General features: G+C 39.1%; 25 protein-coding genes, 12 long non-coding RNA genes, 1 other non-coding gene, 3 pseudogenes and 1 gene segment (V, D, J or C); 6 read left to right on the forward strand and 36 right to left on the reverse strand.

The window, feature by feature from the left end:
- Window positions 1-48748: 48748 nt before the first annotated feature.
- On the reverse strand, window positions 48749-85504 carry LOC137174103 (RAS guanyl-releasing protein 2-like). Of its 2 annotated transcripts, none has more exons than XM_067579155.1 (17): window positions 84846-85504; window positions 72098-72234; window positions 71773-71875; window positions 71486-71542; window positions 71054-71185; window positions 70335-70485; window positions 68778-68951; window positions 65377-65493; window positions 64647-64928; window positions 60610-60684; window positions 60010-60129; window positions 58477-58592; window positions 58215-58356; window positions 54074-54110; window positions 51293-51451; window positions 50194-50256; window positions 48749-48992 (listed from the first exon to the last, which is right to left on the reverse strand). In XM_067579155.1, exons 2-16 carry the CDS (start codon window positions 72165-72167, stop codon window positions 50198-50200), a joined length of 1794 nt encoding a protein of 597 aa, XP_067435256.1. In that variant the 5' UTR covers window positions 72168-72234; window positions 84846-85504; the 3' UTR covers window positions 48749-48992; window positions 50194-50197. The 2 variants fall into 2 exon arrangements, with proteins under 2 accessions (XP_067435256.1, XP_067435255.1); XM_067579154.1 differs by having other exon boundaries at window positions 60010-60132; window positions 84846-85503.
- Window positions 85505-86462: 958 nt separating this feature from the next.
- On the forward strand, window positions 86463-97878 carry alpk1 (alpha-kinase 1). Of its 2 annotated transcripts, none has more exons than XM_067579050.1 (15): window positions 86463-86509; window positions 87162-87351; window positions 87871-88025; window positions 88152-88350; window positions 88671-88730; window positions 88808-88894; window positions 88994-89070; window positions 89187-89282; window positions 89368-89472; window positions 91473-93270; window positions 93782-93929; window positions 94014-94176; window positions 94887-95073; window positions 95222-97451; window positions 97738-97878. In XM_067579050.1, exons 2-14 carry the CDS (start codon window positions 87237-87239, stop codon window positions 95401-95403), a joined length of 3372 nt encoding a protein of 1123 aa, XP_067435151.1. In that variant the 5' UTR covers window positions 86463-86509; window positions 87162-87236; the 3' UTR covers window positions 95404-97451; window positions 97738-97878. The 2 variants fall into 2 exon arrangements, with proteins under 2 accessions (XP_067435151.1, XP_067435150.1); XM_067579049.1 differs by having other exon boundaries at window positions 86478-86509; window positions 87118-87351.
- Window positions 97879-101488: 3610 nt separating this feature from the next.
- On the forward strand, window positions 101489-105493 carry epdl1 (ependymin-like 1). 2 transcript variants are annotated; one of them, XM_067579054.1, is made up of 6 exons: window positions 101489-101648; window positions 101850-101884; window positions 102080-102214; window positions 102305-102497; window positions 102682-102769; window positions 105098-105493. In XM_067579054.1, the coding sequence occupies exons 1-6, from the start codon at window positions 101582-101584 to the stop codon at window positions 105219-105221; spliced, it is 642 nt and encodes a 213-aa protein (XP_067435155.1). In that variant the 5' UTR covers window positions 101489-101581; the 3' UTR covers window positions 105222-105493. The 2 variants fall into 2 exon arrangements, with proteins under 2 accessions (XP_067435155.1, XP_067435153.1); XM_067579052.1 differs by having other exon boundaries at window positions 101490-101648; window positions 102679-102769.
- A 614-nt stretch (window positions 105494-106107) lies between these two features.
- cskmt (citrate synthase lysine methyltransferase) lies at window positions 106108-108560 on the reverse strand. Its single transcript, XM_067579051.1, has 2 exons — window positions 108400-108560; window positions 106108-107125 (listed from the first exon to the last, which is right to left on the reverse strand). The coding sequence occupies exons 1-2, from the start codon at window positions 108479-108481 to the stop codon at window positions 106443-106445; spliced, it is 765 nt and encodes a 254-aa protein (XP_067435152.1). The 5' UTR covers window positions 108482-108560; the 3' UTR covers window positions 106108-106442.
- Window positions 108561-109191: 631 nt separating this feature from the next.
- otub1b (OTU deubiquitinase, ubiquitin aldehyde binding 1b) lies at window positions 109192-116215 on the reverse strand. Its single transcript, XM_067579635.1, has 7 exons — window positions 116112-116215; window positions 112371-112432; window positions 111758-111856; window positions 111469-111587; window positions 111057-111141; window positions 110492-110686; window positions 109192-109776 (listed from the first exon to the last, which is right to left on the reverse strand). The coding sequence occupies exons 1-7, from the start codon at window positions 116194-116196 to the stop codon at window positions 109579-109581; spliced, it is 843 nt and encodes a 280-aa protein (XP_067435736.1). The 5' UTR covers window positions 116197-116215; the 3' UTR covers window positions 109192-109578.
- A 1086-nt stretch (window positions 116216-117301) lies between these two features.
- nectin4a (nectin cell adhesion molecule 4a) lies at window positions 117302-133877 on the reverse strand. Its single transcript, XM_067580448.1, has 11 exons — window positions 133513-133877; window positions 128490-128687; window positions 127679-127846; window positions 126148-126426; window positions 125425-125542; window positions 122332-122486; window positions 122043-122202; window positions 121629-121704; window positions 121108-121170; window positions 119963-120154; window positions 117302-119824 (listed from the first exon to the last, which is right to left on the reverse strand). Exons 1-11 carry the CDS (start codon window positions 133565-133567, stop codon window positions 119432-119434), a joined length of 1857 nt encoding a protein of 618 aa, XP_067436549.1. The 5' UTR covers window positions 133568-133877; the 3' UTR covers window positions 117302-119431.
- Window positions 133878-136106: 2229 nt separating this feature from the next.
- On the reverse strand, window positions 136107-144189 carry fcer1g (Fc epsilon receptor IgFc epsilon receptor Ig). The gene is made up of 5 exons (XM_067580018.1): window positions 143964-144189; window positions 138408-138502; window positions 137794-137835; window positions 136655-136678; window positions 136107-136515 (listed from the first exon to the last, which is right to left on the reverse strand). The coding sequence occupies exons 1-5, from the start codon at window positions 144028-144030 to the stop codon at window positions 136462-136464; spliced, it is 282 nt and encodes a 93-aa protein (XP_067436119.1). The 5' UTR covers window positions 144031-144189; the 3' UTR covers window positions 136107-136461.
- Window positions 144190-144415: 226 nt separating this feature from the next.
- Window positions 144416-152404, reverse strand: ndufs2 (NADH:ubiquinone oxidoreductase core subunit S2). Its single transcript, XM_067579695.1, has 14 exons — window positions 152248-152404; window positions 151024-151127; window positions 150232-150422; window positions 149407-149527; window positions 148811-148923; window positions 148083-148157; window positions 147664-147741; window positions 147462-147547; window positions 147127-147246; window positions 146153-146282; window positions 145659-145754; window positions 145231-145314; window positions 144752-144809; window positions 144416-144638 (listed from the first exon to the last, which is right to left on the reverse strand). The coding sequence occupies exons 1-14, from the start codon at window positions 152352-152354 to the stop codon at window positions 144601-144603; spliced, it is 1401 nt and encodes a 466-aa protein (XP_067435796.1). The 5' UTR covers window positions 152355-152404; the 3' UTR covers window positions 144416-144600.
- A 1002-nt stretch (window positions 152405-153406) lies between these two features.
- On the reverse strand, window positions 153407-186077 carry kirrel1a (kirre like nephrin family adhesion molecule 1a). Its single transcript, XM_067579327.1, has 15 exons — window positions 185787-186077; window positions 171499-171648; window positions 167190-167339; window positions 166944-167101; window positions 166667-166817; window positions 166167-166272; window positions 165396-165544; window positions 165067-165194; window positions 163629-163755; window positions 163275-163375; window positions 161057-161273; window positions 160497-160604; window positions 160043-160170; window positions 159649-159726; window positions 153407-156017 (listed from the first exon to the last, which is right to left on the reverse strand). Exons 1-15 carry the CDS (start codon window positions 185830-185832, stop codon window positions 155331-155333), a joined length of 2484 nt encoding a protein of 827 aa, XP_067435428.1. The 5' UTR covers window positions 185833-186077; the 3' UTR covers window positions 153407-155330.
- Window positions 186078-189150: 3073 nt separating this feature from the next.
- On the reverse strand, window positions 189151-189224 carry trnar-ucu (transfer RNA arginine (anticodon UCU)). The gene has a single exon. It is a non-coding gene; the product is annotated as a tRNA-Arg (tRNA).
- Window positions 189225-194980: 5756 nt separating this feature from the next.
- On the reverse strand, window positions 194981-206845 carry LOC137175234 (uncharacterized). 2 transcript variants are annotated; one of them, XM_067580974.1, is made up of 10 exons: window positions 206525-206845; window positions 205617-205774; window positions 204302-204425; window positions 203966-204065; window positions 202045-202232; window positions 201516-201649; window positions 196718-196841; window positions 196399-196492; window positions 196240-196315; window positions 194981-195218 (listed from the first exon to the last, which is right to left on the reverse strand). In XM_067580974.1, the coding sequence occupies exons 1-10, from the start codon at window positions 206586-206588 to the stop codon at window positions 195123-195125; spliced, it is 1158 nt and encodes a 385-aa protein (XP_067437075.1). In that variant the 5' UTR covers window positions 206589-206845; the 3' UTR covers window positions 194981-195122. The 2 variants fall into 2 exon arrangements, with proteins under 2 accessions (XP_067437075.1, XP_067437076.1); XM_067580975.1 differs by having other exon boundaries at window positions 204302-204359; window positions 206525-206843.
- A 2288-nt stretch (window positions 206846-209133) lies between these two features.
- Window positions 209134-214088, reverse strand: LOC137175235 (uncharacterized). 2 transcript variants are annotated; one of them, XR_010925588.1, is made up of 6 exons: window positions 213815-214088; window positions 212910-213064; window positions 212326-212449; window positions 212027-212126; window positions 211385-211496; window positions 209134-209698 (listed from the first exon to the last, which is right to left on the reverse strand). XR_010925588.1 is itself a non-coding variant. In XM_067580976.1 (5 exons), the coding sequence occupies exons 1-5, from the start codon at window positions 213876-213878 to the stop codon at window positions 209506-209508; spliced, it is 636 nt and encodes a 211-aa protein (XP_067437077.1). In that variant the 5' UTR covers window positions 213879-214086; the 3' UTR covers window positions 209134-209505. The 2 variants fall into 2 exon arrangements, 1 of the variants encoding a protein (XP_067437077.1); XM_067580976.1 differs by lacking the exon at window positions 211385-211496 and having other exon boundaries at window positions 213815-214086.
- Window positions 214089-216037: 1949 nt separating this feature from the next.
- Window positions 216038-227900, reverse strand: LOC137174225 (interleukin-13 receptor subunit alpha-1-like). Its single transcript, XM_067579398.1, has 10 exons — window positions 227412-227900; window positions 224846-224982; window positions 223860-224019; window positions 223672-223771; window positions 222670-222833; window positions 222350-222480; window positions 221982-222123; window positions 220985-221084; window positions 220084-220168; window positions 216038-219992 (listed from the first exon to the last, which is right to left on the reverse strand). Exons 1-10 carry the CDS (start codon window positions 227482-227484, stop codon window positions 219894-219896), a joined length of 1191 nt encoding a protein of 396 aa, XP_067435499.1. The 5' UTR covers window positions 227485-227900; the 3' UTR covers window positions 216038-219893.
- A 1144-nt stretch (window positions 227901-229044) lies between these two features.
- dock11 (dedicator of cytokinesis 11) lies at window positions 229045-296476 on the reverse strand. Of its 4 annotated transcripts, XM_067580560.1 has the most exons (55): window positions 296135-296476; window positions 290394-290510; window positions 288517-288606; window positions 286851-286933; window positions 286184-286250; window positions 284344-284439; window positions 283807-283941; window positions 282805-282988; window positions 281776-281855; window positions 280668-280751; window positions 280248-280388; window positions 278436-278705; window positions 275019-275141; window positions 274820-274902; window positions 274266-274388; window positions 274004-274080; window positions 273029-273213; window positions 272798-272863; window positions 270097-270189; window positions 268778-268901; window positions 268486-268598; window positions 268089-268172; window positions 267882-267971; window positions 267212-267333; window positions 267040-267109; window positions 266765-266890; window positions 266398-266469; window positions 265810-265956; window positions 265134-265217; window positions 264567-264678; window positions 264118-264156; window positions 262577-262758; window positions 261499-261612; window positions 260853-260928; window positions 259845-259933; window positions 258339-258459; window positions 256227-256293; window positions 255686-255733; window positions 255121-255266; window positions 253399-253514; window positions 253038-253175; window positions 250566-250748; window positions 250029-250142; window positions 249234-249449; window positions 247198-247255; window positions 245882-245988; window positions 245378-245500; window positions 244318-244431; window positions 238769-238915; window positions 238069-238279; window positions 237073-237263; window positions 236680-236780; window positions 236350-236488; window positions 234471-234487; window positions 229045-230648 (listed from the first exon to the last, which is right to left on the reverse strand). In XM_067580560.1, exons 1-54 carry the CDS (start codon window positions 296237-296239, stop codon window positions 234482-234484), a joined length of 6192 nt encoding a protein of 2063 aa, XP_067436661.1. In that variant the 5' UTR covers window positions 296240-296476; the 3' UTR covers window positions 229045-230648; window positions 234471-234481. The 4 variants fall into 4 exon arrangements, with proteins under 4 accessions (XP_067436661.1, XP_067436663.1, XP_067436662.1 ...); XM_067580562.1 differs by lacking the exon at window positions 234471-234487 and having other exon boundaries at window positions 296135-296462; XM_067580561.1 differs by lacking the exons at window positions 234471-234487; window positions 296135-296476 and adding an exon at window positions 293590-293730.
- Window positions 296477-297708: 1232 nt separating this feature from the next.
- Window positions 297709-304478, reverse strand: haus4 (HAUS augmin-like complex, subunit 4). Its single transcript, XM_067580103.1, has 9 exons — window positions 304276-304478; window positions 303848-303987; window positions 300364-300495; window positions 299879-300019; window positions 299586-299682; window positions 299320-299465; window positions 299010-299140; window positions 298663-298731; window positions 297709-298501 (listed from the first exon to the last, which is right to left on the reverse strand). The coding sequence occupies exons 1-9, from the start codon at window positions 304340-304342 to the stop codon at window positions 298315-298317; spliced, it is 1110 nt and encodes a 369-aa protein (XP_067436204.1). The 5' UTR covers window positions 304343-304478; the 3' UTR covers window positions 297709-298314.
- A 2561-nt stretch (window positions 304479-307039) lies between these two features.
- Window positions 307040-326475, forward strand: fxr2 (FMR1 autosomal homolog 2). Of its 3 annotated transcripts, none has more exons than XM_067580725.1 (17): window positions 307041-307780; window positions 310630-310682; window positions 311721-311814; window positions 313061-313132; window positions 314375-314523; window positions 314787-314880; window positions 315208-315324; window positions 315468-315638; window positions 315749-315827; window positions 315993-316150; window positions 316642-316728; window positions 319112-319331; window positions 320224-320403; window positions 321651-321845; window positions 322003-322110; window positions 323593-323681; window positions 323790-326475. In XM_067580725.1, the coding sequence occupies exons 1-17, from the start codon at window positions 307730-307732 to the stop codon at window positions 323898-323900; spliced, it is 2028 nt and encodes a 675-aa protein (XP_067436826.1). In that variant the 5' UTR covers window positions 307041-307729; the 3' UTR covers window positions 323901-326475. The 3 variants fall into 3 exon arrangements, with proteins under 3 accessions (XP_067436828.1, XP_067436826.1, XP_067436827.1); XM_067580726.1 differs by having other exon boundaries at window positions 315993-316102; XM_067580727.1 differs by lacking the exons at window positions 322003-322110; window positions 323593-323681; window positions 323790-326475 and having other exon boundaries at window positions 307040-307780; window positions 315993-316102; window positions 321651-321850.
- A 3600-nt stretch (window positions 326476-330075) lies between these two features.
- LOC137174981 (RNA-binding protein 4.1-like) lies at window positions 330076-335099 on the forward strand. 4 transcript variants are annotated; one of them, XR_010925522.1, is made up of 6 exons: window positions 330076-330158; window positions 330594-331022; window positions 331138-331779; window positions 333667-333743; window positions 333934-334072; window positions 334156-335099. XR_010925522.1 is itself a non-coding variant. In XM_067580557.1 (4 exons), exons 2-3 carry the CDS (start codon window positions 330614-330616, stop codon window positions 331755-331757), a joined length of 1029 nt encoding a protein of 342 aa, XP_067436658.1. In that variant the 5' UTR covers window positions 330076-330158; window positions 330594-330613; the 3' UTR covers window positions 331758-331779; window positions 332079-332817. The 4 variants fall into 4 exon arrangements, 1 of the variants encoding a protein (XP_067436658.1); XR_010925521.1 differs by having other exon boundaries at window positions 333978-334072; XR_010925520.1 differs by having other exon boundaries at window positions 333667-334072.
- Window positions 335100-336617: 1518 nt separating this feature from the next.
- tifa (TRAF interacting protein with forkhead associated domain) lies at window positions 336618-337878 on the reverse strand. Its single transcript, XM_067580558.1, has 2 exons — window positions 337665-337878; window positions 336618-337540 (listed from the first exon to the last, which is right to left on the reverse strand). The coding sequence occupies exon 2, from the start codon at window positions 337480-337482 to the stop codon at window positions 336895-336897; it is 588 nt and encodes a 195-aa protein (XP_067436659.1). The 5' UTR covers window positions 337483-337540; window positions 337665-337878; the 3' UTR covers window positions 336618-336894.
- Window positions 337879-339141: 1263 nt separating this feature from the next.
- On the forward strand, window positions 339142-342072 carry rbm4.3 (RNA binding motif protein 4.3). The gene is made up of 4 exons (XM_067580555.1): window positions 339142-339275; window positions 339967-340385; window positions 340490-341147; window positions 341464-342072. The coding sequence occupies exons 2-3, from the start codon at window positions 339977-339979 to the stop codon at window positions 341119-341121; spliced, it is 1041 nt and encodes a 346-aa protein (XP_067436656.1). The 5' UTR covers window positions 339142-339275; window positions 339967-339976; the 3' UTR covers window positions 341122-341147; window positions 341464-342072.
- Window positions 342073-344844: 2772 nt separating this feature from the next.
- LOC137174468 (uncharacterized) lies at window positions 344845-346658 on the reverse strand. The gene is made up of 5 exons (XM_067579765.1): window positions 346541-346658; window positions 346088-346429; window positions 345649-345939; window positions 345475-345509; window positions 344845-345329 (listed from the first exon to the last, which is right to left on the reverse strand). The coding sequence occupies exons 1-5, from the start codon at window positions 346584-346586 to the stop codon at window positions 345207-345209; spliced, it is 837 nt and encodes a 278-aa protein (XP_067435866.1). The 5' UTR covers window positions 346587-346658; the 3' UTR covers window positions 344845-345206.
- Window positions 346659-352789: 6131 nt separating this feature from the next.
- Window positions 352790-354406, reverse strand: LOC137175147 (uncharacterized; the record flags this gene model as incomplete). The annotated part of the gene is made up of 3 exons (XM_067580861.1): window positions 352790-353298; window positions 353577-353867; window positions 354016-354406. Coding segments are annotated over 3 exons (846 nt in total), but the record flags the coding sequence as incomplete, so codon positions are not given.
- Window positions 354407-356663: 2257 nt separating this feature from the next.
- Window positions 356664-358329, reverse strand: LOC137174627 (uncharacterized). The gene is made up of 4 exons (XM_067580035.1): window positions 358284-358329; window positions 357867-358172; window positions 357377-357523; window positions 356664-357040 (listed from the first exon to the last, which is right to left on the reverse strand). Exons 1-4 carry the CDS (start codon window positions 358327-358329, stop codon window positions 356895-356897), a joined length of 645 nt encoding a protein of 214 aa, XP_067436136.1. The 3' UTR covers window positions 356664-356894.
- An 8660-nt stretch (window positions 358330-366989) lies between these two features.
- Window positions 366990-369484, reverse strand: LOC137175148 (uncharacterized; annotated as a pseudogene).
- A 6105-nt stretch (window positions 369485-375589) lies between these two features.
- On the reverse strand, window positions 375590-377078 carry LOC137174918 (uncharacterized; annotated as a pseudogene).
- A 3102-nt stretch (window positions 377079-380180) lies between these two features.
- Window positions 380181-381571, reverse strand: LOC137174919 (uncharacterized). Its single transcript, XR_010925501.1, has 3 exons — window positions 381393-381571; window positions 381177-381208; window positions 380181-380743 (listed from the first exon to the last, which is right to left on the reverse strand). It is a non-coding gene; the product is annotated as an uncharacterized lncRNA (long non-coding RNA).
- A 6503-nt stretch (window positions 381572-388074) lies between these two features.
- On the reverse strand, window positions 388075-390295 carry LOC137174814 (uncharacterized). Its single transcript, XR_010925474.1, has 4 exons — window positions 389786-390295; window positions 389216-389557; window positions 388558-389033; window positions 388075-388439 (listed from the first exon to the last, which is right to left on the reverse strand). It is a non-coding gene; the product is annotated as an uncharacterized lncRNA (long non-coding RNA).
- Window positions 390296-403476: 13181 nt separating this feature from the next.
- Window positions 403477-404521, reverse strand: LOC137174949 (uncharacterized). The gene is made up of 3 exons (XR_010925512.1): window positions 404427-404521; window positions 404211-404242; window positions 403477-403776 (listed from the first exon to the last, which is right to left on the reverse strand). It is a non-coding gene; the product is annotated as an uncharacterized lncRNA (long non-coding RNA).
- A 20016-nt stretch (window positions 404522-424537) lies between these two features.
- On the reverse strand, window positions 424538-425302 carry LOC137174520 (uncharacterized). Its single transcript, XR_010925382.1, has 3 exons — window positions 425222-425302; window positions 425043-425077; window positions 424538-424924 (listed from the first exon to the last, which is right to left on the reverse strand). It is a non-coding gene; the product is annotated as an uncharacterized lncRNA (long non-coding RNA).
- Window positions 425303-428184: 2882 nt separating this feature from the next.
- On the reverse strand, window positions 428185-432930 carry LOC137175149 (uncharacterized). Its single transcript, XM_067580862.1, has 6 exons — window positions 432873-432930; window positions 429550-429885; window positions 429322-429366; window positions 429074-429193; window positions 428858-428889; window positions 428185-428420 (listed from the first exon to the last, which is right to left on the reverse strand). The coding sequence occupies exons 1-6, from the start codon at window positions 432928-432930 to the stop codon at window positions 428319-428321; spliced, it is 693 nt and encodes a 230-aa protein (XP_067436963.1). The 3' UTR covers window positions 428185-428318.
- An 11588-nt stretch (window positions 432931-444518) lies between these two features.
- Window positions 444519-445200, reverse strand: LOC137174521 (uncharacterized). The gene is made up of 3 exons (XR_010925383.1): window positions 444952-445200; window positions 444744-444775; window positions 444519-444592 (listed from the first exon to the last, which is right to left on the reverse strand). It is a non-coding gene; the product is annotated as an uncharacterized lncRNA (long non-coding RNA).
- Window positions 445201-460432: 15232 nt separating this feature from the next.
- On the reverse strand, window positions 460433-461225 carry LOC137174519 (uncharacterized). Its single transcript, XR_010925381.1, has 3 exons — window positions 461150-461225; window positions 460967-461001; window positions 460433-460848 (listed from the first exon to the last, which is right to left on the reverse strand). It is a non-coding gene; the product is annotated as an uncharacterized lncRNA (long non-coding RNA).
- A 24597-nt stretch (window positions 461226-485822) lies between these two features.
- LOC137174643 (uncharacterized) lies at window positions 485823-488024 on the reverse strand. Its single transcript, XR_010925427.1, has 3 exons — window positions 487284-488024; window positions 487075-487106; window positions 485823-486923 (listed from the first exon to the last, which is right to left on the reverse strand). It is a non-coding gene; the product is annotated as an uncharacterized lncRNA (long non-coding RNA).
- A 14306-nt stretch (window positions 488025-502330) lies between these two features.
- On the reverse strand, window positions 502331-503595 carry LOC137174645 (uncharacterized). The gene is made up of 3 exons (XR_010925429.1): window positions 503203-503595; window positions 502997-503028; window positions 502331-502845 (listed from the first exon to the last, which is right to left on the reverse strand). It is a non-coding gene; the product is annotated as an uncharacterized lncRNA (long non-coding RNA).
- Window positions 503596-506412: 2817 nt separating this feature from the next.
- Window positions 506413-507404, reverse strand: LOC137174644 (uncharacterized). The gene is made up of 3 exons (XR_010925428.1): window positions 507356-507404; window positions 506925-507227; window positions 506413-506806 (listed from the first exon to the last, which is right to left on the reverse strand). It is a non-coding gene; the product is annotated as an uncharacterized lncRNA (long non-coding RNA).
- A 6659-nt stretch (window positions 507405-514063) lies between these two features.
- Window positions 514064-515563, reverse strand: LOC137174642 (uncharacterized). The gene is made up of 3 exons (XR_010925426.1): window positions 515420-515563; window positions 515211-515242; window positions 514064-515059 (listed from the first exon to the last, which is right to left on the reverse strand). It is a non-coding gene; the product is annotated as an uncharacterized lncRNA (long non-coding RNA).
- An 11382-nt stretch (window positions 515564-526945) lies between these two features.
- LOC137175151 (vascular endothelial growth factor receptor 3-like) lies at window positions 526946-549944 on the reverse strand. The gene is made up of 6 exons (XM_067580863.1): window positions 548946-549944; window positions 531788-532123; window positions 527896-528234; window positions 527492-527608; window positions 527284-527315; window positions 526946-527132 (listed from the first exon to the last, which is right to left on the reverse strand). Exons 1-6 carry the CDS (start codon window positions 548977-548979, stop codon window positions 527031-527033), a joined length of 960 nt encoding a protein of 319 aa, XP_067436964.1. The 5' UTR covers window positions 548980-549944; the 3' UTR covers window positions 526946-527030.
- Window positions 547284-548175, reverse strand: LOC137174634 (uncharacterized). The gene is made up of 3 exons (XR_010925419.1): window positions 548056-548175; window positions 547873-547907; window positions 547284-547754 (listed from the first exon to the last, which is right to left on the reverse strand). It is a non-coding gene; the product is annotated as an uncharacterized lncRNA (long non-coding RNA).
- A 198-nt stretch (window positions 549945-550142) lies between the features above and the next one.
- On the reverse strand, window positions 550143-552919 carry LOC137174633 (uncharacterized). Of its 3 annotated transcripts, XM_067580049.1 has the most exons (6): window positions 552128-552919; window positions 551606-551950; window positions 551410-551466; window positions 551209-551319; window positions 551057-551091; window positions 550143-550572 (listed from the first exon to the last, which is right to left on the reverse strand). In XM_067580049.1, the coding sequence occupies exons 1-6, from the start codon at window positions 552171-552173 to the stop codon at window positions 550453-550455; spliced, it is 714 nt and encodes a 237-aa protein (XP_067436150.1). In that variant the 5' UTR covers window positions 552174-552919; the 3' UTR covers window positions 550143-550452. The 3 variants fall into 3 exon arrangements, with proteins under 3 accessions (XP_067436150.1, XP_067436148.1, XP_067436149.1); XM_067580047.1 differs by having other exon boundaries at window positions 550152-550572; window positions 551057-551319; XM_067580048.1 differs by lacking the exon at window positions 550143-550572 and having other exon boundaries at window positions 550598-551319.
- A 937-nt stretch (window positions 552920-553856) lies between these two features.
- Window positions 553857-555480, reverse strand: LOC137174636 (uncharacterized). The gene is made up of 4 exons (XR_010925420.1): window positions 554946-555480; window positions 554706-554816; window positions 554572-554606; window positions 553857-553986 (listed from the first exon to the last, which is right to left on the reverse strand). It is a non-coding gene; the product is annotated as an uncharacterized lncRNA (long non-coding RNA).
- Window positions 555481-557339: 1859 nt separating this feature from the next.
- LOC137174491 (uncharacterized) lies at window positions 557340-559026 on the reverse strand. Of its 2 annotated transcripts, XM_067579818.1 has the most exons (5): window positions 558627-559016; window positions 558431-558487; window positions 558185-558295; window positions 558033-558067; window positions 557340-557548 (listed from the first exon to the last, which is right to left on the reverse strand). In XM_067579818.1, the coding sequence occupies exons 1-5, from the start codon at window positions 558817-558819 to the stop codon at window positions 557429-557431; spliced, it is 516 nt and encodes a 171-aa protein (XP_067435919.1). In that variant the 5' UTR covers window positions 558820-559016; the 3' UTR covers window positions 557340-557428. The 2 variants fall into 2 exon arrangements, with proteins under 2 accessions (XP_067435919.1, XP_067435918.1); XM_067579817.1 differs by having other exon boundaries at window positions 558033-558295; window positions 558627-559026.
- Window positions 559027-571206: 12180 nt separating this feature from the next.
- LOC137175152 (immunoglobulin lambda variable 6-57-like) lies at window positions 571207-573064 on the reverse strand. The segment is given in 4 exon segments: window positions 571207-571510; window positions 571992-572026; window positions 572580-572924; window positions 573019-573064. Coding segments are annotated over 4 exon segments (546 nt in total).
- Window positions 573065-575267: 2203 nt separating this feature from the next.
- LOC137174811 (immunoglobulin kappa light chain-like) lies at window positions 575268-576555 on the forward strand (annotated as a pseudogene).
- The last annotated feature ends 161 nt before the right edge of the window (window positions 576556-576716 follow it).

Consider the following 576716-nt stretch of genomic DNA (forward strand, 5'->3'; position numbering starts at 1 on the left):
CACAGTTTAACATCTCTGAATTAATTACCTGCACACTGAAGACCATATTTCAAATATTTGTATTAATTCACAGTGGAGACATTAGAGGACACACTTGGGGGTTTGACTGAACAAATAAGTAAATAAATGAACAAAGGATGGTTCTCTAGGGAATAAAAGAGATTTGCTTACTGTCACTGTATGGGGATCCTTTACATTTGTGCTATGAGTCCAGGAACACTATTTTACAGTACAAGTGCTCTTCAAAGGGTTTCCCTGACTTTGTCTTATGAAAATGATAATATGTCAATTAAAATTCTTGCGAAACAAACAAGCAAAACGATAACTTCTTTTATTCACAACACTGTCTGTTAAGGTTAAGTGGATGAGTCTGAACAACCCTTAGTGGAGCTTTGAGACATTTCATACAGTACAAATCAATTTCACAAAGTGGTAATATTTTTCTTATTTGCTTTTATTTTGTATTGTGTGAAGGAGATTTCCCTGTGTAAGTTTAAGTGGTTCTATTGTTCAGCTACAGCAAGCTGTTTTGAAAAGCAGATACTTCTTCACTGTATAGTTACAGAGGTTATTTTGGCATAGAAGGGTTGAAATTCTAATAAAAAGAAAGATTTCACTCTGTAAATTTTTTAATTCTTCTGACCCGCAAAGTGAATGCAAATGGAAACATATTTCAAACTTAGAAAAAACCTCTCAAACATCGTCCTTCCAAGTGACTCAGGGCTATTTTCACAGTCTATGCAGTACTTTACATAAGGTGACTGAATGCCCTTGCAGTTATTACCCACATTTAAAAGAAAAAAATCATGTGGTAATGACAATTTCATAATATGCCTGTATGTTTTATGTTATGTAAGATTTACCAGACAGAAATATTGCCATATGGGATGTCAGTTGCTTTTCCCTCAGTCAGTGTTCAGACGGGGAGTCATCAGTATGAATAATGACACCTTGGGCTGAATGTTTGTTCACAGTTCCCCAAAAGAACGCCAATTTAATGAAGGCAAAGTGAAGGACTGCCTGCTTCTCGCCTCGAGTGTTTGAAGGGTGGCAGTCGGCGACAATTCACACATGCTGAGAGTGGAGGACTGATCAGGAAAGTAATATGTGCTGTGGGTGGAAAATATACTTGGAGGGTGCCTGTGTGCTCAACTGGATTAGAAAGTTAAGAGAGAGAAAACACAAGCAAACAGGAATATATATCAGTCTAAAGCTGTGAACTGGAATGCACAACGTTGCTCCCTGCAGAGACTTACTATTTTAACCAGGAAAGCAGATTTACACATTTATCTCACTATTTTTGACTGTCTGTTTCTACTGTATGTGTCTGTGCTGCCGTGCACTGATTCATAAGCATGTTTCAGCGTGTGTGTGTGAGTATGTTTATGTTCATTTCAGCACCACCTGCATCCCAGTCACCTCTCTGCAGCAGATTTTCCACTTAACATGATAGAAATGCCTTTGGCCATGAATAACACATTTACTCTCAACTGTACCTCAGGCAAAGTATTACATGATCGGTTTCCTCTGCTAGAATATGTTAAAAATGGAAAAATCCAGAGTCCCTTCAGGAAGGAGAAACTAGGGAAGCAGCACGATTTTAAGGATTGAGAAAAAACGCTGGGAGAGACAGAAAAACAGGGAAGTAAAAAAAAAGAAAAAAAGAGAAAAAGCTGCATCAGTCAGTAATGATTTGCGTCCCCTCCAGAATCACAGTTGCTGGGAGGGGAGAGAAGGGAGTGTGCATTTGTGTGTACATGTGTCTGCCTGCCCATGTGTGTGTGTGTCTGTGGGTGTCAGCGCATATGTGTGTCTGAGGGCTGAGTGTGGAGGGGCTAATGGAGTGTTGATTGCCTGGCGGTAAGCAGGCATCAGTGGGTAATTGCAGCTCTACGGTGTAACAGCTCTAAAATGAAGACGCATTTCACATTCGATCACTGAGCCTCCAGTACGGATGCACATGCATGCAGCGGTGGGTGATGGAGGGTTAGAGTTTGCATGTAGTCCTATAATTTGCCTATGGAGCCAGCTTTGACGATTGGCAGAGGGATATTGAACAGCAGGCCAAAAACAAAATGACACTGACACCTTACTTGCCTGGCTTGGTGTTCATATGTGTTTCAGAATATAATTGCAAGCTGTTTTCAGTGTGCTGCCAAAATGTAGTTTTAGAAAGGAGTTGCCAGATTTTAAGAGAGTTGTGTAACACTGTACGAACGGATGAAAACCAAAAGGTGGAAAGCTAGAGGTGGGGCTAGTGTGTCCTGCCCTTTCTCTTTCCTTCTGTTTTCTTTCCCTTTGCGCCTGGTTGAAGTCCCTCCTTGGTGAACCTCACTCGTGTTGCCAGGCGACAAGGTTGCCTGGGAGCAGGGTTTTGATGAACAGTCACAGTGTAATGGAGGTAGCCCTGCCAACACACTGAACACAGGGACAGACAGGCGGACAAACACATGCATGTGTGCAAACACATGCCAGAGTGTGACAAGTGTGCAGACAGGACACAAATGCACCCAGTGGACCCATGTCTGGGATTCTCTTATAACTGCAGATTTGGCTCAAGCTAATGCTCAGACATGTACAGTATAATTTGTGCTAATTATTGCTCAGGAAATCTTAACCAATTTTCTATTTCACAGTTTCCTTAATTAATACCTGCGATGAATAGAAGCCTGTGTATTTGTCACAGTCAGAAGCTACAGCACTGTTGTTGATTCTATTGCTGTTTTCCATGAACTCCTAAAATCATCTGTTCACAGTGTTCTCAAAAATCTATTAAACACATTTCACAGCAAATGTAATCCATCATTTTAAATGTGAGGATGGATAATTTTCCTAACATTACTCATTATAACTTTACAACTCTCATAGGCATAAGGTTAAAGAAAAAATAAAACTGTACTTGCAATATCCCCTAAAAGTCAAAGAATGTGCACTTAGGGCTCAACTAAACCTCATGTAAAATTCACAGAGAACAGATAAAATGTCACTGCACGCAATCAGACAGTAAGATGAATGCAGAATAAAACAAGTACAGTGGTCAACACCATCAAAGCTAACAGTCAGCAGTACCAGCATGGCTGTGTCTGAAGTTCCCCAGCATACCCATGGATGTGGTAATTAAAGAGACATTTGATCAGTCTATGTAATTAAGTGGTCAACCCACACACTCTACAGCCTGAAGCTCAGCAGAAAACATGTACTTTTCATATCTCTTTGCATTCTTAAAGTAATAGCCTAATCTACAACTTTTTAAAATAATTGGCCATTTTCTTACTCTCTCTCTCTCTCTGTTCAACATGATAGTGTTTCAAATTCTGACTCTGGTTCATAACAGCTCTTACAGTTCCTCTAGGAAAAGTTCCTCTGGCACACATAAAATATATGTTTTACATTTCCAATGGCTGCAACAGCATTTCAATTATGGCTGCAGGCTCACAGCCGCAACTCTCAGCCTTTCCAGTTGGCTGCATACACAGATGCACACACCACTGTCTGTTATGTTTGGGGTTATGATAAGAGGCTGTGAGATTGCTGCCTGCAAAAATGCAGCTGGTGGTGAACCAAGTACTCATCTTGACTAGTAAAAGTATTAGTAACACCATTGGATAAAACTTCATTCAATGGTAAAGTCTTACAGACACAATTTTACTAGCTATAATCAATATTTTTATATGGATCACATGACTACTTGTATATGAAATGGGTTGCTTGTCATGATGAACCTACAGAGAATTATCACCTGTCTCAGCAATCCCCTCAGCCCTATGTAGCATTTTAACGTCTTTTAGCCCTCTTTCTTTAGCTACTTTAGCTAAATTGTGCTAACAGGGCAGGTATCATTATCAAATAACATTAAACTTACCGAAATATTGTGACAATAGTCCAACTCAATGTGAGTCCCGGAGCAAGGGAGAGCAGCAGGTGAGCCAACGGTCAATCACAGCTGTCAATCTTATTAATGGAGTTTTCAAATCTTATTAATGGAGCAATAATTTCCAGAATGACCACCAGCATACTTATTGAGACAATAATGACCTGTTGAAAAAAAATATTGCCTTAGTATTTCTAGAGAGAAGTTGATGCTTTTTAAATGGGAGTCTACTGGAGCCAAGGACTTTTTGGAGCCAGCATTTAGTGGCTGTCATTGGCACTGCACTTTCAGGGACTTCCGCGTTGGCTTCAGCTTCAAGTCACTGTAGTTGCCATTTGATGTCAACAAATTGCAAGGAGCCAAACAAACAAAAAAAAATTCAATTTCTATATATATGTATATATATATGCAGCATACATTTGAAGAACAAGAGAAAACTACTGTATGTAACCACAAATTTGCATTTAAAAAGGAAACCCAAATGAAACCAAAAATAGCTGTATGGCTACTGAAGTGCAAGGCACATACGGTCCTCACGCTTGAGCTGTGAATATATTTAGCTGCTGAACACCTCTGCCTACAGCTACACCCTACTGGTTTGATTAGAATAAATAGAATAACTTGGGATTCAGCAGTGTTTTCCTTGATGATGCATTTCATCAAAGAAAAAACCTTACAAGAAAAATTATGTTACAGTTGGCCACATTGCCTTTTTGACGATCATCACTTCTCTGACATCAAAGGATAGGTTCCAGTTTTTCAAGTCTACAATTTTGTTCATACTTGCTGTTAAAACATCCCCTTCCAACATGCTTCTAATGGTGGTTATGGGAGACAATATCTGCAGCCTTCATTTTGTGTAAAAATACATTTCAAAGTTTATCTGAGGTTTCATTTCCCACAGTGTTTCTATGCTGAGCTGTGGTGGATGGATTGTTGGTACTAGAAAGGCTAACTTTGGAAGACATCCACTTGATTTTTCCAACTCATAATGTTGAATCTCAGTTTAAGCTCAGATAAACTTTGGAATGTATTTTTACACAGAAGGAGGACTTTGGCACTCTTACATTCAAAGTATTTGGGAAGGGATCTCTTAAAAGCCAGTATGGACAGGCAGGATTACATCAAGCAAAACCTATTTCATTGTATAAATGGGCATATTAAGACAGACTTCAAAAAATGTGAAACTATCCTTTAATAAGCACTTAACAGTTTAAGAAAAAGTTATTGCAAGACAAGAACTTGATGATTATCTCTTTACATTCTACACACCAATCTGCAAAATATGACTGTACGATCAGGTTACACCAATATTTTAATGCCTATATTACTGAATAAATTGTCAGTCAGTTACATGCAGATGGATGGGGTAAAACAGTATGTGTACTGTATGTAGTGTGTGTGTATTCATGTAGTTGTGTCTGTGCACATCCGTGTACAGGAGTGTGAAGGGATGTCTGCAACTGTCAGTCTAATTGTGATAATGGCATTTAATTAACCCAGATGATTTCCACTCCTTGGTAATCATTAATTATGTGTGTGTGTCTGTGTGTGCATCTGTGGACATGTGTTAGATGTTTGGACCGTGCCATTCCTCTAAGACCAAGGATAAAACTCTCTCACAGTCTATCTGTCTTGCTCTCACTGCAGGATTAGCTCCATGTCATTTTCCCAGGAAAAATAAAAACTCTGTTGACGCTGAAATCCTCATCAAATCATCAAATGTCCTCTTGCTAAAAATAGTCACCTAATGTCAAGCCATGGAAACATTCACATTTACAGCAGCTGCAACTCAAACAGAAGACAAGATGTTAAAATGTCATTGTCATGACAAGGGACAGCTGCATGAGCCACCTTTATAACCACATAACCTCTATCAAGGGAGCAACAATAATACAACAACAATAGCGTTGTTTGTGGGGTCTGAGTCACTTCTGGCAGACTAAATGACCTGTGAAAGCTGGTATGAGGAACATGAAGCTGTGATACATAAACAGATGGAACTTTTTTACAGGCATCCACAGCTAACTAGCCAAGTGTGAACACAGCTAATTGGAATAACAGCGATGTAAACTTCCCCACCACATATGTGTGGGTGGACTTGTGCATTTGTAGGTTTGATATGCATGACTGGAGAATTTAATAGGGGATTTTTTGTTGTGTTTTCACATGTGTAAGAGCTTTTTAGGCAGAGCCACGCAAGTCTCATGCAATTTTCTGACAAGATCAAACCCTCCTCACTCATTTAATTGGCTGGGATTTTGCAAAGTCACAGTATGACATACGTTTGCTTTAAAAAGTTTAAAAGGTGAAATTGGTGTTTCATTCTTAAAAATATACTTATTGTAGTGAACTGTAATTATACTTTTTAATGTATAATTTTTAAACAACATTCTAGAAAAAAGTCTACTGCAGTTTTACATACTGTAATACAGTATTTTGGTGTACTTAGAGAGGGCAATGTACAGTATATGCAAAGTGTGAAAACATTGACTTCTGCACCCCTTGTTATTTTATTTTAATAGCAATACAAGAAAAATATCAGACATCATGATATCATGTTTAAATACGTTTCAAGAACCTGGAAATTATTTTATTTCTAACTTGTGATGAATAATAGAGTTAAAAATGATCAAAGACAGTTAACAGAACTGTCAGGATCCATACAGATTTCTCTACTCTTGTTTGTACTATCCCCAGCTGTAAAGTCTTTCCAAGGGGTTTCACACTCTCTTTCTGACAACACATTTACATCAATTCCTCTGTCTCTTAAACTCACATCCTTGGATGTTTGTTTTTAGCTGTTATCCCTACCACTTTCCAAATCAAACATGTTGCCCTTAAGTGTGTGAAACCCAACTCCAAATGAACAAGAAACATGTAAGATAAACCAACGGCAGTGGAAGAAGACTTAAACTGACATTTGGCTTCCTTAGCTAGAGGCAGAGACAGGAAGTCCAGCCTGAGAATTACAGAGCACAGCAGCGAGGGGCGAGGGAGGACACCCAGTTCCTCCCATTGAGCAGTTAGCCTGACAGTACAGTATACTCCAAGCTAAATCCAATTTAGCATGTTTACAAAGGCTGGAAACTTCTGTTAAACATTGCACTGTGAGCTGATGCCAGTATACTGGAGGACTGTTTGTTTAACACCCAGGAATTAAATGTCTCCCTCTTGAGAAAACTGTGAAAACCTCTAAGCCAAAATGTAATACTCTTATTTTCTCTTACTTATAGACAGTGATCTAGTCAACCCTGCAGTGGAAAAAATATTTTCATACAGTAAGTTGTGGAGGAATATATTAAAACTCCAAAGTTCTCTGTTCAAGCAAAAGTACTGTAAAAAGCATTTCATCATTAAAAAGAAAATAACATACATTTTCAACATTACATGGCTATTTACTAATGTTTCACTGAGATGACCTTCAGCAGTTATTCATTGTGATCCTAGAGGATATTTCAGGATTTAGGGGAACTTTGGGGTGCTATAACGAATTCAAAGAGTATATCTGTAAACATTTTCCCCTACCAATTTATTTTTAAATTTAGAAAAAACTTATGCAAAGTGACAGCATTTCTACTTGAATAAACTATTTTAGTAGTCTTTCCAATCTGTAGCACTGTCCTCCCTAACCCGACCCTCCCTTGTTTTTCTCTGTTTTTCTCCATCCTGTCGTCATTTGACAGCAACAACAACAGAAGCAGCAGTAGCGACGGTGGTGACAGTGCCAGAGGCCATGCTGCTCTGCCACAGAGCGATCTGGCAGTCTGTTGCCTCCTCCCCCTCCTCCTCCCTCTCCTCCTCCTCTTCCTCCTCTTCCCCAATCCTTCCCCTCACTGCCTCCCCTGACTCCCGATCTGTCTCAGCTGACAGTCACCTGAACAAGACAAGGGGTCGACCTGGCCACCGTGCACATTGGCCCGCCTCCAACATTTGATGGAGCATGTGTATCTGTGCATGTGGTTGTTGCAATGGATGGGTGTTTACATTTTGTCACTCTGTCCTCCCTTTTTCTCTTTTAGTTTTGGCCCTTCTTTTATCTCATGTCCCATGCTTCCACATTAGGTACATTGCAGACACAAAAAAGAAAAAAAATGCCAGCGATTACTGCAGCCATGCTAGCAGGCTGTACGAGAGACAGCAGTGCTTTGAGGTAATAATACTAACATCAACACGCTAAAATGTTCACAATGACAGTGCAAACAGACTGAAAGTTGAGCATGTATAATGTTTACCATTATCACCACAGTAAACATGGACATCAGCATATGCTAATTAGCACAAGTACAGGTGAGTCTGATGGGAATGCCATTAGTCTTGCAGGTAATTATTGGATAAATCAAAATTTTGACCTGATGGGATGAAAAGTCAAAAACACCCTGCAGACATGTTTTAAGATATATAAAAATATTATGCTTTGACTACTAATTTTTCTTCTGATATGGTTTTTCCACAAAAAAGTGCAAGTATCTCATTAAGAGTCTTTTTGCATTTCAAAGTTTAACTTCTGGGCACAAGATGTCTTGTAAGTTGCATACTGGACCACGGTTGGCTTCAAACTAGTTGTGATGTCACAAATTATGCTTGTAGATACATGACTTGAACTCACATCTAAAGTGAACACGGAGAAAATTTCCTCCTTCAGCAGATGAATGTGGAAACGAACTGTACATACTGTATATCATTCTGCACAGTGAAGTCCAAACATCCAACTGAAAGAACAAGAAGAAAAACATATTTTTGACAAGATGGGACTTTAAAAGATCACCAATAATACAATTCATCCGAGGAGGAGGGGGACATGAATACGTGTGCCAAATTTCATGGTAATCCATCCATCCAACCGTAGTTTAGAGACATTTCACTCAATAGCCACAAAAATATCAACCTCATAGTGGTGCTAGATTAAAACTTAGGGGATCACCAAAGTCAGCAGGATTCATCCTCTGAATACCATGAATGTCTGTAGAAAAATTTGTGGCAGTCCATACAACAGTTGTCAAGATATTTCAGTCTGGACCCAAGTGGTAGACTGACGGATCAACTGACAGACCATTGCCACCACTAGAGCCACGGCACTAGCAGGGCTAAAAAAAAAGCTGTTGCAGAAAACTTTTAAAAACTTGGCTCAGGTGGAAAAGTTTACATATTGAAGAAGAGGAGATTCATTCAGATTCATGTCTTTCTGCCACTGTTACAGACCTCCGCTCTACTGAGGGTGTCAGGGGTGTACGCAACCGTACCGTCCTTGTCCAGACGTGAGCATGTTGCGTGTCAGAAAACTGGAATTGATGCTGTTCAATATTGTTATCAGTCATCTTGTCACCTCCTCTTGAATACATTTGCATAAATGTAGTGAATGGGAATGTATTGATGTATTGATTCATATTTCATTTTGAAATAATTTAAGTGAAATAGCTTAAACCCTGCATACCTATTTATTAATTCAAGAACAGTTATTGGAGTTTGTTAAAAAATTCCATCATACTACACAGTCATATACATAAATTTACATATGGGATCTGCAGAGAACAACTACAATCATCTATTTCTGACTAGCAGCTCCACTGGAGCATATGGGGGAGGAAGTGCTTTGCTCATGGGCACACTGATGATAGTTGAAGGTGCAGAGCGGGTGTTACTTACTCACTTTCCTATACCAGACCTTCTGAGGTGAGCTCAAACCACCGTGCCTCTAGTCACAAGCCTGCCTTTCTAATCTGCTGTAGGCCCTGCTGGATGATCCCTCTCCCTCTCCCTCTCCCTCTCCCTCTCCCTCTCCCTCTCCCTCTTCCTCTTCCACTCCACCAGTATTTATTTTCCCTCCCTGGGCCAGACAGATAGGAGTGTTCAGGAATAAAAGCTTCAGTATTTACCATATTATTTACTAGCATCAGCGCCAGCCCCTTTGGCCATGCCAGGCTAAGAAAAAACACCTCCTCCTCCGCCTTCTCCTCCTCCTCAGCTTACCTGGGCCATTTAGGATTTATGTGGGACAACTATCCTGTTGGAGCCATTTAGTAGCTTGATCAAAGATGTGTCAGCGCTGGGATTCACTGCACTGACCCATAGGTTAAGAGTGTGTTTCGCACACTGTGTAGCATATATATCATACTGTGACAGACGAATGGGTTTGTATCTCTGTGGACAACCTGAAACCAAATACGGACACTAATGGATTTCTCAACAAGTGAGTGACTGGAATGATACTATAAAGAATGGCTGAAGATATTTTTGTGGAGGTTTTATTGTATGTACTGAACATCTGGTACACACAGTGTCATCTTCATCCTCAAACTTCATACTTACACATACAGGTTTACCAACACAGGAGATGATCTGATAAGATTTTGGAGTGCCTTGATGCATATATTTGCATATTAATGAGGTAAAACTGCTTTCCTCTAATCCACTGTAACATATTAAAGCTTTAAAAGCCAGACATCATATCTGTAACACCAGGTTTGTTAAATGTTATATAGACAAGTGCTAATTAGTGCATCTATTAGCTTTATGAATGAGCTATGTGCAAAATAAGCTATATTAAATATATTAGGGTGGAGCACTAGTGTTGTTCAAGTCTGAACATGTCCACAAATATTCAGTAACCATGGAAACAAAACACCATCAATAACCTTTGTATGAACTGTTTTTAAGGCTGAACAAGGCTGTGTGTATATGTGTACAAGCTCAACTTTGTATGTGTCTGTGTGTGCCTGATGTTGGGAGTGTGTAATTATGGGCAGATTATGGGAGAAGCGGACGGCATGAAGCAGTCTTTGATGGGATTAAGCACTCAATTACCCAGCTAAATCTGCCCCCCCCCCACTCCCCAGCCCTCCAACTCTCAGGTTCAGATATTTCAGGCACATTCATACAAGCTTGCACAAACACCTTTGTATGTGCACATATACACACTTTTTCCTGCTACTAAAAAATATGACACATACACATTGAACACATCTTTACCTTTTTACTTATCCAAACCACCTGTCCATCATCGTCTCATTTTATCTCTTCTTGGGAATATCAAACAACTTGCTGTCACAGATGAACATTTGTCCGTCTATGAAGAATTGCAGATTTAAATTCTAAATCTGTCTAAAAAACGAGGCAATGCACTATGAAAATAGACATTAGACCTCCTATCTGAAGACTTTTCTCTTGTGAAAGTGAAACACTTGCAACAAAGCATTACTGTCACCTTTGTGTGGCTTAACCAAGTATGTAGTAGCTGCTATCAGAGTGTTCTCACCATCTCCAATCACTTGATCCTCAGCTGCGCACCTGCCCCTTGCTCCCTCATTAGCCTCTCAGTATATGTACCAGCTGCTCATTCACCGGACAACAGTACATTACAACAGTCATTTTTGCATCTGTAAAATGCAGTGCATTGCATTGTGGGATTATTAGCATAAAGCAGTGTACATGTCATTGCCCTTTGCTGTTTGACCACATGTTACTGGCCTCTGCCTTGACACTGACCAAATAAACCCATGTTTTTACTTCACATAATCTGCATCTAGCTTTTGAGTCCACACATCAGAATCATGTTCAGAACCATAACATGAGCATGTCATTCACATAAAAGGTTTGACAAACAATCATTTAGCTTCATAAAATATCATTTAGAGTGAAAATTTAGCTGAAACTTAAAACCGCATCCATGATGTCCACTGGACATCAGTACATTCCATAAAGCCTGAGAGTTGTAAAGTTATTATGAAGCCACTGTTTTTAAATTTACACCTGAATGAATTACACAAATAAACCACAGCTTTTGTCACAACTCCACTGTCCCCTTATTCCTGATTTAGTTAATTGTCGACAGACTATTTTATGTATAGCGTATGTCTCCTCCATACAATCCTTTATTAGCAGAGAAAATATTTCTGTCATCAAGACATGCCATCTAATTTCCAATACTCTGTCCTTTACATCTTCACTTTTAGCAGTTCTTCCACAACCCAGGCAGATACTCTGTCTATACCCTTTTAGGTACAAATATGCCTGACATTTGAATGCACAGCTACAGTACTTCATGTGTGTCCATGTCTGTGTGCATGCTTGACTATATGGACACATAGTGTAGATGTAATAGTGACTCCTGGGGATGCCTATTATCTGCCTGTGTGGGCTGTGGGCTGGCAAATTGAGGGGCAGCTACTCTGGAAAGGTCAGGTCCCCAGTCATGAGGAAGCTGTGGTCTCTGTTTATTGCACTCTTTGGAGTTGCTAAAGTACAGTAGTAGATCGGCAAATTACTGTCTTTCATACTGTCATATAACCCTCTGATGGTTGTAGGAGCCTTTTTCTGTAATGTATAGATTGAAAAGATACATGAACAATGAGTTGATTTCAGTATATGCAGTATACATTTTGTATGTGAATTTTTATCATTCAGTGTGATGTTAATACTATTGTATTGCAGTACATCTAATGTGCCAATGTGGGCTGACCCAACTCATCACCTGCCTATGGAACTACAACCTATCAAAAGTTTGATAAATGTGTTCAGGTATGGTACAGGTGGCCCAGTTTCCCCACAGAGATCCATCAAAATATTGATTGTTAAAGAATGAATATATGTGTCTGTTTGCCCCAGTTTAGCTTTGATGAGTCATTTAAAGATTTTAATTTGCTGTTTTGTAGGTCCCTAAGGTGTTATCGTCCCCAAATAATGTTTTTTTTAATTATCAGAATTTTCCATTAATGCCCAAAGTGGACAGCTCTGGTTTCTGCATGTTTCCCACCAAAGTTCAATAGGACATGTCCCAGCCAGGCTCGTTTATGAACTTCATCGGATGAGAAGTGATATTCAGCAGCTTACAGCAGGCGTCATGAAACCAAAAAAATATTAATTATAAATGACTATCTTTTGATTTCTGATTTTTCTCAAAGGAGAACACAGGGCAGGTGCTGTACATAGCAGATATGCATGCTGTTGTAGAAAAAACAAAAACCAAACACAAGCAATTAATTCAAGTTGAACTTTGTTATTTTGGTAGTAAGAAGCTACTTTGGCCAAATTGTATTTAAATCATTTCCACCATTAGTGAACATTGCTTACTTTGCAAAGGTTACGGCTTAAGATGAATAAACCTGAAAAGTATAAAGACAAGCTGTCTAGAAGTTATACTGACAACAGTAATATGTTTTAAGAGGTGTCTATGTGAATTTTTTTTATTTTTTACATCAGGCAAACTGGGATATTTCTGAAATGCAGCTCAATTCATCTACGTTTTCAACAGCCATCACTGAGTAGAAAGACCAAAACACAAAAATTAAATCTCTGGAAATTATCCCTGAAGTTATAAGGCTAGCATCATTCAGTATTGTTCTTACTGTCGACAAATACCATGAAAAGATCAACACCATCAATGCATTAGTTTGTTCTGAATACTTTCTGACTTTCCTACCCCTGTCTGTGGCACTCAAACCCATATGTCACTACTGAAGACTAGAATCTTTCAAAACAGGCCCCAATGTATAGTTTAATTTTTTTTTTAAATGCCTCAGTAATTTCCTGAAACAGATGGGCACTGTAGTTTTTAGCAAACGTTACTCAAACAGTAAAGAGAGAATTTGTTGGGGACTATTTTCAGCAGCAAATTAGCACACATATGGTGCTCTGCTGAGTATTTACAGCAGCAGGACAGTGTATGTGAGACTGACTTAAAATAAACTACAGAGCCCGTTTTTATGGTACTGAAGGAACATGTCACCTAGTGCAATGTTGTTGTGCAGTGATGTGGTTTTAATATTGCTTGGAAAACAATGCGGCTCTAAGGAACAGAGCAATAAGATATATCAGGCTTTGGCTACACAGACAGTAACTGTCAGTAGGATTAGTTCATTGCTGTTTTTTGTCTTTTGGGATTTGTTGACCATAAGAAAAATGTAGAATAACACAAAACTTATGCTTTAATACCAGTGAGTAAGTAAAGATAACAAATTAACATTGTATCAGAAAACTCAATTAATACTGTTAAATGCTTACGCACAATGCATTTTACAGTTATTTATGATACAGGTGTATCTTATACATCATATGTCAGTCATTAAAACTCTTGCATTTGAGGGAAATGTTATGAACACAGGTTCTCAGCTCCCTTGTTACAATGATATTGGTCTATTTGCTTCTAAAAAGCAATGTTGGCTTAATTCATGCCCTTTAGGCAGAGCATCAGACAGCTATATCTGCTGTATGTAAGACAGAGGTGTGAAATGATGAAATGATCAAGTTCATCTTAGACTGTGGTGTTCGACAGTGGTTATTTTGTTAGTCGTCAGTGAGCTGTGATGTTTCTAAATGTGGTCTAATTGAGACCAAGTATGGTGCCATTATGAAATGAAGTACATAGGTAGCTACAACAGTATATACACTGGTATATCACAATCATTGCAACCACAGACTCATTTCTGCACATAGAAAAAGAATATTTTTTCTGCTGTCTGCTTTAAGTTTTCTCATTATCTATTGAGTCTTTCCAATAACAATATGCTGTCTACATGGATTGGTCTTGGTTATTCTTGGGAGTAGTATGATGTGCAGAAAGAAAAAGAGAGAAAGAAGGAAAGAAAGATTGCTTGCCACACTGGGGTCGTTTAAGGGTGGCCAATCATCCAATTATCTGGATAAAACAGGTGGCACCTCATTGGGAAAGCTCATTAAAATGGCGTTCAATCTTGGCTCTTGGCTGCCTCTGGAAATGAAAGCACATTTCCTGTTTGGCTTGTTCAAATTTTTCAAATAAAGTCAGGCTGGGAAAAGGAGAGGCATTCCCTGACGATGAATAATTGAATGTTTGGATCTCAGCCAGTCAAGATTTACTTGCTATTTCTCTTGTGGAATCCACGGTGGACTGGTCATCATGATGGAGTCTGGTCTTAGACTTTGGGCTTTGTCAGCAGAGCAAAGCATCCCATCTGTTCTGGGGTTGTCTTTTTTAATGCAAGAGCTGTCTTTTCCTCAATCTCACAAGTTTAAAATGTCCGCTTGATGGCTATTTATGGTGCATGAAAGTTCAAATTGAACTTGTGGGTAAAGGTACTGATATCAAATACACTTTTAAGTCTACACACCTATGTACACACAAGCACTACAAAGGCCTTTTTCCGGCCAGTGCTTCTGAGGGCTATTTGGTTTTTCATACTATGACATTTTTTCATACTGCAAATGGTCTATAAAACCAAAGGTCAGGATTTTTTTTTTCATAGAGATTGCTCACCAATCTAGAAAAGAGAGGTCGATTGTAGAAAAAGTGGGAATTGGTTTGTAAGCGTTTGCTTTACAGTTACCATGTCAGGGACAATAAGTCTTGATGGCTGTGAGGGGAAAACAGGGAAAAAAAAAATATAATGCTCAGTCTTTCCACTTCAAAACCAGCTGTGCCATTTTTTTGGTAGATTAAAATGAACATTTTGAAATACTCTTCCATAAAATGTTTTGAGAATTGAAGATGAACTGGTAAGTTAACAAACCAACACTCCACTCCTTTACACTGTTACACTACTATGATAATGCCTTAGTGTTGCCTCAAAAGGCCAATTTCAACCATCATCACATGCAGCTCTGAGCCGACACTAGAACCTGATGGTGCTGCATATAGCAGCTGAACTTAGGTATGTTTACACGCTTCATTAGCATCACAACAAATATTACTTTGTTACCTTCACAGGTGTAAACTTTTAAATGCCTGAACCAATGGCACCTTAAATGTGAGAATGATGATTTAATTTCATTATTTTCCTCAAATGTGACTAAAATTACCACTGAGGAATTGTTTATCATGCACTGCAATGCAATATTTAGAAGTATATATCCATGAATGATTTTTTTTTTTTTTTTTTAAGTAGGAAATATTTTCAAATTAAATTTGAGCCCCTAAAAGTTGCTTATTATACTTGGGATCTGAACAGTAGTCAGCATATAAATAGTAATAGTACAATAAGATTCAGCACTGAACAGTCAAGAATACATCAACCTCACTAGTGTCTAAAGCACAATAGTCAAGCTGTACCATCACTACAATCTGTCTACTTTAACAAGTAAATCAAACAATCAAATATGTAGTTTCACTCTCCAGTATGACACATTGGAGCGTTTTCTAATCTGGTACCCCTATTGATAGTAATTAGCAGAATATCATTTGTCTATGCTTTCCAAAACCGTTACACATCACTGTTTGTGGTGACAAATAATTATGTTTTATGATGAGTCAAAGCTGTGGTTACATTTAGGCACAAAAACCACTTGGTTAAGAAACATCATGGTTTGGGTTAAAATGATCATTTTGCTAAGGTTAGAGAAACGTGGTGTGGCTTAAAGTTACTACTTCCTTAAAGACTCCTTAAAAACAACCTTTGTCATCATTACTACAATAATAAGCATGAAGTTAAGGTTAGGGGACAATTGTAGTTGGATTGTAGTTGGATTGTAGTTGGATGAATGGAAGTCTCCTGTAGCAAAGTTCACTGCTCCGGGTCATAATTATTATGGCTGCTTGATGGCATCTGTCCCTAAAATGTAACTATATGATGCTTTTGGGAAACTGACATTACAACCAATTGTGTCATTTTTCTCTATAGGATACTAACAACAATATTGTGACATCCAGTGTAAATATCTTGCCACCAAGAACAAAATTCAAATCTGGTCATTTATTACCTTAAGTATGAGATCTCAAAAAGAAATAACTTTTTCAACATTTGAAAACTTTCACAGATTGAGCTGGAGGTGCCTTCTTTTGCCTATTTTGCACTTGCTGAGCTATTGCTGTTACAATTTATTTCAACAACAAATAACAGCCAATGCCAATTATGCCTATCTGGAAAGGAAATGTAATTATTTTAATTATTTCCTGTGTCTTGTGTTGCTGTTGTTTTTGTCCATACTGTAAACATATAATGATCCACAAAGATTTGAGTGGGTTTGTGTGGCAACAGGACACACAAACTTCCTTTGTCATTTCTCCCACATAAACTGTGGATAAATCTGCTGAGTTATTAAAGTAAAAAACAAAGACAGTCATAATTCAGAGCATACAGTAAATAAAAATACCCATGACACTGTAGCTGTTGTTTCTCAAAATTAATCCTACATGCTACATAACCACTGCTGCTTCCTATCAGGATAGAAGATAAAACACATACATGCATATCATCTGGTGGAGGTGGAGAAGACACCTTAGACGCATACTGTATTGTCCAAAATAACCATACTACCATAGCATGCCTGTTGTTCCATTATAAATACTGTGTTGTTTTGACTAAATAAAATAAGCCTCTTACAGAAAAAGAGACAATTATTAAGTCCCTGTCAGATCTGTTCAATACAACTTATATTTATATAGCGCCTTTCAAGAGACCCAAGGATGCTTTACACTTAGACAACATCTACATGCACAAAATATTCCAGTTTTTGCTGGAATTATTCCATATTAGTAAAAATACAATATTCTTATTAAGCTGTTTACGCGGCTAATGAAAATGAATATTCCACTAATATTCCTGTTTATATGCAGCCATACATACTCTGATTAACCAGTGGGAGACTTGTTCGACCGTGTGAGCACAGCCTCCCTCTGTCATTTGTTCACCTTCTTGAAAAAGTCGGCGTTGCGATATTTGCGCATATCCAAACATCTGTTGATATCAAAGTCTTTCAAAATGTTTAAAAGTATGTGTGTTTCTCCTTCTGACCACAAATATGGGCTTTTCCTTTGGGCATGCATCCCTACCCCAGCCTTGCAAACTGTTGGCTAGTTGGTTTGTTTACAACGCACAGAGCTGACCATAAACAGGCAAGAGGCTGTATGCTGCTAACTGCGATAAAAACCCCAAATGAGATGCATATTCCAAATGTGTTGTATACATGTCCAAAGAATGCTCCTAAAACCTGAATAATATCGATATATATCCTATATGTCTTAATCTGAAAATGCTACATTCGTAATAAGGCCTAATTCAGAGTATTCAAATGGAGTATGCTGTTAACATGACCAATATCAAATTCTGAATATTGTCATATTCTGAATAATAGTGGAATATTAGTGTGCATGTAAACGTAGTCATAGTGAGGCAGACAAAACAAATAATACAAGAGCAGAAAATAATAATTGCAATGATTGCCGGGGATGACAGAATTAACTAGAGGCCATAGGCCTTGGTGAACAGGTAAATTTTAATAAAGGTGTACTCATGCTCTGTTTGCTGTGTTGTGCCATTAAACAGTCTGCAAAGTACAGTATGTTATAATGCATTATGGAGACTGGTGGACGCTGATAGTCTTCCTCGCAATAGTCTTGTTTCTGTACAGTAATTACACTAATGTCTCACATTAGTGTGGTAGTTTAGTTCAGTTAAAACTAACAGGCGTAGCACCTCCAGGTACATTTTGGTGGTGTATACATACCATTCTCACAGGACTGGCAAAGTAACATAAATGCATGCTGTTCATTTTTAATTGCAATAAAGCACATACACATTTAAGATAAACAAAAACAAATAGTCATCATCATTGGTGCATCATTTCCATTGCTCATCACCTTGTACAAAGTCCACAGTGGCCCAATCAGCCTTGTTATGTGGAGACCCTATAGAAGCCAGGTATGGGGGCCAGGAGGCATCCCCAGTCATCCTGAAGAAGGAGAGCTAATCCTCCCGGACAGCGGGGAACGGCTGCTATCCCGGCCTGTCACAACTAGTCTGGGCCCTCACAGCTGAGGCCGTCACACTGAAAGCCACTGCTCCGCAGAGAAGAACAGGACACAGGGGAAAGGAGGGACAAGGGGCATAAAGGGAAGGATTTACATGCGTGGCTGTTCTTTTTATGCCACCCAGAGGACTCAGGTGGAGTAGGAGGACTTATGATATCACCTGAGTGGGTGGAAGACTACATTATACTTCTTGTTTTATCATTTAGTCTTTTATATGTGATACACCTTATGGTCGTGTGGTCATTTTATGTCCTTCTCTGTGTACTTTCAGAAATAGTCAATAGCAGTGGCATGGTGTCAATATAGGCTATGCAACTGCTCTCAGTGATTCAAATGACACACTGTACACAGCACTATCTAACCAGTAGTCCCCTTTGTCACACTTGTTCCACGCCATTTAAACAAATCCCTTTATTCACAGCACAGTCAGGCCCCCGTTGGACCCACAGCAGGAATTTTGGCTCCCACTGAGAGATTAACAAGCTGAAGCTGTATTACCTGTTACATGATTGAACAGACCATAACATTTTTCCTCATAATTAGCAGGATTTGGGAATTAGGAATTTGACAGTCAGTTGGGCTTTCAACTGGAGTTCTCACATAAGCAAAGCAAAGGTTTTCCCCATAGAACTTTCTATCATTGCCAGTCTCAGTTTCATATTTCAGGACGCAGTACAGGAGGACTTCTCACAATTTATCCAAATGAAAGTCAAAATAGCGACATAATGATTGATGGCCGTCATAAAAATAAGGATATTCAAGTTGCTAAACCGAAGGAATAAGCATATACTCTCAAAATAAATCTCTTGAAGTGCTTTAGGGATCCACAGAGTTCAGTGAAATATCAGTGAAAATGGATCTGTGTACTTAATGTACTGAATACATTAGCCATTATTGGACAAATAAACGCCCCACTTTGTGTGCACAAGTATACTGTGTGCACAAGTATACTGTACATTTGAGGATGCAACAGAACTGCAAGTAATATACCTTAATTTGGTTTATGATAAACTAATTTACAACCTTGTCTTTGTAAAGTAATTAAGTAAACTTCAATTTAGTCTCCTGGATCCCTCCTTTCTAGACATACAAAGAGAATGTGACCATGCTGTTGCAAGCATTCAAGACGCAGCTTTGACTGCACTGAACAGAGGGCAATAAAAAGCTGGCATTGCATTGCACAAACCACTGGATGAATGAACTTAACGGCACTGGGGGGGAGTTTTTGTTGTATGTGAAAGCTCCCTAACGCAGTTTACCCCTGGCCAGTCACATTTGAAATTCCATCAGCAGTGGTCTTTTCTATATAAAAAAGAAGCAGAGTAAAAAAGAGGATGGGAGTTAGGACGAAGAGAGAAAAATAGATCAATATTTAATTTTCTCCCCAGGAGATATGTTCAAGCGCTAATCAGCAGCAACTGGAAAAGATGACACCTGGAATAGCAAGCAGCAGAGCTGAGCTGTCCTCTTCTTGCCTTCCACTACATCTTTTGCCTCCCAGGGCAGTCTCTCACTTGCTGTCTCTGTCAGCCCTCCATTTCTCGTTTATTTAAGTCAAATCCATCTCTCCATCTGTCTCTGTGTTTCCTATTAGCTCCACAGCTTCTTGCTCTCACTCGTCTGCCTTCTCTGTCATCCTCTCATTCTCCCCTCATTCATCCTCTGCCCTCATTGTCTCACTTTTCCTTCAGCCATGTTTCTCGCCCTCACTCCCGTCCCTCTCTTTTGCCAGCAATCTCTTCTTTCTCACATTCAATCTTTTGCTCAATAACTACTTGTCCAGCATGGCAGACGATCAGAGATTAGTCCTGCAGGAGAAATCAGAGATTCACTTACCAAAACCACTGTATGTGCAGCAGGTATCATTCACAACAGGCATTCCAGCTGTGTGTGGAATTGGTAATCCTGCATTACATGCTCTTTCTTCATTACAAAGCTCACCGATTGAGCTCACTGCACATGAATCTTGTGTACACAAAATGTACAATACCCTTGTTGGAGATATATGGCACTTTAACTGTCACCCTCTACAGCGATATTTCCTGGAGAGAAGAATTATAATGCAGCACTTTTAGTGATTTCACCAGACTGGTTGTGATTTGATTTGCAAGGCTTTCACATTTTCATTTAGCAAAATGGAGCAACCCATTTGTATTTCAAAAGCATTTCAAATTCATGTTCCTTCTCTCACTCAGGGTTTAACAAGACCTCAAGCGTAATGAGCTTCATTTCCAACTTGAACAAATTCATACAAATTGGGTCTTATCGCTTAAAATTACTGCTCTGATTTCTGTGCCAGAGATGCCTGCCTGATAGCAATAGTAGCATTGTTTTTAATATACCATATCACTTGTGGAAGATTTACTCAGATCTTTTATGATAGTAAAGTAATGCCACAATGTAAAAAAATACTGTAAAACATGAAAGTACTAAACAGAGTGACCCCTGTCTGAGTGTTATATTATCATGTATATTGTGTTTTTGGATTATTATGAAAAAAATGTTTTTTGTGGCTGTTCACACATTCATACTGTAGGCGTTGAACAATATAAGGACAATTCTATCAATAGTATAAATGAAAATTTCAAAATACTAAATGTCTAAATGTCTGTGGAAATGCAACTGTTGCTGCAATGCTTACTCCCAGCCATTTGATGATGTCTTATTGATGATTTTGAGGTAGTCTGACCCGAAAGTAGACACTCATTGACGCAGCGAGGCCACCAGAAAATGCCCACACTCACCACCTGTGAACAGATCAGTCGCACTGGCAAATGTAGTTTCCTACTTGTTTCCACTGTGTTATAGGCTCATGATACAGATAATACAAAATTATTATTATTATTTCACCTTTGTCTTCCTCACTACCTGCCCATCTCTCGCCGCCGGCTATCACACTGAGCTCACCACTTCTCATAGAAGATGAATGGGAGCCAGCGGCTGAACCCAGCTCATAACATTTGTGTCTTTCTACCCTAAAGCGGGGTTTATACTTGATGTAAAGGTTAATGGCTGTCCTGCCATAGATGCCTAGGGGGAAGGTTTTGATTTATAGTTCAGCATAGGATTCACCCGCTGATATCACCAAAACAATGCTGGAAGGACGTATTGGGTCCTATCATGTCTTGACTATATTCACCATAGTAATTGTATTTACATTTTTTCATTTGCTTGGCTCAACTTACAGTGCTTATATAATTTATTATTTATTCATTATATTATATAATTGAAGTGAACTCCAGGTAATTTAGGAGATTACTGTGCAATCCATGTGTTTATTTTCTTTAACTCACTGTGATCAAGAGCTGTGATCACATGAGTAGACGTTTACTTCCTCACTATCAACAGTCTCCACCGGCATCTGAAACTTGTAGGAGAAAAACAAAAGCAGCCCATGCTGACTGATCACAGTTCTTGCAGTCTTCATGTAGACTTATGAAATAAAATGTAGTAAAATGAAACGTACAATAATATTTCCCTCAAACTGTGCATAAATCCAGCAAAGACTGCCCTCCCAAGAAAAACCACAGCATCAGTTGTTTCAGCAGATGCCCCAAATATATGTTTATCTTACATCTCTAGTGGGCAAAGAAATTATGTCAAGATATGTCAGTTGGAAACAAAGGAAGAAGTAGTGTGATGTATTATAGAGCCAGAAAGTCCACCATCCAAAATGTTGGCCTTTATCATAGGAGACAGCTTTTTGTTTCCTGTTCTCTAATCTAAATCAAGTATATGTTAGTGTAACTATGACACTGGAAGTCCCCTAACCCTAATCCAGCCAAACCTTGACAATAGTGGTGTCAGATCAGAAAGTTATTTTATTTTGTAATGATTTCAGAAATAATAATAATAATAAACAACTATATTTATATAGCACCTTTCATACAAGAAATGCAGCTCACAGGAATTTCTGAAGAAATTGCAGTATGGCTGTTGACAGGCTGATGCTAAACTGGATTGCTGGCTTTAATATGGATGAAGAAGCAAGAGTATGAGTATGAATGAGTTGGAAAAGTGGGAAAAAGGTGGGTCAAATTAAGAAATCTCAATCAGCTGTGTTGAATATTTTCAAAAAGTATGAATGGAAAACTCCTTATGTATGAAAGATGTGGAACATTTTAAGGTTTGAATGGAGTATGAATCAGTAGATAAGAGTTGAAAATGCATGAAAAAGCAGCTGAAGCAGTATGAATAGATGAAAAAAAGTGGGAAAGGGATGAAGGATGCAATATATAGAGTAAACAGTGAAAGAAGTTCAAATGGGAGTTTTAGAGTGATGACTTAAATGAGCTTAAGTGTACTGAGTAGTTGAGGTTTCCTTTAATTGTCTTTGTTGGAATAAGGATGAAACATCAGCTTAGGTCTAAGCCCTGATAAGAGTTGAGCCATAAGCACTTTTATTTTGAAAACTAGGTCCATCCCTAGTCTCCTGTTAACATACAGTGACTGTTGGGGGCTTTTATTTTGAAAAGCCTGACTCATCCTGGCTTTCCTGTTATGAAAAAGTTACTACCTTGGGCTTTTATTTTGAAAACCGGAAATGACACTCTGATGTGTGTGTGTGTGTGTGTGTGTGTGTGTGTGTGTGTGTACAGTGAGTAGATTGATAATTTCACCGTCAGATTAGCCAATCACATGTGTGTCGGTTTCTGCCCAGAGACTGAGTAACAGGTTGCTATGGTGACAGTGCCCCTCTATGGCTGGGGTGAGACAAGCACTGACGTTCATATCCATTGAAATATTTCAGCCCTTAAGCCAAAATTAGTCACCCAACAGCTTCTTGTAACTCAAAAACTAAAAGTCACAAAAAAAAAAAAATCAGTTTGGGCAACCCGAGACTTCACTGGCAAGACTGATGTATGATATGTGTCAGTATGACTTAAAATAAAGGAGCTCTGATAAATTATATATCACCATCATCTCTGTTTTTGACAGGGAGCTTCAGAGCTCAGATAACATGTCTGTCTAAAAGTCAATGAGACTTTTAGACAGCACTCTCTTTGCTTTCAGGCAATTTATTCAAAAACTGTGAGTCCCATTACAATGGAAGTAAAATTGGATGAGAGAGGACAAATTTGTCTACATTTTGATGTATAAATTGTGCTTGTAGAGTGGAAGCTGTGGGAGTAAGATGATAATGTGATGAAGATTTTTGATAAAATTTGAAGGCCTGGACATACAGTGTGTGATGTCACTTTGTGACATCACTCACTCTGGGTCTGAACATTCCATGCAATACACACCCATTATTAAGTCTGAGAAGGGCTGAAATTGCACGAAACTTGAACTGCAATTGTGTAAAAAGTGTGAATGATATCAAAATGTTGAATTAATGGGAGAAAGTCCCAAGTCTTGTGACCCGTTCAAAGCTTGAATGAAGTTTCTACGTGACTGCATGAATGAATTGTAAGAGGTTGAAGATGAGTGGATTTGAATGTTTTTCTAATTGACTTCCATTATAAATAAGGTTCGAACAAAGTTGAATATTTTGAAAAGTTTTAATGGGGTTTGAAAGTTGAATAATACCTTGAATGTATGAAGGATGTGGAACATTTCAAAATTTGAATAAAGTTTGTAGCTGAAAGTATGAATGAGTAGATAAGAGTTGAAAATGCATGAAAAAGTGTGACAATGTGTCAATTTTGAACATTCTGTCCATTCATTTGAATGGAGCAAAACTGCTGGAAAATGTTGAATATTTTGGAAAGCATTAAGGGTATGAATGAGAAAAGTACTAGCGCACATGTCCTGATTGAGCTGAATATTTTGATGTTTGAATAAAGTTTTTACATTGAATAACGTGGAAGTAGTTTAGTGCCAAGAAAGTGGGTGGAGGAATAATAGTAAAGAATGTAGAATAACATATGTTGAGAATGCTTTCCAGCATTACATGCATAAAAATAGACATAAAATTAACACAAAAACAGGGATAGAATGCCACAATTTAAGTGGAAATAGACAACTTTTTTGCTTTAACTTCTAATTATGAAATAAATGTTGATTGCACAGTGTAATGGCTATAGAATAATGACACCATCCGCATTTAGATTGGTTCTCTATAAACCTCGCTTTCACTCTGCAATTCTCTCTGCCACCAGTTACGATCTCCAGCAAATGAAGGCTTGATTTACGGCACAAAGGAAGTGTGTCAACCATTGCACAACCAAAAGAGAAAGAGCATAGAGCTTTTGTTTTCCCCAGTAGCTGCCTGTATCTCATAATCATGTGTTAGGTGGTCAACCTCTCTCTATTGTCTTATTGCTATATGATAAATGTGGAATGTTCCACAGGTAAATGTGATGACATATGTATTGAGTATGCTACCTGAATAAGCTTGTCTTTTGATTTCTAGAGGGCTTTCTTCCATTGAAAATCATATGAAAACAGTCAGAAAATATGTTATTACCATATCTGTTGTGCAGTTTCTTTCATTTTGTAAAAACATAAACATGCTTCCAACCCAGTTTGCTTTTCTCAACACATATTAAAGAATTTTTATCTGCTTTCATGTCTTCATTATAAACTAAATGAATGAACAAACACACCTTTTCTCCTAATGTTTTCTTCAAACGTTACACCCCCCCTCCACCCCAAAGCCAACCCTTGCTGTAGTTACTTGTTTGTGCCAAGCAATAACGTTACTCAAACTATGTTATTACTATGCAATACACATCATTACAATAGCTATTGCCTGTTTCCAAATTCAATGTAAAATTGTGACAATTTCAATTTACCTCTTCAGTGAATGTTCTTCTTTCTTCTCTCTAAGTTCCAAAGTAGTGTTGATCATTTCTTCACGGAGCTGTGCTCTGAGGAAACGGAAAGTGATCCGGTCGTCTTTGCGATAGCAGTGCAAACAATAAAAACACTTGGAAACGCAGGTTGAAAAGTTGTCTGTTTCCACTTTGATGTGACATAAGATGGAAAATAAAAAACACTTGATAATAATAAAAAAAGGCACAAAGGAGGACTTGTCGATCCAGCACTCCAGAACTACTTGTTTCCACCATATATTGTACTATACTGTTTTTAATACGCTAAATTTTCAAACCCGCTCAGTTTCTTCACAGCAGTGAATGAGTGAGTGAGATAAGAGCTTTTGGAGGTAAGTGGACCTTATCAAGTGGATGGAAAGGTTGCTTAAGGTTGATCTGTTGTTGGCAGTTCTGACATCAGACAGCTAGCTAATCAAGTCGTCCTACAGATACTCAAAAAGCATGCACACATACGCATAACAGACACTCAAGAGACAAAATTACCATACTAGACTTCCCTTTCAATATTTCACTTTACAGTATATTCCTTTTGACACTCAGACAACCATCTGTGGCCTGATGGTAGGCGGAATATTGGTCTCCGATGGACGAAGAGTATCTGTATGTGTGAGTGTGTGGATCTCTTCTGTCTACACAAAGCTTCTGGGGGGAATAGAGAGAGAGGCAAAGGAACAGAGAGAAAGGCAGGAAACCTTTGGCCTCAATGGGAAGTCCCTATACAGATGCTGCCTGCCTGACTCTCTGCATGCACTATCAACCTGTCTGCCCACACACATATACACACACGAAAACATTGCAATGAAAACAGACTACCGCCTGCGCACTGGGGTGAGTGCATATGTGTTTGATAGCAGGAAGTGCAGTCACAACTCAGAAATAGTCGATTTCATATGAAAACCTGCTGCTCGGCCCATGAGACAGAAGGTGACTGATCACACACTCACACACACACACACACACACACACACACACACACACACACACACACACACATACAGCCTCTCCCCTAGTGGGAGACAACGTGTTTAATTAATACTGACACCATACTCATAGCAGGAAACCGTGTGTGTGTCGGCATGTGTGTGATTTTATATCTGCATGTGTGTGTGTGTGTGTGTGTGTGTATGTGTGTGTGTGTGTGTGTGTGTGTGTATGTGTGTGAGAAAGTATGAGCCCAGAAGTCACTACAGCTACACTATGTGGAGCATGAGTGGCCATTAAATATTATGCAAAGCTCATTCTCACACATAGTGAAGCCAATCTCCCTCTCAATGTCACCTACAAAGTCTTAAGAAGCCCTCAATTAACTTATTAGCAATTCTGCCGAGCTTAACATGGGAGCTAATGAAGGAAGTGTGGAAAGGAAATGAACTTAATGGTAGGAAATAGGAATCTGGGGCACTGAATTTTGTAGTACTCTCCATTATTTCTGATGAGGTCAAAAGTAATAAGATGTTGATATAAGTGGCGACTGGTGACTCAAAAAATTGGGGAGGACAGGAGGAAAACCAACCCACGGCCTCATGTTATTTTACATGAGTTGGCTACTTAATTCTACTTCTTATGTTCTTATGAACTTTGCGTCACTGGTTAACTAGTCTGATATATTGTTTCATTTAAATTATGTTGTTAACTTTCTATTGTTAAGAGGAGTTCACTTCAGAGCAGCAGCATGCGGGGCCGCAACATGTGGGGCTGCTACACCAAGCTAACTGTTGCGTTGGCTAAGTAGCTATCTACTGCTCAATAAAAAAGGGGAACATAACTCTGAAAAAAGGAATAAATAATAATTAAAATTAATTATTCATTAATAATTAAATAATTACTCTTTTTTATATTTTGGTTTCCCTCTTGCCTCTAAAAAATAGAGGAGGAGCAATCTCCTCTGCCTCTATGGACGAGCCTCCTCTGGTTGATATCTTTTAAAATGTTTGCTGGCATATTTCAGGCTAAACCAATAAGACTTGTGCTTTATTGGACGTCAGGGTGAATTCACTTGTAGAAGTGTAATGTCATGCCATCATCAGCATCTTGTGGAAAGTGGAAAAACAACTTTTGTCTTCCATGTGTGGTTTTCTGATACCCCTGCTCATCGCATTACCCTCCTCTCTCACTCACAAGCTCTTTCCCAGCTCATGTGCTCCGCTCTACCCCTGGTTTATTACAACTTTGGATATATTTTGGCATTTTTGGCTATAACTTCTATCCTCTATGATAAGAATGAACACAGCAAGTACTGTAAAAATGCTGAGATTCATGTGATAAACTGGCAGTAACTGTGCGGCAGTGTGTTTTCCTGTTTGTGCTGGTTCTCACTGCCAATCCTGATGTGGGTTTGTTATGAATATTATGTCTACTCTCCCCATTATTTGGAGATGTTCTGGATAGCAAGTACTGTACATACCCACAGACCCTATAATATTATGCTGATACTCAGCAGAATGTATTTTAATGTATGATAAAACTAAGAAAAATTAGATGAAATCACAAAATATACAACAAATACAACACTGATGACGGAGAAATATTGTAGAATAGTAAAAAATATTATAGTATTAAGCTCACTGTAAAGTATTAAATCTTATGAGGTATGTTCTGTCTATAAAGGGATATTATGAGGATATTATGAAAGGCTTGAAATGTTAAAATGAGTGAATTTATGCTCCAGGATTTCCTCTTCACCAGCACATACCATTGTGCAACAAACGCATAAAGTTTTCCTGTTCAACAAGACATTATTTAATCTCTTAGAAAATCGGCATGGATAATCTGCCTAAACTGTTAATTTCTGCCCAACCTGTCCAGCCTTTCTTGGTCTGTCAGACTTTGTTTTAGCCATATCACTGTATCTGTTTCAACACAATCCCAGTATGTGTGGAAGGTGACTGTTAAACCCCTCTAAATCAAAAATCATGAACAGGAAACTCTCCAGTTAAATGGTTAATTCATGCACACACATTCTAGGCAACATGCTTTGTCGCTAGTTTGCACGCTGAGAAAGTGCGTCTGCCAGAAACATCCGTACATGAATAAACAAGGGCTTTCCTGTTTGTGATTTTTAATTACAACATTATCATAAAATGATGAAAAAATACTTGTACACTGGCATCATGTTCCCAATCCTTCCTTTATTCTACATGCACATGACAATATTTCAAGCATCAACAGTCCTCTTCAGGTAATGGCCTACCTGAGGAATCATGTGGGAGTAGTTTTTGTCTTTTTCTACAGTTTAATGTCACCCAGCACCTGCAAAGGTTGTATTAATTTGCATGTGCCTTCTGATAATTACATTATCAAAACCAATACAAGTAATTACTAAAACTACAAAAATAAGATCCAAGTTGTAAAAAAAAGGAATTATCCTTTACATAGTCACACTATCACATTTCTCTCCCTCCCTCATTCCTGCTTTCTCTCCTTCACTCTTTATCATCTCCTCCTGCACCTTTTTCCTTCCTTCTCTAAACTCTTTGTTGGCTCATCCCTCTCCTCTCTCTCTTTCTGCCTCTTCACTTTCTCTATCCATTCCTCCTCTCCTTCCTTGCAATTTGTTTCCCCTTGTTCCCTCTTCTTCCCTCGTCCCCTCCCTCTCTCCTCCTGCAGGCAGTAGCCGTCGTGCACAAAGTGACGCAATGGTTGTAATTGGCTGCCCGCCACAAATCAGATCACAGCTGGCGCTGGGAGTGCTCTGGCGATTACCCATAACCCCCCACCCCACAGATCAGGGGCTAACTCCAGAGAGAGTGGAAGACAGGCAAGACGGAAAGGGTTAGAGACTTATTTTGTTCATCTACTGGGGTTTTTCCTCTCCTCTGCCCCCCTGCCATTTCACCACAGTGATAGTGGTCATTAATCGATCGAAGGTATTACAAACAATGGGTCATTCTTAAATGGCCCCTTTTCAGATTAGCACTGAGCTGATGAGATGGAGCATTGAGAGGGCCAGTGATGATAAAGACCTATTCAGTTTTTAAAACATCAGCTGTCTGTTACCTTTCTCCTCCCTGCTTCGCCTCTTTTTTCCTCATTCCCACTCCACTCGCTTTCTTTCTGGAAAGAGAAAAGAAGCTGATGAGATCTTTGAGCCTGTGAGCAATTGACTTGAGATTGCATGGGCTTCTCAGACACTCCATCGACCCCCCATCCTCAGCGAGGGGTCACGCTTGATGTGGTCCTTTATTAGCTCAAATTAGGCCTCTGTGTCTCCAAGAAGGGAACATCCATCTCCTTATTCATTTGTTCTTCTTGTCCCATTTATTTACTTAGTTGGCTTGGCAGTAGGCTGTTTGGACAGAGCATTGGTTGCCCCAGGCAGGAACACAAATAACATCTTATGCACATTAGTTACAAATTACCAATGCGGGTTGAAGGTCAGAAAACGGGAAATAGGTGAGGCTAAAAGTAGAATGGGAGGATGTGAAAGGCAGTCAGCATGGGCTCAGAAAACACAGCACAATCCTACCAGATGAAGTGCTTTATTTAACCCAATACAATAACTATCTGTACTTGCATATACAGCTACCATTTCATACCTCTATAGACTGTTTTACCATATGTTTCCATTTATTTCACTCTGCTATGCTTCAAAAAAACCTCAAAAATGATACAACCATTGTGTGATAATACAGTTGTGAGCAGCAGCTATTGTGAAATCTCTCCGTAGTGGTGTGTTCAAGAATGATTGGTCATTCATTATTGGAGAGTCAGTTGCAGAAAAGCGCTGAATTCATGAACAGAAGATAACCCAGACTGAAAAACAATAAGTGAAAACAGACAGTGTGAAGAAAGTAATATTTTTCTGTTATTTTCTTTTGCATTACAAATGGTTGCTTTGTGGCAGCAGTCTCTAAATCTCATATGTCAGACTGTCCTTGAGGAAAGGATTTCTTGTCTGTTGTTGTTTTTTAATGCCAAACACTAAAACAGTGCAAAACCATAAAACATACACAAGACATACTATATTACACAACAAGGTGTAAACCTCACAAAACAACGACATTAACATTGAAACAAGAATAATATGTCTCCAAAGAGAAGCCAAAACAAGATCATTAACATGAGCTAAGTAGGCAGATAATAGGATATAATGTGAGAACTGTGTGCTTTTGTTCTTTTCTCCTTTTTCTTTCATTTCTTTTTCCTTCTCCTTATTTCTTATCCTTCTTCCTTCTTTGAAGGTAGTCTTTAGGTCAATTTGTGTGTATGTGGAATGTACACAGGGCACATTGATTAATGAAATCACTCCCAATAGTTGTACAGTTTGTGTATACATGTCCAAAGGTGTCCTGTTCCCCTCAGGATGAGTAATCACAATTTAGCGCCTCAGTTCTCTAGTGATCTCCTGACTGGAGGTAGCCATTTCTGTAGTGAGCAAAGCGTGTATAGTCGATCTATGCACTTTGATGTCAAACAGTCCGCAGGCGAAAGGTTGACCTCATGATACACTTTGAATGACAGCCCCCTCATTTGCATAACGAAGCAGAAATGCATAAAGAAATGTAAAATGAAAATACAGAAATAAATAACTTTATAAAGAGAAAATAAATAAATAAATAAATTCAAAAACGATTAAATTAATTTAAAAAAATTGAATATTGATTGGGAAAGTAAATAAATAGGGGAATTAATACAGAGGTAAATAAATACAGAAGCAAGTTAAATCAGAAATACAAATTTATGTTTTGGTGCATTTAATGGCATATTAATTTATTTATTGAGTCATTTTTTTCCTTTTTGATTTATTTTTGATTTTAGCAGTTTTGGTCCTCCAGTTTGTCCAATACTTTGGTTTATGACCAAAAACACCCAGCTGTACTTTGTGTTTAATGCTTATTAGCACGCTAACACATTGAATTAAGATGGTTAACATGGTAAACACTACAGAGTGCGTGTTAGCATTTAGCTCTAAGCCCCACTGTGCTTCACAGAACTGCTTGTGTGGCTGAAGACTTGTCTTGTAAGACCTAACTTGGCCAAATTTGTTCTTATGCAAGTCCTACATATAGTGTTTATTGTTTCCTTTGTTTTTGGCCAAGGGGTCTAAAGCATGGATTTTTCATCAATGACTTGCCATTACCCATTGCCACAGCTGATTCACGACCTAATTATTACCTCATTAACACACCATATCAATTTATAGATTGATGGCCACGAAAAGCAGTGGATCCAGATGCAGCAAGGGTTCAGCCTAAAAAACCCTGTTAAACATGAGCAGTTTGGTAGATAGAGAAAAAACATTGTAAATAGAGGTTTAAGGTGCCTTGTGGCTCATCTGTATCTATGTAGTGAAACAGATGGTAGTTATGAAGGGGACATTTCCACTACAAAGATGGATGCTTACTGTGTGGTTATGTGTGGAGTCACAGAGTGCAGATTTTTTTTTTTCAAACTGAAGCAATACATCAAATAGGCTATCATTACAGTCAATACACACACACACACACACACACACACACACACACACACACACACACACACACACAAAACACACTACCAAGACTCCCAGCAATTATTCATGCTTCTCCAACAATGACACATTTAACCCCCACCCCTTTGATCATTATTATACAATAGATCATTGTACAATAACACCGCTCCAACATACATCTCACTGTTTCCCTCCCATAGGCTCCTGTCTCCACCAGCAGGATGCAAAATGTCACCTGGCTGATTTCACTATGGGCTTATGTCTCTTTCAACACAGCAGGAGGGATTGGGCTAAGTGATGGAAAGTGAAGAGGAAGTGAACAAGTGTTTTTCTACAAGCAATGATTTCACTTGTGGTCAGAGTACGGTCATCTCCGGAGGCCAGGTCTGTGTTTTCTTCCCCAGCTTTGGTTCTTTTAACAGTCTGTATTTGAATTTGGAAGGAGTGAAAGAGAGGTGGAGGGAGCGCCTGCAAGGGGCTGATGGGAGCAGACAGAGCATAGGGGTTAGTGTCAGACAGAGCGCTTCTCTCTTCTGCTTATCTCAATCTCTCTCTCTGTCTGATCTCAAATCATAGTCCTGACTCACCTCGAGAAATGAGGAGAAAAGATGGATCCCTTCAGCCATCTTCATTGCTTATACCCCCCTCTTCTCTCTTCTTTCCTCCTCTTCTCTGTCTCCATCCCTCTTTTTTCCAGCCATCCGACTCGAGGCGGCGTGCTGGCCTTTAAAAAGGCAAACTTGTAATCTGATAATTAACAATCTGCTAAATTTCTCAAAAGGAAAACAGTCATGAGAAATGTCTGCCTCATGCCTGTGAGTAGGATGACCTTTTGCTGAGGCTGGAATGGCAGGCGAGGCGAGGCGAGGCGACTCACTTAGAAGCATTTAATTAGCTCTGCTCACGGCTGTGTGCGCTGCCAATGGACAGAGGAGGGAGAACGAGATGGAGAAGAAGGGAGGAGGAGGAGGAGGAGGAAGAGAGAGATAGTTGGGGAGGGATAGAAACACGAAGAAGGAAAAATTCTCTAATTCCAGATGTCTCTAATTTAATACTTGTTTTCCATCTTCATGCAACAGTATGTAACTTACTGATCGTGGAGCATAGGTGGAAGAGGAGTAGAGAGGAGCAGGATAGAAATAGAAAGCAGTAATAACTAGAGGGGCTGGGTTCTGCTAGAATTTGTTTTTCTTGTTGTTGTTATAGTTGACTCCATGGGAAATTGTCTGTCGTAGCCTCGAGGTGACCTCTAAGGTCATGACACGTGCCTTCAAAGGGTGACTCAAAAGGAAAAAGAAATGGATCACGACTCTCACTACCGAATACAATTGTTCTGTCCTCTTCTTCTGTGTTTGTTCTTCCTCTCTGCCTCTCTTTGCTATCTACAAACTAACCTCAGCAGCAGTATAGGAACATATCAGCCCTTTGGCATATTCAGTGGCTTTCCCTTGTATGTCACTGTTCATCTGCTGTAAATAGAACAAAGCTTACAAAGCAATAACAACTGCTTTGGATACACACTCTCTCTTTATTTGAAGGAAGCTATTCTGCCTTTTTTTCATTCTCCATACAATCAATCCCGTTGGAGTATAGCTTGATGAACAGTGCCTCTATTCTGTTCTTCATCTATACTTAAAATGTGTATCCTATTACTGTTTGCACAATAATGACGCATTTTTCTCCCTGGGATCATTTAACTTTCTTTTTTGCCTCACTGCTTTATATCTTTATGGGATGCAATATGTAAATGTGTTCCTTAAATCAAACAGAGCACACTGCCATAATGTCAAATGCAAACTGAAGCTTCACTATGATTTATTGGTGCAGAAAAGGAATAATGTCTCTCAGAAATCCATAAACAAAACAGCCAGAGGAAACCACTGGAAGTCAATTCAACAAAGTCAATAAAGGATCATTATTCCACCTCATTTCAAGTACAGATAGACAAACGGTGAGTGAAATATTAGTACTGAGGCTCTGAGAAGCAGCCAGAGCTAATGCACTTAGAGGGTTAATCACTGCATTTGTATGCAAATATGTATTTAAGTGTGTCTGCCCTTATGGGAGGGTTTAATGAAGGAATTGGGCCCAGGCAGTAGGTGACATTCAGCGCCTGTGTAACCTCAGTGGATAGCTTCCCTGACGCTATTTGTGAATGTTAATTGCTTTTCGGCTGCCGCTGCCTCCCCAGTCTCCACCTGTCCCTCAGTCCCGAGCAACATGGGACTCTCCCTGTCCTTTAAGCCGAATCTGTTGTTTACAAGAGAGAAAATCCTCCTAGGAATAATGTCTGTTGTGTTGGAGCATCACGCCAAAACTGACGCCGGTACGATAAAAGTGTCCCAATGCAGAAGAATAAAAAAAATAACACAGAAACTTCAATTATCGGAGGTCTGACCTCTTTGCTGTCTGGCGCTGTACCTATTGGAAAGGATGGAGTGAAATCCTACTAGTCTGCTCTCTTTCTCCTTTCCTTTTTCTACTGGCGTGTGAAGAAAATGCAGTGTAAGATTTGCATATCCAATTGAACAGAAAGCTAATCCGTCCAAATATAATTTAGTGTGAGAGGACCATGCGTAAGACAAAGCAGACCAGCCTCTTTATATTAATTTTCCCCAGTTCTTCTAGTCCACAAGCACAAACAACAACAAGAGAGAGGAGAGGAGGTGAGATGAGGAGAGACGAGAAAGGGAGTGAAGATAAAGATCTTTCCATTTCTGACAGGGAGCTTTGAATTGAGGTAATCCACAGAACTGTGAAAATTAAAACCTCATCTGTTAAAAAAAATGCAAATAGACCTTTTGATTGAGCTGCTGAAGGAAATTTGCCCAAATCAAAAGATTAGCACCAATAGTTATGGATTATGTTTCACTTTTATGCTCAGTCTCCTCACTCCCCCCTCACCCCTCTGCTCTCTCTCTCTCTCTCTCTTTTTCTTTCTCATTCTCGCTTCATCCAGATTTCCGTCAGGGTATTAAGATCTCACTGTTTCTCAGGGAGGTGGAGAAGAAAGGGAAATGGATACAGACAGAGAGAGAGAACAAGAATTTGATACACACACTGAAATCTACTTGTGATCTAAATTTGGCCTACAATCCAGTACGTTTCTCAGCCTATTAGCAGGATTCAAATCTGCAATTTAAATATTTAAGATGATAAATCAGGACTCAACATCATGTCTTATTCCTATAAATTAAGACCCCAAAAGAAGCACAAGATTTGCATCTATATTTGTGACAGAAAATATTTGCTCATAAATAAACAAAGCATGAATCCTTGTGATCGGTTGGAAGTGACACTAAACATTTATGAAGGCCATGAATCTGTGTTAAAACGCTAACCATTTAGTATGAAGTGGTGTTTAATGGGCTTCGTTAAGTGGACAACATTGCTAAGTCTGTTTCATCACTGTTTATCACCTGCTACAGCTAACAACCTCTGTTTTTTTACTTTGTTTCTACTGCTTGCAGGCTTCCTCTTAGCCAGCGATATTCAAGAAAAAGCCATATAAATGCTAACAACAGACCATTGATTTTCCTCTGTGAGTGTATGTGTGTGTGTGTGTGTGTGTGGTCGTATCTGATACATCAATCTCATTAACACGGGGAGCTCAGGGTGGAGGCCTCAGAGCCCGGAACAATGAAATAGGTAAATTCAAACTGTCAGCTGTACAAAATAACGCAGTGTAGTGAACCATAGTGTCGACAATCTGCAATTACTTGACTCTGTTAAAGAAGTAAACCTAAAAACTAGTAAACATAGAGGCAGAGGGACAGGAAGATGGAAGTTGTTTCATCTCCACAAACACATCACACTTAACAACGTGGAGAGCTGAGAGCAGAATGCTGCAAGTTGTCATAGAGAGAAAGGGCACAGGGATCACAGGGCTCAGTGTGTGTGTGTGTGTGTGTATATGTGAAAACAGTGTCCTGACAACGACCCTTTCACACATTACCGAGCCCAGAGAAGTGTGTGGTTCTGGTGGGTTGTCAGGCAAGATACATTTCAAAACAATAACTTTGAAGCAGGACATGATCATGTTTTTTGTGGAAAAGAGTTCCATTAACCTTTGTGAATGCTGCACCACAAAGCCAAACAATGGTTGAGCAAATCCATTGATTCAATTCCATTGAAATCAACTGATTTCGCTTATGTCTTATGTTTTGAAAATGTAACAAAACAATCAACAAGCTTTGGCGGTAGTGCTGGTACATCTATGTGTTGAGAAAAAACCTCAAAAGATGAAAAGAAGAAAATTGAAATCCAGCTTCCAGGAAAAGGAGGGCAGCATGAAATGCGAGTTTGAGGTAAACATGTTTTAAAGCAGTAGCTTTATGCTGCCTTGCCAGTGTATTCTGCAGTGTTGTCATGTCATGTTGTTGGTTTGTCAACATAAGTAACAGTCAAATTGTGGAATTTCTGAACTGTCTTAATTTTTGCACAGCCCGTGGACTGTTAGGGGACAGTCCTAGAGTACCATCTGAAATCACCGTTTTTGATTAACAACCCAAGATTTCACCATTTTGTCAACTTTGGTCTTGGCCAATGAAAATGGGCCTGAAGGCTTGCAGCTCTAATATGAGATTATGAGGTCAACTTGCATAAGATTTTCTTTGTCAAAGACGAACCATAGTAAACAATTTTGCTTAGCTTATCTACATTCGTAACTTTTCTGCTTTTTGCATTTGTATGGGAAAATGGACTGCCTCAGGGATTCTGCATTGTCTGCATTCCCAGCCCAGAAATCATTACTTATTTCCATTACAACTAAAGCAGGTAGCTAATATGCTTTTTCACATCAGCCATGGTATCAAATCAGAGAGCTGACTGCTGGCTTCATCACTGTCCTCTTCATTCTTCCCTCCCCTCTTGCTCCTGCTGAATGTGGAGGACAAACGCGTCAGTGCCCTCATAAGCCTTTTTAATCAGCGTGAGAGATTGCCCACATATCTGTTAATTCTGTCACTAATGGCTATTCTTCCTCATTAGGGAACGCTATCGCTTTTCTCCCTCCTCCACATACAGGCATGATCAATTCCTCTATCATTTAGGACCAGATCAATCTCACAGCCCCTCTTCCTTTTTAAACTTCAATATCTCCTCCTTCCATCATGATGCATTACAGCATCTAATTAGTCACATAGCCGGGGGAGTGGAACTGGAGCAGGGGAACAGGTCTGTACATTCAAGGTGGGCTCCTGTAGTATAGATAAGTCTTCATTAAAGAAGCAAATTCCATATACCCATACAAGGTATAAATGGCAGATAGTTAATCAAAGTCTCTTGCTGAATGCTTTTTTAATCCTCAAATCCCTCTCATACTTTTAGATATTGTGAGTTTGTGATATTGTTGTATATCACCAGTCATGTTGAAGAAATGTGTTAATTGGATGCAAGTGGATGCATTGACCCTTGCTACCCTTGTTCTCACTGTCAGTACACGTACACATATCTGTTTCCCCTGCACTCACATATCAATAACTTTCAGTTATTAAGTTCTTCATTAGTTATGTTTATTAGTTTTGTTAGTCACATTTTGTCTGTTAGTGTGTGTGTGTGTGTGTGTGTTGAGGGGGGTTCATGCATGCTGTCTGTCTTTATTTATGCTTTAAAGGTGCAGTGTGTAGAACTGAATTGAATATAATATTCATAAGTATGTTTAAATTAGTGTAGAATCCCATGAAAATAGGAATCACTGTGTTTTTGTTACCTTAGAATGAGCCCTTTATATCTACATAGGAAGTGTGTCCTCTTCCACGGAGCCTGCCATGTTTCTACAGTAGCCCAGAACAGACAAATCAAACATTGACTCTAGAGAGGGCCTTTCGCGTTTTTTTGTGAGTTTCATGGCCAACGTAGGTTTTCCTACATGCTTGGAAGGGGAGGGCAAGGGGACGGGTATTCAGTTGGTTGCAATCTGCAATCTCACCGCCAGATGCCATTAAATCCTACACACTGGTCCTTTATCTTATTTTCCACTGTTCTTTGGATTTGCTTTGAATTGCTGTTGTTGATATTGTGCTATAAAAATAAACTTATCAAATTGTATTTACAGTTTTTTCAAAAATCTGCAAATACATTGAGATTACTTTGATATATTTCAAATACAAATCCACTTGCTTCAAATGTTTTCTAAATTGAAATGACATTTTCTGGAGCAAACATTTGTCTTTCTTTAAGGTACTGACATACATTTGTGCTGGGAACAAATTGAATCACCAAACAGTTACAGTTTTAGGGTGGATTTTTCCTTTAAGGGTTAGATAAAGTCTTATCCTTTGGGTAGAACTGAATGAAAGTATAGATGGGCAGACTTTTTGTGAGGGCTTTTGGGAACCATTGTTTCCTCAGCTTTTAGTACGGTTATAAGGTCAATACAGCCATGAAAGCTTTAGAGACACATAACACACTTATAAACCTGAGTGTAAAGTCCTGCCCTGCAGCTCAACAACAAAACAAAAAGTCACAGCTCTGTATAGTAAGAAAGCCACTGTTAGCAAGAAAAGACTGGACAAAGGATAAAAATATCTATGCAAGGGTTTTTTTTTCCAAGAGGTGATGCCAATTTCCTTTGGAATGATAATTAGACATAGTGTTTTGATAATGGTTTAATCAAGCTGACATGATTATAACTTTCTCCCTTACAGTGCAGAATCTATTAACTGGCGGTGCAAGGTTAAAAAACAATACTCAACTTTTTGATATGCAATACGCAGGGCACAGTCCTTTGTAATATTATACCTGATGAGGGTGGATTTAATCACTATGTGTGTGTACAAAGGTGGCAGCAGGTAATAATACCACATGAACTAGAGCTCACCTACACTATAAAAAGTACAAATTTGATATGTCAGTCAAATCACAAATGATCAGTAAAAATAAAATGCTTTCATTCATTTCACTTTTTTAAATTATTTTTTTGAACAATTAAATGGTTGCATTTTATTTTTTAAAATTACAGGAGAGTATTGTAGGTTACCAAAAGCTGTTGTTACCTCTCTGCTATCCCACTGTAGTGTAGAGAGGGAGGTGAAGAAAGAGGACAGGGGAGGTATTATTTATTAATAGTCAGTCTCCCCAAAGCTCTGTAAAACATCCTGTTGAGCTCCCTGAGGTGAGCGCACAGCTTCAAAGCAATTAAAACCAAGGCTGTGAGAGTAGGAAGAGCAAAAGGAAAATGGATAGAGAGGCAGGAGGAGAGAGAGAAATGCCAGCCACAAGGCCACTGGGCTCGGCTGGCTGCACAGTCACATACAGTACTGTACATTCAGCTTTCATGCCTGGGAGGACAGGGTCCCTGAGAGGAATCACCACCCCAGGTCAGGGATCCCTTGTCTGGGTTTAAAGCCCCAGTGAGCCTGGGGACGGGCTAATACCTCTCTGGAGAATTATATAACCATAATAAATGAAATGTATATCCCTTCGCTTTGTGTCCCTCATAGTGATGTTCAGAAGTTGCAGAGGAGGATAGGCCTTTGAGGTGGATGGAGAAAGGAAGGTGAAGTCTTCTGAATGTCTGGTCTGACCCTTCATACTTTGAAGAGATGTTTAAATCAGGTTGTTTGGAGATGATAAGTTGCCCTGAGGTGTGAATGTGAGGTTAAAGGATTATCTACTGTATGTTTGCCATGTTAAAGATTGGCAACCCCTGCAAGGTGTTTACTTGTCCACTGCTGTATGCTGGGATACGCTTCAGCCCCCAACAGACTCTAAATAAGAATGCTTCCTGTAAGAAAAACAGATGAGTATCCAACATATTGGATAGATTGGCCCCAAGGCAGCTGATAGCCATGAACTTTCCAATAAATCTATCTAACTTCTAAAGCATCATTCTTACATGCAGGAACAGTCATATGTTTCCTTGCACTGTTTCCAAACCCATTCTATTCATAACCATAAACCTCATAAACCAGCATGAGGGAAGGTTATGCTTATCCATCAGCAAGTGCTGTTAGGCATTATAAAGGCAGCTTAAGTGGTCTTTAATAAAGGTAGGTTTTACATGCCTCCCAGGCATTTTCTCATAAAAACCTGAAAGGTTTTGGTGAGTAATCCTGTCTTATGGGCTTGTAAAACCTTAGCATCCTCCTCTGACCACAGTGACAATATGAACGTCTTTAGCAGAGGTTTTGTGTGCCTCCAAGTGCCTCATAACCCTTGCATAATTGGCCTCGAGTGATGTTCTGTCCTAATATCCCCAGTTGCCCCTCCATCTCTTTTTACTTCTCTCTCCATTCCTGTCTTGTCACTCATCATCTTTGATTATATTTGTTGTGAGCTTGATTTGATCAGAGGGGAAAAACTGGAGAAAGAGAGGAGATCTGTGAATAACTTATGAGTGCTCCCTACTCAAAATTGAGGCATTATGATACGTTTATTAGTTCCACTGCTTTGCCATTCTGTGCCCACCGTCAAGGTGAGTTATGCAACTGAGCAGGCTGAGACAAAGCAACTATTTTGGGCAAAAAAGCTGTGTTTTCCTTGGAGGCATGAAGGAGGAAATGCCTTGCCTCCAGGACAAAAAAGACAATAAAAAGAGAAAAAAAAGACTTCAAGTAGCAGAAAAATTGGCCAACACCTTTGCACAGGAGGTATTGAAGAGGACAATTATTTTCTAGTACTTATAGTGGGGATGGGTGACTGCGTACACATCTATCCATCCATTTTCTTCTGCTTATTCAGGAGCAGGTCATGGTGGCAGCAGGTGAAGTAAAGTAGCCCAAAATACCAGTTCTTCCTTAGGGATCATAATGGGTTCCCAAGCCTGATGTATGTAATCCCTCCATTGTGCTGCAGGTCTGCCGCAGGGTCTCCTCCCAATTGGACATGCCTGACCATATTTCCACAAGAATTTTCTTGAACCCCCTCAACTGGCAGCAGCTCTATTCAAACATCCCTGTGATCCCAGACACCCTGCATAGGAAGCTCATTTTCACTCACTATAGGAATTGTCCATGACCATGCAAAATGGAAAGGCATGTTAACCAAGAAAGCCCAACAATGTCCAGATCTCATCCACTGCTGTCCAGTTGCCACTGCCAATATTTTAACTACTTAAATGACCTCTACCAGAGAGATGGGCAAAGTTTCCACCAAGGCCTCCTGTTCTGTCTGAGTGTGTGTGAGTCTTCAAAGTGTTCCCTCCACCACCTGACTATATACCCAGTCAAGGTCAGCAGTTGCCTTTACTTTCTCAGCTGTCTGATGGTTTGCCAGAACATCTCTGAAGCTAAGAAAATGTCTGTCTCTGTGGCACCCCAAACTTTTCTCCAACCAAGTTTTCGCCTCCACAACCACAGCAGCTGCAGTCTTTTTGGCCTAATTGTACCTAGGGAGCTCCTTGGGTTATCCAAGCCCAAAAGGCCACCTGCTTCATCATAGCCACTGTATACTATGCTGTATCTGGCTGCTATAAGGATTTAATTTCCCTCCAGGGATTAATAAAGTCAACTATGTATGTATGTATGTATGTATGTATGTATCTATCTATCTATCTATCTATCTATCTATCTATCTATCTATCTATCTACCTATCTATCTATCTATCTACCTGACTATAGCTTGACAGCTTCCTCCACCACTGCTGGGCTACACTACAGCAGGGTAGCTGTAGGCAGGAGTTTTCATAATATTGAGTGATAACGTGTGTGTGGATAAAAAATATTTACAGTGCTGTTTTGCTGTTTACTTGAAAATCAGAATGAGGTGGGATGTTCGTATATTTGAATTTCACACCATATGTTTGGGGTCCACCGCAAAATATTCACCATGCATCATTTAACAACTAATTCTTGCATCTTATAATCCAGGATACAATTTAGTTTCCACTGGGATTCATTGAATTAAATCATTGGAGTTGGCCACAGGAGTAGTTAGGGTAGTAGCAGCTGATCTGAGATGGTTACATATTTGGATTGGATTTCATATGTTGGAGCTTGACCAATAGAGGCCCACCATGAATCATTTAAATCTGGAATTGAACAATCTACACCACATTTTTGCCTAATGAATACCAAAGGGATGGTCAGCGGATGGTCAGAACTGCTCCAGAATTACTAATTTGCCATTCATGTTTTAGCCAAGACCAAGATTTTACATATTGCGTTCTTCTTGGGCAGCACAGCTCTCCAGTGTCTCTTTATATATACTGCATGTGTGGATCCTTTTATTAGTGAAAAAGCAACAATCTTGCAACAAAACTGCAGGTCTGCTGCAACTCGTACTTCTTTTAAATTAAGACTGAAGACCTTTCTGTTTGCTGCTGCCTTTGATTAAATTTATACCTGTCTTATTCTATTTTAGCTTGCTTTTTGTTTTGTACTCTCAGCATTTTAATGACTGTTTTTAATTGTATTTAAATGTTCTTTTATAGTGTTTCTTTTGCACTTTGTCTCAGTGCTTCTAATGTTTTATGTAAAGCATCTACAATTACCTTGTTGCTGAAATTTGCTATATAAATAAAGTTGCCTTGCCTTGCCTTGAAAGCAGGCTCTTTGATGCATTCACTGATGAAATCAGTCAATCAATCAATCAATCAATCAATCAATCAATCAATCAATCAATCAATCACTCAATCACTCAATCAATCAATCAATCAATCAATCAATCAAGTTTATTTATCATATGTATATAAGGTACAATCACAGTGAAATGTAATCCCACCAGTTCTTTTAATTTATGCCTTAAAAAGGGAGGGGGTGGGTTGGTTGCAGTCTTAGGCAGTGACCTCATTTAGGAACCTAGGAACCTAGTGGCCTGAGGGTTGAAGCGCTTCCTGAGCCTCTCAGTGCTCTCAGTGTATCTGCTACCTTCTTCCCAACTGCAGCAGGGAGAAAAGGCCCTTATCCAGGTGGTTTTGATCCTTAATGATTCTCCTAGCCTTATTGTTGCAGTGCCTGCTGTAAATATCCTTTAGGCAGGGTAGAGGACCACCTGTTGTATGTTCAGCCAAATGAACCAGTCTTTGCAGGGCATTGCGGTCCTGTTCGGTGCTGTTTCCATACCATGCAGTGATGATCCCTGTCAGGACACTCTCGATGGTGCAGGAGTAGAAATTCCTCAGTACTGGAGGAGATACCCAGAATTTCCTCAAGTGTCTGAGGTGAAAAAGTCTCTGCCTTGCCTTTCTCACCACTGACTCAGTATGCAGCGCCCAGGTCAGGCCTTCGGTGATGTGAGCACCCAGGTACTTGACGCTGTTCACCCTCTCCACCAACAACGTGTTGATTTTAAGGGGGGTGTAGTTCCTTCCCTGCTTCTTCCCACAAGTCCACTATTAGCACCTTAGTCTTGCTGATGTTCAGGAGTAGGTTGTTGTCCTGACACCGGCAGGTCGGGTCCTCTACTTCCTTAAGGTAAGCCTTTTTATTGTTATCTGTGATTGGGCCCACCACAGGTATGTCATCAGCAAACTTGGTGATGGTGTTGGACTTGAAAGTAGCTACACAGTCATGTGTGTACAGAGAGTACAGCAGGGGGCTCAGAACACAGCCCTGGGGTGCTCCGGTGTTAAGGATGAGTAGAAGAGGTGTGTCTGCCTACCCGCACCGCCTGGGGTCTGCTGTTCAGGAAGTCAAGGATCCACATGCACAGTGAGGTGTTTAATCCCAGGTCCTTGAGCTTATAACTCACCTTTCAGAGAGATGATAGACTGCATTTAGAGAAAGCTCTGTATTGCAGTCATTTATGCATGCACACTTTTATAGCCTATCATGTCTGTGCTTTCATGAATACCTCAAAGCTGGAATGTAATATGCAGCAAAAGCTGGTTTTAATCTTTAAAAAAATAGGGGAATGAAAGTCACTATAAAAAAAACCACAGGGACAAGCTTGTTGTCTTTCTTTTTTCCAGGGAGGGAACTCCTGACAACAGCGGCGACCTGGCTGTGAAGGTTGTACTGTAGATAAGTCTGAAGTGCACAGCTATCGTTGATGTCCGGGTCACAAGATACAATCTATGGGTCCATCAGTCAAAACACACATTTGCCTGCTGCTGAGGTTTACTTCCCTTCCTCTCCTTAGATTCCACCCCTCCCTCCCTGTCCTACAGCTTCAGGAATATTAAATATGCGAACTGTCCCTGTTGCAGATGTGATGCCATTGATTTTGTGTCAATCCCCCAGGCTGCAGTAACTTGATTTGGTATCAGTGATGGCTAAATGAGACTCCTCCAGGCAGGAGCAGAGAGTTTGAGGATGCAGACTGAAAGAACAGGTGAATGGGTTGGCAGGTATCTCATTCTGAACAACTTTATATTCATAGGTAGGGTCATATTTATTAGTAACATTGAGGCTGAAGAACCCCAGCATGCTATCTGTCTGCGCCCAAACTTCACAAAGTGCCTCTGCTTGTGTTGTCTCCTTCTTCTTCAGACTTCAGAGACTGATTTTACAAGGCATTTAGAAGTATAATACATAACCTTGGTTATTGTCTCTTGTTCTCTTTAATTCAAGAGGTCATTGAAAAGCCTCAGAGAGTTGGAACTGCAGTATTCAACCTGACAGCAAGTGCTTCTTTAATTTTTTTAATGTTACACAAGAAAGGTAACAAGTCTAGGTCACATCCCACTGGGTTTCTTTAGCACAAGTTAAATTTTCTTAAAGTAATATTCATCATAACTGATTCTACTCTAATGAGGATTCCAGTCCCCTACAGTGCTGAGAGCTTCACCAGAGTCAGCAATGAGCTTAATGCAATTAAGGCTGCAGCCGTCTCATGGAGCTCCTTCGACTTTGTGAAAGACTGTTTGCCCAGCTGCTTCTTAAATGTAGACAAAGCCAGATAAGCAGAGCCTGAGTGCTAAAGGCACTTTCACAAGAGCCTATTTGACTTGTTTTACTTGCCATCAATTTCATTTATTTATTATTATTATGATTACTTTGACTCATAGGTGTCTGTGGATGTTGATTCAGTACAATTATCTTTTTTGTTTTTGGTATAAATGTTTTTTCCTTTTCTCAAGACAAACAAACACAGATGAAACCAAAACCTAAATGAACTGAGAATCTGCATGCACAGTGTTGTAGCTGCAATGATTTTAGATGGTCGTTTCCTCAGCTTCTCTGTGTATGTTTGTGTGAATGTGTGGGCGAAAGAGAGCTTGTAAGAGAACTGTCAGTTTATGAAAAATACGCATAGAGCAACGTTTCATTTGATTTATATTGTGCATCCGGTCCTGCATATGCATAGGTTTGATTTTTATGGGAAATAACATATAAATGACAGAGAAATCTAGTGCAGTTATCTGCATTGTGATGCTGCATTGTGATTCACCATAAACCCTGACAGGGGCTCTGTTTTTTGCCACATCACTGGCAGTGTTCCCACCTTCCTGGTAGGAGACCTTCCTCGTTGAACACGGTCCATTTAACAGCTCAACATTGCCACCAAGTGGAAAATAACAGCCATGACCCCACTTTGGCATGAGGTTAAGATCTCCAGATGCTTGCAGTCAGTGCACCACAAGGGGACAGCATTGCAGATGAAAGTGTCATGGTGGGTTCAAAAAGATGAGCAGATGTCATATCATAGCAGAACTTGGCTCTGGTCCCAGTTTTTGATGAGCGGACATCAAATCAATAATCTGTTCATTAGTCTTACAAGAGGAAATCTAAGAGTGATCTGCTACTCAAACAAATCAATACTGCATGTAGTTACTCTTTGAGCAAAATCCTTTTCTCCATCCATGATAACCATTAATGTATATATATAGCTGCTAAAATGCCTTACTGCCAATATCTTTGGCACAAATAGCTTTCTCTATAGCCTATCAGAGAGGTATGCATAGCATTTTCTTTCTAATTGCACAGGACTATAGACCTGTACCATCTGCTGAAGGGGAAATGCTCAGCTATCAGGCCCAAAATCTTCCCTTTCCTTGCAATCAAGGTTGCAGTGTGAGAGTGCTAACAATGTGTGAGGTTATTTCCCTCCTGCCTTCATTACTATGTAATTAGCTGCCATGCTATTCAATTTCCCTCATTTCAGACTTTTCAGATCAATATCACTCAGGCTGCTGGCTAAATGACTGTGCTGCTAGGAGGGCTTTTCTATAGCTGAATGGGAGGTATCAATCACCGGGCTAAAGGAGACGTTCAATGCTCTAGTAGGCAATGACCACACACACTTTAAGGCGCAATCGTGTATAGGCTTTGGAGGAAAAGTGGTGGTGGAGAGATATAGGGAGAGTAATATTTCAAAGTGGATATTACGTTAGTGTGTCAGGTTTACGACATGGCTCCAGCTTTTCTTTTTGTCTATCCTGTATCGACCACCATCAAGGTAAAGACACAAAGCTGGACATTTCAAAATTGATTTTATTGCATGCAGGAACATTGCCTTGTGTGTCACCTAATAGCAAGAATGTTCTTTGTTTGCTTCCAGTCCCTGATCCTTTCTGTGTGGTGTCTGTATACTCTGCTTGTTTGTCTTTTGGTTGCTCCAGCATGCAAGTCAGTTTGATTAAAGACACAAAAATGGCCATTAAGGTGAATTGTCTATTTATCTATGATGGTCCTGGTATTTCCTTGCTGGGAGAATAGACAGCTACAGGAAATGGATGAATCACAGTTGCATAATCATGTGGTCAAAGCTGTACACCGCTATGTGTGTGACTGAGGTCGATAGGCCAAGTCATGAACACATCACCTCTGCAGTTCATCAGCTCATTGTTGGTTTCCACATGAGAGCATTTAGCAGTATCATAGCACTGGATAAGATATGAGCCAACTCAAAGGCTGGATATAGCCGGATCAATGTCCTCCCATTGAACAGGACATACAGACTGGGAGCCGGGCAATCAGAGGCCCAGACTGACTTCATCTCTGAGAGTAATTAGATGTGGCATTGACTGCAAGGCTCATTCGAGACTGGTTATTAATGTCTATAATAGATGGCCAGTGGACACTGGATCACAGTCACGAGGGATGGCAGGAGTGTGTGGTGGCAGTTGTAGAATCGATTCCAATGTCTGGATGAGTCTGTTTTAGGAGTGGATGTGGTTAGAGATATTTTTTGTTTCCAATGTTGCTGTGCTGTAATTACTGTGAAACTGTTTTCTGTTGGAAAGGGTGGAGTTGGGAAATGATGAAAAAGTAGTTGCATCAAGCAGTTCCAATGTGCTTTGGGGTATTCTCGTGGTATTCAAATGGGCTATTCTTCTTTAGATGTGAAAAAGATTTCAGCTCTACAAGTTCAGCTGTAAAGCAATATTGCCTAAGTGTTGGATGGGCGTTACCTCCAAAATGTCAAAAATGCTCATGAACAGAAAAAACTGCTTTGAGTATTTCTGAGAAACTAATTGGTTTGGAAAACTTTTAAATAACCAAAGATTTGCAGAATTGTCCCAACCCAGAGAATATTTCTTCAATGAATTTTTCAAGTTAAAACATGAAAATCACCTAAAACATCGTCTTTCCCCTGGGATTACCAGCATTAGTGGTAACGGATTTAAAATTTGAAGTAAAACAGACTGTGTTCAGATCAAAAAGGCTGCTGAAAGCTGAAAATATCTCCTGCTCAAGTTTAAATGAAACTAAAGAAACATCAAGGACGAGTGTGACTGAATTCCAGCAGCAGAAAGACAAGACAAAACTTTGTTTTTTTTCTGTATCATTCTTATTAGTCACAGAAATTCTTACCCAGAACATATATTAGAGTGATACCTGCTGCATTTAATACTGGAGAATTATCAGGGGACCACAAGGACTAGCATGACATCAGTCTGAAAGATTCATTCACAGAATAACAACAAACATCCTTCGTCAAGCAGGGAGTCACAGAGAAGGATCGGCAGCTATTTAGCAATTTATACAGAAAAATAAATACCAGCAATGTCAGGAGTCTCATTCAATGACAAACCAGCAGTTAATAATATGGCACTCGAAGTCTGAATTCATCTCTCCACAGGCACAAAGCAACAGAAATATTTACTGATGTCCTCAATCTGGAATTTCAAAACTTCATGTTTCCTACATAAATGATAACTTGGCGTGCTACATTAAAAAAGGAAAGAAGCCTCAGCAACAAAGACGTCTGGCCAGAGCATAGAGCCACGAAGGGAGAAGCATGCAGGATAAAAACAGCAAAATACAACTTGCGGGAAAACAGATTCTCAAGGAAATGTTTTTCATATGCTGCTGTCAAATGAAAAGCCTCATTACTTCTGTTTTGGTATTATTCTTTTGATTATTTTGTCTTTACTGACAGTCTCAGAACTGTAGCTCATTCAAAAACTAATAAATATAGTTAAAACTAGCAGAGGAATCAGTGGGATGTTAGCCAGTTTCTTGCTCTCTCCTGTCAACATATTTATTCGGGAAGATGAGTTCTTCATCTGGCAGCGGCATTTCACTGTTTCTGCTACATTCACAGTACTGCAAGAGGACAGATCATCTATCAGTGCACTGGCACAAGACAGTACTGTATACTGAAAACTACACCACAGCAATAACTAGCTATAGGACAGTCACTGATATTCAGGTAAACATGAAAAAAATATAACATTGTTCAAAGTTCATCTTAATTATAACTGTGCACACAGTCATTTCAGCTGTTTCCTTAGCTGGCAATATAGTTGCTTTTGTCATCATGCTTCAGTCGGCCACCACAAAATCAACAGTATTTTATCTGACATCAAAATTTGTCCTATTACCGGACCGTTGAAATGTATTTCAAAGAAAGATGAACAACAAAAAGCAGAGCTTCTCAGATTAAGAAGACGGTAGCTTAGTCTGGGAGAAAGGTTTACATTCTTGGCAATAACAGCACCTCTTATGTTTTATGTTTTAAAGAAAAGGTAGACAGTCATTCCAATCTGCAGCAAAATGCACTCAAATTATTGACTCTACTGACTTTAACATTCCACCAAGAATATACAATTATTTGGACTTTTGTACATATAGTAAGATTTTACAGTAACACTCTTGGCCAACATGTAGTCAAAATGCAGAAATTGTACATAAAATGATACAAAGACATTCCATTCACATTGGTCGTCACATTCATGTGAGTTAAGTGGAGTGGAGTTGTTGTTGCAGTAGCAGTATGTGTCCACTGTGTGGCAGCATGTAGGTATCCTGGCTTGTGTTCAGTGCAATTTCTCTGACATTTCTTCTGACATACTGTAGCACATTCTGTGTCTGGCTCCCAACAGTCGCTGATTTGGCTTCTTGCACACCAACTGTAGGAGGGATTCTAAAATAGAGAACTGGCCTCATAAAAATCACACTTCAGTTCAAGCTCCTGCATGGATTGTGATACAGTGACTGATACAGCCAGTGGCACATGTTTAGATGTTCAAGGAAAAATCTACATAAAAACACATAAGCACTGTGAAAAAAGTGTACATACAATGGCAGAGTTTCTGTACATTCCTAGTTTTGTTGTTAGGTGGAGGATATTAGTACCTGCTAAGTGGTCAAGATAAATTTGAGGAGACACAATATGATTATATGGTCTTCTTTCTCAAAGCTTTTTTCTTGTAAAAATACTGATTATCTCTGCCTATATGAGAAAGAAAACTGCTATTTGATTGAACTGCTCACAGCTCATACGTTTACACAGCCTGTGAAGAGAGGTTGTAAGTAGACACTGCTTTGTTTTAAAGGTCACAAGCCAAAAAGGTTGATGCATGATATCACATCAAGATATTTCCTGTGCAGATACACTTTATTTGGATAGTCAAATTTAAAGGAATAGTTTGACATTTTGGGGAAAGCACTTATTCACCTTCCTGTCAAGAGTTAGATGAGATGATTGATGACACTCTTACTTTATGTCTTCATGGTAAATATGAAGCTACAGCCAGCAGCTGGTTAGCTTAGCTTAGCACAAAGACTGAAAACAGGAGGTAACAACTAGCATGGCTCTGTTCAAAAGTTAAAAATCATCAGCCTACTAGCACCTCTTATTATATCTTGTTTATACAAATCTCAAATTTCTCAAAATGCATTTATGTTCATCAAAAAGCAGATGTTCAGCAAATGTGACTTATCTATTTGCTGCTGTACAAGCTATATGCTAATGTAATGCTAGATGATGAATATTAAAGGGGAACTGCCCTGATTTTACACATACAACTCAGATGTTTTCGGGAATTCTACTGTATATGTGAAAAAACAATATAAAGCTATGCAAAGAGGGAGCTGCACAAAGTCTGATAAAGTGACTCAAATGACGTTACTTCAGTACACAATGAACTTTTTAGGACACCAGGAGTTGCTTTGGGGTAAAATAACAAATATTATTAACTCAAGTAAAAATCTCTAAGGAACACTGAAGATGCATAGGCACATCAAAAATGTAAATAACAATCATAGTTGGAATGCAATGAATAGTGTGAGAATAAGTGACAGGAGGACTTTTCTTTAGCAGCCAAAGTAAACATCTCTCTCACCTGGTTATAGGTGGACATCAAACACTCCTTCCTCCACTGACTCTAAATCCTCTTCAGCAATTACTGATAGAAACAGAGTAGGTGATGATAAAAAAAAAACATAAGGCATAGATTGGTCAATCAAATGGAAATGCAAACTACTACCTAAAGTTAATGAAATATGTGGCTGTTGTCTGTTTGCCATGACAATTTATTTGCCCGGCAGCATTGTCATTCCACTGATCAAGCAGGGTCACACTGATATAAAACAGAGCCAGACAGGGCACCACTTTTGCTAATGTCTGATGAAAACACTGCATCCATGAGTCACTGGCCTCGCTGTGGTGGGTCAATCACATTTCCATTGCAAATTAATCTCTATTGTTTGAGAATATCTTCCAAATGTCAGTGCTCCATATGCTTGGAGGAAGACAAAAGCACCCTTCAGAAAGTGGAGGTGTTGCAGCAGTGACATGAAGTGTTGAAAATGTGTTATAAAAATTCCTCTTAGTATGTGTCTGCGTTATTGTGTTTCGAAAGAGAAAGAGAGAAATTCTGCCAGTGTTTTTGCCGGTGTTTGCACATTTTGTGACTCTATTGTGCCTTGCCTAAAATCAAGAAAGCTAATGAAATTATTTCATACTACATGTATGTCATATGAAAAAAACAGAACTCTACACCTTAAAAGACTGTTTATTAGTCTTAAGTTTCATGTGTGAAATGTTAAATTCTAATTCTAACTTCACCATCAAGCAAATACTTGTGTGTATATATATATATATATAACATATATGATGTTCCACTGAGTGTTTATATGTTAAATGTGAAAAGCTGAGAATAATTACCAAAAAGAGCAACAAAAGTGTGTTGAAGTCTGTAGTCGCAACAATTTCAAAGGTTTCAAAGGCATCGACACTTAGAAATTGGTGTTTGTAACTGCAATGTCACAAATATTCTTTTATGACATGAATGCAGCAGAAATATCTGCCAAACCAATGAAGTTTTTTTTAATATAGTTTTTGTTTAGTTTTCTTGCTCCTGTGCAATAGAAAGACATGAAATAAAACTAATTATGCATTTGGTCACATGACCCATCTGACTGCCTCAAGACACCACTCACCTGAGCTTTGCAGGCTAGGTGGGGTGTTGGCAGGTGGAGGGAAGCTGTAGGATCTGGCCTGGAGAGCTGGCGGCGCCTCGTGGCTGATGCTCTTGGTCCTCTTCCGGCACTCGACGGCCAGGCGGCTTCGGCAGGCCTTGTGGCAGTTCACCCCGCAGGCTGCCACCGTGGTGTTCATGTGGAGGGAGAAGGACGGCGGCAGGGAGAGGTGCCAAGGAGATGACGGGAGGGTCGGAGGAGAGGGAGGGAGAGTCACCAAGAGAGAAGGTGAGATGGGAGGAAGGGAGGGGAAGGCCAGGAGCAAATGGAAGATGAGGAATGGGGTGGAGAGATAGGGACAGGGTCAGATAGAGGGACGGGTGCAAACAGAAACATCGGGGCAAATGGGAGAGCCAGTAGTGACAGGAAAGTGCTCCTACACGCCATGCAAATGCATGAACACTGGCAAACACACACATTGAGGACGACTGTGCCTGACAATAACTCTGTCAACCAGTGGGAGTCTAAGAGGAGAGGGCCGATGGATCATCGAGCAAGGCAGCAAGAAAACACGTGTCAAAGAACCTGAATACACACACACCTTAGTAGTGCCGTCACAGTAGCCAAAATTTAAATTCTCCTTGACACCATTGGTAAATATTTTTCATTGATGTTTGACACTTTCAACAAAGTGTTTAGCAAATTAGAATTCCATGTCATTACCACCTCTTGACAGTATAATAGGCTAATTAAAAAGACAAAATTCTACTTGTTCTCCTCAGTGGGAAATGTATTATTAGTTCAAGCCTCATCCCAGTCAGTGGTCAAGTGCCTGGTCACTCATGATGAACCATAAAACGCTGAGGTACAGGCAATTAAAAAACCTTTATTGTATCAGATATCTGATATTGCATCAGTAACAGAATCTATGTATGAATCTTAGTGTTGATATGTAAGTTAGAAGACTGTAACTGTGACACTGAGATGCCTCTTCTATCTTAGTCTAAATTTCTAAAGTCTACTTCCCCAAAACACACATACAGCTACACGCACACAGATTCTGAGTTTTCAGCACACTCCACTCCTGGACTGCGTTGGGTGATTCATTTCAATTATGTCCCTGCCGATCGCTCTACCTCCCTGAGTACAGGCTCACAATGGTAATGGGGATGAATAGCTGTGGGGCTCTCTCATTGACTTCCTCTGGTCTCATTAATGCACTGGAACAAGCCAGAACACTCACACACTCCCAGTCTGACTTGGCGACATATACTCCTTTAGAGTACAGAGTTCAGGGGGTACGAATGGGTTGTGTGTATGTGTGTGTAGAACGTACAAAGTAATGCATGAATCTGTTTGTGTGTGTTAGCTCTCTTTTTACCTCTGTGCCATTTTTCCTCCTTCTGTCTCATAAGGAGCAATCATGTTGCTGTGTTTCTGTTTTAATAAAAGAGTTACCATCTAAGCATTATGTAGAAAAGCTGTAATATTTTTTTACTCTTCCTTTAAGTAGAATATGTCTTTGTAATTAAGAAATTAGTCTTTTTTCCCCTAAACAAAAGATGCACAGTGCTATGAACACTGCTAGTAACAGACCGCACAACCTCAAAGGCCCCAAGGAGCATTAATTACTCTAGTTGCTATGCAACTCAAATGTTTGATGATAACTTGCAAGCTATTTAATAAGCGTTAGTTAGCCCACCTGAAATGAACCTGAATGAATGATGAAGCTGATAATGCTGAGAATGAAAATGGACAAGAGAAAGTTAGTGATTGAACTGCTTGTTGTTGAAGAGAATGAGGAACATATCGCTACATAACATCCTCTGACACATGAGACCTCTGCATACAAACATGTAGATCCAGTTTCTCAGACTATTTTCACATTGATATAAGGCTTAACTGGGGAAATGATGCCACTTCCAGAACACAAAACACACAAAGCCATTAAAGGTAACAAAAGGTGCAGTGACACACATAGCTTTGTGCTGTACACACAAATAAGTTTCCTATGGAAACCTATTAATCAAATTAGTTTTCTATGGAAACTAATTTGTTGACATTGAAAGCAGTGGAATCAGTACTGTTAACCCACATAAACTTCTCCCATTCATAAAACTGAGATATAATCAATCACTTCTTAAAAAGACTCCAGCAGATGGAAACTCTCATGATTTGCATTTTAGATTTGACATCATTTCCAAAGTTTTTGCTTGATATGTGGAAGGAAACATATGTAGTCTAACTTATTTACAGTGCTGAACGTCTGCAGATTATCACAACTTAATTTTAGCATCAGCACAGACCACTAGCAGTACACCCACAGCGGGGGAAAGAGGAAGCTGAGTGCGTGTGAAGCTAATGACCATGAGGATGAGAGGGGGACAGGAGGGGTTGAAGGTTGCTTGCCTGTGTGTATGTCCATTTGTGAAATTAACCAGCTTCTCCAAACACTGGTCTACTGGGAGAAATAATAAGTAATTGTGCATTGTGTTTAGTGTGGTCTCAGCTGACGGAGCTTATCCAGCTGTTGGTGAGCAAGGCTGTGTTTGTGGACATACAGCAAAAGACTGTGATATATTTGCCATGGATTCTGTGTTGATGACATTTACTCAGCACTCCAACTCTGTGGATCTCTATCTACAGAGGGTGTGTGTGTGTGTGTGTGTGTGTGTGTGTGATGGCTGTGAATCGATGGTGTTAAAAAGAATCGCTATTTCTTTGAAGCTTTACCCTTCGGAGTGGAACACACATGTCTGTGCAGCACACGCGGAACAACATCAAAATGATTTGTACTCTTACCTTTACACTTGTAGCCTTGCTTGTAGAAACCCCATATCTAAAAAAGAAGTTGGGTGTTAATAGGATATGTTTTCATTTCCATGAAGGCAAGAGGGATGTTAAAAGGTAGGTTGAATGAGAGGTCTATTATTGTAGGAACTGAGATGCTCATCCATACGATATGCTTTAATATGTTTAATGAACAAATGTAAAGTAATTAGTGCCAAATATAAATAGAATAATGAAGCCTCCTTCACCGCTTTCACTAACTTACCTTCATCTTGCTTTACATATCATTTCAGTATCTACTGCAACCGTATCACAACCTTCATATCTGATCAAATCTGAATACACTTAAGCTTCAAATCTGGTGGTTTTGAATATTTCAATCTGTTAACTAAATATATGTATACTATAAGAATACAGAGGTCAAGTGCCCAGTCAAGTTCACATGTAGTAACTCCAAGGAACCTTAAAGTGCTCTTGAATATGAATAAACTGATCACAAACATCTGGAACATTATTCCCTCACTATTTCTAGTGTGTTGTCTCCGTAGAGTATCAGATGTAATGTGTGATGTGGTGAGAACCGCTGGTATATTTGGGGACATCTGAACCTTTACATAACCAAATTTCACATTTTTCCTCCTCATAATGTACACGTTTGTTGATTGTTTGTCATCTGGGGTAGCTTTCATTGACCAATTTTGTGTGCCAGCTGTACCTGAATACATCATCAAGGAGAAGCTTCAAAATGTCCTTTTTGCACAACTACATTAACAAAAACACTAGACAATATAATGTATTAACTATCACTAACAAGGCTCTTCAGGCTGTGGTGAACTGTGTACTGAAACCACCTAAAAGGAAGGAAATTAATCTAAAAACTTATGCTTTGGAAAATGGTTGGCAGTAAAGATAAAGTATACACAATTAGCAGGTAATGGGCTAAAACATGTTAAAACACCCATATAGTCTACGTCTTGACATCCCCCATTGATGCTGAGGTACCTACTGATGGCTGAAAAAAGTAAACGAAGAAAGAGGCACAATGGAACAGAAAGAGATGTGAAGTAAGAGAGAGAGACAGAGGGAAAGAGAGAGGGAGAGAGATGAGGTTGGCGGGACAGAGGGGGTGGAGGGGGGACCAAGATCAAGCGGGACGCGGGGCGCGCACAGACAGTGGGGGAACAATGACATGAAAGAGCCGAGCTGGAGATCACACACTGCACTGGCACATCTGAGGAGGCACAAAATATCCTGACCTCTTCACACACACACACACACACACACACACACACACACACACACACACACACACACACACACACACACACACACACACACACACACACACACACACACACACCTCGACACCACAGATGCACACACAAACCTACATGTGTGAATGCAAACACACATACACCCACATATACACACACACACAAACAAAGACACACACAAACACAGTGGGAAATCGTGAGCACAGCCAGAGGCTCTACAACAAAGAGAAGTCGGTTACGAGCAGAACATCTAAACACAACTATCATCACAGCTCTGCCTACACTGACTGACCTTTACTGCCTCTGTAGACTGTAAAACACAATGCACCACAAGCAAGAGCTGGAAATAAAACACTAACTTGCTTTGTTTCTTTGATGCTTTAAGCTTTTAGAAAACTTCTATTAATCTAAAAATGATTTGGCACTTGTAATATTGGATGTTTCATTACTATTACAGAACATTTTGAATGGAGGATAATACTTTTTCAAGTGTGCCAATTCTTAAGGGCATTTATTCTCGAGGAAAGAACTTGAACTACATACAGTGTTGTCAAACCAAATGTCTTCTATCTTTCTCTACCAGACTTGTATGAGTGACAACAATCACATGTCATTTGGTTCCTGCTTTCCTGAACTGTTTGATATTACACCAAGTACAGACAGATAAAGTTACTTGAAAGTGACTGAGGAAAGTTTCCACTTGCCATCTGCTCAATTCAAATTCACATTCTTGGGTTGGTATCTTTCACAGGACACTTTGACTTGTCTGGTGATAGAACCTGTGAACTTTAGTTTTCATTTTTTATGTTTTAAGTTCATTGTACTTTAAAACCTACTAACTATTGTTATGCTGTACTCTTAGAAAATACCTTATTTCAGGGACATTGCTGTAATGAATTTAAAAGTCAAGGCTGTGGTTTATTTAAAGGAATAATTTGGGAATAATTTGGGGGAAGATACTTATTTGTTTTTTTGACAAGAGTTAGATGAGAAGATCGAAACCACTGTCATATCTGTACAGTACATAGAGTATGAAGCGTCTGTCATGTACCAACACAGAGAAAAAAAATTGTCCTGTGACTTGACTAAAAGGGAGTGTGCCATCATCTATAGTAAATGATCAACCTGATGAGCTGTGTAGGCTTTACACATGATTGTACAGCTGTTGATTAAGTCTTGTACAGTATGTGTTCTCAACTAGCTGGAGCAAAATCATTGCAAACAAGACAAATCCATTGTGCTTAGATGAAGTTACAGGGACTGGGAACAGATTTGTTTTGTTTTGGCACACCTCTCTGCTGCCCAAATCTGCTACCTGGAAAAATGTGGTCACCCAAACATGTCCATTTTGGACCTTGGAAATCAATCGCTGGGTGTCATCAGTCCCAAGAACAATAAATGTGGCTGATTGTGTTGCTTTATTGTAGAATAGACTGCACAGACAGACTGCTTTGGGCAAAAGGAGACATTTTTCCCAGTGAGAAAAAATTAAAATACTCTAACACACTGAGTCTTTGTCACACGGTATGAACAACTCCAGCAATAATAGACGAAACAAGAGATTTGTGTGTCATTTTATTTCTATAAAGCTAGACTGTCAAAAGCGTTAAGAGCCTTGTGCATCACACTGCAATATCTCAATTAAAAGTGCTCTCAGCCTCAAGCTACAAACCTGCCGTGTCCTCCTGAGATGCAAAAAACTAACGTTCTGTACTTTGTCTCCTCGCTTTGTGCATTTAAAAAACTCATCTGTGTGCCATTAAATAGGATGTAAGGCCAAATGTGGCTGCAGGCAAAACAGCAGAAGATTATGAAGATCCATGTGAGACACTGGAGGTGAGTGAACTCTGCAGTGTTTACAGGAGGCCTGCTTCAGCTTGTGTTAGAGATACATGCTGAAAAATGGACTGCGGGAAAATATTGTTTTTGCACAGCAGCCAAGAGGAAAGGACAAAGCAGGCAGATGAGGAAGTGGCTGGTGTATCTACTGCTGTCACACACAGACATATTCAAAGGAAGAAGCATGCTGCCAAAGTCCTTATCTTTCCCTGCTCTCTATTCTGAGTTTCCCCTCATGATGGTTTGAAAACGCCAGAGCCTTCCCTGGAGAATATGCATTTCTGTGCATGAGTGTGTGTCTAAATAAGTGTTAATGAAAGCCTATACACTAAAATCTATGAGTCTTTTGAGGCTTACAATCCGTTTCTAGCTTATATGCAGTACATATAAACGAATGGGTTCAATATGAGTGCTCCACTCCTGTTCTCATTACAGCTGAGTGCTGACTCACTGTCTGTGTCTAAATAACAGAGGGCTCCTTAGGGGACTTTCGGGAATGTTAAGGGCCAGAGGACACACACATAAACACACACAGCCACACAGATGTAACATTGCCAAAGAGGAGGGTTATCATCTCGCCCAATTACCTTCCTCCCATATTTCCCAGAATGCAACTTCAGCAGCATGTGGCTGTAGCTCATAGTAATTGGCATTACCCTGACCTGACAGGAAGAACCTCTGAGAGATGAGGCGATCATGCGCTGTAGTGACTGCCGAGACGTTTAATGAAGTGCAGTCAGTCTATGCGGCTACATAACCTGGGAATAGCTGGGTGAGCACAACTGACCTTTAACCTTTTTTAACAAACTATGACACGTGCCATTGATTGGGTCAGTGAAGAAATCAATGCACAAAAGCAAGCACAGCAAAGATCAATATTTGTTTAAGACCTTCATGGGGGCCTGAAAGGTTTATGATTTGTATTTCAAACCATCTATTAAGTATTACACATACAGTAGTTTTATAGTTAAGTGTGGTTATAAGCTAGGTACAAACACAAGCTCAAAAATGTGATTAATGTGAAGATGGTCTTTACTCACAAAGCCGGCACAGTGCTCGCAGAATGTGGGCTTGACATAGGTGGCCTCAGTGAAAGTGTGGATGAAACCCATCTTGCAGTTCAGCAGAGAGCTGGCTTTCATAAAGTAGTCTATCATCTCTTCTCTGCTGATTTTCCCGTCTCTGTGAAAGAAAGCAAAGAGAGGTGAGTTTGACACGGGAAAGACTGGATCGGTCTGTAAATTGGCTAAGTCTGTAAACCGCATGGATTCTACATCATTGAATAAATCTGCAAAGGCTTACTGGTTCTTGTCCAGTTCTCCAAACTTGCTGAGGTAAGGGAAGTTGTTCCTAATTGCTTCAAATTCATCCCTGGAGATGTTGCCATCGCCGTCTGTGTCGAAGTTCTTGAAGACAGACTGTGAGGATTGTAAAGATTAGTTTCAGCATGTATTCTACTATAGAGTATTAATGAGTAGCAATGTCAGTCCCGACTGTAACGTAATCCACTGGAATAAATAAGTAAGTAAAATAAGTTGATTCCTTAAATCATCTTACACAAAGCATGTACATGTTTTGGATCAGGTTTAAAAAATATGTGAATAAAATCATTTCACTGTCATCTACATTGTCATCTACAAACACATCATTTGCATCCACAATTTGAAAATTATACGTATCATAATTATGGAATAGCAGTCTTGATAATTTAAACATGCTTTTGAGCTATCAATCAAGTAATTTCCAAACATGACTATGTAACTATGACTATGTAAGTTGAAATGAATTAACCCCAACCCTTGCTCAATTCATTACACTAGTACCTAATGTTAACTAATGTCAGAAAACTTAGGATACATACTGTATATATCTCGTGACATCACTAAGACAGCTTGCTGACTTCATGACCACTCTCTACTTGTGCTACTAGTTTTTATCATTTACCATTATTCTTTAACTGTGGATGTTGCTCATGCTACAAGGTTTCACTTTAAAGCCAAACTATTAAACATTTGCTTAACATTTGGTTATTACAGGATAATGGCATTGAATGGAATTTCCTTCATATAACAATATTTTTTTAAGTTGCTTTAAAGGCTTCATTAGTCATTGCCTGCCTGAGAGCCGGTGGAATTGAACCAAATTCAGGAAACAATGAACATGTCGCCTGCTGTGTTATAAAACCACTGAAATATGTATCTGTGACAGGCTAAAACATAGTGCAACAGTAGCACAACTAGAGATAAGTCAGATAAAGTCAGCTAACTAACTCAGTAATGTCAGTTACAGCAATATCTATCTAAAGTGTGTTAACATTGGCTAACATTAGCCATCATAAGCTAATGGTTAGACCAAGACGACCAGACCAAGTAACGCCATTGTGGCAAATTCCCTGAATGTATTGAATTGAGTTCAGGTGTGTTCTTTTGCTTATGGTTTTTAAGTGCCATATGTAGCTAGAACAAAGATTGTGTAATTCTTCTTTCAAGTTATGAAGTCCCCCTTTCAGGATATTTAACTAGTATAACAATTTAATGGTCCTGCTTCTATCATACATAAAATACAAAATTGAAAGGTATTATTGTAAAAAATGAAATATCACTAGTTACAAGATTTCAAGTGATCTTCCCAGCTCTTGTAATTGTGGTGTAAGATTACTACATGTCTTAGCAATTTGGCCAGAGAGCCCAGAGTGCTTTGCAGTTATCATGTCAAGATGGTGGTGGAGAGGATAACAACAGATAATTCACCCTTTGCCTTCCAGTGCCATTACATTGGACCCCACAGGTTACAATTATCACTGAGAGAGGGGAGTGTAGGGGCTGAGAAACTCACCTCCACCATCTTCTCTATGTGGCTCTTGATGATGGTCGGGTCAGCGTTGGGCTTAACCGACACAGCCCACTCGTCGATCATAGTGGGCTTGGGGTCAGGAGCAGGGACGGGGCTGGAGTTCTGCTACAGCCAATGAAAAACCAAACACCATGATGAGATCAATATCAAGCCAGGGAGGCAGAGGCTGTCGTCTCACAAACAAAAGAAAGAAAAGAAAAGAGAGCTGCTGTGCAGAGAAGCAGCGAAGGGTTACTAAAGTGGATTTAAATGTCATGAGAGAATGAAAACAAAGATTTCCAATATGCATTTCTACATGGCACTCAAGATAGAGTTGTAATAGCATCTGTTTCTAGGATATAGCAAATATGGGATTTGGAAGGTTTATCTGATATGTAAATAAATTAAAAATCTTGAGGATTCATTGTTTCACACAGAATGCACACAGTTTAGGGCTAGCAGTATCTTAAGCAGGATGACACTGACCAAAAGGTACAGCGAATATCAGGACCTTCCTTCATATCAAGCGTGGAGTGCATCACTAAACTAAACATGGGAAAAAGTTAGTACAAGACCCATAGTGTAGATCTGTGTGCTGCTCACCGCTGGCTTGCGAGGTTCCCGCTGTAGAGAAATCTGGTAGATCTCCTCCTCTGTGTGGTACTGATCCAGAGATACCTGCACAGAACAGGACACATGGAGTCAGTGTGAGTGAGGACTGCGGATTTGTCCACAACCAAATTTTTGTGCATATACCCTGCACTCAGTCCAGGATGGATCACCATTGTCCAACCAGAAGATTTATAATTGTCATGATATAAACTATATATCAGTGACAATAGAAGCATAAGATGATTGTACAGTGGAAACACTGATTGCACAAACCAATTAGTGACTTTTAATAATTGTCTAGGTTTAACTAGCAGATAAAGAATTCCAAAGTAGGATTATTTAGAGCAGGGATAGATCATTTTTAAAAACAGTAATTGTGATAAAGAATAAAGATTTGTCCCCAAATAAGGCTGGTATAGTTTTAACATTTTACCTGTTGTAATCAATGGTTTCACTATAATAAACATTTATGACTCATGGTTAAGAGACAGTGTTAGCTGGCAATTATATGAGATTTATGGTAGAAACTAACGACATCAACCACAAAAACATTATGTGAAAGTGCATGTACCAACTTCTTCCTGTGTGAAGTAAAAACTTTTTTGTGGTATGTTTCTAAAAATGATTTCACGCGGTAAGTGATACATACTGCCTGTCCTTGATACTATCTACAGTGTCTAAGTGACTTTCTAAAAGTATGTTTAACTCCAAATTCACATGAAGAGAAGTTCCCTGTACTTTGTATGGTACTGTGTATAGTATACTATCTTAAAACAAAATAGCCGTTAAAATCTTCCCCCAACATTTGACTACCTGTTGTAAGTATACAATGATATATAAATAATTGGACCTTTGAACTTAGATGGAGGGTCAGTGTTTAACTGTTGTGTTTAGAAAGATATCCTGTTTAGACAGGATTTAGACAGTCTCTCTTAATTCCCAACATCCATCTTCACCACAGCGTAAATACATTCCTGTGCAGCTTTCAGCCAATAGCAGCATTTATGAGGCACATTCCAACTGCAAATACTACTGATACAGATGCAAAGGTGGATACCATGTGTGGATACCTTTATCACCATTTATTCGTCTTTCCACTGTTTGCTCATTCACAATAATGTATAAAGGGAGTTTGTTTGGTTTTTTTAATGTAACTTTTCGATGCTTTGAGTACCACAAATTAAATTCCATTCCTCTGATTGTATCGTATTGGGGTGGTGGCAGAAATCTGAGACAGATATTGCATAACCTGGACAAACGCCCATCCTCTTCCAACTATCTGCATGACCAGATACAGGAAGAGGTAAGTGAGAAAACCTTCACTATCTGATATATTTAGCCCTGAAGCCTGCTTGTCAACAACTTGTGTGACACCACACATACAAAGTGAATTTACAAGAGGATGTGAGTCTTTGACATTCTACGCCTCTACATTTCACACAAAGGCCTTCTCACGCTGTTTATTGCATGAATTGCTAAGTAGAGGTATCTTCTATATTAACACAGCCACTATGGCAACAGGTGAGAGAGCAGCATCTATTTTTGCTCCACTTAACACATTGCAGCCACATGTAATTATCCCCTGCATCCATTGTTGGCCTCAAATTATTTTCCTCAGAGCTATTCTCTTGCCGTAATTGTGTTTCCTGGATTTTATTGAGTTCAAGTGGTAAGTGCGGAAGGAAAAAGGTTTTTCTTCTTGTTTGGTCCAATGATTTAGTGGAGCTTACAGTATTTCGGGCAAAGGTTAACTGTAAATTGTTCACCACATTTAGGCCAATATAAAATCCCCTTTGTTTGAAAAGCTGATGAATGTGACTAAGATAGGAGGAAGACTGTATTTTACACTTGTGTGGTTTGCTTTTTTTTTTAGCTCTCTACACAGGCATGCCTTTTTTATTTTTGCAGGATTTATTGACTTTCTTTCCTTCTCCAGGGCTCAAGCTAGATCAACTCCAATAAGCACTGGTATAAGATAATTGGGTATTGAGTCTGTCCAGCAAACTTTCCTGGTGCCCCTCAGCTCCAAAACCTGTCAAGCTGTTTTCTTTCATTTTCACAGAAAAAAGAGGGAGGCAGCTGCAATCTGACATGAACACCTGCACACGGATTGAGTAATTGATCTCTTGGGATTGTTTTAACTCAGAAAGCTCTCCTTCTCAAATTCAGGAAACTCTTATCTGCATCTGCCAAAACATACCGACACACACACACACACACACACACACACACACACACAAACACACACACACACACACACACACACATACACACAGACACAGGAGTTTAGCATGAAGTGCTAAAGCACCACCTCAGCTTTCATGCTGAAGTGCACACAGCAACAACGCTAAAATCAGTCTCGCTCAGTATTCCCAGTTTGAGGCAAACCTCCCACTATATATAAGATGAAGAATCATCCTGTGATTCTGCTGCACAATATCCTAAATTATTTGAGTTGAAGCTGTATTAAACTATCTTCTCAAAAATGTAGAATTCTCACTGAAAATATGAAGTGTCATTTCTTTAATACCAATGATTTACCAAATTATGCCTTTACCTACATTTGAGTTTAAGTCAAAATACTGTTTTCTGCATCTAGTTTAAATTTCATACCATCATTTTAAAATGCAAGGTGAATGTATTTCAGAAAGTAATTACATGTTTTGGGACTGATTATTTCCTGCTGGAGACTTCCATTTCTTCCTGTTGGTGATTGGCAGGAGTGTAATTGAAGCAGAGAGTAATTTTGTTAGCCAAGAAAGACAATTTTTTTCACATTTAATAGTAATGATAGCATAACCTTTATCTAAGAGAGATTAAAAAACATAAATCAGTAAAAAGATAAGTAGATAGTAAAGTGATCTCTTTAAGACTTTACAATAAAAGTGTTTCCTGAGAATAGATTTAAAAGAAGATACTGATTCTGCCAGACTGAGATCTTTAGTCAGGTCATAGTAAAGCCAAGGCGTCCTGACAGTAAAAGCCCTTTAGTCTTTAATCAGGATATAGGAACAGACAGGAGGTTGCACTGCAGGTTAACAATTTAAAGATCAGTGAAGTTCAATGAAGAGATGGTTAAATAGGGGTTATATGGTCTTGACTCCTATTCCCAGTCCCAGAAAAGCATCATTCTAAAACGTCTAGTTTCTAACACAGTATTATAGTAGTCATCCAAAGATAAAGTAAACAGGCACATTTTTTATTCCTCTCTGTATTTTGTAATGTTAGTGTTTATTCTAGTTGATGACATTCTACTGTCTGTTGTTAAAATAGGTTGCAATAAGCCAGTAAAGAGTGTCTCTTGTTTCTACTATAACTCATCATTTTCAACATAATTGGCATAATTCACACACTTAAACTGGATTTACATGAAGGGGTTAACAGGAGTTTCATCGTAGATGTCTACAGCAAATGTTTCAATTTACAGCTTAGTGTCTGATTTCACATTTTGATAGCAGCATGGCAACACTAGATAGATGTATCATATGTGATTAATCAGACCACATTGCACTTCAATTATATTCCTCACAGTAACTGTGTTTACATTCTTTAATTCAATTCATAATATCAACTGATGGCGGGTTAAGCATGTACTAATATAATTGGAGTTACTTATATTTCATCCTTCCTCATTCCTGAACAGGAATTTTTCACTTTTGTAAGACACATGAATGTTATGTACAATCTCTGGCCTATGTCTGCACATAGATTTTGTTCCAGCTGGCCACTGTACAGTTTGTCAGACCACTAGCCAATCAAATCACAGCAGAACAAAGTCTGTTTATCAAACAGGCTGCCTGTTACACTCACTGAACACAAAGTGTTCATCCTTCTGAAAGTTTTTCCGCCTACTTCAGTGCTGTCTGGGTGGTTAATGAATGTTTTCAAATTCTGTGGCAACAAACTCACAGCACCTGTACCGTGACCTGATTTTGCCCAGTACAAGCTGTTCTTTGTAGGGGCATTTTAAATTCAAGTCATCATCTTGGACACTACACATAAACATTCTGTCCAGTCTTTGCACTCACTGTAAGTAGGTTGAGGAGGTCTGTGTTGGAATCGACACTGGGGGGTGTGGTCTGGATCAACGCCAGCTCTTGAAGGATGGCATACAGCTGCTGGGTCTTAGCCAGGTTGACCCGTGTCTTCTCTTTGTCAGCCCAGTCTGGCAGTGCAACATGCACAGCTATCAGGTCTTTCAGGTGCACACCGAGGATGGGGAATCGAAAGCCAGAACACTCCGAGAAGCGCTTGCGGTATTGACTGTAATTGCCGCATGATGTCACCAGTTCAATGAGGCTGTTAAAAACCTGCAGATCAAGTGGATGAAATTAATGGAGATGAAATTAATTTAAGAGAGAAGAGACAATGGAGGGGGATGGGATGAGAGTTGGCAGGAAACAGAAAGCCTGTCTCAAGAGAGATTTGTGTAGAAAAATCAAAAACATTCTGTAAAACTTTGCTCCAGATGGACTTACATAACTGACGAGACACTGTAACTCCCCCGACTGTTGCATTCAACTTTCTAATATGGCTCAAATTCATAGTTTTGAAAAGCTACTGTGTAGGAGTAATTGGCACAGATAATGAGCTTTGCAGTTTACACAGTTGAGATGCGGATTACTGAATCAAAATTCAATATCACTTGTTAGCTAAGTGCATCGACATGACATGATGTTGAATTTGTCTGGTTGTGTTTGACTGCGGATGCCAGAAATAGATCAGTGATGGATGAGAGGATGGTAGCAGCTACTGCACCTTGTTGGTCTCTGCGCTGATGTGGCTCTGTGTGTCTTTGAGACGAGAGATGGAGCTGTTGCTGAGGCCACCCACCACCGCCATCAGTGTGTTGAAGTTCTGCAACTGCAGCAGCTTCTGTGGACAGAAAAGGAGGACATATTAGGAGTGAGGGTGAAAGAGGAGGCAGCTTGTGAATGTGTCGCTGCCAGAAAGGATTTTAAGCAGAGAGCGAGAGTGAGAGGGTGTTGTAGGTTAAAAAAGATTTATAAGGAGTCAGAAAGATGCAGGAAACAAAAATAAAAGCTTTAGCTAGCAAAGCCAGAGATTTTTTGAGTAGGTAGAGAAAGTCTGCAAAGTGTTCAGCATCCCACCATCTAATCAGTTTACCTGAGCAAGATATTACTGAATGTTCTAACCTGTCTGTGTCAAAGTTAACACTTTGTGAATGGCACTCTGCAGGGCTCCACGCTGCCCTTCTGCCTGCGTGGCATCTCTCTGAAAATCAATGGGTTCACAGCTGCGTGGGAGAGCTGCCAGAGGGGATCATTTGATTCAGCTCAAACACCCTTTGGAATCAATTGGCAAAGCAGTGTGGAAGGCAGCCCAGCATTTGCAGAGTAGGTTCATCTAAACTGCACGTGCATGTGGCCAGCAGCGTGGCCTGGGAAAGGTTTCATTGTCAACATGCCAGGTCTTTCCACTGGGTGTAGAATAAATACTGTGTGTATGATAGGGGCAGGAGATCGAGTTCATTCTCTTGTCAACCAACTGTTATTACACAGCCGACTGGCGATGTGTAGGCTATTTATGGCCACAGACACAAACACAAAAAACATACTGTGAAATGGATTGGAATTGAGCTTTTCAGTGTGGAACAAAGGGACAATTTTACATTTTAAATTATAGCACAAGTCCTTGCAGTCAAGAAAAAAAAATAATGACCATGAGTCAGTTCTGTTGTAATGCACTCCCAATAGGAAGCTGAAATGGGACACAACCAGTGTACCCTGAGGGAATCTCTGGGAAATGTCAAGTATGTCAAGGCTACCTTCTGTGCTGCCTCTGAATACATTTGAAATCAGCTTAAACAAATTTTTGTCCCTGCATGTGCTTGCACTGGGCTACATACCTGAATGCCAAAATATGAGGCATTTCAAATTGGGAAGAAATTAACAAAGGAATTTCCAGCAGGGATGGTCTGTTAGAGTGGGAAATATTGATTATCATTATGTGGACACAACTGTCTTTCAAACAAGTGGAATCGATTCTATAACAAGGTGAAGGTAGTAGACAGAGATGGAAGAAGCTATTAAGTACAATAGACATACAGTAATGTTCATGATGCTTATTGTGTCATGCTAACAAAACAGATAAAGTATTTAACCATTTACAACCCACTGATCTAAACACTTGTCAAACTGCCAGTACAGGAGATGCTGTCAATAGACCGTTGTTGGCTCTCTTGTTTTGTTTAGAAATTGTGTTACAACTCTATACGTGCGGTATCTATAAAAAATAAACTGAAAGATGCAAGAAGACTTTGGGCTGCTGCTGATGGAGATATTTGCAGAGGAGAATAAAGAAAGGTGAGGAGGTCATTCTCAGGCCATCTGCAGTTGAACTCTCAAAGTTGTTTGTTCCACACAACAATGCTGGTCAGAATCAGCATTGGTCTTCACCTCTACACTGTCATAGCTTCAGAGAACAGTGGAAAAAGTCAAGTGTTCAATATCAAGGAGGGTGAAGCGCTTAGGAGATTTCTGCTGATCTCTCCTGACAAGAACCCTGCTGAGGTGTTGGAGTGCTGGTGTATTCTGACAGTGTGAGGTGAAGAAACCTGCTGAGACCCTGCTAAATAAATTATGATGAACTGAAGTTTGTCTTGCAGATGAAGAGAAGGATAAATGAAACAAAAATTGGAGTAGACTGAGGCATTGCAACATTGTAACGAGGATGCATTCACAGAGCACTGCAGGCTATTAGGATGAAAATTCTTCATCTGCACTTTCTATGGTCGACTGAGCTTCCCTCGCACAGTGGAGAGGAGTGAATTGTCACATTGAGGGAGAACTCAGCCCTTCTGGCGGACCACAGCAAATGATAACATCAAGCTGAAATGGTATCAATTACAGTGAAGCCCAGGATGCAATTTAAAGGGATGTTTCTGTAATGAAAGGACGACAGTCTCCAGACATGTGGTCAGAGAACCGTACAAGGCAGTGAGCTGGCAGCTTTGTTTGGGAACTGGCAGGGAGAGACCAGATTAAGTTAAGATTAAGATTAGAGCCCTCTAGACCTGTAGATGACTAGAGATGATTTCAGTTGATGTATGTACAAATGAAGGGATGAAGGGATACATGGATAGATAACGAATATCGTTCTTTACTTGTTCACAATATACTTTGTGCTGCATTAGACAAGATGTTTGTTTAAATACACCGGTGGGAAATTTGTTTAAAAAATAACTGTCTCCTGAAGAGGAATGAGTGAGCACTCCATAAAGAGAAAGCTGGACTCCCCAGTGATGGCGAATCCTGCAGGGAGATTTTTTTCACTGTCTGCACCATCTGACACAACTTCTGGATAATGACTCAGAGTTCCCTAGAATAACTTTTAATGGTCCACATTGCCCAAAATGCACCATAGTTTGTTTGTTTCCCTGCCAAGTTTTGTTCTTCTCTGTACCTGATATATAATACGCAGCTGTGACTCATGCCACCTGCAGAAGATCCCTAGTGACTCCTCTATTGTGGGATGCATCATTGAAGTCTTTAAAGTCAACAGGAAGTGTATATATGTATAATGAATAAACCCTGTATCTCAATTTGCAACAAAGAGATCATTATCTTTTGGGAATTATTACATTTAATTGTCTAATTATGAAGACTTTGCTTAGCAAATTTAGATTTTCATTCTGTCAAATAGTTTTCCATGCTCCTCCATTGGTTGAGACCATTTCATAACCCCATAGGGCCATAAAAAACACTGGATAATGCCAAAAATGGATCATCATCCAGCTGAGGCAAGATAGATTTTTGTTCATTCCTGGGAGATGCAAGGTTCCCCTAACAGCAGCATTATCTTAAAGAGCTCTTAGTAGGCATCTTAACATGCTAATACTGCCAAAGCCTTTTTAAATTAAATTCACTTCTTCTTACTTTTTGTGCCACTTAATGGGAAATGATCGCTGCGTGTGTGCAAGTCATCAACACTCCACAGTGACTTTTCCCCTTTTCTCCACATTTAATCTATAATTCACTTTTTTATGACTTTCTCTGCTGTTTCTCTCTGCCCCCAGGCGATCATCTCCTATCAGTCTGCTTCTTCATGCACCCTAAACCCCACAACTACCCCCAACAACATTGCTCTGTCTTAGAAATCTTTGCAGTAAACAGCCTTAATGGGCTCAGCATACAGACCTGTGCCACTCTGATGAAGTGGGAGATGACGGTGGCTCTCTGCGGGGCAGTGGGCTTACTGAGCACCATAAGCTGGATCCACTGGGAGACGCTGTTGAAGAGCGTGATGAAACGCTCCAGAATGGGGTTATCCACTGTGCAGCCGTGCATCACAAAGCTGTGGTAGTCCTGAAACTAAAGGAAGGAAGGGGCGTGGACACATTTTATTTAATTTGTTACAAATGAAATTTCAACATACTTGCATAACTGTATTTTTATCAATCCAAAAAAATGGCAGTTTACTTTCAACACGACAGTTATATCACCAGAAAAGATATAAAGTTATGTATAATGTTTTAAATAAATCAATATAGCTAGACAAGCACTCATAGCAAACCATCATTTTATCATTAAAGGGGCACCAATTTTACACATCACGTTCAGTGTAATCATCATGAGTAGCATATGAAGCTGTATAATTTTTTCTGTGGCCTGTGTCACAAATTGGGGGTGTGGAGTTTGAAAAACATGGGCATATACCAGGTGTAAAGAAAGATGTTATTGAGTTGCTTTATGGGAAACGTAGGACCCAGTGTTGTGAAGGGCGGGACTTATATGCCTGACTAAAAGCTAGGATATCTCAGGCTCCGCATCTCCATTTTCTACCATCTTTTTTTAAACTTGTCTATTGTATGTCCCCCAGCTGGAGTGCCCATTTAAAGGTGCAGTGTGTAGAAGTTAGTGGCATCTAGCAGAACCGACTTGGCAGAAATGAAATATAATATTCATGAGTATGTTTTAATTAGTGTATAACCACCTGAAAATTAGAATCATTGTGTTTTTGTTACCTTAGAATGAGTCCTTTATATCTACATTTATAGCTATATAGGAAGCGAATCCTCTTCCACAGAGGCCGCAATGTTGTACTGCCATGTTTCTACAGTAGCCCAGAACGGACAAACCAAACACTGGATCTAGAGAGGGTCTTTCATAACCTCACCACTCGATGCCACTAAATCTTAAACACTGGTCCTATAAGGCAGAATGTTGTTTAAAAAAAGCAGCCAATAGACTGATTCACTGACTGATTAAACCTATCTTCAATCAGAAAAAAAAAACAGATTTGTTTTCACCTAGTCTCAATTCAGAATTCTATCATTATCGCACCAGGACCAGTCGGCTAGATGCTCTATATTTCTATTAAAGATGCTTCTTTTGTTTTATATTGAGCCAGATTCTGTTGAGATAAAGATATACTAAGACAACGCCAAGACAAATCACTACCATTGTCCCCATCTTTCCACAAACATATCACACTTGAATAAATTATCTATAAAAAATCGACCATTTAAATCACAAACCCAGTCATTGCCTTTGCTTCCCAAAATAACGTTCAAAGACCAAATGTTTCCAGACAACAAATATAATTACTGCCAGTAAAAGTCCATTTTAACCACTATTGCTTAGCAACAACAATGTGCCTCCAGCATGTAAACACTGAATTACTTAAGAATTCAAAGAATTGAGGAGCCATAAACATCACACAAGAGCTTCAACACCAGCTGCAGTCACACTGACCAGGATCTTGCAGAAGGATTTGTACTCCAGGTAGGTCAGGTGTTCTGCCAGCTCACAGGAGTCGAGGTGGTCAAATAGCAGAGACATCTTCCTCTTTTTGGACACGGATGGGACACGCTGAGTCACCTGCCGCTTCCATTTATATGACGGCCTGACAGGGATGATAAAGCAGAGAAAAGACTGAATATTTCATGAACAATTATCTCTCTCTTCTTGGGCCTTTTGGAACACCATCATAATACATTATGAGTATCAGCTTTATAGGCTCTCCTCAAGTTAGAGCTGCACTGACAGTGGTGCTGGATATCAAAGCAACATTATGCTGAAATATAGCATTACAGAACTTCCACGATAAAAGTCCTGTAAAACATTAAATATTAGAGGCAAACCACAACTATCCTACTAATATTCTGTTAATGTAACTTCCGCAGAAGAGACTTAATTTCTAGAAGGGCATTCCTGCATTTGCAAACGTTCAGCTACAGCAAATCACAAATCTGCTCCACAATGGTGTCTCCTTATGGACCACTAAAGGGAAGTTGAAGTCACACAGAAATGGCTTTTATGGGAAAAGGAGAAGTCACTGACCCTGCATAGCACAGCTCAGCAATGTCTGAGAACTGGCAATAAAAGGGCACGCTGACAAAAACACCCACAGACAAAGGCATTCATTCACACTGTAAACAACAAACACAGCGTTCAGCAGCCAATTCACTTACACACTCTCAATGTCAATGAGCTGACTCTGCCTCTCGTTGCCCTCGGTGGTCAAGAGGTCTTTAAAGTCTTTGATTTGATCCGCTAGCTCAGGGCTCAGATTGAACTCTGCTGGAAACTCTGAGATCCAGTACCTGGAAAGTAGAACAAAGGGATGAAAAGAGAGAAAGACGATGAACAGTGCAAGAATGCAAGGCAAGAATAGAGGAAAAATAGACTTATTTACATCTACACAGTAATGTGACTGTTGCCAACACTTAAGGTGATTCATTGATTTAGTTGTTAACATGATGTTATAAAGTCACATTTTGCCATATAACTGTTTCTGTATGACATGTAGTTACTGTCAATATTCAACTGGAAACCCCAAAACCCACAAATCAAGTAAATCAAATGAAATTATAGGGGTAGAAGTATGAATGACAGTTTATTACTTGACAAGATGGCAGATTCTTGTTCGGTGCTCAGCAGTGCAGCTCTCCTCTTGAGATCTTATCCAAAAGTCAAGGTGCAACCTTGCTGGAACTGTTTTCTCCCCTTGAATCTAAGTAAGATTTGACAATTTTAAGAGAACCATTTAAAATGACTGTTGATAGTCAAGGTCCTTTCTCACCAGAAAGCCCTAAAATCTGACCTGATCTGACTCTGATAACATGACTCTGTCAATAGCATGAAAAGAAATCTTTAAGACAGACACAGAAAAACCAAAGGTGAAGGATACTTGAGCACAAGCTTCTTTGCCATGTCAATTGAAGGGATGTACCAAGGGTGCATCATGAGAAACATGCGGACCAAGGGAATATCCTTCAAAGTGCCTTTCTCATCTGAAACGGGGAGACAGGATGACAATCATCATTAGGAAACATGACCTTGCAATGTTCACCTGCTACCTGCTGTGTGTATCTATTCTGGTAGTCTGTGTGTGAGTCATTGCCTGATCTCCAACACTATACACTTCAACAGAAGACATTTTTTTAAATTTCACTTAATTTCCCCAAAACATATAAATGAATAAAGTTAAACATGAAATGGCTAAAATGACAAACCAAAGGCTTGGATGCATGCTTCCACCAGCTCGTCCACTGTGGCCGACTGCTCCGATAATACAGACTCCATCGTTTCCTCCTTCCTCTCTGTTGCTGTCCTCGTTTCCCTCTCTCTGGTTTGTGTCTCGTGCCTCTCACTAAGCACAAAAGAAGAAAAGAGGAAAGCAAAAGAGAGTGATTATGAGGCAGAGAGAGAGAGAGAAAATGAAATCTGCAGCCACTGTTGCTGCATGTTTGAAATAGTTGTGTGGTCAGTTATTTTGCATCCTCAGTGCGAGCGAGAGATAATAAGCGACTGATTACACAAGATTCAGGATTGGCATGATGACATGTTGATACTGTCTGTTGAATTTAATTAGTATATCTGTCTGCCAATATCATCCCTTGGCTGATATGCTGGTTTGACTTGACCCAAAAATTCAAGGTGTCAGTGTGCAAAACCTGCACTGAAACTTGTTCTACTTGAATTTAATTGGCGTGACTTTCATTGGAGAGTTTAAATGTCTTTTTGATGTGTAAAATGCTAAGACAGTTTTAAACCCTGCATTTTTTTTTATATTTGGTGAAATGTAGAGCTGAGGATTGTTTTGACTCCCTTACTTTGACACAGTAGTGTAAAAAGTTACACCCAAGTTATAACTTATAGGAAAAGAAGTTGACTTACTGGGAAATATCTGATGGAGTTATGCAATCAAGGAATATATAAACAGAAACTGAACTGACCAATGCTAACTTTCTGTGCAGTTTTTGGTCAGCACAGAAAAAACCCCTAAAATGTGATGTAAAAATCAGAGGTAGAATGTAACTGAGTACATTTAGTACTGCAATTGTACAATTATCAGGTATGTCTAACTTTCTTGAGTATTTCCATTTTATGCCTCTTCTTCATAGTTCTGTTTTATTACATTTCAGAGAGAAATGTTGTACTATTTACTCAACAACACTAGTTTGACAGTTACAGTTACTATTTACTTTGCTGATTAAGATTTTACAAACAAAACAAACGATGATGCTTTTCCATGAGTTTAACTACCCAACAACATATAAAAATAGTTAAATTAGCTCAAGGTGTATTTTTTACACATTATTGCTAATTTTACAGAAGTAACATCTGAATGCCTCTTACTGCACTTATGGAAATATTCAAATTTTAAAAATAAATACTGGCAGCAAGTTCAATTAAAACAATAGCATTGTCTGCATTGATTTTAAATTCTGTAACGACTGAACTCTAATTTACATTTGCACATCCATACTTGCTTGTGAACTTTCCAGCCCTTCTACAGGAATAGTTATATGTTGCACAGATGCAAATTTAGCATACCATTAAGGTCAGAATTCAATAGTGACAATAAAGCCTGCTTTGACCTCAATGTGGCTTGTTAAAAAACACTGATAGAAAGCCACAGGCCACAAGGACAGGAAACCACAACGTATTATCCACAACACAGACAGCACAATGAAAGCACATTAAACATTAAAATCATATCCGCATATCCTGGACATGTATGATGACATTTGGTTCAGTCTATCAGACTATTTTGTTTTTGAAAAAAAAAAGGGAACTGGGTCTTGGTGATTGAGGAGGTCCTTATAACAGGAAACCATGGCAACCACAGCTTAATGTCCAGTCACACTTTCACAACATATACACACACACAGTGTGCATGCGCAAAATACATGTTTTTACCTAAGTATGCTTTAAAAGTAAGAATAGCCTGAGGGAAACTATTTTTTGCTCTAATCATAGATAGTTTTTTTATGTCTGAAGAGGTCAAATACACTAATTATATCTTCTAAATAGGTTTGTGCTCAATCTGGTGGCAAAATAAGAGATGAAAGAAGCCACTGAACATTTCTGTCTTGCTGATAAGCGTGAAGGTAACTCTAAGGTTATGCTTGAGTGACAAAGTTAGGGCACACAATCCACAACAACACACCCTGCTACTGCATCTACTAATGGCTCTTCAATGGTGTGGTTCTGTTGAAAAAGAGTGTGATGAGTATGTGTATGTATCTATTGTGCCTGACACAATAAAGCCTTCCACTGCGCTGTCTCTGCTGCAGTGCGGTGGGCGGACACACTCAATTACAGGCTTCACGAACTGTCTCTGCCACACACACACACACACACACACACACACACACACACACACACACATACACATACATACACATACACATTTCTGCAGGGATGGAGGGAAAAGAAAGCATAGAAAAGGAGAAGGAAGTATAACCGTAAAGCATCAATCATCAGTCTTAACAGTCAGAATGAGTGAGTCACTATAATGATGAGTGAGAAAGCGTCAAAGTATGGAATAGTGACCTACAAATCTGTGCTGTTATGATGGATGTGGTCAGATCATGGAGAGATTAAGTGTAAAGAAAGGACAAACTGCTTGACCAGTCAGACCGATGTACTGTTGCTATCGATAGACATAAAAGTTCCTGAGACGGTTGTATAAGTTACCATAGGAAATAAGTCTGAGCTATAGGGCAGTGTTGCAAGAACAGTATGAAACCTCTTAGGAAAAAAAAACAAAAACAGAGACCCGTAGCATCTGACTCACAAAGAGCATTAAATTCTTAGTATAAAATTTCCCAGAACAGATACTATTGCTCACATCTCATGAATATAATAGGAAGGAATGTGGCCATGAAGAACATTACGGCCTCACAACAAGACTCATTATTAATGTTGAGCTGAAAATGAGCTGAGACGGTTTTCACTGTGACTAAATGAGGCATCTGTTTCATTTCTGCATTTTTACCTTTCAGTTCAGAACAGTCTGTCCTCAAGACGCGAATGAGCACATTAAACATTACTGCTTTCCTCATAGATGCAGTCACCTACTGTATCAATCCCTCAGAGGCCGTAAAGGCAGGGGTGTTTTTCAGTGCCACATGTGCAAGGGCTGAGCCTGCTTTTAACTGTGTAGTCTGGCACTGCAGCACAGGCTGTGCCCATCTTGATGATGATACTATCATGCCATTCAGTCGAATACACCATTCATCATCCCGCTGACAGGAGCTCTTTGTTGCGACCCAGAGAACAATTCTCTCTCTGCATCCAGGAGCATTCAGAACTGATTTATCCTTAACAAGCTCTCCCCCTTTGTCTTTCTTGCAACTCCTTATTTTCCCTGCAGTCTGATTTCTGACACTGTTTCTTTAGCCGTGAACCGGTAGATTGATTGTTAGGTAGGACAAACTATGAGAGCTTTGGTGTCATCCTTGGTTGCCAGGTGACAGCGATCCAGGGCCATCGATCAGGCAGATTAGGGGGCGGGATGGGGGAGCGCAGCGGGGATAAAGGGAAATTGACGGGTGCCTGGTCAGTCCTGGCCATGCACAATCTGCAGTGGTCTGCTGCTGGTTTAGTGGGCAGTGAAAATGTCACATCCTCTGGCTAGACACAGACAGACACCTTCCCACTGCTGTCCATCTCATTCTTACTATTACAGCCACAAAAACAACCTAAAAACAGTTCACCATTCTGCCTGTAACACATTCACACATTGCTCATTTGTTAAGAGTCACAAGCCAAAGAATTTCAGAACCACTGTATACTGCGTCTTTTACTTATGTACTTCGAACGTTATATATGCACGTATATATGCAAGAAACTGCATTAGATTAACCAGAGCTTGTCTGTGTTGTGAAAAGGCCTCAAATAATGATTACTTTCATATTCATTAGTCTGTTGATTTTTATGGTTAATCGATATAGTGTTGCAACTAATTAACATTTTCAATATTGATTCATGTGCCAAGTGATATCTTGATTAATCATTTGCTCTTTAAAATATCAGAAAATAGGGAAAGAAAATGGCAGTCACAGTTTCCTGGAGATGTTTGATATGCAATCACACATGACAAAGAAAATTAGCAAATCATCACATTTGAGAAGCTGAAACTTTAGAATGTTTGGGATTTTTGCTCTAAAAAATGACTTAAACAACTAATCGATCCTCAAAATAGCTGCTACTTAATTTTCTGTGGATCAATTAACCAAGTAATTGCTTCAGGCCTAAATCAATGAACCATTTAGTTGATGAAATGTTGAAAAACACTGAAAAATGCACATAACAGTTTCCTGTTAAGGTGCCAAGATCAAATTCTTTGTTATGTCTGACACAATGCTAAAAAATGATAACATACAAATAACATACAAATGTTCACATTGAGAAGCTGTAACCAGTAATAGTTTGGGATATAATTGTTATCAATTAATTTTCTGCTGATCAACAGTTTTTTTCAGCAAATCAATGCTGTTGATTGCTTGTTGTTTGCTTAGTTGTCCAAAACTGGCTGAGCAAGAGTGCACTTTTTCAGTTTTATGAGTAGTGGGAAAACATGACAGCACGCACATTCAGCACATTTACTGACATTTACTGGCATAAGCACAGAGCATCACATTCAAATGCACTTTGAATTTAATACTTACCTATAAGAGTTCTTAAATACCTGTCTAAAGTGGATATATGGCTTCTCTCCTGTGAGGTAAATTATTTGGTGGATACATGCCTTTTTCCTGTTTAAATCAAATCAGACCATGCTAAGTACTCCAGACCCCCTGGCCTGTTCGATGGTCACATCTGGCCCATGTATTTGAAACACAAGCTCTCACATTAGGGAGAAACAGACTAGCTCTATGAATCTCCAAAGCCTTTTCATGTCTTAAAATCGACACTAGCACTGAGCGATGATAAGTCACTGACAAATACACAGATAATGATATCCATCCTGCTATTGATATTCCAATAAGGGCTCATTTCCATGCTAGTAAATACACCGAGCTAATGCACAGTCCCCATACAGCCATTGATCTAGTTTTATACTTCCCCCCATTGGTATTTGGGTAAAACGAGTTTGATTGATGTTTTAATGGATAATGGCTGTGAACCAAAAGATGTGAATGCATTTATCCATTCTAATTAGCTGTTAGAAAGGCATTGAAAACACACACAAAGCACCTTCAGTCTGCCTTACACAAACATGTGAAGAGGTTCTATCTGCAGCGTTTTGATCCATGGTAGCATTGAAGCTCCAGTGATAGTATGACAGTCAGTGAGTCCATCCCATGGTCTACACTAACATTAATAATTAATTTCAACAGATATTCAATGGAATGCCATAAAATTCATGTTCCCCGAAGAATCTTTTCTAATGATTCCCTGACTTTTTACCCACCATGATGACATCTTTGGTTTGTTTTACACAATTCTGCTGTCCAAATTATTGCTTAATTTTTTATTGTTTACATGTGATATTGCACACATCTGTCCATGTCAATATTTGTATCAATATCTTAATATGTTTTGATTTAGTTAGTGGCCAATTTCTCACAGCACTGGTGTATTTGGAGCTTGTGTTTCTAAAATTGAGACCATGTTTATCTAAAGATAATATGAGGTTTCAACGGTCTGAGTCTTATCAAGTGGAGATCTTCCACAGTTGCAGTCTTCTTAAAAAAAAAAACTGTCTTTGTGTCTCAACGGACAGTGATTTCCTGTTCAGCTGCAGTGGAAGGATCAGACGTGGCCCGTGGCATAGGCGGTATAGGCGAATGCTAGGGACGCTGTCCATCCATGGCGCCTCGAATTAGGGAAGAAAAGAAAATTCAAACTTTTAAACTTTTACTATTTCTTACTAACACGATTTTAATACTATTATTTTGAAATATTACAAAAAAAGCCCAAAACAACATAACTACATAGCATAGCCTATTAAGTAGACTCTACTTCCTTTTTCCATCCCCTTTTGTAATTAAAAGTTGTAAGCCTTTACATTTTCATTATTGATTAGTCTTATATGTATAGCAAACAGCCTGCATCATGTGGGAGAAGTCCTCACTGAATACATGTTTTGTGCTTGAATGCTAGGTGTAGGGGAGACCGGGGACAATTGTAATAATTTTGGTTGTGATGTTATTACTCAAAAACCTCTTCAACTATTTGGAAACAATTTTTATGTAGGCAACTTGTATTTGTGTTCTACTTTTTTAACAATCATCAAATGTTTTTACAAGCAATGTTAGAGTCACAATATTGACTGAAACACCAGAAGTCAAACGTTACATCTGCCCCCATGTGCAGGGGCGATTGTAACAGCACACATAATACCTTCATATAAATATCACAACCACCACAATAAACCATAAACTCCAAAGAATATAGATAAAAAAATAAAGTTAAAACAATTTAATATCTATTGAACAATTTAATATCCATTAATTCCAGTTGAACTAAAACAGCATAATTAATCAGAATTATACAAATATAAAAACAATTTCTAATGAATAAGTAACAGAAACAGCATCATGCAAAAAACAGGGTTTCCCTTCATCAACATTTAGATATAGTTAGAGACATTGGTTTGTACTTTGGCAGGCAGAGAGGGATCATCACAGACCATGTGCATAATGAGTTTCATGGTTCTGACTCATTCTGATTGCTATTTGAAACGTTACGATTGCCCCCGGTCTACTCTTGCTGTTTGTGTTTAGAATATTATAGACTATAATGGAGCTTAGGTGCTATTATTGGCTGGGTTTCACCATCAGCAGATTTTTTATTCATGAATGTAACACCCAATGGTCACATATATTCCTCTTCTCTCTTCAGATTTTTGCATTTTTGCACCCCTGCAAATCCTGGCCCACCTTCTCCACCTCAGACAAGCCCAGCATCAAGTTCTTTAATACTGTTTTTATTTTATGGGTGTTTTTTTGTTTCTAAAATAAAAAGCTCAAAGACATGAAGCTATGCAGTTTTGGTGTGAGTGTATGAACACTGGTGGTGGAACTGGCTGTGATAAAAGGGGAGCCAGCTAAAATCCTGCCTAGGGCACCAAATCAGTCAAGACTGGCTCTGAGGAGAATAGTAACAAAAACAGTGAATTTCGCACTATGAATAGTAACTTTGAAAGATATCTACTTGATGGATGGCTGAAGTCTCATATTAGCTTCAGACAAACTTTTAAATACATTTTTGTAGGAAAGGAGGGCTGTGGATTTTGTCCCCCATTACGTACATTGAAAGTGCATTATGAGGGGATCTCTATATGGACAGTATGAACAGGAGGAATGATTACAGCAAGAAAAATATGTCAATGTTAATTTGGGCACCTGACTATTGTTTAGGACAGTCTTGAAAAATTGTGAACTTATCGTTTATAGTAATTCCATCTTTTTATCATCTGCTACAGCTAAAAGAAAAGAAAACCAAAACACTTTATTCAACAAATTCAACCCGGTGGCACACAGTGTTAAATGTAGTTTAAAGTCTGGTAGAAGCCAAAAAGCTATGAAAACAATTTTTAAATATTTTAAAAATATATTTCATAAAAGTAACATCTAAAATTATTATGGTATTAATTTTCATCTAGCAGATGGCAAATGAAGGGCCAGTAATCTTCATTTTGGTGCTTTGTCTTATCTTTCGGTTCTTGTGAGTACAAGAATGCACTACATACAAACACCACTTCTTCATGATATACACACACCACCCTAATCTATTTCCCAACACCCCCTAGTTTTTTTCAGGAAGTTGTAGCAAGGGTGTTGCATGATGGGTCAGATATAGTTCTCCAGAGGGGCCTACAGAGTGGCTGGTGGCAGGCTCTATTTACAGACTGCAGGGTACTGAGAGCAGGAAGGGAAACATTTCCTTTTCCCTGGACACGCAGAATGCCACATCGGTGGGGGGGCACCGGCTGCAAACTGAGATTAGCAGCTACAGTTGCTCCTTAGGGAGGGATGGAGGGGGTTGAGGCACAGGGAGGAGAGGAGCGAAGGGAGAGAAGGAGATAAAGAGAGAGACTGGGAGGCAGGAAGAGAGCATACTCTACCTCACTTCGGACCAGTCAAACATGAAAAGAGGTTGTTGGCTGAGGAGTGAGGGAGATCAAATAGGGAGGGATAGTAATGATGAAAAACACAATAAGAAGAAAAAACTGCAACTGGGATCTATCTCTGCTAATATGTATGTAAGAGAGGCATTCAGCCCTTTTTCAAAATCTTGAAATAACAAAAGGAACCGAGGGAGAAAAATATGTAGATTTCACAATGTCTTGGTGGGACATAGCAGCTGCCAGAGTGTAATGTTTTATTACGTCCTCCAAAACGAAAAAAAGTCATGCATCCTGTTCCACATCTGGCACAATCTCATATCTCATATCTCAATTTCTGTCTTCAAATGAAAAGTATAATGTGTGAGACAAAAAGGGCATTGCTACGGACCCAATGTGCCGTTAAAACATACAAGATACATTAACACATGTTAACACATGATCACAAAACACAACAATGTATCATTGTGTCAAACTGTTTTTACTGCTTTGTTTTGAGGCTTCCTGCTCGTACTTTTGTCCTTTACCAGATGTGAAAGTTTGCTTCATAACAAATACCGGAAGGGTGTATTTTTTTTTTTGTGTGTGTGTGTGTGAGTGTGTGACATGTGATGATTGCTTGAGTGTGTCCACACAATTTTAAAAATCTTGTTACAATCTAAAATGCAGTGGGTTTAAAGTGTAATGAGTACTCATAAGGCGTGTTTTTCTCACATTTCTTTAATCTCCTCCCCATTCGAGGTTTTTTCCTCTCTGTCGGTTAACTCCCTGACACACACATTACTTCCTTCTCAAACCTTGCAGTGTGATGAGTGAAAGATGAGGCCACATGGTGTATTGTGTAAAAGAGCAAACATGATACATCATCTTTTGCAATGGCACATTAGGATTCGCCCCTCACAGTGAACACCCGGACAATTCCTGCCAACTTTCTATTCATTTCAGGGCTTGCCTCGGTCAGAGTTCATTTTCTGCTTTTTCTGCAATGCTGAAGTCAGGAATCTCACTTCCTGTTGTTACTGAATGTTTCATCTCAGGTTAAGAAATTCCATCTACTGACATTATCTGAAATATTAGTCTTTGCCAGAATAACGCATTAACCAGATAGCAAATTTATGGAAAACATTATGATTTATGGAAAAAGTGGTTAATTGCTGGATGATTTCTACTTCCAAAAACTAAAGGTTTTAGGAGATAAGTTTATTCTCTTTCTTGCCTAGAGTTAGTTGAAAAGATCAATACCACTCTCACATTAGGATGGTTAGATTAGCTTAGTTTATTTTAGCAGATTTGTTACCTTTGAACCCTTGTTTCCACCCTTTATGCTTAAAGGTGCAGTGTGTAGAATTTTGGCAGCGGAACAGACTTGGCAGAAATGGAATATAATATTCATGAGTATGTTTTAATTAGTGTATAATCACCTGAAAATAAGAATCGCAATGATATGAATATTCTCATCTAACTCAACAAGAAAGTGATTAAGCGTATATCCAAAAGTTTTTCTTAAATATTTCATCTTGTGCTTCAGAATTGCAGCTAGTTAAAAATAATCATGAAAAGAAAGTCAATGAAAGATAACATAATCCACATTGAAAATCCATGCATTACATTTTCCAGAGCAGTTTCCGCTAGCAATTCCCAATGCAAATGTATGCCATTTTCATTGCCTGGAAGCACCAAAGGCCCACTGTCCATGCAGATAGAAGAGGGTAAGGCTGTGTAGCTGCAGGAAAACATGCACCCAAAAACAGCCTCTGGTTTGGCTTAGACAGCATGTGATGCTGAGTCCGTAAATTCAGGTTTTCTAAGAAATATCTGTGGTTTGCAGAAACTACAAAAACAGGACATCTAGAGACTGTGTTCCTTGCAGTGTTCAGCTGCTTTGTTTCCTCCTGCCTGTCAGAGTTGAGAGCTCAGAGCCATATGGTGGTTTGAAACAGCCTTTATTCTGAAACTAGTTTCATGTTATGTGTGAGTTTCACATTCGTCGCCTAGCAAACCAGGTTCATTACCTCAACAGTCTTTTCAACAGTGGTAGCTCTGGCTAGTTCCTGTTTATGTATTCCTCCCTAAAACAGCTAGCATCCCTGCGCAGACCACAAAACCCAGAATTTCCTGAAGTCATAATAAACCATTCATCATACACATTCAGATCAAGAGTATGAGAGATTATGGGTTGCAAGTATAAAAACAAGGTGGAGAAATGAATGCACTTTTTTGATTGCAGGTGCAGGATACCACAAGCGTTAAACTCAGTCATTTTTGGATCATAGATCCCTTTCTGAAAGTGAGGCACGCCTAACACCTGTAGCACAGAGTTACACCAGTCAACTGGAGCTTTAACTAATCACGATCATGCAATCACTACCGCCGCTAATTCACTGCCTCAAGTAACCACTAGCCAAGATACAACCACCAAGTCTGCACAGTGTGTTTTCGATCTATTCTCCCACCAGGCTCATCTACTACTGTGTTTCGCCTTGATTTAATTCCAGCCAAAGCTTGATTTATAGCTCTTCAGGTCCGACACTTTCCCTTTCCAGCTACCTTCCCCTCCCGTGTCTTCCTCTCTGCTGCGGCTGCCTTTCTCTTTTGCGTTCTAGCCATGCCTTTAAAGGTGAGGAGAGGAGAGTGCATTGACAATCTGAGATTTTACAGGGTCTGTGCCCTTTCATGGTGGGAGTTGAGGAGGTGACAGTGGAACAGAAACATCCCAGGAGGGACACAAAAGGAGATGGGATGACTGATTTTTCTGTACTAAACCATTTGGAAAAGCTGACTTTTGACAATTTTGAAATTTGTGAAAGTGTTTACTGCAGAATTAGACGTGACCCTTGCGCATACAGCAATGTCACATCTACTCACAATTAGATCCTTTATTTTTGGTGTTTTAGGATTTCTGTTGTCCTGCCAAGTTAGTGGGAGTCAAACAAAATCTAATTCCAGTTCTGCCTACGCTGCTTGCCTTTAAATTCCCCTCGCCTGTGTTTAAATTAGTTTAAAAAACACTCCTAACAAACTGTTCAGAAGAAGGCTTACAAATTCATATGGCCTAGGTGCTGTTATTTGAATGCCAATGTTGCCAGAGTTGAGATCAATCACTCCAATATACTTGGTGTGAATGCAACCTAGTGGGGAAAGTGAGAAAGGTTGATAAGGTAATTAGGTGAGTGTAGAACAGAGACTACAGAGGGATCACTTGTTTGCTACGTTATATCACATGGGCCATGGGTTACTTTGAGGCAAATGGAGATCAAAAAAAAAAAGCCAGCATCTGATACAATGGACTTTGGACTAATAGTTTTATTGATCTGTGCTTTGGTGACAGATCTGTCAGATTTGTCTGCAGATATGATTGCTGATGTTGATGGCTTGGATCATTTGCATTCTCTGAATCAGATGCTGATCTGGATGAATAAGTGCACACAAAGCAAGCTTGTGCAATATTCAAAATAGGAGCAGTTAATCAGCAACATGCTGCTCCAGCAAGTTCAGCCACACTGAAAAACACTGAAGTGACTTTTCTGCCTGACATGATGAGCTGTTGAACTACAGCTGCTAAGACTTTCAAATGTCCAGACAGGCAGCCAGCTGCAGCTTACAAGTCAAATCCCACTGCTCTGACAACAAAACATGTGTGGATAAGGCAGGGGTGAAGTCAGCAAAGATGCCGCAGAGCAAGTAATCAGCGGCCTCGACACTCAAAGATGCCTCCTAATCCCTGCTGCTCTGAGGGCGGCAGAGGAAAATCACCTTGAATCACTGCAGTCAGACAGCTGCAGCCTGTGTAAGAGAACAGGTAATGAGGGGCTGATTGAACGAAAATAAAGTGAGCGAGGTAAGTCTGACCTCTCACTTGTTTAATCCTGCAGGCAAGGCTGAATCACAATAAGCTGGGATGTGTTACCCACCAGTCACGGCAAATTCTCATTACCACACAGGTGTTCATCGGTTACTAGCAGGGCTGCTGGGTGGCTATGCAAGCTAAAAAGTCAAAAGTTAAAATTTAACTTGATTGTCAGCATCTCTCTATATCCTCCTCTACCCAGATGTGTTAAGCCATAACTTTGCGTGTCAACAGACTTTTGTTTACCATCATTCTCATGCCAGTCAAAGCAGGATGAACACTCTGCCGCTCCCTCAATCTATTTTAGGAATCTCCCATCATCCTCTGATGCTCCTCCCTGCTGAAGATGCACAGACCCCTTCATTCCATTTGTGATGGATTCAAATTATCATGAGGCAGGAATTCATTTACCATCAGTGCTGCTGCAGCTCTAAGGACCTGAGGATCATTTTATAGCTATTATGGTTTATTGTTGTCCATTAACTGCCATATAGAAAATGTATTCCTGCATTCATTGCCCTACAAAGCCACCAAGTCATATGGTAGTTTATGAGCTAAGCGCCATGAACCAGCCAAACCAACAATGAACTGTTGATGCCATCCTGATGTCTCAGCTCTGTAAATGGCACCAACATTGACACTGTTCAACAAGTACATTTGTTTTGACAGGTGTTTAAATGCAACTCAGGTCTTCTCCAAGCCAGAGTACAACAGCTGTGAGCACTTATTCCAACACAAAGTGCACACAGAACATTCTTGATTGATAAGTCAAATGAGTCAACATGGAAAATACTGTGACAGGCATTGCTATGGTTGATGGTGCAAGCAGACAAGTCCACGCGTGTGAGACCTTATACTATCCCCTTTTACAAGACATTGCGAACAACTTACTCATATACACGCATCATTATCTAAAATATGGAACTTGAACAGGCACGTAACATTTCGCCGCGGAAGATTTCCTCGAAAAAGTTAAGCGCCATCTGAAACCTGGCATGCGTAAAAATGTCCAAATGAGCTCAAGTGGCTTCAGTTTTAACACATTTCTTACCTTGTAGAGTTTGAAGGGTCCCATGCTCTGCGTGGAGAGGCTGCAGTGACAACAGTTGTGGAGTGAGCTCTAAGATGAAAAGCGTTACATCACCAGCTCCACCAAAGTGCCAACGCCAGGTCCTGCGGTGAGAAGCGCTAACGATCGAAACCCTCAAGAACTCATCAGAGGAGATACAGTTGGCTCCTTTGGAGTAAGAGCTGACGGGCCTCCGAATGGGCTATGCGGGTATTTTTACGGCTCATTAACCCTAAAAACGTCCTCCCTCTGGCGCACTCGGAAGCAAGTTATGGATGTGATGTGTTTGAGTGTAGCAAAAGCAGCGGAGCTCAGTCATCTGGTCGCAGCTGGAGCGCGTGCCAGCTCTCTGCTCACGTTCCAGCTGTTGAGCTTACAATCATACACTGCAGAGCCACAGTCCCGCCTATTGGTAGTATCACAGCAACACTAGTCTGTCCACATGCTTGTTGTGTACAAGCAGCGACGCACCATCACACACCATGACAATTCATCACACCGTTGGCTGCGAAGAGATATCAATGCGTCTCGTCAATTAAGATCAATTTCCGACAGTGAACTACACAGACGCATCCACGCGGGGCTTTAGTTCTGTGTTGCGTTCAAACCCCCCTCATAAACTTAAACAATTATAACGTTCTCTCGAGTGTACGTGTTGCTTTTGACCGGGTGACGCAGACGCTCTGTGCATTTCCAGAAAACAAGAGACAGACTACTGCAGAGGTATAATGAGGGATTTATTTATTAATAGACCTACGTTTAATAATAAATGTACACTACGCTACATGGTATGACGAGAAGGGGGAAAAGGTATTTCTAATTATGTAGGCTATATCATCAAAATTGTTAACACTAAATACGTATTTTTGTAAAAGACAGTGTGGCTTGCATACATTTCACCTGTTGCTATAAGCTTCAGTTCTGCCCCCTTCATTACGTCACCTGTTGCATTTAGGTCATGCAGGAATGAGTGAGTAAGAAAGTTTCAGTGTGTGTTATTGCAGAACATTTTGAGATTGGCGACCATAAAACAACTTTGGCTATATGATGAAATGTCATCTTATCAAGCTTGTCTGTATTTGTTTTCTAATATTTGACAACAGATTATTCTTCTCTGATATTAGGAAAGCACGGGCAGTTTGAGAAACAAAATCATGGATTACTAAATGTTCCTATGTAGTGGGTTGAAGTAAACAACACTTGGATCTGTACTGTTTTGCTCTATCATGAGAATACATGAAAGTGAAAATCCGTCAAATTACAGTTTTTCTTGTTGCTTGTCTTTCTTTTTTGCCTTAGGTATTTAGTATGTTTGATTGTGAGTGTCTCTGTCTGTGAAACTTTTTTGTCTCTTGGTTTGCATGAAGAATAGCATGAAACCTAAATGACAATATTCAATAAATAAGACCTGTATCTGCCCTTTGTATCACCTTATATAATGTAAAAGTGGTTGCTATAAAACCCCCTTTCCCTTCCTTAGTAAGAGATTCAGTACAGACCGGTGGTTCAATCTGACCTGCCTTGTTGTCTGTGGGTAGGCGTGCCAAAATGCTTTGAAATTGGAATCGCGATATTTCCGACTGCTTATGAAAGCAACATCTCACAGTCCTGCCCTACCAGGAAGACGCAGAGAACCTGGGGTTACGGTTAGTACTGTTGAATTAGTGTAGGCTATCTGTATTATAAAAACTGTGTTTCATATGTCGGACTTTCTAACAAAAGTGTTTATCTTGTAAGGTATTATTTAACTCAATTCATTATTCTAAAAGTGTCCTCAAATACAACAGTAACTTCCATAATGACTCTTGTTGATATCTATTCGATGACTGATTTTGCATTGTTATATTAATTACAGCACATTATGTGTTTGGTATATTTATAGATCTGTTATTTAAATAGCGTCCTATACAACGTCATCAATCACAACCACAATATTGTGCGTTTTTATGGTCAAGACTGACTTACGTACAGTAGGTCACTAATCTCAAATGTTAACAGACACATTATAAACCTCTTTTAAGACTATAAACCGAGTCTTCATTGCCTAACACATTGTTTCATGAGTAGGCCTATATTGGCATCAACAAAGTTGTACTGTCCATAAAATTATAGGAAATCACGTAGATTTTAATTGAAAAAATGAATTATTTGTTAATTTACTTGAGATTTGGGTGTGATTCATTTAATTGTTGAATTTTTCAGATGTTGAAATTTACAAACAGACCCTGATTGTGCAATCCTTTCTCAACATCAGTATGATCAGCCTTTGGGATTCCCCTTCTTGAATCACTATTGTAGGAAGAGGGGTGAAGAGGCCAAGAAAGGAGGAAATCCTTTCATCCCAGGCAACTACATCGGCATCTGTTTACCAGAATGGACAGTCAGGAGGTGGGGGATTTACTGGAGGACTGCCTCAGAGCAGCAAAAGCAGCTGAACACTCAACACAGTCCAATGAGGCAGAGAGGCTGAACTACTGCAGCTGCAGAGGTCAGACACAAGATGGTGCTATTGAGTCAATTTACATGTAGGCCTTGGCGAAACCATTCTATGGGAGAAACCTAGATTTGGATTTGGGTGAGGATCAGAGATTTGGTGGTGGAATTACTGTACGCTCACATAAGCTTCACACACATGCTTTGTGTTGAGAATGAGGGACAAAGCCATGCTTAACAAATGGTCAGTGAATCCATTTTCAGAGCGGAGTTGGCATGCATTTGAGGTGATTTGCTTTTATTGAGCAAGTGCTTTTCAGTGGGGCAAGCTGAAACAGTGTTCATCATAAATCTCCCCCCTAAACTCAGTATAACCCAGTAAATTTGCCTTCCCAATGTAGAAAGTTTTTCTGGTGTAGTTTAATCCAAATTATTCCCTCCTACAAAAAAGTTTAAAGTTAAGTTTTAAGTATTGTCCAGTTTATTCAGACTTGGGCCTTTGAGGTCCATTAATCTTTGTACACAGTTTTGCTAAATTTTAGAAATCCCACTTACTTACTCTTATTTCCTGTAGACCTGCTGTGTGCAGAGCTGGCGTCTCTCCTGCAGGAGGCCATGGAGATGAAGTGGCCTTTCGTGCCTGAGAAGTGGCAGTACAAGCAGTCAGTCAGTGCCAATGACAAGACCAACCTTAGTGACCTCATCAGCAAGCACCTACCTCAGCTACTGGTAATAATTACACAGCAAGTTTGTAGTTATAATTTCCTATGTGAGCATATTTTAGTGTCACTGAATTTAAAAATAATTTACAGGCACTTTCCCAGTACAAAATAAACATGTTTGTTGTGTTGCCAGGCTGTTCTGAAGGCATCCATCATGGCTCAGGATGCACACATGGCACTGGCGGTGGTCTTCTTAGTGGACCGATTCCTCTACTGGACAGACGAGTCCAGTCGGCTGCTGAAGATCACCAAGCTGCTCCACAGACGCCATCCTGACACCCCTGTGGCCCCTCAGCTGGTTATACGACAGGCCAGGGTCTACCTTAACTCTGGTACAGTGTGGTGGAGGGATGGGGTTGAGCATATGGGACTGCTTCTAAAAGGAAATGATAGTACTTTATTTTATTCTTAGTCTTATGGGAAGCCACTGGCACTGAACAAAAGTAAAAGGATGAGTAATACTTCATATATCATCCGAATCACTGTTTTGGGAAATCATAATGATCGATGCAAATTCATAACATGGAAATTACATGTGAAAAGCCTTTCATTACTTTTTCATTATAACACATTTACATTGCAGAGGTATTGATGATTGATTAGCTTATACAGAGTTGGATAAATGTGAACATAATCATCATCTTCCACACAGGCAAACTGCAGAAGGCAGAATACATACTGAGCAGTCTGATTAACAATAGTGGGGCAACAGGTAAGATCATTGCTATCTCAGTTGTCTTTAATGATCATTGTACTGTATAAACAGCAAAACCTTCTTTTAATTTACAGGTTGTTGGGTGTACCACTCTGAGAGTGACAGGGCTCTTGTGCAGGCTGTTAGTGTTCAAGTGCGTGGAATGATTTTGCAAAAGCTAGGTAAGATATTTTTTTCCTAAATGAAAAAATAGTTAATTCTACTGATGCCATCATACACTGATATTATGACTAATCTACTATCTTTGTGGGCTCTTTCAGGCTTGTGGCTGGAGGCTGCAGAGCTAATCTGGGCTTCTTTGGTTGGTTACTATGCACTACCTCAACCTGATAAAAAGGTAGCGCAGACACAACCACAATATTTTCCTCAGTGGCATCATGAGCTTGTAAACATGCATGGCCTAGTTTACATGCTGTTATAAATTTTTGCTCTACATATTTGTATATTTTATAGGGCATTGGAACTTCCCTTGGTATACTGGCCAACATATTGGTGTCTATGAATGATAAAGACTTCCATGCTTTCAAGTCTAATGCAGACAAAGATTGGGTAAGTCTAACTAATATAATGTTGCTTTGTATATTATTGGCTTTGTATAATTTCTTGTCCATTTGTATCTGATTGTTTGGAGCAGTCTTTACTTGGGGACAGGAGTCATCGTCTTCTTTCAGCGGCCGAGGCAGCTAAAATGGCAGTGGTGTACAGCCAGTACACTTCCCTCTATGTGTTGACCCATGTGGTAAGTTGTTCTATTTACCGGTCTCTGGCACCACTCACAGTGACCTGCAATAGACATGAATCAATAAAGTCACAGTTTCACAACAGAGACAAGTTTAGTTTATTTTTAATCCTTTATTTAATCAGGACAGACCTGTGTACAAAAATAAACGTACAGTTTAAACATAGACAGACGCACATGTAATTCACAGACGCACATTATACATTTTTCAAAATTAAGAAAAGCAATTACAAGTGTGACTACAAGTACATAAGTACAACCTTTTAAAATGTTCAAGTAAAATAAGAGAATGTGCCTTCATATTTTTGGGATTTCATTCCATTTGTACACAGCATAGTATTTGAAACCACTTTTTCCAAGTTCAGTGTGAACAAGACACACAGCTAATGTTAAAATGTCCTGAGATCTGATATTGAAGGGAATGTATTTCAATGTAACCAGAGAGCAGAGATAATTGGGCATTTTTGGAGTAAAGCCTTACGAATAAACAACATACAATGCTGCTCCCCTCTGTTTGTTAAGGAGGACCATCCCACCTTTTTATATAAGATGCAATGGTGAGTGAGAAATGTATCTCCTGTGATGAAGCACAGTACACTGTGATACATTGAGTCAAGAGGCTTTAAGGTGGAGGGAGAAGCGTGCTTATATACTATAATCTATTGCAGTTTTGTAGATTGTAGTTGCACAGTGGTCTTTCAACTAGCAGAACAGAAACATGATTTGTTTCTATACAAAAATCCAATTTTGACCCTCAGTTTGCTTGATAGGTGTTCCACATGAGTCTTAAAAGTAAGTCTGGTATCACTCTTAGATTTGTTAGGGTTTAAAGTGACCAGTTTACTGTACACCTCACCTTGGCTTACTGATATAAAAGAAAATTTATTGCCAGAGTGGAGTGAGAGTTTGGTGAAGAACCTGCAGATGGAGGGCCAGCACTAAAGGTAGTAGTAGTGAACTGTTTGTTAAACATATTGCCAGATGAAATGAAATCATGAATCACACATATTTAATTTGTTTGTTATGATTTGATTTTCAAAGCAGATTTAAGGGGGCAGTGAGGCAGGGGAATTATTTTCAAGGAAGTGATCATTTTCCAAAATTCACTTGCGTTACCAGAGGTATTTGCAAGCAAGGACAAGTAGAAGTCAGATTAGGCTTTTCTAAGTCTGAGAAAGTTATGTCATTGGTGCCTGAAATTCTGCCCGTCAGTTGGATGATTGGTAGTTTTGGCTGTCTTCCAAGCAGCGTCTCTGAAAATAAGAGCTTTGGAAATGTTTGGGGAGAACCAAGGATTAGAATGGTGTGAATGTTTTAAATTTTTATAAGTTACATGTTTATTAAGTATGTTGTTAAAAATTGTGTTAAAATTATTAAAAGCTAGGTCAGAGTCAGAAATGTTTTCAGTTTTTTCAAGATCAGAGTGACACAAATCATTAAAAAAAAAAATTGTTTGCTTGCTTTGCCTTTTCTTTACTATGGTGTTAGACCGGAGGTTTCGAGTATTTGACTAATTGGGCAATGGTCACTGATGTCTTGAGCAAAAACTGCGCTAGTGAGGAACTTAAGTGGATTGTTTGTTAATATAAGACATATCAGGGTTGATTTAAAATTATTTGATTTGTTTGGTTGTGTAGGACTAGAAATTAACTGTAGATTAAGCTCTAAGCAAAGTTCTTGTAGTCTGGCGGAGTCTTTTGAAAGCCAATCTAAATTCAAATCACCCAAAATACCTCAGAATTAACATGGGATGATATTAATTTGGCCATTTCTTTGAGGGCCTCACAATTTGTGAATTGGGGATGATAGATTCAAATAACTGTAAAAAAGTCACTACCTCCAGGGCAGATGTCCAACAATACATTCAAAACTCTTTGATAGTGTGACAGTAGCAACAGTTAGGTAGCTAATGAGAGAACAGATCCAACTGAAATATCTTGTGAAGGTACAGCTTTCATTCTTTGTCAGCCTCTCTCTGATAGACTCCTCTTTCTCTCCAGGCAACTCAAGGAACCTGCTTTTTATCATACAGTTTCTCCTTGGAGTGTCCTTCCACTGAAAGGCAGTCATTCCTCCTGCAGGCCAGAGAGGCATTTGCAATCGGTCTACTCACCAAAGCAGAGGGCGAGCTTGTCACCAGCAGGCAGGAGCTTCACACCTTCCTCAAGGCTGCATATTCTCTCGCTGTCACTCACAAATGGCTTGGCACTCCTTCAGAGGTTGTGGTGCAGGCAACACAAGCTTGCCAAAAAGCTTTATCGCACTTTTATGATTACTGCCATGCAGATACCCAAGACAAAGATAGCCTTTGTGCTGAAATCCTGCGTCTGATTGCCCATGTCAAGCTTCTGTTGCGAGTGGAGCCATTCCTTAATTCAGACAAGGGATCTTATATCCCTGACAGCTACAGAAACATCAGAGACAGATCGGCTAATTTCACTTTAGAAGGTTTCTCAAAGGTGATGCAGAGATTTCAGAAGTATCATGCATCACTGTGTGAGACCACCAACACACACTGTAAGGGGGCTAAAGAGGAAATAGATGGACCAAGGCTATGTATAACTGCACTGGGGACGACCATTGGTACACTCAACACTGACTGCAGCACTGAAGCCTGCAAAGTGTCAAAGGATGCACCCAAAGGAAAGGAGCCACAACAGAGAGTTTCAAATTCAACTGCTTTGAATCCACCTCAAAAGTCTGATCTGTGCAGCACTCTTGGAAGCACAGATAACCTTGGCTCTTCATGGCAGAACTTCTCCTTGAATAGTTCAGGGTCTCCTCGGCCCAGCAGCAGCGGCTACACAGGGAGCATCGCCATTGTAGCGTATGGGAGCAATCTGAGCTGTCCGACCACTGAGGTTGATGATGACAAGTCAGACAGCATGCTAGAATTTACTGATAAAAACCAGAAGCGAGATTTACAAGGTTGTACCTCTAGTGTCACTTCCTGTACAGTCCTGAGACCTGCAGTACTTGCCACTTCCTCCTCTAATGCAAGCAGTGATTTAGACAAGTTTGAAGTGCTAGAAGCTGCAATAGAGACACTGGGTAGTGAGGATGATTGGATGACTGATAGTGTTGGTGTGTCACTGAAACCTTCAGTAGCTGAAGGAGCAGCACAATCCTTATCCAAACTTACTCTCAGAACATCCTCCAGCTCTCTCAGTGACAGTTTCAGTTCTGAGTCATCGTGGGAGAAAATCTCAGTTGACCTTAACTCTCCCACAAACAGAAAACCTCAGGCAACTGGCTTCGCAAAAGCAGGAACTGGCCAAAGGAGCAAGTCAACAGAGTCAGATGGGAGCTTCTTTCTCATGGAAACACTTGATTCTGAAACCAGTGATACAGGTCCCACGCACACAAACCACTCATCCAAGCCTCAACCTCTGGAGAGCCTTAATGTGAACACTCAGAATGACTCTGTTACTGAAAAACCACCTACCAACAACTCTTTAACAACCCCACACTCAAACATTGCTCAATTCCCAGAACAGTGTGCCTCCACTGAAACCTCCACAGAGAGCTCAATCGAGATGCTGGAGATGAATCCAAGTGGACACCCGTGCAATGAGGTCACTTGTACAGAAGAAGTGAATGTCCTTCAGAGGAAGAACCCTTTGTGCTACAGCTGCTGTAAGCACAGCACTGTCGGTGATGTTGCTCCTGAGAGAGAGTATTTCTTGTCACAGCAGGATTACCACAGCTTCCTGGCAGGAGTTTGCCATGAATGTCTGCTGAAGAGATTGCACAGTGAGAAGACACAGTTCAAACTCAAGAAACACAGAATGGCCTATAGTAAGTTTGAATTCCCATGGTTGTTGAAATTTGTCTTCAAAGTCAATACATGTTTTTAGCCACACTAGCAATGTAGCTCTAGGGATGGTAATGTTGGTCGGTTGGTCCATCACTGGTCCAGACTGAAATATTTCAACAACTACTGGATGGATTGCTATTATATATTGTAAACACATTCATGGATGGATGAGGATGAAGCCTACTGACTATGTTGATCCCCTGATTTTTCCTCTAGCACCAAATCAGGTCAAAATTTTAAGTTTCCCAATAATTTAATTTATGACCAAATACCTACAAAACTATTGGCATTGCTGTTTAGTGCTAGTTAGCAAATGTTAACACTCTATGTTCAACATGCTAGATGGTGACAATGGTAAACATTATACCCACCTCATAGAGCCAGTAGTGTAGCTGTACACCCTGAGTCTTGCTGTTCCTCTGGCTCAATTTTTTCTGGACAGAGCAGATTCATTGTACCTGTCTGCTAATTTCTGACCGTCATCTCTGCTAGGTGCCCTTCATTTAAAGTTCTCCAAAGCCACAGGCCTGTGGACAGCCAGGGAGACCTGTGTTTACATCGGAGAGCCAATGGGGCTGCAGGGCAAGCAGAGGGCTGCCATATGGGTGCAGTTTTTACACCAGGAGGAGAGGTTAAGCAGGTACACAGCTACACATACAAGGCACACTCTAACCTGAACATGATAACTTTATGTCTGACTTTGTGTGTATATCTATATCCCTAGTTATGTGGGAAAAGATTACTTGAAGCCAAAGCAGATCCAATTTCACCTGAAAGACGTGGAAAGACAGATGACAGCCCAGTACTATGTGACTGAATTCAATAAGAGCCTCTACGACAAGGAAGTCATGGCTCAGATCTTCTTCATCCCCTCTGAAGCATTATTGGTGAATCACATGCCAAACATAAAAACATAAAAGTTTCCTTCATTTGGAGAGAGCAGAAATGGGAGATGTTAAAATTAAAATTACTTAACTCATAAAGACTACTTTAATAGGACCCCTTCAGAGACTTCAGAGACAGCAGAGTGCAGGATTGCCTGCAGCGGCCTTGGAGCAGCTTTAGTTCAGATTCAAATTTAATACCACAGTACACCCTCCAGCTGTCAGTTCACAGCTGAAAACTGTCTACTGTCTTGTGACAGTACTAGAGCCAACATCCTGTTGGTTATTAGCCTAGATTGTACTAGGAGCTGTTAAAAAGGGAACATGTGAAATTACAATACAAATAATAGCTTAGCGGTATATATTCTCCTAATCATCTCTGCTCTCCCCTTAATGAATTAGACAAAAAAGAACTTGCTATGCAAGCTATGAATTTAATTAAATTTACCATTCAGCCTAGATAACACACCTGAAGATAAACACCATATAGTTTAACTGCATGTACTATAGTTTATTTTAAGCACTGACAGATTACTTGCTACCACCACATTTAATCATCTGTAGAGACATAATAAAGTCAGTGGATTACAGAAGAAAATTAGACTACACAAATACACATAACTCTAGTGTTGCAGCAATATTAATGAGTTATGTATGAGTACAGGATTTAAATATTTCCTAATTCCCATCTTGTTTTCTGTACCTGTGAATAGATTATGAATGGGAATGAGATAGTGGGATGTGTAACTGTTGAGCCCTTCATGCTTGGAGACTTTGTCAAACTGACCAACAACACTGGAAAGAAGGACAAGAGTTTCCAGGCCACAGAATATGGTCTTGCCTTTGGACACTTCACCTACTTGTTCTCTGACTGCCAGGAAGTTGTTGTAGACCTGCAAGGTGCGTGTGTATAACTGATCACTATAACCACCACAGACCTATGGTGCATTCTTGTCATTTAGGGAAGGTGGCACTCCTTTCTACCTGAAAGTATATATCTATATGAGTTTGTTCATAGGTGTGAGCATCATTTTCCTTTTCTCCACAGGGTGGGTGACAGCCAATGGCAAAGGGCTGACCTACCTCACTGACCCCCAGATCCACTCCACCAAGATCCCCAAAGGCCCCTCCAACTTTGCTGACAGGGGCATCAGGTACTTCCTGGAAGAGCAACATGGACCGGAGTGCAATGGCATTTGCCAGCTGCTTAAACTATGTCCAGTGGTCTGACAGCCACATGTTCTTCCTCAGAAAAAGTTGCTGTGTTGAGTGTCTTGATATGTGTGTGTTTGTGTTCCCAAATCTTAGAGCCTTTGATACAAGGGTTTACATATTTAGGCTTAAATGTACTTTTGTTTTGTTAGAATCAATGTACTGTATTTCATAATAATATTAACTCACTGATTTAAATTGGAAATATTTATTGTATCATATTATTATTATTGTTGTTGATTTTTTTCAGATACCTAATCTTAGAAGACTTAGAAACAAAACATAGCAGTATAATTTTGTTCTTTGGTTTAATAGTCATAGGGGTCGTTTTGTGTGGTTTTACATTTTGAAGCTGTAAAATGTGAAAGTTTTCTCAACTGGATTATCTTTTCTGCTCAATACTGGTGTTTACAAATCGGTGTGCGATTTATGCAGACAGTTGAATTTCATTTAAGAGAATTATGAATGTAGATTAACTAAATTCTATCTGTGGTGCTAAATATTTAAACTTATGTGCTATTTAAATTATCATATCCGATGGTTGTGGGTAGAGAGGTTATAGACAGGTGATTTGTAACACAAGCTAAATTGTATTTCTGTTTGAGTAGTTACTCTCCACTGCATTGTATAATGTAAAATACTTGTGTTATTTTGTTACTGACATGTTTGACATTTGTTCTCAGTGTCTCCACATGGCTGGATTGTTGTCTAACTGGATCGTCAGTGTAGGAATCACCTGACAGATTGACAAATGATGTGTTTCCATCAGCAGCATTGTTTAGATTAGTCTTTTCATTGCTGCTGTTAACACCCACATATTCAACTTATACAAATAAATGTTTCCACTAATTATTACTTCAATAACTAACAGAGAAGTAACCTTGTACACATGCCAACATTGGTAATATAAAAAAGTGTATAAAATGTAAACAGGTTGCAAATGAATAAGATAAAGCCTTTTTTATTCAAGAAATTGTATTTTTGGATTAATTTGGTGCATCACACAATAGCAAAGACACTGTAAGACACTGTTGTGTCACTCTCTTTCTGTGTGCATGTGTAGTCTGTCCTCTTTCCAGGTCTCCATGGTGATGGAGGTCACATGGCTCAGGTCCTGCTCCGTTTGGTGGCACCTGGAAACTGCTCAGCGTCCTCTTGATCACATTCTTCATAAATCCATTATAGTTTTGTCATCTTGTTTGTCCATGCTGCATTTGTGTAATTTGTGTTCTATTCTGTACACCCAACATCTATTGACTGTCTGTCCTGGGAGAGGGATCCCTCCTCTGTTGCTCTTCCTGAGGTGTCTTCCATTTTTTCCCCATTAAAGGGTTAAGGTAAAACTCCCTAAAAAAGGATTTTTTAGGGAGTTTTACCTCACTTGAATGGAAGGTCTAAGGACAGAGGATGTTGTATTGCTGTACAGATTGTAGGCAAATTTGTGATTTGTGATATTGGGCTATACAAATAAAATTGACTTCACTTGACAATTGATTTTGAAAACATTCCTAGATTAATGTAATCTGTGTTTTACTTAATTACTGATGATAAAGGACAGTAATCATACAGTAGACTTATTGAAAAATGATTATGTCCTTGTTATTTACAAAACTGGCTGGGGTGTGTTACCTCAAAATTTACTGTACAAGTCAATTGCAATATTTGAAGCTTAGCTTAGTTTTGCACAGTGTTGAAATATAAAATATTGAATCACAGGAATTAAGAAACCCTGTTATTGTGAATGTATAGCATAATACTGTTATTAAATAAACCATGCTGAACATATCAAAACCAGCAAGGCAAGAAGATTTGCATGACGTTCTGGTATTCCAGTCAGGTGTCAGCAGTGTCACACCTTGAAATCATATGACAGTGATGTCACTAAAAGCACCCATGAGCCTCCACTTCATTCTACCAAAATCCAGTCCTGGCTTTACTAGCCACCTCCTTTTGTGAACACAAACAACATTCTTTACCCCTGACCCACTGTGCACGGGTCTTACAGCCACTCATCTATATGCACTTCATTAAAAATGTGAAAAACTGAACTTTCCTGAGCATGGGAGGTAATGTATTCTTTTGTGTATTCATTTCTAGCACAGTTAAATATACTGCATCATGTATTTTAGGTTAATATGTTTTAGGGTTGGTTGTAAAACTTGTATGGATACAATATTTCTTTACATATACACACAATCTGCTGTACAATTAGCTCCTCCATTAAATATTAACCAGTTATACAGTGCACACAAAGTGGAGCAGGTGTAATTTGTAGGAAGATATATTGACTTTTATGCCCTTTCAGCTTGATGTGAGCCTGATAACACGTATGACGTCATTGTTTTTCATAAGGCTGATGGGGTTTAACATAACCTGGCAGCAGGACTTTCTCCTGGAGCCTAGTAACAGTGTTTATAAAGAAGTGACTTCCCTCTCACACACCAGACTGTTTGGAGCTCCCAGAGAACTGCAACGTGGGATCCTTAAATATGAGACTCTTAGTGGTTTTAATGTGCTTACTGGCAGGCTGCCTGGCCCAGAAGCCTCATCCATGCAGTAAGTAAAATAACAGCTATATGAGGAAAATCATTTGAAGTTTAATTGTTATTGTCCTAATTTCATGCTTTCTCAATTCTCAAGGATAATTATATTAACAATGTTTTCCATTTGCTGCCTTGCACAGTGATCAGGTTTGCTATTTAAAGCTAATTTACTCTGCCAAATGTGTACTTTTGTGAAATAATACAGTGTAATCATTTTACATATCTTCTTCCATATCACAGGAAGTCCTCCTCTTCTGAGTGGAGCCCTCACTGTGGTGAGTGTGAGCATGAAAGCAGGAACAGAGCATAATGACTAAGCACAATTACAATATGTGTAAAGGGAAGATATAAGCTAACTCACATCATCTTTGTCCAGTCCACACAGAATGAAAAGCTGTGGGCTTATGCGCAGTACCTGTATGATGCACTGGGACAACGAGTACGACTCAGGGAACTGGGGACTTACCAGAATAAGTCATTTACTCAAGACGTTCTTCTGCTCTTTAGAGAGGTGACCAAAGCAATGACATGGGCATACCTAATATTGATTTTAGTGTGCAGTCCCTCCTAACCAATGCTGGAAAGTACAAGCAAATTATAGATGCACAGATATCTGCTTCAGATTAATTATTCCTACAGAAGTTTATACTCAATTTATATAGAATTTCTAATATTTTAATGAAAAGACGAGTATAAATATGAACTCTGATTCAGATTTTTTGTCTTTGATTTCAAGGGTTGTTTCCAGCATAGGCTTCTCACTCCTCACAATGAGACAACATTTAAGATGTACACCAGGAGTAACAGATATAATGGAGCAATAGTTACAGTTGCCTTTGCTGACTTAGCTGAGGGGATGAGAATTTTCTTTTCTTTGACTCCAAATCTGCCTGCTCAAAAATGATAGGATTACATATTTTATGTGGACCTAGCAAACAATGTGTATGAGGTGTGGTCCTTTTGTTATCACATCAACAAAACCATACTTTTTGTGGGGGATGAAATTCCCAATAACTGCATTTATCTGACTGTGTTGGACAAAATATATAATGTATATTCAGGTGCAAGTAGTTAGATGAATGCACAGATATAAATGCTTAGATAGGCATGTAACATGACAACAGATGTTGAAGTAATTTTAATATTTAATTTCCACTTTTTTCTACAGTTATTGTACAGTGTTTTTAAAAAAGCATTTAAAAAGCACTTTTTCTGCAAGTTATGTTGTCTTGCATATGTTTACATGCTGAAAGACACCCTGAATATATAAAATTTGGATTTGGCCTATACACAGTGCGAATTGTGAATTGTTATTATCATATTTAAGTGTAAAAGTTCGATGCAAAAATTAATCAATCTATTAACACTAGTTATCTTCATCCCATGACTTTCTGTCCATCAGGGTACCATGTATGACATTTTCGAGAATAACCACACATGCAGCAAAAGGCCTCTGAAGGGAGTCTTCCATCCTATGGCCATCCCAAAAGATGCATCTCTATTGGGCCAGGCTATTCTGGGCAGCTCGTCTGGACCCGGACAAGGACTCCTGGTCAACACGTGGACAGGAGATCTGCACGGCGAAACAGGTGAGAGACCATGTAATGGTAGAGTAGATAAAGAGTATCTTATCTGTCTCCACCCCACTTTATGAACATGTTCACTTTCACCTTTGACCCTCCAGGAAAGTACATGAGCACAGTCACTGAATTTGGATGCATTCCTGTCAGCACTATGTACCACACCGTCCAGTTTGGATGGATGATGACAAGGTAAGCTCTCATTAAGACAGAACAGTACAGTATATATTTCATAATTTAGCTTTACAAACCATTCAACCATCAAATTTGTGCACATGTTGTTGCGCTACAAAAAAGTTCCAAGAAACCAGAAAATCTAAAATAATTGCATGTGGCCAAGTCATTGTTATATCACTGTCTTTCTGCTCAATAGCTTCTTCAACAACGTCATTGGGATTTCGGACCCCGGTCAGCTCAACCCTCCAGACTTCTGCCTGGACACAGAGATGAAGGCTGATGAGGAGCCAGTAGACTTCTTCCACTTGTTCCGTAACAAGCATTGAGGACTTTCTTTAACTGTCTCTAATTTGAGATTTTTGAGTGGTGCTACTAAATCACAGCTTTGGTATTTAGCATACATCTCACTTGCTCCTGCTACAAACATGTAACTTAAAGCATCTTGGGTTGAAATTCAGCAGAATTTTACATAGACACATACTGTAATATGTCTTACTTAAACCTATAGCAGCACTGATGAATATTTTTATATTGGCAATGGTTTAAATGACTATGTGTAATGTGGAAGAGATCGCTCAGAATGATGAACTCAAGGATTATCACTCGATTCTGCAGTTCTCTGCAGTTTCCTTCAGCTCTACAGAGCGTCTTTTAGCATCTTAAAGTGCATTGGTTCATTTTTGTGGCCTCCAGTTGTTACTCGCTCTCTGCTACATGTGTTGATAGATAATTCTTTGCTTTCACCTTTATAAAGTGATAATATGTCAAGGTTGTTTTTTCAGGTTGCTCTACTGAAAATAAAGTCAATGCAGTTTTAAATAAATGAATGTTGGGTGACTTTTTTTCAGGTTATATTAGCTCAAATGCAAAATAATAATGAAACTACAAAACCCCTTTATTTCATTTCATAGAAGAGGAGCTCAAATTATCATTGTGCTGCTGTGCACACAAGCACCCCCAAGGAATTTGAGAGTTCACAGATATTAAACCTTTCATAATATTGATTGCGAACTGTCTATCAACAAAAGACACATTAGTTAATATGGCATTATCATTTAATGATTTTTCGAACAAACAAAAGTCGATTTTTAATCATACAAAACCTGGTTAAAAAATAATCTTTTCGATGAATAATGATTTTCTTATGTGATACTGTACAAAGATTTTGGTGCAGCAAACCTTTAAACAAAAGGACAGACACAGCAAGAGGAGTCCTGAGCAACAAGTCATATTTTATGGATATGGGGTTGATCTCTGGTCACGAGACTAAGTGAAAGAAGTGAAGAAGGGCAGCTTCTGCACTATATCCCCACAATCATCATCACAAAAATCTTCATTTTATTTCCTCATCCTTTATGTCCAACAACACGATTGCACAACATATAAATCTGTTCTTTTTTCTTTCCTTTTGGTGCTGTTCACTTCATATTCTCCTCCCTCCATATGTAATTAAGTAAATCACCTATTGTTATTTAGATTCAAACAATGGTAGCATAACAAATGACCAGTCTATCATGCTGGCTTTGATCAGCAAACAATTTAATGATGTTTTTTCATTGTGTAGGTTTTTGGACACCAATTTTCTATTACTGTAGTGTACCTTTGAAAGAATGAAGTAATGTAAAAAGCATTAAAGCCTCACAAGGTAGCTAGGGTAACTTGTACATGACAATTACATTATTAAACATTATTTGAACTGAACGGGAAGAAAATGAGAGGAAACTACTGACCTGTGTAAAAAAAAATCTGGTAGAGATAAAAGGACGAATCAAAGAAAACCTGGCAGCGGATGCAGACTGGGAGCCTCACCAGCTTATTTTTAAGGAAGTGAGCACTCATAAGCAGAAGAATGTTTGTTTCTCTGTGCAGAAGAAAGTGTATCCGCCATCAGAAAGCATGAAAGTCCTTGTTCTGTTTGTGTGCCTGTCAGTGGGCTGCCTCGCTCAGAGACCACAACCATGCAGTAAGTACAACACAGATGTTCAAGTTTTTTCAGCAGGATGCCTCCAATCCCAGCAGTTCACTTGCTACAGTATGAATACTGATGGTGCTGATCTGTTTTTGTTTCAGCAGTATGAGGAGTATATAGTGACTAATTTACCAGTTTAGCACAGATGTGATATAACTTTATTTAGATTAATCCCACTTTTTAACATTTTGACAGGATCCCCACCACTGCTGACTGGTAGCCTTTCTGTGGTATGTCTTAAACGTTTTAAATAAGTAATTATGCTACTGTGTAAACTGAATTCTCTGACTGATTACATTTGAAAGGTTTCATTCACCATTGATAATTTACTCAATTATTGTTGTTCAAAATAGTCTAATTTGGACTAATATGGTCACAAAACTCAAAAAATGATTGTCAGTAAAAAAATGTTGTCCCTCTTAAAGTCTACTCAAAGTGAGAAGCTGACAGCCTACGCCAAGTACAGCTATGATGCACTGGGAAAGCGCTTCCGCATCAGAGAGTTTGGATCTTATAAAAATCAGACCTTCCGTTTTGATGCACTGCTACTCTTCAATCTGGTAATGAAAACAAAGCAATGATATCTGCATTAAGAAATGTCATATACAACATAAATTAATTGAATTGTATAATGCCATTGTGTCCTGCAGGGTGTTATGTATAAGATCAACTACAGGAGACACACGTGTCACAAGAAGCCACTGAGTGTAGACTTCCACCCACTGGCGATACCACAGGATGCTTCCCTGCTTGGCCAGGTTGTATTGGGCAGCTCCTCTGGCCCAGGGCAGGGTATCCTGGTCAACACCTGGGCGGGGGATCTCCAGATGAAGAATGGAACAGGTAAGAGGAAACTAGACTAGGAGATATTAAGACAGAAAAACTGCACAAAGTCATGTGGTGTATGGTAGCACATGACTTTCCCTGATTCATCAATCTAATCGCTGCCCTTGTTTTTATGCTCATGAACCTGCTTGTCTGGTTGTGCTGCTTCAACTTCCTCGTGATCCACTTCTGTTTTCAGCAGCCAAGTACATGAGCACTGTCACTGAGTTTGGATGTATTCCTGTCAGCACTCTGTTTCATACCAACAAAAGTGGATGGGTGGTGACCAGGTTAGTGCATACACAACAAAAAATCTATCTAATCCATCTAGTGTTCACAGAGTACTCAAATATATTCAGGACCAGTATCTAAATCCGTAGGAGTTGAAAGACAGAATGACAGACACAGTAAGCAACTGGAGCCAGAGGGTACCTTCAACTTCAAATATATTAAAGACTTCTGTAGAAAACAAAAAAAATAAGTTTCCTCTCTAAACCGACATTCTAGTGTTAATTAACCAATGGATACCATAATTAAAGCATTGAGTGTAACAATGAACTGTGAACAGTGCTTCACAGTTTGAACACATAACCTAAATCCCATGAAACTGTTTACTTAACACATTTCACTTGCAATGGAAGAAAATATCTCTGAAGTGTAACAGAGTTCAGGATTCCTTTAGTCCATTCATTTAAGTTCAACTTTGTTCATTTGTTGTGCTCGGTGGTCTCCTCCTTGGGGCAAAAAGTGATCTTGGTCCAACCAGGGAATCTCAAAACCTAGCCTGTGTAAAAACAAGGCTTTTACTATATTGAGTCATGAAATTCCAATCCTCTATGGCCATAATGAATATCACATCAAAATTCTCAAAATGCTACTGGAACACAGTAGTGATTAAACCCATGAATTATTTTTAACTGTACAGCATTTCCTTGTATGGAATATTTAATCCCTTTTAACACCAGTCATGAATTATTTTTAGCTTTTTAACTATGAATTATGATTATTAAACCTTCTAACCATGAAATTGTGTGTTTCTCTTTGACATTAAATTGTGAACTGAATAACAGCACAACACCATATATCTTGTTTACCTAAGTGCATATTCAGTAGTCCTCTTAAACATACTACATACTACTCATATTTTCTATTTTCTATAATGTTATCAATGCAGAAATATGCTGCTTCAACTGGAGCTTTAACACTCTTGATATCACAGCAGTAAATATAAAGTCAGGTTCACATACCAGCATGGAAAATACAAGCTTTGACAGACAACACTAGTGTCCTGCAGGTACTTAGCATCTGACAGGTGTGCCCCTGACCGCGAGAGCGCGCATGCATTCAGCCAAGGTGGCTCATTACTACATTTCGATTTCACTTAAGTAAATGAAAAATAGCAACATGTGGATTGTTCAATTCATCGTTTTAGTATTGTAGTTTATTCTTCTGTATGTGTTATTGAACTTCGTATCATTCATTGCACTGGATTGAGAATGTCTACTAAAAAACAAGGCAATCACATCTTTATCCTCCTATAATTGGACAATGTTATAATGTACCACGTAGTACGTTACTTCCTGTATAACTGTTTGAAAGCTAGATCCAAACATGCTTTATTTCAATGTTTTGTAATTAAAATGTAAGTATATTCATATACATGTGACAGTAGATACTATAATCAATCAAGATCACTGTAATCATTTTAACACATTGCTCACCTCAGTTAAATCTACTTGACTTGAAGTGTACATTAAACTAAATGCAGCATTGTAAACAATATTTTGTTCCTGTAATCCACTTTTCCATTGCAAATGATTGAATTTGCTGTAAATATTCTGAATCCCCCCTCTTTAAAGGGTAAGTAATAATAATCATCATGATAACAATGTATTGCATTTATATAATGCTTGTCATAACACAGAGCCATTAAAGTACTTGTTCTACCAGGCTGAATGTGCAGTCTACCAAAATATGTAACTCCCTCTACAATGCACAGTCTCTGCCCTACCATCAACTGTTTCATACCTAATAACATGGCGAATGTGGAGAAGTTTCCATCCTCTTACAGTGATTTAGTTAATAGTCAAATCAAATTAGCCAGCTGAAATGCTGACAATACATTTATTGACTTACAGCCTTACTTATTATTATTGCCCCATTATCAATGACAAAGGAATCACGTGTCCTGGACGTGGACACCTGGACAAAATGTGTGGATTGTTGGAAAGGGATACATATACTGGCAGACAATGATTTGGCCCTCAAGAATGTGTGTCCCCCTATAACTTTTGCTAGGAATGAGGAAACTTCTCCATATTCAACAAGGTTATTAGGTATGATCTGAAGTATATACACATAAAACACTCAATGGTAGGACATACTTATACCAAACAGGAAAAAATGCTTTTTTCAAGACTTAGACTTGGTTAGAATACACTAATCATATCAGACTCTCTCAACCTCTCATACTGACAGTATTTTAGAAAACACTGGAAATTCAGCATTAGTAGAGCCTCTGTGTTCCTGGTCGCAGTAAAGGGGATAAGCCTCGACAAGTGTTTTTGTCCAAATGGTTTCATCATTTGTGTTTGTTTTGTTTTTTTTTTCACCTTCAGCTTCTTCAACAATGTCATTGGACTAGTGGACCCTCAACAGCTCATCCCTCCACCTTTCTGTAAGGGCTCCCAGCTGGAGGAAGAGGATGGAGAGGAGCCTGTGACCTTCTTCAGCTTGTTTTAGAATAAGCTGTTTTGTAGTGCACGATGACGGTGAATCCTGTATGATTCTTTGCACTGTATTATACTGTATTACTCAGTCAGCTTCACTTGGTACGCTGCTTCAGGCTTGATATTCTTTCATTCGTGTGTGCATGTGTGATATTAAATAGATCGAGTGTCACTTTGTCAGGAGAAATAATATAAGGAAACACACACACTCAAATGGTGTATGTTAAATCAGACCTTTTCTTGTTCCCTTTTCATAATACCATTAAAAGCATTGTAAAAGCATGATGTGATCTGTACGTAGTGAATTATTCTGACAAAATGCTGAAGGCTACTGAGCTTGCAAACATTCTGAAAGCAGGCGAAAGTCGAGCCTACAAAGAATTTACACTCAAACTCACATTAAATGATTTCTATGTATAAACTGTGAATATGTGTTTAAGAGCTCATTCATACGATGTGCAGCTTAAGACAGATGGAGATTTAAAATATTAATGAATTTACTGCAGCTATACCACACAACACCCCCCACCATTTGGAGACTAAGGTATCATTCTTTCTGCTGTGTGAGGGTTTCTGGTATTTAATCAACTGAAAGGAGAGGAGACTTGAGGGTAACCAATTGATCAAAGAAAAAAATCAGTCTTGACATAGCAGCAAAATCCCTGATTACATCCACTGAAATAAAAATTCAAATTAAAAAAATTAAATGTTGTATCTTGATGGGCATGTCAATATCTAGCAGAAACGTTAAAGCGACATACATTACTTGCCTTTAATTATTCAGCTATGTGTTTGTGTTCTACCAACGCTTGCTAGCTAATTCATTATTTTGGTTCAAGACATGGTCAAATGAATTGATTTAATAAGATTTAAATAAATAAAATTACAAATAAGGCAAATAAGTATGACAGTTTATTATTGACAAGTATGGCTTTAGAAAATCACATGTTGAAACATGTACATCTGTTTTTAGTGCCTCCTGATCCCCTATTGTTGTGTACAACTCGTGATGTTCCTGTATTGGCTTGTCGAGTCTGTATTTGCAGCATTTTGAAGTGTTCAAAAAATACCACCTGCTGGCCACTAGATGGCAGTGGTTAACAAGTAATGTGCTCCAAGTTCAGCTCAAAGAATAAAATGGCAATGCTGTTTGATTGAGAAGAAAACAAAACATCCATTTTTACAATCATGATTTACTTCACACTTAACATTGTGATGGTCCAGAGGCAGAGAGTTACTGCTGTACAACAGGGTGAGGAGTCACTTGGTAGCAGTAGTAACACACTCCTCTTAATTCCCCAACTTCCTGCACCCCTACGTCTGCTGCCATCACGCCCCGCTCCTGTGCCTCAGTCTCCAGCCACAGCAGCCTGGAGTCAGGGTCCTCATCAGAGAACTGGAGCAGGGACCCTGAGCTCCGCAACACCTTTAAACACTGCTTCAGCACCAGGCCGGCCTTCCCTTTCCCTTCCTTAGACCTCAACAAGGCATCTGTGGTGCCCTTGTCAACTATAAGGTCCAAGCTGCTAGAACCATAGTGCTTGTGCAGCTGTGTGCAGTCCAGCTCTACAAACTCCAGCTGTGAAGAACAATTGTGAGGGTGGATGGCTTTGGCTCGGACGTGTTCCTGCATGAGTCGCACAGCTATGGGGGAAATGTCAGCACATGTGACCCGGACAGGGAGAGAAGAGTGTCTGTAAATACAGGGCCCCATAGCAGAAGTGCCACAGCCCATGTCCAGGACTTGGAGTAGAGCATCTGGATGGGACTTGGCCTGTAAAAGGGGCATAATAAAGTCTCGGACAGAATCAAAGCCAAAGAACCACTCAAAGTTCTTGAAGGTGCTTGTCTTGCTGCTGCTCTCAGTGTAGAAGCGGTCCCAGGTTGCTTTCTTATCCATGTTTTCAATAAGTTCAGCTAGACAGAAACGCAGATGGACAGGATTATCAAATAATATAAAAATAACAATTTTATTTATAGAGGACTTGTCAAGCAATAAGCGCAAAGTGCTTTCCAAGGTGAGGATGATAAAACATAGGCAACATTACCAGTGAAACATAACAATTAACCTTGAGGCCTGCAAGGTTCTGTTGTATATGACTTAATGCCAAACTGCATTAAAAAAAATCTGGCAATTCAATGTGTTCTCGTTTATAAGTAAACTGACTTTCCTTTATATCCTTTAACAGCTACAATACTGAATTCAGCTTTAAGAAAATCTACCTGCCTGCACCTATTTAAATGCAATTTCAAGTTTGTCAGATGATTATGAAAGCTCTTAGAACTTTAGCTTTTAAGCAAAATACATTTGTAGAAATAAAAGTGCTGCTTGGTGGTGACACGTATCCAAAAGAGTTAAGGGTGCAGAAAAGTTCTTGAATCTTGAATACCTGCACACAGACTTGCAGTTAACATTGCTTGGACAACATCTGTTTAAGCTCCTACTATCAAGCAGCCGCTACAGATCAATCTGCACACACACAAATAAAGTGAAAAACAGCTTCTTTCCATAAGCTGTAGCACTATTGAACTCAGACACCTCCTCAGTCTAATAAGACTGATATGCTGCCATCATTGGGGCACGTGCAATATTTACTTACTGTGCAGTATTTCTATACCAACCACACAAGTCATTCAACACCCCAATACACCATCACTCCACCGCACCTTTACTGCACTTTTGCTGCTGATGCTTTACACCCTCGTTAGTTGTATTTTGTTGTATTTATCGTAAACTGTATTTATACTTTATATTGCTTATATTTTATTATATATTGCTTAGATTCTGTACTTTCTTTCATTGATATTTTATATTTCTTATCTCATTCTTGTCTTATTCTTTGTAAAACTGTGAAGTCTTAAATACAAATACACCATTGACGCAATTGCAGTTTCGTTATGCTTTCACAATGACATGAAGTTCTTGAATCTTGAATTAAGTGCTACTTCTAATAGTCACATTCAGACTCAGATCAACTTAATTAGAATCTGAATTAGTACTAGAAGTACTGAAGTCTATTCAACCATACCTGACCTACAGCATCCTGGTTCGGGACGAGGCTAACATATGGCAGCTAGCTACTGTGAGTAGATAGTTAGCTTGTAGGCTACATTAGCACCAAGTGTGTTGCAGTTACAGCACCGATACAAAAACATTTCAGTCAAAACAATATTTCCAGCTCTACACGTACTTGTCAGAGAAGAGTGATGCCGTACACATGCTGCAAATATTCTCCTGCTTGTCATCGTCAACGACTTTGAAAACGGAGACATTTCCACTCAATGACTTTGCTTGTCCTCACGCTTGTCTGAGTAGAGAGCTCTCACTCTGCCCATATTTCCTTATACCAATCGGCCTATTATCGTCAATGAAAACGTTACCGAGATATGGTCTGCTTTTCTAGATGATCTTTGGTTAGACTATGCAGCAGCTCGACTGCACGTGAGGTACAAGGTCCAAATGGTGCCAAATGATCAGTTTGATAATAATTAAGTGGATTTACATGGTAGTGTAACTCATACATCTATTAAATATAACTCTATAACAATATTTTCATGGTGTGCAGTGTTCATTTCAAGCCTTGCGTTCATTGTCTTTACATTAGTTTGCATATTAAAAGGCTGCTACACAAGCAGATACAATATAAAGGACCTGCATGATTTGGGATTACGATCGTTGTGTATCACAGATCTGTGTCTCAGAACAATTAATCCATTACTCAATTGACAGAAAAATAATTACCAATTGAATAAAAGGTCATTTTAGCTCATTGCTTCTCAAATGTGAGGATGTGTTGCTTTTGTTTTATATCACTGTAAGTGCAATCATCATTTCTTTCTCTCTAGATTTTTGGACCATTTCAGGATGTCAACTTGCACTCAGGGAAATTGTGATTTAACAATTAATCAAAAAGAGATTGTTCAATAATGAAAATAATCAGTTGCAGCCCTTAATGCAACCTGACTAAAAACATGACAAGAAATAAGATGTAAATCCCTTTAATAAAACTCAATGAAACGCAGTGTAACAAAGGAAAAGAATCCAACATAAAGCAAGTAGATAACATTTACAACCACAAAAGAAAAAAAAAACCTGTACAACTCTAAATGCCTGGAGTCACTTCTATTTTTTCCAAAGATTTTTTAATTAACCATTTTGTGATGACAGGGAAAATTTGGGAGTTTAGGGGCAAGAGGGGTAGGGGAGGCATGTACTGTGATTTTATCTTTTATTTTCATTTTTTCAAATACATGAGTGTAATTTCATACACAGATGTATGCTTCATCAACGTGGCTGCTGAAGATATTTTTTAAACCTGCTGCTGTAGCGTACAGCAGGAGGAGGATGAGGTGGGCTGTGGCCAGGAGTGTTATTTGTACAAGATGTCGTAATGGCCAGGTCTATACAGGAGGAAGATGCGTGGGTCGCCGCCTTCGGGGAAGACGTGGTGATTGACTGTTCCTCCTTCTCCTCTATCCATGTACTCCACAAGGATGGATACGTTCAGGGCCTGGGCTAAGGCGATGATGTGAATGTGGTCACTTTCTTTAGACATTGGCTCTACCTCCTTTGGAAAAAAAGAACAAAAAGAGCATTAAGTGTGAGTCTGTTTTCACTGTTAAACATTAATGGTTAGACACTGTGATCATGTACTTTTCTACCTTTGTCTAGTTGACTGTGCACTCTTTTTTTTTAAACAATGTTCTACATATGCATTAGAAAACAAGCATGTTCTGTGTTTTTATAGTAGAACCTGTGCAACTCCTCTTAAACCACTTAACATCTATCAGCTTAAGTGGAGCAGCTGCTTAAAGGCATACTGGATGAAGCTGGTGAGATTTAAACTCATTCTTATAACACATGTTCCCAACCAGTCAAATGACTGGCCAGGTATGGAATGAGTACTAGAATATCGTACTCTAGCACAAGTATTAGTATTTGACATAAATAGAAAAAAAAAAACTAATTAAAACTACTTGATGACTACAATAAGAGGAATTAGAAAGGCAGACTATTTTAGAGTATTCATTAAGTAAATAATAGTAATGGACAGTTACTGTAAAAGGGGCTGTTTGACATACTGACCTAATATGTATGTATATGCCCTTAAAAGCCACCCCTCTATAATTCAGTGACACTTTCCAAGATGATGACCTCCTTTTCTATTAAAAAAGCTTTTCCACAGACTGTGTCAAGAGGGAAATGGTTGAGACCCAGATATTTTTTTCCTCAGGAACTTAAAGTTCATTTTAAGTTCATCAGTGCGAAAATAAAAAACCTACTTGCTGACAGAACTCCTTGACAGAGCGTCCTCCCTCTATGAAGTGCTGAAAGAAGCCATACTCTCGCTGCAGATAGCCTGAGGTGAGCAGCCGCAAGTAGACGACCACGTAGTCTGACACATTCTGGTCATTGAAGGAGCTCAGCAGCTCCTGCAGGCTCGGCTGTTTCTCACACAGTTCGATCAGGTCCATGAACTAGGAGGAAAGACATTATTTTCATCGTTAGATTGATATGTACAAGTCCAGCAGGCCAGGTTATGGTCCGTCTGGGCAAAACCTGTGTGTGTCTGCTCCAGCTGACCAAATACACTGCACACTTTGACAGATGACCATTTAAGCTGGCAGAGCAACAAACAAATTACAATAAACTCTAATCAAAACAGCACATACTACCAACAGCATTTTTGAAAGCTACTTCACACTAAAAAAAGTCATAAATTCTGTTCACTTCAATGAACAAAATAATCATCTCATACCATTTGCTACTTCAACTATGAAAAATGTCTGTATTTAGGTTTGTCAGTTAGCAATAAATAATGTATTTTTTCTTGTGCAGGAAACTCACAGTATTGTGGAAGTCTTCAATGGTAAACTCAGTGAATCCTTCGTTAACCAGGTCCAGTTTGCTTTTAGCTGCAACTGCTTTGAACCTGAAGAGACAGAAAAACATGTATGTAGTAACTCTGAATATTACATCCACAACAACACAATTTAAAGAGTAGATCTGGAGCATAGTGCACACTATTTCTTTTTATTATAACGAACATACACAATTGTATAGCAAGGTACTATTTACACATGTGTCAGATTTGTGTAAAACTATTCAAATAAATGTATGAAATCAGCACCCAGTGCAGCCATGACAAGACAACACTGAGCTAAAACAGACTTTAATAGTCCAAGATGACACGAGTGTGAACCTGAATCTAAGGACAGATAGCTACCACAACCCAAACAGCAACCACTATGGCACTCACTTCTGTAGTTCTTTGCTGTCATCTAGCAGGGACTCAAGATGTGCGAAGCCAAAGGCTCTGTAGAAACAGTTCCCATCTGGTCGCGTCTTACGAATGTACGAGTATTTTTTGTGTAGGTCCTGCAACAAAAAAAAAAACAAAAAAAGAATGATACCATACTGTAAAATCAGAAGTTAAAACTGTGTTTGAGTATGTAAACGTTTTTGTTTTGTGACGCCCTGGACTGCGGAGGAAATGCTCCCTGATGTGGGTGCAGTAACCTGAGAGCAGGTGGTGTGGTTTGACTGACCTTGATCTTGAGCTGATAAACTGTGTCTTCCTCTGCGTACTCCCTCTGCAGCACAGACAGGTCCTGTCTGTCCGACACTAAAGGGTTACTGTTGGCTATCTAGAAACCCACACACAGAAAATCAAAGTAAGAACATGCATAGTAAGATATTTAACTCATGTGGACTGTGCTTGTGGTCTTGACAAGAGTTCGAATTTTGACCAACAAAAAGGACCAATGTATTTATACATGTCATTATACAGAACATCTACTGCACTCTTGGATATTATGTTGGTTATAAAACAGCTAAATCTACTATTATATATTATATTATAGCTGTGCAAACACATTTCATAGTTACTTTAACAAGTCAAGGTGTAATGTTGTGATGGGAAGCTTAAAAAGGTTGCTGCATTTTCATAAAACAAAGATCAGCAGGTCATGAAAAAACAGTTAAATAAGGGCAAATCATTTAGGCATCAATGTCCACACATCAGCTGGGCTCTCAGGATGTTTAACTGTGATAAAAGTGACTGGATCTTGTTACTCAGAGGCAGAATTATGGCAAGTCATCTTTGGTTATGTTGCCTGTCAAAATGAAAGTAACTCTAGCCAATAAAAAAGGACTTCTCACCTCCTGCTGAATTCTGTCCTGTTGAGCAATTATGGCCTCGTCATATGCGAGGCAGTTCACTCCTGTAAGACAAGGGGGACAAATTCATTTGGCTTCAAGAGTAGGTATTTAAAGTGGAGACCACCCACCATGATGGTTGAGCTTGTACAAGGCCAATAATGGATGACCCCATATTAGAACTGGATTGATTAGTTGATGAAGTGATTTGTCCAAGTTAATATGCAATTATTCTGATAATTGATCATTTTTCAAGCAAAAATGCAAAAATTTCTATGGTATCAGGTTCTCAAATGTGAGTTTTTTGCTGCTTCTTCTTGACTTTACATGACAGTAAATTGAATATCTTTGGGCTTTGGACTGTTGCTCTAACAAGACATGTGAAGACATCACTTTGAAGTCTGGGGAACTGGGATTAACATTTTTCTGTAGACCAACTGATGAAACGAGAAAATAATCAGCAGATTAATAAATAATGGAGGAAAAAAAACATTAGTTGCAGCCCTACACCATATGAATTGTTTAATGAAATATGTGGCAAATGAATTCCAAAATCTCTAACAGATCAGGGTCAGTGTTTATGAAGCCTATTAGAATATAAAATTGGTAAGTAAGACAGAGCAAATCTGATGAAACAACATACAAAATGCATAGTTTGCTCCTTTTGTTTTTTAATGTAACCCATTAATAAAATGGTGTCAATCCTAATAATCCTGGTGTGCGCTGGAATACTTTTTTGATTTATTGTACCTGCCCTGCATCAGCTGGCACCCAGGAGAGAGGCCCTGCTGTGCACGAGGTATCTTAAGTTTTTTATAAAATTGGTAAGGTTAAAATTATGAAAGTGGAACAGCACATTGCTGTCACATTTTAATATAGCAGATGAGTAGAGACACTGCAGTGGAAGGTCAGTGCTGCAGTTCCAATAATGCAAATGTGGTAGCAAACAGCAGAAAAGGACACTATTAAATAAGGACACCATTAAAGCTGAGAAATGATTTCAGCTGAATAGAGTTAGCAGTGTAACTGTACACAAAAATAACCTGCGTTGCTACTGGGGAAACAGTTGTTGCAGGAGCTTCTTGTTGTCTATACACTATATGTATGCAGGTGTTACAGGCATCTGGCTTGTACAACCTAAACAATACATATGTATTAAATTATGACTATCTATGCACCTTTAGCACAAATTGGAGATATTTTGACTCATGTTACATATTACATTTCTCTTTAATTATTCTGGGTCATCTTTTTGTGAATGAAGCAGCATTTCTTCACAGAGCTGGCACTGCCACTGTGACATTGGCGTAAAAAAAAAAAAACTGCTCAGACTGCCACTGCATTAACTTATGACTGATGGGAACACCTGGTGGGTTTGTTGTGTGGCCAACCCAGATGTTTTGTAGTTTTGCAACAGATTTTCACCTAAAGTTCAGACATTTGCACCTCATCTTAGATTACATCCAAAACAGTGTTTTAAAATGAAAATGATCTCCGTCCACAAGAGCATTTTAGCACCGTTCCAGAAATAATCTCCGTCCATACAAACACGCCTGAAAACGCATATCACATGACCATTCACATGGGCATGCACATGCCGGTGTAAACAGGAAGCAGATTGTCTACTCTGCGGTTGGTTGCTAAGTTGTCAAGACAACAAGGTCAGCAATGCCTGTAATTAGTTATCCATGTTGAATTAACAACTGGTAGTCACGGCTGGTGTCCCAATCAGGAAGTGAACACAGGTGCCTGCTACATCGTTTTCAAAGGTCTCAGTTTCCGCCCGTCCAGGCTAAAAACACGATCCTGGAGTTTTCAAACTAAAACGTGGTCAGCAGCATTTTTAAAAAAGTCTCAGTTTTAGGGGTTCGAAAATGCCAGAGCAGTGTGGACGCTAGATGTTAACGTAGCCAAAGTTATGCGTTTTAAAATGAAAACGTATTAGTGTGGATGTAACCTTAATGACGACACTGTTTATACATTCAAGATAATGTGGTTTAGGCAGGCTTATTTTTTAGTTTCAAGAGGGTAGGGACCTGCTTATTCAAAAAAGCACCATTTTTAAAGTTGAAATTTTATTTTTGCATTTTGCACTGGAATTTACAGAATAAGGAAAAAACTGTAAAGGCCTTTACACACCGGGGGCTTTTTTTGTGCAATAAATTTGCATGTCAATGTTTTTTTGAAATGTTGTTTTATCATGAGTACTTTCACACAGAGCGCAAATATTACGCTGTAAAAGAGTGACGGAATTTTTTTTTCAGAACAATTTTTTTCAAGATTTTTCTGAGTTTTCACACAGCGAATAAAGGCATCAACAAATCATGAAGCGTAATCTGCACAAACATCCACACACATTTCCCGCTGTATATGTGTTTTGAACTTATTTACTGTATCTACATTGATCGATCAGGCTCACAGTTTGTCTGTTTCACTACAGGCAGGTTTACTCGCTACAGTGGGCAGGGAAATATAATCAATTTATCAATTAATACAAACGATTCAACATGTCAATTTCTTCTCATGGAGCCAACATGAAAACTATTTTTAGCTGCTTCTGTGGTCAGAGATGCTGAACGATGTCAAGAGATCTTCATCATTGGATGATGTTGCGTCCATCATTTTTTTAGAATAACGGGCTGTTGCAAAGTCTTTAGCAAATTAATGTCTCTGTCACAAATATGTATGTCTGTGAAAAGGAAAAGATTTGATTCAAAATATTTGCAGTCAAGTATTTTGCATTTTCATGTTGTTTATTCGTCATGTTCCCAGTGTGTAAAGGCCTTAAGAAAAAAAAATGTTTTTTGTGAACTGACATGCCTAAGGAGAAATAAATAAGAACTCTAAGATCTTAGTTTTTTTTTCAATCTGTCTTCATTAAATATATTGTGAGTGTATTGAACCGTGATCCGTCTATAATCTATCGCACCGGATCATGAGATGACTGTATCCTTACACCCCTACCAGGTGGCCAAACAATCTGTACAGAAATGATGCAGCTTCCCCAGAGGAAGAGCAGGTTAGTGCTCCTAACAGTTTATTAAAGTAATTATATCAAATTGCATAAATCAGTCTGTTTTGTCTATTTGTTTGTCTTCTTCACATTAAAAAAAATTGAGGTGTTCAGGTTGGTGAAACCATGACACTTAGGTATGAGAATTAGGGGTAACGTTATTACAATTTTAATCAAATGAAGACAACAATAAAGCATTCACGGAGACAGGTACATTCTCTCGTTGTTTTCAACATCACCCACAAGTCACTACAATCAACCGCAGACGCATTGAGCCCACAGTCATCAGCTAACACGAAAACAGGTTTGCCCGTAACACCGGCTAACGTATGTCAGCTAAACCGTGCTAGCTCGACCTGTGCGAAAACAAAACAATTTCTCGTCACGACGAATAACGTCGTTACAGCAACCAAAAAGAGGCTGTCCTGTCTTTAATATTAAGCATATACTTTCAACATTTCCTTAAGTGAAAAACTCTGGGACTGTCACTCGCGGTTGCCTTGTCAGTAACTAAACAAGCGTTTTTTTTTCTTTGTGTAGCGACGGTAGCTTGCTAACGTTAGCCAACAAGCTGTGGCCTCTGTCTCGTCGCTGCATGTCGGCCACCTCTATCACGGAGAGGGCAGCGGCTGACACGCCGAGAGTACACTCGTGTGGATAAAGGCTTCCTTTGCAAGAGACAAGACCGCGCTGTTTGTCGGATATTTTTGTGTTGTAACGGTTTCTCTCACCCTCCACCTCTGCCTGTGATGATTCCTGCTGCTCCTCCGCCATCTTAGCTGTCGAGATCTGTTTCCTCCTTCTGCATGACCTCATTCATTACACACTTCCGGGCGGAGTCAAATGTATCTGATTATTATTATTATTATTATTATTATTATTATTATTTTGTTTATTTACTTTTTATTTATTTTTTCACTTTTATATTTGAATGATCCATCCAGAGCTGTTTAAGATGTATATAAAACACTCTACTTTGAATGAGAATTTGTGTCTGATGATTTTTCCACAAAAAAGGTTAAATGTTTCCAGAATCTATGAATATGCAAATATATTTCATTTCAGAAGTTGCTGGACACAAGATGTCTCCTATATCACTGTAAAGTCCATTCTCAGTGTTCGTGCACTGGAGGCTTCAAGTCCCCCCATCACACTTGTGTAAGTTGAATACTGGACCGGGATTTGCTCCAAACTAGTTGTGATGTCACAAATCATGCTCTTAGGCCCGCCCCTTAAAATTAGATTTTCAGTGAGCACAGAGAAACTTTCCACTTTCAGCAGATGAATGTGAAAACAGACTTCTAGTGTCAAACTCTGCACAAACATCATTCTGCATGGTGAAGCTCAAACATTCAACTGAAGGAACAAGAAGAAAAATGTGTTTTTGAGTGGAGGGAGACTTTAAGTAACGTGACCACCTTTGGTCCACAGTAATCCCCAGACCTTTTCCTGTCAAGGATCCTTAAATGATGGGGTGTTCAGCATGCTATCTAAACACCCTACTATATCTTATAGTACATTTCCCCATTGTGATAAATTCTGGTGAATGAAATAGCTAATTAAACTGTCTTTGTACCTAAGACTGGATAACCAACCAGACCCAAAGCTGTTCACTGTGTGTCAACTAGTTTGTGATAATTTGATTAACAACAATTTTGTCTGATAATTGTTTATTGGGTATACTAAAGCACAATATAAACTGAAATCATAAGGGCCTTAACATGTCTCCTGCATTACCACCCATTATGTCCTGTCTTGTATGGTTTTGTGTTAAAATCTTTTTTGTTGTTGTTTTTTTGTTGTTGTTTTGTTTTTGTTTCCAGTTGATGTTGAGCAGCAAGATATATACATGTGTATATATATATATATATATATATATATATATATATATATATATATATATATATATATATATATATATATATATATATATTTACTGATCTTTAAAAATCCCTGCAAAAATTACACCAGGAATCTTAACAGACCCCCAAATCTTAGGTGACCCAGAAAGTATGAGTATACTTGTTGTATGTCCCCCCCCTCTCTCTCACACTCTCCCCATGTTTTACTGTCTCTTTCTGCTCTGTCCACTGTCGAACTGAAGTCAAAATGCCAAAACATTATCTTTAAAAACACAAACATGGAAATTTATTTCAACCCAGCAGATTATACCCAAACACAGCCCTGAGTGAAAATCCAGGCACCTGACCAGGAAGATAATTTTTCCAGAATTAATGTGGAATGCAGAGTCTTTTATAGCTCAGTAGTTGTGCAGTTTGCAGGCCCATTCCAGTCCCTGCACTTCCCAGCAGTACACATCAGAGGGCACTGTCTGCAACAAATACAACCTACATTCAACTACCAGTCATCTGGTGCTTTTACCTGTTGGGTGATACCACACGATACATGGCACATTGCCTCTGCCACAAAGTATTCCAGCAATTTTTCATCCCAACATCTCTAACTCTAAAGGGCATTTGACTTTGTGTCTTGGAGAAAAAAAAGTTTTAAAAAAAAAAAGTTTACGGAAGGTTACAGACACCAAAACAACACAAAAAGCTGTGTCTAGAACAAAATAATACTTCATATTTGCCAAAAAAGCAAAATATAGTTTTTAGTGTTTTCTCTTTGGCAAATTGCTTCCCATATCAGGGCTGTTAAAGAACCCCACAGTACTCAAAATACACATAAACAAAAAATAAAACCAGTAGTCCACAGATAAATGAGGACAAACAATGTTAAAAATCTGTAACAGTTCATAACAAATTCCTCTTGGAGAGGAAACTCCAGCAAGCAGGGAAAACTTAAAATACAGACAGATGTTAGTCTATGGTGTTCAGTTTTTTTTAAAGTATTCATATAGCCAAGTCAGCAGTAAAAAGTATGTACTGTAATGAATATGTATTTTACAAACATTTTTCAGTGTGTCCAGCTTTCATCCACTCTGTATGTGTGTACATTCATGGTTGTAAACGACATTACGGTATACAATTCTGTTATTATTAGTGTGTCTGTGTGTTTAATATGTGAAACAGTGTTTCAAGTCTCATCCTAGCATCACAGGAGCAGGTTGCATTGATTATGTATCTGGTATTAGTGTATGTGTGTTAACGGGTGTGTTCATATGTGATGTTGTATGTGATGTAGATGTGTTGAATTTGTTTATATGATATAAAAAATATTTAAAGTATTTTTTAAAAAAGGAAGTCATTTGCATATTTGTACAAATTTACAGATCGCCAAATCATTATGTGTGTAGGTCACATTAGTCATGCTTTGGCTATATGTAGTCTTTAACAAATCAACACTATTGAGGCAAAGACATAAGGACAGTAAGACAATATGGAGGTATGCATGTTGCCGGTGTGGCAAGAGAGGAACAGCCCCATGGTTTGGATTTGCTCCCAAACCGTGTTGTGTAAGGAACTTAACACTGGCACAGTTACTGACACACTGAACACCACTAAAGCAAAAATCCACCCTCAGTACTGAGGTGTTGCAATATGCTTTTCTGGCGTTCTCACAGCCTTGTCTATTTGTCCTGCATTTGCTGATTTCTCACTGTACATGTCCTTGAGTGCTTTCAACATCCCCCACAAAAGGTATGTGAGTTGCATTCACCTGTTAGTTACAGCCAGTTAGAGCAACAGATCCTGTATTGAGAAAGCTGAGGAAGAAATATTGCCTGCAACTAAATGCCATAGTAGGAGCGCTTGAAATATTGCGAAATTGTCTGTGTTTGTGCCAGTAATCTGTGGAAATACAAAACACCCTGTTGATGACCAAACATCAGGCAGAAATCAGAAATCCACAAATGTCCAGTAGATGCTTTAGGGTAGATTTTTCCTTTACAGGCTTTGTTCCATTGCACAATGTTCCCACTCATTAAAGAAGATGCAGAATTGTAGTCAATATGCAGATTTTCCATAATTGACCACAAACTATTTTTCTGAGCTATAACCGAACTTTGCCTGTGTATCCACATTTGAAGTACCTCCAAAACCAGAGCTAGTCAGTTCTGTAGTTTCACATGTTATTTTCCAGCTGCCTGCTAAACTATCTGGGCCTTGTGAATCAGGGAGGCATGAGCGCTGAGCTCAGAGGGGCTTGGCCGGGGTTTGGGTCTCAGAGTGCCATTAGTCTGCTGATAGCGTGTACTGTGCGCCTCAGACACGTGGGAGCTGTTGGTCTCGCTGTCTTGATCATCAGGATGCTCCTGACTGGCAGGACCACCCAGACCTTCATCCACTTCATCCTCATCATCTGTTACCGGTGGGTAGGAGCAGCTCACAGGAGAATGCTGATGATTCTTTGCCACACTTCCCGGCCGTGAACCCCCGTCTGTTGGGATAATGGCGTTGCCGTTTATCTGCCTAACAATCTCAGTGGACTGTACCATCGGGAAGGGTGATGGCATGAGAGGAGGGTGGAGACGACTTTCCTGCTGCAAAGGTACAGAGTAGACACACTTCTTAATTGTATCATCATCAGGTAGGTATGCAGAGTTTAATAAGCATTCCGCAATTTGGTGAAATCAGGCTTTGACTTGCCCAGAAATACACACGCACAAAGATACACTCACCAGAGACATGGCGCTGTTCCTCACATATGTCTCCACTCTGAGCCGGTTCTCCTCATCTCTATCCAGAGGCCTGTCTCTTCCCCTCCGTGAGTTGTTGTACAGAACTGGTCTGCCCAGATAGTCTAATGCTCCCCCTCCTCCTCCCCTCCCACCTGAGATAGTAGACCGGCTGTCACGGCACCGAGCCTGTTCCTGTCAATGCAGGAAAAGACACTGATTAGTATTCACAGATACACGGATTAGGTGCACAAATTGTGATGTGTCCTTTTTTTGCACCCTTAACTTAAACTGAGCTGAATGAAAAATATTTATTTAAAGCAGGCCAAATCAGACTGAGATAACTGGAAATGACTATGTAATTTGATACTATTTGATTGATTCGCTTCCAATAAATTAATTCTATGTAATTGCTAGAGTATCCAAAGGAGTCTTTTAGTGCAAAGCAGGTCCACTAACTTGCAAAAATGTGATATTTGTCCACAAACAAGCATACAATTTAACAAATATGAAAAATAAAGTTTCCAATAATTAACAAATAATGAATCAATATTTACTTGGGTTTAAATTGAACTTAATTTCCCCATCACTAAAAACAAATTACATAGTTCTTTCCTATTTCATAGGAAATTATGTTTTCATAAAATAATCATTTTAAAAATAATAATAAAAAGTGTTACCCAAGAGTCTTGTCTGGTCCCCAAATTCTTAGCTACATTCATGGTAGTATAATGCTAAGATAAGAGCCACTGCAATTCATAATGTCGGAGCAGTACAGCTAAATGTCTAAAATATGAGTGTAAAAGTCTAATAATTGTTGACTATATAAGACTAAAACAGTGAATTAGAATAACCTTATGCAGGACACTACGGTTCAGGTCAGCATTAAAACATAACACCATAGAAGAAACATCATTATTGACTATAGAGACCAGTTATGTCCCTGAAACAAAAGATTCCAAGAAAGAGGAGAACACAAACAGCCTAAAGGTCTTCAACAATATAATGTTATTATCAATATCTGAGATGCACTACATTCAGATTTGAAATGTTGAATCTCAGAACTTAGCCGTCTGGCATCTGGACAGTAAAGCCTCAGTCCCCAGGCCTGGCCCTGCATGCAGAGTTAGATAGATATGTAGACTGACCCCGAGGGATGACAGGCTGGTCCTCAGGGTTCCCTCCACCCGCAGAGGGATGTATTCCTCTGTCTGCAATGACAAAAAAACCAGAGGGCTGGATTAGCTCAAGATAATACCCTGTCAAACTTTGCCAAAATCCTAAACCCTAAAAGAAAAGTCTGTCCCATCAAAACTGTAAAATCCAAATCTACTCGTTTCCTTAGAAAGACAAGCAAAGATATTATCATTTAGCCGCCACAACTATACAACTATAACGCAAACCTGTGGTTATAGAACACAGTATTAGGTATTCATCATAGAAAGACCTCTAAATAAGGATCTGTAAATCCCCGTCACTAGTATAACCCTATCAGTTTGAAAGGAAATGCTGATCTTAGATCTGCTCTCTCAGCATCCTACTGATTTTGATCAATGGTGCCAAAGTCTTGCAGCCTGAATCAGGTTGTGCAGACTTAGTGAGAAAAGACAAGATTATGCTGCAATAGGGCAATGTGTTCAGTGTGAAAGCAATAATTCAGTCATAGTACCGCTCCTCTGGTATCTGTGCTGACAGAGTTCATCCTCCTGAAAGAAGCTTGTCTGGAGAGAGTGGTTATTTCTTCCCTGTGAGAGAAGAGAGATAGAAATAATTAAAATAAAATAAAATAAAGGGGAAAGACATTTTAAGCTTTAATGTACCTCACACTGCATATTTTTTCATTTTTTATTTAGTTTTTGTGCATATTTTTTCATTTATTTCCTCATATCATTTATGAACTGAATTTTACGCTTTACTTTACTAATTCTACTTAACACACTCTTCTGTTGTATGTGTCAGTTGTAATATGCCTAATAACCCAGATTTGTTTCATTCTTAATGGCTCAATCAGCCCTGCGGTGATCATTAAAATTTCATCTCATCTTATCTCATCTTAATTAAACATCATGTTATCTCAGCGTACTTCCTCTCATTCAGCTCCCTCTTCAGTTTCTGGTTCTTGCGTTTGTGATAGCAAGTGACAGTGATGATGACGATGAGCATCAAGATCAGCAGCCCGCCTGCCACAGCGCCAACGATGATCATCAACATGTTTTCAAGCCCCGACTCCCTCTCGAGAGAGTCTGTAAAGCAAAAAGAGATTAGTAGGAGTAGGGAAGTTGGCAGGATTAGATGGGTGTATGCATCTATTCTCACAGTATATGTTATCATGACAAGTCTCAGTCTGTCATGTTGACAGTGCTGTCAGCTACCTGCCACGCCAATCTCCACCTCCGCCGTCCCTGCTCCCACTTCATTCTTCGCCACACATTGGTAGGTGCCTGCGTCTGACAGGCTTAGAGGTCGCCCAAAAACTAGTGTTCCATTAGGGTGAGGGATCACACCCTCTGGCAGCTTTCCACCCACTCTGCAAACAGAACAAAACGCAAAACAAAGTTACATTTAATGCATTTAGATCAACATATGAACCTACTGTAATATGGGTTAAGAGGAAATATGAAAACTCCTAGTTAAAAAAAACAAAACATCTTCAGTCACTGACGGTATTTATGCACTATTTTTCCGAAAAGAAACTCTGTATTCAGTTCTCTGATATCTTTGGATTTCTGCCACGAAGTTCAACTTCTTTTCTGTAGGTGGTGCACTTTTCTTTGTTCAGCCATGGTGCCTTTGAATGCTCAAACTAGCCACCCATTTCTGCTTCTTTTTATTCATAACTAATCATAAACATAATACACATTACCACTCTATGTGTTAATAAAAACTATGAAAGATTTTTTCAAATTTTTTAGAAGGAGGTGAATTTTGTGTCATACAGGAAAGTAGCAAAATGGGAATTTATTTCTCTGTAAATGTTTTATGTTATGCTATATGTTCCAGTAATATTTCAATAGTGTCTTTTAATTGTGTGGAACCACCATATATTTCCAGGCGGTGTGACTCAGTGTGAAAATGTTTTGGAAGCTTTGATGAGCAACTCAATCCAGGGTGTTGCCTCAGTGTTGTTGTTTTGAGCGCATTTGAATTAATCTTTTTGAACAGGCTTGAACTTAATGTCTGTGAACATTTTCAACCCACGTTGCCCCAGATATACCTTACACTCTGTATTTCTGTCATTACAGGACCATATGCAAAGAGACAAAACTGGGTTCCTATTCAGCGAGGCCACAGTAAACTTCATATTGCACAGTTCACAGTTGTTTTTCTTAGCAGCTTCTCAGTTTTGAGCCCCTATCACCGACAAGAAAGAGGAACTGTATGTTTTTACATATGCAGCAGACACACCTCCACGATAACATCTCACACAAATCCACACATTGGACTTCCTGTTCCTCCTCTTCTCGCCACTTGGCTCACCCCTACCCCTCTGCCTACCTGATTGCACTAGTTCACCTCTCTCCTTATTTAGGGTTGCTCATCCCTTTCCCTTTTTCTTCTCATCCCCCTTTTCCTCCCTCCTTCGTGTGAAACTGTCTCATCTGTCTGCTCTCAGCACAAGCCGCAACACGACACTGTGACACCAGCTATTACTTCACCTGCCGCCTTTTATTGACAAAGCCAACAGGTTTGTCCGCTGCTGCAGCCGCTGCACATCATGATCATGTGAAATGCGTGAATGAGTAAGAAGAGGTTGACTGTAACTAGAGATTTTGAGTTCTGACTTGGTTCCCTGTGTGCGTGTGTGTGTGGGTGGGTGGGTGGGTGTATGGAGGGGGGAGGTCTGTGTGTGGGTTGATGTGCTCATTCATCAGTGCATGGTGTGCGTCTGGTGAGCCTTACTCACAAAAACTTTTTTCTCAAGGTGAGTTCCTGTGAGTAACAAGCAATATGTAAATCATGATCTGGAAAAAACAATCACATGGAAATTATGTTTTAGAAGTACCTATATCCATCTGTTTGTGAGGAATTTCTCCCTCGGGGCCTAACTGACACTTCTCATAATCCGATGGAAGCCATTCCTCTTCCAGTCACTTTTTGTGGCTAGCATGTTTCTAGCCAAACTATATGCCACACCCAGAGAATATATTAATACATCAAAAGAAATGGCTTTTCGATGATACCAGGTGACTCAAGCAGAAGAAGTCAGGCATTTAAGTCAAACCCTCATCTGGATTTAATGTTGAACAGCAATGTGGCACATTTTAAAATGACATACGCAACATTTGGATCTGTCAGTTTCTATTGAGGCAGCAGAATCAGAAGGTGACAATGCCAGGGCTTGTTTGACTGAGTCATGCAGAAAGGAAGGTGATCCACCCCTACTGCACTTAGTTCAACTTTTCAGTGTATAAGTGACTGGGCTACCTTAAAAATGTGAATTAACTGGATATTGCTGAATGGATACTACAATGGATCTGTTTGTTGTTTTAGTGTAGAACTCGCTGACTTAACTGAACTCAAGAGCTTGAAATAAATTTGATACTTGAACTTGAATAGCCTTAAACAATTAAATATACAGTATTTAGGAGAGATACTTGTCAGATTTACTTTACACTGTTTCCATGTTATGTAGTCTCAATAGAAAAATAGTTCTTTATACACTCATCTGATCAGCATACAGGTATTAGTGCTAATAATTTGCCCTGTGGTGATTTACAAATAAGTATGGTGGTGGAGGATAAAGTGAATGCTAGTCTTAGTTTTTCAGACCATGAGTTATGATCCAAAAAATAAGGCTTATTCTTCAACAAATTTAAATGCACAATTTGAAATCACAAGACTGAATCTCGTGATTACACATTTTGAAATGCATTTTAATGTGGTAAATAGAAATGATAAAATGACTTGATATGAACATAACTTCTCTAGCTAACTTATTTATTCTTCTCTCTACTGAGCTATTGTGTGTAGCTTTGTATTTTGTATAATGTGTACTGTGTGTTTTTTGCTTCATACTGTTTGTTATTGTGCTGTTACATTTTTTATTTGTAAGGGACTGCAGATGAAAATTATCTTTAAAGCTAACTCCGGTGCAGTACATCAAATGTTAACATTTATGTTTAAAACAGTACATTGTCCCAATAAATACAATACAATACAATTTCAAATGTAGTTAATAGTAAAAGAATAGTTAATTTCCCTTAACTGATCACAAAGTATGTCAATATTGTTTTGATTTGTATGCTTGAAAAGCAATTCATTAGTTACTTTCACACCTGAGAATGGCCTGAGTGTAACTTCACTGAGCGCCCCATTAAGACATTTTATCGTTGAATTCATGGCAAAACTATATGGTGGTGTAATTACTGTGAAAGTTATGAGAAAAGTAGCTACTGATCAGACACATCAGACAATTAGTCACACAAGTACCAGACAGCTAAAGAAGGAGGCGGGTCCCACTGTACCTGGTCCAGGTGAAACTCTGTGGTTTGGGGTTTCCTCCACTCATGCACCTCAGGGCAGCATTCTCCAAACCCATGTGCCAGTCTCCACTGTAGCCAGACACCTCTGCATGAGGAGGAACTGGGAAGAATAGTAATAAATGATCAGTTTAGTTTAGACAAGTAAAAAAAAGGAGGCATTATTTATTACTTCATGAAAAGAGGAAAGGATGAAATGTAGCTAAGGCTGAATATTCAGGTTTTAATTGTTGCAGTTATGAATGCACTGTTGTACAAAAAGACCAAACGTACAGTAAGAAGACCAAAGTTTGGTGTCAAAGTACCCTGACTACATTCTGTAACCGCCGAAGAATGATCTCATACACGATCATTCCTTGGTGGTTAAAAAAAGGAATTAAGTAGAGGATTACACATTTCTTTCAGATTTTAAGTTGAATTTAGGGGATATTCTGTGGTAAAGAAATATAGTTACTGCAAGTCAAAATGAGTAATACAGAGAGGAATGTGTTGTGTGAAAGTTATATTGTACTTATGAAGTCTCTTCCTGTATTGAAGTGATTAAAAAAAAACAGGAAGTGAAGCTCTCAAAGTGTTACCAATGTTGAAACTGTTTTTTTTCAATGTATGCTTGTAGCTTACTATGCGTGTTTTGAAACAAAAGGACCAATTCACACCTTGTTTTTTATAACGTAAAATTGCCTCTGTATGACTTTGATGAATACTCACAGTGCACCACCAGTTTGTTACTGAGCCTGCGAGGGCCTGATAAAGTCGGATGCCACACCAGACAGTCCAGCTTCTTCCCGTTCATGCTCCTCAGGGGATGCAGGGAGAAGTGTGTGGAGACCGCCCCATTGTCAGAGGAGCGGTTGGTGGACTGGCCGTTCAGCTCAGTGTCCCAGGAGAGGCGGGGAGGCGGGCGGGCTACAGAGCGGCAGGAAGCGGCCAGTCGGTAGGACTGTCCCTCGATCAGAATTACAGGATCCAGGGAGGAGATGGGAGAGGCTGGAGGGCAGATTGTTACAATGTTTGATCAGACTGGAGATACTGATCAACATGCTTAACTACAGTCTGAAGTTAGTGCTGAATGCACACACAGTATAGACTTGAAGAGAGCTTTAAGGACCTGGTAAACATATTTTCTCAATCAGCAGCAGGGTCCCACATGAACACACAGTTATCTGCTTAAGTTAGAAAAGTTTTGGTTATTTCACAATTTCTTTATCTGTCTTTTTGTCTGTGCTTTTCTCACTGGGTTGAAATGGGTGAGGCTCAGTTGGAGAAAGGTAATGTCACATATTTCAATGCACCAATCAGAGTTAACATTACAATTCAAATGTGAAGACAGCTGTGGGGTTGTTTGCTTAAGCTGCCAGCACTGTCAAATGAATTGGATCAAAACACCCACACAGGAAATCAACTTTAACCTGGATTGTTGCTTATTGAGTCATAAATGTTTAATGCTTTGGAGATTTTAAACCATGTTTTCAGGACTACTTTAATTACTTTAATAAACTAGTCAGCTATTAAGTACATATTAATGAAACTATCAAGTTGCTTAGTTTTGGCACAACACTAAAGGTCAATACAGGTCAATGGGTCATTTGTGCCCATCACATTTGCATAGTAGCAATATGTTTAAAAAATGTTGCAGTCACAGGTTTTTATTTGTTTTTTTGTTTTTTTTATTAGCCTGTTACATAGTCTAAGCAGAGAGAGAAATAAAATAATGAACCAATTTTAAAAATACATAAGGTAACTAACTGGTGACTAATGCAAAAACTGTGGGGTAACGGTGTAATAAATGTTGGAGAATATAGTCAAATGTCTCTCTAAAAAGCTAACTAGACTAATCTAATAAAAATATTAGAAGGAATAACTGTAATGAATTTCTTGATAATATAACATCAAATGTTTCCAATGCTGGTGATTATTACCTTATAAGGAGTTCCACGAATGCTAAACATAAGGACTAATGAATAATGTGATGAGACAGTATGTTGTTATTGTTGTGTCACTACACTATTAGTCATTTTAGTCACAACTCATTACGCCTTAGTATGTGAATTGTGCAATTTTGTGAAACACACAGCCTGATGAGAGTCATACTGATTCACTTTGTGACTAGAAAGACCTTTGCAGTTACTATCAGTTTTCCTCCTTGTATAACTTATATCCACTTCTGTTGCTGCAATAACAAACTTAAATAAGATAATCTTTTTCTACTGCATGGCAGAGCCATGAGGGAGGGACTCACTCCACACAGCGAGCGACATCTCTCTGTCAAAGTTGCCGGAGGGGAAGGTGCTGATGCGGCAGATGTATTTCCCCTCATCAGAGACCTCTGTGTTCATGATGACCAGAGAAGAGTCCACAGTGGGGTCGCTGCTTTTGAAGCGCACACGGCGGGACCATGTCCCAAATGCTGCAAACAGAGAGGGGGAGAAAAAGTGGGAGAGATACAGAGTTAATAAGGAAGGGAAGGAGTTAACGGAGCATGAGGGAGGATGTGACACAAAAAATTACATCCAGCAAGTTCAAAACAGACCTCAGGGTTTCCTTTGTCTCTTTCAGTTCCCTATACATGCTTGTATTCTTGCCTGACATTGCATTTACATTCTGAGCATTTAGCTCACAGTCATATCCAGCATGTCTCATACTCACAATGGGTGTAAGCTTCAATTCCTAAATCACCACAAATTACAAGAAAACCAAAATAACCAGTGTACTAAACAGAAATTGTCGTTGTTTAAGTCCACAGTTCATTTAACACTTTTAGATAGCTGTGAACATTTGCCTCAGAGCTCTATTAGTTCTATGAGTGGACAAGAGATAGAGTTACCCTCCAACACTTGTCAATTTCAAATAACCAAAACTGATGAATCAACTTGTAAAACCACTAGAATGTTTATTCAGTGGAATGAGCATGATTAAGTGTGTGAGTGCTATGATTAAGGGGAAATCTCTTAGTTATTCAGTGTGATAGATATTTTTGAAGAGATATTTTAAGCATGTGGCAGAGGCTGTAGAGTGACCACTATTAGAGAGAAGCCACTGTGCTAACCTACCAGTCTGTCCATTCGTACGGTGCGCAGTGATGATCTGCTCCTTCGTGTCATCAGGTTTCTCTTTATACCATGTGACCTGCACCATCACATTATCCTTATCTAGATGGTAGAGACAGGGCAGGATGGTCTCCTCCTCTGCTCTAGAGAGTATGGAATCGTTTGGAGGGAGCTCCACAATTTCTCCCTGTATCACTGTAACTAGAAGAGGAGATAGGAAGAGAAGAGTAGGTTGGTAAAGGGCAGATAGATTAAGAGACATAAGAGAGTGACAGAGCCTGAGATCCATCGACAGATCACAAAATTGGCTGGTTGAAGGATGAATTCTGTTTCAATCTGTTATCCAGCGTTACATAGTGCTACTCTAGATCCCTACCCACTCCAGGACTGCTGGTCTGTAGCCTTGTTGACAATGACCTCTGACCTATTACCTGAACATGAAGATACTTACAATAGCTCTAGGAGTAAGAGCAGCTCAAATCATCTCATTTGCTAATGTACACATTTTTTAGCTCAAGAGCTCCACAGCTGTCCAGTCCTTGCTAATTTGCCACCTTAAAAAGTCGAGGGCTAAAAGAGGAAGTAGCTAATATTACAAAGGCTTGTGCACTTGCCACTGAAGAATGTGGTCTAGCCTTATTTATCTTTACTGACCCGTCAAGTTCAAACTATATTCATAGGCTACATGTCTATTGCTAGGTACACTAGGTAGAATGATTAAAAAAGAAGTCACTATAATTTTTGGTCCAATTATGTAGCGCAACTATTCACTCAACCAGTGAGATTATTGTTTCCAATAATTTAACACAAACTGTCATTGTTTCTTACTGTGAACCCAATGGTTGCTTTCTCTCATTTAATTTATAATGTAGAGAAAAATGAATCACTGAATAATATTGCAGTTGATTTTGTAGACATTTTGAAAGGCAGCTAAGTACCACATACTTTCATTCCTGCTGATAGTTAGATGAGAAGACCGCTCTCATTTCTGTTCATTACATTTGAAACTACAGTCTGGAGACAATTAGCTTAGCATAAACACTCTAAACAGGAGAAAACAGCTAGAATGACTCTGTGTGAAGTCAACAAAACCTCTAAAGGTCATCAATTAACCAGTTTTATCTTGCTTGTTTAATCAGTACAAAAAACAAAGTGCAAAAATGATACGTTGAGGTTTTTCAAGGGGTTATGTGCGGTTATTATGCTCAGCTAAGCTAACCGGCTGCTAGCTGTAGCTTCAAATTTAATGAACAGATATGAAATTGTATCATCCTTCCCTGTTTTCAGAAATGTTTAACTTTTCCTTTAATGAAATTTAGCATTTAACATTTCTTAATGTTTCTAACTGGACCAAAGTTTTAATAGTCATATGTTTTCTTGAGCTAAAGTATTCCAGTGTTTTGCCCTTTGATCAAGAAGATGTCATGTCGGCAGGAAGGTATTAAATGAAAATATGACAGCATGCAAAAAGTACATTATCGAACTTCATTGATTGGAATTCAGGGAAAGAGGACTGAAAAAGGGGTTCAAGGAGTCAACATAGAGTGAAGACAGAAAAGAGGAGTGGAGAGAGAAAACAGGTTGTATATCCGAAGAGCTGAGTGAAGATATGTCGCTTAACTAGTTGCTCGAGATAAGCTTTCAAAGCAAATTCACAGAGGGTTACTTCACAGTGTCTGGACAGAGGGAGACATGCAGGACATAAAGTGCAGTCAACACACAATGAGTATTGTGTTTCATACTGCAACAGTGTAAACCACAAACAATCAACGCTTGCACGAATCTCTCTCATTTCCATAGTTCCCTTCCTTCTTCCTGTCTGTTTACAGATCAAATTAGCTCATCTGTTTGATGTAGACAAACTATCATCTTATCTCCTGCTGTCCTCCAGCAATCTCCTTAAGCATACACAGACACATGAGAAACAAACAGTCACGATACGGCGATTCCTGTAATTTGCATTTAATGGTTAAATATGAAATTGCAGCGTGTTGAATCTCTCAGCATTAGAGTAACAGAATTAGGTTTTGTGAAAGTTCTGCTAATGTAAACACATGTAATGGATCATCATCACAGTTTATTATTTTATTGCTCGTCTTGACACCGAGCTTGTGTCGCTGGTGATTGATAACTCTCAGACGGCATACTTTCCTGATAGTGATGACCCTGCCAAGACTGAAGAAAAACAGCCTGCATGGAAAATACATTTCAGCAAAGTGATTACTCTAAAACACTACTAATATATCAGTTCACAACACCACAGAGCATGTGTATATCTTAGTGAAATAACAAAATTGTAGGCTACCTCCCAGTCTCAGTGTGTGCGTATAGCTGCTCTTTTCATCAGGTGTCCCTTCAAAGAAACTAATCTGTAAAAATCTGTATTTTGAAGCATTTATTTTTGCTTTCACTATTCTGCTCTTTGCTGCTGTAGACAGTATAGTTATTGTGTCGTAGACTGTAGTTCTGTTTTTTACTGATCACTTACAGTATCTATTTTCACAAGTCTACATTTTCAGTTTTAACACTGAATGATCAACATCTAGTTTCGATTTGAATTTGGAAGACTTTGCAAGTATTTGACAGTATCAAAATTGACAGTATCAAAACAGCTGCAGGGATTAATGGCAGAATTTTTACAAGGAAACAGGACAAAGAGTCTGCAGCCATGCTAGCAGCTCTGAGAGGTTGTATTTTGGCACCTGTGGCATTTAGTTTAAGCATAAGTGCTTACCCTCAGCATGCTGTTTAACAGGTATAATGTCTATCATGTTAGTTTAGCATGTTAAGATGCCAACCGTGCACTAAGTTCAGCATTGGTTTCAGTTCACTTAGGTTAACAAATAGAGGCAGACAGAAAGCAAACTAAAATACTTCAGGGATGAGGGTGCATTGTCCTCACTGCCTCAACAAAAACGTTACATTATCAGCAGTAACACGCCTCTTTTCTTCCTCTACTCTGAGTCTGCCCTTTGAGGGGCTCATTTTAAATAAGACCCGCCTTCTTGACCAATCAAAATGACAACTTGTGACTGTGATATTTGTTCACAACATTTGCTAATTAGCTAATTATTTATATTATGATATATTTTTATAATATAATTAGCACTGAACACAAAGGACAACTGACAGAATATCATTAGTTTTGCAGTTTTTTAGTCATAAACCAAAGTATTGGACAAATTAAAAAATTTTCACCTGATCATGGCGCTAGATAAAATTTACAAGTTATTACAATTCATCATCAAGTAGACTTGAATGTTATGGAAACCTATCCGATAGTTTTACTCAAAACCAATGTCCATCTCATTGTGGTGCTAGAGGAAAAGTCAATGATACAACAAAGTCTTTAGGGTACATAATCTGAGAACCATGAATGTGTGTACAAAATGTTTTGCCAGTCCACCTGGTAGATGTTGAGATTTTTCACAGGATAAGTAGAAACTTTGACCTGCTGGTGGTGCTGTAGGAAAAAGCTGTGGGATCACCAAAGTCAGTAGGATTCATCCTCTAGGGACCATGAACTAAGATACAAAATTGCATGGCAATCCATGCAAAAGGAGAGATACTTCAGTCTGGACCAAAGTGGTGGACCAACTGACAGATCAACATTGCCATCCCTAGACCCACACCGCAGAATGAACTTAAATGACCAGTGTGTAGGATTTATTGGCATTTAACGGTGAGGTTGCAGATTGCAACCAAATGAATAAATTGTACACACTGGACAATTAAAAAAATATTTTGACACTTTAGTTTCCCTTGGTACCACTAACATGGCCTCTCAACAGTTTTCCTGAAAGATCACTTTTAATGTGTGAACATCACGATGTCCATCACACAACATACTGTACTGTATATGATTCCACATGGATTTCCCTAGAAACATTATCAAATATTCTTTATCAGCCAATGTAACTTGTTCTAAATTGTCACCAAAGGGAGGAAGCTTAGTGTGGGACCATTCCATCAGTTCTGTTTTTGAGCTGGTGTGAGTGTGTCTCATACTGTTCAACTTTTAAAAAGTGTGAGAATCTGTTCAGATATGTCAGTGCATAAGATGTGATTCATAGATTTACCATCACAACTGATGAGTGTACTTTGCAGACAGGTGTGTTTTTCCATGAATGTGTGTGTATGTGTGTGTGCGTGCATGTCTGTGTTTCACTCTGAGGTTTAAACCAACTGTGGAATCTGCCTGTGCTGCATTACTGGAATAACACTCAGCCTATCTTGCTTTTATATATGGGATTGAAATGTTTTTTTATGCCACACTGCTATCTATCATTGTCTAATGTGGTGTAATATTTGCATTTTGGCAAATACATTCCTGTCCTGACTTCACCAGATCAATAAGTAAAAGGCTGATGCACTGTTTAATGTGTTATATTACATTGTATTATATGATAATACAGTAGAAAGACATTTGGAGGTAGACTGTTACAAGATACTGTTACAGACTTAGGCTACAGACACAATCACAAAAACACTATACGAGGGTCCGTGAAGTTTCTTAGAACAGACAGAAGCAGTGGAATTGATCAACAGCAACCTGTTTTTCCTGAAATAACAGACAGTGCCACAAGTGTTTTCTTTTACAGCCCTGCTCCAGCAAAGTCTATCCTTCAGAAAAGCTGGCCACCTGCCCAGAGTGTACAGAGCTTTGATAATCAGGAACACCAAAAGTCTTTTTGTAGCACATGTTTAATGCCTATTTCTACTCAGTATAATGCAGTGTTCCCTTCCAAACATTACCTCACACACATTCAGTCTGTCGCAATGGTGTTAAAGGAGTAGGCGTACTAGACAGTACATGAGTATTACAGGAATATTAAAAGAGATACACAAGATAGCCTACAATAAGCTCACTATACTCACTGTTGAGTACTGAAGGAATATCATATAAGAATCTGACAGCGGACGAAATAGAGATACAGACAAAGCACACACATAATGTAAAGTTGAAAAAGAACATCAACAATATGTTACATGATATCACTTTAGACTCCATGTAAAGGCTTCTTACCAAACATCCAGAGGACACAGAGACACACAGAGAGTCTGTTCAGCAGAGATGTCATTCTCCCCAGCAGTTACTGTTAACTGTACACAAGTTGGGATAATTTCAGCTCTGGAATAAAGCTCATCAGTCCACGTGATGGTATCCTAAATAAGAGGTGTGCATAAAGCGCTGAAGCGGACTCATGCCTCATGCTACCAGACCATCCTTGATGATTTTTTAAGTCCTGTCCCGGGCAAAAAAAGGGAGATTGTTGTAGCTGTATAAACTCAGTCTTGTGAAAAATGTAAATCCTTTCAGTTTTGTTTTGTGTCGGTTTGTCAAGCACAAGCCATAATGTTTGCCCTTTAGAAAAAAGAAGGCGCAGCTTTACCTGTTTGGGATACACCTGTTTGCGCTACACCTCTCTCTCTCTCTCTCTCTCTCTCTCTCTCTCTCTCTCTCTTTTTCTCTCTCTGTACCCACACACACAGACAAAAGTCACCTATCCGGTTTGGCTGAGGCAACATGACAGTTATTTTCTCGTCTTTACTTGCTCAGCTCGCAGGAGAGGCAGGTGAAAAGCAGGCATGGAGAGCCAGTTTTAATGACGCAGACTGAATTAGATAAAAGGAGCCTCCTGTAGGTAAAAAAACAAATTAATCCTTTAATTGTAAAGGGGTGATGACAAATATCAGCACAAAATGAACATCACAGAAACACTGTTGTGCTATTACAGGATCCTTATGAAGATCTTTACAACGCAAACCACAGGAATAAATCTGTCCACTTATTGTTACATCTAAAAAAAAAAAGATTTTCACATACATCACTGTATGTCTTTTTATCCTCAGTGTTGTTTGTCCCCACATGACAGACATATTACAGTATTTTTCTCCTTGATTGATTACATGTTAAACAGGTTTTTCTCAGTCTGATCTCGGCTAAAATGTGAAACAAATAAATCTTTTTGGACTGATGTCAATCTTTATGAGCCACAAACTCGGTGTTAGTGGTGTCAAAAACTATTTTGTGGTTATATACCTTACACTGGCTGGGGACGTACTACTTCCTATTGTATAAACTAGGAGACAGAATTGCTCTAATATAACACTGCAGTTCACAGAGAGACTAAGTTAATTAATAAGCATGTTAAACATTTAATAGGTTTTGTGTATGCACAATATGTGTAGCAGCTCTATGCTTCATACAGGCAAGTTTACATACTTTACAGCACTTTGAGTCGTTTCTTTCATTGCTTTTAGGCTCTCCCTGCTGGGATTGAGAAGTGTGTGTATACCGTGGTGGAAATTAAATAAGTACATTTCCTCTTGAGTATTACTTACTTACTTGAATATTTCCATTTGATGCTACTTTATACTTCCACTCCACTACATTTCAGAGGGAAATATTGTATTTTCTACTCCACTACATTTATTTGACAGCTTTAGCTACTTTTCATTTGGAAGATTTGACACAATGGATAATATAACAAGCTTTTAAAATACAACACATTGTTAAAGATGAAACCAGTGGTTTCCAACCTTTTTGGCTTTTGACATCTTACATAAAGCAGTGTGTAGTCGGGGTCACATTTCAGATGTCTATGAGTTGTTAACAGCTCCACCAAATAGCAATTTTCCCTCTAAACTTCTCACATACTTTCATTTCAATAAATGTTCAAATGATCCAATATTTCACCAAAAATCAAAGATCACAGAAAAAGTCAAAAATCTGAAAACAAATTTGTGAATCAGAACTTTGTTTTTTCTTCTTTTCTCTCCCATTAATCATCTCATGACCCCTCAGATTTATCTAATGACCCTTTGGAGGGGCCCGACTCCTAGGTTGGTAACCACTGGGCTAAACTAGCTAACTTTATATAGTAGTTCAAACTAGCTCCACCTCCAGCAGCTACAACAGTATTATGCTGCTTACACACTGGTGCTTCAGTATCAATAATCTAATGATGTCATATATAATAATATGTCAGTCAGAGGGACTAAACCGCTACTTTTACTGCAATACTTTAACTACATCAAGCTCATAATACTTGTATACTTCTTCTTAAGTAGGATTTTTATTCAGGACTTTTACTTGTAATGGAGTTTTTTGCTGTATTGGTATATTAAGTAAATGATCTGAATACTTCCCCCACCACTGTGTATGTACGGACAGGTAAGGACCATACCAAAGACACCATCACTGCCATCGTGTGGTGTGTAAGAAAACTGCTCAGTAACTCTGAGGCTTTACTAAAAAAGAATGAGTATGTTGCATTTTTATTTTCCCAGCAGCCTTTCAATGCATCTCTCTGAAAGTACACCATGACAGTTTTAGAGCCATTTTAGCTGTAAAAACAACACCATCTTGTTTTGTGCTGTATAGACATAGGCAGATTTTAACCCCTTTCATAAGTAAAATGTGATGGTACGCAATAACACAAGTGTAGCTTTATGAGTCTCTCATTGGCTCACATTCATATGGAAAAAGACTGACAACTGTCAAATGGCCTGAAAGAGAAAGTGTGTTGGACAGTGTTTTGCAAGAGATCAGGGCCAGTTAGCATTTTGACACAGAAATCAGCTACATGTTGAACACAACAAAGATGAACCTCAAACAAACATCAATTCTCTTTTTATTCATCAGTAAAATATAAAAAGTATCTGAAGCATGACAGTTATGATAATATGTCTGCATAAAATTAAATACAGGCAACAGAGCAGTAAAAATATCTTATAGAACAAAGGCAGAGCATTTCTAAAAAAAATTTCCCTGCTTGGACTCAACTTCTCTATTTTCTGTCTCGTCCTTCTTAACTTCCCATAAGCTCTACAAAAGCAAAAGAGAAATTAACACTGGTGCACAACATCTTACATTCTCTCAAAATCAAGGCAGGGTAAGATATGCAATATTTAAATACAGAAATCAAGGTATTCAAAGGAAAATATCTGTTTTGAAGTTTCATTCATCATGTTACTTCTTCATGCCAATTGTTTCATATGTGTCCTGGGCATGAGGAGTCAAACCCTGGGAGGAAAACAGAATAGATATTCAATGAGTAATACTGTATAGGCTGTAATTTACTAAGAATAATAATGATAATTTAACATTTCAGGAAGCAGCTTCCCTTCATCTCCTTTACATCATTCATGGTACAAAAACTCACCGTATAGATGCCCTCTTCCACATTCTGGCAGGGGAAGGAAAGAACCATATTAGAGACAGTGTAATTGTAGGAAGACACACATTGTGACAAGATCTTGGTAAATGGTTGCAACAGGATGCACGTGAATGTACTTTTGACACTGTAAAAAGGAAATATGAGAGTAGGCTCTATGAGAACTATTGCAAACTGAAAGCAACACATGAGATCTGTAGACTTTAGAGTGTGTGTTTGGGTGTTTCACAGTGGGTTAGGCTACGCGCTGTTTGTGGCTGGTGATAATAATAATAGAGAATAATAAGAGAATAAAAAAAGAAGAGCAGTAATACAGCAGGTCAACTAAATGAAAAATTCCCACACTCTTCTGTGTGAGCAGCAAGTTAGCTTTCATATCAAAGAATATGCATACCATGACCACAAATTGATGAACAATAAGGTTGTTGTTAAAGCTGGTATTTGTGTTTTTATCCAATATTTTGAAAAATTCCATCATGTCATTCAGGTTTGGCAATTAAAGGGGTCCTCCTACCATTTAGTATTAAACTTCCATATGGTTGGAGAGATTGATTAAAAGAGAAAAAAATCAATAAGATAGGCTAACTTTCAGTCCCTAGTGTGGGTTAAGCTCCAAAAACACTGGATCCTACAGTTCCCATAAAGCAAAAGATATTTGTTAGCCAATCCCTGCCTGTTGAATACAAAGTATTTTCAGCCTTTCTATTAAAAGTCTCCAAAGAAAAATACACAGTATACAGACTTTTAATTGGTCTGTGATAGGACAGCTGGTTAAGTCTGACTGCTTTTTGGGGGTCTCAGTAAATTGAAACTTTTTTAAAGCAGAGATAATTTATATTAGTTTACTTTTTACAAAGAGCTGCTAGTGGAGGGTATTTGACATGACAAATGGTGGGCTTCCTGTTACTGTTCATCTACTGAGGTTTGAGCTGACCAGTGAGATTATTTTTGCCTCAAGAGGATATCTGCCTGTGGTTTGTCGATTGAAACTCCAGTTTGCACTGTGGTAAATTACATGTCTCTGCAAGTGAATTAGTGTTTTTCTGCACGTATTATAGGCTACATGTCACATATTTATGTCTATTTTAGTAATGTTTGTACAGTTTTTTATGCATGTTCATTCTTACTTGTTTGGGTTTCACAGCTGCAGCCTCCCTTGCATTGGAGATCTGTTGAAGACAGTCTTAAGTGAGTGACAATTGAAAGACCAACATATCAGGCTTACTATTAATTTTACCATCCAATTGTAGCTGTATTTATCATATGATTTTCACATCATATCCATTTAGTTTACTAGCTATAATAATATATTGATAGTACAAGCAAAGTTTGTATTCTCTTAGGCAAAAGTCAGAAAAACAAAAAAGTTCCTACCCTCTTGTAACCTTAATTTTAGTCAACTACAACACCCTGACTACACACATATTCATTCTTTTTTCACAAGCATACAGAACATACAGCAGAGACTATTGATGACCAAGTATTCAACAAATACAGACATTTTAAGACTTTTATACTTTTAGTTGCCCTTTCATTTGTGCCATGCGTTATTTTGCTGATGACATCATATTTTATATTTAAACATTAATAATGTACTACCTTTTGTCTTTTGTCAGCTAAGGAATTGTTTCCCTTGGTTGGTTATTTTCTTGCATATATCCATACTTTATGATACATTTATGAAAAAGTTAAGACTGTGTATGTGTATGTTTCTCTAAAGACAAATGTGTAGCATGCTAACCTTGATTCTACAGTAGAGAGCTGTCAGGATGATGCCATACAAAAACAGGATGCCATCCAGCACATAACAGATCTCAGGCTCCCTAAGACTCGCCTCTGTGGAAGCATGAAAACATGAAAAAATTTTGTTAGGAGGAAAATCATAATAGCAGCACCTTTATCTAAGCTGATAATGTAGACAACTATCAAAAATTCCAAGTGCATGAAACAGATTCTTGGTTCTGGTGTGACCAAAAATCATTTGTCTCGGCTCTGGTATCCTGTAATGTATCTGTTGTTTCTTGTTGATTTTTAGTGCAACACACAAAGCAACAAACCTTTTGTGTGGCGATGAGGCTGTTTTGTTGCCATTTACAAAATAGTATTATTGAGTAAGGCGGTGTCACCATTTCAGATTGTGAAACAAACAGCCACACCATCCATTATATAGGAAACCAAAGTGTTCAATGTAAACTATTTATATTATGATTCATACTTATATAGTCTGTGGAGAAATATTTAAGGGTGGATATGGAGGAAGAATCCAATGATAACTGTGATATGAATACATAAAGAAAATTAAAAATCAAAAATGGAAATTTCTCATTTCTGATTACCTAATCAGTAATTACAGAAATGTCCATTTCCATATTGAAGAACACTTATGCAATATAATACTTATTAATGTAGTTCAAAAAGCTGACTTGCAGTCAACCTCCCCTCTGGGAAATGAATATCACTCATAGACTAATCTTTTTACAGGCACAGGACATCCGGCCAGTAACGATACAGACGTGGGGCTTTAAATAAGTACATTAACAGGGCTGCACAAGTAATTTGGTGCATGAGAGGATTCATTATTATTCCAGTAAAGATTCTTGTATTTGAGGCATACTGAATGTAGAATATATACTTGATATTTACTTTATGTTGCATGTGGAGGTCGACAAGCTTTTACAGATGACAGTTTTCATATCGATGTTGTTTAAACTAGTTTTTTATCAACATAGTTGTTGTTTGTAATGCAACTCCATAAGGTCAAAATTTCTAAAAGTTGAACGTAGCACCTGTTAAATGGATATTAAAGTACCATAAAGATGGACATTACAACCGCTATCCGTGTTAAGCCAAATATGACGTGGATATCACACTATTATGATTGTCCCCTCCAAAGTTACCGTATCCAGTACAGATGATTAAGATGTGTAATAATAAAGTTACAGAGGAAATAAGAGATGGGCGCCACCTTTATTTGAGAGAAGAGGAGGCCTCTAAGTTTACTGTAAGTGAACATAAAAAACCAACTTTATTTACCAGCTTGTGTGATAGATTTCTTGAAAAGCACTGCAGGACATCTGGGCTCAAATCCATTTATAAACAACCTATTTACATGTGCAACTGCAGAAATGGATTACTATAAGAACCATTTATTAGAAGGGAAGTGATCAAATAGTCAATTGACGAAAGCTAAAAAACAAAAAAAAAAACAAAGCGTGTGATGTGGAATGAGGATTTTCCACAACCTGGCAACCCAATGGTAATTTTTAATAATCCTAATGGCTTATAAAACATCAGTAAATAAATATTAACCATTAATAAAGCCCTTAAATGCTTATAAACCCTTTATAAAGGGTGACTTATCAAAAGGTGGTACCCATTTTACTAATACCATCATAAACACATCAAACTATAGAAAAGTGAGATTGAGAGTTGGGGTTTTGTACATGACATTTCTGTTAAAAATACACAAACAATTACACTAATAACAAAGTTATTAGAACTGAAGCTACTGCAACTCTCACTCCAGATTGAAATGTATGTATTAACAGTGTCTAGACATGTACTTTTTATATTAACTAAACCTTGGTATCCAGCTTTTAAAACGTGCTTTTTGTCCACTTCCTGCCTTATCTAGTGTACACATCAAGGACTCCAACCACAGAGGACATTAACATGTCTTTAAGCTTTTGCACAGAGAAGAAGATGCTGCAGAAATTACAAGGCAACACTCTAGAGGGGGTCATGTTTGAGCTCAAGCCTATGAAATATCTGACACTGAGTTCACCATGTAAGGTATTTCTGAAGATATCACCACATTGTTAGAATAAATATGTTAGCAGCAATATTGCATGATGTGAGAATGTCGCTTTGGGTTTTATATTCTAATTCACAAGAATATCTCATTTATGATACTAAATATTTATTTATTTGCTATTACTCAGGGTGAATTTATATACAAGTAGATTTTCAATGTCCCCTCTATTTGTTGCGTTATTTTAAAGAGTCCTCTTACTGAGGGTGTTTGTTATGATCAGTTTAATAATTGCTGCATAAGAACAAAATTATGAAATTAATTTAACTGACATGTAAATTATAGTATTTGAATTATAAAAATGATCAAAAGATAATCCCAGTAATATATATATATACTTGCCATTTGCATATTCATGTTTACATTAATCTGTCCTTCTGCCATATTCTATCTAACAATTGATTTTCTTCAGCTTCAATGTTCCATTACATGATCAAATTTACTATAAAGATGCCTCTCTTGAATTTAAAGATGACAGTTCAACCCACAGAGCTGTAACAAGCTCTCATTAGTCAACTGAAAAGAGCTGCTCTACCTCACATTACCGACAACAACACTAAGAGCTTGTGGTGCCGTGAGTTAGACTTCCTCACATTTCCATTATTTAGATTAAAAAGATGACATAATGGAATCTCTAAAAGTAAAAAAAAAAAAAAAGGAGGATAAATGAAAAGTGTCAGAGGAAATATGACAGAACATTTCAAAAACGGTATATTGCAAATCCATTTGAAAATGAATAACTTTATTCATCCTAACCTAAAGATAGAATAATAAAACGGAATTGTTGGCACCCTTAATGACTATATCATAATATTTCTTCCAATAGTTTTTGAGTGCATTTTCATAACATTTCAATTTCTTCTTTTTTTTTAATGCATCACTTAATTAACGCACTATAAGATTTCCTGTGGCACATACAGTAGATAGACAGCACAAAATTGGTGTGTTATATTTTTTGGTTTGTTTCTTTGCTTCTTTAATTCTCAACTTGTCACACTATTCAGTAAGATTTGCATTGTAATGTTCTGCTTTTGACCACATGGAGATTAAATTCAGATTAATTTATATTTTAAAAGAATTTAAATGTCATCAGATTTTAACCAGCCATTCAGCTTGACTCAGAGCATATTCTAGCATATTCAATAAACATTGTTTTGACCTCAAAGTTTTTTAAAAATTACATTTAGATAAAAGAGCCATAACATCATCTCTATAATGATAGAGATGATAACAAATGTCATTTTCAGTCCGTTCCCTTCCTTCCCACTTTCTTTCTCCTCCATTACAAAATTCAAGGAAATGAATCACTTCTATAAAATCAGTGGTCACATGATTGTTTGTCACGTAAAGAGTAACTTCCAAATGTTATCTTTCTTTTCAGAGTGAAAGCAAGACTTTGTAAGATTTAAAAAAAATGTCTACTTGCTTTTTGTTATGCTCAATATTGACCGATATTGTTGGACAATTTGGATTTGTGGGTTATAGATGAACAAATGTCCTGTAGAGTCGACACAAGTGAAAATGTTCAGTTTCAAGATGATGATTCTATTTGGGTGTACTTTTGCTTGTGAGCCAGAGAGATGTGGTGTGTTATCTACAGGAACATCTCTTCTGGTTTCTGTAACTGATATGTAGCACACATTTAAAAGGAAGCAGCAAACACTGCGTGGTCCACCTAAAATAACTAATGGTCTAATATTAATGCATGACTATTATATCAGTCCCAACATATTAGGCTACCAAATATGCATTTCCGTTTTACAATCACATTTGCGGCACCATATATTATCACTAATTTTGCTTTTTTTTTCTAACAAGTAGACGCAGGACACTTTTAAAGAAGTGCACATTTGTTTCTCACTGCTCTAGAAACCTCAAACCAGACTGTACGCCATGTGTTCTGTTATGAGGATTAAAATAGGGTGATTTTTAAAGTCTGCTGTGTCTATATGCAATTCTACGTATTGCAGCAGAAGGTGTGTTGTGAAGGCCGACAAACAAGGCGGTAAAGGGGGTAAATAGAGTTACAACAGCTGCTGCCTTTTACGGGTGATACAACAAATTCACTGCTCAGTACATGGAGTGCATAGAGAAAACATGATGTTTTCAAACCTGAGATCTTTCTGTTTAAAAATGGTATACGCCACTTTGCAGGGACTTTTTTTTTTTCTGCAGACCACAGATTCCAGAAGTGGGCCAAAGTCAGGTGTGGTTTAGAATTAAACTGAAATATCTCAAGTCAAACTGTCCCATAACATCTCTTACCCATTTTTGAACCCATGTTTGTTTTATGAATTAATTAGAAAATATTAATTACACCCATGTAGGGCTACAACTAATGATTATTGTCATCATCGATTAATATGTCAATTTTTTTCATGATTAATAAATTAATCATTTGGTCTATAAACATCAGAAAAAAGAGAAAAGTGCCCGTCACTATTTAGATGCAAAATTCCAAATTGCTTCGTTGTTGTCTGTCCAGCAGTCCAAAACCTAAAACTATTTCACTTACTATAATTTGAGACAAGGAAAAATACATACAACATAGAACCTTCAAATATATGGCATTAAAAAAAGACTTAATTACTAAAATAATAATAACAGATTAATTTTGTCAACCGAATAATCATTTCAGGTCTGTAACTATACTTAATTATACTGTATTATAGTATAATACGTAGCTATACTTAACTATACTGTAGTATAGTTTAATCTGTCACTATACCTAGGAGCCTACCTAATGTGTTCTTGGCCTATTAGACTTGATATTAACTGACTGTTGTAAAGCTATGTGTGTAGAAATGTACAGAAAGTTGTAAAATTGGTTTGTTTCATATACATATACACTGCAAAATATATAACAAATACAGTATAAGCGAACTAACTAATGATTAGGAACAAGTACTACTAACTGATCTGACAGACTGAACTAACACGTCAGAGGCAGGGTTGTTACCACTGTCTTAACATGTGATAGTTAAAAAAAAAAAAAAGCGGCCATGCACACCATGTTGCGCCCCTTGCCACAAGCAAAAAGCAACAAGGGCAGCTTCTCCTTTCACAGGAACTGTGATGTGGTGACTACACGTCTGCTACCTACACTTAATGGAATAAGGCCAAGTGTCAAAAAACCCTCGCTGCTCTACATAGACGTACTCATCTGCTAACTTAATTTCATAGCTTTGTCAAAAATAATTTTTGGCTGGTTATGTTCTACATGTTGTATATTCAACAAGTGTTAAATCTAGTTTATCACATCAAATACTCCTCGTCTTCACCCTGTTTTATCATCTGACTTAACAGCACTACTTTAAACATACTCTCTCAAATTAGGTTATTTATTTCTAAACAGCCTTTCTCCTAAGTAAAGGTTTTCTTATCATAAATCAGCCATCACTGTGATATCGTAAGACAGACCGCCCTCAGGACTCACTGCCATGTAAAAACTTCTGTTACAAATCTAAATTTAATGTCCCAACTCACCAGTTCTTCCAAAACACATCCACAGAGGAATCGCCACCAGTAGTGGGCTCCTGCCCCACAAAGCCATGGTAACACAGGTTCAGTACGGACAACTGGGTTCCTTCAGCGGCTAGCACACAGCAAACAAGACGAGCTGTAGGTGTTTTTTCTCTGCGTTCTGGTGAAGAGTAGAGTGTTGCATATCTCATAGCCAAGAGGGGAAGTTGTGGTCTGAGCTCTACGTCCATTTGTCTCAGATCTCATCATACCACTCCCCTTTTAACATCAACCAGAGGAAGGACATTACACTGAGGCTCTGGTTTCTGCTGTCAAGTTTAATACTTGATTCTCACTCGTATTTTCAGACAGCTCAAGGAAATGGAGCATTTATAAAAGAAAAGCATTTCATGAACCTCCCCCCAAAAAACATCTTTTCCCCAATGTGAAAAAAATACAACTTAACTACTTTGCAGTTTGGTCATAAAATATTTATTAGGATTATTTGGGCATTGTACATCAACGATTACACGCAGAGTCATGAGTCTATCCAAAGCCTCACTACAGCGAATAGTGAACAGGAAGAGAACCTGACTAACAGATGTGTGAAGGAGTGAATGAATTCTCCTCTTGAGAGAATCAACACATTAGCAGCATCACATTAACGGTCAACCTCGCCAAACACTATGTCCTGTGTGCCTGTCAGAAGAAAAAGAAAAGAATAATAGGAAAAGAAAAGATAACACTTGCATTTCTTAAACATTCAAAGCAAAGATTTTTGCCCTTCTGACACATGATTTGTACAATCTTACCAATAATGGCCACCACATCAGCGAGCATGTGTCCTTTAGCCATTTTATCCAGACCAGCCTAGAAAAGAAGAAAACATTTATTAACATGCAGAATAACTGAAGACATGCAACCACTATTCAGGGCAGATGAGCTTATAGGAAAAGTTCATATCCATAATTCATGCAATTATAGCCTGAAGTTAACGCACTAACTACTCTAATAGTTTGTTTATGCAACTTTAAAGACATTTTTAGCCTTGAAGACCAAAATTCAAATGACTACGTTAAACAGTGTTTCATGTACCCATGAGCTAAGAGATGAGCAGGAAGGAGGGAGTGGAGGGTCTCTGTGCTTTTTTTAAAAATGGTTCTATAGTACTTTATAAAATGTACTTAATGAACTAAAAGTAGCCTTAAGGACAAGCCGTTAAACGTGCTGAATAATTAATATCCGGTGTGTTTAATATTTCACAGTGTCTTGTGAAGTTTTAAGTGCGCACCAAGTGAGCAAATCCAGGAGCTTTGATCTTGCAGCGATAGGGTCTGCTGGAGCCGTCTGATACCAAATAAACACCAAACTCTCCCTGCAAGCGACACACGGACACACACACACACACACACACACAGAATACACACTGGTAAGCATATTACATCACAACAAGTCCCCAAAGGCCTACAGAGGCTTCCCAGTTAATTAATGTGAATCTGAATTTCACATGACTCAAAAAAAAAAAACCCTTCTGTGTACAAAGCATCTAACATTGAAAAAGTTTCTGGGTTAAAATGGTAAATTTGATCAATGAGTCATCTAAAGATTATTATACTGTACATATCAGGCTAGTCAAAGGAAAATAGCAAAACGTCTTCAAAACTTGTCAAAAATCAAACACTTAAATGAAAACTAATTTGTTGGGATGAGTGTCTTCACCTTGGGCGCCTCCACAGCTGTGTATGTAGCCCCTGGGGGGACCTGGTAGCCCTCTGTGTACAGTTTAAAGTGGTGGATCAGAGACTCCATGGACATCTAGCAGAAAGGAACAGACAGAAAAATGTTACGTGTCAGCAGTTGTTCTGATAATAATGCACACTGAAGGATGAGGAAGCTGAATCGGCGTATGTTGACTCATATGTAAACCTGAGGCAAACTAGACATGATCTTCTGCCTTGAGCACAGCAGAATTAACATGCATTTTACAGAACTGGCCTAATTCTGTAAAGAGTGGAGTGTGAAGACAAATTAGTGATACCACTGAAATTTAATTAACACACACAAATGATAAAGTGTAGGGAAAAACCAGAGAAAGGAAAAGTAATTTTTTTAAAAGATGATATAGCCTGCAGGCCTTATGAAACATCTCAAAGAATGAAAGGGAAAGAGGAGGCGTGTTGTGAGGGAGGTGCAAGTGTTCCCACTAAGCTCACCTTCATCTCAGACCTCTTGGGTGGGGCCACCTTGGCGTCGTCCACCTTAATCTCTCCTTCTGGCATTTTGTTGAGCGCCTGGTGCATGATCCTCAAGGACTGCCTCATCTCCTCTACTCTGCAGAGATATCTGGACGACACACACACATAAAGAGAGAAAATAGCTGTAAGCTACAGATGCAGATAAGACTGTACATCAGTAAAATCAACCCACAAATCTTAATCAGTTATTAGTTTGTCTAAAAAAATAAAATAAAAAAGTGCCTGTACTTTCAAACAGAAAAGGTCATTTCCTTTAATTCTGTCTGAACAAATCACTTTTAATTACTGTGTCACATTCAGCTCACTTGTACTCATTTCTGAGACTGTGAGATCAATTTCGCAGCCACAGTGAACTGTGCTGGAAAGAAGGCACTAACTGTGCTGCTTCAATGAAAATCAGCAGCATTAAACTCACATTTATTTATTTATTTTTTAAAATTATAAAATAGCATAACATACCACTGCCATTTAAATGTCCGACAAATATGTTTTCACAAGAGTGTCCAATGTCTAAATAATGTGTTTGCTTCGTAATAAATCACTGGTGGTAAGATGATCATTTTAACTGTTCTCAATAGTATTTGTGTTAACTCTCAAGGGGACAAATGAAATGATCATCTCTTTTTAATTGGCTTCAATCAGCCAAGGACTGCAACGATCCATTTTCTAATTAAATGATAAACTCTAGTTGTATTTCATTTTCCTCAGTCGGGCAATTATGATGCGCATCATAAAAAGAAGCCAATACAATAAAATAAAGACCCAATCAAAGACCCGCAACCAACAATCAAGATATGTGTTTGAGTAAGCGAAGTCCATGCAGGTGACATGGACTAGTGCTTGAGAAACTGACTTGAGATAGAAAAGGAGGCAAGAAATGAAACTGAAGTATACGTTATATAGTAATTACGCCCATTTGCAGATCTTCTTACCTGTCATAGCAGTCTCCATTGCTTCCAATTGGGATGTCAAACTCCACCTCGTCATACTTGTCATATGGCTGAGACTTCCTTAGGTCCCACTTGATGCCAGATCCTCTCAGCATCACTCCGCTGGTGGAGGAATAAGGACAGAGGCGATAAGTACCAGAAATCATACACGTTTGTGTTCATCAGACAAATAAATGCTTCTGCTGACAAGCTCTCCTTTATATATTTCAATTATTCACGGGCTCTTCATGACAACAAAAATATTTGTGAGTTTCATCGACAGCAAATTGAAGGAGAGAAGAATTAGATAAGTCTTCAAATTTTCATTAGCGGGTTACCTGAATCCATAGTTGAGAGCTTCCTCTGAGGTAACGATCCCAATGTCCACAGTGCGATTCTTCCAGATACGATTATTGGTCAACATCTGCATAGAGGACAAACAACAGATTTGAGCATTCACAGAGAGAGAGAGAGATTATCATACTTTGTCATGGTAAGAGCTTGTGGAGATTATTAAAAAATATATATATAGTCACACACCTCCTCTACTTCATCGATTCTGATGGAGAAATTCTTGCACCACTCATAGATGTCGTCCATCAGGCCCAGGGGCAGATCCTGGAAGACATTTAAGATGTTTCAGTACTTTAATGGTCATGTGAGGGTGTCTCCATCATCATCATCATCATCATCATCATCATGTTTAATAGGAAATATTACTTACACAGGGTTTCAGCATGCTTATGCTATTTTTTTTTAAATCATAACATGTACTGTATCTAACATACATGTCTTTATACTGTATTTGCACTCATTTGTGATTGTTGCATTATATTTATTGTGTTAATAAGTTAACCAAAACCCTGTTCATGTCGACCATCATCAGGTCTGAATGTGAATACAATGGACAAACAGGTTGTACAGAAATGAGAAGAGCATTATTCAGTTAATTCTCCTACCTGATGAACACCGCCAGGTCTGACGTATGCAGCATGCATTCTGGCTCCAGACACTCGCTCATAAAACTCAAACATCTGTGAGGGAACAAAGGTCAGAGTCAACATTAAAAAGATCTACTCAGTGGTTCATGCACTGCATCTTGTAGTTGGGACTGAAATTTAATTGAAGTGTCTCCATCATAAGAGAGAAAGAACTTCACTGATGTTCTCTCACCTTACTGGTTATCAGAATAGACCTTTAATCTCAGGGCAAACTGATTCTGTAAGTTGTTTTGGCCTGACTGGGTATCAACACAGCTGTGTGAGGAACCTGAGAAAACTTGCAACAAGGAATTTTCAGCTGAATATTTCACAAAAAGTGTTTCAAAAGGCCTTTTAGTATACATCGTTTCTCATGTAATAGCTTAAAGTTTAGTGACTCAACTCAAGTAGGTTCTGTAAACAGATGATTTCTTAATCAACATGAACGGAGCATTAATAGTTGCGGTTTTAACAATACTGTGTCATTTCCTTACAGAACAATCTATCTACAGCTCTAGAGTCAATGTGGGGTTTTTTTGTGTTTTGTTTTGCTTTGCAGTATACAGCAAACCTAAGACTGAGAGCAGGCATGTCTGAACAGCATCATCCCAATAAAAAAGGTTTTAAAAACAATATGGGACAGACTGATTCTGGGCTGATTTCATCATAAAGGATTGAACACAATGTTGTGCAGCAGTGCTCCTGACCTTCTCTCTCTCCTCGAACATCCAGAAGAAGGGGGTCATAGCACCGATGTCAAGTGCGTGCGTGGTGATAGCCATGATGTGGTTCAGGATACGAGTCAACTCTCCATACAACACTACAAACAAAAAGAACATTAACTTGATGATCAATTAATAGTTTGAAGTCATTTTTCAAAAAAGTGACATTTCATTGGTTGCAGCTTCTCAGATGTGAAGATTTATTGCTTTTCTATGTGGTCAACTGAATATCTATGGGTTTTGGACAGTTTCTTCAAAAAAATCTATTTAAATTTGCATCATTTTGCTACTTTTTGATACTCTGTAACTGAATGGTTAAACAGGAAGATAATCAGCAGATAACTCAGTAATGAAAATGATGATGAGCAATGACCGTTAACGGTAACTGACAGCTACAACACAGCAAATTCATTGACACACACCATACACACCAGAGCTGTTCATGAACAATAAACTGTGTGCTTGTGTAATTCTAATGTTGCATCATTCCTGTCACCGCCTCTAAACGTTTTAAGATCAGTATAAACCATCCGATTCAAGACTTCAAGCCTTTTCAGGATCTAACCATATCTAATCTCTACCTCTGATCCATTGCGCACGGGGTGGAGCTTGGATGTTGAGCAGCTTCTCCACAGCCAGAGAGTAGGCCTCCTCATTACACATCATGGAAACATAGTCGAGGCGGTCGAAGTAGGGAAGCGCCTGTAGCAGAAAAAGGGGAAGTGAGGTATACTGGTCAGGGGACTTCTTAAAATTATGCAACATATGTACATTATGAACTTCATCTTACGAATTCTGTTGAATTCTTGGCTAATCCAACACACATGTTCATTTTCCCACAGTATGTTGTTGTGTGAACAATATCTAACATGAGAAGTCATTTTGCAATAAGCTGTGTTACAATTTAATGTTGTGTTGTTTGAATAGACCATAAATGCTCTGTCTTTAAAAAGGTGCTATATGCAAGAATTGGCTACCTGTTGAATTCATACTCCACACTCCAAACCAATTGGGAGAAGAATATCACCAGGAGGTTGGGGTGGCACGTATGTTACGCTACGTTAGCACCAAATCAATGCATTGTCAGTACTTTGTTAGCCAGCAAACTAAGTAACAAGGACTTTGTAACTAAGTATTATAGCAATATCAATTCAGTGCTAACGTTGAGCCAAAGTTTGCTTTAATTAATCTAACCTAGAAGAACTTCTTCATCCTCTCATGTTGAAGACAGACTGGACGCTACAGTGACTCACTAACGCCTCTTGAGGAACAAGTGGTATTACGAGACGGGCTGGGATTTCACAACCTTCTGTGCATGTATACATATAGGCTAGTTTAACCACTATCTAATGGATGAGTTAGAGAATACAAACACTGTATTTACAACTATGCAGTTGGTTCAGTACCTGCAAGTAGGTCTTGTACTCGATAAGTTTCTCCGTGCCACGGTGAAGCAGGCCAATATGGGGGTCACATTTCTTGACAGACTCTCCGCTGAGCTCCATCACTAGACGCAGCACTCCATGAGCAGCAGGATGCTGGGGACCAAAGTTGATGGTCAGGTTGGACACATCCTTCTCTGCAGGAGGATCTTTGTCTGCCAGAGAAAATCAAAACAATTCATAAGATGATAATAAAATGAAATCATCCAGAGTAGAGCCTTTATACACAATTTCAAAAGGCTACCTGATGCTTTCCATTGATAAAATGATTCAAGTTCTGATTGCATACAGATAATATACAAATAAAAAATACATGGGGGAGAACCAAATAGGATTGACACACTTTCAAACGCAGTGCTAAATTTGGTGTAATCCTTATCTTGGCCCCAATCTGGCACCAGAGACCAGACCCAGGTTAAGTTTGGAACGATTTGGAGACTTAAAGTTTTACATAATGTCAAACCTGTAACCATAAATCCATAGTGTAAGCTGTAAAATGTACTAGTAAACACACAAGTATTGAATCCAGTGTGCAGTGTAGATTCTTTTGGTCACATATTAAGTCTCTACCTTAATAAATGTTCATGGACTGACAACATAATGGACAACAATGGAAAGAAGTTCAGGACTTAATCAGTCTATCTCTGACAAAGCCTGATATGTTGTAATTCATAAATATAGTTGAATGTTGTCAAGTTAGTAGAAAACAGGAATCTTTATAATCCTTGAAATTGTAAATGTGTTTGTAGCTGGTACCATTCCATGGGGGTGGGGTCCATTTCTCATTAATGGCAGTGGGGTACATCACTGCCCCAGCAAACTGCTCTGTCCACTCCACATCTGGCTGCCATTGTTTCTGCCTGCAAAAACCAACGTGGAAAACAAGGTAAGGCTGCGTTAGTAAGCCTTCAACTCTGAGCCAATGCATAATAAAGAAAATGATGCCTTAATAAAGTATTCTAGTGCTTTCTGTAAGCACATCACTTAGGTGTCACCTGTCTTGTATGTTGCCAGAGAGGCTTTAATCTTGCGTTGTTGAGGCTGTCATTTGGATAAGGCAACGATCTGGGACCACTACAATATCCCTGTTAACTTAATGACTGACAATCAGATCTGACTGATGACACAAGCAACAAGAGAAAATTTAGATCCTATTGGGATGAAAAAATATCTTTAAGATATGACATGTTTATTGTCACTCCGGTTATACAAATATATATATATATATATATAGACAGAATCAGTTAATTTACGTGGCTAAAAAAGAATTAACTGTAGACCTACTGTGTCGGAATACATCAATAACATGCTAATATGTCCCCTTGACATTGATGTTACATAGTCAGCACTTGAAGGGCCGAAGACAATATCAGATTTTTATCTGAAATGCATAGATTCATTTCCTTTGTTGTTTTTTATGTCTTGCAGTCGTTTTTAAATCAGATATTTTCTTTTCTTATGTGCTTGGTCCTGAAATTAGCTGGAACGGTTGCTTAGACGCTGTTTACTCTTCCACACTGGTCAAACAAACCGTGGTTTGATGTCCACTCTCTCTACCAGGAATTGATCTGATTCTTTACGTAATTAAAGTGAAATATGGAACATACTCTGAGCTTACACAGAGCCGACAGGATGCATAGGGACAATTTGATAAACAATGACATGCTGGCTGATGAGGCAGCTAACTTACCGCTAAGCTAGCGACATGACAGCAAGGAAACTGATATAATATGCATGGACGCCCCATCTGTTAGCGGTGACATTGCTTTTACAGTTATTTTCATATATTATAAGAACGTTTTCCATTCAGAAGGTGAGTATAAATTGTCGCAGACGACTTATGACGGGACAAAGTCGGCTTATTAGCATTCTGCTAACATTAGCCTTCTGCTGTGCATATTTTTGTGGACCTCAAGCTAAGACGGCTGATAATACAACGCTCACTCGAAGCCTCACGTTTTTATCTCCTTATTATCTTACCTGTTTTGCAGGACAGTGCAGCCAGGGCTCAGCAAACTATTATTTAATATTATTTTCGTTGAAGGACGTCCTAGTTTGGAAAGCGACCTCAACATTGTGGCCGCCATGTTGGCTGTTAGACAACCGTAGCCAATGACGTAGAGGAGTCTCTTCTTTTGTTGTTTGAGGCGAAATGTGTGTAAAGTGTGTGAGCCTGCCACCTGTCGGTATGATGTATCCACACACATACGGAACACGTATGGCTTTTAAAGATCCCCTCCAGACATGTTTTAAGACGTATATAAAATACTCTAGTTTGAATATTTTTTGTCTGATATGTTTTTCTTTTTCACAAAAAGGTTCAATTGTCGTGTTAAAATCCCTAAAATTACATCTACTCTTTCTCCCTCATTAAAAATTCCAGAATCTATGAATATGAAAATATTATTCAAGATGTCTCCTACTTCATTGTAAAGTCCATTCTCAGTGTTTGTGTACTGGAGGTTTCAAGTTTCCACACTTATATAAACTGAATATTGGACCAGGTTTCCAAACTAGTTGTGATGTCACAAATCATGCTCGTAGGCCCGCCCCTTAAAATATGATTTTCAGTGAGCACAGAGAAACTTTCCACTTTCAGCAGATGGATGTGAAAACAGCCTTCTAGAGTCAAACTCTGCACATACATCATTCTACACAGTGAAGCACAGTGGAGGAGGACTTTAAGTATATAAGAATTAAGAATTTAAAATATATATATAATATTGAAATATTGAAACCATATCAAATAAGGGTAATAATCTTCATATCTGTAACATTTAGCAGGTTAACAACAAGGCAAAGTAAATAATTGCCTGTAGAAAGCATTAATCCCAGCTTTTATTTATAAAAGATCCTGCACTTATATAGCTTCCATCAGCTTATGCTGTATACTATTTGTAGTTTTTACCATAAATTTGCATTGAATAAACAGGTGAAATAAATCATATATTAAAGAATATTTGATATTAATGGTAAATTAAAATAATGTTATTCCTTTAATAAACCCTATACTGCTGTGTGTAAGCATATAACACAAAGAAGTGAACCTTCTCTCAGCATGAATATAGGCTCCTATGCCAACAAATGTATGTCAACATAGTGAACGTTTCTATTCCAACTCAAAGACCACACAGTTCGGTTTTTATAAAAAACAGTGCTTTTATTTATGTAATACTGTGGAAAAATAATTACATACCATTTTTAAAAAATATTGAAGATAATGAAATTAAAAAATGAGAGTTTGATAACGTTCGTTGTACATCTTTTGAACAGTTTTCTCTGCTACGAAGAACAGTACAATAAGATAAACATTGGATTTTTCTAAATTCAAAGACACAATAATACAGGATACAGTCCTACCAGAGGTATAAAAGTACTGTAACAGGATTGTGAGAGAAATGATATGGACATATACTGAAACACTCACCCGCACACTTAGACACAGACATGCACACATCCATACAGGCATACTGTATACACACGGACATGCATACAATAGTCGTGCGCACACCTGAGTGAGGCGCTGTGTGTTTACAGTATGCGTCCCATGCACACTCAGTCATTCACACATCTATACAAACACACTGTACAAATCGATGTGTGCGCCAATGCCCACACACTCCCTCTTGATCTCTCTCTCTCTCTCACACTCACACACCCACACACTCGCAGTCATACACTACTACATGTCAATATTGTGGACAAGCCTTCATTGAACCTCTCCATACACATTCTCCTCTGGCCGTTTTGGCAGACAGACGATGAGGAATGATTGAAAATGGAAATGTACGACATGTTCTCCTATAAGGCCACTAAGTTCTAAACCCAACATCTGTGTTTTTCTCTCTGTCTGCACCAGGCTTGTAGTTTAGAGCTCAGAGAAAAAGGCCCCAGCCTACAAAAACGTCTGGGAACGACTCAAGGCCCCCAGCCTGGTTTGTAAAGCAACAGTCGCCAATAGAAGGAGCTTCTACTGCATATACATGGTCTAAGGTGAAGAACAACATGAACAATTGGCACTAGGTTTCTTTTATACACTGATATACCCTTCTGGTGTGAAATACTTCCTGAATCCTCTCAGCTTTTTGCGAGAGGAATTCAGGCTCTGCTGTTGGCACAACTCTTCTCTCTGTCTCAGTGGATATCACTCAGGCAAAGGCCCGACTTATGTGCGCTCACGTTCAAACTTTTGGTCCATACATACACATTACATGTTTTACATTGACAAAAATAATTTTGTAATGTTAAAAAATAGAATACAAAGCTCTAGTCGGGTGTGCAAATAAAAAGAAGACATTACACAGATATAGATAAGGGACGTCTAAGCATGAATACTGTAGATGCAGTGCAAAATGATGACAACCCTCCCAACCGACACCCCAGCCCCAACACCCCCACGCCGCCTAACAGAGGGGCATACTGGGATACTATATTTATATGTGCTCTATGATCATTGAATAAAACAACCAGCAAAAAAAAAATGTTAAAATGTCGGCCAGAAATGACTTCCACTGGTTGAGGTTTCTCCCGATCAGCGTGTACCATATTTGACAGTCAATCAGTTTATTCTTAAGACGTTCTCTCTCATCATTTACAATGTCAATTCATAGCAAAAGCTATGGGCTCCAAAGATCTGTGATCTCTCGTCCTCTCTCTGGTTCTTGCTCTCTTTCCCAGTCTTGATTGTGACTTGCGCCGTCTGCTCTTTCAGAGCTCAGATATACAAACACATCGGGAGTGAGGGAATTCAAAATTGTGTGGAATTTCCCTTCCCTGTCTCACTAAGACTCCTTCTTTTCCACTCGTCGCTTTTTCTCTCGCTGTGCCTCTGTGTTTCTCATACCCTCCCTGTCTCATGGGCATGGTCTTCTGACTCTGTGCATGGGTGTGTGTGATGTTTTTTTGTGTTCTGTAGTTGTGTTTGTGTTCAGCAGGGTGTGTCGGTGTGTGAAAATGTGTGCGTGTAAATCTGTGATTGTGTGTAGTTTTAGGTGTGACGCTATTTATAAGATGCTTCCTCATGCTCGGCTAAGACTGTGAGGTGTTTTATGCGTCTCTCTGTCTCACACGTGAGTCTGCATCCTCTGTGTGTGTCGGCTGTGGGAGTAGTCAGAGTGTTGAGAGGTGTAGGAGAAGCGAGTGGAGCTGCCGTACTTCCCTAGTCCAGTCTCTGATCCCGAGGGAGCCGGACCCCCGGGACCCACCCCGGGACCCACCCCAGGACCCACGCCGACCCCAGGGCCCCCTACCCCGGATCCAACCCCGTACATCTCATAAGATGGGCCAGCCTCCAGTGGTGCCAGGCTGGATGGGGCGAAACCCATGCGGTAGGTCTGGTAATGCGAGGGGTATCCATAGTTGTCGTAGGCCAGCTGGGAAGTGGAGTCCAGGAGGCTGCAGTCTCCTGGGAAGTCGCTGGCTGCGGGGGCGGGGTTGGGCGGAGGCTGTTGGCTCTGGCCCCCACGGGTGAAGGTGTTGAACTGGGCGTAGCTGATGTGAGACAGTCTGGAGGGGGGTCGAGGGTCATAGCAAGCCTGTGGGCGGCCAGGGGAGGTGAGGGGACCCGGTGGACCGGGCGCTCCTCCGCTGGCTGTGGCTCCCGAGCCACCGGCGCTGCTGCTAATTGATGCAGCTCCCCCTGGTGTCCCTGTGGGGGAGCGGTAGTCAGAGTAGTGCATGGTGGAGCGGGAGGCAGGGCGGCCTTCGTCGTGGGTGGAGGCGCGCACGTTATAGTAGCCATTAGTGGGGTCCTGAAGAGACAGACAGAGACAAAACGCAAAAGACAAACACACATAGTGGACATTACAAAAAGGTATAATGAGGCTTATAATCAAAATACATTAAATTACATTCCATAAAAGTTAGGTCAAAAGGGCTCTACAATAATAATGTTTTACTCTTCCTGATCCCGACAGAGAAATTCTCTTTTTCTGAAGGTCAGAGGTCAGTCAGCTGCACCCCCCAAGCTGTTCAGCATTCAGGTCCAGTTTTATTAAGACTGTTATGTGAGGGCGTTTTGCTCCCTTTTTTGTGACTCAGCTGCTTAACCTAAGATCAGCGTTTTTGTTCTTTTCAGAAATTTATGCAAATCAACAACATGGATCAAACAAATCCTCAAAAATTGCAACGACACCAACTGCATAAGCAAATGACATGTTTCAGCTGTAGGAGTAATCCACCAAGACTGGCATCCTGGAACACCCTCTATAATTTTAGTGTTCTAAAATAAGATTTGAGGTTACGTTAACTTTCAAAAGATCTTTTATGTAAATCTATTAACTTTCAAGAAGAAAATCAAGCATTTTTTTGTATATTCTGTCATGTTTCCAGTAAGAGCGCCGTCCAGACTCAAAACCTGCTTAGAATTAGAGTGTGGTGTGGAAACTGTGATACTGGTTTCTTTTTTCAGCCAGTTAACAAGAACAAATCTGAAATTCTGATTTGGTCATTTTTGCTCAAAGCTTTCATGAATGTAAGCTTCCATGTTTTACTCCAGGACACTCAAGCAGGGTGGATCGCTGCCAACATGCTGGGCTGACCCCAGGTTGTCTGGTTGAAGGAAGGATGCTCTCCCTGCTCACTACACTCTCCCGCTGCCTGCTCTAATGGTGCCCTACTGCTATTTCTGACATGATTCTGTCATCTCATTAGCCCCTTTTATACAGCCTGTTCAAGGCAGGAATGTTCCGCCTCACCGTTCGGTATGAAACGTACTAACACGGAATGGGGGGGCACTGTTGTTCTGCCGTTAAGCCAGCAGCGGAGGTAGTCACAGAGCCGAATCGATGTCTGTGTAAAAGTAAGAGCCGGCATGGCGGGACAGTCAAGACTAGACGTCACGCGTCTGATTCCGGAACGCTGGCATGCTATCTAAAATCACACTGGGGTGGCATTATATCAGCTTTGGTTCAGTGTAAAAAAGCAAAGTCGGCGTAATGAGGGGTCTTCCTTATGGCAGTATTGCAGGATCTCTGTTTAAAATGGGCTATTGTCTCTCATGTACCCAGACTCCCCACCCCTCCACCCCCACCCAACTTAGTTTCAATGCTTTGGTGCTTCAGGCAACAGAGGAAAAAAAAAGTCTGGCTGAGGCTGTTGTCGGGGTGATCTAACCACCTCCTGGGGTGGATTCATGTCTGTGTTTCTTCAAAGTGATCCAAGGCAGCACTCCAGCTAGAGGGGTGGTGTGTTTGCCCTCACAAAATATTCATGGGGGGGAGTTTCAGCAGAACATTTTGGCAGCTTTAAGCGTGAAAATACATTCATCACCCAAGTCCAACCCTACGGTGTCAAAATGTATAAATGATTCATGCCAGCTGAATGGGCAGAATATGCCTAAAACTCCCTTTGTTTGTTGTAATTTCTTTTTTCAACTTGAGTATTTTTTCCTATTTTGTCATTAAACATCTCCATGATGAGTTAACCAGCATGCAAAGTAATCAGAAAAGCAAGTTGCCTCACAGTTAGACTGAGAGTGACGGGCAGAGAAGCTCCAGTAATTGAAGAGAGGCCAACTGCATTGCAAAATGTTTTTCTCTTTAATAGCCTACTCTAATATTCTCCCACATCTTTACTGCAATGGCCATTCTAAGTTTTAATGTATCCTATAGACCATTTGTGTGAGAGATTTTGATGAAATTTTGAAACATTCTGATAAAAGACTTGTGAAATATGAATGTTTTATGAGGTATTTAATCTCCTAAAATATATTGTTTTCCCCTGTGTTCCCTCATAAGTAGCTTTAAGGTTGGAAAAAACCTCTTATTCCACAATGTTTGGCAAAATCACACATATATATATTCTGAAGTTGAAACAAGTAAGTTGTTTAAAGAGAAAACTATATTGGATACCTTTAATAACAATTTCTAACAATTCAGTGCTTCTAAAACACCATAGTAACAACAAAGCACAACAGTGAACCCAAGCACCTTTGTAACAACTTCTGCAGGATTGATAAATGATTACAAATTTTTCTCCTGGCACCAGTTTGATAACCAGTTTAGGTGAACTGGGACCTAGCTGCTAGTTTGATTCTGTTCCCCTTCTTTCAGATTTCCATTGACAGTTTATTTTAGCAGTTCACTGTCAAAAACCAAACTGCAATCTATTCGAATCCCTCCTCTTTGGCTGTATTCGAAATCACATACCAACGTACTACCTACTACATACTCAGTCAGTATATACTGCATATTTTCTACTAAATGAACCATTAAGTAAACCATTACCAGCAGACTGTTCACACTGAAGTATACTCAAGCAAGACAGTCGTGTGACTGCATCACATGACTGACAGCTGGTCAGACGTTACTTGGATAAACTGACCAGATATTGGGAATCTAAATGGTTACTTGCTTGAAAAAAATATTAAAATTTAATAAAGTGACATATAACAGCTTTTAGCCATTACACAGTCTCAAGAGATGCAATGCATTTTGGGGCAGCTGAGTATGTCCAGCAAGCTCACGTCACATACTCAGAAATTCTTGCTAATCTAGTATACATTGGTCTATTTGTCGTGTACACAAAATCCACATACTATGCAGTTGGAACGGACACATTCATTCACATTAATACACATTCAATTTGACGTCATACTTAGTATGAATAGTACGTTAGTATGCGATTCTGAAGACAACTTTCGTCTCATTCTGACTGTTCCAGGTACACAAAGAGGAATTTTAAAAATGGCATTTCTGATAGTCAGTGGAACCTATAAGGTCAAACTATTACAAAACCTATAAAACATCAGATTAATCTTTTTTGCAGCGGTGGTTATGTTGCAATGACCCTTCTCTCATCATGGCAACACTTGTTTTCTGAAAAGAAAAATCAATTTTTGTCAATACTACCATTGACCTGTGACTGATCACCTTCATTACTATGGCAGGGATGGAATACACATTTTTGAGGTACCACAGTCTTTCAATAGAGTTCATTTGGGATTATATACTTATAAATGACAGTTTGCATCAGTATAAATTTTAGCATTTGTTCTTTTGATCTTTTTTCTCCGTGGTAGATACTCTCAGCGTCATCCTTAGTGACCACACTGTACATCACTGGATGAAGTCATCACTCACAGTCACCATGTCAGTAATGATTAGGATATTTGCAGCCCTCTGAGGTATAATTAGAATGAAACCTTGCCCCAAAAAACTCCACATGACATCACTGCCTTTGGAACAATTTGTCAATGTTTTGTTTATTTCAACTTTAATTTGTATATATCTGGGTTTTTCTACTTTTTTCTGTATTGGTGATTGTAACCCTTCTCTGAAATTAATATTCAAGAGTCTTTTAATAGATAAAGAGTCAGTTCTTTACATTTTAGTGACAATCTGCTTCCTGAGTTGATATAAATGAATAACTGTGTGAGCTCACCTTTAGATCATATTCCTGGCGGGTGTCCAGAGTGTCACTGCGGAGGTCAGACTTGAGCTCTATGTCATCTTTAAAGGGCTGATTGGAGGGAGAGAAGGACACAGAGGGGAGAAACTAAACCGTCAAACAACAGAACAAAACAAAAAGGAGGAGAGGAAGTGCCGTAACAAAACAGAAGAGGGAAGGAGGCAACAGAGTGTGACAGGAAAAGAGAAAATGGAATTAATAGTGTTAAAAAGGAGCGATCACAGGGGAAAGCACAGAGTTTGTTTTTAGTCAAAAAGGTACAGTGTGGCGTAGGGAGAGGTTACTGAGTTAATCTGAGGTTTTTTCTACAGCTACAGGCTGTGTAAACAGTGTCCAGCCCGAGCACACATATCCCGCTGCTGCTCACCGAGTACATGGCCTTGACCATGCGCGAAGCCGTGGACACGCTGCCGGAGTCCTCCTCTAAGCTGTGGGTCTCCTTGTTTATCGTCTCCACCTTGATGTCGGGCTTACCCAGCGTGACCCCACGCCGACCTGGAAGCAAAACACGGCAAGGTTGAATACAGCTGGACACACGCATCTCGGCCGGCATGTTTTCATGAGCGCGAGGAGCAAGTTCAGAGGGGACCTACATCCATATGGTGGAGAGGAGGTTGTAGGTTTTTGATTCTTTTTGATTTGCTGCAGGTTATTTAGTCTAGTAATGACCATTTCAACCTTAATCCTCTTAAAAAATGTATGAATTAAAAATAACAACATTTACCATGAGTAAAGCACTGTAGCTGCATGAGAACTGCTGCTGTTCTTCCAGATTGGGTCTTTATAGTGTATGTGTTAAGCACATGGAGAGTATGACTCACTGCCTTTGCGCTGCCGGTAGAAGATAAGAACGAGGACTAGCAGAAAGATGAACAAGAGGATGGTTGAGCCCACTGTCCCACCAGCTATTATCCCCACTGGGACCTCCTCTGAAATAAGGGATTGAGAGAGAGACACACAAAGACAGAGACAGAGGAGTGGATTGAGTTAGGGGTGCAAATGTCTGTCTATATGTGCACAAATAATATCTTAATGTAATAAATACAACTATCTCATGAAGCTAAATCATATAAGAGTGGCAATCATAATATATACAGTTTTCTGGAGATTCAATAGAGAAACCATGTATAGATAAAATAACAGAAACGTTTTAATAGATTTTTTTTTCTTCTTCTCAGGCATTTTTGTAAGAACTAACATTTAATTGTTACAACCATCTTTCCAAAAAAGGTAAGAAATGGTGTAATACCCAATTTGAAATTGTGTATGCTTTGCCAAAATACTAAAATTGTTTTCTCCTTTGCTATTTCCCTAATCACACCACAGCATGATATCTTGTCACAAACTCTTTAAACTGAAAGATACTATATTCACAACACACCAGTCTCCTCCAGTGTGATGATCATGGTGCCTGGCCCGAACGCGTTCCAGGCCGTGCAGTTGTAGGTGGACAGGAAGTCGGACTCCATCACGTTGTTGATGGTGAGGGTTGAGAGGACGCCGCCGCCCTCGGCTGATGGTTTGCTCTGCTCCACTGTGTACCTCTCCAGCAGCGTCCCCTTCTCCTTCTCCCACACGTTCTCCTTCCACGCCCACACCTGCAACGCACACACACACACACACACACACACACACAGGAGTTCATATTACATTTTATCACAATTTGTTAATTGGAGTAATGATAATAATAATAATAACAGTGAATTTGCATTACAACACTTGCAACTGAACATGTTTTCTGAACAGGATTTCATCTAATTGAATTATTACTATAACAGTAAAACCAATCCACTTCAAACAGAGCTATAATTTTATAGCTGCATGTACAAATATATAGTAAATGATCAAATCACTCACAGTCAAGTCATATGCATCCATTAATGCACTCATGCATAAACACACACGTACACATGAATGTGCTATATTCAACATGTCTATATTAGACACGTTTTTTTCCCCCGAACGTTATTCCTGTCAGAGTACAGAAGCATGTAAGAGAGCATTTACACATCACATGGTATTACATCGCTGCCCCGAACACTTATGGATGAATCTATTAGGTGGTTGTATGTCACATAGACAAATACAAGTTAAATGGGAGGAACACCTTGAAAATCAATCATTGCTGCTGTTAATGAATTTGTCTCAGCACCCATTTTATGTCCATATGTTGTTGAAACCTACAATCACTGGAGAAATCCAAATCAATCAATCAATCAAATCAAATCAAATAGAGCCTTGTTTGTTCCTATAGGGGAATACTTTCAAACCTGACAAACAATATTAAACCTTAAAACTGCCATAATGGCAGCAAATGTGAGTACTGCACTCTATTTGAAAAATGGCAGAGCCATCTCTTAAAATATGTATAATTAAAAGAAAACCTCAAATGAATTATTTAAGGTTCCCTTCCCATTAGATTTAAAGGAAAAATTAGAATTCAAGAGAAAAACTAAAATCAGTTGCACAAAGGGTGAGTTGAAAAATGTTATATTACTATTCCTGGGCATGTGTTCATAAAATCTGCTCAATATGAATGATTGTAAAAGAAAGTGATGTTAGTTTCTCGTAAAAATTACAATAAATGACAACACAACAAAAATATAACTAATCACTTATAAATTTGACTATTTGATTACAGTACTTGTATGTTTCATCATGTCAGAGTGACTGGGTGATATATTTAACTAAAAGCCATTATTGGTCCTATATAGTATCTGTCTATGCATGGCAGTACTTAAATAGACCACATACATTTACACACTCACATCAAGTGCTGTACACAGTCACATGTAAACACACACTACACAACTTCCTCAGACCAGCAACAGTTTGTATGTTTCTCCAGACTGAAGTGGAGGTGGGTGGTGGCGACTGAGCCTGTGAGAATCTTGCACATGTTCTAACTTTAAAGCCACTAAAAGCAGCTGTATTATTCAGCATTGAAGCACTGTAAGGCCAGTTAATTATGCATAAGCCCACATGTTCCCATAATCTGCCCACTTATTCCAGAGAAGGAGAATCTCATGGCTGTGGTGTTTACTGGGACAACTGTTCCTCTCCAGTCCTTTATATTTTATAAATCTTTTTCTGTCCCAACCTCCGCCGCCTGCATTAGGAGAGCGCACTGCGAGTCAGGACAGATCAGTCACAGAGGCCTGGGAGCTGAGGAACTACTACTACTGTGTCTCTGCGATATAGACAAATGGAGAAAGCATCCAGGCTGATTTCTGACGCAGGAGCTAAAAGCAGACCGGCTTAGTGTTAGTGTTGGTTTGTTTATGTGATGGGATGGAAGAAAATTCTGGGAAAGTTTAAGGGTGAGTCACCACTCAAAAAGAAAAGGGGACAGTGCCTAAAAGCATTTACCATGCAGGAGTGGAGCCATTTAGAAACAGGGAGATACAGTAACAGTAAAATACAAATCACTGTCAGACTAAAAGGTACAACACTGTGCTTTTTGTGATCAAAGCTTTCCCTTGTTGGGCATTTTTTTGTCTGAATAATTAACACTGAGATCAAATTTAGAAGGGGTTCCTTGTGGTTTTGGTAGCAGAAATATTTGTAGTGTTTTCACATTTTCTCATCTTTTCACTTACAATCTTATCTGGAGGAGGTGTACTTGCTATGTAGCATTTCACCTCTCCCCTCTCTCCTCTCACCGCATACTGGACCGGATCACTGGAGATGATAGGAGGACCTGCACGAGCCAAAAATGAGAGGACACGAGAGTGTAAATGAAAGAGAAGTTAAATAAATTACACATAAAAATGATGATTTCTTGCTTTCAAGAAGCTGATCTTACCAAGCTTGTTCAAGAGGAATTGTATGATTTTAAAAATAAATGGCCAGTACTTTGGACATACAGCATTTTTTTTCCAGTTACTGACAAGCTGACCTTTTTGAAAGTACAAGATTTTCATCTACGAGCAGTGATGTGGATGTTTTCTGACCGTTGACGGTGAGCGTGACCTCAGTCTCTCCTACTCCAATCCGTGGGACGATGGCCTTACATACATACTGGCCGGCATCCGCCTGGCTCACTGACTTCAGATACAGCTGGTTGCTGTTACTCAGAACCTGTGGGGGAGTAAAAAAGAGGACACAAATATAAACAAGACAAATCTACTGAACAGCAGGAGGGGATAAACAAAATAAAAACCCACATACATAAATAAGTAAAAGAGAGGCTCATGTATTACTGTACCACCACCTCTACCTCATTATTACAATAGATCATGATGTATATTTGTATGTCTGGACTTATTTGCCCATATGTGCTCTATAACTCCGACCCTAAATAGATAACAATGCAAACTTGCACATCCTCTTTTAACCTAACGCTAAGGTTTTGCAGTTGCTTAGCAACCAAATCCATCAGAAAATTAGCTGGGAAAAAATTATGGCTAAATATGTAACCACCTAGAAAGAGAGAAGCACCTGAACATAACTTACACTTCAGATGTGTCAAATGTGATTTACTGTACTGTAACGTTAGTCCTCATTTCTACTTTAAAAATCTTAAAGATGATCCTTTAAAATAAGATTCAATTTGTAAAGCAACCAATGTTTACATAAGTCTAATCACTTCTTCAACTCTTAACTGGTGTGCACAGTAGATTTTAACAACAAAACAGCGATGGTTAATTTAACCGTTTTGCTAAAAAATGATTTCACAAAACTCCAGATTAATTATTTATCATCAGCGCAATTCAGTTCCCAATAAAAACAACAGAATAGGGCATCCTGGTTGACTATTGGTTAAAGAAATAGTTTGGCATTTTTTGGAAATGTGCTTGTACGCTTTCTTAACAAAAGTGAGATGAGCAGATTGATTCTCATCCAACCCTTAGTAAGAGTGAATAGTGTATTTCCTAGAATGTGGAACTATTCCTTTAAGATGCATGCCATACTGAATAACTGCAACATCCTCGGCTGGATTTCAGCTGGGGACCTTTGTTTCATGTCATACCCTTCAGTATGGTCGACTGGTATCATCTCTGTCTATCTAACTATCTGATTAAGGCAAAAATGGCCATAAAAATAATCTTTGAAAGAAATAACAGAACAATATCTGTTGCTGTCTAAAATCCTCATATATTTGGTCCTGTGTTTCTGCTGCATTCAAATTTAGGACTATGTGAATCATGTTATAATACAAGGACCATAATACAGTCATTACATTTATTAGGTATAATGCATGAAGTGATAAAAAGAATATAAGGGAAAAGAAAAAAAGCAGAGAAAGAGGTCATGACAGGGAGGAAGAGAAGAGAGACTGAATGACGGGCTGCTTTTGTAAGCGCAGGTGAAGAGAGTGTGGACTGTAAAAATAGTGTGAATATGAGATCAGAGGAGAAATGTGCAAAGCGTGGGCTCTTAGCTTCTTACCATGTTTGAACCTTTTTTGAACCAGGTGAGTGTGAGTGGAGGGTTTCCAGCCCATTTGCAGTTAAGGGTGACATCAGAGTCAACATCTACGGTTTTTGGCTGAGGTTCCACCAACAGGATCGGACCGACTGGAGACAGAAATAGTGAGTGAGAGAGAGATGTTTCTTTGTTGTGTTTGAGTAATAATGCAGGAGGACTAAAGGGGAGAAGCTGCTCAGAGAAAAAGACAACACAACAATGGTGTGTTTTATCCCTCTGACTGCAGACTTCAGCGAGTGAAGTGGGCCACAAGTGATTGAACAAGGTGAGATGAGTAGTCTCTGACTCACAGTGAACGTCTACAAGGATGCTGACGTTGGTCTTTCCCACGGCGTTGAAAACCAGACAAGAGACGGGCTCGGTGAAGAAGGAGTGGTCGGCCTTGGTTGTGAACACGCTCTCCCTGGCACCCTGGAGCACCACACCACCCTTAGCCCACCTAGGGTTACAACACAGGGTATTACTCACACTGAAAAATATGTATACACATGTCCTGGAAAATGTGTGCTAGTGCAATAAAAATGGCAAATGTTCTCCATGGATTTACATGTATTTACAATTATGATATACAACAAACATAAAATCAGGAGTATAATTAAATGTATCTTCCCCCTGGTCACATGATCCAAGAAATGAAATTTTTTTCTTTAACATATTCACATCAACTACAGATTCCAAAAGCACAGTAAAAGTCTTATGCTGCAACATACATAATATGAGAAAATTCAAATTAAAGCCACTTTATAGTAATTTTTATGGTAAATTTTTTGAGGATGGACATGTTTGGACACATATTGCTTTTAATGTACTCATACAACATACTGTGTTAATTATAAATGCATTTACTTCCATTTTGAAATATGTCTACAGTATTTATTTTTTTATGGCTATTGAAGGTTAATTGAAGAGTACACGTTCCCTTCAATGCAAAAAAAAACATCATCAACATTTTAGTACAAATGGCACAAAACCAAAAAGAAACTTTAAATCACTATGGTAATAACTGGCCCGGTGACTGCTACTTTAAATTAATTTAAGAATGTGTTTATGTGAATGCAGACCTGTAGCCCATAATAGGAGGGTTGGCGTGAGCCTGGCAGGTGAAAGTGACTCTGTCCCCCTCCAGGACAGAGCGAGGCTCAATGGACAAGGTCACTGTTGGTGAATCTGTAAGAGAGAGAGAGAGAGAGAGAGGAAGACTCATATAACACCGGCCTCACTTCATCTAACCTGCAGTATGCTGCAATCTGTAGGACAGTTTGATGCAAAATGGCTGCCAAGCATTGCTTAATAATAGCTGTTAAAACATTTTAGCTGCTGGCAGATATGTTTCAAAACATGACAGTAGTCTGAAATGTAATATTACCAATTTATGTAGTAATAAGACAGGTAATATAATCATATATGCTCACTAAAATGACACTATATTCTTGATAATGTAACAATGTTTTCTTTTTCCATATACACATATTTATTGCGGTATCTAAATGGAGTCTTATAATCAGCTTTCCCTCAATGTGTTGCCTATGGAGCCTACAGTAGATTAAGAGAGTATGCGTACGGTGCACGTTGAGGGTGACAGTTGTGCTTTTGCCGGTGGGAACAGCCAGGTTGGTGGCCACACAGCTGTAGTTCCTCCCAGTGTCAGTGTCGATGGGATGGATGGGCAGGTAGCTACGCGTGGTCACCCTCTTCCTGTCTTGAAGCACCTCCTGATGATGGTTATGAGACAGTGAGAAATTAACAAAAAAAATGAAAAATACAAATGCTGTAACTGTAAATAGCGTTCATGAATTAGTGTGTCTGGGAACGTGTGTGGGTTTCTTTTGCAGACTTACGGTGGCACTGACAGCCCCCTCTACAGGCAGGCCATCTTTAAGCCACTCGATCATCGAAGGTGGTTTAGCCCCTCGGGACACACAGCTAAGGTTGTAGGACTCCCCCGCATTCAGCAACACCTCCGGACCCCCATCGATCACCGGGTCGTCTGGGGGAACTGGGGGGAAGAGAGGGGAGCGTTAGAAACACATACCATCTCTCTCACATACACACATGTGCACACACATTAATGCACGCAAACGTACTGAGGACGGTGAGCTTGGCCCTCCTGGACCTCAGGGCGGCATCAGGGGCCTGGCACTCGTACAGGGAGTCATCAGACAGATCAGCTGACAGGATCTCCAGGTTGTACTGGCCCAACTCCTGGACACGTAGCACGCGGTACCTGGGCCAGGCTGGGACACATAAACAGACACAGTAGATTAAGAGTTAAACAATTGTGATTACTGTTAGGAGGCACAAACAAATGCTACATTTACACTTCAGGCGATCAAGCTGAATTTTATAAATCATTTTTTAGGATACAACACATACATCATCTGATAGGTGTTAAGAAGAGAAACAAACATTTTTAAAAAAAATGCAACATTAACCTTCCTACGCTTTCATTGCTTTTCTACCAAAATACAAACGTGTATTTTACTTTTTTGCCATTGTGCTTGCTGTCCTCTGTGCTAATGCTGCAGAATTTGAATTAAATTGCTATATTTTTAACATTTGAACCTTTAAATACAAACTGCGCCTAGGTGACATGTCTCAGGATTGCCACATACCCCTGTGGTCTGTATCAGAATTAGAAAAAATACACCACCATGCTGTTTTTCACTGTTCATGTCAATTAGAAAACATCATATCTGTGTCATTCATGAGGGAAAAATGTGATTATTTACTGTAAGCAGCAGGCTATTTAACACCAGAGAGATGCACGGCCGTATGATGACAGAAACACAAACGCATGACCAAACATACACGTTCATGCAGTTGCACAATGCACACATGCAACGCAGCCTCTTCAATCCTCCCTTTCCCTTCCCCCATCCGCCACACAGCCCAGCTGTGTCACTGCTGTACATTCTCACCATTAGGTGGCATCCGTGTTCTCTTTCACCAGCAGGGGGAAAAGATGAATGCATTATGACAGCAACATTTTAGAGGACTCAGATCGACTCGAGTCCGTGGTGCAGAATTCATGTTTGCTGCCCAGACGTAGATCGCATGTGAAATTCTCTGCTGCCGTTTCCATGTGCAGGCTCCGAGCTTTCGCTGCTTGCCTAACCTTGTGTGTCCTTGTTTCTGCATGCATGTGTGCATGTGTATGTGTGTGTGTGTGTGTGTGTGTATGTGTGCCTTGTGTATACGTGCATTTGCATGTGAAATGTCGAGAGCGAGAAAGCGTATGAAAAGCCCAGAGAAGGGGGTGGAGGGGGGGGGGGGGGGCAGAGGGACAGAGCCTCATACACAAACACACACACACACACACACACTGAGTGTATGTGTGCATGAAGCGGCCAGTGTTCATTCACATGTTTTTATTTAAAAGCTTTGGCTCGAAGCACTGGACCATTACAGTAACAATATGATTAAAAGAAGGAGAAAGGGAGGGAGAGAAAGAAAGATCGGTAAAGGGACAGATGAGGACGGAGAAGAGGGGAAAGAAGAGACAGAAGGGCTGAAAGAAAGAGAGGAGAGCGTGAAGTGAGAGCGTGTCAAGCAAGATGAAGGTAAGGAGAGAGAAAGTGAGACAAGGTAGAGAAGTTAAAGGAAGATTAGGAGAGGGCTCGGCACAACAGGGGCAGCTGAGAAAAGGAGAGCAAGAGGGAGAGAAAGGAACAAGGGATCTCAGACGAGGAGGTCCGAAAGGAATAGTATGACAGGCAGGAGAGGAGAGGAGAGGAGAGGAGAGGAGAGGAGAGGAGAGGAGAGGAGAGGAGAGGAGAGGAGAGGAGAGGAGAGAGCATATAGTAGATAAGAGGGGAAAAAGAGGAGAGAAGAAGGAGGGAAATAAGAGGAAATTGTAGAAGAAAGGGAAGGCAAAGGAAACGGGGAAGGATTTAATGCCAAGTACCAAAGTCTGAGGAAAGACAACAACAACAACAAGGCAACAGCAGGTCACAAATGATGCAGTACCCCTCTGGACCAATCAGTTAAAAATATGCCCACTTCTTTCGGCCAGTAATTGCAGAGACCCCATCGGGCTAATCAGCGCAATTCTGAAAAGAGATGCATCATTCCCCCAAGTTTTGTCAAAGCCAGACAAGCTGTGTCTAAGATGTTGTTGTTGACAGACAGACAAGCGGGATACTTAATAAATCAAACAGGAAATTTCATCACTGGGGACGAAAATGCAAAGAGAAAGAGGAGTAAGAGCAAAGGAGTGCATAGTAGGATATTACATATTTGTTTTCTGAGTTTGCCTTTCAATAAAAATCAGATATTAGCGTCAGTATCACCCACTGCTGATATGACAGAGGTGATGATGTGATGCTCCTCCACCAAGTTGAAGGGTGTCAGTCTGTAAAATGGGCCTCAGGGAGCTTAGAATTCCCCATCAAACATTTGATGACCGTGTGCAGAAGGTGGCCAAATTTAACATCAGCCTAAATAAGTGCGCAATTTGTCACAATGTGATGTGATGGGATAGCTGCTGTGGTAGTTAAGCTGTCTTTCAGTTGCATGACAGTTGCTTCTTACATCTCTTGGGTAAAAGTGCTCTGCCGGCTCAATCTGGCAGAAACTAAAACATTCACCAGCAAAAATATTTTGTCAGCATACATTAGCTACCACACGCAATGTCATACTAACACTGGGCAAGCATGTCTAGTATCAATCCATGTGCTGTGAGAGAGTTCTGCTTTGTTAGCGTTTAGGAAAACTGAATTCCATGTTTGTAACAGCCCAGCTAGCCCAGTCTCACTCTTGCTAAAATATTTGCTGGTGAAAAGATATTTTTGTCATAAGTCATATATTTGATGATGCAATGCTAAGCAAGACCATAAAACTGGGGCAAGGTGATAACTGTCAATGGAAAAGTAACTGTTCCCCTTATATAGGTATATTCCAGTACTGTTATTCAGCTTCCACTTGAACAATTTCACATCCCCATCTCTTAAAGGACCAGTGTGTTTTAAAGGTTAGTTCAATTTTGGCATTGAAAATAAAACCTGAACAGAAAAAGGAAACATTGGCATTGAAAAACTAGTATTGGAAAAAGTTGTATTGGCACTGAAACAAGTTCCACTGAAAAATAAAATATGGACATTAAAAAAATGACAATCTTACAATTTTATGATATGACCTCATCTTGATATTTATGCATTATGATGTGTTTTCAGATTTTTTCTTCATGTCTGTCCTTTTTCAGTGACAGTAATTACATTTCATTTTTAATACTGTTTAACTGTTCAAACTTTTGAAATTGAATATAGACTGATCTGTTCATTTTCATACATTTATATTTATGTAAATGTGGTGACATGTGTACATATAGAGCCCCAAAGGCAGCGCTGTTGTTCTGTCCAGTAAAAACATGAAGCTTCACTTTACATTCAAACAAACCAATGTGGCAGCTACAATTTTTGGATTTCATCTGTGAGACCAACATTTATCATCCAAAAGGAATTATATTATATATCAAAATGCTACAGAGACATTAGAGTCAGTGGTAAATTACTAAAGAGCTGCAGATCGACAACAGACGTTGACCAGGCGATCATCTCAGGAGTTGGGCTGCTATCAGCTGAGATGACCTGCTGGTCCACCAGGCTGGCTGCTCCTCACATCTCCGAAAACGTCACAGCAGATTTACAATAGGCGTTATTTAGATAAACTGACCACTGGGAATCTATATGGTTACTCTCTCACCTGAAAAAAATATTAAAACTAAATAAAGTGACATATTAACAACCCTACAGTCTGGCTCAAAATCTCTACCATAGCCCTCAGGTATCATCATCAGACCGCAAGGCATACTGTGCATATAGTCTCCCCTTCAAACCCCTCCTCTCTACACCAAAACGACGTCAGAAAGTTGAAACTGAAAACCAGTGACACTGAAAAACAACTGAAAGGTTCAAATAAAAAAAAAACTGTCACTGAAAAAAGAGTGAAAAAATCTGAAGATTGTCAATGAAAAGCAACTTTTTCCAATCGTTTCAATGCCAATGTTTCCTTTTTCAGTTCAGGTTTTGTGCAATTTGTCCTTCCACAGAGTTTCAATTTGGAGATGACAGAAGCCAAAGCGAAGCAGTGCTCCGACCCTCCGCACCCCTAATGTTGTGGATGCTACTGTAAGCATAAGATAAGCTTTACACATAACACATTTCTTTCTCTCTGCAGTCTGCAAAGTGTGGGACACATTAAACGAGTCTTTGCAATCGTGGTGTGAATGAGGACCATGAAGGACTCAAAAGGTCACCAGATTTATCCAAATTCCATGTTCAAATATGCAGCACAGCAGCTTCAATCCAGTAGTATCAGAATCATCTTTGAAATAGCCATCTTAGTCACATGCTGAATAGAGTGAAGGAAGCCTGAGGAGGCTGTATGATGTCTCACCCCGCAGGTCCTCTCCGATGCCCAGAGCCAGGCCATCTTTGGTCCACTGAACAATGCCCGAGTAGTTGAAGACAACACAGGACAGGATCACCCTCTGGCCCCGCACCACCGACTGGTCTGCCGGCTCCTGAGAGAACCTTGCTGTCCACACTGGAGGATGGCAGACAGATGGAGAAGGGAGGATTGGGAGAAAGACAGGAATAAGTTAGGGACTTTCTCATTCTTAATGTGTACACACAGCGGGAAACTAGTGTAAAATCGCCTAAACCACAGATATAGCATATTATTGTATCTCTGGCTTTATGGTTAATTGATTAAAAACTGCATTCCCCCAGCTGCAATGGAATGCCACGATTACCATCTTTGATCACACCATGGCTTACGGCCATTAGCTGACCGCCGCCGAGGAGTTAACAGTTGAGCAGCGTGGAAAGACGGTGGTGTCATAAATGAGGAAATCAGAACACAGTTAGAGAAGAAAGAGAAAGAAAGAGGAGGAAGAGGCGGTTAACGCTGACTCAGGAGAGAAGAGTTGGGAGATCAAACAGGCAACTTCAGCCCTAGGGTCTCTCACACCCCTTTTCTTCTCGTTCCTCACTTTTATTTCTTCAAAACTCTCTTAGGCCCTCCCTCTCGTCTCTCTCTCTCTCTCTGTTTCCCCCGTCTTCATTCCTCCCTATGAGTCATCTCCCAGGCTTCCACTCCCCAACCAAAACTACAGTGGCTGTCATTGTCTACTAGACTCTCTCCCTCCTGTCTGGAGTCCACTACCACAGCAGATAAACCAGTGGCATGCTGGCCCACCAACCAACTGTCTAATATGAGGAAAAAGAAGAAAGAAACCCTCTGCTGTTGTTCCACGTTGTATGATGACAAGTTGTAATTAGCTGTCCCTTGAAGACATGACACCCGTACAATGGAGGAGATGCAATCACTGAGGACGATTTGCATCTCACTTTAAATTTTCCTTCTTTCCATCTTGTCTCTCGCTTACATTTTTTCCTTCTCCCACTTGTTATTTCGAAGAATCTCGTACAGTAGATCATTAACCCAATGCTGCATTGTACACCCCCCTTCACCCTCCTCCTCCTCTGCCATTACCTCTCTCCTTCTGTTCTTTCTCTATAATGTTGTATGTCCTTTACCCAAATTGCTTTGCTTCACTCTCTGCTTTACCCTCTATATGTATGCATCCCCACTCGCCTCCTTCACTTTGTACATCTATAATGCTGTCTATGAATGTCCTTTTGCATGCACTGATTTTCCTCTACCTCTCCTTCTTTACAGTATGTATGCAACTCCTTCTTTCTATATACATATATAATGCTGTATATGTCCTTTTACCCATAATGCTTTCTATTTCTGTGTTCCTCCTCCTCGCTGGTTGGAAGGGGGTTAGAGGCGGACTGTCACAACTCATTTATCACATTAAATATCAGCCCTCCAGCACTTTCTCTCTCCCTCTCTTTCTCATTCCCCCGTTCAGCCGTCTCTCTCCTCTCTCACTTTTTCCCTCCGCTCCCTTTTCTTCACCTCCTACCATTTACATCTCTCCTTCTCACTTGTCCTCTCTCACTTTTTTATCACTTGTTTCCCCCCCTCTTTCCTTTACACTCCCTCTCTCATTCCCTCACACTTCTCCCTCAGAGCCCTCCAGCACTTTTCTGAAGGTTCCCATCTCTCTCACTTTCTTTTTGAAACAACTACCATATGCCTGTGCACCCCACCTCCCGCTTCCCCACCATGACCCTTGGTCCCTATCGCTCACGTTTTACCCTCCCTTTCATATACACAGACATGCACTTTCCCCCTATCATGTCAGATTTGGTGTGATTTGCAGAGGTACAATATGCCTGATAATACAAAAGAACCCAGTCTTGCAAAAAGATTTCCGTACCAATCACAACAATGGCTTCTGACAGTGCAGCACATTAATATTCTGAAGATAAAGGAGATGAGCGAGGATACATGGTGAAAAGGGAATCAGATGCAGATGGAGCTCTGCAGCATGCATACCTAGGATAATTCAGCACTGAACCAAAAGAAAAACAATAGGGGCCCTTAATTTGCTCCCTGAGGAACACCCAAATCAACAGGATTAATGAAGTAAGATAAACAAACCAAACAACATAACAATGATTGGCTATGAAAAGCTGAAAAGTGCAATTATATCGAATTAGTTGCAAAACCATGCATCTTTGCTATATAAAGAGGCATGTAGATAGATGTTTTGCAGTTGTACAACAAAGATAAAGGGCTTCAAATGCAAAAATTATGAAAAGGCACCACATTTTCACCAGCCAGCAATCCCATTACCTCAAATTTGAATTTGATGCAGAAATGTACTAATTACGTGATTCTCTGAATGGTTACTGGAAAACTACATCTGTACTGTACGTGTGAGGTGAATTGGAAACTCCAACTATTACCAAGCTATATAAAGTCAATACTTTTTTTCCGGTAGAATTAGGATCTGGTTGGTTAATTTGGCTTCTTTCGATGTGTGTTTTGATGACACTTTTGAAAATGATGACATTAAAACTTAAAGGGCCTGAAAATTTATTTTCTCAATCAGCCTCTTACTGTGCCGTCCATGATGAACTCACAGTTTTCAGTCAAAGTTAGTTGGCCATTTCTGGGGAGGGGTCACTTGAGGGCAGCGGAAACCAGACATATACATAACACTGACACATTATCATCTTTCAGTTGCTTATTTACACATTCAGCTAGACACAAGCATTCGTTTGGAGTTGTTTTCTGGGCAATACATCCAATATTTGTATTCTTTAAGCTCTGTTTTTGGTCTATCCTAAGAGAATATCTGGCTCTTAATCTGCTAAATGTTCACCAGCTAATCGCTAACATTGCCTGTTTGTCACTTGGTGATTGGTAGGTAACATACAATGGGTTCTTAGAGAAAACAGCTGCCTGCTGCTGCTGGAAACAATGGTGAACCAAAATATTAGAGTTGCGGGCTGTAACACCAAAATAATGAGCTGAAAGATGCTACAAAGGCTGCAGAATCAGGTGATAATTCACTGTGAGTTGGTTATTATGAGCGACCACTTTCACATAAAAGTAGTCATGTGATCCATTGTACATACAGTAAAAGAATAGTGATTATGGCCATCTTAAGAGGTGTGTGTGCTTATTTTGTGAAGATTTTATAACAAAAGGAGTGGAGTTACGATACAGTATGTATATGCAAGCGATTGTAGAAAGCACATATGACGTTGATGTAGAGGTAATTAAGGTGAAAAATTTATAATCAGAATGATATTTAAAAAAAACTGCCATTATAAACAAAAGATCTTTAGGCAGTATAGATTTTTGCTTTAATTTCCTGTGTGCACCTTAATTTGATGAAACTTGCATCTGTTTAATGCTAATTACTGGAATGTAAAGTGTGGATTTATACCATCTTAAAAAGCATGAAAAGCCTTTTCTCAGATATACATGGGTGTAAAGAGAGTTTAGCTGGGTTTAAACTACCCCGCAAGCTCAGTAGCCTGAGGGCAAGCAAATCCTTTCCTCCACCAACTCAGATATGCTAGCTGGAGGTATTCCCTCAACCGCCTCAGTAAACCACAAACATAATACAAACTGAATACTCCTGAGTGGAGGCTACGCAATCTGCAGAGAAAACACCCATGCAAAGGCTGAGGACTGAAAACACTGACTCATTTAAACATGTGCTCATCGCCTTCTGATTTCCATATTACCCAGTTAACACTTGTCAACATGAGTGCATGTGCCTGTGAGTCTGTCTGTGTGTTTAAAGAAGGAAATCTGCGAGCAGACAGCAGTCAGAGCAAAGCAGAGTGTATGCAAGGGAGCTTGTATTCTTTCATTATGTGGGTTATGCTGCAGAGACAAATTTAGAGTGTGTCCTGATTTCCTTGAGTCACTGATCCCCAAGATACCACCGGGAGACTCCGAGCACCCTGTCCACACAAAGACCACGGTCACAAAAAGCTGTGACCATGACCACATACACATGGACGCTCACACACAAACAAAAGCATGCAGCACAAATGACCTAACCTTCACCACATGGGCTAACCATTTCCTGTCAACACACACACAAACACAACCACTCTAAACCCCAAACATATAATCGACACGTAGAGGCGGTTTCCTGAACATGGATTACACCACAACTCGGACTAAAGCGTCAAACCAGCGGAGCATCTCCATCTCCATTGGGAACGGGTCTCAGTTCAGTCTAGGATTAAGTACAGCCCTAGTCAAAGTTTGGAAAGGGATTAGGATTAATCTGGGGGCCGAGGACAACAGCCCCTGCAGACACTGTGACACCAACCTCGGCTTGTCAAAGCAGACACAAAGCCAAAGGCGAGCATGCACTGCCTCGCCGGGTGACTCACCAAAAGCATGGCCACACGCCGCCATAGTGTGAACCACCACAGAAATTTAGCCCAAGAGCACCTCTCGCACCATGCGATGGTGTTTTAATAGCAAGGTAATGAACCGTCAATTTGTTGCTGAAAATTACTGAAAGGGTATATGCATGCAAAAATGTTTGGAGCTATTTTTAGTAAGTGTGCAGCTCATATGCCCTGTAATTCTTAATTTGCCACACACCCTGCTGTTAGGTGGCGAATGTCAAAGCTTGCTTTTCAGCATTTAACTACGAGCTTGCTTAGCTTCTCTCTGTGCGGGACAGGAGACAAGGTTGGAAGTGATGCCATAGAGACTTCTGGGAAAGGTTCACTGGTGGCATTCAAGCTTACTGAATCAAACGCTATTAAATAAAATGCCATTTGTATGGATTGTTATGTATCGATCTAATTATCTTTGTGTCTGGCCCCCTCCCCTGTACTCCTCTGTACCCCTCCAACAAAGTCCCCCTGCCTTGATCTCCCTCACTCCTCTCCAGCCAATCCCGCGCTTCAGCTGGATCACAGACTTGCATCACCATAGCAACAGCTGACGTGTAAAGTAACTGCCCAAAAAAAGTTTTCTGTACAAGCGTGTCTGTGAGCGCACACGCGTATGAGCATCTGGGTGTCTGATGAAACCCTCCCTTGTGTTCGGTACACCCATTTTTCTGAAAAAACATTTTTCAATGACCTCATCCTCCCTCCACCTATCCAATTAATAGACAGGCGGCCGCACTGGTCTCATTATTTCTCCACCTCCCCCAACTCTCTTCACTGTTAGTCAATCCGCTCCAAATTGATTTTGTTATCTGTCTAATTCCATATCGCCGCTGCGTGTGGCCGATGTGTTGGTGTTATAGAGGGGCTGCCTGACAATGAGATGCAGGAATAGGAGAACAAAGAGATGGCGAGGTCCACAGACAGCGCTGTGAAGTGTGATGGAGGAGGATGACATCATTGTTTCAGGAGAAAGTTGCAGCCATAGGAGTCATGCGGCACTGACTCACCCTCTCCCCGTTTGCTGTATATGACTGTAAATACATCAAGCAGTCAGTCTGTCAGTCAGTCTATGCAGTGACGGATGGACTGATCTGTGTGTGTGTGCATGAGAGCACTGGAGCTTTATTATTGGAGTCTTTTTAAGTTCCTTTTTCATTCAGAAAACTTCAACAAAACATAAACTATGCTGTTTGTTATAGCTCCTAAAAAGATGACTTGAAGACATGAGCGGCACTATGAACTGTGTATGTATACATGCACTACTTTATGTATGCATGTAACCTACATACATTTTTATGTATGCATGGTGCACTTTATACTGTACATAATGTATGGAGGAATGCAAGTAATGTTTATTTTCCCAATGAATTGATCAATCATTTAGTGAATGAGCCCAAAGTGGCATCTTCAAACTGCTAACTTTGTCCAACAGTTCAAAACTCAAAGATATAAATATATAGATAGAGAAGCAATGAATCTTCAGATTTGAGAAGCTGAAAACAGCAAATCTTTGGCGATCTTTGTTTTTCATCACAAAGCATCAAAACAACGAATTGATTATCAAAATTTCAATCACTTAATGTTCCATCAATACACTAACTAATCAACTGATCATTTCAGCTCTCAACTGTATCCATGTACTTTACGAGTGTTTCTCCATCGATTTATCTGGCTGTGGGAACTCTACCACCTGTGCCTGCTTTCTCTCAACAACATGGCCGCCTAGCAGGATGGCCATAATAACCCATCACCATGGTGATGGCGCTATAGGAACCGATGAGAGACATAGATGGAGAGAGGCAGAGAGTGAAAGGAGGCGACCCACTGAGCCTGCTGACACCATGTCACTCAAACACAAAGGTGACTCCTGGAGGTGGGGACAGAGCACGGGGAAGATTAGGGTAGAGGGGAGAAAGAACCAGGAGGAGAAAGAGACAGAGACTCCTTCTTTTGTTTGCCGCATTGTCTGCCTGCTCGCTCCCTTCCTCTGTCATCTTACCTTGCTGTCCTCCCCCTTACTAGCAGTCAGCGACCTCTCTCTTTCTTCCTCTCTTTTGTGGCCTTGCCCTCTTCTCATTCCCTATTCACTTCCTTTTGTCTGGGAGGCATCTACTTAGAAATGATCACTCCTCCTTCTTCCCTTCACCTAACATTTTATTCCCTTCCTGGGCGCCGTCTACCTTTTCCACCTCCGACTGTACGCTACTTCACTTTCCCTCCATCAGTCCTCCCTCTCATTTCTTCTCTCCATTACTATCAAAATGGTTGCTGTGGAAACAGGTTTATTTGGAAATGGCGGGAGGGGAAATGATTCCTTCCTGTAGTGTGTATGAGAGTGTACAATGCACACATCATGCACACTGTTTTATCAAAATTAGTGTGCACACATTATTTTCTATCAATGTATGTGTATCAGCTTGTGTGTGCAGCCATAGTGTGTGTGTGTGTGTGTGTGTGCCACCCTTGCATTCTCTGGGGCTCCACTCATACACGCATTTCACATCTGAAGAGCTTTATTTGTACCAAACCTCTGTTACAGACATTGTTACCATGGCTACAGCCAGTGAGGACCACTGACACAATGATAGACACAGTGGCCATGGCAACCCCAGGATCAGTGGTGGGTAATATGATAATTCATGGACGAGGCATCTGACACATTACGGGCACATGAATATGCTCAAGCGCTGGAAAGCCGGCCCGTCGCTGGTAATCCACGAGCCTTTGTGCGGCCAACATGCCGAGCGGCTGACAAAGAATACTCCGCAGTAACCAAGGGTGACCAGAACTAACAATAGCTGTCCTCTGGATAAGCTTGAACAAGGGGATACATATCAAGCTGCTAGTCTGCAGTAGTGCGCCGTGCAGCTTGTAGTGCAGGGGTCGCCACTGAATTCGCCTGGCACAATCGATATCATAATAAATCAATACTTCACAGCAGTGGTTCCCCATTGATTTTGGGCAGCGACCCATTCCTGAAGCCGCTCCGCCTCCAAAAGCCACGTGATCTTGCAAGTAAACATCCGCACCATCAAGTGTGACAGCTTTCAGATGGTTCTGCCAGTCCACCTCACATTACAGTACAGCATAGTGATGGAATCCAGCAGGACTATTTTACAAGCAGCGTCCCATCAATAAATCACCTCCTCCCAAGGTCTGCTTTAATTCAATCCAGTGCAATCTAATTTTATTGCTATGTACTGTAGCTTCTCGCAATGTCATCTGTCACAAACCGTCCAATAAAAGCTCGGGGCCTTGACCTCCTTGAGTGAAGTAATATTCATGCACAGCCCCTCGCCAATATCACCACCAGTGTATATTGTACTGACGCTGTGAAGGCGAAGCTTCTTTGTTGGTAGCAAACAAAAGACTAGAAAGTGAGTTGTGTGACTGTGAAGACTTTTGATATCCTTAGAAAAAACCGTCTAATATATTAGGAACTCAAAACCAGTTGTAAACTCTGACTTCCAACTGGTGATCATCCTAAAACCCACAACAATAAATAGATAATAAATCTTTTCAGAAAAACAAAGATGTCTGCTTTTTTGTGTCCAATTGTGGCCAAAAGTATGTCCATATACCTTTGTGTACTTTCTTCAAGGTTGTTTGTAATGTTTTTGCTAGAGCCCATAGCTGCAATTCAGGGAAATCTTAATGCTACAGCATGAAATAATACTTAAGACAGTAGTGTGCTTCCAATTTTGCTGTTCCAAAATGAAAATGCCCCTGTGTACAAAGTCAAGTCCATAACAAAAATGTTTCTCCCAGTTTTGTGCAAAAGTACTTGACTGGCATGCACAGAGCTCTGACCTCAACCCCATACAACACTTTTGGGATGAACTGGAATGCCAAATGTGAGCCAGGCCTTATCTCCCACATCAGTGACCGACCTTGAGGCCGAACGGGAACAAATCCCTGCAGCCAGGTTCCAACATCTTCTGGAGGGCCTTCCCAGAAGTGTGGAGGCAGAAGATAAATACCCGTTCTCCACACACTTTAGGACATGTAGTGTTTCTTTAATCAACTTGAGAACAAACACATGTAAACTAGGTAAATCTTGAACTAAGAACATGATTAAACTGAGTTAAGGTAAGCATAAACCCGAGGGTATAGTTAAGTGGGCAGAGGCAGTCTTTGACTAAGTAAAGCATCTGCACAACATTGTTTTAATGACTGGACTTCCAAGCCACCGATGATTAGTACTACTAAGAGATGGCTCACTCATTATTTGTAGTCCGCAACAATTTAGCCTGCAGGCTGTTATATTACATGACGAGGAGACGGCGAGCGCTGCGTTGCAGTGGTAACCGATTTAGTTGGACGGCTGACCCTAATGTTGTTATCGTAAAGGGAAGATGGATGGAGCAAGTCGAATCTCTCTCCAGCTCTGTCCCTCCCTCTCTCTCTCTCTCTCTCTCTCTCTCTCTCGCTCCTGTCCCTGTTGAGGAGCAGAAACTGGGAGAGCGAAGAAATGAAGTGACATCATCAGCGTCAGCCACATTCCTGCGGAGGGAGGGGGGTGAGGAGGAGTGGGGGAAAAGAGAGAGAAGAGAAGGAGGAGGGGAGAATGTCCCAAAACTTTTGAGGTTACAGGACCGACATCCCTCCTCCCTCCCCCCTTCCCCTTACGCGCACACACACAAACCCATCCATTCTCCCTCCTTTTAGCTTGTGTGTGTGCATGTTTTCCAGTGGTTGGTTGTGTGTGCGTGTGTGTATGTGTGCGTCTATGTTACAGTACATGGGCTCCTCTTCCTCATCATGTGCTCCCTGTTTTAATTCATGTGCTTCTTCTCCTGCACCCACCCCCACCCCCTCCCCCCCCCACGCCCTCCTCCTCCTCCCTCCACCCCCCCTCAACGACTCATACCACCCCTTCCCTCCCCTCTCTTCTCTTTCTCTCTCCACCGACCAGAGGAATGCAAGAACCACATCTGGAACTTATTAGAGAGCAGGAGAGAGAAAGGGGTAGATGGAAAGAGAAGGAGAAGTGGTGGATGGGGGTGGGGGGGGGGGAGGAGGTTTAGAGGGGGCAGAAGAAGAAGAAAAAAGAGGCAGATTGAAAAAAAAGAAGTCCTGGAGGGGACAGATAGAGAGAAAGAATGAACTTTAGTAAGCAGAAAAAGGGCTGGTGCTGGGAGAGAAAGCCGCAGAAGCGAAAAAGAAAGTTAACAGCAACACCGATTAATGCCAATTAACCTCAGCGGGGACTAGGCAGGGGAAGAGCTGGGCTGGCACCTCAGATGTGGGTTCAATCACTCCCGATTCCAGCGCAAATGTAGCCTTTGAACCGGCCTCGACCATATTCTGTCTGAATGAGCAGCTTCACTGTCCCCACTGAGGGAGCAGTCAAGCCTGAGTAATAGTCCCTTTCTCTGCGCCGCTGGCCTCCCGACCACTCCTCCTCCTTCGTCCTCGTCCCTCTCTCTGCTCTCCCCCGGTTCGCTTTTCTTTTCATCCAGCACACCCTCCTCCCACACTACAATACTGCCTCTCCCCCCCCCCACCTCACCACCTCTAAAACAAACAAAAAAAAAAAAGTCTAATCACTCTCGATCAGGCTTCACCCACCTGCCCGCGAGACTACCCCTCTTTGTTCCCCCTCCTCTTCACCCCAAACAAGTTTTTCTGTAAACCCCCCTCCTCCATCACCCCGAATTGGTCCTCCCTGCAGAATGTGGCCGTGTAGTTTTGGAAAACAAGGCCAATAGATTCAGTCAGATGTGATAAAGTGTTCCTCTCTTGCTCGGGGGACTCTGCATAAAGAAACATTTTTAAGGGGATGTTTTTTTTTTCCTCTTTCTTTTTATAACTTCGATGCCCCCGGCCTGTCAAACACAATCAGATTATGGGGCCTTTAAATCCTGGGGCTTCACAGAAACATTCACATAGCTGTTGAGGATGCTCAAAGGAAATGTGTACACTTTTGATTGAATTTATCTCCGACCACAAGTTTGATAATGAATTATCCAACTAAATACTTCTGTACCCTATCGGCTTTTTACTGGATCATCCGAAAGCAGGCACGCAAGCTGCTTCTTCTTCCCAAGCACCACTTCAAAAAGCATTACAGGACACTTGTGTCCAGAGGAATGCCCTTAAACAAACATATCAACTGAGAGAAGCAATCAACATGTCACACATTGACAAACACCCACCGGGATAGAAATGCCAAGAATTTGTTGATTGAATGGAACCCAATGGAGAACAACAGGCGTGGATGTACATTATAACATCACAGGCTTCATTCCCAGATTGAGCTTTACAACTGGTTCAGTGATTGCATTCAGTGGCTGATGTCAATTAGAGATGCTTTTGGGTAAATAGGCTTCATTCAGATCCCATAAAAACCATGACCCGAATTCACATATTAACGGTAGGATGCTTCGGAGCTACATATCGCTCACTGGGATCGAAATTAAAAACAGACTTCTGCCTCGCTACATATGTCACTCCAGATCTACACTCTGAGTCGGAAAGGGTTCGGTATAGCACCGCAAAATGGTTCGTTAGGCTCGTGCCATGGTAGGACGCTTTCAGAGAGGTTTGCAGCGCTATAAATAGTTTTGTGTATGTGGTCATCCACAAGATCCCCATTGGAGGATCTTGATAAGTCTGTAGGTGATTCCCTTTTTTGTCTTCACTTCACCAGCCATGATTGCCAATACTACTCACATTTAATCTCATAGTCATTATCTGAGCAGAAACAAGTTCTCCTCAGTGCAGTTTTAGTGGTTATTACAGCCCGCTGTGTCCCCATCCTTTTTTAACCAACTTTTGTGCTTGAATTTCTCCAAATCTGAATGAGACAGAGGTCTGGCTATGCGAGATTAGCTCAGACTAACTACTCTATTCTTTTATTTATTGTGAGGGACATAAAACACATCACTTTCTGTGTGATAAAGGACACCCCCCCACCCCCCACCCCCCCGGCAAAAGAAAAGGATTGCACGCACTGGCAGTATCTTGTGTCACTGTATATGAATCAGTGATAGAGGTGGAAAAATTGGAATTTATTTAGATAAAAATGTCACAGATTATTACTGGAAAGAATGCATAAAATGTTGTTAAATCAGCGTCTCTAAGAGTGTTTTAGTGCCGTACTTGATTCTTTATGATGCTGTCCTAATCATTCATTTTTATTTGAACTATTATAATGCACTTTGAGTCATTAACATTACACATATAACAGTTGAACCACTACATCCCTGACTAAACAACCCTCGAGGAACCCTTCTTTTTCTGGGTGTAAAAGCCCCCTGAATGTCTCTGACTCTTCCAGCATTTGAATATTTTCTTTGCTGAGCACAACACAGGAATCCGTCTGAGGTCTATGATTCACGGCTCCACTGTGTGATTCAGAGCTTGAGCGTACAGTACGGGCAGCAGCGGCAGCAGCAGCAGCAACAGCAGCAGCTCGTGGCTTTGGTCCGCACAAAAGGACACAGGCTGACAAATGGTACACCTGCACTGGAGTCTTTGTCGGAGTCAGCATTTCAGACCACCGTCTGGGCTAAAGGTGCAGTGCTGCAAGTCCAACCTCAAGGCTCTCCTACTCATTAGGAAGTTAAAGGAGTGTGTTTGCAATGATTGATTATGCAGTAACATTTAACAGCTGCGTTAATGGTGGCACTTGCTTGGGACTTATTACCAGGTTGGTATGTAGATACAAGGCCAGGATACTAAATCAATCACTCCACTGGTGATGTTGCTAGTAGAGATATAGTTCTGGTCGCAGCTGTATCACTGATCACTGAGTAACATAAAAACATTGTGATGCACCAAAGCTTTAATTAGCTGCTCGGCTAATAACCATCCAATCATTAGCACTAGTAGGCAATTACCTGTGTGCAAATTGCAGGCTGTGAAATACTGTTTTACTTGTCTAATGAAGATATAAAAGTCTGTGTGCTTTTAAGGAAAAATGCTTCCAAATCTACAGTATTTGTTTTCTTTTTTGAAGTGGTATTCATTTCAGCTCTCTCTGGATGTGAAGAATTGTGTCTACTCCTCTTGTGTTTTCAAACCCAAAAACCACAGTGCAACATTTGAGACCTACATGTTTTACACCATTGACTGAGCAACACACAGCCCTATTTACAGCCTGCTAAACTTGTCTTCGGGAGAGCCTTGCAGAGCAAATATCTGTGTCTGGGGGAGCCCAACGTGGAGTAATAATGGATTACACCGTTGAAACAGTGTAACAACAGACAATAGGACACAAGGCTTCACACATGTAAATTAGTTTTGTGTGCGTGTGTGTGTGTGTGTGCGTGTGTGTGTGTGTGTGTGTGTGTGCTTATGCACATCTGTAAGAACATGTGTTACTGAGCTAGTCATGTGGACTGAACTGTTTATGAGTGGACAAACAGGGCAACAGCATGTGACAGTAACAAGGGGTCTCGATGGAGAGAACGGGGAGGGGTGTGTGTGTGTGTGTGTGTGTATGTGTATGTGTGTGTGCTGCGACGGTTGCCAGACTGTGTCATATGTGGATTCACGGTCAGCCTGATGTGTCGATGAAAAGGTACCTGCTTCTTACTGTATGTAAAAGTCGATGTCGTGTGCTGGTGTGAACCCTCAGCAACACACACTGGGTGGATGCTGAGCACAGCGCACCAGGCTGAGTGATACAAAGCCTGGCAGACACGGTGACATCATCCCTTTCCATACCTTCCCTTCCCCGAACACGCCCCCTACCTATGATGGAGTGGTCGGCTGGCCGGCCAGCAGCCAGCCACGCACGCTCCCGGTCAGCCAAGGTAGACAATAGGAAAAAAAAAAAAGAAAAAAAAAGGGAGGTTTGCTGTGGCTGCGCGGCCACGACGACACACAGATATGCCTTGATCAAACAGGTAGCTTAGAGAAATTACAACCATCCTCTCCTCCTCATCCAGCCTCCTGTCTCCTAGCAACTCTGCTACAGCTGTGATTATCATAAGCCAATAGCCTACCTGGCACCCCACAGGTATGGAGGGGGAACAGATGCATGGCGATGCTGCTGCACACGCCTCATTGTGCTGTTGAAATGCACTGAGGAAGGCAACAGAAAGGGGGTGAAGATGGGCTTTGGTGTCAGGCACACAGGTAGGAAACCAGGACAGGAGCAGCACCGGGGTGGTGTATGGTGAGGGGGGGGGGGGAGAGAGATGGGGAGAGAAGGCAATATAAGCTGCCTTTCACTACAGGATCACTACAGGGGTTGGTAGCAGAGGTCTCACTGACTGACAAGCCATTCAGATGCGATAGCAGTGTGGGAGTGCTGCTGGCATGTAGAGCAGCGCTGGTCAATCACTGTCATTCCCGTCACGTCCTCAGCGCCTCACCACGGCCCGTCTGAATTACGGCACCGGGGGTTTGTCACATGCAAAAGGTCATTTAGGCCGGTGGGCGCGCGTGAACCAGTCATGTTCAAGTTGGACGCACACGCGCGCGCGTGTAATCGGGCGCCTGTAATCGCACGCGTACAGAGGCGCGCGACAATGATCATAAAAAGTGTGGTGATCCATTGCTGCGGTGCGGACACGCAGTCACACACACGCGCGCACGCTCACACGTAGCTGCACGTGCACGCACGCACACACACACACACACACACACACACACACACATCTAAGGTGATCCATTGCTGCGGTTCATATGGCAATGAAATCATGTTAAACGGCTCTCTCTTTTTCTTTCTCCAACACACACACACACAGAAAGACACATACACACACACACACACACACACACACACACACAAACACACACACACACACACAGCAGAATGAATACCAGCGGAGAGCTCTGTCTGTTTTTTAAGCCTCAGTTGCTTCACATCATAATCTGTTTAACCATTACTCGCCGTCTCTTCTGCGCTAAAAAGAGAGAGAAATGCAGTCTTACCAGTTTGAAAACTCAACACCAAACTCAGGAGCAGCAGCCTCTGCATGGTTCAGCCGACCAATAAGTCCGTTATTGGCTCAAACCTCCGTGAGGACAGCATCAAAAAGCGGGAGTTTACTGACTTTAATGATAATTATAATAAGAACAATAATCCTCGTGCGTCGTCCCTGCTCGTTTGTCCCCTGGCTCGGGTTGGAGTCGTTGGGCTTTTACACCATTTCACTGCTTTTTTCACCTCTCTCCTCTCCTTTGCTCTTCAGCGACAGTCCGTTTTCCACTCCACACTGAGGAGTCAAGCCAGCAGTAAGGACAGACGCAGCTTCCGGCTATAGTCTTCAAAATAAAAGCCAGTTGAATTCCACACGTGACCAAAGAACATTAATTAAACTCAGACTCTCTTTATCGTCAATCATCTATATACAAGTATACATCTGAGATGACCCTATGGTGAAATAAAGAGGTAGACAGTGCCACATGACATAAAACGTAAGAGCATAAACTGAAGAATCTGTGCATAACAATAGTAAAGAGACGACCTCCCACCACCACCACTACCAAAGAAAAGTTATGTGGCACTACTTGACAAATTGAGCTGTTTAACAAAACACTATAGTATTCATTTTCACTTTCACATATGTTCTTAGACGGTTTCCTGTGAGCTCTAGTTGTTTGGCTATGGTCAGATTTTATCCTGCAAACTGTTCTTCAGAAGTATAATGAGCGTCACCCAGAAACTCCATTGGATTTACTTTGGCGTTGTCCTTATTCAGAACCTTTTTGGAAAGTAACTACACGGTTCATAATTGATTACTGACTACATTAAGCATCTTTGAGCATATTAAAAAGCACTCTATAAATAAAAATCAAATGTATTTATTATTTATGTATTATACGTATCTTTTTGGTTTCATCAATCTTGCAAATAAAAAATAAATATATATATATAATTGATGTAATGTTTTATTGGCCAAATACCACAAATCCAAATAGCCCAAATCAAAACCTTTATGTTTATTATGTATTAATAGGACAAACAAACAGTATATTGACACACTGTCATTTACAAACAATAAGAAAGCTATAAGACAGCTAAAATACTAAAATAATGTTCGGTCAATGTGGCCACGCTGTATTTCCGGCTTTGTACTCGCTATAATCTCTCTGACTTGACGTCAGATTCTCATTAACGGTGCATTTCTCTCTCTCTCTCTCTCTCTCTCTCTCTCTCTCTCTCACGTCAGCAGCACCACAGCACTGCCCCCTTTTTTCTCTCCTTCTGGATCTTGCATAGGCCAACACCGCCAAAAACTACATTATGAAATACAAAAAAATAATAATAAATAGGCTTAGAGAGGCATAATCATTTTGACACATTTGCTGTAGTCGGGACCGCTTGGTTTCTGCTGTTCGCAGCGTGGTATTAGGTAATGATGTCATTTTACATACCTTAATCCGATGGTTCTCAAAGTGGGGTCCGAGGACCCCCAGGGTCGTTGAGGAGGTCCCAGGAGGTCCCTCGCAAAAAGGGGGAATAATTTATCTTCACTATAATTCCATCCATAAGTAACACAGTGACAGCATATATGATTATTTTGGTCATTGGTTTCATACACTTTCAGTGATAAGACATCTAAAAGCAAATATCTAATCAGATGGGGAATCCTGGGACAAAATCTTATCAAATAGGGGTCTGTGGTCTAATGTGTGTCAGTTTAGGGGCCCTTGATGTGAAAAAGTTTGCCTTAATTTACCTCTACTCCTATATCCACCTAATTGTATCATTCATAGTCAAGAATGATGCAGATGTCATGCCACACAACAAATAAAAATAGGCATATACTTACAAGAATATCCTAGAAATATTATAGTAATATCACATATATCAGAAGATAACATGCCAGAGGTGAGTTGTTGCTGAACAGACACACATCAGGGAGGATACAACAGAACTGTACTTACACATAATGTCAGTAATATTATGTTTCACTGAGCTAAGGTAGAATAAAATCAATGTTATTAAAATATTAGGACATACTGTGTACTGTGAGGATTTAGGGAGTTACTGTAAAAATATTTACACAGTATTACTTCCTATGTTGACTATTTAGTGGGATAAAGCAGTGATGTCATTATGATGAAATAGCCTGAAAAGACGATGAATAAACAGATCATGTCCTCATTCCTGTCACATAATGTAGGCTAGACACTTTGGTGATGGTTGTCCGTGATACTGTAGCTGTCACAGCTCAGTGGGTCTGCACAGGGAGCTGTGAGCCGCTTCCTCCCGTTTCAGTCCGTGAGGAGAGTGACTTCCACTGATGCTGGAGCGCCCCCTCGCGTCCGCGCCCCCCTCCCTCCCCTCCTCCCGCTGACCGACCCTGCATGCGCTCCGAGCACAACTGGAGCAGGGATCCCAAAATATCTGCGCGAGCACGCTCACGCACGTTTCACTGGCAGTGTTATTGGCGGGATTCAGATGTAATCCTGATGATGAGAGATGTGAGCCATTCTAACCTGAGATACCTACCTTTTTATTTGCAAAATAGACTTTATATCCACCTATACTGGCTGACAAAAACCTCTGGGAGAGGCGATCACACAGAACACGAGTTATAATTCATATCAACGTACAGGCTATTATGAATAATACGTGTATGAATAACCTAAAGGGTGGTAAGGGAAAAATGTAGAGCATAAATGCTTTATAATTAGTGGTTGTCTGCATTGTAGTTATATTACATTGGTCGTAATTATGCTGTCACAGTGTCAGAAAGGATTTTTGTACAAGATATCAAATGCAAAATCATTGTGTTCAACTGTTATTGCACTGTATTCAACCTTACCCCTGTTACTGCTGTTAGATTTTAAAATTTCAAGAGAGATTTAGCTGAAAGAGCAAAATTAATATAAAAATGTCAATGCAACGGACTTCAGGAACGTAAAGTATGAAAATAGGTGAAGTAAAACACTTATTATAACATCAAACATTGAGGACAAGATGTAAAGCAATGTCGTTTTTATGTGTCTCAGTAAGAAGATGGTTTCAGTAAAGAACAAGCAGGCTGATAGGACTCAAGCTATTTATTTATTATTCTGTACTGAACAAACACCTCCTAATCGATTCTGCTTTGTTTTTTTTTTTTTTTTTTTCATAATCAGTTTAAATTAACCAGAAGAAGGCAGACAACTGAAAACCTGCGTACAAGAACGGTGATGGGACCGCGCCTCAGTTTATTCACCATAACCTATACATCACAGTAAATATCCATCATGTCTGTTTCATATACCGACACCAAAAACATCCTCCTTTGTTCCCAAATATTAAAAATGACCGCAGGTCTGCCATGTGGCTCACAGAGTGACTCATCTCTGCCGGGACTCGAACCCGGAGCCTCTGGATTAGAAGTCCAGCGCGCTATTCCATTGCGCCACAGAGACTGCGCCAGGATAACCAGGGCCTATCACCGTTTACATACTTCACATCCTCTCATATCGCTGCTCCCTGCATCCTTGCAGCATCAGGACCACTGTGCACCGACATGTTGGCTCCGCCGCAGCCGGCCAGCAGAGGGCGCTGCTGCTTCTCTATGAGGTGGGAGGTCCCTTGAGCTGATCAAGTTATCTGGCATTAGACCGGAAGTTAATAATTACAGTGTGAGAAAATAAAAAGACCTACACGCTGGATATAGCGCAAAACATGTGTAGTGCCTGTATTTTGAAACTCTCTTATCCGGAAGCTTGTTTTATTCCATATAGTTTAACGCTCACAGCTTAAATACGCAGAGCCAAAATGGTGCCTGTGGGATCTCTGTATTCCCGTTTTCACACTGAAATATTATTTATCATGGTATGTGTGGGTTTCTTTAATGCATTCAGTAGTAAAGATGGAACACGGCTGCTGCATTAAGACTGCCAGTGTCGCCAATACCGTGTGGTTATTTATGTATGGCCATTCAGAATCAAATGACAGTGAAATTGGCTTTAACGTGTTTCCAGTGAGCGATCATATAGACCAGGGTGTAAAAATACCCACATTCAGTATAGTCTGAGTAAAACAGTTTTTAATTGTAAAATATAGTTTTAACGGTTGTATTCATTTTTTGGCCTTCGTTTTCCTTTCATGTCTATTCAGTGAAGGTCCCATATGTGAATGATGCAGATCTCTCTCTGTATGGAGTAACGCTGGTGTGGTTACACCAAGATTGCATCAGAAACACAATTGAGAACCTCCTTCTGATTTTCACGTGGTGACACCTTAAAGATCCCCTCCAGACATGTTTGAAGATGTGAATAAATTACTTTGAATAATAATTAGTGTGTGATATGCTTTTTCCACAAAAAAGTTAAATTATTTTGTTAAAATTCTTAAAATGACGTCTACACTTTCTCCCTGATTAAAATTCCAGAATCTATAAATATGCAAGTATTAGAGATGAACTAATCCGACTTTTTCAGTCCTGATACCGCTACTGATACCTAGGTTGAGGGTATAAGCAATTAGCAGTATGCATCACTGTGTGGAAGAGACTGGGATCTCGACTTAAATATTGCTTTCATAACTTTGTAAAACAATATGTAAATAAATACATAGATATAAATGTACTAAATTGTTATTTATTTAAATAATGGTATCCGATACCAGATCAGCCCATTGTCACTGATACATGATCCAGCTATTTGATATCAGTATTGGTGCATCTCTAGTAAATGTTGTTCATTTCAGAAGTTGAACTGCTGGGCACAAGATCCTATTTCACTGTAAAGTCCATTCTCAGTGTTTGTGCACTGGGGGCTTCAAGTTTCCACACTACACTAATTAGTTGTGATGTCACAAATCATGCTCATAGGCCCGCCCCTTAAACCTGGAAAACTCTGCACATAAATCATTCTGCACAGCGAAGCTCAAACACTATAGTTTTCTTCTTGTAGTAACAAGAAGAAAAACATTAAACATTTTTCCGCGAGTGGTGGGGGAACTTTAATTAATATCATATCATTCATTCTGCAGTGTCTTTATACACTGTTCATTTCAGGGACACCCAAGTACAGCATGCAGCTGGGTTTGTGGAGATCTTTGTTACTGAATGGCAGCCACAATCAATTCTTTCTTATAGTTTTCTTCGTATTTAATGTGTCTAATGCCAGGAATTGGATTATACCACTTTTCACCAATGTGTCAGTTAAATGCGCACTAGTCCAGTAATTTTGGACACTAAATATCCAAAACCACAGACACGTACCTCAATAAGCTTGACATTCAAGCATTAAGACTTGAATTGATGATGTCATCAGGTCAGACAACATGGGCTCAGAGATTTATGTTTGAAAATTACATCAAAATGGGATTTATATTAGGCTACTGTAACATTTTGTATCTATTTTGTATCACTTTAACCCAACAGAAAAAAAAGATATGTGGTAATAGGAAGCATCTAAGCCATTTTCAGAAATGCAGTAGTAGCAGCTCTTAGAAAAGCTGTTAAAGCCACAAAATGTAGCAATTTTAAAATGATTTCAAAAACTTCCCTTTCCTGCTAAAGATACTGAAGAAATGCTTGTTCCCTTCTGCAAGTTTCACTCAAACTGAGGAGAAGTGAGAACTTTTATCATAAAATGAAACATTTCTTCCGAACAGCAGATGCAGTGAAGTTCCCCAGCAGTTCTTGTTACTCTATTTTTGCTGATCATGCAAAGCTTTTTTAATATCTATATGTCCAGTAAGTCTAGGTGTACTTGGCCAGAAATGGTTTACAGGGTGATCAGGACCAGTATTATTCTCCATTCATAAATTATATATTCATATGCGACTCTGACACATAGGATGCAAAGTCGGGTCAACAGCTTTTCAAAGGAAATGACAAAGAGATAACACTCATTGCTGTCTTCATAACTTGCAAAAGTGGATGTTGTGAAATGTTTTGCTTCTAAATTCTGGTTAATAATGTGAGGTTCTTATTTAGTAATGAATGCTTCTGAGTGCACTCATTATTTATTCAGCCTGGCCCATGTAATTGTAATGATGTAGTTTGGGGATTTTTTAAAAAGATCATAAAACATATTTTTGTCTGCTATTTTGCCTGTATAAATCTTGATAAGATGACTGTGTCTCAATGTTCAGGATTTGGTCCAAAGTGTCTCTTGTGCCAAGTATAACTGTAAAAGAGAGGATAACAGAATTACAAAAAATGAGGAGTAAAAGATCATCTACAATCCAAATGGGCTGTTACTCAAAGGAGTTATGAATTTATCGACCCCAGATTCTTTTAGAAAAATCAACTCTTCAATGCAGATTAACTGCAATGGTGAGGAAAACACTGATATGTAATGTTTAAGAACAGACTAATATCAGAATGATGTATCGATCTAAGAAACTAAAAAAATAAACTGTCCCTTCTGATTCATTGTAAGCACTGTTGCCAACATTCACTTTCAATATTGTTTTAGAAATTATGAACCATTGAGAGTAGTACTTCAATGTTGAGGTCAGTGGAAAATAGGCAGTTATAATCAGAAAACCAGCTGATGGTAAGTGTGCAGACTTACAGTAAACTAGCTGTTTCATAAGAAATACCAGATTTACTCAGTGGAAAATAACAAAATTACACAACAAATGTAATGTTTAGAGTTTTGAAATATAATATTAAAAATGGCACATCTGCATTTGTTTCTCTACATAAATGACATTGTCAAATATTTATTGAAACAGTTGATACAAAAACTGATACATCATTGATACAGCAGTATAGATGAGCATTTTTACATGATTCCTTTATTTAACATTCATTCATCATAAAAAAATAAAAAAGAAAGGGATGTAACATACATAAAGAAGAAAGGAAGCTCTGCCACTATCTTGTTCAGAGGAAGTTCGAGTTGATGCCTCCCCTATTTTGCCAAGTAGATAAGCTTGACTACACAATATGCCAAGTCAATGAAATTACTGTCATAGCTCAGTACACAAGAAAAAAAATATTTTTAGACGCCTACTCATTCCATTTCCCGGCTTCCACAAACACTGTACATTCATGTGATCTCTTGAGAGCAAATGTTGATACCCTCCAGGTGTTTTTTAGCTCTACAAACATCTCATAGCTGCTCTGAAAGCGGAAAATGCCTCAAAGGTGACTAAGTGAGACCTGGAGCTGTTGATGGTAGACTTGATAAAATACGCAATACACTTTATGGTCAGAGCTATAGCAACATTAACTTCCTCTATCGAAACCACAACAGCTAAATATTCAGAAGCTGGCCAGGCAGGTTTAACATTCAACATTTTTTAGGCTGGTTGATGCTGGTTGAACAGCAAGCAGCAAAGTAACTAAGTACTAAGTTGAGCTACTTGTACTTTACCTGAGCATTTCCATTTGATGCTACTTTATACTTCCACTTCACTACATTTCAGAGGGAAATATTGTGCTTTCTACTCCACTACATTTATTTAACAGCTTTAGTCATAATAATAAAAAAGTCATAATATAACAAGCTTTTAAAATACAACACATTGTCAAAGATGAAACCAGTGGTTTCGAACCTTTTTGACTTTTGATGTCTTGAATCTATAACTTATTAAAAATGTGGTTGTAATCACTGAGGTCTACCTCAGTCAGTGAGATCCTGTAAGGCAGTTCTCCGTCCGAGAACTGTTTATATAAATCTCAATTGTTCCATTGTACAACAGTGCCAGGTGTTTCCCTGACCTTTGTCCGGCCAGTAATTTAGCAATCAGGCAACAATGGTGCAGTGAATTCTCTTTGGACCATATGGACATGCAGTCCTCTCAGGCCATGTCTTTGTATGTATTGTGTTCTTCATAAAAGAGGTGGCCACTAAAATGAGCCACAGAAGGTGACTGGCCATGAACCAGATAGCAGTGAAGCAGGATTACAAGTGCAATAGGATTGGTGTGAGCAGCAAAAGCAAGTGGCACAGTGCAGTTTTGCTGTCAGGCATGACATTAGTATGCCGACCAAAGGTTATGGTTATGCAGGTGATTCTTATGTATCTATCATCCTCAACTGTCTGTAGGATGTATAAGCATCTTCCCTTTGTTGATTGAATACTTGGCCATCTGACGAGACACATTCATTAAATCTTACTGTATATAATCAGAACCTTTGCTTTTTGTATACAGTGAACTAGCAGGCTGTAACTTGGTGGCAGTTGCACACAGGTTATTCTATTTATTCTATTATCTATCAAAAAAAACAACAATTCATCAGTTTCACAGTTTAAGTCATTAAGACTATAGTTGACAAATGTTGATATTCCAGGGACAAGAGATGCAACTGATGATTATTATCATCAGTTAAAATGTGATTTATTTTTTTGATTAATTATTTGGGCTTATTTAGTGCAACAGAGATGCTTATTTCTCTTACAAAAGTTTCCAGAGCCCAAGATCTTCAGAACATCAGTACAACATCCAAAGATACATTCACAGTGATAGAAAATAGAAAAACTGCAAATTCTCACATTTGAGATGCTGGGGTTTAAAAGGGCAGGTTTAGATTTCAGTACATGTTCAGCACTGCTGGAGACACATTAGTGTATCACACAGTTGTCTCTCGATTCATTATTACCGAACTCCCCATGACCGCCCATGTCTCTGCTGTTTGTGCCTGAAGCACAGCAGTGCAGTAGTAAGGCTTATTTAGTTTTTAAAAAATGCTTATTGCTCTGATTTTAAAAATGTGGTCATTAATGGCTGTAACTGTACGCAATAAAGGATAGAGAATGAGGATTTATTTGTTGGTCGGGAAAAGCTTTACCCTTAACCAATCTCTGAAAAAAACAAAATGAATGCTTAAATTTTGTTAACAAAATTATTACAATGAGCTGTCCGTTCATGTAAATGACAGACGTTTTTTTGTAGAACTGGTAATGGTAGAATTATTGTGCAGATCTAAACAGAGGTAAATATAATGTAACTGACTACACTGAATTCAGATTGGTGGCGTATGACAAGTTCCATGTAATTCAGTGTAACATACTCCGACATAACCGTGTGAATAACAGTGAGTACATCTCATCATCAGTTTTTGAGCATATAAGGAGTAGCCGCCACTGTCTTGTTGAGAGGAAGTTTGAGTTCACACTTCCCCTGACGCACATGACTACTGAATATGCAAAGTCATTAAAAAAAATGGGGTACAATATCTATTTCTAGTTTTGAGAGGCAGAGGGGCCCTTTTGTAAAAAAAAATATCCTTCTAAGAATCTCCTACATTCAGCAGTTAAAAAATAAAGTCTCCATAATTCTTGTTGAGCAAGTTCTACAAGAATTATGGGAGACTTTGAGTTGTTGATGATTCAGGTTGTCGCCACTGCAGAGATGTGTCAAGAGTGTGATTTGCTGAGTTGGGGATCTATCACCAGAGTGATTTTACAATCCTCTTCTTCCTTTGCTGGGACGTACAGGTTGCGGACAGTGATCTGAGAAGAAGACAGAGCGGAACAAAAGAAGAAAAAATGTTGAGACAGTTTCAGTACAGATTTCAATAGATTTCAATATTTTAACACAGATCAGTTTGTGAGACAGATAGATACAGACTAATAGTGTGCCATTAAAAAAAAGATTCTATAATTTACTACAATTGCTGTAATTATGGGAACATGTTTTGTTTGAGAACAGATGAGGATATATTTTAGGGCTGAATTTTATCGTGCTGTATCTTTATCATAAGGGAACTACCTTTATTGCTGTATTGTTAAAGGAATAGTTTGATGTATGTATGATACTTAAACCTGCAGCGCAGACCTACACATATAAATGATGGTCTGTTACATTGAAGCCCTTGCCAAACGAGTTCACACAATGCTGATTAAGCCTATCACAACCAGATAAATCTCTATGTATTTCACAGTTTACTGGAGATTATAATCTGGTGTCAGGTTTGATATTCTCGCACTGGCCAAATGAATGTATGAATGAAGACTTCCGCTGGCCGAGCAGGCTAACTTCTGCTTAGCTTTCTGCTAACTTAAATGGGGATAAAATAATTTAATTATGCGGCTCTTCTAGACTTTCCAAATGTTATCGGACTCAATGGATCAAATTCTGATAGCAAAAGGAGTCATTTTGTGGTGGTTGTATGACGCTCAAGACAATTTATCCACCATTTTACAGTCGCAACAGTAGTGACGGAGTAGGCGACGCTGGAGCCTATGACATAAGTGCATGTCGACAGTGTTTTTGTAATTACTCTCACTGCCAGAAGGTTGAGACAAAAGTTCTGCACTCCAGCTTTGGTTTGTAAGCAAAACTAAGCAGCTGTTGGGGGCAGCGTCATATATACCGTACAGACATGAGAGTGTTATCGATCTTCTCATCTAACTCTGCAACAAAGTGAACGAGCATACTTCCTAATGTCAAACTATTCCTTCAATAATTTAAGGGACTGGTCAATGAGAGAGTAAGCCCAGAATTAAGGGAAAGAAAAAATAAAACACTCACCTTATTGTTGTTATCAGAAATATCGCTGAGGAGGTCCCGAGGTTCTGGTACTTTGGGGAAGATACTTTCCTTATTCCTGCACAGAGGGAGTCAACTATCAGAGGCAAAGAAGACCAAATTCAATCAGGAGCCAAGTAAAACAACAAAGACTTTACATACCTCCTGCAACAAACAAAAGCCAGCACCGCCAGGCCAGCAAACATTAGTGGGATAAGGATAAATACAACATACACCACTGCATCAGGATCTGCACCTGCATGCAAAAACAACATTATGATCAGCTGAGAGAGACTTTTATAGAGCTACAGTTTTTCTTGTTTCAAGTTAGAATTTGAAAACATTTGAATACATTTACAAAGAATTTAAAACCAAATCATCACATTTGTGTTACATAGTGACTTTAAACTGCTGGACAGTTTATTTTGCAATAAAACTCCTCAACAAGATTAGAAAACAGACAGCAAGACCATGACCATACCAAAATACTTTTTGTCGCTCCATTCCGTCCCATATGTCTCATACTCTGCTTTAATGGCCATGTGGTACTGACAGTGTGCGACCCGGGGCAGCTGATGTGATGTTCGGTCTGGTATTAGTACACTCTTGGGGAAAATAAAAGCACATGTAACAGCAACTAATCAATGAATTAACTAATTGTTTCAGCACTATGATGAATATGACTGAACCGTGTAGAGGCAGTTATAGCTGTAAAAATATGTGTCTTAGAAGCAATGGAATACGTTATTGTGAAATTTAACTACTACTGTATACATAGTGTTGATGATGAAACACCACTGAATTTATAGCATTGTAATATTTTACTTTCAAAACCCTCTATCTGAATTTGGACTGCTTTGATGTATGTGGTTTTCCCCTCTTTGAATTTTCCAGGTAATTTCAAGATATCAAAACCTGATATAAGCTTTTCTTTTTTTTTAGCGGTCAGAAATTCAAATAGAAAATGTAAATTTTCAATATTCAAAAACATTATATTCAACTCACTCAAATTTTAATCTATAAATTCAAGATGAAAATTTCAAATTTGAGCACCCGGTCTGCCCAGGATACTTCCTTCTCTTGTTTTAGGCAGATTAGACACTTTGACTACTTGACTGACAGAACGTGACCTGTTGGGACCCCAATGTTAGAGGTGGAATTTTATATCTTGAATTTTGGTGTTTGAATCTGATCCAATTCAATCTGAACAACCCTTTCTTTACTTAGCTTGAATTTTTAGATCATAATTTGAGTAACTGAATTTGATTAACTTAAATTCAGTTTTTCTGATATTAGCTGTGCACTTTTCAACAGTGAATGTTTGTTTGGTGGCTCGTTCAACGAGCTAAGCAGCAGAGTTCATGTCTGTAAGTTAGATAAGAAGGAGTCTTTAGCAGGAAACTTAATGTGGGTTGTTGTTCAGAGTCAGTGGCTCTTGTGTTGTGTAGCTGTCACAGTCTGCCTGTGATAGAACAGTGAAATTGATGAAACAATTTAATTGGTTTTAAGGACACAAGTCGTCCATCTACCCTTAGATTCTGACATATTAATGCAAAGATAGTGGGTGCCATCATGAAAACAGCTGTAGCAAAATTTTAAAAAACAACTTTAATTTCAGTTTGACTTTAAAATCAATAGTTCTAAACTGCATAACTTTAGAGGTACCCTCTGGGGTTTTTGACCACCAGTAGCACAATGGAGCAATGTTTTCCTGAGTGATTTGTTTGTTTGTTTGCACATAGAACAAGGACGTACACATTCATGATGATGGTTTTGCCTGATTCGACTAAAAAACAGCTGGTGGTGGTGACTCACCAAGAAGAGTGGCAAAAAACAAAGGCAAAAAAGAAGACTGCAAGCTAGCATGGGTGAATGTAAACAATGTAGGATTTTAAATATTTTAAAAGTCAGCTTTGCAAATGTTTTATGAGGAACGAAACGCATTCAGCATGTTTGTTAGACTCCAAGGATACGTAGATCTGCATTCTGGTGAGAAAATGCAGAATGTGGAGGATACCAAATCCTCTTTTCTTTAATTCCATGGGATAAAACAATCTTTCTTTGATTCAGGAGCATGACACTGACCAAAGTTAAACACTGACAAAACGGAGATTGACCAGACCTCCTGAGAGGCTATTTCGGCATGAACTAAAAGCATAAATGACCTTTGGGGTTATTTGAACTGGACAACTCCATGCAAACATGGACAGAAAACTCCCTATTTGGTCTCTTTATCTCCCCAAACCAGATTCATAAACTCTAACTCACATTCCTGAAGGACATTGATTGAGTCTCTCTGCAAATCTGAGCCAAATCTGAATTTCATGTGAATTAAATGTCTAATCATTATGGAAATCATGTATTGTTGTTTGTTATAAAAATGCATAAAGAATGGTATAACTTTGATAGCCATATGATGGTCTATTGAAGAGATATTAAATTTTGATTTTATTACATTTTATTACATCTGACAATACTGCCCTCCACTGATAAAGTTAGAACGCCATATTGAATTTTTAAATGTTATGACAGAGTTCATGAATGTTGTATGGTCACTATGCAATGGTAATTTAAAATCACCTTAGTGTTTAACTTTTAACCTTATAGACAATCATATTTTAATAGTTAAGTTAGATAAGTAAGCATATTGAAAGAATGACGTTACTGAAGTAATAGTAATGTAAAGATATAATGTATGAAGAATGTTTTCCCTTATTTATATTTAAAAACATGTATCTGAAAGTTTAATCTAGTCACATATATATATATATATATATATATATATATATATATATATATATATATATATATATATATATATATAGTGTGTGTGTGTGTGTATGTGTGTATATATATATACATATATACATATATATATACACACACTTGAATGGGGATAAAACAATTCAATCGTGTGGCTCTTCTAGACTTTCAAAATGTGATCGGACTGAATGGATCACATTCTGATGGTGAGACGAGTCATTTTGTGGGGGTTGTTACGCTCAACAAAATGTATCCATTGATTTACAGATGTCTCTTTCACAATGTAAGTCTATGGGAAAAAGTCTTTTTGGGCCAGTGTGCATCACGTGACGTTGTAATTATACAGTTTGGCCACTATGTCAAATTTGTTTCAAAGCCCGGCACTCTTCCTGTATCCAGTTCTCTTTATATATCCATAACTCCTACTAGTAAGCAAGCAGTGAGTGTATATCAGTGGGTGGAGCCGAAACACTCCTCCTTCTAACTTCTGGGACACCTCTTCCTGCTGTTTGCAGAAGCCAAATATAGGACTCCCCTATGGTAATTCAGTTAACTGAATGTGATGTGAACTTTTTTTAAAGCATTTACAGACTGGTGTGTGAATAATAAAATAACTATAAATGCCCATTAACAAATTATTTGAATGGTAATGCTAAATGGTAAAACTTGATACCTTATTACCTGTTACACTGAAATTGTTGTGTTGCAATTCACACTAATTACGGAATTAATGTTAGATAAACTCAATATTTGGACTTAATGGTTACAATCCACTGCATTTAAAACAAATTACACTGTTTGAAATTTGCTATTTTGTCTCACAACACAAAGTTATTGAATTAAGTTGAATTTAAATTCCCATTTTGATTACACAATCAAAATCTTTCTTTCTCCCTCTCTCTTATCACTTCAATTATAATTTAGTTTTAATTTATTTATTGCTGATAGGGATTTTTTTCCCCCTCTTCTCTCACACACCCTAATGCTACTCAAGTCCACTATAAGGCTTGCCAATTTTATTTTTTTCTGACTCAGTGTCACTGTCTCTGGATACCTGTATTTCTCAAATCGCATTGCTGCAGCTGTGGATTGTGAAACAGGGTGTCACAGGACGGTACGGCTGAGATTGTAGTTTCAGAATCAGCTTCTTTGGCAACTGTCACATTGGTGAAATACTTGACTTAACTTCATTAAACAACAAGCAACCCAGACTGCTGCTTACATTGAACTCATCCTAGTTCTAATACTAATATAATAAAGATTAAAATTTTATATTAAGAAAATGATATACCGATTGTACACAGCAGTTCACAGAATAAATTGAGAATCACACACCTTTAGTGTGTTCTTCTGAAATTAACACACCTGTACAATTTTCTGATTTTGATACAAGAAACCAAACTCAGCAACTAAACTACTTTTAAAACTAATTGTACAAAATCAGAAATGGCGAGCCCAGCCAAGTGTGCAACCTCAAAGTGAGGAAATTCCTTTGTGGATTTAAGATGAATGTGGTAAAGCATGAATGAAGAATTGGCCCTTGGCTATACAACTCAAAGCCAGGATGCTGACCCTCCTGAAGCTGTGTGATTACAGGATGAGAACAGAGCCCTTAAAAAGCAGCTTGAACAGACTAAACAGTCTTTAGCCAGAGCAGAAGTGTGTATCATGGAGCTGGAAGCTCAACTTAACATGCCAGGTGAAAGGGCCAGTGAGCTTACAGAAGATGTAGAGAAATTAGAGTTGACAGAAAAATGCAAACAGCTAGAATGATCACTCTCACAAAACAATCATGAATTAGCCGTAACCACAGGCTGACCTGACAGGTCTGAGGCCCTCCTCCAAAAGACTGGAAAGCTAAAGTCAGCATTCATGATAAGCTTAGAGAAGTAGATCAAAAGCACATACTAGAAATGAGACAGAAGCTAGAGGAAGCTGAGGACTGAGCTAGTCGCTAGCATTCTTTAGCTCCCAAAATGAACCAGGGATGGAGGAAGATTTTTATTTTAAATCTCTCTTTGTCCAAAACCTCCATCCCACCATCAGCTATCAACTTGGTGTCATGCCCACGTACCTTAACCAGCCGAAAACTGCGTGAACTAGCCACAAAAGAATTTGTGGAAAAAGAGCAATCATATACGTATCTGTAGGTGTCAGTTGCTAGTATTGAATCTGATTCTGATTTTCGTAGCTTTTTTCGTAAACAAGAAATTTTCACAGGTCATCTTTAAAATGACCTTCTGGAAATTTCAAAGAGGTGAATTAAAACCACATAATTTCAGACAGTTGGTCTTCAAAGTGAAATGCTTCAATGCTAGAAATTCAGTGGTGTTTAAATTTCAACATTAAGTATTCAGTAGTCGTAAAATTTTACAGTTGGGTATTCAATTGCTTTTAAGATTCAAGTTATTATGCCTCTTATTTGAGAATTCCTATATTATTTTAAAGATGGACTAAACAAGACAGCTTAAATCATCAGACATCGAACATCCAAATATTTTACAGTTGTGTCTTACCTTGTTTTCACCACACTCAGTGTAATTTATTCTGAACTTCCAAAGATCCAGTCCGAGGACATCAGGAGGAATCCAGCTAATATTGAATGCATCCCCAATTTCAACAACTGTCCAGTTCAGGGGAGGAGGTCTTACTGTACAGAGAAAAAAATGACATACTTATAGTAACTATAAACCAATCATATACAATCATGAAATACTGTAAAGCAACCAAGAGATCTCTTGAAAACCCCTCACACACACTTAAGTTTTGCTCTCCTAAAATGGCTGCTTTGTATGTTGTCCAAATTTTTAAGTTTTGGATTGTGTCACACCCCACATTACACAAATACATAAACAAACACACACACATCTCCATATTAGACAACTGCAAAAGTTAAGTTGCTCTCTGTCCAAGAAAGGACAGAGAGCAACTTCTTTTATAACTCTTAGCCTGAATGGGGAAGTGGGACGTATTTCAACAGAATGTTTCCTACATAGGACACTTGCTACTAAATAAGCACTGGTCAGTCTACTTGTTGCATACTACCTGTTACATCACCGATCCTGAAGGTGTTCCTGACAAGCTTGTTGTTCAGTGTTCCATTAAACACCATAATGATGGCATGTATAGGCTTCATCTGCAGATCACAACCAGTCCTGTTTCCATCTGTGTAAGTGTACGATGGGCACTCTTGTAATTGTGTGTCTTCATCCCCTCCAGACTCATCTCTTAACCTTGGAAAGATAAAGAAAAAGGTGATTGACTTTCACGCTGCACAATATTCCTGAAGTCATCAAAAGACTAAGTTGATAAACTGGTGAAATAATAATATGAAAAGATTTACAGGAGCCTAAATTTACAACAGGTAAAAACAGGCAACATCAAAAACGGACATAGAATTCATAATGCAATTATCATTAAAAGATCTGGTCCAGCAAATGCCTCCAGTTACCATAGTGACTTTTTCTGCACTGGAATCACCTGCTTGTGTTCACTTTGCTTATGTCACATGACATATATTTAGGTTTTTTTGGGGGGTTTTTTTTAGCTTTTTTTCTCTCTGAGCTGTTTCTCTGTTACTCTGGCAACACTTTCTCATTCTGTTTTCTGAGTTTACCACAGTAATTAAGCAAATGCCTGTCTTCTGTCTGCACTTGACTCTATCTATCCTCAAAGTGCTGAATATTAATATTCTGTACTTGATAGTATATAAATATAAAATAAATAATATTATCATTACCTGCTTGCTATGCTTGCTTATTCATGTAAATACAACAAACTCCATAGCCCCACCAACACAAGCCCTAACTCACCCCTGTAAGAAAAAATCTATTGCACTGCCTGCGTTCCATACAAGCACAGCTTAAAGTGAAAGTGTCACCCGCCCTAAAAAGCTGGGCCATTAAACATGAGGTATTTGGCCTTAATTGAACCCTATCTCATCACTTCCACTTGGGTTTAGTCTGGCACTTATGTGATGAAACCAAGATGAGTCATCGTTTATCAAGAAATACTGCAATACATCTTTCTCACATATACTGTGTAACAATGAGCTTAATTTAATTAAGCAATAGCAAAACAATGGAGGCTGTGCTTAACGGACATGCATCACTGAAGTGCCAACAATGACGGCAAAGTGTAATATTGCGATTATACAACAGCGACCAACAAAATAAAAAATATAAACAAAATATACTCATATTGTGGGACAATTTGCTCTAGAAATGAAAAAAAAACTGTTTCCTAGTGTTATCCCTGTTTCCATGGCAATACATGGGGTATGACTAATGCTTGGGAAACAATCAGTCATGTCAGTAGCCAAACCCTATATACTACTCCAGCACGTCGGCAGACCCTTAGTAGTGGAACAGCAGTCCCTGTGGAGTGAGTCAGCCAGCCAACTTGAGCTAATGCTTTCTAGAGATCGTGGGATTTCCTAAACAGAATAAATACCACATATATAAACACAATACTGCTGTGCTAGCTCAGTCTTGTTGTAACTAAGATATCCACTGAATTTTTTTATTTCCATGGACAGATTTAGCTACTACGTCTGCAAACTTCACAGACATTTTTAAGCTAGGATCAACATGTCACTGACTCACCGGCACAGCTGATGAAGGATGCCAGCTGAAATATACTCTCAACTGGAGAAAATGGTTAAGTCTTGTTGTGTATGGGGGCGCCAGGTAACGATTAAGACTGGAGAAGTGTGTGTGTGTGTGTGTGTGTGTGTGTGTGTGTGTGTGTGTGTGTGTGTGTGTGTGTGTGTGTAACTCGTCATGCTGATTTGACCACGTTCTAAATATCTAGTTGACCAATCAGATTGCTTGGTCGGAACTACCTGTTGTGTAATTAATTACTCTGAGATACATTGGATACTCTAGATTACTGCTTCCCTTTGTCATTTGGTTGTATTAAAAAAAAAAAAGAAAAAAACAAACAAACAAATAAAGAAAATACATACAGATAGAAAAAACTGAAATCTGCAGCATGACTGGCTAGTTGCCAGGAGCAGTTAGTTTTACTGGAGGAGCGGATGCTGCAGTCCACATTCCTCACCAGCTCTGGGAACAGAAACACACACACACACAAACACACAGAGACACACACACACACACACACACACACACACATCTTAATGGATAAACAGATAGATATTAATCCAGTCCATATATGGTTAAAAAAAAAAAAAAAACCTTAGCCCACATTTATTAAAAGAATGACACTTTTTGTTTACTCAAGAGCTTCCAAAATTTGATATCAGATTTTCTTAAGGGCAATAGCAAGCAAAATGAGCTACCTTGGTAAGTGATGTTGTGGTCAGCCCACTCACTTTCTCTACCATCACCACAGCGAGCCTGAACAGAAAAATGCAGAAATCCTCCATTCATCACAAAGTAACATTCACATTGGTTTTTTTCCACCTGAAATGATCAAATACAGAAAAACAAACAAAACAAAAAAACCTGAGTGAACAACCAAAGCATAATCAGTAGTATTAACATAGAGACAACCATATGCAATGTTGAATGTTGGTTTTGGTCTGTTTAGATGAGTTGTTGGTAGTAATAAAATGATCAGATCATATCATAAAATCATATGTATGAAAAGAAGCTGGACTCACACATATTTGTCATTGCTCATAGAGGTCAAGCCAGTCTTAATGGTAAGGTAGTTCATGCAGGTGGTTTATTACTTGAATTGTGTATTGAAATTTAATACACAGGGGCTTTAAATGTACAAATTGAAATAAGTACAATTCTAAGTACACTTCTGAGGTACTTGTACTTTACTCAAGTATTACTATTTGATGTTTTTACTTCTACTCCAATTCAGAGGTAAACATTGCACAACTATAGTTTCTAGACACTTTGCAAAATAAGATTTTGCATATAAAACATATGATCAGCCTCTGAAACAGTATACAACGTTACACATTAAACTACCAAACAGTATATCAAGTATTCAAAATTTGCTCAGTCCTGACCAGCTGCAACATTTAAATTAGGCTTACACATTAAGGCATTGATAATAGGAAAACAATATTATAATATATACAATAATATAACAATATGAAAGTAGCCATTCTGCACAATGGGTAACTGTAAAAACTACTTAATTTGCTTAATTACATAACGATCATACATAACGGTGGAGTATTCTTCCACCACTTACAGCGTCTTGCAAATGACTCTGATGGCTAACTTTTGTTAGTAGGGAAATTAGTGATGTACCTGCCGTCCAGCACAGTGTCTTCTTTCATACTCAAGTTGCCAAAGTCAGAAATTTCCCTACACGCAGACGCTTTAATAATAATAATATAAACGTATAATAAAACATATACTATAATCAAGCCATCGTCATCCTTTAATCATGACGGTTGTCTATGCAGAGGTCAGACATGACGTAAATTTTGCCTGAAAAGCAGTTGTGTTTCATGGAAATAGCTGAAATAACCTAATAACCTACACTTTAGGGTATTATTATAAGTGGTGGGATATTTGTAGGTCCTACCGTGTTCCCCAATTCAGATTAAAAGGGCATTCATCAGACGTATAATATAGGCTACAGCATACATTGCTGTTTAACAGAATCGCATTTATATGCATACGTACCTCTTTGCATTTTTTTTTGTCAGTTTCATCCTTTGGGGAGGCAGTCACTGCACAATTCAGTGTGCAGTTTGTCAAATTCTGTGGTGGTGCCCAGGACAGCTGTTGTTCAAAATCATTAATCCACAGTACTGACAAATTGTATGGTTTTGAGATGTCGCCTTAGGTAGAGAGAAAGACAAAAGACAGAAATCTGGTAACATAGGACTTCAGTGCGCCTTTAAATTAGCAGTTTGATCTGTGAACACTGTTTGTGTATTCTTTTCATTCAGCCTGCTCATGTACAGTCACTAAAAAGTGCTTCTTTTGGATCATTTGTACATGTGGAGGAGCGGCTCCTGTTCAGCGACATGTCTGAACTTCCAAATAATCTTATCGCATGCTATAAAAACACTGCTGGCAAACCAAGTTTGGAGCCAGTCACTAGGAGAGAAAATATAAACAGCTACATTCATACCTGAAGTCACAGATCATGCTTATGTTGTGAACAATAACCACTGGCTACAAATCATTATACTAAGTTCCGTATATCTCCGGATCAGGTATGAGAAGTGTGTCACGTGAATTTAGTATATCCTGACGTAGTAATAGCAAGTCCACCTTAAACTGAACCATAGGCTATACTGTACATATTTTGATAGGTATAATATTTCATATGATACACGTTAAAGCCTATTCAGACATCCTACTCGTGTTCTTTAATGTCACAAAACACATTTCTATCATCTCTTTTAGGTTTACTACGTTAGTTGGTGTCTGGCTCAACGGTGACGACTACTAGGTGTGACGTCATTACTGGAAAACACCGTTAAATCGGATATAGTCTGTGGTAAAACTGAAAAATTCGTTATGGAAGCAGCTCAGTGACAACAAGGTGGAAAAATGAAACACAATTATGTATATTTTCTTACCTGTTAGGGATTCAACGGCCACAGAGAGGGAAACTAAGACGAACAAATTCAAACATTGAAACATCCTGATGATCCTTTGAGTTGTATCCCTTCAGATGATTTTACCATGGAAGATAAAATGTTTTCCTTTGATAATTCCCGTTCCTGACGACGACAGTCTGCTGTGTAGCCTGCTGCTGCCACGGTTTATAAAAAAGGAAGAAACTCAGTATGTCTGTTTCTCAACTCGACTTTCGATTCCAGCTTTATAGAGGAGATCATGCAAAAGAGTTGGAGACTGGGCGGAGATATTCCTCTTTTTTATTTGATGCGGACACGCGCGCGCAGGCACGCGCAAGACACGCATGTCACAAGCATACTCACTGTCTAAGGCAATTTACATTATGCCCATTGGGACTGCTATATCTAAAACGGTAAGCACAGTATAAGGTTATTACTACTGCATATACAATAGTAGCCTGTGCTACAAAAGCAGCGCCAAACTGCGGTTAACTGACGCTTTATATTGTTTGTACAGTGTCTGTGACGTCCATTTTAGCAGCAGGCTCATAGGAAATCAAACTCATATGTCAGTGATCCAAGCTGCGACACGACCTCTAACAACAAAATCCAGGACTGATAATACCAAGTCCATCATTTCCTATGAAACCAGTATCTTTAAAAGAATGAACCACTCATTTGAAACTAGTGGCACGCAATCACAAACAAAGACTTTCACTTTATCTTTTTAAATTCTCTTTAAATTAAAGCAGTATAATGTATCAACCATCACCCAGAAAATGGTGCTGGTGAATCCAACAAAGCAACTTAAGACAAAAAAGCTTCCCTTAAGTTTAAGGAAGGAAGAGGGTATGACTAATGGTGATGTAGCATTGTGGATTTGGGTGTGTGGGCCAATGAGATAGCAGACGTAAGGTTACACCATAATACTTCATTTTTGGAGTCCGCAAATTTCATGGTAATTTCCTGGAATGAAGGTTCTCATCAGTGAGTATTTTCCAACTAGCTTCTAACTTCTGCCAAGCAGACCACCATATGGAAGTGAGTTGTTACAGCTTAATTTCCAAGTAGTTTCAGTCTAACTTCTGCCGGATAAAAAGTAAAGTAGGAACTATTTACATTCTCACTAATTTCTGTATAATTTCAGCAGATCAGTACAACTTTGTAACAAATTTCATGACTGTCATTTTTTTATTGTTCTTCTCAATGTGTTGTGTATGAGAGCCTGTCTGTGGATGCATTAAGTGTCGCCTATGGTTGACCTGATAACGGATGTTACCATCTTGCGACATCTCTCCAACAATCTGTGATAAAAAAAAAAAAAAACTATTAAAAAAAAAATACTGAAAACTAAACTGAAGCTAAACTAAACTGGACATTAAATTAAAAAATAGTATAGAAATAACAATAAGATTGAAAAGAGAAAACTATAATAACCTGTGTGTGTGTGTGTGTGTGTGTGTGTGTGTGTGTGTGTGTGTGTGTGTGTGTGTGTGTGTGTGTGTTTGAATATATGCTTGCTTTATGTCTAATGATCACCAAATCACAGACGTCAAGTAAATGTAACTTGTGTGTAACCTTCCCCTTGAGGTGGGGAATCTATGCTGCTGATTCTGGGTATAGTATCTACTGTATCTAAATCTAGGCCTCTCTAAATTATCTTAGACCCAAGATCTTACAGTTCAGTCAGATTACATGTCCACTTCAGTTGTCTAGGTTCAGTAAATTCACTGGGTTCGGTAGGGAGATTGGTGGTAGCAGACTCTACAAAGAGAGAAGACCTCCAACTCACACAAAACACACACAACCGCTGACTCAGGGAAAATAATAGAAAATATATTTATAAAGGCATTCTGTCTTGTTTCATTTTCCTGTTCGATTCTTTTTATACATTCAAAGAATCTTTTTAGAAAAAACAAAATTTCTTTGTTTGATGCAAATCTTCAACTCAGTCATATTTGGTCTTGAGTTCCTTCGCTTCAAATGTTCCTTTAATGTTGTTTGTCAACCTTGAGTTTCTTTATGACATCAGTTGCAGTCAGTTTTTAGTCTGTCCTGGGCCCAAGATGAAAAAAAATCATCTGAGATCTCTTATTATCACACAGTCTGAATTTCTTTGTTTCATTGTCCATCACATTGGAATTACTAATTGCTGATGTGATTCACTAGGAGAGGCTTTTCTCGGCCAGCAGCTGAGTTCACAGGAATCTGCCAAATTTTCAGATACATGACAAACTAAGCTGAACAGTTAGACTACTTAGAGATAGGACTAGCTTTTGTTTTAGCTTATTCGTAACAATTCACTATTTGCTGAGCTAGCGTGCTGTGGTTGTGTAAAACATAGTGGCGGTGGATGAAAGACTGTGGTCAGAGCAGATTGAAATACAGCATCACTTTTCTACATGTTATGCTTTTCAAACAGGTGTATTGATAAAGTATTGGCTTTTTACTCTCTAAGATTTTATTGCAGTTACAGTAACAAACCCTCGTGTTATCTTCACTTCACCTGTGCTCTGCTGTTCATTGACTTCTCTGTGTGTGTGTGTGTGTGTGTGTGAGGCTGTAGTGTGAGAATAAATTACACTAAAAGTTTAAAAAGTACCAATAAATCAAATCAAATCAAGTTTATTTATAAAGCACATTTAAACCTTCCAGAGTTGACCAAAGTGCTGTACAATAAAATAACAAAAAGTTTTGCTCTCCTAAAATGGCTGCTTTGTATGTTGTCCAAATTTTTAAGTTTTGGATTGTGTCACACCCCACATTACACAAATACATAAACAAACACACACACATCTCCATATTAGACAACTGCAAAAGTTAAGTTGCTCTCTGTCCAAGAAAGGACAGAGAGCAACTCTGAGAGCAACTTCTTTTATAACTCTTAGCCTGAATGGGGAAGTGGGACGTATTTCAACAGAATGTTTCCTACATAGGACACTTGCTACTAAATAAGCACTGGTCAGTCTACTTGTTGCATACTACCCGTTTACATCACTGATCCTGAAGGTGTTCCTGACAAGCTTGTTGTTCAGTGTTCCATTAAACACCATCATGATGGCATGTATAGGCTTCATCTGCAGATCACAACCAGTCCTGTTTCCATCTGTGTAAGTGTACGATGGGCACTCTTGTAATTGTATGTCTTCATCCCCTCCAGACTCATCTACTAACCTTGGAAAGATAAAGAAAAAGGTGATTGACTTTCACGCTGCACAATATTCCTGAAGTCATCAAAGGACTAAGTTGATAAACTGGTGAAATAATAATATGAACAAAGATTTACAGGAGCCTAAATTTACAACAGGTAAAAACAGGCAACATCAAAAACGGACATAGAATTCATATGCCAATTATCATTAAAAGAACCTAAATACGGATAAAACACTGTTCATTTAAGTAAAATAGTTGGACATTTTTATAAATGCACGTAATCACTCTGCTCTGTCCATAGCTTAGCTTAGTTTGAGGTTTAAAGGATAAGTTCACAATTTTTCAAGTCTTAAAATTGTCTTAAATCAATAATGGTGCCCATATGAACATTGGATAGGTTTTGCTCTCAGTAATCATTCCTCCTGTTTATACTGACCATTAGAAGATCCCTTCATAATGCACTTACAATATAAGTGATGGGTGCAAAATCCACAGTCCTCCTTCTGTGCAAAAACGGTTTTAAAAGTTTCTCTGAAGTCAATAAGAAGCTTCTGAGCAGTCTGATTTAGTCAAATCAAGTGGATTAAAAGTTACAGTCTTTTTGGTAACAAAATTCCCTCTTTGTGTTTCCTCGGACAGTGTTTCCCTGTTGAGCTGCGATGGAAGGATGGTAACAAAAAGAAGGAATTTGTTTGCCCCTCCAAGAATTACAATCACTCCACCGTAGCCCCACCAAGATGTCTGACATATAAACTCCTCTCTGATTTGCTTCATTGATTGGCTATTTCTCTTATTATCTAGTTAATCTGGTCCAGCAAATGCCTCCAGTTACCATAGTGACTTTTTCTGCACTGGAATCACCTGCTTGTGTTCACTTTGCTTATGTCACATGACATATATTTAGTTTTTTTTGGGGGGGGGGGGGGGGCAGCTTTTTTTCTCTCTGAGCTGTTTCTCTGTTACTCTGGCTACACTTTCTCATTCCGTTTTCTGAGTTTACCACAGTAATTAAGCAAATGCCTGTCTTCTGTCTGCACTTGACTCTATCTATCCTCAAAGTGCTGAATATTAATATTCTGTACTTGATAGTATATAAATATAAAATAAATAATATTATCATTACCTGCTTGCTATGCTTGCTTATTCATGTAAATACAACAAACTCCATAGCCCCACCAACACAAGCCCTAACTCACCCCTGTAAGAAAAAATCTATTGCACTGCCTGCGTTCCATACAAGCACAGCTTAAAGTGAAAGTGTCACCCGCCCTAAAAAGCTGGGCCATTAAACATGAGGTATTTGGCCTTAATTGAACCCTATCTCATCACTTCCACTTGGGTTTAGTCTGGCACTTATGTGATGAAACCAAGATGAGTCATCGTTTATCAAGAAATACTGCAATACATCTTTCTCACATATACTGTGTAACAATGAGCTTAATTTAATTAAGCAATAGCAAAACAATGGAGGCTGTGCTTAACGGACATGCATCACTGAAGTGGCAACAATGACGGCAAAGTGTAATATTGCGATTACACAACAGCGACCAACAAAATAAAAAATATAAACAAAATATACTCATATTGTGGGACAATTTGCTCTAGAAATGAAAAAAAAACTGTTTCCTAGTGTTATCCCTGTTTCCATGGAAATACATGGGGTATGACTAATGCTTGGGAAACAATCAGTCATGTCAGTGGCCAAACCTTATATACTACTCAAGCACGTCGGCAGACCCTTAGTAGTGGAACAGCAGTCCCTGTGGAGTGAGTCAGCCAGCCAACTTGAGCTAATGCTTTCTAGAGATCGTGGGATTTCCTAAACAGAATAAATACCACATATATAAACACAATACTGCTGTGCTAGCTCAGTCTTGTTGTAACTAAGATATCCACTGAATTTTTTTTTTTTCCATGGACAGATTTAGCTACTACGTCTGCAAACTTCACAGACATTTTTAAGCTAGGATCAACATGTCACTGACTCACCGGCACAGCTGATGAAGGATGCCAGCTGAAATATACTCTCAACTGGAGAAAATGGTTAAGTCTTGTTGTGTATGGGGACGCCAGGTAACGATAAAGACTGGAGAAGTGTGTGTGTGTGTGTGTGTGTGTGTGTGTGTGTGTGTGTGTGCGTGTGTGTGTGTGTGTGTGCGCGTGTAACTCGTCATGCTGATTTGACCACGTTCTAAATATCTAGTTGACCAATCAGATTGCTTGGTCGGAACTACCTGTTGTGTAATTAATTACTCTGAGATACACTAGATACTCTAGATTACTGCTTCCCTTTGTCATTTGGTTGTATTAAAAAAAAAAAAAGAAAAAACAAATAAAGAAAATACATACTGATAGAAAAAACTGAAATCTGGAGCATGACTGGCTAGTTGCCAGGAGCAGTTAGTTTTACTGGAGGAGCGGATGCTGCAGTCCACATTCCTCACCAGCTCTGGGAACAGAAACACACACACACACACACACATCTTAATGGATAAACAGATAGATATTAATCCAGTCCATTTATGGTTAAAAAAAAAAAAAAACCTTAGCCCACATTTATTAAAAGAATGACACTTTTTGTTTACTCAAGAGCTTCCAAAATTTGATATCAGATTTTCTTAAGGGCAATAGCAAGCAAAATGAGCTACCTTGGTAAGTGATGTTGTGGTCAGCCCACTCACTTCTTCTACCATCACCACAGCGAGCCTGAACAGAAAAATGCAGAAATCCTCCATTCATCACAAGGTGATATCGCTTTTGGTTGTCTTTCACCTGAAATCATCAAATACAGAAAAACAAACAAAACAAAAAAACCTGAGTGAACAACCAAAGCATAATCAGTAGTATTAACATAGAGACAACCATATGCAATGTTGAATGTTGGTTTTGGTCTGTTTAGATGAGTTGTTGGTAGTAATAAAATGATCAGATGTAAAATCATATGTATGAAAAGAAGCTGGACTCACACATATTTGTCATTGCTCATAGAGGTCAAGCCAGTCTTAATGGTAAGGTAGTTCATGCAGGTGGTTTATTACTTGAATTGTGTATTGAAATTTAATACACAGGGGCTTTAAATGTACAAATTGAAATAAGTACAACTCTAAGTACACTTCTGAGGTACTTGTACTTTACTCAAGTTCCCCAATTCAGATTTAAAGGGCATTCATCAGACGTATAATATACAGTATACATTGCTGTTTAACAGAATCGCATTTATATGCATACGTACCTTCCTTTGTCTTTTGTCAGTTTCATCCTTTGGGGAGGCAATCACTGTATATTCCAGTGTGCAGTTTGTCAAATTCTGTGGTGGTGCCCAGGACAGCTGTTGTTCAAAATCATTAATCCACAGTACTGACAAATTGTATGGTTTTGAGATGTCGCCTTAAGTAGAGAGAAAGAGAAAAGACAGAAATCTGGTAACATAGGACTTCAGTGCGCCTTTAAATTAGCGGTTTGATCTGTGAACACTGTTTGTGTATTCTTTTCATTCAGCCTGCTCATGTACAGTCACTAAAAAGTGCTTCTTTTGGATCATTTGTACATGTGGAGGAGCGGCTCCTGTTCAGCGACATGTCTGAACTTCCAAATAATCTTATCGCATGCTATAAAAACACTGCTGACAAACCAAGTTTGGAGCCAGTCACTAGGAGAGAAAATATAAACAGCTACATTCATACCTGAAGTCACAGATCATGCATATGTTGTGAACAATAACCACTGGCTACAAATCATTATACTAAGTTCCTTATATCTCCGGATCAGGTATTAGAAGTGTGTCACGTGAATTTAGTATATCCTGACGTAGTAATAGCAAGTCCACCTTAAACTGAACCATAGGCTATACTGTACATATTTTGATAGGTATAATATTTCATATGATACACGTTAAAGCCTATTCAGACATCCTACTCGTGTTCTTTAATGTCACAAAACACATTTCTATCATCTCTTTTAAGTTTACTACGTTAGTTGGTGTCTGGCTCAACGGTGACGACTACTAGGTGTGACGTCATTACTGGAAAACACCGTTAAATCGGATATAGTCTGTGGTAAAACTGAAAAATTCGTTATGGAAGCAGCTCAGTGACAACAAGGTGGAAAAATGAAACACAGTTATGTATATTTTCTTACCTGTTAGGGATTCAACGGCCACAGAGAGGGAAACTAAGACGAACAAATTCAAACATTGAAACATCCTGATCCTGATGATTTTACCATGGAAGATAAAATGTTTTCCTTTGATAATTCCCGTTCCTGACGACGACAGTCTGCTGTGTAGCCTGCTGCTGCCACGGTTTATAAAAAAGGAAGAAACTCAGCATGTTTGTGTCTCAACTCGACTTTCGATTCCAGCTTTATAGAGGAGATCATGCAAAAGAGTTGGAGACTGGGCGGAGATATTCCTCTTTTTTATTTGATGCGGACACGCACGCGCAGGCACGCGCAAGACACGCATGTCACAAGCATACTCACTGTCTAAGGCAATTTACATTATGCCCATTGGGACTGCTATATCTAAAACGGTGAGCACAGTATAAGGTTATTACTACTGCATATACAATAGTAGCCTGTGCTACAAAAGCAGCGCCAAACTGCGGTTAACTGACGCTTTATATTGTTTGTACAGTGTCTGTGACGTCCATTTTAGCAGCAGGCTCATAGGAAATCAAATTCATATGTCAGTGATCCAAGCTGCGACACGACCTCTAACAACAAAATCCAGGACTGATAATACCAAGTCCATCATTTCCTATGAAACCAGTATCTTTAAAAGAATGAACCACTCATTTGAAACTAGTGGCACGCAATCACAAACAAAGACTTTCACTTTATCTTTTTAAATTCTCTATTAAAGCAGTATAATGTGTCAACCATCACCCAGAAAATGGTGCTGGTGAATCCAACAAAGCAACTTAAGACAAAAAAGCTTCCCTTAAGTTTAAGGAAGAAAGAGGGTATGACTAATGGTGATGTAGCATTGTGGATTTGGGTGTGTGGGCCAATGAGATAGCAGACGTAAGGTTACACCATAATACTTCATTTTTGGAGTCCGCAAATTTCATGGTAATTTCCTGGAATGAAGGTTCTCATCAGTGAGTATTTTCCAACTAGCTTCTAACTTCTCTAGAAATAACAATAAGATTGAAAAGAGAAAACTATAATAACCTGTGTGTGTGTGTGTGTGTGTGTGTGTGTGTGTGTGTGTGTGTGTGTGTGTGTGTGTGTGTTTGAATATATGCTTGCTTTATGTCTAATGATTACCAAATCACAGACGTCAAGTAAATGTAACCTGTGTGTAACCTTCCCCTTGAGGTGGGGAATCTATGCTGCTGATTCTGGGTATAGTATCTACTGTATCTAAATCTAGGCCTCTCTAAATTATCTTAGACCCAAGATCTTACAGGTCAGTCAGATTACATGTCCACTTCAGTTGTCTAGGTTCAGTAAATTCACTGGGTTCGGTAGGGAGATTGGTGGTAGCAGACTCTACAAAGAGAGAAGACCTCCAACTCACACAAAACACACACAACCGCTGACTCAGGGAAAATAATAGAAAATATATTTATAAAGGCATTCTGTCTTGTTTCATTTTCCTGTTCGATTCTTTTTATACATTCAAAGAATCTTTTTAGAAAAAACAAAATTTCTTTGTTTGATGCAAATCTTCAACTCAGTCATATTTGGTCTTGAGTTCCTTCGCTTCAAATGTTCCTTTAATGTTGTTTGTCAACCTTGAGTTTCTTTATGACATCAGTTGTGGTCAGTTTTTAGTCTGTCTTGGGCCCAAGATGAAAAAAAATCATCTGAGATCTCTTATTATCACACAGTCTGAATTTCTTTGTTTCATTGTCCATCACATTGGAATTACTAATTGCTGATGTGATTCACTAGGAGAGGCTTGTTTTTCTCGGCCAGCAGCTGAGTTCACAGGAATCTGCCAAATTTTCAGCTTTTGTTTTAGCTTATTCGTAACAATTCACTATTTGCTGAGCTAGCGTGCTGTGGTTGTGTAAAACATAGTGGCGGTGGATGAAAGACTGTGGTCAGAGCAGATTGAAATACAGCATCACTTTTCTACATGTTATGCTTTTCGAACAGGTGTATTGATAAAGTATTGGCTTTTTACTCTCTAAGATTTTATTGCAGTTAGAGTAACAAACGCTCGTGTTATCTTCACTTCACCTGTGCTCTGCTGTTCACTGACTTCTGTGTGTGTGTGTGTGTGTGTGTGTGTGTGTGTGTGTGTGTGTGTGTGTGTGTGTGTATGGAGAAGCTCAGCTCTAACACAGAGAGCAGAGGAGAGGCTGCAGTGTGAGAATAAATTATACCAAAACTTTAAAAAGTACCAATAAATCAAATCAAATCAAGTTTATTTATAAAGCACATTTAAACCTTCCAGAGTTGACCAAAGTGCTGTACAATAAAATAACAAAAATAAAATAAAATAACATAATATGCTAAGCATACACAAATAAATAAGTAATAGTGAAACAGACAGATATAAGGACACTCAAAAACCCTTAAAAATGTTTTTAGGGGGGGACACTTAATTGAGAATGGTAAACTGTTCCAAAGTTTAGGGTCGGCTATTACAAAAGCACGATTGCCCTTATCCCTCAGCCTCCATTGAGGGACAGCCAGGAGCAGCTGGTCTGAGAGATCTGGGGTTGGAAAGGGGGCAGAGGAGCTCAGAGATGTACTGGGGCAACAGAGCCAGGATATTTGACCTTATAATTCATTATAAAATGCCTTATAATGTGTTATGATTATTGTTATAAAGTATTATGAATATTTATGAGTGCTTATAACTATAATTATACAGTGATATAAGCAGATTATAACATATTATAAGTATATTTATAATGAATTATAGACATGGGCGTCATAGAAAATGTTACCGTTTATTTTACTATTTTGATTTATTTATTTATTGAATGGGACAGTGTGCAGTTTGAAACATTAAAGATGCACTGCACCAGAGTTAGCTTGAAGCTAATTTGCATCTGTAGTCCCCGACAAAAAACATACAACAGCACAACAACAAACAGTAAAAAGCAAAAAAAAAAAAAAAAAAAAAAAGTCATCGTGAGGGTTGTTTAATTCTGTGTGGGTGCAGATTTAATTCTTGTAATTTTAATGTGATGGACAATGAAACAAGGGAATTCAGGCTGTGATAACTGCTCTGCACACTTGTGTGCAGGCTGGTTTTTTTGTTTGTTTGTTTGTTTTGTTTGTTTGTTTGTTTCTTGAGGGACGATGCTATCTTTGAGTGAGCTGTTTCGTCTGCCATCCAGATTGTCATCGCTGTTCGTGGATGCCCTCATCTTGGCGGGATGCTGATATGTGGATGTTGCACTGTTCCAAAGGGGCAGTAGAAACCAAATCAAAGTGAACCTAACTAAGGAGAATTCTATTTTATTTTTATTTTTCCTGAGATCTCTGATCATTTTTTGGCAGATTCCTGTAAACTCAGCTGCTGACTGAGACAAACAAGCCTCTCTCAGTGAATCACATCAGCAATTAGTAATTCCAATGTGATGGACAATGAAACAAAGAAATTCAGACTGTGTGATAACAAGAGATCTCAGATCTTTTTTTTTCATCTTGGGCCTAGGACAGACTAAAAACTGACTGCAACTGATCAAGGTTGACAAACAACATTAAGGAACATTTGAAGCGAAGGAACTCAAGACCAAATATGACTGATAACCTTAAGGGAACTTAAGGGAAAGTTCAAAGGGAAAACAGACTATCGAGAACTGATAACTGATAATAAGTGCATTTTGGTCCAACAGAGGATATATTTAATTTGTGTATGAAGCACTGAGAGTTGAACACTTCCTAATTTCTAATTTACTGCAATTTTGGTTTATTTTTCCTGAGTCAGCGGTCATGTGTGTTTTGTGAGTTCTTTTTTTTTTGTCTTCTCTCTTTGTAGAGTCTGCTACCACCAGTCTCCTTCCCGAACCTAGTGAATTCACTAAACCCAGACAATTGAGTGAACCTGTAGACATAAAGCAAGCATATATTTAAACACACACACAGGCTATTATAGTTTTCTCTTTTGAATCAGCCTAAGTGTTTTTTCTATACACTTTTTTTTTAATTTCATGTCCAATTTAGTTAAGCCTCACTTTAGTTTTCAGCAGTTTGTTCTTATTAGTTTTGTTTTTATCACAGATTGTTGGAGAATGTATCAAAGACTGTTGCAAAATGGTAACATCCATTATCAAGTCAACCATAGGCAACACTTTGTGCATCCACAGACAGGGTCTCATGCACAACACATTGAGAGAGCCTGGCGTTCTTATAAGGAGAACATCTAATGCTTCAGGGGGAACTGAACACCCACAACTCTTAACATGAACCTCAGATTCATCGAGTGGAACTACTGGTTGGCCAGAAAACACTGTGATGGAGTGGTTGGATGCCTTTTTAAAGACAGCAGAGCGTAATTTAAGGGGTAAAAGTAATACATGTAATAAAAGTAATTCATGTCAGAACCCCCCCTCCCCCTTGAATTTATTTCTTAACATATTGTCTCAAAATATAAAAAGTGACATTTAACTTGTTGATTGGTGTGAAGACATTATTATCAGGCCTCAATTAGAAGCTTGTTGGAATCTGCAACCTCACCACTAGATGTCACTAAATCCTACACACTGGTCCTTAAAGAATAAAGATAGCTGGTGTATCAATGTCAGGTGATGTACCAGGAAGGGACATGGTTTTTAAACAGAGCAAGAGAGAGGCGGCATAATGAACTCATGTATGTTTGCTTTTGAACTGGAAAATAAATCAACCTAAACATGAATCTTGCCTGAAGAATGGATTTCTTAATTGCCTGAACACAACCTGACAGAGAAAATCTTTTCAACAAATAGCCACTACAGACAGACACCAAAGTTGTAATCAGTTTAATGTAAGCTACACAATTCTATATCACTGTTCTCTTTCCAAAAGAGTATGAGCTGTGTACAAAGGTTGAAAACACTTCTGAACACCACAGGGTCCCATTTTTAAGAGACGTTTCAGATTAACTCTTTAAAGAAAATGATTATTTCCATCCAAAATATGCAAGTTTGTCTGTCTACAGTAAATGTGGCAGTCAGTACCTACCAGTGTCTGCCAACAGAGTGCATGCAAATTTCCTGACTGACAACAAAGTGTAATTCCTCTTGGCATGCACTAATAATGGGTGAACAGCAGAAGTGAAGATGTTAGGAGTTTTGTTCTATGATTAGATACTCAAAATTTCACCATTGCCATACCTCTTTATCAAATTTTACATAAGAGATGAAGTCTCTTGCAGCGTCTTTTCGATGGGATAAAAGGTCTCCCAACACTGACCCTGTGCTTCCTGCCATGCAGTCACACCATCAGTAGTAGTATCCTTAGAAGACAGTGTTTGTATTCATGCAAACAAGAGCAAACAAGCTGTTTTCCTCATGTGTGGAGTTCAGGAGAGCCAAGGCAGCTCTTGGCCTCCTGTAAAGTCTTGGGTTCATTTCAAGTGATAAGAAGCATGTGCTTTCCCACCACTTCATTATTGCTTCCTGCCTATTGTTTAGCTGCCATGATGACAGTCATCCTTGTTTTTTGTTTTTTTGGGGGGGGTTTTGCACTTCTGAGCTCTTTCATTTGCATGGCAGATTTCCACTAGTACAGTTCCCAGTAGATACAGCTTCTGCTGGACCATTTATGCAGTCAGCCAAACACACCCTGCCCTCATCCTCATCTTCCTCCATAGTCCTCAACAGGAAGCTATCAGCACAAGGCAGCCATGACAAAGTGTCTTGTCCTGTTTGTATTTCCGGGTCCCAGAGCTTGGCGGCTTTTTTAAGGTAGTTCCAACGATACAGGGAATTTAATCCAGTCCCAACACAGGAACATACCTCTGCATTGCCTTAGAGAGAAACTTAATAGCAGCTGAAAATCTTGTTTTTGCGGATCTCTGGTGGTTCAAGTTCTCATCTAGCTGCTGAGATGGAGATGTAGAATTGTACTCGGGTGTGTATAGCGCGTGTGCAACAGAGTGCACTCCTAACCACACCTGTCAGATGTGCAACAGACTTGAAACTTTCAACCTATAGAGTTCAGTCAAACAAAGCTTTCCAGCCTGGTGTTGTTACTCAGTAAATGTTCCAGATGAATTTGTCCGGAGTAGAAGTCCAGCAGCACTGCAGGCATTGCTGTCTACGTGTATATGTCAGGAATTTTGCTGGAGGACACTGTTTTCAGGCACAAGGGTAATTTTACAGGGTTCAATGGGTTCTGGCACTGGTGTGTACAGATTCCCCGGTGGAGTCTGAAAAACAGAACAGTGTGATGAGTGTTTCTGGAGACAAAGAGAGCATGTGAGAAGAGCATAGATATTTTAATTTTTTCCTGAAATATACCTTGAGTTCTTTGTTTCCATTCATCATCATTTCCTTGAATATTGCTGAAGGATCTGGTATGATGGGGCAAATAATGGCTCTGTGCCTAGAAACAGACATATTACACCGAGCATGTCAGTGACAGAAAGCAACAGGTGGTACACAATGTTTCCACCATCAAAATGTAATGTTGTAATGTTAGAATATCAAGCAGATGTTTTTTCTTCAAGTAAAACTTGAAAAATCAAGTCTGTGTCTTTATTACAATTACAAAGAAATGACTGTGATGCACTTTGGCTGATGTTTTCAAGCATCACATCCAGAGTTCATACTAGTCCTGGGAGAAGGAAATCTGAGTGTGTAACACGTGAGCTCTGGCTTCCAGTGAGCTGCTCCTTCGTAATGAACATTCCTTTCCAATGACACTTTTCTATTTATTGTAGCTGTGCTTGCATGTGTACTTGAGGGGTGGGGTAGGTTTGTTGACCTCTTTCCACCCACACACAAGCTATGCTAGTGCCACCAGGTTTCCTCATGTTAAAGGGCTTTTTGTGCACAACTAATTTCCTGACAATACTATCATTAGTTTTCTTTAAGAAACATTTGTCACAAACACATAGATAAACAGGGCTGATTACATAAGCTGTGCTTCTTGGGTGGTGTGATCAAAGGCACCAGATCAATTTTTATACAAAGTTTAGGTGTTGCAGTAATTTCCGTGACATGTTTTCATTGTTGCCAGTCTCCAATACTGTTTCACAAAGGTATGCTTCACAACATCCATGCTTGAGATAGACTGCACAATTTGGTGTAAAGCAATTTAGGCACCCAGAGATTTACTTTGTACTGTCTGCAGACACTTTGAGACAGAACTCTTTTACTTAGGTCTACTTAGGCCTACAGTTCTTTTTCCGAAACGTACCTCCTGAAGCAGTAACAGGACAAAATGACGCAGATGGACAGAATGACAGGGATGACAATGGCTACCACAGTCAGTGTCCCATCAGGAGGCTCATTAGTACCTGCAATGAACAACAAACAAGTGTTCCTCAGCTTTTCCAAAGTCAAATTCAAGCTTTTTCTCTCAGGTCAGACATTGTACACCAAAATGCAAACCTAAAAAACATCCCCAACACACCAGTTTAGAGTCATCCTGCTTGATCAAATCAAATTGTGGTGTTCCATGTGATCATTGATAGGAAATATTTGCAGCGCACAAGGAAGTGAAGAAACCACTGCAATAGTTGCAATCTGAAAAGTCAACATGATTTGTTTTCCTCATAAAAAAACATAAATTAATAACTTTAATGATGTTTCCTCGTTCCCAGAGTGAATCTCACACTGTTTAAATCTGTGTGTAAGAGTCAATATAAATATTATATTAATATCAAAGACCAAAACACCGGATTTGCTGATGATAGGATCTGCTCTGCAAAATAGATCCTATGCATTATTAGTGGTCATTGCTGTGTGCCAAGTTGTCTTTTTTGATACTACCACTGGGGGGCGCCAACATATTCAAATTGTACACATGGTGCCTTAAATGAAAGTGAAAGTGTCTGATCGTGCCATAGGTTTGTGTTTTAAAACTCATCAGGAATCTAAGTTGTCCACAATTATAGACATTAAGACTTAATAAGGAAATAAAAATATATATTGTAAAGCATTCTGTCCAGCAGTTTTCTCATGTTGAGAGTTGAGTTAAAGTCTCCTCTGTAAACCTCTGTAGCAAATCTTAAAGCAACCTAATATTTCAACAGTTGTCTGGAATCATCCCATTTTAGATGGCTTGTTCTGCCTTGTTTGAATGTATAAAAAAAAAAATAAAGTAAAACTCTGTTACTTTGCTTTAGTGCACTTAATAAACACACTAAAACACACAATAAAATGATTATAAGTAAAATTGGTTAGTCAGTTACCATAAGTTACAACTTCAGTGAAGTCACTTCTTATTGCAGTGCAATAGATACTGTTCATGGTCCTGGATTTGAACTCATAGCGGCATCTTTTATCGTAGGCCACCATGAAATGCTTATCTTGTGTAGTGATGTTCTTGCATTCCTGAAAAAAATTGAGCACACAGTGTTTTGTTAGGGATATAGCCATTCATTAAATAAAGATGAAGTTGCCTCAATTTAAATGTCTCGACCTGAGCACAACATTTGCAACTGACTCAGACTCAATGTTCAAATTTTAAAACATGTCGGTGTAGCAAAGACAAACCTCATTATATAAAAGAGGAACAACTTTGAATTTTTAGGATGAACAGTTATATTTGTCAACTTACCATGGGCTCACTGCATCGTCCGTAGCAGACCTCGTATATCCAGTGACAAGTCTTTCCGATCTCTGGAGGTGTCCAGCTTAGTTTGAGCTTATCTCCTTCTTTTGTGACACTCATATTTCGCAAAGGTAGCACTGAGGAGATTGTAAAAGAACAAACAAACAAAAAAAAATCCAATATTTTTTCAATTGTACTTGACAGCAAAAGTATAAAAACAAGACTCAATCACTGGATATGAAAGTATTCTTTATAAGCAAATGTTTTATATTTCTTTTCACAATTTGTATGACATCAATATTAAACTATTAAGAAATAACACCAACCAAATGAAGGTTTAAAGGTGCTCCTTCCAGCTTCAGTTTCCACACACATGCAGATATCTTTCTCGTAAATGGCACCTTTCAGGTTACAATTGCCCCTCTTCTCATCACTGTAAAACTTGTCACACGATTTTAAAGGTTTTCCCACTTCAGAATTTCCACAAATCCTGTCATGATAAAACAGGGGAGTGGGGAGTTAGCGACACATGGTTTATACAGAGTATTTCACCCAAACGCTCCTCTTTGCTCTGTCCTCACTGTTGATGCTGCAATTCCTTCAGTCGCCACTAGATGTCCATAACGCTGACAGATTATCTTCAAACCAATATAATCCCTGTGCACTGATAAATGAGTAAACTCCACCAGCCCTGAGTGATGCATGAAAATCCACATGTACATCAGTGCGATCATTTTCACCCTGCGCTGCTGATGGCCAGTTGAGCACTTTGAGGAAGAGATCTCAACATTCTGGCACTTAATTCCTGTTTTTTTCCTGACATTTATCTGTTGACCTAAAGGCTGAATTGCTAGATGTTATGAACAAAGAAGTGTGATAGTGTGTAAAATATCTTCCTGTAAAAATGACACTTTAGAGGAACTATAGAGGCTACGCAAACCCACATGGCTTGCATAATGTTGAATTTTGCAACCTTATATTCAAATATATAGGAAGAAAAATTAAACAACAGGAAGAACTCCTCCCCACTATTTCCTCATAGTTGTTTTTCTGCAAGAGCTGCATAACAGAGCCTAGGTTGTCCTGACATTTACCATCACTTGACTAAGGAGAAAAAATAAAAACAAACTGCCGTTGCATGATTTCACGGTTGTTGAGTCAGTTCCACTGAACCAATTACAATGCAAGTTAAATGCTCCTAAATGTACAATGACATGACATGAAAACAATTCCCTCAGATAAAATTTCAATGACCATCATTAAAAGTTAACTGTGCATGTTTTGATATATATATATCCTCTACTTTGGCTGTTGCCTGTAATTCTCACCTATAGGAGAGCTCCAGCTTAAGAGATGAATTTACTGGGATCCAGGAACAGTTCATTTCATTGGGGTAGGTGAGACATTTGAAATCCTTCACCACTTCAGCTGTGTAATACAAAAACAAAGGTGTCTTAATCTTAATATAAGACCTCAGTTAGTTACATCATTGTCATTGCAGCTTTCTGGTTCTTACCTTGAGGCTTAGGGGCCTTAGTGGTTATGGTCACAGGTGTGCTCCCATTCCTGTCAGATTGATTTTTGCTGACAGTACGAATGGTATACTTGCAACCGTCAGAATCCATGTCTTCTGTCATACAAGTGCATTTGATATTTGTCAAGGTTGTGCGTCTAGGCTAAAGGAAAAAAACAACATGGGCTTTAATGACAACTATGCCAACACATATCCAAACATTTTGTCTTCTGCATCCAACCACCTAAGGTTGGAAGTGCATTGTAAAAAAAAAAATGAAATAAGTCAAAAATGTTCAAATCCAACACAAAAGGGCTTTCATTTTCAGCATGAAACTCAACCAGCAGAGATGTAAGATTTTTTTTGTACTTTTTTCTGTGTTTTAGGACATTAGACATATTAAATTATTGTTATTTTTGTGTTGTTGTTGCTGATTCTCAAATCATGGATACCAGAGATTCCTTTAATGGATGACCAAGGAAGATTTTCCTTGTTCCTTGCTCCTTGTCCAATTTCTTATCCTTAGCATTTTGTGCTGCACTTCCATAAAATTGAGGGACTTGTGAGACAGAAAGAATGGTCAAAATTGAGGCTGAGATATACCAAAAATCACCCCACACTTCCCATAATGCAACCTCATAGTACTCAAAAAAAAAGTGTAGTCTGATGATATCATCAGATTTTCAGTATGAGCCCTCCCTCCTGAGCCACAAAGCATGTTACACAACAGTTTCCCTCATGATGAGTAAATTCAACTTGACATATAAGGCAGTTGAAGTGAAACCAATGAGCTGCCTGGAATCAATCTAAAAGAACTGTGTTTTACTGTTTGGCTGTAATGTAATTTAAAGTATGTGATCTGTAGCTAATGGGCTACATCTGTGTTTCAGTGAGGTGGATCTAATTCTCCATCGTTTTATTGCTGCAACCCGGGGACACCAAGACCCCCCCACCCACACCAAATAGACACAACTCATAATTTTTCCTACATTTGTGTCCTTCAAGGACTGTACTTCATATTCAATGTCACAGTTGTCCAGCAGACCGGTGGGCTTCAGCCAGGACACGTTGACAGTAAACGGGTCCAGCCATTCATATGACAGCTCTGTCGGTGGAGGAAGGCGATCTGTTGGACGAGAATTTAAAAAAGAGGAATTACCCTCACCTGTTCACAACTAATGATGCTGTTATAGGCTCAAAGGATCACAACACTAGCCCCAGCAATCAATTCAATTCAATTTCAATTTTTACATTTATTATTCACAGATGCCACTGGTTTTCTCATAGTAACAGTAAAAACCTGCAGATGATTCCAGATAAGTACCCAGAACTCATTTCTGCCTCAGGCCCATTAGGTTAATCTGGCAATGACGATGATATAAGGATGATGATATAAGGAAATAAGATTTTCATATAGACCCGTTTTGCATCGTAAAAGAAAATTCACTTCCTCTTACGTTTGAACTAATTAGTCATGGTGCAACACACTGCGGTTAAGTGGGCTGAAGTATGACATAACTCCTTTAACGTAACGTGCAATCAAGGTTGTTTATTGGTAGTGAGCTGAGCAAACATGAGTTTGAGAAAAACATTTCCCCACGGCTGTTTTTCTGAAAATCCCAAAAGATGAATTATATTCCTGGAAGAATGTCTATGTGCTCAAATAACAAATAATGTTGTCTCACAGATGTTTCAGTTTAAGAGAAAGCCAAGTAAAATCACCCATAAACTAAATGAGATTTATGGGAAATGACAGAGGATTCCTACTCTAACTGTCCTTGTCAATACCCACCTAAGGGTAGCTACGTAAAGTATGAGTTGATATTTCATATGTGTCATGAATCCTTCCTGATCTCCCTGTATTTATACTTCATTTATACATCTACTCGTTTGTTTTCAAGGTTTCTAATTCTCCTGTTATTTCAGATCCTGCCACTCCCTCAAGCCATGCTATCAACTTATTCCCTTCACCTAGTTTTTCCTGCCAATTTCCCCAACTGCAGCTCATTCCTTCATTAGTTCGTCAGCACATATATCAGTAAATCTCCACTAGTTCCTTGCCAGATTGTCCTCTGCGTTGTGCTAACCTTTCCAGCACTTCCTACCTGATTCCTGAACCTTTCTGTCTGAATTTCAACCTGATTCCCTGGGCCTTGATTCCCTGCCGGTTAAATTTGTCTTCTCTGATTGATCTCCTGTTTCTGACCCTTGCCTGTTTACTGGAATAAACCTTATGAACTTTTATTTCTTACCTGACTGTTTTCTGTGTGGTGCTTTTGGGTTCTTACCTGTTCTGAGTCAGTGAGCGTTACAATATGGATACAGAAAAGGACAGAATGGGAATTCAGTGGGATTTTAGCATGTGGGCAAACTTTGCATGTGAAGTCAAATATGATGAAAAGTTTGTTCTGTTCAATATATTTTGAGACTGACAGTGAATGTATTTTGATAAAGTGAATCCACAGTTTTCAGCAAACCTCTTCCTGACGGATTAAATATAGATTACTGAGTTTGCAGGTGCCTTTACCTTGTAGCATTTTCTCAAACTGTAGAATGATTTTATTTTGGAATCAAATTCAATTTCCTGTAGGCCTAAAACCACTTTTGCAAATTGTGTTTTGACACCATATTGAAAGATTTTCGACAAATATAACATATTCTATTAATATATCATTACGTTACATAAACTAAAATTATTACATTACTCAGAGCTTGTACCGTCATTGCACAGTAAAGGCGCAACCAAATCTATACGAGTGGTATAACCATTATTACAGAGTGAACATGTAGAAGTTTATTGAGCAGCAGAATTAATATCTGTTGTTCAAACTCGACAGAGAGAAATTAGAAATATGTAGAAATAAGTGATAATTATAGTTGAACAAACGGAAGAGATAGGAGGGAATCCTATAGAAAAATCACTGGGCTAATGATCAACCGACTATGCTTCGGCTTTGACTTTATGGTTTTTCCAAACCTCCAAGTTTCAATGTGTGTGAACATTTTCACCATTCTCCGTGACAGAGCTTTTTCATGATGCCATGTGCGTCATTACAGCCAGTGTTACACCGTATTTGGTGACACATCAGATTCTGCTACCTGCAGTGTTGTAATAAGTATCCTTTACTTAGGAAGCCAAGAAAAGTAAAAGTAAAGTAAGTAAAAGTATCAATACCGCAATGTAAAAATACTTCATTACAAGTAAAAATCCTCCATTTAAAATCCTACTTAAAATACTGGTAATTTAGCTGGTAACACTTATATAGCGTAGGCCTACTTTTACTTAAGTAGGATTTTAAATGCAGGATTTTTACTCGTAATGAAGTGTTTTAACATTGCGGTATTGACACTTTTATTTAAGTAAAGTATACTTCCAACACTGCAGGTCACAAAATCTACGGGGTCACCAAATACAGTGTAACACCGACTAAATGAACTTTGGTATCATAAACGAGCTGTGTTGTCGCCTACAAACCCTCACCAGGCTCTTAATATACAAGATAATACCTGTCTAATGTAAGCTGTTATTACAACGGGTGGTGAAGGAGTTCTTACCTGCCTCACAGTGGAATACCAATATCACGGCGCTGCATGTTAGAAAAACAAACAGCTCCTGAGGTAAAGTCATGTTGTCCTCAGGAATCTGAGCGCTTATTCCAGTTGATCCGGCAGCGCGTCAGCTCCCACGATCCTCTCGTAGCTTCTCCAAGTAAAGAAAAAGAAATCTTGTCTGATAAGAGTTCAAAATCTGGTTGATGTTCGGGCGATGAATAGTCCAATATCAAAAAGAAGAAGAATAAATATTAATCAGGATCACACGACAGGGGACACAAAGTCACCAGGATCACCCTCGACGTGTCGGTGGCTCTGTCGGGAATAGCGGGGCGGAGCCGGTGTGGAAGGAGCGTCTGAGCTGGGATGACTCAATGGGAGGTAGTTTCACTCTGACGGGCGCTGTCTCAACAGCTGCACGTCCATCCCACCACTGTATAAAACACTTTGAGCGCTCAGGAGTTAAAAACCAAACCATACTGCCCTTGTGGCTCCCTTAATGAAGGCGGATCGCGCATGCGTGTGATCTTAAGTGCAATGTCCCAGATCACAAGTGTTCATCCATCCCTCCAGGAAGTCGTCAGGCTCTAAATGAGTCTGTGAATCATTAAACTGATTATCCGAATGGTAATGGATTTATGCAGCAACAAACAACAGAGAGTGGGCAAGATGATAACTCATGTCCAGGAAAAACACGCAGAGGAGACAGACTGTACATTTCACTCAGCTGTGCGGGGAAAGTTTTCTGTATGCATGACTGGAGCTCAACACAGCACCTTTTTCAAAGAGTATAACAGTGTAGTCAAAAATATATGGAACCCCCAGTGATGGATGTAACTTAAGTGCATATCCTCAAGCACTTTAGTGCAATTTTGAGCTACTTGTGCTTTTAGTATTTCTATTACCCTTTCAGAGAGAATAATTGCACTTTTTTACTACACAATATTTACCTGGCAGCTATAGCTGCAAGTTCTTTTATAGGTTCAGATTTTACATACAAAATATATGATCAATTTATAAAATATGAGGCATTGGTACAGATTAAATTTACCAACAGTATATAAAATAGTCAAAATTAACTCAACCAGCTACAGCATTAAAATACTAATTTCATACATTTATGCATCGTTTATGATAATCCAACACTGTCACACACACACACACACACGTGTATATATATATATATATATATATATATATATATATATATACACACACATATTACTGTAAGTACATTTTGCAGATAATACAATGCAGGAGATTAGCAGGTTAAATTGCATCTTTTTTTTTTTAAAGCAGCAGTTACTTAGATAGTTGCCATTAATTGTAGCACATAACCTTATTTGGCACATAAAACAAAACCTTATTTACATATTACACTATTCTAATATTCATTTTAACAAATGTTTTTATAATTTCTTTGTATAACAAGTGGGGGAGGTATGTGTGTGTGTGTGTGTGTGTGTGTGTGTGTGTGTGTGTGTGTGTAAGACAAGGTTCAAGAGGCAAGGACTTGTTTATGTTGGCTTAACTGACTTCCATGACAACATGCCAACATCTGTTGAAGATCTTGTCAAAGCTCTACAACAGCCACTGAATGGATCATGTTCTCAGCTACTGTCAAGAATGAACTCAATTTTAATATCTTTCCCAGGTTTTATTGGAAAAAGGCTTCACAAAGTAAGTTTGACAAGCTGCTGCACTTCAGTATACAATGCAATTAAAAAAAAATCTCTCTGCTAGGACAGATTTGGACTGAACAAGAGTCCAACATGTTACAAATATAAATACATACATACAGTACGTACAAACATACATGGATACAGAATTAAATTTACAGCATGACAAATTATGTACATCTGCTTAAATATTATTTAATCTATCTGCTAATTTCAGTGTAGCACTTGTGAAATACTGTGAATAACCAGCATGTGATGGTTCTTATTACTTGAGATAAGGGAGTCTTTTCAGAAGGCAGAGCACAAAGGCACTGGATCTTTACTCACATGAGAGGAACTCTTCACATGCTGACTTTACTGAAGTAAATATGATCACGCTGCTGTGAAAAATTTGTCCAGTCCTCAAATCCTTTTACTGACTTGAGAGAACACAGTTTCAATGATTGTTATAAAGCTCTGATAGAATTTGAAATTATTTCTGATGTGACATTATTTATTACCTCATATGCAATCTAGGACATTGTTATCACCGATATATTTTCTACATTTATGATGAAATTTAGCTATTTTTAAACTAAGCAAACCCTTTCGGAGGAGCAGCTCTGTCACGCAGCTTAAACACAACGTTGAGGTCTGTCTTTTCTTTACTTTGGAGCAGACTGGAAAGGCTTTTACGTTTGTCATTAAACAAACAAGGTGGTAACTTTGGCCCAGCGCTCACTATGAGCTGCTGCTCTTTAGACGTGACTTATCTGTTTATCACATTCTGTCACCCTGCTTGGAATGCACCTCTGGCTTATAAACACTAACCTTCGGCTTGACAGAGTATCTCAGTGCTTTCACTTTGGGCGCCTGTTACAACAGAATCAGTTGAGTTGGGAGACCCTGCTTACGTGAATTGAAAGCCTGGCTTAACAAAATACTGTGGTACAATGAAAAGATGCTACAGTCTTCTAAAAGTTGACTCAAGTAGTAAAAAAAAAAAAAAAAAAAAAATCATTTTGGAGAGAGTGTGGTGTCCTGCATAGATCTGAAGGGCAACATTGCAGAGAGAGGATGGAAAAATTGATTTAATACAGTATCTCCCTCTAAAGAAACAACAGTCAGTCCTGCAGTTTGTCGCCAAGGCAGAAAAAAAAAGTGCAATGCAACCTAGCATGACTCAGCGAAACACCTAAACCTGACATGCTGACATTTAGTTGGTGTTGCTGTGATACATTCCTCAGAAATACTGCTGCTGTGGTTTGAATATTACATCTCCACCATCTAGTGTGCATCCAGCAGAGATGCTTAAGTTTGCCAAATGGCATCTGGAAGGGCAGGGGAGGGAGGGGGGGTTGGCAAGCATAGCTGGGCAGACATAACAGAGCCGCCCTGTTATCATCCAGTTCAGACCCTTAACGGAAAGGTGAAAGCATATACATCAGGGCGGGAGGTGGCAGTGGACCAAAGGAGGCTGGCGGGACGGAGGTCAGCCCAGGTTGGTGGAGGTGCCACTGATGGCACGAAACACATGGAGGGAGTTTTGTAACAGCGAGCGCATCATATCCTCCTGGTAGATCTTGGGTCAAAACAAAACAAAGACAGGATGAGTGTCAGTTCTCACATACGAGCACAGCTAACACACAAAATCCCTGATGCCAAACTCAAACCGGCAATATTTTTGTTAACACGCATTGAATTACATGTGCTGACAGGAGGTGACAAACTATGAGATGCAGCTTTAAGTAAGAGAAGTGAAGAGTGAAAAAAAAAAGAAGTGATTTACACAATGAGGTACATGAAACAGAGCTATGAAATGGCTCCACTCATTAACTGTGTACTATATGCATGCAGTATTTTTAGGTCCTGTATGTCAAGCCACTGACCTTGTTCCGCATGTTATTTTGTTTTCTGAACTCTTATCAAGATTTCTCAGATATCAGATTATTTCTGTGGTTTGCACAAACTCTTTCTTTGCATGTTCAGCCACTGTGGCAGCCTGATAATCACACCCAATTCCTATCTTGTTTCACTGTATTCATTTGATTATCATTCTGTTTGAGTAGGAGATGTGTGTGGCGAGTCGGAGGTTTGGAACCAGGCTTCCACTGTGAGCTAGTTGTGTTTATACTATCACTTACTAAACACGTGTATTTATTTCAGGCAAACAGCTGTTGCAGCGCCAGAGAAGTATAACCAAAAGTGTCCTTGCAGCAGAATAGAAGGATCTATTAGACACTGTGTTTAGAGCAGTAAATGTAAACAGGGTGATACAGGGTGAATTACATTTGTGCATATTATTTCATTTAATTGATTTTCTTTTTGCTGCACATCTGCAAAAAAATGACTTTGACTCGTGTGGGGCAGGATGGATTGTGAAACTATGTGCACTCTTCTAGATACAAATGACAAATCCTAGAGGGAACTAAGCAGTCTGATGGATGCCAACACTTGATGATTTAACAGCTTTCGCAATACAGCATTCCACAAATTATAAATCATAATGTTGTCTGAAGAGGTGATCAGGTTCAACAGTCAGGCGGTTGAACAAAAATTACCAAAACATTTGCACATTTATTGCAATCACCTACATCTACACAAAGGCATAACTCATACCAACAGCAAACAGATGCACATTGAAGAAATAAGACTGGTGTTCTTGCAAATTATTTTGCAACAAATCCCTTTACGAAGCCAAAACCAACAATTTATTAGTGCATCTCGCAGTACTTTCTGATTCCCAGAGCCTGTCTGTGGCACTCAGCTCCAAGCTCATTTGTTACTCCTTAATATGTAAATCAGGTCACAAATATATAATCTGACTTTGAAAAAAAAAAAGCTAAATAATTTTCTAAAACAGCCTTGTTCCTAAGTTTTTAGCAAACATTACTCAAACAGGAGGCTGGAGTGTATTTTTTGTGGGGGTGGGGACTATTTTTTAGTGGCAGACTTGGTGAGCCAGTGAGAAAGGAACACTTTAAGTATACATGTAAATAAACTGCAGTAGCCATGAAGGAACATGTCACAATACTTGTTTGTAGTATCAATTTATTGTTTTGGTCTTTTAATGGCCTATGCTGACAAGAAACAATATAGAATATAACCAGACTCACCCTTTGATAATAAACATCACAGGTTTTGTATTTATTTATCATTAGTGATGCTGACCACATATGTCATGCAGAACTCTGTTTTATACACCAGTGTTGATATGTAGTGATATCTGATTTTTTAACAGCATGAAAAATCACTTTGTTTCCAGGGGAACAGGCATTCATCCACTCAGTTTCTGTTCTTACTAGCGTGGACCTGCCCCCTGCAGTAATCAGACCTCATCAAAATGAGGCCAAACATTCTGTTACGTAATGAGGCACTAGACCAGTGTAGAAATGCTTTGCTTATCATCTTGTTATTAGACTACTCATTAAGTGTTTATATGCAGTCCTGTATCCCAGCTGAGGATATCCTTGAATACATGATTACACTGTTTCATTTCATCTCATCATCATGTGTGGATGATCCCACTTTAGTTTAGAGCTGACTTGTGGTCGAACAGTAGCATCCTGCAGTTAATGTGCTGCAGATTTGAGCACATCAATACATAATCTGTCTGACCTAACCGGTAATTACATTATTTTACTTTCAGAGGACAGAATCTTGTTTCTTCTTTGCTCTAAAGATGACAGGTTTAGCTTCTGCAGCCACAAGTACATGACTTAAGACTTTTGTGTTTGTTCGCCACAGTGTCCTGGTTTGTTTTGGATTGCGCGAGGTATCAGGAGTAGGGCTGTGGTTCCACTACCAGGATGCAGTTTTTACATGTGTGGACATGCAAATGGTTCAACCCTAACCAGGTCACTGTGTGTATGTAAACATATTTGATTAGTGGCTTCTCTCATTTGCATTGTTTTCAACACCATCTATGGCGCCAATGTTTGTCATTATCTGTAAATCTGTAAATACCTGTTGATGTCTAGTAGTGAACCAACACATTTGTCAAAGGAGGAAATCAACGAATGCCAAATGTCTGCCCTTCCTGCCAAAACCACTTCAAACTTTGAACGCCTTGTTAAGATCTTTCCATTTGAATGACTTTAACACTAGCACTGCCACAGGGTAAAATTTACCCGTGTCGGTTTTTCAATTGTATGTTACTTACTCATGTGCCCCAGTCTTTGACTTTCCCTAAAATAATGTTGGGCAACATCCCCTATTGTTAAAATAGTGAAGACAAGTCCAGATTAAAATTATTAAAATTTATCCTCATATGAAATGCTTTTATTTCTGCGGGGCTCATGTGAACAGTTGCTTGGCATTTGTCAGAGTTTGCCATCTGGCAACTACGTCAAGTCATAAATGATAAAAAGAGCAGAGGAAAATGACCAGCAATAAAAACCTTTGCCAAGTGCCTGAAGTGCAGGAAAGCTGCACCTCAAACAGAGTGAGTTTGAGGGACACGTATAATCAGATGTTGTTCAAATGATTTATTCTACTCACAAACATTCATTGTGTGTAAAACTTATTTTTAGTTAATTGATTATTCATTCATTTTTGTTTTACTGTGTTACCGTTTATTGTTTATGAGCTATTTAGCCTAATTTCCCATTGCCTTACTCTGTTTTCCTGAATGGAACATCACAAGATAAACATATATTTGCATTATGTTATATGTTATGTTATTGTTATGTTACCTCAAGTTTCTTGGTGATGTTGTCTTATTCACACATTGTTGAAATACCTAAATTAATAATTCAGTGGGTGAAATTGTACGCATGATGTTGTTGTGGATTTTGTTGCGACATTAAATCACCCATAAGTTCAGTGGTTGTTTATTGTTACTATTATGGCTCATTATTGTCCATTTGGGGTATTAAGGCTACTTTGGTAATTTAAATAAGATGGGTTATCTCATTATGTGATGAATGTCATTTTATAGCCTAATAATATCATGCCACCTAAATATGTAAATATTTCCTTTTAATACCCATTTTCAGTATCATTTTAGATTAATTTACACTGACGGTCGTGCAAAACAACTAACAAGCAACTAATTTTGTGATTTTAGACATTCCTTTGTGAAGACAATCCCTTAATACAATGCATTAGAAATGTGGTAGCCAGGCAAACAGCTCCATTTTACCCATTGGCAGTTTTAGGTATGTAGCGACTGCTGGCGGTTCTAGTGTTAATTTGACATTTCATTGCGGCGTTTACCTGTTTTATTCTCTCCTGTTTATAATTAAGGTCTGTCTAATTTAACACCCATTTATAAAGGTATCTTGTTTTATTTTTTGTGTCCAGATGAATGTATTTTGCATCTAAACCATAAAACATATAATTAATCATTCCAAAAAGGACAAAAAGACAAACTGAGCTTTCACACATCTTATGTTCACATTACCTGTTTTTTCCTTAAAGCTAAAGGCCAGCATATTGGAGAGAAAAAGTCAGACCAGTTAGTTTGATAAAATCAGAGCAGCTGAAGTAATATCACATTTCAGGAAGGCCGGAATAAAACACTGAAACTCAACCACAAAACACCAGAGCTTGGGATAGTTGTGCTGCAATACAGCATTGGGAAATTCCTTTGATGGGAAAAGAACATAAAGCACTACACTAGTGTAACAGAAATAGAACTTCTCCGCATCTGGAGCTGGCAGTTTAACAGCTCTTCACAAATACAAGAGAAGCATGTTGTCTATATGCATTTTTTCGATTTTTGATAGCAAGGCAAGGCCAAAGTCTTAATCGAATCAAGGCCATGTTTAAAACTTAACCAGCAGTGTCGATGTGGTGAGAATAGCTCTTTCTGTGCCAGTAAAACTGATCACACAGGTTTACTGCTTGTGCTTTTTATAGCCCCACCGACTCGTTCTGATCATTGGCACTGTGAGCTTTTCATAAACGCAAACAACAAAAGCAAAACACACAAAGGTAATTATTACCTAACCTATGAGGCAGCCGGATTCACGAGATCATGACATCACGAGATCACTTGAGAATCTATCTCGTCAGGCTTCCAACGACCAGTGGTTTGGACCAATCAGCGTCCTATGAGAATTCTAGAGCGATCTCACAAATCCAGCTGCCTAAGAAGGTAAGATGCTGACAAACAGATGGTTCATCCGATGCCTGCCAAGTAGTTATTGAAAATGCCTGCTCTTTTCCAAACAGTTCCCATGGACGACTTCTCAGATGGGTCTGTGTAACAAACCGTGTCGAGTTAAGTACTTTGGGGTACTATAAAAAAATAGTCAATGAAAAATCATTCGAAAACTGATTTTTATGTGTTCAGTGGTATCCATTAAAATGTAGGTAGAGAAAACATGACAATGTGAAATTTAACGTGAAATTTAAATGATGTACAGTTTGATTTGGCTCGGCTTGTTTTGTCTTTCCAACAGTTTGTGCACTATGGATTCCACACAAGGATCACAGATGCTTGATATGATGATAATCTCATTAACATGGCTCACTATAATACAACAGATTGTCACTACAGTAACTTTCCATAGTTTCATTTTAAGGGTCGACTCACCCAGATTACTCACCACCTCATGGTATCGATCATGTAAACGGTTTTGGTTTTAATTGTCAAGGTTTCTACATATTTATCTCCAAGATTTCTGCCTTGACTCCAATACAATGGAGGCAAATGAAATTTCATTTGTTGCTCACAGAATTGTAAAAGAAAGAGCTGCTACTCTGATTTATCCACAAACATCACTGTGTAGAGTTTTCATTGGCACAACTTTCTACCAAAGAGATACAGCAGTCACTAAGAAAACTGTTTTTCTCAATAATTACAGTGAGGTCTGTGAATTCTCCAGAGTAGCATGGTGAATCATGTTGCTGATTAATTTTCTAAATGGTTTTTTTTTTCTATTCTGTGAGCACCACAAACTACTACCGCTAGAGTTAAGAGAAAAAAAACCCATATATTTTTGGGTATTCTGGGTGAACTGACCCTTACAGCTTCTCATGGTGTCATGAAAAGAATTGCTGATTCTTTTGAAAATTAGCCATTATGTTCATCCAGATAAAATTTGCTTATGATTTTCATAGCATGTGAGGTTTTGCTTTCACTGGTAGCTAAGTGTTTGATCTCTAGGCCACTGCTGCAACATTTCTGACATCACATCAAGCACATCAAAGCAGGACAAAAAACATCTGTGGAATCGAGGAAAAGGCTGTTGATATGGGTGCGATGACGTAGGGGTGTGGCCCCACCAAAGAATATTTCACTTCACCTGAACATTTTATTGTTATCTGAAGATTACCTGCTCGTGGATAATGTCAGATAGCTCCTTAACCATTTCCTTGAAGTTGGCCTTCAGGCCCTCATGGTACTCAAATTGGTCCTCTTTGATCAGACGCTCATTTATGTCCAAAGCCATGCTGCAGGCCTGGACAAAACGCCTGCAATTATTCAAAATAAAACCACAAACTTAATAACAAACTTATAACATTTTTTAAAATATCAATAAAAAGTGACAAATACAATCGTTAACGAAAAATTCGGAAGATACTTGTCAACAAAAACATAAGAAAATATGAATCCACAGAATAATTAAAATGAGAATCAACAAAGTTATGAGAGAAAGGGATACCTGAAAATGTCTTTAAGGTCTTTGACTTTCTTGCTGCCAGACTGGTTTGATTTACTGTCATCCAAGAATGCTCTGGCATACGCCATGGGACCTGCATTCACCTGCAGCAAAACATGCCTGAAAGTGTTAAGCATTCTTCTACTCTGATCACTGCACAAACACATTAAAGTCAGCATGTGCCACTCATGCTTTATCATTGCCCTCAACCGGCAACCCCTGCCCAGTTTTGCATGATAACAGTCGCTTATGTTTCTCTGTTATGCAAGTTTGATGTGTTCATGAAAAATGGACAAATCTAAGCATAAAATCTTTAGATTTAATTTACCCGTGTTGTAAAAAGCGAGTGATTTGCAATGCAGCGGGTGTAGGTTTCTATTTTTTGGAAACTTTTACCTGCACGGAGACGCAGCCCTGCAGTTTGAGCTGCAGTTGGATCATGTCCACTTCCTGGCTGGAGCAGAGCTTTGTCAACTCGGCTGTTCGCGCCTTCATCTCATCTATGGCCACATCCACCGGCTTAAGCTCCACCTGCTTCTCCGCAACCACCTCCACCCGCTTCTTCACGTAGGGGAAGGTGTTGGCAGCTGAAAATAAAGAGTGCAGGCAAAACTGGTTGGGTCTCTCGTGCGAATAAAACAAACTGAAAGATAAAACGAATGTGCTTCTTTAAAAAGGGTCATTTCAGGTGATTCCTCGGTTGCTGTTATGTCCATCAAATGCGATGCCAAAGCAATACTGCATAAAAGTTTTAGCAGCTTACAGCGACAACACATTTGTCTTTATGCCACGGCAAACAAGCAGCAGAATAAGCAAAAACATCTGTTGTTTTTGTTTGGCTCTTACAATATGAGGCTCAGTCAAAGTGACTCTTGAGTATTTTGTTTCTTGGTAACAGCTGCGTTCGCACAATAATAACTAGATGTATAAAAGTTCATCAGAAAGAACAACAATGCTTAAGGGAGCTTGTCAATGAGATGAACAGGATAGGATAGAACTGGAGGGATCCTGACATACAGTTGCCAAATGCTACACTAACCAGCTGTTTTCAGTGTTACACACTTACACACTGCCATTAAAGAGGTGATTAAAGTCCATTTGGATACATTGCACACATGTACTTTACAACTGATATGAGATTTTGTGTGTGAGGTTGTACGGTCATACCTCTCCAAAACACGTCTTTTTTATGTTAAACAAATTTAAAATTTGACCATTGAAAATGGATCAACATACGAGCCAGAGTTAGCCTAACATCAGATCTGATGATACTGTTGGAGGGCTTAAAACAGGCTCTGTTTACATTTGAAACAATGTTTCTTTCATTGTTTGAAGCAACATGTCAAATGCTACAGAAAAATGTGTGTGCGTGTATGAGTGTGTTCCATGTACTTGTGAGCACGATCCTCCTCTTGCACTGCTCCTCTACCCCGCCGTGTTTTTTGCCTGAAAGCGTGTACGGTGTCTCGAACACAAAGCGGTTGATGTTGTGGCACTTCTCGAAGTCTGTCTTCTTCTCTGGAGCCTCTTTCTCCTCAAAGTACGGCTTGACGAATGTCACTTGGACGTAGGCGAACTTGGGGTCCAGGTCTTTGGGGTTTACCTGTAGGAAGCGATAAACTTTAATAAAACAAAGTTGTGAAGCACATGATGGATACAAATAGAGATGAGACTTGACTTGTTGAAAGTGAATTGCTGAGGAATAAAGAAAATGTCATCCAAAAGCAACTTGAACTTTCCTAACATCTCCATCATCAACATGAACCTTTCTTCCGTTTGACTGTTACAACACATGTTGCCTCTTTATCCTCCGGTGACTCTTCAGACCACAAAGTCAAAGCCAGCACAAAAAAACCCTGTCAACTGATCATTTAAAATGGGTCCGTAGAGAAGAAACGGAACATGTCCCGCAGTGTGTTGGACAAGTTATATTTTCTAAATAAACAAGAGCGGGGCTGCAATGCCAGATGTATTATTTTTATTTCTGACTACATTTCTACTAATATAACAACCTGCCATTCAAAGTTAGAGGCCTCACATCAAGACTTCCAAATGTCTCCCACCCTCTTCTTCTTCCATTTATCTACTGCACCTTGTTAGAATCCTGAATTATCTTGACATTTTCCTGCCCAAACTTTTCCCCGTAGAGCGTCAGCAGCCGCTGAGAGATTTCTGACAGGCCAGTGAGTTTGGGTTCCTTGTAAATGTACTCCTTCCCGTCTTCCTCCTCGAAGAAGCCCTGGGCAAAACACACATGTTCACTCAGTTATAATGAAAGACAGTCCAGTGGAAGTATAATGGGAGAAATAGTTCACTGATGAGTCTAAAATATTCACTGTTTCTTAAAATACAGGAAAATGTTTAACAAAGCAGAAAAATTACTCAACTTCAAGCAAGCTGTTAATGTAACCTTTGCATGGTGAGAGTAGTTAAGTGAAATTATTATTTGACTCTTTAACATTTGACACATTTCTACAGAGCCCGGGAGGTCAGATGGACATTGGGTTTTTTTTTATTAAGTATGTGCACTTAGGTAAGTTGCACGCGCGCTGCCCTACCGCAGCATTTCGGGTTCAGTTAACACTTAAACATCACAGGTGTGCCAGAGCTCCATGTCAGAAAAAGGTAAGGTGCATGAACAGCTGTTGCGTATTACATATGACAAGTTAACAATGTGTAGTTATCTAGCTATTACATTACACTTGTGAACTATTCTACTCATTAAAAGTACCAGAAGCATTTAGCTATGGGCAGCTTCTTTGTCAGATTGGCTGATGGGCTACAGTACAATGTTTGCCTAAACATGATCTAACTATACTAACATTCATCAGCTAACATAACAACTAAATGCTCTCCAGATTTTCCCCATGAATATTTACAGTTCAGTGGTCAGTCTGTAGGTAAGCGAACTGGGTTAACATGATACCCTGCTACAGTAACTTAGCTATCGGTCTTATATATCTACTTAGATTCATTGTTAAAGCAATAGTGCGGGACTTTTACATATAAATGAACATCTGTTACATTCAAGCCTTCACCGAACAAGTTCACACAATGCTGATTATTAAGCCTATCCCTGCCAGGTAAATATCTCTGTATTTCACATCTGGGGTCTGTTATGACTTTCCCGTTGGCTGTTTGAATGCATACCGCAAGACTTCTGCTGGCCAAGTCGGCTAATCTGAATGTGGATAATAGTGCAGCTCATTTAGACTTACTATCACTCAATTCTTGACTTTCTGTTAACATATGACCTCTGTACAGATTATGTGCCATATATTTTGAAATAAATATGTCTGTTTAATCAGTCGTATTTGGTATACTGTGGCATATCATCCTCCCTTTTCATAAAATATGTTCATCTCGAGTCCTGTGTGATTCATGAGTGCAATAATAGCATGGACCGACATCACAGCGTCCTGTTGTACTCACACACAAACACCTGCAAAGACGCATAAATCAATACTTGATCTTTCAAGTGCTTTATTTCTCAAACATGGCTTAAACAAATAAACTGTGTAGCTTATGCAATAATGAAAACACGGGTGGTACAAACGTGTTGTACAAGTGTTCTCTGGAAACATCACAGTATACTTTATATATATATATATATATATATATATATATATATATATATATATATATATATATATATATATATATATATATATATATACACATTACTACCACACAAAGACCTAAAAAAAAAAACACATAAGTCAACACTTAACCTCTCAAGTGCTTCATTTAATTACATTTTCACAACAAATAAACTGTGGGTCTGCACAATATAACAACTCATGAAATTCAAAGCTAGATTAAACAGACGGATAGCTCATAGTTTTGTGGAGAGTCCCACAAGCCAAGAACTGTAACAAACTAAAATGAAGTCCTGTCTGTAAAATACACATGGTGAGGAAGACGAGAGCTTGATGTGTTTACCACACATAGTTCTTCTATTCAGCATCTATTCCTCTGTTAGTCCCACAGACTCAGAACTGCAATAAAAAAAAACTGAAATGACAACACAACTATTAGACAATAACAGATTTGGTTGTAAGTGGGGGAGTTGGGGCTATTGCTCGAAGATGGGAGATTAAACCTAGAGGATGTCCATCACCCACACTTTTGAATCAAGGAGCGCTGTGAATTCCCGCATAGCACTTCCACCAAAAACACATTAAACCATTATTTCCTTGGCTGATGGAATGAACCTGTACAAAAGCAGAGCAAATGTCTTAGCCAGTCTTCTGTGCAGCTTCTGATGTACTTTTTCCAGATAGTCAAAGATATTTTGCTCCCTTTTTGTTTTTGACTGCGTCATGTTTCAGTGCTGCGTTCACTTCTCTGTTGGTAGGCTTGAGAGTATCTAGCGAACCACATTCAAACCACAGAGTGGCAGTTTGAGCTTCTTCAGATACGGACTCAAACATTCACAGATGTAAGAGATCTTGTATGATCTCTTTATGTGCTACTTCCAAGAGTTTTCTTTGGGTCACTAGAGTCCTGACATTGTGCGCCCCAAGAAAATCAGGCCAATCTTCTCTTTCTTTCACAGCTGAGAAGTCTTTCATAGATTCTTCAACGATATTTTTCTCCACATTCGGTAGTGAGTGCAGAATCGATTCGCAGAGTTCCACTGTTCATACAAGACAGTTTTGGAACAACAGCTTTGGTAAATCAATTTGAAAGTAGCCGATCATGTTATACCCATGTACCATTAGCTTTGCAACGTCCTCCCATAAGTCCTTCATGTCATGGCGGGTCATTGGGATCTTACTGTGTTGCCACTTGTGTATTTTACAGTGAACTTATCCCAGTATTCACTAAGGGCATCTCTTAGTCCTCCCCCATTGTCCTCAACCTTCTCAATATGGCCATTGGGTAAGACCATTTCAATGTCTAAATGTGTGCCATCACCAGACACACAGCCTTCATGAAATGCAGCACAGGTGGATCTACCAGGGTGGCATAGGGTGGCAGCTGCCACCCCTAAAAAATGCCATGTCACCCCAGCTGCCTCTCCAGTTTTAGACAATCTAATACAAAAACATAAATATATGAAAAGTTCTGGCTCATCTGAAATTTACAGGAATGAAACTATGAGTCGAAGTAAATACAGCTAGAGATGACGCTCTCTGTAGACTCCTAGGTTATATCTATCTATACCTGAGTCGTGTATGCTGCTGCTAGCCGTCCCTGCAGTGGGTAGCGGCTGTTTTCTCCCGGCCCTGGCAGCTTTCTGTGCAGTCTCTCCTGGTCCTGGCCGCACATGACGACTGCTGATGGCTTTTCACTTGCTAAACGTGTGTATTGGGTTGCTTCCACCAGTTGACATACAGAACGGCCGCAGATGGATAGTGGCAGGGTTGTTTCTTGAGGCGTGTTTTGTTTAGTAATAGTAACTTGTGTTAGTTTGTGTGAGGGGTGGATTAAACCTAAATAAATATTTACAGATGATTACGAGTGTTACTAGTGACACAATTAGTGAATATAATCTTTATATATAGGTCTCTATCTAGGAGCCAATTTAAACACTTCAAGAAAGCGTGCATTGACATAATAACTGATCACTTTGAATCTTATTTCAGAAATCTGTTGGGAAACATTGAGGGGCTGCAGGAGGCTGAAACAGTCAGCGAGTGAAAAACAACACGCATTCACTCAAACTTTCTACAACATTCAGTGTTAAGTTGTTGATTATTAAAGGAAAAACATAGTAGTTAAATCACTGAATCTTGTAGGAGACACTTTTAAAAATGAAGAGGAAGGGTGACAATACCAGATTTTTTTTCTACCAAAGACGACACTGACTAATGAACAGAGAGCAACATCAGGAGGACTGCTGATAGAAAGAGAGCAACAGGCAAGTGAAAGGGTGGAAGGCAACGATGACCAGAGAGATGATATTGTGGACTGACGTGTAGCAGCAATGCTTACTGACACATGACATTAACATGTTACTGTAGCAGGGTATCATGATAACCCAGTTTGTTTACCTGGAGACTGATCAAAGAACTGCAAATATTCATGGAGAAAATCTGGAGGGCAATTAGTTATTATGTTAGCTGATAATCGTTGACTATAATTAACTGGCAAGCTAGATCAAGTTTAGGCAAACATTGCCTTGTTGCCATTAGCCAACGTTAGCTAACAGTTAGCTAGCTGGCAAGAATCTGACAAAGAAGCTGTCCATAGCTAAATGCTTCTGGTACTTTCAATGAGTAAAATAGCTCACAAGTGTAATATAATAGCTAGATAACTACAGATTCTTAACTTGTCATATGTAATACGCAACAGCTGTTCATGCACCTTACCTTTTTCTGACATGGAGCTCCGGCACAACTGTGATGTGAAAGTGCTAACTGAGTTGTTTTGTTGTGACTAATATAGTAACAACAAATGGATTGAGACATGTTAGGTAGCTATTCTTTATATCACAGAGAGGCATTCACCGTGAAATCCAATACACATGCGCAATATGTTTGTTGTGCACTCTTGGGCAACACTGAACATCCTGCTTTGTATTTGTACAGCTGCAGCTACATAACAGGAATTTCTTGCCTAATTCCACCAAAACAATACAGAGCCACAAAATGTCCACATAAAAACATGGGTCTTTTTTAGCCGAAAAATGCAAATTATATTGTCTTATTACATTTTTTATAACATAAAATTAAAAAAAAAAAAATCTTACTTTGACACTATTACACTATTTTACTTGTTCTACCACTTCAGTGCAGGCTCTACAACCAACCTGTAGGAATCATTTTCACAGTGACCAGGTTATAATCCCTCACTGGCTTCCCACCCATGTGCAATATTAGTTGTTTTTGTTGAAACATGCCACCATATAGGACCAATAGATACCAATAGATGGTAGTTTCTTTCAAATGTTTCTATCTTGGTGGGTCTCATCTGTTGCCCTGAGAACACAAGTTAGACACCAGGTCTCTTTTCAGAGCAGCGTCAATCAGCTGATATTTTGGTGAGTTTGCCAACAAGCTCTATTACAAATGCTCCGCAATTCAAAACAGCAAAAGCAGAATTTTAATACAATTATGCTCAACTAAAAATGATGGGCGAATCTTACCACTATCTGTCATCCACAGCTGCTTTATACTGTGTGAAAGCCTGTTCCTTCAGTTAACTAAGTCCCTACAGCCATGTGAAGGCAGCAGGGCGGATGTGTGACAAATCTGCAGCCTCCTATTTGAAACGTGCTGCAGTGGTGCAGAGCCATTATACATGATAATCCACCGTGTTAACCTTGATTAAATCCCACGCAAAGCACTACAGGCTGCTGAAAATTAACCAAACATAATTGTGCACACATCACACACCTCCTTTTAAATCTGTATGGCAAAGGTAGCGTTTCATATTCACTCCCTGAAATGCATTTTAATTGCAATATGATGGAAATTCTGTAACCCTAACCCTTTTCATCAAAAATTCATTTAGACAGCTTGACTGCCTGAAAGGATAATGATTCATCACCACACCCATTTGATCTACATTCCTGTTTACCCACCTCTGCATACAGCATAGTGCCTAGGTACATCATGGTTGTGCACAGCATGCTTGTTCTGTATGCTGGTGACTGTAAATAAAACACCCTTTGAAGCTGTTTGTCAAACTCACCTGTCCGTAGAAAGCCACTCTGAAGTAGGTCCCGAGCAGCCTGCGCCCTGATTGTATCACTTCCATGATCTTATTGTAGGCTCTGTGCAGGGTGTCGTACAGTCGGCTCAGTTTCTGGAAAAATTGGACAGATGAGGGGAAGTGCGTGCAGATACAAGCACAAGCAATTCTGTTATGCAATATTCCATATATTACACCTGTAAAATACAAAGTCTGTAATTTTTCTGGGTTCACATCCATGTAATACATATAAACTGTTTGCCACTGTGACAAGAAATGTGTCACTTCGCACATAATATAATAATGCTATGATAAACACATGCTTAATGCCTTATAATTTAGGCATTAAGACATAAGCATGCAAACCGGTAGTATACACACAAGAAGGAGCATGTCAGGAGGTGTCACACAAAGTAGTCTGTGTTTTCAAAGATGATATCTAACGTTATCAACAGGAGGTGGCTCAGTGCCTACAAGGGTTTCCTTCCGCACTCCATAGACATGAACTTTAGGTGAAATGGAAAACTTGTCGTTGTGAATGTGTTTGCGTGTCTATAAGCCTGATGACCTGGATGAACCCAGCTTCACGCCCGATGTGCGTAAGAACATGACCCTGAACAGAATAAATAAGGATATGAAATGGTTGGATGGATGGAATGATGCTACTTCTTCCTCCACCAGGAAGTTGTGTTCAAAATATGCAGTTACAGTGGTCGAACGGGTATTATGTTGTGTAAGTAAGTTGGCTGCTTTTACTGTTATCAATCACTGCTGAAACTGAATAAAATGAGGTGAAGAGCTACTGACGGTGCTGTGAGTGAAAGTCAACAACTCTAAGAAGCCAAGGAGTTTATTGAGGAGAAGAAAATGAACAGGGTAAACTTTACACAGAAGTATTTATATGGAGAAAATGTTTTTACACACCAAAGTCCTTACATAGCTGTTAGTTGACCTTCATAAACATGAAGGTGTGGATGAATTACTCTGTGAGGAACGTCAGAAAACAGTGGCTGCGTGTTTATGCAAGATATCTGAGAGTGAGGGGATGTTGCTATGGTACCTCATACTCGTGACGCTTCTCATAGGTGGGGATAATAAGTTTGGCGATGTGAGTGATGAGCTCATAGCGTTCGGCTTTCCACAGTGCCTCCACACATACTTCGAGGTGTTCCACCAAGACTTCCTAAAAAGGGGTAGAAAAGGAATAACAGATCTCTTTTTAACAGATATATATACACAGCATCAAGTTATCATTTAAACAAGGATTAAACCTGGGTATTTTTTCAGTGGTAGTATTGATACAATACTCAAGTTACAGTACGGATACCAAAACCATTTGATACCTTACTTTAAGAAATAGAAACAAAATAAGCTAAAGTTCTCAAATGTTTAATGTCCAAACACAAGCAACCTTTGTAAAATAGTCTAAAACTATTAAAAAACACACACACACACAGAACAAGATTACAGATATGACCACACAGCTTTGCACACAGCTTTCAGTGGTTGGTGTTTGTGAGGATGAATAGGGAACTCTGCCTCCTCTGCAGACAACCGCACGCACCTCAGTATAATAGACATCCTGCATTCCGGTGTCTTCCTTCATGGCGGCTTCCTCTTCAATATTCAATGTAATCTTTTTGAAAGCTGCGAGGCCGCTGGGGAACAACTCTGATGAATGAACGGCAAAGACAAGACACATAGATGTCAGAAAGAACGTTTTGAGGTGTAGTTTCTCGGCAGTTGGCTCATCAAAATCGAAAAGGAAATGTGTGTGTCACAATAAGTCACATTCACTTATTTTTGAGGAACGGTTTTATAGTTCCTCTCTTTAGTGTTTCGTTAAAGAGAAAAACTATGCTCGGTGGCTTGTGACTACACTACGACTAATAATAAATCACACATTGAAAGCAGAGACACTGAATACACGCCGCAGCCTCTAGTCTAGACACCGAACTAAATTTTGAGAGATTAGCGTCAGCCGTCAACTGACTGTTGCACCTCACAAATTATCTTTGTCCGTTGACATCCCTTTTAGATAAACACCACCATACATTTGTTTAGTGGGTTATTTGACAGCAGGTTTTGCATTAGATAAAGACCTCGGGGGGAAAAAAAAAAAAAAAAGGAACAGCGTTGTGAGGCTTTGTTTTTGCTAGAAGTTACTGTGCTGGTGTGTAGTATCCATCTGCAGAGTGTTTGCATACTGTATCTAACAACAGTCAGCCAGCGAACTGGCATGTCTTTTATCACCGGTGCAGGCAAATATTCTGGTAGGATCGCAATAATCAATAAAGAGCGTGCATGTTTCCTGGTAAAAGTTAGATGCATTGCATGGGTCGTGTGTACTATCTGCAGTCACGTACTCATAGCGTTGCCCAAGCATGTAATTTAACTCCATATTTGTGGTGGCAGTTTGGCATTCAAAAAATGTTTTTCTTAAACAGGCAGAATGAGTAGGACTTGTCAGTTGCAGTTGGTAAACACGACATTCAAAGTTGTCCCCTCCTCCCTGGTTGGACGACACCTGTTATTGGCTAGGGGCTACACACTCCCAGAAATACCCTGAACAAAGCGAAATAAGGACATCCAGGCAGAGGGCAGGGTCTCTGCAGATACATACACTACCACACACTTCTAGTGGGTCATAAATGATGATTGAGAGGCATTACCTGTGTATGAGTCCATACATGTTTTTTTAGGAAAATCCTACTCATTCCACCGTTAAGCTCTTCCTCAGCTAACGATTATATTACTTGACGGCCTTTTATTAGAACTGCATACCCTGCTTCAATTAAAGGATTTGTGTAAGCCACAAAGGGAAGTATATCTGTGTGTGTGTGGGTGTGTGTGTGTGTAGAGATGGGCGGAGGGCCTTACTTTTCCTGTGCAGGTACTCTGCAACCAGTGCAGCCACATGAACGTAACACATGGCTGCCTGTGGAGACAACAACAAACACCAGCAGATTTAGTGAATATTTCTATACATGCAGTTTTCAGTGAAACTGAATGAGTGAGACAAAAGTGAATTACAGTCAGCAATTCTAATATTGTTACGTAATAACAGCCACCATAGGTATAGCATTACTGTGACCCCATTTACTGCGATTGCCATGAATGATTTATTGTGCTCGTCTGTTCAACTGTAAATTCACCACACTGTGACTCACGTCTACCAGCCACACCTACCATCTAATCCGGCAACTTATCACTTGTGAGATAAATTGCATGAAAGCCTGAAAGCTGCCAGTTGAAAGGTGCAACTGTTTGTAGTCCTGCTGTTTATCCTGAGTTCCCTTATCCTATTGTGAAACATATGGAGCTGTGTCTTTACTTATAGTGAGATGATTCATTTTTCTGTTTCATACATTTGTCCCTAAAGGTGACATATGTTTTATGACTTCCTTTCAATTCACTGGGAGGAATTTGATTTAGTGTATAAGCATTTTTTTTAAAACTAAAAATAATAAAATTAAATTAAAAAAAAAAAAAAACAGCCAAACAAAACAATATAAAACCAACAAAAAACAGATGCAAACAAAGACAAAATAAAACGAATAAAAATAAATACAAAACAAAAACTAAATGAAACAAAACAGAATAAAAAGTAAAACAACAAATCGAGGCTACATATGATGGATTTGCTGTGTTGTCATCTTGTCTTTCCTGTTGGAGAAAACCTTGCTTGTAATAAAAATGGCTTAAATAAACAAACGCACTTGAACTTAAACTAACTGTTTGGACCAACCTAGTACAAACTCTGTGACAGCCTTGACCTTTGACCCTCCTCTGAAGAGGAACAAGAGGATTGGTCACATTGTTATTTTAACCAAATTAAAGTGAAGTAGTAGTACAGTAGTCTTTTATGCGCAACATTTCTTGTGACCATGACTATGTTCATACAGCAACGGTCTTATGTTTAAACTGACGGTCTCCGTTTGTTTGCACTGACGTAGGACGAAACAGACAATGTTTATTTCTTAGTAGCCAGGAAAAAAAAAATCTGTTGGAGCGTCACCAAAACAAAGCGACTAATCTCAATCTGCCATCTCTGCTTAATGTATGATACCTTAAACATTGTAAATGTATTAACACAAAAAAAATACTACAGTTTGTTATTACACAGTGGTTGTGTTCTTTCTGGTGGTCTAAGCATTAACACATCAGGTTTTTTTTGGCTGTATTCTGTTCTGGAGAAACCAGGACTGATCAAGTCAAATCAGTTTTATTCATGTGGCGCCAAATCACAACTTTTCACATCACAAGCAGATCTAGACTACACTCTTTAATTTATGGAGACTCAACATTTACACATGAGCAAACATTTGGTGAAAGCCGCAAGGAAAAATTACCCTTTAACTGGAAGAAACTTCAATCAGAATTGGGCTCTAGGAGGGTGGCCATCTGCTTTGACTGGCTGGATGCTTTATCTTTGCGGATTTTATATCCATTCCACGTCCTTCCAACACAAATGCTCTGTCTATTACTCCACCCTCAACATCTGTCTTCATTTTTAGCATCAGAATAACAAATAGACTGCATAAGGACTGATTACCTCTGCATGTACGTGGATTATTTTAAAAGGTGTGTGCTTTTGGTGTTCCTACTGATCATGTTGGGATGCATATCAATGTAAAACCAAAGCAAATATTTCCTTTCCATTGTACAAACAAACACTAATCACTCCTATTGTGTCTTGAGAATGTATTCTTCTAAGTGATGGAGAAAGATCGCATGCAAAGATGTTTAAATGTTGCCAAACAACCAGCCGACACAGGACTTGCCTGTCCTGTCGGTGCACATAACTTTCATCAAAACAGTTATCCGGACACTCGTGACATTAAAAAGACAGACGGATACAGTAAATATATGTCAAAAAGTGAAACGAAGATTATCCAAAATCTCTTTATTCATACCTCAGAGAGATCACCGTTCTTGAGGTGTGCTCGGGCCATGCTGTCCAGCCAGGTCCGTCTCAGTTCCGGGGTGCTGGCGTAGGACCGAGCCAGGCTGTACTGCAGGTCCAGCAACATTTCTGGGTCTTTTTCATGCTCCCTCATCTGGGCTGTGGCCATTAGCACTGTACGGATCCGCTTGGTCAGACCCTTCACTTCTGAGGGGAACGCTGTGGACTAAATTATACAGATATGAGCAAACACGCACATAAGAAAAAAATGCAGGATGGGGCATGAGGTTTGTCAACATATGGGGCCTTTATTTGTCTTTTTAATATAAGTCTGACATTTGCTAGTTAGCTGATACATTAAACCTTTTGATGCTACATTGAACTTTCCGCTCAAGTATGTCTGCCAAACCTTTAAACAGTAAGAGCGCAGAACCACTAAATGGTGCATAGTCAGAGAATCTGTCATCCATCTTCTTCCTTTCATACATATTTACAATACAAACAAACCACATCAGCGGCGTTATAACACTATAATTTTATCGGATGCAGAGTGTTTAAGAAATGGGACCCTGTCTGGTCTAAACAGAGACTATAAACACAGATACAAAGTTTGGTTGGATCACAAGTTTTTGGGATCTATCATCTCTCGGCTTGGATGTGGCAGTGAGTCATTTTGATGGATTGTTTGCTTTTATGTCCTGATACTGGAGTCAGCGCAGTGACTGGTAATGGCTTCTTGGTTTTCCTACTCTTGGGTTTTTTTGTTTTTTTTTTTTTTTTATATTTAAGAGGACTTCCACTGTACCTTCATGGCCTTGTCACTATTTGCAAAGTTGTTGATGATGGAAAGTGACTCCTGGAAGCGTGAACTGCCGGTCAGCGCCACATCAGAGATCAGCTGGCTTACTGCAATGATGATCTAGATAGAGGAAGGAGGGAAGAAAAAAAAAAAAAGAGGACATAAAAGGAGAGAAAAGAAACATCTACACACACACATTGCCTAAATGGTTCATGTACTGATGTAACCCAGAGAGAGCTGATGGAAAGCTGGATTGTCTTCTGCTACTGAGACGGAAACTCAGCAAGTAGTCTGTGTTTCAGCTGTTTAAACACTCTCTTCACTTTGATCGTTTCTCTTATGAAAGACACTGAGGTAGTCAGAGGACTGTGTGTGTGGGGACAAAAGGCTAAAGGTCAGTGGTGAATGTGATTAAGTGCTGAGATCATGAAAGACTTCCTGAATATTGACAGTATGACTATTGTTCACTGTGCGGTTAAATTGTATGAACACAGACGGACCTTTCTCCCTCTACTTCAAAAACCAACATTCACACTGGTTTACCTGCAGGTGTGTGCGTAGGAAGGTCTTCCTCTTGGTGTAGTCGTAGTTGTTTCTCATCAGCAGGTAGAGCAGGGCTGATGCCTCGGCCCTCAGTGATCCCAGCTTGGAGACGCAGCACTTGAGCACCTCGCAGCACAGAGCCTCGCACAGCGTCACGCGGCCCTTAAACAGCACCGACGGGAACTGACGGGACAACGTGTTAGTGTGTTAAAAAGGCAGATTCTGGGCAGGGATTAGATTAGAAAATACTGTAAGTATGTAGGGAGAACAGCAGCAAAATAGCAGGCCGTTAGAGAGGAACAGGAGTTGCGCGTCCCAAAAAAATATTCAAAACCTGAATAGGCTGTGATATCACATTCCTGACTGTGATACATTATATGTATGTTCTGTTACATTTGAAACCTCAATACATTTTACAAGATGTTTTTATGCTTTGTTAGATATTTTATCAGTTTTGACACCTTAGGCTTGAACAAAGTTCATATTTCACAGTTGGATTTTCCTGAAAAACAGTGTCATGAGTTTATGGTTTCAAGTCTTCTTCAATACATCATGATGTTCATTTTGCAAATTATGATCCTATTTCATTTAACTTTGATGATAAAGCAGGGTATGTTTTAGGGCGTGGCTACGTTGTAATTGACAAGTTGCTGCCACGGCGACGACATTGGTTAGGTAACGTAACCATGGCGTAACCCCAGATTCACAGAGTATAGGCGTAGCTGCTGTTATTTCAGTGTATTTTCAGATGGTGACGGTCAATCGCCAAACTCGAGGCTTCAAAATGCGAGTCCACGAACCAATGGGTGATGTCATGTTGATTACGTTGATTATTTTTATACAGTCTATAGTTGGGACTCTGTGAAGACGTTTATTTGTGCTTAAGAATGTAACTGCTGTGAAACAAGCAGAAAATAACCCTTGCCCGACCATTACTTCTCTCTCTGTTTCTGTGTGATTACAAACATTAACAAACAACTGACAAATCCTACATACCATACCTTTAAAATAATCCATTATTGAAAGCAGGATTTCTCAGATTTCCTTTTCTGAGAGCTTACTTTTCAAAACAACATGATTTTCTTTTAAATTCTGTCATTGTACTTTGTCTTTTATAAGACACTGTTACAGAATGTCTGAGACTTCCACCATCGTTTCATTCAGCATGTGCCAGTCTCAGAACATGCAAACTAAATGACATGACGTGGATTGCAACATCTTGAAGCTTTTCAGACCAGACATGGGGACATGTTCGGTCCAAACTGAAATATCACAACATAAAACAACCATGGGGCAGATTGCTATGAAATTTTTTACAGACACTCATCATCCTCAGATGAACCTGGCTGACTTTGAGGTTGACCTATTCGTTTTTGGTCAAATGTCTTGACAGTTATTTGATGGCTTTCCGTGGAATCTGGTACAGACGTTCATGCTGCTGGAAGGATGAAACCTGATGACTTCGGGGAGCCACTGACTTTTCCTCTGACGTCACCCTGAGGATTTGTCTCGACAACTATCGGATGGATTGCCACGAAGATTTGTACAGATGTTTTCCCTCAAGATGAACTGTAATTTCATCGGCGACGTCTCAACTTTTTATCTACCGCCATTATCTTATCAAAGTTTTAACAGTTTTTAACAGTGTTTGTTAACAATTGAGGTATAAGAGGGGGGGAAAAAAAGCTGTTTTAGGCTTTGGCAATATGTGTTAATGGAACCAATCTGCTGTTGATTTGGGTGTTTTCGTGGGATGTGTGGAAAAAAAAAAAAAAAAAAAAAAAATTCCAGACTTCCTTTGATTCCTTTGAGGTTTTAACAAACAATGGATTGCATGTCCTGAGTTTCTCTGTACCCATCTGATTGCATTTCTGTCTCATACTTGGTTTTCTCTCTGGTACCTAACAGATTGTTTTGCATTGTGCAACAGCCAGAGAATTGTATACTGTCTGTGCACAAGTCAGTCTCTCGCAATCTCACTGTAATGGAACAAAACATGCCACAACAGTCTCCCCTGCTGAGCTCCTCTGCTTCATTACAGGAAGTGGGTGGTCCCCTCCCTTTGGGAACTGCATGTATTCTCCCGCTGCTCTGACGAGGAGTCATGTTGGAGCTTGTTTCTACTCCCTAATGCAACGTGTAAATAGGAAATCTAAAAATACATGAGTTTACGAGTATCAGAACAACATATGGGAATATGGGAGCAAGCCAACGGCGATAGCAATAAACACAGGAGTAAAGAAATAGTGTGTAATTGTTGCTGATGTTATTACTAGCAGACACGGAGAATAACCTTGTGAATGACATGTTGGTTGGCCAGGAACCAATATACAACACCGGGGTTTGACCTCTACTGGTGGAAAATGTACGAAGAACACAGCATCGCATTCTCATCAGTCACTGTCTGAGTCATTTCAGTATTGCAGCAGTACTTCGGGCTGTGTGTGTGCGTGTTTGAGTGAGCAAACATACCTTGTTAATAAAAGCCCTGAGGGCGGCGAACACGTGTCTGAGAGCAGCTTCTGATTGGCTGACTTTAAGGAACGTTAGGTAAACATCAAACACCTTCTTCATCAGGGGGTTGTGACCGTCGCTGTCCAGCAGTTGGTTCTGACACACACACATACACACACACACACACACACACGCATTAACAGACAAGTTTGACCAAATCTAGCTTCCTCAATAGGTGCTACAGTTCACATCCACACACTTCTGAGTAATTGTTTGAACTTGTGTTAATATAAGTGGGGGTTTTTTATACGTCAGAGAGCATTGTGTCTGTGTCTGTGTGTGTGTGTTTGTGTGTCTGTGTGTGTGTGTATATACTGACCTTAAAACACTGTGTGAAAAGAGAGAGGACATCCAGGACACTCAGGCAGACTTCGGTGGAGATGTTGCCCTCTAGCAGAGCCTGATGATGGATTTCTGCTTCTGATGGCCCCGTCCCTACAAAACACACACACACACACAAACAAACACACACAAAGAATACCAGGACACGGTGTGAATTACTCACATTACAATGAAGAGCGATAATTACTCATTTCTGTGTGTGAAAGGTCGCGTCAAAGAATCAGCACTGTTCCCGCTCATGTCTGGCCTGCTTTGGTGTGTTTCAATTCAAACAGTTCATGAGGGGAATTATGCAGTGTTTACGAGATGTGATTGCACAGATATCAGTAAAATAACTCTTACTTTGTAGAGGGAACAAAATGTAACTGGGGAACATCTTGCAGAGTTCAACTTTGTTTCGGTGTTTTCTATCGTTAGCATGTAGCCTGTTAGTTAAATCAACGATATGTTCAGCAACATTTAAATGAGTGTGCTTTTAAGCACACTCATTTAAATGTGCAGAGATGAAGATTATAGCTTTACAGTGACTTTACTCCTGTGTTTACCTGCAGAGATCTAGAGTCTGGGCATTGACACAGCTTTGCATGCATATTTATGGTCACGGTGCTGCTGCAAATTGAAGACTCTTCATAGTCATTATACAGTTTTATACATTACCAGATATCCATTACATCAAGCTCACAATGTGGACAGTGACATAAAATACATGGACTAGGAAAGCCTGAGGCAGCCACTCCATTGTTTGCCTCCAGAAATGGTATCCTTGGCTTGTTTCAACTCAGGTACCAACTTGGTGCTGTTCTTCAGTGTAGATTTATGTGCTCTAGGTATTACAACAGCTCGCTGAGTGTCTGTAACAACATTTGTGTTTGATTTTCTCCAGGCGCTCTGTTAGACATGGTTTGGCTATGTCAGATTAATTTACGATTAACATCTCTTGTGGCCGTTTCCTTACTTTAACTCTCCGAATCCAAGTGTCAAGTTCAAACCTTGTGTTTAAACAAGGTTTTCTTCTGGGATTCAATACAGAATTCGTTTGGCTAGAGTATTAGACTTGTTAACTTGTGGAGGAAGTGGACTGGAAACCGGTGCTCTGCTATAAAGCTGCTGTTTCTAATTGTCTTTTGACTGTACTTTTAGTGCATCTCTATATTATTTAAGTTAATACAAAGGGCAGGTTAGTATGGTCACTGGGTATAGCATTTATTGTTGGGTCTTATTTCATTAAGGTAAGGCTTTATTTTACTTTACTTAAGTCCATTCCTTCTTAATATTTTGAAAAAATAATATAGAGAAAACAGAGGCGATGTTCTGAGCAAATGCACATAGTTGGGTATAAGCTCATTTAATTTTTTTCTAAAGAACCAGGCAATTATACTGTAGTTGCATAGTTGTGTAGAGTTAATAAGCTGCTTCTCATTTTCAGAAAAAGTTCCAAGAGAACGATTATAATCTTAAAGACTAAAAAAACTGACAAAGATCCATTTAAACCCATATAAATATCAATTTTCTACTGAAGCGATTTAGTCGGAGGCGTTTCAGCTAAATCTGTCCCCACTTCCCTATGTTTACTTCCAAATTATAGCCCTTTCCTCTCTAGGAAATTACTGTATCTTATCAGTGCCTTTCTTTGAAAGTATCAGGGAAATAAGCCTGTGAAGTGTTATCCTGGTTTTGCATATGAACTGTGTGTGGTTACCTATATTGAGAGTGAGCGAGGCTTCCATGGTGCTGAACTGGTGTATCTTAGTCTGCATGAGGCTGGCTCGGTTGCAGCGCATAGGCGGCATCGTCTGAGACTTCCTGTCTGATGAGAACAACTTCGACATACACCCCTCCTGGCTCCTATATAAATAATACATTCACAAGTAGAAATAGAGTTCATGTGTTTGTTTGATGGACAGGAGGGGAGAGAGAAAGTAACAGAGGCAGAATAAGACCCTGTATCACCTTTTGAGAACATCATTACTTGAATGAAGATTGCAAAAGAGAACAATAACACAGAACAAATGCTCATCATTCATGAGACATAAAGAGACAAGGCAGATCATTACAGACAAACATACAATATTTTCCTTCAGAGACAACGGATGATAATAATTCACCAAACCACACTGAACGTTCTATGAAAATCTACCAAGGCAACTTGGAATCAAGTTCCTGCTAAACTGAACTATGCTTAGCTAGGTTTCAAATTTCAGATGTGTGTCACAGATAAGCCACGTATCACAGGTAAGACAGCGCTGTTGGTTTTCCAGTCTTACCGGCCGATGCTCCTCTTTCCAATGTAACGGAACTGAACCAGGCAGATCCTGTGGAGGGATAGAATGTAAAAGAAAACATTAGAAGGGAAATTGTGCATGGATGCGCTGCTCAATTTAGTTTGAGTCAGCCCTGATTTGGTTAGTGAGCAACGCAGTAATACTGCAGTGTCTAAAAAATACCATCTGTCAGTAAACAAACAAAGACTGTTTTTGTGGCTGTGTCTTTTCATTATTAGAAAATTATAATCATCACTCACAGTCAAAAACATAAAATGGAAATAAACGATTTTCTTATGAAAATTTGTCGCCCATTTTATATGTTCTGCATCACATAGTGCCAGTTACATCAAACAAGACTGACTCAACATGTTGACAGAGACTTGCGCAACGTCTTGTGCTTATCAAACAACTTCCTACAGAAGACTGTTGGCAGGGAAAGAGTGCACCGTCACCACTGGAGCAAGACTAGACTGACAGATCCTTTTTGCTGCATCACAACAGATGCAGCAAAAAGCAACAGATTACTTTGTATATTACTTACTCAAGCAAACTGAGGAAGTTCATGATATCCTGAGGACTGATCTTGTTCCAGTATGCCATCAGAGTGTCTGTGGACAAAGAGAAAGACAAATTCTTTGAAGCATTTTTTAGCAACATTTATCAGCGTTGTTAAAGTGACTTTGAGTAGATAGTTCCTGTTGATTTTAAAAGTCGACCAAACATCCTGGTAGGAGGTATGTGACGCACGATCCATAACGAGCACACTGGCCCCTGCTGCTCCTCAACCCTCACGTGGCCCCAGACCACTAGTTTAAGATCCTGTTCATTCATTTGTTGCAACTGTATTTTCATTTGTTTTTTGAAAAGGTTTATTTTTTTTTAATTACAGCTTTAAAATCTTTAAAATCCTTTTGTTCAGTCATGGAGTATGATCACTGTACTCTCAAAAATGTTAAAGAATATTTGTTAAATATTGTTCAAAAATTAAATCATAATTTTTAATCATTTAAAGAATCATTAACAGTTATCAGGACTTGATCAGCTCTCCAAGATGTTGATCCTGCTGCTGGCAGCAGCTAGAAGCTGTGCAGATTTATTTCCTTCTTTAGTTTAATCATTGTTTTCACCTCATTTATTTCCTCATGTGTTCCTCATGTCATCATGTATTGATGCAGCAGGAAAGTCGATCTGTGTTTGATCCGTTGTTGACATTCATTTGACAAACACCCTCAACCTGACGGGTCTGTTTAAATACCTACACGTTTTGCCAGCATTTGGTCAAATAATTAGACAATTTCATTCGTCATTACTGCGATTAGTTAATTCTAATAAATATTATGACTGTATAATATGTATGACATATTATGACATGTATTTTATAAAATATGTTAATGTACACAATAATAATCTTTCACATTGTAATCCTTTTATTTGTAATCTTTTGCATGTTTGTGCGACTGTGTGTGTAACAAGCAGAGTGTACATGCGTTTTGCACCCGTCTATGTAGGCCAATAATGTGCCCTTAAACGCACAATATGTAATTTCATCTGCTAGGGGTCTCTCAATCAAGACAATAACAAAAGATGGAGTGTGATGATGGTGTGAAGTAGTGTGGGATCATGGGAGATGTTGTCTTGTTAAACAACCAGCTTCTTCAGGTTTGGATTACTCCAGTGTTTGTCGTTAAGGATGTTTTTACTGGGAGCTGAATTATCTGCAGGATTAAAACCGTAAAAATACAGAATAAAGCTGTTTCAGGTTAAAAAAAAAATATATATATATATATTTCTCCGACGATTTGGCGAGCACAGGACCTCCGATGTCTGATGACTAAAATCCTTCATCCAGTTAAAAGATATAGTTAAAAATGACCAAGACCTAAAAAGTTTATCATAAAAATGTGGCTTAAAACTGAACAAAAGTCAATATATTACAGTGTCTGTCAAACAAACACAACGCCGACATATTATCTTGTATGCATATACTGTACTCTTTGGTAGACGCCATTGTGGCAAACAGCCACAATGCCGATTTATTATCTTGTAGGTGTATATTTTATGGTAGATGCAATTGTAGCGGACAAACACAACACCAACGCATGCATCTTGTGCACGTATACTCTAGAGGGGTATGATGCCATTGACAGGTGACCAAATGAAACGGACTGTTACCTTAAAACATTAAAATTACAGATTTCTCTGAGTTTGAAAATTGTTGGAAACATTTGGGATAATGTAAGTACACAACTCAACAAAATATATAACACAGGTCTAGTTGTTTTTAGACATTATAATGTGGAATAGTTAAGATATTATAGCTTTAAAATTACAGTGAGACACGGCGCCATTGACTTCAGACCAGGTTTTTGTTGGTCAATCGCGCAATCACTTTCCACTGCCTAAAGATAGCAATGCGCCAACAATGTGCCTGACCACACCTCATTTTAAGACCAACACACGCATGGACGCTCAGATGGGTGCTGGATGGGAAAATGATAACTGCGTCAGTCTTAAAATAGCAAAGACAATTGCGTTGCGCTTGGCGCCACTTTGTGCTGGGTGTATGATAGGGCCCCAAGGGATAGTTATGTCATATCCTGTGCATGGTGAATGAAGGTCTGTCTGTACAGTAGGGGTATAGGTCATCACTGACCCTCTGACAAGGTCTTGACGATGTGCAGGAAGGAAAGAAGGAGACCCTTGATCTCATAATGTCCCAGTCTGCCAATGGGAGGCATCGTGCTACTGCTCATGGTGGAGCCACGTCTCTGCAGCTGGAACAAAGCACAACACATAAACAAAGCACATTCAGTGCTCAAATAAAGTTGATACAGCCAGACTATTCATTTTCTGCCTTTGGTAAGATCAAAAAGGTACAAATTTTTACAAAAAACATCACTCTTCACGAGAAAACTGCACCACATGACTAACCGATGAAAACCATATGAGCAGTCTTCAGTTTTTTTTCTTATTGTCAATTCTATTGATGGTTTTGTCGAAGACCAAAACCAACAATGTGATAGACTGTCTCTTAATTTGATCCTACTGAAGAGGTACATTTTTTAAAATCTGGTCACACATACTGAGTGTCATCTTTAAAGAAAGACACAGCAATGCACTTTAAAAAAAATATAAGTCTCTGCAATTCCTAAAACAGCTGGGCACTTCAGTTTTCTAGCAAACTTCATGCAAACAGCAGTGAATAGTGCATTTGTTGAGGACTATTTTCAGCTGCAGATGAATACATGTTTGGTGCTCTGTTGGTAAATGGACTGCATAGTACTTCTCTAGCGAGAGAAAAAGTCCATGAAAAGGTGTAAAGTCTGTGAGAAGAGCTTCTTTTAATTTTTCTGTCCACATATGATCCACACAAAACTTCAAGAAAAAAAAAAAAAAAAAAGCTCTTCCAGTGCAATAAATATTTTTGTCAAAATGACCATAAATTGTTTACATCATGGAACTATCTGAGTTTTGCAAGCAAACAAGTGCGTGAGTTTATGTAATGACTAAAGTTTAGGAAGCTTGAACAAGAAGTGACCTAATATTGCATCAATGAAGCAACTTTAACTGTTTCACCAGCAACCATGAACCTGAGACGGTGTGCTGCAAGTATTTATACAGATTAAATGAATCCACTCCAGTCTGTCTATACCCAACATCTGGATGCATGACCAGACAGAACATGCACACTCAGCATCTAGCATCAAACTAGGGAGGAAGCCTGTGTTTACACGAAGCCTGCATGTTTTCCAGTATAAACCTATTAATATTTTTTAATTTCAACATTTAACATGTGGTGTCTCTAAGTATAGGGCAGGGGCCATATCAAAATAATTAAAATATTAAACAATGGGAATCTTTCTCTCTACTGTGGCTCCTTCACATTTAATGTCTCACATCTGAACAGCAGGAACATGAAGGATTGTCTCAAAATTATTTCCATGACAGTTTGTTGTCAGAAATACAGACTTCAGATTTGGATTCAAAACCGTGTATACCTGGCATGTGCCTTAGCTCACTGATTATTAACACAAGTGTGCAAATCTCATACAAAATGATCGACACAACAGATCAGTGTAAGTGGATTTTTCAGTCTTTAATCTGAAGCGAAGCGAGTGTATGTCAGGTCGTGCTGGGCTGTGATGTGAAATGCTCTCACCTCAATGCTGTCTGGTGTTCCCGGATCCATAAACAGAGAGCTTCTGGAGTCCTCTCTCCTCACAACATGCCCATTCTGAGCTGGCAGACCTGAAGCCAACACAGTACAGTATTGTTGAAATAAAATAGCACTGAGACTCCCTTCAGTACTGTATTAGGCTGGGTGGCACTTCCAATTGATATATGATTGATAATTGGCTGATAAACAAATATTTACAGATCATTTGTTAAAAAGGGAACGCCACTGATTCTACACAGCACGATCATTTCCTGTTCACAGGGAATGCGACTGAGCCTGTGAAATCAGATCTAACTTCTGTGGTTAAGGATGAGCTTTGTGAAGTCTGAAAACGAAACCCTAGTTATGTCTCAGAGGAAAAGAAGCCACAGAGTTGCATTATAAGAAGTGTGTGTAGGATTAATACTAGTGACTCTTTAGTCCATCTTGGCATCTGCTGTTGATTTTGACCATTGTTTATTTTAAATCCGTCTCTTGTGATGCCCACCCCCTGACTTTATGGAAGTGCCAGACTAAATAGATTTTTACAAACAAACAATTATTTATGGGTACAATGTGCAGCTGGTTGCCTCAAAAGGATTCAGTTATTCTATTCCATCTTTACTATGTTTTTAATTAGTGTTTTTTACTGCATTTTGCCACTTATTGCTGTGATGTCCTTGTCCTCCCTTGATTTCTGCTTTCACCTTGACATCAGCTCATGTCAACAGCATATGGCATTCAAAACTAAAATGCCTAAATCATCACACAAAAGGTCAGCCTCGGGCAAGTGACAAATAAAGAACAAAAAAAAAAAACAAGGCACAGCACGCTCTGCGTAGCACACAACTGCTGCTAATGGAGAAAGCGCTGCTAATGGATCAAGTTGTGTGTACATAAATATTACTGTGTAGCCGTGGTGGTGAGGGCGTCTGTAATGGCCGATCTGTAAACAGGAAGACCAGACCAGATGCTGTATGTGCTGTGCAGTATCTGCAGTTCGGAACTCACCGTGGTCTTTCTCTATTGCAGTGCTGATTCTCCTGCTGTCTGTGGAGCTGGTTGATATCAGGTCATCTCTGGAGCCCTTGACAAACACAAGATGAAAGCTGTTCATGTAAACTGTTACATACTGAATGCTTACATCAGGCTTTAGTCATGGAAAACGGGAGTAATGTTCAAACTGAACAATACACAGTATCAGAAGTCCAAACCTCATTGAATGACAGTCTATCATCAAGGTACAGACTATACAGTTGGACCACACGGTAGATTTCATCTGAAGTATATTAAAACCGGAAGATCAAAGTGAAAACAAATCTCATCATATGCTCTTGTTAAAATTTCCTTTTAATTACATCCAGAAAAGTATGTGACAAGCCCCAGCTGGGACCAAGATTTCTCTGTACCAGAAATAAAGTTCCACTGAATGAAACTTCCCTTTGAACCCCACTGAAGATTCCTCTGTGATTGAATTAATGTTCCTGTGTCAACACACTGTACCAATTGATCAGCCAATCTGGGCTTGAAACGTTCTTTTCTGGATTTAAGACATTTTAATAGGAGCAGATATCAATGTAACAAGTCTGCATTAGACAATAGTAACAAAGAACTAAGTAACCCCACAGTGGAAGTCCAGGGTTGCGAGGAGACTCACATTCAGGCCTAGTCCAGGGCTGTAGGTGTGCGGTGGGGCGGACAGCTGCTTCAAGTTCTGGTAGAGCAGCTCAAACAGTGGCAGGTAGAGCAAACAGATCCTGGCCTGCTGGTTCTGAAATATTAAATATGACTAGATGAGCTTTTTTTAATAATAAATGCAATGATGACACTGGCAAAACTATGCATGAATGCTGATGAGTGACGATGATATGAAGTTATTGAGGCAGACAAAAGACGTTCGACAAAAGATCAGCAGTGTTATGAGACTGCAGGCTGATGTTAAATACAGTTATTGTCTGCCCTTAAAAACACACTACTCAAAAGCCATCTGTCCAGAGCTGCTATCGATGGTGCCTGCATACAAAGGCTTGTTTGCATAACAGACATTAGTGTCACACAGGTGAACACACAGTTAAACTGCAGTTTATCGTATGTACAGAGGGTGAACTTTGTCAAACTTGTCACATCAAACATTAACTTCTTGCGTGCAAACACTGACTTCTGATTCAAAAAGCCTGCATTGTATTGAGTGGAGACAATGTTTATGGTTGTCACACTTCAATGGCTTCAACATATCCTGGGAGCGTTATTTTATTTATTTATTTTTTTTTTAGAAATGAATGCAGCTGAACTTATGGCACTGACGCAAAATTATTTATGCATAATTTACATAAGCATGAAATGACAGGTGAAAAAATAGACTGTTTTTTTGAACAGTTGGAACAATGGGAGGCCGATGAAGAGGAGCATAACCTAAATTTTAAAAAGAAAAAATAAGACATAGTCTTGCATAATTACTGAGAAAAGTTGACTTCAAAATTTTTGAGTTGATGAGTTTCTAATAATAGATGAAAACTCTTATTAGAATTTGACGAGACGATAAATGTCAAGTCACTGCATTTGTCATGTCTTATTTATGAGCACTAATGCACGTAAGTATGATAATCTGAGCAATTAGTCTTTGTTCTTCCCCCTCTGTGGTTTTCAACCTCTTCCCATGTCTCATTCTCTTGTCTCTGAGCTCTCATCTTCCTTCAGTCAGTGACAGCTGCCGCCAGCTCCACTCTCTCTCTCACCTTGAATGCTGTGTAGCGGTCATCCATGGCGTGTTTAATGAGGAGGTTCTTAAGAACGCTCACGGCCAGCTGTCTGATCTCAGGCCCTTGTTGCAAGGCCTCAGCCACTTCTCTCAGCAGCAGACCCACTAGGAAGTGGTTTCGGCAGTATTCTTCTGTCAGGCTGAACTCCAGACTCTGCTCTGTGGTTGGGCCAGACGGGAAGTGTCAGTACTTCAGCAAGGACTACGATATTGTGACACTCTGATAGACTGAAATATTGACTTCAGAAATGTCCCAATATTAAAATCTTATAACTGTTGTGCTTCCTGTTAAAGCCATAACCAGCTGGTACATTAAGTTAGAAAGCAACTAGAACTGCAACAATTAGTCGATTCATTGATTAGTTGATTGACAGAAAATTATTTAGCGGCTATTGTGATAATCGATTAATCATTTTAGTCATTTTCAAGCAACCAAACATTTTCTGCTTCCAGCTTCTCGAGTGTGATAATTTGCTGTTTTTCTTTGTCATATATGACAGTGAATTGAATATCTTGATGTTTTGAACTGTTAGTCAGAAAAAACAAGCAAACTGAAGACATGACTGTGGACCGTGAGAAACTGTGAATGACATTTGTCACTATTTTTTAACATTTGATAGACTAAATGATTGATCGAGAATATAATCCGCAGATTAATCAATAAGGAAAACAATCGTTAGTTGCAGCCCTATCGATATATAGTTCCACATAAAGTATGAATTTTACTTGCAGTATAATAAGTATTATAAGAAATTCAATCATACAAAATGCAACAATGAAAACCAGTCTCAACAAGACACGCAATATAGTCATTCACTGTTCAATGTTTCCACACCCCACACACACACTCACACACAAAAAAAGAGGATTTCAGCTTCATACTCATTACCCACATGAGGAAATGTGTAATGATGGAAATTTTCATTCTGTATATATTTAGAGAGCAATGAAACAGGAATCAGAGAGGTGCGGCTAGAAATGAGAAGTTGTCTATTTCAACAGAGGCAATGACGTACATTTTTACACCAAGGCTTTGTTAATGTTATTACTGCACTGAGGAACCATCTGCAGTTATCTTCTCTAATGACGGAGACAGACAGGAAGACCGAGAGAGAGAGAGAGAGAAAAACAGAGAGGCAGAGATAACAGACACAAACTGCAGGAGAGAGAAACCGCAGCTTCATGAAAGATGTCTCAACCTGATGTTCACAACTTTCGACTCGATTCCGCATTAAGAGAAGAGGGTCAGTTGATTCCCACAACAGCCAAGCACCCCTCTTCCACCACACACAGGCTAAAGGCCCCCCCCTGCCCCAGCGGACGAGTGACAGCGTTACCCTAGCGTTAGCGTTGTGCTTGTGTGAGTGCGAGTGAATGGGTGCCCTGTGAGGGGAAAAAAAAGGGGAGCTGACAGGACGGCGGGTTAGTGCAGGTCAGAGCAAAGAGGTGCAGGTGTTTGCTTACGACAGCGAACGCAGTGGCGTTGACGAACAGTATGGTGCGGTGAGAGTCACCTACCTACTGGGCCAAAAAGCTCCGTCGCATACGGAATAAAATCTGACCACAAGCAAAAAACACAAAAAACAGAGAGGAAGGGGAGTAAAAATAAAGAAATCGGAGGGGGTAAAACTGTAAACAATCCATGCAGCATTTCCACAGCATACAGTTGGTTGCTTCTCACTTGTGGTTGTATAAAACATGTATCAACAACTATGGATAAGCAGGTAGAGGTCAGAGTAGGTGGGATTTGCCACCTGTTTAATTAAAAGTTGTGTATGCGTTGGTCAAACCAATCAGGCAGGTTAATAGAGGGGATCAGTGTGTTGGATGCGGGTCAGAAAGGGGTCGGTGAGGAGTTTGGAGGGGGGGGTGGGTCGGGGTCATGTGAAGCTAGTCAGTGGCTACATGTGTAGTAGGGAGAATAATGCATTCAATGGTAAAAGCGGGAAATGATAGCCGACTCTCACCTTGTACCCTCTGCAGCTTGGTGCGCCCGAACGCCATGGGCAGGTTAAGAGGGATGAAGTGTTCGTGGTTAGACACTGTCATCAGGAAATCAAACTTCATTTCAGTCAGCACCTGTGGCGGCAAACATACATGCGTGAGTGTGTGTGTGCTCTGCACGCTCTGCACGGGCGCATGCAAATTTCTGTCAACCACCTCGGTGCATGAACATAATTCTCCTCATTGTTCACATATAATCCTCGTTGCTGCTGTTTCTGAAACAAAGCCTGACGGGCTGCTGTGTTGGTTCGATTTGTTAGTCAAATGTGCTGCTGATACAGAAATAGAGATAGAGCGTGAGAAACAGCACGATGTGGCCGGATTAGATACATGACTCTGCACTTCAGGTAACATAACAGGTAATGCAGCTGTAGCTCAGTGCTGTTGTCAGTTTGCCAGCAAAAAAATGTGATCGTCTTAGTCTTCCTTTTCTCTTGTCAGGTGACGTTGGATCTATATAGACATTCCCTAAATTGCACCTGCAGTACTTTCTTACTGAGTGTGTTGGCCCACTGTGTCAGGCCATGTACCTTGGGATCTTTGAGACTGAAATGACGCATGTAGTGATTGACCAGACCGAAGGCAAAGCTCCTGTTCATGAAGGTCAGGCACCTCTGAGGAAAGAAGAAGAATGGTTATGACATGTGCTGCTGAGGCACGGTGTATGTATGGTGACAAAAACAAATAAATCACAATAGAGCTATTGTGCTATGAAGGAAAAGCAGATGTGTCACGGGCCCCAGCGAAGTATTTTTGGGCACTTAGAAACCATAAAAATTTTTGCAATGAGCCACGAGAACAATGTGTGAATAACAAAATAAATCAGTCAGGACATTTCACAGAAAAATCATCTTTCATATTTTGAGCAGAGCACAAGTATAAAGGAAATGGAGCAGTTTTGACAACGACTTTTTTTAATGCTTTGGTGTCAATCAAGCAGTGACAAGGAAACACTTCAGGCAGATTGTGAAAGTGCCCGCTAAACAGACTTTTGTAAGCTAAACATTCCCTCCATGTGAAAAGACTCTGCTTTGAATGATAATTTGAGTCTAATATTGTTTTTCGACAATAAAGCTAATTTACCTCGTTAGAAATTCTGAATATTATCTATGAATATGCAAATCATTTTAATTTCTAAAGTTTATCTCAGTGTTTGTGCTTCTGCTGTCAGACGTCAAATGTTTCGTGTACGTTTGGGGTTCAGACCTTGATGAAATTGGCCAGGCTCAGGTTGATGCAGCGGGCTTCCTCTGCGATTTCCATGTAGCGGATGGTGATGTGCGGCATGATGGACAACACCAGGGACTGGAGCGCCTGGTGGAAACTGTCGGGGAATCGCTGGGCCCGCGGCATCTGAGGAGATGGTCGGGACACAATGATAGATCACTTGACTTGAAGGCGTTAAAAAAAAAAAAAAGGTTAAAATGTAAAGTATTAAATAAACAGAAATATAGAAATATTATAAGGACACATTAGCAGTGTTTACAATTAACTTTAAAGTATATATATTTTCTCATAACATGGATCAAAGTTTTTCTTAACAGCAGCACTGCTGAACTAGCACTGCTGCTTTGGACCCAGATGAAATGCAGACCCATGGCATCAGAATGTGGAATATATACAAAGTTTAATGATTTAGTGCGAGTCACCCGCTCTCTCTTTGAGTGTGTGTGCGATTTGTTTAAATGTCTTGTTTGCTTGTGATATCCATGCCAGACACAGACATTTAGACACACAGACGCAGTGCTCTTAATCTTAATTGCATGATGGAAGCAGAAACCGCTAAATACCAACCTTAATGCGGTTGTCCTCTTGCAGGTACAGGGCCACGGATTTAGCCATGGTTTCAAAAAAGAACCAGGAGTACTACAGAGAGGGATAGAAGATGATTAATGTCAGACTACTACATATTTCATGCAGCCTTCCTGAGAAAACAGCCATTGTGAAGACAGGGAACTATGTAACAGAGATAATTCTTAGTAAATTGAGAAACAGTACAAGCAGCTACATGCTGACATTAGATTTCTCAGTAGAGGACAGGAAACTCTTCTTTGTTTTGAGGATCTGATAAGTCGTTTTATAGGCATGTATGCCACCTGCTGTTGAATGTCAGTGCTACAACTGGACTGACTGGGTGATGGTAAGTCATGTGGATGCGCACCTTGAGCAGTTTATTGCTGGTGTTGAAATCAGCAGTTTGCTTGAGGACGGCTGTGACTGCGGTGGCCAACACCTCGTGAGTGTTCAACGAGTTTCCTGACGCATGGTTGTTGGTCACAAACACATACTGAGGAGAGAGAGAAAAAAAAATAGATCCATACACACATGATGCACTTTAAACTGAAACTGACAAGTACTAAATTATTTTATAAGTTTTCCCATTCGCAAGTATTGAACAGAAGGTCCAGTGCAGGAGTGTTTGTGTTGGTGTGATACCTTGACGAAAGAGCGCAGGTAGTGTTCCAGTCCTTCCTCGTGACATCTGGACACTATATGTATGATAACACTGAGGGTGCAGAGAACAGAAAGGCAGTGATACGCTGTAAGCAATTGCGTCAGTATCGAATACGAGCTGAAACCACACTTTACACACAAGTGAACAACTGACCGGAGAGAGTTGACCGCAATATCGTGGGCTACTTTGGTTGCTGCTGTAAGCACCTCAAACAGCTGCATCAGCACTGTAGGTAGGAAGTTGATGATGACATGCGTCTCCATGGCATGCAGGCACTGTGGGGAGGAGGGTAAGAGGAAGAAATAAATGAATGCTGACACCTAGTGGAGGATGAGAAAAAGAATCAAACAGCTGCAATAATACAGCCGTGCTCATGTAAAGATAAGTTTGACTTGGATTTTTATGAACAATTACATTAAAAAACTTTTACAGAAGATACTCACTCTGCTAGCTTGAGCTCCTCGAGAAGCTTATGCTAAAATTTTTAAGTACTAATACAACACTTTATCCACCTGCAGATCTCTGGACTCATTTTAAAACAAAAACAGGCTCATTGCTGTGCTCTGTATTTCTATAGAGTTGACTGAAATTTCTTGAAATATGACTTTGAAGCATCTAAATCTAAAACAATGACATTTAGAAGCTATACAGGAAATGTGGGGTCTGTTAGCGCCCTTGCTAAAATAATTGAACTACAATACAGAACTGCAAGCTGCAAAGTTTGGAGCTGCTGTTAGGGAGCTTTTGATTGTTCATCATAAATATCTGTAAGTTGATCCTTGCTCTCAAATAACTGACTGTGCACTGCCTCACAGTATCTGACCTTCAGGTACTTGATGAGTTCTGCTTGGTTGCCCTCTGATGTCGTCTTCATCAGCTGGCAGTGCTGGAAGAATTTGTGTAGATGCAGGTCCTGCGGAGGAAACCGTACAATACAATGTCATCCACACTCCCTGTATGCCACCTACTTTATGCATACTGCACATATATGTGATTATGTGAGAAATGGTACAAGAATGAAGTGTTTTACCTGAGTATATATGGTTGATGCTATATGGGTTCTCACTTTGAACAGTGTCTTGGCATTTTCCACCCACTTGATATCTGGTTGGGACTGTTCAAATGCAGACAAATATGTAGCATGTTACTTGATTGAGACATAACATGAACAAACATGTCAGACAGACACCATGCAGTGTTGACCAAAAGTGATAATTTAATATGTGGACATTTAGCTCACAAATTGGGACTTTGAATGCACTAAAAACTGAATCAGACATCTGTTTTATCCACTGCTTTTCATTTGTGCTTCGTCGTTTTCCTTTACCACTGAGAATAAGAGATGTCAAACAGGACGTCTTAGCTGGATTTGGATATCAAAGTGGCTAATGTAGTGTTCCTCTTTGAGTCTTGCTTTAATTGCATACCTTCCTGCTGTCCTGACACAGGTATCCGGAGGGCAGGGTTGCAGCTACAGGTAGCTGGAGCTCCACTGATTTCGACCTCCCGTCTTTTAGCAAAGGCAGCCAGGAGTAACCCACTGGGACACATGACAGGAGCAGAGTATACATGCAGATGAGATTATACATGGGTTAGGGGGGAAAGTCCTCTTATGGTATGGAAAATGTAATCAGCGTTGTGTTTTATTTTCTTTGTTTTAATATTCAATTCAATTAAGTGACACACATACAGAACATGTGTGGTCACGTGCAGACTTACCCAGTGCCTCCACCCCCTCTCTCTTCTTGCTGCTGGCCTTGCTGCTGGACTCACAGCTGATATGGTAAAAGGTGAAGAGGATGTGGTGTTTCTCATGCAAGTGAACCGGCAGCTCAATCTTTACCTGCACACGGTGGAAAAGGTCAGTGGGTTTTTTTTAGCTTATTATCACAACATTGTCACTTTTCTTTCATTTGATTCATGTGTTTGGGGATTTTTGGCCCACAAAGTTGGTATAAAATTCATCGTAGTTGCTCAGCTGGCTACTGTGCACGATGAGTTCCCACCTCTTGACCTTAATGAATGCAGAAGAGTAACTTAAAATTCCCCATAAAGAGTGTGGTATTTAGCTCTCAGACCCATGTGTAGATGTGTTCAAATTTGACACGTGAGATTTTGAGTTCCTGAAAACACACACACAAAAAAAAAACCCTTTCTTTGGTGAAGTCTACAATAAATATATTGTCCACAAGGGGGCAGCAACTACAAGGAAATGTACTTCTATGTGTCTTGCACACATTGATTTACTCACAGGAAATGACACATACAGAACGGCTGAATAGACTTTCCACTAATACAGATCTAACTCTCCACGAATTGCTCAAGAATGTCATGAATGAATATCATGACTCTCCAATTTATGACATGGGAATGTGTCAGACAGTCAGCGCGTTGAAGTTTCTCTCGAGTAAGTCGGAGGAATCCATAAGATCATGACAGTCTGACTAAGTTATTAAGGATGGTCAGAGTTCTTGGTGCATTGTTTTCCTGTTTGAGCAGAAATTCTCCATAAGTTGACAAGAAGCTAAAGCATGTGGAGGTAAATCCTAGTGAGCGTGCCTGTGTGTGTGTGTGTGTGTGTGTATGCATGCATGCATGCGGGTGTATGAGGGGGGAAGTAGGGGACTCTTAAAATCCTAATCCGTTTGATATCAGGGCCATATGGACCCCCTCTGCTCTACCTCTCTAACAGTATCCTGACCGTACCTCTTTCACTGAGCTCCTTGCTTCTTGTGTGTGTGTGTGTGTGTGTGTGTGTGTGTGTGTGTGTGTGTGTGTGTGTGTGTGTGCTGGGGTGTGTGACTGTTTGACCGGTCTAGTGTGAGATCACAGCTCTCTGCTGAGACAGACTTATAGGATTATCTCAGTGCTGGGCTGAGGAATTTCAACACTGAACACAGCAGTTTCAGGGTATTTGAGAATAAAATAATAATCAAACTTTGTTCATTGTTGCTCCAGTTGTGCTTATCATCATTTCCTCTTAATATGTAACTCAAGAGTCAACAACCTGATGAGTGAGCTCCAGGATGTAATCTCACCTCGTCGTAAAACTCTGGGCTCTGATTGTGGTGCAAGACGGCTGCGTAGGTGCTGCTGGTGAAGAGTGAGTCTCCCGGCTTGCCATAGATGCACTGAAAGGCAAACAAGCAACATCAGTCATCAAACTCTGGGCTGTTTGATGGTGGAGCACAGCGGTGAGTAAGTGCTCAGCAATCTGTGGTTACAGACAATATTTAGAGAAAAGACGGGTTGAGTGCGCAGCCCTTCATCATATGCATCTTTGAGACACCAACAGTTTAAATGAAGTCTGGAGGGAAAAAAAAAAAAAAGCATGAGGTCTGACTAGACAAGAGGTGCCTGATTATGAAAAATTATATAGATTTTCAGGCCATACACAGCACTGTTTACCTTATTTTAACGAACCAGCAGCAACCAACCCCCCCCTGCTGGATGCTATGTTGACAGAAAACCAAATGATACAGAACACTTACAGCGCTGTGACTCATGTAATGACAAATATCCATTTTTCTTAACAAAAGGGAAGTAGAACAGTATGGATGCAGCCTAAAACTACAAAGGAAACAGTGTGCAGCTAGAGCTCTGTGCTGCATCAGAGCTGCAGCCACTACGTGAAGGGTTTTGTGGGAAAAATTTCATCTGTGCGGCGAGGTCAAGCTCGGCCAGGTCAGGACGCTTCTAATGAGGAGCGACGAAAGGGAAGAAGAGAAAAAAAAAAAAAAAAATCGGACCTGTTCTGACGGCTGGCTCGATCCTGTAATTAGGACGCTAACAATTGTAGTCATCCCTAATGAACGATAATGAGCAGGACTGGCCAGAGGAAGGACGGCGATCTCGAGCCAGCTGGTTGAAACTGTGACTGATAGGAGCTGGGATCAGGGAAACAACTCTGCAGGAGGACTACGTGAGCCTGGAGGATGGGGGAGGCGAAAAAACAGGGTGCGGAGTTCAAATTCTCAGCTCGGCCTAGAGGGAAGCTGGAAGAGAAGGTGGAGGTGGGTGCGGTGGGGGGTCACACTGATTTCAGCAACCAGTTGTTGCGCAGACCACACGGTAGAGTAGGACTAATGTACCAGTACCACCATGGAAAAACAACACATTCAGATGCCTTCACATGAGTGTGTGGGGCGTGGGGGGCTGATGAGAGTTGTGATTACCTGACTCAGGATGAGGGTTGTAGCACAGCTGCAGGAGCTGCATCTGATCCTATCTGACACACGACCTTTTCTGTCCATACAAGTTCTGTACCACACACGACTAAAAACCCATTTCCCTCCTGGCTCCGCTGGCGATTTCATCATCATCAGGTATACAAAGCGCAATTTCAGGTAAGCCCACAAATAAACCAAACCTGAGCTTATGAATGCACGATGGACTGGTGAGCAGTGATGATTTCACATAGATATGAGTTTGTAAACAGCTGATATTGATACTTTTTTTTTTAAATCCCAACCTCTGGAAAATCATCTTCAGCTTTCCCCACAGCTTGAAAAGCGTTTCCCCTCCTTCACATTTGTGTCTTATGTAAAACCCAGATCTTACCAGAGCTTCCGCTTGCCTCTGATTAAAATCTCCTGAGAGGTGCGCTGCTGGCTCCTGCTTATTGTTTGTAAACAACTTGTTTGAGACCAGACTGTGTGTGTGTGTGTGTGTGTGTGCGCTCGCACTATCTGAGATATAGTACGCGTGGATGCGTGCTGGTCTGACTTGTCTGGACTGTCTTGATCAAGAGCATCGTGTGTAAATGTTTTGGCGGTCCGAGTCAAAAGAATTTTCTCCTTTTCCTCCTACCCTCTGGAAGAGTGAATAGAAAAACAACCCGCCGTGCTTTGATGACTGTTTCCACCCGCAAATATTTGACACGTGTGGCCAGAGAGAAAAGGAGAGGAAGAGAGAGGAGAGAGACACACAGTGACCATTCATTATCTTCTCCTGCCAGCTATAATAACCAGCTTCTGTAAAGCTTTTCCTTTTTTTCCTTTTCTGGCCCCTCAACTGCACTCTGACTTCCACTTTGTGAAAAGCAATAAAAAAAAAAATTTAAAAAAAAAGGAAAGTTTATCATGTTTGAGGCTTCTGCTATTGATCAAATCTCTCTCAGAACATTCCACAAGTTTTCATGACAGTATTACTGTTTTCTGAGAAATTAGCACCAGGCTCCTGCAAATCTGTTGAAAATAAAAGTGCATGTTGATTCCATCCCCCAAACCATCTATCCTCCTCTTTCTTCTATCTCATACGCCACTTCCTTTTCTCACTCTCAACCTATCTGCACAATATTAACTGACTTTTTTCATTTTTACCTGTATGTTCTGCTATCTGTGCATGTATATCGCCCTTTGCAGGCTTTGTTACATAAACATCATACGCTATCATACACTCATCTCTCTGAATGATGTTGTTCCTGTAAGTTGATGTCTAGTGTTTGTAGTTATAAAAGTATTAAAAGTTTCTACAGTGGAGCATTAGGGCCACTGTCAGTAAAAAATAACAGATTTCAACTTTTTTTCTCAAAATATTCCAACTTTTTTTCCACATAATATGATCTATATATCTTGAGATTGTGAAATTTTCCTGAAATATTTCAACCTTGTTTTCTGTGGCTCTAATATTCTGTTGGACTGTATCAGATCAGCACTAATTGGATACAACTGACCTGTGAAGACACTCTGATGTGTGCATCACTAACATATTACAACATATACAGAACATATAACTCACCTTTAAAGGGGCTGCGCCTTCTTCGTCTGAATCTCGGAACTGCATGCAGACGGCGATGTTCCTAGCCTGCCATGGAGAAAACATTACTTTAAATCAATGCACACGGCCGAGTAAACAATCAGTGAGAGTGAGTCCAATCAGTGATATGTGCTCCAGAAACCAATCCTTGTTGACAGGGTTTCAGCATTTATTCCAACCATCACCCATCGCACATCATCGTGAGTCACACACCTTGGTGAAGGTCTTCTGGTTGTCGTATTTGAGCTGCAGAGGGTAGACGTAGAGCTGGTTCTTGTAGGTGGTGAAGGGGTAGTTGTACTTGGCTTCCTCGGGGAGGAACTCCTCTACCTCCACTGACACGCGCTCGCAGCTGTCCTCGAAGGGCTTCACGGGAATGTAAGATGAAGTCACCGTATCTGAGGGACAGAGCACGCCGGTTAAGGAACACCGAACCTCCGCTGCTGTGTTCTTGTTCTATCCCGAGTAGTCACCTCAGGGGTCATTCGGTGCGTTTGTGAGCGATGTAAAAGTCACGTAAGGATATCGATTATAAAAACAGCTGAGACCGTGCAAATCAAGTGTACAAGGCTTTGGGCTGCGCAGAAAGCTACAGTTACATCTTATTTACAATTATCTTAACTACTTTCTGGCAGCGTTTCTGAGCACTTCTTCAACTGCTGCCATTGATGCAGGATGCTGTGGTCTATCTTTTATTATACCTCCTAAAATTAAAACACATCATGCTTCTTTCCCGCACATGGGCGCACTCCGTCACCCAAAACGCTTCCTCCACGCTTCCTTTGTGACCCCAAAACTGCCAGTTTACAGTTGTCAGCATATCTCTCTCTCTCTCCCTTCAGCTTTGTGCTCTTTTACTGCACTTCTTTATTGCATGGTTTGTAAGTAACAGGCATATTTTGTTACATGCGTAGTGAGGAAACCATAGTTTTGGTCTTTGCACTATTGTTTGATTGTAATCTTAGTGATGAAGAAATCGACCACAGCGGGCTCACATAGCTGAGCAGTGCAGGTTTTAAGAGTCATTTCATCTAAATGATGCGTTTTATCTCAGTGTACAGAATGAATGACAAATCATTCTCTTCTCTATTGTTAAGTGGTCAGTATGTTTTCAAAGTGGGCACTCGACTTCACTGTTACAGAGAGACAAATGTTAGGATAAGACGAGTGTTTAGGACTGAAACATACTTGAGAAGTCAGGTGGGACACACTCGATGGTAACGTTCAGCTGTCCGGGGATGGTCGGGAGTTTGCTCTTCTCAGGTCTGATGTGGGAAAAAAGAGATTCAAAATAAGAAGGTGCGATCGAGTTGTATAGCAACGCACAGCACTGTCTCCTATGCAATACCATGTTAAAATATACACTTACACATGCATTAATATGCAACAGGATGAGTGTTTATTGCTACGGTAACTAAGCTAAAATAACAGAAGAGTGGTGATGACTCACTTCCTGATGTCAGCCAGCAGCTTGATGATGTCGTCAGTGGAGATCTTGCTGCTGTCCTGGCGGTAGAGAGGAGAAAACTTCCCGTCCATGTCCAGACTGCCCTGAGCGTCTTTGAACACCTGCCTGGAAAGACGCGACACGTGACGACAGTGTTTTCTAGACCCATTTATCTTCAGCTGGGTGATTTTGAGAAAGTTAAGACTGTGTCGGTGTCATTTATCAGGCTGCTGTGATGAATCCAACATGTCCTGGGTTTAAATAAAAGGTTTTCACTTGGTTCAAAATCAGTTTCGGTCCCAATATTTCGAATATCGTGGTATGAAATATCAGCTGAACCTTGTTTTTCATGCCTACTGGAAAACTGCTGAAGTATTTAGAGGATGTGCAAAATGTATACGTCCATTATAATTTATGAATAGACTTTAAGTTTTATATGCAATGCATAATCTTATCATGCTGATATATTTCAATGTATTTGTAGGTCATTCCAAAGACAAATCTAAACAGATTTATTACTGGGTAATATTGTGACTCATGCATTATTCCTGTCTTACTTGGCAGCCCAAGCAAATGGCATCCTGTATTGGCCCAGGCGTTGGCACGTCTGTTTGGCAGCTTTGAGTACCTTCTGAGCAGTCTGGGGAGACATGAGAGAAAACAAACAGGACACACACAAAAAAAAATCAATATGGAGGAGAAGACAGAATGTTATCCTGGGAAAGATCACTGTTGCTTTCATCAGCTATACGTCACCTTGTTGATGTCAGAGGTCTTGATGTATGGCTCGGCGCAGTGGGTGATGCCGTTCTGCAACACCTTCTCCACACGCGCCACCAGGAAGATGTCGGCATGGGGGTTGGTTACTGAAAAAATACCCTGGAGGAGAAAGGGAGAAAAGGGAGTGAGAGGAGGTTAATTAGCGATGATACAGTAAACAACAAGTTCTGTGGATTTTCTTATTTGAATTGGCAAACTGTGAGTGTCTTTCCCTATGACCCTCCCTCTGAGATTTTCCATGGATCTGAGGAGAAAATTAGCCAAACTACCGGGGACTCAAATAAACAGGCCATCATCAGCGATTCAAAACTTTAAAATGTCATTTTTAAATTCAACTTTCTGCTTCTCTACAAGGCAAGTTCAGAGGAAGTGGCTGATGTTGGCTAAAGTTAGTCAGGAAAACCACATGGGGCTCACGTCTATTTTTGGTGTGGTGAGATGGGGCTGTTCTTAAACTGGTAGTGTCAGTTCACACAAACAATCTCAGGGGGAAAACTTTCATTCGGGCAAGAACATACTGTGCATACTGACATACACACGTACACACTCTAAAGAAAGAAAAAAGAACTCCCGTTGAGGTTTTTGGGAACAAAAGCTATCACGTAGGAAGATGCAGCAGGAAGTCATTTTGGAAAAAAGTTTCTGCATAAGTAATGAAACTGAGTGACTCTACCGCAGGAGCCATACCGGCTAAAAGGCTTTAAATCAAAATAGATGTCGACATCACAAACTGCGCATTAATAATACACAACTTTGAAGAGACGAGCACACAGTCAGAGAGACACACACCCTGGTTTCACTCCAAGCCATAATACTGCCCATCCTCTTCCATCAGCCCTCCTTCACTAACAAACACAGCCACACACACACAAACACACACATGCTTCTGCTTACAATCTTTGACAGTATGATTTGTCACATTTTGCACACTGCGGAGAAAAAAAAAAAGCTCCTAAAATTAACATATTACCATTAGATTCCCCAGAAGAGCTCACAAACTATGTCAGCAGCCTTCCTGCGAACATAAACCGCCGTGCTACTGTTGGTCTCTAGCTGGAGAGAATAAAGCTACGACTCCTCGCTCACACTCGAAAAAAAATTTATTAGATTTGTGAATTATGTGATGAACTGGAAGCGAGGGTTGTGGCCTCCGGAGAGTTGCTGCTGATGGCGGCGGAGAGATACGAGAGGTGGAGGCTCTTGTCCTTGGACCACACCCAATGCACCTAAATTAAACTGTGGTCAACTGAGCTATAATAGCACACTAATCACAGAGGTAGAGCCTGCTATGTTTGTGTTTGTGTGTGTGTGTGCGTGTGCATGTGTGTGTGTGGGTTGGCAGAATCTAACATCAAGTCCATAAATTAGACCGGCTTGGAACGGAAATACTGTTTCTGCTCTGAGTGCTTGTGACTCTCCCTGATCGAATATTCTCACCTATAAAGTTGTTTGTGTTTTCTGTTGCTGTGATATGGAAATGGAAAGTGTGTATTTGAATACACTGTGTGTGTTTTATAACGTGGCTGCAGCTAATCTACTACAGAAAACAGTCATATTGACTTATTTAATCTCATTAATGGACCGAGCAAGCAGAGGTGAGCGACAGACCGTGTGTGTGTGTGTGTGTGTGTGTGTGTGTATGTTTATCTCACAGCACCTGCAGGAGTTTGCACAAGGCGAGAACCCTGAGCCAAGTGTAACACTCACACATGGGCATTATTCTTTCCTAAATAAACTCTGGACTTAAAACACGGCAGAGAGAAGTGACGAGACATAAAGCTTACATCACCGGGCGCAGAGCTCGTATCAGAAACTGGCAAAACAAAGAGATTCTGTAATTGCTCGCAAATGCTGCTTGAATGAGCTACGCCGAGGTTGCATGTGGATCCCTTCAGAGTGTTTAAAGGCTGGACGTGGACCAAGCATTGTCTGGAGACACGTTCGCCATCTGGAAATACCACAATGGCATGACAATGGGGAAAAAAAAACAGCGCTTTGGTTAGAAGGGAGAAATCGATATGACAGAAATCAAGAATGGTGAAATTTGGGTTAAGAGCGCCATCATTCAGTCGTCGCAGTCTCAGCGGGGAATCCATCACCTGGTCGCTTATTACTTCATCCGACCCGGGCCAGCTGCATTCAGCATGGGAAAGCTGAGCGCTGTTACAGAAATATATGACAGTCTGTCACATAAGGATTGCATCCAATCACAACCTCAGTCGGCTAGGAAAGTGTGAAGCATGCATTCGTGTTCCACTAGTGATGCTCTTAGTGTGTTTCTTTTAAATTGTAGTTATCAATAAACCTGTATTTATATGCATTACTACTTTCAGAGGCACTGAAAGGTTTTCATCACCCAGAGGTGTTGTTCCTGTAAATATGACCCTTTGAACTACATAGAGCTTCTTTCATGTGTTTCATGTGTCGTCAGTTCGTTTCTCTGAAGGGACACAGATGTCATAATTAATATGCTTTTACATTGTTTGCTTTTGTGTGTCTTCACCTGTGTCAGTTTAGTCTGTTTTTTTTTAAATTGTAAACTAAACTGTAAATATGCATTTCTTCAGTGGAAGAGTGACAACAGTCTGATCAACTGACTATGAGAAACAACCTCAAAACACATTAATGTCTACAAAAAAAGTGATTGACATCTGACGCTCAGCGGTACTTAAACCACAGTCTGAACTAATTCTCACTCGCAGCTATTTCTTCATGTGGTCCAATTAGTGTGAACAGTGGAGGGAAAGAACGACCCAACAAAATCAAAAATCAAAAAGAAAAGAAGAAAAAAAAAAAAAAAAAAAAAACAGGAATGGAATCAGTTTCATCAGCTCGAAACCCACATCAGCGAAACCTCGAACCCGACAGGATGACACGGTTGCCAAAACGGTGTCTAACAAGCCAGTTACAGCATCAGAGTCCATGTGACTTCTGTTTGTATTTGAACAGCTTAAACTTTAACACATGCATCACTAAAAAAAAATACAAGAAAGCAAACTTTTTTACTACTACTTAGACTAGACCTCACCTCAACTGGGGGAAAAGACTTTTAAGACACTCACCTTAAAAGGTTTATTATTAGCAGAATCACATTCATCTTATTCAATAACTTTTATTGTCTTGTTTTGATCAACTCTCTGTATTTGTATTATCTGCAGTCACATTTGAATGTTAGCTCACATTTTTTTTTAATAGTATTATGTATATGAATAAGTTAAATGCAGTTTTTTTTCTCCGGAGGGCACTGATTTCAAAAAATGTTTTGCAAGGAAGGAACATTTTGTTATTCATACCTAAAGTGAATGAACAATACAACAGTGTTTCAGCTTTCACACCCAGTTCTGTGATTCAGGTAAAGTCATTTCCGCAGTCTAAATACAATCAAGTTTGTACCTGTGTAGGGAAGCGTAGGAGGGCCTCCGACACCCTCTGAAGAACAGGCAGGCTGTTCCCTTTCCCTGAGTCTCCGTTCATCATGACTCCCCCTCCTCCTCCTCCTCCTCCTCCTCCGCCGTCTGAGTCCGATGAAGGAGAGAGCTGGCCCGGGGCGTCGCTCAGCATCTCCCTCACGCAGGACGGGTTGAGGTCGACGTGGAAGTCGGCCGAGATCTTGCAACTCTTGGAGATGTCGAAGAGAGCGAGGCTGATGAAGAACGGTTCCACCTGGGGGGGAACCGGCAGAGAGAGACGGTTAACGGCTTTTCACACATTCACTTCAATGAGTCTAAGTTTATAACATCTCTGGATTCATTTATATCACATTTCACACTAATCTTATATAATATTTATATCTTAACCTGTAGTTCTTCAGAGATGCTACTGTGACATTTTGTGGGTTAAATCTAAACCTAAAATATTACAATTATTATGGATTTAAATTTGAGGTTTAATTTTTCAAATTGTGCAACAGTTAAAATTATACATTTGTACATTTTTGAAACTTCTGTTTTAATGGTAAATTTAGCCAAAATATGGGAGAAAAAAAAATATATTTCCATAAAATATTGTCTTTCATTACATCAACCACACAAATATTAGTTGATCTCTCTTTTGGAAGCAAATGTTGGCTCTACAGTAGTGCAACCCACACACATTTTAGTGATTTTCGTGCACTTATGCCAGGACAGAAGGTTCCTGCATGACGGACAAGCCTGAGTCCATCCAGTAAACATTAAAACATATGAGATTGTGGAAGAGGGGGAGGGAAAAGAAAAGCACGTGCCTCTTCCAAACCACAAATATGAGTCAGTTCAAATCTACCAACCCTTCTAATGCACCAGCGAGCAGCGGGAGGAGGAGGAGGAGGAGGAGGAGGAGGAGGTCTAACACAATGTTTTATGACTACAACAATCCACTCCAACAAAGGCGGTGCTCGCATATGTTCCAAACTGCTGTCTCATCCTACCAGGAGCTCTTAATTCATCACACACTGAAGGCATTTCCATTATTCATCATAGTATAGCCTTAAGTCCTAAACAAACCTCAGAGCTCAGGGGGCTTCCATCTTACATATCAGAGTGAAAAAAAAAAAGGAGGATTACAACGTAGTAACATTAATGTGTGAAATAACACTTTACTATATAAACAAAATGAGAGGATATTACAACAGTATGGACCGTCTCGTCTGATCCTCTTTTGGTCTGGTTGCTTCCATCGCTTGCAGACGCGCCAACATGAATTATGAAGGCTTTGTTATCTGGAGCAGAACTGCATAGGGTGAAGCGGGCGGATGATGTTTGGTGTGAAAAAGAAGGCTGTGTGCTGTGGTTAGATATGCTTAAGTGCATACGAACAAAATCACAAAAGTGTTATCTTCACTCAACACTTTTTAAGCACGGTTAGATCTTTTAGGTCTGGCTTGAGGCTTGATAGAGATTTCAGTTTTAAGCCCTTTTAGTAAAAAATCAGTCAAATTATCAGCATCAACTCTGAAGTTTTTATCCTTTATCTTAATGTTGTGTCCTGTGGTTCATTCTGGTTTTGATTTATTTTATGAATACAGTGTAATACTGTTGTCTACTATAATATCTATATAGGTTTGTTCAGCCAATCAAAAGCTTTTCAGTTGGGGAGAAGGAGTAAATATGCATTGCTGAGGCTCTCCAAGACCAGGAGTGAGCCACACTGGTCTACTAGATTGTGAAAGGTAGTAAAAGTTATATAAATAATAGTCATGTGTGTTGTGGAATTAAGATGATGACATACGTTGGTGAGGACGCCGTCACCCTTTTCGCTGACGCAGCCCTGGAGACTGAAGGTCAGGTCGTGGCAGCTGACGACGATACGACGGCCAAAGCGCTCCTCGAATGGCTTCACGTCTGGCTCGATGCCTGAGAAGTCCAGCCTCTGGATGTCAGACGGGAGGGAGGAGAGGAGAGGAGGAAAGAGGGAAAGAGGGAAGCGGGAGGTCGACACAGTGAGGAAGGAAAGATTGATCCGGTGGACAGGAGAGAGAGAAAGAGAGAGAGAGGGGAGCGTGGGGATACGTGCAGAGGAAGAGGATAAGGGAGAGGGGAAACGGCGTAAATGGCGGAGAGAGGGGAGGAGAGATTAAATAGTCTGAGTCGATACAGAAATAAATAAATCATAAGCCGACCGCATGTTCAAAAGAAGCATCTTCTATACCTGTGTCTCAGGGTCCAGAGAGAAAAGCTTTTGTCTGCCGTCGTTCCTGTTGATCTTATTGAGCTGGTCTGTCTCTCTGGCGTACTGCGAACACACAGAGCGGAAGAATGTAGGTCAAATCAAATATTATGTCAGGAAAATGTATTACAGATTGATTTATTTGGCATTTATTTAATCTCATCGATAGCATTTGACCCAGTGTTCCTGCTGTTTTAATTGTATGATGCCATTTAGTTTTAAATTATTGTATTAGGCTGATGTTTGTTTCTTTATATAACACAGCTGGAGCTCTATTGTAGAAACACAGCCATGTAGTTCCTCATCATCAACAATGTTATTCTCATCCATTGTAAAAACATACATATGTGACTGCAACACAGTGACGAAAACGCTGAAACATTTTAGAGAAGTGGGAAAATGGAAACCAGTTTCAAAACAAATGTAGTATCTCACACAACAATGGCTCTACACAGTCTGAGTTGCCTGCGAGTAAACCGACACGAACACAGACAAAGAGGAAGACAGAGCAGAGGAGGAGAGTCGAGCGGCCCGACAGACCCAGACAGAAGGAGAAAGAAGGGCATCAACAAACAAATCAAACCCTCAGGTCACGTAAGAGCTTTAATCCATCTCCTTCCCCTCTTCTCCTCCCCTCGTTCCCTGCTCTCGCTCCGTCCAAGCCTGCAGACAAACTCAAGTGATCTTTTGCATGGGGAGGGAAAAGCTGTGCTGGAGTGGCCCGGAGCAAACGGTGAAACAGCAGTTGGAGAGCACAGAGGGCTTTGTTGACTGTGTGTTGCTCTGGGTTTATAGACATATTAAAGCAGCAAAGTCTCTGTGGGATAAACACTGCAGTTCTCAGGCTCAGAAAACTCAAATACAGTAAGGGGGGGAAACAAAAGAGCCGGGCTTGTAGAGCTCTTCCGAGGAAGAAATGATCATTTATAAATGCGTCAGAATAAATCATGTATGGCATTTATAAACAAGATCTAAATCTGGCCTGCTAGAGAAGTTCTGCTTCTTTTGAGATGAGATAAATATTTCATCATCTGCAACTTCATAGTTAAAGTGCTCAGTCTGTGAATTAACCATCCGTAAAATGCAGTACCTTCACAAGTTCAGGGTGTAAGCTCCTCCCCAGGCTCTCCAGCAGGCTCTCGCTTTTACCTTGGCTCGAGGTATCGTCATCTGATTGGACGAGACAGAGATCACACATGAATAAAAGTAGCGGACAGAAACACAATCTGATGACGAATCACGCTATTATGAATCGGGCTCAATAAAACCCAAATGTTTTCCCTAATGGCTCCCCTTTGTGGCTGTCTGTGAGTTTTTCTTCCCCAGGAGGACAAACTCGTATCTTACAGTCTACTGACCGAATTAAAGAGGCCGTTCACTATTACTGCTGACTGCCAGGTGACGGATGATGGCCTGAGTGAACTCTAACTGCCTCTCTGTCTTTCTGGAAGACCTCAGAGTGTCTCATCATTATCTTGGAGATTCGTGACTGAGCTTGGCCTATCGGGTTTCACTGGAATATTCTGCAGAGAGTGTATTATTATATAAGAAAAAAACAAAAAACAAAGAAGCGCTCAGATGCTGGCGAGACATCACTGTTGGCATTTCTCCACAGTTCAGGACAAGCGATGAATTCAACAATTCACCACAACTGCCCCCTAAAGAATCGCACTCTTAAGTAAAACTAAAAGAGCAAAAACAGCTGAAAACAGATTCTTACACTTTCTTGTAGCTGCACAGCTGATTTCTTTTACAATTTACAGATGATGTGCAAGCTTATCACCGCTGTCTCTCTACTGGCAGTAGCTGTAGGATTCATATTAAGTCTATTTATTGCCTGTGTATCATTGTAATATGGAAGCCATTAAAGTGTCATAACACAGAGCTCAGAATTAAATTCACGGGGGTTTGGACTCCCTCCACTGTCAGGGAGAAGGATTACTGTAACCCTGGCTAAGTTAACCACAAGCTAAAAGGCTATGTTCAAACATGCTATTATGAGTATCATAGCTACATGAATGAGTGCACAGTCACTTTTCAATAAGACTGTAAATATTAGGTTGACTGAAAGGTTATCAGTCAGGTTTGTTTTTTTTTTTAGAATGGAGGTAAATCTCACCCAGGGCACAGTCCAGTGACTCCCCGCCGTTCCTCCTGTCCTGGCCGGCCTCGCTGCTGCTCTGCAGAGCCTGCTTCAGCGTGACCACCCAGTCCTCCATCTCTGCCTCGCTGTCTGCAGCCAGGAAGTGGCTGTAGCGGTCTTGCATCTTCAGCTCGAAGCCGTTACGCCGCATCTTAGGGCTCTGAGGAGGGAAAAATTTTTGGGATTTTAGTTTCCTTGTATCTTCTACCCCAATCATCTTACATTTGTGGTAATAAGAGGAATGCTAGAGCGGAGTTTGGGGAAACACAACAGGATTTTTCCTTGACGTTAAAATCGCTTTTAGCCAATGCACATATATAATTTCTCTAATGAACACCACAGTGCTTCTTAGGTTTTCTGTTTGTACGGGGCTTCTGATGCATTCAAACATGCCCTTCCTAAAGACTGGTGTAGGGCTTTATGAAGGATATTTTATCTATGATATAAGTAAAAGCAGCTGTGCATGTCAAACAGACAAAACACTCTACAAGCTTTCACATGAAACCCACTAGCCAGAACAAGTTCCCTCACTCTTCCCATTCATCTCCGGAGTGTGTTCATCAAACTGAAAGCTTCCTGGCAGCCTCCCCAGCCAGTGCAAACCTGAATGAGGTACCAGCCAGTGCCAGCCAACAGCAGCCACTCATAATCTGCTAGAATCGGACTTTTAGGCCCAAGTCAAAAGGAATGCAGCAAATCTATCCAATCAAAGCTTCTAAAAGCCCCTGGAGCGTGCCGAGAGCAGGAAACACACTGACTTTCACGAGGGTAGGAGCTCATGCCAAGAACTGAAAAACTCACAGTGAGCACAGAAGGAAGTACATCAAAATGAGTTCAATTAAACAAAACACCATGGTATATTGAGAGCTTACAGTAAGAGGTGGTCAAGCTGAAAGGGGATGCTGCTGCTGCTGCTGCTGCAGCTCTTCTCAACTGTGCATTTGATGTTTCTTTCATTTTTTTCCCAGCCTTGCATACCTGAATGACGTCTATGCAGGAGTCCAGGTAGATGGATCCTTTGGTGTCCTTGCAGTTCTTTTCATCCTTGTAGGAGTTGAGGATATAGGAGCCGTCGGGGAGTTGGGACAGGTAGAAGTACCTCCTTTTGAACACCTGCATTTCACAGTAATGGAAAGCAAGTCAGGAAAATTCATAGTGAACAGATTATAAACAGTCATACAGTATGACAGAAATAAAGTATTAAATGTAGCTTCTAAACACAGATCTTTCATCACTTGTGTTTGACCGTTTTTTATGCCCCTTTCCTTCCCTGTAATATTATACATGTCAGTTCTGATGTGACTGTGGTTGTAGTGCGTGATGATTGCAACATTCTTGAATGTAACACATGATGTGATAAAATAACAGCGGAATACAGAGAGTAGTGTAGTTTCAGTGGTGCATCATCCACGAGGAAGGACGAAAAGCCGCCATGTGCACCTCGTTCAGCTGTGAACCCTGCGTGTTGTTGTTATGTTGTATGAATAGCAGACAGGAGGTCTGGCGGTGACTCACCCTCATGGAGACAGACAGGCTGCTGTTGATGTTGGCTTTCTGAAGCCATCCCTGCTTCATGATGCCTCCCCTCTGGGAGCACAGCGATGATGTGTCCTGACAGACACAAGCATTGCAAAATCAATCAAAACAGACTTTATTATGCAGGTTAATTCAGGTTAATTCTTCTTACATATTGAATATTACAATAATCAGTGTACGTCTAGACAGTGAGTTGTATCAAAGCGTTATTGACACAGTTCACAGTACATAGTGCTGTATTTGCATGAAACATTATTATTTTATTATAATTTTTATTATTATTCACTTTCCTTTTACTTTTCTGGTAAGTAAGTGTTTGTGAGAAATGTTGACTGATCAGTTTGCAGTGCATAAACATTGTTCAGTCGGTGGGAAGTCCTAGAGGTTCCAATCACACACTGTCACAGCCAAATCAGCTCATCAGAATTTAATCGGTTTCCCATAAAAGGTTCATCATAATTTAGATAAGATTCTGTCAGTGCAGCCTTGCCATCTCATTACTATCATGGGACTGTTCATCAGAACCACAGAGAACACAAGCACTTATCACATGGGAATGGTCTCTTAGTGAGGACATTCAGACACACACACACACACACACACCCCTCCTCAGCAGTAATGTATCCGGCCACGTGGAGAAATTCACAGTACAGTATAAGGAGGTTTAATTAACTTAATGTAAGCCTGGGACATGACACACTGTTATGGAAACTATCATGACATTGAGTGAAAAGGACTGAGGTGGGCAGATGTATCTATGTGTGTGTGTGCGCGCGCACACAACTGAGACAAGCTTAATCACACTGAAGTGGCATTTTTGTCCTCTGTGTGTCACGCCTCTAACTCTCTCCAGCTTCATCCTCTAATCTAATTGGCTGACAGTTCTCCTCACTCAGCTTGCACAAGTCCATCCTTCCCTCTCCTCCCTCAGATACACAGAGGCTGGTGCTTACACACACACCTCACCACACCCTACCTCATCTCACCAATGGTACTGTACTTAGCATTGTCACCTTTTACCTAATGTCCCTGATTGCATTATGATTGATTTACTGTTATGGCCCTGCAGGGAGACATAAAAGGTTATATAAAGGACATAGAAAGTCAAACATTTTTACTAGCAGATATAAAAGAAAGATATAAGGATTGTGTGCTTTATCTTAAGTGTATATGTGCGTGTGTGTTTTCTTTTTGTTCTTAAATATTTTTGCCATTTGACCAACAAGACAGGCCATCTCAGCCAGAAATGATAATGCAGAGGTAATGTAACGGTAGCGTGAACCGTTTTGAGAAGTAATAGAGCCATCTGCTCCCTGCCCCTCCCATCAAGGCGGTACAGTACCATTTATTTTCCTTCAATTAAACCCTCTCTCTGTCTTAGTTTATCCGCATCCGGCCCGAGAGTAGTGGGAGGAGGATCGATGGGAGCTATTTATAGGACATATAAGGCTTCTGGTTTCACTGCCCCGCACTCAGTCACTGTGGGGTCACGCTGCTGGCTGGACTAAACGACCGACGGACCATAAGTCACCGGGACTTTTCCCAGCACAATTCCCAGTTCACATGTCCATGCTGGGAACGGCTGCTCTCTTTGCTTATATTTTCGGATGAACGAGCCAATTTTGCATCTCATCTCAACGATTAAAAAGATTAAAGTGATCATTTTAATTTCCAAGCTGGGTTTATAGCGCATCACTAAAAGCTGTGCATATGGTGCAATCTGACCATAAAGGGCCCAAGCGAGTCAATAGCGGACCACTCATCCTCCCCGCAGTGATCAATGTCTGTGATCTAACGGCGCTCGGGCCTCTCTACTCACCTCGTCTTTGGCGTCTTCATCGATCTCAAACACGTGAGCTGGCAGCTTGTCTGTCTTCAGGCCTTTGCTTTGAAAAGACAGTGAGAAAGGGTCAGCAGTGTTCAATAAATCAGCCCCCTCCCTACTGTTTTTCCCCCAGTGGTGAGGTCTGCTACAGCGTGTCTCTTTACTTTTGCTGCTTTGCTATATATGTCTTACGTGGGTCAGTAAATCTTGTGCCACCTTGTCCGAGGGTATTTGGGGAATGTTGCTACACATACATCATTTTCACTCCAATTTATGGTTCAAGTGAAGGTTGCAGTGATAAAAACAATGTCCTTAAGAAGCTTTATCACCACTGAAACATTAATTCAAAACATCTGGATTGCACCTGCAAAATCTAGCTGAACTCTGTGCAGTTATTTCTATTTGTACGCAGTATTTCCTCTATTCTGCTGAAGCATCAGAGCTGTATTTATTAATATACAGGGAGAGTGATTTGTATTTGCATGTCGTCATCCGACAGACCCATGTGAGCAGAGTAAATCCCTTGTACACGTTACATATTTGGCAGTAAAGAATGTTGTTTTGCACAGACTCTGAGCCCTAACCTCTAAATTTTCCACATATCCAAACTCCATCTTTAATTCATTTCCATCAGTTTTTTTAATTTTTTTATCTTACTTACCTTGGCAACATGCGGAAGTCACCAGAGTAAGCCTCGTATTTGTAGTTGATTACATGCCAGTCGGTGTTGTACATCTTGATGCACTGCCAAACAGGTCAACACAGAGAGCTGGATTAGGAGTGGCAGACACACTCAAATATCACAACCATATCATGCCAGGAAAGTGACCTAACCAAGCATGCAGCTCGCTCCTCCGACTGTGACTCACAGAGGACAGAGTGCTCAGTTCCCTATTTTGGTGTATTTCATGAGAAAATTCCAGCACAACATCATTCATTTAAGAACTCTGAAGTGCCAGAAAAAAAACCTTTGCCATTACCCCTTTCATGATTTCTATTTGTTAATACTCAAGGTGGTTTCCATTGTACATATTACTTTTTATTCATTGTAACTGCAAGCAGAAATTTTCAATTAAGTCAACTGAATGGATCTTTGTGGAATGGATGCTGAGTAAGCCTGGATCTGTTTTAACAATCCCTGTGACAGTTGTTTCCATGCTATATCATAGTCATGAGAACTGGCTGAGGAACAGAGCCTGGCAGAGTATGTCCATAGCTTGCCAGAAAAGTCTGCTTTTCATTGCTAATACAATATATCATCAGTTCTGCATGTGTTTACTAATGGCCCTTAGAGTTTTTAAATGTCATCATGAAAAAAGGTATTTTAAAAAGGGGACTTATTATGCTAATTTCCAGCACTATATTATATTATATTTTTGGACTCCACCACAGTAGCTTTGCATGATTCACAGTTCAAAAAATTTCCTTATCTATCTTATACCGACCCTTAAAGCAGCCCTTCAGTTCAACCTCTCTCTGAGACAGGCCATTTTAGCTCCTGTCTCTTTAAGGCCCCCCTCCCGATAAGCCCACTCTGTTCAGATTGGCTAGCTTCAGGAAGCCTGCCGAGGGGCAGCCAAATCAGAGTCATGTTAAGTTACTGCTGATGAAAACAGTAACTTAGTAAAAGTAGAAACAGCCACAGTGATGATGATGTTTGATGAAGAGCTGCAGACAACCACCACACCTCCAACAGTTCAACAACTTATTTTACTTTGTCGTGCTGCGTAATGGAAAAAGACTCACAGTGTGCCAGCTCGACTCCAGCCATGACTCGACTACCCCCAAAACAATGGAAAAATGCCATTATGTTAACAGAACAGAGCAGTGAACTCGCACGCTGTGTGTGGAGCAGATGACCATATAAAGAAATCTGTCACAAGCTGATGTCAGCTCGGGCTGAAAGTAGAAAAAATGCTGGAAATTGAGCGTTCAGGGCAATCTGAAGCTGGTGTTTTTTTGCTCACAGTGATTACTTCTACATACATTGACCTCATTAATTGACTCTTTGGCCACGTTTAACATGAACATCTGACATTGTAAGACTATATATATATGACTGAAAATAAGGAAAAGCACAATAGGTGCCCTTTAACTTACCATATCCATTACCTTACCATATACCATACACATATCATTTCTGCTTTTTTGGGTGGTTTCTAAGTACTAGTGAAGTAAAAACCAGATTGCTGTTAACTATGAAGCCTCATACCTCAGCTGCCATTTTTGTCATTTCAAAACTTCCTTTTTTATTTTCAGAGATGACTGCACATCATCGCCACAAATGTTTGCCAAATCATACACATGGGACTGGAGGGTTATCGTACCTCTTTGGCAAACAGACTCCTGGCCTCCCGCTCTGCATTCTGGGGGACTGAGGGAACAACAGTCCTCCTCTGCCGGGAGATCTGGGACTCCTGCATGCACGCGCAAAAACACAATGAGACACACACCAGCAAAGACAGTTTTTTTATTTTTCTCATCAAATAGTAGCACAGCACGAAACCACTAACAACAACAGGCAAAGGGAAAGTGAGTGAGAGAGGCAGATAGAGAGAGCCTGAGAGAAAACAGAAGGCACAGATACAAAGAAACAGATGATGAGATGGGGAAAAAACTAGACACGGAGTGAGACGTGCCTCTAAACAAAACCACATGTGCTTGAGGCAGCACCAATAAATACAGAGCAGAGTTAGCTGTCTGGATTGTATTTGACTGGTCAGGCCTCTTGGACTGACCCGTAAATAACTGAGCCTGGTGTGTTGGGAATGATCAGTGATTAATGATGGGAAACCTTTCTTTAGAAAGTGATATTTTATAGCTCTTTGTTCCTGTTTGACTCAGACAGTTTAGTGTGAAGGTCTCAGCACAGGTGTCTGGAGTATAAGATTTGTAATGGGCCTTCAAATAACAGGCTGTAGAGCAGATTCCAGTAGTGGTAAATAGAGATACATGAATAGTTTTAGTACAAGAGTGTTAATCCAGCACTGACTGACAGTCCAAATAAGCAGCTCATTCACTTTACAAGTAAAAACTAAAAATGCTGTTTTATGTACAGAATGTTCATTGTTATGCAAGTAATTTAAAAGGATATATTCAATTTATCACAACTCTGTTTTTTTGTAATTTTATCATCTTTATGTTTCTATTAGTTCTGATAACACAAGAAATAAATACTGAAATCTAGGACAGTGCAAGAAACATGAGCTGAACAGGTCGTAAACAAGCCAACAGTTAAGCCAGATAAACCACTTTATTTGGAGGTTAAATCATCTGAAATGATAACGCATCACTGCACAGGAAATCTGTGATGGATGTTTAAAAATGGACGATTTGGGTCATGATTCAACTGTTCATCTTAATTTTCTCTGTAAAAAAAAAGTTTGGCTGATTGGGAGGTTTATTTAGGATCCGTCTGATCACTGCTCATGTTTCTTGCCATGTCTGCCTCCCATTCTTAATCAATGTCACAGCAATCCCAAGTCTCAGTTCAGTGAGTACTATGTTACTGTAACTGATAAAAATGATGACCAAAACTAGAGATGTAGGAAATCAGATTCAACCTTTAAAAAGGGACGTTCACATTCTGTACAGTAGAGCCCAAACAATAACTTAGCTGGGCCAATATATTGTTTGGGCCAGCTGATGTTAGCTTACTGCAGATATATGTGGCCAATAATAACTAGAAATTGCAGTTCATGGATGCCAAATATTTGTTTGAGATCATTTATAAATAGTTTGTACACTAACCAGACAGAGAGCACTGACAAGTTGGGTTTTTTTCCCAACTGCAAGATATCCTGCTCAGTACATGTCTTGGCCGCAATTCTTTAAAAACCAAAAGTAAGGGATGCTTATCAAAAATGTTTATATTGTGTGCTGATGTCAAAGAGGGAATATTGGCCATACAGCTTCAGATTTATTCCCACAACAGTTCTTATTCTTATTTCTTATTTTTCAATCTCATGTATCAGCCAGTCAATTACAATGTAAACTGAACTTCTAATACCGTGATAACTTTTGAAACCCATGAGGGAATAGAATAACCAAAAAAAAATAAGTGTCTAAAAACCAGAACTGCTGCTGCTGCAAAAGACAGCCGGGACACTATCCAGCTCTTTGGTTTGAGACTGTTGATGAGGGCGGCGACCTGGATGAGAGCCAGTTCCAAGAGGGCACAGCGGGAACCGACGAGGGGACTCACCGAGACATCGTCGACCGGGCAGAGCAGCAGGTCTCGGTGGGGGTCACTGTGGATCTGAGCCTTTCTCTGAAACACCACAGCCTCGTAATCCAGTGGTTCAATGATCTTTGGCTGCTCCTGAGAGGGGAGATGGACAGGACACCCATACATGTAGTTTCAAATAAAAAACAAGCTGGTTCTGTTTGATCACATATCCTGATAATTGTGTCTTTACTGTGGCGTTGGCAACCTCCACCTCCCCCTGCTATTTGAGAGCAGTTAACTGCTTACCCCCAGAACTTTTCACCACCCATACAAACAGCGCAGCCACAAGGGCTCAGACCACAAAGTGCAGAGGACCGTCACAGTGCAGGGAAACAGTTACTCAGAAAATTGTGGGTGGATGAAAAAAAAAAAAAGAAACATGACGAAAGGGGAACAGCGAAGATGACAAATATAGAAAGGGCAAAGAAGGTGAGACAAAGCAGCAGGGAAATTACTACCTATAATACCTGATTTGATACATATGTACATAAAGCTCATCTGCTTGCCGGAAACGTGTAATAACGAAACAAAACGATAAATATCACGTGCCTCATCATAACTTCCTGTTTTGAGTTTCATAGAGAAGTGGATGATATAAAAATCAGCTTCCTCCCCTCGTTATGTTTTTAAGAGGCCTACAGGCTAAACCTAGCCTTCTACAACTAGGTCAAGACGTGATCACAAGTATAAAACCTAAAACCACTTGGAACAATTCTGAATTAATTCTAAGAAAGTACCACTTTAAGCTCAAGCTAAGCAGTGAAGACGGTGATGAATAGCTTAAACCAATAAGCTTTGGCTGAGCGACACCAAGCTGTTTTGGACTCGAACGGAGGAAATCAGACTGTGTGGAGTTGATCAGCTTCTGAGCCACATCACTGAGCCGCTGCCACCGAGTCTGTAGGCAATAGAGTATGTGAGGGGCATGCTGTAATGATGCTAAGTAAACAAGCGCAGTGGGGAGGAAGGACTCTGAAAACCCTGACTATGCCCTACAGCTGAGAGTCTATGTGTGAGGGATTTTTCCCTCCCCTCTCTTGTGCTCTGTCATATTTCCATTTAAGCATCATGCAGCTGAGATGCTGAGCTTTGTTTTCCTACTGTACCGCTGTTAGAGTGGGCAGTAATAAAGTTACACAGTTAGTTCCTGCTGCTTGCTGCTCTCCCCTCTGACACACGCTGCTTATGCTCACATGTGCAATCATTCTAGACACTTATCTAGGTTTTTCTGAGATATGTGAGCCCAGTTAATCCCTTTAAATATATTGTTTTCACCTTTTCCCCTCATGGAGTCAGGTTTGAAAAATCACCTTCCAGCTCTTCATTCAATCTGCAGTATATGATGTTTACACTGAGTGAAACATGTTATCTATGGCTCCCCCACCACCCCACTCCCAAATTAAGCTGTATTTAATATCGTTGGAAACTTTGGGATCTCCGCTAGTATTTAAAATAGAAGTTCTGTGGGTTTAAACAATGTTTGGCTGCACAGAAGTTTGTAATGACTGGTCCACCAGCAGATCAGTGAGGTTTAAGGAGTTAACATCCCCCCTCTTGAATATGCTGGTATCTGCGCACGAGCCAATAAAGGAAAGCACGTTCTCCCTTTCCATGTTCTCTAACCAATAATTTGGCCAGCGCAGTGAGCTGGTTACACGTATATATGCTCTCTGCACATTTTTTCCACCAGACCCTGACTTCCTGGGTCTCCCACATAAACACAACGTCTGGCTTTTTTTTTTTTTTTTTTTTTGAAACCAGTACTCTTAACTAAAAATTTCTATCCCTGATGATAGTCCGACTGACGTGATGAAAGCTGGCGCGGAGTATTCGCTAATTCCTTTGTATTGTCTGTTTACATATAAGCCCAGTACTTGACAGACAACCAGCAGCCCTGAGCAGCAGCAGCAGCAGCAGCAAAACTCTTACAAGTCTGCAGAAGGCATTACACATGGCTGTGCCGCCCCTGCACCCGAAGCACAGCAGCTCTGCTTCCTGTCATGTGCAACGAGCTCGACCGCAGCGCCACAAGTCACAGGCAACCGTTCGGCAGCATACAGAGGTAACACGTTACAGAGAGAGAGAGAGAGAGAGAGAGAGAGAGAAAGAGAAAGAGGGGGGAGAGAGCAAAGAGAGAAGGAAAGACAGAGAGAGAGTTCTGCTTTCTTGGAAGAGAAAGGAAGCTGAAGAATCACAAACAGCCAGCTGTGAAAGCCACACTGATTGAGAAACAGAAAAACAAAAGATGCTATAACAATCAGAGGACATGGCCTAACGCTTGGGTGTAACCGTGTGACACAAGCCATCAAGACACTCTCTCCACCGTCTTATTTTATGTCACACACACTTTCTCCTCTCAATTATCCACCTGGCTCAAGAACACTCCAACACCAATCAGCGAGTACAAAGCATGACTGTTTCTCCGTGGTACTATGATGATGATGATGATGATGCATTTCCAGATGTCTGAGTCCCATTACAGTTCAGCTGATGTAAAGCACTCAGGACTCCAACACGACCAGGTGGATTTTATCACTCTGGCTAGGAAGCTTACACATTATGCACTACAGATGAGCGCAAACACACACTGACATGTGGGTCGGTACAGTACCAAGCGGCTCCACTGTCCCATCGCTGACCCCCACTAACTGCTCCAATCTGTGTGTATGTGAGCAGACACATAGCAGCTCTCCCTAAAGGGAAGAAGAAGCCTAGCTGGCCTTCTTCGTCCTTATATTCTCCATCTACTCCCAAAAAAGTAACCTTTTCACAGAAATTCATTCCTGCAGATTTCACATTAGAGATGCTTAGATACCTCTTAGATACCAGCTATTAGGAAGTGAAGTTTCTGTTAACCAATACATTTGCTGATATTCATTATATTTTATAACTGCGGTGTTTTTAAATGAATGTTTTACAGTTTATACCAAAGATACATTCATCACATACATTTAAAGACTCAGCAGCATATTTCTACACTGTAGCGGCCAACAGCGCATTCCTCTAGACCAACAGTTCTCAACCTCTCTTGCTCGTGAAAAGAGTGAGTGATTTTACCATCTCGGATTGTTTCAATAGAATCTTTTTTAAAAGGCCTGAAAGGGTAAAGCTACAGTATTTCACGAGAAAGAAGCAGAGAAGTAGCAGAACGTGGATTGTTATCATTTCCTACCTCATCTTGCGACCACTTGTAGGGTTCCTGACGCCAAGGTTGGGAACCGTCGCTCTACACCAGTGGTTCCCCAACTTTTTCTGCCGTGCTCCCACTAAATATTTCAAACCAGAGTCTCGACAGCTTAAACCCAAATGAGTCAGATTCATACACCTTTAGATTTGTCATAACAGTTGGAGCAAGCACAGGTGAAACTAATAATCTTAACGAGCGCTTTGTTCCAGTAATCACTGCAAAGCAAGGCAGCAATTAATAAGGTTATTGGTCACAGCTGTGTGTTCCTCTGTCACATACACCCACAGTTTGGAACCACTGAGCTAAACATTTTATGTAAGGTCAAGTTACTGACTCACTGTTAGACAGAATTTAGCTGATAATGACACACCTGTGCAACATCGTTATAGGTCAGTAATGACTCCCTACGTACCTGCAGGCTATCAGATAGCCTGAAGCTAACACGTGGCAAGCTTTAGCTAATATTCAAAGTAAAATGAAGTCTTTGTTATGAGCTGGACTGGCAGAATTCTTCATGTGAAAACACCAGAGACACAAGTAAACCATATGACAGTATGACGGAGGGTTCTCAGAGTTGACCTATTTAGAATCAAATGAGTACTTGATCAGAAAAGACCATAATGGTCTCGTCCAATCACTGTGCTTACAATTACTGTTCACTCATTCCCAAACATTTCCATGTACAGTAATAGAGTGTTAAACACAGGCAGATGCAGACAGGTTTTTCTACAGGACTTTTTATGAATGCAAGGAAGACCTGTGATTCACTGATGTGTCAGATAACGGCATTTCCAAGGAAGAAATTTAAAAGTAATTGGCCCGTGAATCGTCTCAAGCGTATATAAAAAAAAAAACTTCCATGTTCTGCTAAACTGTATCTCACTTCCAGCTTTGAAACAAGTAAAACCTTTTCAAATCTAGGAACAGAGATAGAGATGGAAATATTTAAAAATGGCTCTGACTATACAGAGATGAAGACAAGACTGAACACACAAACACAAGCATGGTCACAGCATGCCTGAGGGAATCCCCATGTGAGAAGAACGCGGGCTGTGCAACCCTCCACAAAACAGCGTTTGTTCTCAGTTACCGAGCCAACCATCGCCCCATAAAATGAGCAGCCAAAACCTGCCACTCTTAAAACAGAGGAAAAAAACAAAGAGACAGCATAACACGCATATGACATGTGTCCACAAACACAAAAACACTTTCACATCTGTGATCAGAAACCTTATCACAAGATCATTAGCTGGCGACCTCCTTGCGTCACACTCCTCAAGATGATCATCATAAGACTAAAACCTAAATGAATCCCTAAGGAGCAAGAGTTTATCTCTTATGCAAACTCATCCAGCTCCACTCTGGGGTCCTTGAGGGAGTTCAAGGGGGTCCCCAGCAAAAAGGGGAGTCATTTATTTAGCACAATGACAGAATATATGACTGTTTTAGTCATGGCTTTCATACACTTTCTGTAATAAAACATCTACAAGCACAAATCTTATCAAATGAGGGTCTGTGGTTTAATTTGGGTCAGTTTAGGGGTCCTTGATGTGAAAAAGTTTGCCAGCCACTGCTCTAAACAGCTAAAGATATATGACTGTTGTGTTTTGGGTTGAAGTTGTAGTTTTCTCATAATGAGAAAGTGAACAGACGGCTTCAGTTATAGCAAAAAGAAAACAAGATATCAGGAGGCGGACGTCAATCTGCACTGACATCACTGGAAATTTCAAGACAAATGTCATTCCTTTGATATACTGACATGAAAATAAGTTCACACATACATCATGGGCACGCATACACACACACACACACACACAAACGCTGTATCAGCAGGATCCTAAAAGCTATTCATCTCAAGCCACTGCGCCTAATCCCTCATTATTGCAGTCTGTTCCAAACCACCAGCACTGCTGTTCATACAAACACAGAGAAAAAAAAATAAACCATTAAAATAAAAGTATGTTCATTTGCACACTCGTCATCATCAATAATCATTTATAACGGCATTTAATTGCATGATGTGGCTATTTCCAGCAGGAATAAAGACACACACACACACACACACACACGCACACACATAGGGAAGCCATGCTGCAGCTGTCCAACTGGCACTGCTTCCCATCCGCCAGCACACAAAAGGAGCCGCAGAAGACTGAAAAACCATGTGTTCCTGTGCACAATGTCACACTATTTGATAATGCCGGTCATTTAGGAAAGCAAGCCAGCATGTGAGAGTTGAATTCGCGGCATATAATCGCTTGTCTTTTGAACACTACACAGATTACACACCGCTGTAACATTGTTTCAGTGCATTCATACCAAGAAGCAGTCCTGAAAACTGGAAAAACAGAAAAAAAATAGAGTGTATGGATAAAGCAACGAGAGCAGAGGATGTTTAGAGAAGAAGACTGTTTACCCCCCCTCTCAAGTAGGGTAGAGAGGAGTGGAGGGAGCAGGCTTTGGTTACATTATCCCTATGAGCTAAAATGACCGCCGCCGGGTCACAGACAACATGAGAAGCTCTGCTCACCACAAGGTCCACGGAGCTCCTCACAGCCTCCGACACGCTCTGTCTGACTTCCGCTGCCGTCCCGGGTTTGCTTAACCTCTTGGTGAATTTCCGTACCTCAGACATAATGCCCCTATGGTTAAAATCCACTTTGTATGTCCCGGTGTGAATATGAGCATGCCGCGGTACCGGACGGAGCGGCAGCACTGCTGTTGTGTGACAGCCAGATGTGGGTTGTGTTGGAGGTGAACCAGCCAGCGGTTCGCGTCGCGAGGCGGGGCCGCTGTTACTGCTGCTGCTGCTGCTGGTGCTGGTGATGATGATGATGAGAGGAGAGCAGAGATGGTTTGATAAAGCGAGATGCTCCGCTCTTACCCGCTTCCCGCCTCTACTCGGTGGAGTGGACTTAACAAAGATCGTCTATGCAAAGAAGACAACAGAGTGAGCGTTACTGTTCAGTTCAATTCAATTCAATTTAAAGTGGTTTTATCGACATAAGAAACAGACGTTTACATCGCCAAAGCAATAAAAACAACATAAAAATGTACATAAACAGAAGAATTGTGATTTTGCTGTTATATAAAGTTTAAAAAAAGTAACTTTAAACAAAATAAAATGTAGACTTGCAGATAAAAAAAAAAATACAAATCAGTGAGAACTATATAAACACTGCCACATTTTTAAATTAATGTATTTAAAGATATTTGTTCGTTACCCCCAAGGTGTCATCCACATTTTTTTACAAACACATATTGAAATAACAACATTTTTTGTGTGATAATGACAATTGTTCAGTAGGATACATTGAAACTTGCATGAATGGATTTCTTATGAATGACACTACAAAGTAGAAGTTCAGGACAAATGTAGGCCCACTGTACAGTAAAATACTATATAGGACAATAAACAATTATAATTTCTACAAATTCTGCTTTTAGATCAGTAACAAAAAAATTCTAGATAATAAATTCAGAGCTTCTTTAAACAGAATATCATTTAATCGATGATATATTGATTTCTGAAAAAACATGCAAAGACCTTTCTTCTTATTATTCTTTTTTTTTTTGGCTCGGTAAACTACTTTTGTAACTTTAATCTGAATTTAAATTATGAGTCAGAATTTGGCTCGATATGCATTCTTATACTGCCATCTTGTGGAAGATGTAGTATCCTGCAAGATATTTACTTTATTCTTTTTCACATTTTCATATTGATGCCATTAGTCTGCTATGTAGCGTTTACACCAAATGTATAGAATATCAATTATATAGAGTCACAACTCCTTTTGCAAAGTTTGCATGTTGTTTCATCTTAAAGCTTCATCGGTTCATGAACTGTATGTCTCCTGCTTTGTAATTCATAAAATGTCCTCTAACTTAATAAGGAATCCATGAAGAAATGAAAAATAATGTTTATAGCATCAGTGTTATTTACCAACTACACTATAATTATATACCAAGAAAGGATTGAAAGGATGCTGCTTACATGGGTGAACATGTTTGTATATGTTATCTCAATCACATTACTTTAGTGAGAACAGATGTCAGCTCAGAGAAGCATGCTACATGAATCAAGGACATGAGTGGTACACAGACTGCAGCTGATGCATTATTTGCATGCATTATTATTTTTATTTTCTCCCATGGTTACATTGCAATATATAAAGGTGAGGTAAGGTGTTAAATAACAATTACATGTTTACATAAATATACTGTGACACTTTCATTACAGTGAAGTTAGATTAACAGCCAACAAAAAAAGCAAACTTTAATTAAGGCAGAGGTACTTTGCAGTATGAATATAATGATTCTCACCTCTTTAATCTTACCTAGAAAGCAATTCAAATCGACCATGTAATTGCATGCAAGATAGTTCAAGCGGAGCACCACTCCTCGTCTTAAGTTGTAGATTTAAGCAACTACTGTAAAAAACTACACAAACAGGTTCGTGTTTAAACAAAAGAAGGAGAGCAGAAATGCTGATTACCATGGTGATGCACTGAAGAGGCTTGACAGCTTTGAGAAAACTGAATTTATTGAAGTAATTTAAACATTTTAAAGTTATGAGCTCTCAAGAGGAGCGTTCTGTTAGCCCACTCCCGGCTGTACGTGCTACATAGTTACTGTCCAAATACCAGCATGTCATTGTGAGCCATGACACACTGAAAAGGGAACGGCTGTCCTCTGCATCAGATATGATCTTCATTTGTTATTGTACTTGGTGAGTTCCTTCAGAGCCCAGTTTTTCACTTCTATCTCCTGTCTTATTTTGCAGTACTCCTCGGCGAGGGCCTCAAATTCCTTTCCCAAGATCTCAAAGGAGGCTAGTTTTAACTCCATAGACTGCTTCTCCACCTGACAGTCCTTTAGCTCAGACTCCAGCTTCCCCCTGCAGGTGAGGTTCAAGAAGAACAGCATGTTAGATTCAACCATAGCTGTTTCTATAACTTCTCTGAAAGCTTGGATCAGGAAATTATGGTTCAAATTCCAAGAGCATTTAAATGACAAACACAAACATAAATAGTTAGAGATCAGCAAATAGCCTCTTGCCTTATTTTTCTATGAGCAGATATTGAGTCGGCTGTGTACGTGTCCAGCTGGATTTCCACCATCTCGGTCCTTTGAAGGAAGAGGAGAAAAACAGAATCAATGTCTGCTTTATTGATGTATAGAATGACTGTATACCAGAAATGCACTGATACTTTGGCATTGCATTCAATCATACCAGCTGATATAAGTTTTTTAATTTAATATTTTAACAGTCAAACATAATTATAACTCACAATATTTAGCTGAGAGGTTTTCTAGTTACATCACTTGAAACAACTGTCAGAATGCCTGTAAATGCACAGAATGTTAAATGTATTTATAGAGACAAAGCATTAAAACCTCCTTACTTGATCTTCTGTATGAGTAATTCACATTTGCTTTCATAGTAGTCCAACTTCTTCCTGTCCAAGTCTGCCTGGATCCTCAGTCTGTGGTCCAAGATGAGAGACTGCAGAAGCTGAATACATTTAGTCAGCTCCTGCACAGACACCACAGAGAAAGAAAAAGCAGAAGGCAAAATATCCCACATTTATGCTATGTACACATGTGATCATTTTTAAGGATTTCATTTCGGAAACTATTTCTAATGAGTGAACTTCTTCAATCAATCAATTTGATAACCTTCCAAAAACAGATGAGACTTATGAGGTTACTTACAGAGAGGTAGAGCTGCACCTGTCTTTGCAGCAGGACTGTGTTTTCCTGGCAGATCTCCTTTAAACTCTCCGCTCTTTTCTTCTCTTTGTCCAGTTGGGCAGACAGATGAGACAACTTGCTGTTCTTCAGACCCTCACTCTCATTCTCTAGAGGAGATGACAAAACAACATGTTGGTCACATGTTTATATAGAACATATGATGGTTGTAAAGGTGAATGAGGGGTTTTACTGGTAGAAATAGATAAATCAGTGTTTAGAGACTGTACCACATTCAGGTTGGCAGTAGGAGAGGAGGCTCAGACACTTTTTCTTGAGATGTTTCTCCAGCTCTCTGGGTAGACTCTGTTTCATTCTTTTCACATTCTGGTAAAAATAAATACAGCATTGTCAGGCACTGATAATCAATATAAAAAAGAGGTTTGGTGCCAATTTTATTTTCCTGCTCTTATACCACTAAACATATTTCGCCGTGAGATCAAAACTAATTTCAGTTAGGTTATACAAATCCACACATAAGACCTTATCACAAAAAAAGTATGTGGGTGTTTTTATGACTCACCTTCTCTAATGGCATGAGCTCCATCACCTGTTGGGGGTTTAGGCCCAGAACAGAGGGCTGGTCCTGGTTGGTAGTGCTACTGGGATCCAGCTGTCTGACACACTGAGCCACCAAGAGACACTTCTCCATCGTCGCATAGAACTACACGCACACACCAACAACCAAAGCAAGTGTTACATGACAGTTATTGTGTATTTTTATCTTGTATGAAATGAGTGTCATCACTCTCTAAAACACTGCTGATTTGTGTGTCCTGGACAGCAGTCTACAGTAAACATGATGTGCACACGTCATATTACAAGGTAGATTTCTGGGTACTGAAATTCAAATGTTTCAGTTTTCTTTAGCTGCCATTTGGAGCTGACTACGTGCAAGAGAAGTCATTTAGTGAGGCCTTAATGACCAAAAATACACATGCAATGATTCACTGACGGCTGTTTGTGCATTTGTGGCATGTGTGAATGAGTAGTGTATGTAAAGTGTACCATGTTCTGGTCAGGGGGTACGGTGGTATGTTGCTTCCTGACACAGTGGTCCTGGATCATCTCTTGCAGCCCTTTGTGGAGGCTCTCAGATCGCAGCCAGAGACGCCTCTGGCCCTGCAGCCTCTGCTCAGCCTGGAAAAAAGCAGCCACATGTGTAAGCACATAATCATGGATATACAAAACCTAAAGTCAGATCTGTGCAGGAGGAGAAATCCATGTTACTGCAATTCTTACTTGTTGCCAGTAGAGGTCGGTAAGTCACTGCTTACAGTGCAATTAAATATCAATAACTAAGCAGCAAATCCAACAGGCTTATACAGTACCAGTCAAAAGTTTGGATACACCTACTCATTCAATTTTCAATATGATTTTTACTATTTGGGTCATTCCATCTCATCTCAGACAGAATTCAGCGAAGTGATTGCAGCACCATCTCAGAATTTGTTTGTTTGTCTATATATTATATTTTATTTATTATCTTTATTATAAATCCATTTTTGCACCCACATGGTATCAATCATTATCTTTTCTTGAAATACAATCTTTTATTAATTTTGTGCCAATATTTGAGGTCTCTACCACCAATGGACATGAATATATTATGAATAAAACAAGGCATGGTAGCATTTTCATAGGACCAAAATGGTATGTCGGGTAGCTAATAGGAGCATGAAAATGTATGTGGAAGTGGCTTCACGTATGGTCATTTAGTGTACAAAGTGTCGATGTCCTTCCATGTTCTCTTCATAGATAAATACACATAGTTAAAGGCACTGTTATAATTCTAGGGGGGAAAAAAAACGTCCATAATGAAGAAGCAGGGTCTTCCCTTATTATCTGTACTTATGTGCGTCCCAGCCTCTGAAATATTGATTGGGGTAAAAGAAATACATGTTTTCTGTAGGTTCATTTTACTATAAGTCATCAATAAATAATTAATAAACACATCCAACCTTTTATGTGGAAACACATTCAGATACTCCCACTGGAGCTTGAGAGGGCCATTTATATACCACTTATTCCTCCTTATGCCAGAGGTTTTATCCAAATATTTCACTTATTTTCAATATCCAGGACCTTACCAGAGACACAATCCCATCTCAAATGCCCTTTATTCCAATGAACATACTGAAAACATGTTTATCCTTTATTTCTTACAATTCCTATGACTCAGAAATTCAATAATCATGGAGATACTGAGGCAAAAAAATGTAATCCTGAAATGGACGTTTTTTGCCATAAGTTAAGTATCTTTCAAATCTGTGTCTATTTTTGTATGAAGGAAAAACAGAAGGACATTAGCATTTTTGACCCTTAATAATCATACATCAAAAAATGTCCATGTACATTTTCATGCTCCCAGTAGCTACCCCACATATCATTTTGAAATGACCAAAACATGCCACCATGCTTTGTTTTATTCATAATATCTTCATATCCATTGGTGGTAGAGACCTCAAATATTGACAAAAAGTTAATAAAAGATTGTTTTTAAAGAAAAAATAATGATTGATATCATATTGGTGCAAAAATGTGGGTTTGTAGTAACCTCAATATCACTCTCGTTTAGGAATTTTGCACTTTTTTCCAAATCTAGGGCCTTATAAACATAAAATGGCATGCAGTACAGGCTTTTAATGGTTTTGGCATACAGAACACATGCTTGTCTTCTATCCTACAATGACTGGCGAGGCTAAGAACAATCCTTGTCAAGATATTAATGCCCAAACATGGCTTCCCAGACAAGGCGTTTTTGAGGCTATAAAGAGTAAATAATAGCAAGGGCTGAAAAATATGAAAACACAGAATTTGAACAGAAATATTTTACAGGCCTTAGTTTTGGGACCATTTATGATATAGACAAGGTCTGAACAAAAACTGAGACGGTGCTGCAACAACCTTATCTGATTTGACACAGAATGACCCATTTTTTACATTGTAGAACAACACTGAAGACATCAAAAATATAAAAGTAACACATATGGAATCATGTAACAAACAAAGTGTTACACAAACCAAAGTATGTTTCATATTTTAGATTCCTCAAAGTGTTTGCTTTGCACTCCTGACATTCTCTCAACCAGCTTCATGAGGTTGTCACCTGGAATGGTTTTCAATGAACAGGGGTGCCTTGTCAAAAGTTAACTGGTGGAATTTCTTGCCTCCTTAATGTGTTTGAGACCATCAGTTTTGTTGTGCTGAGGTAGTGTTGGTATACAGCAAACAGCCCTATTCCACTAATGTAGTAATCCTTGTTATGGCTAGAACTGCTCAACTAAGTAAAGAGAAACGACAATCATCATTTCTTTAAGACATGAAGCCTGTCAATCCAGAAAATTTCAACAACCTTGAAAGTTTCTTCAAGTGCAGTCGCCTAAACCATCAAACGCTATGATGACACCGGCTCTCAAGAGGACCGCCCCAGGTAAGGAGGATCAAGGGTTATCTCTGCTGCAGAGGATAAGTTCATTAGAGTTACCAGCTTTAGAAATCACCAATTAACTGCACCTCAGATTAGAGCGCTCACCAATGCTTCCCAGAGTTCAAGCAGCAGACACATCTCGACATCAACTGTTCAGAGGAGACTGTGTGAATCGGGCCTTTATGGTCGATTTGCTGCAAAGAAACAACTACTGAGAGACACCAATAAGAAGAAGAGAATTGCTTGTGCCAAGAAAAACAAGGAATGGACATTAGACCAGTGAAAATCTGTACTTTGGTCTGATGAGTACACATTTGACATTTTTGGTTCCAGCTTTCGTGTATTAGTGTGATGGTGTGATGGTGTGTGTGTGTGTGTGTCATTTATTCAGAATTCAAGGCACACTCAACCAGCATGGCTACCACAACATTCTGCAGCGAGATGCCATCCCATCTGGTTTGTGCTTAGTAGGACCTTCATTTGTTCAACAAGACAGTGACCTTAAACCCACCTCCAGGCTCTGTCAAGGCTATTTGACTAAAAAGCAGAGTGATGGAGCGCTGCATCAGGTGACCTGGCCTCCACATTCACCCAGTTGAGATGGTTTGGGATGAGTGAGTGAAATAAAAGCAGCTAACAAGTGCTCAGAATATGTGGGAACTCCTTTAAGACAGATAGAAAAGCATCCAACCTCATGAAGCTGGTTAAGATATTGCTAACAGTATGCAAAGCTGTCATCAAAGCAAACAGTGGCTACTTTGAGGAATCTAAAATAAGAAAGATGTTTTGATTTCTTTAACATGTTTTTGTTTACTACACAATTCCATATGTATTATTATATAGTCTTGATGTCTTCAGTATTGTTATACAATGTAGAAAATAGTAAAACTAAAGAAAAACCCTTGAATGAGTGGGTGTGTTCAAACTTTACACAGATACTTTAGCTGTTCGGTCCAACTTTAGTTTACTTTGCTGCATCATGGTAACACTGCACTGTGCATTGCAAATGTGTTTGTCAAATGTGGAAGATATTGACAGTGTGAGCACAGTGTCTACTGATACCTTGTCCAGCTCTGTTTTCAGTGGGACAGTGAGTCCAGTTTGGTCCACATGTTGTGCCAGGGTGGCCAGGAGTTTACAGAACTGAGGGTTCTGGGTCAGGTCCTCCTCTGTCATGTCACACAGTGGGAAGGAGGCGAGAACTGGGTGGGAGGACAGTATATATAACGTTACATTAAATGATGTAAAGCGATGTAAATCACTGTCTGGAGATTCACAACAGCACAACTCTACAAATGTGACTAAATACATACTACTAGCTACTTTCAGATTCAGCCAACGTAGCCTACTTTCACATTAACCCATAGAAAATATTACTTTTGCCATGCACGGCATTAATTTGTCTGAAATAAATTAGATTGCAAGCCCCCATTTCTATATTTTATCATAGAGAGTTAACAACAGTTAACGTAGTAAGCTTGTTTTCTTACCCTGTTGATGCAAACTGTCTCCCTTCCCAAGCGATGAAACGTTTGTAGACTCTGGAGCAGCAGACATTTTCGGCTGAATTGTGCTCCTAATTCACCTAAAAAGCTGTCAGTTTGAGGATTTCTGAAGACTTTTCTCGCTAACAGAAAGGAAAATACGACACGACATGAAAATGTGTACTTCCTGAATCAAGTAGCGCGCGTCTGCAGGGAGCGTTCTTATTGGTTAACTGACCCGCGTGATCAATCCACGTTCTGCCTACCAGCGAGAACTGTATATGGGCCGATAGTCTATAATAAATATACATAATAATAACATTCTCAACAACCATATTCATTTTAAAATATATTAATATTGCTATATTTTTTTAAATGTTTTTTAAATAGAAGTAATGTTACATTATATTCAGGATTTTTTTTAAAAAGTGGCAGAAATCCTTTCAACATTCCTTAAAAGTTCATTTAAAACACTGAAAACAAGTGAAAAGCATTAGAAGTGGATACCAACAACATGAAAAGCACATAATTTACAATAATTCCAAACAACCCAGTCAGGGGTTTCATGGTGGATTGAATAAAGTAGAATCATAGCAATGTTGTTGTAACACCACAGACGTAAACCACAGAAAAATAAATGGTGCATTACTGAGTGTTAGGCTTGATTTAGAACTGACAGAGCAAGAGACCTTTTATCTTCACACACAAAGTATCTGATGTCAGTATCAAGGGTCGGAAATAGCCCATGTGTGTGCCCATAAATTCTCTGCACTTCTCACAATCATAAGTACTTGAGAGGAGTCAAGGCATGCACTTGTGTTACACCAGGCATTCCTCAAACATACATTCTCCATAGTGTGAATGAATTTCATAAATGATCTAAATGCTAGTTCATGCGTCATGCCAGTTCTGGGATAGTCAATTCTAGAAAATGTCAATATGTCCCAAAGCTGAGAAGATCTTTTGATAATATGGATGTATGTGTTTATGGTCAAAACTTGTTTTATCTATCAGTGTCACACTAATAAGGAGAGGACAGTGTTTGTGCCATTGGACGTCTCTGCTCCTGGTGTGGTGGTGAAAACTCACACTGCTGTTCTCATGCCTGTGGTCAAGGCTGTCAATGTGTCCCCCGTGTGTGAGGTAAAAGTCTTACGGCATATCGTGTGGCTGCAGGTTGAAGTTGAGAGATATGGACTGTTAAACCTTTTTGACAAGGGACCCAAGTTAGGCAAATTCAGTCTTAAAAGATGGATTTTCTTAATTTTAGAAACCCAAACGAGCCTACAGTCAAATTAGGGTTCTGATGTGTAGTTTAGACATTGCAGTTTCAAAATAAGATAAAACAATAAAGCATTTAATTACAAAAAAATCCAAATGATTGAGGACATTTGAGAACATCAGTCATGTGTTGTCAATGTTGTAATCAAAGGCAAAAACAAGCACAGTGTTATATTCCATCTTTTCTTTACATTACACCTCAAGCTGGACTGAGTTTGAATGTCATGGCTGGTGTTTGGTGGCTTGTTTTCATTAATCTCGGGGGGTGGTTTCTGTTGCCATGTGGTCATCATCCTCATAATCCTCAACATCATCATCATAGATGTGATATTTTCTTGCCAGCAGCTGCCAGCGCTGGCAGTGGAGCTAAGGTGCTCTACTAGAGCTTGTTGAACTTTCAGGCAGATGTGATTTTGCAAGCAGAAATCTTGTTTTGTTTTAATAAATGCCAATAAAGTTTTAATATTCCTCACTATTTGGTTTTGCCGTGCCAGATTTGTGTAACTTTTTTGCTGCAGTGGCAAAGAAAATGAATTCAAAGTAAAGTGGAAATATTGTACTACGAGTGAAGTCTGCTAGAGCGTCACTAGCAGGGGGTTAGTAAGGTAGGCGGATGACTATGGCTCACAATTGAAATAAAATTACATAATACGCCTTGTCATTTGTTGGGCTTTCTGGCTGTTGCGTTCAAAAGCACTCACCTATCTTTTATTGTCAATCATATCTATTCTGAGCCTTTTTTGTCTTCCTTTGTGATGCATGATTTCAGCAGTCTTTTGTGTCAAGAGCCGGTCTAGTTTCCGTTACGTTCTCCTGTTCATATTGAATCTGGGATTCCGCAATTGTGAGTATTCCTGCACTGTGTGGCTTTCTACCATGACCTCTGGCCTCTCATGTGTGCTTCTCGCAGCTGTTTCCTCGCAACAGTCCTTGACCATATCTGGTCCTCTTGGTGCTGCATTCCTGGTACTTTGTAACCATACCCTTATCTAACTTTGCCCACACAGTTTCATACTTCTTTACCCATCATTCTTCTGCAATATGATGTGATCAGCCATAACTTGATGGGTCTAGACAAGATGACAAAATGTGAAAATGAGTGTAAAAGAAAATCCTACACCAGTGTTGTTAGGGTGCTTCCAGCATGTGATGTAAGTTTTGCTTGGTAAATAGTATGTGTAGTAACTTCACTAGAGTGCTGTTTACACAATGGCTGGTGGTCCTCACTCATCAATGAGTGGGCAAAATTAGATGTGGGAGCCAGTCAATTTGAGTAAGATTCTAATTGACAAGAGATAAAACCAATGGATTGTGTAAGGATGCAACTCTTTGGATTTTATTGGTCACACTTATGGACCAACCCTTATTTGATAAACCAATTAATGGGGGCTAGAATTGATTGCCCAGGTCTTTGACCAATTATAAGCCTGTGTTTCCTAAAGGGCGGCTCTTTGCCATGGAGGGGTGGGGTGTTTGAGGTCATTCAGTCAGTCCCTCTCTGATTCACTCTATCGGCGTGTGTTTGAGGGGACGGGGTAGTTGGAGTAAAGGAGTCGCCGGGCGGCAGTGCATCTCAAAACGCATTTTTTTGGGAGCGAGACACCGCTGAAAATTGCACCACAGACTGAAGAAAACGACCCCCCGGTGACGACTTCTGTGAAATTTATTCAACGCAACGACTGCGCCACACGCACAACCAACAAACGCAGCCAGGCTATATCAAATGCTAGCCAGCTAGCATCCCTGAAAACGGACGGGATCAAGGTGTTGATAGCTAGCCTCCCAGCTAATTATCCATCAGATAGCATCCTTAGCTTTGCTTTTCCTTCTCGCCGTTGCTCGTGGCGGCGCCTCTCAGCTCGCGAGCACCGAATCCCACACTCAGACAAACAAAAACAAGACAACGGAGCCTCCTAACCGGCTGCTCTTGGAGACAGCGTCTGCGTTTGCATTAGTTTGACACCATCACACCCATCTCCCCTAACCCCTCTTCACCTCTTACCCCCACCCCCTACCCCCTCTCTCTCTCTCTCTCTCCCTTCCACCCGAAACACTGGAAATCCACAAGCGGCCGGAGAGCGGCGAAGGGCCGGCGAGGCTGGGGGTGGTACCGCTACCGGACTCGCAGGGAGTCGTAACGGCTACAGACAAGCACAGCCGTGGGGATCTACCGACGAGCATGGACGGGCTGGCCGTGGAGGTCCGCGGCTCTAATGGGGCCTTCTACAAGGTAACCAGGCTACAGTCGTAGTTTCTAGTTGTCCCAGTTGAAAGTTTTGTTTCATGAAAAACTGCCAGCCCCAGCTAACCCTCACTTGGCTAACGTTAGCTCAGGCAAACAAGGGTGTTTTTTGCGTTGGCCATTGTGGGGTGGGTAGCTAGCTCCAGCTAGCTGTTGAGCTAGGTACACTTGTCACATCATCTTGTATGGCCTATATTTGGTCGTTTTTTTGGAATTGTCAATATGATTACAGTCTATAGCATTGGAAACATAGCCAAATAGCTATGATATGATATGTAGTGTCCCTTATAACATATAGCATTGTCCTGAAATTTGGGATGTAAGCATTTAAAATACAAGCGAGCTGCTAATCAGACAGCAGTTGTGCAGCTCCTGCGTACAAATATGATGAGATGCTAAATTAAAGATTGCATACTTCTTGTTGTTTAGTAGCCCAACCCACGTTTTAGCCACACTACTGAATCTCAAGAGTCTCCTGTTTACTGCTTTGACAAGGAAACAACTAGTGTAGGTTTCTGTTTCAATTCTGTCTCATTTTCAAAAGAAAGTGTACTTTCATATACAGACACATGACTTTTAGGCTTTGTTACAGCCGAACATAACTTTTTTTTCTTTAAACATCAAATACAGATGGGAACTTGGTGACTTCACATTAAATTCTACACATACACAGAGAATACATTTCAGTGTTTTTCTTATTAGCCAGTCATACAGATATGGGTTCAAATGGACATTTGAAGATTTAAAAGGATTTTAGCTGTGTATTTAGCCTAAACACTTATAGTGGCAACCCTAAAGATGAGGACAGCATGATTGTTGGGGTTAGGCAAATAACCACACTCACCCTCAACACCCTTTCTAGTCTTAACCTTTACGACATGTCTTATTTTTGATTTCTCAGTTCAAACACATTTCTTCTTTCACTCTTGTGTCTTTGGGTGTTCAGCAGGCCGACCGACTGCCGGCCCTAACCACATGGTGGTTTAGAGATGAGCCTATATTTACTCTCCTTATGCTGCTTCACCTGTCGTTCTGTTTTACAGGGTGACAGTTCGGCTCTGGCGTGAATGAACACTTTCCACTCATCTCTATTACGTCCATTATCTCACAGCTCTCATTTTGTGGATGAGTTGGACACTTAACTGTGTTAGTGACATTATAAATGTCATATTCCCGTAGTGATGTTGTCCTTGATTTCGAGAGAGTGGGGCAAAAGCTTTTCCTGTAGTGATTGACACATGGTGAAAAAAAGATTTTGCTATTTGAATGCACTTCATTCACCTTAGTGTCACTGTGAGTGACTGTAGTTTTAACTATTAAAGGATGAACCACGATCATATTTATGAACCTGAATCAGGAAAATGGCACTTTGTACCGTTTATGGTCTGCGCCTTTTGCAGCAGCAAGCACATACCAACCTAGCTGATAAAAGCCTAAATGGAGATTCAAACTGTTTTTGGTTTGTGTGCAAGTTTCCACATTTATTTTTTGTATTATATCTTATATTCACAAATATCTGTTTTTGTGTTATTTTTCATGTATTTTATTATATTATTGTTAGTAGGATGTTAAAATCTGCAGTAGTTTTTTGTTAGAATTGGAGGGTTGGAAGCCCGGCTTAGCTTGCCCAAAATGTCTTGGTCACCACATGGACCTGCATGTGGCTGCTGGCCAGAGGATGAAGTGACGTAATTACGACACTGCCTGTGCCCCCACTTTTCCCCCAATCGTGTCATGTCAGAAGGAGGGCTTGCCTGCCCTTTGACCTGGTAGTACTTGGTGGAAGCAATACTTAGACTGACATAACATGCACATGCAGCTGTCTCCTAATGTGACCTCCGGAAAATGGCAGGATGAGCACTTTTTGCAGTGAGACCTGTCGTCGCAGCTGGCTTCTTTTCCAGAAGCTAACCAGGTCTAGCGTCCAGTTAGTGTGAGCGTTAAGAGTTCACAGAGATGCAAAGTCTTCTAAGAGCAGCAGCAATTGATAATCAAAGCTGGACTCAAAGGCCCAGTGTTCTCATGTGTGCACTTAATGTACACACACGTTTCTCCTGATCCTGGATGAAACTCTAGCTTGTTCGTCCAGTGCAAAGACAGCACCTTCAAGCAGGTGAATCCACCCCCCCCCCCACCCCCTACCCCCAACCCTCAAGCACGCTTACATATGGAGAAAATGCCTGACCTCTCTGTCCCATATACGGTAGTGTCACACTGAGAAAGACGCCACACCCACCACTTTCCTTCTGTCTCGTCATTGCTCAGCGCTGGGGGTGTCGGTCAAAGTTTATGGCATGCTGTGAGTGACAGATTTGCCATCGGTCTTGATGGACAAGCAACATATTTAAGCAAACTCTCTCTCTAATAGTTGTCTCTTGGCTATCGCATAGCATGTCCATATAGACTGGGTAGATTATGAATACATGCCTTCCCCATACATGCGTCCTCATGAACACGCCTCTCTTGTAAAAACTATAGTCTTCCAACTTACACCCAAAGAGGAAGCTCCTGCATTTTAATTCTGTTTGTGTGTGTGCATGTGAGCGAGAGATTTCCAGGCTGTCTGCGCTGTCAGGAGGAGTCAGTGTTTCTCGTCACTTTATCTAGCACAGAATTCACAGCCAGAGAATTGTGTCAGTGATGTGATGTCTTGGCTCCCAAAAAGCCCGGGATGCTCTTTTTCAGCAACAGTCACAGTATCGGTCTAGCACGGTTTTACAAGCCAGTCGTCTATGTTGTTTACATGCAAAATCAAACCCCACACAGCCCCACCCCTCATCACTGTCTCTTGTGCATTCATGGGAATACGATTCTTTCTCTCCGCTTTTTTCTTTTAGGGTTACATCAAAGATGTCCACGACGACTCACTCACAATCGTATTTGAAAACAAGTAAGTTTGCTCTCTCCACTTTGTCTGCTGCTATATAATAAGTAGTCCTTACATGGGGGAAATGAAGCTTGAACTGTGGTAATTGAGAGTTACGAAGACTGGTCCAGTCTGGTGCTTTACCCAGGCATTCAAAATTGTCCTCTTCGGCACCTGTGCTTGGAATGCAGCTGTCCATACACGTCTCTAACAGTTTTTTTACCTCCTGCTCTGCCCCCCCCACCCCCCACCCCCCCCTCGCCCCCACCCCCCTCTGCCTGCCTGATAGCATGCTTTCCTATACTCCTAGCCCCACCTACTGTCCTCTTCCACCACCCCTACCCACACATCCCTCTGGACCCTTTTTATCTACTTGGCTCAGAGTGTAGAGCCGGGTGCCCCTAAAAATAGTGACCCAAGGTATGCAGGGAGGGAGGGAGGGGTGGCAGGATGGTGGCCTGTGTCATTTTTGGGATGGTTGCACCCCCTCTCTTCTCCTTTTACTTTCTCTGAGCACATGGTGGTGTTAGAGTAGCTGGTTGTATAAGAAAGCGCATGAATGAAACACCTTTTCTGCTCTATAATGACAGTAATTCAGCTCCTAAATACAGTTTTTTAAGATTATAAGTATAAGATTCTAAATCAGCTTTAGAGATTTTAGTAGATATCAATAATGAATTAACATAGAAATGAACCAGTTTTCATTTTGTGTCTATTATAATAATTCACCCTTGAAAGTCATTCAATGAACTTCATGGCACTCTGCTGAGCTATTTTCAATTTCTTTTATAATGTCAAAGGACATCATACCATGAACATAGTTACTTGCCGTCCAGACGCAGGTCTTTGAACTCCCTCGTTAAACTTAATGAACCATTTTCATTTTTCTTTTCATTATATCTCTTAATGTGCCGTGCAGCAGCGAGTGGGTAACACACACGTCATCGCCGTCCCAATACGACACAAGAGAAAACGAGCTCGATCTGGGCTGCTGGAACTATGTTACAGGATTACATGTTGTTGACTTTGAAGTATTTGTGTTTTGTCTCCGTCTCGCTAAAGCTGGCAGCCAGAGAGACAGTTGCCCTTCAGCGATGTGCGGTTGCCTCCTCCAGCAGAGTACCACAAGGAAATTGGTGAAGGAGAGGAGGTGGAGGTAAGGCCCTCGTATCTCTCTGACTCAGAGTTTTCACTAACCTCATGTCTCAAGGCCTCGGCGTCTTAGCACCTCATCAGACGGACCATTAATGGATAGTACTGACTTTTGACTGACATTGCTGAGATGTCCATGCGGCCTCTAAATTAGGAAAACATCTAAAATTAGGAAAACATCTAAAATAAAACAAATCTACTTTTAGGCTCTTTAAAGTATTTGTCTTACTGTAAAACAGCCAAAACAACATCGGGCACACAACTACTTAAAAGTTTTTAAAATTTACATTTGTACATTTTTTTTAGTGCTTTTGGGCAGCAGATTAGAACAGGGTATCATGAAGTTATATTGCATATTGAACATGTATAATGTTGTCTCGAGGAAAGTTGAAAAATGTTACAATCAGACATAAGTTGTAGACATAAAAGCTGTGCACCCGAGTATGTTTAAAACATTTCATATTGTCTTTGCAATATCCAACAAGTTTGTCTCTGTTATTTAACATTTTCTTCATATCACACAGCACTTGTTAGTAGTAAACTATTAGGGCCGGGTATCAATTCTGATTCACAAGGTCCCGATTGGATTCCTGATTCAGTTAGGGATATTTCAGTTGCTGTAAATTGTACGAGCCTCTAACCTGATGTATTATTTAAAAATATGAATGTTTACATTACGATTTGACCCCAAAGCAGTTACATTAATGTACTTTTTATTTAACATACATACATTTTGCTGTGATGGTCTCGCAAAGCTTTGCAACAGGCTCAGTGGTGCCTTCAGTGGAGCAATATGATCTGGCCATGAGATCTCGCACAACAAAATCTCGTGTGAGATTTTGTGCACAGCGAGATCTCGTTGAACATGGCGGGAGCTGCTCCGCTGAATGCACCGCAAAGCCTAACACAGATTCAATTTGGATTTAAAATCCATGTGAAAAGGCATATATTAAAAGATCGATCTCGGAGTTTATGAATGTATATTGGAAAATTTAAATGAGGATTGATTGATTGGATTTGAAAAATTGACTGTTTTAAATCCAGCCCTATACTTTCTATTTGCTTTATGTAACATCAGATTCTGTATATGACACAGTGCCTGACGTTTGCTTGCTGTCGTAACGTCTTGCATCCCCGTGCAGTCTATATCACACTGGAAGAACTGTCTATAAGTGTGATAGATACCCAGTGTATAGGTGTACAAGTAGTACTATTTTTTCAGCTGTCATTCATCGCGTGTCTCCTTACAGGTTTACTCCAGGGCCAATGAACAGGAGCCATGTGGCTGGTGGCTGGCCCGTGTCAGAATGATGAAGGGAGAGGTAAATGGTTCTCAGGAACATTATCATTTTAAAAGTGAGATAAAAAGTCTGCAAGCAGTGATGGATACAAAACTGAAATTTAACTTTATTTAAAAAAATTGTCTCATAACTTGTACAACAGTAAAACACAAAAAACAACATTATTTTGTTTTGTTGTCTTGTCCTGTGCCAAAAATACATTTAAAACCATGCAGTTGTTTTTTTTAATCAACTGTAATTTGCCTAATCTTCACAGTGCCTCAGATGATGTAGAAACACTTATGCTCTGAAGGAATTGTTCCTACCTTTTTAGTTCCTGTGGATTAAATTTCCTGAAACTATTTGGTTGTAAAAAAAGGACTTCTATTATTGAGAAGATGATACCTTGTGTCACTGATAAGATCCAGCTAACCTTGCCTTCCTCTTTGTCTCTGTATTTAATAATCAATAATAGAGGCTAAGCTGTTATCTTTCGCTTTGCTTCGGTGTTATGTTGTATTGCCAGTAACTGTTTATTGAGCTCTGAGTACTGCAGTATGCTGTATGCAGAGTGAATACAGGGCTGTAGTGAGATGCTGCTACATAATGAGCTCAAAGAGTCAGTACGTCCTCATGTGGTCTATCATTGTACGTTAAATAATATTTCCTGTACGCCCTGTGCTTCTTTACACTGACTTATCATGTCAAAACGGCTCAGTTGGCTTATTTTGAGGTATTTTTTTGTCAAGATTCTTGATAATTCGAACTCTCTCAGTCACCAGCATGAGCTGCAGGTTGATTAGTGGGTCAGTGGGATATGGAAAAGGACAGCTTTGCAGTGCTACTGTGCCAGGGGAGTTGCTGCTGGTGTAGTGCTGTTATTTGGAGCAGTCTGATAAGAGCCTGCAGGAATGTCTAGCGTTGACTGATGACTTTAATTCTGTCCTTTTGAGCGTAGAGTGTGCAGCGTTCATCTCGCTGCCTCGTTCTTTCACAGTTCCCCCTTTTTCTTTTCTTACATTTAAACATGTTTTTTTTTTCTATATCTCACTGTGCTGTACTATGCTTCTTTCTTTCATCTTATGTTTTCTCTGAAATCATAAATAAAATCAAATAAATGCGTTTGTGTAAAGTAAAATTTCTTTTAAACTTGACAGTATCATTCATTTATAATTTGACAGTTGATTATTATTTTTTGGAGTATTTTTGTATTTCTGCTTTGAATGATGGCGTTGTTTTTGGCTCGTCGTTAAAAACATTTTTTATCTCTTGTGCTGTTTACAGTTCTATGTGATTGAATACGCGGCATGCGACGCCACATACAACGAGATCGTCACAGCAGAGCGCATAAGGCCCCTCAATCCCAACAGCCCTTCCTCTCGAAACTCCTTCCACAAAGTCCCCATCCCTGTCCCAGAAGACCTGAGGGACATGTGAGTGTCTTGAATAAACATCATCATTGCACTCAGCTTATCACATGAGAAATGGGCGCTGCCAAGGAATTCATAGCGAGGAAACTGATTAACAAATTGTTCTTGAGCGTATGGGTGGGAAAGTTTACTTTTTTTTTTTTTTTAATACCTTTCCTAGAGTGTTAATTTTTAACCTCAGAAGTTTTCTCATTCAGCAGTGTTGTTACTAAGGACCAAATGAATAACAAAGCTGACTCTCCTGCGGATTGTTTTCTTATCAACAGCTGTGCAAATGACAACATTCACAAAGACTTCAGGAAAGCTATCGGAGCCAACTGCATCTTCTACAGTGCCCAAACACACGAACTCATTGTGCTGGTTAGTACTCTAAAACACACACATCAGCTGGGTCTCACCTCATTAACAAGTGAATGGTCATTGTTATATATCCATAGATGAAGAACTAATACAAAAGAGCTGCAATGAAACATTTGAAAGGTTTAAATGAATTGTATGTCAGGGATTTCCTGGGTATCTCAGGCTAAGTTGCATTTTTGACAAAATAAATATCATGACAAGTCTCAATTTTTTATCAGTTCTCATGAGGCTCGTCTGATACTCGTTCATTTTCACAAACACTGACTAAACAATTCTTGATTTTGAAGAGTAATCCTGAAGTTAAAACTTATTCTTTTGTCTTCACAGTCTACAAATGAAACCACAGTAAAGCGTGCCACTCTCCTGAGCGACATGCATTTCCGCAGCATCCGTACCAAGCTTATGCTAATGTCCCGCAACGAAGAAGCCACCAAACATTTGGAGGTAAACATACATGCACGCACCCTGTGCACATAATTTGTCTGCCTTTTCTTGGATATTAATGTCAATTTAACCCCTAGCCATCCATTTTGGATTAGTTTACACCTTTGCACATAAACCATATATATATATGTTTCCCTTCCCAGACAAGTAAGCAGTTAGCGTCAGCGTACCAGGAGGAGGTGAGGGTCAGAGAGGACCTGATGGGCCTCGCCATCGGTTCCCACGGTGCCAACATCCAGCAAGCAAGGAAGGTGCCAGGTGTCACGGCTATCGAGCTGGAGGAAGAGAGCTGCACCTTCAGGATCTACGGAGAGGTACGCTGCTTAATGAGCTTGCGTGCAATTGTGTAATCAGGGTAAACACCCCAATATATGGATGAATATCCAGTAGTGCACTTTGGTCTGATGTTTATGTTGCATTGCAGACCCCGGAGGCAGTGAAACAGGCTAGAGAGTATCTTGAGTTCAAAGAAGACTACTTTCAGGTACCCAGGAATCTTGTAGGTGAGTGAGCAACATAACATTCCTGATGGAGCTCATTTTGTTGGTGACAACATCCCACTTCATCACCATAACATATGCTTGATTTTTACTCATATATTCCCTCATTATAATGACATTCTGTTACCTTTCTTTCTTTTTTTTTTCCTTTCTTTCCGTCTCACACAGGCAAAGTCATCGGCAAGAGTGGCAAAGTCATCCAGGAGATTGTGGACAAGTCAGGCGTGGTTCGCGTCAGGATCGAGGGAGACAACGACAAAAAGCTTCCCCGGGAGGAGGTAGGCAGGCAGGGGGCTGGCAGGGACGACACTGCCAGCAGCAAAGAGGTGAATGGACCGTTCGACTAGTCTCCAAGCCCCCCCCTTCCCCCCTCCCTGCTCTACAAAAAGCTACTTAACTGTAGCAGGGTGTAGACGTCCCATGTGCTGTCTGCTTTGACACTGTTCCTTTCTGCTGCTTTGTCTCTCTTGTCTTGTCACTAGTACTTATGTTTTCAGTGCTTTCAATACACACAGCCCACTGCATATAACATATGTCAATTATGTTGGGCGTGTGTGGGCTCTTAGCTGTCTGTTGTCTCTGCTGGGTTGATATGTTTGTTTGTTTGTTTTTTAAGTGTGCTTCATAAGCATACAAATCATTTCAGAAATTGTAATTCTGAATATAATGCTCTTTTTGAGTAACGATCAGACCCAGTGATATGTCCCCAACAATGGGGCTGTGTATTTACAGGGATGATGATCTGTTTCCCTAAAAACATAAAAAAATTACACTCAACTCTGCATCTCTCTCTCTCTCTCGCTCTGTCTTTCATCAGGGTATGGTTCCCTTTGTGTTCGTGGGAACCAAGGAGAACATCAGCAATGCTCAGGCTCTGTTGGAGTACCATGTGTCCTATCTCCAGGTTAGTTCATTCTTCATGTTCACCAGTAGAGGGCGGCACCACCCTTTCCTCTGTTCCTGTCACTCAAAAAAAAAAACATAAAATAGAACTCTTGCAGCTACTTTGGCTTTAAATAATTTGAATCTCACATGCGTTTCTGCTCAGAATATCTGTACACTTAGAGGAAATATGTTTCTTAGAAGCACAGCTCCTTTACGAGAGAGGGCAAGGGACGGGTTGTTTTTGGGGTGGTAGTGTGGGTGTGTGTCTAGGGTCGTTTCATATTGGTCACCTGTCTCCCTCCTGCTCAGCGCCACATGAGGAAAGCTGCTGAGAGCACCTCATTTTGCCCTTACCTCATGTGCTTTTATAAATAGACCCTCTCTCTGGGATGGGGTGAAGGGTACGCTGGAGTTTAGATTACCAGCTATCTGGACCCTCAGCTTCCAAAAATAACACCAAACCCCCTCCTCCTGCCTCACTTCCTTCACACCCCCTTTTGTCGCCCCCCCTTGAGGTTCAGCTGTCGTTGGTGGAGGCAGCTGTCACACTGTGAAGTGAGACCCCCCCCCTCCTCCTCCAAATCACCCACCACTGAGCCACTATAGAAACTTGCTGTCAGTGCACCGCTGCTACTACACGTCAATGCCCCCCCACCCCCACCCCCCCCCCCCCACCTCATCTATAGAGATGGCTCATGTGGCTCAGCTGAAGAATTGGAAATTGCGACACTCCCAAAACATCATCTAGTAGTTACATGTTTAAAGATGTCTTTAAAGTGTCTTTAAACATTATAAACTGATAACTTTGGTTTTATCCTGCCTGAAAGATAGTTTGGCTAGTTAGTGCCAGAGCTCAAGACTAACTTCCTGTCATCCCAGGGACAATAGAAAATGTGTTTGGGATGAACAGAGATCTTTTATATATCATTTTTTATTTATTTATTTTAAACCATTGCTCAGCAAATGACAAACTAAACCTAGCACTGACTACAAGGGAACGCGTCTTCTCATGCTGTTACCATAGTTATTGTCACTGGCTGGCCACTCAGCACGAGACCTTAAATGTTCCAGCAGTGCCGTTCCATCTATCCCCTTAGTCACAAAGGGCTTGCTGGCAGGACCTTGCAAATACGTTGTGCTGCAAATCTCTGTTCATGGCCCTCCTGCACAGCAGTATGACTCAGTGAAAGCAGTGAGAAGTGGAGGAGAAGTGGCCTCAGGGCACAAAGACTGAGACAACTGAGACCGAGACACTGAATTTTTCCCAAATGATGTGTTCTCTTGTTTATTTTTTCTTAATTCTGTTTTTTTTTTTCTTACAGTTGAATTCACCATTCATCATTCACCATACACAATATATTCACTTCAGGATGGTTAAAATTGTTTTTCAGGAAAAAAAGTTAGTCTGGAGAGTGAAAGCACTGGCTGTCAATATGTTGATGTGGGTTTCCAAGGGATCCCCGGCACAATATTTGCCCAATAGAATATTGAAGGAATGACTGTTGTAAGCAGAAGGATCACTGTTGTCATTATTATTTTCCCATATCAAAAGCTAGTTTCCCCATTTTAGAATCCATGAGACAAACTCTAACTTATCAAATGGGTGTTTGGGTCAAATCTGTTTATTCTATTTGAGTATCAGTGAATCAAAAGGGCTGAATTTGTCCACAGTCTTATCTGGTTGGAACTTTGCACATCACTGCCACTTAGTGGCAAAGTGATGGGCTAAATAAGAAGCACAAAACCAGCCCAGGCCCACAGCAGATGTGAGTTTTAAGACCATGGCTCAGTCCCAGCTCAATACAGCAATTTATGTGGTATTTTTTAGGCTGAACAAACTTGTGTCTGTGATGAAACAATTTCAGTCGTTCAGTCAACCAAACAATCAGCAATAAAATCTCTGCTTGCTGTGAGTAAAAGGCATTTTAATATTGCAATTGGCTTTTTTTTGCGGATTTATTAATCATTTTTTAATCATTTTAGAAATGATCTGTATTTGATAGCAGTCAGTGTATAAGTCCATGTAATCCTGTCTTTGTCCCCAGACATGTGGATTTGATTTAAGGAGCATGCACGCTTTGTTTGTAGTTGAACCCGATAATGCCTGTTGGTCAGATGATCTGCATACGATGGTATCACATAGAACATTTTTGGCACGTTGCGTTATTTTGTCAAACTGGAGGTGGCCCAGGTCACCTTGTCATGCTAAATGGCTCGGGGATCTTATGTTTCACTTAAAGCAGGAGACGAAAAATACATTTGATCTGATAATAAAATATGGGTGCCATACATGAGTTATTTTGTAAGGCAGATTTTGTATGTTTTTTGTTTGTTTTTGGGGGGTGAGGGTATTTGGTTTAAAATAAACTATCTACCACTCTTTCTCTGTCTCTGACCTGTAGGAAGTGGAGCAGCTGCGCCTAGAGCGTCTCCAGATTGACGAGCAGCTCCGTCAGATCGGGGTGGGGTACCGCGCTCCTCCCAGTCGAACTGGGGGCCCTGGTGTCGAACGGGAGAAAGGCTACTTGACAGATGAGAGTAGCAACTCGCTCCACACCTCTCGCACCTATGGGGGCCGCGGCAGAGGACGCAGGGCCTCCAACAGCCAGTACTCTGGATATGGTGAGAACGAAGGAGCAAGAACATTTTTTCAATTTCACTCATAATCGATTGTTTGTGTTATCTGAGAAAAACTAGTGCAGTGCCTGTTCAAAACATGCCTGTTCAGAACGGACCAATGGCCTGGCCTCCGGCCGCTACTTCAACAGATAGAAAAATTAATACTGTTGATGTGAAGTGTGAATGAGTGTATACACCAACAACATGAAGGAAACTAACATTCTATTAGGCTATACACAGATGTTATAAATAATTAGCACTCTAATAGTAACTGTTCTTTTCTCATTTCAAGTAATAAGTAATAAAAACTTCACAATCGCAATGGTCTCAGGGCATATGAGATAAAGTGATTTTTAACGGCCAGTGGTGGAAAGTATTTCTTTCTTTTTACATGTGTAACTACAGTCATTGTGTATGGGGCTCTGAGCGCTTCCAATATGTGGGTGACCTACGCTCAACAATGTACCTGTGTAGTCACTCGCTGCTGCTGATCTGCTAAACATGCTGCTAACGCTACGCTTTCTGTCTACACGTGGGGTAAGAGTGTCTATTCTTGATTAAAAGCTCTGTTTTCCTGACATGCTAGAGTCAGTGAACAGAAACCTGAAGCTCCGCCCAGCCCCTGCTGGGACTCGCTGATCGTCAATTTACCCAAAATTTTTTAATATTAAACGTATCCGTTTGGTCCAAATTGCACCAAAGTCAACACTGCACTCCCTTTGGTCCCCAGCCACACACCCGCCAAGTGTAGATTCGATTGGATAAACAGTTTAAGAAATGCACGAAGGACATACATACATACATACAGAGATTCCTTCCTTTAGTAGATAGGTGTGGAAAATAGAAGAAAGTTACAGTAATTTCTTTTTACTTTATTTCTCTCTGTTTGATCCAGGCACAAACTCTGAACTGTCCAATGCGTCTGAGTCGGAGGACGTTATCGACCGAGACCAGCGGCCCCGTGGAATAGGTGGAGAGGAGAGAGGCTCCCGACGGGGCGGCAGAGGCCGAGGCTCCAACTCTGGACGAGGCCGTGGAGGGCCAGGGTCCAAGCCTTCCAACTCCATCAGCTCAGGTAGTTAAATCCCATGTTCAGGTTACTAACAGACATAGAACTATTCCAACTCTGAAGACTATTGACCAAAGTCTCTGCCAAGTTTTGAAAGCTTTTTCAAGTGGTCACTGCAGTAGTATATGAGAATGTGGGGTTTAGAATATGTCAGGACACTTGAGAAGAAGGCTTTTCACAGCCCTTTTCATTCATTTATACTGGTCTTACAATAACACATTTAGTTGTTTTGTTTTTTTAAATAAGGATGTCTTTGTGTTAAAACTATAGCAAATAAATAACAAGACTAGGTAAAAACCAAGTATATGGTTGGACTGTGTATGGTCAATGTGTGAAATTGTGGCCCATTTGTCACAGGGATAGTCAGTGGTAGTGTCTATAATGTGAATTCCTGGATATGAAATGTTCATCTGCAGTTTTCTGTAGTGGTCCCACTAAGAGTCAAAAAAAGGTTATAAATGCAGTTGCAAGAACAATAGCCTACTTTCCACTCATATCTTGGGATGTTTGATTTGAAAAAGAACTTATTTTAATTCTAATTATAACTATTCTAATTATATGTTAACTCCTCCTGCTCTTTCATCTGTTTCTATCTGTAGATGTCTCTCGTTTTTCTAAGACTCACTCTGTATTGAGTGTTTGATACAGTGATTGGTAATTGGGGTACTTTAACTGTGCGCTATCCCTCATGCCTGTCGGCACATGGAGAGCTGTTTTCTCTCCTGCCCTGCGAGCTTGCACTGTAGCTGCTCAGATGCAGCTGAAGCCACGCAGGCGAGGTATCTCATGTTCAGCAGCCCCAGACACACCACCGGGTGTGAGCTGCTGACATCACCCTGAGGAGCGACATGTTGCTTCCCACTAGCGCTGAGGCCGTGGACCTCACGCCGGGTCAGCTGCAACAATACCTCTACACGCTCGTCCAACAGTCATGCATGGTGTGGGAGTACAGGTGCAGACCGAAGTAGGCCATCTGTTGGCTCGGCTGCAGGGCGCCCTTAGCGTGCGATAAATTTGGAACAGTCAATGAGTGGAACTACTGAGAACGCAATTGAAAACTGTTCAAGCTGATTTATTTTGAAAGAGCGATGGCCAATGGGGAAACTCCAACACTCAACGGCTGACCAATAGTGTAACTTCATCAGTCAGTCATGCACACCCGTGGTTATAGTGCTGGCCCCGCTGTTGTGGTCCAGCCAAAAATGAGAGAAGATTGGTGTATTTGCAATGCTAATTTCCTATTGCATCTCCAGTGCTGAGGGACCCGGACAGCAACCCATACTCTCTGCTGGAGGGTGAGGGAGAGCTGGCCGACACAGACATCAGTGAAGGCATGGGAGGAGACCGCCGCAGACGCTCCCGCCGCCGCCGCAATGACCAGGAGCCCAGCGTGATGGACGCTGCTACAGAGTCAGACAGCCAGGCCGGCCCCAGCGAGAACGGACTGGGTTAGAACACAAGTGTTGTATTCTCATGATTTGTGTAAACATACATTTTTGCCATGGCTCTTAATAGGAATGCACCAACACACTCTTAGTCTCTAACATTAAAATCAAACTGTGACACGATCAGTTACTGACCTATATTTTCTCATTTGACTGTTAGATGAAGAAGCCCGTCCTCAGCGCCGCAACCGAAGCCGTCGCCGCCGTAACCGTGGCAACCGCCCAGAGGGAGGTTCAGCCAGCCGTGACAGACAGCCAGCTGAGAGTGGTGAGTCTCTGTTTTTACTAGTTAACATTTTCTCCATTACAATGAACAATACATTCAGTGTCAAGATAGGCTTTAATTTATTTATTGCTACAGTTAGTCTTCCTTAAAGGGAAACTTTGGTATTTTTCAACCTGGACCCTATTTTTGTCTAAGTGACTAATGGGGACAACAATTTTTGAAATTGGTCCAGTATTGAGCGAGAGCGCTTCAGCCGGCAGCCGCAAAATGGGCTGCAATGTAAACCTTTGGGGAACCGAAAGCATCCCGTCAATGTACGTCCACTAAAAGTGCTTGTTTTTGCTACTGACAGGCTCTGTGTCTGACAACATTATGAAAAGGACCCTACAGAGAAATAAAACGTTTTTCTTCAGCTTCCTCTTGATCCAGTCTGTTTGTTAATGTGTCTAACCAAGTTGAGTTGCTCGAGGAGAAGTCTCGTTCTGAAATCTTGCAAGAATTGAGTTGTCAAAATCAGCTAAATATTCAGCCATGACAGAGTTGAGGAGAGGAGTGACGGAGGGAGTTTTTTGTGTTGGAGTACAGGAAGCGTAGCTTAGTGTTATCTAAAAGATTTTCAAAGTCATGGCTGAATATTTATGCTGATTTCAACAACAACTCAGCTCTCACAAGATTTCAGAGTGAGACTTCTCCTTGAGCGAGACAGACCGGATCGAGTGAAAGGCGAAGAAAAAAGTTGAGCGAGAGCGCTGCAGTCGGCTGAAGCGCTCTCGCTCAACTTTTTTCACACACTGTTTCCAACGGTTTTTTGTTTTTTTTTCTACTTTCAGCCTGAGCCAAGGTCAGCTTGTGACAGATCACTTTATATGGTCATCTGCTCCACGCACAATGCGAGTTCACTGCTCCGCTAACATTATGGCATTTCTCCATTGTTTTGAGGGTAGTCATGCCAAGTCATGACTCGAGTCGAGCTGGCATGCTGTGAGTGTTTTTCCATTTCACAGCAGGGCAAAGTAAAATAAGTTGTTTATTTGTTGGAGGTGTGTTGGTCATCTGCAGCAATTCATCAAACATCATCATCACTGTGGCTGATTCTGCTTGTACTATTCCTCCCTGCACTGTTTCTAACTGATCTGCTCGACAAAGAGCTCCAAATATCTCCATCTTGTTGTGTCGCCAGGTTTAAATCTGATACATGCTGCCCCTCAGCAGGCTTCTGGAAAGCTGACCAATCAGAACAGAGTGGGTTCTTTGGGAGGGGGGCCTTAAAGAGACAGGAGCTAAGACTGCCTGTTAAGAGACAGAGGCTGAACTGAGGGGCTGCATAAAGGGCTAATATAAGATATATAAGGAGTTTTTTGAAATGTGAATCATGCAAAGCTACTCTAGTGGAGTCCCAGAATAAAAATGTGGAGCTGGAAATGAGCATAGGTGCCTTTTTAAAGCTATTCCCGGACATTTTTAAACTGTATCCACAGCGTACGTACAGTATATCCCCCAGCTAACAGATTTCAATGTTTGCAGTGACTGTTGCTGACTACATATCCCGTGCTGAGTCCCAGAGCAGACAGAACCTGCCCCAGAAGGAAAACCACGCCGGCCCCGAACCCAAGGTACCCAAGGAAACCAACATATCGACCCTGCGTGTTAGTCTCAGTGACATAAATGCAAATAATTTGACCATTCTCACTTTTTCCCACCCTTGTTTTTTTTACCCACAGGAGAACGGGACCAACGCCAAGAAGGATGAACGAACGCCCTCCAAGCGTTCCCCCAGCAAAGGCATGACCTCGGCCAGCGAGACTCTGACCTTGGTCAACGGGGTCTCGTAATGAGACGGCCCTGACCCTCGCGAACCCAAGTCTAGAGCAAGACTCCATGGCAAACTCTGTCCCTGCTTGCATTAACTTAAACCTTAAACAGATGAGTGAAAAGTATCTGACAAAATACCTGAATTCATACTATGAGAGTGAAAAAGTACAAAAAAACGACAAACGCATCTACTTAAAAACACACGTTAACGGTGTATGCTATCCTATCTATCAGTACTTAGTGCTTATTTAAAAAAAACAACTAGCTTGCCAAAAAAGAGCTGGTGGATATGACTTGATTTTTAAAGAAATACTGAAACACGAGAAACAGGACGAGACTTTTTTTTTTTGTTTGTTTGTTTTTGTTTTTGAAACGGTTGTCTTTATTTGTGTCTTTTTTTTTTTTCTTTTTTTTTTTTTTTTTTTGTTATGTTAATTTTGTTCATTGTTTATCACTGGTTTGGACTTGGCGGTCGCTCTCTCAACCAAAACAGACGCGTCTTTTAACAGTGTTAAAGTACAGACAAGAGAGATGTAAGCTGCAGGGAGTGGCATACGAGCAGACAGTCCAATAGCTTATGTGACGCGATGTTCGCACACTGAACCTGGGAGTGGAGACAGACAGACAGATTGGAATATTGATAGACATTGTGCCTTGAATTTGAAAAAAACAAAAAAAAACAAAAATAAAAAAAAAAAAACTTGAGTTTTTCCATTAAGTTTGTTTTTGTTTCCTGAGAGGAAGAAAAGAGGGAGAAGTGTTCCTCCGAGGTTTGTTTTGGTTCCAAGGAGAGAACAGGAAGTGATAGGTAAAAAGAGAAGAGGATACAGGGATAGAGGGAGTGGCTGGCCAACGTGAGGTAAAAGAAGTCTGGTGCCAAACACGAAATTCAAGGCGCTTGCCTTCAGAGTAGAATGGACAGCGTTGGGGGTCAGCGCGTGCGTGTATGGGCGTGCGCGCGTATGTGTGTGTTTGTGTGTGCACAGTTGAGATATTTGGCAACCACAAAACTAAACTGGGAGGGGTAAGGTAACAAAACGAACCGTAGCCCTGGGCGCGTCACACGGTGAGGCATCTCTATTTATCAACAGGCCTGAGAGGTGTCAGGTGAGGTGTCACTTCTCACTTCCTCTCACCTGTTTTAGGTCTTTCGAGGGTACAGGGTGGCACCCGTACAGCCTTGTAAACAGGACAGGCTGAGACCAGACAGACGGCAGACTTGAACTATAGATTTAGACTTAAAGAGAAATATACCGTGCCTCTTTCTCTGTGTCGGAGGGGGCGGCGGTGCTAGCTTCCAGCCACACTAGTGTCTTGATAAACCACTGCAGCGCGCAGCTCCGGATGCACACGAGGGCGACCACCTCTCTGGGACGGGTGCTGCTAGTGGGGGAGGGCCTGGAGACTGCGGACTGTGGGATTGGGACAGCTTCAAATGAGACGAGAGCCACATGACACACAGGCCCACGCTTACAGGTACACACACACACAGGGCATACACACCAGGTGCGAAAACGCAACAGCACGCGGCTGCGAGTCGGCGTGGTCGCCTGCACGGGCGCAAAGTAGAGGACCGCAACAGAAAACTTTAAACAAGCGAGGTGTCTGTCTTGTACCTGGCAGATTTGGGTTGGCAAATGGTGCAAGAGAGGGACTGGCATCCACAGTGGCTCTCTGCTCATGTTGTTACTGTTGTCTTGGTTACCGCTCTCAAGTTTTTTTTGTTGCTATTTCCACATCTTAGAAAATATTAAATAAAAAATTGAAGTGAAATCAACCTCTTCTCTGGAGATGAACTTTGATTTCTCTGTCTTGTGAGTTTGCAGTCTATTTTTCTAACTTGCATGGCATTTAGTTAACCGGTAGTAGGTGGTGCCTGTCCTGTGCATGAAGGAAGGGTGTTATTAATCTGACTTACAAAGCCATTGTTTCATTCACTAGAATTGCTGCTAATGTACACATTGAATGTCCAACTAACTTAGAAACTCTACCTTGAAGAGAGAGAAACTTTATTTGTGACTTAGAACATTTCCCACCCCGCTTATCTGCCCAGTTTTCTACTGGTGGATACGAGTCAGGAAGGGGGGACCCATTCCTTCACTCACAAGTTTCAGAGTCTCACAAAGTATTCAGTTACAAAGGGCAACATTGTGCATGACAAGCAAGCGTCCACACGACAAAGGTTTTGAGGGACAGATGAATGGGAGTGCGGTTGAATCGAGATGACCCAGATGCTGCTGTTATACATTTCTGCTCACCTGTATGTTGTGTTTTTAGAGTATGAAAGAGCACTTGAGTATTTGTACCTTGGTTCAGTTGCATGTGTGTGAGTGGAGGACGAAGCCCTATCTGGTATGTTTGTGTTTACCTTTATACCTCATTGTGTGAGTACTGTAATCCCTTATGTATCTGTATCCCTCATGTCCTATTGAAAGGCTGCTCTGTGTGTGTGTGTGCGTGTGTGTGTGCGTGCGAGTGTGCGTGTGTGTCTGTGTGGATGCTGGTTGTACAGTCGACTCCTCACTGTCAGATTTTGTCTCTGGTTTTCTCACTCATGTTCTGATGGCAATAAAGGACTTTTCATTGTTTGGTATACATTTTTTCTAAACTTGTTCTTTTTAATATATATGCCCAGACTGCCAGAGAAGCTCAAGACAAACAGTGGAGGGGAAATGATCTAAGATTATTCTTCTCTAAGTTAAGTAAATCAAAATGACTGCTTTCAAGTTATAAAAAAAAAACAACAAAACGAATGGAAGACATAACTGCGTCACTGGAGTGTTAAATTTGTCTCAGGCTATTTTAAGCGAACCTCCTTTTCAGTTTTGTATTGAAGCATTACTGAAGTCCAGCTATTGTCATTTTTTTGGCATTGTTTTGCTTTCCCTCATCAGTATTACCCTTGAGTTACAATTCTACATGTGAACGACAGATTTCTCATCATCTGTGGTGTCGAACACTTACAGTGTTGCTCTTATGGATCCGTCAAACATTACTGTTAAGAGAGGGGACGTTACCCATATCACTTTCTGATGTAATTCAGCTTTTAATGTGAATCAGAGATACTCAGTAGAGTGACTCAGCATGATATTTACAGGCCCATGCTTGCTGTTTGACTGGAGACGGTGCATCTTAGTGAAGGTATTAATCTTTAAGAGACATAATCATGAGCACAGATGACTCCACATGTACAATGTTTATCAAAAGTAGCTCCACACTACATACTAATTATATACAGTGTGTATACGCTTTAGTAATAGTTTATGGTTTTTGCTGTTAGTGTATAAAAACATACTTAAGCATAATTATTTTATACAAACAGGAAGTGGTAAAATACATGCAAAATGTTTGAGTCATTGAGTCTTTTTTTGTTTTCTGGGGTGTTTTGCAGCTGTGAGGACTTTCCCCATTTCCTCTTTGCATTGCAGTGTGAGACAGTGGTGTTTATGGACAGCACACTAAAAAAATGTAGGGGGTTTTTTATATGCAAAGTGACCGTTTTGAGTATATTCAATGTTGTCACTTTTCCAGCGTGAACACTCAAAACCTGTTTCTATGTAGTGTGCACTATGGATTCGGGGCACAGCTCATCCAGAGGCCTGTGAACACTGGCTTTCTGAAAAGCTTTCAAATGCAACTTGCTACTCAAGAGTCTGTTCCAGGTTTATATGGCTGAGATGGGAGACGCTGACACCGTAATAGCCACTATTACCAAAAAAAAAAACAACATCTGGGCTACTGTGGGTTAGACAGCATTTGAGAGAAAGTTGTGCTTTTTGGTGTACACTAAACACAACACGTGCAGAAATGCACTGTGAGGCGCTGTGAGGATGCTTCGCTGCAGCAGGTCCTGAAAGGCTCGTAAAAGCAGATTGAACATGAATGCAGCAAAACAAGGAGATCCAGCCAGATGACCTGATACAGCCTGCTGGAAACCTGCCACTTACTGGGTTGACAGTTTATCTTCTAGCAAGACAAGAGCTCAAACAGAAAGCCTAAATTACACAGGAATGGCTTCAAAACAACAGTGTTAATATTTGATTCCAGACTTCACTCTAATCCAATATTTGTTGTCATGGAGTACATAGAGATTTGCTTCTGCATGTACAGAAAAAAGCCAAATTAATCAAACAAACCATTTTTTGTACACTCATTTGTAAATTTCTTTTAGTTTTCTATCTGGTATATTTCCTTCCATCATATATTAAACCAGTTTTATAGCTTGATGAATGTGGCCAATCACTCAATTTATACATCAAAATTGAGATTTTATGCTATTTATAGAATAATCATATAAAACTGATGACTCAGTTCAGACAGTTGTTGATAACAAAGCTACAAGGGAGCCGAGGAAGAACTTGAAACTCAAAAATGTTACTGTGCTATAAATAATTAAATGCTGCAGTGAGAAAATTTGATCTCTGCTACTTTACATCTGTCGGCCTGTGTCTCCCTCTGCTGGACATTTACTGTCACAAGTTAGAGCCGCTAAACTTGTTGGTCATTAAAAAAAAAGTTTAAACTGTATGTGACAGTGACACACCACATGAGGAGGAAGTACACAGATATCCTAAACTCTCACTTTTTTAAACTCAGACTCATAAAGTGATATCTAAAATTGTATGTTGTACTTGAGTTCATTCATAAAACTGCAGACTTGAAAGATGAACTGAAGAAGTGTTATGATTGCTGTAGTAATAATAGACAATAGTCAATAAGAATATCTTTAATATAACCAAAAGGAAAAGTGTTGTATAAGACTGAAACAAAAAACTTTGTCGACAAGAAAACTCCACTGAGCACCTTTAACTTGATTTCTGCTGAAATTTTTCAAAGTTGAGAAATTGTCCAATTCTATGAGTGAAAAAACATTTTCTCTAGTTGCCTTTTCTGTGTGCTAAAAATGTATATTACATACATATATGGTGCAAAAATGTGCCCACAGACTTTTGACAACTGTATGATTTTGAAGACACCAAATATTTTTTTTACACCATTTCATTTACAATACATAGCACTGAAAAGCACCCACATAGTTGTTTTTGCTCAAACACAAAGAGACTTTAATCTAGTTTAATACATTTCTGCCAGTTGAATGTGTGAAGTCGCCTAATACAGCTTTAAGATGCGGTAGTTCTCAAGGGCTCTCTAAATGGGTAAGTGACTTCATATTCATTCCATTATTTTCCATTAATACAAAATTGGGATTTCTGGGATAATGGCCAACATCTGACTAACATCCCATGACTAACAGTGGCCGCATGCACTCTGAGGATATGGCCTGGAAAACACAGGCTCCCAGGGGAAATACGTAATGGGATATTCCCTTCAGAACAGAGATTTTCCAAAGCTTTTCACCTCTGCTGTTTCACTGTCTCTCCTCACTGCTGGTGTAAATTACTCATTACAGGAGAAGAAACAGGAATATAGAGGGGATTGAACAGTTCATTTATTTCTGCATGTGCTCCTTACATCTACATTACACCTTTAAAATGAGCGTTTTATGTAAGTTATCATTGATTTTCCACTGACTGAATGTACTGTAAGATTTTTTTCTCCTACATTATGCATTGTAGTTGACTGGATCATGATATATGAATATAGAATAAAGCAGTAATGCAATTTAAGACATCAGATATGTGAATTTTCCATTAGGGGAAATTTATTAGCTCAAGATCTTTTACTACATTAGCTAAGCTGCTTGAATTATGCACTTTATTATTTCTGATAAAGTTACAGTAACTTGTACAGACATTGTGCTCTTCCGTTGTAAATTTACAGTTTCATAAAGTTACAGCAGTAACACAGACGCAGTTAACTTCAATATCCTGCCTGAGGGCGATTAATTTGACCTCAAAGGGTTTCATCAAATATATCTCTGTAATATTCTAAGAACCTGTTGCTTTTTATATTGTTTGTTAGAGCAAGAGAGTTCAAGCGGAGTTTTTTAAAAAGTCAGAATGTAAATGTGTGTTTTATGTGGCACATGACGTTTTAAGGATGATAATTTGTAGGACAGATTCATTGTTGTCACAACATACTACAGTATAAAGATTTGACTTGTATTTCAACTGCTCATGACGAAACTTGACCTACTATCCTACAAAGACCGATTATAAGTGAAAGCCAAATTATCCAATCACAGTCCGTACTTTTTGAGCGACACGCCTGTCAGCCAATCAGATTTCTATTTGTGTGCTCATTGGGCGGCAGGTTCTCACTGTATCTTATCCTACCGTCAGAGACTTCTGAGTGGCGCGGCGCGTCGATCCCAAGTGGTGAGTATTGTCGTTTTTATGTTATTAATTCCACATCTTTAATCGTAACTGCGTACGATTTAACTTTTAGTAACATGAGACGAAATCGACTAACACCTGGGAGCTAATGTTAGCCTGCTAATAGCAACCATTCAAGTAAAACGAGCCCGGCTAGCAGCTCTCCGACCAGGAAGCGCAAACACGGAAACCTCGTCGAGTTTAGCCTTAAATGTCTCCGCTGTATCTGAAGTCGTGTTGTTTCTAGACAAACAACAACATATAAACGTTAACGAGAGCGCAGTTTAACATGTCAGGCGGTGACATATGTGGTTATAGTCGCCTCGACTAACGTTACTAGCTTTCTATTTCCTGATGATGACGTTATTGAGTCACCATTTGCTCCCCGTCAGTACATGGTTGCCTGTGTTCACCCGTCCTGTCTTTACCGCCCTGTAGAGAAGCACACTGGAGCAACCATGGTGAAGATTTTCATCGGGAACCTGTCTCAGCATGCTGAGAAGGATGAAGTTGAAGCTCTGTTTGCAAAGTACGGCACAGTGACCGAATGTGCAAAGTACAAAAACTACGCTTTTGTCCACATGGAAGACCGCAAGGCCGCCACCAAAGCCATCCGTGAGCTCCATCTGTACAAGCTCAGTGGCAGGCCCATCAATGTGGAGCCCAGCAGGGGGAAGAACCAGGGCCCCGTCAAGCTGCACGTAGCCAATGTAGAGAAAGGCTACAGTGACGAGCTGCGTGCACTGTTTGAGGAGTACGGCACCGTCTCCGAGTGCTCCATTGTGAAGGACTTTGCTTTTGTGCACATGGATAACTCTGATGAGGCCATGGATGCAATGAAAGGCCTGGATAACACAGAGTTTCAAGGTAAGTCAACTTTTGATGATGTAGGAATGGATGGATTTTGGAAGTTCTAAGGGTTCCATACAGTTTAGTGTCTAGCAGTTTTGGATTTGAGGGCCAATGTTTTTCTCTCTCTTAGGGAAGCGCATACATGTTCAGATATCAAAAAGCAGAAGAGCGGTGCACAAGGAGGATGAGTATCCCCCTCCGCCAAACAGGGGAGGCTATTATCCTCCTCGCTACCCAGGGGAGATGCCCGAGCCTCCCTACAGAGGTCGCATGTCCGCTTACCCGCCTCCGCCTCCGCCGCCCCCTCCTCCTCCGAGACGACCAGCGTATCCTGACCGTGGCTATGGCGAGCGAGACGGCTATGGGGTGGTCGATTACTATGAGAAATACAGAGCCCGTCCTTACAGCATCCCGGGCTACGATGACAGGCGTTCCAGTGCCATCCCCCCTCCTCCGCCTCCTCCTTCGGCGTTGGTTAGAGAACGTCTCGGGATGGGGTCCCTCGATCCATACGAGCGACGGCCGCTCCCCCCTCCTCCTCCTACGTCCTACATGGCAAGGGACCGAAGCCCCATCAGACGAGCCCCGCTTCCACCTGCTCCGTCAGCTGGTAACGGCTACCCCTACGAGCGCTCCCGGCTCTCCCCGCTGTCCCGGTCTCAGATGTATGCGGCTCCCCGCCCCAGGGACTCGTTCTCGGAGAGAGTTCAGCCGCTGCCGCCACCGCCACCTCGCTATGCAAGCTATTAGGCACACAAGAGTATAATACAAGGTGAGAACAGAGATGTTGAATGACCTCATAAATCACATTGCTAAGAGTTTGAGAAAATCTTTAAATTAATGCCAAATCAAAATGAATTTGATTCCATAAATTGAGGTAGAAACACACTTTAAACCATCATCATCAGCCAGAGCTCTTCATTCCTGCAGAGCTAATAAATCGATATACAATCATTAAACATTGCTAATGGAATCCTAAAAATATTTGCTGCTTTAACCTCAAAGATCAATCTTTGCGCGAATCATGATTAAAACGCGCTCCTTGACATGTGTCGTGTGCTCTCTCTCCAGGTTTAGAATATGACATGATCGTCGTCGTCTGCTGATGTACGTGGTGCTATACATCCCTCTCGTCTATGGCGGATTGCGTTGCGTTCGCCTGAGACTTACTGGAAGATACTGTATTGCGGAACAGCCCCGTACTTTAAAAACATACGATTCCATGTCTACAGTTCACGTATTCTCCTGAGCTGTTTATGCCTTTCTTGTTCCTCTGCTTGTTTTACTGTTCAAATCCTTAAAGTGTTTCACAGAATAGGATGCTGGCGTAGGTGCTTAGTCTATTTCAGTGTGACACACAGTACTGATCTTGGCCAAAAAAAACTATACACTCTGCTTTTCAATCTTTCTAAATGGAAATGGCCTCTGGAAGACTGTGACAGAATTTCATAACAAGGGAAGTCAATTAAATGAGAATATATGTAGTCTTTGTAAGCAAAATTATTGTAGTTTGTTCAGTCTAAGGGTGTTGGTTGATCACTAAATGCTCATCAAAAGAAGTTTATAAAATTCAGCGTATAAGTGCTTTAATATCTTGGTGTGGCAGGTTGTACATTAAGCTCTTAAGTTTTCCGACGCATGTAAAGCATGACAAATCAAAAGTTCCAGGTTGGTTTTGTTCTTTTTACATTTGTGTTAACTTTTTCTAGCGTAAACAGAATCTATAGCAACGTTATGTATGATTTTATTTACTTTACAAATTGCTTTTCATTTGAAGGCTTTTTAATAAACACATGAAACCAAAAAACAACGTTCTAACTGTCAAATTATTCCTTGTTGGGTAGGCCTCTCAGTCTAATGACTTGGCACACAGCCACTATACACCAGATATCTTGAAAGTTACGCAGGCGTTTCACTCTTAACACGCTTTCAGTTTCATTCTTCACACCCTTGAAGTATCAGCTTGACACATGGTAGGTAATGTTTTCCCGTTCATCTCCAGTGAAAATACTGGACAACTAAGCAACCAGGCTTGCGATGAGACGTGAGGGAAGAAAATGAAATTTGTGGGCAGCTGTACCTTGATATTTTGATGACTTGGCAGACATTGTTACATTGATAACCGCTTTCTTGAGTCATTACCAAAATAAAAAGCATACTGTATATGCAAACCTAAACAAAAAGTAGATTAAGACTTCTCCTCTTAGACCTTTTTTTTTTTTAAAGTTGATGCAGTAAATGAAATCTGTAGCTGTCCACAAACACAGGAGTGACAAAACATTGAGCAGAAAAATTTACCACAAGTTCCGTTTCCTTAATTTTTCTGTAGCTACACAATGTTTTTAATCTGCGTCCGCTGGCTGCTACGTGTTGTCCCTGTCACACAGGAAGCTGCATCACAGTCGTCCATTGCCTACCTTGTGTCGAGCCAATTAGTTGTTTCCTAGAAGTAGTAACGATAATTAACTGAGCTTTGCGATGGGCCATGTTTCTGTCGTCTTGCGACATTTGTTCTAATTTGCATTCTTCATTTCTCTGTCATTTAGTTCACACAAATTATTCACACTTTCCATTATTGTCTTAACTCTCAACATGGCCTTTTATTTGTACCATAAATTGCATGCAGTCTTGGAATTCTTAGTATTTGTGCTCTTTGTAGGTTGTTAGACTCTATGCAGGAGACACCAGCTCATGGTAAGTCATCCATGGAAGATGTCTGCATCCTGAGGCGGAGCGGTGGGTATTGTTCAAACTTTACTCCAAAATACCTCTTACTAAAACAGTACATTGACTCATGTCTCTGTCTTGTGATCTTGGATACTGCTGTGTACTCGTTGTATAGTCAGAATATCAAAGTTGTATTCTCTACTTCATGGTTACCATTAAATTTGGTCTTAAACATTTGAAAATGTGTTATTTCTTTAAGCTGTGGGGAGAATGGGATTGCTGACCCCGTCTCTTTGTCTACAGGCTGTAGACGGGCCTGCTCTGCTGGCTGTAACGGGTCATGAAGTGAATTCATCACGAACTAGACAAGATGGGATCAGCTGGTCGTGCAGTTTAAGGTAATGCAGTATAAAATTCCTTATGTCCATAAGAGTGTTTCCTTTTTGTGTACCCTGATTTTAAAAGCGTGTTGTTTTTACAGGAAGTGCATTTGGTGTTTCCGTGAAGGTTCGGCCCATTGGTTGGTGAGCTGGATTGACTGTTAAATCTTAAGGAAATCTGTATGTTTACATTTTTCTCCATCAGCTGATGACACCAAAATAATGAGTTAGGTGAAAGAAACTGGCCTCAGAACAATCCCTACAGATTTCTAATTAAAAAATTTAATTTAAACAAGCCACCTCAAACTTACCAAAGACACTTTTAAGAAGCTCTATAAATATTTGAAGTTGACATGTGGCTAAAACATGTAATTGTGACAGGGTTTTGGTTTTGGCTCCATTTGTACTTGAAATTTTTGTGTGATCTTTTACATACAACTGTTCAACCTTTTGTTTTGTTACTATCTTTATGTATCTTTACTATTTATGAACCTAAAACATATAAACATACTGTAGGTTACTGTATATGGGCAGTTGCACACAGATATTTGTAGCAATTGAAGTGTTAATAAATTGTATTTTATAAATCATTGTCTTTTTGTTTTTGTTTGTTTCAAATATGGATATGAACTTTTAACATTGTCATTTCAGTATGGAAGTTGAAACTTAACAGGCTGGAAATGAATGACCATCATTTACAGAGAAATCTGATACATGACATCTTTGGTATTCAAACACAGTCATGCAAGGCTGTTTAGTATGAAATGGCCTCCTGCTGTTACGCAGTTTGGCAGAAACTCTACAACAAACTGCGTCAAAGTTGAGAATAATTTATGGTGAGACATTACAGATTATCTCATGTTGCCTAATTAGCATTTCAAAACCATTTAAAAAGTGCTCATAGTCTTGGAGAACCTCTGGCAAAACAGATACTGAGGTATTAACACGTCTCAACAGTCCTGTGTTTCACATAATCTGTAATGTGTCCTCTTTGAAACAGTCAGAATATTGTTGCATTGTGATTTAAAAAAAAACAAAAAACAAACCCTGTAAATGTTGTCAGTGTTACTTGATTTTTCATAGATTTGGCAATATCCTTGTTCCTGCTAACATTTGCAAGCAAAACCCCCAGATGTGCTTGTTCAGCAACAACTTATTTGTCTATCTTTGCCAGTGAGGAAAAATGACCCAGACATACGGTGTGTGTGTATATATACATTAAAAGTATGCTTTCCGTTTATCCTAGACAGGTAACCTGTTATAATGGATAGTATAGACACTGTACTTAGGAATAGGAAAAAGACAAAGTTATCAAAGCTGTACAAAGTGAAATGTAAATAGAACTTCTCCTCCTCATATTTCTCATGAGTGAGGAGTTGCATCTTCTGTTCCCTTTTTTGGAAAGTCAGTTTCCGCAATGAAGTCATTGCAGTTCAAAGGAGGTTTCCTGTAAACACACTATCTTATTGCTGGAGTTGAGTTTCAAGAAATCATGAGAGGTGGTTAGAGTGTCAATACTGTGTTGACCAGACGCTGTTTTACAGGGTTTACTGAACCGGTCCAACTACTGCCTGCATGATAACGACCACATTCCACACTGTTAGGACTTTTTGTACTGGCTATTCCTGAAGCCTGCTGATGTTAACTACACTAACACTGTGTGCTCTGCTGCTTCAAATGACTAGATGGAAGATCTCATTTTGCACTTCCTTCTCGTAACTTCAATAAAGAGAGCAAGATGAGGAATCTCAAACCAGATTGGACTTTGTCTCAAAGACTATAAAATAAATAGTACCCAGAGTCGCAGTGTGTTTCTACTTTGTCCTGTGTTGTTAACCAGAAGACCAGCTCAGTAAATTTAAAAAATATATCTTTTTCAGTTTTAGCATAATTCACTGTCTCATCTTTGTGTCTGTATTCTTTGGTTTTGTTTATTTCCGGCTGATGTTGTCATGCTGGGAAGAGGACCTGACAAACAGGTCAAGTGCAATTTTGAGGTACCTGTGCTTCCCTGTTTCCTTGTTACACTTCTTTATATTTCTGCTCCACAAAAGTTCAGAGGGAAATATACTTTTGTTATTCCACATTTATTGGACAGCAATAGTTATATTTCAGATTCAAATTTTCATCCAGAACATATGATCAGTTAATATGAAGTAGATAAATATTAGTTTTACCTGTCGACTAGTAACAAGAAAATGCTGCATACACATTTAAGTGCCATTGATAATAATCCTATAGTATATAATAATGTAACTAAGAGCGGCCAATATGCATAAAAAACACTTCTACTTTAAATACTTTTAAGTATACTTCACTGATAATACTGAACTTACTATAAAGGTGTGCATGTTTTTGTTTCTACCGCAGCTTATTGTAGCCTGAGCTCAAATATTTGAGCAATTTTACCTCAAGCAAAGATGTCACGCCATCCTGCTGTTCTCAGGAACAGCGTTGTATGAATAATTACCATAAACTTCCAGTAAATGTGAGGACAGTTTCTCTAAATTGGTTGTCAAATCTATGGTTGATACAGAATATTTAAGAACAAGAACATTCAGAATAAGATTTTGCCAAAAAATATTTAATATGCAGAAGTAGAAAAAAAGGCTTTTTTTAAGCGCTTACACTTCAAGAAATGGGGTTAATTCAGTATATGAAGATCACAGCTTTACAGTATATAGATATATGTTGTAATACATAGAGTGCTGAGTAATACTATGATTTCACATTACAAAGAGGGAGTCTGCTTGAACTCAAATGTAACAACTAGACAGCAATTCATTGCCACAAGAAAGTAAAAATAAAGTCACAGCATGTCACAGAGTGGTGATTGTTAGTCATGAATAACACAATTGAGTCTCATCAGTTTCCAAGGGGCCTTGGGTCCTAAGACTAGCAGGTAAACCGTTCATCACACGTGAGCCTGTGTCCATGACGGGTGTGGTACTAGGCACAAACATGCATGTCTCCTTGGATGGAGACACTGTCAGCACCTCCAACTCCACCTCAAAGCTCCCCTTGGCCTCGCCGGGCTCTCGGATGATAAGCATCTCATACTCTCCGAACCGGATCAGGGCCTTGGCCGGGAGATCCATCTTCTCCAGGTAGTTCAGTGTTGAGCTGTTTACTGACAGTCGTCCCCTCTGGGTCAGGTTCTGGATGGTGAACAGCATGTCCGGGCTCTGGGGTGTGCGGTATGCATGAAGGGCCATCTGTTTACGGGACACCCGGGGGTCAACCAGGGCAAAGGTGCAAGCCTGGGCGTCACGGCCCAGCCTGAGAGGGTCCTCTGCTGAGTGTCTTCTCCTGTTCCCCAGAGGAAGCAGACTGTAAAGGCCCTTAGAAGTCTGCTGCGGGTGGTAGAGCTTGATATGGAGACAAGTCAGGAGATCCTCCTCTGTCTCCATTGTCTGGGACACATTCATGATGACAAAAAGCTCCTGTGATGAAATCAGCAGAGGGCTGACCTTCAATGATGAAGGGCTGTTGGAGCAGAAAGCAAACAAGCCCATTAGAATACAAGTAGATAGGGTGGTTTACCAGTCAAACACAAGTAAAGTAATACAACAAATATACAAATTCCTGTTGTTAGATCATTGTGTCTTACCTGTATGTTGAATTCCCTAATTTGAAGAACACTTGGTTTTACTACGTCCACAGGAAAACTGCATCAAATAGAGTGTGTCACACTCAGGGGGAACTAGCGGTGTTGGTGCTGAGAATGAAAACAGGCTAACTCTTTCTGTTTGCTCTTTTCATGCTGCTGGCTTCTCTCCTCCCGCTTGGTTTCGTCACTCTCACAAGACCCAGTGGTAATGATGGTGCGGTCAATTGCACATACGGAAATATCACTACTCTAAATGTGTGGATGACGTAAAGCAGTAGTGAATTCAAAGGATAAGTCGTGATTTTCATTTAGTGTTGTTAACATAAGGTGAACATGGAAGTTATGTTCACCAACTGGTAAAATAAAGTGTATGTTACTTTGTAAACTATTATATAATCACATTTGTCAGTCTTTCTTGGTAATTTGCCACTCTTACTTTCTAACATGAATACATGATCAGTGGATCAGCAGGGAAATTTGCAAAGAAAAAGAAAAAAATTAATAAACGATTTTGGCAAGTATTTATTCATATTTCAACCTAACATGCCTATCATACACTGGTTTACACAAACTAAACTGTAACTAGCTGTAAATATATTTGTGTTTTAGACTGTTAATTAGACAATAAAAGCAATTTCAAGATGTCACTTTGGCTTCTGGGAAATTGTAATAGCCATGTTAAACACATTTTACAGAGTAATTATTATTTGGAAAAATAATCAACATATTATTCATCAATAAAAAAGAATGATATATTGCAAGGCTACTCCACAATGTTGTGCTGCAATGTGCCACCAGCCTACAATAGGGTCGCTGCTACTTTTTCGTACAATGTTCACTCTTTTTACTTTTCTAATCAAATATTTCACGAGTTGATCAGAGTTCTGTAACATACGATTTCAAGATGAGCACCTTAACGCAGCATTGGGGCACTGAAAAATTCCCCGATGACGCAACTTGAAACAGAAAGGACGACTCTTCTTAAATTTCACATTGTTGACCAGGGATCCGACCCTGGCGGGAGGCATAATCCTGTTGTAAAATGACACCGTTACACATTAATCCAGGAAGAAATCGTTTACTTACGTGTAATAATTTAATCCCCTTGCATGTCACAGCTAGTAGTGTGATTCAAGCAGAGAAAATGACGTTATTGGTTAAATATGAGACATTGTGAGTTACTTCCAAACCATGGCTGACTTGCCTTGCTGTTTGTTAATATATTGTTCAATAAAGCATTAAAAACTACCAGACATGGACAGAAATATGCTGGAAGTGGGTTTCCGGCAAGAAAAGACAAAACATGATAGTGTGTGGCATCATTTTAAACTTCCCCAGGTGTAAAGAATATCATATACTCATACAGTTATCTCGGGGTTTAAAACATGTAAAATATATGCATACTTAATACATAAAGCGGACGATGGACACTGCCCCCTCCTAGGCAGTAGGGGGCGGTGTGACTGTGGGTCACAAAAAGGGACAAACGGGGAAGAAAAAAGGGGGCAGAAAGCGGAAGTTAGCTAAAGCTGTTTATACATCCGTGAAAGGAAAACTCTCGAAAGGGGTTTGAATTTTTTGTAGAGGCCGCCCGGTAAAAAAAAAAAAAAGGTAACCTGAAATTCACTCACCGGTATCTTGAGATTCACAATTCACTGCATTTTCAATAACTGAATTACCTACAGACATTTTGAGTGTTTGTTAGCCTGCGTCGCGTTTGTGTGCTAACATCGAGCTCGGCGCTTTGTTCACAGCGTGGCTCAACGAGCAAGCTAACTGTAGCTAACGGTTAACGCAGTTTAGAGATGTGTGTTTAAACCATTGAGCTGTTTAATAAGCCGCACTGTTGCGTTATGATAGCAAAACAGTAGATAGAGAGGTGTTAAAATATGTTCGCTAATTTGTGTCAAAATGCTTATATCATTTGACTTGCTGCGTTAAACTAATTGTCAGCCATTTTGTATTGATTGAGGCCGTTTAATACGCAGCTGCTAAGGTTACATATCTGAGCAAACATACTTTAAGATCCCCTCCAGACATGTTTTAGGATGTATGTAGAATACTCCACTTTGAATAATTTGTGTCTGACATGGTTTTACCACTAAAAAAGCTATATTGGCTCGCTCAAATCCTTAAAATTGTATATCCTCCTCTTCCCTCATTAAAAATTTCTCATTCTATTAAATAGGCAAATTTATTTAAAAGTATGTAAAAAGGTTAAATGCCTTTTAATTCTAATGAAGCATTTTCCCCTGTCCCCATCCCTATGTACCCCGTTTTTCTTTAATATATTTTGATACAGATCTTTAATAATGGTGAAGATTTTTGTTGGGAATCTGCCTCGAGAGGCAGACCAGGATGAGATCAAGGCTCTCTTTACCCAGTACGGCACAGTCACAGAGTGTGCCATCATCAAGAACTACGCCTTCGTCCACATGGATGACCGCAAGGCTGCCACCAAAGCCATCAAGAATCTGCACCTCTTCAAGCTTCACGGCACACCTATCAACGTCGAGGCCAGCCACGGGAAGAACCAGGGATCTGTCAAACTGCATGTGGCAAATGTAGAGAAGGGATCTGATGATGAGCTCCGTTCACTCTTCGAGGAGTACGGCACGGTCACAGAGTGTGCCGTTGTCAAGAATTTTGCTTTCGTACACATGTCCAACTCTGATGAGGCCATGGATGCCATCAAGGGACTAGACAACACTGAATTCCAAGGTAAGAAAGGGCCAGTATGTTTAAAAAAAAAAAAAAAGTAGTGTTGACAGCTTGTCTAACTTTAAACCTGATTGTGTAATATGTGTATCTTCTTTTGCATTTAGGCAAACGCATCCATGTACAGATTTCTAAGAGCCGTCCCAGACATGACGAACGGGACGACTACCCCCCTCCTCCCCCAGACAGGGCAGGCTATTGGCCCCCACGCTACCCAGGAGAAAGGCATGAGCCCCCACCTCCGAGCTACCTGAGGGGCCGCCTCAGTCACATACCCCCAGGTTACCCCGCCCCTCCTCTGCCGCCCCCTCCCCCCCGACGAGCCGTTTACCCTGACCGTCCCTATGAGGGTGAGAGGGACAGATATGGCGTGGTAGATTACTATGAGAAGTACAGAGCCCGTCCTTATGGCATTGCCTCCTACGAGGACCAACGTGCTGGCGCCCCTCCTCCTCCCCCTCCCCCTTCAGCCGTCGTGCGAGACCGTCTTATGACCTCGCCGCTCGACCCGTACGAGCGTCGGCCTCTCCCTCCTCCTCCGTCCTCGTACTACGCCCGAGACCGTAGTCCTCTGAGGAGAGCACCTAGCACGCCAATGCCCCCTGCAGGTAACGGCTACTCCTACGAGCGCTCCCGTCTCTCTCCGGTTCCCCGGGTACCGGCATACGGAGTTCCTCGAGCCAGGGACCCCTACGCAGACCGGCTGCCTCCGCCACCGCCTGCACGCTACGCTTATTAAGCAAGGCTCCGGCATGTGAAGTCAAGGTGAGGATAGGTCTGAGGTAGACTGGTGTTCATATCTTTTCTGAAATTCGTTCCTGTCAAGGCAGAGGCAGCCTGTAAGTTGTCCGGCACGCTCCAGATCTTGTGGGGAAATCAAGCTTTGAAAAGACATGCGAAAGAGGTGCTGTTCTCATAATGTACGTCTGTGCTTGTTCAGTCTTGGATCTCTGTGGCTGAAGAAGGGGACTCAACAAAAACAACTCGATTTAAAGGCAGCATATACATAATTAAGATGGAACAACGTGCTTTGTATCAACAGTTGCAGGCAGTTCATTTGTGTCATGTGCTCTTTTTTCAGGATCGTCGTTCGACTGCGTCGCCGCTCGCCGCCTCCTGATGCACGTGACGCTATCCCCTTCCTGTCTGTGGCTGAGCGCGTTAACGTTCCCCTGCGATGCTCACAGGAGGAGCTGAAATGCCGACGTCCACGTCTGTTTTTGTTTTTATTATTTTGGGACAGTTTTTACACTCGTATTTTTCCCTCTGATTGTTTAGTTTGTCATTGTGCTATAGAATTTTTAATACTTGACGTCAAAGTAAGGCGTTTTTTTTTTAATTTGAACTTTTACGTTTGAATTATTAGTGTTCTGATGTTGTGTGTGACCTTAGGAAGCTGACTCATTTCAGCATCATTTTGTAGGCGATACTTGTGACTGTAGATTTAACTGAACTGAATGTTTGGTACTAAATCTAATCTGCACGTTGTTTCCATCATGTTGACCTTTCTCACAAACGCAAACCAAACCTCCATGTGGCGTTGCTGTGAAAATCTAAGCTGCAAAGACGCAAGAGTTTGACAAATATATAAAGTAACTGTTAATAGGACAGTCACCGCAAAACGTTCACATGTACCTGTATATTGTCGAACCTGTTTTCAATAAAAAGAAGTGTGCAGTAATGTTCTTCAGATGGCTCCAGGTCATGCCCAGCGCTTAAACACCTAATCAGTGTGAACCGCTTGAATTGATTCAAATACTTTGATAGGATCTTTCGACAAATATCTTGCTTGTCTATTAAGTGATTATCCATTCACTAATGATGATCTGACGTATAATAGACTTGTTGAAATCGATACACTAATTAAAGACATACAGCCTCTCTGGTTTTGTCTGAAGTGCCCCAGCCTCGCTCATCAGCGTACCTTTAAGCTTGTCCCCTTCTGTGAAAAAATTGAAAGTTGCCCATAATGGAGCTTCAGTGCAGAGCATAACACTTTCCGGGCATTACTCCAGGTTAGATTTTGAAGTTGAGACTAGTTTATCCTGAATCTGGGGGGAGATGACATCAAAGGCTGTTGGAGACCTTCAGAGTCCACAGGTAAGTCAAGGGTTTATGATGTAGAAACTTATCCTGACAGCACATGATCACATTTGAACTTTGTAAAGGTTTGTAACTGTGAAAATCATTTTTGCCATTTTCAGGTTTAGGAGTGCTAGTTAGCCAAATGTTTATTCATTCATAAACTGTGTGCAAAACTATCCATTCAGCTGAAAATCTGCTGTTCTATATTGTCAGTGTTTGTTGGGAAATAATCTTCATATATATATATATATATATATATATATATATATATATATATATATATATATATATATATATTATTTATATGTGATAGAAATTGTTGAGACCAGACCCAGCGATCATCAATTTGACAACCATTATTGGCTTTTGGGGAAGGTGTTTTTTTTTCCTTCCCCAAAATGGAAAAGTAGAGAAGCATCGAGGGTAGCAAGGGTGGTTAGGAGTCAAGATTGTGAGTGAGGTGACTTAAGGAAAGCATCAGGAGGTTTTACTCCTGGTCTTGCAGACATGAGTTTTATGAAACCCTTGTAAAGCATGAAGTCAATTTACTATACATCAAAATTGCTTTATTAACAGATTTTGCATACATTTTGATGGATATAATAAACTGAGAGTACTCTGTATTGCCATGTTGGATTCTGACCTGCATGAATAAAATATTTAAAACAATCACGGACTCCCTGTTAACTAATGTACTGTAAATCTGTGAAGGTCTAGTTTTCCAAATGCAGTGATACTACATTTCTGAGTTTTGGTACTTAAACCAAAACAATACTTTGTCTGATACCATACATTTAACAATAGAAACATGTTTTTCTACTAACCCTTTTTTCACTGAGCAAACTTATGTTAAAACATATGTAATAGCTTTGTCTAAATAGTCTAAAACTGGTAAAATTATGATTTAAATCAAAGTGTATTCAACCAATAGGCACTTACGGTTACTATGTACTCAAATATTTTCAATTTGTACTCTTGTTATATTTAATACCAGCTTTTAGTACTTACATATATTAATATATTTTGTGGGGCTGCCACAGTCACTATTTGGATACATTTTGGTCCGTACCAAAAAAAGCATTGATGGGTGAAACCCAGCCCAAGGTATGTTGAACGTGGAAATATATCAATATAATTCTGCTAATGTTTAAGACAATATATAAATAGGTTAATTGATGTATTTGCTCATGTCTGAAGGCAGCCCTAGTATAATTACATTTCTACTGTTTTTATTTCTTCAACAATTAATCAAGTAGTTGTTAGCTATTAAGTTAAGGTTAAGATCAGATTTTTTGAGAAAAAATGTCCAAATTCTCTGATTTCAGCTTCTCAAAAAAGCATATTTTCTGGTATCTTTGGTCCTCTGTGACAGTAAACTGAATATCTTTGGGTTGTGGACTGTTGGTTGGGACAAAACAAGACACTAAAGGAATGTCGCTTTGGGAAACTGGTTGAGGTTTTCCACCTCTTTCTTACATTTTATTGACCAAATGACTAATCAATTAATCGAAAATAATTAACAGATTAATTGATGTGAAAATAATTACCCACTGTTTATGTAAGTACACCTTTTTAACCTTTTGATGGTTTCGTACAGATTTCAGTGTCCTGTGTATCAATGCAGCATCAGTGGGTTTGGTTTTATCTTCATTTAAAAAGTTTCAGTTTCATTCAGCTTAATCTGCAAGTACCACTGAAGGCCACTAGAGGGAGCATGCTCACAATACAAAACTTTCTACTGGCCTGTCAAGAGCCCTGGGTGGTGTAATGTAGGACTACAGTATGACACGTGTAGTAGTGTAATGTAGGAGTAGTGAATTGTCATTAGTCTATTGTTCCTCATCACTGTACAGCAGTTTGATACTACAAACATAAAGCTGTTATTGAAGATGTTTTCCTGCCCTAAAATTTCAAATGTTCTGCAGCAAGGAACAGGGTTGATTTCTGAATGTATTGTACTTATACTTTCATAGTGTGTTTCAACCACAATGCACAATTTTTCACATTCATCTGTTGAGTTTGGTCACGGTTTAACAAAGTTAACACTTGTGTGTGGTTTTGCAAGTGCTGGGCCATTTTTTTTATCCGACATCTTTCCAGCATGGTAAAACACAAGCTGATACATGATGTGAAGTTAAATGAACCAATAAGATATTGAAAAATATAACTTTAATAAGTTATTTTGATGAAATATTATTTCTTCATAAAAATCAGTAGACCTTTGTTGGGTGTAGTTATAATGCAGAGACCTGAAGACCAGTCTTCCTGTTTACCACCACAATGGAAAATAACAAGCAGGGCATCAATACATGTCTATATTTGTATGCAAACACGCATCACTTCAGCTCAGACCACGCTGCACTCTCTCTTCCTGTCAAACAACCAACGTGACCTCAGTAACATTGAAGAACTCCATCTAAACTCTCTTTAATCTGACAATAATCAATGTCCTTACTGACCCCTCCTCAATAGAACACCAATCATATTCTTTCTCTTTTACATTGAGAGTGAAGACAGATTAAATAAGCAAAGGAAAATAAACAGTCATGTGAGAAATAAAATCCAGTGCAAAGACTGCAAATTTGCCACAAATACATCTTTATTACAAACTGGATTTTTTTGACATGGTGATAGTTGCTTCCCCCACCTGCCAGTCGTACAAAAACACAACAGCAGAGTGATATACTGGCACAAGTTATCGGTTGACCTCTAAGCTGCAGTTCCAGGTGCTTCCTGAGTCTATCTGGTGGCAGCATAAATCACATTTGGCTCCACTTCTCTCCCTGATGCAGGCCTTCGGATTCTTTTGGGCTTTGGATTGAAACTCAATGCTGCGTAGTTCAGGTTATCAGAGCCCAGATTCTGCAAATTAAAGTATTTACAATCACTCATCTGACAGCTGACTTTGTGAGGAAAAACTAAAAGAAATAACTGATAAATGACTTGAAGTGATTGTAGCACTTCCTACATTTTAATACATAAAAGAAAGTTTTCAACTTAGATTCACCTCACTCTGTGGTGTATTTTGTTCTTCATTAGGAGCTATACAAGAGAGACAACACATGTTATCAGTTAATTAATCACATTTATCATTTTCCAAATCATGTTTACACAACTTTAAATATGACATGCAAACACAACAGAGCCAAATATAAAAAGATACAGTAGCTCTCACAAATACCTGTCTGAAGCTTCTTGATTTTGACAGCCAGACCAATGACGACTATTATAAGGAAAACAGTCAAACCACCCAGGATCACACTCATCAGCTTTGTTATTCCATCAGACTCTTCTACAAGAAAGATTGAAAGATCAGATTCTACTTTAGCTTCAGTGTTTTGGCACCCTGCTAACATTAAAACTGAATCTAGTTTCACCTTCAGTTGACTGACAGTTTGTGCAATAAAAGAAAACTTTAAGAGAATCTTACTTTTACACTCGCTGTCCACGTCATCACTGAATTCATCGTGGCCTTGAAATGAAACAAAGACAAATTTAAACTGGATATTATTTTGAAACATAATACATAAGTAGTCGCACATGTTGAATACAATGGTGAGAATCTAAATTTGCAAAATACCAAAAAATTCAAGAGACAAGACAACTGAAAACATTCTTACCTTGAAATTTTAAATCTATTACTTTAAGTATTGTACGTCCGTCCATGTAAAATCCACAGAAATACAGCCCAGAGTCAGATAAATCCACTTGCGTGATTTTAAGAGAGACAGTAGAGACGTTGGAACTCATTTTGAATTTCACATTTTGGAATCCATCACAGTATGCAGCATCATTATCAGATCCGAACATAGAGGAGATACAGCTGATCTCGGTTCTGTTGACAAGTCTGGACCAAAATGTGTGAGTTGGAGTTCTGGATATGTTGGAGCACTGCAGTGTGACTTCTTCACCAGGCTGGACCTCCACAGTCTGAGACTCAGAAACTGAGACAGTGATCCAGCCTGAAACACACAGAGACAACAAGAGATTTACTCCTCAGCTGATAAAGTAACAGGGACCTAAATCCTTACACCTTAGATGTAGATGTTTAATATTTCAATGTCAGTACTTACTGAGGCTGCAGAGAAGTAAAGCTGTTATCAAGATAAAGCTCCTCATTGTGTGTATGATCGTCCAACTGCAATGACTCTTTATTCACTGAGCTCATGTACAGGGGCTTTGTTGGAAAGAGGCGGGGAGTTTTTTATGTTGACGCTCTTACTGGCCACATAAATGACTTCCGGTCAAGAAGTGTTGAAACAAAATCATAGCCTCAAAGAGTGATTTCCTCAACCTGTGTTATCTGAACATTCAATCTAATGTTCTACTAAAAGTCCATTTATCTACAGAGTGAAAATATCTTCATGTTACAACTGAAAGGACACGAAATTTGTGTTTGTGCTGTAGGTACTTTAACAACCAAGTAGTAGTTGCTTTGAGAGTATGAATTTGATACTTTAAATCTGCAGACAGACAAAGTTAGTGACTATCTGGGGAACATAGTGGAGCATTTAGCAGCTAAAGAGACAGATATTTTTCTCAGGAGTTGGTGGAGACGAAAACAGAGCCAATAGGGCATTCACACATACAGACTCAAAGGTTAGGAAAGTGACAGCTGCTATTCATTGTGAATGAGACCTGGCTTTACAGCCCTGCGGCCTCCACTGAGCTAGAGAGATTCAGAAAGCGACAACCAGCAAGAGCCAAATTCACTCATTTTGATTTCTGTGTAAACGGAATAACAGAGTTGGTCACCACGTAAACTAACTTTAAACAAAATGGAGGAAAAACTGATCGTCATTGTCTCCGGTTTCTCTACAACCTGTATTTAATGAGCTGCTAGATTTTAAAAGAATGATGATGTGTAGAAACAAATTGCCGACATTGTTGCTTCATTAGTACAGAGGCTATGTGAGAAAACAACTGTCCAGTCAGACCAGAGTATGTAAATGTATGCGCTCAACACAACAGACACAGAACTACAGATTGATAAGAGTCCAGAGACTGCCGACTACTTTGCATCCATATGTGTGAACCCGCCATAAAAGAAGAGTGAATATTGGACTTACGTTACTCAGCTGGATAGAAACATGACTCCAAATAAATGATAATGTTGCAAATAAACTTTACAAGGTGATAATATGTCAGATGTTGTCTTCACGGTTTGTTCTCCGCTGCCCCCAAGTGGACAAAAATCTGTTCATGCAGCTTTAAGAAAGTTACATTTGGATCATCCATACACACACGTGTCAGTGTTGCAAAGAGATATTTACTGTTTTCATTCTATCATCTTTTTGAGGATATTTGCCTTTAGCCACAGGCCCTTTTCACAGCAGACATTTGTCACTGTAGGAAAAGCACAGGTGTCTCTAACAACAATAACTATGCCTCCGCTTTATTCAGGTGTCTCAGTAAAGTCATGACAGTGTGACAGTGAGCCAGCATGCATGATAGCAGGACCCTGAAACTGAAGCACCTAAATGGAATTCAGCCATCATTCATTTTATTATTTACACCTTTTCCTGCTGCAACATGTCAAAATGTCTGAAGTGAAAAGGGTCTCTGTGTTACAAGTAAGTGTTTCATCAATTCTGTCATCAACACAGTATATCAAGAGTGAGATAAAGACAACAAGTGCCAGTTTCATTAACATTGTTGTTTCACGCCTGTTGCAGCTGATATTGTGAACGTTACAGACTGGAGAATAGCACTCAGCTGAAAGCCAGTCTTCCTGTGGTTGAGACTTCACTTCAGGCTGATAGAGACAGAACCATTTGTTACCACAGTGGAAAGTGTCAGAATGGGCAGATGTGGGGCATACAGTAATGCAAACACACTCAGGGCCGAAACCGAGTAGCTACTGTATCTTTGTATTTTTTGGTTGGATATGTAGCAACTGACTACATGCTGTCTAGCTGTGATGTGTGCAGAATCCTGTTTCTGTAATGTGAACTCAGTATTTTCAAGAACATTGATTAAATGTAGAGAATAATTTTAAAGAAAGTCTGCCAGTATTCACTGCTTCCTTTGAGATTTTACTCCCACAAAGCTTTGAGTTAAGAGACCTCATGATTTTATAACCCTGTCTCCTAAAAATGATGTCAAAGTGATGTGTACCTCACTCATTCATCCAGTCACAGCCTTCCATATAACTCTTTCTATAAGAGAATCTGGACAGACATATTCCTCCTTCAAACACCAGTCACATTCTTCAAACAAAATATGAGAGACTTCAGATGAGAAAAAAGAGATAGAGAGGAAAAAATAAAGGAGCCGGTGAGAATTAAAATAGAGCACCACCAAAAATAGCATGAATATAGGCTCTTTATTGCAAAACACAGTTTTTTGACAAAGTGATGATAACTCTTCCCATCCAACAGCTGCACTAAATCAAATAAACACATTCATAGAAAAAAAAAAGTTTCACTCTGAGTTGCAGTTCCAGTTGCTTCCTGAGTCTATCTGCTGGCAGCATAAATAACCTGAGTCTCCACTTCTCTCTCTGATGCATGCCTCCTGCTTCTTATTGTTGCTGAATATAAACTCAGTGCTGCATCATTGAGGTCATCAAAGTCCAGGTTCTGCAAATAAGAGTCAGAGAACTCTCATACAACATATAGGACTTCACAAACAATGTCAGATGATGACAAATGATAAAATCATCTTAAATATACAATAAAGAAATAATCATGAGTTAAAGTGATTCTGGGATATTTTAAGCCTGAGATCATACAAAAGTAGAAATACGGATTCACCTTATTTTTTTGTGGATGCTGTTCTTCATTAATGGCTAAATGACAGAGACAATAAGTTTGATCAGCTCATCAACATTAATCATTATCCAAAAACATTGTTGTTAATGCACTTTGACATAACAATACAAGGATGTGCACAAGCAATAAAAGCAAATATAAAAAGATACAGTAGCTCTAACAAATACCTGTCTGAAGCTTCTTGATTTTTACAACCAGACCAATGACGACCATTACGATGAAAGCAGTCACACCACCCAGGATCACACTCATCAGCTTTGTTATTCCATCAGAATCTTCTACAAGAAAGATTGAAAGATCAGATTCTACTTCAGCTTTAGTGTTTTGGCATCCTGCTAACATTAAAACTGAATCTAGTTTCACCTTCAGTTGACTGACAGTTTGTGCAATAAAAGAAAACTTTAGGAGAATCTTACTTTTACACTTGCTGTCCACGTCAGCACTGAATTCATCGTGGCCTTGAAATGAAACAAAGATCAATTTAAACTGGATGTTATTTTGAAACACTTACTTTGTAATCATAATACTGAAGTTGTCGCACATGTTGAATACAATGGTGAGAATCTAAATTTGCAAAATACCAAAAAATTCAAGAGACAAGAAAACTGAAAACATTCTTACCTTGAAATTTTAAATCTATTACTTTAAGTATTGTATGTCCATCCATGTAAAATCCACAGAAATACAGCCCAGAGTCAGATAAATCCACTTGCGTGATTTTAAGAGAGACAGTAGAAACGTTGGAACTCATTTTGAATTTCACATTTTGGAATCCATCACAGTATTCAGCATCATTATCAGACCCGAACATAGAGGAGATACAGCTGATCTCGGTTCTGTTGACAAATCTGGACCAAAATGTGTAAGTTGGAGTTCTGGATATGTTGGAGCACTGCAGTGTGACTTCTTCACCAGGCTGGACCTCCACAGTCTGAGACTCAGAAACTGAGACAGTGATCCAGCCTGAAACACACAGAGACAACAAGAGATTTACTCCTCAGCTGATAAAGCAACAGGGACGTAAATCCTTACACCTTAGATGTAGATGTTTAATATTTCAATGTCAGTACTTACTGAGGCTGCAGAGAAGTAAAGCTGTTATCAAGATAAAGCTCCTCATTGTGTGTACGATCTTCCAACTGCAATGACTCTTTATTCACTGAGCTCATGTACAGGGGCTTTGTTGGAAAGAGGCGGGGAGTTTTTTATGTTGACGCTCTTACTGGCCACATAAATGACTTCCGATCAAGAAGTGTTGAAACAAGATCATAGCCTCAAAGAGTGATTTCCTCAACCTGTGTTATCTGAACATTCAATCTAATGTTTTACTAAAAGTCCATTTATCTACAGAGTGAAAATGTCTTCATGTTACAACTGAAAGGACATGAAATTTGTGTTTGTGCTGTAGGTACTTTAACAACCAAGTAGTAGTTGCTTTGAGAGTATAAATGATAATTTAAACATGCAGACAGACAAAGTTAATGACTATCTGGGGAACATAGTGGAGCATTTAGCAGCTAAAGAGACAGATATTTCTCTCAGGAGTTTGTGGAGACCAAAACAGAGCTAAAAAGGCGTTCACACATACAGACTCAAAGGTTGGGAAAGTGACAGCTGCTATTCATTGTGAATGAGACCTGGCTTTACAGCCTGGTGGCCCCCACTGAGCTAGAGAGATTCAGAAAGTGCCCGGCTACACTACAGGGGAAAGTTGAGAACAGCTTTATGTAAATGTTCTCTGACACAGTGTAAGCAACAACCAGCGAGAACCAATCGCACTTGTTTTGATTCCTGTGAAAATTGAAGCACAGAGTTGTTCACTACTCCACACCGCTTGTATTTAACGAGCTGTGTGGAAACAAATTGCTGACATTACTCAATACTTTGTCTGATACCATACTTTGAACAATAGAAACATGTTTTTCTACTAACCCTTTTTTCACTGAGCAAACTTATGTTAAAACATATGCAATAGCTTTGTCTAAATAAAATAATCTCACACTGGTAAAATTATGATTTAAATCAAAGTGTGTTCAACCAGTAAGCACTTACGGTTACTATGTACTCAAATATTTTCAATTTGTACTCTTGTTATATTTAATACCAGCTTTTAGTACTTACATATATTAATATATTTTGTGGGGCTGCCACAGTCACTATTTGAATACCTTTTGGTCCGTACCAAAAAAAGTATTGATGGGTGAAACCCAGCCCAAGTTATATTGAACGTGGAAATATATCAATATAATTCTGCTAATGTATAAGACAATATATAAATAGGTTAACTGATGTATTTGCTCATGTCTGAAGGCAGCCCTAGTATAATTACATTTCTACTGTTTTTAGAGCTACAATGATTAATCGATTAGTTGTTGGCTATTAAATTAATTGCCAACTATTTAGATAATCAATCATTTTGAGGCATTTTTTAAGAAAAAATGTCAAAATTTTCAAATTTCAGCTTCTCAAAAAAGCATATTTTCTGGTATCTTTGGTCCTCTATGACAGTAAACTAAATATCTTTGGGTTGTGGACTGTTGGTTGGGACAAAACAAGACATTCAATGAATGTCACTTTGGGCTTTGAGACACATTGGTTGAGTTTTTTCACCTTTTTCTTACATTTTGTGGACCAAATGACTGATCAATTAATTGAGAAAATAATTAACAGATTAATTGATGTGAAAATAATTACCCACTGTTTATGTAAGTACACCTTTTTAACCTTTTGATGGTTTCATTCAGATTTCAGTGTCCTGTGTATCAATGCAGCATCAGTGGGTTTGGTTTTATCTTCATTTAAAAAGTTTCAGTTTCATTCAGCTTAATCTGCAAGTACCACTGAAGGCCACTAGAGGGAGCATGCTCACAATACAAAACTTTCTACTGGCCTGTCAAGAGCACTGGGTGGTGTAATGTAGGACTACAGTATGACACGTGTAGTAGTGTAATGTAGGAGTAGTGAATTGTCATTAGTCTATTGTTCCTCATCACTGTACAGCAGTTTGACACTACAAACATAAAGCTGTTATTGAAGATGTTTTCCTGCCCTAAAATTTCAAATGTTCTGCAGCAAGGAACAGGGTTGATTTCTGAATGTATTGTAGTTATACTTTCATAGTGTGTTTCAACCACAATGCATAATTTTTGACAATCATCTTTTGAGTTTGGTCACGGTTTAACAGTTAACGGTTTAAGTAAATACTTGTGTGTGGTTTTGCAAGTGCTGGGCCTTTTTTTATCTGACATCTTTCCAGCATGGTAAAACACAAGCTGATACATGATGTGAAGTTAAATGAACCAATAAGATATTGAAAAATATAACTTTAATAAGTTATTTTGATGAAATATTATTTCTTCATAAAAATCAGTAGACCTTTGTTGGGTGTAGTTATAATGCTGAGACCTGAAGACCAGTCTTCCTGTTTACCACCACAATGGAAAATAACAAGCAGGGCATCAATACATGTCTATATTTGTATGGAAACACGCATCACTTCAGCTCAGACCACACTGTGCTCTCTCTTCCTGTCAAACAACCAATGTGACCTCAGTAACATTGAAGAACTCCATCTAAACTCTCTTTAATCTGACAATAATCAATGTCCTCACTGACCCCTCCTCAATCAAACACCAATCATATTCTTTTGCTTTTACATTGAGATTGAAGACAGATTAAATAAGCAAAGGAAAATAAACAGTCATGTGAGAAATAAAATCCAGTGCAAAGACTGCAAATTTGCCACAAATACATCTTTATTACAAACTGGATTTTTTGACATGGTGATAGTTGCTTCTCCCACCTGCCAGTTGTACAAAAACACAACAGCAGAGTGATATACTGGCACAAGTTATCGGTTGACCTCTAAGCTGCAGTTCCAGGTGCTTCCTGAGTCTATCTGGTGGCAGCATAAATCACATTTGGCTCCACTTCTCTCCCTGATGCAGGCCTTCGGATTCTTTTGGGCTTTGGATTGAAACTCAGTGCTGCGTAGTTCAGGTTATCAGAGCCCAGATTCTGCAAATTAAAGTATTTACAATCACTCATCTGACAGCTGACTTTGTGAGGAAAAACCAAAAGAAATAACTGATGAATGACTTGAAGTGATTGTAGCACTTCCTACATTTTAATACATAAAAAACAGTTTTCAAGTTAGATTCACCTCACTCTGTGGTGTTTTTTGTTCTTCAGTAGGAGCTATACAAGAGAGACAACACATGTTATCAGTTAATTAATCACATTTATCATTTTCCAAATCATGTTTACACAACTTTAAATATGACATGCAAACACAACAGAGCCAAATATAAAAAGATACAGTAGCTCTCACAAATACCTGTTTGAAGCTTCTTGATTTTGACAACCAGACCAATGACGACTATTATAAGGAAAACAGTCAAACCACCCAGGATCACACTCATCAGCTTTGTTATTCCATCAGACTCTTCTTCAAGAAAGATTGAAAGATCAGATTCTACTTTAGCTTTAGTGTTTTGGCACCCTGCTAACATTAAAACTGAATCTAGTTTCACCTTCAGTTGACTGACAGTTTGTGCAATAAAAGAAAACTTTAGGAGAATCTTACTTTTACACTCGCTGTCCACGTCATCACTGAATTCATCGCGGCCTTGAAATGAAACAAAGATCAATTTAAACTGGATGTTATTTTGAAACACTTACTTTGTAATCATAATGCTGAAGTCGTCGCGCATGTTGAATACAATGGTGAGAATCTAAATTTGCAAAATACCAAAAAACTCAAGAGACAAGAAAACTGAAAACATTCTTACCTTGAAATTTTAAATCTATTACTTTAAGTATTGTACGTCCATCCATGTAAAATCCACACAAATACAGCCCAGAGTCGGATAAATCCACTTGCGTGATTTTAAGAGAGACAGTAGAGACGTTGGAACTCATTTTGAATTTCCCATTTTGGAATCCATCACAGTATGCAGCATTGCCATCAGACCCGAACATAGAGGAGATACAGCTGATCTCGGTTCTGTTGACAAGTCTGGACCAAAATGTGTGAGTTGGAGTTCTGGAGATGTTGGAGCACTGCAGTGTGACTTCTTCACCAGGCTGGACCTCCACAGTCTGAGACTCAGAAACTGAGACAGTGATCCAGCCTGAAACACACAGAGACAACAAGAGATTTACTCCTCAGCTGATAAAGCAACAGGGACCTAAATCCTTACACCTTAGATGTAGATGTTTAATATTTCAATGTCAGTACTTACTGAGGCTGCAGAGAAGTAGAGCTGTTATCAAGATAAAGCTCCTCATTGTGTGTACGATCGTCCAACTGCAATGACTCTTTATTCACTGAGCTCATGTACAGGGGCTTTGTTGGAAAGAGGCGGGGAGTTTTTTATGTTGACGCTCTTACTGGCCACATAAATGACTTCCGATCAAGAAGTGTTGAAACAAGATCATAGCCTCAAAGAGTGATTGTGAGGCTACAGGAGAACATCCTCAACCTGTGTTATCTGAACACTCAATCTAATGTTCTACTAAAAGTCCATTTATCTACTGAGCGAAAATGTCTTCATGTTACAACTGAAAGGACATGAAATTGTGTTTGTGCTGTAGGTACTTTAACAACCAAGTAGTAGTTGCTTTGACAGTATGAATTTGATACTTTAAACCTGCAGACAGACAAAGGTAGTGACTATTTGGGGAACATAGTGGAGCATTTAGCAGCTAAAGAGACAGATATTTTTCTCAGGAGTTGGTGGAGACCAAAACAGAGCTAACAGGGCATTCACACATACAGACTCAAAGGTTGGGAAAGTGACAGCTGCTATTCATTGTGAATGAGACCTGGCTTTACAGCCTGGTGGCCACCACTGAGCTACAAAGATTCAGAAAGCAACAACCAGCAAGAGTCAAATGCACTCATTTGGATTTCTGTGTAAACGGAATAACAGAGTTGGTCACAACGTAAACTAACTTTAAACAAAATGGAGGAAAAGCTGATCGTCACTGTCTCCGGTTTCCCTACAACGTGTATTTAATGAGCTGCTAGATTTTAAAAGAATGATGATGTGTAGAAACAAATTGCCGACATTGTTGCTTCATTAGTACAGAGGCTATGTGAGAAAATAGCTGTCCAGTCGGAGCAGAGTATGTAAATGTATGTGTTCAACACAACAGACACAGAACTACAGATTGATAAGAGTCCAGAGACTGCCGACTACTTTGCATCCATATGTGTGAACCCGCCATAAAAGAAGAGTGAATATTGGACTTACATTCCTCAGCTGGATAGGAACACGACTCCAAATAAATGTTAATATTGCAAATAAACTTTACAAGGTGATAATATGTCAGATGTTGTCTTCACGGTTTGTTCTCCGCTGCCCCCAAGTGGACAAAAATCTGTTCATGCAGCTTTAAGAAAGTTACATAATTTGGATAATCTATACACACATGTGTCAGTGTTGCAAAGAGATATTTACTGTTTTCATTCTATCTTCTTTTTGAGGATATTTGCCTTTAGCCACAGGCCCTTTTCACAGCAGACATTTGTCACTGTAGGAAAAGCACAGGTGTCTCTAATAACAATAACCATGCCTCCACTTTATTCAGGTGTCTCAGTAAAGTCATGACAGTGTGACAGTGAGCCAGCATGCATGATAGCAGGACCCTGAAACTGAAGCACCTAAATGGAATTCAGCCGTCATTCATTTTATTATTTACACCTTTTCCTGCTGCAACATGTCAAAATGTCTGAAGTGAAAAGGGTCTCTGTGTTACAAGTAAGTGTTTCATCAATTCTGTCATCAACACAGTATATCAAGAGTGAGATAAAGACAACAAGTGCCAGTTTCATTAACATTGTTGTTTCACGCCTGTTGCAGCTGGTATTGTGAACGTTACAGACTGGAGAATAGCACTCAGCTGAAAACCAGTCTTCCTGTGGTTGAGACTTCACTTCAGGCTGATACAGACAGAACCGTTTGTTACCACAGTGGAAAGTGTCAGAATGGGCAGATGTGGGGCATACAGTAATGCAAACACACTCAGGGCCGAAACCGAGTAGCTACTGTATCTTTGTATTTTTCAGTTGGATATGTAGCAACTGACTACATGCTGTCTAGCTGTGATGTGTGCAGAATCCTGTTTTTGTAATGTGAACTCAGTATTTTCAAGAACATCGATTAAATGTAGAGAATAATTTTAAAGAAAGTCTGCCAGTATTCGCTGCTTCCTTTGAGATTTTACTCCCACAAAGCTTTGAGTTAACAGACCTCATTGTTTTACAACCCTGTCTCCTAGAAATGACGTCAAACAAGTGATGTGTACCTCACTCATTCATCCACTGTTACAGACTTCCATATAACTCTTTCTATAAGAGAATCTGGACAGTCATACTCCTCCTTCAAACACCAGTCACATTCTTCGAACATAATATAAGAGACTTCAGATGAGAAAAAAGAGATAGAGAGGAAAAAATAAAGGAGCCGGTGAGAATTAAAATAGAGCACCACCAAAAATAGCATGAATATAAGCTCTTTATTGCAAAACACAGTTTTTTGACAAAGTGATGATAACTCTTCCCATCCAACAGCTGCACTAAATCAAATAAACACATTCATAGAAAAAAAAAAGTTTCACTCTGAGTTGCAGTTCCAGTTGCTTCCTGAGTCTATCTGCTGGCAGCATAAATAACCTGAGTCTCCACTTCTCTCTCTGATGCATGCCTCCTGCTTCTTATTGTTGCTGAATATAAACTCAGTGCTGCATCATTGAGGTCATCAAAGTCCAGGTTCTGCAAATAAGAGTCAGAGAACTCTCATACAACATAAAGGACTTCACAAACAATGTCAGATGATGACAAATTATAAAATCATCTTAAATATACAATAAAGAAATAATCATGAGTTAAAGTGATTCTGGGATATTTTAAGCCTGAGAACATACAAAAGTAGAAATACGGATTCACCTTATTTTTTTGTGGATGCTGTTCTTCATTAATGGCTAAATGACAGAGACAATAAGTTTGATCAGCTCATCAACATTAATCATTATCCAAAAACATTGTTGTTAATGCACTTTGACATAACAATACAAGTATGTGCACAAGCAATAAAAGCAAATATAAAAAGATACAGTAACTCTAACAAATACCTGTCTGAAGCTTCTTGATTTTTACAACCAGACCAATGACAACCATTACAATGAAAGCAGTCACACCACCCAGGATCACACTCATCAGCTTTGTTATTGCTTCAGACTCTTCTACAAGAAAGATTGAAAGATCAGATTCTACTTCAGCTTTAGTGTTTTGGCACCCTGCTAACATTAAAACTGAATCTAGTTTCACCTTCAGTTGACTGACAGTTTGTGCAATAAAAGAAAACTTTAGGAGAATCTTACTTTTACACTCGCTGTCCACGTCAGCACTGAATTCATCGTGGCCTTGAAATGAAACAAAGATCAATTTAAACTGGATGTTATTTTGAAACACTTACTTTGTAATCATAATGCTGAAGTTGTCGCACATGTTGGATACAATGGTGAGAATCTAAATTTGCAAAATACCAAAAAATTCAAGAGACAAGAAAACTGAAAACATTCTTGCCTTGAAATTTTAAATCTATTACTTTAAGTATTGTACGTCCGTCCATGTAAAATCCACAGAAATACAGCCCAGAGTCGGATAAATCCACTTGCGTGATTTTAAGAGAGACAGTAGAAACGTTGGAACTCATTTTGAATTTCCCATTTTGGAATCCATCACAGTATTCAGCATCATTATCAGACCCGAACATAGAGGAGATACAGCTGATCTCGGTTCTGTTGACAAGTCTGGACCAAAATGTGTGAGTTTGAGTTCTGGATATGTTGGAGCACTGCAGTGTGACTTCTTCACCAGGCTGGACCTCCACAGTCTGAGACTCAGAAACTGAGACAGTAATCCAGCCTGAAACACACAGAGACAACAAGAGATTTACTCCTCAGCTGATAAAGCAACAGGGACGTAAATCCTTACACCTTAGATGTAGATGTTTAATATTTCAATGTCAGTACTTACTGAGGCTGCAGAGAAGTAAAGCTGTTATCAAGATAAAGCTCCTCATTGTGTATATGATCGTCCAACTGCAATGACTCTTTATTCACTGAGCTCATGTACAGGGGCTTTGTTGGAAAGAGGCGGGGAGTTTTTTATGTTGACGCTCTTACTGGCCACATAAATGACTTCCGAACAAGAAGTGTTGAAACAAGATCATAGCCTCAAAGAGTAATTTCCTCAACCTGTGTTGAACATTCGATTTAATGTTCTATTAAAAGTCCATTTATCTACAGAGTGAAAATGTCTTCATGTTACAACTGAAAGGACACGAAATTTGTGTTTGTGCTGTAGGTACTTTAAAAACCAAGTAGTAGTTGCTTTGAGAGTATGAATTTGATACTTTAAACCTGCAGACAGACAAAGTTAGTGACTATCTGGGGAACATAGTGGAGCATTTAGCAGCTAAAGAGACAGATATTTTTCTCAGGAGTTGGTGGAAACCAAAACAGAGCTAACAGGGCATTCACACATACAGACTCAAAAGTTGGGAAAGTGACAGCTTCTATTCATTGTGAATGAGACCTGGCTTTACAGCCTGGTGCCCCCACTGAGCTACAGAGATTCAGAAAGCAACAACCAGCAACCAGTCAAATGCACTCATTTTGATTTCTGTGTAAACGGAATAGCAGAGTTGTTCATTATGTAAACTAACTTTAAACAAAATGGAGGAAAAACTGATCGTCACTATCTCCGGTTTCTCTACAACCTGTATTTAATGAGCTGCTAGATTTTAAAAGAATGATGATGTGTAGAAACAAATTGCCGACATTGTTGCTTCATTAGTACAGAGGCTATGTGAGAAAATAGCTGTCCAGTCGGAGCAGAGTATGTAAATGTATGTGTTCAACACAACACACACAGAACTACAGATTGATAAGAGTCCAGAGACTGCTGACTACTTTGCATCCATATGTGTCAACCCGCCATAAAAGAATAGTGAATATTGGACTTACATTCCTCAGCTGGATAGAAACACGACTCCAAATAAATGTTAATATTGCAAATAAACTTTACAAGGTGATAATATGTCAGATATTGTCTTTACGGTTTGTTCTCCGCTGCCCCCAAGTGGACAAAAATCTGTTAATGCAGCATTAATAAAGTTATATGATTTGGGTAATCCATACACACATGTATCAGTGTTGTATCAGAGATATTTGCTGTTTTCATTCCATCTTCTTTTTGAGGATATTTGCCTTTAGCCACAGGCCCTTTTCACAGCAGACATTTGTCACTGTAGGAAAAGCACAGGTGTCTCTAACAACAATAACTATGCCTCCGCTTTATTCAGGTGTCCCAGTAAAGTCATGACAGTGTGACAGTGAGCCAGCATGACCCTGAAACTGAAGCACCTAAATGGAATCAGCCATCATTCATTTTATTATTTACACCCTTTCCTGCTGCAATATGTCAAAATGTCTGCAATGAAAAGGGTCTCTGTGTTACAAGTAAGTGTTTCATCAATTCTGTCATCAACACAGTATATCAAGAGTGAGATAAAGACAACAAGTGCCAGTTTCATTAACATTGTTGTTTCACGCCTGTTGCAGCTGGTATTGTGAACGTTACAGACTGGAGAATAGCACTCAGCTGAAAGCCAGTCTTCCTGTGGTTGAGACTTCACTTCAGGCTGATACAGACAGAACCGTTTGTTACCACAGTGGAAAGTGTCAGAATGGGCAGATGTGGGGCATACAGTAATGCAAACACACTCAGGGCCGAAACTGAGTAGCTACTGTATCTTTGTATTTTTCAGTTGGATATGTAGCACCTGACTGCATGCTGTCTAGCTGTGATGTGTGCAGAATCCTGTTTCTGTAATGTGAACTCAGTATTTTCAAGAACATTGATTAAATGTAGAGAATAATTTTAAAGAAAGTCTGCCAGTATTCACTGCTTCCTTTGAGATTTTACTCCTACAAAGCTTTGAGTTAACAGACCTCATGATTTTATAACCCTGTCGCCTAAAAATGATGTCAAACAAGTGATGTGTACCTCACTCATTCATCCAATCACAGCCTTCCATATAACTCTTTCTAGAAGAGAATCTGGACAGTCATACTCCTCCTTCAAACACCAGTCACATTCTTCGAACATAATATAGGAGACTTCAGATGAGAAAAAAGAGATAGAGAGGAAAAAATAAAGGAGCCGGTGAGAATTAAAATAGAGCACCACCAAAAATAGCATGAATATAGGCTCTTTATTGCAAAACACAGTTTTTTGACAAAGTGATGATAACTCTTCCCATCCAACAGCTGCACTAAATCAAATAAACACATTCATAGAAAAAAAAAAGTTTCACTCTGAGTTGCAGTTCCAGTTGCTTCCTGAGTCTATCTGCTGGCAGCATAAATAACCTGAGTCTCCACTTCTCTCTCTGATGCATGCCTCCTGCTTCTTATTGTTGCTGAATATAAACTCAGCGCTGTATCATTGAGGTCATCAAAGTCCAGGTTCTGCAAATAAGAGTCAGAGAACTCTCATACAACATATAGGACTTCACAAACAATGTCAGATGATGACAAATGATATAATCATCTTAAACATACAATAAAGAAATAATCATGAGTTAAAGTGATTCTGGGCTATTTTTAGCCTGAGATCATCCAAAAGTAGAAATACGTATTCACCTTATTTTTTTAGTGGATGCTGTTCTTCATTAATGGCTAAATGACAGACACAATCAGCTCATCAACATTAATCATTATCCAAAAACATTGTTGTTAATGCACTTTGACATAACAATACAAGTATGTGCACGAGCAATAAAAGCAAATATAAAAAGATACAGTAACTCTAACAAGTACCTTTCTGAAGCTTCTTGATTTTTACAACCAGACCAATGACAACCATTACAATGAAAGCAGTCACACCACCCAGGATCACACTCGTCAGCTTTGTTATTCCATCAGACTCTTCTACAAGAAAGACTGAAAGATCAGATTCTACTTTAGCTTTAGTGTTTTGGCATCCTGCTAACATTAAAACTGAATCTAGTTTCACCTTTAGTTGACTGACAGTTTGTGCAATGAAAGAAAATTTTAGGAGAATCTTACTTTTACACTCGCTGTCCACGTCATCACTGAATTCATCGTGACCTTGAAATGAAACAAAGATCAATTTAAACTGGATGTTATTTTGAAACACTTGCTTTGTAATCATAATGCTGAAGTTGTCGCACATGTTGGATACAATGGTGAGAATCTAAATTTGCAATGTACCAAAAAACTCAAGAGACAAGAAAACTAAAATCATTCTTACCTTGAACATTTAAGTGTATTACTTTAAGTACTGTACGTCTGTCCAAGTAAAATCCACAGAAATACAGCCCAGAGTCGGATAAATCCACTTGCATGATTTTAAGAGAGACAGTAGAGACGTTGGAACTCATTTTGAATTTCCCATTTTGGAATCCATCACAGTATTCAGCATTGCCACCAGATCCGTACATAAAGGAGATACAGCTGATCTCGGTTCTGTTGACAAATCTGGACCAAAATGCAGGAGTTGGAGTTCTGGACATGTTGGAGCACTGCAGTTTGACTTCTTCACCAGGCTGGACCTCCACAGTCTGAGACTCAGAAACTGAGACAGTGATCCAGCCTGAAACACACAGAGACAACAAGAGATTTACTCCTCAGCTGATAAAGCAACAGGGACGTAAATCCTTACACCTTAGATGTAGATGTTTAATATTTCAATGTCAGTACTTACTGAGGCTGCAGAGAAGTAAAGCTGTTATCAAGATAAAGCTCCTCATTGTGTGTATGATCGTCCAACTGCAATGACTCTTTATTCACTGAGCTCATGTACAGGGGCTTTGTTGGAAAGAGGCGGGGAGTTTTTTATGTTGATGCTCTTACTGGCCACATAAATGACTTCCGAACAAGAAGTGTTGAAACAAAATCATAGCCTCAAAGAGTGATTTCCTCAACCTGTGTTATCTGAACATTCAATCTAATGTTCTACTAAAAATCCATTTATCTACAGAGTGAAAATGTCTTCATGTTACAACTGAAAGGACATGAAATTTGTGTTTGTGCTGTAGGTACTTTAACAACCAAAAAGTAGTTGCTTTGAGAGTATGAATGATACTTTAAACCTGCAGACAGACAAAGGTAGTGACGATCTGGGGAACATAGTGGAGCATTTAGCAGCTTAGCAGCTTTATGTAAATGTCCTCTGACACAGTGTAAGCGACAACCAGCCAGAACCAATCACACTTGTTTTGATTCCTGTGAAAATTGAAGCACAGAGTTGTTCACTATTCCACACCGCTGTGTGAACTCACTTTAAACAAAATGGAGGAAAAGCTGATCGTCACTGTCTCCAGTTTCTCTACAACTTGTATTTAATGAGCTGTGTGGAAACAAATTGCGGACATTACTCAATACTTTGTCTGATACCATACTTTGAACAGTAGAAACATGTTTTTCTACTAACCCTTTTTTCACTGAGCAAACTTATGTTAAAACATATGTAATAGCTTTTTCTAAATAAAATAATCTCACACTGGTAAAATGATGATTTAAATCAAAGTGTATTCAACCAATAGGCACTTACAGTTACTATGTACTCAAATATTTTCAATTTGTACTCTTGTTATATTTAATACCAGCTTTTAGTACTTACATATATTAATATATTTTGTGGGGCTGCCACAGTCACTATTTGAATACCTTTTGGTCCGTACCAAAAAAGTATTGATGGGTGAAACCCAGCCCAAGTTATATTGAACGTGGAAATATATCAATATAATTCTGCTAATGTTTAAGACAATATATAAATAGGTTAATTGATGTATTTGCTCATGTCTGAAGGCAGCCCTAGTATAATTACATTTCTACTGTTTTTATTTTATACTACAACAATTAATCAAGTAATTGTCAGCTATTAAGTTAATTGCCAACTATTTAGATAATCAAATCATCATTTTGAGTCATCTTTTGAGAAAAAATGTCCAAATTCTCTGATTTCAGCTTTTCAAATGGGAATATTTTCTGGTATCTTTGGTCCTCTGTGTCAGTAAACTGAATATCTTTGGGTTATGGACTGTTGGTCAGGACAAAACAAGACATTCAATGAATGTCACTTTGGGCTTTGGGAAACAGTTGTTGAGTTTTTTCACCTTTTTCTTACATTTTGTGGACCAAATGACTAATCAATTAATAAAGAAAATAACTAACAGATTAATTGATGTGAAAATAATTACCCACTGTTTATGTAAGTACACCTTTTTAACCTTTTTATGGTTTCATTCAGATTTCAGTGTCCTGTGTATCAATGCAGCATCAGTGGGTTTGGTTTTATCTTCATTTAAAAAGTTTCAGTTTCATTCAGCTTAATCTGCAAGTACCACTGAAGACCACTAGAGGGAGCATGCTCACAATACAAAACTCTCTGCTGGCTTGACAAGAGCACTGGGTGGTGTAATGTAGGCCTACAGTATGACATATGACCATCCAGCTCCACCCAAGCTGTAGGGGAAAACGGGGTAACATGAACCACTTTTTACATTTGATGATTTTACTGTAAAATAAAAGTGTATTTATTCCAAATAATAGTTACTATATACACCTTAGGTTGTTGTGTAATCATGGAAATTAAAACACGTTATCTAATTATTATGGTTTTAGAACAATGACCCACAATGACCCATGAAAAAAAGTGCTATACTGATATAAAAATATCACAAAATCAAACAATTTTGAGATCATTTTGAACTTTATTAATGCCATCAATTTAGCAAAGACAAAAACTCATACTTTTAAGTAAAACCATATGTTTGTGTCCTGTTGTTCAACATGTTATCTAAACATTTTCAGTAAGGCAAGGCAACACATTTCAACAACAAGGCAGTTCAAATTGCTTTACATAGAGCATAAAAGGCATCAAGACAGAATATAAAAGCAACACAAGTAAAAAGACATTTAAATACAATTAAAAAGTGTTAAATTTGGAAATAAAAAGAAACTAAAAAAAGAATAAGATCAGGGATCAATAAAGTCATATCTATCTATCTATCTTTCTATCTATCTATCTATCTATCTATCTATATATCTATCTATCTATCTAAAACAGGAGAATAAAAGTTATAGTGCAGTGTAAAATATTAACCCTTAAATATGACTTAATCAAAGGCGGCGGCAAACAGAAAAGTCTTCAGCTGTGATTTAAAAGAACTGAGAGTTGCAGCAGACCTGCAGTTTTCTGGGAGTTTGTTCCAGATATGTGGAGCATAAAAACTGAGCACTGCTTCTTCATGTTTAGTTTTTACTCTGGGGACAGAAAGCAGACCTGCCCCAGACGACCTGAGAGGTCTGGATGGTTCATAACGTAGCAGCAGATCAGAAATGTATTTTGGCCCTAAACCATTCGGTGCTATATAAACCAACAGCAGTATTTTAAAATCAATTCTCTGACAGAAAGGAAGCCAGTCAAGATTAAACTGTGATCTTTGTGTGTTAGCTACATAAAAAATGTGTGCGTAAATGTGCTTTTGTGTATACAGACAGGTGACAAATTAAAGGAAAAACCAGTCCAGATCTGAATGCTTGACCCCTACAGTGAAGGGATCTGGTGGCTCTGCTATGCTGTGGGGGGCATTTTGCTGGTTTGGTTTGGGTCCACTTGTCCCCTAGAGCTTCATTTTTACTCCTGGGCAGATGCGTACACGGACCGCTGCGGACACCACGGACGGGTAGTTGCTCTGTTTATACTACCGTCTGGGGTCCACTTGGGGGGTCTGTTCTACACATGCGCGGTAGATCACCGCCAGCGTTGTGACCGCATGGACTGGTGCGGACAGGTCCACGTGGACACAACAAATTGCAGGTACGCAGATGTCCAAACAGAGCTTACGCGCACACCCTCTGATGACAAAATTTACGTCACGTGGACTCTAGCGGACTCGTGGATGTGGAAACCAGGGTCACTGCAGATCAATATAAAGTTGTCCTGAGTGATCACCTTTATCCTATGATGAAACATTTCTATCCTGATGGAAGTAGTCTCTTCCAGGATGACAATGCCCTCATCCATAGGGCACGAGGGGTCACTGAATGGTTTGATGAGTATGAAAATGATGTGAATCATATGCTATGTCCTTCACACTCACCAGATCTCAACCCAATTGAACATCTATGGGAGATTTTGGACTGAGGTGTTAGACAGCGCTCTCCACCACCATTATCAAAACACCAAATGAGTGGATATCTTTTTGAAGAGTGGTTTTCATCCCTCCAGTAGAGTTCAGAGACTTGTAGAATCAATGCCAAGGAGCACTGAAGGTGTTTGGTCAGCTCGTGGTGGCCCAACACCTTACTATAGCACTTAATGTTGGTTTTTCCTTTATTTTATCACCCATCTGTACGTACACCATGTTTGTGTGTAGCTTAAACTTAATATTAATCATCAGTTAGGTAGTCATTCATCAACATTGTAACACTTGTAACAGTGATCAAACATGAACATGAACAGTGTCTCTAGTCTCTAGAATATCAGAAAATAATTTCTGGGGGTAAATTGAGCCATTGACTCAACTTGCCCCAATATCTCTGGCATGTTTTACCCCACAACCTCCATTTTGACAAAACTGTTTCACACAGTGGCTCAGATCCACAGTTATGCTAAGTTTATGACCTTGTTTTGTAGCTTACACTGACTTAAATTAACATGTAATAATGTCCAAAACTTATCTATAATAACTATAATAACTTAAGTAACATGATGAATTCACTTGGCATGACAAAAATCTTTTGTTTTGCTCTGTTTTGCTTACCACTCTCTCCATGTGCTTGAGTCCAAGATGGATAGAGCAATGTGAACTATACTTTCTTAATTTGTGGTCACATGATTACTTTTGTTTATGGCTACCTAGATAAAGGGGGTGGCTCATTTTACCCACTGGCTCAATTTACCCCGTTCTCCCCTAGTACATGCAGCTTACAGACTGATGTAGGGTTGTGTGGTTTGGTTAACATTTGATGAGGTTCAGAAATAGATGTCAGTTTATTGGGTGGGTAAGGTGTGTTCACTGTTCATAACCACAATTTTACACAGGATGTAATCACTTGATAATCATCTGACTCACACCTGATTTACAGCATGAGTAATATACATCACTTTGGCAGAGTAGTGAATTGTCTTTAGTCTATTGTTCCTCATCACTGTACAGCAGTTTGATACTACAAACATAAAGCTGTTATTGAAGATGTTTTCCTGCCTTAAATTTCAAATGTTCAAACTGCAGCAAGGAACAGGGTTGATTTCTGAATGTATTGTACTTATACTTTCATAGTGTGTTTCAACCACAATGCACAATTTTCCAGTTTCATCTGTTGAGTTTGGTCACGGTTTAACAAAGTAAACACTTGTGTGTGGTTTTGCAAGTGCTGGGCCTTTTTTTTTTATCTCATATCTTTCCAGCATGGTAAAACACAAACTGATACATGATGTGCAGTTAAATGAACCAATAAGATCTTTAAAAATATAATTTTAATAAGTTATTTTGATGAAATATTGTTTCTTCATAAAATCAGTAGACCTTTGTTGGGTGTAGTTATAATGCAGAGAGCTGAAGACCAGTCTTCCTGTTTACCACCACAATGGAAAATGACAAGCAGGGCATCAATACATGTCTATATTTGTATGCAAACACGCAGTACTTCAGACCACACTGTTCTCTCTCTTCCTGTCAAACAATCAATGTGACCTCAGTAACATTGAAGAACTCCATCTAAACTCTCTTTAATCTGACAATAATCAATGTCCTTACTGACCCCTCCTCAATCGAACACTAATCATATTCTTTCACTTTTACATTGAGATTGAAGACAGATTAAATAAACAAAGGAAAATAAACAGTCATGTGAGAAATAAAACTCAGCACCAAGACTGCAAATTTGCCACAAATACATCTTTATTACAAACTGGATTTTTTTGACATGGTGATAGTTGCTTCTCCCAACTGCCAGTCGTACAAAAACACAACAGCAGAGTGATATACTGGCACAAGTTATCGGTTAACCTCTAAGCTGCAGTTCCAGGTGCTTCCTGAGTCTATCTGGTGGCAGCATAAATCACATTTGGCTCTACTTCTCTCCCTGATGCAGGCCTTCGGATTCTTTTGGGCTTTGGATTGAAACTCAGTGCTGCGTAGTTCAGGTTATCAGAGCCCAGATTCTGCAAATTAAAGTATTTACAATCACTCATCTGACAGCTGACTTTGTGAGGAAAAACCAAAAGAAATAACTGATAAATGACTTGAAGTGATTGTAGCACTTCCTACATTTTAATACATAAAAGAAAGTTTTCAAGTTAGATTCACCTCACTCTGTGGTGTATTTTGTTCTTCATTAGGAGCTATACAAGAGAGACAACACATGTTATCAATTAAGTAATCACATTTATCATATTCCAAATCATGTTTACACAACTTTAAATAGGACATGCAAACACAACAGAGCCAAATATAAAAAGATACAGTAGCTCTAACAAATACCTGTCTGAAGCTTCTTGATTTTGACAGCCAGACCAATGACGACCATTATAAGGAAAACAGTCAAACCACCCAGGATCACACTCATCAGCTTTGTTATTCCATCAGACTCTTCTACAAGAAAGATTTAAAGATCAGATTCTACTTTAGCTTTAGTGTTTTGGCACCCTGCTAACATTAAAATGAATCTAGTTTCACCTTCAGTTGCAGAAAGAAAGAAAGAAAACTTCAGGAGAATCTTACTTTTACACTTGCTGTCCACGTCATCACTGAATTCATCGTGACCTTGAAATGAAACAAAGACAAATTTAAACTGGATGTTATTTTGAAACACTTGCTTTGTAATCATAATGCTGAAGTAGTCGCACATGTTGGATACAATGGTGAGATCTAAATTTGCAATATACCAAAAAACTCAAGAGACAAGAAAACTAAAATCATTCTTACCTTGAACATTTAAGTGTATTACTTTAAGTGCTGTACGTCTGTCCAAGTAAAATCCACAGAAATACAGCCCAGAGTCGGATAAATCCACTTGCATGATTTTAAGAGAGACAGTAGAGACGTTGGAACTCATTTTGAATTTCCCATTTTGGAATTCATCACAGTATTCAGCATTGCCACCAGATCCGTACATAGAGGAGATACAGCTAATCTTGGTTCTGTTGACAAGTCTGGACCAAAACGCAGGAGTTGGAGTTCTGGACATGTTGAAGCACTGCAGTGTGACTTCTTCACCAGGCTGGACCTCCACAGTCTGAGACTCAGAAACTGAGACAGTGATCCAGCCTGAAACACACAGAGACAACAAGAGATTTACTCCTCAGCTGATAAAGCAACAGGGACCTAAATCCTTACATCTTAGATGTAGATGTTTAATATTTCAATGTCAGTACTTACTGAGGCTGCAGAGAAGTAAAGCTGTTATCAAGATAAAGCTCCTCATTGTGTGTATGATCGTCCAACTGCAATGACTCTTTATTCACTGAGCTCATGTAAAGGGGCTTTGTTGGAAAGAGGCGGGGAGTTTTTTATGTTGACGCTCTTACTGGCCACATAAATGACTTCCGAACAAGAAGTGTTGAAACAAGATCATAGCCTCAAAGAGTGATTGTAAGGCTACAGGAGAAAATCCTCAACCTGTGTTATCTGAACATTCAATCTAATGTTCTACTAAAAGTCCATTTATCTACAGAGTGAAAATATCTTCATGTTACAACTGAAAGGACATGAAATTGTGTTTGTGCTGTAGGTACTTTAACAACCAAGTAGTAGTTTCTCTGAGAGTATGAATGATACTTGACACGTGCAGACAGACAAAGGTAGTGACTATCTGGGGAACATAGTGGAGCATTTAGCAGCTAAAGAGACAGATATTTCTCTCAGGAGCCAGAGAGTTTGCCATGGCCTGCTTGGCTACAGGCGTGATGAGATGCTCTTGAGAGGAACTCACATAGTCAAGCACATTGACATTAGGTGGAGGATCTGCCAGTAGCTGCTCTCGCAGCAGTTTCAAGGGGCCTCTGACTCTGTGGCCGAACACCAACTCGGTGGGGCTAAACCCCAGTGAATCTTGTACAGTTTCACAGACTGCAAACAACAGAAAGGGTATGCCTTTGTCCCACTCTGGACCACGTTCAAGGCAGTAAATGCGTAGCATGTGCTTTAGAGTCTGATGGAATCTCCTTTGCTCTCAGGATGATAAGCACTAGAAACCTGATGCTTAACAGCCATAACCACTAGCACTTGATTGAATACCTTAGACATGAAGTTACTTCCTTGATCTGTTTGGATGACTTTAGGCAAGCCAAAAGTAGTAAAGAATTTCACAAGCTCTCTGACTACTGCATACACACTGAAGTTAAATACACTAGCCTGCTAAACCACACAGTGTCAGTTAGTGTTATCAGCAATGTTTCATCCACTACAAATAAACCACAAATGTCTCCACTGAGACTCCAAGCTTGCAAAAAGGGGTTACAAAAGCTGTATGAATGGTAGCAATAAGCCACAAGCAAATCACAGTTCACAAGCACAAATAAGTATTCAAGAAACTGTCACCTAAACTAAAGTACCCTCAGTACAAAATACACAGACTAAACTCACACAAGCAAAAGTGAGCACGATCCACAATGGCTTCTTAATTACCAGCCTCACAAAAGGTTCAAGGGTTACACAAGTGACAGCTTTACCATGAATTCTCAACATTAACTCCCAAATCCTCACTACAGCTCATTCACACACAAAGCAAGCCTCACACAAGTCATCATGGGCAACCGAATACTACTCTTTAGACAGGATTGTGACATGTCTAACTTCCTACTCTAGAACTAACCCAGTTCCCTATCTAACTCTGGGTTACGACCTTACTTTACCTATTTATCTTCAGTGATGCACCCGGGCATGCCATGGGCCACCCCAGGGCAATCACACAAAAATAAAAAAGTGGTGTTGGTCTCTCCAGCACCCGCCGGCTTACTCAACCGGGTAAGTTCAACAAACTACCTCATGTGGCTGCACATAGATGATCTCACTAACTAACCAGAAACTAAAGGACTAGGTTTGTATCCCAGACGAGCCCCCATTATTATGTTACGGCTGGCTCAAACACTGAACATAATGGACACAACATCAGTAGGAATTTATTACATATGAGTTTATTAAAGTAAATTCATGAAATTAATGAATAAATGAAGACCGGATACCTAGCACCACAAAGGTGCTGCTGCAGCAGGATGGAGAGAGAGAGATGAACAAAAAGGACCTGCCCATATAGACTCAGCCCACTAATCAGCACAGGTGCCTGTCAACAGGAAACACCAAAATAAAACAGGATGTAACAACAGACCTCATGGTTTTACAACCCTGTCTCCTAGAAATGACGTCAAACAAGTGATGTGTACCTCACTCATTCATCCACTGTTACAGACCTCCATATAATTCTTTCTATAAGAGAATTTGGACAGTCATACTCCTCTTTCAAACACCAGTCACATTCTTCAAACAAAATATGAAAGACTTCAGATGAGAAAAAAGAGATAGAGAGGGAAAAATAAATGAGCCAGTGAAAAACAGAGCACCACCAAAAAATGGCATGAATATAAGCTCTTATTGCAAAACACAGTTTTTTGACAAAGTGATGATAACTCTTCCCATCCAACAGCTGCACTAAATCAAATAAACACATTAATATGAAAAGAAAAATCAGTTTCACTCTGAGTTGCAGTTCCAGTTGCTTCCTGAGTCTATCTGCTGGCAGCATAAATAACCTGAGTCTCCACTTTTCTTTCTGACGCAGACCTTCTGATTCTTATTGTTGCTGAATACAAACTCAGTGCTGCATCATTGATGTCCTCAAGGTCCAGCTCTGCAAATAAGAGTTAGAAAACTCAAACAATCACAAACAATGTCAGATGATGTCGGAAATGATAAAATCATCTTAAGTATACAAACAATCACAAGTTAAAGTGATTCTGGGCTATTTTTAGCCTGAGATGATCCAAAAGTAGAAATACGGATTCACATTATTTTTTTTGTGGATGCTGTTCTTCATTAATGGCTAAATGACAGAGACAATAAGTTTGATCAGCTCATCAACATTAATCATTATCCAAAAACATTGCTGTTAATGCACTTTGACATAACAATACAAGTATGTGCACGAGCAATAAAACCAAATATAAAAAGATACAGTAGCTCTCACAAGTACCTGTCTGAAGCTTCTTGATTTTGACAACCAGACCAATGACGACCATTACAATGAAAACAGTCAGACCACCCAGGATCACACTCATCAGCTTTGTTATTCCATCAGACTCTTCTACAAAAAAGATTGAAAGATCAGATTCTTCAGCTTTAGTGCTTTGGCATCCTGCCACAATTCAGAATCAACAACAATATCTTGCTGATTACATATAAAACACTCCATGACCTTGCCCCTAACTACATTTCTGACCTCCTCGTTCCTCATTCCACTTCCCGACCACTACGATCCTCAAATCTCAGCCTTTTATCTATTCCTGCACTAACTGCAAAACACACAGTGGCTACGCATTTGCAGTCTTAGCCCAAACTCTGTGAAATCATCCTCCACAATCTATTAGATCTGCTGAATCTTTGGACTGCAGAGAAGAAAACGTTATCAAGTTAAAGATCATCATTATGCATATGATCACATCACTGTAATGGCTTTTTATAACACTGTAAGGGGTTCAAAGAGGTGGGATATTTTTAAATGTTTAGCATGTTTACATCGTCCAGATAAAGGGCTTCTGAAAGATGAATGTTAAAGCATAATCTTGGCCTTAAGGAGTGACATACAAAGTTGACAGTATGACACAAAGTTATTTTTCACTCAAAGTTATTTAAATATTCTTCATTTTAACATTATACCAGGTATTTTCAAAGCTTGGCAGCTTTGTCAAGCAGGCTGACCCTGATCAAGGACTGCAATTCCACATTATTCCAGCACATGAATATTCAAAACTGTGTACCATCCACCTGAAGGTGGAGCTGCCCTTTTTCATATCACCAATTTGCATAAAATAAATTCCACTAAGCCTGAATAAGAAGGGCAAAGATTTACATTACCATCAACCTATTTCCTTTTTCTTGCAGTTTGTGTTCCTGATCGTACTTTGAATATATCAGAATAAGACTGCATTAAGACAAAACATTCAGTATAGTACTACACAGTTTCAGAATTGAGTGTGTTTTGTGAGTGTTACTTGTATTATGAAAGTTAAACAATGCAGATAATAGTTAATATGCTGCTTGCCATGTCAAAAGGTGCTTATTGGCATAATCTTTGATTCATAATGTAAACTTGATAAATTGATTAAAGTGGGATTAAACATGTTCAGGCTGGAGCAGTTTTAATATACATCCATGGCTCCACCCCATGGATGTGTAATAACAGCCGCTCTGCTTTGCAGCCATTTTTTCCCAGTGGCCACTTGCGGTATTGCAGCGAAAAATCCCCCTGCGGCCCAAAAAGGATTTTTTCCCATAGACCACCATTGTAAAAGAGACGCCTGTAAAACTGTTGACAGGACCCCTCGAACTGTAAACAACATCAATTATGACTTTTTCTATTATGAACTTTTGATCCATGGAGGTTTCATGTTTGTAAAACTTTCCTCGAGCCGAGAAAAGCGATTTAAAAATCCGTGACATCATCACAATGTAAAGACTATGGGTCGAGCGGGATCTCGCGGGCGGGGCCAGCGGGGGAAACACTACTGCGCATTTTCAGTGGGTAGCACAACGCGGAAGCAAACCCGGAAGCTGGAAACTTTTTTGGCGTATGCACCAGGCGAGCAATTCCACTGAATGGGCGCCATTTTTAGTCCGGTCTCCAGCTCTGATAATACATCCATGCTCCACCCCCTCATTCATCCATGGTGACTTCTGGCTCCAAAAGCCAAACATGGCGAAGCCCAAATCTAAGGTGGCGATGGCCAAACCGCTACACTCGAGGCTTCAAAACGGCAGTTCGCAAACCAATGGGTGACGTCATGGTGACCACGTCCATATTTTTTACAGTCTATGGTTGAATGTTGTGGCTGGAGAGACGCTGCACGTCTGTTGGTCGACCACCACCAGGTGAAGGTCAGTTATCGTCTATGCTGAAAGTAACACGGTACTCGCTTGGTTAACTTCATGCCTCTGCCTTGCGAAACTGTGAATGGACACTGGAAAACGTTTGTGAAGGAAAGTCGTTCAACACTTTACGAAACATTTGGTTAATTAGCACGGACATTCAAAAGAAACGGTCGGGAGAGTTAGCAGGTGTTGCTAATGATAACTGCTACCTGCCCTTGTGAGACTGTGAAAACTACGAAGTGGTGGACTGAGATAAGAAACGGAGGGAAGACGTAGCTTCTCGGAAACTAAACCTGCTTTTCTTTGCTCTAAAAAGAGGACCGAGTCAGAAAAGTAGACAAGAGAAGTTGGACATTGGCCAAAATATTCGTCCGTGTGGTAGAAGACCTCAAATCCAGCGGGAAACGATATGACGCAGTTACATCTCGCCATCATGAAGGACAGTGGGCTTCAAATACTGGTAGGTCAAACAAACAGTCCTTCTTCTTTCTTTCTGCCTGCTGTGTGGCTTTCCTGACGACAGAATGGCCCGCCGTGGCTTCCTGTATGAACATACGGTTGAAGTGCTTATATTGCTTGTAGTATTGGCCTGAATATAGCTGTTTGGTTTGTATTATACTCAACATGAGTGATGTTTGTGAACTCAGCACCATGGACAGAGCTCACCAAGGCTTTGAATAATCTTTGACATTATGTTGTGTAACTGTTTGTAATTATCAAGTGGCTTATTCTGCTGTGTGAGATTGGTGATTGATTGCATGACTTAAATACCTCCTCTTTATTTAACCCATTATTTCACTTTAAACAGAAGTAAGTTATAAAAATAATGATGGCTGAATTCTATTTAGTCACTTCAGTTTCAGGGTCCTGGTATGGTTCAGTCAAATATAGCAGAGCCATTATTCAATGTTATTAGTAACACCTGTGTTTTTCCTACTACAAGACAAAATGTCTGCTGCGAAAAAAGCCTGTTGTGAGGTAAAATTATGACAACCTTAGCAGAGTGTGTGTGAGTTGTGTTGGACTGCTTTGGGCCAAACTCTGGCTGCTTTCAGTCTTATGTCTGAATGAACTTTTCACTGTGTTCAAAGTGTCTGAGCAACACGTCTTTTTCAGTATGGAGGTGAGTATGTATACTCACCTAGCTGAGCTGATAAAGGGAACTTGTGGCCTATAGAAGCCTTAAATGTTCAAGGCCTGGACATTGGACAATAGACTGGCTCTGGCTGTATAAAGTTTGACATCATGGAAGTCAAAATTATCAGCTTTTTCCTTTTCTCTTGTTTGAAACAAATGTTCTTGATTATACTGTAAATTTACTAGAACAAGACAGCAAGAAGACAAATCACTGAGTGAAGGCATGTTCAGGTTTAGTTAAGTTTTTCTTCCTGTTCTCTAAGATCAATTCAATGAGCAACATTTGAGCCCTGTTTCTGAAGTTGAGATTCCACTCAGTGCCAGAAATTTTGCATCTCTGTTGTTCATCTTTGCTGCAGCATAGTGTCTTCATATTGTGTTGTGGCTTGAGCTGAAGACCAGTCTTCCTGTGGTTGAGACTACTTTTTATGGGCTGATGTTTGTTACCGCAGTAGCAAGTGGAAGAACAGACCAGCAGGGGCATAAATAAATCAATTTTTGACCTAAATCCTAACATATTTATGCAGACACATCAGAGGTATAAACTGAACAGCTTTTGTACGCCTTGTACTGTGTAACTTTGCATTCCACTACGTGCCTCCAGGCTGCAAAAATTCAGTTTCAGTTTTGTGAATTGTGTGTTTCTGAAAACAACTGCATCCTTTCAAGATTTATTCTTGCAGATTTGTGGCTTACTGCAGCAGGCCTCATGATTTTCATCTCGGTTGTGCTCAGACCACACTGTGCTGTGTCTTTCTGACAAAGTGGTTTGTCCTCCACTGCTGCAGACCTCCATTTTCTGTAACTCTAATCTAGACGGTCATCAGTGTTCTTAATGGCTCCTCTTCCATAAAACACAATCATATCAGAGTGAGATCTAAGGCAGATAAAATAAGCAAGAAAGGGATTTTGGCTGGAAAGTAAGAATTAAAATGCAACACTGTAAAAGAGATTTACATGAATCAGCACAACTTGAGTGAATATAGAATCTTCATTTCAAAGTTGAATTTATTGATATTGATGGTAACATCTGCCACCCACATAAAACCCCAACAAGACGGATTTAATAAAGCATCAGTTCCAGTCAGCGTTCAGTTTCAGTTGTTTGCTGAGTCTATCTGGTGGCAGCATAAATAACATTTGTCTCCATCTCTGTCTCTGATGCGGGCCTTCTCCTAGTTTTTGCTTTTGGATGGAAACTCAGCGCTGCGTCGTTCAGGGCATCACAGCCCAGATTCTGTAAATAAAAATATTTACAGTCACTCATCTCACATAGCTGAGTTTGTGAGAGAAAATAAAACCGTGATTTGATAAATGAACCAGACAGCATATAAAAATAGACTTCGATCACCTCACTGTGTTGTGGATTCTGTCCCTCAGTTTGAGCTAAATAATGGAAAGAGTAAAACTGGTCAGTTAATGGTTTTTAATTAATTTATTGTTTAAATTAACACATTTAGGCAAACACAACATTTTGCATTTGTAAACTTCATTAACTTAATTAAAACCAAATACAAGTACCTGTATGAAGTTTCCTTATTTTGACAACCAGACCAATGATGACTACAAGGAGGAAAACAGTCAGACCAACCAGGATCGCACTCATCAGCGTGCTTATTCCATCAAACACTTCTACAAGAGAGGTGATTTATATTAAACTTTTTGTACACTGTGTTACCTCTACTGGCTTGAGATCAGTCCTTATTTTGACAGCAGCTAAAAGGGCACATATCTGTTTATTTTCAATTAAAAGACAGAAAAGAGCCTTACCTTGAACCTTTAAATATGTTGCACTGACAATAACTGGGTTTCCATCTGTTTTAAATCCACAGAAATACAGTCCAGAGTCAGATAAATCCACTTGTTTGATCTTGAGAAAGAGGGCAGTGATGTTGGATGTCATATTAAATTTGCAATTTTGAAATCCATCACAAAATGAAGCATTGGAATCAGAGCTGGCCATAGAGGAGATGCAGCTGGTGTTGGATCTGTTGGCCAGTCTGAACCAGTGTATGTGAATGGGAACACTGGAAAAGTGTGTGAGCACAGCAGTGTGACGTCTTCACCAGGCTGGACCTCCACAGTGTAAAACTCAGAAAGAGAGGCAGCGATACAACCTGAAACAAACATCAAGTCATTTATTCATAGGCTAGCTATTCAGCAGAACCAAACAACACATATTATGTTATTAATGAGTAATTTGTAAGTTTCAGTGCTGGTAAGTTACTGTATTGAAGTTAATTGTTATATTGAGTAAAAATCTGGTAGATATGCTTACAGAGTAAAGTCGTTACCAAGGTGAAGTTCATCTTTGTGCATATGGTAGGACTGCACCACTGCTATGTCTGTAACTGAACTGTGCTCCAGCAAGCGTGGTCTCAGCGTAAAGAGGCAAAGTGTTCTTTTGTTCTTCTGGGTGCTCAGACGGACAGCTTAGATACTTTAAAGAGTCTGGGTGCTGCAAGGAACTTTAAATAATCTTTAAATAAACTTTAAATAATCTAGGTAATGTTATGTAATGTAAGTGATTGTACATGAGGTGTCCCGACAGCAATAGTCTGCTGACTATACTATTTTCCACTATTGCTTTTCCACTTACCACTGGGAAAAGGAAGCTGTGTACAGTATATTGTCCTACATTTCTTTTGAGTTTTTTGCAGTCCATATAACCCAAAGATAGCCCAGTTTCACCAGCGGGAGTTACATACCTGGTAACATACCATGAAGCAGACTATTGTGACCTACAGTTTTATATACCTTGATGAGGAGTTGTGCTTTTTAGGTGTCCTTTTATACAATTTTAACATAGTCCTGACCACCAATGAGAAATGAGTTTCCATGATCATGTTATGAGAAATGTACAATTCAATTAATTCATGTAATCTGATGCTGAAACAAATCTGTAAACAATGCATCTAAACCATTATAATTCAAATCTTAAACTCTCATGTAACAAGCAAAATATTTTTACCCTTTGTTAACCTGAACCTTAAAAATGAGGCTTCATTGTGCTGTAGTTGCTCCCAGCTCTCTGCGGTCGGGCGGCGGTCAGTCAAGTTGAGGGGCCGTGTCCAATGTTGGGAAGGTATTAAGATATGAAAAAATCTATACTGCCCAAGCCTAGATTGTATCAACTATGACAGTTAAAGTTTAAATCTTACCTGTCCAGTGATTATTATTAGATTCATGTCTGCAAGGCTTATTAATAGGTTCAAATGCATATCACCATGGAGATGGATGGGAGCTGCACTGCTGTAGTTTTGATGTGATCTGTCATGTCTTCAAGATGTGCAAACTGGAGCCAAGTGAATGCTTTGATATGAGGCTGTGAAAGTGTCACCTTGCTACAGGGATCTTCTCACAAAAATGTAGTGATGTGAGTTTGTGGGAGTGATGAGTGTAATAAATTTGAACTGTGATGTGGGGAGCAGTGACACAGTTTGACAGTGGTTTACCACTAACAGGATGCTCATCTCTACAAATACCAAGAACATCTTCACTGTATAGGGTTTTTCTACTCTTGAGAAGATCAAGGCCTTTGTTGTGTGTGGTTGTGATACAGAGCACTAAAGGCCAAGCTTCCACTGGCTGAGATCTCCTTAAAGATACAGATAGACATACACTAAAGTGCCCTAATGGAGAGGTTACTGCTACTTAACATTTCTGAATACATTTTTCTTTTAGTTCAGACACTTAGAATATCCTTATACAGACATATGTTGCAATAATAATAATAATAATAATAATAATAATAATAATAACTTTATTTGTATAGCACCTTTCATACATGAAATGCAGCTCAAAGTGCTTTGCAGAAAAAGAAATTACATGCACCAAGTGCTTCTCATGAAACCGACATAAAAAGAACATAAAAGCATGAAAAAAACATTAGTGTAACATAAGATGGAAAATAAAATCAACTTGATAACATCAACAAAAATAAGATAAAATAAAGTGAAAATATAATACATAGAATGCATACTTCAGTGGTGATAATTTGAGACTTAAGTCTGAAGCCACAAGCATAACAGAGCCTCACTTTTCCCAGCAGACACAGACTCATCACTGGTCTTGATCAAAATATCAAAATAAGCCTCTTTCAGCTTACCCCAGAACGGGTTTAACCTCACTGTGGCTCTTTATCTGTGTGGGGGCAACCTGAAGCTGCCCCAGAAAGAACCACCCTCAGTGGTGTTGTGGGAGTTAAAAGTCTTGGTTGGTAGTCTGAAACCTACCAACCACTGACCTCAGCATGTATGTAACATAAGATGGAAAATGAAACCCACTTGATATTAATAATAAGATACAAATTAAGATAAAATAAAGTTAAAATACAATTCATAGAATGCATACTTCAGTGGTGGTAATTTGACACTTAATAAGCAAAAACTGGTTTACACAATCTGTAAATTGGTGCCTAGGTCTCTGAAGCCATAAGCAAACAGAGCCTCCCTTTTCCCAATAGACACAGAGTCACCACCGGTTTTGATATACGGTCACATCCTGATATAGGTCATGTCATATCCCGATAATGATACCCATCCTGATATAGCACATTTTAATTCAATGAATAAATAGTTGGTCCCCTCCGTCTTGCTTTTACATAGCATGCAGGTGTTGGGGATTCAGAGGCGTGATCAGACTGATCAGAGCTCTAAACTCTGCCATGAGGGAGTACAAAGATGTTACTAGGATGAGGGGAGGACATTTCTTATTGTTAGAAAACATTAAAAGTCAAGTTACTTTTCTGTTGGCTTCCCGACTTTAAAAAAGATGAGGGAAAAAGAGGGAGAGAGCTGAGAGCATCAGTGAGAGAGAGAGCAGCTGTGGTTGAGTGAGCTAGCCAACAAGAGTAATTTATCAATGTGATCTGTGTAAAAGATGGACAGACTCCAAATGACGAAAAATATTGCTGTAAAGAGTGTGATTTGCATCACAACGATATAAAAGATAGAGCATAATATGAAAGGATAGACATTTTTCTCCTGTCACATGATATATATCGTCATATTGCACAACCCTAAATAAGCCTCGTCTTCCCACAGGTTTAACCTCTACTGTGGGTCTTATCTGTGTTGGGCGCAACCTGAAGCTGCTCGGTTTTTTAACCCTGTTGGGGTTAAAAAACACACGCCACAGTCTTTTTGCTCTAACCTACCAACCATTGACCTCAGCACCTATGTAACATAAGATAGGAAATGAAATCCACTTGATAATAATAATAAAAATAAGATAAAATAAGAATAAAATAAAGTGAAAATATAATAAAGCCCACTTGATAATAAAAATAAGATAAAATAGATAAAGTGAAACTAAAAATACATAGAATGGGTAATATATAAGGTGGAAGATAAAGCCCACCGACACAAAGAATTTTCCTCTTAAAACTGAATGTCAGTGGATGTATATGCTAGCGTGAGAAGTTAAACCCATAGAGCATGTTACAGGGTTAGAAACGTGGCTCCTTCTCCATTAAACACTGTTCATGACAAGAGGAGCAGTGACACAGTTGAAGGCTGATTTACAGCTCACATGATGCTATTTTATTACATCTCCACTCATCACTCCCATGGTAAAGTATCACAGTTAAAATATTCAGTTTTGACATTGTTGAACTGTATGTGTTTCCAAAACCTCTATACAACTTTAGAGACTCTGACTTTTCTCTAAATTTGTTTTTTAGAAAGCTTTGATCTAACAGGCCACATGGTTCTCACCTCAGTGGTGCTCAGACCACACTGAGCTGTCTCTTCCTGTCAAAGAAGTCATGTGCACCTCACTCACTCATCCGACCTCAATATAACACTATAAGAGAATCTGGACAATCATCAGTGTTCTCACTGGCTCCTCCTCCATCAAACACAAATCATATGTTTTTACAAAATAAACTTTGACTGTGAGAAAGAAAATGCTGAGAATTAAAGCTCTGCAGTAGGAAAGTGATTGAAAATGATCTTTATTGCAAAATGAGATTTTTCTGTTGGCAAGAGATGTTATTCTTCTCAGCAACAACAACACACAAAAGCCCCAAAGCAGATTAATATGATGAAGCATCAGTTCCAGTTGTTTCCTGAGTCTATCTGGTGGCAGCATACACTACATTTGGCTCCACCACCTTTCTTTTTCTTTTTGCTTGAAATGTGACTGCAGCGTAGTTCAGCTCATCAAAGGCCTGATTCTGTAAAAAGAGTATTTACAGTCTTAATGTGGTGACTTGACAAGATTGAAATAAAATACAATATAGATACTGGTTCTTTGAGGCCGATACCAATATTGATATTTGGCCAATTGTCATGAACACAATGATGCCTTGATTTTTTTTAAAGGATTGTGACATTTAGTGAAGATGTGTATGAAGGAAAACATTTTACAGTTGAAAAATAAACTTGTTCGTGCTCTCTGATGGACACATTATGTAAAGAAGACACTGTTTCTAAATGACACATATCTTTGGCATTTTTATATTTGAATTTCTTGCTTATTTTGCTTATTTCTTACTCATCAGCCAAGATAAACTGTGATACTGCAACAAGATCATTTCAGCTAATAGGTCTGGCTGTTTCTTGCTCTGTCATACAATATATCAAAGTAAATGTAAAAGTAGGATTCACCTCACTTGGTTGTGGATTCTGCTCTTCTTCAGCTAAGTGACAGAGACAATTACATCTGATCAGTTATTTGACAGTCATTGTTCTAAAATATTGCTGTTATTACATTTTTCAAGCAAGACGTTTCATATATTTCCTCCATATTGTCAACACTTGAAAAGAATGTCCAGTAGCAACAAAACCAATTATAAGACACACACAGTAACTTTGAAAAAGTACCTGTCTTAAGTTTCCTGATTTTAAGCAGCAGACCAATGATGACCATTACAAGGAAAACAGTCAGACCAGCCAGGATCACACTTGTCAACTTTGTTATTCCATCAGACTCACACTCACATTCTACAAGAAAGATCATTAAATCAGACTAAATTACTACCAGAAGTGACTTGAGATGGAAAAACAAATCAAGCAAAGATGTTTCATTTTCAAATGTTTGACAATCTGCATTTCTACATCTGCAAATCTTACTTGACGTGTCGTCCACGTCATCATGTGATCCATCATCACTGCCTTTTAATGAAATGAAGATACATTTAGTCTTGATTTTCAGAGATTTGCATCACAATCATTGTTTGGTAATGTTTCAACTGTCACTTTGTTGCATATGTAGATATTAGATAATAATTATGAAATATATTAACAATATAAACATAAATGACCAAACAAAATACAAGACTTAATATTAATCTTACCTTTAACTTTTAAATGTATCTCAATGAAAAGTAGACGTGCACTTGTGTAGAGTGCACAGAAATACAGTCCAGAGTCTGATGAATCCACTTGTTTGATGTTCAGAGAGACAGTAGAGATGTTGGAGCTCATTTCAAATTTTCCCTTCTGAAAGCCATCACAGAGTTCATCTTTGCTGTCAGACCCGATCATAACAGAGATACAGTTGATCTTGGTTCTGTTGACCAGTCTGAACCAGAAAACCAGAGAATTATAGTTGGTCATACTGGGGCACTGCAGTGTGACTTCTTCACCAGGCTGAACCTCCACGATCTGAGATTCAGACACTGAGACAGAGATCCAGCCTGAAACACACACAGACAAGAAGAGATTTTTAATCAGAGAAAGTTTGACTTATAATAAATGTTAAATCAAAAAGCAGAGAAAACAAACAATTTGTTTTCTATAAAACAAAAGGAACATAAACAATTAATTTGTATATATTTTGTAATTAGTGGATAGTTTCAATTCTGGTTGGTTAGAGTTACCAAAGTTGTAAATACAGTTGAGAGTAGTTCAGTGCCAGTACTTACTGATGCTGCAGAGAATTAAAGCTCTTTGCAAGGTAAACTTCATCATTTTGAGTATGAATGTTGCACTGAACTGTCCGCAACTGAACTGTGCTCCAGTAAGGCTGCTCTCAACATAAAGAGGCGGGGTGTTTTTTTTCTTTTTTTAGTTACTTGTCTTGTTGCTCAAACTGACATCATAAATGCTTTCAGGAAAATAAGTGTTGATGCAGAATGTTACCCTCAAGTTATTCTTCAGACCATGTTATACAATATGTTGGTCATATCAGAGGTTGCAGTTGCAGACATTTGTGTAGAAGCAGTGATTATTTACCACCATATATTAATGACCATATAATCACAAGAGAACTAAATGCAGCTTTACCTGCACAACAAAGGATATTTTTGTCTCAGTACAGAGGTGGTCTCAAACGCTCGTGGTCTCCTGTTGATTTCCATCATGCTTGACTCAGTTCAGTCAGCACACTCAGGTCAGATTTAACCATTTATTTTCATTTATTTATTTCAACAAGACATGCATTTTTGATTGGTGGTGAAGCTCTGCTCATGTGATGCTCTGGAATAATCTGAGCAAGTTGACACAGACTGACCCTGAGCTCACAAGCCCCCGGCAGAGCTTTACATACACAATGATTGAAGAAAATGAACATGTATGATTGAATATTCATGTTCACAACAGCTGGATGCTCATACAGGAGGAGGCTGGGGAGGTGGAGTGAGATGAATTACAGTCAGGAGGTAATGCAGGAGTGAGGAGCATAGTGAGCATTATGGCAAGCTGAATGAATGAGCACCTCCGAGTTTATAAGGACAGCGTAAGTGGATGGAATAGATCATGGACATGTATGATTGGACAGACATGAGACATGTGACTATAACTTACTTCCATGCCTGCCTTAACTAACGCTAAACTCCTTTGATTGTTTTACAGATTTTTACTTCTATGTACAAAAAGTAACTGTTTTCCACTAGTACAGTATGGCATGCTTACATAAGTGACAGTAAAAGATCTGTTACCAACATATTCATACATACAGTATTCACAGCAGGGCATCCCTGAACTGAGACTGGTGGTTAAGGAAGTTCATGCTGCCATTGTGGGCCCACCACTCTGAAAATGAGCTAATTAGCCTTATAGACTGTGATGGTGGAGGATTTCTTTGCACCCTGAATTGCCTGTACTATGCCAGGGTCTAGACCTAGACTCTGTATTTTGACCTTTTTAGGTCCTATGCCATGAGTAGCCGGCTGAAGATGGACCATGCTTTGATAGTGCTAGTTCCTGTGCTTTTGTATCCTACTTATATGGATTAACCAGGGTGAGGCTACCAGTATGGTTCAAGAAAACGGGACTTTGTAGTGCTGGCATGCTGGCAGATATCTTGGACTCTGGCCAAAGTGTGACCCAAAACATGAAGTCATCCATAACTACTTATCTCATCATGATGAGTTTTTACAGTAGTTCTGAAAAGAATTTTCCTCTTAAAACTGAATGTTAGTGGATGTATATGCTAGCGTGAGAAGTTAAACCCATGGAGCATGTTAGAGGGTCAGAGACCTGACTCCTCCTCCATTAAACACCGTTCATATGCTTTCAGATGAAGATCTGTGTTTCAAGTGTGAAATGTGACTCATGACAAGGGGAGCAGTGACACAGTTGAAGGCTGATTTACAGCTCACATGATGCTATTTTATTACATGTACACTTATCACTCACATGGTAAAATATCACAGTAAAATATTCAGTTTTGACATTGTTTAACTGTATGTGTTTCCAAAACCTCTATACAACTTCAGAGACTCTGACTTTTCTCTAAATTTGTTTTTAGAAAGCTTTGATCTAACAGGCCACATGGTTCTCACCTCAGTGGTGCTCAGACCACACTGAGCTGTCTCTTCCTGTCAAAGAAGTCATGTGCACTTCACTCACTCATCCGACCTCAATATAACACTCACTATAAGAGAATCTGGACAATCATCAGTGTTCTCACTGGCTCCTCCTCCATCAAACACAAATCATATGTTTTTACAAAATAAACTTTGACTGTGAGAAAGAAAATGCTGAGAATTAAAGCTCTGCAGTAGGACAGTGATTGAAAATGATCTTTATTGCAAAATGAGATTTTTTTGTTGGCAAGAGATGTTATTCCTCTCAGCAACAACAACACAAAGAAGCCCCAAAGCAGATTAATATGATGAAGCATCAGTTCCAGTTGTTTCCTGAGTTTATCTGGTGGCAGCATACACTACATTTGGCTCCACCATCTTTCTTTTTGCTTTTTGCTTGACAGGAAGATAAACGATACCTCTTAATGAATATCAGTCGTGTCGGCTAAACATAGAATAACAACATTTGTATTCTAATTCAAAGCCAATATTCACTAATGCTGCAGAGACTTAAAGCAGTTATCAAGGTAAAGGTCTTCATGGTGCGTATGACTGATGCTCTGCAATGTCCGTACTTGATGTGTGACCCAGGAAGGTTGATCTCAACATAAAGAGGCGGGCTGTTTTCTTGTTTCTTGTCCTGTTCCTCAAACTGACATTAATGCTCTCAGGAAAAGCATCTTGATGCAGATGTTTGGCCTCAATGAGAACGAGACAAAGTTATTTTTCAGACAATGTGATTTAATAATAAATAATCTTCAACCCAAATTATATACGACATAATGAACAAAGATGCATTGAATAAGACAGTGGGAGGTGGGCCAGACATTTCTTCGTTCTCCATTCCCTGTGTAAGAGCGACTGAGATTGACACTAAAATGAGAATAGCTGATCCACCTTAAAGGACAGTTCACCTTAAGTGAGCCTGGTCAGGTTAGGCTAACCTACTGTCCCTAACTTCAGGGCCTTTCTTGGTCTTAAAAAAGCTGCAACATTTATGAGCTGACACACTGTAGCCTGAACTGTACATTTACTGCCAGATTGACAACTTACTGCTAACCTTTTCTTCTGCTCCACTCACATTCACTCTCACTTTTCTGCCACTCGCTCAACTACACATTCACTATGCTGCCACATTATGCGCTGCCCTATTCCTTAAAGCAGCTACACTACTCTTATAACACACCTTTCACATAGATGTCCTTTGATGAATGAGGAGAGGGAGGATGACTCAAAACAATTCCATGGTAACGTAGGATGTTATCGTGCTTGCACAGTGTGTGAGTGAAAATCATTAGTAGACCATTGATGTTAATGATCATGTTAAATTTTACACTTTCTGTGTTTACATGACATTCATACATCTCTACGTCTATAACAAAATCCAAATCTCAAACTCAAACTCAGCCAGCTAGTAAAGATGGACAAGGATCATTGTTATGAAGTAGCATCCTAATATTTATTACATTACATTGTTATTTATTAACATTATTTACCTTGTGAGGCAGCTGGATTCGCGAGATCTTGAAATCAAGCGAGTATCCATCTTATCAGGCTTCAAGTTATGCGCTTGTGTCTGAACCACCAGCAGTTCAGACTAATCAGTGTCCAATGAGTGTTCACGTGTGATCTTGTGATCTTGCAGATCCAGCTGCCTCGCAAGGTAAGATGCTGATAGACGGTGATAGTTGGTTCATCCAATCACCTGCCAAGTATGGTTAGAAAGTGCCTGCCCTTTTCCAAACAGTTTCCAAGGACGACTTCTCAGATGGCTCTTGTAACAAACCATGTGGTACGTCAGGTTAGGACATTATTGCCGACTGATGAGAATATTTGCTCTCGTTAAGACAGGATCATAATAAAAGCTTGTGGCCCTTAAACCAGCTGACACACATTGTGACTGTGATTTAGCTACAAACCTGTAGTGTTCCACTGTCATACTTGATGAGTGGATGAATGTTGTGCTTGGATGTTATGTTTATTCCAGTGCTTTCCAATGGGATTAATGTCATAGGAATGTGATGACCTAAATGTTTTGGAATCATTTGTTGCACAATAGTAATTACTTATTACTTTACTTGAATAATAATTACTTTAAAAACAGCAAGGCCTTTGGTTTTTGTGGTTATGGGTGAAAACCAGTCTCCCTGTGGTTTAGACTTTACTGTTGCTGTTTGTTGTCTGATGGTTATTTCTACACTTTGTTTCTCCAAAACATCTGTACAAATACAGCTGCAGATTGTGTTTTATCCTCATGACCAAAGCAACGAGGCCAGTGTTCACTTTTTCTTTTTAGACTTTCTCACAGATTTGTGAGTTCAGAAGCATCATGATGTGTTCAGACCACACTGTGCTGTCTCCACTGTGAAAGACTTCAACTCTCTCTATACTCTGTGTAGTCATCAGTGTCCAAAGGACAAGACAATAGATAATAATAAAAAAGATTTTTGACAAGTGAAGGGAAAAATAAAGAGTCAACAAAACGTGTCATTAACAAGAAGATGTACATTTTAATGAGGGGCAGGAAGAAAGTTTTAGCTGATCTTTCATGTTGTCATGAGGTGAACCACTGTCTTTAAAGATGATTATGGCAACATTCTTCAGATGTTATTCACAATTTTTAGACAGTATTTCATCATGATCATAATTTGGCTGTTTGATTGTTTAAATAGGCCACATGTTGGTTTCACATATCTGTCAGCAGCTAAATTACACTTTACATCATTCATAAGTTTAAAAGCATACTATGCAGGATTTGTTGGTTGGTGTTTGTAAACACAGTATTCAAAGTTGGCTCCTCCTCCCCAGCTCAACAATTGAGAGAGAGAGAGCAGCAGTGGTCAAGCAAGGCAGAGAGCAAATGAAGTGAAGGAGCAGCGGTAGCGAGAACAAAGCTGTGAATCAGAGAGATAAAACGTTACTTTCTGATTGTTTCACGGCGGTTACGTTCTTAAGCACAAATAAACACGCCTGCACCCCCCCGCACAACCCTGCAGGAAGGTGCCACACTGCCAGATTTTGTGCGTATGCAGCCAAAGTGCAGCTTCATCCTGTCTGCTTTGGCCTCTCTGCTCTACATGTGTGTGTGTCGCTCAAACAGACACACAGACAGCAGAGGAGCAACACACAACACACAGCAGAGGAGAGACACGGAGAAGCAGCGGAAACACTGAAGCACATAAAGAACACAGTGATGTAATCTGGTCACTACGTTTTTATATAGTCCTGACCTCACACCCTGCGTGCTGTTACCAGGCCTTTATTTGACACAGGCTCATAAAGACATGTATTTACTTCTAATTTCCTCTGTTTGCCTTTATCATTGTATCACACTTTAGTAGTGCATTATTGCTCAAATACCAACAGAAAGATGAGAAAAAGGAATTAAAAGTTGGTCATAACTATGTATCATTCAAGTTGTCATTTGTTATTGATAACTAGAACTGTTTTCTGCTCCTGTTATGAGATGTTGAGTCATGGAGGGATTTTCTTATTAATGTTAATATTCTCCTGTTTCCTGCCATTGTGATTTTGATCCTAATGTTAATGCATTATAACAAGACTACCACTCACTCCTCCACTGTTGCATCTAACTCTCTCTATAAGAGAATGTGGACAGTCATCAATGTCCTTACTGGCTCCTCCTCCCTCAAACACCAATCATATTGTTTTGCTGTCAGATCTCCATCTGAGGCAGATAAAATAATCAAGAAAGAGACTTTGAGAGAGATGAGAATGAAAACATTTAGCTCACTTTATTTATTTGCGCAAATAACAAAACACACACAAACAATACATTAAAGAATTAAAAATGATTTTCATCAGGTGCTTAACTCAACAACACACAACACAATTTTGTATGAATCAAACTTGTTTAGATGATTTGACATCATTTTTGGATAAGTTGATGGTGTGTATCGCTACCCTCACAATACTCCAGCAGCAGATTAATGAAGCATTAGTTTCACTCTGAGCTGTTGCTGTTGTTTCTTCTTGTCTGTCTGCTGGCAGCATAAATAACATGAGTGTCCACTTCTCTCTGTGATGCAGGCCTCCTGCTTCTTATTGTTGTTGAATACAAAGTCAGTGCTGTGTCCTTCAGCTGATCAGAGTCCAGATTCTGTAAATAAAAGTACATGCAGTTCTACATGTCAAATAGCTGAGTTTGTGAGAAAAACACTATTGACTCGTGATGATTCTACAACCTTTGAAATGATCAAACACAAAAGTGGATTTACCTTGTTCACTAGTGAATTCTGTCCTTCAGTGGCAGCTGAGTGACAGAGACAATACATCTGATCAGTTAATAGAAAGTTTGCTGTCATCACATTTTGGCTACAAGAAATGTTCTATTTTTTCATCATACTGACACTATTGAACATTTCCATAAGTGTTTAGTTTGAGTAATTCTCATAAAGTACCTGTCTTAAGTTTCCTGACTTTAACCAGCAGACCAATGATGACCATTACAAGGAAAACAGTCAGACCAGCCAGGATCACACTCGTCAACTTTGTTGTTCCATCAGACTCACACTCACATTCTACAAGAAAGATCATTAAATCAGACTAAATTACTACCAGAAGTGACTTGAGATGAAAAACAAATCAAGCAGAGATGTTTCATTTTCAAATGTTTGACAATCTGCATTTCTACATCTGCAAATCTTACTTTTAGATGTGTCGTCCACGTCATCATGTGATCCATCATCACTGCCTTTTAATGAAATGAAGATACATTTAGTCTTGATTTTGAGAGATTTGCATCACAATCATTGTTTGGTAATGTTTAAACTGTCACTTTGTTGCATATGTAGATATTAGATAATAATTATGAAATATATTAACAATATAAACATAAATGACCAAACAAAATACAAGACTTAACATTAATCTTACCTTTAACTTTTAAATGTATCTCACTGAAAAGTACACGTCCACTTGTGTGGAATCCACAGAAATACAGTCCGGAGTCTGATGAATCCACTTGTTTGATTTCGAGATAAACAGTAGAGATGCTGGATCTCATTTCAAATGCTCCATTTTGAAATCCATCACAATATTTAGCAGTATTATCAGTGGTGTACATAACAGAGATACAGCTTATCTTAGTTCTGTTGACCAGTCTGAACCAGAAAACCAGAGAATCATATTTGGTCATACTGGGGCACTGCAGTGTGACTTCTTCACCAGGCTGAACCTCCACGATCTGAGACTCAGACACTGAGACAGAGATCCAGCCTGAAACACACAGAGACAAGAAGAGATTTTTAATCAGAGAAAGTTTGACTTATAATAAATGTTAAATCAAAAAGCAGAGAAAACAAACAATTTGTTTTCTATAAAACAAAAGGAACATAAACAATTAATTTGTATATATTTTGTAATTAGTGGATAGTTTCAATTCTGGTTGGTTAGAGTTACCAAAGTTGTAAATACAGTTGAGAGTAGTTCAGTGCCAGTACTTACTGATGCTGCAGAGAATTAAAGCTCTTTGCAAGGTAAACTTCATCATTTTGCATATGAATGTTGCACTGAACTGTCCGCAACTGAACTGTGCCCCAGTAAGGCTGCTCTCAACATAAAGAGGCGGGGTGTTTTTTTTCTTTTTTTAGTTACTTGTCTTGTTGCTCAAGCTGACATCATAAATGCTTTCAGGAAAATAAGTGTTGATGCAGAATGTTACCCTCAAGTTATTCTTCAGACCATGTTATACAATATGTTGGTCATATCAGAGGTTGCAGTTGGAGACATTTGTGTAGAAGCAGTGATTATTTACCACCATATATTAATGACCATATAATCACAAGAGAACTAAATGCAGCTTTACCTGCACAACAAAGGATATTTTTGTCTCAGTACAGAGGTGGTCTCAAACGCTCGTGGTCTCCTGTTGATTTCCATCATGCTTGACTCAGTTCAGTCAGCACACTCAGGTCAGATTTAACCATTTATTTTCATTTATTTATTTCAACAAGACATGCATTTTTGATTGGTGGTGAAGCTCTGCTCATGTGATGCTCTGGAATAATGTGAGCAAGTTGACACAGACTGACCCTGAGCTCACAAGCCCCCGGCAGAGCTTTACATACACAATGATTGAATAAAATGAACATGTATGATTGAATATTCATGTTCACAACAGCTGGATGCTCATACAGGAGGAGGCTGGAGAGGTAGAGTGAGATGAATTACAGTCAGGAGGTAATGCAGGAGTGAGGAGCATAATGAGTATTATGGCAAGCTGAATGAATGAGCACCTCCTAGTTTATAAGGACAGCGTAAGTGGATGGAATAGATCATGGACATGTATGATTGGACAGACATGAGACATGTGACTATAACTTACTTCCATGCCTGCCTTAACTAACGCTAAGCTCCTTTGATTGTTTTTCAGATTTTTACTTCTATGTAAAAAAAAAAGTAACTGTTTTTCACTAGTACAGTATGGCCTTATAGACTGTGGTGGTGGAGGACTTCTTTGCACCCTGAATTGCCTGTGCTATGCCAGGGTCATGTCAACACTTGAAGAGAACCAGCCAGGATCACACTCGTCAGCTTTGTTATTCCATCACACTCTTCTACAATACTCTTCTACACTGCCCAAAGGCTGACGCCCAGAAGTGCTCACACACCTCCACTGGGTCATAAGTTACGATTGAGAGTCATTACTTTGGTATGAGTCCATACATTGTTTGTTTTAGGAAAATCCTGCATAATATGCCTCTAAATATGTTGCACTGACTATTACTGGGTATTTGATTATGGAGAATCAACAACAGTAGTGCACAGTTAACTCGGCAGCCACACATTTCTCTGTTCTGTATGTCTCTGTTTTGTGTCTTCAGGTTAGGCTAACCCATTGTTGCTAACTTTGGAGCTAACCTCCTTCACTTTTCCAGCATTTGGGGAAACAACAGATGTGACTTTTTAGCATTTATTAAGCGACACACTGTAGTCTGTACTGTACATTTACTGCCAGACTGACAACTTACTACTAACCTTTTCCTCTGCCCCGCTCGCATCCACCATCACTTCTCTGCCCCTCGCTCTTTCACACTCGCTACGCAAACATTCTCCTTAACGGAGCCATGCTACCAATCGTTTCCCAGGCAATGACAGAGGTTGACTCACATACCGGAACAGTGCTACTCAGAGACTCCCAAACGCTATCAAATATTAAAAAATACTTTTTTGGCCTGGCGGGGGGTTCTCTTTGTGTCATTATGGAGAAACACAGATTCAGTAAACGTTCAGTACAACGGGGATGTTTTGAATACACCAACACGGAGATTATTCGACCAATGAGAATTTAGTCGGATGAGAGCATATTGACCAATTAATTGACCAGTCGACCAGGAGACTACAGCCCTAATTGTATCACATTTTAGTAAAACGTCTTGTTTGCTGATCTACTGTGGTTTAATTTTGCAGCTGGTGTTGTAATGCATACTCAAAATGTCCTCCTTGTTTACCTGTTGTCTTGGTCAAATCAGTTCTGTTCCTGTGAGATATTCTCTATAACAACAATACTGTTTTCACTCATTAATTAATTCTAGTTGATTGTACTTCATTGTCTTCAGGTACTGTCAGTAAATTCAGCACTTTCCAGCAACATGTGACAGTAAATAGCTCTCTCAATGTTGTACTTAATAGTTCAGTTACTGTGGTCTGTAAAGAACGTGACGGTTTGAGATGAGATGGATTTATACTTGATGGTATTTTAACTGATTACATCTCAACAGATACATCACCAAAATATCTTCATGTTAAGAAGAAAACAAGTTGTGTGAAAGAGGAACAGTTTTAATTGCATGTGGTTTTACAGCAGAGAGCTAAAGGCCAGTCTTGCTGTGGTTTTGTTTTGGCTGGTTCATACTTTTACCACAATGGAAAATGACAGGGGGAGGGTGCACAAGACTTGTTACATGTCTGCATATGAATGCAAACACAGTTACTATACTTATTCACTGTGTCAGTACATAATGGAGACGTTTCTAAAATGTAGAAATAATAATATATTGAGCCAAATAGAGGAAAATATAGTCTTGTTGAGATTGTTTGTACATTAATAGAGATCAAGAGGTTAAACAAATTTAGTTTCATGACCCATGATGTTCACTTGAGACCACACTGTGCTGTACTTCCTGTCAAACAAGTGACGTTTACCTCACTCACTCCTCCCTTCTTGCAGACCATCTGACTCTCCCTATAAGGAGATTTGACAGTCATCAGTGTCCTTTTCTGGCTCCTCCTCCATCAAACATCTACATGCTCTCGTTTCTCTCAGATTAGGATCAGAGGCAGACAGAATAAGAAAGACTTTAACAGAGAAGGATTGAAAGAAACACAAGCAATAAAATGCAAACTTTTAATTTATATTCATATGTTTGACTTTTCCACAAAATTCTGCCTGATTGATTTTTTTAAAAATGTGAACAATTCATTATATTAATTGCTATTGTTATATTTTAATGATAAAATTAAGTCTATAAATGGGCTAAGGGTGATGAAAATGAATCTGAACAAGTTTCCACACGTGTGCAACTATTAGCATTTGAGTCTGAGATCATAGGAGCAGTCACAAAAATGACTTAAAACCATAGACTGTATAAAAATGCTTAAAACACTTTTTTAAACGTTAAACATTAAACACACTGATGAGAAACGTCTCAAGGAGAGACTCGGATGAGAGCTGCCAGTCATGTAACAGCCGGCAGACTCTGCTGATCTGTCTTAACTGAGAAGTGAGCGTCTGCTTACAGACAAATGTGTGTGTGTGTGTGTGTGTGTGTGTGTGTGTGTGTGTGTTTGTGTTAACGTTACATCACACTGAAAAAGTAGCAACCCGTCAGATCTCACAGCAAGTTTCAAACTCTATGTATGTTCATAGTTAGCCAACAGCAATATCCTGGTTAGGATGTCAACGGTTAACTGCTGAGAATATTTTTGACTGGTTATGCATGTCGGTCTACAGGTTAATTTGCATACACACTGCACTAATGGCTTGTTCACAAAATCAGATATTCTTTTTCAATGGATAAAGTACCAATGTAAAACTGACTTCTACACAGAGTGTTGCATTATGGGCTGTTTGTAGCATTAATGTTGCTAGGCTAGCGATTGTCTTAAAGTGTGTTTATAGTGAGTGTGTTGGAGTCAATCAGCACTAAAAGTGTTTCGCTAGTCCAGTTTAACCTGCTGGAGTTCTGAAGGATCATGGAATGTGTTTTTCTGCCACGGAGGAAATAAATTCATGATGAGTGAAAATGAGTGAAGCATCTTCCGACGTCTCTACTACTACTACAAACTGCCAGATGTCACTGTCACAGACAGTCTTATTAATAGTAACTGCCAGAGAAAATCATTTTGACCGCTTCCAAGAGCCTGGCAGGAGAGTGTGTGACTAACTTTAAAACACAACGTGTATGAATACTTACACTGTACAGTGTTTAGCTGCCTGTGCTTATCACATAATGTTTCAGCTAATGTAAGCTAAAGGGTTAGCTGTTAATGTTTTTATGTTGACGTTACACATATATTTGCGGGATGGGAGAAATCTTGCGCCACTGTTGATGTCCAGCATGATGATTGAGACACTGGGAAACATTGAGAGTGTTTATTTGCTGTGTCACATGTAGTTTTGAATGAGGAAGTACGCAACTTTCTTTTAAGGGAACAATGGCCAGTTCAAAACAGGGCACGCTAAACTGACCATGGGGGTAGTTAATTTTAGAAGGGGCATTACGGCCACACTCTGGGGCATCCACGGCACTGGTTGTTTGGCCGTGGCATAATTCCTGCCCTGCAATTAATATGACAAAGCATATTCTAAACTCACACATCCAGTAGCTTCCTGAATTTGGTGGCAGCAGCAAACACAACATTCAGCTCCAGCTCTCTCTCTGATGCAGACCTGCAATTTTTCTTTTGTTTTTGGATGGGCTACATAGTTCAGGTCATCTGAGCTCACATTTTGTACATAAGAGTTCACACAGTCATGTGTTGTATCTTAGATGCTGTAGCTGAGTTTGTCAGGTATCATCCTTAAATCTGTGCATAATTAAAGTTTTTTAAAAATGTCTTTCTTCCAAACAAGTAGGATAAATCTTGTAATTCAGTCACATTAAAGTTATAACACTATTGTTTTCTCCAATAGCCATTGAATGTATTTCTATTCAGTAATGATCTCTCAGTATAGTACTTATGCTTCACTCCTGCAGCTTCTACTGTTGTTGTGTATCAGAAGGTGCATTATTGCTCAAATACCAACAGAAAGATGAGAAAAGGGAATTAAAAGTTGATCATAACTTTGTATCATTCAAGTTGTCATTTGTTATTGATTACTAGGACTGTTTTCTGCTCCTGTTATGAGATGTTGAGTCATGGAGAGATTTTCTTATGAATGTTAACAATCTCCTGTTTCCTGCCATTGTGTTTTTGATCCTAATGTTAATGCATTATAACAAGACTACCAGAAGACAAAACACAAGACAACAACAAAACATTTTCATCTTTGTGGATACAGAATACAGGTCACTGTTTCCAGTTAGTATTCTCTAACTGATATCTGAGAGTGAAACCAGAGACTAAATGACTAAAGACCAAATGGAGAGCCATGAATGTGTGCTGGCAAAAATTTGTTGGAGAGCAGATGTTGATGTAGCTTGTGAAGGTAAAGTGAGTTTGTGTAAAATAAAAGTGACTCATGGTGGATGTTTAAAAGTAGCATTACTCTCTATCTTTGAATACAGCAAGGCCTTTGATGTCTGTGGAAGGTTTCACTGCTTTATTTGTAGCTTTGACTCTGGATATCTCTTGATTTTTACCTCATTTCAGCTCAGACCACACTGTGCTGTCTCTTCCTGTCAAACAAGTGATGTGTCACCCAAACCTTCCCTATCGTACTCTCTCTGTAACTAAGTTTGACCGTCATCAGTGTCCTTTCTGCTCTTTTAATTGTCACATTAAGATTGTAGACAGATGAAATAAGAAAGACAAAGACTTTTGCTTAGAGAGAGCAAAAGAAAAACACAAGCATGAAAATACAAACTATTTTTTACTTTTTTGGTTGCTTGTATTCACCACCTTCATCTGAGAACAACCACAGAATAATATGAAAAAGCATCAGAGCTGCAGTTCCAGTTGCTTCCTGAGTCTATCTAGTGGCAGCATAAACAACAAAGTAACACACTGGAGAAAATAGTACAGAGCTGAAGGCCATTCTTGCTGTGGTTGAGATGTCTCTTTTAGGCTGACACAGACAGTACTGTTTGTTACACTTGAAAGTGGCAGGATGGACGACTGAGAGCATAAATACATGTTACATGCTAAAAAAACACACCTGGATGTTAGCTGTAGACTATTTTCTTCCACGTACCACTATAGACACACTGACATACTGTATGTACTGTGCATACAGTCTATATTAAGTCAACATTTAAAGCTTAAGTTTCTGTATTGATGTGCTGTAATAACATCTTTACAAGAGCGATATGAAATAAAACTCAGCACTAGAAAGAAGATGCAACTGTTATGCATCTTTTTTTCTGCCAAAGTGATGGTCTCCTGTCCACCAAACACACAAAAACACATAAAAACACAAGTGCAGATTCACATGAAAAAGCATCAGTTCCCCTCTGAAGAGCTTTTCTTGTTTCTTGAGTCTATCTGGTGGCAGCATACACAACATTTGGCTCCACCGCTCTTCTTTTTGCTTTTTGACAGAAAGTCACTGCTGCATAGTTCAGGTCATCAGAGCCCAGATTCTGTAAATAAAAGTATTTACAGTCAGTCACCTTAACAAGTGGAAATGAAGAGAAAAACAAAACAATGGCTGGACATGATCTTAAATTATAAAACAAATACAAGTAAATGATCAAACTTTACTTGTAAAGTAAATGATAAAACATGATTCACCTCACTCTGTTGTCGATTCTTTTCTTCATTAGCTGCCAAATGAAAGAGACAATGGATCTAATCAGTTAATTGACCATCATTATTCTAAAACTTTACTGTTACTCTGTTTTTGGCAAACATGAAATTTAGTATTCTTCCAAAATATTCACACAACTTTAAAGAATTTGTGAAAAAAAACTATAAACCAAATACAAGATCGAAACATTACCTCTCTGAAGTTTTCTGTTTTTAACAACCAGACCAATGATGACCGTAGTGTGGAGAACAAACAGACTGCCCAAGATCACCAAGATCACACCCATCAGCTTTGTTGTTGCATCCGACTCTGCCACAAGAAAGATCTTTAATCAAACTGTTTCCCCTTTTCTAGCTAAAAATGACTAACATTAAAATGGACAAATGAATTTTGCACAATGAAATCTATAAGAGACTCTTACGTTTAGACTTTCTGCCAATGTCATCATATGATTCATCATCACTGCCTTTTAATGAAATGAAGATACATTTTATTTTTATTTTGCTTTAAAAATGTGCATCAATATCTTGTTCTGACAATAATTAAATAGCCACATATAGAAAGACATAAGAGAAGAATATAAATTTCATAACATCTTACCTTCAACATTTAAATGTATGACACTTAAAACTGTCTGTCCGCTAATGTAAAATCCACAGAAATAAACCCCTGAGTCAGATAAATCCACTCCCTTGATGTTGAGGGAGACTGTGGAAATGTTGGAGCTCATTTGAAATTTTCCATTTTGAAATCCATCACAGTATTTAACAGTTTCAAAGTTGATCATAGTTGAGATACAGCTGGCTTTGGTTCTGTTGACCAGTCTGAACCAGGATGTTGTTGCTTGAACTTTGCTAATGTTGGTGCACTGCAGTGTGACGTTTTCACCAGACTGGACCTCCACAGTGTGAGACTCAGAAAGTGAGACAGAGATCCAGCCTGAAACACACAGCAGAGACAACAAGAGATTTAGTTGTTATAGGAAGAAAAACAAAACCTCTTAATAAATTGAATAATGAGCAAAAACCATTAAATTCTGGCAACAGTGAAGTTGAGAGAAAAGTAGTGGCAGTACTTACTGATGCTGCAGAGAATGAAAGCTGTTATCAAGGTAAGGTTCATCATGGTGCGTATGATTGTAGCTCAGCAATGTGTGTAATCAAACTGTGCTCCAGGAAGGGTGCTCTCAACTTAAGAGGTGGGGCCATTTTTTCTTGCTCATACAGTTGCGTAAACTGTCCACGTGAATGCTTTCTGTAAAACGAGTGTTGATGCCAAATGATCGTCTGAACGGATACGAGATGGTTATCCTAAAGGTTATTTTAGCTACGTAGTGTTCAAACCAAAGTTAAAGAATGATAGAATTCACACACACACCCCTCCCAAATCTGAACAAACCCCGGTGAAACCCAAATATAGTAACAGCTAGCCAGCTAAGGAGACACAATATACAGGTTTGGATTTACCCAAAAGTGTTTTCCTCCTTTCATTGAAAAGGCTGAAGCCACAGCAAAGCTAACACACCTGGAGCAATCTGTCTCTCTACTGAATGCACACAGACATTATGTTGATCCTCCATCCAATTCTTTGTAAGACAGCAATCCCACCTTCCTATGTAGGAGTAAAAAGAGCATCACTGGGATTAGTAACTGTGTCAATACTGAATTTAAAAACTGAATCCTTTACGTTACTTGTAAGAGATTTGAAACTACTCATTAATGAAAAATGTATCACATCAGTGTAATGTGCTCTGGTTAAAACATTGATCAAGAATGTTGTTGGATTTGTTCTGTGTCAGCTGTCAACTGATCTTTGTCTGACTCAATACTAGTAAAACCTCACAATATGTCAATAATGTGTATAGACCAGAGGCAGACTGAACACCACTGGATGTCATGTAGGCAGCTATACTGGAAACATCTACAACGTCCAGATGATGGGGCGGCTGTGGCTCAGGAGGTAGAGCGGGTCATCCACTAATGGGAAGATCAGCGGTTCGATTCCCGGCTCCTCCAGTCCACATGCCGATGTGTCCTTGGGCAAGATACTTAACCCCTCAGTGTATGAATGTGTGTGAATGGTTAGTTTCCTCTGATGGGCAGGTTGGGACCTTGCATGGTAACCCCTGTACCCATTCAGCTTATGAATGTGTGTGAATGGGTGAATGTGATTTGTAGTGTAAAAGCGCTTTGAGTGGTCGGAAGACTAGAAAGGTGCTATACAAGTACAGTCCATTTACCATTTACCATGATCAGCCGTCATCCTCTAGAACCTCAACAGTGAGGCTCAGCTAAGTGATGTACTGCTGTGAATACGTATGTAATGGAATCACTGATCTTCACACACACTCACTAAAGCATATCATAGTAAAAAAAGCTATTTTTGGAAGATGCTTAATAATTATGTCTCCATAAGCCGACAGCTTGACATATATATCAGGTATGAATGTGGGAACTGATGAAAGGTGAATTAAAAAAATCATATGCCAATTAGCAGAACTTTATTTCTGTTTATCCAGTTCCTCCACATGGTACCTGAGAAAAACTTGATGCTGCCAGTCTTCCTTTGAATTTGAGGAACCAAATGAATCACTGTGTCACGCACACCTGACATGCACCTTGTCTTGAGAGGATCTGTGTGCATTGATTGAAAAAAAAATGCAATTTGTATTTTCTGTACCTGGGCAGGTCTTAATCTATCTGGGCAGGTCTTAATCTATCTGGACAGGTCTTAATCTGTCTGGACAGGTCTTAATCTATCTGGGCAGGTCTTAATCTATCTGGACAGGCTGCCCAAGTAGAGAGAAACACTGATGTACAGTCTGGAGCAGAGTGAATGTTTTCACATGAGGCTGTCAGTGTCAAACTGTGTCACAAGTTGCTTATAGATCATGTGAAGATAAAACAGTGGTGCAAGTTTGTCAGAAGTGTTAAGATACATATACAGATATGTCACTAATACAGACAGGGCTGTTTGTCACCACAGTGTAAAGTGCAACAAGGGGCAGGTGGGAGCCACATATAATTATATTTATAAATACGACCTTTTAAAATACATATTTGAATTCAGACATTTAGTACATCAACATCAGTTTAAATATCCAGTTTTCACTTTGATGGTTGTAAGTTTTGCAAAAAGGTTTTTATAAATGTTCTGTAGAAGCTGATCATTTAGTCTACTTGACAGCAGAAAGTCACACAGTTAACTACACAGTTAACTACACAGTTAACTACACAGTTAACTACACAGTTTTGACTGAACAGGTCTCTTGACTTTCAGGTCAGTTGTGCTCTGACTACACTGTGATATTATGTGTACCTCACTCACTCCTCCACTGTTGCATGTAACTCTCTCTATAAGAGAATGTGGACAGTCATCAATGTCCTTACTGGCTCCTCCTCCATCAAACACCAATCATATTGTTTTGCTGTCAGATCTCCATCTGAGGCAGATAAACTAATCAAGAAAGAGACTTTGAGAGAGATGAGAATGAAAACATTTAGCTCACTTTATTTATTTGCAGAAATAACAAAACACACACAAACAATACATTAAAGAATTAAAAATGATTTTCATCAGGTGCTTAACTCAACAACACACAACACAATTTTGTATGAATCAAACTTGTTTAGATGATTTGACATCATTTTTGGATAAGTTGATGGTGTGTATCGCTACCCTCACAATACTCCAGCAGCAGATTAATGAAGCATTAGTTTCACTCTGAGCTGTTGCTGTTGTTTCTTCTTGTCTGTCTGCTGGCAGCATAAATAACATGAGTGTCCACTTCTCTCTGTGATGCAGGCCTCCTGCTTCTTATTGTTGTTGAATACAAAGTCAGTGCTGTGTCCTTCAGCTGAGCAGAGTCCAGATTCTGTAAATAAAAGTACGTGCAGTTCTACATGTCAAATAGCTGAGTTTGTGAGAAAAACACTATTGACTTGTGATGATTCTACAACCTTTGAAATGATCAAACACAAAAGTGGATTTACCTTGTTCACTAGTGAATTCTGCCCTTCAGTCGCAGCTGAGTGACAGAGACAATACATCTGATCAGTTAATAGAAAGTTTGCTGTCATCACATTTTGGCTACAAGAAATGTTCTATTTTTTCATCATACTGACGCTATTGAACATTTCCATAAGTGTTTAGTTTGAGTAATTCTCATAAAGTACCTGTCTTAAGTTTCCTGACTTTAACCAGCAGACCAATGATGACCATTACAAGGAAAACAGTCAGACCAGCCAGGATCACACCCATCAGCTTTGTTGTTGCATCCGACTCTGCCACAAGAAAGATCTTTAATCAGACTCTTTCTCCTTTTCTAGCTAAAAATGACTAACATTAAAATGGACAAAACTGAATTTTGCACAATGAAATCTATAAGAGACTCTTACGTTTAGACTTTCTGCCAATATCATCATATGATTCATCATCACTGCTTTTTAATGAAATGAAGATACATTTTATTTTTATTTAGTTTTAAAAATGTGCATCAATATCTTGTTTTGACAATAATTAAATAGCCACATATAGAAAGACATAAGAGAAGAATATAAATTTCATAACATCTTACCTTCAACATTTAAATGTATGACACTTAAAACTGTCTGTCCATTAATGTAAAATCCACAGAAATAAACCCCTGAGTCAGATAAATCCACTTCCTTAATGTTGAGAGAGGTTGTGGAAATGTTGGAGCTCATTTGAAATTTTTCATTTTGAACTCCATCACAGTATTTAACAGTTTCAGAGCTGATCATAGTTGAGATACAGCTGGCTTTGGTTCTGTTGACCAGTCTGAACCAGGATGTTGTTGCTTGAACTTTGTTAATGTTGGTGCACTGCAGTGTGATGTTTTCACCAGACTGGACCTCCACAGTGTGAGACTCAGAAAGTGAGACAGAGATCCAGCCTGAAACACACAGCAGAGACAACAAGAGATTTAGTTGTTATAGGAAGAAAAACAAAGCCTCTTAATGAATTGAATAATGAGCAAAAACCATTAAATTCTGGCAACAGTGAAGTTGAGAGAAATGTAGTGGCAGTACTTACTGATGCTGCAGAGAATGAAAGCTGTTATCAAGGTAAGGTTCATCATGGTGTGTATGATTGTAGCTCAGCAATGTGTGTAATCAAACTGTGCTCCAGGAAGGGTGCTCTCAACTTAAGAGGTGGGGCCATTTTTTCTTGCTCATACAGTTGCGTAAACTGTCCACATGAATGCTTTCTGTGAAACGAGTGTTGATGCCAAATGATCGTCTGAACGGATACGAGATGGTTATCCTAAAGGTTATTTTAGCTACGTAGTGTTCAAACCAAAGTTAAAGAATGATAGACAGTCACATGTTATTTTCTTATACTAAATACTCACATGGCCTGGATTAATCTCTGCCATAAAAATGGCCACAAGAAGTGTCAGGAAATGTAATATTTTAAAGAGTTCCTGGTCACTCTGAACACCAGCGTGCAAGCTGCAGAATATGAGATAATAGTCTTCATGTGTAGAACAAAGTGCTTTATGTCTAGTTCCTCATCAGATACATTGAGGAAACAAAGACGCCCAGATAGAAACAACATAAAGACAAGTGGAATTTAAAATCATCTGATGAATGAAAGATGCAGGTTTTATCAACCACTTTTGTTGACGTGTCTGTATTAGAAGCTTTAATTAACATTCTTACTTTTTGTAAGTGAGGAACTTGCAGTTTTCTTTATGTTTACAGCTGCAGACAGTTGACTTGAGTGCTTTACAATACAGATGCTCGTCATGTGTTGTGATTTACTTAATTTTTAAAAACTTATACGCTCTAGTGAGTGGATGTGAAGATCTGTGATTCCATTACATACTCATACATATTCACAGCAGTAGATCACTTCGCTGAGCCTCAATAGTTATTCATAAACCTTTGTTTGACTAGTTTATTTCTGAACCCGCCCATCACACGCCGCGCCACCCACCACTACAAGTAAGTTCTCAACCTGTAGGAAACACTGTACATGTTGAAGACATGACAGATCACAGCAAAGACCCAGCAGATGCAGCTCCTGTCCATCTTCACTGTGATCTGGACTCAGTCTTCCTCAACGCAGCTGCCAACAAGTTTCTTGAAAATATCAACGACTCGTTACTTATTACTCATTGAAATGGTAATCACATTACTTTTGTACCTACTCAACAGTAGAAAGAAATTACTTATATTACAGTTTTCAACTGCTTATATGGATCAAAAAGCTCAGGACAGAATCATTCCTATACAAATGCTGGTTAAAACATTCATGAATGTGGGAACTGTTGCAAGGTGAATTAAAAAAATCATACGTCAATTAGCAGAACTGTATTTCAGATACCTGGAAAAAGAGGGACGAGTGTTTATCCAGTTCCTCCACATGGTACCTGAGAAAAACTTAATGCTGCCAGTCTTCCTTTGAATTTGAGGTACCAAATGAATCACTGTGTCACGCACACCTGACATGCACCTTGTCTTGAGAGGATCTGTGTGCATTGATTGAAAAAAAATGCAATTTGTATTTTCTGTACCTGGACAGGTCTTAATCTATCTGGACAGGTCTTAATCTATCTGAGCAGGTCTTAATCTATCTGGACAGGCTGCCCAAGTAGAGAGAAACACTGATGTACAGTCTGGAGCAGAGTGAATGTTTTCACATGAGGCTGTCAGTGTCAAACTGTGTCACAAGTTGCTTATAGATCATGTGAAGATAAAACAGTGGTGCAAGTTTGTCAGAAGTGTTAAGATACATATAGAGATATGTCACTAATACAGACAGGGCTGTTTGTCACCACAGTGTAAAGTGCAACAAGGGGCAGGTTTGGAGCCACATATAATTATATTTAGAAATACGACCTTTTAAAATACATATTTGAATTCAGACATTTAGTACATCAACATCAGTTTAAATATCCAGTTTTCACTTTGATGGTTGTAAGTTTTGCAAAAAGGTTTTTATAAATGTTCTGTAGAAGCTGATCATTTAGTCTACTTGACAGCAGAAAGTCACACAGTTAACTACACAGTTAACTACACAGTTTTGACTGAACAGGTCTCTTGACTTTCAGGTCAGTTGTGCTCTGACTACACTGTGATATGATGTGTACCTCACTCACTCCTCCACTGTTGCATGTAACTCTCTCTATAAGAGAATGTGGACAGTCATCAATGTCCTTACTGGCTCCTCCTCCATCAAAAACAAATCATATGTTTTTACAAAATAAACTTTGACTGTGAGAAAGAAAATGCTGAGAATTAAAGCTCTGCAGTAGGACAGTGATTGAAAATGATCTTTATTGCAAAATGAGATTTTTTTGTTGGCAAGAGATGTTATTCCTCTCAGCAACAACAACACACAAAAGCCCCAAAGCAGATTAATATGATGAAGCATCAGTTCCAGTTGTTTCCTGAGTCTATCTGGTGGCAGCATACACTACATTTGGCTCCACCACCTTTCTTTTTGCTTTTGCTTGAAATGTGACTGCAGCGTAGTTCAGCTCATCAGAGGCCTGATTCTGTAAAAAGAGTATTTACAGTCTTAATGTGGTGACTTGACAAGATTGAAATAAAATACAATATAGATACTGGTTCTTTGAGGCCGATACCAATGTTGATATTTGGCCAATTGTCATGAACACCATGATGCCTTGATTTTTTTTTAAAGGATTGTGACATTTAGTGAAGATGTGTATGAAGGAAAACATTTTACAGTTGAAACATAAACTTGTTCGTGCTCTCTGATGGACACATTATGTAAAGAAGACACTGTTTCTAAATGACACATATCTTTGGCATTTTTATATTTGAATTTCTTGCTTATTTTGCTTATTTCTTACTCATCAGCCAACATAAACTGTGATACTGCAACAAGATCATTTCAGCTAATAGGTCTGGCTGTTTCTTGCTCTGTCATACAATATATCAAAGTAAATGTAAAAGTAGGATTCACCTCACTTGGTTGTGGATTCTGTTCTTCTTCAGCTAAGTGACAGAGACAATTACATCTGATCAGTTATTTGACAGTCATTGTTCTAAAATATTGCTGTTATTACATTTTTCAAGCAAGACGTTTCATATATTTCCTCCATATTGTCAACACTTGAAGAGAATGTCCAGTAGCAACAAAACCAATTATAAGACACACGCAGTAACTTTGAAAAAGTACCTGTCTTAAGTTTCCTGATTTTAAGCAGCAGACCAATGATGACCATTACAAGGAAAACAGTCAGACCAGCCAGGATCACACTCGTCAGCTTTGTTATTCCATCAGACTCACATTCTACAAGAAAGATCATTAAATCAGACTAAATTACTACCAGAAGTGACTTGAGATGGAAAAACAAATCAAGCAGAGATGTTTCATTTTCAAATGTTTGACAATCTGCATTTCTACATCTGCAAATCTTACTTTTAGATGTGTCGTCCACGTCATCATGTGATCCATCATCACTGCCTTTTAATGAAATGAAGATACATTTAGTCTTGATTTTGAGAGATTTGCATCACAATCATTGTTTGGTAATGTTTAAACTGCCACTTTGTTGCATATGTAGATATTAGATAATAATGATGAAATATATTAACAATATAAACATAAATGACCAAACAAAATACAAGACTTAACATTAATCTTACCTTTAACTTTTAAATGTATCTCACTGAAAACATAACGTGCACTTGTGTAGAATCCACAGAAATACAGTCCAGAGTCTGATGAATCCACTTGTTTGATGTTCAGAGAGACAGTAGAGATGTTGGATCTCATTTCAAATTTTCCCTTCTGAAAGCCATCGCAGAGTTCAGCTTTGCTTTCAAACGTGACCTTAACAGAGATACAGTAGATCTTGGTTCTGTTGATAAGTCTCAGCCAGAAAGTTACAGAGTCATGTTTTAATATATTGGGACACTGCAGTGTGACTGCTTGACCAGACTGGACCTCCACAACCTGAGACTCAGACACTGAGACAGAGATCCAGCCTGAAACACACAGCAGAGACAAGTTGTTACAGGAAGATAAACGATACCTCTTAATGAATTTAACAGTGAGTATATAAGTTTCAATCGTGTCGGCTGAACATAGAATAACAACATTTGTAATGAAGTTGAGACTAATTCAAAGCCAATACTCACTAATGCTGCAGAGACTTAAAGCAGTTATCAAGGTAAAGGTCTTCATGGTGCGTATGACTGAAGCTCTGCAATGTCCGTACTTGATGTGTGACCCAGGAAGGTTGATCTCAACATAAAGAGGCGGGCTGTTTTCTTGTTGCTTGTCCTGTTCCTCAAACTGACATTAATGCTTTCAGGAAAAGCATCTTGATGCAGATGTTTGCCTCAATGAGAACGAGACAAAGTTATTTTTCAGACAATGTGATTTCATAATAAATAATCTTCAAGCCAAATTACATACAATATAGTGAACAAAGATATACTGAATAAGAGTGTTTCCCCTAGGTTGATTGCTTTGGGGCGGTGGGGGGTGAAGGGTTGTGATGGCTGATGAAAAACTCAGAAGACACATTTCCACGACAACGATTTGGAAGACGAGTCTTTTCTTCGTCTTGAGAAGCTGCAGCATTTATTTATTTACTGCCAGACTGACAAGTTACTGCTAACCTTTTCATCTGCTCCGCTCGCATTCACCGTCACTTTTCTGCCTCTCTCTCTCTGCACTCGCTCAAGTACACACGCTCATTTACACACTCACCACACACACACACATTACACACTGCCCTATTCCTAAACAAAGCTACACTACGGCAGTGTGCTGCTGCTGAATGAATATTGGGGAAACACTGAGATATTTACCTCAATATCCAGTTTCTTGCTGTTTGTGTTTTTTCTATTATATCATTACACATTATAGCTGCTCCAAGACTAAACAGTGAGTGCTGACATGCTCTCCATGTTGTTGTTATCTCTGATTTCTTCTCAGAGCTGAATACAAACCTTGAGTGCACTTATCATTTTTAATTGTTTTTAATATTCTCATTCAACATTTCTTCTTTTACTGTCATTAATATTGTTGTTCTGTAACCTGTGAAACTAACTGTGGCCTAAACATTGTCAGTCATGTTCTAATGAAATAAACAATAAAAAGATTGGGAGCAAGAAAATCCTGAGAACATTTTTCAGGACCCGTTATTGTCGAGTGCTTTCATCTAAATTTCACAAAGTACATGCTTCATATCTGGTTGTGTAAATATGAGTTTGTATATTTCAACAAGTGTGAAAGAAACTGTGAAGGTCAATTAGTCAGTTTGTATAAAGTAATGAGTGGAGTAGTGAAATATTGTCAGGAGTTGATATATACTGGTAACTTTTAACTAGACTTGGATGTTTGTGGTTATGGCTGAAAACCAGTCTTCCTGTGGTTTAGACTTTACTGTTGCTGTTTGTCGTCTGCTGGTTATTTCTACACTTTGTTTCTCCAAAACATCTGTACAAATACAGCTGCAGATTGTGTTTTATCCTCACGAGCAAAGCAACAAGGCCAGTGTCACTTTTTCTTTTTAGACTTTCTCACAGATTTGTGAGTTCAGAAGCATCATAATGTGTTCAGACCACACTGTGTTGTCTCCACTGTGAAAGACTTCAACTCTCTCTATACTCTGTGTAGTCATCAGTGTCCAAAGGACAAGATAATAGCAAGATTTTTGACAAGTGAAGGGAAAAATAAAAAAGGCAACAAAACTCATCATTAACAAGCCGAAGTGCAGCTTCATGCTTTCTGTTGTGGCCTCTCTGCTCTGCATGTGTGTGTGTGTCGCTCAAACGAAACACAGCAGAGAAGAGAGATGGAGAAGCATCGGAGACTCTGAAGCACATAAAAAAACACAGCAATGTAACCTGTTCATTACATTTTTATAGTGTTCTGACCTCACACCCTGCGTGCTGTTACTGGCTGGGGGCTACACACCCACTGCACAAAGGCTGACGCCCAGAAGAATTCACACACCTCCACTGGGTCATAAGTGATGATTGAGAGTCATTACTTTAGTATGAGTCTATACATTGTTTGTTTTAGGAAAATCCTGCATAATATGCCTTTAAATATGTTGCACTGACTATTACTGGATATTTGATTATGGAGAATCAACAAAAATACAACCCAGTGTCAGATAGATTCATAAGCCTGATTTTGAAAAATCAAATGTAGATATTGAATGCCATTTCAAATGTTCCTTTTTGAACCCCATTACAGAAAGAAGCAGGCTCAATATAATTGTACAGAGAGGAAATACAACAGGGCTTGTTTCTGTTGACCAGTCTAAACCAGAATATCTGAGAGGAAGAAGTGGAAAAGTTGGAGCACAGCAGAGAGTCTTCTTCACCAAGCTGGACCTCCACAGTCTGAAACTCAGAGGCTGAGCTGATATAGGAAGAAAAAACACAACCTAAATTCAGCACTTTCCAGCAACATGTGACAGTAAATAGCTCTCTCAATGTTGTACTTAAATAGTTCAGTTACTGTGGTCTGTAAAGAACGTGACGGTTTGAGATGAGATGGATTTATACTTGATGGTATTTTAACTGATTACATCTCAACAGATACATCACCAAAATATCTTCATGTTAAGAAGAAAACAAGTTGTGTGAAAGAGGAACAGTTTTAATTGCATGTGGTTTTACAGCAGAGAGTTAAAGGCCAGTCTTGCTGTGGTTTTGTTTTGGCTGGTTCACACTTTTACCACAATGGAAAATGACAGGGGCAGGGTGCACAAGACTTGTTGCATGTCTGCACAGTTACTATACTTATTCACTGTGTCAGTACATAATGGAGACATTTCTAAAATGTAGAAATAATAATATATTGAGCCAAATAGAGGAAAATATAGTCTTGTTGAGATTGTTTGTACATTAGTAGAGATCAAGAGGTTAAACAAATTTAGTTTCATGACCCATGATGTTCACTTGAGACCACACTGTGCTGTACTTCCTGTCAAACAAGTGACGTTTACCTCACTCACTCCTCCCTTCTTGCAGACCATCTGACTCTCCCTATAAGGAGATTTGACAGTCATCAGTGTCCTTTTCTGGCTCCTCCTCCATCAAACATCTAACATGCTCTCGTTTCTCTCAGATTAGGATCAGAGGCAGACAGAATAAGAAAGACTTTAACAGAGAAGGATTGAAAGAAACACAAGCAATAAAATGCAAACTTTTAATTTATTGATCATTTTTCACAGTGAGTCCTTCCACCCACTGCCCACACACAAACACACATCAGATTACTGTGATAAAGCATCAGTTCCTCTCTGAGCTGCAGTTACAGTTCCTCTCTGAGTTTATCTGCTGGCAGCACAAGTTCTCACCTTTTTTCTTTTTTTTGTCTGAAGAATAAGATGAAGACAAACAAGATAAAAAGACACTGAGACTGAGAGCAAGAGAGAAAGAAGCACGAGAGAATCAAAAGTCAACCAGAATATAATTAAAATGAGATTCTAGACAAAGTGATGTCAACTGCTCCTACTTACCACTCACATATGAAAACACATCAGCCAATTAGAGGCCTGGAATTAAGTCATTTTTAGGGCAAGGCCACTTTGGCCTTTGATAATTACAAATTTATTGGGGCATTGCAAGGTCAAAACCAATGGTGCAACAACAATAGGTGATAATTATATTATGTAAAGATAAAACAGTACACAGTCAACAATTAGTAGTCAGTGAATTGAAAAACAGTATTGAGTTTATTAGAACTGTACACTGAATGTTTGACTTTTCCACAAAATGCTGCCTGATTGATTTTTTTCAAAATCATTATAAAATTCATTATATTAATTGCTATTGTTATATTTTAATGCTAAAATTAAGTCTATAAATGGGCTAAGGGTGATGAAAATGAATCTGAACAAGTTTCCACACGTGTGCAACTATTAGCATTTGAGTCTGAGATCATAGGAGCAGTCACAAAAATGACTTAAAACCATAGACTGTATAAAAATGCTTAAAACACTTTTTTAAACGTTAAACATTAAACACACTGATGAGAAACGTCTCAAGGAGAGACTCTGATGAGAGCTGCCAGTCATGTAACAGCCGGCAGACTCTGCTGATCTGTCTTAACTGAGAAGTGACCGTCTGCTTACAGAGAAATGTGTGTGTGTGTGTGTGTGTATGTGTGTGTGTGTGTGTGTTTGTGTTAACGTTGCATCACACTGAAAAAGTAGCAACCCGTCAGATCTCACAGCAAGTTACAAACTCTATGTATGTTCATAGTTAGCCAACAGCAATATCCTGGTTAGGATGTCAACGGTTAACTGCTGAGAATATTTTTAACTGGTTATGCATGTCGGTCTACAGGTTCATTTGCATACACACTGCACTAATGGCTTGTTCACAACATCAGATATTCTTTTTCAATGGATAAAGTACCAATGTAAAACTGACTTCTACACAGAGTGTTGCATTATGGGCTGTTTGTAACATTAATGTTGCTAGGCTAGCGATCGTCTTAAAGTCTGTTTATAGTGAGTGTGTTGGAGTCAATCAGCACTAAAAGTGTTTCGCTAGTCCAGTTTAACCTGCTGGAGTTCTGAAGGATCATGGAATGTGTTTTTCTGCCACGGAGGAAATAAATTCATGATGAGTGAAAATGAGTGAAGCATCTTCCGACGTCTCTACTACTACTACAAGCTGCCAGATGCCACTGTCACAGACAGTCTTATTAATAGTAACTGCCAGAGAAAATCATTTTGACCGCTTCCAAGAGCCTGGCAGGAGAGTGTGTGACTAACTTTAAAACACAACGTGTATGAATACTTACACTGTACAGTGTTTAGCTGCCTGTGCTTATCACATAATGTTTTAGCTAATGTAAGCTAAAGGGTTAGCTGTTAATGTTTACGTTGACATTACACATATATTTGCGGGATGGGAGAAACTTTGCGCCACTGTTGATGTCCAGCATGATGATTGAGACACTGGGAAACATTGAGAGTGTTTATTTGCTGTGTTGCATGTAGTTTTGAATGAGGAAGTACGCAACTTTCTTTTAAGGGAACAATGGCCAGTTCAAAACAGGGCACGCTAAACTGGCCATGGGGGTAGTTAATTTTAGAAGAGGCATTACGGCCACACTCTGGGGCATCCACGGCACTGGTTGTTTGGCCGTGGCATAATTCCTGCCCTGCAATTAATATGACAAAGCATATTCTAAACTCACACATCCAGTAGCTTCCTGAATCTGGTGGCAGCAGCAAACACAACATTCAGCTCCAGCTCTCTCTCTGATGCAGACCTGCAATTTTTCTTTTGTCTTTGGATGGGCTACATAGTTCAGGTCATCTGAGCTCACATTTTGTACATAAGAGTTCACACAGTCATGTGTTGTATCTTAGATGCTGTAGCTGAGTTTGTCAGGTATCATCCTTAATTCTGTGCGTAATTAAAGTTTTTTTAAAATGTCTTTCTTCCAAACAAGTAGGATAAATCTTGTAATTCAGTCACATTAAAGTTATAATACTATTGTTTTGTCCAATAACTATTCAATGTATTTCTATTCAGTAATGATCTCTCAGTATAGTAGTTATGCTTCACTCCTGCAGCTTCTACTGTTGTTGTGTATCAGAAGGTGCATTATTGCTCAAATACCAACAGAAAGATGAGAAAAAGGAATTAAAAGTTGATCATAACTTTGTATCATTCAAGTTGTCATTTGTTATTGATTACTAGGACTGTTTTCTGCTCCTGTTATGAGATGTTGAGTCATGGAGGGATTTTCTTATGAATGTTAACAATCTCCTGTTTCCTGCCATTGTGTTTTTGATCCTAATGTTAATGCATTATAACAAGACTACCAGAAGACAAAACACAAGACAACAACAAAACATTTTCATCTTTGTGGATACAGAATACAGGTCACTGTTTCCAGTTAGTATTCTCTAACTGATATCTGATATCTATCTGGGCAGGTCTTAATCTATCTGGGCAGGTCTTAATCTATCTGGGCAGGTCTTAATCTATCTGGGCAGGTCTTAATCTATCTGGGCAGGTCTTAATCTATCTGGGCAGGTCTTAATCTATCTGGACAGGTCTTAATCTATCTGGGCAGGTCTTAATCTATCTGGACAGGCTGCCCAAGTAGAGAGAAACACTCATGTACAGTCTGGAGCAGAGTGAATGTTTTCACATGAGGCTGTCAGTGTCAAACTGTGTCACAAGTTGCTTATAGATCATGTGAAGATAAAACAGTGGTGCAAGTTTGTCAGAAGTGTTAAGATACATATACAGATATGTCACTAATACAGACAGGGCTGTTTGTCACCACAGTGTAAAGTGCAACAAGGGGCAGGTGGGAGCCACATATAATTATATTTATAAATACGACCTTTTAAAATACATATTTGAATTCAGACATTTAGTACATCAACATCAGTTTAAATATCCAGTTTTCACTTTGATGGTTGTGAGTTTTGCAAAAAGGTTTTTATAAATGTTCTGTAGAAGCTGATCATTTAGTCTACTTGACAGCAGAAAGTCACACAGTTAACTACACAGTTAACTACACAGTTAACTACACAGTTTTGACTGAACAGGTCTCTTGACTTTCAGGTCAGTTGTGCTCTGACTACACTGTGATATTATGTGTACCTCACTCACTCCTCCACTGTTGCATGTAACTCTCTGTATAAGAGAATATGTACCATCATAGAGTGTTCTCACTGGCTCCTCCTCCATCAAACACAAATCATATGTTTTTACAAAATAAACTTTGACTGTGAGAAAGAAAATGCTGAGAATTAAAGCTCTGGAGTAGGTCCGTGATTGAAAATGATCTTTATTGCAAAATGAGATTTTTTTGTTGGCAAGAGATGTTATTCCTCTCAGCAACAACAACACACAAAAGCCCCAAAGCAGATTAATATGATGAATCATCAGTTCCAGTTGTTTCCTGAGTCTATCTGGTGGCAGCATACACTACATTTGGCTCCACCACCTTTCTTTTTGCTTTTGCTTGAAATGTGACTGCAGCGTAGTTCAGCTCATCAGAGGCCTGATTCTGTAAAAAGAGTATTTACAGTCTTAATGTGGTGACTTGACAAGATTGAAATAAAATACAATATAGATACTGGTTCTTTGAGGCCGATACCAATATTGATATTTGGCCAATTGTCATGAACACAATGATGCCTTGATTTTTTTTTTTTTAAAGGATTGTGACATTTAGTGAAGATGTGTATGAAGGAAAACATTTTACAGTTGAAACATAAACTTGTTCGTGCTCTCTGATGGACACATTATGTAAAGAAGACACTGTTTCTAAATGACACATATCTTTGGCATTTTTATATTTGAATTTCTTGCTTATTTTGCTTATTTCTTACTCATCAGCCAACATAAACTGTGATACTGCAACAAGATCATTTCAGCTAATAGGTCTGGCTGTTTCTTGGTCTGTCATACAATATATCAAAGTAAATGTAAAAGTAGGATTCACCTCACTTGGTTGTGGATTCTGTTCTTCTTCAGCTAAGTGACAGAGACAATTACATCTGATCAGTTATTTGACAGTCATTGTTCTAAAATATTGCTGTTATTACATTTTTCAAGCAAGACGTTTCATATATTTCCTCCATATTGTCAACACTTGAAGAGAATGTCCAGTAGCAACAAAACCAATTATAAGACACACGCAGTAACTTTGAAAAAGTACCTGTCTTAAGTTTCCTGATTTTAAGCAGCAGACCAATGATGACCATTACAAGGAAAACAGTCAGACCAGCCAGGATCACACTCGTCAGCTTTGTTATTCCATCAGACTCACACTCACATTCTACAAGAAAGATCATTAAATCAGACTAAATTACTACCAGAAGTGACTTGAGATGAAAAACAAATCAAGCAGAGATGTTTCATTTTCAAATGTTTGACAATCTGCATTTCTACATCTGCAAATCTTACTTTTAGATGTGTCGTCCACGTCATCATGTGATCCATCATCACTGCCTTTTAATGAAATGAAGATACATTTAGTCTTTATTTTGTTTTGACAGATTTCACAATCATTGTTTGGTAATGTTTAAACTGTTACTTTGTTGCATATGCAGATATTAGATAATCATTATGAAATATATTAACAATATAAACATAAATGACCAAACAAAATACAAGACTTAACCTTAATCTTACCTTTAACTTTTAAATGTATGTCACTGAAAACTGGACGTCCACTTGTGTAAGATCCACAGAAATACAGTCCAGAGTCTGATGAATCCACTTGTTTGATGTTCAGAGAGACAGTAGAGATGTTGGAGCTCATTTCAAATTTTCCATTCTGAAAGCCATCACAGAGTTCAACTTTTCTGTCAGACCCGATCATAACAGAGATACAGTAGATCTTGGTTCTGTTGACAAGTCTCAGCCAGAAAGTTACAGACTCATGTTTTTTGATGCACTGCAGTGTGACTTCTTGACCAGACTGGACCTCCACAACCTGAGACTCAGACACTGAGACAGAGATCCAGCCTGAAACACACAGCAGAGACAAGTTGTTACAGGAAGATAAACGATACCTCTTAATGAATTTAACAGTGAGTATATAAGTTTCAATCGTGTCGGCTGAACATAGAATAACAACATTTGTAATGAAGTTGAGACTAATTCAAAGCCAATACTCACTAATGCTGCAGAGACTTAAAGCAGTTATCAAGGTAAAGGTCCTCATGGTGTGTATGACTGAAGCTCTGCAATGTCCGTACTTGATGTGTGACCCAGGAAGGTTGATCTCAACATAAAGAGGCGGGCTGTTTTCTTGTTGCTTGTCCTGTTCCTCAAACTGACATTAATGCTTTCAGGAAAAGCATCTTGATGCAGATGTTTGGCCTCAATGAGAACGAGACAAAGTTATTTTTCAGACAATGTGATTTAATAATAAATAATCTTCAAGCCAAATTACATACAATATAGTGAACAAAGATATACTGAATAAGAGTGTTTCCCCTAGGTTGATTGCTTTGGGGCGGTGGGGGGTGAAGGGTTGTGATGGCTGATGAAAAACTCAGAAGACACATTTCCACGACAACGATTTGGAAGACGAGTCTTTTCTTTGTCTTGAGAAGCTGCAGCATTTATTTATTTACTGCCAGACTGACAAGTTACTGCTAACCTTTTCATCTGCTCCGCTCGCATTCACCGTCACTTTTCTGCCTCTCTCTCTCTGCACTCGCTCAAGTACACACGCTCATTTACACACTCACCACACACACACACACATTACACACTGCCCTATTCCTAAACAGAGATACACTACGGCAGTGTGTCGCTGCTGAATGAATATTGGGGAAACACTGAGATATTTACCTCAATATCCAGTTTCTTGCTGTTTGTGTTTTTTCTATTATATCATTACACATTATAGCTGCTCCAAGACTAAACAGTGAGTGCTGACATGCTCTCCATGTTGTTGTTATCTCTGATTTCTTCTCAGAGCTGAATACAAACCTTGAGTGCACTTATCACTTTTAATTGTTTTTAATATTCTCATTCAACATTTCTTCTTTTACTGTCATTAATATTGTTGTTCTGTAACCTGTGAAACTAACTGTGGCCTAAACATTGTCAGTCATGTTCTAATGAAATAAACAATAAAAAGATTGGGAGCAAGAAAATCCTGAGAACATTTTTCAGGACCCGTTATTGTCGAGCGCTTTCATCTAAATTTCACAAAGTACATGCTTCATATCTGGTTGTGTAAATATGAGTTTGTATATTTCAACAAGTCTGAAAGAAACTGTGACGGTCAATTAGTCAGTTTGTATAAAGTAATGAGTGGAGTAGTGAAATATTGTCAGGAGTTGATATATACTGGTAACTTTTAACTAGACTTGGATGTTTGTGGTTATGGCTGAAAACCAGTCTTCCTGTGGTTTAGACTTTACTGTTGCTGTTTGTCGTCTGCTGGTTATTTCTACACTTTGTTTCTCCAAAACATCTGTACAAATACAGCTGCAGATTGTGTTTTATCCTCACGAGCAAAGCAACAAGGCCAGTGTCACTTTTTCTTTTTAGACTTTCTCACAGATTAGTGAGTTCAGAAGCATCATAATGTGTTCAGACCACACTGTGTTGTCTCCACTGTGAAAGACTTCAACTCTCTCTATACTCTGTGTAGTCATCAGTGTCCAAAGGACAAGATAATAGCAAGATTTTTGACAAGTGAAGGGAAAAATAAAAAAGGCAACAAAACTCATCATTAACAAGCCGAAGTGCAGCTTCATGCTTTCTGTTGTGGCCTCTCTGCTCTGCATGTGTGTGTGTGTCGCTCAAACGAAACACAGCAGAGAAGAGAGATGGAGAAGCATCAGAGACTCTGAAGCACATAAAAAAACACAGCAATGTAACCTGTTCATTACATTTTTATAGTGTTCTGACCTCACACCCTGCGTGCTGTTATTGGCTGGGGGCTACACACCCACTGCCCAAAGGCTGACACCCAGAAGAATTCACACACCTCCACTGGGTCATAAGTGATGATTGAGAGTCATTACTTTAGTATGAGTCTATACATTGTTTGTTTTAGGAAAATCCTGCATAATATGCCTTTAAATATGTTGCACTGACTATTACTGGATATTTGATTATGGAGAATCAACAAAAATACAACCCAGTGTCAGATAGATTCATAAGCCTGATTTTGAAAAATCAAATGTAGATATTGAATGCCATTTCAAATGTTCCTTTTTGAACCCCATTACAGAAAGAAGCAGGCTCAATATAATTGTACAGAGAGGAAATACAACAGGGCTTGTTTCTGTTGACCAGTCTAAACCAGAATATCTGAGAGGAAGAAGTGGAATTGTTGGAGCACAGCAGAGAGTCTTCTTAATCAAGCTGGACCTCCACAGTCTGAAACTCAGAGGCTGAGCTGATATAGGAAGAAAAAACACAACCTAAATTCAGCACTTTCCAGCAACATGTGACAGTAAATAGCTCTCTCAATGTTGTACTTAATAGTTCAGTTACTGTGGTCTGTAAAGAACGTGACGGTTTGAGATGAGATGGATTTATACTTGATGGTATTTTAACTGATTACATCTCAACAGATACATCACCAAAATATCTTCACGTTAAGAAGAAAACAAGTTGTGTGAAAGAGGAACAGTTTTAATTGCATGTGGTTTTACAGCAGAGAGTTAAAGGCCAGTCTTGCTGTGGTTTTGTTTTGGCTGGTTCATACTTTTACCACAATGGAAAATGACAGGGGCAGGGTGAACAAGACTTGTTGCATGTCTGCACAGTTACTATACTTATTCACTGTGTCAGTACATAATGGAGACATTTCTAAAATGTAGAAATAATAATATATTGAACCAAATAGAGGAAAATATAGTCTTGTTGAGATTGTTTGTACATTAGTAGAGATCAAGAGGTTAAACAAATTTAGTTTCATGACCCATGATGTTCACTTGAGACCACACTGTGCTGTACTTCCTGTCAAACAAGTGACGTTTACCTCACTCACTCCTCCCTTCTTGCAGACCATCTGACTCTCCCTATAAGGAGATTTGACAGTCATCAGTGTCCTTTTCTGGCTCCTCCTCCATCAAACATCTAACATGCTCTCGTTTCTCTCAGATTAGGATCAGAGGCAGACAGAATAAGAAAGACTTTAACAGAGAAGGATTGAAAGAAACACAAGCAATAAAATGCAAACTTTTAATTTATTGGTCATTTTTCACAGTGAGTCCTTCCACCCACTGCCCACACACATACACACATCAGATTACTGTGATAAAGCATCAGTTCCTCTCTGAGCTGCAGTTACAGTTCCTCTCTGAGTTTATCTGCTGGCAGCACAAGTTCTCACCTTTTTTCTTTTTTCTGTCTGAAGAATAAGATGAAGACAAACAAGATAAAAAGACACTGAGACTGAGAGCAAGAGAGAAAGAAGCACGAGAGAATCAAAACTCAACCAGAACATAATTAAAATGAGATTCTAGACAAAGTGATGTCAACTGCTCCTACTTACCACTCACATATGAAAACACATCAGCCAATTAGAGGCCTGGAATTAAGTTATTTTTAGGGCAAGGCCACTTTGGCCTTTGATAATTACAAATTTATTGGGGCATTGCAAGGTCAAAACCAATGGTGCAACAACAATAAGTGATAATTATATTGTGTAAAGATAAAACAGTACACAGTCAACAATTAGTAGTCAGTGAATTGAAAAACAGTATTGAGTTTATTAAAACTGTACACTGAATGTTTGACTTTTCCACAAAATGCTGCCTGATTGATTTTTTTCAAAATCATTATAAAATTCATTATATTAATTGCTATTGTTATATTTTAATGCTAAAATTAAGTCTATAAATGGGCTAAGGGTGATGAAAATGAATCTGAACAAGATTCACACGTGTGCAACTATTAGCATTTGAGTCTGAGATCATAGGAGCAGTCACAAAAATGACTTAAAACCATAGACTGTATAAAAATGCTTAAAACACTTTTTTAAATGTTAAACATTAAACACACTGATGAGAAACGTCTCAAGGAGAGACTCGGATGAGAGCTGCCAGTCATGTAACAGCCGGCAGACTCTGCTGATCTGTCTTAACTGAGAAGTGACCGTCTGCTTACAGAGAAATGTGTGTGTGTGTGTGTGTGTGTGTGTGTGTTAACGTTGCATCACACTGAAAAAGTAGCAACCCGTCAGATCTCACAGCAAGTTACAAACTCTATGTATGTTCATAGTTAGCCAACAGCAATATCCTGGTTAGGATGTCAACGGTTAACTGCTGAGAATATTTTTGACTGGTTATGCATGTCGGTCTACAGGTTCATTTGCATACACACTGCACTAGTGGCTTGTTCACAACATCAGATATTCTTTTTCAATGGATAAAGTACCAATGTAAAACTGACTTCTACACAGAGTGTTGCATTATGGGCTGTTGCCACTGTCACAGACAGTCTTATTAATAGTAACTGCCAGAGAAAATCATTTTGACCACTTCCAAGAGCCTGGCAGGAGAGTGTGTGACTAACTTTAAAACACAACGTGTATGAATACTTACACTGTACAGTGTTTAGCTGCCTGTGCTTATCACATAATGTTTTAGCTAATGTAAGCTAAAAGGTTAGCTGTTAATGTTTACGTTGACGTTACACATATATTTGCGGGATGGGAGAAATCTTGCGCCACTGTTGATGTCCAGCATGATGATTGAGACACTGGGAAACATTGAGAGTGTTTATTTGCTGCGTTGCATGTAGTTTTGAATGAGGAAGTACGCAATTTTCTTTTAAGGGAACAATGGCCAGTTCAAAACAGGCCACGCTAAACTGGCCATGGGGGTAGTTAATTTTAGAAGGGGCATTACGGCCACACTCTGGGGCATCCACGGCACTGGTTGTTTGGCCGTGGCATAATTCCTGCCCTGCAATTATTATGACAAAGCATATTCTAAACTCACACATCCAGTAGCTTCCTGAATCTGGTGGCAGCAGCAAACACAACATTCAGCTCCAGCTCTCTCTCTGATGCAGACCTGCAATTTTTCTTTTGTCTTTGGATGGGCTACATAGTTCAGGTCATCTGAGCTCATATTTTGTACATAAGAGTTCACACAGTCATGTGTTGTATCTTAGATGCTGTAGCTGAGTTTGTCAGGTATCATCCTTAAATCTGTGCATAATTAAAGTTTTTTTAAAATGTCTTTCTTCCAAACAAGTAGGCTAAATCTTGTAATTCAGTCACATTAAAGTTATAATACTATTGTTTTGTCCAATAGCCATTCAATGTATTTCTATTCAGTAATGATCTCTCAGTATAGTACTTATGCTTCACTCCTGCAGCTTCTATTGTTGTTGTGTATCAGAAGGTGCATTATTGCTCAAATACCAACAGAAAGATGAGAAAAAGGAATTAAAAGTTGGTCATAACTTTGTATCATTCAAGTTGTCATTTGTTATTGATTACTAGGACTGTTTTCTGCTCCTGTTATGAGATGTTGAGTCATGGAGGGATTTTCTTATGAATGTTAACAATCTCCTGTTTCCTGCCATTGTGTTTTGATCCTAATGTTAATGCATTATAACAAGACTACCAGAAGACAAAACACAAGACAACAACAAAACATTTTCATCTTTGTGGATACAGAATACAGGTCACTGTTTCCAGTTAGTATTCTCTAACTGATATCTGAGAGTGAAACCAGAGACTAAATGACTAAAGACCAAATGGAGAGCCATGAATGTGTGCTGGCAAAAATTTGTTTGAGAGCAGATGTTGATGTAGCTTGTGAAGGTAAAGTGAGTTTGTGTAAAATGAAAGTGACTCATGGTGGATGTTTAAAAGTAGCATTACTCTCTATCTTTGAATACAGCAAGGCCTTTGATGTCTGTTGAAGGTTTCACTGCTTTATTTGTAGCTTTGACTCTGGACATCTCTTGATTTTTACCTCATTTCAGCTCAGACCACACTGTGCTGTCTCTTCCTGTCAAACAAGTGATGTGTCACTCACCCTCCCTATCGTACTCTCTCTGTAACTAAGTTTGACCGTCATCAGTGTCCTTTCTGCTCTTTTAATTGTCACATTAAGATTGTAGACAGATGAAATAAGAAAGACAAAGACTTTGGCTTAGAAAAGAAAAAGAAAAGCACAAGCATGAAAATACAAACTAGTTTTTATTTTTGTTGTTGCTTGTATTCACCACCTACATGTGAGAACAACCACAGAATAATATGATAAAGCATCAGAGCTGCAGTTCCAGTTGCTTCCTGAGTCTATCTAGTGGCAGCATAAACAACATGAGTTTCCTCCTCTCTCTCTGCTGCTGGCCTCCTGCTTCTTATTGTTTTTGGAAGGAACCTCAGCACTGAAGAGTTCAGCTCATCTGAGCCCAAATACTGCAAATCAGAGAGTTGGAGTCACATACTGTATCTCACACTGCAATCTCTGTTTTTTCAATGTCTTCAAGTGCTGCACCTTTTACCAACACAGTTCTTCAGAAGTCAGATAAAACAAAATGTAGTAGCAGTTTTATTTGGTGTGTTTTGTGGTTGTTGCTACATTGTGAAAGTAACACACTGGAGAAAATAGTACAGAGCTGAAGGCCATTCTTGCTGTGGTTGAGAAGTCTCTTTTAGGCTGACACAGACAGTACTGTTTGTTACACTTGAAAGTGGCAGGATGGACGACTGAGAGCATAAATACATGTTACATGCTAAAAAAACACACCTGGATGTTAGCTGTAGACTATTTTCTCCCACGTACCACTATAGACACACCGACATACTGTATGTACTGTGCATACAGTCTATATTAAGTCAACATTTAAAGCTTAAGTTTCTGTATTGATGTACTGTAATAACATCTTTACAAGAGCGATATGAAATAAAACTCAGCACTAGAAAGAAGATGCAACTGTTATGCATCTTTTTTTCTGCCAAAGTGATGGTCTCCTGTCCACCAAACACACAAAAACACATAAAAACACAAGTGCAGATTCACATGAAAAAGCATCAGTTCCCCTCTGAAGAGCTTTTCTTGTTTCTTGAATCTATCTGGTGGCAGCATACACAACATTTGGCTCCACCGCTCTTCTTTTTGCTTTTTGACAGAAAGTCACTGCTGCATAGTTCAGGTCATCAGAGCCCAGATTCTGTAAATAAAAGTATTTACAGTCAGTCACCTTAACAAGTGGAAATGAAGAGAAAAACAAAACAATGGCTGGACATGATCTTAAATTATAAAACAAATACAAGTAAAGTATCAAACTTTACTTGTAAAGTAAATGATAAAACATGATTCACCTCACTCTGTTGTCGATTCTTTTCTTCTTTAGCTGCCAAATGAAAGAGACAATGTATCTAATCAGTTAATTGACCGTCATTATTCTAAAACTTTACTGTTATTCTGTTTTTGGCAAACATGAAATTTAGTATTCTTCCAAAATATTCACACAACTTTAAAGAATTTGTGAAAAAAAACTATAAACCAAATACAAGATCGAAACATTACCTCTCTGAAGTTTTCTGTTTTTAACAACCAGACCAATGATGACCGTAGTGTGGAGAACAAACAGACTGCCCAAGATCACCAAGATCACACCCATCAGCTTTGTTGTTGCATCCGACTCTGCCACAAGAAAGATCTTTAATCAGACTGTTTCTCCTTTTCTAGCTAAAAATGACGAACATTAAAATGGACAAATGAATTTTGTACAATGAAATCTATAAGAGACTCTTACGTTTACACTTTCTGTCAATGTCATCATATGATTCATCATCACTGCCTTTTAATGAAATGAAGATACATTTTATTTTTATTTTGTTTTAAAAATGTGCATCAATATCTTGTTCTGACAATAATTAAATAGCCACATATAGAAAGACATATGAGAAGAATATAAATTTCATAACATCTTACCTTCAACATTTAGATGTATGACACTTAAAAATGTCTGTCCGTAAATGTTAAATCCACAGAAATAAACCCCTGAGTCAGATAAATCCACTTTCTTAATGTTGAGAGAGATTGTGGAAATGTTGGAGCTCATTTGAAATTTTCCATTTATAAATCCATCACAGTATTTAACAGTTTCAGAGCTGATCATAGTTGAGATACAGCTGGCTTTGGTTCTGTTGACCAGTCTGAACCAGGATATTGTTGCTTGACCTTTGTAAATTTTGGTGCACTGCAGTGTGACATTTTCACCAGACTGGACCTCCACAGTGTGAGACTCAGAAAGTGAGACAGAGATCCAGCCTGAAACACACAGCAGAGACAACAAGAGATTTAGTTGTTATAGGAAGAAAAACAAAACCTCTTAATAAATTGAATAATGAGCAAAAACCATTAAATTCTGGCAGCAGTGAAGTTGAGAGAAAAGTAGTGGCAGTACTTACTGATGCTGCAGAGAATGAAAGCTGTTATCAAGGTAAGGTTCATCATGGTGCGTATGATTGTAGCTCAGCAATGTGTGTAATCAAACTGTGCTCCAGGAAGGGTGCTCTCAACTTAAGAGGTGGGGCCATTTTTTCTTGCTCATACAGTTGCGTAAACTGTCCACGTGAATGCTTTATGTAAAACGAGTGTTGATGCCAAATGATCGTCTGAACGGATACGAGATGGTTATCCTAAAGTTTATTTTAGCTACGTAGTGTTCAAACCAAAGTTAAAGAATGATAGAATTTACACACACACCCCTCCCAAATCTGAACAAACCCCGATGAAACCCAAATATAGTAACAGCTAGCCAGTTAAGAGACACAATATACAGGTTTGGATTTACCCAAAGGTGTTTTCCTCCTTTCATTGAAAAGGCTGAAGCCACAGCAAAGCTAACACACCTGGAGCAATCTGTCTCTCTACTGAATGCACACAGACATGATGTTGATCCTCCATCCAATTCTTTGTAAGACAGCAATCCCACCTTCCTATGTAGGAGTAAAAAGAGCATCACTGGGATTAGTAACTGTGTCAATACTGAATTTAAAAACTGAATCCCTTACATTACTTGTAAGAGATTTGAAACTACTCATTAATGAAAAATGTATCACATCAGTGTAATGTGCTCTGGTTAAAACATTCATCAAGAATGTTGTTGGATTTGTTCTGTGTCAGCTGTCAACTGATCTTTGTCTGACTCAATACTAGTAAAACCTCACAATATGTCAATAATGTGTATAGACCAGAGGCAGACTGAACACCACTGGATGTCATGTAGGCAGCTATACTGGAAACATCTACAATGTCCAGATGATGGGCGGCTGTGGCTCAGGAGGTAGAGCGGGTCATACACTAATGGGAAGATCGGCGGTTCGATTCCCGGCTCCTCCAGTCCACATGCCGATGTGTCCTTGGGCAAGATACTTAACCCCTCAGTGTATGAATGTGTGTGAATGGTTAGTTTCCTCTGATGGGCAGTTTGGGACCTTGCATGGTAGCCCCTGTACCCATTCAGCTTATGAATGTGTGTGAATGGGTGAATGTGATTTGTAGTGTAAAAGCGCTTTGAGTGGTCGGAAGACTAAAAAGGTGCTATACAAGTACAGTCCATTTACCATTTACCATGATCAGCCGTCGTCCTCTAGAATCTCAACAGTGAGGCTCAGCTAAGTGATATACTGCTGTGAATATGTATGTAATGGAATCACTGATCTTCACACACACTCACTAAAGAATATCATGGTAAAACAAGCTATTTTTGGAAGATGCTTAATAATTATGTCTCCGTAAGCCGACAGCTTGATATATATATCAGGTATGAATGTGGGAACTGATGAAAGGTGAATTAAAAAAATCATATGCCAATAAGCAGAACTTTATTTCAGATACCTGGAAAAAGAGGGACGAGTGTTTAACCAGTTCCTCCACATGGTACCTGAGAAAAACTTGATGCTGCCAGTCTTCCTTTGAATTTGACGTACCAAATGAATCACTGTGTCACGCACACCTGACATGCACCTTGTCTTGAGAGGATCTGTGTGCATTGATTGAAAAAAATGCAATTTGTATTTTCTGTACCTGGGCAGGTCTTAATCTATCTGGACAGGTCTTAATCTATCTGGACAGGTCTTAATCTATCTGGGCAGGTCTTAATCTATCTGGGCAGGTCTTAATCTATCTGGACAGGCTGCCCAAGTAGAGAGAAACACTGATGTACAGTCTGGAGCAGAGTGAATGTTTTCACATGAGGCTGTCAGTGTCAAACTGTGTCACAAGTTGCTTATAGATCATGTGAAGATAAAACAGTGGTGCAAGTTTGTCAGAAGTGTTAAGATACATATACAGATATGTCACTAATACAGACAGGGCTGTTTGTCACCACAGTGTAAAGTGCAACAAGGGGCAGGTGGGAGCCACATATAATTATATTTATAAATACGACCTTTTAAAATACATATTTGAATTCAGACATTTAGTACATCAACATCAGTTTAAATATCCAGTTTTCACTTTGATGGTTGTAAGTTTTGCAAAAAGGTTTTTATAAATGTTCTGTAGAAGCTGATCATTTAGTCTACTTGACAGCAGAAAGTCACACAGTTAACTACACAGTTAACTACACAGTTAACTACACAGTTTTGACTGAACAGGTCTCTTGACTTTCAGGTCAGTTGTGCTCTGACTACACTGTGATATTATGTGTACCTCACTCACTCCTCCACTGTTGCCTCTAACTCTCTCTATAAGAGAATGTGGACAGTCATCAATGTCCTTACTGGCTCCTCCTCCCTCAAACACCAATCATATTGTTTTGCTGTCAGATCTCCATCTGAGGCAGATAAAATAATCAAGAAAGAGACTTTGAGAGAGATGAGAATGAAAACATTTAGCTCACTTTATTTATTTGCAGAAATAACAAAACACACACAAACAATACATTAAAGAATTAAAAATGATTCTCATCAGGTGCTTAACTCAACAACACACAACACAATTTTGTATGAATAAAACTTGTTTAGATGATTTGACATCATTTTTGGATAAGTTGATGGTGTGTATCGCTACCCTCACAATACTCCAGCAGCAGATTAATGAAGCATTAGTTTCACTCTGAGCTGTTGCTGTTGTTTCTTCTTGTCTGTCTGCTGGCAGCATAAATAACATGAGTGTCCACTTCTCTCTGTGATGCAGGCCTCCTGCTTCTTATTGTTGTTGAATACAAAGTCAGTGCTGTGTCCTTCAGCTGATCAGAGTCCAGATTCTGTAAATAAAAGTACATGCAGTTCTACATGTCAAATAGCTGAGTTTGTGAGAAAAACACTATTGACTTGTGATGATTCTACAACCTTTGAAATGATCAAACACAAAAGTGGATTTACCTTGTTCACTAGTGAATTCTGCCCTTCAGTGGCAGCTGAGTGAGACAATACATCTGATCAGTTAATAGAAAGTTTGCTGTCATCACATTCTGGCTACGAGAAATATTCTATTTTTTCATCATACTGACACTATTGAACATTTCCATAAGTGTTTAGTTTGAGTAATTCTCATAAAGTACCTGTCTTAAGTTTCCTGACTTTAACCAGCAGACCAATGATGACCATTACAAGGAAAACAGTCAGACCAGCCAGGATCACACTCGTCAATTTTGTTGTTGCATCAGACTCTTCCACAAGAAAGATCATTAAATCAGACTGTTTCCCCTTTTCTAGCTAAAAATGACTAACATTAAAATGGACAAATGAATTTTGCACAATGAAATCTATAAGAGACTCTTACGTTTACACTTTCTGTCAATGTCATCATATGATTCATCATCACTGCCTTTTAATGAAATGAAGATACATTTTATTTTTATTTAGTTTTAAAAATGTGCATCAATATCTTGTTCTGACAATAATTAAATAGCCACATATAGAAAGACATAAGAGAAGAATATAAATTTCATAACATCTTACCTTCAACATTTAAATGTATGACACTTAAAAATGTCTGTCCGTAAATGTAAAATCCACAGAAATAAACCCCTGAGTCAGATAAATCCACTTTCTTAATGTTGAGGGAGACTGTGGAAATGTTGGAGCTCATTTGAAATTTTCCATTTATAAATCCATCACAGTATTTAACAGTTTCAGAGCTGATCATAGTTGAGATACAGCTGGCTTTGGTTCTGTTGACCAGTCTGAACCAGGATATTGTTGCTTGACCTTTGTAAATTTTGGTGCACTGCAGTGTGACATTTTCACCAGACTGGACCTCCACAGTGTGAGACTCAGAAAGTGAGACAGAGATCCAGCCTGAAACACACAGCAGAGACAACAAGAGATTTAGTTGTTATAGGAAGAAAAACAAAACCTCTTAATAAATTGAATAATGAGCAAAAACCATTAAATTCTGGCATCAATGAAGTTGAGAGAAATGTAGTGGCAGTACTTACTGATGCTGCAGAGAATGAAAGCTGTTATCAAGGTAAGGTTCATCATGGTGCGTATGATTGTAGCTCAGCAATGTGTGTAATCAAACTGTGCTCCAGGAAGGGTGCTCTCAACTTAAGAGGTGGGGCCATTTTTTCTTGCTCATACAGTTGCGTAAACTGTCCACATGAATGCTTTCTGTAAAACGAGTGTTGATGCCAAATGATCGTCTGAACGGATACAAGATGGTTATCCTAAAGGTTATTTTAGCTACGTAGTGTTCAAACCAAAGTTAAAGAATGATAGACAGTCACATGTTAAAGAGTTCCTGGTCACTCTGATATTGAGTGACCAGCTTGCACACCAGCGTGCAAGCTGCAGAATATGAGATAATAGTCTTCATGTGTAGAACAAAGTGCTTTATGTCTAGTTGCTCATCAGATACATTGAGGAAACAAAGAGGCCCAGATGGAAAAAACATAAAGATAAGTGGAATTTAAAATCATCTGATGAATGAAAGATGCAGGTTTTATCAACCACTTTTGTTGACGTGTCTGTATTAGAAGCTTTAATTAACATTCTTACTTTTTGTAAGTGAGGAACTTGCAGTTTTCTTTATGTTTACAGCTGCAGACAGTTGACTTGAGTGCTTTACAATACAGATGCTGGTCATGTGTTGTGATTTACTTAATTTTTAAAAACGTATACGCTCTAGTGAGTGGATGTGAAGATCTGTGATTCCATTACATACTCATACGTATTCACAGCAGTTGATCACTTCGCTGAGCCTCAATAGTTATTCATAAACCTTTGTTTGACTAGTTTATTTCTGAACCCGCCCATCACACGCCGCGCCACCCACCACTACAAGTAAGTTCTCAACCTGTAGGAAACACTGTACATGTTGAAGACATGACAGATCACAGCAAAGACCCAGCAGATGCAGCTCCTGTCCATCTTCACTGTGATCTGTACTCAGTCTTCCTCAACGCAGCTGCCAACATGTTTCTTGAAAATATCAACGACTCGTTACTTATTACTCATTGAAATGGTAATCACATTACTTTTGTACCTTCTCAACAGTAGAAAGAAATGACTTATATTACAGTTTTCAACTGCTTATATGGATCAAAAAGCTCAGGACAGAATCATTCCTATACAAATGCTGGTTAAAACATTCATGAATGTGGCAACTGTTGCAAGGTGAATTAAAAAAATCATATGTCAATTATCAGAACTTTATTTCAGATACCTGGAAAAAGAGGGACGAGTGTTTAACCAGTTCCTCCACATGGTACCTCAGAAAAACTTAATGCTGCCAGTCTTCCTTTGAATTTGACGTACCAAATGAATCACTGTGTCACGCACACCTGACATGCACCTTGTCTTGAGAGGATCTGTGTGCATTGATTGAAAAAAAAATGCAATTTGTATTTTCTGTACCTGGGCAGGTCTTAATCTATCTGGGCAGGTCTTAATCTATCTGGACAGGTCTTAATCTATCTGGACAGGTCTTAATCTATCTGGACAGGTCTTAATCTATCTGGACAGGCTGCCCAAGTAGAGAGAAACACTGATGTACAGTCTGGAGCAGAGTGAATGTTTTCACATGAGGCTGTCAGTGTCAAACTGTGTCACAAGTTGCTTATAGATCATGTGAAGATAAAACAGTGGTGCAAGATTGTCAGAAGTGTTAAGATACATATACAGATATGTCACTAATACAGACAGGGCTGTTTGTCACCACAGTGTAAAGTGCAACAAGGGCATATTGACAGCAGAAAGTCACACAGTTAACTACACAGTTAACTACACAGTTAACTACACAGTTAACTACACAGTTAACTACACAGTTAACTACACAGTTTTGACTGAACAGGTCTCTTGACTTTCAGGTCAGTTGTGCTCTGACTACACTGTGATATTATGTGTACCTCACTCACTCCTCCACTGTTGCATCTAACTCTCTCTATAAGAGAATGTGGACAATCATCAGTGTTCTCACTGGCTCCTCCTCCATCAAACATAAATCACATGTTTTTACAAAATAAACTTTGACTGTGAGAAAGAAAATGCTGAGAATTAAAGCTCTGCAGTAGGACAGTGATTGAAAATGATCTTTATTGCAAAATGAGATTTTTTTTGTTGTCAAGAGATGTTATTCCTCTCAGCAACAACAACACACAAAAGCCCCAAAGCAGATTAATATGATGAATCATCAGTTCCAGTTGTTTCCTGAGTCTATCTGGTGGCAGCATACACTACATTTGGCTCCACCACCTTTCTTTTTGCTTTTGCTTGAAATGTGACTGCAGCGTAGTTCAGCTCATCAGAGACCTGATTCTGTAAAAAGAGTATTTACAGTCTTAATGTGGTGACTTGACAAGATTGAAATAAAATACAATATAGATCCTGGTTCTTTGAGGCCGATACCAATATTGATATTTGGCCAATTGTCATGAACACAATGATGCCTTGATTTTTTTTTTTAAAATGATTGTGACATTTAGTGAAGATGTGTATGAAGGAAAACATTTTACAGTTGAAACATAAACTTGTTCGTGCTCTCTGATGGACTCATTATGTAAAGAAGACACTGTTTCTAAATGACACATATCTTTGGCATTTTTATATTTGAATTTCTTGCTTATTTTGCTTATTTCTTACTCATCAGCCAACATAAACTGTGATACTGCAACAAGATCATTTCAGCTAATAGGTCTGGCTGTTTCTTGGTCTGTCATACAATATATCAAAGTAAATGTAAAAGTAGGATTCACCTCACTTGGTTGTGGATTCTGCTCTTCTTCAGCTAAGTGACAGAGACAATTACATCTGATCAGTTATTTGACAGTCATTGTTCTAAAATATTGCTGTTATTACATTTTTCAAGCAAGACGTTTCATATATTTCCTCCATATTGTCAACACTTGAAGAGAATGTCCAGTAGCAACAAAACCAATTATAAGACACACACAGTAACTTTGCAAAAGTACCTGTCTTAAGTTTCCTGATTTTAAGCAGCAGACCAATGATGACCATTACAAGGAAAACAGTCAGACCAGCCAGGATCACACTCGTCAACTTTGTTATTCCATCAGACTCACACTCACATTCTACAAGAAAGATCATTAAATCAGACTAAATTACTACCAGAAGTGACTTGAGATGAAAAACAAATCAAGCAGAGATGTTTCATTTACAAATGTTTGATAATCTGCATTTCTACATCTGCAAATCTTACTTTTAGATGTGTCGTCCACGTCATCATGTGATCCATCATCACTGCCTTTTAATGAAATGAAGATACATTTAGTCTTTATTTTGTTTTGACAGATTTCACAATCATTGTTTGGTAATGTTTAAACTGTCACTTTGTTGCATATGCAGATATTAGATAATCATTATGAAATATATTAACAATATAAACATAAATGACCAAACAAAACACAAGACTTAACAATAATCTTACCTTTAACTTTTAAATGTATCTCACTGAAAAGTAGACGTCCACTTGTGTAGAATCCACAGAAATACAGTCCGGAGTCTGATGAATCCACTTGTGTGATGTTCAGAGAGACAGTAGAGATGTTGGATCTCATTTCAAATTTTCCCTTCTGAAAGCCATCGCAGAGTTCAGCTTTGCTGTCAGACCTGATCTTAAGAGAGATACAGTAGATCTTGGTTCTGTTGACAAGTCTCAGCCAGAAAGTTATAGACTCATGTTTTTTGATGCACTGCAGTGTGACTGCTTGACCAGACTGGACCTCCACAACCTGAGACTCAGACACTGAGACAGAGATCCAGCCTGAAACACACAGCAGAGACAAGTTGTTACAGGAAGATAAACGATACCTCTTAATGAATTTAACAGTGAGTATATAAGTTTCAATTGTGTCGGCTGAACATAGAATAACAACATTTGTAATGAAGTTGAGACTAATTCAAAGCCAATACTCACTAATGCTGCAGAGACTTAAAGCAGTTATCAAGGTAAAGGTCCTCATGGTGTGTATGACTGAAGCTCTGCAATGTCCGTACTTGATGTGTGACCCAGGAAGGTTGATCTCAACATAAAGAGGCGGGCTGTTTTCTTGTTGCTTGTCCTGTTCCTCAAACTGACATTAATGCTTTCAGGAAAAGCATCTTGATGCAGATGTTTGGCCTCAATGAGAACGAGACAAAGTTATTTTTCAGACAATGTGATTTAATAATAAATAATCTTCAAGCCAAATTACATACAATATAGTGAACAAAGATATACTGAATAAGAGTGTTTCCCCTAGGTTGATTGCTTTGGGGCGGTGGGGGGTGAAGGGTTGTGATGGCTGATGAAAAACTCAGAAGACACATTTCCACGACAACGATTTGGAAGACGAGTCTTTTCTTTGTCTTGAGAAGCTGCAGCATTTATTTATTTACTGCCAGACTGACAAGTTACTGCTAACCTTTTCATCTGCTCCGCTCGCATTCACCGTCACTTTTCTGCCTCTCTCTCTCTGCACTCGCTCAAGTACACACGTTCATTTACACACTCACCACACACACACATTACACACTGCCCTATTCCTAAACAGAGCTACACTACGGCAGTGTGTCACTGCTGAATGAATATTGGGGAAACACTGAGATATTTACCTCAATATCCAGTTTCTTGCTGTTTGTGTTTTTTCTATTATATCATTACACATTATAGCTGCTCCAAGACTAAACAGTGAGTGCTGACATGCTCTCCATGTTGTTGTTATCTCTGATTTCTTCTCAGAGCTGAATACAAACCTTGAGTGCACTTATCATTTTTAATTGTTTTTAATATTCTCATTCAACATTTCTTCTTTTACTGTCATTAATATTGTTGTTCTGTAACCTGTGAAACTAATTGTGGCCTAAACATTGTCAGTCATGTTCTAATGAAATAAACAATAAAAAGATTGGGAGCAAGAAAATCCTGAGAACATTTTTCAGGACCCGTTATTGTCGAGCGCTTTCATCTAAATTTCACAAAGTACATGCTTCATATCTGGTTGTGTAAATATGAGTTTGTATATTTCAACAAGTGTGAAAGAAACTGTGAAGGTCAATTAGTCAGTTTGTATAAAGTAATGAGTGGAGTAGTGAAATATTGTCAGGAGTTGATATATACTGGTAACTTTTAACTAGACTTGGATGTTTGTGGTTATGGCTGAAAACCAGTCTTCCTGTGGTTTAGACTTTACTGTTGCTGTTTGTCGTCTGCTGGTTATTTCTACACTTTGTTTCTCCAAAACATCTGTACAAATACAGCTGCAGATTGTGTTTTATCCTCACGAGCAAAGCAACAAGGCCAGTGTCACTTTTTCTTTTTAGACTTTCTCACAGATTTGTGAGTTCAGAAGCATCATAATGTGTTCAGACCACACTGTGTTGTCTCCACTGTGAAAGACTTCAACTCTCTCTATACTCTGTGTAGTCATCAGTGTCCAAAGGACAAGATAATAACAAGATTTTTGACAAGTGAAGGGAAAAATAAAAAGGCAACAAAACTCATCATTAACAAGCCGAAGTGCAGCTTCATGCTGTCTGTTGTGGCCTCTCTGCTCTGCATGTGTGTGTGTGTCGCTCAAACGAAACACAGCAGAGAAGAGAGATGGAGAAGCATCAGAGACTCTGAAGCACATAAAAAAACACAGCAATGTAACCTGTTCATTACATTTTTATAGTGTTCTGACCTCACACCCTGCGTGCTGTTATTGGCTGGGGGCTACACACCCACTGCCCAAAGGCTGACGCCCAGAAGAATTCACACACCTCCACTGGGTCATAAGTGATGATTGAGAGTCATTACTTTAGTATGAGTCTATACATTGTTTGTTTTAGGAAAATCCTGCATAATATGCCTTTAAATATGTTGCACTGACTATTACTGGATATTTGATTATGGAGAATCAACAAAAATACAACCCAGTGTCAGATAGATTCATAAGCCTGATTTTGAAAAATCAAATGTAGATATTGAATGCCATTTCAAATGTTCCTTTTTGAACCCCATTACAGAAAGAAGCAGGCTCAATATAATTGTACAGAGAGGAAATACAACAGGGCTTGTTTCTGTTGACCAGTCTAAACCAGAATATCTGAGAGGAAGAAGTGGAAAAGTTGGAGCACAGCAGAGAGTCTTCTTCACCAAGCTGGACCTCCACAGTCTGAAACTCAGAGGCTGAGCTGATATAGGAAGAAAAAACACAACCTAAATTCAGCACTTTCTAGCAACATTAGATAGTAAATAGCTCTCTCAATGTTGTACTTAAATAGTTCAGTTACTGTGGTCTGTAAAGAACGTGACGGTTTGAGATGAGATGGATTTATACTTGATGGTATTTTAACTGATTAAATCTCAACAGATACATCACCAAAATATCTTCACATTAAGAAGAAAACAAGTTGTGTGAAAGAGGAACAGTTTTAATTGCATGTGGTTTTACAGCAGAGAGCTAAAGGCCAGTCTTGCTGTGGTTTTGTTTTGGCTGGTTCACACTTTTACCACAATGGAAAATGACAGGGGCAGGGTGCACAAGACTTGTTACATGTCTGCACAGTTACTATACTTATTCACTGTGTCAGTACATAATGGAGACATTTCTAAAATGTAGAAATAATAATATATTGAGCCAAATAGAGGAAAATATAGTCTTGTTGAGATTGTTTGTACATTAGTAGAGATCAAGAGGTTAAACAAATTTAGTTTCATGACCCATGATGTTCACTTGAGACCACACTGTGCTGTACTTCCTGTCAAACAAGTGACGTTTACCTCACTCACTCCTCCCTTCTTGCAGACCATCTGACTCTCCCTATAAGGAGAGTTGACAGTCATCAGTGTCCTTTTCTGGCTCCTCCTCCATCAAACATCTACATGCTCTCGTTTCTCTCAGATTAGGATCAGAGGCAGACAGAATAAGAAAGACTTTAACAGAGAAGGATTGAAAGAAACACAAGCAATAAAATGCAAACTTTTAATTTATTGATCATTTTTTCACAGTGACTCCTTCCACCCACTGCCCACACACAAACACACATCAGATTACTGTGATAAAGCATCAGTTCCTCTCTGAGTTTATCTGCTGGCAGCACAAGTTCTCACCTTTTTTCTTTTTTCTGTCTGAAGAATAAGATGAAGACAAACAAGATAAAAAGACACTGAGACTGAGAGCAAGAGAGAAAGAAGCACGAGAGAATCAAAACTCAACCAGAACATAATTAAAATGAGATTCTAGACAAAGTGATGTCAACTGCTCCTACTTACCACTCACATATGAAAACACATCAGCCAATTACAGGCCTGGAATTAAGTCATTTTTAGGGCAAGGCCACTTTGGCCTTTGATAATTACAAATTTATTGGGGCATTGCAAGGTCAAAACCAATAGTGCAACAACAATAAGTGATAATTATATTGTGTAAAGATAAAACAGTACACAGTCAACAATTAGTAGTCAGTGAATTGAAAAACAGTATTGAGTTTATTAAAACTGTACACTGAATGTTTGACTTTTCCACAAAATGCTGCCTGATTGATTTTTTAAAAATGTGAACATTTCATTATATTAATTGCTATTGTTATATTTTAATGATAAAATTAAGTCTATAAATGGGCTAAGGGTGATGAAAATGAATCTGAACAAGTTTCCACACGTGTGCAACTATTAGCATTTGAGTCTGAGATCATAGCAGCAGTCACAAAAATGACTTAAAACCATAGACTGTATAAAAATGCTTAAAACACTTTTTTAAACGTTAAACATTAAACACACTGATGAGAAACGTCTCAAGGAGAGACTCGAATGAGAGCTGCCAGTCATGTAACAGCCGGCAGACTCTGCTGATCTGACTGAGAAGTGACCGTCTGCTTACAGAGAAACGTGTGTGTGTGTGTGTGTGTGTGTGTGTGTGTGTGTTAATGTTGCATCACACTGAAAAAGTAGCAACCCGTCAGATCTCACAGCAAGTTACAAACTCTATGTATGTTCATAGTTAGCCAACAGCAATATCCTGGTTAGGATGTCAACGGTTAACTGCTGAGAATATTTTTAACTGGTTATGCATGTCGGTCTACAGGTTCATTTACATACACACTGCACTTGTGGCTTGTTCACAACATCAGATATTCTTTTTCAATGGATAAAGTACCAATGTAAAACTGACTTCTACACAGAGTGTTGCATTATGGGCTGTTTGTAGCATTAATGTTGCTAGGCTAGCGATTGTCTTAAAGTCTGTTTATAGTGAGTGTGTTGGAGTCAATCAGCACTAAAAGTGTTTCGCTAGTCCAGTTTAACCTGCTGGAGTTCTGAAGGATCATGGAATGTGTTTTTCTGCCACGGAGGAAATAAATTCATGATGAGTGAAAATGAGTGAAGCATCTTCCGACGTCTCTACTACTACTACAAGCTGCCAGATGCCACTGTCACAGACAGTCTTATTAATAGTAACTGCCAGAGAAAATCATTTTGACCGCTTCCAAGAGCCTGGCAGGAGAGTGTGTGACTAACTTTAAAACACAACGTGTATGAATACTTACACTGTACAGTGTTTAGCTGCCTGTGCTTATCACATAATGTTTTAGCTAATGTAAGCTAAAGGGTTAGCTGTTAATGTTTATGTTGACATTACACATATATTTGCGGGATGGGAGAAATCTTGCGCCACTGTTGATGTCCAGCATGATGATTGAGACACTGGGAAACATTGAGAGTGTTTATTTGCTGTGTCACATGTAGTTTTGAATGAGGAAGTACGCAACTTTCTTTTAAGGGAACAATGGCCAGTTCAAAACAGGCCACGCTAAACTGGCCATGGGGGTAGTTAATTTTAGAAGGGGCATTACGGCCACAGTCTGGGGCATCCACGGCACTGGTTGTTTGGCCGTGGCATAATTCCTGCCCTGCAATTAATATGACAAAGCATATTCTAAACTCACACATCCAGTAGCTTCCTGAATCTGGTGGCAGCAGCAAACACAACATTCAGCTCCAGCTCTCTCTCTGATGCAGACCTGCAATTTTTCTTTTGTCTTTGGATGGGCTACATAGTTCAGGTCATCTGAGCTCACATTTTGTACATAAGAGTTCACACAGTCATGTGTTGTATCTTAGATGCTGTAGCTGAGTTTGTCAGGTATCATCCTTAAATCTGTGCATAATTAAAGTTTTTTTAAAATGTCTTTCTTCCAAACAAGTAGGCTAAATCTTGTAATTCAGTCACATTAAAGTTATAATACTATTGTTTTGTCCAATAGCCATTCAATGTATTTCTATTCAGTAATGATCTCTCAGTATAGTAGTTATGCTTCACTCCTGCAGCTTCTACTGTTGTTGTGTATCAGAAGGTGCATTATTGCTCAAATACCAACAGAAAGATGAGAAAAAGGAATTAAAAGTTGATCATAACTTTGTATCATTCAAGTTGTCATTTGTTATTGATTACTAGGACTGTTTTCTGCTCCTGTTATGAGATGTTGAGTCATGGAGGGATTTTCTTATTAATGTTAACAATCTCCTGTTTCCTGCCATTGTGTTTTTGATCCTAATGTTAATGCATTATAACAAGACTACCAGAAGACAAAACACAAGACAACAACAAAACATTTTCATCTTTGTGGATACAGAATACAGGTCACTGTTTCCAGTTAGCATTTTCTGATATCTGATATCTATCTGGGCAGGTCTTAATCTATCTGGGCAGGTCTTAATCTATCTGGACAGGTCTTAATCTATCTGGACAGGCTGCTCAAGTAGAGAGAAACACTGATGTACAGTCTGGAGCAGAGTGAATGTTTTCACATGAGGCTGTCAGTGTCAAACTGTGTCACAAGTTGCTTATAGATCATGTGAAGATAAAACAGTGGTGCAAGTTTGTCAGAAGTGTTAAGATACATATACAGATATGTCACTAATACAGACAGGGCTGTTTGTCACCACAGTGTAAAATGCAACAAGGGGCAGGTGGGAGCCACATATAATTATATTTATAAATACGACCTTTTAAAATACATATTTGAATTCAGACATTTAGTACATCAACATCAGTTTAAATATCCAGTTTTCACTTTGATGGTTGTAAGTTTTGCAAAAAGGTTTTTATAAATGTTCTGTAGAAGCTGATCATTTAGTCTACTTGACAGCAGAAAGTCACACAGTTAACTACACAGTTAACTACACAGTTAAATACACAGTTAAATACACAGTTTTGACTGAACAAGTCTCTTGACTTTCAGGTCAGTTGTGCTCTGACTACACTGTGATATTATGTGTACCTCACTCACTCCTCCACTGTTGCCTCTAACTCTCTCTATAAGAGAATGTGGACAGTCATCAATGTCCTTACTGGCTCCTCCTCCCTCAAACACCAATCATATTGTTTTGCTGTCAGATCTCCATCTGAGGCAGATAAAATAATCAAGAAAGAGACTTTGAGAGAGATGAGAATGAAAACATTTAGCTCACTTTATTTATTTGCGCAAATAACAAAACACACACAAACAATACATTAAAGAATTAAAAATGATTCTCATCAGGTGCTTAACTCAACAACACACAACACAATTTTGTATGAATCAAACTTGTTTAGATGATTTGACATCATTTTTGGATAAGTTGATGGTGTGTATCGCTACCCTCACAATACTCCAGCAGCAGATTAATGAAGCATTAGTTTCACTCTGAGCTGTTGCTGTTGTTTCTTCTTGTCTGTCTGCTGGCAGCATAAATAACATGAGTGTCCACTTCTCTCTGTGATGCAGGCCTCCTGCTTCTTATTGTTGTTGAATACAAAGTCAGTGCTGTGTCCTTCAGCTGATCAGAGTCCAGATTCTGTAAATAAAAGTACATGCAGTTCTACATGTCAAATAGCTGAGTTTGTGAGAAAAACACTATTGACTTGTGATGATTCTACAACCTTTGAAATGATAAAACACAAAAGTGGATTTACCTTGTTCACTAGTGAATTCTGCCCTTCAGTGGCAGCTGAGTGACAGAGACAATACATCTGATCAGTTAATAGAAAGTTTGCTGTCATCACATTTTGGCTACAAGAAATGTTCTATTTTTTCATCATACTGACACTATTGAACATTTCCATAAGTGTTTAGTTTGAGTAATTCTCATAAAGTACCTGTCTTAAGTTTCCTGACTTTAACCAGCAGACCAATGATGACCATTACAAGGAAAACAGTCAGACCAGCCAGGATCACACTCGTCAACTTTGTTGTTGCATCAGACTCTGCCACAAGAAAGATCTTTAATCAGACTGTTTCCCCTTTTCTAGCTAAAAATGACGAACATTAAAATGGACAAAACTGAATTTTTCCACAATGAAATCTATAAGAGACTCTTACGTTTAGACTTTCTGCCAATGTCATCATATGATTCATCATCACTGCCTTTTAATGAAATGAAGATACATTTAGTCTTGATTTTGAGAGATTTGCATCACAATCATTGTTTGGTAATGTTTAAACTGCCACTTTGTTGCATATGTAGATATTAGATAATAATGATGAAATATATTAACAATATAAACATAAATGACCAAACAAAATACAAGACTTAACATTAATCTTACCTTTAACTTTTAAATGTATGTCACTGAAAAGTATACGTCCACTTATGTAGAATCCACAGAAATACAGTCCAGAGTCTGATGAATCCACTTGTTTGATTTTAAGAAAGACGGTAGAGATGTTGGATCTCATTTCAAATTTTCCCTTCTGAAAGCCATCACCGAATACAACTTCACTGTTAGACCTGATCATAACAGAGATACAGTAGATCTTGGTTCTGTTGACAAGTCTCAACCAGAAAGTTACAGACTCATATTTTTTGATGCACTGCAGTGTGACTTCTTGACCAGACTGGACCTCCACAACCTGAGACTCAGACACTGAGACAGAGATCCAGCCTGAAACACACAGCAGAGACAAGTTGTTACAGGAAGATAAACGATACCTCTTAATGAATTTAACAGTGAGTATATAAGTTTCAATTGTGTCGGCTAAACATAGAATAACAACATTTGTAATGAAGTTGAGACTAATTCAAAGCCAATACTCACTAATGCTGCAGAGACTTAAAGCAGTTATCAAGGTAAAGGTCTTCATGGTGCGTATGACTGAAGCTCTGCAATGTCCGTACTTGATGTGTGACCCAGGAAGGTTGATCTCAACATAAAGAGGCGGGCTGTTTTCTTGTTGCTTGTCTTGTTCCTCAAACTGACATTAATGCTTTCAGGAAAAGCATCTTGATGCAGATGTTTGCCTCAATGAGAACGAGACAAAGTTATTTTTCAGACAATGTGATTTAATAATAAATAATCTTCAAGCCAAATTACATACAATATAGTGAAGAAAGATATATTGAATAAGAGTGTTTCCCCTAGGTTGATTGCTTTGGGGCGGTGGGGGGTGAAGGGTTGTGATGGCTGATGAAAAACTCAGAAGACACATTTCCACGACAACGATTTGGAAGACGAGTCTTTTCTTTGTCTTGAGAAGCTGCAGCATTTATTTATTTACTGCCAGACTGACAAGTTACTGCTAACCTTTTCATCTGCTCCGCTCGCATTCACCGTCACTTTTCTGCCTCTCTCTCTCTGCACTCGCTCAAGTACACACGCTCATTTACACACTCACCACACACACACACACATTACACACTGCCCTATTCCTAAACAGAGCTACACTACGGCAGTGTGGCGCTGCTGAATGAATATTGGGGAAACACTGAGATATTTACCTCAATATCCAGTTTCTTGCTGTTTGTGTTTTTTCTATTATATCATTACACATTATAGCTGCTCCAAGACTAAACAGTGAGTGTTGACATGCTCTCCATGTTGTTGTTATCTCTGATTTCTTCTCAGAGCTGAATACAAACCTTGAGTGCACTTATCATTTTTAATTGTTTTTAATATTCTCATTCAACATTTCTTCTTTTACTGTCATTAATATTGTTGTTCTGTAACCTGTGAAACTAACTGTGGCCTAAACATTGTCAGTCATGTTCTAATGAAATAAACAATAAAAAGATTGGGAGCAAGAAAATCCTGAGAACACATTTTTTCAGGACCCGTTATTGTCGAGTGCTTTCATCTAAATTTCACAAAGTACATGCTTCATATCTGGTTGTGTAAATATGAGTTTGTATATTTCAACAAGTCTGAAAGAAACTGTGAAGGTCAATTAGTCAGTTTGTATAAAGTAATGAGTGGAGTAGTGAAATATTGTCAGGAGTTGATATATACTGGTAACTTTTAACTAGACTTGGATGTTTGTGGTTATGGCTGAAAACCAGTCTTCCTGTGGTTTAGACTTTACTGTTGCTGTTTGTCGTCTGCTGGTTATTTCTACACTTTGTTTCTCCAAAACATCTGTACAAATACAGCTGCAGATTGTGTTTTATCCTCACGAGCAAAGCAACAAGGCCGGTGTCACTTTTTCTTTTTAGACTTTCTCACAGATTTGTGAGTTCAGAAGCATCATAATGTGTTCAGACCACACTGTGTTGTCTCCACTGTGAAAGACTTCAACTCTCTCTATACTCTGTGTAGTCATCAGTGTCCAAAGGACAAGATAATAACAAGATTTTTGACAAGTGAAGGGAAAAATAAAAAAGGCAACAAAACTCATCATTAACAAGCCGAAGTGCAGCTTCATGCTGTCTGTTGTGGCCTCTCTGCTCTGCATGTGTGTGTGTGTCGCTCAAACGAAACACAGCAGAGAAGAGAGATGGAGAAGCATCGGAGACTCTGAAGCACATAAAAAAACACAGCAATGTAACCTGTTCATTACATTTTTATAGTGTTCTGACCTCACACCCTGCGTGCTGTTATTGGCTGGGGGCTACACACTCACTGCCCAAAGGCTGACGCCCAGAAGAATTCACACACCTCCACTGGGTCATAAGTGATGATTGAGAGTCATTACTTTAGTATGAGTCTATACATTGTTTGTTTTAGGAAAATCCTGCATAATATGCCTTTAAATATGTTGCACTGACTATTACTGGATATTTGATTATGGAGAATCAACAAAAATACAACCCAGTGTCAGATAGATTCATAAGCCTGATTTTGAAAAATCAAATGTAGATATTGAATGCCATTTCAAATGTTCCTTTTTGAACCCCATTACAGAAAGAAGCAGGCTCAATATAATTGTACAGAGAGGAAATACAACAGGGCTTGTTTCTGTTGACCAGTCTAAACCAGAATATGTGAGAGGAAGAAGTGGAAAAGTTGGAGCACAGCAGAGAGTCTTCTTCACCAAGCTGGACCTCCACAGTCTGAAACTCAGAGGCTGAGCTGATATAGGAAGAAAAAACACAACCTAAATTCAGCACTTTCTAGCAACATTAGATAGTAAATAGCTCTCTCAATGTTGTACTTAAATAGTTCAGTTACTGTGGTCTGTAAAGAACGTGACGGTTTGAGATGAGATGGATTTATACTTGATGGTATTTTAACTGATTACATCTCAACAGATACATCACCAAAATATCTTCACGTTAAGAAGAAAACAAGTTGTGTGAAAGAGGAACAGTTTTAATTGCATGTGGTTTTACAGCAGAGAGCTAAAGGCCAGTCTTGCTGTGGTTTTGTTTTGACTGGTTCACACTTTTACCACAATGGAAAATGACAGGGGCAGGGTGCACAAGACTTGTTGCATGTCTGCACAGTTACTATACTTATTCACTGTGTCAGTACATAATGGAGACATTTCTAAAATGTAGAAATAATAATATATTGAACCAAATAGAGGAAAATATAGTCTTGTTGAGATTGTTTGTACATTAGTAGAGATCAAGAGGTTAAACAAATTTAGTTTCATGACCCATGATGTTCACTTGAGACCACACTGTGCTGTACTTCCTGTCAAACAAGTGACGTTTTCCTCACTCACTCCTCCCTTCTTGCAGACCATCTGAATCTCCCTATAAGGAGATTTGACAGTCATCAGTGTCCTTTTCTGGCTCCTCCTCCATCAAACATCTAACATGCTGTCGTTTCTCTCAGATTAGGATCAGAGGCAGACAGAATAAGAAAGACTTTAACAGAGAAGGATTGAAAGAAACACAAGCAATAAAATGCAAACTTTTAATTTATTGCTCATTTTTCACAGTGACTCCTTCCACCCACTGCCCACACACAAACACACATCAGATTACTGTGATAAAGCATCAGTTCCTCTCTGAGTTTATCTGCTGGCAGCACAAGTTCTCACCTTTTTTCTTTTTTCTGTCTGAAGAATAAGATGAAGACAAACAAGATAAAAAGACACTGAGACTGAGAGCAAGAGAGAAAGAAGCACGAGAGAATCAAAACTCAACCAGAACATAATTAAAATGAGATTCTAGACAAAGTGATGTCAACTGCTCCTACTTACCACTCACATATGAAAACACATCAGCCAATTAGAGGCCTGGAATTAAGTCATTTTTAGGGCAAGGCCACTTTGGCCTTTGATAATTACAAATTTATTGGGGCATTGCAAGGTCAAAACCAATGGTGCAACAACAATAAGTGATAATTATATTGTGTAAAGATAAAACAGTACACAGTCAACAATTAGTAGTCAGTGAATTGAAAAACAGTATTGAGTTTATTAAAACTGTGCACTGAATGTTTGACTTTTCCACAAAATGCTGCCTGATTGATTTTTTAAAAATGTGAACAATTCATTATATTAATTGCTATTGTTATATTTTAATGCTAAAATTAAGTCTATAAATGGGCTAAGGGTGATGAAAATGAATCTGAACAAGTTTCCACACGTGTGCAACTATTAGCATTTGAGTCTGAGATCATAGCAGCAGTCACAAAAATGACTTAAAACCATAGACTGTATAAAAATGCTTAAAACACTTTTTTAAACGTTAAACATTAAACACACTGATGAGAAACGTCTCAAGGAGAGACTCGGATGAGAGCTGCCAGTCATGTAACAGCCGGCAGACTCTGCTGATCTGTCTTAACTGAGAAGTGACCGTCTGCTTACAGAGAAATGTGTGTATGTGTGTGTGGGATCATGGAATGTGTTTTTCTGCCACGGAGGAAATAAATTCATGATGAGTGAAAACGAGTGAAGCATCTTCCGACGTCTCTACTACTACTACAAACTGCCAATGGCCAGTTCAAAACAGGGCACGCTAAACTGGCCATGGGGGTAGTTAATTTTAGAAGGGGCATTACGGCCACACTCTGGGGCATCCACGGCACTGGTTGTTTGGCCGTGGCATAATTCCTGCCCTGCAATTAATATGACAAAGCATATTCTAAACTCACACATCCAGTAGCTTCCTGAATCTGGTGGCAGCAGCAAACACAACATTCAGCTCCAGCTCTCTCTCTCTGATGCAGACCTGCAATTTTTCTTTTGTCTTTGTATGGGCTACATAGTTCAGGTCATCTGAGCTCACATTTTGTACATAAGAGTTCACACAGTCATGTGTTGTATCTTAGATGCTGTAGCTGAGTTTGTCAGGTATCATCCTTAAATCTGTGCATAATTAAAGTTTTTTTAAAATGTCTTTCTTCCAAACAAGTAGGCTAAATCTTGTAATTCAGTCACATTAAAGTTATAATACTATTGTTTTGTCCAATAGCCATTCAATGTATTTCTATTCAGTAATGATCTCTCAGTATAGTAGTTATGCTTCACTCCTGCAGCTTCTACTGTTGTTGTGTATCGGAAGGTGCATTATTGCTCAAATACCAACAGAAAGATGAGAAAAAGGAATTAAAAGTTGATCATAACTTTGTATCATTCAAGTTGTCATTTGTTATTGATTACTAGGACTGTTTTCTGCTCCTGTTATGAGATGTTGAGTCATGGAGGGATTTTCTTATGAATGTTAACAATCTCCTGTTTCCTGCCATTGTGTTTTTGATCCTAATTTTAATGCATTATAACAAGACTACCAGAAGACAAAACACAAGACAACAACAAAACATTTTCATCTTTGTGGATACAGAATACAGGTCACTGTTTCCAGTTAGTATTCTCTAACTGATATCTGAGAGTGAAACCAGAGACTAAATGACTAAAGACCAAATGGAGAGCCATGAATGTGTGCTGGCAAAAATTTGTTTGAGAGCAGATGTTGATGTAGCTTGTGAAGGTAAAGTGAGTTTGTGTAAAATGAAAGTGACTCATGGTGGATGTTTAAAAGTAGCATTACTCTCTATCTTTGAATACAGCAAGGCCTTTGATGTCTGTGGAAGGTTTCACTGCTTTATTTGTAGCTTTGACTCTGGACATCTCTTGATTTTTACTTCATTTCAGCTCAGACCACACTGTGCTGTCTCTTCCTGTCAAACAAGTGATGTGTCACCCACCCTCCCTATCGTACTCTCTCTGTAACTAAGTTTGACCGTCATCAGTGTCCTTTCTGCTCTTTTAATTGTCACATTAAGATTGTAGACAGATGAAATAAGAAAGACAAAGACTTTGGCTTAGAAAAGAAAAAGAAAAACACAAGCATGAAAATACAAACTAGTTTTCACTTTTTGTGGTTGCTTGTATTCACCACCTACATGTGAGAACAACCACAGAATAATATGATAAAGCATCAGAGCTGCAGTTCCAGTTGCTTCCTGAGTCTATCTAGTGGCAGCATAAACAACATGAGTTTCCTCCTCTCTCTCTGCTGCTGGCCTCCTGCTTCTTATTGTTTTTGGAAGGAACCTCAGCACTGAAGAGTTCAGCTCATCTGAGCCCAAATACTGTAAATCAGAGAATTGGAGTCACATACTGTATCTCACACTGCAATCTCTGTTTTTTCAATGTCTTCAAGTGCTGCACCTTTTACCAACACAGTTCTTCAGAAGTCAGATAAAACAAAATGTAGTAGCAGTTTTATTTGGTGTGTTTTGTGGTTGTTGCTACATTGTGAAAGTAACATACTGGAGAAAATAGTACAGAGCTGAAGGCCATTCTTGCTGTGGTTGAGATGTCTCTTTTAGGCTGACACAGACAGTACTGTTTGTTACACTTGAAAGTGGCAGGATGGACGACTGAGAGCATAAATACATGTTACATGCTAAAAAAACACACCTGGATGTTAGCTGTTGACTATCTTTGTATTTTCTTCCACGTACCACTATAGACACAGCGACATACTGTATGTACTGTGCATACAGTCTATATTAAGTCAACATTTAAAGCTTAAGTTTCTGTATTGATGTGCTGTAATAACATCTTTACAAGAGCGATATGAAATAAAACTCAGCACTAGAAAGAAGATGCAACTGTTATGCATCTTTTTTCTGCCAAAGTGATGGTCTCCTGTCCACCAAACACACAAAAACACATAAAAACACAAGTGCAGATTCACATGAAAAAGCATCAGTTCCCCTCTGAAGAGCTTTTCTTGTTTCTTGAGTCTATCTGGTGGCAGCATAAACAACATTTGGCTCCACCGCTCTTCTTTTTGCTTTTTGACAGAAAGTCACTGCTGCATAGTTCAGGTCATCAGAGCCCAGATTCTGTAAATAAAAGTATTTACAGTCAGTCACCTTAACAAGTGGAAATGAAGAGAAAAACAAAACAATGGCTGGACATGATCTTAAATTATAAAACAAATACAAGTAAAGTATCAAACTTTACTTGTAAAGTAAATGATAAAACATGATTCACCTCACTCTGTTGTCGATTCTTTTCTTCATTAGCTGCCAAATGAAAGAGACAATGGATCTAATCAGTTAATTGACCGTCATTATTCTAAAACTTTACTGTTATTCCGTTTTTGGCAAACATGAAATTTAGTATTCTTCCAAAATATTTACACAACTTTAAAGAATTTGTGAAAAAAAACTATAAACCAAATCCAAGATCGAAACATTACCTCTCTGAAGTTTTCTGTTTTTAACAACCAGACCAATGATGACCGTAGTGTGGAGAACAAACAGACTGCCCAAGATCACCAAGATCACACCCATCAGCTTTGTTGTTGCATCCGACTCTGCTACAAGAAAGATCTTTAATCAGACTGTTTCTCCTTTTCTAGCTAAAAATGACGAACATTAAAATGGACAAATGAATTTTGCACAATGAAATCTATAAGAGACTCTTACGTTTAGACTTTCTGTCAATGTCATCATATGATTCATCATCACTTTTAATGAAATGAAGATACATTTTATTTTTATTTTGTTTTAAAAATGTGCATCAATATCTTGTTCTGACAATAATTAAATAGCCACATATAGAAAGACATAAGAGAAGAATATAAATTTCATAACATCTTACCTTCAACATTTAAATGTATGACACTTAAAACTGTCTGTCCGTTAATGTAAAATCCACAGAAATAAACCCCTGAGTCAGATAAATTCACTTTCTTAATGTTGAGAGAGGTTGTGGAAATGTTGGAGCTCATTTGAAATTTTCCATTTTGAAATCCATCACAGTATTTAACAGTTTCAGAGCTGATCATAGTTGAGATACAGCTGGCTTTGGTTCTGTTGACCAGTCTGAACCAGGATGTTGTTGCTTGAACTTTGCTAATGTTGGTGCACTGCAGTGTGACGTTTTCACCAGACTGGACCTCCACAGTGTGAGACTCAGAAACTGAGACAGAGATCCAGCCTGAAACACACAGCAGAGACAACAAGAGATTTAGTTGTTATAGGAAGAAAAACAAAACCTCTTAATAAATTGAATAATGAGCAAAAACCATTAAATTGTGGCAGCAATAAAGTTGAGAGAAATGTAGTGGCAGTACTTACTGATGCTGCAAAGAATGAAAGCTGTTATCAAGGTAAGGTTCATCATGGTGCGTATGATTGTAGCTCAGCAATGTGTGTAATCAAACTGTGCTCCAGGAAGGGTGCTCTCAACTTAAGAGGTGGGGCCATTTTTTCTTGCTCATACAGTTGCGTAAACTGTCCATGTGAATGCTTTCTGTAAAACGAGTGTTGATGCCAAATGATCGTCTGAACGGATACGAGATGGTTATCCTAAAGGTTATTTTAGCTATGTAGTGTTCAAACCAAAGTTAAAGAATGATAGAATTTACACACACACACCTCCCAAATCTGAACAAACCCTGGTGAAACCCAAATATAGTAACAGCTAGCCAGTTAAGAGACACAATATACAGGTTTGGATTTACCCAAAAGTGTTTTCCTCCTTTCATTGAAAAGGCTGAAGCCACAGCAAAGCTAACACACCTGGAGCAATCTGTCTCTCTACTGAATGCACACAGACATGATGTTGATCCTCCATCCAATTCTTTGTAAGACAGCAATCCCACCTTCCTATGTAGGAGTAAAAAGAGCATCACTGGGATTAGTAACTGTGTCAATACTGAATTTAAAAACTGAATCCCTTACATTACTTGTAAGAGATTTGAAACTACTCATTAATGAAAAATGTATCACATCAGTGTAATGTGCTCTGGTTAAAACATTCATCAAGAATGTTGTTGGATTTGTTCTGTGTCAGCTGTCAACTGATCTTTGTCTGACTCAATACTAGTAAAACCTCACAATATGTCAATAATGTGTATAGACCAGAGGCAGACTGAACACCACTGGATGTCATGTAGGCAGCTATACTGGAAACATCTACAATGTCCAGATGATGGGCGGCTGTGGCTCAGGAGGTAGAGCGGGTCATCCACTAACGGGAAGATCGGCGGTTCGATTCCCGGCTCCTCCAGTCCACATGCTGATGTGTCCTTGGGCAAGATACTTAAGCCCTCAGTGTATGAATGTGTGTGAATGGTTAGTTTCCTCTGATGGGCAGGTTGGGACCTTGCATGGTAACCCCTGTACCCATTCAGCTTATGAATGTGTGTGAATGGGTGAATGTGATTTGTAGTGTAAAAGCGCTTTGAGTGGTCAGAAGACTAGAAAGGTGCTATACAAGTACAGTCCATTTACCATTTACCATGATCAGCCGTCGTCCTCTAGAACCTCAACAGTGAGGCTCAGCTAAGTGATGTACTGCTGTGAATACGTATGTAATGGAATCACTGATCTTCACACACACTCACTAAATATATCATAGTAAAACAAGCTATTTTTGGAAGATGCTTAATAATTATGTCTCCATAAGCCGACAGCTTGACATATATATGAGGTATGAATGTGGGAACTGATGAAAGGGGAATTAAAAAAATCATATGCCAATAAGCAGAACTTTATTTCAGATACCTGGAAAAAGAGGGACGAGTGTTTAACCAGTTCCTCCACATGGTACCTGAGAAAAACTTGATGCTGCCAGTCTTCCTTTGAATTTGACGTACCAAATGAATCACTGTGTCACGCACACCTGACATGCACCTTGTCTTGAGAGGATCTGTGTGCATTGATTGAAAAAAAAATGCAATTTGTATTTTCTGTACCTGGACAGGTCTTAATCTATCTGGGCAGGTCTTAATCTATCTGGGCAGGTCTTAATCTATCTGGACAGGTCTTAATCTATCTGGGCAGGTCTTAATCTATCTGGGCAGGCTGCCCAAGTAGAGAGAAACACTGATGTACAGTCTGGAGCAGAGTGAATGTTTTCACATGAGGCTGTCAGTGTCAAACTGTGTCACAAGTTGCTTATAGATCATGTGAAGATAAAACAGTGGTGCAAGTTTGTCAGAAGTGTTAAGATACATATACAGATATGTCACTAATACAGACAGGGCTGTTTGTCACCACAGTGTAAAATGCAACAAGGGGCAGGTGGGAGCCACATATAATTATATTTAGAAATACGACCTTTTAAAATACATATTTGAATTCAGACATTTAGTACATCAACATCAGTTTAAATATCCAGTTTTCACTTTGATGGTTGTAAGTTTTGCAAAAAGGTTTTTATAAATGTTCTGTAGAAGCTGATCATTTAGTCTACTTGACAGCAGAAAGTCACACAGTTAACTACACAGTTAACTACACAGTTAACTACACAGTTAACTACACAGTTTTGACTGAACAGGTCTCTTGACTTTCAGGTCAGTTGTGCTCTGACTACACTGTGATATTATGTGTACCTCACTCACTCCTCCACTGTTGCATCTAACTCTCTCTATAAGAGAATGTGGACAGTCATCAATGTCCTTACTGGCTCCTCCTCCATCAAACACCAATCATATTGTTTTGCTGTCAGATAAAATAATCAAGAAAGAGACTTTGAGAGAGATGAGAATGAAAACATTTAGCTCACTTTATTTATTTGCACAAATAACAAAACACACTAAAACAATACATTAAAGAATTAAAAATGATTCTCATCAGGTGCTTAACTCAACAACACACAACACAATTTTGTATGAATCAAACTTGTTTAGATGATTTGACATCATTTTTGGATAAGTTGATGGTGTGTATCGCTACCCTCACAATACTCCAGCAGCAGATTAATGAAGCATTAGTTTCACTCTGAGCTGTTGCTGTTGTTTCTTCTTGTCTGTCTGCTGGCAGCATAAATAACATGAGTGTCCACTTCTCTCTGTGATGCAGGCCTCCTGCTTCTTATTGTTGTTGAATACAAAGTCAGTGCTGTGTCCTTCAGCTGATCAGAGTCCAGATTCTGTAAATAAAAGTACATGCAGTTCTACATGTCAAATAGCTGAGTTTGTGAGAAAAACACTATTGACTTGTGATGATTCTACAACCTTTGAAATGATCAAACACAAAAGTGGATTTACCTTGTTCACTAGTGAATTCTGCCCTTCAGTGGCAGCTGAGTGACAGAGACAATACATCTGATCAGTTAATAGAAAGTTTGCTGTCATCACATTTTGGCTACAAGAAATGTTCTATTTTTTCATCATACTGACACTATTGAACATTTCCATAAGTGTTTAGTTTGAGTAATTCTCATAAAGTACCTGTCTTAAGTTTCCTGACTTTAACCATCTGACCAATGATGACCATTACAAGGAAAACAGTCAGACCAGCCAGGATCACACTCGTCAACTTTGTTGTTCCATCAGACTCTTCTACAAGAAAGATCATTAAATCAGACTAAATTACCACCAGAAGTGACTTGAGATGGAAAAACAAATCAAGCAGAGATGTTTCATTTTCAAATGTTTGACAATCTGCATTTCTACATCTGCAAATCTTACTTTTAGATGTGTCGTCCACGTCATCATGTGATCCATCATCACTGCCTTTTAATGAAATGAAGATACATTTAGTCTTGAGTTTGAGAGATTTGCATCACAATCATTGTTTGGTAATGTTTAAACTGTCACTTTGTTGCATATGTAGATATTAGATAATAATGATGAAATATATTAACAATATAAACATAAATGACCAAACAAAATACAAGACTTAACCTTAATCTTACCTTTAACTTTTAAATGTATCTCACTGAAAAGTAGACGTCCACTTGTGTAGAATCCACAGAAATACAGTCCAGAGTCTGATGAATCCACTTGTTTGATGTTCAGAGAGACAGTAGAGGTGTTGGAGCTCATTTCAAATTTTCCCTTCTGAAAGCCATCACCGAATACAACTTCTCTGTTAGACCTGATCATAACAGAGATACAGTTGATCTTGGTTCTGTTGACAAGTCTCAACCAGAAAGTTACAGACTCATTCTTTCTGATGCACTGCAGTGTGACTTCTTGACCAGACTGGACCTCCACAACCTGAGACTCAGACACTGAGACAGAGATCCAGCCTGAAACACACAGCAGAGACAAGTTGTTACAGGAAGATAAACGATACCTCTTAATGAATTTAACAGTGAGTATATAAGTTTCAATCGTGTCGGCTAAACATAGAATAACAACATTTGTAATGAAGTTGAGACTAATTCAAAGCCAATACTCACTAATGCTGCAGAGACTTAAAGCAGTTATCAAGGTAAAGGTCTTCATGGTGCGTATGACTGAAGCTCTGCAATGTCCGTACTTGATGTGTGACCCAGGAAGGTTGATCTCAACATAAAGAGGCGGGCTGTTTTCTTGTTGCTTGTCTTGTTCCTCAAACTGACATTAATGCTTTCAGGAAAAGCATCTTGATGCAGATGTTTGCCTCAATGAGAACGAGACAAAGTTATTTTTCAGACAATGTGATTTAATAATAACTAATCTTCAAGCCAAATTACATACAATATAGTGAACAAAGATATATTGAATAAGAGTGTTTCCCCTAGGTTGATTGCTTTGGGGCGGTGGGGGGTGAAGGGTTGTGATGGCTGATGAAAAACTCAGAAGACACATTTCCACGACAACGATTTGGAAGACGAGTCTTTTCTTTGTCTTGAGAAGCTGCAGCATTTATTTATTTACTGCCAGACTGACAAGTTACTGCTAACCTTTTCATCTGATCCGCTCGCATTCACCGTCACTTTTCTGCCTCTCTCTCTCTGCACTCGCTCAAGTACACACGCTCATTTACACACTCACCACACACACACACACATTACACACTGCCCTATTCCTAAACAGAGCTACACTACGGCAGTGTGCTGCTGCTGAATGAATATTGGGGAAACACTGAGATATTTACCTCAATATCCAGTTTCTTGCTGTTTGTGTTTTTTCTATTATATCATTACACATTATAGCTGCTCCAAGACTAAACAGTGAGTGCTGACATGCTCTCCATGTTGTTGTTATCTCTGATTTCTTCTCAGAGCTGAATACAAACCTTGAGTGTACTTATCATTTTTAATTGTTTTTAATATTCTCATTCAACATTTCTTCTTTTACTGTCATTAATATTGTTGTTCTGTAACCTGTGAAACTAACTGTGGCCTAAACATTGTCAGTCATGTTCTAATGAAATAAACAATAAAAAGATTGGGAGCAAGAAAATCCTGAGAACATTTTTCAGGACCCGTTATTGTCGAGTGCTTTCATCTAAATTTCACAAAGTACATGCTTCATATCTGGTTGTGTAAATATGAGTTTGTATATTTCAACAAGTCTGAAAGAAACTGTGAAGGTCAATTAGTCAGTTTGTATAAAGTAATGAGTGGAGTAGTGAAATATTGTCAGGAGTTGATATATACTGGTAACTTTTAACTAGACTTGGATGTTTGTGGTTATGGCTGAAAACCAGTCTTCCTGTGGTTTAGACTTTACTGTTGCTGTTTGTCGTCTGCTGGTTATTTCTACACTTTGTTTCTCCAAAACATCTGTACAAATACAGCTGCAGATTGTGTTTTATCCTCACGAGCAAAGCAACAAGGCCAGTGTCACTTTTTCTTTTTAGACTTTCTCACAGATTTGTGAGTTCAGAAGCATCATAATGTGTTCAGACCACACTGTGTTGTCTCCACTGTGAAAGACTTCAACTCTCTCTATACTCTGTGTAGTCATCAGTGTCCAAAGGACAAGATAATAGCAAGATTTTTGACAAGTGAAGGGAAAAATAAAAAGGCAACAAAACTCATCATTAACAAGCCGAAGTGCAGCTTCATGCTGTCTGTTGTGGCCTCTCTGCTCTGCATGTGTGTGTGTCGCTCAAACGAAACAGCAGAGAAGAGAGATGGAGAAGCATCGGAGACTCTGAAGCACATAAAAAAACACAGCAATGTAACCTGTTCATTACATTTTTATAGTGTTCTGACCTCACACCCTGCGTGCTGTTATTGGCTGGGGGCTACACACCCACTGCCCAAAGGCTGACGCCCAGAAGAATTCACACACCTCCACTGGGTCATAAGTGATGATTGAGAGTCATTACTTTAGTATGAGTCTATACATTGTTTGTTTTAGGAAAATCCTGCATAATATGCCTTTAAATATGTTGCACTGACTATTACTGGATATTTGATTATGGAGAATCAACAAAAATACAACCCAGTGTCAGATAGATTCATAAGCCTGATTTTGAAAAATAAAATGTAGATATTGAATGCCATTTCAAATGTTCCTTTTTGAACCCCATTACAGAAAGAAGCAGGCTCAATATAATTGTACAGAGAGGAAATACAACAGGGCTTGTTTCTGTTGACCAGTCTAAACCAGAATATCTGAGAGGAAGAAGTAGAAAAGTTGAAGCACAGCAGAGAGTCTTCTTCACCAAGCTGGACCTCCACAGTCTGAAACTCAAAGGCTGAGCTGATATAGGAAGAAAAAACACAACCTAAATTCAGCACTTTCCAGCAACATGTGACAGTAAATAGCTCTCTCAATGTTGTACTTAAATAGTTCAGTTACTGTGGTCTGTAAAGAACGTGACGGTTTGAGATGAGATGGATTTATACTTTATGGTATTTTAACTGATTACATCTCGACAGATACATCACCAAAATATCTTCACGTTAAGAAGAAAACAAGTTGTGTGAAAGAGGAACAGTTTTAATTGCATGTGGTTTTACAGCAGAGAGCTAAAGGCCAGTCTTGCTGTGGCTTTGTTTTGGCTGGTTCACACTTTTACCACAATGGAAAATGACAGGGGCAGGGTGCACAAGACTTGTTACATGTCTGCACAGTTACTATACTTATTCACTGTGTCAGTACATAATGGAGACATTTCTAAAATGTAGAAATAATAATATATTGAGCCAAATAGAGGAAAATATAGTCTTGTTGAGATTGTTTGTACATTAGTAGAGATCAAGAGGTTAAACAAATTTAGTTTCATGACCCATGATGTTCACTTGAGACCACACTGTGCTGTACTTCCTGTCAAACAAGTGACGTTTACCTCACTCACTCCTCCCTTCTTGCAGACCATCTGACTCTCCCTATAAGGAGATTTGACAGTCATCAGTGTCCTTTTCTGGCTCCTCCTCCATCAAACATCTAACATGCTGTCGTTTCTCTCAGATTAGGATCAGAGGCAGACAGAATAAGAAAGACTTTAACAGAGAAGGATTGAAAGAAACACAAGCAATAAAATGCAAACTTTTAATTTATTGATCATTTTTTCACAGTGACTCCTTCCACCCACTGCCCACACACAAACACACATCAGATTACTGTGATAAAGCATCAGTTCCTCTCTGAACTGCAGTTACAGTTCCTCTCTGAGTTTATCTGCTGGCAGCACAAGTTCTCACCTTTTTTCTTTTTTCTGTCTGAAGAATAAGATGAAGACAAACAAGATAAAAAGACACTGAGACTGAGAGCAAGAGAGAAAGAAGCACGAGAGAATCAAAAGTCAACCAGAACATAATTAAAATGAGATTCTAGACAAAGTGATGTCAACTGCTCCTACTTACCACTCACATATGAAAACACATCAGCCAATTAGAGGCCTGGAATTAAGTCATTTTTAGGGCAAGGCCACTTTGGCCTTTGATAATTACAAATTTATTGGGGCATTGCAGGGTCAAAACCAATGGTGCAACAACAATAAGTGATAATTATATTGTGTAAAGATAAAACAGTACACAGTCAACAATTAGTAGTCAGTGAATTGAAAAACAGTATTGAGTTTATTAAAACTGTACACTGAATGTTTGACTTTTCCACAAAATGCTGCCTGATTGATTTTTTTCAAAATCATTATAAAATTCATTATATTAATTGCTATTGTTATATTTTAATGCTAAAATTAAGTCTATAAATGGGCTAAGGGTGATGAAAATGAATCTGAACAAGTTTCCACACGTGTGCAACTATTAGCATTTGAGTCTGAGATCATAGGAGCAGTCACAAAAATGACTTAAAACCATAGACTGTATAAAAATGCTTAAAACACTTTTTTAAACGTTAAACATTAAACACACTGATGAGAAACGTCTCAAGGAGAGACTCTGATGAGAGCTGCCAGTCATGTAACAGCCGGCAGACTCTGCTGATCTGTCTTAACTGAGAAGTGACCGTCTGCTTACAGAGAAATGTGTGTGTGTGTGTGTGTGTGTGTGTGTGTGTGTGTGTGTGTGTATATGTGTGTGTGTGTGTGTGTGTGTGTGTGTGTGTGTGTGTGTGTGTGTTAATGTTGCATCACACTGAAAAAGTAGCAACCCGTCAGATCTCACAGCAAGTTACAAACTCTATGTATGTTCATAGTTAGCCAACAGCAATATCCTGGTTAGGATGTCAACAGTTAACTGCTGAGAATATTTTTGACTGGTTATGCATGTCGGTCTACAGGTTCATTTGCATACACACTGCACTAATGGCTTGTTCACAACATCAGATATTCTTTTTCAATGGATAAAGTACCAATGTAAAACTGACTTCTACACAGAGTGTTGCATTATGGGCTGTTTGTAGCATTAATGTTGCTAGGCTAGCGATCGTCTTAAAGTCTGTTTATAGTGAGTGTGTTGGAGTCAATCAGCACTAAAAGTGTTTCGCTAGTCCAGTTTAACCTGCTGGAGTTCTGAAGGATCATGGAATGTGTTTTTCTGCCACGGAGGAAATAAATTCATGATGAGTGAAAACGAGTGAAGCATCTTCCGACGTCTCTACTACTACTACAAACTGCCAATGGCCAGTTCAAAACAGGGCACGCTAAACTGGCCATGGGGGTAGTTAATTTTAGAAGGGGCATTACGGCCACACTCTGGGGCATCCACGGCACTGGTTGTTTGGCCGTGGAATAATTCCTGCCCTGCAATTAATATGACAAAGCATATTCTAAACTCACACATCCAGTAGCTTCCTGAATCTGGTGGCAGCAGCAAACACAACATTCAGCTCCAGCTCTCTCTCTGATGCAGACCTGCAATTTTTCTTTTGTCTTTGGATGGGCTACATAGTTCAGGTCATCTGAGCTCATATTTTGTACATAAGAGTTCACACAGTCATGTGTTGTATCTTAGATGCTGTAGCTGAGTTTGTCAGGTATCATCCTTAAATCTGTGCGTAATTAAAGTTTTTTTAAAATGTCTTTCTTCCAAACAAGTAGGCTAAATCTTGTAATTCAGTCACATTAAAGTTATAATACTATTGTTTTCTCCAATAGCCATTGAATGTATTTCTATTCAGTAATGATCTCTCAGTATAGTAGTTATGCTTCACTCCTGCAGCTTCTACTGTTGTTGTGTATCAGAAGGTGCATTATTGCTCAAATACCAACAGAAAGATGAGAAAAAGGAATTAAAAGTTGGTCATAACTTTGTATCATTCAAGTTGTCATTTGTTATTGATTACTAGGACTGTTTTCTGCTCCTGTTATGAGATGTTGAGTCATGGAGGGATTTTCTTATGAATGTTAACAATCTCCTGTTTCCTGCCATTGTGTTTTTGATCCTAATGTTAATGCATTATAACAAGACTACCAGAAGACAAAACACAAGACAACAACAAAACATTTTCATCTTTGTGGATACAGAATACAGGTCACTGTTTCCAGTTAGTATTCTCTAACTGATATCTGAGAGTGAAACCAGAGACTAAATGACTAAAGACCAAATGGAGAGCCATGAATGTGTGCTGGCAAAAATTTGTTGGAGAGCAGATGTTGATGTAGCTTGTGAAGGTAAAGTGAGTTTGTGTAAAATAAAAGTGACTCATGGTGGATGTTTAAAAGTAGCATTACTCTCTATCTTTGAATACAGCAAGGCCTTTGATGTCTGTGGAAGGTTTCACTGCTTTATTTGTAGCTTTGACTCTGGACATCTCTTGATTTTTACTTCATTTCAGCTCAGACCACACTGTGCTGTCTCTTCCTGTCAAACAAGTGATGTGTCACCCACCCTCCCTATCGTACTCTCTCTGTAACTAAGTTTGACCGTCATCAGTGTCCTTTCTGCTCTTTTAATTGTCACATTAAGATTGTAGACAGATGAAATAAGAAAGACAAAGACTTTGGCTTAGAAAAGAAAAAGAAAAACACAAGCATGAAAATACAAACTAGTTTTTACTTTTGTGGTTGCTTGTATTCACCACCTACATGTGAGAACAACCACAGAATAATATGATAAAGCATCAGAGCTGCAGTTCCAGTTGCTTCCTGAGTCTATCTAGTGGCAGCATAAACAACATGAGTTTCCTCCTCTCTCTCTGCTGCTGGCCTCCTGCTTCTTATTGTTTTTGGAAGGAACCTCAGCACTGAAGAGTTCAGCTCATCTGAGCCCAAATACTGTAAATCAGAGAATTGGAGTCACATACTGTATCTCACACTGCAATCTCTGTTTTTTCAATGTCTTCAAGTGCTGCACCTTTTACCAACACAGTTCTTCAGAAGTCAGAAAAAACAAAATGTAGTAGCAGTTTTATTTGGTGTGTTTTGTGGTTGTTGCTACATTGTGAAAGTAACATACTGGAGAAAATAGTACAGAGCTGAAGGCCATTCTTGCTGTGGTTGAGATGTCTCTTTTAGGCTGACACAGACAGTACTGTTTGTTACACTTGAAAGTGGCAGGATGGACGACTGAGAGCATAAATACATGTTACATGCTAAAAAAACACACCTGGATGTTAGCTGTAGACTATTTTCTTCCACGTACCACTATAGACACAGCGACATACTGTATGTACTGTGCAGACAGTCTATATTAAGTCAACATTTAAAGCTTAAGTTTCTGTATTGATGTGCTGTAATAACATCTTTACAAGAGCGATATGAAATAAAACTCAGCACTAGAAAGAAGATGCAACTGTTATGCATCTTTTTTTCTGCCAAAGTGATGGTCTCCTGTCCACCAAACACACAAAAACACATAAAAACACAAGTGCAGATTCACATGAAAAAGCATCAGTTCCCCTCTGAACAGCTTTTCTTGTTTCTTGAGTCTATCTGGTGGCAGCATACACAACATTTGGCTCCACCGCTCTTTGTTTTTGCTTTTTGACAGAAAGTCACTGCTGCATAGTTCAGGTCATCAGAGCCCAGATTCTGTAAATAAAAGTATTACAGTCAGTCACCTTAACAAGTGGAAATGAAGAGAAAAACAAAACAATGGCTGGACATGATCTTAAATTATAAAACAAATACAAGTAAATTATCAAACTTTACTTGTTAAGTAAATGATAAAACATGATTCACCTCACTCTGTTGTCGATTCTTTTCTTCTTTAGCTGCCAAATGAAAGAGACAATGGATCTAATCAGTTAATTGACCGTCATTATTCTAAAACTTTACTGTTACTCTGTTTTGGCAAACATGAAATTTAGTAGTCTTCTAAAATATTCACACAACTTTAAAGAATTTGTGAAAAAAAACTATAAACCAAATACAAGATCGAAACATTACCTCTCTGAAGTTTTCTGTTTTTAACAACCAGACCAATGATGACCGTAGTGTGGAGAACAAACAGACTGCCCAAGATCACCAAGATCACACCCATCAGCTTTGTTGTTGCATCCGACTCTGCCACAAGAAAGATCTTTAATCAGACCGTTTCTCCTTTTCTAGCTAAAAATGACTAACATTAAAATGGACAAATGAATTTTGCACAATGAAATCTATAAGAGACTCTTACGTTTAGACTTTCTGTCAATGTCATCATATGATTCATCATCACTTTTAATGAAATGAAGATACATTTTATTTTTATTTTGCTTTAAAAATGTGCATCAATATCTTGTTCTGACAATAATTAAATAGCCACATATAGAAAGACATAAAAGAAGAATATACATTTCATAACATCTTACCTTCAACATTTAAATGTATGACACTTAAAAATGTCTGTCCGTTAATGTAAAATCCACAGAAATAAACCCCTGAGTCAGATAAATCCACTTCCTTAATGTTGAGAGAGGTTGTGGAAATGTTGGAGCTCATTTGAAATTTTCCATTTTGAACTCCATCACAGTATTGAACAGTAGTTTTAGAGCTGATCATAGATGAGATACAGCTGGCTTTGGTTCTGTTGACCAGTCTGAACCAGGATGTTGTTGCTTGAACTTTTTTAATGTTGGTGCACTGCAGTGTGACTTCTTCACCAGACTGGACGTCCACAGTGTGAGACTCAGAAAGTGAGACAGAGATCCAGCCTGAAATACACAGCAGAGACAACAAGAGATTTAGTTGTTATAGGAAGAAAAACAAAACCTCTTAATAAATTGAATAATGAGCAAAAACCATTAAATTCTGGCATCAATGAAGTTGAGAGAAATGTAGTGGCAGTACTTACTGATGCTGCAGAGAATGAAAGCTGTTATCAAGGTAAGGTTCATCATGGTGCGTATGATTGTAGCTCAGCAATGTGTGTAATCAAACTGTGCTCCAGGAAGGGTGCTCTCAACTTAAGAGGTGGGGCCATTTTTTCTTGCTCATACAGTTGCGTAAACTGTCCACATGAATGTTTTCTGTGAAACGAGTGTTGATGCCAAATGATCGTCTGAACGGATACGAGATGGTTATCCTAAAGGTTATTTTAGCTGCATAATGTTCAAACCAAAGTTAAAGAATGATAGAATTTACACACACACACCCCTCCCTAATCTGAACAAACCCCGGTGAAACCCAAATATAGCAACAGCTAGCCAGCTAAGGAGACACAATATACAGGTTTGGATTTACCCAAAGGTGTTTTCCTCCTTTCATTGAAAAGGCTGAAGCCACAGCAAAGCTAACACACCTGGAGCAATCTGTCTCTCTACTGAATGCACACAGACATTATGTTGATCCTCCATCCAATTCTTTGTAAGACAGCAATCCCACCTTCCTATGTAGGAGTAAAAAGAGCATCACTGGGATTAGTAACTGTGTCAATACTGAATTTAAAAACTGAATCCCTTACATTACTTGTAAGAGATTTGAAACTACTCATTAATGAAAAATGTATCACATCAGTGTAATGTGCTCTGGTTAAAACATTGATCAAGAATGTTGTTGGATTTGTTCTGTGTCAGCTGTCAACTGATCTTTGTGTGACTCAATACTAGTAAAACCTCACAATATGTCAATAATGTGTATAGACCAGAGGCAGACTGAACACCACTGGATGTCATGTAGGCAGCTATACTGGAAACATCTACAATGTCCAGATGATGGGGCGGCTGTGGCTCAGGAGGTAGAGCGGGTCATCCACTCATCGGAAGATCGGCGGTTCGATTCCCGGCTCCTCCAGTCCACATGCTGATGTGTCCTTGGCCACGATACTTAACCCCTCAGTGTATGAATGTGTGTGAATGGTTAGTTTCCTCTGATGGGCAGGTTGGGACCTTGTATGGTAACCCCTGTACCCATTCAGCTTATGAATGTGTGTGAATGGGTGAATGTGATTTGTAGTGTAAAAGCGCTTTGAGTGGTCAGAAGACTAGAAAGGTGCTATACAAGTACAGTCCATTTACCATTTACCATGATCAGCTGTCGTCCTCTAGAACCTCAACAGTGAGGCTCAGCTAAGTGATGTACTGCTGTGAATATGTATGTAATGGAATCACTGATCTTCACACACACTCACTAAAGAATATCATAGTAAAACAAGCTATATTTGGAAGATGCTTAATAATTATGTCTCCATAAGCCTACAGCTTGACATATATATCAGGTATGAATGTGGGAACTGATGAAAGGTGAATTAAAAAAATCATATGCCAATAAGCAGAACTTTATTTCAGATACCTGGAAAAAGAGGGACGAGTGTTTAACCAGTTCCTCCACATGGTACCTGAGAAAAACTTGATGCTGCCAGTCTTCCTTTGAATTTGACGTACCAAATGAATCACTGTGTCACGCACACCTGACATGCACCTTGTCTTGAGAGGATCTGTGTGCATTGATTGAAAAAAATGCAATTTGTATTTTCTGTACCTGGGCAGGTCTTAATCTATCTGGACAGGTCTTAATCTATCTGGACAGGTCTTAATCTATCTGGGCAGGTCTTAATCTATCTGGACAGGCTGCCCAAGTAGAGAGAAACACTGATGTACAGTCTGGAGCAGAGTGAATGTTTTCACATGAGGCTGTCAGTGTCAAACTGTGTCACAAGTTGCTTATAGATCATGTGAAGATAAAACAGTGGTGCAAGTTTGTCAGAAGTGTTAAGATACATATACAGATATGTCACTAATACAGACAGGGCTGTTTGTCACCACAGTGTAAAGTGCAACAAGGGGCAGGTGGGAGCCACATATAATTATATTTATAAATACGACCTTTTAAAATACATATTTGAATTCAGACATTTAGTACATCAACATCAGTTTAAATATCCAGTTTTCACTTTGATGGTTGTAAGTTTTGCAAAAAGGTTTTTATAAATGTTCTGTAGAAGCTGATCATTTAGTCTACTTGACAGCAGAAAGTCACACAGTTAACTACACAGTTAACTACACAGTTAACTACACAGTTAACTACACAGTTTTGACTGAACAGGTCTCTTGACTTTCAGGTCAGTTGTGCTCTGACTACACTGTGATATTATGTGTACCTCACTCACTCCTCCACTGTTGCCTCTAACTCTCTCTATAAGAGAATGTGGACAGTCATCAATGTCCTTACTGGCTCCTCCTCCCTCAAACACCAATCATATTGTTTTGCTGTCAGATCTCCATCTGAGGCAGATAAAATAATCAAGAAAGAGACTTTGAGAGAGATGAGAATGAAAACATTTAGCTCACTTTATTTATTTGCAGAAATAACAAAACACACACAAACAATACATTAAAGAATTAAAAATGATTCTCATCAGGTGCTTAACTCAACAACACACAACACAATTTTGTATGAATAAAACTTGTTTAGATGATTTGACATCATTTTTGGATAAGTTGATGGTGTGTATCGCTACCCTCACAATACTCCAGCAGCAGATTAATGAAGCATTAGTTTCACTCTGAGCTGTTGCTGTTGTTTCTTCTTGTCTGTCTGCTGGCAGCATAAATAACATGAGTGTCCACTTCTCTCTGTGATGCAGGCCTCCTGCTTCTTATTGTTGTTGAATACAAAGTCAGTGCTGTGTCCTTCAGCTGATCAGAGTCCAGATTCTGTAAATAAAAGTACATGCAGTTCTACATGTCAAATAGCTGAGTTTGTGAGAAAAACACTATTGACTTGTGATGATTCTACAACCTTTGAAATGATCAAACACAAAAGTGGATTTACCTTGTTCACTAGTGAATTCTGCCCTTCAGTGGCAGCTGAGTGACAGAGACAATACATCTGATCAGTTAATAGAAAGTTTGCTGTCATCACATTCTGGCTACGAGAAATATTCTATTTTTTCATCATACTGACACTATTGAACATTTCCATAAGTGTTTAGTTTGAGTAATTCTCATAAAGTACCTGTCTTAAGTTTCCTGACTTTAACCAGCAGACCAATGATGACCATTACAAGGAAAACAGTCAGACCAGCCAGGATCACACTCGTCAATTTTGTTGTTGCATCAGACTCTTCCACAAGAAAGATCATTAAATCAGACTGTTTCCCCTTTTCTAGCTAAAAATGACTAACATTAAAATGGACAAATGAATTTTGCACAATGAAATCTATAAGAGACTCTTACGTTTACACTTTCTGTCAATGTCATCATATGATTCATCATCACTGCCTTTTAATGAAATGAAGATACATTTTATTTTTATTTAGTTTTAAAAATGTGCATCAATATCTTGTTCTGACAATAATTAAATAGCCACATATAGAAAGACATAAGAGAAAAATATAAATTTCATAACATCTTACCTTCAACATTTAAATGTATGACACTTAAAAATGTCTGTCCGTAAATGTAAAATCCACAGAAATAAACCCCTGAGTCAGATAAATCCACTTTCTTAATGTTGAGGGAGACTGTGGAAATGTTGGAGCTCATTTGAAATTTTCCATTTATAAATCCATCACAGTATTTAACAGTTTCAGAGCTGATCATAGTTGAGATACAGCTGGCTTTGGTTCTGTTGACCAGTCTGAACCAGGATATTGTTGCTTGACCTTTGTAAATTTTGGTGCACTGCAGTGTGACATTTTCACCAGACTGGACCTCCACAGTGTGAGACTCAGAAAGTGAGACAGAGATCCAGCCTGAAACACACAGCAGAGACAACAAGAGATTTAGTTGTTATAGGAAGAAAAACAAAACCTCTTAATAAATTGAATAATGAGCAAAAACCATTAAATTCTGGCATCAATGAAGTTGAGAGAAATGTAGTGGCAGTACTTACTGATGCTGCAGAGAATGAAAGCTGTTATCAAGGTAAGGTTCATCATGGTGCGTATGATTGTAGCTCAGCAATGTGTGTAATCAAACTGTGCTCCAGGAAGGGTGCTCTCAACTTAAGAGGTGGGGCCATTTTTTCTTGCTCATACAGTTGCGTAAACTGTCCACATGAATGCTTTCTGTAAAACGAGTGTTGATGCCAAATGATCGTCTGAACGGATACAAGATGGTTATCCTAAAGGTTATTTTAGCTGCATAGTGTTCAAACCAAAGTTAAAGAATGATAGACAGTCACATGTTAAAGAGTTCCTGGTCACTCTGATATTGAGTGACCAGCTTGCACACCAGCGTGCAAGCTGCAGAATATGAGATAATAGTCTTCATGTGTAGAACAAAGTGCTTTATGTCTAGTTGCTCATCAGATACATTGAGGAAACAAAGAGGCCCAGATGGAAAAAACATAAAGATAAGTGGAATTTAAAATCATCTGATGAATGAAAGATGCAGGTTTTATCAACCACTTTTGTTGACGTGTCTGTATTAGAAGCTTTAATTAACATTCTTACTTTTTGTAAGTGAGGAACTTGCAGTTTTCTTTATGTTTACAGCTGCAGACAGTTGACTTGAGTGCTTTACAATACAGATGCTGGTCATGTGTTGTGATTTACTTAATTTTTAAAAACGTATACGCTCTAGTGAGTGGATGTGAAGATCTGTGATTCCATTACATACTCATACGTATTCACAGCAGTTGATCACTTCGCTGAGCCTCAATAGTTATTCATAAACCTTTGTTTGACTAGTTTATTTCTGAACCCGCCCATCACACGCCGCGCCACCCACCACTACAAGTAAGTTCTCAACCTGTAGGAAACACTGTACATGTTGAAGACATGACAGATCACAGCAAAGACCCAGCAGATGCAGCTCCTGTCCATCTTCACTGTGATCTGTACTCAGTCTTCCTCAACGCAGCTGCCAACATGTTTCTTGAAAATATCAACGACTCGTTACTTATTACTCATTGAAATGGTAATCACATTACTTTTGTACCTTCTCAACAGTAGAAAGAAATGACTTATATTACAGTTTTCAACTGCTTATATGGATCAAAAAGCTCAGGACAGAATCATTCCTATACAAATGCTGGTTAAAACATTCATGAATGTGGCAACTGTTGCAAGGTGAATTAAAAAAATCATATGTCAATTATCAGAACTTTATTTCAGATACCTGGAAAAAGAGGGACGAGTGTTTAACCAGTTCCTCCACATGGTACCTCAGAAAAACTTAATGCTGCCAGTCTTCCTTTGAATTTGACGTACCAAATGAATCACTGTGTCACGCACACCTGACATGCACCTTGTCTTGAGAGGATCTGTGTGCATTGATTGAAAAAAAAATGCAATTTGTATTTTCTGTACCTGGGCAGGTCTTAATCTATCTGGGCAGGTCTTAATCTATCTGGACAGGTCTTAATCTATCTGGACAGGTCTTAATCTATCTGGACAGGTCTTAATCTATCTGGACAGGCTGCCCAAGTAGAGAGAAACACTGATGTGCAGTCTGGAGCAGAGTGAATGTTTTCACATGAGGCTGTCAGTGTCAAACTGTGTCACAAGTTGCTTATAGATCATGTGAAGATAAAACAGTGGTGCAAGATTGTCAGAAGTGTTAAGATACATATACAGATATGTCACTAATACAGACAGGGCTGTTTGTCACCACAGTGTAAAGTGCAACAAGGGCATATTGACAGCAGAAAGTCACACAGTTAACTACACAGTTAACTACACAGTTAACTACACAGTTAACTACACAGTTAACTACACAGTTTTGACTGAACAGGTCTCTTGACTTTCAGGTCAGTTGTGCTCTGACTACACTGTGATATTATGTGTACCTCACTCACTCCTCCACTGTTGCATCTAACTCTCTCTATAAGAGAATGTGGACAATCATCAGTGTTCTCACTGGCTCCTCCTCCATCAAACATAAATCACATGTTTTTACAAAATAAACTTTGACTGTGAGAAAGAAAATGCTGAGAATTAAAGCTCTGCAGTAGGACAGTGATTGAAAATGATCTTTATTGCAAAATGAGATTTTTTTTGTTGTCAAGAGATGTTATTCCTCTCAGCAACAACAACACACAAAAGCCCCAAAGCAGATTAATATGATGAATCATCAGTTCCAGTTGTTTCCTGAGTCTATCTGGTGGCAGCATACACTACATTTGGCTCCACCACCTTTCTTTTTGCTTTTGCTTGAAATGTGACTGCAGCGTAGTTCAGCTCATCAGAGACCTGATTCTGTAAAAAGAGTATTTACAGTCTTAATGTGGTGACTTGACAAGATTGAAATAAAATACAATATAGATCCTGGTTCTTTGAGGCCGATACCAATATTGATATTTGGCCAATTGTCATGAACACAATGATGCCTTGATTTTTTTTTTTAAAATGATTGTGACATTTAGTGAAGATGTGTATGAAGGAAAACATTTTACAGTTGAAACATAAACTTGTTCGTGCTCTCTGATGGACACATTATGTAAAGAAGACACTGTTTCTAAATGACACATATCTTTGGCATTTTTATATTTGAATTTCTTGCTTATTTTGCTTATTTCTTACTCATCAGCCAACATAAACTGTGATACTGCAACAAGATCATTTCAGCTAATAGGTCTGGCTGTTTCTTGGTCTGTCATACAATATATCAAAGTAAATGTAAAAGTAGGATTCACCTCACTTGGTTGTGGATTCTGCTCTTCTTCAGCTAAGTGACAGAGACAATTACATCTGATCAGTTATTTGACAGTCATTGTTCTAAAATATTGCTGTTATTACATTTTTCAAGCAAGACGTTTCATATATTTCCTCCATATTGTCAACACTTGAAGAGAATGTCCAGTAGCAACAAAACCAATTATAAGACACACACAGTAACTTTGCAAAAGTACCTGTCTTAAGTTTCCTGATTTTAAGCAGCAGACCAATGATGACCATTACAAGGAAAACAGTCAGACCAGCCAGGATCACACTCGTCAACTTTGTTATTCCATCAGACTCACACTCACATTCTACAAGAAAGATCATTAAATCAGACTAAATTACTACCAGAAGTGACTTGAGATGAAAAACAAATCAAGCAGAGATGTTTCATTTACAAATGTTTGATAATCTGCATTTCTACATCTGCAAATCTTACTTTTAGATGTGTCGTCCACGTCATCATGTGATCCATCATCACTGCCTTTTAATGAAATGAAGATACATTTAGTCTTTATTTTGTTTTGACAGATTTCACAATCATTGTTTGGTAATGTTTAAACTGTCACTTTGTTGCATATGCAGATATTAGATAATCATTATGAAATATATTAACAATATAAACATAAATGACCAAACAAAACACAAGACTTAACAATAATCTTACCTTTAACTTTTAAATGTATCTCACTGAAAAGTAGACGTCCACTTGTGTAGAATCCACAGAAATACAGTCCGGAGTCTGATGAATCCACTTGTGTGATGTTCAGAGAGACAGTAGAGATGTTGGATCTCATTTCAAATTTTCCCTTCTGAAAGCCATCGCAGAGTTCAGCTTTGCTGTCAGACCTGATCTTAACAGAGATACAGTAGATCTTGGTTCTGTTGACAAGTCTCAGCCAGAAAGTTATAGACTCATGTTTTTTGATGCACTGCAGTGTGACTGCTTGACCAGACTGGACCTCCACAACCTGAGACTCAGACACTGAGACAGAGATCCAGCCTGAAACACACAGCAGAGACAAGTTGTTACAGGAAGATAAACGATACCTCTTAATGAATTTAACAGTGAGTATATAAGTTTCAATTGTGTCGGCTGAACATAGAATAACAACATTTGTAATGAAGTTGAGACTAATTCAAAGCCAATACTCACTAATGCTGCAGAGACTTAAAGCAGTTATCAAGGTAAAGGTCCTCATGGTGTGTATGACTGAAGCTCTGCAATGTCCGTACTTGATGTGTGACCCAGGAAGGTTGATCTCAACATAAAGAGGCGGGCTGTTTTCTTGTTGCTTGTCCTGTTCCTCAAACTGACATTAATGCTTTCAGGAAAAGCATCTTGATGCAGATGTTTGGCCTCAATGAGAACGAGACAAAGTTATTTTTCAGACAATGTGATTTAATAATAAATAATCTTCAAGCCAAATTACATACAATATAGTGAACAAAGATATACTGAATAAGAGTGTTTCCCCTAGGTTGATTGCTTTGGGGCGGTGGGGGGTGAAGGGTTGTGATGGCTGATGAAAAACTCAGAAGACACATTTCCACGACAACGATTTGGAAGACGAGTCTTTTCTTTGTCTTGAGAAGCTGCAGCATTTATTTATTTACTGCCAGACTGACAAGTTACTGCTAACCTTTTCATCTGCTCCGCTCGCATTCACCGTCACTTTTCTGCCTCTCTCTCTCTGCACTCGCTCAAGTACACACGTTCATTTACACACTCACCACACACACACATTACACACTGCCCTATTCCTAAACAGAGCTACACTACGGCAGTGTGTCGCTGCTGAATGAATATTGGGGAAACACTGAGATATTTACCTCAATATCCAGTTTCTTGCTGTTTGTGTTTTTTCTATTATATCATTACACATTATAGCTGCTCCAAGACTAAACAGTGAGTGCTGACATGCTCTCCATGTTGTTGTTATCTCTGATTTCTTCTCAGAGCTGAATACAAACCTTGAGTGCACTTATCATTGTTCTTTTTTTTTTTTAATATTCTCATTCAACATTTCTTCTTTTACTGTCATTAATATTGTTGTTCTGTAACCTGTGAAACTAATTGTGGCCTAAACATTGTCAGTCATGTTCTAATGAAATAAACAATAAAAAGATTGGGAGCAAGAAAATCCTGAGAACATTTTTCAGGACCCGTTATTGTCGAGTGCTTTCATCTAAATTTCACAAAGTACATGCTTCATATCTGGTTGTGTAAATATGAGTTTGTATATTTCAACAAGTGTGAAAGAAACTGTGAAGGTCAATTAGTCAGTTTGTATAAAGTAATGAGTGGAGTAGTGAAATATTGTCAGGAGTTGATATATACTGGTAACTTTTAACTAGACTTGGATGTTTGTGGTTATGGCTGAAAACCAGTCTTCCTGTGGTTTAGACTTTACTGTTGCTGTTTGTCGTCTGCTGGTTATTTCTACACTTTGTTTCTCCAAAACATCTGTACAAATACAGCTGCAGATTGTGTTTTATCCTCACGAGCAAAGCAACAAGGCCAGTGTCACTTTTTCTTTTTAGACTTTCTCACAGATTTGTGAGTTCAGAAGCATCATAATGTGTTCAGACCACACTGTGTTGTCTCCACTGTGAAAGACTTCAACTCTCTCTATACTCTGTGTAGTCATCAGTGTCCAAAGGACAAGATAATAGCAAGATTTTTGACAAGTGAAGGGAAAAATAAAAAGGCAACAAAACTCATCATTAACAAGCCGAAGTGCAGCTTCATGCTGTCTGTTGTGGCCTCTCTGCTCTGCATGTGTGTGTGTGTCGCTCAAACGAAACACAGCAGAGAAGAGAGATGGAGAAGCATCAGAGACTCTGAAGCACATAAAAAAACACAGCAATGTAACCTGTTCATTACATTTTTATAGTGTTCTGACCTCACACCCTGCGTGCTGTTATTGGCTGGGGGCTACACACCCACTGCCCAAAGGCTGACGCCCAGAAGAATTCACACACCTCCACTGGGTCATAAGTGATGATTGAGAGTCATTACTTTAGTATGAGTCTATACATTGTTTGTTTTAGGAAAATCCTGCATAATATGCCTTTAAATATGTTGCACTGACTATTACTGGATATTTGATTATGGAGAATCAACAAAAATACAACCCAGTGTCAGATAGATTCATAAGCCTGATTTTGAAAAATCAAATGTAGATATTGAATGCCATTTCAAATGTTCCTTTTTGAACCCCATTACAGAAAGAAGCAGGCTCAATATAATTGTACAGAGAGGAAATACAACAGGGCTTGTTTCTGTTGACCAGTCTAAACCAGAATATCTGAGAGGAAGAAGTGGAAAAGTTGGAGCACAGCAGAGAGTCTTCTTCACCAAGCTGGACCTCCACAGTCTGAAACTCAGAGGCTGAGCTGATATAGGAAGAAAAAACACAACCTAAATTCAGCACTTTCTAGCAACATTAGATAGTAAATAGCTCTCTCAATGTTGTACTTAAATAGTTCAGTTACTGTGGTCTGTAAAGAACGTGACGGTTTGAGATGAGATGGATTTATACTTGATGGTATTTTAACTGATTAAATCTCAACAGATACATCACCAAAATATCTTCACATTAAGAAGAAAACAAGTTGTGTGAAAGAGGAACAGTTTTAATTGCATGTGGTTTTACAGCAGAGAGCTAAAGGCCAGTCTTGCTGTGGTTTTGTTTTGGCTGGTTCACACTTTTACCACAATGGAAAATGACAGGGGCAGGGTGCACAAGACTTGTTACATGTCTGCACAGTTACTATACTTATTCACTGTGTCAGTACATAATGGAGACATTTCTAAAATGTAGAAATAATAATATATTGAGCCAAATAGAGGAAAATATAGTCTTGTTGAGATTGTTTGTACATTAGTAGAGATCAAGAGGTTAAACAAATTTAGTTTCATGACCCATGATGTTCACTTGAGACCACACTGTGCTGTACTTCCTGTCAAACAAGTGACGTTTACCTCACTCACTCCTCCCTTCTTGCAGACCATCTGACTCTCCCTATAAGGAGATTTGACAGTCATCAGTGTCCTTTTCTGGCTCCTCCTCCATCAAACATCTACATGCTCTCGTTTCTCTCAGATTAGGATCAGAGGCAGACAGAATAAGAAAGACTTTAACAGAGAAGGATTGAAAGAAACACAAGCAATAAAATGCAAACTTTTAATTTATTGCTCATTTTTCACAGTGACTCCTTCCACCCACTGCCCACACACAAACACACATCAGATTACTGTGATAAAGCATCAGTTCCTCTCTGAGTTTATCTGCTGGCAGCACAAGTTCTCACCTTTTTTCTTTTTTCTGTCTGAAGAATAAGATGAAGACAAACAAGATAAAAAGACACTGAGACTGAGAGCAAGAGAGAAAGAAGCACGAGAGAATCAAAACTCAACCAGAACATAATTAAAATGAGATTCTAGACAAAGTGATGTCAACTGCTCCTACTTACCACTCACATATGAAAACACATCAGCCAATTACAGGCCTGGAATTAAGTCATTTTTAGGGCAAGGCCACTTTGGCCTTTGATAATTACAAATTTATTGGGGCATTGCAAGGTCAAAACCAATAGTGCAACAACAATAAGTGATAATTATATTGTGTAAAGATAAAACAGTACACAGTCAACAATTAGTAGTCAGTGAATTGAAAAACAGTATTGAGTTTATTAAAACTGTACACTGAATGTTTGACTTTTCCACAAAATGCTGCCTGATTGATTTTTTAAAAATGTGAACATTTCATTATATTAATTGCTATTGTTATATTTTAATGATAAAATTAAGTCTATAAATGGGCTAAGGGTGATGAAAATGAATCTGAACAAGTTTCCACACGTGTGCAACTATTAGCATTTGAGTCTGAGATCATAGCAGCAGTCACAAAAATGACTTAAAACCATAGACTGTATAAAAATGCTTAAAACACTTTTTTAAACGTTAAACATTAAACACACTGATGAGAAACGTCTCAAGGAGAGACTCGAATGAGAGCTGCCAGTCATGTAACAGCCGGCAGACTCTGCTGATCTGACTGAGAAGTGACCGTCTGCTTACAGAGAAACGTGTGTGTGTGTGTGTGTGTGTGTGTGTGTGTGTGTTAATGTTGCATCACACTGAAAAAGTAGCAACCCGTCAGATCTCACAGCAAGTTACAAACTCTATGTATGTTCATAGTTAGCCAACAGCAATATCCTGGTTAGGATGTCAACGGTTAACTGCTGAGAATATTTTTAACTGGTTATGCATGTCGGTCTACAGGTTCATTTACATACACACTGCACTTGTGGCTTGTTCACAACATCAGATATTCTTTTTCAATGGATAAAGTACCAATGTAAAACTGACTTCTACACAGAGTGTTGCATTATGGGCTGTTTGTAACATTAATGTTGCTAGGCTAGCGATTGTCTTAAAGTCTGTTTATAGTGAGTGTGTTGGAGTCAATCAGCACTAAAAGTGTTTCGCTAGTCCAGTTTAACCTGCTGGAGTTCTGAAGGATCATGGAATGTGTTTTTCTGCCACGGAGGAAATAAATTCATGATGAGTGAAAATGAGTGAAGCATCTTCCGACGTCTCTACTACTACTACAAGCTGCCAGATGCCACTGTCACAGACAGTCTTATTAATAGTAACTGCCAGAGAAAATCATTTTGACCGCTTCCAAGAGCCTGGCAGGAGAGTGTGTGACTAACTTTAAAACACAACGTGTATGAATACTTACACTGTACAGTGTTTAGCTGCCTGTGCTTATCACATAATGTTTTAGCTAATGTAAGCTAAAGGGTTAGCTGTTAATGTTTATGTTGACATTACACATATATTTGCGGGATGGGAGAAATCTTGCGCCACTGTTGATGTCCAGCATGATGATTGAGACACTGGGAAACATTGAGAGTGTTTATTTGCTGTGTCACATGTAGTTTTGAATGAGGAAGTACGCAACTTTCTTTTAAGGGAACAATGGCCAGTTCAAAACAGGGCACGCTAAACTGGCCATGGGGGTAGTTAATTTTAGAAGGGGCATTACGGCCACAGTCTGGGGCATCCACGGCACTGGTTGTTTGGCCGTGGCATAATTCCTGCCCTGCAATTATTATGACAAAGCATATTCTAAACTCACACATCCAGTAGCTTCCTGAATCTGGTGGCAGCAGCAAACACAACATTCAGCTCCAGCTCTCTCTCTGATGCAGACCTGCAATTTTTCTTTTGTCTTTGGATGGGCTACATAGTTCAGGTCATCTGAGCTCACATTTTGTACATAAGAGTTCACACAGTCATGTGTTGTATCTTAGATGCTGTAGCTGAGTTTGTCAGGTATCATCCTTAATTCTGTGCGTAATTAAAGTTTTTTTAAAATGTCTTTCTTCCAAACAAGTAGGCTAAATCTTGTAATTCAGTCACATTAAAGTTATAATACTATTGTTTTGTCCAATAGCCATTCAATGTATTTCTATTCAGTAATGATCTCTCAGTATAGTAGTTATGCTTCACTCCTGCAGCTTCTACTGTTGTTGTGTATCGGAAGGTGCATTATTGCTCAAATACCAACAGAAAGATGAGAAAAAGGAATTAAAAGTTGATCATAACTTTGTATCATTCAAGTTGTCATTTGTTATTGATTACTAGGACTGTTTTCTGCTCCTGTTATGAGATGTTGAGTCATGGAGGGATTTTCTTATGAATGTTAACAATCTCCTGTTTCCTGCCATTGTGTTTTTGATCCTAATGTTAATGCATTATAACAAGACTACCAGAAGACAAAACACAAGACAACAACAAAACATTTTCATCTTTGTGGATACAGAATACAGGTCACTGTTTCCAGTTAGCATTTTCTGATATCTGATATCTATCTGGGCAGGTCTTAATCTATCTGGGCAGGTCTTAATCTATCTGGACAGGCTGCTCAAGTAGAGAGAAACACTGATGTACAGTCTGGAGCAGAGTGAATGTTTTCACATGAGGCTGTCAGTGTCAAACTGTGTCACAAGTTGCTTATAGATCATGTGAAGATAAAACAGTGGTGCAAGTTTGTCAGAAGTGTTAAGATACATATACAGATATGTCACTAATACAGACAGGGCTGTTTGTCACCACAGTGTAAAATGCAACAAGGGGCAGGTGGGAGCCACATATAATTATATTTAGAAATACGACCTTTTAAAATACATATTTGAATTCAGACATTTAGTACATCAACATCAGTTTAAATATCCAGTTTTCACTTTGATGGTTGTAAGTTTTGCAAAAAGGTTTTTATAAATGTTCTGTAGAAGCTGATCATTTAGTCTACTTGACAGCAGAAAGTCACACAGTTAACTACACAGTTAACTACACAGTTAAATACACAGTTAAATACACAGTTTTGACTGAACAGGTCTCTTGACTTTCAGGTCAGTTGTGCTCTGACTACACTGTGATATTATGTGTACCTCACTCACTCCTCCACTGTTGCCTCTAACTCTCTCTATAAGAGAATGTGGACAGTCATCAATGTCCTTACTGGCTCCTCCTCCCTCAAACACCAATCATATTGTTTTGCTGTCAGATCTCCATCTGAGGCAGATAAAATAATCAAGAAAGAGACTTTGAGAGAGATGAGAATGAAAACATTTAGCTCACTTTATTTATTTGCGCAAATAACAAAACACACACAAACAATACATTAAAGAATTAAAAATGATTTTCATCAGGTGCTTAACTCAACAACACACAACACAATTTTGTATGAATAAAACTTGTTTAGATGATTTGACATCATTTTTGGATAAGTTGATGGTGTGTATCGCTACCCTCACAATACTCCAGCAGCAGATTAATGAAGCATTAGTTTCACTCTGAGCTGTTGCTGTTGTTTCTTCTTGTCTGTCTGCTGGCAGCATAAATAACATGAGTGTCCACTTCTCTCTGTGATGCAGGCCTCCTGCTTCTTATTGTTGTTGAATACAAAGTCAGTGCTGTGTCCTTCAGCTGATCAGAGTCCAGATTCTGTAAATAAAAGTACATGCAGTTCTACATGTCAAATAGCTGAGTTTGTGAGAAAAACACTATTGACTTGTGATGATTCTACAACCTTTGAAATGATAAAACACAAAAGTGGATTTACCTTGTTCACTAGTGAATTCTGCCCTTCAGTGGCAGCTGAGTGACAGAGACAATACATCTGATCAGTTAATAGAAAGTTTGCTGTCATCACATTTTGGCTACAAGAAATGTTCTATTTTTTCATCATACTGACACTATTGAACATTTCCATAAGTGTTTAGTTTGAGTAATTCTCATAAAGTACCTGTCTTAAGTTTCCTGACTTTAACCAGCAGACCAATGATGACCATTACAAGGAAAACAGTCAGACCAGCCAGGATCACACTCGTCAACTTTGTTGTTGCATCAGACTCTGCCACAAGAAAGATCTTTAATCAGACTGTTTCCCCTTTTCTAGCTAAAAATGACGAACATTAAAATGGACAAAACTGAATTTTTCCACAATGAAATCTATAAGAGACTCTTACGTTTAGACTTTCTGCCAATGTCATCATATGATTCATCATCACTGCCTTTTAATGAAATGAAGATACATTTAGTCTTGATTTTGAGAGATTTGCATCACAATCATTGTTTGGTAATGTTTAAACTGCCACTTTGTTGCATATGTAGATATTAGATAATAATGATGAAATATATTAACAATATAAACATAAATGACCAAACAAAATACAAGACTTAACATTAATCTTACCTTTAACTTTTAAATGTATGTCACTGAAAAGTATACGTCCACTTATGTAGAATCCACAGAAATACAGTCCAGAGTCTGATGAATCCACTTGTTTGATTTTAAGAAAGACGGTAGAGATGTTTGATCTCATTTCAAATTTTCCCTTCTGAAAGCCATCACCGAATACAACTTCACTGTTAGACCTGATCATAACAGAGATACAGTAGATCTTGGTTCTGTTGACAAGTCTCAACCAGAAAGTTACAGACTCATGTTTTTTGATGCACTGCAGTGTGACTTCTTGACCAGACTGGACCTCCACAACCTGAGACTCAGACACTGAGACAGAGATCCAGCCTGAAACACACAGCAGAGACAAGTTGTTACAGGAAGATAAACGATACCTCTTAATGAATTTAACAGTGAGTATATAAGTTTCAATTGTGTCGGCTAAACATAGAATAACAACATTTGTAATGAAGTTGAGACTAATTCAAAGCCAATACTCACTAATGCTGCAGAGACTTAAAGCAGTTATCAAGGTAAAGGTCTTCATGGTGCGTATGACTGAAGCTCTGCAATGTCCGTACTTGATGTGTGACCCAGGAAGGTTGATCTCAACATAAAGAGGCGGGCTGTTTTCTTGTTGCTTGTCTTGTTCCTCAAACTGACATTAATGCTTTCAGGAAAAACATCTTGATGCAGATGTTTGGCCTCAATGAGAACGAGACAAAGTTATTTTTCAGACAATGTGATTTAATAATAAATAATCTTCAAGCCAAATTACATACAATATAGTGAAGAAAGATATATTGAATAAGAGTGTTTCCCCTAGGTTGATTGCTTTGGGGCGGTGGGGGGTGAAGGGTTGTGATGGCTGATGAAAAACTCAGAAGACACATTTCCACGACAACGATTTGGAAGACGAGTCTTTTCTTTGTCTTGAGAAGCTGCAGCATTTATTTATTTACTGCCAGACTGACAAGTTACTGCTAACCTTTTCATCTGCTCCGCTCGCATTCACCGTCACTTTTCTGCCTCTCTCTCTCTGCACTCGCTCAAGTACACACGCTCATTTACACACTCACCACACACACACACACATTACACACTGCCCTATTCCTAAACAGAGCTACACTACGGCAGTGTGGCACTGCTGAATGAATATTGGGGAAACACTGAGATATTTACCTCAATATCCAGTTTCTTGCTGTTTGTGTTTTTTCTATTATATCATTACACATTATAGCTGCTCCAAGACTAAACAGTGAGTGTTGACATGCTCTCCATGTTGTTGTTATCTCTGATTTCTTCTCAGAGCTGAATACAAACCTTGAGTGCACTTATCATTTTTAATTGTTTTTAATATTCTCATTCAACATTTCTTCTTTTACTGTCATTAATATTGTTGTTCTGTAACCTGTGAAACTAACTGTGGCCTAAACATTGTCAGTCATGTTCTAATGAAATAAACAATAAAAAGATTGGGAGCAAGAAAATCCTGAGAACATTTTTCAGGACCCGTTATTGTCGAGTGCTTTCATCTAAATTTCACAAAGTACATGCTTCATATCTGGTTGTGTAAATATGAGTTTGTATATTTCAACAAGTCTGAAAGAAACTGTGAAGGTCAATTAGTCAGTTTGTATAAAGTAATGAGTGGAGTAGTGAAATATTGTCAGGAGTTGATATATACTGGTAACTTTTAACTAGACTTGGATGTTTGTGGTTATGGCTGAAAACCAGTCTTCCTGTGGTTTAGACTTTACTGTTGCTGTTTGTCGTCTGCTGGTTATTTCTACACTTTGTTTCTCCAAAACATCTGTACAAATACAGCTGCAGATTGTGTTTTATCCTCACGAGCAAAGCAACAAGGCCAGTGTCACTTTTTGTTTTTAGACATTCTCACAGATTTGTGAGTTCAGAAGCATCATAATGTGTTCAGACCACACTGTGTTGTCTCCACTGTGAAAGACTTCAACTCTCTCTATACTCTGTGTAGTCATCAGTGTCCAAAGGACAAGATAATAACAAGATTTTTGACAAGTGAAGGGAAAAATAAAAAAGGCAACAAAACTCATCATTAACAAGCCGAAGTGCAGCTTCATGCTGTCTGTTGTGGCCTCTCTGCTCTGCATGTGTGTGTGTCGCTCAAACGAAACACAGCAGAGAAGAGAGATGGAGAAGCATCGGAGACTCTGAAGCACATAAAAAAACACAGCAATGTAACCTGTTCATTACATTTTTATAGTGTTCTGACCTCACACCCTGCGTGCTGTTATTGGCTGGGGGCTACACACCCACTGCCCAAAGGCTGACGCCCAGAAGAATTCACACACCTCCACTGGGTCATAAGTGATGATTGAGAGTCATTACTTTAGTATGAGTCTATACATTGTTTGTTTTAGGAAAATCCTGCGTAATATGCCTTTAAATATGTTGCACTGACTATTACTGGATATTTGATTATGGAGAATCAACAAAAATACAACCCAGTGTCAGATAGATTCATAAGCCTGATTTTGAAAAATCAAATGTAGATATTGAATGCCATTTCAAATGTTCCTTTTTGAACCCCATTACAGAAAGAAGCAGGCTCAATATAATTGTACAGAGAGGAAATACAACAGGGCTTGTTTCTGTTGACCAGTCTAAACCAGAATATGTGAGAGGAAGAAGTGGAAAAGTTGGAGCACAGCAGAGAGTCTTCTTCACCAAGCTGGACCTCCACAGTCTGAAACTCAGAGGCTGAGCTGATATAGGAAGAAAAAACACAACCTAAATTCAGCACTTTCTAGCAACATTAGATAGTAAATAGCTCTCTCAATGTTGTACTTAAATAGTTCAGTTACTGTGGTCTGTAAAGAACGTGACGGTTTGAGATGAGATGGATTTATACTTGATGGTATTTTAACTGATTACATCTCAACAGATACATCACCAAAATATCTTCACGTTAAGAAGAAAACAAGTTGTGTGAAAGAGGAACAGTTTTAATTGCATGTGGTTTTACAGCAGAGAGCTAAAGGCCAGTCTTGCTGTGGTTTTGTTTTGACTGGTTCACACTTTTACCACAATGGAAAATGACAGGGGCAGGGTGCACAAGACTTGTTACATGTCTGCACAGTTACTATACTTATTCACTGTGTCAGTACATAATGGAGACATTTCTAAAATGTAGAAATAATAATATATTGAACCAAATAGAGGAAAATATAGTCTTGTTGAGATTGTTTGTACATTAGTAGAGATCAAGAGGTTAAACAAATTTAGTTTCATGACCCATGATGTTCACTTGAGACCACACTGTGCTGTACTTCCTGTCAAACAAGTGACGTTTTCCTCACTCACTCCTCCCTTCTTGCAGACCATCTGAATCTCCCTATAAGGAGATTTGACAGTCATCAGTGTCCTTTTCTGGCTCCTCCTCCATCAAACATCTAACATGCTGTCGTTTCTCTCAGATTAGGATCAGAGGCAGACAGAATAAGAAAGACTTTAACAGAGAAGGATTGAAAGAAACACAAGCAATAAAATGCAAACTTTTAATTTATTGCTCATTTTTCACAGTGACTCCTTCCACCCACTGCCCACACACAAACACACATCAGATTACTGTGATAAAGCATCAGTTCCTCTCTGAGTTTATCTGCTGGCAGCACAAGTTCTCACCTTTTTTCTTTTTTCTGTCTGAAGAATAAGATGAAGACAAACAAGATAAAAAGACACTGAGACTGAGAGCAAGAGAGAAAGAAGCACGAGAGAATCAAAACTCAACCAGAACATAATTAAAATGAGATTCTAGACAAAGTGATGTCAACTGCTCCTACTTACCACTCACATATGAAAACACATCAGCCAATTAGAGGCCTGGAATTAAGTCATTTTTAGGGCAAGGCCACTTTGGCCTTTGATAATTACAAATTTATTGGGGCATTGCAAGGTCAAAACCAATGGTGCAACAACAATAAGTGATAATTATATTGTGTAAAGATAAAACAGTACACAGTCAACAATTAGTAGTCAGTGAATTGAAAAACAGTATTGAGTTTATTAAAACTGTGCACTGAATGTTTGACTTTTCCACAAAATGCTGCCTGATTGATTTTTTAAAAATGTGAACAATTCATTATATTAATTGCTATTGTTATATTTTAATGCTAAAATTAAGTCTATAAATGGGCTAAGGGTGATGAAAATGAATCTGAACAAGTTTCCACACGTGTGCAACTATTAGCATTTGAGTCTGAGATCATAGGAGCAGTCACAAAAATGACTTAAAACCATAGACTGTATAAAAATGCTTAAAACACTTTTTTAAACGTTAAACATTAAACACACTGATGAGAAACGTCTCAAGGAGAGACTCGGATGAGAGCTGCCAGTCATGTAACAGCCGGCAGACTCTGCTGATCTGTCTTAACTGAGAAGTGACCGTCTGCTTACAGAGAAATGTGTGTATGTGTGTGTGGGATCATGGAATGTGTTTTTCTGCCACGGAGGAAATAAATTCATGATGAGTGAAAACGAGTGAAGCATCTTCTGACGTCTCTACTACTACTACAAACTGCCAATGGCCAGTTCAAAACAGGGCACGCTAAACTGGCCATGGGGGTAGTTAATTTTAGAAGGGGCATTACGGCCACACTCTGGGGCATCCACGGCACTGGTTGTTTGGCCGTGGCATAATTCCTGCCCTGCAATTAATATGACAAAGCATATTCTAAACTCACACATCCAGTAGCTTCCTGAATCTGGTGGCAGCAGCAAACACAACATTCAGCTCCAGCTCTCTCTCTCTGATGCAGACCTGCAATTTTTCTTTTGTCTTTGGATGGGCTACATAGTTCAGGTCATCTGAGCTCACATTTTGTACATAAGAGTTCACACAGTCATGTGTTGTATCTTAGATGCTGTAGCTGAGTTTGTCAGGTATCATCCTTAAATCTGTGCATAATTAAAGTTTTTTTAAAATGTCTTTCTTCCAAACAAGTAGGCTAAATCTTGTAATTCAGTCACATTAAAGTTATAATACTATTGTTTTGTCCAATAGCCATTCAATATATTTCTATTCAGTAATGATCTCTCAGTATAGTAGTTATGCTTCACTCCTGCAGCTTCTACTGTTGTTGTGTATCGGAAGGTGCATTATTGCTCAAATACCAACAGAAAGATGAGAAAAAGGAATTAAAAGTTGATCATAACTTTGTATCATTCAAGTTGTCATTTGTTATTGATTACTAGGACTGTTTTCTGCTCCTGTTATGAGATGTTGAGTCATGGAGGGATTTTCTTATGAATGTTAACAATCTCCTGTTTCCTGCCATTGTGTTTTTGATCCTAATTTTAATGCATTATAACAAGACTACCAGAAGACAAAACACAAGACAACAACAAAACATTTTCATCTTTGTGGATACAGAATACAGGTCACTGTTTCCAGTTAGTATTCTCTAACTGATATCTGAGAGTGAAACCAGAGACTAAATGACTAAAGACCAAATGGAGAGCCATGAATGTGTGCTGGCAAAAATTTGTTGGAGAGCAGATGTTGATGTAGCTTGTGAAGGTAAAGTGAGTTTGTGTAAAATGAAAGTGACTCATGGTGGATGTTTAAAAGTAGCATTACTCTCTATCTTTGAATACAGCAAGGCCTTTGATGTCTGTGGAAGGTTTCACTGCTTTATTTGTAGCTTTGACTCTGGACATCTCTTGATTTTTACTTCATTTCAGCTCAGACCACACTGTGCTGTCTCTTCCTGTCAAACAAGTGATGTGTCACCCACCCTCCCTATCGTACTCTCTCTGTAACTAAGTTTGACCGTCATCAGTGTCCTTTCTGCTCTTTTAATTGTCACATTAAGATTGTAGACAGATGAAATAAGAAAGACAAAGACTTTGGCTTAGAAAAGAAAAAGAAAAACACAAGCATGAAAATACAAACTAGTTTTCACTTTTTGTGGTTGCTTGTATTCACCACCTACATGTGAGAACAACCACAGAATAATATGATAAAGCATCAGAGCTGCAGTTCCAGTTGCTTCCTGAGTCTATCTAGTGGCAGCATAAACAACATGAGTTTCCTCCTCTCTCTCTGCTGCTGGCCTCCTGCTTCTTATTGTTTTTGGAAGGAACCTCAGCACTGAAGAGTTCAGCTCATCTGAGCCCAAATACTGTAAATCAGAGAATTGGAGTCACATACTGTATCTCACACTGCAATCTCTGTTTTTTCAATGTCTTCAAGTGCTGCACCTTTTACCAACACAGTTCTTCAGAAGTCAGATAAAACAAAATGTAGTAGCAGTTTTATTTGGTGTGTTTTGTGGTTGTTGCTACATTGTGAAAGTAACATACTGGAGAAAATAGTACAGAGCTGAAGGCCATTCTTGCTGTGGTTGAGATGTCTCTTTTAGGCTGACACAGACAGTACTGTTTTTTACACTTGAAAGTGGCAGGATGGACGACTGAGAGCATAAATACATGTTACATGCTAAAAAAACACACCTGGATGTTAGCTGTTGACTATCTTTGTATTTTCTTCCACGTACCACTATAGACACAGCGACATACTGTATGTACTGTGCATACAGTCTATATTAAGTCAACATTTAAAGCTTAAGTTTCTGTATTGATGTGCTGTAATAACATCTTTACAAGAGCGATATGAAATAAAACTCAGCACTAGAAAGAAGATGCAACTGTTATGCATCTTTTTTCTGCCAAAGTGATGGTCTCCTGTCCACCAAACACACAAAAACACATAAAAACACAAGTGCAGATTCACATGAAAAAGCATCAGTTCCCCTCTGAAGAGCTTTTCTTGTTTCTTGAGTCTATCTGGTGGCAGCATAAACAACATTTGGCTCCACCGCTCTTCTTTTTGCTTTTTGACAGAAAGTCACTGCTGCATAGTTCAGGTCGTCAGAGCCCAGATTCTGTAAATAAAAGTATTTACAGTCAGTCACCTTAACAAGTGGAAATGAAGAGAAAAACAAAACAATGGCTGGACATGATCTTAAATTATAAAACAAATACAAGTAAAGTATCAAACTTTACTTGTAAAGTAAATGATAAAACATGATTCACCTCACTCTGTTGTCGATTCTTTTCTTCATTAGCTGCCAAATGAAAGAGACAATGGATCTAATCAGTTAATTGACCGTCATTATTCTAAAACTTTACTGTTATTCCGTTTTTGGCAAACATGAAATTTAGTATTCTTCCAAAATATTTACACAACTTTAAAGAATTTGTGAAAAAAAACTATAAACCAAATCCAAGATCGAAACATTACCTCTCTGAAGTTTTCTGTTTTTAACAACCAGACCAATGATGACCGTAGTGTGGAGAACAAACAGACTGCCCAAGATCACCAAGATCACACCCATCAGCTTTGTTGTTGCATCAGACTCTGCCACAAGAAAGATCTTTAATCAAACTGTTTCCCCTTTTCTAGCTAAAAATGACTAACATTAAAATGGACAAATGAATTTTGCACAATGAAATCTATAAGAGACTCTTACGTTTAGACTTTCTGCCAATGTCATCATATGATTCATCATCACTGCCTTTTAATGAAATGAAGATACATTTTATTTTTATTTTGCTTTAAAAATGTGCATCAATATCTTGTTCTGACAATAATTAAATAGCCACATATAGAAAGACATAAGAGAAGAATATAAATTTCATAACATCTTACCTTCAACATTTAAATGTATGACACTTAAAACTGTCTGTCCGCTAATGTAAAATCCACAGAAATAAACCCCTGAGTCAGATAAATCCACTCCCTTGATGTTGAGGGAGACTGTGGAAATGTTGGAGCTCATTTGAAATTTTCCATTTTGAAATCCATCACAGTATTTAACAGTTTCAAAGTTGATCATAGTTGAGATACAGCTGGCTTTGGTTCTGTTGACCAGTCTGAACCAGGATGTTGTTGCTTGAACTTTGCTAATGTTGGTGCACTGCAGTGTGACGTTTTCACCAGACTGGACCTCCACAGTGTGAGACTCAGAAAGTGAGACAGAGATCCAGCCTGAAACACACAGCAGAGACAACAAGAGATTTAGTTGTTATAGGAAGAAAAACAAAACCTCTTAATAAATTGAATAATGAGCAAAAACCATTAAATTCTGGCAGCAATGAAGTTGAGAGAAATGTAGTGGCAGTACTTACTGATGCTGCAGAGAATGAAAGCTGTTATCAAGGTAAGGTTCATCATGGTGCGTATGATTGTAGCTCAGCAATGTGTGTAATCAAACTGTGCTCCAGGAAGGGTGCTCTCAACTTAAGAGGTGGGGCCATTTTTTCTTGCTCATACAGTTGCGTAAACTGTCCACATGAATGCTTTCTGTAAAACGAGTGTTGATGCCAAATGATCGTCTGAACGGATACGAGATGGTTATCCTAAAGATTATTTTAGCTACGTAGTGTTCAAACCAAAGTTAAAGAATGATAGAATTTACACACACACCCCTCCCAAATCTGAACAAACCCCGTTGAAACCCAAATATAGCAACAGCTAGCCAGCTAAGGAGACACAATATACAGGTTTGGATTTACCCAAAGGTGTTTTCCTCCTTTCATTGAAAAGGCTGAAGCCACAGCAAAGCTAACACACCTGGAGCAATCTGTCTCTCTACTGAATGCACACAGACATGATGTTGATCCTCCATCCAATTCTTTGTAAGACAGCAATCCCACCTTCCTATGTAGGAGTAAAAAGAGCATCACTGGGATTAGTAACTGTGTCAATACTGAATTTAAAAACTGAATCCCTTACATTACTTGTAAGAGATTTGAAACTACTCATTAATGAAAAATGTATCACATCAGTGTAATGTGCTCTGGTTAAAACATTGATCAAGGATGTTGTTGGATTTGTTCTGTGTCAGCTGTCAACTGATCTTTGTCTGACTCAATACTAGTAAAACCTCACAATATGTCAATAATGTGTATAGACCAGAGGCAGACTGAACACCACTGGATGTCATGTAGGCAGCTATACTGGAAACATCTACAATGTCCAGATGATGGGGCGGCTGTGGCTCAGGAGGTAGAGCGGGTCATCCACTAATCGCAAGATCGGCGGTTCGATTCCCGGCTCCTCCAGTCGACATGCCGATGTGTTCTTGGGCAAGATACTTAACCCCTCAGTGTATGAATGTGTGTGAATGGTTAGTTTCCTCTGATGGGCAGGTTGGGACCTTGCATGGTAACCCCTGTACCCATTCAGCTTATGAATGTGTGTGAATGGGTGAATGTGATTTGTAGTGTAAAAGCGCTTTGAGTGGTCAGAAGACTAGAAAGGTGCTATACAAGTACAGTCCATTTACCATTTACCATGATCAGCCGTCGTCCTCTAGAACCTCAACAGTGAGGCTCAGCTAAGTGATGTACTGCTGTGAATACGTATGTAATGGAATCACTGATCTTCACACACACTCACTAAAGAATATCATAGTAAAACAAGCTATTTTTGGAAGATGCTTAATAATTATGTCTCCATAAGCCGACATCTTGACATATATATGAGGTATGAATGTGGGAACTGATGAAAGGTGAATTAAAAAAATCATATGCCAATAAGCAGAACTTTATTTCAGATACCTGGAAAAAGAGGGACGAGTGTTTAACCAGTTCCTCCACATGGTACCTCAGAAAAACTTGATGCTGCCAGTCTTCCTTTGAATTTGACGTACCAAATGAATCACTGTGTCACGCACACCTGACATGCACCTTGTCTTGAGAGGATCTGTGTGCATTGATTGAAAAAAATGCAATTTGTATTTTCTATACCTGGACAGGTCTTAATCTATCTGGGCAGGTCTTAATCTATCTGGACAGGTCTTAATCTATCTGGACAGGCTGCCCAAGTAGAGAGAAACACTGATGTACAGTCTGGAGCAGAGTGAATGTTTTCACATGAGGCTGTCAGTGTCAAACTGTGTCACAAGTTGCTTATAGATCATGTGAAGATAAAACAGTGGTGCAAGTTTGTCAGAAGTGTTAAGATACATATACAGATATGTCACTAATACAGACAGGGCTGTTTGTCACCACAGTGTAAAGTGCAACAAGGGGCAGGTGGGAGCCACATATAATTATATTTATAAATACGACCTTTTAAAATACATATTTGAATTCAGACATTTAGTACATCAACATCAGTTTAAATATCCAGTTTTCACTTTGATGGTTGTAAGTTTTGCAAAAAGGTTTTTATGAATGTTCTGTAGAAGCTGATCATTTAGTCTACTTGACAGCAGAAAGTCACACAGTTAACTACACAGTTAACTACACAGTTAACTACACAGTTAAATACACAGTTAACTACACAGTTAAATGCACAGTTAACTACACAGTTAACTACACAGTTAACTACACAGTTAACTACACAGTTAAATACACAGTTTTGACTGAACAAGTCTCTTGACTTTCAGGTCAGTTGTGCTCTGACTACACTGTGATATTATGTGTACCTCACTCACTCCTCCACTGTTGCATCTAACTCTCTCTATAAGAGAATGTGGACAGTCATCAATGTCCTTACTGGCTCCTCCTCCATCAAACACCAATCATATTGTTTTGCTGTCAGATCTCCATCTGAGGCAGATAAAATAATCAAGAAAGAGACTTTGAGAGAGATGAGAATGAAAACATTTAGCTCACTTTATTTATTTGCAGAAATAACAAAACACACACAAACAATACATTAAAGAATTAAAAATGATTCTCATCAGGTGCTTAACTCAACAACACACAACACAATTTTGTATGAATTAAACTTGTTTAGATGATTTGATATCATTTTTGGATAAGTTGATGGTGTGTATCGCTACCCTCACAATACTCCACCAGCAGATTAATGAAGCATTAGTTTCACTCTGAGCTGTTGCTGTTGTTTCTTCTTGTCTGTCTGCAGGCAGCATAAATAACATGAGTGTCCACTTCTCTCTGTGATGCAGGCCTCCTGCTTCTTATTGTTGTTGAATACAAAGTCAGTGCTGTGTCCTTCAGCTGATCAGAGTCCAGATTCTGTAAATAAAAGTACATGCAGTTCTACATGTCAAATAGCTGAGTTTGTGAGAAAAACACTATTGACTTGTGATGATTCTACAACCTTTGAAATGATCAAACACAAAAGTGGATTTACCTTGTTCACTAGTGAATTCTGCCCTTCAGTGGCAGCTGAGTGACAGAGACAATACATCTGATCAGTTAATAGAAAGTTTGCTGTCATCACATTTTGGCTACAAGAAATGTTCTATTTTTTCATCATACTGACACTATTGAACATTTCCATAAGTGTTTAGTTTGAGTAATTCTCATAAAGTACCTGTCTTAAGTTTCCTGACTTTAACCAGCAGACCAATGATGACCATTACAAGGAAAACAGTCAGACCAGCCAGGATCACACTCGTCAACTTTGTTGTTGCATCAGACTCTGCCACAAGAAAGATCTTTAATCAGACTGTTTCTCCTTTTCTAGCTAAAAATGACGAACATTAAAATGGACAAATGAATTTTGCACAATGAAATCTATAAGAGACTCTTACGTTTAGACTTTCTGCCAATGTCATCATGTGATTCATCATCACTTTTAATGAAATGAAGATACATTTTATTTTTATTTTGCTTTAAAAATGTGCATCAATATCTTGGAAACAAAGAAGCCCAGATAGAAACAACATAAAGACAAGTGGAATTTAAAATCATCTGATGAATGAAAGATGCAGGTTTTATCAACCACTTTTGTTGACGTGTCTGTATTAGAAGCTTTAATTAACATTCTTACTTTTTGTAAGTGAGGAACTTGCAGTTTTCTTTATGTTTACAGCTGCAGACAGTTGACTTGAGTGGTTTACAATACAGATGCTGGTCATGTGTTGTGATTTACTTAATTTTTAAAAACTTATACGCTCTAGTGAGTGGATGTGAAGATCTGTGATTCCATTACATACTCATACGTATTCACAGCAGTTGATCACTTCGCTGAGCCTCAATAGTTATTCATAAACCTTTGTTTGACTAGTTTATTTCTGAACCCGCCCATCACACGCCACGCCACCCACCACTACAAGTAAGTTCTCAACCTGTAGGAAACACTGTACATGTTGTTTTCTTAACTTCCACAGTTTTGACTGAACAGGTCTCTTGACTTTTCAGGTGCTCTGACTACACTGTGCTGTCTCTTCCTGTCAAACAAGTGATGTGTCACCCACCCTCCCTATCGTACTCTCTCTGTAACTAAGTTTGACCGTCATCAGTGTCCTTTCTGCTCTTTTAATTGTCACATTAAGATTGTAGACAGATGAAATAAGAAAGACAAAGACTTTGGCTTAGAAAAGAAAAAGAAAAACACAAGCATGAAAATACAAACTAGTTTTTACTTTTGTGGTTGCTTGTATTCACCACCTACATGTGAGAACAACCACAGAATAATATGATAAAGCATCAGAGCTGCAGTTCCAGTTGCTTCCTGAGTCTATCTAGTGGCAGCATAAACAACATGAGTTTCCTCCTCTCTCTCTGCTGCTGGCCTCCTGCTTCTTATTGTTTTTGGAAGGAACCTCAGCACTGAAGAGTTCAGCTCATCTGAGCCCAAATACTGTAAATCAGAGAACTGGAGTCACATACTGTATCTCACACTGCAATCTCTGTTTTTTCAATGTCTTCAAGTGCTGCACCTTTTACCAACACAGTTCTTCAGAAGTCAGATAAAACAAAATGTAGTAGCAGTTTTATTTGGTGTGTTTTGTGGTTGTTGCTACATTGTGAAAGTAACACACTGGAGAAAATATTACAGAGCTGAAGGCCATTCTTGCTGTGGTTGAGATGTCTCTTTTAGGCTGACACAGACAGTACTGTTTGTTACACTTGAAAGTGGCAGGATGGACGACTGAGAGCATAAATACATGTTACATGCTAAAAAAAACACACCTGGATGTTAGCTGTAGACTATTTTCTTCCACGTACCACTATAGACACAGCGACATACTGTATGTACTGTGCATACAGTCTATATTAAGTCAACATTTAAAGCTTAAGTTTCTGTATTGATGTACTGTAATAACATCTTTACAAGAGCGATATGAAATAAAACTCAGCACTAGAAAGAAGATGCAACTGTTATGCATCTTTTTTTCTGCCAAAGTGATGGTCTCCTGTCCACCAAACACACAAAAACACATAAAAACACAAGTGCAGATTCACATGAAAAAGCATCAGTTCCCCTCTGAACAGCTTTTCTTGTTTCTTGAGTCTATCTGGTGGCAGCATACACAACATTTGGCTCCACCGCTCTTCTTTTTGCTTTTTGACAGAAAGTCACTGCTGCATAGTTCAGGTCATCAGAGCCCAGATTCTGTAAATAAAAGTATTTATAGTCAGTCACCTTAACAAGTGGAAATGAAGAGAAAAACAAAACAATGGCTGGACATGATCTTAAATTATAAAACAAATACAAGTAAATGATCAAACTTTACTTGTAAAGTAAATGATAAAACATGATTCACCTCACTCTGTTGTCGATTCTTTTCTTCATTAGCTGCCAAATGAAAGAGACAATGGATCTAATCAGTTAATTGACCGTCATTATTCTAAAACTTTACTGTTACTCTGTTTTTGGCAAACATGAAATTTAGTATTCTTCCAAAATATTTACACAACTTTAAAGAATATGTGAAAAAAAAACTATAAACCAAATACAAGATTGAAACATTACCTCTCTGAAGTTTTCTGTTTTTAACAACCAGACCAATGATGACCGTAGTGTGGAGAACAAACAGACTGCCCAAGATCACCAAGATCACACCCATCAGCTTTGTTGTTGCATCCGACTCTGCCACAAGAAAGATCTTTAATCAGACTGTTTCTCCTTTTCTAGCTAAAAATGACTAACATTAAAATGGACAAATGAATTTTGCACAATGAAATCTATAAGAGACTCTTACGTTTAGACTTTCTGTCAATGTCATCATATGATTCATCATCACTGCCTTTTAATGAAATGAAGATACATTTTATTTTTATTTTGCTTTAAAAATGTGCATCAATATCTTGTTTTGACAATAATTAAATAGCCACATATAGAAAGACATATTAGAAGAATATAAATTTCATAACATCTTACCTTCAACATTTAAATGTATGACACTTAAAAATGTCTGTCCGTAAATGTTAAATCCACAGAAATAAACCCCTGAGTCAGATAAATCCACTTCCTTAATGTTGAGGGAGACTGTGGAAATGTTGGAGCTCATTTGAAATTTTCCATTTTTAAATCCATCACAGTAATTAACAGATTCAGAGCTGATCATAGTTGAGATACAGCTGGCTTTGGTTCTGTTGACCAGTCTGAACCAGGATGTTGTTGCTTGAACTTTGCTAATGTTGGTGCACTGCAGTGTGACGTTTTCACCAGACTGGACCTCCACAGTGTGAGACTCAGAAAGTGAGACAGAGATCCAGCCTGAAACACACAGCAGAGACAACAAGAGATTTAGTTGTTATAGGAAGAAAAACAAAACCTCTTAATAAATTGAATAATGAGCAAAAACCATTAAATTCTGGCATCAATGAAGTTGAGAGAAATGTAGTGGCAGTACTTACTGATGCTGCAGAGAATGAAAGCTGTTATCAAGGTAAGGTTCATCATGGTGCGTATGATTGTAGCTCAGCAATGTGTGTAATCAAACTGTGCTCCAGGAAGGGTGCTCTCAACTTAAGAGGTGGGGCCATTTTTTCTTGCCCATACAGTTGCGTAAACTGTCCACATGAATGCTTTCTGTAAAACGAATGTTGATGCCAAATGATCGTCTGAACGGATACGAGATGGTTATCCTAAAGGTTATTTTAGCTACGTAGTATTCAAACCAAAGTTAAAGAATGATAGAATTTACACACACCCCTCCCAAATCTGAACAAACCCCGGTGAAACCCAAATATAGCAACAGCTAGACAGCTAAGGAGATATAATATACAGGTTTGGATTTACCCAAAGGTGTTTTCACAGCAAAGCTAACACACCTGGAGCAATCTGTCTCTCTACTGAATGCACACAGACATGATGTTGATCCTCCATCCAATTCTTTGTAAGACAGCAATCCCACCTTCCTATGTAGGAGTAAAAAGAGCATCACTGGGATTAGTAACTGTGTCAATACTGAATTTAAAAACTGAATCCCTTACATTACTTGTAAGAGATTTGAAACTACTCATTAATGAAAAATGTATCACATCAGTGTAATGTGCTCTGGTTAAAACATTGATCAAGAATGTTGTTGGATTTGTTCTGTGTCAGCTGTCAACTGATCTTTGTCTGACTCGATACTAGTAAAACCTCACAATATGTCAATAATGTGTATAGACCAGAGGCAGACTGAACACCACTGGATGTCATGTAGGCAGCTATACTGGAAACATCTACAATGTGGAGATGATGGGGCGGCTGTGGCTCAGGAGGTAGAGCAGGTCATCCACTCATCGGAAGATCGACGGTTCGATTCCCGGCTCCTCCAGTCCACAAGCCGATGTGTCCTTGGGCAAGATACTTAACCCCTCAGTGTATGAATGTGTGTGAATGGTTAGCTTCCTCTGATGGGCAGGTTGGGACCTTGCACGGTAGCCCCTGTACCCATTCAGCTTATGAATGGGTGGATTTGTAGTGTAAAAGCGCTTTGAGTGGTCAGAAGACTAAAAAGGTGCTATACAAGTACAGTCCATTTACCATTTACCATGATCAGCCGTCGTCCTCTAGAACCTCAACAGTGAGGCTCAGCTAAGTGATGTACTGCTGTGAATATGTATGTAATGGAATCACTGATCTTCACACACACTCACTAAAGAATATCAACGTAAAACAAGCTATTTTTGGAAGATGCTTAATAATTATGTCTCCATAAGCCGACATCTTGACATATATATCAGGTATGAATGTGGGAACTGATGAAAGGTGAATTAAAAAAATCATATGCCAATTAGCAGAACTTTATTTCAGATACCTGGAAAAAGAGGGACGAGTGTTTAACCAGTTCCTCCACATGGTACCTCAGAAAAACTTGATGCTGCCAGTCTTCCTTTGAATTTGACGTACCAAATGAATCACTGTGTCACGCACACCTGACATGCACCTTGTCTTGAGAGGATCTGTTGCATTGATTTAAAAAAAATGCAATTTGTATTTTCTGTACCTGGGAAGGTCTTAATCTATCTGGACAGGTCTTAATCTATCTGGGCAGGTCTTAATCTATCTGGACAGGCTGCCCAAGTAGAGAGAAACACTGATGTACAGTCTGGAGCAGAGTGAATGTTTTCACATGAGGCTGTCAGTGTCAAACTGTGTCACAAGTTGCTTATAGATCATGTGAAGATAAAACAGTGGTGCAAGTTTGTCAGAAGTGTTAAGATACATATACAGATATGTCACTAATACAGACAGGGCTGTTTGTCACCACAGTGTAAAGTGCAAAAAGGGGCAGGTGGGAGCCACATATAATTATATTTAAAAATACGACCTTTTAAAGTCCATATTTGAATTCAGACATTTAGTACATCAACATCAGTTTAAATATCCAGTTTTCACTTTGATGGTTGTAAGTTTTGCAAAAAGGTTTTTATAAATGTTCTGTAGAAGCTGATCATTTAGTCTACTTGACAGCAGAAAGTCACACAGTTAACTACACAGTTAACTACACAGTTAAATACACAGTTAACTACACAGTTAACTACACAGTTAACTACACAGTTAACTACACAGTTAAATACACAGTTAACTACACAGTTAACTACACAGTTAACTACACAGTTAAATACACAGTTTTGACTGAACAGGTCTCTTGACTTTCAGGTCAGTTGTGCTCTGACTACACTGTGATATTATGTGTACCTCACTCACTCCTCCACTGTTGCATCTAACTCTCTCTATAAGAGAATGTGGACAGTCATCAATGTCCTTACTGGCTCCTCCTCCATCAAACACCAATCATATTGTTTTGCTGTCAGATCTCCATCTGAGGCAGATAAAATAATCAAGAAAGAGACTTTGAGAGAGATGAGAATGAAAACATTTTGCTCACTTTATTTATTTGCACAAATAACAAAACACACACAAACAATACATTAAAGAATTAAAAATGATTTTCATCAGGTGCTTAACTCAACAACACACAACACAATTTTGTATGAATCAAACTTGTTTAGATGATTTGACATCATTTTTGGATAAGTTGATGGTGTGTATCGCTACCCTCACAATACTCCAGCAGCAGATTAATGAAGCATTAGTTTCACTCTGAGCTGTTGCTGTTGTTTCTTCTTGTCTGTCTGCTGGCAGCATAAATAACATGAGTGTCCACTTCTCTCTGTGATGCAGGCCTCCTGCTTCTTATTGTTGTTGAATACAAAGTCAGTGCTGTGTCCTTCAGCTGATCAGAGTCCAGATTCTGTAAATAAAAGTACATGCAGTTCTACATGTCAAATAGCTGAGTTTGTGAGAAAAACACTATTGACTTGTGATGATTCTACAACCTTTGAAATGATCAAACACAAAAGTGGATTTACCTTGTTCACTAGTGAATTCTGCCCTTCAGTGGCAGCTGAGTGACAGAGACAATACATCTGATCAGTTAATAGAAAGTTTGCTGTCATCACATTTTGGCTACAAGAAATGTTCTATTTTTTCATCATACTGACACTATTGAACATTTCCATAAGTGTTTAGTTTGAGTAATTCTCATAAAGTACCTGTCTTAAGTTTCCTGACTTTAACCAGCAGACCAATGATGACCATTACAAGGAAAACAGTCAGACCAGCCAGGATCACACTCGTCAACTTTGTTGTTGCATCAGACTCTTCTACAAGAAAGATCATTAAATCAGACTGTTTCCCCTTTTCTAGCTAAAAATGACGAACATTAAAATGGACAAAACTGAATTTTTCCACAATGAAATCTATAAGAGACTCTTACGTTTAGACTTTCTGTCAATGTCATCATATGATTCATCATCACTGCCTTTTAATGAAATGAAGATACATTTTATTTTTATTTAGTTTTAAAAATGTGCATCAATTTCTTGTTTTGACAATAATTAAATAGCCACATATAGAAAGACATAAGAGAAGAATATAAATTTCATAACATCTTACCTTCAACATTTAAATGTATGACACTTAAAAATGTCTGTCCGTAAATGTAAAATCCACAGAAATAAACCCCTGAGTCAGATAAATCCACTTCCTTAATGTTGAGAGAGACTGTGGAAATGTTGGAGCTGATTTTAAATTTTCCATCTTTAAATCCATCACAGTAGTGAACACTTTTAGAGTTGATCATAGTTGAGATACAGCTGGCTTTGGTTCTGTTGACCAGTCTGAACCAGGATATTGTTATGTGTGTGATATTGCAGTGTGACGTTTTCACCAGACTGGACCTCCACAGTGTGAGACTCAGAAAGTGAGACAGAGATCCAGCCTGAAACACACAGCAGAGACAACAAGAGATTTAGTTGTTATAGGAAGAAAAACAAAACCTCTTAATAAATTGAATAATGAGCAAAAACCATTAAATTCTGGCAACAGTGAAGTTGAGAGAAATGTAGTGGCAGTACTTACTGATGCTGCAGAGAATGAAAGCTGTTATCAAGGTAAGGTTCATCATAGTGCGTATGATTGTAGCTCAGCAATGTGTGTAATCAAACTGTGCTCCAGGAAGGGTGCTCTCAACTTAAGAGGTGGGGCCATTTTTTCTTGCTGATACAGTTGCGTAAACTGTCCACGTGAATGCTTTCTGTAAAACGAGTGTTGATGCCAAATGATCGTCTGAACGGATACAAGATTGTTATCCTAAAGGTTATTTTAGCTGCATAGTGTTCAAACTAAAGTTAAAGAATGATAGACAGTCACATGTTTAAGAGTTCCTGGTCACTCTGAACACCAGCGTGCAAGCTGCAGAATATGAGATAATAGTCTTCATGTGTAGAACAAAGTGCTTTATGTCTAGTTGCTCATCAGATACATTGAGGAAACAAAGAAGCCCAGATAGAAACAACATAAAGACAAGTGGAATTTAAAATCATCTGATGAATGAAAGATGCAGGTTTTATCAACCACTTTTGTTGACGTGTCTGTATTAGAAGCTTTAATTAACATTCTTACTCTTTGTAAGTGAGGAACTTGCAGTTTTCTTTATGTTTACAGCTGCAGACAGTTGACTTGAGTGGTTTACAATACAGATGCTGCTCATGTGTTGTGATTTACTTAATTTTTAAAAACTTATACGCTCTAGTGAGTGGATGTGAAGATCTGTGATTCCATTACATACTCATACATATTCACAGCAGTAGATCACTTCGCTGAGCCTCAATAGTTATTTATAAACCTTTGTTTGACTAGTTTATTTCTGAACCCGCCCATCACACGCCGCGCCACCCACCACTACAAGTAAGTTCTCAACCTGTAGGAAACACTGTACATGTTGAAGACATGACAGATCACAGCAAAGACCCAGCAGATGCAGCTCCTGTCCATCTTCACTGTGATCTGTACTCAGTCTTCCTCAACGCAGCTGCCAACATGTTTCTCGAAAATATCAATGACTCGTTACTTATTACTCATTGAAATGGTAATCACATTACTTTTGTACCTACTCAACAGTAGAAAGAAATGACTTATATTACAGTTTACAACTGCTTATATGGATCAAAAAGCTCAGGACAGAATCATTCCTATACAAATACTGGTTAAAACATTCATGAATGTGGGAACTGTTGCAAGGTGAATTAAAAAAAATCATGTGTCAATTAGCAGAACTTTATTTCAGATACCTGGAAAAAGAGGGACGAGTGTTTAACCAGTTCCTCCACATGGTACCTCAGAAAAACTTGATGCTGCCAGTCTTCCTTTGAATTTGACGTACCAAATGAATCACTGTGTCACGCACACCTGACATGCACCTTGTCTTGAGAGGATCTGTGTGCATTGATTGAAAAAAAATGCAATTTGTATTTTCTGTACCTGGACAGGTCTTAATCTATCTGGACAGGTCTTAATCTATCTGGACAGGCTGCCCAAGTAGAGAGAAACACTGATGTACAGTCTGGAGCAGAGTGAATGTTTTCACATGAGGCTGTCAGTGTCAAACTGTGTCACAAGTTGCTTATAGATCATGTGAAGATAAAACAGTGGTGCAAGTTTGTCAGAAGTGTTAAGATACATATACAGATATGTCACTAATACAGACAGGGCTGTTTGTCACCACAGTGTAAAGTGCAAAAAGGGGCAGGTGGGAGCCACATATAATTATATTTAAAAATACGACCTTTTAAAGTCCATATTTGAATTCAGACATTTAGTACATCAACATCAGTTTAAATATCCACAGTTTTGACTGAACAGGTCTCTTGACTTTCAGGTCAGTTGTGCTCTGACTACACTGTGATATTATGTGTACCTCACTCACTCCTCCACTGTTGCATCTAACTCTCTCTATAAGAGAATCTGGACAATCATCAGTGTTCTCACTGGCTCGTCCTCCCTCAAACACAAATCATATGTTTTTACAAAATAAACTTTGACTGTGAGAAAGAAAATGCTGAGAATTAAAGCTCTGCAGTAGGACAGTGATTGAAAATGATCTTTATTGCAAAATGAGATTTTTTTGTTGGCAAGAGATGTTATTCCTCTCAGCAACAACAACACACAAAAGCCCCAAAGCAGATTAATATGATGAAGCATCAGTTCCAGTTGTTTCCTGAGTCTATCTGGTGGCAGCATACACTACATTTGGCTCCACCACCTTTCTTTTTGCTTTTGCTTGAAATGTGACTGCAGCGTAGTTCAGCTCATCAGAGGCCTGATTCTGTAAAAAGAGTATTTACAGTCTTAATGTGGTGACTTGACAAGATTGAAATAAAATACAATATAGATACTGATATTGATATTTGGCCAATTGTCATGAACACCATGATGCCTTGATTTTTTTTTTTAAAGGATTGTGACATTTAGTGAAGATGTGTATGAAGGAAAACATTTTACAGTTGAAAAATAAACTTGTTCGTGCTCTCTGATGGACACATTATGTAAAGAAGACACTGTTTCTAAATGACACATATCTTTGGCATTTTTATATTTGAATTTCTTGCTTATTTTGCTTATTTCTTACTCATCAGCCAACATAAACTGTGATACTGCAACAAGATCATTTCAGCTAATAGGTCTGGCTGTTTCTTGCTCTGTCATACAATATATCAAAGTAAATGTAAAAGTAGGATTCACCTCACTTGGTTGTGGATTCTGTTCTTCTTCAGCTAAGTGACAGAGACAATTACATCTGATCAGTTATTTGACAGTCATTGTTCTAAAATATTGCTGTTATTACATTTTTCAAGCAAGACGTTTCATATATTTCCTCCATATTGTCAACACTTGAAGAGAATGTCCAGTAGCAACAAAACCAATTATAAGACACACGCAGTAACTTTGAAAAAGTACCTGTCTTAAGTTTCCTGACTTTAACCAGCAGACCAATGATGACCATTACAAGGAAAACAGTCAGACCAGCCAGGATCACACTCGTCAACTTTGTTATTCCATCAGACTCACACTCACATTCTACAAGAAAGATCATTAAATCAGACTAAATTACTACCAGAAGTGACTTGAGATGGAAAAACAAATCAAGCAGAGATGTTTAATTTTCAAATGTTTGACAATCTGCATTTCTACATCTGCAAATCTTACTTTTAGATGTGTCGTCCACGTCATCATGTGATCCATCATCACTGCCTTTTAATGAAATGAAGATACATTTAGTCTTGAGTTTGAGAGATTTGCATCACAATCATTGTTTGGTAATGTTTAAACTGCCACTTTGTTGCATATGTAGATATTAGATAATAATGATGAAATATATTAACAATATAAACATAAATGACCAAACAAAATACAAGACTTAACATTAATCTTACCTTTAACTTTTAAATGTATCTCACTGAAAAGTAGACGTCCACTTGTGTAGAATCCACAGAAATACAGTCCAGAGTCTGATGAATCCACTTGTTTGATGTTCAGAGAGACAGTAGAGATGTTGGAGCTCATTTCAAATTTTCCCTTCTGAAAGCCATCACCGAATACAACTTTGCTGTCAGACCTGATCATAACAGAGATACAGTACATCTTGGTTCTGTTGACAAGTCTCAACCAGAAAGTTACAGACTCATTCTTTTTGATGCACTGCAGTGTGACTTCTTGACCAGACTGGACCTCCACAACCTGAGACTCAGACACTGAGACAGAGATCCAGCCTGAAACACACAGCAGAGACAAGTTGTTACAGGAAGATAAACGATACCTCTTAATGAATTTAACAGTGAGTATATAAGTTTCAATTGTGTCGGCTGAACATAGAATAACAACATTTGTAATGAAGTTGAGACTAATTCAAAGCCAATACTCACTAATGCTGCAGAGACTTAAAGCAGTTATCAAGGTAAAGGTCTTCATGGTGCGTATGACTGAAGCTCTGCAATGTCCGTACTTGATGTGTGACCCAGGAAGGTTGATCTCAACATAAAGAGGCGGGCTGTTTTCTTGTTGCTTGTCTTGTTCCTCAAACTGACATTAATGCTCTCAGGAAAAGCATCTTGATGCAGATGTTTGCCTCAATGAGAACGAGACAAAGTTATTTTTTCAGACAATGTGATTTAATAATAAATAATCTTCAAGCCAAATTACATACAATATAGTGAAGAAAGATATATTGAATAAGAGTGTTTCCCCTAGGTTGATTGCTTTGGGGCGGTGGGGGGTGAAGGGTTGTGATGGCTGATGAAAAACTCAGAAGACACATTTCCACGACAACGATTTGGAAGACGAGTCTTTTCTTTGTCTTGAGAAGCTGCAGCATTTATTTATTTACTGCCAGACTGACAAGTTACTGCTAACCTTTTCATCTGCTCCGCTCGCATTCACCGTCACTTTTCTGCCTCTCTCTCTCTGCACTCGCTCAAGTACACACGCTCATTTACACACTCACCACACACACACATTACACACTGCCCTATTCCTAAACAGAGATACACTACGGCAGTGTGTCGCTGCTGAATGAATATTGGGGAAACACTGAGATATTTACCTCAATATCCAGTTTCTTGCTGTTTGTGTTTTTTCTATTATATCATTACACATTATAGCTGCTCCAAGACTAAACAGTGAGTGCTGACATGCTCTCCATGTTGTTGTTATCTCTGATTTCTTCTCAGAGCTGAATACAAACCTTGAGTGCACTTATCATTTTTAATTGTTTTTAATATTCTCTTTCAACATTTCTTCTTTTATCGTCATTAATATTGTTGTTCTGTAACCTGTGAAACTAACTGTGGCCTAAACATTGTCAGTCATGTTCTAATGAAATAAACAATAAAAAGATTGGGAGCAAGAAAATCCTGAGAACATTTTTCAGGACCCGTTATTGTCGAATGCTTTCATCTAAATTTCACAAAGTACATGCTTCATATCTGGTTGTGTAAATATGAGTTTGTATATTTCAACAAGTGTGAAAGAAACTGTGAAGGTCAATTAGTCAGTTTGTATAAAGTAATGAGTGGAGTAGTGAAATATTGTCAGGAGTTGATATATACTGGTAACTTTTAACTAGACTTGGATGTTTGTGGTTATGGCTGAAAACCAGTCTTCCTGTGGTTTAGACTTTACTGTTGCTGTTTGTCGTCTGCTGGTTATTTCTACACTTTGTTTCTCCAAAACATCTGTACAAATACAGCTGCAGATTGTGTTTTATCCTCACGAGCAAAGCAACAAGGCCGGTGTCACTTTTTCTTTTTAGACTTTCTCACAGATTTGTGAGTTCAGAAGCATCATAATGTGTTCAGACCACACTGTGACCACTGTGAAAGACTTCAACTCTCTCTATACTCTGTGTAGTCATCAGTGTCTAAAGGACAAGATAATAACAAGATTTTTGACAAGTGAAGGGAAAAATAAAAAGGCAACAAAACTCATCATTAACAAGCCGAAGTGCAGCTTCATGCTGTCTGTTGTGGCCTCTCTGCTCTGCATGTGTGTGTGTGTCGCTCAAACGAAACACAGCAGAGAAGAGAGATAGAGAAGCATCGGAGACTCCGAAGCACATAAAAAAACACAGCAATGTAACCTGTTCATTACATTTTTATAGTGTTCTGACCTCACACCCTGCGTGCTGTTATTGGCTGGGGGCTACACACCCACTGCCCAAAGGCTGACGCCCAGAAGAATTCACACACCTCCACTGGGTCATAAGTGATGATTGAGAGTCATTACTTTAGTATGAGTCTATACATTGTTTGTTTTAGGAAAATCCTGCATAATATGCCTTTAAATATGTTGCACTGACTATTACTGGATATTTGATTATGGAGAATCAACAAAAATACAACCCAGTGTCAGATAGATTCATAAGCCTGATTTTGAAAAATAAAATGTAGATATTGAATGCCATTTCAAATGTTCCTTTTTGAACCCCATTACAGAAAGAAGCAGGCTCAATATAATTGTACAGAGAGGAAATACAACAGGGCTTGTTTCTGTTGACCAGTCTAAACCAGAATATGTGAGAGGAAGAAGTGGAAAAGTTGGAGCACAGCAGAGAGTCTTCTTCACCAAGCTGGACCTCCACAGTCTGAAACTCAGAGGCTGAGCTGATATAGGAAGAAAAAACACAACCTAAATTCAGCACTTTCCAGCAACATGTGACAGTAAATAGCTCTCTCAATGTTGTACTTAATAGTTCAGTTACTGTGGTCTGTAAAGAACGTGACGGTTTGAGATGAGATGGATTTATACTTGATGGTATTTTAACTGATTACATCTCAACAGATACATCACCAAAATATCTTCACATTAAGAAGAAAACAAGTTGTGTGAAAGAGGAACAGTTTTAATTGCATGTGGTTTTACAGCAGAGAGCTAAAGGCCAGTCTTGCTGTGGTTTTGTTTTGGCTGGTTCATACTTTTACCACAATGGAAAATGACAGGGGGAGGGTGCACAAGACTTGTTACATGTCTGCACAGTTACTATACTTATTCACTGTGTCAGTACATAATGGAGACATTTCTAAAATGTAGAAATAATAATATATTGAGCCAAATAGAGGAAAATATAGTCTTGTTGAGATTGTTTGTACATTAGTAGAGATCAAGAGGTTAAACAAATTTAGTTTCATGACCCATGATGTTCACTTGAGACCACACTGTGCTGTACTTCCTGTCAAACAAGTGACGTTTACCTCACTCACTCCTCCCTTCTTGCAGACCATCTGACTCTCCCTATAAGGAGATTTGACAGTCATCAGTGTCCTTTTCTGGCTCCTCCTCCATCAAACATCTAACATGCTGTCGTTTCTCTCAGATTAGGATCAGAGGCAGACAGAATAAGAAAGACTTTAACAGAGAAGGATTGAAAGAAACACAAGCAATAAAATGCAAACTTTTAATTTATTGATCATTTTTTCACAGTGAGTCCTTCCACCCACTGCCCACACACAAACACACATCAGATTACTGTGATAAAGCATCAGTTCCTCTCTGAGTTTATCTGCTGGCAGCACAAGTTCTCACCTTTTTTCTTTTTTCTGTCTGAAGAATAAAATGAAGACAAACAAGATAAAAAGACACTGAGACTGAGAGCAAGAGAGAAAGAAGCACGAGAGAATCAAAAGTCAACCAGAACATAATTAAAATGAGATTCTAGACAAAGTGATGTCAACTGCTCCTACTTACCACTCACATATGAAAACACATCAGCCAATTACAGGCCTGGAATTAAGTCGTTTTTAGGTCAAGGCCACTTTGGCCTTTGATAATTACAAATTTATTGGGGCATTGCAAGGTCAAAACCAATGGTGCAACAACAATAAGTGATAATTATATTGTGTAAAGATAAAACAGTACACAGTCAACAATTAGTAGTCAGTGAATTGAAAAACAGTATTGAGTTTATTAAAACTGTACACTGAATGTTTGACTTTTCCACAAAATGCTGCCTGATTGATTTTTTAAAAATGTGAACAATTCATCATATTAATTGCTATTGTTATATTTTAATGATAAAATTAAGTCTATAAATGGGCTAAGGGTGATGAAAATGAATCTGAACAAGTTTCCACACGTGTGCAACTATTAGCATTTGAGTCTGAGATCATAGGAGCAGTCACAAAAATGACTTAAAACCATAGACTGTATAAAAATGCTTAAAACACTTTTTTAAACGTTAAACATTAAACACACTGATGAGAAACGTCTCAAGGAGAGACTCGGATGAGAGCTGCCAGTCATGTAACAGCAGGCAGACTCTGCTGATCTGTCTTAACTGAGAAGTGACCGTCTGCTTACAGAGAAATGTGTGTGTGTGTGTGTGTGTGTGTGTGTGTGTGTGTGTGTGTGTGTTAATGTTGCATCACACTGAAAAAGTAGCAACCCGTCAGATCTCACAGCAAGTTACAAACTCTATGTATGTTCATAGTTAGCCAACAGCAATATCCTGGTTAGGATGTCAACAGTTAACTGCTGAGAATATTTTTGACTGGTTATGCATGTCGGTCTACAGGTTCATTTGCATACACACTGCACTAATGGCTTGTTCACAACATCAGATATTCTTTTTCAATGGATAAAGTACCAATGTAAAACTGACTTCTACACAGAGTGTTGCATTATGGGCTGTTTGTAACATTAATGTTGCTAGGCTAGCGATTGTCTTAAAGTCTGTTTATAGTGAGTGTGTTGGAGTCAATCAGCACTAAAAGTGTTTCGCTAGTCCAGTTTAACCTGCTGGAGTTCTGAAGGATCATGGAATGTGTTTTTCTGCCACGGAGGAAATAAATTCATGATGAGTGAAAACGAGTGAAGCATCTTCTGACGTCTCTACTACTACTACAAACTGCCAATGGCCAGTTCAAAACAGGGCACGCTAAACTGGCCATGGGGGTAGTTAATTTTAGAAGGGGCATTACGGCCACACTCTGGGGCATCCACGGCACTGGTTGTTTGGCCGTGGCATAATTCCTGCCCTGCAATTAATATGACAAAGCATATTCTAAACTCACACATCCAGTAGCTTCCTGAATTTGGTGGCAGCAGCAAACACAACATTCAGCTCCAGCTCTCTCTCTGATGCAGACCTGCAATTTTTCTTTTGTCTTTGGATGGGCTACATAGTTCAGGTCATCTGAGCTCACATTTTGTACATAAGAGTTCACACAGTCATGTGTTGTATCTTACATGCTGTAGCTGAGTTTGTCAGGTATCATCCTTAAATCTGTGCGTAATTAAAGTTTTTTTAAAATGTCTTTCTTCCAAACAAGTAGGCTAAATCTTGTAATTCAGTCACATTAAAGTTATAATACTATTGTTTTGTCCAATAGCCATTCAATGTATTTCTATTCAGTAATGATCTCTCAGTATAGTAGTTATGCTTCACTCCTGCAGCTTCTACTGTTGTTGTGTATCAGAAGGTGCATTATTGCTCAAATACCAACAGAAAGATGAGAAAAAGGAATTAAAAGTTGATCATAACTTTGTATCATTCAAGTTGTCATTTGTTATTGATTACTAGGACTGTTTTCTGCTCCTGTTATGAGATGTTGAGTCATGGAGGGATTTTCTTATTAATGTTAACAATCTCCTGTTTCCTGCCATTGTGTTTTTGATCCTAATGTTAATGCATTATAACAAGACTACCAGAAGACAAAACACAAGACAACAACAAAACATTTTCATCTTTGTGGATACAGAATACAGGTCACTGTTTCCAGTTAGTATTCTCTAACTGATATCTGAGAGTGTAACCAGAGACTAAATGACTAAAGACCAAATGGAGAGCCATGAATGTGTGCTGGCAAAAATTTGTTGGAGAGCAGATGTTGATGTAGCTTGTGAAGGTAAAGTGAGTTTGTGTAAAATAAAAGTGACTCATGGTGGATGTTTAAAAGTAGCATTACTCTCTATCTTTGAATACAGCAAGGCCTTTGATGTCTGTGGAAGGTTTCACTGCTTTATTTGTAGCTTTGACTCTGGATATCTCTTGATTTTTACTTCATTTCAGCTCAGACCACACTGTGCTGTCTCTTCCTGTCAAACAAGTGATGTGTCACCCACCCTCCCTATCGTACTCTCTCTGTAACTAAGTTTGACCGTCATCAGTGTCCTTTCTGCTCTTTTAATTGTCACATTAAGATTGTAGACAGATGAAATAAGAAAGACAAAGACTTTGGCTTAGAAAAGAAAAAGAAAAACACAAGCATGAAAATACAAACTAGTTTTTATTTTTGTGGTTGCTTGTATTCACCACCTACATGTGAGAACAACCACAGAATAATATGATAAAGCATCAGAGCTGCAGTTCCAGTTGCTTCCTGAGTCTATCTAGTGGCAGCATAAACAACATGAGTTTCCTCCTCTCTCTCTGCTGCTGGCCTCCTGCTTCTTATTGTTTTTGGAAGGAACCTCAGCACTGAAGAGTTCAGCTCATCTGAGCCCAAATACTGTAAATCAGAGAATTGGAGTCACATACTGTATCTCACACTGCAATCTCTGTTTTTTCAATGTCTTCAAGTGCTGCACCTTTTACCAACACAGTTCTTCAGAAGTCAGAAAAAACAAAATGTAGTAGCAGTTTTATTTGGTGTGTTTTGTGGTTGTTGCTACATTGTGAAAGTAACATACTGGAAAAAATAGTACAGAGCTGAAGGCCATTCTTGCTGTGGTTGAGATGTTTCTTTTAGGCTGACACAGACAGTACTGTTTGTTACACTTGAAAGTGGCAGGATGGACGACTGAGAGCATAAATACATGTTACATGCTAAAAAAACACACCTGGATGTTAGCTGTAGACTATTTTCTTCCACGTACCACTATAGACACAGCGACATACTGTATGTACTGTGCATACAGTCTATATTAAGTCAACATTTAAAGCTTAAGTTTCTGTATTGATATGCTGTAATAACATCTTTACAAGAGCGATATGAAATAAAACTCAGCGCTAGAAAGAAGATGCAACTGTTATGCATCTTTTTTTCTGCCAAAGTGATGGTCTCCTCTCCACCAAACACACAAAAACACATAAAAACACAAGTGCAGATTCACATGAAAAAGCATCAGTTCCCCTCTGAAGAGCTTTTCTTGTTTCTTGAGTCTATCTGGTGGCAGCATACACAACATTTGGCTCCACCGCTCTTCTTTTTGCTTTTTGACAGAAAGTCACTGCTGCATAGTTCAGGTCATCAGAGCCCAGATTCTGTAAATAAAAGTATTTACAGTCAGTCACCTTAACAAGTGGAAATGAAGAGAAAAACAAAACAATGGCTGGACATGATCTTAAATTATAAAACAAATACAAGTAAATGATCAAACTTTACTTGTTAAGTAAATGATAAAACATGATTCACCTCACTCTGTTGTTGATTCTTTTCTTCATTAGCTGCCAAATGAAAGAGACAATGTATCTAATCAGTTAATTGACCGTCATTATTCTAAAACTTTACTGTTATTCTGTTTTGGCAAACATGAAATTTAATATTCTTCCAAAATATTCACACAACTTTAAAGAATTTGTGAAAAAAATTATAAACCAAATACAAGATCGAAACATTACCTCTCTGAAGTTTTCTGTTTTTAACAACCAGACCAATGATGACCGTAGTGTGGAGAACAAACAGACTGCCCAAGATCACCAAGATCACACCCATCAGCTTTGTTGTTGCATCAGACTCTGCCACAAGAAAGATCTTTAATCAGACTGTTTCTCCTTTTCTAGCTAAAAATGACTAACATTAAAATGGACAAATGAATTTTGCACAATGAAATCTATAAGAGACTCTTACGTTTAGACTTTCTGCCAATGTCATCATATGATTCATCATCACTGCCTTTTAATGAAATGAAGATACATTTTATTTTTATTTTGCTTTAAAAATGTGCATCAATATCTTGTTTTGACAATAATTAAATAGCCACATATAGAAAGACATAAGAGAAGAATATAAATTTCATAACATCTTACCTTCAACATTTAAATGTATGACACTTAAAAATGTCTGTCCGTAAATGTAAAATCCACAGAAATAAACCCCTGAGTCAGATAAATCCACTTCCTTAATGTTGAGAGAGACTGTGGAAATGTTGGAGCTCATTTTAAATTTTCCATCTTTAAATCCATCACAGTAGTGAACACTTTTAGAGTTGATCATAGTTGAGATACAGCTGGCTTTGGTTCTGTTGACCAGTCTGAACCAGGATGTTGTTGCTTGACCTTTGTAAATTTTGGTGCACTGCAGTGTGACGTTTTCACCAGACTGGACCTCCACAGTGTGAGACTCAGAAAGTGAGACAGAGATCCAGCCTGAAACACACAGCAGAGACAACAAGAGATTTAGTTGTTATAGGAAGAAAAACAAAACCTCTTAATAAATTGAATAATGAGCAAAAACCATTAAATTCTGGCAGCAATGAAGTTGAGAGAAATGTAGTGGCAGAACTTACTGATGCTGCAGAGAATGAAAGCTGTTATCAAGGTAAGGTTCATCATGGTGCGTATGATTGTAGCTCAGCAATGTGTGTAATCAAACTGTGCTCCAGGAAGGGTGCTCTCAACTTAAGAGGTGGGGCCATTTTTTCTTGCCCATACAGTTGCGTAAACTGTCCACGTGAATGCTTTCTGTGAAACGAGTGTTGATGCCAAATGATCGTCTGAACGGATACGAGATGGTTATCCTAAAGGTTATTTTAGCTACGTAGTATTCAAACCAAAGTTAAAGAATGATAGAATTTACACACACACCCCTCCCAAATCTGAACAAACCCTGGTGAAACCCAAATATAGCAACAGCTAGACAGCTAAGGAGATATAATATATAGGTTTGGATTTACCCAAAGGTGTTTTCACAGCAAAGCTAACACACCTGGAGCAATCTGTCTCTCTACTGAATGCACACAGACATTATGTTGATCCTCCATCCAATTCTTTGTAAGACAGCAATCCCACCTTCCTATGTAGGAGTAAAAAGAGCATCACTGGGATTAGTAACTGTGTCAATACTGAATTTAAAAACTGAATCCCTTACATTACTTGTAAGAGATTTGAAACTACTCATTAATGAAAAATGTATCACATCAGTGTAATGTGCTCTGGTTAAAACATTGATCAAGAATGTTGTTGGATTTGTTCTGTGTCAGCTGTCAACTGATCTTTGTCTGACTCGATACTAGTAAAACCTCACAATATGTCAATAATGTGTATAGACCAGAGGCAGACTGAACACCACTGGATGTCATGTAGGCAGCTATACTGGAAACATCTACAATGTCCAGATGATGGGCGGCTGTGGCTCAGGAGGTAGAGCAGGTCATCCACTCATCGGAAGATCGACGGTTCGATTCCCGGCTCCTCCAGTCCACAAGCCGATGTGTCCTTGGGCAAGATACTTAACCCCTCAGTGTATGAATGTGTGTGAATGGTTAGCTTCCTCTGATGGGCAGGTTGGGACCTTGCACGGTAGCCCCTGTACCCATTCAGCTTATGAATGGGTGGATTTGTAGTGTAAAAGCGCTTTGAGTGGTCAGAAGACTAAAAAGGTGCTATACAAGTACAGTCCATTTACCATTTACCATGATCAGCCGTCGTCCTCTAGAACCTCAACAGTGAGGCTCAGCTAAGTGATGTACTGCTGTGAATATGTATGTAATGGAATCACTGATCTTCACACACACTCACTAAAGAATATCAACGTAAAACAAGCTATTTTTGGAAGATGCTTAATAATTATGTCTCCATAAGCCGACAGCTTGATATATATATCAGGTATGAATGTGGGAACTGATGAAAGGTGAATTAAAAAAATCATATGCCAATTAGCAGAACTTTATTTCAGATACCTGGAAAAAGAGGGACGAGTGTTTAACCAGTTCCTCCACATGGTACCTCAGAAAAACTTGATGCTGCCAGTCTTCCTTTGAATTTGACGTACCAAATGAATCACTGTGTCACGCACACCTGACATGCACCTTGTCTTGAGAGGATCTGTGTGCATTGATTTAAAAAAAATGCAATTTGTATTTTCTGTACCTGGGAAGGTCTTAATCTATCTGGACAGGTCTTAATCTATCTGGACAGGCTGCCCAAGTAGAGAGAAACACTGATGTACAGTCTGGAGCAGAGTGAATGTTTTCACATGAGGCTGTCAGTGTCAAACTGTGTCAGGCATCTTTTCACAAGTTGCTTATAGATCATGTGAAGATAAAACAGTGGTGCAAGTTTGTCAGAAGTGTTAAGATACATATACAGATATGTCACTAATACAGACAGGGCTGTTTGTCACCACAGTGTAAAGTGCAACAAGGGGCAGGTGGGAGCCACATATAATTATATTTAGAAATAAGACCTTTTAAAATACATATTTGAATTCAGACATTTAGTACATCAACATCAGTTTAAATATCCAGTTTTCACTTTGATGGTTGTAAGTTTTACAAAAAGGTTTTTATAAATGTTCTGTAGAAGCTGATCATTTAGTCTACTTGACAGCAGAAAGTCACACAGTTAACTACACAGTTAACTACACAGTTAAATACACAGTTTTGACTGAACAGGTCTCTTGACTTTCAGGTCAGTTGTGCTCTGACTACACTGTGATATTATGTGTACCTCACTCACTCCTCCACTGTTGCATCTAACTCTCTCTATAAGAGAATGTGGACAGTCATCAATGTCCTTACTGGCTCCTCCTCCCTCAAACACCAATCATATTGTTTTGCTGTCAGATCTCCATCTGAGGCAGATAAAATAATCAAGAAAGAGACTTTGAGAGAGATGAGAATGAAAACATTTAGCTCACTTTATTTATTTGCACAAATAACAAAACACACACAAACAATACATTAAAGAATTAAAAATGATTTTCATCAGGTGCTTAACTCAACAACACACAACACAATTTTGTATGAATCAAACTTGTTTAGATGATTTGACATCATTTTTGGATAAGTTGATGGTGTGTATTGCTACCCTCACAATACTCCAGCAGCAGATTAATGAAGCATTAGTTTCACTCTGAGCTGTTGCTGTTGTTTCTTCTTGTCTGTCTGCTGGCAGCATAAATAACATGAGTGTCCACTTCTCTCTGTGATGCAGGCCTCCTGCTTCTTATTGTTGTTGAATACAAAGTCAGTGCTGTGTCCTTCAGCTGATCAGAGTCCAGATTCTGTAAATAAAAGTACATGCAGTTCTACATGTCAAATAGCTGAGTTTGTGAGAAAAACACTATTGACTTGTGATGATTCTACAACCTTTGAAATGATCAAACACAAAAGTGGATTTACCTTGTTCACTAGTGAATTCTGCCCTTCAGTTGCAGCTGAGTGACAGAGACAATACATCTGATCAGTTAATAGAAAGTTTGCTGTCATCACATTTTGGCTACAAGAAATGTTCTATTTTTTCATCATACTGACACTATTGAACATTTCCATAAGTGTTTAGTTTGAGTAATTCTCATAAAGTACCTGTCTTAAGTTTCCTGACTTTAACCAGCAGACCAATGATGACCATTACAAGGAAAACAGTCAGACCAGCCAGGATCACACTCGTCAACTTTGTTATTCCATCAGACTCACACTCACATTCTACAAGAAAGATCATTAAATCAGACTAAATTACTACCAGAAGTGACTTGAGATGAAAAACAAATCAAGCAGAGATGTTTCATTTTCAAATGTTTGACAATCTGCATTTCTACATCTGCAAATCTTACTTTTAGATGTGTCGTCCACGTCATCATGTGATCCATCATCACTGCCTTTTAATGAAATGAAGATACATTTAGTCTTGATTTTGAGAGATTTGCATCACAATCATTGTTTGGTAATGTTTAAACTGCCACTTTGTTGCATATGTAGATATTAGATAATAATTATGAAATATATTGACAATATAAACATAAATGACCAAACAAAATACAAGACTTAACATTAATCTTACCTTTAACTTTTAAATGTATGTCACTGAAAAGTAGACGTCCACTTGTGTAGAATGCACAGAAATACAGTCCAGAGTCTGATGAATCCACTTGTTTGATGTTCAGAGAGACAGTAGAGATGTTGGAGCTCATTTCAAATTTTCCCTTCTGAAAGTCATCACAGAATTCAACTTTGCTGTCAGACCCGATCATAACAGAGATACAGTAGATCTTGGTTCTGTTGACAAGTCTCAACCAGAAAGTTATAGACTCGTGTTTTTTGATGCACTGCAGTGTGACTGCTTGACCAGACTGGACCTCCACAACCTGAGACTCAGACACTGAGACAGAGATCCAGCCTGAAACACACAGCAGAGACAAGTTGTTACAGGAAGATAAACGATACCTCTTAATGAATTTAACAGTGAGTATATAAGTTTCAGTCGTGTCGGCTGAACATAGAATAACAACATTTGTAATGAAGTTGAGACTAATTCAAAGCCAATACTCACTAATGCTGCAGAGACTTAAAGCAGTTATCAAGGTAAAGGTCTTCATGGTGTGTATGACTGAAGCTCTGCAATGTCCGTACTTGATATGTGACCCAGGAAGGTTGATCTCAACATAAAGAGGCGGGCTGTTTTCTTGTTGCTTGTCTTGTTCCTCAAACTGACATTAATGCTTTCAGGAAAAGCATCTTGATGCAGATGTTTGGCCTCAATGAGAACGAGACAAAGTTATTTTTTTCAGACAATGTGATTTAATAATAACTAATCTTCAAGCCAAATTACATACAATATAGTGAACAAAGATATATTGAATAAGAGTGTTTCCCCTCGGTTGATTGCTTTGGGGCGGTGGGGGGTGAAGGGTTGTGATGGCTGATGAAAAACTCAGAAGACACATTTCCACGACAACGATTTGGAAGACGAGTCTTTTCTTTGTCTTGAGAAGCTGCAGCATTTATTTATTTACTGCCAGACTGACAAGTTACTGCTAACCTTTTCATCTGCTCCGCTCGCATTCACCGTCACTTTTCTGCCTCTCTCTCTCTGCACTCGCTCAAATACACACGCTCATTTACACACTGACCACACACACACACACATTACACACTGCCCTATTCCTAAACAGAGATACACTACGGCAGTGTGGCGCTGCTGAATGAATATTGGGGAAACACTGAGATATTTACCTCAATATCCAGTTTCTTGCTGTTTGTGTTTTTTCTATTATATCATTACACATTATAGCTGCTCCAAGACTAAACAGTGAGTGCTGACATGCTCTCCATGTTGTTGTTATCTCTGATTTCTTCTCAGAGCTGAATACAAACCTTGAGTGCACTTATCATTTTTAATTGTTTTTAATATTCTCATTCAACATTTCTTCTTTTACTGTCATTAATATTGTTGTTCTGTAACCTGTGAAACTAACTGTGGCCTAAACATTGTCAGTCATGTTCTAATGAAATAAACAATAAAAAGATTGGGAGCAAGAAAATCCTGAGAACATTTTTCAGGACCCGTTATTGTCGAGCGCTTTCATCTAAATTTCACAAAGTACATGCTTCATATCTGGTTGTGTAAATATGAGTTTGTATATTTCAACAAGTCTGAAAGAAACTGTGAAGGTCAATTAGTCAGTTTGTATAAAGTAATGAGTGGAGTAGTGAAATATTGTCAGGAGTTGATATATACTGGTAATTTTTAACTAGACTTGGATGTTTGTGGTTATGGCTGAAAACCAGTCTTCCTGTGGTTTAGACTTTACTGTTGCTGTTTGTTGTCTGCTGGTTATTTCTACACTTTGTTTCTCCAAAACATCTGTACAAATACAGCTGCAGATTGTGTTTTATCCTCACGAGCAAAGCAACAAGGCTGGTGTCACTTTTTCTTTTTAGACTTTCTCACAGATTTGTGAGTTCAGAAGCATCATAATGTGTTCAGACCACACTGTGTTGTCTCCACTGTGAAAGACTTCAACTCTCTCTATACTCTGTGTAGTCATCAGTGTCCAAAGGACAAGATAATAGCAAGATTTTGTACAAGTGAAGGGAAAAATCAAAAGGCAACAAAACTCATCATTAACAAGCCGAAGTGCAGCTTCATGCTGTCTGTTGTGGCCTCTCTGCTCTGCATGTGTGTGTGTGTGTCGCTCAAACGAAACACAGCAGAGAAGAGAGATGGAGAAGCATCGGAGACTCTGAAGCACATAAAAAAACACAGCAATGTAACCTGTTCATTACATTTTTATAGTGTTCTGACCTCACACCCTGCATGCTGTTATTGGCTGGGGGCTACACACCCACTGCCCAAAGGCTGACGCCCAGAAGAATTCACACACCTCCACTGGGTCATAAGTGATGATTGAGAGTCATTACTTTAGTATGAGTCTATACATTGTTTGTTTTAGGAAAATCCTGCATAATATGCCTTTAAATATGTTGCACTGACTATTACTGGATATTTGATTATGGAGAATCAACAAAACTACAACCCAGTGTCAGATAGATTCATAAGCCTGATTTTGAAAAATAAAATGTAGATATTGAATGCCATTTCAAATGTTCCTTTTTGAACCCCATTACAGAAAGAAGCAGGCTCAATATAATTGTACAGAGAGGAAATACAACAGGGCTTGTTTCTGTTGACCAGTCTAAACCAGAATATCTGAGAGGAAGAAGTGGAAAAGTTGGAGCACAGCAGAGAGTCTTCTTCACCAAGCTGGACCTCCACAGTCTGAAACTCAGAGGCTGAGCTGATATAGGAAGAAAAAACACAACCTAAATTCAGCACTTTCCAGCAACATGTGACAGTAAATAGCTCTCTCAATGTTGTACTTAATAGTTCAGTTACTGTGGTCTGTAAAGAACGTGACGGTTTGAGATGAGATGGATTTATACTTGATGGTATTTTAACTGATTACATCTCAACAGATACATCACCAAAATATCTTCACATTAAGAAGAAAACAAGTTGTGTGAAAGAGGAACAGTTTTAATTGCATGTGGTTTTACAGCAGAGAGCTAAAGGCTAGTCTTGCTGTGGTTTTGTTTTGGCTGGTTCATACTTTTACCACAATGGAAAATGACAGGGGGAGGGTGCACAAGACTTGTTACATGTCTGCACAGTTACTATACTTATTCACTGTGTCAGTACATAATGGAGACATTTCTAAAATGTAGAAATAATAATATATTGAGCCAAATAGAGGAAAATATAGTCTTGTTGAGATTGTTTGTACATTAGTAGAGATCAAGAGGTTAAACAAATTTAGTTTCATGACCCATGATGTTCACTTGAGACCACACTGTGCTGTACTTCCTGTCAAACAAGTGACGTTTACCTCACTCACTCCTCCCTTCTTGCAGACCATCTGACTCTCCCTATAAGGAGATTTGACAGTCATCAGTGTCCTTTTCTGGCTCCTCCTCCATCAAACATCTAACATGCTGTTGTTTCTCTCAGATTAGGATCAGAGGCAGACAGAATAAGAAAGACTTTAACAGAGAAGGATTGAAAGAAACACAAGCAATAAAATGCAAACTTTTAATTTATTGATCATTTTTTCACAGTGAGTCCTTCCACCCACTGCCCACACACAAACACACATCAGATTACTGTGATAAAGCATCAGTTCCTCTCTGAGTTTATCTGCTGGCAGCACAAGTTCTCACCTTTTTTCTTTTTTGTGTCTGAAGAATAAGATGAAGACAAACAAGATAAAAAGACACTGAGACTGAGAGCAAGAGAGAAAGAAGCACGAGAGAATCAAAAGTCAACCAGAACATAATTAAAATGAGATTCTAGACAAAGTGATGTCAACTGCTCCTACTTACCACTCACATATGAAAACACATCAGCCAATTAGAGGCCTGGAATTAAGTCATTTTTAGGGCAAGGCCACTTTGGCCTTTGATAATTACAAATTTATTGGGGCATTGCAAGGTCAAAACCAATGGTGCAACAACAATAAGTGATAATTATATTGTGTAAAGATAAAACAGTACACAGTCAACAATTAGTAGTCAGTGAATTGAAAAACAGTATTGAGTTTATTAAAACTGTACACTGAATGTTTGACTTTTCCACCAATTGCTGCCTGATTGATTTTTTAAAAATGTGAACAATTCATTATATTAATTGCTATTGTTATATTTTAATGCTAAAATTAAGTCTATAAATGGGCTAAGGGTGATGAAAATGAATCTGAACAAGTTTCCACACGTGTGCAACTATTAGCATTTGAGTCTGAGATCATAGCAGCAGTCACAAAAATGACTTAAAACCATAGACTGTATAAAAATGCTTAAAACACTTTTTTAAACGTTAAACATTAAACACACTGATGAGAAACGTCTCAAGGAGAGACTCGGATGAGAGCTGCCAGTCATGTAACAGCAGGCAGACTCTGCTGATCTGTCTTAACTGAGAAGTGACCGTCTGCTTACAGAGAAATGTGTGTATGTGTGTGTGTGTGTGTGTGTGTGTGTGTGTGTGTGTGTGTGTTAACGTTGCATCACACTGAAAAAGTAGCAACCCGTCAGATCTCACAGCAAGTTACAAACTCTATGTATGTTCATAGTTAGCCAACAGCAATATCCTGGTTAGGATGTCAACGGTTAACTGCTGAGAATATTTTTGACTGGTTATGCATGTCGGTCTACAGGTTCATTTACATACACACTGCACTAATGGCTTGTTCACAACATCAGATATTCTTTTTCAATGGATAAAGTACCAATGTAAAACTGACTTCTACACAGAGTGTTGCATTATGGGCTGTTGCCACTGTCACAGACAGTCTTATTAATAGTAACTGCCAGAGAAAATCATTTTGACCGCTTCCAAGAGCCTGGCAGGAGAGTGTGTGACTAACTTTAAAACACAACGCGTATGAATACTTACACTGTACAGTGTTTAGCTGCCTGTGCTTATCACATAATGTTTTAGCTAATGTAAGCTAAAGGGTTAGCTGTTAATGTTTACGTTGACGTTACACATATATTTGCGGGATGGGAGAAATCTTGCGCCACTGTTGATGTCCAGCATGATGATTGAGACACTGGGAAACATTGAGAGTGTTTATTTGCTGTGTCACATGTAGTTTTGAATGAGGAAGTACGCAACTTTCTTTTAAGGGAACAATGGCCAGTTCAAAACAGGGCACGCTAAACTGGCCATGGGGGTAGTTAATTTTAGAAGAGGCATTACGGCCACACTCTGGGGCATCCACGGCACTGGTTGTTTGGCCGTGGCATAATTCCTGCCCTGCAATTAATATGACAAAGCATATTCTAAACTCACACATCCAGTAGCTTCCTGAATCTGGTGGCAGCAGCAAACACAACATTCAGCTCCAGCTCTCTCTCTGATGCAGACCTGCAATTTTTCTTTTGTCTTTGGATGGGCTACATAGTTCAGGTCATCTGAGCTCACATTTTGTACATAAGAGTTCACACAGTCATGTGTTGTATCTTAGATGCTGTAGCTGAGTTTGTCAGGTATCATCCTTAAATCTGTGCATAATTAAAGTTTTTTTTTAAAATGTCTTTCTTCCAAACAAGTAGGATAAATCTTGTAATTCAGTCACATTAAAGTTATAATGCTATTGTTTTGTCCAATAGCCATTCAATGTATTTCTATTCAGTAATGATCTCTCAGTATAGTAGTTATGCTTCACTCCTGCAGCTTCTACTGTTGTTGTGTATCAGAAGGTGCATTATTGCTCAAATACCAACAGAAAGATGAGAAAAAGGAATTAAAAGTTGATCATAACTTTGTATCATTCAAGTTGTCATTTGTTATTGATTACTAGGACTGTTTTCTGCTCCTGTTATGAGATGTTGAGTCATGGAGGGATTTTCTTATGAATGTTAACAATCTCTTGTTTCCTGCCATTGTGTTTTTGATCCTAATGTTAATGCATTATAACAAGACTACCAGAAGACAAAACACAAGACAACAACAAAACATTTTCATCTTTGTGGATACAGAATACAGGTCACTGTTTCCAGTTAGTATTCTCTAACTGATATCTGAGAGTGAAACCAGAGACTAAATGACTAAAGACCAAATGGAGAGCCATGAATGTGTGCTGGCAAAAATTTGTTGGAGAGCAGATGTTGATGTAGCTTGTGAAGGTAAAGTGAGTTTGTGTAAAATAAAAGTGACTCATGGTGGATGTTTAAAAGTAGCATTACTCTCTATCTTTGAATACAGCAAGGCCTTTGATGTCTGTGGAAGGTTTCACTGCTTTATTTGTAGCTTTGACTCTGGACATCTCTTGATTTTTACTTCATTTCAGCTCAGACCACACTGTGCTGTCTCTTCCTGTCAAACAAGTGATGTGTCACCCACCCTCCCTATCGTACTCTCTCTGTAACTAAGTTTGACCGTCATCAGTGTCCTTTCTGCTCTTTTAATTGTCACATTAAGATTGTAGACAGATGAAATAAGAAAGACAAAGACTTTGGCTTAGAAAAGAAGAAAAACACAAGCATGAAAATACAAACTAGTTTTTACTTTTTTGGTTGCTTGTATTCACCACCTTCATCTGAGAACAACCACAGAATAATATGATAAAGCATCAGAGCTGCAGTTCCAGTTGCTTCCTGAGTCTATCTAGTGGCAGCATAAACAACATGAGTTTCCTCCTCTCTCTCTGCTGCTGGCCTCCTGCTTCTTATTGTTTTTGGAAGGAACCTCAGCACTGAAGAGTTCAGCTCATCTGAGCCCAAATACTGTAAATCAGAGAGTTGGAGTCACATACTGTATCTCACACTGCAATCTCTGTTTTTTCAATGTCTTCAAGTGCTGCACCTTTTACCAACACAGTTCTTCAGAAGTCAGAAAAAACAAAATGTAGTAGCAGTTTTATTTGGTGTGTTTTGTGGTTGTTGCTACATTGTGAAAGTAACACACTGGAGAAAATAGTACAGAGCTGAAGGCCATTCTTGCTGTGGTTGAGATGTCTCTTTTAGGCTGACACAGACAGTACTGTTTGTTACACTTGAAAGTGGCAGGATGGACGACTGAGAGCATAAATACATGTTACATGCTAAAAAAACACACCTGGATGTTAGCTGTAGACTATTTTCTTCCACGTACCACTATAGACACAGCGACATACTGTATGTACTGTGCATACAGTCTATATTAAGTCAACATTTAAAGCTTAAGTTTCTGTATTGATGTGCTGTAATAACATCTTTACAAGAGCGATATGAAATAAAACTCAGCGCTAGAAAGAAGATGCAACTGTTATGCATCTTTTTTTCTGCCAAAGTGATGGTCTCCTGTCCACCAAACACACAAAAACACATAAAAACACAAGTGCAGATTCACATGAAAAAGCATCAGTTCCCCTCTGAAGAGCTTTTCTTGTTTCTTGAGTCTATCTGGTGGCAGCATACACAACATTTGGCTCCACCGCTCTTCTTTTTGCTTTTTGACAGAAAGTCACTGCTGCATAGTTCAGGTCATCAGAGCCCAGATTCTGTAAATAAAAGTATTTACAGTCAGTCACCTTAACAAGTGGAAATGAAGAGAAAAACAAAACAATGGCTGGACATGATCTTAAATTATAAAACAAATACAAGTAAATGATCAAACTTTACTTGTAAAGTAAATGATAAAACATGATTCACCTCACTCTGTTGTCGATTCTTTTCTTCATTAGCTGCCAAATGAAAGAGACAATGTATCTAATCAGTTAATTGACCGTCATTATTCTAAAACTTTACTGTTATTCTGTTTTTGGCAAACATGAAATTTAGTATTCTTCCAAAATATTTACACAACTTTAAAGAATTTGTGAAAAAAAAACTATAAACCAAATACAAGATCGAAACATTACCTCTCTGAAGTTTTCTGTTTTTAACAACCAGACCAATGATGACCGTAGTGTGGAGAACAAACAGACTGCCCAAGATCACCAAGATCACACCCATCAGCTTTGTTGTTGCATCCGACTCTGCCACAAGAAAGATCTTTAATCAGACTGTTTCCCCTTTTCTAGCTAAAAATGACGAACATTAAAATGGACAAATGAATTTTGCACAATGAAATCTCTAAGAGACTCTTACGTTTAGACTTTCTGCCAATGTCATCATATGATTCATCATCACTGCCTTTTAATGAAATGAAGATACATTTTATTTTTATTTTGCTTTAAAAATGTGCATCAATATCTTGTTCTGACAATAATTAAATAGCCACATATAGAAAGACATAAGAGAAGAATATACATTTCATAACATCTTACCTTCAACATTTAAATGTATGACACTTAAAAATGTCTGTCCGTAAATGTTAAATCCACAGAAATAAACCCCTGAGTCAGATAAATTCACTTTCTTAATGTTGAGAGAGGTTGTGGAAATGTTGGAGCTCATTTGAAATTTTCCATTTTGAAATCCATCACAGTATTTAACAGCTTTAGAGCTGGTCATAGATGAGATACAGCTGGCTTTGGTTCTGTTGACCAGTCTGAACCAGGATGTTGTTGCTTGAACTTTGTAAATTGTGGTGCACTGCAGTGTGACGTTTTCACCAGACTGGACCTCCACAGTGTGAGACTCAGAAAGTGAGACAGAGATCCAGCCTGAAACACACAGCAGAGACAACAAGAGATTTAGTTGTTATAGGAAGAAAAACAAAACCTCTTAATAAATTGAATAATGAGCAAAAACCATTAAATTCTGGCAGCAATGAAGTTGAGAGAAATGTAGTGGCAGAACTTACTGATGCTGCAGAGAATGAAAGCTGTTATCAAGGTAAGGTTCATCATGGTGCGTATGATTGTAGCTCAGCAATGTGTGTAATCAAACTGTGCTCCAGGAAGGGTGCTCTCAACTTAAGAGGTGGGGCCATTTTTTCTTGCTCATACAGTTGCGTAAACTGTCCACGTGAATGCTTTCTGTAAAACGAGTGTTGATGCCAAATGATCGTCTGAACGGATACGAGATGGTTATCCTAAAGATTATTTTAGCTACGTAGTGTTCAAACCAAAGTTAAAGAATGATAGAATTTACACACACACCCCTCCCAAATCTGAACAAACCCCGGTGAAACCCAAATATAGCAAAAGCTAGCCAGCTAAGGAGATATAATATACAGGTTTGGATTTACCCAAAGGTGTTTTCACAGCAAAGCTAACACACCTGGAGCAATCTGTCTCTCTACTGAATGCACACAGACATTATGTTGATCCTCCATCCAATTCTTTGTAAGACAGCAATCCCACCTTCCTATGTAGGAGTAAAAAGAGCATCACTGGGATTAGTAACTGTGTCAATACTGAATTTAAAAACTGAATCCCTTACATTACTTGTAAGAGATTTGAAACTACTCATTAATGAAAAATGTATCACATCAGTGTAATGTGCTCTGGTTAAAACATTGATCAAGAATGTTGTTGGATTTGTTCTGTGTCAGCTGTCAACTGATCTTTGTCTGACTCGATACTAGTAAAACCTCACAATATGTCAATAATGTGTATAGACCAGAGGCAGACTGAACACCACTGGATGTCATGTAGGCAGCTATACTGGAAACATCTACAATGTCCAGATGATGGGGCGGCTGTGGCTCAGGAGGTAGAGCCGGTCATCCACTCATCGGAAGATCAGCGGTTCGATTCCCGACTCCTCCAGTCCACATGCCGATATGTCATTGGGCAAGATACTTAACCCCTCAGTGTATGAATGTGTGTGAATGGTTAGTTTCCTCTGATGGGCAGGTTGGGACCTTGCATGGTAGCCCCTGTACCCATTCAGCTTATCAATGTGTGTGAATGGGTGAATGTGATTTGTAGTTTAAAAGCGCTTTGAGTGGTCGGAAGACTAGAAAGGTGCTATACAAGTACAGTCCATTTACCATTTACCATGATCAGCTGTCGTCCTCTAGAACCTCAACAGTGAGGCTCAGCTAAGTGATGTACTGCTGTGAATACGTATGTAATGGAATCACTGATCTTCACACACACTCACTAAAGAATATCATAGTAAAACAAGCTATTTTTGGAAGATGCTTGATAATTATGTCTCCGTAAGCCAACAGCTTGACATATATATCAGGTATGAATGTGGGAACTAATGAAAGGTGAATTAAAAAAATCATATGCCAATTAGCAGAACTTTATTTCTGTTTATCCAGTTCCTCCACATGGTACCTCAGAAAAACTTGATGCTGCCAGTCTTCCTTTGAATTTGACGTACCAAATGAATCACTGTGTCACGCACACCTGACATGCACCTTGTCTTGAGAGGATCTGTGTGCATTGATTGAAAAAAATGCAATTTGTATTTTCTGTACCTGGGCAGGTCTTAATCTATCTGGACAGGTCTTAATCTATCTGGACAGGTCTTAATCTATCTGGACAGGCTGCCCAAGTAGAGAGAAACACTGATGTACAGTCTGGAGCAGAGTGAATGTTTTCACATGAGGCTGTCAGTGTCAAACTGTGTCACAAGTTGCTTATAGATCATGTGAAGATAAAACAGTGGTGCAAGTTTGTCAGAAGTGTTAAGATACATATACAGATATGTCACTAATACAGACAGGGCTGTTTGTCACCACAGTGTAAAGTGCAACAAGGGGCAGGTGGGAGCCACATATAATTGTATTTATAAATACGACCTTTTAAAATACATATTTGAATTCAGACATTTAGTACATCAACATCAGTTTAAATATCCATTTTTCACTTTGATGGTTGTAAGTTTTGCAAAAAGGTTTTTGTAAATGTTCTGTAGAAGCTGATCATTTAGTCTACTTGACAGCAGAAAGTCACACAGTTAACTACACAGTTAACTACACAGTTAACTACACAGTTAACTACACAGTTTTGAATGAACAGGTCTCTTGACTTTCAGGTCAGTTGTGCTCTGACTACACTGTGATATTATGTGTACCTCACTCACTCCTCCACTGTTGCATCTAACTCTCTTTATAAGAGAATGTGGACAGTCATCAATGTCCTTACTGGCTCCTCCTCCATCAAACACCAATCATATTGTTTTGCTGTCAGATCTCCATCTGAGGCAGATAAAATAATCAAGAAAGAGACTATGAGAGAGATGAGAATGAAAACATTTAGCTCACTTTATTTATTTGCAGAAATAACAAAACACACACAAACAATACATTAAAGAATTAAAAATGATTCTCATCAGGTGCTTAACTCAACAACACACAACACAATTTTGTATGAATAAAACTTGTTTAGATGATTTGACATCATTTTTGGATAAGTTGATGGTGTGTATCGCTACCCTCACAATACTCCAGCAGCAGATTAATGAAGCATTAGTTTCACTCTGAGCTGTTGCTGTTGTTTCTTCTTGTCTGTCTGCTGGCAGCATAAATAACATGAGTGTCCACTTCTCTCTGTGATGCAGGCCTCCTGCTTCTTATTGTTGTTGAATACAAAGTCAGTGCTGTGTCCTTCAGCTGATCAGAGTCCAGATTCTGTAAATAAAAGTACATGCAGTTCTACATGTCAAATAGCTGAGTTTGTGAGAAAAACACTATTGACTTGTGATGATTCTACAACCTTTGAAATGATCAAACACAAAAGTGGATTTACCTTGTTCACTAGTGAATTCTGCCCTTCAGTGGCAGCTGAGTGACAGAGACAATACATCTGATCAGTTAATAGAAAGTTTGCTGTCATCACATTTTGGCTACAAGAAATGTTCTATTTTTTCATCATACTGACACTATTGAACATTTCCATAAGTGTTTAGTTTGAGTAATTCTTATAAAGTACCTGTCTTAAGTTTCCTGACTTTAAGCAGCAGACCAATGATGACCATTACAAGGAAAACAGTCAGACCAGCCAGGATCACACTCGTCAACTTTGTTGTTCCATCAGACTCTTCTACAAGAAAGATCATTAAATCAGACTAAATTACTACCAGAAGTGACTTGAGATGGAAAAACAAATCAAGCAGAGATGTTTCATTTTCAAATGTTTGACAATCTGCATTTCTACATCTGCAAATCTTACTTTTAGATGTGTCGTCCACGTCATCATGTGATCCATCATCACTGCCTTTTAATGAAATGAAGATACATTTAGTCTTGATTTTGAGAGATTTGCATCACAATCATTGTTTGGTAATGTTTAAACTGTCACTTTGTTGCATATGTAGATATTAGATAATAATGATGAAATATATTAACAATATAAACATAAATGACCAAACAAAATACAAGACTTAACATTAATCTTACCTTTAACTTTTAAATGTATGTCACTGAAAACATAACGTACACTTGTGTAGAATGCACAGAAATACAGTCCAGAGTCTGTTGAATCCACTTGTTTGATGTTCAGAGAGACAGTAGAGATGTTGGAGCTCATTTCAAATTTTCCATTCTGAACACCATCACAGAATTCAGCTTTGCTGTCAGACCTGATCTTAACAGAGATACAGTAGATCTTGGTTCAGTTGACAAGTCTCAGCCAGAAAGTTATAGACTCATGTTTTAATATATTGGGACACTGCAGTGTGACTGCTTGACCAGACTGGACCTCCACAACCTGAGACTCAGACACTGAGACAGAGATCCAGCCTGAAACACACAGCAGAGACAAGTTGTTACAGGAAGATAAACGATACCTCTTAATGAATTTAACAGTGAGTATATAAGTTTCAATCATGTCGGCTGAACATAGAATAACAACATTTGTAATGAAGTTGAGACTAATTCAAAGCCAATACTCACTAATGCTGCAGAGACTTAAAGCAGTTATCAAGGTAAAGGTCCTCATGGTGTGTATGACTGAAGCTCTGCAATGTCCGTACTTGATGTGTGACCCAGGAAGGTTGATCTCAACATAAAGAGGCGGGCTGTTTTCTTGTTGCTTGTCTTGTTCCTCAAACTGACATTAATGCTTTCAGGAAAAGCATTTTGATGCAGATGTTTGCCTCAATGAGAACGAGACAAAGTTATTTTTCAGACAATGTGATTTAATAATAAATAATCTTCAAGCCAAATTACATACAATATAGTGAAGAAAGATATATTGAATAAGAGTGTTTCCCCTAGGTTGATTGCTTTGGGGCGGTGGGGGGTGAAGGGTTGTGATGGCTGATGAAAAACTCAGAAGACACATTTCCACGACAACGATTTGGAAGACGAGTCTTTTCTTTGTCTTGAGAAGCTGCAGCATTTATTTATTTACTGCCAGACTGACAAGTTACTGCTAACCTTTTCATCTGCTCCGCTCGCATTCACCGTCACTTTTCTGCCTCTCTCTCTCTGCACTCGCTCAAGAACACACGCTCATTTACACACTCACCACACACACACACACATTACACACTGCCCTATTCCTAAACAGAGCTACACTATGGCAGTGTGGCGCTGCTGAATGAATATTGGGGAAACACTGAGATATTTACCTCAATATCCAGTTTCTTGCTGTTTGTGCTTTTTCTATTATATCATTACACATTATAGCTGCTCCAAGACTAAACAGTGAGTGCTGACATGCTCTCCATGTTGTTGTTATCTCTGATTTCTTCTCAGAGCTGAATACAAACCTTGAGTGCACTTATCATTTTTAATTGTTTTTAATATTCTCATTCAACATTTCTTCTTTTACTGTCATTAATAATGTTGTTCTGTAACCTGTGAAACTAACTGTGGCCTAAACATTGTCAGTCATGTTCTAATGAAATAAACAATAAAAAGATTGGGAGCAAGAAAATCCTGAGAACATTTTTCAGGACCCGTTATTGTCGAGTGCTTTCATCTAAATTTCACAAAGTACATGCTTCATATCTGGTTGTGTAAATATGAGTTTGTATATTTCAACAAGTGTGAAAGAAACTGTGAAGGTCAATTAGTCAGTTTGTATAAAGTAATGAGTGGAGTAGTGAAATATTGTCAGGAGTTGATATATACTGGTAACTTTTAACTAGACTTGGATGTTTGTGGTTATGGCTGAAAACCAGTCTTCCTGTGGTTTAGACTTTACTGTTGCTGTTTGTCGTCTGCTGGTTATTTCTACACTTTGTTTCTCCAAAACATCTGTACAAATACAGCTGCAGATTGTGTTTTATCCTCACGAGCAAAGCAACAAGGCTGGTGTCACTTTTTCTTTTTAGACTTTCTCACAGATTAGTGAGTTCAGAAGCATCATAATGTGTTCAGACCACACTGTGTTGTCTCCACTGTGAAAGACTTCAACTCTCTCTATACTCTGTGTAGTCATCAGTGTCCAAAGGACAAGATAATAGCAAGATTTTTGACAAGTGAAGGGAAAAATAAAAAAGGCAACAAAACTCATCATTAACAAGCCGAAGTGCAGCTTCATGCTGTCTGTTGTGGCCTCTCTGCTCTGCATGTGTGTGTGTGTCGCTCAAACGAAACACAGCAGAGAAGAGAGATGGAGAAGCATCGGAAACTCTGAAACACATAAAAAAACACAGCAATGTAACCTGTTCATTACATTTTTATAGTGTTCTGACCTCATACCCTGCGTGCTGTTATTGGCTGGGGGCTACACACCCACTGCCCAAAGGCTGACACCCAGAAGAATTCACACACCTCCACTGGGTCATAAGTGATGATTGAGAGTCATTACTTTAGTATGAGTCTATACATTGTTTGTTTTAGGAAAATCCTGCATAATATGCCTTTAAATATGTTGCACTGACTATTACTGGATATTTGATTATGGAGAATCAACAAAACTACAACCCAGTGTCAGATAGATTCATAAGCCTGATTTTGAAAAATAAAATGTAGATATTGAATGCCATTTCAAATGTTCCTTTTTGAACCCCATTACAGAAAGAAGCAGGCTCAATATAATTGTACAGAGAGGAAATACAACAGGGCTTGTTTCTGTTGACCAGTCTAAACCAGAATATGTGAGAGGAAGAAGTGGAAAAGTTGAAGCACAGCAGAGAGTCTTCTTCACCAAGCTGGACCTCCACAGTCTGAAACTCAGAGGCTGAGCTGATATAGGAAGAAAAAACACAACCTAAATTCAGCACTTTCCAGCAACATGTGACAGTAAATAGCTCTCTCAATGTTGTACTTAATAGTTCAGTTACTGTGGTCTGTAAAGAACGTGACGGTTTGAGATGAGATGGATTTACACTTGATGGTATTTTAACTGATTACATCTCAACAGATACATCACCAAAATATCTTCACGTTAAGAGGAAAACAAGTTGTGTGAAAGAGGAACAGTTTTAATTGCATGTGGTTTTACAGCAGAGAGCTAAAGGCCAGTCTTGCTGTGGTTTTGTTTTGGCTGGTTCATACTTTTACCACAATGGAAAATGACAGGGGCAGGGTGCACAAGACTTGTTACATGTCTGCACAGTTACTATACTTATTCACTGTGTCAGTACATAATGGAGACATTTCTAAAATGTAGAAATAATAATATATTGAACCAAATAGAGGAAAATATAGTCTTGTTGAGATTGTTTGTACATTAGTAGAGATCAAGAGGTTAAACAAATTTAGTTTCATGACCCATGATGTTCACTTGAGACCACACTGTGCTGTACTTCCTGTCAAACAAGTGACGTTTACCTCACTCACTCCTCCCTTCTTGCAGACCATCTGACTCTCCCTATAAGGAGATTTGACAGTCATCAGTGTCCTTTTCTGGCTCCTCCTCCATCAAACATCTAACATGCTGTCGTTTCTCTCAGATTAGGATCAGAGGCAGACAGAATAAGAAAGACTTTAACAGAGAAGGATTGAAAGAAACACAAGCAATAAAATGCAAACTTTTAATTTATTGATCATTTTTCACAGTGAGTCCTTCCACCCACTGCCCACACACAAACACACATCAGATTACTGTGATAAAGCATCAGTTCCTCTCTGAGTTTATCTGCTGGCAGCACAAGTTCTCACCTTTTTTCTTTTTTCTGTCTGAAGAATAAAATGAAGACAAACAAGATAAAAAGACACTGAGACTGAGAGCAAGAGAGAAAGAAGCACGAGAGAATCAAAAGTCAACCAGAACATAATTAAAATGAGATTCTAGACAAAGTGATGTCAACTGCTCCTACTTACCACTCACATATGAAAACACATCAGCCAATTACAGGCCTGGAATTAAGTCGTTTTTAGGTCAAGGCCACTTTGGCCTTTGATAATTACAAATTTATTGGGGCATTGCAAGGTCAAAACCAATGGTGCAACAACAATAAGTGATAATTATATTGTGTAAAGATAAAACAGTACACAGTCAACAATTAGTAGTCAGTGAATTGAAAAACAGTATTGAGTTTATTAAAACTGTACACTGAATGTTTGACTTTTCCACAAAATGCTGCCTGATTGATTTTTTAAAAATGTGAACAATTCATCATATTAATTGCTATTGTTATATTTTAATGATAAAATTAAGTCTATAAATGGGCTAAGGGTGATGAAAATGAATCTGAACAAGTTTCCACACGTGTGCAACTATTAGCATTTGAGTCTGAGATCATAGGAGCAGTCACAAAAATGACTTAAAACCATAGACTGTATAAAAATGCTTAAAACACTTTTTTAAACGTTAAACATTAAACACACTGATGAGAAACGTCTCAAGGAGAGACTCGGATGAGAGCTGCCAGTCATGTAACAGCCGGCAGACTCTGCTGATCTGTCTTAACTGAGAAGTGACCGTCTGCTTACAGAGAAATGTGTGTGTGTGTGTGTGTGTGTGTGTGTGTGTGTGTGTGTGTTAATGTTGCATCACACTGAAAAAGTAGCAACCCGTCAGATCTCACAGCAAGTTACAAACTCTATGTATGTTCATAGTTAGCCAACAGCAATATCCTGGTTAGGATGTCAACAGTTAACTGCTGAGAATATTTTTGACTGGTTATGCATGTCGGTCTACAGGTTCATTTGCATACACACTGCACTAATGGCTTGTTCACAACATCAGATATTCTTTTTCAATGGATAAAGTACCAATGTAAAACTGACTTCTACACAGAGTGTTGCATTATGGGCTGTTTGTAACATTAATGTTGCTAGGCTAGCGATTGTCTTAAAGTCTGTTTATAGTGAGTGTGTTGGAGTCAATCAGCACTAAAAGTGTTTCGCTAGTCCAGTTTAACCTGCTGGAGTTCTGAAGGATCATGGAATGTGTTTTTCTGCCACGGAGGAAATAAATTCATGATGAGTGAAAACGAGTGAAGCATCTTCTGACCTCTCTACTACTACTACAAGCTGCCAATGACCAGTTCAAAACAGGGCACGCTAAACTGGCCATGGGGGTAGTTAATTTTAGAAGGGGCATTACGGCCACACTCTGGGGCATCCACGGCACTGGTTGTTTGGCCGTGGCATAATTCCTGCCCTGCAATTAATATGACAAAGCATATTCTAAACTCACACATCCAGTAGCTTCCTGAATCTGGTGGCAGCAGCAAACACAACATTCAGCTCCAGCTCTCTCTCTGATGCAGACCTGCAATTTTTCTTTTGTCTTTGGATGGGCTACATAGTTCAGGTCATCTGAGCTCACATTTTGTACATAAGAGTTCACACAGTCATGTGTTGTATCTTAGATGCTGTAGCTGAATTTGTCAGGTATCATCCTTAAATCTGTGCATAATTAAAGTTTTTTTAAAATGTCTTTCTTCCAAACAAGTAGGATAAATCTTGTAATTCAGTCACATTAAAGTTATAATACTATTGTTTTGTCCAATAGCCATTCAATGTATTTCTATTCAGTAATGATCTCTCAGTATAGTAGTTATGCTTCACTCCTGCAGCTTCTACTGTTGTTGTGTATCAGAAGGTGCATTATTGCTCAAATACCAACAGAAAGATGAGAAAAAGGAATTAAAAGTTGATCATAACTTTGTATCATTCAAGTTGTCATTTGTTATTGATTACTAGGACTGTTTTCTGCTCCTGTTATGAGATGTTGAGTCATGGAGGGATTTTCTTATTAATGTTAACAATCTCCTGTTTCCTGCCATTGTGTTTTTGATCCTAATGTTAATGCATTATAACAAGACTACCAGAAGACAAAACACAAGACAACAACAAAACATTTTCATCTTTGTGGATACAGAATACAGGTCACTGTTTCCAGTTAGTATTCTCTAACTGATATCTGAGAGTGAAACCAGAGACTAAATGACTAAAGACCAAATGGAGAGCCATGAATGTGTGCTGGCAAAAATTTGTTGGAGAGCAGATGTTGATGTAGCTTGTGAAGGTAAAGTGAGTTTGTGTAAAATAAAAGTGACTCATGGTGGATGTTTAAAAGTAGCATTACTCTCTATCTTTGAATACAGCAAGGCCTTTGATGTCTGTGGAAGGTTTCACTGCTTTATTTGTAGCTTTGACTCTGGATATCTCTTGATTTTTACCTCATTTCAGCTCAGACCACACTGTGTTGTCTCTTCCTGTCAAACAAGTGATGTGTCACCCACCCTCCCTATCGTACTCTCTCTGTAACTAAGTTTGACCGTCATCAGTGTCCTTTCAGCTCTTTTAATTGTCACATTAAGATTGTAGACAGATGAAATAAGAAAGACAAAGACTTTGGCTTAGAAAAAAAAAAGAAAAACACAAGCATGAAAATACAAACTAGTTTTTATTTTTGTGGTTGCTTGTATTCACCACCTTCATCTGAGAACAACCACAGAATAATATGATAAAGCATCAGAGCTGCAGTTCCAGTTGCTTCCTGAGTCTATCTAGTGGCAGCATAAACAACATGAGTTTCCTCCTCTCTCTCTGCTGCTGGCCTCCTGCTTCTTATTGTTTTTGGAAGGAACCTCAGCACTGAAGAGTTCAGCTCATCTGAGCCCAAATACTGTAAATCAGAGAATTGGAGTCACATACTGTATCTCACACTGCAATCTCTGTTTTTTCAATGTCTTCAAGTGCTGCACCTTTTACCAACACAGTTCTTCAGAAGTCAGATAAAACAAAATGTAGTAGCAGTTTTATTTGGTGTGTTTTGTGGTTGTTGCTACATTGTGAAAGTAACATACTGGAGAAAATAGTACAGAGCTGAAGGCCATTCTTGCTGTGGTTGAGATGTCTCTTTTAGGCTGACACAGACAGTACTGTTTGTTACACTTGAAAGTGGCAGGATGGACGACTGAGAGCATAAATACATGTTACATGCTAAAAAAACACACCTGAATGTTAGCTGTAGACTATTTTCTTCCACGTACCACTATAGACACACCGACATACTGTATGTACTGTGCATACAGTCTATATTAAGTCAACATTTAAAGCTTAAGTTTCTGTATTGATGTGCTGTAATAACGTCTTTACAAGAGTGATATGAAATAAAACTCAGCACTAGAAAGAAGATGCAACTGTTATGCATCTTTTTTCTGCCAAAGTGATGGTCTCCTGTCTACCAAACACACAAAAACACATAAAAACACAAGTGCAGATTCACATGAAAAAGCATCAGTTCCCCTCTGAACAGCTTTTCTTGTTTCTTGAGTCTATCTGGTGGCAGCATACACAACATTTGGCTCCACCGCTCTTCTTTTTGCTTTTTGACAGAAAGTCACTGCTGCATAGTTCAGGTCATCAGAGCCCAGATTCTGTAAATAAAAGTAATTAAAGTCAGTCACCTTAACAAGTGGAAATGAAGAGAAAAACAAAACAATGGCTGGACATGATCTTAAATTATAAAACAAATACAAGTAAATGATCAAACTTTACTTGTAAAGTAAATGATAAAACATGATTCACCTCACTCTGTTGTTGATTCTTTTCTTCATTAGCTGCCAAATGAAAGAGACAATGTATCTAATCAGTTAATTGACCGTCATTATTCTAAAACTTTACTGTTATTCCATTTTTGGCAAACATGAAATTTAGTAGTCTTCCAAAATATTTATACAACTTTAAAGAATTTGTCAAAAAAAACTATAAACCAAATACAAGATCGAAACATTACCTCTCTGAAGTTTTCTGTTTTTAACAACCAGACCAATGATGACCGTAGTGTGGAGAACAAACAGACTGCCCAAGATCACCAAGATCACACCCATCAGCTTTGTTGTTGCATCCGACTCTGCCACAAGAAAGATCTTTAATCAGACTGTTTCCCCTTTTCTAGCTAAAAATGACTAACATTAAAATGGACAAATGAATTTTGCACAATGAAATCTATAAGAGACTCTTACGTTTAGACTTTCTGTCAATGTCATCATATGATTCATCATCACTTTTAATGAAATGAAGATACATTTCATTTTTATTTAGTTTTAAAAATGTGCATCAATATCTTGTTCTGACAATAATTAAATAGCCACATATAGAAAGACATAAGAGAAGAATATAAATTTCATAACATCTTACCTTCAACATTTAAATGTATGACACTTAAAAATGTCTGTCCGTTAATGTTAAATCCACAGAAATAAACCCCTGAGTCAGATAAATCCACTTCCTTAATGTTGAGAGAGGTTGTGGAAATGTTGGAGCTCATTTGAAATTTTCCATTTTTAAATCCATCACAGTAGTGAAGAGTTTTAGAGCTGGTCATAGTTGAGATACAGCTGGCTTTGGTTCTGTTGACCAGTCTGAACCAGGATGTTGTTGCTTGAACTTCGTAAGTTTTGGTGCACTGCAGTGTGACTTCTTCACCAGACTGGACCTCCACAGTGTGAGACTCAGAAAGTGAGACAGAGATCCAGCCTGAAACACACAGCAGAGACAACAAGAGATTTAGTTGTTATAGGAAGAAAAACAAAACCTCTTAATAAATTGAATAATGAGCAAAAACCATTAAATTCTGGCAGCAATGAAGTTGAGAGAAATGTAGTGGCAGTACTTACTGATGCTGCAGAGAATGAAAGCCGTTATCAAGGTAAGGTTCATCATGGTGCGTATGATTGTAGATCAGCAATGTGTGTAATCAAACTGTGCTCCAGGAAGGGTGCTCTCAACTTAAGAGGTGGGGCCATTTTTTCTTGCTCATACAGTTGCGTAAACTGTCCACGTGAATGCTTTCTGTAAAACGAGTGTTGATGCCAAATGATCGTCTGAACGGATACGAGATGGTTATCCTAAAGGTTATTTTAGCTACGTAGTGTTCAAACCAAAGTTAAAGAATGATAGAATTTACACACACACCCCTCCCTAATCTGAACAAACCCCGGTGAAACCCAAATACAGCAACAGCTAGCCAGCTAAGGAGACATAATATACAGGTTTGGATTTACCCAAAGGTGTTTTCACAGCAAAGCTAACACACCTGGAGCAATCTGTCTCTACTGAATGCACACAGACATTATGTTGATCCTCCATCCAATTCTTTGTAAGACAGCAATCCCACCTTCCTATGTAGGAGTAAAAAGAGCATCACTGGGATTAGTAACTGTGTCAATACTGAATTTAAAAACTGAATCCCTTACATTACTTGTAAGAGATTTGAAACTACTCATTAATGAAAAATGCATCACATCAGTGTAATGTGCTCTGGTTAAAACATTGATCAAGAATGTTGTTGGATTTGTTCTGTGTCAGCTGTCAACTGATCTTTGTCTGACTCAATACTAGTAAAACCTCACAATATGTCAATAATGTGTATAGACCAGAGGCAGACTGAACACCACTGGATGTCATGTAGGCAGCTATACTGGAAACATCTACAATGTCAAGATGATGGGGCGGCTGTGGCTCAGGAGGTAGAGCGGGTCATCCACTCATCGGAAGATCGGCGGTTGGATTCCCGGCTCCTCCAGTCCACATGCTGATGTGTCCTTGGGCAAGATACTTAACCCCTCAGTGTATGAATGTGTGTGAATGGTTAGTTTCCTCTGATGGGCAGGTTGGGACCTTGCATGGTAACCCCTGTACCCATTCAGCTTATCAATGTGTGTGAATGGGTGAATGTGATTTGTAGTGTAAAAGCGCTTTGAGTGGTCGGAAGACTAGAAAGGTGCTATACAAGTACAGTCCATTTACCACTTACCATGATCAGCCGTCGTCCTCTAGAACCTCAACAGTGAGGCTCAGCTAAGTGATGTACTGCTGTGAATACGTATGTAATGGAATCACTGATCTTCACACACACTCACTAAAGCATATCATGGTAAAACAAGCTATTTTTGGAAGATGCTTAATAATTATGTCTCCATAAGCCGACAGCTTGATATATATATCAATCAATCAATCAATCTTTATTTATATAGCGCCATATCACAACAGAAGTCATCTCAAGGCACTTTTCACATAGAGCAGGTCAAGACCGTACTCTTTAATTTACAGAGACCCAACAATTCCCCCATGAGCAAGCACTTGGCGACAGCGGTAAGGAAAAACTCCCCTTTAACGGGTAGAAACCTCAAGCAGACCCCGGCTCTTGGTGGGCGGCCATCTGCTTTGACCGGTTGGGTTGAGAGAGAGAGAGAGAGAGGGAAAGGGGGAGGGGGGACAGAAGAAAAACAGAAAAACAATCACAACAACAACAACAACAACAACAAGCACAAGCATCAATAGACAGGGGAGGACGCCATCAGGACTGTGAAGGACCGCGAAGGTTCGGCCCGGGAGTCAGGTTTTTCTGTGAGATGAGAAAGCACAAAAAAAAACTCCGGGGAAGAAGCAAAGTTAGTGACATGCATTGATGTTACATGAATGCATACAGATGGAGAGGAGGAGGAGGAGAGAGGAGCTCAGTGCATCATGGGAAGTCCCCCAGTAGTCTAGGCCTATAGCAGCATAACTAAGGGCTGATCCAAGGCGAGCCTGGTCGGCCCTAACTATAAGCTTTATCAAAAAGGAAAGTTTTAAGCCTACTCTTAAACATAGAGAGGGTGTCTGCACCCCGGACTGAATCCGGTAGATGGTTCCATAGAAGAGGAGCCTGATAGCTGAAGGCTCTGCCTCCCATTCTACTTTTAAAGACTGTAGGGACCACCAGTAAGCCTGCATACTGGGAGCGCAGTGTTCTAGTGGGATAATACGGTATTATGAGCTCTTCAAGATATGATGGTGCCTGACCATTAAGGGCTTTGTAAGTTAGGAGAAGGATTTTAAATTCTATTCTAGATTTTACAGGAAGCCAATGTAGCGAAGCTAAAATGGGAGAAATGTGGTCTCTTTTTCTAGTTTTAGTCAATACACGTGCAGCTGCATTCTGGACCAGCTGGAGAGTCTTTAGAGACTTGTTAGGGCAGCCTGATAATAAGGAATTGCAATAATCCAGCCTAGAAGTAACAAATGCGTGAACTAGTTTTTCTGCATCTTTTAGGGACAGGATGTGCCTGATTTTTGTGATATTACGTAAGTGGAAAAAGGCAGTCCTTGAAATTTGATTTATGTGGGAGTTAAAGGACATATCCTGATCAAAGATAACTCCCAGATTCCTTACGGTGGTGCTGGAGGCCAGGGTAATGCCGTCCAGAGCAGCTTTATCATTAGATAGTGTGTTTCTAAGGTGTTTAGGGCCAAGCACAATAACTTCAGTTTTATCTGAATTTAGTAGTAGAAAATTGCAGGTCATCCAGGTCTTTATGTCGTTAAGGCATGTTTGGAGTTTGTTTAACTGATTGGGTTCATCTGGCTTCACTGATAAATATAATTGGGTATCATCTGCGTAACAATGAAAATTTATGGAGTGTTTCCTAATAATATTACCTAAAGGAAGCATATATAAGGTGAATAGAATTGGTCCAAGTACAGAACCTTGTGGAACTCCGTGTCTAACTTTTGCCTTCATGGAGGATTCATCATTCACATGTACAAACTGAAATCGGTCTGCTAAATAGGACTTAAACCAGCTTAATGCAGTTCCTTTAATGCCAATTAAATGTTCCAGTCTCTGCAAAAGGATTTGATGGTCAATTGTGTCGAATGCAGCACTAAGATCTAACAGGACAAGTATAGAGACAAATCCTTTGTCCGATGCAGTTAGGAGGTCATTGGTGACTTTCACCAGTGCTGTTTCTGTGCTATGATGCGCTCTAAATCCTGACTGAAAATCCTCAAATAAACTATTGTTATGTAGAAAGTCACATAACTGATTAGAGACTGCTTTCTCAAGGATATATCAGGTATGAATGTGGGAACTGATGAAAAGTGAATTAAAAAAATCATATGCCAAAAGCAGAACTTTATTTCAGATACCTGGAAAAAGAGGGACGAGTGTTTAACCAGTTCTTCCACATGGTACCTCAGAAGAACTTGATGCTGCCAGTCTTCCTTTGAATTTGAGGAACCAAATGAATCACTTTGTCACACACACCTGACATGCACCTTGTCTTGAGAGGATCTGTCTGTCCGTAAATGTTAAATCCACAGAAATAAACCCCTGAGTCAGATAAATCCACTTCCTTAATGTTGAGAGAGACTGTGGAAATGTTGGAGCTCATTTGAAATTTTCCATTTTTAAATCCATCACAGTAATTAACACTTTTAGAGTCGGTCATAGTTGAGATACAGCTGGCTTTGGTTCTGTTGACCAGTCTGAACCAGGATATTGTTGCGTGACTTTGGTAAGTTTTGGTGCACTGCAGTGTGACGTTTTCACCAGACTGGACCTCCACAGTGTGAGACTCAGAAAGTGAGACAGAGATCCAGCCTGAAACACACAGCAGAGACAACAAGAGATTTAGTTGTTATAGGAAGAAAAACAAAACCTCTTAATAAATTGAATAATGAGCAAAAACCATTAAATTCTGACAGCAATGAAGTTGAGAGAAATGTAGTGGCAGTACTTACTGATGCTGCAGAGAATGAAAGCTGTTATCAAGGTAAGGTTCATCATGGTGCGTATGATTGTAGCTCAGCAATGTGTGTAATCAAACTGTGCTCCAGGAAGGGTGCTCTCAACTTAAGAGGTGGGGCCATTTTTTCTTGCTCATACAGTTGCGTAAACTGTCCACATGAATGCTTTCTGTAAAACGAGTGTTGATGCCAAATGATCGTCTGAATGGATACGAGATGGTTATCCTAAAGATTATTTTAGCTGCATAGTGTTCAAACCAAAGTTAAAGAATGATAGACAGTCACATGTTAAAGAGTTCCTGGTCACTCTGAACACCAGCGTGCAAGCTGCAGAATATGAGATAATAGTCTTCATGTGTAGAACAAAGTGCTTTATGTCTAGTTCCTCATCAGATACATTGAGGAAACAAAGACGCCCAGATAGAAACAACATAAAAACAAGTGGAATTTAAAATCATCTGATGAATGAAAGATGCAGGTTTTATCAACCACTTTTGTTGACGTGTCTGTATTAGAAGCTTTAATTAACATTCTTACTTTTTGTAAGTGAGGAACTTGCAGTTTTCTTTATGTTTACAGCTGCAGACAGTTGACTTGAGTGCTTTACAATACAGATGCTGGTCATGTGTTGTGATTTACTTAATTTTTAAAAACTTATATACTCTAGTGAGTGGATGTGAAGATCTGTGATTCCATTACATACTCATACGTATTCACAGCAGTAGATCACTTCGCTGAGCCTCAATAGTTATTCATAAACCTTTGTTTGACTAGTTTATTTCTGAACCCGCCCATCACACGCCGCGCCACCCACCACAACAAGTAAGTTCTCAACCTGTAGGAAACACTGTACATGTTGAAGACATGACAGATCACAGCAAAGACCCAGCAGATGCAGCTCCTGTCCATCTTCACTGTGATCTGTACTCAGTCTTCCTCAACGCAGCTGCCAACATGTTTCTTGAAAATATCAACGACTCGTTACTTATTACTCATTGAAATGGTAATCACATTACTTTTGTACCTACTCTAAAGTGGAAAGAAATGACTTATATTACAGTTTACAACTGCTTATATGGATCAAAAAGCTCAGGACAGAATCCTTTCTATACAAATACTGGTTAAAACATTCATGAATGTGGGAACTGTTGCAAGGTGAATTAAAAACAATCATGTGTCAATAAGCAGAACTTTATTTCAGATACCTGGAAAAAGAGGGACGAGTGTTTAACCAGATCCTCCACATGGTACCTCAGAAAAACTTGATGCTGCCAGTCTTCCTTTGAATTTGACGTACCAAATGAATCACTGTGTCACGCACACCTGACATGCACCTTGTCTTGAGAGGATCTGTGTGCATTGATTGAAAAAAAATGCAATTTGTATTTTCTGTACCCTGGGCAGGTCTTAATCTATCTGGACAGGTCTTAATCTATCTGGACAGGCTGCCCAAGTAGAGAGAAACACTGATGTACAGTCTGGAGCAGAGTGAATGTTTTCACATGAGGCTGTCAGTGTCAAACTGTGTCACAAGTTGCTTATAGATCATGTGAAGATAAAACAGTGGTGCAAGTTTGTCAGAAGTGTTAAGATACATATACAGATATGTCACTAATACAGACAGGGCTGTTTGTCACCACAGTGTAAAGTGCAACAAGGGGCAGGTGGGAGCCACATATAATTATATTTATAAATATGACCTTTTAAAATACATATTTGAATTCAGACATTTAGTACATCAACATCAGTTTAAATATCCAGTTTTCACTTTGATGGTTGTAAGTTTTGCAAAAAGGTTTTTATAAATGTTCTGTAGAAGCTGATCATTTAGTCTACTTGACAGCAGAAAGTCACACAGTTAACTACACAGTTAACTACACAGTTAACTACACAGTTAAATACACAGTTTTGACTGAACAGGTCTCTTGACTTTCAGGTCAGTTGTGCTCTGACTACACTGTGATATTATGTGTACCTCACTCACTCCTCCACTGTTGCATGTAACTCTCTTTATAAGAGAATGTGGACAGTCATCAATGTCCTTACTGGCTCCTCCTCCATCAAACACCAATCATATTGTTTTGCTGTCAGATCTCCATCTGAGGCAGATAAAATAATCAAGAAAGAGACTTTGAGAGAGATGAGAATGAAAACATTTAGCTCACTTTATTTATTTGCAGAAATAACAAAACACACACAAACAATACATTAAAGAATTAAAAATGATTTTCATCAGGTGCTTAACTCAACAACACACAACACAATTTTGTATGAATAAAACTTGTTTAGATGATTTGACATCATTTTTGGATAAGTTGATGGTGTGTATCGCTACCCTCACAATACTCCAGCAGCAGATTAATGAAGCATTAGTTTCACTCTGAGCTGTTGCTGTTGTTTCTTCTTGTCTGTCTGCTGGCAGCATAAATAACATGAGTGTCCACTTCTCTCTGTGATGCAGGCCTCCTGCTTCTTATTGTTGTTGAATACAAAGTCAGTGCTGTGTCCTTCAGCTGATCAGAGTCCAGATTCTGTAAATAAAAGTACATGCAGTTCTACATGTCAAATAGCTGAGTTTGTGAGAAAAACACTATTGACTTGTGATGATTCTACAACCTTTGAAATGATCAAACACAAAAGTGGATTTACCTTGTTCACTAGTGAATTCTGCCCTTCAGTGGCAGCTGAGTGACAGAGACAATACATCTGATCAGTTAATAGAAAGTTTGCTGTCATCACATTTTGGCTACAAGAAATGTTCTATTTTTTCATCATACTGACACTATTGAACATTTCCATAAGTGTTTAGTTTGAGTAATTCTCATAAAGTACCTGTCTTAAGTTTCCTGACTTTAACCAGCAGACCAATGATGACCATTACAAGGAAAACAGTCAGACCAGCCAGGATCACACTCGTCAACTTTGTTGTTCCATGAGACTCACACTCACATTCTACAAGAAAGATCATTAAATCAGACTAAATTACTACCAGAAGTGACTTGAGATGAAAAACAAATCAAGCAGAGATGTTTCATTTTCAAATGTTTGACAATCTGCATTTCTACATCTGCAAATCTTACTTTTAGATGTGTCGTCCACGTCATCATGTGATCCATCATCACTGCCTTTTAATGAAATGAAGATACATTTAGTCTTGATTTTGAGAGATTTGCATCACAATCATTGTTTGGTAATGTTTAAACTGTCACTTTGTTGCATATGTAGATATTAGATAATAATGATGAAATATATTAACAATATAAACATAAATGACCAAACAAAATACAAGACTTAACATTAATCTTACCTTTAACTTTTAAATGTATGTCATCGAAAACATAATGTCCACTTGTGTAGAATCCACAGAAATACAGTCCAGAGTCTGATGAATCCACTTGTTTGATTTTAAGAAAGACGGTAGAGATGTTGGAGCTCATTTCAAATTTTCCCTTCTGAACACCATCACCGAATACAACTTCACTGTTAGACCTGACCATAAAAGAGATACAGTACATCTTGGTTCTGTTGACAAGTCTCAACCAGAAAGCCACAATGCTATTTTTTAATCTATCGGGACACTGCAGTGTGACTTCTTGACCAGACTGGACCTCCACAACCTGAGACTCAGACACTGAGACAGAGATCCAGCCTGAAACACACAGCAGAGACAAGTTGTTACAGGAAGATAAACGATACCTCTTAATGAATTTAACAGTGAGTATATAAGTTTCAATCGTGTCGGCTAAACATAGAATAACATAATTTGTAATGAAGTTGAGACTAATTCAAAGCCAATACTCACTAATGCTGCAGAGACTTAAAGCAGTTATCAAGGTAAAGGTCTTCATGGTGTGTATGACTGAAGCTCTGCAATGTCCGTACTTGATGTGTGACCCAGGAAGGTTGATCTCAACATAAAGAGGCGGGCTGTTTTCTTGTTGCTTGTCCTGTTCCTCAAACTGACATTAATGCTTTCAGGAAAAGCATCTTGATGCAGATGTTTGCCTCAATGAGAACGAGACAAAGTTATTTTTCAGACAATGTGATTTAATAATAAATAATCTTCAAGCCAAATTACATACAATATAGTGAAGAAAGATATATTGAATAAGAGTGTTTCCCCTAGGTTGATTGCTTTGGGGTGGTGGGGGGTGAAGGGTTGTGATGGCTGATGAAAAACTCAGAAGACACATTTCCACGACAACGATTTGGAAGACGAGTCTTTTCTTTGTCTTGAGAAGCTGCAGCATTTATTTATTTACTGCCAGACTGACAAGTTACTGCTAACCTTTTCATCCGCTCCACTCGCATTCACCGTCACTTTTCTGCCTCTCTCTCTCTGCACTCGCTCAAGTACACACGCTCATTTACACACTCACCACACACACACACACACATTACACACTGCCCTATTCCTAAACAGAGCTACACTACGGCAGTGTGGCGCTGCTGAATGAATATTGGGGAAACACTGAGATATTTACCTCAATATCCAGTTTCTTGCTGTTTGTGTTTTTTCTATTATATCATTACACATTATAGCTGCTCCAAGACTAAACAGTGAGTGCTGACATGCTCTCCATGTTGTTGTTATCTCTGATTTCTTCTCAGAGCTGAATACAAACCTTGAGTGTACTTATCATTTTTAATTGTTTTTAATATTCTCATTCAACATTAATTGTTTATTAATTTAACAATAAACAATAAAAAGATTGGGAGCAAGAAAATCCTGAGAACATTTTTCAGGACCCGTTATTGTCGAGCGCTTTCATCTAAATTTCACAAAGTACATGCTTCATATCTGGTTGTGTAAATATGAGTTTGTATATTTCAACAAGTGTGAAAGAAACTGTGAAGGTCAATTAGTCAGTTTGTATAAAGTAATGAGTGGAGTAGTGAAATATTGTCAGGAGTTGATATATACTGGTAACTTTTAACTAGACTTGGATGTTTGTGGTTATGGCTGAAAACCAGTCTTCCTGTGGTTTAGACTTTACTGTTGCTGTTTGTCGTCTGCTGGTTATTTCTACACTTTGTTTCTCCAAAACATCTGTACAAATACAGCTGCAGATTGTGTTTTATCCTCACGAGCAAAGCAACAAGGCCGGTGTCACTTTTTCTTTTTAGACTTTCTCACAGATTTGTGAGTTCAGAAGCATCATAATGTGTTCAGACCACACTGTGTTGTCTCCACTGTGAAAGACTTCAACTCTCTCTATACTCTGTGTAGTCATCAGTGTCCAAAGGACAAGATAATAACAAGATTTTTGAGAAGTGAAGGGAAAAATAAAAAGGCAACAAAACTCATCATTAACAAGCCGAAGTGCAGCTTCATGCTGTCTGTTGTGGCCTCTCTGCTCTGCATGTGTGTGTGTGTGTCGCTCAAACGAAACACAGCAGAGAAGAGAGATGGAGAAGCATCGGAGACTCTGAAACACATAAAAAAACACAGCAATGTAACCTGTTCATTACATTTTTATAGTGTTCTGACCTCACACCCTGCGTGCTGTTATTGGCTGGGGGCTACACACCCACTGCCCAAAGGCTGACGCCCAGAAGAATTCACACACCTCCACTGGGTCATAAGTGATGATTGAGAGTCATTACTTTAGTATGAGTCTATACATTGTTTGTTTTAGGAAAATCCTGCATAATATGCCTTTAAATATGTTGCACTGACTATTACTGGATATTTGATTATGGAGAATCAACAAAAATACAACCCAGTGTCAGATAGATTCATAAGCCTGATTTTGAAAAATAAAATGTAGATATTGAATGCCATTTCAAATGTTCCTTTTTGAACCCCATTACAGAAAGAAGCAGGCTCAATATAATTGTACAGAGAGGAAATACAACAGGGCTTGTTTCTGTTGACCAGTCTAAACCAGAATATGTGAGAGGAAGAAGTGGAAAAGTTGGAGCACAGCAGAGAGTCTTCTTCACCAAGCTGGACCTCCACAGTCTGAAACTCAGAGGCTGAGCTGATATAGGAAGAAAAAACACAACCTAAATTCAGCACTTTCCAGCAACATGTGACAGTAAATAGCTCTCTCAATGTTGTACTTAATAGTTCAGTTACTGTGGTCTGTAAAGAACGTGACGGTTTGAGATGAGATGGATTTACACTTGATGGTATTTTAACTGATTACATCTCAACAGATACATCACCAAAATATCTTCACGTTAAGAAGAAAACAAGTTGTGTGAAAGAGGAACAGTTTTAATTGCATGTGGTTTTACAGCAGAGAGCTAAAGGCCAGTCTTGCTGTGGTTTTGTTTTGGCTGGTTCACACTTTTACCACAATGGAAAATGACAGGGGCAGGGTGCACAAGACTTGTTGCATGTCTGCACAGTTACTATACTTATTCACTGTGTCAGTACATAATGGAGACATTTCTGAAATGTAGAAATAATAATATATTGAGCCAAATAGAGGAAAATATAGTCTTGTTGAGATTGTTTGTACATTAGTAGAGATCAAGAGGTTAAACAAATTTAGTTTCATGACCCATGATGTTCACTTGAGACTACACTGTGCTGTACTTCCTGTCAAACAAGTGACGTTTACCTCACTCACTCCTCCCTTCTTGCAGACCATCTGACTCTCCCTATAAGGAGATTTGACAGTCATCAGTGTCCTTTTCTGGCTCCTCCTCCATTAAACATCTAACATGCTGTTGTTTCTCTCAGATTAGGATCAGAGGCAGACAGAATAAGAAAGACTTTAAGAGAGAAGGATTGAAAGAAACACAAGCAATAAAATGCAAACTTTTAATTTATTGGTCATTTTTTCACAGTGAGTCCTTCCACCCACTGCCCACACACAAACACACATCAGATTACTGTGATAAAGCATCAGTTCCTCTCTGAGTTTATTTGCTGGCAGCACAAGTTCTCACCTTTTTTCTTTTTTCTGTCTGAAGAATAAGATGAAGACAAACAAGATAAAAAGACACTGAGACTGAGAGCAAGAGAGAAAGAAGCACCAGAGAATCAAAAGTCAACCAGAACATAATTAAAATGAGATTCTAGACAAAGTGATGTCAACTGCTCCTACTTACCACTCACATATGAAAACACATCAGCCAATTAGAGGCCTGGAATTAAGTCATTTTTAGGGCAAGGCCACTTTGGCCTTTGATAATTACAAATTTATTGGGGCATTGCAAGGTCAAAACCAATGGTGCAACAACAATAAGTGAGAATTATATTGTGTAAAGATAAAACAGTACACAGTCAACAATTAGTAGTCAGTGAATTGAAAAACAGTAGTGAGTTTATTAAAACTGTACACTGAATGTTTGACTTTTCCACAAAATGCTGCCTGATTGATTTTTTTCAAAATGTGAACAATTCATTATATTAATTGTTATTGTTATATTTTAATGATAAAATTAAGTCTATAAATGGGCTAAGGGTGATGAAAATGAATCTGAACAAGTTTCCACACGTGTGCAACTATTAGCATTTGAGTCTGAGATCATAGGAGCAGTCACAAAAATGACTTAAAACCATAGACTGTATAAAAATGATTAAAACACTTTTTTAAACATTAAACATTAAACACACTGATGAGAAACGTCTCAAGGAGAGACTCGGATGAGAGCTGCCAGTCATGTAACAGCCGGCAGACTCTGCTGATCTGTCTTAACTGAGAAGTGACCGTCTGCTTACAGAGAAATATGTGTGTGTGTGTGTGTGTATGTGTGTGTGTGTGTGTGTGTGTGTGTGTGTGTGTGTATGTGTGTATGTGTGTGTTTGTGTTAATGTTGCATCACACTGAAAAAGTAGCAACCCGTCAGATCTCACAGCAAGTTATAAACTCTATGTATGTTCATAGTTAGCCAACAGCAATATCCTGGTTAGGATGTCAACAGTTAACTGCTGAGAATATTTTTGACTGGTTATGCATGTCGGTCTACAGGTTCATTTGCATACACACTGCACTAATGGCTTGTTCACAACATCAGATATTCTTTTTCAATGGATAAAGTACCAATGTAAAACCGACTTCTACACAGAGTGTTGCATTATGGGCTGTTTGTAGCATTAATGTTGCTAGGCTAGCGATTGTCTTAAAGTCTGTTTATAGTGAGTGTGTTGGAGTCAATCAGCACTAAAAGTGTTTCGCTAGTCCAGTTTAACCTGCTGGAGTTCTGAAGGATCATGGAATGTGTTTTTCTGCCACGGAGGAAATAAATTCATGATGAGTGAAAACGAGTGAAGCATCTTCTGACGTCTCTACTACTACTACAAGCTGCCAGATGCCACTGTCACAGACAGTCTTATTAATAGTAACTGCCAGAGAAAATCATTTTGACCGCTTCCAAGAGCCTGGCAGGAGAGTGTGTGACTAACTTTAAAACACAACGTGTATGAATACTTACACTGTACAGTGTTTAGCTGCCTGTGCTTATCACATAATGTTTTAGCTAATGTAAGCTAAAGGGTTAGCTGTTAATGTTTACGTTGACATTACACATATATTTGCAGGATGGGAGAAATCTTGCGCCACTGTTGATGTCCAGCATGATGATTGAGACACTGGGAAACATTGAGAGTGTTTATTTGCTGCGTTGCATGTAGTTTTGAATGAGGAAGTACGCAACTTTCTTTTAAGGGAACAATGGCCAGTTCAAAACAGGGCACGCTAAACTGGCCATGGGGGTAGTTAATTTTAGAAGGGGCATTACGGCCACACTCTGGGGCATCCACGGCACTGGTTGTTTGGCCGTGGCATAATTCCTGCCCTGCAATTAATATGACAAAGCATATTCTAAACTCACACATCCAGTAGCTTCCTGAATCTGGTGGCAGCAGCAAACACAACATTCAGCTCCAGCTCTCTCTCTGATGCAGACCTGCAATTTTTCTTTTGTCTTTGGATGGGCTACATAGTTCAGGTCATCTGAGCTCACATTTTGTACATAAGAGTTCACACAGTCATGTGTTGTATCTTAGATGCTGTAGCTGAGTTTGTCAGGTATCATCCTTAAATCTGTGCATAATTAAAGTTTTTTTAAAATGTCTTTCTTCCAAACAAGTAGGATAAATCTTGTAATTCAGTCACATTAAAGTTATAATACTATTGTTTTCTCCAATAACCATTCAATGTATTTCTATTCAGTAATGATCTCTCAGTATAGTAGTTATGCTTCACTCCTGCAGCTTCTACTGTTGTTGTGTATCAGAAGGTGCATTATTGCTCAAATACCAACAGAAAGATGAGAAAAAGGAATTAAAAGTTGGTCATAACTTTGTATCATTCAAGTTGTCATTTGTTATTGATTACTAGGAGTTTTTTCTGCTCCTGTTATGAGATGTTGAGTCATGGAGGGATTTTCTTATGAATGTTAACAATCTCCTGTTTCCTGCCATTGTGTTTTTGATCCTAATGTTAATGCATTATAACAAGACTACCAGAAGACAAAACACAAGACAACAACAAAACATTTTCATCTTTGTGGATACAGAATACAGGTCACTGTTTCCAGTTAGTATTCTCTAACTGATATCTGATATATATCTGGGCAGGTCTTAATCTATCTGGGCAGGTCTTAATCTATCTGGACAGGCTGCCCAAGTAGAGAGAAACACTGATGTACAGTCTGGAGCAGAGTGAATGTTTTCACATGAGGCTGTCAGTGTCAAACTGTGTCAGGCATCTTTTCACAAGTTGCTTATAGATCATGTGAAGATAAAACAGTGGTGCAAGTTTGTCAGAAGTGTTAAGATACATATACAGATATGTCACTAATACAGACAGGGCTATTTGTCACCACAGTGTAAAGTGCAGGTGGGAGCCACATATAATTATATTTAGAAATACGACCTTTTAAAATACATATTTGAATTCAGACATTTAGTACATCAACATCAGTTTAAATATCCAGTTTTCACTTTGATGGTTGTAAGTTTTGCAGAAAGGTTTTTATAAATGTTTTGTAGAAGCTGATCATTTAGTCTACTTGACAGCAGAAAGTCACACAGTTAACTACACAGTTAACTACACAGTTTTGACTGAACAGGTCTCTTGACTTTCAGGTCAGTTGTGCTCTGACTACACTGTGATATTATGTGTACCTCACTCACTCCTCCACTGTTGCATGTAACTCTCTCTATAAGAGAATGTGGACAGTCATCAATGTCCTTACTGGCTCCTCCTCCATCAAACACCAATCATATTGTTTTGCTGTCAGATCTCCATCTGAGGCAGATAAAATAATCAAGAAAGAGACTTTGAGAGAGATGAGAATGAAAACATTTAGCTCACTTTATTTATTTGCAGAAATAACAAAACACACACAAACAATACATTAAAGAATTAAAAATGATTTTCATCAGGTGCTTAACTCAACAACACACAACACAATTTTGTATGAATCAAACTTGTTTAGATGATTTGACATCATTTTTGGATAAGTTGATGGTGTGTATTGCTACCCTCACAATACTCCAGCAGCAGATTAATGAAGCATTAGTTTCACTCTGAGCTGTTGCTGTTGTTTCTTCTTGTCTGTCTGCAGGCAGCATAAATAACATGAGTGTCCACTTCTCTCTGTGATGCAGGCCTCCTGCTTCTTATTGTTGTTGAATACAAAGTCAGTGCTGTGTCCTTCAGCTGATCAGAGTCCAGATTCTGTAAATAAAAGTACATGCAGTTCTACATGTCAAATAGCTGAGTTTGTCAGAAAAACATAATTGACTTGTGATGATTCTACAACCTTTGAAATGATCAAACACAAAAGTGGATTTACCTTGTTCACTAGTGAATTCTGCTCTTCAGTGGCAGCTGAGTGACAGAGACAATACATCTGATCAGTTAATAGAAAGTTTGCTGTCATCACATTTTGGCTACAAGAAATGTTCTATTTTTTCATCATACTGACACTATTTAACATTTCCATAAGTGTTTAGTTTGAGTAATTCTCATAAAGTACCTGTCTTAAGTTTCCTGGCTTTAACCAGCAGACCAATGATGACCATTACAAGGAAAACAGTCAGACCAGCCAGGATCACACTCGTCAACTTTGTTGTTCCATCAGACTCTTCTACAAGAAAGATCATTAAATCAGACTAAATTACTACCAGAAGTGACTTGAGATGAAAAACAAATCAAGCAGAGATGTTTCATTTTCAAATGTTTGACAATCTGCATTTCTACATCTGCAAATCTTTTAGATGTGTCGTCCACGTCATCATGTGATCCATCATCACTGCCTTTTAATGAAATGAAGATACATTTAGTCTTGATTTTGAGAGATTTGCATCACAATCATTGTTTGGTAATGTTTAAACTGTCACTTTGTTGCATATGTAGATATTAGATAATAATTATGAAATATATTAACAATATAAACATAAATGACCAAACAAAATACAAGACTTAACATTAATCTTACCTTTAACTTTTAAATGTATCTCACTGAAAAGTACACGTCCACTTGTGTAGAATCCACAGAAATACAGTCCAGAGTCTGATGAATCCACTTGTTTGATGTTCAGAGAGACAGTAGAGATGTTGGAGCTCATTTCAAATTTTCCATTCTGAACACCATCACAGAATTCAGCTTTGCTGTCAGACCTGATCTTAACAGAGATACAGTAGATCTTGGTTCTGTTGACAAGTCTCAACCAGAAAGTTATAGACTCATGTTTTAATATATTGGAGCACTGCAGTGTGACTTCTTGACCAGACTGGACCTCCACAACCTGAGACTCAGACACTGAGACAGAGATCCAGCCTGAAACACACAGCAGAGACAAGTTGTTACAGGAAGATAAACGATACCTCTTAATGAATTTAACAGTGAGTATATAAGTTTCAATTGTGTCGGCTGAACATAGAATAACAACATTTGTAATGAAGTTGAGACTAATTCAAAGCCAATACTCACTAATGCTGCAGAGACTTAAAGCAGTTATCAAGGTAAAGGTCTTCATGGTGTGTATGACTGAAGCTCTGCAATGTCCGTACTTGATATGTGACCCAGGAAGGTTGATCTCAACATAAAGAGGCGGGCTGTTTTCTTGTTGCTTGTCCTGTTCCTCAAACTGACATTAATGCTTTCAGGAAAAGCATCTTGATGCAGATGTTTGCCTCAATGAGAACAAGACAAAGTTATTTTTCAGACAATGTGATTTAATAATAAATAATCTTCAAGCCAAATTACATACAATATAGTGAACAAAGATATATTGAATAAGAGTGTTTCCCCTAGGATGATCGCTTTGGGGTGGTGGGGGGTGAAGGGTTGTGATGGCTGATGAAAAACTCAGAAGACACATTTCCACGACAACGATTTGGAAGACGAGTCTTTTCTTTGTCTTGAGAAGCTGCAGCATTTATTTATTTACTGCCAGACTGACAAGTTACTGCTAACCTTTTCATCTGCTCCGCTCGCATTCACCGTCACTTTTCTGCCTCTCTCTCTCTGCACTCGCTCAAGTACACACGCTCATTTACACACTCACCACACACACACACACACATTACACACTGCCCTATTCCTAAACAGAGCTACACTACGGCAGTGTGGCGCTGCTGAATGAATATTGGGGAAACACTGAGATATTTACCTCAATATCCAGTTTCTTGCTGTTTGTGTTTTTTCTATTATATCATTACACATTATAGCTGCTCCAAGACTAAACAGTGAGTGCTGACATGCTCTCCATGTTGTTGTTATCTCTGATTTCTTCTCAGAGCTGAATACAAACCTTGAGTGCACTTATCATTTTTAATTGTTTTTAATATTCTCATTCAACATTTCTTCTTTTACTGTCATTAATATTGTTGTTCTGTAACCTGTGAAACTAACTGTGGCCTAAACATTGTCAGTCATGTTCTAATGAAATAAACAATAAAAAGATTGGGAGCAAGAAAATCCTGAGAACATTTTTCAGGACCCGTTATTGTCGAGTGCTTTCATCTAAATTTCACAAAGTACATGCTTCATATCTGGTTGTGTAAATATGAGTTTGTATATTTCAACAAGTCTGAAAGAAACTGTGAAGGTCAATTAGTCAGTTTGTATAAAGTAATGAGTGGAGTAGTGAAATATTGTCAGGAGTTGATATATACTGGTAACTTTTAACTAGACTTGGATGTTTGTGGTTATGGCTGAAAACCAGTCTTCCTGTGGTTTAGACTTTACTGTTGCTGTTTGTTGTCTGCTGGTTATTTCTACACTTTGTTTCTCCAAAACATCTGTACAAATACAGCTGCAGATTGTGTTTTATCCTCACGAGCAAAGCAACAAGGCCGGTGTCACTTTTTCTTTTTAGACTTTCTCACAGATTTGTGAGTTCAGAAGCATCATCAGTGTTTCCTCTATATTCATTCATCAGTAAAATTATGAGCGCCGCTGCTAAAATTTCAGATAAACGAGCGACTCATGATTTTCACTCGCACACTGTGCGAGCACAATAACACCCTACGTTATTGTGGATTTTCTTTAGTCATCCTCCCTTTCTTCGTTCTTCAAAGGACATCTACGTGAAAGGTACAAGAGTAGCGTAGCTCCGTTAAGGAATAAGGCAGTGCGTGTGTGTGTGTGTGTAAATGTGCGTGTGTAGTTGCGTGAGTGTGAGCGCAGACAGCAAGCAGCAGAAACATGACGTGAACGCGAGCGAGCAGAGGAAAAGTTTAGCAGTAAGTTGTCAATGTAGCAGTAAATGTACAGTACAGACTGTGTGTCAGTTACTAAATGCAGCAGCTCCTCAAGACAAAGAAAATACTCATCTATCGAAGGGGGTTAGCCCCGAAGTTAGCAACAACACGTTAGCTTAACTTGACCAAACTCACTTAAGGTGGACTGACTTTGAAGGTGGACCAGCAATTCTCATTTTAGTGTCAGTGTTCGTTTTTCAAATGCCCCCCACATATGCATATGAATGCAAACACAGCTACTATACTGCTAACATGCTGTCGTTTCTCTCAGATTAGGATCAGAGGCAGACAGAATAAGAAAGACTTTAACGGAGAAGGATTGAAAGAAACACAAGCAATAAAATGCAAACTTTTAATTTATTGGTCATTTTTCACAGTGACTCCTTCCACCCACTGCCCACACACAAACACACATCAGATTACTGTGATAAAGCATCAGTTCCTCTCTGAGTTTATCTGCTGGCAGCACAAGTTCTCACCTTTTTTCTTTTTTCTGTCTGAAGAATAAGATGAAGACAAACAAGATAAAAAGACACTGAGACTGAGAGCAAGAGAGAAAGAAGCACGAGAGAATCAAAATACAGAAATACAGGTCACTGTTTCCAGTTAGTATTCTCTAACTGATATCTGATATCTATCTGGGCAGGTCTTAATCTATCTGGACAGGTCTTAATCTATCTGGACAGGCTGCCCAAGTAGAGAGAAACACTGATGTACAGTCTGGAGCAGAGTGAATGTTTTCACATGAGGCTGTCAGTGTCCAACTGTGTCAGGCATCTTTTCACAAGTTGCTTATAGATCATGTGAAGATAAAACAGTGGTGCAAGTTTGTCAGAAGTGTTAAGATACATATACAGATATGTCACTAATACAGACATGGCTGTTTGTCACCACAGTGTAAAGTGCAACAAGGGGCAGGTGGGAGCCACATATAATTATATTTAAAAATACGACCTTTTAAAATACATATTTGAATTCAGACATTTAGTACATCAACATCAGTTTAAATATCCAGTTTTCACTTTGATGGTTGTAAGTTTTACAAAAAGGTTTTTATAAATGTTCTGTAGAAGCTGATCATTTAGTCTACTTGACAGCAGAAAGTCACACAGTTAACTACACAGTTAACTACACAGTTAACTACACAGTTAACTACACAGTTAACTACACAGTTAACTACACAGTTTCGACTGAACAGGTCTCTTGACTTTCAGGTCAGTTGTGCTCTGACTACACTGTGATATTATGTGTACCTCACTCACTCCTCCACTGTTGCATCTAACTCTCTCTATAAGAGAATGTGGACAGTCATCAATGTCCTTACTGGCTCCTCCTCCATCAAACACCAATCATATTGTTTTGCTGTCAGATCTCCATCTGAGGCAGATAAAATAATCAAGAAAGAGACTTTGAGAGAGATGAGAATGAAAACATTTAGCTCACTTTATTTATTTGCAGAAATAACAAAACACACACAAACAATACATTAAAGAATTAAAAATGATTCTCATCAGGTGCTTAACTCAACAACACACAACACAATTTTGTATGAATCAAACTTGTTTAGATGATTTGACATCATTTTTGGATAAGTTGATGGTGTGTATCGCTACCCTCACAATACTCCAGCAGCAGAATAATGAAGCATTAGTTTCACTCTGAGCTGTTGCTGTTGTTTCTTCTTGTCTGTCTGCAGGCAGCATAAATAACATGAGTGTCCACTTCTCTCTGTGATGCAGGCCTCCTGCTTCTTATTGTTGTTGAATACAAAGTCAGTGCTGTGTCCTTCAGCTGATCAGAGTCCAGATTCTGTAAATAAAAGTACATGCAGTTCTACATGTCAAATAGCTGAGTTTGTGAGAAAAACACTATTGACTTGTGATGATTCTACAACCTTTGAAATGATCAAACACAAAAGTGGATTTACCTTGTTCACTAGTGAATTCTGCTCTTAAGTGGCAGCTGAGTGACAGAGACAATACATCTGATCAGTTAATAGAAAGTTTGCTGTCATCACATTTTGGCTACAAGAAATGTTCTATTTTTTCATCATACTGACACTATTGAACATTTCCATAAGTGTTTAGTTTGAGTAATTCTCATAAAGTACCTGTCTTAAGTTTCCTGACTTTAACCAGCAGACCAATGATGACCATTACAAGGAAAACAGTCAGACCAGCCAGGATCACACTCGTCAGCTTTGTTATTCCATCAGACTCACACTCACATTCTACAAGAAAGATCATTAAATCAGACTAAATTACTACCAGAAGTGACTTGAGATGAAAAACAAATCAAGCAGAGATGTTTCATTTTCAAATGTTTGACAATCTGCATTTCTACATCTGCAAATCTTACTTTTAGATGTGTCGTCATCATGTGATCCATCATCACTGCCTTTTAATGAAATGAAGATACATTTTATTGTTATTTTGTATTAAAAATGTGCATCAATATCTTGTTTTGACAATAATTAAATAGCCACATATAGAAAGACATAAGAGAAGACATAACATCTTACCTTCAACATTTAAATGTATGACACTTAAAACTGTCTGTCCGTTAATGTAAAATCCACAGAAATAAACCCCTGAGTCAGATAAATCCACTTCCTTAATGTTGAGGGAGACTGTGGAAATGTTGGAGCTCATTTGAAATTTTCCATTTTGAAATCCATCACAGTATTGAACAGTTTTAGAGCTGTACATAGTTGAGATACAGCTGGCTTTGGTTCTGTTGACCAGTCTGAACCAGGTTGTCTTTGATTGGATGTTGGAAATGTTGGTGCACTGCAGTGTGACGTTTTCACCAGGCTGGACCTCCACAGTGTGAGACTCAGAAAGTGAGACAGAGATCCAGCCTGAAACAAACAGCAGAGACAACAAGAGATTTAGTTGTTATAGGAAGAAAAACAAAACCTCTTAATAAATTGAATAATGAGCAAAAACCTTTAAATTGTGGCAGCAATGAAATTGAGAGAAATGTAGTGGCAGTACTTACTGATGCTGCAGAGAATTAAGGTAAAGCTCTTCATTGTGGATAATTGTGTCACTGCCAGTATAGTTTCTAATACTGATCTACTATAAAGGTGGTAAGAGAGGCGGGTTGTTTTTGTTTTTCTTCCTGCCGCTAACACAGACCTGCAAGTGCAATGCAACACCTTTGTGCAAATTTTAGCGTTTCGCAAACCCAGTAACAAAAACTTAGAAATTTGAACTCACTGGAAAGGTGGCGCTAGAAGACTCAAAATCTTATGATACCACATTATATCTGCGTCAGATGCAACTTGACACAAAAGTTGCCTCATAGAATTGCAGATGCATAAAGACATCCTCAGCGACTCCTGCAGTTTTATGCAGATGCAGTATAACTGAAAGCTTCCTCACCTGATCCATAACAGTCTGGTATAACATATGAAATGAGATTGGTTTATGCTCGAAGCTGCTTTTTAAGGATGTTTGGGTTGATTCGAAGGTTCAGTGGGACTGATATCATGTGTCCTATGATCACTTGCAGGGACCAGCTCCCATTATAATAATCTTATTAAACTGTTCATTCACAAGAATACAAGAATGTCGATTTAAAAAAACACAGCAACTTCATGGAGTTTTCTTGTTGCTGAAATCTTCCCTGCTGACACCCACAGATACTTTTTCAAATTTTTGTACCATTCTCCACTTCTTCTTTAGTCCTTTTGTAGTAATCTGTTCATATAAAAAATTATTGTGGAAACAGAAAAGGAGGCACAGGGTTTCTGTTTCTGTAGTCACTAGATATAAATGGCCTCTTTGTTTTAAAGGCAGATGTTGATGTAGTGTGTGACAGTAAAGTAGTTAAGTGAGAATGTGTAAATTAATGAGAGTGGAGTGATTTGACAATGTCAGAAGAGATTAACGGAGCATTATTCTTGTATGAGAACAGGAAGGCATTTGATGTCTGTGGTCATGACTGACTCTTGACTCGTAGACAACAGTGTTTTCCATCAGAGTGCTGCTTTATTCTATTGTCTTTTTTTCCCACTAGTTTAATTTTGTCCCAGATATTTTTTTATGCTTCCTTTTCTACTTTCTGACAAAGCTTTGACTCTAGAGGCCTCATGATCTTCACCTCATTTACACTCAGACCACACTGTGCTGTCTCTTCCTGTCAAACAAGTGATGTGTACCTCCCTCACTCCTCCCCCTGACAGACCCCTCGATTTGACTTCCTTGTGCATGTTTGACAGTAATAAATGTTCTTTCTAACTCCTCCTCCATCACACATCATACATGCTCTTTTTTTCAGACAAAAAGGCAGAAAAAACAAGAGCGACTTTGACTGAGAGAGATAGAGAAGAAGAAACATGAGCAGGAAAACACAACCACAGCTTGAGTACAGAAACATTATGAACATTTTATTTTTTGTTGGTGACGCCTCACCCACTGCCCACACACAAAAGCACAACAGCAGATAAATGTAATAAAGCATAATTTCCACTCTGAGCTGCAGTTCCAGATGTTTCCTGAGTTTATCTGGTGGCAGCATAAACAACACCTAGCTCCTCTCTTTCGGATGCAGGCCGGCGGTTTCTTTTTGGTTTCGGCTGGAAACTCAGCGCTGCGTAGTTCAGGTCATCTGAACCCAGATTCTGTAAATCACATTTTTACCATTAAATCACTATTTTGTAACAGTTTGTTTGTAACTTGTTTGTAGTAAATGCTTCTAGCTAGTATGGTTATAAAGGCACAGCAGAAAGGCCCACTTTTCTCTCTCTTGGGGAAATATCTTCTAGTTGAAATGATGAAGCATTTCAACGATGTTTCAGAGGAGAAAAAGAACAAAATCACTGTGGGAAAGAAGGGGAAAAGTGTGGCTACCGCTAGCATTTGTCTGACATTTTGAGTATGCCATGTGCTGACGAAAATCACAAATTTTGCTCACTTTTCATGTCAATGAACCTAAACTGCCAGATTAAATAAGATTACAGTTGAAATTAGAGTTTAAAAGTCTAAATTAACAGGGTTCATTTTAGTTTAGATGAAAAAAGGCTATTATGACTGCGTGCTTGTAAAGATTACTAACACACTTATCATGTGTAGAGTTTATATAATAAATGTGAAGTTTTGGCTCACCTTGTTTCTTTCTGGCTGTGGTTCTTTATTGGCAGCTAAATGACACAAGACAAAGTCTGAATACTTAATTATCACTCTATATGCTTTGGATTTGTTCTTCATGTTGACACAATTTACAAGACGGTGTGCTACAAATGATAAACTAGCTGTACCTGTTTTAACTTTCCTGATTTTAACAGCCAGAACAATGAGGACTATAGTGAACAAGAGAATCACAACACCCAGGACCACACTCATCAGGACTGTTCTCCCATCACACTCTTCTACAAGAAAAAATGATTAGACTTTGTTTCTTTAGTCTGGTGGTAACATGCACAGTGAGAAAATCTTGAGAGAAGGAAGGAGAATCTTACTTTTAGACTTAAAATTTTCTTCATCATCAGACTCAGAATCATCAGAATCACCATTACCTTTAAATAGATGGGGATAAAATGATCTGACACATATTGGTTTCCTGTTTTCACGCCATATTGTGATAAAAAAAAAATTGACTCTAAATATGATGAGAAACAGTGAACTGAAAGAGATAAGACATGACCACAATCTTACCTTGAATGCTTAACTCTGTTACATCTGCAATGACTGTGAGTAAGTTGATGTAAAATCCACAGAAATACAGCCCAGAGTCAGATAAATCCACTTGCTTGATTTTAAGAAAGACAGTTGAAATGTTGGAACGCATTTCAAATTTTCCGTTCTGAAATCCATCACAGAGTGAAGCTTTGTCTGCAGACTCGTACATAGAGGAGATACAGCTGGCTTTGGTTCTGTTGACCACTCTGAACCATTCTGTCATAGATGGAGCTTTGGAGATGTTGGAGCACTGCAGTGTGACTTCTTCACCTGGCTGGACCTCCACAGTCTGAAACTCAGAAACTGAGACAGAGATCCAGCCTGAAACACACAGCAGAGACAACAAGAGATTTACTCTTCAGCTGATGAAGCAACAACAGTACATCTAAATGAATTCAACACTTACTAATTTGCAAGTTTAAATCCTGGTGGTTTACTGGATGAAATAGAGGTTTGTTTTATATTTGGTGCTTAGAATAATTTAATACTGGTACTTACTGAGGCTGCAGAGAAGTAATGCTGTTTCTAAGGTGAAGCTCTTCATTGTGCGTATAACTGTGTCTCAGCATGGGCACTTTATGTCACTGTAAGGGGGTTTCATTGTAAAGGGGCGGAGTATTGAATAGTTCATGCTAGAAAGCTCCAATCGCTCACCACCAAATACCTGTACCAGATGCTTCAAAGAATTTAGAGAATTAGAAGCCAACCTCAGGTTCTGTGACTTTCAACTGCGCAGTCCAAACTGGAACCTGTGATGGAGAACGCAGAGTTTACTGGTTCAGACACGGATCTTTCAGTCTAAACATGTCTCCACAGCACAGTCTCCATCACAGAGTTGTGTTTATCATATTGAGAAAATGAACCTGATCTCCTCTGATGCTGGAACTTACTACTGTGCTGTGGCCTCCTGTGGGGAGATACTGTTTGGAAGTGGAAGCGAGCTGCTCATCAAAGACGATGTTGAAGACCCAATGACACAGATTAGAGTCTTAGTCTGGCTGTCCATCATTAGAACTGGGATCCTCTTGTGCTTGAACTATTGTTGATTACTGTGTGACTCTACAGAGGCTCAACACTGTTGTCTGCTCCTGTTATGAGACGTGAAGTCATGTTTTTTATTAGAGGGAGGGCAGTGTTGGTTGATTGGTCAGTCTGTCCACCGCTGTGATCCAATCTGAAATATCTCAACAGCAATAGGATGATTACAAAGTACCATTTAGCATTTAGCATTTAGCATAAAGCACTGCTGTGTCAAAGTACAGCCTCACACAGCTGCTAGCATGGCTGTAGACTTGTAGTCTTGTTTAACACCATCATTCTTCTTTATCCTGCTCTTCGTGGTCTAGATTATGAGAATACCAGTGACTTACTCCAGCTTGCCCCCTTGTGCTCTGGTGTAACTAATACAGTGAACACCTCTCAACATTAGGAACCTGATGGCTGGAAGTGTAACCTGAGACTGTGGCTGAGTATGTTAAATAAAGAGCTGTGCACTGAAAAATGACACAGTTGCATCAGGCCTCTTTGTTCAGTTTTAAAGGCAGATGTTGGTGTAGTGTGTGAGAGTAAAGTAGTTAAGTGAGAATGTATAAATTAATGAGGAGTGAAGTGATTTGACAATGTCAGAAGAGATTAATATATATATATTTTTAACGGAGCATTATTCTTGTATGAGAACAGGAAGGCATTTGATGTCTGTGGTCATGACTGACTCTTGACTGGTAGACAACAGTGTTTTCCATCAGAGTGCTGCTTTATTCTATTGTCTTTTTTCCCACTAGTTTAATTTTGTCCCAGATAAGTTTTTGATGCTTCCTTTTCTACTTTCTGACAAAGCTTTGACTCTAGAGGCCTCATGATCTTCACCTCATTTACACTCAGACCACACTGTGCTGTCTCTTCCTGTCAAACAAGTGATGTGTACCTCCCTCTCTCCTCCCCCTGACAGACCCCTCGATTTGACTTCCTTGTGCATGTTTGACAGTAATATATGTTCTTTCTGACTCCTCCTCCATCACACATCATACATGCTCTTTTTTTCAGACAAAAAGGCAGAAAAAATAAGAAACATGAGCAGGAAAACACAACCACAGCTTGAGTACGAAAACATTATGAACATTTTATTTTTTGTTGGTGACACTTCACCCACTGCCCACACAGAAAAGCACAACAGTAGATAAATGTAATAAAGCATAATTTCTACTCTGAGCTGCAGTTCCAGATGCTTCCTGAGTTTATCTAGTGGCAGCATAAACAACATGAGTTTCCTCCTCTCTCTGTGCTGCTGGCCTCCTGCTTCTTACTGTTTTTGGAAGGAATCTCAGCATTGAAGAGTTCAGCTCATCAGAGCCCAAATCCTGTAAATCAGAGAATTTGAGTCACATACTGTATCTCACATATCATAGCTAAGATTTTCAGGAACCAACACAGAATCTGTACTGGTCCATGGTTCTTGTAGACAACATTGGTAGCAAAAGTGTTTTTCAGGACTTGGCTGAAGGCTAAATCTGGTGTTTCAGTCACATACTATACACCTACACTGCTTTGCACCAACTAGCTTAAAGCAAGGATCCATCATAGCTTTGTCAGGGTTATTTAAAAAATTAAAACACAGATAAATGATTTAAACCAAAGTTCAATATTTGTTCACACCAACATAAAATATCAGCAATAATGACTGCAGTTCAAAAATAGAACCATCACCACTACATCTGTGAGCACTTATTTTCTAACTGTTTGTAGTATATTTATAATGTCACATCAGAGACTGTTAGGAAGGAGGTTGAGCTGTAGATCCAAAAACATTTTGCTCTCCATCAGGTCTAATAGCAATCAAGCTTAATTAAAGTTTATGCGTCATATGATGAATGCCCGCCTGACTGCAATTTGTCACCTGCTGCACAGTGAGACAAAGATCATTAATAGTTAAATAGTCAGTTCACCTTCTTTCTTCCTGGCTGCCTTTCTTCTTTAGCCGCTAAATGACAAAAGACAAAATGCCAGAGTTTGATTAGTTCACAGTCATTAAAAGAACCCTTGTATTTGTCGTTGTGTAGCAGATTTTATCCAGCTGTACCTGTCTGAAGTTTCCTGATTTTAACAGCCAGAACAATGAGGACTATAGTGAGTAAGAGAGTCACAACACCCAGGACCACACTCATCAGGACTGTTCTCCCATCACACTCTTCTACAAGAAAAAATGATTAGACTCTGTTTCTTTAGTCTGGTGGCTTAAGATGTTGTAAATATTCAAATTACTGGTTCCGTTGTAACATGCACAATGACAAAATCTTGAGAGAAGGAAGGAGAATCTTACTTTTAGACTTAAAATGTTCTTCATCATCAGACTCAGAATCGTCATAATCACCATTACCTTAAAAAAGATGGGGATAAAATGATCTGACACATATTGGTTTCCTGTTTTCAAGCCATACTGTGATAAAAAGAAAATTGACTCTAAATATGATGAGAAACAGTCAACTGAAAGAGATAAGACATGACCACAATCTTACCTTGAACGCTTAATTCTGTTACATCTGCAATGACAGTGTGTGTGTTGATGTAAAATCCACAGAAATACAGCCCAGAGTCAGATAAATCCACTCGCTTGATTTTAAGAAAGACAGTTGAAATGTTGGAACGCATTTCAAATTTTCCGTTCTGAAATCCATCACAGAGTGAAGCTTTGTCTGCAGACTCGTACATAGAGGAGATACAGCTGGCTTTGGTTCTGTTGACCACTCTGAACCAGTCTGTCTGAGTTGGAGCTCTGGAAATGTTGGAGCACTGCAGTGTGACTTCTTCACCAGGCTGGACCTCCACAGTGTGAGGCTCAGAAACTGAGACAGAGATCCAGCCTGAAACACACAGCAGAGACAACAAGAGATTTACTCTTCAGCTGATGAAGCAACAACAGTACATCTAAATGAATTCAACACTAACTAATTTGCAAGTTTAAATCCTGGTGGTTTACTGGATGAAATAGAGGTTTGTTTTACATTTTGTGCTCAGAATAATTTAATACTGGTACTTACTGAGGCTGCAGAGAAGTAATGCTGTTATTAAGGTGAAGCTCTTCATTGTGCATATAACCGTGTCTCAGCATGGACACTTTATGTCACTGTAAGGGGGTTTCATTGTAAAGGGGCGGAGTAGTGAATACTTCATGCTAGAAAGCTCCAATCGCTCACCACCAAATATCTGTACCAGATGCTTCAAAGAATTTAGAGAATTAGAAGCCAACCTCAGGTTCTGTGACTTTCAACTGCACGGTACAAACTGGAACCTGTGATGGAGAACGCAGAGTTTACTGGTTCAGACACGGATCTTTCAGTCTAAACATGTCTCCACAGCACAGTCTCCATCACAGAGTTGTGTTTATCATTTTGAGAAAATGAACCTGATCTCCTCTGATGCTGGAACTTACTACTGTGCTGTGGCCTCCTGTGGGGAGATACTGTTTGGAAGTGGAAGCGAGCTGCTCATCAAAGACGATGTTGAAGACCCAGTGGCACAGATTAGAGTCTTAGTCTGGCTGTCCATCATTAGAACTGGGATCCTCTTGTGCTTGAACTATTGTTGATTACTGTGTGACTCTACAGAGGCTCAACACTGTTGTCTGCTCCTGTTATGAGACGTAAAGTCATGTTTCTTATTAGAGAGAGGGCAGTGTTGGTTGACTGGTCAGTCCGTCCACCGCTGTGATCTGATCTGAAATATCTCAACAGCAATAGGATGATTACAAAGTACCATTTAGCATTTAGCATAAAGCACTGCTGTGTCTAAGTACAGCCTCACACAGCTGCTAGCATGGCTGTAGACTTGTAGTCTTGTTTAACACCATCATTCTTCTTTATCCTGCTCTTCGTGGTCTTGATTATGAGAATACCAGTGACTTACTCCAGCTTGCTCCCTTGTGCTCTGGTGTAACTAATACAGTGAACACCTCTCAACATTAGGAACCTGATGGCTGGAAGTGTAACCTGAGACTTTGGCTGAGTATGTTAAATAAAGAGCTGTGCACTGAAAAATGACACAGTTGCATCAGGCCTCTTTGTTCAGTTTTAAAGGCAGATGTTGGTGTAGTGTGTGAGAGTAAAGTAGTTAAGTGAGAATGTATAAATTAATGAGGAGTGGAGTGATTTGACAATGTCAGAAGAGATTAATATATATATATATTTAACAGAGCATTATTCTTGTCTGAGAACAGGAAGGCATTTGATGTCTGTGGTCATGGCTGAAATCTTCCTGTGGTGGAGACTTTGCTCTTGACTTGTAGACAACAGTGTTTTCCATCAGAGTGCTGCTTATTATATTGTCTTTTTTTCCCAAAAAGTTTAAATTCAGCAGCTAGTTAAGTAGGTCCGTTTTTGATGTTTCCTTTTCTACTTTCTGACAAAGCTTTGACTCTAGAGGCCTCATGATCTTCACCTCATTTACACTCAGACCACACTATGCTGTCTCTTCCTGTCAAACAAGTGATGTGTACCTCCCTCACTCCTCCCCCTGACAGACCCCTCGATTTGACTTCCTTGTGCATGTTTGACAGTAATAAATGTTCTTTCTGACTCCTCCTCCATCACACATCATACATGCTCTTTTATTTCAGACAAAAAGGCAGAAAAAATAAGAAACATGAGCAGGAAAACACAACCACAGCTTGAGTACAGAAACATTATGAACATTTTATTTTTTGTTGGTGACGCCTCACCCACTGCCCACACACAAAAGCAGAACAGCAGATGAATGTAATAAAGAATAATTTCCACTCTGAGCTGCAGTTCCAGATGTTTCCTGAGTTTATCTGGTGGCAGCATAAACAACACCTAGCTCCTCTCTTTCGGATGCAGGCCGGCGGTTTCTTTTTGGTTTCGGCTGGAAACTCAGCACTGCGTAGTTCAGGTCATCTGAACCCAGATTCTGTAAATCACATTTTTACCATTAAATCACTATTTTGTAACAGTTTGTTCGTAACTTGTTCGTAGTAAATGCTTCTAGCTAGTATGGTTATAAAGGCACAGCAGAAAGGCCCACTTTTCTCTCTCTTGGGGAAATATCTTCTAGTTGAAATGATGAAGCATTTCAACGATGTTTCAGAGGAGAAAAAGAACAAAATCACTGTGGGAAAGAAGGGGAAAAGTGTGGCTACCGCTAGCATTTGTCTGACATTTTGAGTATGCCATGTGCTGACAAAAATCACAAATTTTGCTCACTTTTCATGTCAATGAACCTAAACTGCCAGATTAAAGAAGATTACAGTTGAAATTAGAGTTTAAAAGTCTAAATTAACAGGGTTCATTTTAGTTTAGATGAAAAAAGGCTATTATGAGTAGGTGCTTGTAAAGATTACTAACACACTTATCATGTGTAGAGTTTATATAATAAATGTGAAGTTTTGGCTCACCTTGTTTCTTTCTGGCTGTGGTTCTTTATTGGCAGCTAAATGACACAAGACAAAGTCTGAATACTTAATTATCATTTTATATGCTTTGGATTTGTTCTTCATGTTGACACAATTTACAAGACGGTGTGCTACAAATGATAAACTAGCTGTACCTGTTTTAAGTTTCCTGATTTTAACAGCCAGAACAATGAGGACTATAGTGAACAAGAGAATCACAACAACCAGGACCACACTCATCAGGACTGTTCTCCCATCACACTCTTCTACAAGAAAAAAATGATAGAAATAGACTTTGTTTCTTTAGTCTGGTGGCTGAAGACGTTGTAAATATTCAAATTACTGGTTCCGTTATAACATGCACAATGAAAAAATCTTGAGAGAAGGAAGGAGAATCTTACTTTTAGACTTAAAATGTTCTTCATCATCAGACTCAGAATCATCAGAATCACCATTATCTTAAAAAAAAAGATGGGGATAAAATGATCTGACACATATTGGTTTCCTGTTTTCACGCCATACTGTGATAATAAATTTGACTCTAAATATGATGAGAAACAGTCAACTGAAAGAGATAAGACATGACCACAATCTTACCTTGAACGCTTAACTCTTTTACATCAGCAATGACTGTGTGTGTTTTGATGTAAAATCCACAGAAATACAGCCCAGAGTCAGATAAATCCACTCGCTTGATTTTAAGAAAGACAGTTGAAATGTTGGAAAGCATTTCAAATTTTCCGTTCTGAAATCCATCACAGAGTGAAGCTTTGTCTCCAGACTTGTACATAGAGGAGATACAGCTGGCTTTGGTTCTGTTGACCACTCTGAACCAGTCTGTCTGAGTTGGAGCTCCAGAGATGTTGGAGCACTGCAGTGTGACTTCTCCACCAGGCTGGACCTCCACAGTGTGAGGCTCAGAAACTGAGACAGAGATCCAGCCTGAAACACACAGCAGAGACAACAAGAGATTTAATCTTCAGCTGATAAAGCAACAACAGTACATCTAAATGAATTCAACACTAACTAATTTGCAAGTTTAAATCCTGGTGGTTTACTGGATGAAATAGAGGTTTGTTTTATATTTGGTGCTTAGAATAATTTAATACTGGTACTTACTGAGGCTGCAGAGAAGTAATGCTGTTATTAAGGTGAAGCTCTTCATTGTGCGTATAACCATGTCTCAGCATGGGCACTTTATGTCACTGTAAGGGGGTTTCATTGTAAAGGGGCGGAGTAGTGAATACTTCATGCTAGAAAGCTCCAATCGCTCACCACCAAATACCTGCACCAGATGCTTCAAAGAATTTAGAGAATTAGACGCCAACCTCAGGTTCTGTGACTTTCAACTGCGCAGTCCAAACTGGAACCTGTGATGGAGAACACAGAGTTTATTGGTTCAGACACGGATCTTTCAGTCTAAACATGTCTCCACAGCACAGTCTCCATCACAGAGCTGTGTTTATCATTTTGAGAAAATGAACCTGATCTCCTCTGATGCTGGAACTTACTACTGTGCTGTGGCCTCCTGTGGGGAGATACTGTTTGGAAGTGGAAGCAAGCTGCTCATTAAAGACGATGTTGAAGACCCAGTGGCACAGATTAGAGTCTTAGTCTGGCTGTCCATCATTAGAACTGGGATCCTCTTGTGCTTGAACTATTGTTGATTACTGTGCGACTCTACAGAGGCTCAACACTGTTGTCTGCTCCTGTTATGAGACGTAAAGTCATGTTTCTTATTAGAGGGGGGGCAGTGGTGGTTGATTGGTCAGTCCGTCCACCGCTGTGATCCAATCTGAAATATCTCAACAGCAATAGGATGATTACAAAGTACCATTTAGCATTTAGCATAAAGCACTGCTGTGTCTAAGTACAGCCTCACAGAGCTGCTAGCATGGCTGTAGACTTGTAGTCTTGTTTAACACCATCATTCTTCTTTATCCTGCTCTTCGTGGTCTTGATTATGAGAATACCAGTGACTTACTCCAGCTTGCTCCCTTGTGCTCTGGTGTAACTAATACAGTGAACACCTCTCAACATTAGGAACTTGATGGCTGGAAGTGTAACCTGAGATTGTGACTGAGTATGTTAAATGACGAGCTGTGCACTGAAAAATGACACAGTTGCATCAGGCCTCTTTGTTCAGTTTTAAAGGCAGATGTTGGTGTAGTGTGTGAGAGTAAAGTAGTTAAGTGAGAATGTATAAATTAATGAGATGTGGAGTGATTTGACAATGTCAGAAGAGATTAATATATATATATATTTAACAGAGCATTATTCTTGTCTGAGAACAGGAAGGCATTTGATGTCTGTGGTCATGGCTGAAATCTTCCTGTGGTGGAGACTTTGCTCTTGACTTTTAGACAACAGTGTTTTCCATCAGAGTGTTGCTTTATTCTATTGTCTTTTTTCCCACTAGTTTAATTTTGTCCCAGATAAGTTTTTGATGCTTCCTTTCTACTTTCTGACAAAGCTTTGACTCTAGAGGCCTCATGATCTTCACATCATTTACACTCAGACCACACTGTGCTGTCTCTTCCTGTTAAACAAGTGATGTGTACCTCCCTCTCTCCTCCCCCTGACAGACGCCTCGATTTGACTTCCTTGTGCATGTTTGACAGTAATAAATGTTCTTTCTGACTCCTCCTCGATCACACATCATACATGCTCTTTTTTTCAGACAAAAAGGCAGAAAAAATAAGAAACATGAGCAGGAAAACACAACCACAGCTTGAGTACAGAAACATTATGAACATTTTATTTTTTGTTGGTGACGCCTCACCCACTGCCCACACACAAAAGCACAGCAGCAGATGAATGTAATAAAGAATAATTTCCACTCTGAGCTGCAGTTCCAGATGTTTCCTGAGTTTATCTGGTGGCAGCATAAACAACACCTAGCTCCTCTCTTTCGGATGCAGGCCGGCGGTTTCTTTTTGGTTTCGGCTGGAAACTCAGCGCTGCGTAGTTCAGGTCATCTGAACCCAGATTCTGTAAATCACATTTTTACCATTAAATCACTATTTTGTAACAGTTTGTTTGTAGCTATACCTCAGACAAGTAAATGCTACTTGCTAGTATGGTTATAAAGGCACAGCAGAAAGGCCCAATTTTCTCTCTCTTGGGGAAATATCTTCTAGTTGAAACGATGAAGCATTTCAACGATGTTTCAGAGGAGAAAAAGAACAAAATCACTGTGGGAAAGAAGGGGAAAAGTGTGGCTACTGCTAGCATTTGTCTGACATTTTGAGTATGCCATATGCTGACGAAAATCACAAATTTTGCTCACTTTTCATGTCAATGAACCTAAACTGCCAGATTAAAGAAGATTACAGTTGAAATTAGAGTTTAAAAGTCTAAATTAACAGGGTTCATTTTAGTGTAGATGAAAAAAGGCTATTATGACTGCGTGCTTGTAAAGATTACTAACACACTTATCATGTGTAGAGTTTATATAATAAATGTGAAGTTTTGGCTCACCTTGTTTCTTTCTGGCTGTGGTTCTTTATTGGCAGCTAAATGACACAAAACAAAGTCTGAATACTTAATTATCACTCTATATGCTTTGGATTTGTTCTTCATGTTGACACAATTTACAAGACGGTGTGCTACAAATGATAAACTAGCTGTACCTGTTTTAAGTTTCCTGATTTTAACAGCCAGAACAATGAGGACTATAGTGAACAAGAGAATCACAACACCCAGGACCACACTCATCAGGACTGTTCTCCCATCACACTCTTCTACAAGAAAAAATGATTAGACTTTGTTTCTTTAGTCTAGTGGTAACATGCACAATGACAAAATCGTGAGAGAAGGAAGGAGAATCTTACTTTTAGACTTAAAATGCTCTTCATCATCAGACTCAAAATCATCAGAATCACCATTACCTTTAAATAGATGGGGATAAAATAATCTGACACATATTGGTTTCCTGTTTTCACGCCATATTGTGATAAAAAAAAATTGACTCTAAATATGATGAGAAACAGTCAACTGAAAGAGATAAGACATGACCACCTTGAATGCTTAACTCTGTTACATCTGCAATGACAGTGTGTGTGTTGATGTAAAATCCACAGAAATACAGCCCAGAGTCAGATAAATCCACTCGCTTGATTTTAAGAAAGACAGTTGAAATGTTGGAACGCATTTCAAATTTTCCGTTCTGAAATCCATCACAGAGTGAAGCTTTGTCTGCAGACTCGTACATAGAGGAGATACAGCTGGCTTTGGTTCTGTTGACCACTCTGAACCAGTCTGTCTGAGTTGGAGCTCTGGAAATGTTGGAGCACTGCAGTGTGACTTCTTCACCAGGCTGGACCTCCACAGTGTGAGGCTCAGAAACTGAGACAGAGATCCAGCCTGAAACACACAGCAGAGACAACAAGAGATTTAATCTTCAGCTGATAAAGCAACAACAGTACATCTAAATGAATTCAACACTAACTAATTTGCAAGTTTAAATCCTGGTGGTTTACTGGATAAAATAGAAGTTTGTTTTACATTTTGTGCTCAGAATTATTTAATACTGGTACTTACTGAGGCTGCAGAGAAGTAATGCTGTTATTAAGGTGAAGCTCTTCATTGTGCGTATAACTGTGTCTCAGCATGGGCACTTTATGTCACTGTAAGGGGGTTTCATTGTAAAGGGGCGGAGTAGTGAATACTTCATGCTAGAAAGCTCCAATCGCTCACCACCAAATATCTGTACCAGATGCTTCAAAGAATTTAGAGAATTAGAAGCCAACCTCAGGTTCTGTGACTTTCAACTGCGCAGTCCAAACTGGAACCTGTGATGGAGAACGCAGAGTTTACTGGTTCAGACACGGATCTTTCAGTCTAAACATGTCTCCACAGCACAGTCTCCATCACAGAGTTGTGTTTATCATTTTGATAAAATGAACCTGATCTCCTCTGATGCTGGAACTTACTACTGTGCTGTGGCCTCCTGTGGGGAGATACTGTTTGGAAGTGGAAGCGAGCTGCTCATCAAAGACGATGTTGAAGACCCAGTGGCACAGATTAGAGTCTTAGTCTGGCTGTCCATCATTAGAACTGGGATCCTCTTGTGCTTGAACTATTGTTGATTACTGTGTGACTCTACAGAGGCTCAACACTGTTGTCTGCTCCTGTTATGAGACGTGAAGTCATGTTTTTTATTAGAGACAGGGCAGTGTTGGTTGATTGGTCACTCCGTCCACCGCTGTGATCTGATCTGAAATATCTCAACAGCAATAGGATGATTACAAAGTACCATTTAGCATTTAGCATAAAGCACTGCTGTGTCTAAGTACAGCCTCACACAGCTGCTAGCATGGCTGTAGACTTGTAGTCTTGTTTAACACCATCATTCTTCTTTGTCCTGCTCTTCGTGGTCTTGATTATGAGAATACCATTTACTTACTCCAGCTTGCTCCCTTGTGCTCTGGTGTAACTAATACAGTGAACACCTCTCAACATTAGGAACCTGATGGCTGGAAGTGTAACCTGAGACTGTGGCTGAGTATGTTAAATGAAGAGCTGTGCACTGAAAAATGACACAGTTGCATCAGGCCTCTTTGTTCAGTTTTAAAGGCAGATGTTGGTGTAGTGTGTGAGAGTAAAGTAGTTAAGTGAGAATATATAAATTAATGAGGAGTGGAGTGATTTGACAATGTCAGAAGAGATTAATATATATATATATTTAACAGTGCATTATTCTTGTCTGAGAACAGGAAGGCATTTGATGTCTGTGGTCATGGCTGAAATCTTCCTGTGGTGGAGACTTTGCTCTTGACTCGTAGACAACAGTGTTTTCCATCAAAGTGCTGCTTTATTCTATTGTCTTTTTTTTCCACTAGTTTAATTTTGTCCCAGATAAGTTTTTGATGCTTCCTTTCTACTTTCTGACAAAGCTTTGACTCTAGAGGCCTCATGATCTTCACCTCATTTACACTCAGACCACACTGTGCTGTCTCTTCCTGTTAAACAAGTGATGTGTACCTCCCTCACTCCTCCCCCTGACAGACCCCTCGATTTGACTTCCTTGTGCATGTTTGACAGTAATATATGTTCTTTCTGACTCCTCCTCCATCACACATCATACATGCTCTTTTATTTCAGACAAAAAGGCAGAAAAAATAAGAAACATGAGCAGGAAAACACAACCACAGCTTGAGTCCAGAAACATTATGAACATTTTATTTTTTGTTGGTGACGCCTCACCCACTGCCCACACACAAAAGCACAACAGCAGATGAATGTAATAAAGAATAATTTCCACTCTGAGCTGCAGTTCCAGATGTTTCCTGAGTTTATCTGGTGGCAGCATAAACAACACCTAGCTCCTCTCTTTCGGATGCAGGCCGGCGGTTTCTTTTTGGTTTCGGCTGGAAACGCAGCGCTGCGTAGTTCAGGTCATCTGAACCCAGATTCTGTAAATCACATTTTTACCATTAAATCACTATTTTGTAACAGTTTGTTTGTAACTTGTTTGTAGTAAATGCTTCTAGCTAGTATGGTTATAAAGGCACAGCAGAAAGGCCCACTTTTCTCTCTCTTGGGGAAATATCTTCTAGTTGAAATGATGAAGCATTTCAACGATGTTTCAGAGGAGAAAAAGAACAAAATCACTGTGGGAAAGAAGGGGAAAAGTGTGGCTACCGCTAGCATTTGTCTGACATTTTGAGTATGCCATATGCTGACAAAAATCACAAATTTTGCTCACTTTTCATGTCAATGAACCTAAACTGCCAGATTAAAGAAGATTACAGTTGAAATTAGAGTTTAAAAGTCTAAATTAACAGGGTTCATTTTAGTTTAGATGAAAAAAGGCTATTATGAGTAGGTGCTTGTAAAGATTACTAACACACTTATCATGTGTAGAGTTTATATAATAAATGTGAAGTTTTGGCTCACCTTGTTTCTTTCTGGCTGTGGTTCTTTATTGGCAGCTAAATGACACAAGAGAAAGTCTGAATACTTAATTATCACTCTATATGCTTTGGATTTGTTCTTCATGTTGACACAATTTACAAGACGGTGTGCTACAAATGATAAACTAGCTGTACCTGTTTTAACTTTCCTGATTTTAACAGCCAGAACAATGAGGACTATAGTGAACAAGAGAATCACAACACCCAGGACCACACTCATCAGGACTGTTCTCTCATCACACTCTTCTACAAGAAAAAATGATTCGACTTTGTTTCTTTAGTCTGGTGGTTTAAGACGTTGTAAATATTCAAATTACTGGTTCCGTTGTAACATGCACAATGAAAAAATCTTGAGAGAAGGAAGGAGAATCTTACTTTCATACTTAAAATGCTCTTCATCATCAGACTCAGAATCATCATAATCACCATTATCTTAAAAAAAAAGATGGGGATAAAATGATCTGACACATATTGGTTTCCTGTTTTCACGCCATACTGTGATAATAAATTTGATTCTAAATATGATGAGAAACAGTCAACTGAAAGAGATAAGACATGACCACAATCTTACCTTGAACGCTTAACTCTGTTACATCTGCAATGACTGTGTGTGTGTTGTTGTAAAATCCACAGAAATACAGCCCAGAGTCAGATAAATCCACTTGCTTGATTTTAAGAAAGACAGTTGAAATGTTGGAAAGCATTTCAAATTTTCCGTTCTGAAATCCATCACAGAGTGACGCTTTTTCTGCAGACCCGTACATAGAGGAGATACAGCTGGCTTTGGTTCTGTTGACCACTCTGAACCATTCTGTAATAGATGGAGCTCCGGAAATGTTGGAGCACTGCAGTGTGACTTCTCCACCCGGCTGGACCTCCACAGTCTGAAACTCAGAAACTGAGACAGAGATCCAGCCTGAAACACACAGCAGAGACAACAAGAGATTTAATCTTCAGCTGATAAAGCAACAACAGTACATCTAAATGAATTCAACACTTACTAATTTGCAAGTTTAAATCCTGGTGGTTTACTGGATGAAATAGAGGCTTGTTTTACATTTGGTGCTCAGAATAATTTAATACTGGTACTTACTGAGGCTGCAGAGAAGTAATGCTGTTATTAAGGTGAAGCTCTTCATTGTGCGTATAACCGTGTCTCAGCATGGGCACTTTATGTCACTGTAAGGGGGTTTCATTGTAAAGGGGCGGAGTAGTGAATACTTCATGCTAGAAAGCTCCAATCGCTCACCACCAAATACTTGCACCATATGCTTCAAAGAATTTAGAGAATTAGAAGCCAACCTCAGGTTCTGTGACTTTCAACTGCGCAGTCCAAACTGGAACCTGTGATGGAGAACGCAGAGTTTACTGGTTCAGACACGGATCTTTCAGTCTAAACATGTCTCCACAGCACAGTCTCCATCACAGAGCTGTGTTTATCATTTTGAGAAAATGAACCTGATCTCCTCTGATGCTGGAACTTACTACTGTGCTGTGGCCTCCTGTGGGGAGATACTGTTTGGAAGTGGAAGCAAGCTGCTCATCAAAGACGATGTTGAAGACCCAATGACACAGATTAGAGTCTTAGTCTGGCTGTCCATCATTAGAACTGGGATCCTCTTGTGCTTGAACTATTGTTGATTACTGTGTGACTCTACAGAGGCTCAACACTGTTGTCTGCTCCTGTTATGAGACGTGAAGTCATGTTTTTTATTAGAGGGAGGGCAGTGTTGGTTGATTGGTCAGTCCGTCCACCGCTGTGATCCGATCTGAAATATCTCAACAGCAATAGGATGATTACAAAGTACCATTTAGCATTTAGCATAAAGCACTGCGGTGTCTAAGTACAGCCTCACAGAGCTGCTAGCATGGCTATAGACTTGTAGTCTTGTTTAACACCATCATTCTTCTTTATCCTGCTTTTCGTGTTCTTGATTATGAGAATACCAGTTACCTACTCCAGCTTGCTCCCTTGTGCTCTGGTGTAACTAATACAGTGAACACCTCTCAACATTAGGAACCTGATGGCTGGAAGTGTAACCTGAGACTGTGGCTGAGTATGTTAAATGAAGAGCTGTGCACTGAAAAATGACACAGTTGCATCAGGCCTCTTTGTTCAGTTTTAAAGGCAGATGTTGGTGTAGTGTGTGAGAGTAAAGTAGTTAAGTGAGAATATATAAATTAATGAGGAGTGGAGTGATTTGACAATGTCAGAAGAGATTAATATATATAAATATATATATTTAACAGAGCATTATTCTTGTATGAGAACAGGAAGGCATTTGATGTCTCTGGTCATGACTGACTCTTGACTTGTAGACAACAGTGTTTTCCATCAGAGTGCTGCTTATTATATTGTCTTTTTTTTCAAAAAAGTTTAAATGCAGCAGCTAGTTAAATGGGTCAGTTTTTGATGCTTCCTTTTCTACTTTCTGACAAAGCTTTGACTCTAGAGGCCTCATGATCTTCACCTCATTTACACTCAGACCACACTGTGCTGTCTCTTCCTGTCAAACAAGTGATGTGTACCTCCCTCACTCCTCCCCCTGACAGACCCCTCGATTTGACTTCCTTGTGCATGTTTGACAGTAATAAATGTTCTTTCTGACTCCCCCTCCATCACACATCATAAATGCCCTTTTTGGTCCAGACAAAAAGGCAGAAAAAATAAGAAACATGAGCAGGAAAACACAACCACAGCTTGAGTACAGAAACATTATGAACATTTTATTTTTTTTTTTGTGATGCCTCACCCACTGCCCACACACAAAAGCACAGCAGCAGATAAATGTAATAAAGCATAATTTCCACTCTGAGCTGCAGTTCCAGATGTTTCCTGAGTCTATCTAGTGGCAGCATAAACAACATGAGTTTCCTCCTCTCTCTCTGCTGCTGGCCTCCTGCTTCTTATTGTTTTTGGAAGGAATCTCAGCATTGAAGAGTTCAGCTCATCAGAGCCCAAATCCTGTAAATCAGAGAATTTGAGTCACATACTGTATCTCACATATCATAGCTAAGATTTTCATGAACCAACACAGAATCTGTACTGGTCCATGGTTCTTGTAGACAACATTGGTAGCAAAACTGTTTTTCAGGACTTGGCTGAAGGCTAAATCTGGTGTTTCAGTCACATACTATACACCTACACTGCTTTGCACCAACTAACTTAAAGCAAGGATTCATCATAGCTTTGTCAGGGTTATTTAAAAAATTAAAACACAGATAAATGATTTAAACCAAAGTTCAAGATTTGTTCACACCAACATAAAATATCAGCGATAATGACTGCAGTTCAAAAATAGAACCATCACCACTACATCTGTGAGCACTTATTTTCTAACTGTTTGTAGTATATTTATAATGTCACATCAGAGACTGTTAGGAAGGAGGTTGAGCTGTAGATCCAACAACATTTTGCTCTCCATCAGGTCTAATAGCAATCAAGCTTAATTAAAGTTTATGCGTCATATGATGAATGCCTGCCTGACTGGAATTTGTCACCTGCTGCACAGTGAGACAAAGATCATTAATAGTCAAATAGTCAGTTCACCTTCTTTCTTCCTGGCTGCCTTTCTTCTCTAGCCGCTAAATGACAAAAGACAAAATGCCAGAGTTTGATTAGTTCACAATCATTAAAAGAACCCTTGTATTTGTTGTTGTGTAGCAGATTTTATCCAGCTGTACCTGTTTTAAGTTTCCTGATTTTAACAGCCAGAACAATGAGGACTATAGTGAGTAAGAGAGTCACAACACCCAGGACCACACTCATCAGGACTGTTCTCCCATCACACTCTTCTACAAGAAAAAAATGATAGAATTAGACTTTGTTTCTTTAGTCTGGTGGCTTTAGACGTTGTAAATATTCAAATTACTGGTTCCGTGGTAACATGCACAATGACAAAATCTTGAGAGAAGGAAGGAGAATCTTACTTTTAGACTTAAAATGTTCTTCATCATCAGACTCAGAATCATCATAATCACCATTACCTTAAAAAAGATGGGGATAAAATGATCTGACACATATTGGTTTCCTGTTTTCACGCCATACTGTGATAAAAAATTTGACTCTAAGTATAATGAGAAACAGTCAACTGAAAGAGATAAGACATGACCACAATCTTACCTTGAACGCTTAACTCTGTTACATCTGCAATGACAGTGTGTGTGTTGATGTAAAATCCACAGAAATACAGCCCAGAGTCAGATAAATCCACTTGCTTGATTTTAAGAAAGACAGTTGAAATGTTGGAACGCATTTCAAATTTTCCGTTCTGAAATCCATCACAGAGTGAAGCTTTGTCTCTAGACTCGTACATAGAGGAGATACAGCTGGCTTTGGTTCTGTTGACCACTCTGAACCAGTCTGTCTGAGTTGGAGCTCTGGAAATGTTGGAGCACTGCAGTGTGACTTCTTCACCAGGCTGGACCTCCACAGTGTGAGGCTCAGAAACTGAGACAGAGATCCAGCCTGAAACACACAGCAGAGACAACAAGAGATTTAATCTTCAGCTGATAAAGCAACAACAGTACATCTAAATGAATTCAACACTAACTAATTTGCAAGTTTAAATCCTGGTGGTTTACTGGATGAAATAGAGGCTTATTTTATATTTGGTGCTTAGAATAATTTAATACTGGTACTTACTGAGGCTGCAGAGAAGTAATGCTGTTATTAAGGTGAAGCTCTTCATTGTGCGTATAACTATGTCTCAGCATGGGCACTTTATGTCACTGTAAGGGGGTTTCATTGTAAAGGGGCGGAGTAGTGAATAGTTCATGCTAGAAAGCTCCAATCGCTCACCACCAAATATCTGTACCAGATGCTTCAAGAATTTAGAGAATTAGAAGCCAACTTCAGGTTCTGTGACTTTCAACTGCGCAGGCCAAACTGGAACCTGTGATGGAGAACGCAGAGTTTACTGGTTCAGACACGGATCTTTCAGTCTAAACATGTCTCCACAGCACAGTCTCCATCACAGAGTTGTGTTTATCATTTTGAGAAAATGAACCTGATCTCCTCTGATGCTGGAACTTACTACTGTGCTGTGGCATCCTGTGGGGAGATACTGTTTGGAAGTGGAAGCAAGCTGCTCATTAAAGACGATGTTGAAGACCCAGTGGCACAGATTAGAGTCTTAGTCTGGCTGTCCATCATTAGAACTGGGATCCTCTTGTGCTTGAACTATTGTTGATTACTGTGTGACTCTACAGAGGCTCAACACTGTTGTCTGCTCCTGTTATGAGACGTGAAGTCATGTTTTTTATTAGAGGGAGGGCAGCGTTGGTTGATTGGTCAGTCTGTCCACCGCTGTGATCCGATCTGAAATATCTCAACAGTAATAGGATGATTACAAAGTACCATTTAGCATTTAGCATAAAGCACTGCTGTGTCTAAGTACAGCCTCACAGAGCTGCTAGCGTGGCTGTAGACTTGTAGTCTTGTTTAACACCATCATTCTTCTTTATTCTGCTCTTTGTGGTCTTGATTATGAGAATACCAGTGACTTACTCCAGCTTGCTCCCTTGTGCTCTGGTGTAACTAATTCAGTGAACACCTCTCAACATTAGGAACCTGGTGGCTGGAAGTGTAACCTGAGACTGTGGCTGAGTATGTTAAATGAAGAGCTGTGCACTGAAAAATGACACAGTTGCATCAGGCCTCTTTGTTCAGTTTTAAAGGCAGATGTTGGTGTAGTGTGTGAGAGTAAAGTAGTTAAGTGAGAATATATAAATGAATGAGGAGTGGAGTGATTTGACAATGTCAGAAGAGATTAATATATATATATATATTTAACAGAGCATTATTCTTGTCTGAGAACAGGAAGGCATTTGATGTCTGTGGTCATGGCTGAAGTCTTCCTGTGGTGGAGATTTTGCTCTTGACTTGTAGACAACAGTGTTTTCCATCAGAGTGCTGCTTTATTATATTGTCTTTTTTCCCAAAAAGTTTAAATTCAGCAGCTAGTTAAGTAGGTCAGTTTTCGATGCTTCCTTTTCTACTTTCTGACAAAGCTTTGACTCTAGAGGCCTCATGATCTTCACCTCATTTACACTCAGACCACACTATGCTGTCTCTTCCTGTCAAACAAGTGATATGTACCTCCCTCACTCCTCCCCCTGACAGACCCCTCGATTTGACTTCCTTGTGCATGTTTGACAGTAATAAATGTTCTTTCTGACTCCTCCTCCATCACACATCATACATGCTCTTTTTTTTGCAGATAAAAAGGCAGAAAAAATAAGAAAGACTTTGACTGAGAGAGACAGAGAAGAAGAAACATGAGCAGGAAAACACAACCACAGCTTGAGTACAGAAACATTATGAACATTTTATTTTTTGTTGGTGACGCCTCACCCACTGCCCACACACAAAAGCACAACAGCAGATTAATGTAATAAAGCATAATTTCCACTCTGAGCTGCAGTTCCAGATGTTTCCTGAGTTTATCTGGTGGCAGCATAAACAACACCTAGCTCCTCTCTTTCGGATGCAGGCCGGCGGTTTCTTTTTGGTTTCGGCTGGAAACTCAGCGCTGCGTAGTTCAGGTCATCTGAACCCAGATTCTGTAAATCACATTTTTACCATTAAATCACTATTTTGTAACAGTTTGTTCATAACTTGTTCTTGTAAATGCTACTAGCTAGTATGGTTATAAAGGCACAGCAGAAAGTCCCAATTCTCTCTCTTGGGGAAATATCTTCTAGTTGAAATGATGAAGCATTTCAACGATGTTTCAGAGGAGAAAAAGAACAAAATCACTGTGGGAAAGAAGGGGAAAAGTGTGGCTACCGCTAGCATTTGTCTGACATTTTGAGTATGCCATATGCTGACAAAAATCACAAATTTTGCTCACTTTTCACGTCAATGAACCTAAACTGCCAGATTGAAGAAGATTACAGTTGAAATTAGAGTTTAAAAGTCTAAATTAACAGGGTTCATTTTAGTGTAGATGAAAAAAGGCTATTATGACTGCGTGCTTGTAAAGATTACTAACACACTTATCATGTGTAGAGTTTATATAATAAATGTGAAGTTTTGGCTCACCTTGTTTCTTTCTGGCTGTGGTTCTTTATTGGCAGCTAAATGACAAAAGACAAAGTCTGAATACTTAATTATCATTTTATATGCTTTGGATTTGTTCTTCATGTTGACACAATTTACAAGACAGTGTGCTACAAATGATAAACTAGCTGTACCTGTTTTAAGTTTCCTGATTTTAACAGCCAGAACAATGAGGACTATAGTGAACAAGAGAATCACAACACCCAGGACCACACTCATCAGGACTGTTCTCCCATCACACTCTTCTACAAGAAAAAATGATTAGACTTTGTTTCTTTAGTCTGGTGGTTTAAGACGTTGTAAATATTCAAATTACTGGTTCCGTTGTAACATGCACAATGAAAAAATCTTGAGAGAAAGAAGGAGAATCTTACTTTTAGACTTGAAATGCTCTTCATCATCATACTCAGAATCATCAGAATCACCATTATCTTAAAAAAAAAGATGGGGATAAAATGATCTGACACATATTGGTTTCCTCATTTCACGCCATACTGTGATAATAAATTTGACTCTAAATATGATGAAAAACAGTCAACTGAAAGAGATAAGACATGACCACAATCTTACCTTGAATGCTTAACTCTTTTACATCGGCAATGACTGTGTGTGTGTTGATGTAAAATCCACAGAAATACAGCCCAGAGTCAGATAAATCCACTCGCTTGATTTTAAGAAAGACAGTTGAAATGTTGGAAAGCATTTCAAATTTTCCATTCTGAAATCCATCACAGAGTGAAGCTTTGTCTCCAGACTCGTACATAGAGGAGATACAGCTGGCTTTGGTTCTGTTGACCACTCTGAACCAGTCTGTCTGAGTTGGAGCTCTGGAAATGTTGGAGCACTGCAGTGTGACTTCTCCACCCGGCTGGACCTCCACGGTCTGAGGCTCAGAAACTGAGACAGAGATCCAGCCTGAAACACACAGCAGAGACAACAAGAGATTTTATCTTCAGCTGATAAAGCAACAACAGTGCATCTAAATGAATTCAACACTACTGGTACTTACTGAGGCTGCAGAGAAGTAATGCTGTTATTAAGGTGAAGCTCTTCATTGTGCGTATAACCATGTCTCAGCATGGGCACTTTATGTCACTGTAAGGGGTTTTCATTGGAAAGGGGCGGAGTTCTGAATAGTTCATGCTAGAAAGCTCAAATTGCTCGCCACCAAATATCTGTACCAGATGCCTCAAAGAATTTCAGACAGCATACAATTTCTCAATTACTCCCCTAGTTTTGTACAGACATCATGAAAGGAATACTTACCTTATCTGTATCAGTCTGGTATGGCAGTACAGACAGCAACATCTGGACAACACAATAATACAGACCAAACAATTACCAAATAAGCAAAACAAAAAACAAATGTACAGTGGCACATAATAAGTACTGTATTGGATGATGAAATAAAATCACATCTGATTCATGCTTACTATATATTTCTGCTTGTCTCCTCTAGGAGGCATTACAGGAGGCAACAATCACCCTGAACTCTACATCTTAGATCCAGGAATAGACCCCTGCATTATGCAGTGTGTTACTTCCTTCTTCTTGTTGATTTAGTATGTGTTACTCACTTTATATGACTTTACTGACACTGTGAACTTTAAAACATGCTTTTTATGGCTAGTTCAAAATGAAATATAACAAGAATCTAAATTTTGGAGAATCTTTTGAATTGTACATTGTGTACAACTATATGCAGTGCTTTTTGACAGTTTGTGAACCCTTTAGGATGGTCTCTGTGTCTGCATAAATATGACCTAAAACATGATCAGATATTTCTTTCTGTTGAGCTTCAGTTCACAGTCGGATACCTTGACATTTTCCTATAGAATGTGCTGGTGCAACTCAGAACTCATAGCTCCATCAGTGATTGCAACCCTTCCTGGTTCAGAGGCAGCGAAGCAGGCCCAAACCATGATACTACCATGACAATGTTTCACAGATGGGATAAGGTTCTTATGCTGGAATGCAGTGGTTGCTCATCGCCAAACATAATGCTTCTCATTCAAGCCAAAAATGTCGATTTTGGTCTCATCCGTCCACAGAAAATTTTTCCAATCACCTTCTGGCTTATCCATGTGGTCTTGAGCAAACCATAGACGGCATCAGTGTTCTTTTTGGAGATGAGTGGGTTTTTTCCTTGCAACTCTGCCATGCACACAATTGATGTTCAATGTTCTCCTGATGGTGGACTCATGAACATAGATTGTAGCCACTGCAAGAGAGGGCTTTATTTTCCTAGACATTACCCTGGAGTCCCTTATGGCCTCTGGGACCATTACATGCCTTTCTCTTGATCTCTGTTGTCCGCCCACTCCTGAGGACGGTAACACTGGTGTTGGATATCTTCCATTTGTACACCATCTGCCTGACAGTCTACTAGTGTAGTCCAAACTCTTTAGAAATGGTTTTGTAACCCTTTCCAGACTGGTAAGTATCAACAACTCTTCCTCTAAGGTCCTCAGGAATCTCCTTTGTTCAAGCCATGACACACTTCGGCAAATCTGTATTGTGAAGCTCAGACTTTGATAGTGAAGACCAAGAATTATCTTCTTTAAATAAGGCAAGGCTTCCCAGACTCACGTGATTGTCGTCCCATTGATTGAAACATCTGACTCTAATTTCCCCTTCAAATGAATTGATAATCCTAGAGGTCCACATACTTATGCCAAACACAAATATGTAACTTTGGATCATTTTCCTCAATAAATAAATGAACAAGTGTAAGGTTTTTGTCTCATTTGTTTAATTGATGTCTCTTTATTTAGTTTTAGGACTTGCATGGAAATCTGATCATGTTTTAGGTCATATCTATGCAGAAATGGATCAGATTCTTAAGGGTTTATGAGCTACACAGCTCTTAATATCAGCCGTATAGCTTCAGAGGTAGTTAAAGGCCAAACATAAGTGCTAAGTTAAATGTTTTTTTCACTTCCACTACGTCTTAAGCCTTCATTATACATAGTGTTTATGGTTTTAGTTTTACTCAAGGAAGGTGAACAAGTTCCTAATGAAGCTTTTTCATACCACATTGCTGCTATATTTTTGTAACAAATAGTTTTTTGTGTCTGCCAGTTTTCAACATGAGAAATTTAGAATAACCTACATATTACATATATGAATTCACTTCCTATAAGACGAATGTTGTGTGTCACACATTTTGACCTTCTTAACAACCAATCAAATACAACCTCATTTTTTGGCTGTTGCCTGCTCTTTTGCTCACAGCTTTCCATGCGGACCTTTGAGACGATGCATCTGTATATGATTCTCTGTGGATTATGTAAGTGTTCAGTCTTTGATTTTAATTAAGACTAAAATTTGAATGGCAGCTCATGTTTCTATAACGTTATACTTTTTTGACCCAGTTCATCTGTCAGCAGTGACCCAGTCGTCGACACTCACACAGGACACTGGGGTTCTGTCTGCCAGTGTTGGGGACAATGTGACTTTACACTGCTTCTATGACAGCCAAGTGGCAATGCACTTCTCCTGGTACCGACAAACTCTGGGAAAAGGACCTCAGTGCCTGTCTACTATTTACAAGTATGATAAATCATCCAAAGACTTCCACTGGTCGGAGAAGAACCCTCGTTTCTCTGTCGAGAGGAAGGAAGGGACAAACCATTTACACATCTCCAACATCCAGTTCTCAGATTCAGCTTCCTACTTCTGTGGAAGCTCACACTCCAACATGATTGAATTTGGAGAAGGGGTCTTTCTAAGTGTCAAAGGTATTGTGCTTATGTTTTTTATTGGGTTTGATTAACTGTAGGTGAAATGCAAAGGTTGCTGAGGATTTGCATCCCAAACAATAGAAAGTTTTCATATAATCACCCAAAGCTTTAGCAAAATCACTGGTGTTCATTTGACTTAAAGAGTGAAACTAAACATGAAGCAGATGTGTTTACGTAGCACATGTCAACAGCTGTCTTCTTTTCAGTTTTTACAAAATTTTCACAGACAAATAATTGGATTTTAAAAAAACTCAGAAACCTACTTTTTATTGCCCAAAATAAAAGAGTACAAATTCCCAGATTTTCAAAAAAAAAAGAAAAACAACAAGACTAATTCTCTGACAGTTAATTCTCTGTGGATTTAGAAGCCAACCTCAAGGAGAGCGTCCTTCATCTGAGACCGTCCAGCCAGGCGACTCTGTGACTTTCAACTGCACAGTACAAACTGGAACCTGTGATGGAGAATGCAGAGTTTACTGGTTCAGACACGGATCTTGCCAAGGAATCCTTCACACCCATGTGGATCAGTCACATCTCCACAGCACAGTCTCCATCACAGAGCTGTGTCTATCATTTTCAGAAAACGAACCTGAGCTCCTCTGATGCTGGAACTTACTACTGTGCTGTGGCCTCCTGTGGGGAGATTCTGTTTGGAAGAGCTGCTCATCAAAGACGATGTTGAAGACCCAGTGGCACAGATTAGAATCTTAGTCTGGCTGTCCATCATTAGAACTGGGATCCTCCTGCTCTTTCTAACTTTGTGTCTCTTGGCTTATATCAGTAAGAGGTGGTGAAGTCCTTAATGTAGAGAATAAAGACTTAAGCTCTCTTAGTTCAAAACGTTCAGTTAGAATATATCATGAGAAATTAAAACAAATTACACAAAATGAATACCAAAAGTAGATACACACATTTTTTGTTTGACTGTGTTACAATTTTAAATAAAAGTAACTTTGACGAAGCT

The sequence above is a fragment of the Thunnus thynnus genome, chromosome 22 (assembly GCF_963924715.1).
Source record: "Thunnus thynnus chromosome 22, fThuThy2.1, whole genome shotgun sequence".
Classification (NCBI taxonomy): domain Eukaryota; kingdom Metazoa; phylum Chordata; class Actinopteri; order Scombriformes; family Scombridae; genus Thunnus; species Thunnus thynnus.

Bases quoted from the DNA above. Each gene is read 5' to 3' on its own strand.
- LOC137174103 (XM_067579154.1), bottom strand. From the start codon at position 72,167: ATGGAGTCTGTATTATCGGAGCAGTCGGCCACAGTGGACGAGCTGGTG. The intron at 65,494-68,777 runs GTCTGTATGCTG...TTCTGTCCACAG, and splicing joins ACTTCATCAGAGTGGCACAG to AAGCTGCTGCAGTTGCAGAA. The intron at 58,593-60,009 runs GTGAGTTTCTCA...CAATCCTCACAG, and splicing joins ACATAGAGAAGATGGTGGAG to TCTGTCTTCAAGAACTTCGA.
- alpk1 (XM_067579050.1), top strand. From the start codon at position 87,237: ATGGACAGTCAGGAGGTGGGGGATTTACTGGAGGACTGCCTCAGAGCA. The intron at 88,351-88,670 runs GTACAGTGTGGT...TCTTCCACACAG, and splicing joins CAGGGTCTACCTTAACTCTG to GCAAACTGCAGAAGGCAGAA. The intron at 88,895-88,993 runs GTAAGATATTTT...GGGCTCTTTCAG, and splicing joins AATGATTTTGCAAAAGCTAG to GCTTGTGGCTGGAGGCTGCA.
- epdl1 (XM_067579052.1), top strand. From the start codon at position 101,582: ATGAAAGTCCTTGTTCTGTTTGTGTGCCTGTCAGTGGGCTGCCTCGCT. The intron at 101,885-102,079 runs GTATGTCTTAAA...TCCCTCTTAAAG, and splicing joins TGACTGGTAGCCTTTCTGTG to TCTACTCAAAGTGAGAAGCT. The intron at 102,770-105,097 runs GTTAGTGCATAC...TTTCACCTTCAG, and splicing joins AGTGGATGGGTGGTGACCAG to CTTCTTCAACAATGTCATTG.
- cskmt (XM_067579051.1), bottom strand. From the start codon at position 108,481: ATGTCTCCGTTTTCAAAGTCGTTGACGATGACAAGCAGGAGAATATTT. The intron at 107,126-108,399 runs GTACGTGTAGAG...GTTTCTGTCTAG, and splicing joins GCATCACTCTTCTCTGACAA to CTGAACTTATTGAAAACATG.
- otub1b (XM_067579635.1), bottom strand. From the start codon at position 116,196: ATGAGGTCATGCAGAAGGAGGAAACAGATCTCGACAGCTAAGATGGCG. The intron at 111,142-111,468 runs GTGAGTGCCATA...CTGTCTCTTCAG, and splicing joins GACAGCAAAGAACTACAGAA to GTTCAAAGCAGTTGCAGCTA. The intron at 110,687-111,056 runs GTGAGTTTCCTG...CTTTCCTCCTAG, and splicing joins TTGAAGACTTCCACAATACT to TTCATGGACCTGATCGAACT.
- nectin4a (XM_067580448.1), bottom strand. From the start codon at position 133,567: ATGACATCTCTGCTGAACAGACTCTCTGTGTGTCTCTGTGTCCTCTGG. The intron at 121,705-122,042 runs GTACGCTGAGAT...CTTCTCTCACAG, and splicing joins AGGGAGCTGAATGAGAGGAA to GGAAGAAATAACCACTCTCT. The intron at 119,825-119,962 runs GTGAGTGTATCT...GTACCTTTGCAG, and splicing joins GGAACAGCGCCATGTCTCTG to CAGGAAAGTCGTCTCCACCC.
- fcer1g (XM_067580018.1), bottom strand. From the start codon at position 144,030: ATGGCTTTGTGGGGCAGGAGCCCACTACTGGTGGCGATTCCTCTGTGG. The intron at 138,503-143,963 runs GTGAGTTGGGAC...ATGCTTCCACAG, and splicing joins GATGTGTTTTGGAAGAACTG to AGGCGAGTCTTAGGGAGCCT. The intron at 137,836-138,407 runs GTTAGCATGCTA...TGTCTTCAACAG, and splicing joins CTCTCTACTGTAGAATCAAG to ATCTCCAATGCAAGGGAGGC.
- ndufs2 (XM_067579695.1), bottom strand. From the start codon at position 152,354: ATGGCGGCCACAATGTTGAGGTCGCTTTCCAAACTAGGACGTCCTTCA. The intron at 148,158-148,810 runs GTCAGGAGCACT...GTTCCCTCACAG, and splicing joins TGTTCGAGGAGAGAGAGAAG to ATGTTTGAGTTTTATGAGCG. The intron at 147,548-147,663 runs GTGTGTGACTAT...TCCTCTATGCAG, and splicing joins GAATCGATGAAGTAGAGGAG to ATGTTGACCAATAATCGTAT.
- kirrel1a (XM_067579327.1), bottom strand. From the start codon at position 185,832: ATGCAGAGGCTGCTGCTCCTGAGTTTGGTGTTGAGTTTTCAAACTG. The intron at 165,545-166,166 runs GTCTGCATTCAC...TTGTAACCCTAG, and splicing joins CCTCCTATTATGGGCTACAG to GTGGGCTAAGGGTGGTGTGG. The intron at 160,171-160,496 runs GTGAGTCATACT...TTTTGCTTCCAG, and splicing joins CTACCGGCAGCGCAAAGGCA to GTCGGCGTGGGGTCACGCTG.
- LOC137175234 (XM_067580974.1), bottom strand. From the start codon at position 206,588: ATGTTTCAATGTTTGAATTTGTTCGTCTTAGTTTCCCTCTCTGTGGCC. The intron at 202,233-203,965 runs GTATGTATTTTC...TATCTTTCCAAG, and splicing joins GATTTCAGTTTTTTCTATCT to GTTAAGAGATGAGTCTGGAG. The intron at 196,316-196,398 runs GTATGTAAAGTC...CCCTCTGTGCAG, and splicing joins GCTTTTGTTTGTTGCAGGAG to GAATAAGGAAAGTATCTTCC.
- LOC137175235 (XM_067580976.1), bottom strand. From the start codon at position 213,878: ATGTTTCAATGTTTGAATTTGTTCGTCTTAGTTTCCCTCTCTGTGGCC. The intron at 213,065-213,814 runs GTAAGAAAATAT...TCTCTACTTAAG, and splicing joins GGCCGTTGAATCCCTAACAG to GCGACATCTCAAAACCATAC. The intron at 212,127-212,325 runs GTAGCTCATTTT...TTCTGTTCCCAG, and splicing joins CCACAACATCACTTACCAAG to AGCTGGTGAGGAATGTGGAC.
- LOC137174225 (XM_067579398.1), bottom strand. From the start codon at position 227,484: ATGACTTTACCTCAGGAGCTGTTTGTTTTTCTAACATGCAGCGCCGTG. The intron at 224,983-227,411 runs GTAAGAACTCCT...CTCGTCCAACAG, and splicing joins GGTATTCCACTGTGAGGCAG to ATCGCCTTCCTCCACCGACA. The intron at 219,993-220,083 runs GTATATTTCAGG...TCTGTTTTTCAG, and splicing joins ATGGAAACAAAGAACTCAAG to ACTCCACCGGGGAATCTGTA.
- dock11 (XM_067580562.1), bottom strand. From the start codon at position 296,239: ATGTCTGAGGTACGGAAATTCACCAAGAGGTTAAGCAAACCCGGGACG. The intron at 283,942-284,343 runs GTGAGTCACCGC...TGTGAAATGCAG, and splicing joins GCCTGTCTGTCTCCATGAGG to GTGTTCAAAAGGAGGTACTT. The intron at 266,891-267,039 runs GTATCACACCAA...CTCTCTCCTCAG, and splicing joins ACCTGCGCTCTTTCGTCAAG to TATGTGTTTGTGACCAACAA.
- haus4 (XM_067580103.1), bottom strand. From the start codon at position 304,342: ATGTCTGCTGCTCCAGAGTCTACAAACGTTTCATCGCTTGGGAAGGGA. The intron at 300,020-300,363 runs GTACACTTTACA...GTGTGCGTGTAG, and splicing joins TACCCCCTGACCAGAACATG to TTCTATGCGACGATGGAGAA. The intron at 298,732-299,009 runs GTAAGGAGGTTT...CTTCCTTCAAAG, and splicing joins TTACTCATACAGAAGATCAA to GACCGAGATGGTGGAAATCC.
- fxr2 (XM_067580725.1), top strand. From the start codon at position 307,730: ATGGACGGGCTGGCCGTGGAGGTCCGCGGCTCTAATGGGGCCTTCTAC. The intron at 321,846-322,002 runs GTTAGAACACAA...TTTGACTGTTAG, and splicing joins CCCCAGCGAGAACGGACTGG to ATGAAGAAGCCCGTCCTCAG. The intron at 323,682-323,789 runs GTACCCAAGGAA...TTTTACCCACAG, and splicing joins ACGCCGGCCCCGAACCCAAG to GAGAACGGGACCAACGCCAA.
- LOC137174981 (XM_067580557.1), top strand. From the start codon at position 330,614: ATGGTGAAGATTTTCATCGGGAACCTGTCTCAGCATGCTGAGAAGGAT. The intron at 331,023-331,137 runs GTAAGTCAACTT...TCTCTCTCTTAG, and splicing joins GGATAACACAGAGTTTCAAG to GGAAGCGCATACATGTTCAG.
- tifa (XM_067580558.1), bottom strand. From the start codon at position 337,482: ATGAATGTGTCCCAGACAATGGAGACAGAGGAGGATCTCCTGACTTGT.
- rbm4.3 (XM_067580555.1), top strand. From the start codon at position 339,977: ATGGTGAAGATTTTTGTTGGGAATCTGCCTCGAGAGGCAGACCAGGAT. The intron at 340,386-340,489 runs GTAAGAAAGGGC...TTTTGCATTTAG, and splicing joins AGACAACACTGAATTCCAAG to GCAAACGCATCCATGTACAG.
- LOC137174468 (XM_067579765.1), bottom strand. From the start codon at position 346,586: ATGAGGAGCTTTATCTTGATAACAGCTTTACTTCTCTGCAGCCTCA. The intron at 345,940-346,087 runs GTAAGAATGTTT...TTTCATTTCAAG, and splicing joins AATAGATTTAAAATTTCAAG to GCCACGATGAATTCAGTGAT. The intron at 345,510-345,648 runs GTATTTGTGAGA...TCTCTTGTATAG, and splicing joins AATCAAGAAGCTTCAGACAG to CTCCTAATGAAGAACAAAAT.
- LOC137174627 (XM_067580035.1), bottom strand. From the start codon at position 358,329: ATGAGGAGCTTTATCTTGATAACAGCTTTACTTCTCTGCAGCCTCA. The intron at 358,173-358,283 runs GTAAGTACTGAC...TGTGTGTTTCAG, and splicing joins TTTACTTCTCTGCAGCCTCA to GCTGGATTACTGTCTCAGTT. The intron at 357,524-357,866 runs GTACAATACTTA...AAAACACTAAAG, and splicing joins TGGATTTTACATGGACGGAC to CTGAAGTAGAATCTGATCTT.
- LOC137175149 (XM_067580862.1), bottom strand. From the start codon at position 432,930: ATGACTGTCAACTCTCCTTATAGGGAGAGTCAGATGGTCTGCAAGAAG. The intron at 429,194-429,321 runs GTAAGATTTGCA...TCTTTCTTGTAG, and splicing joins CGTGGACGACACATCTAAAA to AATGTGAGTGTGAGTCTGAT. The intron at 428,890-429,073 runs GTACTTTTGCAA...TCTGTCACTTAG, and splicing joins AATCAGGAAACTTAAGACAG to CTGAAGAAGAGCAGAATCCA.
- LOC137175151 (XM_067580863.1), bottom strand. From the start codon at position 548,979: ATGAAGAGCTTTACCTTAATTCTCTGCAGCATCA. The intron at 528,235-531,787 runs GTGTGTGTGACA...TGTGTGTTTCAG, and splicing joins CAAGACAAGGTGCATGTCAG to GCTGGATCTCTGTCTCACTT. The intron at 527,609-527,895 runs GTAAGATGTTAT...TTCTTGTGGCAG, and splicing joins CATACATTTAAATGTTGAAG to AGTCGGATGCAACAACAAAG.
- LOC137174633 (XM_067580047.1), bottom strand. From the start codon at position 552,173: ATGAAGAGCTTCACCTTAGAAACAGCATTACTTCTCTGCAGCCTCA. The intron at 551,951-552,127 runs GTAAGTACCAGT...TGTGTGTTTCAG, and splicing joins ATTACTTCTCTGCAGCCTCA to GCTGGATCTCTGTCTCAGTT. The intron at 550,573-551,056 runs GTGAGCCAAAAC...TGTGATTTACAG, and splicing joins CACAGCCAGAAAGAAACAAG to AATCTGGGTTCAGATGACCT.
- LOC137174491 (XM_067579817.1), bottom strand. From the start codon at position 558,819: ATGTACAAGTCTGGAGACAAAGCTTCACTCTGTGATGGATTTCAGAAC. The intron at 558,488-558,626 runs GTAAGATTGTGG...TTTTTTTTTAAG, and splicing joins AAAAGAGTTAAGCGTTCAAG to ATAATGGTGATTCTGATGAT. The intron at 558,296-558,430 runs GTAAGATTCTCC...TTTTTCTTGTAG, and splicing joins AGAACATTTTAAGTCTAAAA to AAGAGTGTGATGGGAGAACA.